This window comes from Gopherus flavomarginatus, chromosome 7 (genome assembly GCF_025201925.1).
Source record: "Gopherus flavomarginatus isolate rGopFla2 chromosome 7, rGopFla2.mat.asm, whole genome shotgun sequence".
NCBI lineage: Eukaryota > Metazoa > Chordata > Testudines > Testudinidae > Gopherus > Gopherus flavomarginatus.
In genome coordinates this window covers 112577345-113078880 of record NC_066623.1, presented here as the reverse complement: position 1 = coordinate 113078880, position 501536 = coordinate 112577345, and the positions used below count along the sequence as shown (strand labels likewise).

The 501536-nt window shown below is 42.4% G+C and overlaps 6 protein-coding genes and 3 long non-coding RNA genes across 18 annotated transcripts; 5 read left to right on the top strand and 4 right to left on the bottom strand.

The window, feature by feature from the left end:
- Window positions 1–7745: 7745 nt before the first annotated feature.
- On the bottom strand, window positions 7746–32398 carry GPBP1L1 (GC-rich promoter binding protein 1 like 1). Of its 4 annotated transcripts, XM_050961174.1 has the most exons (12): window positions 32097–32398; window positions 31299–31457; window positions 30415–30529; window positions 29178–29307; window positions 28532–28815; window positions 26361–26433; window positions 24798–24991; window positions 17892–18032; window positions 12293–12451; window positions 9886–10010; window positions 8905–9007; window positions 7746–8667 (listed from the first exon to the last, which is right to left on the bottom strand). In XM_050961174.1, the coding sequence occupies exons 3-12, from the start codon at window positions 30472–30474 to the stop codon at window positions 8521–8523; spliced, it is 1416 nt and encodes a 471-aa protein (XP_050817131.1). In that variant the 5' UTR covers window positions 30475–30529; window positions 31299–31457; window positions 32097–32398; the 3' UTR covers window positions 7746–8520. The 4 variants fall into 4 exon arrangements, with proteins under 4 accessions (XP_050817131.1, XP_050817129.1, XP_050817132.1 ...); XM_050961172.1 differs by lacking the exon at window positions 31299–31457 and having other exon boundaries at window positions 31486–32398; XM_050961175.1 differs by lacking the exon at window positions 31299–31457 and having other exon boundaries at window positions 17925–18032; window positions 31486–32398.
- Window positions 32399–55518: 23120 nt separating this feature from the next.
- Window positions 55519–58276, top strand: TMEM69 (transmembrane protein 69). Its single transcript, XM_050961848.1, has 2 exons — window positions 55519–55618; window positions 57094–58276. Exons 1-2 carry the CDS (start codon window positions 55574–55576, stop codon window positions 57817–57819), a joined length of 771 nt encoding a protein of 256 aa, XP_050817805.1. The 5' UTR covers window positions 55519–55573; the 3' UTR covers window positions 57820–58276.
- A 3455-nt stretch (window positions 58277–61731) lies between these two features.
- Window positions 61732–80006, bottom strand: IPP (intracisternal A particle-promoted polypeptide). 2 transcript variants are annotated; one of them, XR_007775417.1, is made up of 10 exons: window positions 79913–80006; window positions 78925–79268; window positions 77219–77650; window positions 75361–75516; window positions 73689–73856; window positions 69493–69630; window positions 68481–68603; window positions 65143–65363; window positions 63618–63990; window positions 61732–63109 (listed from the first exon to the last, which is right to left on the bottom strand). XR_007775417.1 is itself a non-coding variant. In XM_050961842.1 (9 exons), exons 2-9 carry the CDS (start codon window positions 79214–79216, stop codon window positions 63766–63768), a joined length of 1755 nt encoding a protein of 584 aa, XP_050817799.1. In that variant the 5' UTR covers window positions 79217–79268; window positions 79913–80006; the 3' UTR covers window positions 61732–63765. The 2 variants fall into 2 exon arrangements, 1 of the variants encoding a protein (XP_050817799.1); XM_050961842.1 differs by having other exon boundaries at window positions 61732–63990.
- An 11329-nt stretch (window positions 80007–91335) lies between these two features.
- On the bottom strand, window positions 91336–116209 carry LOC127055166 (riboflavin-binding protein-like). Its single transcript, XM_050961849.1, has 6 exons — window positions 116050–116209; window positions 115103–115202; window positions 113747–113875; window positions 105643–105754; window positions 92648–92880; window positions 91336–91903 (listed from the first exon to the last, which is right to left on the bottom strand). Exons 1-6 carry the CDS (start codon window positions 116195–116197, stop codon window positions 91885–91887), a joined length of 741 nt encoding a protein of 246 aa, XP_050817806.1. The 5' UTR covers window positions 116198–116209; the 3' UTR covers window positions 91336–91884.
- On the top strand, window positions 105946–113748 carry LOC127055173 (uncharacterized). The gene is made up of 3 exons (XR_007775422.1): window positions 105946–106075; window positions 111365–111774; window positions 112965–113748. It is a non-coding gene; the product is annotated as an uncharacterized LOC127055173 (long non-coding RNA).
- Window positions 116210–139681: 23472 nt separating the features above from the next.
- Window positions 139682–499644, top strand: MAST2 (microtubule associated serine/threonine kinase 2). Of its 6 annotated transcripts, XM_050961825.1 has the most exons (31): window positions 139682–140097; window positions 168794–168941; window positions 200292–200434; window positions 317030–317061; window positions 330397–330603; window positions 402214–402305; window positions 411856–411931; window positions 419778–419798; window positions 422516–422594; window positions 429683–429837; window positions 442177–442252; window positions 443089–443298; window positions 456078–456179; window positions 461063–461195; window positions 464509–464570; window positions 466977–467062; window positions 470160–470368; window positions 472384–472522; window positions 473862–473994; window positions 475007–475172; window positions 476446–476547; window positions 478458–478580; window positions 479743–479852; window positions 481753–481904; window positions 482980–483290; window positions 486735–486950; window positions 489111–489337; window positions 490864–490986; window positions 492173–492309; window positions 492523–492710; window positions 493355–499644. In XM_050961825.1, the coding sequence occupies exons 1-31, from the start codon at window positions 139927–139929 to the stop codon at window positions 495433–495435; spliced, it is 6210 nt and encodes a 2069-aa protein (XP_050817782.1). In that variant the 5' UTR covers window positions 139682–139926; the 3' UTR covers window positions 495436–499644. The 6 variants fall into 6 exon arrangements, with proteins under 6 accessions (XP_050817782.1, XP_050817783.1, XP_050817784.1 ...); XM_050961826.1 differs by lacking the exon at window positions 419778–419798; XM_050961827.1 differs by lacking the exon at window positions 330397–330603 and having other exon boundaries at window positions 139683–140097.
- On the top strand, window positions 153181–157675 carry LOC127055175 (uncharacterized). Its single transcript, XR_007775424.1, has 2 exons — window positions 153181–153240; window positions 156586–157675. It is a non-coding gene; the product is annotated as an uncharacterized LOC127055175 (long non-coding RNA).
- On the bottom strand, window positions 281515–283599 carry LOC127055167 (uncharacterized). The gene is made up of 2 exons (XM_050961850.1): window positions 282985–283599; window positions 281515–282120 (listed from the first exon to the last, which is right to left on the bottom strand). Exons 1-2 carry the CDS (start codon window positions 283175–283177, stop codon window positions 281591–281593), a joined length of 723 nt encoding a protein of 240 aa, XP_050817807.1. The 5' UTR covers window positions 283178–283599; the 3' UTR covers window positions 281515–281590.
- Window positions 499645–499819: 175 nt separating the features above from the next.
- LOC127055174 (uncharacterized) lies at window positions 499820–500960 on the top strand. Its single transcript, XR_007775423.1, has 2 exons — window positions 499820–499934; window positions 500319–500960. It is a non-coding gene; the product is annotated as an uncharacterized LOC127055174 (long non-coding RNA).
- Window positions 500961–501536: the final 576 nt, after the last annotated feature.

Here is a 501536-nt window from a genome sequence, read left to right as displayed (position 1 = left end):
CTGCCTGAGACAGGAGTGCACCAGGCTGGAAAGAGAGTCCCTAAGGAGACAGACACACACCAGGACAAAACAGAAATAACATTACTATGGACACTCCCTGCTTTGCGGGTCGCGGAGAGACCAAGCTTCCTTCTTCCCAGTTAGAGGCTGCAGCCATGTCCTTGCCCGGGATGCTCCAGCAACTGGACCAAATGAACTTTTGTAGGGCTTCAGGTTTCCTAGATGTCTAATGAACCTGCTCTCCTGCTGCCCCATTCCCTGAGGGTGGGGGAGGAATGGGATGACTACCCCCAACCCCTTATTTTTTGGTCCTGCCTGCATCAGGCTGGGAGTGAGGAGGCCAGCCCATTCTTGCCCTGGCATGGGGGCACAGCTGCCTGTCAATGCCATCTACCAAGCCTCCAAGTTATTCATAGAATATCAGGGCTGGAAGGGACCTCAGGAGGTATCTAGTCCAACCCCTTGCTCAAAGCAGGACCAATCCCCAAATCACCCCCTCAAGGACTGAACTCACAACTCTGCATTTAGCAGGCCAACGCTCAAACCCAAGTTCAGGGGCAGAGAATCATCGCGCCACATGGTTCCACTGCGATTGCGATTCAAGGACTGACCTGTTCTGCAGCCGAGTTGGTTTTAATGGTCCCATGTGGGAACTGCTGAGCTCTGGCTTCAGGGCTGAGAGCTGCAGTTGCTAGACTGGTAACCGAGGGTGGTGCCAGCCCAGGTGTGTGAAGGGGGAAGGGACAGGAGCTGAGAAGCCAGGTCTGTTAGCAACGGGAGGATTACCATGGCTGTGGCCTGTTTGTTTGGCCAGGCGGCCATTGGTAACAGGGTCACTGGCAGAGCAAGAGGTTCCTAGCACTGAAGGGAGATGAGCTGGTTCGACAGTCAGAGCAACACCGGAGAGAGGGATAGGAACACATGGAGCAACAAGCCCCACTAAAATATCTTTTAAGGACTCTTTATGGGGGAAATTGCCATCCAAGGGACTCTCCCTTAAAGAGCTGACAGCCTGGCACGAGCCGGGGTGCGAGGATGATGTCCACTGCTTTCCAGACACCCTGAAATGAGAAAAACGTCTCTGCTCATTGTGTAGAAGGGCTGCCCAGCCAGGTGCACAGACAGCGCAGCCTTTGGGGATCCCAAAACAAAAGTACAGAAGTTTAATAAAACCTTTGCTGAGCCTAAGGGGCCACCTTAGGAGGCACATGAGGACACAGTGCGGTTCCTCTGAATGCAAGCAGCTCACGAAGGTGAGTGATCCGGCCGTGCCATTTTCTGCCAAGGCCTGGATGTAACCGAACCAGATTCCCGAGAAGAGGACACCACACCCCCACTGAAACAAGCATCACAGGAATATTTTTGCAGAGCACCCATTGCTGGAACGGTTCCAAACAACACATTCTGTTACGCCCAGGCCACCTTGCTGCCTCCAGTGCAGTCCATATTGAATTTCCCATTACTTAGTGCAACTTTGCAAAAATGGTCATGAAAATTTACCAGCCCTCATGTTTTTAGTGATGAAAACTTTGTACTTACCCATCCACACAAATGACCTGCCCTTGCTCAGGAGGAGAACAACATTTTGTAAAGCTGGCGTAGTGCAAAAGATGCATCTGGAACAAAATCCCTCACTATCCATGTCTCATTTCTTCAGACCTCAGCTTCAAGTCCTGCATCACAAATGGCATTGGATGTGATTAGTATCTAGTGAGAAGTGCTGTTCTCCAGCAGTCAGACGTCTAGACTTTGTGTAAAGGAGAGGGAGTGCAGTAACCATCTCTGAACCATGGCACTTGCTGATATACCGAGTTAGTGGGGAGATGTGATGAGTGGGAGAGGATAGGCTTCCCTTCCTTGTTTTAATGGGTATAGACTCGATCATTAGACATTTATAAATGATGCAACCGAGACACCTCTTTATCCCATCAGGCCTTTAACCTCCGCTGTAGCCCTGAGGCTGTTGGTTCTGCGTACTTCATTAGGGGAACTAAGAAGCAATTTTTATTTAGAAGTTCCCAATGCCTTCATGTGGGTAGCTGCTGGCCCCTTGTTCTGCAGTTGCCTACAGCAATGCACAAACACACACTGAACTGGTTTTCAAAGCAAAGGAGGAAAAATAGGACGATTAACTCAGTTAAAGGGTCACTTCAGCAGTTGACCTCCAGGGAGATAGAAGTACAGTGAAGAACATACAGTAACAAAAAAATTATCTGCTGGCAATGAGAAATCACCAAGGTAAAACCTTCTTCATGTAGCTGACATGGCCTCAGATTCCTTTACATGTTGGTGAACGTATGAGAGTTCAACAGGAATCCAACCCTCCCTTTACAAATCCCCTCAATGTCTCTGGCAGGCTGAGCTCCCCTGTAGATGTCCAATGTCATTCTTCATTGCCCTCTGCTAGATTTAACAGCTCTTTGCAAAAGTTTGAGGGTCTGAAGATGACACTCTAAACACGGGAAAGCCTGCAAGAGCCTGGCCCTGCTGTCCCCCTTCTGTCCCCCTAGAAGTTAAAATTACAGCTATTCATAACAAAATCCAGTCACTGCCCTGCAATGCCTCAGCTACTCTTTAGCAGGCTACAGAAGTCTGTATAACTGAAATCAGTACCAAGAGCTCTACAGAACTGTGAGCCTTTGACTCAGCTAATCAGTAGAAGGGGGCTTGTTGAGCCTGACAAACTACCATTTAGGGTCAACTCACTCATCCCTCCGGAATGCTCAGTGCAACCCATCTTACTTACTTCAGACTAAGTTCTAAGGAGATACCATCTTTAGGTTTTGTGTATGGCACACAAACAGCCCAAATCTTTCCTTGGAACAACACAGTAATTCATCTAAGAAGCCAGTGCCACTGTTGAGAAACCCAACATCCTCTTCCAGTGGCTGGAATTCTTACTACACTGCTATCCTTGTACCCTGTTGTATTCTGTACCTATCTCTGGCTAATGGGTTCCTGATCAGCCTAGAGCAGGGGACAGTAACCTTTCAGAAGTGCTGTGCCAAGTCTTCATTTATTCATTTAAGGTTTCAAGTGCCACTAATACATATTAATGTTTTTAGAAGGTCTCTTTCTATAAGTCTATAATATATAACTAAACTATTGTTGTATGTAAAGTAAATAAGGTTTTAAAAATATTTAAGAAACTTCATTTAAAATTAAATTAAAATGCAGAACCCTCGGACCGGTGGCCAGGACCTGGGCAGTGTGAGTGCCACTAAAAATCAGCTCGTGGGCTGCCTTTGGCATAGTGGAAAGAGCTGTTTGCCATAGGTTGCCTACCTCTGGTCTAGAGTCTGCACTCTGGCTGCTGGGAATCATGGCAAAGCAGCTTTTCCCACTGAAGTCCCGCCCACCCTTCAAGAGCCTCATAGTTACTAGGGTTGGGATGTCTGTTACTCTACTTACCCAGCTATTTTCTGGGTTCACCTTGCCTCTGATCCTCTACAGCTGCTAGAGGCTCCCCCATAAGCAATTGCAATATTTTTCCTTAATGGCCCAGCAATAGTGGAAATTATTCTGGGTGTCAGAGGAACAGCTGTTGAGAGTAGGTGAAATTTAAGTCAGTAAAAACAGAAGGAAAGCTATTCCTTGCTGTACCTTCTTTCCCTTTCCTCAAAGCGTAGCTGCCTAAGGCCTTGTCTACATGCCGAAATTGCACCAGCTTAACTTAAATAAGATTTTAAACAGGTTTAGTTAAATCATAGAAAAGAGAAGGTTACTCACCTTGTGCAGAGATGGTTGTCCCTCTGGGTGCTCCACTTCAGGTGTCTTGGTGCCCTGCGCTTCTAGTCAGAGACTTGTGGTACCAATGCCCCGGTTGGCCTTGCACACGCAGCCAACCATTACCCAGTTCTTTCTCTACTCCAGAGGATTGAGCAGAAACTCCGAACTAGAGGGGAGGAGAGTGGGTAATGGAGCACCCACAGGGACATCCATCTCCAAGAACCTGTTATTGCACAAGGTGAATAACTTCTTCTTCAAGGAGTGTCCCTGTGGGTGCTCCACTTCAGGTGACTGAAGAGCAGTGCTCCTCGGTGGAAAGGAAGGGCTTCGGAGTTAATGTATGTATGGTGGAGAGCACCGATAGTCCAGAGTGAGCGTCTGCAGCTGACTGCTGCTCCAGGGCATAATGTTTGTTGAAAGTATGGGGCGATGCCCATGTAGTTTCTTTACAAATCTCATTGATGGGTACATGTTTGAGAAAGGCTATGGATGCGGACATAGCTCTAGTGGAGTGTGCGCAAATCCAGAAGGAGTTTGCAGATTGTAATTTTGGTAACGTAATAGGATACAATTAGATATCCATTTAGAAAGTCTCTGTTTGGAAATGGTTTGGCCTCTTGATCGTTCTGTTGTGAATACAAATAGCCTGGATGATTTTCTCAGCGTTTTTGTTCTCTCTATATAGAATGCTAGCGATCTATGTACATCTAGCATATGAAAGGACACCTTCCTGTTGTCGGCATGCGGCTTGGGAAAGATTACAGGTAAGTAAATGGGTTCGTTGAGATGGAAGAGGGAGGTGACCTTGGGTATGAATTTAGGGTGTGGGTGTAGGATGATTTTGTCCTTGAGGAATGTGGTATAAGGTGGGTGCGCCATTGGGGCATCCAACTCTCCCACCCTTCCTGCTGATATGATAGCTACTAGAAAGGCAACCTTCATGGACTAAGCAAATTGCTAGTGGTTCAAAGCATTAGAGCACGGAGAATGAGGTTGAGGTCCCACATAGGGGTCGGGTTCCTTAATGTGGGATAAGTGTTCTCTATACACTTGAGAAAGTGCTTAGTCAGTGGACAGGTGAAAACATTGAGTCTGTCCACCTTGTTGTGAAAGGTAGTGACGGCTGATAAGTGCACTCTGTGTGAGCTAGTCAAGAGGCCTGATTTTTTAGTGTCAATATGTAATCAAGGATAGTGGGTAATGGGGCCGATTGTGGAATGATCTGCTTGTCTCTGCACCAGACAAAGAATCTATTCCACTTGTGTGCATATGTTTTTAATGTGGAGAGATGTCGGCTGTTAAGTACAATGCCTTGGACCTCCTTGGAAAAGCATGTTTTGAGTTCTGTCATCCCTGGATTAGCCAGGCCTGGAGACCAAAGTGTTGGAATGTTGGGGTGACGGAGGAGACCTGTATCCTGGGTCAGTAGGTGAGGCAGGAGGGCAAGGGTTTGTGATCTGACACATGTAGGACACGACTCAATGGGGAGATCGGGGGGGGGGAAGGTGTACAGGAGCAGGGCCTCCCATTTGATGAGGAATGTGTCTCTGAGAGAGTTTTGTCCCAGTCCTGCTCAGGAGCAGTATTCTGGGCATTTGACATTGTGGGTAGTGGCAGAAAGGTCTATTGACGGGAATCCCCGTTGTTGGAATATAGTTGCAGAATTTGTGGGTTTAGTTCCCACTCGTACGTCTGTGAGAAGTTCCTGCTGTGGTTGTCTGCTGTGGCATTCTGGTTTCCAGGTAGGTAGGATGCCATGATGTGTATGTTGTTGGAGATGCACCACTGCAAAAGGTGAACTGCTTCTATCCAGAGCAGTTAAGATCATGCCCCTCCTTGGTGATTTAGATAGGGGTCGCCAAATTGTCCGTGACAATCTGGACAACGTTGTTGCAGATCAGGGGGAGAAAGTGATGGCAGGTGTTTTGAACTGCTCGGAGCTCCACTAGATTTATGCGGAGATTTGACTCCTCTAGGGACCATCAGCCCTGGTGTGTCCCCCCCATCCTACCAAAGAGGCGCCTGTGGTGATAGCGACTAATGGGGTTTCCTGTTGGAAGGGAACGCCTAAGCAGACATTTTTTTTGTCCACCATGTGAGCGAGTCTTTCACTCTGCTGGGCACTGTAAGCCATCTGTTGATCTAGTATCTGAGGAACGTATACAGTGCGTAGCCAGGTTTGTAGACATCTCATAAGCAGCCTGGCATGTTTCACAACAAATGTGTCTGAGAAATTGTAGGCATCTTCTGGCAGATGTTTGTGGGCTGTCTTACTCTTATTGTCTTACTTGTCAACTGTCTGAAAGGGGCCATCTTGATTATCACTACAGAAGTTTTTTTTCCTCCTGCTAATTGCTCATCTTAATTAATTAGCCTCTTCGAGTTGATATGGCTACCTCCACTTTTTCATGTTCTGTATGTGTATATATATCTCCTTACTCTATGTTCCATTCTATGCATCTGAAGCAGGCTGTAGCCCACAAAAGCTTATGCTCAAATAAATTTGTTAGTCTCTAAGGTGCCACAAGTACTCCTGTTCTTAATAAAAATAATATGGAGATATACCTATCTCATAGAACTGGAAGGGACCCTAAAAGGTCATTGAGTCCAGCCCCCTGCCTTCACTAGCAGGACCAAGTACTGATTTTGCCTCAGATCCCTAGGTCCCTTCAAGGATTGAACTCACAATCCTGGGTTTAGCAGGCCAATGCTCAAACCACTGAGCTATCCCTCCCCCAGGATTAGGTTTGTTAAGGCAAGAAACGGTCATTGGGGTAGCCTTGCTGATGCTGAGACACAGTCGAGGTGTGCCCTTATGAAGTCTAGTTGTGGGGTTTGGGTCAGGGTGGATCTCTGTAGGTTGGTTTGTAACCCTAGGTGTGTAAATAGGGTTAAGTGGTGTGAGGAGCGTGGACTGCCTTGTCTTATGTTGGTGCTTTTAGCAGGCAGTCGTCTGGATACGGGAATGTGGTCACACCCTACCTGTGAAGATGTGCTACTGTAACAGCCAGTACTTTGAAAAATACTTAGAGCCATGGCAAGGCTGAAGGGAAGTACCTTGTCTTGGTAGTGTAGGTTGCCCAGAGCGAATCGTAGGAATCTCCTGTGTGCGGGGTGGATAGTGACTTGAAAGTAAGTATCCTGCAGGTCAAAGGCCGGGAGCCAGTCTCCTTTCTCCAATGCCAAAATTATGGTTGCTAGGGTTACCATCTTGAAGCGCTGTGTTCTCACAAACTTGTTCAGTTTGCACAAGTCCAGAATGGGCCTCCATCCACCCCTTTTCTTCGGACTGAGGAAGTAATTTGAGTAAAACCCCCAACCCCTGTGCTGAACTGGTACTGGTTTCACAGCACCTAATTGCAGGAGATGGTGTATTTCCTGTTGTAACAGGTATTCGTGAGATGGGTCCCTGAAGTGGGATGGGGAAGGGGGCGGGGGGTACGTGGAATGGAAAGAAAGGGAATGGAACAGCCCTTCTGTATAATTTCCAGAACCCACTTGTCTGAGGTGATGGTTCTCCAGACTGGGTAAAAGAGTGTAAAGCAGGTCCCAAATGGGCTGGAAATGAGAGGTGACTGGAATTGGAGAATGTGGGGCTCTCGTGTCCTTGACCAACACTCAAAATGTTTGCCTAGAAATGGATGGCTCAGATGTAGACAACTGCTCCAGCGCCTGACGGCATCTCGTCTGGCGCTGCTTGCGGCATTGGTCATGTCGTTGAGGCTGGGTGTACGGGGGAGGGCAGAATCGTTTGTTGTAGAATCTGCCATTTCTTTTTGTTTGCAGGAATATAGATTCCAAGTGTCTTTAGTGTCACACAGGAGTCCTTCAGGGTGTGTAAGATGTCTGTGCTGCCTGCAAACGATTTTTGCCCCTCAAAACTTAAGTCCCTTACTGTCGCCTGAACAAAGTGGGAGGGGCGGAGAACAAAGTGTTTATTCCCTGGTGCTATTAAAACTCCATAGTTCCATATTAATTTGAGGAAAGATTTCCTTCCATAAGAAAGACAACTAGAATTGGCAAACTGATGCAAAATATTTATTCCAAGTTAGTTATTTTTTGATGCAGTAGTTTTTTTCCCCCCTCATACAGACTCAATGTGATAGTCACTTTTTTAAATCTGTAAATAATGTTATCAAAATAATCTTAATCTTTGAAATCTCACAAAAAATTTATATTTTACAATTCACCCTGAATATCAAGGCTGCAAGAAGAAGAACACAAACAATTCCTATGTCCAAATATTTTACAGCTGTACCCACAAAAGAAAACCACAAACGCCTGGTTAAGTGATGAAGCTCCCCGAGCCGCAAAAAAAAAATTAAAAAAAATTCATGTTATTAGCATTAATTTAACACAATTAGAACTTCAATAGCCATTTTGTCATTGACAATGATTGTTTTAGCACATTGTTACCGCGCAACATTATGTAATGCAGGCGGCATTATTACAAGCTTGTCGTTGCAAAGATCAGTCAGTCACCTGTATCCTGCTTACAAGACTGAACTTGTGCATTGCCTGATGAGGGATTCTCATCACAAATTTGCTAGCTGCACAAACTTCTATTAAGCAGAAGGGCAAAACCAAAAGAAAAAGCTAAACAAGCCAATTTCTCTCTTCTTTGGGATACAATTATTTCCCTTGTGCATGAAGTATTCAACAACAAAAGAAAAACTGAACAGACTGGAGACAGAATAAACTCTGTTTAGTTTATACAACCCCAAACATGTTGAACTATGAACTGAGTTTATTGGGTTGGTTTTATTTGTTTTAAATGTTTTGTGCCCACTTTCAGGCATCGTCATCTGACGTTTCGCTGCTACTAGTTTCTGTGTCTGAGTCCTCCAACTCTGTCTTAAAAGTGCTTCTCCAGTGGGAGAACAGGCTGGAGCTACGGCCCTGAAGATATCCATTCTTCCCAAATCCATTTCTTCTTAGCTACAAGAAAGAAACAAATAGATAAAAAATTGTGAAGAGTAAGGGTCAGTGACAATATACATGTTTGTCGGTATATATATTTTTCTAGTGGGGACAATATGTTTGTAAACTTTCCCCACTAGACAATCACTTTAAATCAGGACAATTTAGTTCTTTGTAATTCCGAATAACAGTCTAAGATGTGTGTGAAATAGGTGAGGAAGAACAACCATCATCATGGCAAGAGCTGTAATATACCTGCTCTGATTTAAGTTGGAACTCTTTGAGCTCATCCTCAGTGAGGGGAAGGTAGTTCTCATCGTTTTCAGGATACTCCTGCCATCCCATTGCTTTCAGTAACCTGATTCACGAGAAAAGGGGCGAGGGGTTAAAAAGAATCAAAAAGGCAAATGGAAAAGTCAAATTTAACCAGGTGCATGATAAAGTGGAAGATTTTCCTACTGAACTGCTACGATCCCTCCAGGAAGGGTTTTCTAGTTTTAGAAAAGACCATATCAATAATAATATAAGAATACTTTGCATTTAGATTGATAAGGAAGGTAAGAAAGAAGGCTAGTGATTAACCCAGGGGCACAGAGAAAGTATGCATGGCAGCTGAGAAAACACTAGAACTCAGGATTTCCTTATTCCTAGTGCCCTGATTAAACAGCTATATCACATGCCTCTTGCTCACACAACCAGAATGCATATTTATATATGCATGCAAGTATCTTCTTCCCACTTCTCATAGTTTTCTAGGATTTGGGGCAATTTCTTATCAAATTAGCATACTGACAAAGCACAGAAGCATTCCAAGAAGAGCTGGGAGGAGAGATGTGGTGATATGTCATCAACTCTGCACTCCCACACTTGGAAATCCCTTTTGCAGATCAAGCAGAACAGCACTTGAGATTCTGCCTAGCCACCTGCTGTGGGAAACAGCTAAGCCAGGCAGCACTAAATGACTTATGGATGCAAAGCTAGACGAGTGCTAGAAGGTTAATCACAGAACCTGTGTGACATCTTGGCCCCATTGAGTTCAACGAGGCCAGAATTTCACCCCAGTATTTTACTTTCTGCCAGCCCCAGTGCCGTAAGAAAGCCACACCCTGGAGCTCAGAATATGCAAGAGTATTGTTTTCTGGAGAAGAGAATCTTCTAAGCACCTGCCTTTTCCCCTCACAATGTGACAAAATGATTTGAGACACATCTTCAGCCCCTGTTCTGCTGTCGGCTCACCTGTGTTCTGCTTCCAGTGAATGAGACAGGTTCTCCCCCTCCTCCATCAAAGGGAGAGAAAGGCCATTCTGATGGCAATTCTCGTCCCAGTTTTCCTTTGGTTCTGGTGTGCTGCTGCCCTCCATCTAAACGAAAAAGGTAAGTCAAATCACACAATTGAGAGACTGATCCTTCATACATACAGCACAGTTCAAGTCTTGAAGCTAGCGTTCTTGAGTGGATGACTCCAGAGAGAATAAAACCCTTTGCCTTAAGTCAGTGCTTCAGAGCATGAGTTGGTAATAACAGAAAGCAGTTGCCATCAGACATTGGTGAAGTGAGAGGTGCAAAGTGAGTTTGGTGGGCTGCAGCTTAATTTTTAAGGGACAAACGTCCACACCACATTACCACCATTATGGATTCAGAGATGCCAAAGACTATATGAGCCATGGAGACTGCACTCTGACCTTTAGAGGTGTCCATCATTAGGACAAAAAGTGGTAGAGTGAGGCACCATCCTACGGGTTGTGCAGAGCGTGTTCAATTTGCCATGTCTGTCACACCTGCACTTTCACCAGGGCCAAATTCATTTACACTACTCTGGGTCCGGTGTAATTCTCTCAATGTACAGTTTGTTGAACAGAAAGTAAACGGAAGCTGCAGTCTTTAAGCTATGCTACCAGAACTAAGCTACACAAATGGAGATGTCAGTCCTGCAAGGATATTTAAAGAGTATCATTCCTTCCATTCTTGAGAAAGCCCTCTTAGAATCCTGCCAATTCTTACCAAACGTTGCCCTTTTCCCTTTGCCATATATTTTAATTTTCCTCCTGCGTTTCTTTAGGTCACTGTTCTTCATTGCAAGGCCCGCGAGCCAGTGGTGGCTCCCATCGACCTAAGTGGGGCTCCCTAAGTTCCCTCTAAGCTGTGTGGCCATGCAGCAGCCTATAAATAGCCAGGCAGCAGGGACCTGGAGAGGAGAGAGGTAGGGGGAGCAAGCTGGGGCTTGCAGGGCTGCCGTGGGCCTCTCCCCTTCCCCCAGAGCTCTGTGCTACCTGCCGGCAGAAGGGAAGAGAGGGTCCTCCTCCAGAGCACAACGCTGCCTGCAGGCAGGGGAGAAAGAGGGCCCATTTCCCCGAGCTGCCTGTCGGCGGGAGGGACAAAGGACCCTTTCCCCTAGAGCTCTGTGCTGCCTGCTGGCAGGGAGAGAGACTTCCACGGAGCTATCTGCTGCCAGTCCTCTGGCCCCAGCCCTGGGCAGCCTGCCTGCACCCCAAACTCCTCATCCCCAGCCCCACCCCAAAGCCTGCACCCCAACCCTCTGCCCCAGCCCTGAGCCCTCTCCCAAAACCCCAAACCCCTCATCCCCAGCTCCACCCTAGAGCCCTCACCCAAGCCAGAGGGATGAAAAGAAAACAAAGGAATAAACTGACCAACGAACATTTGGACTGCCTTATTAGGATTGCAATGACAGATTACAAGTACTGCATGAACAAAGTCAAGGAGGAACAGGCACACTTTCGCTCATCCAGTTTTTAAAATAAGTTTTGCATTATCCTGCTCTTTAAAAGTTTATTTACATATATGAAATTAAAAAGGCACCTATTTTCTTGGTTATTTTATAAAAGGAGTATTGTTTTATTGTACAAGTTGCCTTCGTTTTAGCTGCACGAGTGGCTCTGTAACACTACATCATTAAGAAGTAGTAAGCATTGTGTTAATTTAGTAGTCGATGTGGCTCTCACATTGAAATTTTTTTTTCAAAGTGGTCTCCACTTCAAAAATAGTGAAGAGCACTGCTTTAGGTTACGGCTTTTCTTTGTTTCCCATCCTGTATCGATATGGCAGCACAGATACGGGAACAAGTGCTCGTTAATTAACAGCTACAGATGATCTAGCAGAGGCAACATGAGAGTTGAGAATGTTTGTGTTTAGGATCTACAACAATAGTTATTTCTCTAACCCCGTTCTGGAGAGAAGTTTTCCTAGGGAAAAACGTCAAGACATTTTAAAACAGATAAAAAATAAGAGGGCATTTTAAAACAGATAGTTGGCAGGAATGTACTCTGGCACAAAACAGCAGCCTAGAATGGAAGCCATTTGCAATTCTCTCTCTCGTGGATACTGCTCAGGAAGCAGGATTTAAGCTACTACTGACAGTTAGGAATCTCTTTAGTTCCAGTACCAGAAGCCTACACTCCTCTATCCAGAGAAGGATAAGTTCTCCTCCCTATGTATGTGTCTAGTTGGCAGCCATGCTATCGCTGTGTAAATATGAAGCCACTATATATATATTTTTTCTCTCTCTCTCTCACACACACACACACACACACACACACACACACACACACACACAGAGTCTATTTGAAGTCCCTTAAAATACACAATTCCCAGGATCCCAGGAGAGAAAAGTGGGCAGTCCTCTTACATCCTCCAGCTTGTCACATTCTCTGTTCTCTGTGACCTCTCCATTCCTGTCATCTTTCAATGCCTTCAGGAATTCACTTTTCTTATCGGCGGTGCGACGCATCAGTTTGGTCAGACGTGAAGAACTGATCTCAATGGGAGGGGTGGTGCTGGAAGGACTCTGAAGAATTAAGGTGGAACACATTAGAGAACTTAAATACCAATTGAAGAAAAGCTGGGTCTTAGCCCTGATCAGGATTTGTGTCCAAATCTTTTAGCACTTATCTCCTGAGCTGACTGGCAATTTCCAGATTTCTCCCAAAGAACTTGGCTGCACTGTTCCAAATCCACTCCCTTCCTCCTCACCAACCTGGAACGAATGTCTCCAACCAAATCTTACTTTCTGCTGCTGCAACTGTTTCTTCATCTCTAATTCAGGCAGTCATGAATTTAACATGCTTGTTCTGCTCCTCACATAATATGCTTCCTCGTAACGTGAACTGCCTCACAGGCTCCCTGTCCAGTTAATTTCACCTCTGCGCTTGGAATGATCCAGGAATATACTGCTGATTCCTGCCTATTAGCAAAATCATTCCCTCAACTCCTGTTCTCCATACCAAATAAAAGGTCTATCCAATTAAATTAAACAAAACTGATCTTTTTTTACGGAGGTCTTCAGTAGTATTTATGATGTGGTGGTATCCAGTAATATGGCAGCTAGATTTCAATGTAGTTAACCTGTTTCATTTTTATAGATGGGATTTACAATAAAAATGAATTGGGATTCTAGCCTCCTGACTTCCCCTCTGCCCTGAAGATTTGTCTGTTGTATTCATGTCTGGTGGTCCATGCAGAAGACAGGAATCCTATTCTCATTAGTCTTGACTCTCCACTGAAAGGAGAGGTCACACACCACATCAGAATCTCATATACAAAACAATCCATTTCCTTCACATAAATTGTGAAAGGAGGGAAAGAGAAATCAAAGTGTGTAAGAGAACAGAACAGGTGCATATTTAAATAGTTCCTCATTGCAGGAGTTGGAAGAGCCTCGCAGCACCATTTTAGAGGTTTTTCTTGGAGCTGAAGTGTTGCCTACACACGCAATCCTTAGGACGCCAAAGAAAACTACTCTGCAAAATATGCTTATAGTACAGCATACAATCCCTCTGAGTAGAAAAAAGGCAAAGAAAAGGGATCTAAAATATTCAGCTGCTTGGATTCCTTATTCCTAAGTTACATGTAATGCTAAGATGAAATGAACTTCTCCTGCAGAAGTGTATACTATAAACACTGGCATCAGACGGTAACATTCGCCAGGCAGTTATTCCAGACATCGCCAAGTACAGCGCAGAGGAGCAGACAGTTGATTGTGAAACTTCCACATGCAATCTGAGTGACTGTCAGGATAAAATGAAACCCAGAGTAGTACTAAATTCTCAGTGTGGTCATTAGTTTGACTGTACAAGTAACAGACTTAAGTCTGACATTTCTAGTAGACTGGAATACCCATTTAACGTGACAGCCAATAGAACACTCAAGCGCCATGCCAGAACAGCCCTTTTCAAAGACACCTATACAGAAATGCCAACATACCAAGAGCTATTTTTACAAATTTTAAGGGATGAGAAAAGCAGCTATAACAAGTGATAAATATCTCAAATTCTCCACCTTAACTTTGACTACACAAAGCTTTCAACAGATTTACAATAAAAAACAAAATAAGGGCATATTGCTTATTGATTTATTTATTTCACAATCATCCTTCCCACAGTGCCTCATCTAAGTCAGAAAGGAAAGACAGGTGTTTGGGTCCCAGGACCTAATACCTGGAGGTATCTGAACCCAGAGATCTCATATGAGAGAGTTAGGCCTGATATGCTGAAGAAATGAGTTTTAACAATGACGACAAGTTCATTTTCAGTACCTTGCCTATAAGATTGTAGAATATTCTCTAGGGGAAAACAGTGGAAGAGCCATCCCTTAGGCTTTTAAAAGCAGACTGCACAAAGCACTAAAAGTGCACTTATAGAGCAGAATCTTACCCTAATCCTCAGGGAGATCTAGGAAGATTCTATGGTAATGTCAGTGTTGTACTTTTACAGAGCTTCTCATTTTCAGAACATTTCACAAATATTAACTGATCACTCTTCAACACCTCTGTAAGGTAGTTATTATTGCCACTATACAGACAGAGAAAGAGGCAGAGATTAAATTACTTTTCCCAGGTCAGTGGCAGAGGTGAGATTAAAATTCATGGGTCCCAGTCCTGTGTTTAGGCTAAGATTGTCAAACAATTTTTTAAAAATCATGTGAAATAAAAAAAGTCTAGGCATTACAGCTGCAAATGCTCAGTTGTAGCTTGGACAAACTTAAATCATTTCCAGTTTAACTGGATATAGCTACTGATGTTATGGGAACACAGGATGCAGTGACTTTCTATTAATATACTAACCACTCAGACAAGGCTGGTGGAAGTTCGACGAAGAGTTCAACTTTCATAGCTTCAGGTATTACTGGTCTCTGTAAAAAGACTGAATTACAGGATCTCTCTCCTGAGTGTCAGATTAATACCCTACAAACCTACATCCTTGCTGGCCAGAGACTGACAGCAAGAGCTACCTAGGACAACAAATTACAGAGGCTATATTCAGTACTTACTGTACTGGATAACAAGTGCATTTAACTTTGTTTTGGTATTACTTACCTGAAGGTGGAAGCTTATCTGAATTATGTATTTATGTTCCAGTAGTACCTAACGTGTGCTAGGTGTTGTACAGACATAAGGGAAAACAAAGTCCCTGCCCCCAATGGGCTTACAATCTAAAACAACAAAGGTAGGGTGAGGGGAAAAGAATACAATATAAAAGCAAAGTTGTCAAGGAGATGACTGGCAATTTTCTTATTTCCATGGAGCTTTTTTATTACATAAAAACCAGAACTACTCATCTATATACCCATTATTAGTGGGCTATTTCCTCATTTGGAAACCTCAGTTCTGTGTTTTGCACAGAACTGTCTCTCGTGATCAAAAGAATATCCCAGTATCTTACATTCAAAGTGTAGGGCATGGATAGTCGACAGGCAGACCACAGGTTAAATCTGGACCGCCAGATACTTTTGAACGTACTGCTAAATCTTTTTATTTACTTATTGTTATTGTGGTGTGAAAAATGTTTCTCTGAAGTTTGGACCTTGACCAAGATATTTGGACATTGACCAAGAAATAACTGACTACCCCGGTGTAGGGGTTCAAAAATAGTGAAAGTTCAGAATGAGTAAAAATCTACACAACTTTAAGATCCACAAAGATGACAAAACCTTCCCAGGAATACTTCTGATCTCAAAACAAAAAAAGGTTAAGAGAGAGCAGCCTCACACGAGAGAGAGATTCTCAGTTTTGTAATAGCAACATTTCTGCCGAATATGCAAGGGGGCATTCACCTCTAGCTGAGTAAATAGATCACCATTGTTTATTAAAATTAAAGAACAGTGTCAAGATACGACTTGTTTAACTTCTTCCACCATTCCAGATTATTTAAACTGAAAATTTAAAGATATAGAAAATTATGGCCAAGCAGTGACTAGAAATTATGGGTGTGTCAATTACTGGTACCCAATTGACTCCTTAAAGAGAGCAGATTTTCAGAGGATGGGAATGTGGTACTGTAAAGATCAGATTCCTTTCAGGTATCAAGCAGAGTACCCAAAAACGGAGGCACTCGATCACTGGTCATTTCTTAAAATCTTGTCTAACTTTTCCATGATTTATATTGTTTACCCTTTGGTACTTTACTTAGTTTGGATACAAACAGACCACTTTTAATTTTCTCGTTTTTATACACTAACACAGGGGTCGGCAAACTCTGGCACACGGCTTGCCAGGGCAAGCAGCCTGGTGAGCCAGGCCAGTTTGTTTACCTGCCGCGTCCACAGGTTTGGCCGATCGTGGCTTCCACCGGCCACAATTCGCCGCTCCAGGCCAAAGGGGGCCACGGAAAGGGCGGACAGCACATCCCTCGGCCCGTGCCACTTCCCGCAGAGGTTGCCGACCACTGCACTAACCACAAAGCCATAGTGTTTTTACTTCCCAACAGTGCAGGGGAAGTTTTAATGTAAAATTGTTTAAAATTCATGGAAATGCTTCACCATTAGGGTCTGTTCGCTATTGTTTGCCCAAACCCAGCACTTTGGATGTAAACTATTTGGAAAGCGAGACCCTTTTAGAGCCATATCACCTACACAAGTAAAGGGCAGAAGAGGCGACCATGAATAGACTGCTGAAATGCTAGTAAATTTTAAGTCCAAAGACTTTTCCAGACACTTAATTTATAAATTAAGACAACCTTGCAGATGAATACTGGAGTACATCCTCCACCATCAACACTGACAAACACCAATAGCTGAAGAGGAACAGTACACACATCTGTACATACCAAACCTTTTGAACTGTTCCCAAAGCTCACTACATGCATTGCTAGGAAAGAGCTGTGAGCTGGAAGAGCAAGAACACAAGACAACCTAGCACCCTATTTTAAAGAGTGGAATGGAATTCAGGTCTTGTATGGTGTAAATTCTGGTGCGCACTAGCATGCCATGCACTAACGGGCCTGTGTAGACCCTGCTAGCACTGAATCATAGAACTGGAAGGGACCTCAAGAGATCTTCTAGTCCAGTCCCCTGCACTCAAGGGAGGACTATGTATTATGTAGATTGTAGACCGTCCCTGTCAGGTGATTGTCTAACCTGTTCTTAAAAACCTTCAATGATATTGCTCTAAGAGTTCCCTAGTGTGTGTTAATACAGTCCCCCATTTTAAACTTTTGAAACATACTCATGTGGGGAATTTTTAGTGTGCACCAGCAGGGTCCACATGATTTAGTTAGTGTGTGACACTAACACACATTAGAATTTACACACACACACACACACCATGTGTACTAAGCGCGGCAGCGCTTTAACGTGGCTGTGTAGTTGTGGCACCAGCACTGTAAAACTCTCTTCCGCGCTGTAAAAACCCCACCTCCATGAGGGGAGTAGCACCAGCGCTGGGAGTGTGGCTCCCAGTACTGGTGCACTGTCTACACTGCCACTTGACTGCGCTGAAACTTGCAGCACTCAAGAGGATGTTTTTTTCACACGGCTGCGCAAGAAAGTTGCAGCGCTGTCAAGTGGCAGAGTAGACAAGGCCTGAGGTGTTGTGTAGAGAAGTCCTCAGCGTTAACTTTCAATTCATAGCTCTCACATAGCAGGGCTGGTGCCTGCACTCTGGTAATGCAGCTGATGGTTTGGACATTGTTCTGGGCATGTCCAGTTAGTTCCCATGGTGCTCTTAAAATGTCAAAGCAATCATACCTTGTATGAGGGTGATGAAATTACAGCAGACCTAGTCAAAAACTGCTGGCAGCACGCTTTACATCAAGACAGACAGACTTCCAAGAGCATTCCCATTAATGTACAAGGGAACTTAGCTCAACATGCAGAGACCATACAAGTGATTGAGTACTCTTCAAGTGTTCAGAGCTGTATCATACGAACAGAAGAGCTCTCATGGTACTTAATTATAGAAAGCAACATTAGTTGGAAAAGGTCCAAATTTTATCCCCAACCCAACCCCTTACCTCTTTGGGAGAGGTGAGAACTGAGCCACTCGCCAGTACCGCTGGTTTGGTTACAGACACCGGACTGGTAAAGGCAGAGTCACGGCTGGAGGAAAGCGAGCCTGGTTTATGTTCACTTCTGTTAGCTTTCCATGGACTTGGCTATATTGAAGAGAACACAATACACTAGACAGTAATGGTACGGCACAAGAATGGGTTGCTTGCAAGTGGTAAAAAAAATCAAAGCAACATCAAATTGACTTAATAAGGTGTCTGATTAATTGAATAAATTATCTTCTCCTGCTCCAAAAATGGTCTCAAATCCCCCTCTCATCTTAATCCTGAGAATCCCCCATTCCTGCCCTGCTTAATCACCCCACCCACATAAACACCCTCTAACTGCTTCACAGCTCGCTCTCTTCTAGTAAAGGATTGGTTGGGACTATTATGAACAATTAAATGCTCCATCACTAGATGGAGGAGTCACCATTGAGAGATCCAATGTATCACACAACTGCTTCCAGCACAGGGAGAGAGAGATCATAATAAAATGCAAATTTCTTACACATTGCTAAGTACCACCACCAAGTATCTTGCATCACTCAACAGGAGCTTCCTCTGGCCAAGGGAAGAAGCTTTAAGGCATGAATGCAAGACAGGAATTCCCCACGTTGCAAGGAAGATACTCCTAATCCCTATGGAAGGGTAAAGGAACAAAATTTGATTGTACCCTGTTGTTTAACACCACACAGACCTAAACGGATTTACTAAAAATCCAGACAAGAAGCCCCAAAACTTACTGAGTGAGAAGCCAGGTTACTGCAGTACAGAAGCACATAAACCAGCCCATTTTCCAAGGCAATCCACATGTAACTACTCAGAGTAGGGCAACTTCACCCAACTAGTATCCACTATCAGGATATATATGCATCTTATTTGGTGGCCAAGCAATAATTGCAGTTGCAGAAAGCTGTTTCATGATAAATGTCTTCTGCTTGGAAAAGTATTATCTTGGCCCTCTCAGCCACCAAGGACAAACTGTGCAACAACGATACCAAAATGAGAGATATGGCACGAAGCAGCACAGGAACAAGACACTGAGGAATATTTTAAGATTTACAGCTTCATTTAACTATTCTGAATTTCTGATATCAATGCTCATCCAAGATGTATCTGGGATTTAAGTTAAATGAGTCTAAAATGGATAATGTACTTTGCAGAAAAGGACAGCAGAGGCCACTGTTTCTCCATATTTCCTCATTTGTTTCCTTGGTGTATTTTTTTCCTCTCTTATATTTTGCTGACTCCACACCCTTGCTCCCCCCACTGGTAAAAACCGAATCCCTCTCCCCATTCCCTAATCAGAAGGGACACGATGCTGGAGGTGGACAACCATCCATTTGCCACTCAAAGCTGAGGAGAGAGAAGCCTGGGCTGGCACACTGATGCCCGCAGCCCTACTACACCTCTGACTTTTACAATGTCCAGCTAGGTTAGCAGCCACACAAAGAAGGGCAGGAAAGATTTTCAGGGAGCCACCAATAGCTTTATTTGCTATGCAGCAGTATGCTTGCAGTGAGTAAGGGGAAGTCGCATCAACCTGGGGTCCTGCACCTTCCCTCTCCCACATCGATCACATCCTTTGGCTTCGGCTCCCCCTCTCATTGACTAGTCTGATGCCTCTCCCACAGGTTAGAAAACTGATTTAGATTGTAAACTTCCTGGGGTAGAGCTTGTGCCTTCATTTCTGTCTAACTAGAGCATACTTCTTGCACTATCATATTTAATTTACAGTAATCTCTTAAATAGGAACCTCTGAAAATGGCAGTCACATCAAAATGTCAATTTTTGCTCAAGAACCTGAAGGCACAATTCTCCAGTTAGTATTGACTATGAGAAATTTCTGTATGGAAGACCATAAGCAGATTCAAAGTATATAGAACACTCATTCCCCACTTCAAAAAAACCCCAACACTGTGAAAAAGGTGGAAATCCATTTCAACAGCTTATATTTCAAATCAAGTTCTTCTCGAACTCCCAAAAGCCAAATGTAAATTGCCACAGGACCCCACTGGTGAGGCACAACACTAAACCTGGGGGGGTGGGTGTTAGATTGTCAGCTGCTGGGGACAGGGATCATACTTGTATTTTATGTTTGTACAGCACCTAGCACAGCGAAAAGAAATAGTCGTAGACCAAGACCCAGGCACTACAATAATACAAATACTTGGAATGCTCACAATGACACTGAAGCCCATTGGTACCAATAGGTTCATTGTTCTTTACAAGCAACTACTGTCAGACCTGAAACTCACCATATCTAATATACCACTTCCACAGTATTTATTAATGAACGGTAGCATGTGAGGTCTGTACTAAAAGCTCTTAATTTATCAATACTCACTGCAAGATGTGTACACAGTTAATATTTAAGGAGTAACCTAACTATATTGAAAACTATGCCTTATGGTCCCATAGTAAAAGTTTGTCACCAGGGAATCGTGTTTTGGTGATGGCCCATTCAAGCAGAAGTTGTCCTCACCCCTCCCTGGTCAGCTGGTGATGTAATGCAAGGTTCCATTGTCTATCTTTGTCCATCCCAGAACAGTTGGAAAACTATCAAAGCCAACTGCAAACAATCAAAACCACTTGGAGGTAAAAGAACAGAGAGACAGGGGATCACCGGACTGTGAATAAAGACAAAAGACAGATTCAGTATATCAAAGGGTGGAGAAAGACATACTGAATCCATTCACTGAGAAGACATCTTGTTGAGCCTGGGGGTGTTCAGGGAAAGGTTGGATTCTGGTTCCTGGGAAGCCAGTCAGCTCTGCAACAGACTGAATGATGTGGGGGAAACTGACTTTGTTAGCTAGGAAAGGTAACTATTAAGCGTAGGCCCTAGTTTGCATTTTATGATTTTGTTCTGTATTGTAACCATTTGTTTCCATTGCACACTTTTTTCTAGTGGAATTTATACGCTCTCATACTAAACCAAAAGAAGGTTTATGTAAGTGTTCAGTTCTGTGTGTTATACAGGAGCTGCGATTTAAGATAAAGCAGGTAAACTGGGCTACACTGTTCCTTTGGGAGCAGAGAATCCGGGATTTCCATGAGTAGCCAACGTCGGGGGCAGGATATCACAGAAGAACATTTCAAGGGGACTGGAGTTCACATTTTGTTAACCTGCAAGTCAAAGACGGAGCTACCCTACCTCAGAGAGTGCTTGAGTGGCTGACAGGCCAGCAGTGTTAGAGAACTGACACTCAGCTACCAGAGGCGAGACTCCCTCTCACTGGAGGCAGGAAGTAACAAGGTGACACTCAATCCTGGATACCCTGAACACTCATCTTTGCACCATTCTGCACAGACTATTATGGCTGTCCCCTGCTGAGACATGATGCTCAGAGGCTGCTTATGATTATTCATATGGCTTCCACCAAGAATAAACTCCTTTCAGTGCCGCTGAGGATGTTTTAAACATCAGTTAGCACTGCTATAGCATTTTTCATCCCGTTGTGCCAGTGGTAGCTTTTCTAGTCATACAGAGCCTTATGGATATAACCCATCCACCCACATTGCTGCACCTTTGAAAAAAGAGTTACTGAACAGGACAGTAACCATTGTTCCTTGAGATGTGTTGCACACGTTCACGCCATTCTTGGTGTCAGTGTGCCCTGCATACAGCCGTCAGAAACATTTCCCCTCAGCAGGACCCATGGGGTAGCTCAAGCTCCCATTGCTGCCCTGTACCACTGTGTGCAGGTATAAAGGGCAGAGCCATCCCCAGGGCCCCTCAGTTTCTTCTTGCAGGAACTCCAGTGCAGAGGGGCAGAAGAGGGTGGATTATGGAATGGACGTGTACAACAGGCTACTAACTGTTTTCTTCTTTGAGTGACTCAAGCCATAAGAACAGGAATTGGGATAGGAGTCTATTTCAACAAAGCCTGAAGAACAACTCGTCCAACTCTAGTATTGTCTCTGGAGTCTTAAGCCATAGCATAGCGGGAGGCAAACGTGTGGACAGAGGACCTGGCTGCCACTCTTCTAGTGTCTGCAATTGGAACTTGTGACAGAAAGGCTGCTGAGGCCAACTGCAACCGCCTTGAATGAGCTGAGACTCTGTCAAGTCATAACACATGCGTATACAGGATGCGACCCAGGAAGAAATTCTCTGGGTGGAGACTGAATGGCTTCTTACTCTGTCTGCCATTGCTACGAACAGACAGGAGGATTTACAGAAGAGCCTGGTTCTGTCTAGGTAAATTGCTAAGGCTCTCCTGAAGTCTAAGTATGTAGCTTTGGGTAAAATATGGTCAAATTGTCTGACTGATATGAAAGAAGAAACCACCTTTGAGACAAACTTTGGATGAGGATGCAGGTGAACTTTGTCCTTACAAAAGATCTTGTATGCATGTCCCAAAATTAATGCCTGTAGCTCCCCTACTGTTCTGGGAGAGGTAATGGTCACTAAAAATGACACCTTCATTGATAGATGCAGCAGAGAGGAGATAGCCAGTGGCTCAAATGGGGAACACATAAGTCTTTACAATACTAAGGCTTGGTCTACACTAGGGACCTAGATGCATTACCATCATAGAAAGAACAAATGATTTCTAAACTAGTTGACATGCATCTGAGGAAGTGGGTATTCACCCACAAAAGCTCATGCTCCAATATGTCTGTTAGTCTATAAGGTGCCACAGGATTCTTTACTGCTTTTACAGATCTAGACTAACACAGCTACCCCTCTGATACTAAACTGGTTAAGTAACTTTACAGATATGCTTCTGCTTCCTCTCACTACTACAGGAATAAGGCAAGGGGTACACTACTAGCCAATTAACCCATATCTTTGGCCACAGAAGTCAATTTAGGGCACAAAAATCACCCACATTGACATGCCTACTGCAATTTTAAGAAGATCTAGGATTCATCGAATGAAAACGAAAACTGGGATGTCAAAATCAGCATTTTGATAAGTAGGTTTAGTTGTTCAGTTTACGTAACAGAATCACACTGCTGCTTTACATCAGCCAAACCAATTGCTTAATTTCCCCAAGTGCTCTTCTAAAATTCCATCAATCAAGGGTATAATACAAACTAGTTTATGAACCTATTAGGCCATATCACATCCGCATTACAGCACTAACAAACCCCACAAAGGTTGGGATTTTCATGTGCCTAAGCTTCTCTAGGTATTCAAACCCACTGAAATTCCATGGGATTTGGACACATCACTCCATTAGGCCCCTTTGAAAATCTAAGCATAAAATACCATTTTCTAGGCACAATGAAAACAAGCTCAGCACCTGGATAAACATGCGGTCAGCAAACTTGATTAAACTACGCTATAGTCTCTCAGAGAAAGACCCATCACTTCGGACATTTAGAACTAGGCAAAACAAATGCACTGGTGACTATACTGTAGGGAACAACCACATTCTGGAAGGGGGAACTAGATAATCGATTAGCTTTTCATCTTCAATATTTATGATTCCATGCAATAATGCACTACTGCAGGATGCAGTCATAATATTTACATGCACTTAGTCAGTGTTTTCCATACCAGAATTCAATTTCATGATTTACAAATCTTAGGAGTAAATTTTTATAGCACCATGACTTGCAAACCCCACAATATATCGTTTGCATACAGTGCTAGCAGTTATACGTTTCTGCATTAAATAAACGATCACTGTGCAACAAACAAGTAGCAACACAATCAAGTTGTTACAAAGGCTCTGAAGTAGAAGGCTGAATAACTAAAAGCTGTTCAATACACCAAGTCATTCCTAGCTACAGGAAAGACACTTGACCATATCCCTAAGTCACTCAAGCTGTAAAACTGAAAAAGTAGCAACAGGAAGCTCTCTGGACACCAGAAACGTGTACCTTGTTTGAATTGTCATGGGTGGTTCCACATCTGGGCTGACTGCCTAATAATTTCTGATTTTACAGGTAAGGAATTCTTTACAAATGGAATTTTATAAATAGTTGCGATTCTTACAAAGCCCACCTGTCAGGCCAGCTCTGGGATGCTACCCCAAAACAAGCCATAAGACCAAAATTTTATTTAGAATTGAAAAGTGATAGTCATTCTAATCACGTAGGCTCTCTGCTGTCTGTGGGAGAGGAGGAACCAGCTGAATTTTAAAGAGGACCTAGAAAGGCAAGAGTTGTGTTTATGCCTTCTGCTCCTTTACAAATCTCTGAAAGGGGTTTTTAAGGAGAGTTTTCTTTTGATTATATTTTGTGAAGTTTAAAAAAAAAATCTGCTCTTCTCCTGTATCACCGGCAGTCTTCTTGGAAGATACACAGCTAGAGTGGAACTTCCCAAACAGGACCGATCATCTTTTAAAGATCTCTTCTTCAGAGTGTTTATCAAGCATTCTAATTAATGAGGCGTTACCAGCCCAAAAAATAAGCAAAACAAAACTAAGAATTATGAATAAAAATCATTTCCATGATTAGGTTTCACTTCTCTGATACTACTTGGAATGTCATAATCCTACAAGTTCCCCAAGTATCTTTTATACCAGGCTTCAGGAAAAACAGAGTTAGATAAGAGCTGAATCCAATATAAAAAAATCAAGTAGAAACTGAAAACTCGAATAACGCTTTAACCTTTTTGTATGTAACAAAGAAGCTAAAGTGCAAAACCCTATATTTCTTTTGTAGGTTACCTTTAAGGATCAACTACTATGCTGAAGGATCATGTTAAAACATGACCTAATCTGGTCTTTGAAGACTGGTCCAAACCGTATTTTAACCATGTTAATGAATCATATTACAACTTTGTACAGATTTACAACATTGTCATATGAACAACTCAATCACTCTACTCTGTTACTAGCACTTTTTCCTATATGAGGGAGAGAATGCCCCTTCAATACAGTTTAGTAACTCCACTGGAAGCCCTTGTACCTTAGCTGGAGGAGCTGCTGGTTTAGGAACCAGATTTTTGTAGACACTTGGGACAATTGTGGTGGTCTTGTTGCCGTTTGCAAGGTGAGGGACTGGTGATGTAAATGCAGCTGAGAAGGCGGCAGCAGGATCCTCTTTTGAAACCTTTTTGATGACCAGCATCTTGGTAGGTTGCTTGGCACTAGGGGGGTTTTCTACAAAAACAGAGGGGAACAAGGCTTCAAAAAATAATTAGAATCTCAGTAATTCCACAAAACTTGACTCTACCTCAGCTCCAATTCTACCTCTTAAGAGTCTAAGATGCTGAGAGAGTCTCATGCTGCTGCTAACAGCTTCTGAATTCAAGTGAAGAGGATATCAGACAAAGATGGTAAAGTCCAATATTTTGTAGGCTCCTCTTGATTTTGAAAAAAACTGCCTAGGACGACAGACATCAGCCTGAGATTTTAACAGCCTCTCAGACTTTGCTGAAAGAAGGAATCAGAATGGGTAAGCATATTTAAGTTCTGAATAACTACTGAGTAATTTTAGGTTAATTCACTAACAAAAATATTTAGTGAAACTCATGCTTTAAGTTTCAGTGTTTTGCAACCTGCAACCATTAACATCACATTCTGGTGGAGCAAACAGAAGCTCTCAGTACGCTTTCTTGAAAACTATAACGTAAACCACTAAGTGTTTAAACAGTATTTTACTGCTGCTAATCTTGTATTATGTTTGGGTGGACCAGTTAAGATCTGAACCAAATACTCAAGAGATTAAAATTAGATCTAGTACAACAGACAGGTGAATGTTTTTAGGATACAGCTAATAAATAACTGGTTTACGATTCTATCCTACCCCCAATTAAACTCTCTAGTTAGAGTTACGGGTTCCAACTAGTGATTAAAGAAACATTTTCAGGCACTGATAAGAGGCACTCCATTTGCATCAGCCTAGCTTTTTCAATGGAGAGAACAAAAATGTCATGTATAATATCCAGGAATTTAGAATTACTTTCTTTTTAATTAATTTGAAAAAAGAAACCAAACCACAAGAACACAGCCGTGTATATTAGTACAGTATTGCTGCATATCCACTACAAATATCACCTCTGTAACACTTATGATCACGGAGCTGTGCTCCCGTAGTCCTCTCAACCCTATTCTGCACTTCTGATTCTGCATTTAGCAATGCAGGGCCAAGTATTTTCATGATCATTTCATTCCAACACTCCACACCCACAAGTTTAGAGAAGCTGTGATCTTCCCATGGAATGAGCAATTATTATAGATGAGTGACATTCCTGTACTTAGTGTGTGCCATTAGCAGGAAATGGAAGAGAAGATTCTCATAAACAGCAGCAAGGGCAGCTCTAAGTATCAGAAAGCAGATTGAGGAGAGAGATAAACAAGAAAGGAACGAAGGGAGAGAAAGAAAGAAAGGTAGCTGCCTACTTCAGTTTAATCTTCCTTTAAGATCTTCCCCTATGTGAAAAACTAGGGTTTCAACATATTGTTCAATTCTTCTGCTTTACAAGTGGTCATCTGTTTTCTGTACAGTGATGTAAGCTTCTCTACGTACCCCACACTCCAGAAGGTGTCCCTAAAGGTTTGCTCTGGTTATTCTGTTTTCCAGCTTCTGGATTCAAAGATGGCTGTAAAAACATAATCCAGTTGGACACATTAGAAGATTGCACATACCATTATTTATCAGAAGTAGTATCACCATAGTACCTAGGAGCATAGTCATGGACCAGGACCCTTTTGTACGAAGAGCTGTGCAAACAGAACGAAAAGACAGTCCCTGGCCCAAAGAGCTTTACTTTCCTTCCCCTTCAGATTGTGTTGGGACTAGAGCAAGCAAAGACAGAACTCCTATTTAAAGAGTTTCTAATGTATAATTAAGAAAGTGAGAGGCTCTATAATTTGATATTAATCAGTAGCTCAAGGCACCATGTGATATCCAAGACCCAATTCCTCATAACTGTACTAACTTTCCTAGATTTTGTATTTGATAGTTAGGCATTAACAGTTTTACCAATATTATACGGACACCAGATGCAGATAATCTCTGTGATGAAGATGAATTTATATATTTACAGGCATAAAATCTAAAAGCTCAGCTTAATTTATATTAAAATAAATTCAAGGAGTAGAAATTTTAGGCTGTTATTTCATCTGAAAGATGCAGCCTTTGTAATTCTACCTTTGACTGACGGTCAAATCCTAAATATTACAATAGTTGAGAAATTGTGAGTTGGGGAGGAAAGGAGGTAAAAACCAGGTATGATGATGTCGATAAGACACCAATTGTCCATTCACCTATCCCTCCCTCCCTTCCCTTCTTTTCACAACTGGAAATTCAAAATCACATCACCTCCCCCGTCTTTTTGATAGTTTCTTTATGTGTTGGCTACTATGGCAACTACAGCACAATCCTCTAGTTGTGAACTTCTGGAAAAACAAGCAGTACAGGTTTAAAAGCCGGAAGAAATTACCATCCCATCTTAATATGAGTACTACCTCACACCCCAAATATTATCCAAATATTTTTCATCTCTTATCGATCAGTTTTAATGCTTCACTTTACCAGGTCTTGTCAGTTTAACAGTAGGAAGCTGTGAGAGGCTGGCTGCCAAGAAGGCTAACAGGATTTTGGGCTGTGTAAGTAGGGGTATTGCCAGCAGATCAAGGGACATGATCGTTCCCCTCCATTCAACATTGGTGAGGTCTCATCTGGAGTACTGTGTCCAGTTCTGGGCCCCACACTACGAGGAGGATGTGGAAAAATTGGAAAGAGGCCAGCAGAGGGAAACAAAAATAATTAGGGGGCTGGAACACATGACTTATGAAGAGAGGCTGAGGGAACTGGGATTGTTTAGTCTGCAGAAGAGAAGAATGAGGGGGGGATTTGATAGCTGCTTTCAACCACCTGAAAGAGGGTTCCAAAAAGGATGGATCTAGACTGTTCTCAGTGGTGGTAGATGACAGAACAGGGAGTAATGGTCTCAAGTTGCAGTGGGGGAGGTTTAGGTTGGATATTATGAAAAACTTTCACTAGGAGGGTGGTGTAGCACTGGAATGGATTACCTAGGGAGGTGTTGGAATCTCCTTCCTCAGAGGTTTTTAAGGTCAGGCTTGACAAAGCCCTGGCTGGGATGATTTAGTTGGGAATTGGTCCTGCTTTGAGCAGGTGGTTGGACTAGATGACCTCCTGAGGTCCCTTCCAACCCTGATAGTCTATGATATGCACAACGCACACAGGAGTGCCCCAAAATTGGTCTTTATGGTTCAAGTCTTTCAAAAGAAACCTTGCCCCTTTTGCCAAATACACATACTTACAAGTACTATATTCTCAGTCAAGATATGAACATACTTCTGTGTGATAAGTAGTTCAAATTGGTTTTTCCACTGTTCTTTTCAGAGAGAGTGTCACCAGCTGAATTGGGTTTGGCTGATTGAACAAACTTATGCCTCACAACACTGATATAGCAGATTTAAAATAACTGGGCAAAATGTAATGACATCTCCTCCAAAAAACAACTCAATATATATGAGGGCCTCAGGAATATGGGAAAAGTTGACATTCTACAAGCATCGCTTGCAGGACCATTCCATTAAAACTGGAGCAATCCCCGAAAGTATGGAGTAGAATGCAACTCTAGATCCTTTCCACCAACCAATGCTAATATAAAGAAACCTAGAAAGCCATTTCTCATAGCTGGCTCCAGCAGTGAGAAACCACACACTTACAAAGTCGTCTTCCTCAAACTGCAGCTTCTCTTTTTCTTCTCTCTTCTCTTCTCTGGCCTCAACAGGCAACTTTTCTTGAAAGGCAGAGTTCTTCCGAGAGTGAAAGTTGCCATTCCAGTGGCGATGGACTCCAGTTCCTCCACCGCTACGCTGGTTCATACCATCATGGCCCCTTGAGGGACCATGCCAGCCAGGCTGACTGCCAGAAAGCCCAACATGAGCTCCTTTAGAAACACCGGAATCTACAGAATCATGGCGGAGCAGGGAGGGCTGATGCCAGCAGTCTAAACAATAGGAGGTAAGTATGTAAATAAAATAAAAGTCAATACAGCAAGAACAAATCAGGAATGACTCGATATTTCTGGCGTGGGTCAATGCACTCTAACTATTAGGCTAACCTTGCCTTAGTTCATAGAGGTTGACATTTTTTACTCACGCAGGCAGACAAAATGCAGAAGAATTTGAAAGCCACGTATAACTTCCCCAGAAACCCTCAGGAACACGGAGAGATGGCACATCAGGGAGGAGTGTTAGGATAAGTGGCTTTGTGTGTTATAGGGAATGTGGTTTTGCAAAGTTACTTTATATTCTGCATAGATCTGCATTCAGTATTTGGATATAGAGGGAGTTCTCATCCTCTACTCACCTCCCGTAGTTCTGAGCGAGCCGTTATTGAAAAATCCATCAGAAGAGTTATGTCGCCTACGGCTCACACCAAAGCGGCCCTCACCCCGTGAAAGATGCTCTCCATGTTTCTCAAAGGTGGCTGCAGGGGACTACAGAAACAAATTAAGTGACTTAGGCCCCCAAAGGGCCTGCTTGACAAACAATGCTATTCTGATGGCTTGTATGAAAATAAAAAGACATTCTCTGCATTAGCTTTCAGTAACTACAGCAACAGGCTGGCTGTGTGTTGCTTAGCTGACAAATATGGAAATATTTAAGTGAACACAAAAACAGCACACGTGACTTCACGTATAACCCTACAAAGAATCAAAAGGATGCTTATACATCAGCTTTACTAGCAGAGCCTTTGAAGTCACACGCAACACCTTGAAGAGTTTAAGCAATCTTACCAATTATTTTACAGTTACCTTTCCTATTTGGAAAAGATTCTAGGGTGATATCAAGGTTTTGCACATTTCAAAATTATTTTTCGTCTCATCTGGTTTAATCATGAAGCTGAAAGCAGTTTCCTTACCAAACTGTTTTCCCTCCATTAATCTGATTTGCTATTACAAGGTGCTCTGGACTACCAGTGCCATGCATAAGCAACACAAGTGTCTGCCTGAGATCCCACATAGACTTTACCCCTTTGAGTCAGCCAGATCTACCCCTCAGATCCTGTTGTCAGAGGGTGAGAAATCACAACCCAATACCCCCAATTTGGGGATTTCATATACAAGCAACTCTAAATGGGAACTAGAAAATTCTGAGATGGGAACCAATGGCTTGTTATTGGTGCATTGCTCAGAAGTGTAACATTAGTTTGAAAAGAAAAAGAATTATGCTGAATTTGTACATAAATATGAAGAGGCAGGTAGGCCAATTTTCAGTGCTACCAACTTTGGTAGTATCTCTTCAAATAATGCCCCATTATGAGATCTCAATGCAGACTGAAGTTAACATGATTTATTTACTTCCATGTTTGTGCACACAAAGGAAAACAACCTGTCTCTCTGGAACAGCAGTGGTTAATTTGCAAAGAAAAAAAATCAGAGGAAGAGTTTTTGACCATCTTAAAAAGCTTCATACAAGTATTCAAGAACACAAACAACATTCCAAACCAGGCTGCAGGCATTCAAGTTGGACAAAATCCAGGGCCAAAACTTGCTTTAGCCATCAAAAGGCTTCTGGTTGGGTAATCTGAATGCAAGAGTTACCTTGGCTGACTGTGGCGTTGAGAAGCTAAGCCAGGCAGGAACAAAGTCATGCTGCGCCATTTAGGTCCAGTGTCTCCCTTCAATAAAGTGAGGCATCAAACCTCATGGCCAGGATCTACAAGTGGAAAAAAAGAACAACAACATCTCCAGTCTGTCAGCCCTTGCTGTGGAATAATTGCACTGTAACATTTAGACCTTCTCTAGTGAACAGGGGGAAAAAATTCACAATCTTTTGCTGGGCTTAAATACAATTCTTGCTAGAAAGCTGCCAACATGGTCTCCCTGGCCAGAATAGATAAGGCCTGTACAAGCCCCAAATACTTCCTGTTTACAACGTCAACTTTAGCAATATATCTATGAAATTCATGATGGGATTGGTCTGGGGGTAGAAAGAAGACAGAGCAAACATGCAGTGCATAAAGATATGTGAAACACTCAAATTTACAGGTTTCCTCTTGCAAACGCTCATTGCCTTGCCGTATGGTCCTGTGTGCACTGTATGTTTTTCTTCAGGAAGTGGGAGGGTAAATATTGTAAAGATGTAAAGTTGCTAACAAGGGCACCAACTGAGTGAGATAAGAGTTCAAATTAGTCTTGTAGGGTAAGTCTAATCTAACTACCCCTCAATCTTAAAACAGTCTTAAGGCCTCAAAATTCTATGCACAGTCCATAACTGTAGTAGCTGACGTGCTGAATTCCTGGCAGTGAATGGAAAGCGAGAGGGACAAAGGTAGGACACAAGTTGGTGAGAAGGGACACTGGAGTATCTGTAACTGCACTTTCATAAGCTTTATGACAGACACTAGTAGCAATATGAAGGTGAGGAATTCAAGTTTGTGAACCACGAAAGTTAACTTTCCAACAATGTGTGATATGACTCCCACCTTCAACTACCCTAGGAGTTATCATCCAACAGCTCATTCAGAATTAGTAGATTACATGGAGTATTGCATTTTGTGAGGAGTCCTTTTGGTTCCCTCCCTTTTCTCCTTATTTTCACCCTTTCATGGTGTTGTGCATAAGCCGAGATTTTGTATGCATATCTAGAAAAAAAGATATGTGATCAACTACCAGAGTTTGGCCTCTGCAGTTCAATTCTCTTCTTGACTTCTGTGCTGCACTCTGACCTTCAGGGTCCTTCCTTCTCCAGGATGCAGTTTTGTCAGGTTTGAGGCAACAGTGCCTCACAAAGCAGAGCACGAGAAGCTGCACTTCGTGCTGACTGCACCCTTCACCCCCTCAGCTGCTCATCTTAATTTCTCTCTGCACTCACACTACAAAAAAAAACCTAAAAAGGTAATTTACATTTAAAAAAGCTACAACCACGTTCACCTCATTAAATTTCCTCTTGCTGTGGTGCTATGGAACTCAGATTTTACATTACAAAAGTGATTGTTGGGTCTGCATGACAACATTCAGAGCAACACCATGGTTAACAATGAACAGATACACCCAAATCTGCAGGATTATTCATTGTCTGTAGCACATCAGTTTCAAAGCCCAGATGGAGGGGTGAGGGGCGGGTTAAATTATATAAAAATGCTTCTCCCAAAATCTGATATTAAATGAGAGACATCTGCCTAAGCATATGCTCTTAAAATATAAACTTCAGTTTCATCACATGTATAGTTGCTAAAAAATCCTCAATGCTAATGTTCTTAAAAACGAACGTCTTGATATACTTTTCACTTCATGTAACTTAAGTTCCCCTCCAAGAACTAAATGCTACTTGACGTGAAGCTGAATCGCAGCCACAACTGCTTCTGTGTCTTTGCTGGTCACCATTTATGTGCTGAACAAGTGAAACTGAAAAGAGCCAAGTCCAAAAATACTCTCTTCTCTTTAAACTTCTTCTAGACTGGGTGCTGCTTTTGAAAGGAGACAAATTATTCAACAAGGGTTTCTTGTTTTACTGAAGAGTTCACTTCTGAGTTACGGTCCTCCTCTTCCATCAAAAAATGGTGGAATACAGGAACTGTAATCACTACAAAGGAAAAATGAACATTCATCAGTAGAAGTAACAGAAATGTGCAATAACGTGTGTCCAAGCAGAACACCACAAGGCAGAAGTGCAGCAAATTGATTTATTGCAAGTGCTTACAAAAATAAAAAAAGTGGCCACCGGGTTTGCAATTTCTTGTCCAATTACAGAAAATCAGACATTTTTGCTATGTCTAAGATTTCCACCTAGTCACCCCATAACATTTATATGTAACAGAGTTCCTCAGCTCTAAGCTAGACATCTTCCTCACCCACCAGATCCCCAGCAACCAGCAGTACTGCCCAACTCTCTGAGCCATACTTGTGGCTATGAACGGGACACAACTACAGAGGCTGGGATCCCAAGTAACTGGTTCTAGAGCAGCATAAAACACAAAAATAATTCTTACGCTACACATTTGAGATACACTCAAATATTGACTCTCCCTCCATCTACCAATACTGTGGCAGGGGCAGAAAGGGTAATCACTCCACATGCCTCCTCCCCCTTGATGCCCTCAAGATACTTCTCAACTGGTCAGGTCCAGACAGAAGGGTTTTTGTTCCTCTTTGTTCCCTGGCAGCAGAGCCAGGCAGACAGGGAGAAATCCCTTAACAGAAGATGAGACCTATTAAACAAATAATCCCTTTTCATCATCAAGTTCAAGCTTTCTATCTGTGTACCTTAAACCCTTCCAACTCTGTCCCCTCCCTACTGACGCACCCATATCAAGCCATCCCTTCAGCAATTTTTAAGGTCAGGCTTGACAAAGCCCTGCCTGGGATGATTTAGTTGGGAATTGGTCCTGCTCTGAGCAGGGGGTTGGACTAGATGACCTCCTGAGGTCCCTTCCAACCTTGATATTTTATGATTCAATTCCAACCTTGAACATCTATTTGTCCATTTAGCCCACAAATACAGCCGTGCTTTCTTCCGTGCTGACCTTCATACACAGAATGCCCTTCCTAAATTATTCTGTAATACCACCACCTTCTCCCCTTCAAATCCCTCTTCAAGACTTGATAGTATATGAGACCTACAAGAAATCAGCCAACTGCTGACTAGGCTGCAGGACAGTTAAAGAGTTATAGGATATCATTTATTTAGAGACTGATCAAAACCAAGAATTCAGAACCACCTAGCAGTGTAACAATTAACTTATGTGACTACATGACCTCGCCATTACCCTGGTCTTTCCTTCTGCTTGCTTGTTTCAACCCATCTGGAAGCAAGCAAGTATAAGCTCTTTGTGGTAGGGACATGTCCTTCTATTTGTTTATATGGAACCTAGCACAAGAAGGCCCTGATCCTGACTAGAACCTTTGGGTTCCACAGCAATATACATAATATCCACCTCTCCTTGCTTGGGATTCCCAAGAGAATAAAAAGATGAGACAATAAAAGAAAATTTCAATCCACAAATTCAAAATAAGCCATACATATGATCAGTTAGACCAGGGGTTGGCAACCTTTCAAAAGTGGTGTGCCGAGTCTTCATTTATTCACTCTAATTTAAGGTTTTGTGTGCCAGTAATACATTTTAACGTTTATAGAAGGGCTCTTTCTATAAGTCTATAATATGTAACTAAACTATCGTTGTATGTAAAGTAAATAAGGTTTTTTAAATGTTTAAGAAGCTTCATTTAAAATTAAATTAAAATAAAGATCTCCCGGACCGGTGGCCAGGACCCGGACAGTGTGAGTGCCACTGAAAATCAGCTCGCGTACTGCCTTTGGCACATGTGCCATAGGTTACCTACCCCTGAGTTAGACTAACAGGCCAGCTGGCAGGATAACGGGGTAAAATCATCCCAAATGCTAAAAAGAACAGTAGCTATCTGTTACTAGGAACCCCAGGGTCATTAGGACAGTATCAGTTAGGGATTAATCTCATGCTCAAACCTCTGGAGCCATAGCAACAAAAAATAAAAATCTCACAGAAGCTCCTCAAGGCATCAATCTAGATGAAATCAGCAACAGGATGGATGCATTCATAAAACAGAAGCAGCAGTGATGATGACCTAATGGGAGCTTCCTAAACACCCTGCCTAGATGATAAACAGTAAAGTCACCCCAAAACAGAAACAAAAATATTGATGTACCAATAATTGTTGCTTATTATGAAGTGTAGCTTTACCAATCCTTCTGCCCATACACATACACAAAATGAAGGTAAAGTATCAACTGCTTCAGAAAGAACAATTTTTATCCCCACTCTTCTGCACTCAGCACTGGAACCAAGCTCACATAGCAGTGACCTGCTGAGACTGCTAAGTCTCTACCCACCTCCCTGAAGTAGTAATGTGAGGTAAATGGGAGGAAAAGTGACAGAAGTTCTATGAAACTCAGATGTGTTTCAACGCCATTCATTACTTTATTCTGAAAAGCAGAGTTATTACGAGGGTGAACTGTGTAGGAATCATTTCACCTATTGACTGAAACAAGTACACCTATACCCCGATATAACGCAACCCCATATAACACGAATTTGGATATAATACAATAAAGCAGGCTCTCGGGGGGCGGGGCTGCACACTCCAGCAGATCAAAGCAAGTTCGATATAACACGGTAAGATTTTTTGGCTCCCGAGGACAGCGTTTTATCGGGGTCGAGGGGTATTAATAGATAGGGTAACACTTTCTAATGAGCTTTGATAATAAAATCACCCTGAATTGGAAAGGAAGTGGGGGGAAAAAAAACATACAAACCCATCCTCTGTATCTCAGTAAATTTATGCTGTCCATTTATTTACAATGGGGAGCTCCGAGACAGGGATCTTGCCTGGCTATGTGCCTCAAAAGCCACCAAAGCATACTGGTTCATGTTTCACAATAAGGCTTTAAGTTCTTTTTCAGGAGAAAAGCAAGACAGAAGAAATTAAACAGGACCCTGCTGCTTCTGCCACTAATGCAAGTCACTGAGCCTTAAAAAAAAACAAACACATCCTAGACATGTTTAGCAAACAGAGGGGATGCTGCAGCTGCAAAGTTCCATATGTCCACTGTAGAAAAGTTCTTGTAGAAGTTTCACAACCTGCTGACTTGCCACCATCCAAGGCACCTATGATTAGGACAGTTGAGCATGCACTAAAGAACGAGCAATGGCTAACATGCATCTAGAGACAATACCATCTCTGAATTATCGCAGATTATAAAGCATACCACTCATTTTAGATGCACATCAAAGCCTTATAAATCTGGTTTTATTTCACATTTATTAGCTTAAATTATGGACTCTAGTAATACTGAATCAGAAAACTAAGGCTACAGAAAGCTTTACACGTATTAATGAAATGACCTTCACATCATGTCAATCATCCTGCACAGTATTTTGATGTTGCTGTATCCTCTATTTTGAATCTATGTCAGTTTTTAAAGGGCCCTGTCTCAAAATTGAAACTTGAGGGTTTAAGGACTATGCACAGGAGTTAAATCTCCCTCTGAAGTGTCTCATGGCTTAATTATGTGCTACAAAAGAAAAAGATGAGTGCCAAATTACATTTACCCACCTCATCAAGAAAATTAATACCAATAAAGTACAGGGAATCTCACTTTCTGAAAGGACAGAAAGACCAGATGAGGGAGCAGGAGTAATTTAAGGATTTATTTACATTACAAAGCCAAAGTCTTCATTTAATATCCAGAGTTAAGATTCCTAAATGGCAATGTACATACCCATCACATTTACAAAACCCAAGCAAATCAATAATTTGAGATATTAAATCTTGCCTTGTCTAGATAAAACACATTCTATCAACTCCAAATATAACTATTTACTAAAACAACCTATCTCTGAGCCAAAATAGCTATTCTTTCATCAGTAACCTCAAAATGCAAGTCCCTTTTGACAAATTATATAGGTTCATGACACATTCAGATGCACATTAACTGTCATTTATATGTTCACAAGTCAGTCAACATACATAATTTTACATTAACTAATCTCTTGTTGAGCTACATACACAACTAATCTCCACAAATTTTTTACACATATGGCCAAAAAAATATGTTAGCTGACATTTCCCCATCACACAAAAACTCATGTCAGATTTAAGGTTATGCTGAAATTACCTGTGCATTTCTTTATTCTTGAATAATATGCTTATTAAGTGAGCAGCTTTGGATATAGGATGTCCTTAACCATGGGAGAGGTATGTCACTTAATTTGACAAGCCAAATGAGGTTGGTGTGTGTGTGTGTTTGTTATAATTGCGCAGTTATTAATTTTTACAAATTTATTTTTTCTTGTGTGGGTAAATTTAAAATAGAAGCAACAAGTTACCAGGTTTTTTAATTAATAAGAGTGGTTACCAAGGTAAGGAAACATTCCTATTCCTAGTTAAGATACAAAGTGTGTCCCTCCAAATAAATTACATCTCCCATGAACACATTGTGCTTTCACAGTTCCCATATTTAGGGTCCTTACTGTACTAAGGTCAAATATAGCAACACTATTGTTTTACTCCTTTCAAAAATGGAGATGAATGGAAATGAAAACGATCAGTTTGCAATCATTTCTTCTCTCTCTGTTGGGATACATAATCACAGCCTAATATCTCTATACACAAACATTGAGTGGGACTAGACGAACTTCAGGATTACAAGCATTAAATTAAAATAAAAAGAATCCTTGATTTTTCTCAAGGAGACATGATAGGAAAAGCAAACATCCCTAACCAAGACCTAATCTTTCAAAGTTTCCTGACAGATAAGTTTGACAATGAACCAAAATTGAAACTGTTCAGTGACCTGTTTTCTCTCTGCTCTTGTCATTATCAAGTCTCTTTACAGTTGCTTTTTAGAAGTAGGCTCTGATTTTAAATCCCTGATCATATCTCATTTATTGAGGAAAACTGTTTACATTACCCAAAGCATAGTTAAATCAGAAGGCTCTGCCTCCCATTTGTCATTGAAGAAACACTTTAACTACATTTCAGGTCAAGCTGTAAATTTAAATTTTTCGAAGTCTGTGGTATGGTAACAGAATCAGATCTTTGAGGCAGAGACTATTTGTTATGCTAAGAGATACTGGAGACTGCATTGCGCACAAAGCTCAGACTGAATGAGAGTGCATTCTTCAATTAACGTATCAGTCAGGACAAGCCCCCTCACCAGAGACAAAAAGGGCTGCAAGCCTGCCCAGAGTGGGTGGAGTGGTTTTGCTGAGTAGTTTTTTGCAAGGGCAAATGTTAAGGAAGGCAGAACACAAGAATGAGAACCAAGCAGCAGTCTGTGAGCATAGCGTCTGACCACGTGGTGTTGACTAAAAGGCTTGGGGTTGTAAAATAAGACATTCTAATTTTTTGTTTCGTTTCCAAGACTGAATCAAAGGTACCAGATCCATCTTCAATTTCTCCTCCTAACTGCAACAAATTACAAGACCCAGAATTTTTGACTAGCGGCTTGGGTCAAAAAGGGCAACAATATCTTCATACGTATTTGCACAAAAAACGGGCCCCCAATTTAAGTATTACTGTAATATAAATATTGTTTCTTACCTTCCTTCATTTCATTTCTTGCTATTCCAATTAGCTCATAGTTCTGAGTAATTACCCACATATCCCTACAATTTCTGCTACTCCAATACTTTAATCTGTTTATTCAGAGCAGATATACCCTCCTTGCATAAGAGCCTAATCACCAAGGATCCTGGATTTTCACTGAGCAAAACTATATGCAGAAATAAAGGTGAGTTCCAAGAGGGAAAAATTCACCACACAGTTACAATTGTTAATTTAATAAAGTAGCAGGTTTGTAAAAACTATATTTGAGAAATATACCTAAGTCCAACAGTGTCGGATAGCTAGTCACTCATGCTACCTCAATATTGATGAGCCAAGGGAAACTGTTATAAATATGAGTGAACAGTGTAACACTATTGCAAAAAAAGTAAATATCATTCTGCAATGTATTAGTCAGAGCATTTAACCCTAGGGGAATTCTGCACCGTTGCGCATGTGCAGAATTAATGTCCTGTGCAGATTTCTTTGCCTCCCTGCAGAAAAGTGACTGACAGGAAAGAAAAGGGAAGCCGTAAAAGTGGTCATGCAACCCTGCCCAGCCATGTGGGTATGTCATTTCTGGTGCCCAGAGCAGCCAGCAGAGAGGTAAGTCACTGCATGGGGACGGGTGAGGTGAGGGAGAGTCAGTGCCGGGTCAGACCCCTCCCCACTGTTTGCCCAACATCAGTGCATCCAGACTTCCACATACCCAGCCCCCAGCCCCTGGGCTGGCAGTTGGGAGGAGTGTACTTCCCCTACCCAGAGCAGCTGGGCCAGGTCAGACCCAGCCCTAGAAACCTCCCTGAGCTCTGCACTCCCCTCCCTCGCCCCACTTCCTGCCCCAATCACTCCTCAGCCATGAGGGGGTGGGTCACTGTATTCCCTCATCTGCCCTCCCCATACCTAGACCCCTCCTGCCGAGTCCCACCTTCCCTGCATCCAAACCAGAACCCCATCCCCATGCATCCAGATCCACCCCGCTGAGCCATGCTCCCCTGCATCCAGACCACTCCCCACTGAGCCACCCACACTCGAATCCTCAACCTGACAAGTCCCACTTACTATGCCTCTGGACCACCCACTTTGCCCCACCCAGCTGCATCCAGACCCCCAGCAAACCCTATTCTGCCAGCATCTGAATCACATTCCCCTGCACGGAGACTGCTCCCCCCCATAGAGCCACAACCACCTTCACCTGGACCCCCCTGCAGAGTCCCATTTCCCCTGCACCTGTAACACCCCCACTGAGCCACCCATACCCAGACTGACCCACATAGAACCCCCCACACCTGGCTTCCCCCACACTAAGCCCCTCTACACTTGGATCCTGCTGGGCCTGCCTGACCACACCTGGGAGACCACCCTGCAGTCCCTCCGGACACAAACTTGGCAGTGAGGCTGCACCCAACCCTGACAGCACAAGGGCCGGGCCTGTCCCAGAGGTCAGTGTCCGGGAGTGGAGGACTGCAGGGTGATTTCTCATCTCTGTGCAACCAGTCACCTATGCTCCCCACTCCCATGCTAGAGCCTCCACATTTATTTAACGAAAAAAATTGCAGAATTTTAAAATATTGTGTGCAGAATATTTAAAATTTGGCACAGAATTCCCTCAGAAGTAAGTGTTGCAAACAAGACAAGAAGTAATTCTTCTACTTTACAGCACGCTGATTAGGCCTCAACTGGAGTATTGCATCCAGTTCCGCAAGCCAAATTTCAGGAAAGATGGGGACAAATAGGAGAAAGTTCAGAGAAGAGCAACAAAAGCGATTAAAGAGCTAGAAAATATGACCTATGAGAGAAGTCCGAAAAAACTAGAGTGCAGGGGGCTGGACTAGATCACCTCTCACAGTCCCTTCCAGTCCTATGAGTCTAACTTGAACTGGACAGACCAGATTTTTATTAGTAAATGTTGATTTCACCGAACATACAAGAGCCAACTAAAAGATTTCAATAATAACTGAAGTTTACAGATAGGCAAAGAAAGATGCTGCTTGAGAAATTTAAAGCAGGTGGGCTCACACTGGCACCGCCCCCTCGCTGTCAGTCAGGCCTGGGCTCACAGCTGGGGCCCCTGCTCTGACAGCCTGAGCTGTCAGCCAGGTGCTGTTGGAGAGGTTTTCTTCCCAACCAGAAGGACTAGAAACTTAACTTGTATTTTTAATGAAATCTTCAATTCTTCAGAAATTGATTAGGTCTTTAGAGAACTTACAGTTAGAGCCCCATGTTTTTTTGGGAATGCAAAACAAAGTACAAAAATTAAAATGAAATAAAATGAAAAAATCACCTTTCCTCCCCAGCAGTGGTTCTGGTTGCAGGCAGCTAGGCCAAATTTGAGAGAGAGGTCCTACAACCTGGCACACAGGGTTGCAGTGCTCCTCAGGTTTGGTCTGGCTGCCTTTCCATCATGATGAAAATGATGGAATTTATTGAAAAACTGACCCCTTCCTCTTGTCCCAGTTTCAGACAGCTTTATGCTCTCACCTGCACAGTCACTGAATAATAAGTACAACAGAAGGATGTATGTTTCATGAAGCACCCAAGCCTTTGTGTCATGAGAGAAGTATAACCTTGTACTTGTGATCTCCTCTAATGTAAATCATCCTCTGAGCACTGGGATCAATGTAACTAGGTTCTCCAAGCATAAATCATTTTGGTTTCAATTCAAACGTTCACTCTTCAATGTAGTTTGAAGCCTTCTGAATAAGTCTGCATAATACAGCATCATGGATAATACTGCTTACTTCATTACAAGCAGTAACTAAGTTTTAGCACTGATAAATCCACTCCCTGGGCAAGACTAATACTTTCTGGGGGCTAAGAAAGTTTAATTCTTCCTTCTGAAAGATGAACTGTCCCTGTTTTTAATCTGAAACATCTGTAAAGGCATCTGGGTTGGGTGGACAAAAGTCTTCTCTTCAAATCTTCAAGGTGTCTCATTGACATTTATCACCTTGTATGTTACTGTTGCTACTGGAACTAATTTCTTTATTAGTGAACTGATTGTAAATATTCCACATTAAAAATTCCTGGGAAACTGGATGCATACATTTTTCTTTAAAATTCATGTAGCTTTTTAAAGTCTTACCCTGTTGAAAAAAGTGCAGTAGAGAGGAAGGGAAAATTGATTACTACCTTCGCTTGGTTGAGACAGTTTTACTGGCTTACATTTTAAAGACTTTTTACAATCAAAGTGGTAATTAAAAAAGAGGCAGAATTTGTTAAGTGAAGCCAAACTACTTTGGAATCCGATTTTCTAAACAAACCTATGATTCGCTCTTGTTCTTACTATTAAAAGCACTCTCTTTTTGGGAAGCTTTAATTGTGTATTTCAATGATACAGTCTCCATCTTACAAACACACATCAGTTGCCAATGCAGTTATGCCACAAAAAGGGTGGCATTTCACTAGGTTCTAGTTCCACCAAGCATGTTCCAAAATTACTTTTCAACCCCTTAAACCTTTTCTATATTTTCCCAACCCCAAATCCTGCAGAGCACATGCCGCTTATTAACAGCCACGTCCAGGCAAATATCAGACTTCAGCCATTTTGGCAGCAAACAAACCCTTTTAGGCGTCAACTGAGTATAAATTGATGCAGTGTTGACTTTCTGAGTCCACTGACTGCCTGAATTATTAGATATGTGAAGCACGACCTTCTCCCATTCATCTTAGTGAAATATAAGCCACATCTACACTACAGACTTCTGCCAACATAGCTATGCTGGTCAGGGTTGTGAAATGGTACGATCCCTGACTGAAAAAGTGTGTCTGAAGATGTCTGTAGCATACAGGCTGTTATACCATCAAACCTGTACTTTTTCCTAGTATAGTTCATCTTGCTTGGGAGAGGTGGTGTGTGTGGAATACTTGACACCGGTTACAAGCACAGCTTTGTCAATATAAGCTGCATCCATACTGGTATTCAGATACTGGTAGAGTGCTTCTAGCATAGATATGACCCTAATAAAGGCAATTTAATTATCAACATTAAATATTTCACCACTGATTTTAACAGAAATATTCAGTATGTTTTTTCCACAATCTCAAAACTGTCTCCCATAGCCCCCCCAGGTCCCAAAGACCCAGATAACCTGTTAACATATTTGCCAAGATCTCCATCTTACCCACCCTTCCAACGCAACTACTTCTACCTCCAATATCTTGCACACGTGAACTGTAAAATTAATTTCAGAGTGGTAGCTGTGTTAGTCTGTAACAGCAAAAAGAACAGGAGTACTTGTGGCACCTGAGAGACTAACAAAGGTATTTGGGCATAAGCCTTCGTGGGCTAAAACCCACTTCAGGGGACTCGCTGCAGTACCTGTGTTAACAATACAAAGTGAGTTTTGATTCAAAGTGTGAAGGCTGAGGTTAAGGTCTTAATCATTACACAACCATTAATACCGCTAGTAACGTTTCTGTCTCCATATTAACCCAACCCTTTTAAGTTTACACATCCAGCTAATGTGTAATGCCCTAGTCTGGGTTGTAAACTGAAAGCCCAATAACAGAAAACCCAAACAGTTTGATTTATTTAAGTTACAAAACATTAGAAAATGATTGTGTCAATTTTTGTACTGAAAACACTTAACTCTAAAGACTTCAGACAATTTTATTTTATTTTTTTATTTTTTTGAGAATGTGGGTGGCTCACAAGACCAGTAATGAGGCAGGGACCTTTTCACATTTACTGTCACCAGTTCAAATCCAGCCCTAATGACCACATTTTTTTTGACGCTCTGTGAAACAAGTTGCCTTCTCAATCCAGCTTACAGTGGAAAGGTCATCACATCACAAGAGCGCCTTAACTAGTTCCACTTTTGGCAGTCGAAGAAAGATTAGAGTGCCTGGGCCACAGAATTCCCAGCTGAATTTCCCTCTTCCTTCAAAGATGGCCTCCACAGAACACTGTTAAGGCACACTGGTGGAGTACTACAGGAGAAATATGTACTGTTACTTCATATACACCATATCTGTTGTGTGGATAAAGGACTCTGATGTCATGAACAATGAATTCACTATAAAGAATTTAAGTAAAGATAATCTATAAAGTTACACAAACTGACAATGCGACTATCAAGTGTCTATTAACAGAATGGAATTTAGCCTATAGCGATGCTCTGCCATGGAGACTAAAGTCTTCTGGAAAAGAGGCAAGTTTAGTCTCCATGCTACACTCAAACCTTCACTTCTCTGCTAAGACTGCTAACAAGGAGGGTAATTAGTGCCAGTGATCATGGTGTTTGTGCAACATTAACAATTTTCCATAAAAAACTGGACTGAAATAAACAACACACAATCCACCAGACACTACACAGCCATCATCTCTTATAACATGGATTAAACTATTTTAAAAAAGCCTTAATACTTAAAAATATTCGAAGTGCCATTCTATTTTGAAGAGTGACTAAAAATAGCATTGCAGGGTTCCATGATGACCTCCATATGAAATGTACTTACTTCACAACAAGACATTTCCTTTTATGATTGCTATACTTGAAAGATTTCAATTTGAGTTCGCATTTTCATGCATCATCACAGTAATGTTTTGCCAGGACAAATGTTTTCAGCTGGGTTGCAAAAGTGTATACAGATTTCATAGAATCATAAAACCATAGGGAAAGAAGGGACCGCAAGGGTCATCTAATCTTACCCCTTTCCAAGGTGCAGGACCTGTTGAGTCTAAACCATCCAAGACAGATGGCTATCCAGCCTCCTTTTAAAAACCTTCAGTGAAGGCACTTCCACGACCTCTCTAGGCAGTCTGTTCTATTGTCCCACTGTTCTTACAGTTTGAAAGTTTTCTTCTTAGATTTAATTTAAATCCGTTATGCTGTAGTTTGAACCCACTGCCTCTTGTCCTGCCCTCTGTGGCAAGAGAACAATTTTTCTTCATATTTTATAGCAGCCTTCCAAGTATTTGAAGATCGCTATCATGCCCCCCTTTAATCTCTTTTCCAAACCTAATATACACAGTTTCTTCAGCCTTTGCTTATATGGCTTGCAATCCCATCCCTTTGACCATCTTTGTCATTCACCTCTGAATCCTTTCCAGTTTCTCTACTTCTCTTCTACACATTGGTGACCAAAATTGGACATAGTACTCCAGATAAGGCCTAACAAGCACTGAAGAGAGTGGTACTATTGCCCGTTGTCACTTGCAATTTTAGGTTGCATTAACAGAGGCATAGCATGCATTTGCTTTTTTTGCAGCACCATCACAGTTGACTTGTGCTGAGGTTGTGACCCACCACAACTTCCAGATCCTTCTCAGCAGTGCTGCTGCCAAGCCAGTTACCCCCGTTCTGTATTTACGCATTTGCTTTTTCTTCCCTAAGTGGAGTACCTTACATTTGTCTTTACTAAATTTTATTTTATCTATAGCCGAGTTCTCCAATTTATCGAGATCACTTTGAATTTTAGCTCTATTCTCCAAAGTATTTGCAACCCCCCAGCTTTGTCTCATCTGCAAATTTGACCAGTATGCTCTCTATTCCTACACCAAGGTCATTAAAAAAATATTGAGCACCAGCAGACTCAGAACATATCCCTGTGGAACCCCACTCAAAACCTTTTTCTAATCTTACATCATTCCAAATAATGGTTACTCATTATTTGCTGCTGTTTAACCAATTATGTATCCACTTAATGGCAGTTCCGCCAAACATGCATTTCTTCAGCTTACTTATGAGAATGTTATATGCGACTGTGTCAAAAGGACTGCTAAAGTCCAGGTATATTAGGTCCACTGCATTCCTCTTATCCACCAAGCCAGTTATCTTGTCAAAGGAGGACATCAAGCTGATTTGGCATAATTTGTTCTCAGTAAATCCATGTTGGCTGCTAGTGATTAAGCATTCATGCTCCAGGTATTCACAAATTGAATGTTTTATACACTGTTCTAGTACAGTGGTTCCCAAACTTTTTCCATCACTTGTGCAGGAAAAGCCCCGGCAGGCCAGGCCGGTCTGTTTACCTGCCGTGTCTGCAGGTTCGGTTGATTGCAGCTCCCGCTGGCAGCAGTTCGCTGCTCCAGGCCGATGGGAGCTGCTGGAAGCAGAGGCCAGTAAGTCCCTCAGCCCACGCCGCTTCAAGGAGCTCCCATTGGCATGGAGCAGCGAACCACAGTCAATGGAAGCCGCGATTGGCCAAACCTGCAGACACAGCAGGTAAACAAACCAGCCCAGCCCGCCAGGGGCTTTCCCTGCACAAGCCGCGGAACAAGTTTGGGAACCACTGTTCTAGTAGCTTCCCAGTATCAAGGTCAGGCTGACTGATATATAGTTCCCCAGCTTCTCCTTTTTAAAGATTGGTTCTACTTTCTGCAGTCTTCCAGGACCTGTCCTGTCATCCATGAGTCTGAAATCATCATCAGTGGCTCTGAGATTTCTTCAGCTAATTGCTTCAGCACCGTCACGTGAATATCATCAGGCCCCACTGACTTGAATTTATTCAAATAAGTCAGAAGATCTCTGATGTGTTCTTTATTAATCCTGATCTGCATCTCGTCCCCTTTATTGTCTGTGGTAACTTCACTCGTTGTCTGGTCACGTGTTATTTAACGTGAAAAGACTAAAGCAAAGTAAGCACTGGGCAGCTCTGCCTTCCTATAATTTTCCATTACCAGTTTACCTACTCCACTGATCAGCAGGCCTGTATCATCCCTGATTTTTCTTTTTTGTCAGAGATATTTGTAGAACCCCTTGTTGTCTCTAACATTTTTTGCCAGATGCAACTCATTCTTCACCTCAGCTTTCCTGATTTCATCCCTACATGTATGACACTATTCCCATGTATATTTCCTTGGTGACATGTCCCTCCTTCCATTTCCTGTAGGTATCCCTTTTGGCTTTTAGATAGATAAAAATCTCCTTGTGCAGGAACATGGGCCTCCTGTGGCTCTCATCTTTCCTTTCTTCTGCATAGGAATAGCTTGATGTTGAACATCTAATATATATCTTTTAGGAACTGCTAGCACCCTTTGATTCCTTTTTTTCCTAACTGGAGTTTCCATGGGACTTTGCCTACTATTTCTCTGAGTTGGTTTTAATCTGCCTTTCTAAAATCCAGTGTCCCTGTTTTGCTGTTCTTGTCTCCTCCTTTTCTTAGGATCTTGAATTCTATCAGATCATGATCACTTCCTCCTAAGTTCCTGACCATCTTCCTCATGTTCATATTTATCCCTGTTTGTCTATTTTGGATCTGGTGTTGACCATCTCCTTGTTATTTCCACAACTTTCTAAAACAAAAAGTTCTCTCTCTCTACACATGCTAGGAAAGTGCAGGACACATTATGTTTTGCTGTAACAGTCTTCCAAAAGATATCAGGGAAGTTAAAATCCCCTTATTAATAATAGCTCATGTTAGAGATTTAATTTATGAACAGCTTGGTTGATCACAAGGAGGAATAGACTCCAGCTCAACCTCTTATCTGTATTTTCTTTGCAGCCAACCTTTTTCAGTTATTGAATAAAGTCTATTCAGTAGGTTTTTTTTAAAAACACTTTTCAGACCAAAAAAAAAACCTCACACACATTTAATTCCTCCTCATCAAGAATGAATACCACATGTATTCATAAGAATGTTTCCCCTCCTCTATTAGGCACTGCTAAAGGACTTGAGATACATCCAGTGTATTTAGCAAAGTAATGGGTTCAACCTGGAATCCAATCTATCTTCAGGCAAAAAGTTTGCTACCAGTATTTTCCAGTCTCAACAAGAGAATAAGACTATGTAAGGTACTTACCTCCTTGCCATACCCACTCAAAAGTTTACCACCGAAACACACCTCTCCCTTTCATGCTGCTCTCTACCAATCAATCTTAGCCACATACAAGTTTGTAACCTGTGTTTTTATATAAAGTAATATAACCATAAACTTAACCCCAGTTTTGTATATATTACAGGCCTTACTATGAAAGACATGACTAGTACAACCAGTAGAGTAGCTATTGAGGCAACATGTAGGCATTTTGAGCGGAAACAAGCCAAAACTTATGAAACTTTAATTAGCTTGTTTGTAGTTGTCTGTATTTTAAACCACATGAAACACAGTCCAGGCCAAAACAATAACTTTTAGTTTCAGTTTAAATTAGCTCAATTGTCTAGCCACATCTTCAATCCACCTTCCCTGATGAGCTACTGCTGCCAGTATTGCTTCTGTATTTGCAAAAACAACCTTGTTTCCCAACGTTGAACTCTACCATAAACCTTTTCAGTAGATTCTGTTTCTTACAAGAGCACAGGACAGCGGATGCAGATGTCCTGGAAAGATCTGTACACTGGCACTGCTCACAAGGCCTGTGGTATTGTGCCACAAAGACCATAATGTAAAACTGCCAGTACTACTTGCCTTTTTTCCCCACAGCTTTACCATATGACTAGACCTCACAAACCAACTATCAGAATACCAGACACACGTCTATTAAATAAAGCAGTATGTCCAACAATTTAAAGGTGGTGACACCCAAGAGCCAGAAAATTCAATATGTTTAAGCTTTCGTCAATTTGAAGGGTTTTTTTTTCAAATTAACTATAGAAATAAATTTCTGTTGAAAAGCAGTAAACCAGCTATTTAAAAAAAGCATTAATCGTGTAACAAATACAACTAGTTGGGAAGCATTATTCACAGATATTAAAAAGCCCAATGAAAAAGTAGCTACCCACCTACTTGTTTTGGGGGTTTCACCCTCTAAAATACCTCAACACAATAAGTTTTGAAGCTGCTTGTGGAAAAACTCTTCCAACAATTCTAGTTTGCAAAGCCTCCAAAATAAATGCCTTGTACCGCCAAAAGTAATACTAAAAAGTTCTCTGTTCAGTCCCAGAGGAAGATGCATAAAGTTCCCTAAAGATCTAAAACAATTATTATTCCATGTTACTTAACAGTTTGATGGATTTTATGTTTTAAATTCAAGATACTTTTCAAAAACATGTAACCTTTATTTGTACTTGAAAGAGACAGAAAATGCAACATTTTAAAAACCACATATCTCCATAGTTTAACATGCAGCACCACAAAACTATGTTTGAGTTTAAATGCATTGTTTTAATAATCAGCCATCATTGATGTTCTTATATTTAAGTAGTATTGTGTCAGACAGACTACAAGATGCTCAACATAAAGACCAAGTTTTCTATTATATTCTCTAAAAAAATTAGTATTGTCAATCTTCAGTAAATAATAATTGTTTAAGAAATTAACTTACTTGGAAAAAATACCTACATCTCAACTGAACTATACAGCTCCAATAGCTCGAGTCACATACAATTCACTATAAAAAAGTGTGTCTGTGTGCACACACACAATTCTTGTCCAAGGTTTATTCCTTATAAGAAAGGAAAACCACTACTGTGATACCATTTGCAATTGTTATACCATCAAAAGATCCCAAAGAAGCCTGTGAGGAACAGTAGAGTTGACTGCATACCACAGTTGAAGAGGTTTGATGTGAAAGCTCTTTTAAAATAGGCCATTCTCAAGTAATTAAATTACTAACAGGAGTCACCAGATTTATTATTTTACCCACACACACAAAAATCACAAGACTTAAATTCTCCAAACTCCTTTATACTCTCACATTGGAATTATCTTGCCTTAAAAAAAACCTCAACTTTATACAAACACCTATAGCCCATTCATAACCTCTTGCATTCATTTTTCAGACAGCTCCATATTTACTCAAAAACATTATTTATAAAACACTTAATTTAAACCTCTTAGGCCTCATCTAAGATAGGTAACTGAACTGTTACTAAAAATGGCTTTCAGCATCAGTCTTCCTGAACCAGTATTAAACTGCTGAAGCGCTACCAGAGGTAGAACAAAATCATTTTGATACCATTTCAGGAAATAAGATTTATATTTGTCCAGAATGGTGTTTAAAATTTTTTAATACTGTTTTGGAACTTTTGCTAATGACTATTCTCTGCAATAGTTCCCTTTCCTAGCACTAACTGGAATTCTGAAGCACAAAAACATTTATATTTATAAAACAAAGTTGACCTTATACTGGAATTACCCTCTTAAATATAAGTCCTTTTCACAACTGGAACTGGGAAGATTGTTACTTTCATTTTGCTTCATTATAGGTCAGTTCCACTACATATCGCATTTGTATTGCTCCTTGTTTATCACTAAAGACATCTGTATGAAAGCATGATTTATTTTCTAAAATCCATTTGTTCCCATTATATATTTTGCATCTGAAGTCCTGACATAGCATAAATGGCATAACCATGGTGGAAACACTTATCAAACATGCTTAGGACTACAAAGCAGGGCAGACACTAAAAGGTTAGGTCCTGTTTTCCAACAAGTAACAGTAGTAATAAACCATTAACTGTTTCTTAGAAGATTTTTCAAAGCTCTCACTGCAGCACCAGCTACTGTTTTCACTACCGGCAATTTTGGGGGCAGGGAGAGGGAGAAGAGATGTTCCTCTGAAGCTAGGGCTGTTTCTTCATCTTACATTACTCTGGGTAGAATTACTGCACTATACCTGTTCCTCTTTTGGCTCAGGCCCTGGGATTTTGGAATACCAGGTCCCCTGGCCAGAGCAGTATAGAGAACTTTACTGGAATGCGAACCTTATTCACTCAAGAGATAACATTTTCTCTCTCTCTCAACACATGAACAACACACAATACCTATCTTCATAGTCAACTAGCATTTTTAGGAGCATGTGAAACTCTAACACAGCTCATCTCATCTCAAATATTTTTTGCATTGTTTCCCCACATCTTTTTGCTCTCACTCCCAACTTCACTAGTCTTTAGAACACAATGTTGCTGGCATAATTTTGTTAACGGCAACTTTACTGGGTAGAGGGACCTACACTGCCATGTTCATATGAAAAGGAGCTTGAAGAAATTGACAATTTATTTCAGACTATCAGTATTTGATAATTAGAACGTGCCTACACACAAACTTGCACTGAGGTGACTAATGGTCATTTAAAAACAGATCTAGACTGATGCAAGTGCTTGTATGGACAGTCTTCAACCAGTTTAAAAACTGCTTATATCAACTTAGTTTGAGTAATTTCCTTTCAGATTTAAGCTAAATATAAGCCATTTTTAAAACTGATTTAAGAACGTCCATTCAGAGGCTTGCCCAAATTTAAACTTGTTTAAAAAACTTTTAATTAAACTAATGCAAGGCTTTATGGTAACAACCTTTCAACACAAGGTATTTTTCAATCCCTGCTGTGAAAGGCATTAATAGTCTATTCTTCCTAGTGCCTTTATCCCACAAGAACACAGTCACCTAAAATTCATACTGAAAATTACACATTTTCTACAATATTTAGAAGAAAATGACTAACCAAAGGCAACTGAAGTTGCTATCTTGTAGATGCAGGAAAAACATTGATCTATTTTCAATCCATACACTGCTTTGCTTTAAATAAATAAATATAATTAAAAACACTATTATTAATTGCAATACAGATAGCTCAGTGGTTTGAGTATTAGCCTTCAAAACCCAGGGCTGTGAGTTCAATCCTTAAGGGGGCCATTTACAGATCTGGGGCAAAAATCTGTCTGGGGATTGGTCCTGCTTTGAGCAGGGCATTGGACTAGATCAGTGGAGCTCAAACTGTTTTATTTATTTTATTGGCAACCCCTTTCACATCACAAGCCTCTAAGTGCAACCCCCCCCTTATAAATTATAACACTTTAAAATATATTTAACACCATTATAAATGCTGGAGGCAAGGAGGGTTTGGGGTGGAGGTTGACAGCTTGCAACCCCACATGTAATGACCTCAAGACCCCCTGAGGGGTCTCGACCCCCTAGTTTGAGAACCCCTGGACTAGATGACCTCCTGAGGTCTCTTCCAACCCTGATATTCTATGAAAACCCCTGTAGTACCTTTAGGAATTGCTATGCAAACTAATTTCCTGTCAGTACAGTAGTTTGCAAAACAAAGCAAAGCATATGTAACATCAGTACTAGAATACTACTTTCCTTCTTCAAAAGCCACAGAAGCATGACAAAAAAAAATCCTAGAAAAACAGCAGAAACAACTGGAAAGCATCAAAAATTATAAATCAAAAATTCAGTTCACCTGGATTATTAGCAAACAAGTTTCATTTTTTAACCCAGAATTTTTTTAAAAAGTGACCTCTCTCCGCATCACTAATTTTAGAACCAGTTTTACTTCTAACCAGTTGAAACTTAGTATTCTCTAATGCAGAGCAACCAAAATGCTGCAACTTTGCTGATTATAAAGATAACTTTTACTGCAATTATATCTCATTTTGAGTCTGTCTCGCATCCGAGCCTCAGGTGTCTGAGCTCTGAGAACTGGGTATGTGCACCAATAATCAGTGTTTCTCACTGAAGTTGATTAATGTAATAAACATCAAAACACCACTTTTAAACTGGAAATTCTAATGGCAAAACGGTTTCACTGTTTTCATTAGCCTTGATACTTCCCTTCTAGACTTAAATTTTTATTCACATTGCAACCATCCACGGAATGTTCAAAAAGCCACTGGCCTATTCATGACAAGGATAATGTTTGAAACAATATTAATTTCAGCTGGCTTCAAATAGCACCAAGGGATCCCAGAGTACCTGATGGTGAGAGAAACAGGAAAAGCAAACTTTGCCTGCAGAATATAAACCATCAAGTCCAGGAGGCTGGAGGAAACTTTCAAGGTAAACAAAAACTTTGCTGGGAGTTACCGCATATCTGCTTTTATCAAACAAGGAGGCCCCTACAGATATTTTGCACTCCGGCAAGTGAGAGCAGCTTGTTACACTATGATTAGCCTTCCCCCTGCCTGATCAGTCATTTTTTCAAGAATCTATAAGACAGCCTGCTTGTCCCAGATCAGCCCCTCTGCAAACGCTCACACTTAAATGTTTTGGGATCAAATGAAAGAGAAAATAGCGTCAAACTACTCATTGTCCAGCACCCCTCCCCCACCCTCCTTTCCAGGGCATCCCCACAGCCCCCACAATTCCTACCTCCCCCAGGACAGAGACCCCATTCCTGCCCCTACCATCCCCCAGCCAAGAGCCTGCCCTGCAATACTGCCCCTCTCCCCCGAACCCCCACCTCCCTGGCTGCGCCTTCAGCCTTTCTAAAACCCAGGTCCCCCCCGTACAGCCCTCTGCCCCCCCCACTCTGAGCCCGAGCCCTGCCCCCCCGCCCCCCCGCCCTGCTCCCCCGAGCCCTGCCCCCCGCCCGGCCTGCTCCCCCGAGCCCTGCCCCCCGCCCGCCCTGCTCCCCCGAGCCCTGCCCCCCCCGGCCTGCTCCCCCGTACAGCCCTCTGCCCCCCCCCACTCTGAGCCCGAGCCCTGCCCCCCTCCCGGCCTGCTCCCCCGAGCCCTGCCCCCCCCCCGGCCTGCTCCCCCGAGTCCTGCCCCCCTCGCCTACTGCCCCGAGCCCTGCCCCCCCCCGGCCTGCTCCCCTGAGCCCTGCCCCCCCCGGCCTGCTCCCCCGTACGGCCCCGAGCCCCGCCCCCTCACACCGCGTCCCAGTACGACCCCCAGCCCTGCGCTCGCACCCCCCCGTGACCCCGAGCCCCGGCGCCCCACGGCGCTGAGGCAGCAAGGCCCCGAGCCCGCAGCACAGGCCGGGCTCGGTGGGAGCCTCCCGGGACCGGCCCAGCTCACAGGCCCGGCGGCTCCGGGTGCGGTGCCGGGGCTGGCTGCTCCCCGCAGCCCCGAGGGAGAGGCCCGTCCCCCGCGGGGCCCCGCACTCACCGGCCAGGCCCCCTCGCTGCCTCCCGCGGCCCCACAACCATAACAAAGCTCTGCCCAAAATGGCGGCCCGGCCGGGGGGCGGGGCGGGCGCGTGGGGACACACCCACCTGGCGCGCTCTGGCCGCGCGCCGCTCCCGGCCCGGCGCGGGGGCTCCCAGCGGGATGCTCCGTGGGCGCCACGGCGCGTGCTCGACGGACGGACGCGCGCGCTCGCTCGCGCGAATACGGCTCTCTCCAGTGTCTACCTCGGCCCCTCCGTGCGCGCGCCCGCCCGCGCTGCCTCGACACCTCCCCGCCCCCCCCCACCTTCTCCAGGCGGCGCGCGCTCCCGCTCCGTTTGTGTCTCTCATAGGGGGTGGTCGGATTGCTCCCCCCGCGAGACTCCAAGTTCCAGGATGCACTGCGCCACCTGCCTCACCCTTTGTGAGGGGGCCACCATCGTAGTGCATGCTGGGATTTGTAGTCCCTTCTCTGCTGCGGCCGCCTCCTTCCCTTTAAAGTGAAAGCCTCAACCTCTCTGGAAGGAAGCAAATACGGTAATCCTAGAAAGCAAGCATGTGCCCCTCCCCTCCGCCACAGCAGCGAGGACATTCAGACAGTGACAGAGCAGACAGGCAGGCGAAGGCTTTGTGTATAAATCAATCCTTCCTTCCTGTTCAACGGATATTTCCTCAATGAGCTAGGGAGTCAGCAGAACTATAACATGCAGCAGAAATAACTGGGGGAAGGCACAGCAATGGCTTTACATTCAGCAAGAGAAGCTTCACAGTCAACCCAGCAGCAGAGAAATTATGCCCCAGAGAGACTTCCAGTTGCAGGGCAAGAAGGAGGATTCCTCAGCTGCTGGAATAATGCTTAGTGCTATTTATGTCTAACATGTTCTGCAAACCTTAGCTAATCTTCACAGAAACCACTGGAAAGCGATCAGGCCCAGCAAGCAATAGACATTCAGCATAACTGTTGCAGAAAAAGATACAGAAAAGTGACCTCACAATTGGTGGTGGCTCCCACTGCCAGCCCTGAAGGAGGCATAAATACAAGACACACAAATACATTAACTTGAAGAAGAACTTGGCGTGGCTGGAAAGCTTGTCTCTCTCACCAACAGCAGTTGGTCCAATAAAAGATACCACCTCACCCACTTTATCTTTCAGATAAGTTAACTAGTTAGTTAATGTCTGGGTAGCACTTTGAACATGAAAAGCATGTGTGCTAATTGTTACTGTAGCTACACTGCAAAGCTGGTGCTTGAGAACTGTGCATTCTGATTACTCAGAACTGCTTGCAGTTTTAATTTAAATAAATGAGACTAGAGAACTTGGGTGTTAGCTTGGGCAGCACCCTCCAAGGGAATCCAGACTGATCTTGCACCCATGCAAGTGATTTATCCAGTCCCTTGATTATTATTGGGGGGGGGGGGGGGCTGATTCATGCTTTTTGACTGTACTGATGGCCTGCATGCACTCATATACTATCAGGGCTGGAAGGGAGCTCAGGAAGCCATTTAGTCCAACCCCCTACTCAAAGCTGGACCAAGCCCCAGATCCCTAAAGAGCCCCCTCAAGGATTGAGCTCACAAGCCTGGGTTTAGCAGGTCAATGGCCAAACCACTGACCTAACCCTCCTCATCAATAGAAATACTTACATTACCTAAGTAATGGCCAGCACAACCGTCAGGACTCGCCTTTTCCATCAGTGACATACACTGTTGTACTTTTTTTTAATGTAAATTCTCCTCCCTTTAGAATTGATGCCTTTTAACCCTGTCAGTCCCACCCTCATCACTGTTGACAGACTCGGGGCAAGGGGAGAGAACTAAAGAGACAAACCCTCCATGGGCAGCTGGTCTCGCTGTTCCGCAGCCAGAGCGGAACTAGAGCGGGTAGCGCATGTTCTGGGCCGGGGCTTTACAGCCGGCGCACAGCGGAAGCCCTACGCTTTCCGCCGGATGCTGCGTCCCTCCCCATCCGCTGCACGGGAAGGCGCCTCGTGCCCCCCTCGGGAGGTGAGTGGGCCCGGAGAGGGCCGCGGGCGGGGGTGCGCTGCTGCGGGGCTCCCCGAGGGGAAGGAGCCTCTGCAGCAGGGTTGATTTCCTGGAGCTCTCTGCGGGGGTGTTTGCACAGCGGCTGGGGCAAGGAAACTGATCCAGACCATCAGGATCTGTTATTGTTAATTACAATAGAGCAGGGGGCTCCCGGGGGTCAGTTCCCACCTCTGCCACAGGCTTTCTCTGGGCAAATGGCTTAGTCTCTTCCACAGTTCCGCATGATACTTACTCCCTGTGGCTGTGCTGGCTAGTTAGATTGTAAACCCTTCGTTTTACAACGCGGGCCCCTTGGTTGAGGCTTCTAGAGGCTTTTAATACAGTGGACCCACTTAAAATTATTTGTTATCACAGTAATCTTCTCTAGGTTCTTTTTTAAAAAAGGAACAGTGGTAATATTACCTAGAAACTGCCAACCTTTAGAGGAATTTTTTGGTAGGATTAGTGGTTTCAGTTTGGGGCTGGGAGACAGAATTCTATTCAAGCTCTATCATCAACCAGCTCAGTGATTTGAGAAACCATTTATACTTTGTCAGTTTCCCCATCTGTAAAATGGAGCTATTTACCTACTTCAGGGACACCTTGAGATATAATTAGGCCCTGATTTGGCACTAAAATGCATTACAAGTTAATGACTTCAGTTTGTAAAGTGACTTGAAAACAAAATGTCCTGTAAAAGTTCAATATAATTAATTGGCTATAGATATGTTATTAGCTGTACAGTGACAAAACCAAAGATGCATAGTCCTGATTTGCTTCTTCTTATAAAACAAAATGGTCAATAGGGAAAACAGATTGTAGTAACTTATACTGACACATGCTCTAAACTTGGATATTCTACCTAGTATAGACTGTCACTAAGTTGATTCTCCTAACGTTTTTTTCATCCTTTAGGGCCTTCTGCTAAGGCAAACATGTTTCACCTTGTACAGGGATGTTGTTCCCACATACCTTTAAAAGTAAGTTTCTAATGTGTTATCTAATTTATCCTGAAATAGCTTTCAAAACAAAACCAAACAGGAGGCAAAGCATCTTGGGTATAAAATGCAGTTGGCCCATAGTTTACAACAGACTGAGGTTTAATTTTATATTTATTCTTTTCCAAAGGAACTTTTCTAATGTTTAAAAAGTACAGAATTGTAAATCATTTTTTCCCTGATTCTTGCCGGTCATCGTTGAACGGCAGCTCAGCCACATGGCTTTATCACAGGCTTACTGATATATTTTGTCACTAGTATTTGATAACTGTTAAAATTAAAGAGCCAAGTCCTCCCTTCAGTTGTGTCTCTGTAACCATACTGAAATCAGTGGGGTTTAATGGGTGTGCCTATGGACAGAACTTAAGTGTACAGTCTGCATCATATATGCACCACAAAATTCCTCTTCACTGAAACAGTTATATCATGGTGATGATAGTCTCCACACTCTCAGGTCACAATCTGCAAAGTATTTTTTAGAAGGTGTGTAGCTGCTCCCTTTTGATTTGAATATAAAGAAGTCAGAAAGGCATTGTGCTTTTTCCTCAGCAACTTCAGGGAATGTCAATTTTTGCAAGAGGGCCTCAGGGCAATAACAGGGCTGTTTATTGTGAGCTCTAACACCTTAATTGTTAAGGTGAAGGTGCTTAATTCTTAACACAGACTTTCTTTATCCAAAATCTTAGTCAATTAAACTTAATCAGGTGTTTCAAAACAAGTTTTTAAAGTGATGACTAATCCTTTTCCCTTTCACTTACTCTCTTGTGTTGGCTCTAATGATATCATTGCACTAGTTCCCTACTCATCATAGAAACTTCTGCTCTAAGATGTGCTTTAATTTCTAGTGTGAAAACACAAGCAAGGAAGTAGCTGGAGGAAACCTTTCAGGTTGTCTTTATTCACCCTAAAGCAGCAAAAAGAACACAAGCACAGATAATCTCTTTACAGGTCATGACCATGTCAGACATGGGAGGAAGGCAGCTATTTCTGTAACCTCTGTGTAATGTTTGTTACTTTTTGTATTAGAAAGTAGTGAAAAAGCCAACTTCTCATAAAAGCAGCAGTGCCCTTTAAGTCAGGGGTTCCTCAAACTGGGAGTTGGGACCCCTCAGGGGGTCATGAGGTTATGTGGGGAGGGGGCTGTCATAAGCTGTCAGCTTCCATCCCGAACCCCACTTTGCCTCCAGCATTTATAATGGTGTTAAATATATAAAAAAGTGTGTTTAATTTATAAGGGGGGTCGCACTCAGAGGCTTGCTGTGTGAAAGGGGTCACCAGTACAAAAGTTGGAGAATCACTGCTTTAAGTGAAGGTGGGGGGGAAATCTTTATGAACCTATGAACATACTAGACAGTAGATTTCCACAGATGGGCTTAGTTTTATATAGGGTATAACTAATCATCTCTCCAGGCTAAGAAGAGCTTGTCAGATGCTCTTAATAGGTTTTGTAATTGCAGCTCCAGAAGTTGACCCTTCACAGACTACTACAGTATGGAAAGAATAAGACCACTTGTCCTTCTCCTCTCAGTCTCCCTCTGCAAAGAGTTCTTTCCCATCCGTCGAGACCTCAGCTCCTCAGCCAGGCCTCAGCCTGTGTAACTAAGGCCCAGGGATTCCATTGCTCCCTTCGCTGCTTGAAGAAAAAGAAACCAAAAGATCCTGAACCCCAACTGGGACTTCTGCGCCATGATATGAGGTCACTCAAGGACTCACCAAAGCCTGCCTTTTACCTGGGCCTTGCAGGGTTGATTCCATTTGTTTCAGTGCCACTGATTATGGCTGTCCAACAGACCTACTACCCCGAGTTGGCATTTGCTCAAATGACATATGGGGCGACTGTAGTCTCTTTTCTAGGAGGAGTCAGGTGGGGATTTGCTCTCCCAGAAAATAGCCCAGCCACTCCTGATTGGATTAACTTAGGGAACAGTATAGTTCTCCCTTTATTGGCCTGGTTTGCCATACTTTTTAAAGAGGACCTCACTCAAGCTGCAGTCATGGTGATAATTGGCTTCGGGGTAGCATTGCATTATGACCTTGCTCTTCTTCCTACTTATCCCAGCTGGTTTAAAGCCCTAAGGGTATTACTAACAGTGGTGGCAGTATTTTCATTGGTAGCCACCTTGGGACTTATGGATGTTTATCCAGAAAAGCAGCTAAGTAACAGTGCAAGTAAAAGTAAATGAAAGTGAAACATAAACCACCAACGATTTTTTTTTCCCTGTCAAACCACTGCAGAGTTTTGTATGAAGTTCTAATAGGAGTAGAATAAACTGCTTGGCTTCTCCATGCTTCCAGGACTACATCCATGAGTGGAATCAGAAAACAGCAGCTTGCAAGATGCTTACTGTGGGAGTAACCATTTTCCAAGCAAGTTAAGCAGAGAGGATTTATATATACACATTATTCACTCTCTCTAAATTGTTTTCAAGGCAGGTATGCATCTTCCCTTATTTGTACAGCAAGAGCTCAGTCCTAACTGAGATCTTTGGGTACTACTGTAATATACATTTAAATGTTTGGGGATAGATTGAACTCATGTATTATGAGGAATAATCATTAAAACAAGGATGGGTCAAGAGGCTTAATTATAAGGTGTGTCAAGTTCTGCAATGAAAGGAATAAAGTTGTAGTTTTTATAAACATTAGAAGCCTTTTGGTTGTAAACCATAGGATGAAAACACTTCCTGTTCCCACTGAAAATGGAACAATGCCTGCACTATACTTAAGTTTGTAGATAATTGGAAGATTCATGATGTGCGAGGTTGTTATATGTACAGCTGCTTTTTTTTGTTTGTAAATACTACACATACACCCCTAGGACAAGATTCTTCCTTGACCCAAATTCTAGTGACAAGAAAATATACACTAAACATGGTAAATGATTTAGGAGTTGGTCACCAAACACCACATATAGGTAAGTTTGGTTTGTCATGTCAAGCTTGAGATTAGTGTTTATCTAAAGAGTGTCTGAGATGCTAAGAGCACCCCAAGTCCAAATGGCACACTGTCATGATATTTATGCAAAAGATGGCATGTAATATCTTTGAAAAACTAATAACGCATTGATCATTAATATTTGTGCATGATATATGTATGGTCAACCCCCAGAGAACTTTACAGCTATTTCTAGAATGTCACTAAAATGTGTTTAAACGAGGCATGGCAGGGCAGCTGATAAACAAGTTTTCTCCAGCCAAAGGAAACAGGCCAATGCCTTAAACCAGTGCAGGAGTGGCCAACGTAAGTGAGCTATTCATTTGTACTGGAGGTTGCAGGAAGAGATCACTGGCATTATAAAAATCATCTGCAAGGGAGAAGACAGCATAGTGTCCACAGCCTGCAAGGAAAACTTTATAGGGGGAGGAGTTTCAGCAGAATATAGTTCAGAGGTTTACTGGACTATAAAGAGAGGGAGAGTGAACCCCTAAGTTATCCTTCACCCAAGGAAACAAAGGAACATGAGCATAACCATGAGTAAAAAATAAGGACTTCAGTTAGGATAAATCATGTCACTCTTCCATTAGCTGTAAGGGTGCAGCAGAACATCATGAACTACTACTAGCCACTGGCAATAGGTGTGATATTATGGGGGTTCACCCAGACCAGTAAGGGGTTCTGTCAGCCCCTTCCCTGTAACTCTGGGCTGTGCAGCTTTGGGTCAGAGGTGAACATCAACACAAAGCCCTCACCCTGCCCTAGAATATCAGGGGTGGAAGGGACCTCAGGTCGTCATCTAGTCCAACCCCCTGCTCAAAGCAGGACCAATCCCCAGACAGATTTTTGCCCCATATCCATAGGTAGCCCCCTCAAGGATTGAACTCACAACCTGGGTTTAGCAGGCCAATGCTCAAACCACTGAGCTCTCTCTCCCTCCTATCTTGCAGGGTAACACTAACAGCTCCTCCTGTTCTGAGTCTTCCCAGAAACGCCTCCCCTGCAGCAGCCAGTCCCGCTCACTTAACACGTTAAGTTCACTGCCTCCAAAGAGACAGAGCACACACAAGCCTGTTAGTTTTGCTGCAGACTTCAGTTCAATACACAGCACAGATGGTTTTTCAATAAAACAAAAGTTAATTAACAAAACACAGATTTAAGAAAGAATAGATGAGAGAGATGGTTACAAGTAAAAAACAACATTTTCAAGTGGCTGAAACTGAGTTTCAACAAGTTACGCTTTAAGATTTCTCACTTATAGTCAGTTCCAGCTACTCTGTTTTCAGGCCCAGAGGATCCCCTTTTCATGCACTCAAAAGAGCACAGCTCCCCCTCTGTGATGGATTCCAAAATGGCTTTCTGCTTTGGCTTATATTTCCCAAAATCTATTGTCTCTGTTTCAAGAGCCAAGAAGGCTTCCTGAGTGTGGTAGGCTCCATCCCTTCTTGTGATCATTAAGTGGTCTTCTCCCATGCTCATTTAGGTTGATGGCTTTGTTTACATAGATGCAGATGTACTTTTCTTTGTCCTTTCAGGTATTACCTGGCTTAATTTAATTGGAGACAGGAAAACAGGTGAAACAACATTCCTTTGTCTAGAATAGACTGGGCTTGTGCACTGCTTGCAAAACACTGTTTAAGAATATATTTCCAGCCCACATCTCTGATTCTTCAGACACCACCCCCACGTACATCACGCACTAGTATTAATGACTGGTGTGGTACTGGTTTACATATACCACCTTACATAACACCTTTTAGATACAGATGATGATGACAACAGTGTGTAGGGGCAATGTGTGTCATGCTTGATGTGAGTTAGGGAAGGGCGTGCCTTGTGCCAGCTGGCATTGCACCCTGGTTCACGGTAGGCAACCAAAGCAGTTTTTTTTGCACAGAAATCTAGTCGTAGTTCCCTAGTAGGGACTGAGCAACTACACACTGGATGGGTTAAGTCTGTTTTTTGTTGGCCACTCAGTACATTTGTAAACTGTAGACCCTTCACAAAGGGGCTGAGTATTATAGTGCAAGCTTCTCCACAGTAATCTTTTCATGCCCCTCCTTCCTGCTATAGCCAATGAAGGAGGAAAATTTTAAGTGTGTGATGGCTGTGTAATATAAACTTAATGGACTTTTGGTTGTGGCCTAAGTCAATGTTCCATCAGCAGAAATCCAACTAGCAGTAGGTATAAATGCTTGAAAGTGAAAAGTCTGCAGTAAATCGATATTTAAAAGTAAGCTGCAAAGGTTTTACCAACTCTTAGAGCCCAGTGAAGGGAGTTTAGGGATGATGTTCACATGTATAATGCAGTAGGATTGCATTTAAACAGAATTACCTCCCTACAACCTCCAACTGTAGCCACCAGTTTCCTTGTTCCTTCAGAAAAGGAATGAGCCGTATCTACTACAAAGATGAAAGAAAGAGAAAAGGATGGCTTCTCTTTCTATAAGATTTGTGAGCCATTTACACTACCAGAAAAATGACAACCTGCAAAGTCTGTATATCTTAAAGAATGCAGCCATCTCCCCGTATATAGCACTAATTAGTGTAACACTTGCTACATCCCTTAACGGCTAGGATTTTCAGAGGAGGTTTTGTTAAATGTTTGCACTGTTAACAGCAGACCCTGGAAATAGTGGTATGTTGTTTGGATGTAGAGGAATTAAAATTGAATTTTTAAAGAAAAGCGAAGTTCACTGTTTCACTCCCTCTTATTCAACATGGCTGTTTGATAAACAAGAGATCCATGGCAGCACACTCTGGTATGGGGCCAGTTGTAGAAGCCGTCCCACCTCTCCTGGGTAAGACTAGCTATGTAGTGGCAGCAGCAGACTGCAAACCCACAAGCATCAGCCAGCATATGAAAGTCACGAGCAGTGGTCAAAGGGACTAATCCATGGTACAACACAAATGCCTCCCTGACTCCAGAGTTAGGGAGATAAGGAGCTGGTGGAAGAGACCATAATAAAGTAAACCTGCGGGACCCAACTGAAATCTTATAGTATCCAAATGTAGGAAGCATGGGAATCTTCAGATGCTTGATTGTAAAACATCTCCCTCCTCAGCTCTTTTCAAGCAGGAGACAGCATGCAGGACAGGTTAGGGATCCAATTACCCCTCGTTTCCCAAAGATCCTTTAAATCAAAGGAGCTCACCAGTAGTAAGGAAATAATAAATATTTTATTTCAGAAGCACATTTCTTTGTAGCTTAAAAACAACCTGTCAGTGTTTACCTGGTTTAAAGCAGTTTTTCTCAATGTTTGTCAGAAGTTAAACACACAGTTTCAACAAGAAAATCAAACTCATTTTTGTTACAGTTAACAGCAATGCTACTCACCATCATTACTAAAAAAAGCACTCGGTGTAAAAACTACACAGTTCCATCATTACTTAGGTACACACTCATGACCTGAAGCTAGTCCTGAGAAGTATACAGCAATTTAAAAGCAAACTCACCTGGTTCAAACTAAAAGGTATGACAAATAGGGGCTAGCTTCACAACCATTAGAAGTCCTTCCTGAAGCAAAAGCATATAAGAGTTTAATTAAAGGATCAGAGAAGCCAGCACTCTCTTACATAGCAAATGTCAGTAGCTGCAGTTAACATTTGTCCTTGAATATGTAAATTATCAGTTTTCAGAGCAGCTACTACAAGAACTGGAAGCTTTCCCCCCAGACAACTTCATACTGGGCAGGTAACATCCTTGATCTGGAAAGCGGGTGCCCCTCTGTCTACACAATGAAGGCTTCCATTGCATTACACTTCCCATGCTGGTTTGAGTTCCAGAAGATGTCTGATTGTGCTGTGTTGGACAGCCTCATCTGTGCCTCGTATCTGAGTTCCAGGTGACATTCAATCCCAGCCAAGACTATGCAGTAATATGGTGCAAACAGAAGCTTCAAGTACCAGGTGTGTTTTTTGTTTAAAACAGAAATATTAAAAAAAATCTGGAAATGGTGTTACGATAGCTAAAAAAAAATAAATATTTTTCCCAATAAGCGCTCTCACGCTAAATATAGGACCTTTAAGACAATGGCAAAATGAATAAACAGTAGCATCACTTTGAAACAGAACACAGCCAATTTCTGTCTACTTCAACCTGGAAAAGGCAGGGTGCAAGCCAGAGGTGTCCTCTTTAGAAGTGGAAAAGAACAGCAGCATCTTGGAGAAGGGTGTTCTATCCCACTACCTGACAGCCCCCGTAGGTGTATACACGTGCACAGTGTAATCCCTTCCAGTGAAGGCAGAAGGAAGAGTGGACATTATAATGAGAGGTGATGACATTCCCAACTGAAAAGCTCAGTAAAGATCCTATGACCAGCACACAGGTCAACTATTTATGAGTCACTGGTGTCACTTCTTGGAAAAGTAGGGAAGGGAAAGTCCCCCCTTGGGTGGACAGGAGCACCTGCCACCCACAGGTAAACAGGATACCAGTATTATAATAGCATGAACCACAATTACGTTGAGCTTTACAGGAAGAGAAGCAGTGGATTAAGACTGTCAGCCACTTATCACCAAATCCTTTATCCAGAAAACCTACTGGGGGACAAAGGACAATTCACCTCCAGTTAATTTCTAGGGTGCTTATCCCGAAGCTAATGAAAACCTCAAGCGAGAGGAGGCTGCAGCTGGAACTATAGATCTTTTTTTAAACCAGCCTCACCTGGCACATTCTCTGCCAGCAAAAGACAACTCCTAATGCTAAGGAAACAGCCAAGCTGCTCTTTACTTCAGATAAACCCTAGCTTCGTAAAGGAATCACCTTCTAGGTTTTTAAGTCCAGCTAATGATACTAACTTTGTTCCATCATGGGAACAGAGAGGAGTTTCAAGTCATCCCAGCACACAGGAAGGTCATCTCTCAGATGAGGTCCAATTTTCCAAATAGTCTCCAGTTGTTTCACATTCAATTAATTTAATCTAGTCACGAAAAGCATTTCTGCTCTCAATAGATGGTATTTCATGAAACAGACTTTGGACTGGCCAGTTGTCATTTTAGGGGCAAATTAATTCCCTTTTGCTCAGAAAAAGCCCTACAAACCTACCTGAGATCTGCTCCTCTACCAACTCCACACAAAGCCACATAGTGGAAGAGGATCCTGGCCAAAGAAGCACGAAACCTCTTTGTCTGTAGAAAGCCAGACGCTCATCCTTCCCCCTGCTAGTCTTCCTCAAGTTCTTAGAAGATCTATTTCATAACACAGCCACACCTCCTTCACAGCGGCTGGTGATCATGTTTGCTATTTCAGTCCATGTGTCCAAATGAGGGTTATAAACTTCAACAGAGTCCGAGGTCACTGGGGCAGCGAAATCGTGACTAGAAGCTCGGCCTCCCGAGGCATAAAGAAGTCCGTTCACAGCCACAACACACACCCCAGCTCTGGGTACCTTCATCGGTGCAACCTCAACCCATTTCTCCTAATGAGGAGAGACATTTTTATTTATTTTTACAGAAATACATACACATTTTTTTTTAAACAATCATCAATAGCTTTGTTATAATTAAGTCCCTTAGGCATAAATACCCCTCCCCCACCACTTCCCAAAAGTATAACTAAGTTTACTGAAATTTCTAAAGTCCCCAAATGACCAGTTTAGTTACTTTAAGCGGATTCAAACATGCTAACAACATTACTGTACATGTATGTGGTACCTTCCACCCTGAAAGATCCCAACGCACTTTGCAAAGATGGGCTTGATCCTGCAAACCCTTATCTATTCTCATAAGCAATCCCATTGATGTAGGGTTTTGTGAGAACAGGCCATCTATGTACACCCCTGGGGTAGAGCACAGCAGCTGTTTAGCATTGCACAGGAACAGCACACAATAATTTGAAACAAGAAGTGAAGAAAACTACATCCCCATTGAAAATTAAAGGGACTGTAGAGGCAAAATGTAAAAACTACCAGGACTGTCAACACTACTCTTATGAAAAGTGCCACCGGAATCTACGGAACCACAGTAGCCAGAACTTAAGTCAGAACCTTCAGACAACACCGTGATTTCTAACACTATTTTGGGATACTTGTTTGGTATTGATTTGGAGGGAAAAGCAATAACAGCAGCACTTCAGAGCTGGTTTTATGGTAAATTCCATTGTATCTAATAAACCTGTCTAGTATCCAGAGTAATATATTGAATAACTTATAGCAGAACTACTCTCCCACATTCCCCAGGGTGTTTAGTAGCTACAATCCTTCTGTTTATTGTGTGTTGGTTAGCTTCCAATTACCCAGAAGAACACACACACGTTTTTCAATCACTACATGATTAAGATTAGATAGATAGATTTGAAAGATCAGCAAGTATACAGACACCACCTTGAAGGCCCCTGAAATGTAGTTTCCAGATTACTGACTGGGAACAAATAAAGATTTTAAAACAAGCTCCATTTCCTATCTCATCAACTCGAGTTATGTTCTCACCAGGTACATAATGGCCAAGGTAACAACACAATCTACCACTATGAAGAGTAAAACAATTATCGGGGAATAGGCAGCATATTAGCATCTTTATACATCCTAATAAATAAAGCTGTAGTCTGCAAGGTTCCCAGGCACTCTACTGACCTCTTCGAAGGAATATCTCTCTACAGTAGGAAGTGCATCTTGTGTCTCATTCCATCCTCCAACAGAATAGATGCAATCATTAAGGGCAGCTACGCCAAGGTATGCCCTTCGGGTGCCCATTGGAGGAAGCGTAGACCAGCGTTTGGATATTGGATCATAGACTTCAACAGAACGTAGCTCTATTCCTTCATTGCTGATGCCCCCGACAATGTAAATTAAACCTGGAGAGAGACAGGGCTTTTCCTATTAAATCTATGCTTAGGCAGAACAAGCATCGCAGAAAATAAGTTTAATTGTATATCACACAATACTAATTTGATCCTTTCATTAAAATAACTCAAGAATGGAAACCACCATTTTCTATTGGCCCAGAAACAACATATACAAACCACACAGGAGGTATGTTTACACTGCAACAAATAAAGACAAAACACCACGGCAGTGAGTCAGAGCCCAGATCAACTGCTACAGGGTTACAAATAGCAGTGTAGACATTTAGACTTGGGTTGGAGCCCAGGCTCCGAGACCCGCCTTCTTCTCCAGGTTTCAGAGCCCGGACTCCAGCCTGAGCCCAAACACTACACTGCTGTAAACCCCAAACTGCAAGCCTGAGGCAGTTAATCTAGGCTCTGAGACTCGCTGCAGTGGTTTGCTGGTTTTTTTTTTTTGCAGGGTAGATGAACATAGGTGGAGGTGGTGGGGGGAGGGAGCCAAGGCAGAGTGTTCCCCCCCCACAAACTGCAAGCTTCAGGGGCAGGCAGACTGAGGGTACGTCCACACTACAGCTTAAAATCGATATTAGTAAAATCGATTTTATAAAACAGGTTTTATAAAATCGATTTTACGCGTCCACACTAGGGCACATTACTTCGGTGGTGTGCGTCCATGGTCCCAGGGTACCATCGATTTCCGGAGCGGTGCACTCTGGGTAGCTCAGTAAAAGAATGGGACCAATAACTTCGATTTCCGTCCACACTAACCCTAAATCGATTTAGTAATATCGATTTTAGGGTTACTCCTTTCGTTTAGCTGGAGTACAGAAATCGATTTTAAGACCCCTTAAAATTGATTTTAAGTGCCTTGTAGTGTGGACGGTTACAGTGTTAAATCAATTTAACGCTGTTTAAATCGATTTAACGCTGTAGTGTGGACCTGTGGTGAGTGTGCAATGCAATGGAATTCTGCAGAGGAGACAGAAGAGTGCTGCTCCCAGTTTGCGCCCCTGAGGCAGGGAGTCAGAATTCTGTTCATAAAGAGTGATTAGCAGGTGATTAAGAAAGGGCTGTTAGAATGTTTCTTAAAGTTAAATGATCTGTTCCAAGCTTGGTGAACTACAAAAAGTAAGTAGCCTAAATGATAGAAAGTAATTGTTGATTTTTCTACAATTGTTTCAATTGTTGTATTCAAGAGGTAGTAACAAAGTTATTATCCTCCTTTGAGAAAATAGCTGATTTTTTAGAGGAAGGAAATGCAGCAGATCTAATCTACCGGGATGTCAATAAGGCATTTGATACAGCTCCACACAAGAAATTATTAATTAAATTGGAGAAGATGGGCATTAATATGAGAACTGAAAGGTGGATAATGAACTGGTTAGAGGGAAGACGACAGGTTGTACTGAAAGGTGAACTCTCAGGGTAGAGGGAGGTTACTAGTGGAATTCCTCAGGGATCAGTCTTGGGACCAACCTTATTTAAACATTTTTATTACTGACTGTAGCACAAGAAGTGGGAGTGTGCTAATAAAATCTGCAGATGACACAAAGTTGTGAGGTTTTGCCAATACCAAGGAGGACCGGAATACCATACAAGAAGATCTGGATAACCTTGTAAACTGGAATAACAGAAATGGGATGATATTTAATAGTGCAAGGTCATGCATTTAGGGATTAACAACAAGAATTTTTGCTATAAGCTGGGGACTTATCAACTGGAAGTGACAGTGGAGGAGAAAGAGCTGGTGGTATGGTTGATTACAGGGTGACTATGAGCCATCAATGTGATGTGGCTGTGAAAAGGCTAATGCGGTCCTGGGGTGCATCTGGCAAGGTATTTCCAGTAGAGACAAGGCTATGTTAGTACCATTATACAGGGCACTGGTGAGACCTCACCTGGAAAACTGTGTGCAATTCTGGTCTCTCATGTTTAAGAAAGATGATTTCAAACTGGAACAGGTGCAGAGAAGGGCTACTAGGATGATCCGAGGAAAGGAAAACCTATCTTATGAGAAGAGACTCAAAGAACGTGGCTTGTTCAGACTAACCAATAGAAGGCTGAGGGGAGATATGATTACTCTGTATTAATACATCAAAGGGATAAATACCAGAGAGGGAGAGGAGTTATTTAAGTTAAGCATCAATGTGGACCCCAGAACTAATACATAAAAACTGGCCGTCAATAAGTTTAGCCTTGAAATTAGACTAAGGTTTTCTAACCATCAGAGGAGTGAAGTTCTTGAGCAGCCTCCCCAGGGAACTAGTGGGGGAAAAAACCTAACTGGCTTCAAGACTGAGCTTGATAAGTGCATGGAGGAGACAGTATGACAATGGTGGTTGGCCCATTGGTGACTGCCTGTTGCTAAAATCCCCAATGGCTGGAGACGGGACACTAGATTGGGGGGCTCTGAGTTATAGTCCTTCAGCCTGAGTCAGCTGAGATGAGCCAGCCACATATGTTTTATTGCACTGTAGATACACCCTAAGTTAGCCAAAGAAGGGCAGGTGACCACCTGGGAGGCCTGAGTGCAAATATTTATTAAGAACATTCATACAAGATACATCTCTGGAGCTCTGTCTTTTGAGATGGTCAATACTGGCTGGACTTCATGTTCACAACCACAGGAAAACTATTTTCAAGGGTTAATTAATAGGACAGGGAAGAATTTTCTAAGCTGGTTTATTAAATCTTGGATTTATATTGTTGTTAGATGAGTGGAGACCTTTAGGTTCAAGTTCCACAGAAATAAAACCATGTATCAGAAAAGGGGGAAATGGCCGAAAGGCGGAGAACCACTGTTACACTCACAGAGCTGAAAGCAGGATAACTCAGTGGTTTGAGCATTGGCCTGCTAAACCGAGGGATGTGAGTTCAATCCTTGAGGGGGCCATTAAGGGATTTGGGGATTTGTCCTGCTTTGAGCAGGGGGTTGGACTAGATGATCTCCTGAGGTCCCTTCCAACCCTAAAAATCTATGATTCTAAGTTTTACCAAGTTGCAAGGCAGACACAGATAGGGATCCCTGATTGAAATATAAAGCTTCAAATTCCTTATATGATACAACTACTCTCTAAACTATTGGTTATTATTCATGTGGGAAAGCCATAACCAAAAACCACTCACCTTGCATTTCACAACACCCAAAATAGTAGCGGGGCACAACCATACTGCCCACTACCTCCCAGCTATTTAATTCAGGGTCAAATCTTTCAATTGTGTTGCCGATTTCTGCTCCAACCCAGCCTCCTGCAAAAAGGAAACATGCAGGTAAAGTTTGATGACACAGAACTACAGGTCTTTTCCAAAGATAATTATGGAAGGAAATACCTTAGTATGATTCAACAAAAGCACGTGTAGAATACAGAAAACAATTATAAGGCTAGCAAGTCTTATGTTTCAGGGCAGGAGATCATCACCTAGGGAAAACAATTTCCTCCATGTTATTAGTACTGGATAACTATGGGCACTATAGCATATATAAAACATCTGGAATTGGCTACTTTTGGAGACAGGATACTGGACTAGATAAGATATTTGGCTGTTTTGTTCCAGCAACTAAAATGTTCCCATAACTTTCACTCCAAATCTCTTACTCTCCCAGTGGTATACAGTACTAGCATATCAGATTTTTTTACACTTCAGCATTTGGTTTTAAAAAGCTTTCGAACACCTAATCTGTGAAGCAGTATTTAGAAGACAGTGATATTTGTTCGACAAGTCACTTAACCTCTCTTGGTTCTCCCATCCATCCATCACAGAGGGCTGTGAGGGTTAACGTCCGATAAAGTACAGATTCTCAGATAAAGGTACTACAGAAGTAGAAAGTCTGAGGGGGTGCTGTGAAATGCTTTTTTTTTTTTTTTTTTAAATAATCAGACTAACTTGCATACATAATACCCAGACCAAAATATGTTGAGTCATACTGAAAATACCCGTTATTCCATTGGTTGGCTAAGAGGCTTCACTTGGAAATGATGGTACCTCCCCTACGTGCACTCATAAAAACACCCATCAGCTGCAAGTGACAAGTAACTGCTTATTTTCAACTCTCAGTATTATAGGATTTTAATGTTAATATTTAAAACCCCAAACTGATCTGATCTAATGCTTTACCAAAAAGGAACTGTATAGTTACCCAAAGCATAGATAGCACCATAACATGCACACACTCCAAGTCCACACCGAGGATGGTTCATGGAGGCCACAGTTGTCCACTGCTTAATAATAGGATCGTAGCATTCAGTACAGTCAAAGATCATTGAATCCTTTTCTCCTTGGTACAAAAAAGGCAGAAACAAATAGATGAGTTAGGTTGAGAACTGCTCTTCCTTCTATTTACCACTGTGTGCTGCATATGCAGCTCTCTGTGTGTTATGTGGGCGGCATCCACACAATATCTGTGCTACCTATGCGGCCCTGAGGATGTCATATGGGCCACAGCTGTATGCTGATTGGACCACAAGCAGCTCGCAGGTTGAGAACTAGTGTGTTAGAATATTCTGCAATTCAGATATACAAGCACCGTCCAGCCTCTGCCACGGGATCAGCCCCTCGCTTCCAATATCTGAATTGAGGCCATTGCTCTCATATTGCCAAAGTGCAAAAGAAACAAAAGCCTCGTCTACACTAGAAAACTGAATTAGCGCTGAAAATGGTTTTCAGAAATTGTTCCCCAAAACAGTTGTGAGTCAAACACTGCAGCATTGTGCTTCTGCATGAAATATTTCACTTTACAGTGCTATTACTAACCTAGGTAGGAAAATACAGGGGTTTTTTAAGACTATAGCATTTAACCTTGTAGCAAAACGAAACAAAAGATATACTATATGTACACACTACTTTCATTTTAGACAGACGGAGCTAACCTTCCCATATCCTGGACACCATCAGTTGAGAAAAGGAAAGCTCTGTTAGTAAAGGAGTTTATACTATAACGAGGTGTAATTTAAGCTGACAATTTTACTAAATGTGCCACTTGGTCCCAAGGAAATCCACTAACTGGTTAAAACACAGGAAACAAATGGTAGGAATAAATGGTCGATTTTCCCACTGGAGAGAGGTAAATAGCAGGGTCCCCCAAGGATCACTGCTGGGATCAATGCTGTGCAACATATTCATAAATGATCTGGAAAAGGAGGTGAACAGTGAGGCAGCAAAATTTGCAAAATTACTGAAGATAGTGAAGTCCAAAACAAACCGCAAAGAGTTACAAAGGGATCTTGCTAAATTGGGTAACTGGGTAACAAAATGGCAGATGAAATTCAGTGTTGACCAATGCAAAGTAATGCACCTTGGAAAACATAATCCCAGCTGTACATGTAAAATGATGGAGTCTAAATTAGCTGTTACCACTCAAGAAAAAGATCTTGGAGAGTTCCCTGAAAAACATCTGCTCCATGTGAAGCAGTAGTCAAAAAAGTTGACTGAATGTCACGCCTATTAGGAAAGGGATAGATAATAAAGTAGAGAATATCATAAAGCCACTATGTAAATCCATGGTACACCTACTCCTTGAATATTGAAATTGGAAACGTACAGAGAAGGGGAACAAACACAATTAGGAGTATGGAAAATCTTCCACACGAGGAGAGATTAAGAAGACTGGGACTGTTCATCTTAGAAAAGAGACGACTAAGGGGGGATACGATTGAGGTCTATAAAATCATGACTGGTGTGGAGAATGTGAAGTGTTATTTACTCCTTCACATAACACAAGAACCAGGGGTCACCCAATGAAATTCATAGGCAGCAAGTTTAAAACAAACAAAGGAAATACTTCTTCACAAAACAAACAGTCAACCTGTGGATCTCATTGCCAGGGGATGTTGTGAAGGCCAAAAAGTATAACAGGGTTCAAAAAAGAATTGGATACGTTCAAGGAGGATAGATCCATCAGTAGTTATTAGCCAAGATGGTCAAGGACACAACCCCATCCTCTAGGTGTTCCTAAACCTCCAACTGCCAGAAGGTTGGAGTGGACAACAGGGGATGGATCACTTGAAATTGCCCTGCTCTGTTCATTCTCTCTGAGGCATCTGGCACTGGCCCCTATCAGAGACAGGATACTGGGCTAGCTGGACCATTGGTCTGACCCAGCAGTATGGCCATTTTTATGATCTAGTGCCACCTTTTGGAAGAATGGAAAATACATCAAAACTGCTAAGGACCCTCTTATACTATTAATTTGGAGCACCAACAATAACATCCATACACAGAATAGTAACTTAGTCCCAAAGAGCACAAATACACACTTAAAAGACAAAATCACTTCTGACCTTGGTCTGCAGGAGATATTTTTCCAGTTAGTACACAAGTTAATGCACATTTCACTCATGTATTCTTGACTATGCCACAGTTTAACCTATTTGTCAGAATATGAGACTTTTCCTATATCAGTGTTGCCTTAACACTGATAGTATGGTAACAACAAAAATCCTACACTTCCCCATTCAGAAGTAAAGTAAAGTAAAAATCTGACATATGTTTAAGGAAGTACCATCACAATGTACGATGCTCCTGAAACATATTCAACGCATTCAGCAAACAAGTCACAATAATAGAGGCCACTAACTCTAATGAAAGGCAAGCTTTCAGTACATTTCTACTTGTTCTTTTAAGAAAAAAAGAAAATGAGACCGATTAAAGTGTAGATCCATTATGTAATAGAGAAGGCGAGCTAATAATGGATGACATAAAGAAGGATGAAGTGTTTAATGCCTAGCGTGCTTCAGTCTTCACTGAAAAGCTTAATGATGACAAGATACTCAGCAGAATTAGCAATAATGGGGATAGAATGCAAGCCAAAGTAGGAAAAGACCAGGTTAAATAATATTTACCTAAGTTAGTTGTATTCAAGTTGACAGGGCCTGATGAAATTCATCCTAGGGTATTTAAGGAACTAGCTGAAGCAATCAAGGAACCATTAGCAATTATCTCTGAGAACTCATGGATGACGGGTGACAGGTGAGGCCTTAGAGGACAGGAGAAGGGGAAACAGGGCACCTCTCTTTAAAATGGGGAACAAAGAGGACCTGGGGAATTACAGACCAGGCAGCCTAACTTCAATACCTGGAAAAATACTGGAACAAATTATTAAACAATCAGTTTGTAAGCACGTGGGGGATAATAGGGTTATAAGTAGTAGCCAGCATGGATTTGCCAAGAACAAATTATGCCAAACAAATCGAATTTCCTTCTTTAACAGGTTTACTGGCCTGGTGGATAGAAGGGAAGCAGTAGACATGATATTTCTTGATTCAAGAAAGGCTTTTGACATAGCCTCCCATGACACTCTCATAAACAAACTAGGGAAATGAGGTTTAGATGAAAACTATTATAAGGTAGGTGCACAACTGGTTGAAAGACCGTACTCAAAGGGTAGTTATCAATAGTTCGCTGTCTAACTGGCAGGACGTATCTAGTGGGGTCCCATAGGGTCAGTACAGGGTCCAGCAATATTTTCATTAATGACATGGATAACGGAGTGGAAAGGACCCTTGCAAAATTCATGGATGACATCCAAGCTGGGAGAGGCTGCAAGCCCTAGGGAGTACAGGATTAGAATTCAAAACAGCTTTGACGTATTAGAGAATTGGTCTCAGTTTACAAGATGAAATTCAATAAAAACTAGGGCCAAGTACTACCCTTCAGAAAGGAAAAATCAAGTGCACAATTACAATATAGGGAACAAGTGGCTAGCTGGTAGTACTGCTGAAAAGCATCGGGGGCGGTGGGGGGGCTATACTGAACCACAACTTCAACATGAGTCAAGGTGGTGCAGATGCAAAAATGGCTAACATTATTCTGGGGTATTTTAGCAGCAATGTCACCTGTAAGAGAGAGAGGTAATTATCCCTCTCTACTCAGCACTAATAAGGCCTCAGCTGAAGTACTATGTCAAATTGTGGGTACCACACTTTAGGAAAGAAGTTGATAAAGTGGAGAGAGTCTACAGGAGAATGAAAAAAATAATAATAAAAGCTTTAGAAAACCCCAATCTATGAAGATTTAAAAAATGGGTATATTTGATCCTGAGAAAAGAAAACTGAGGGGTGACCTGTCAAATACGTTAAGGGCTCATATAAAGATAGGGATCAATTTTTCTCCATGTCCACGGAAGGTAGGACAAGAGGTAATGGGCTTAATCAGCAGCAAGAGAGATTTAGGTTAGCCATTAGGAAAAATTTTCAACTATACATTCTGGAACAGGCATCCCAGGAAGGTTGTGAATCCCTATCACTAGAGGTTTTTAAGAGCAGGTTGAATAAACATATCAGGAATTGTCTAGGTATACTAGGTTACCCAAAGTAACACATTCCTTTCATCCTTCACCTCCAATAGCATAAACCATTCCTCCCACCACTGCCACTCCCAGCCCGCTGCGAGCCTGGTGAAGTGAAGACACAGTGGTCCAGTAGTGACTGAAGGTGTCAAAACGCTCCACACAACTGAGGGCTCTGCTGTCACTCCAGCGTCCCCCCTGCAGTCGAGTATATCCTCCTAGGCAACAGATAGAAAGTACATGCGTAAGTTAGCAGCTCTCCCTCTTCAAGGTCTTAGCCAACTCTAACGCAGTGGTACAAGTGTTACAAAAAGCCAAAACAATAGCAAAAGATATTCGAAAGAGTGACTAACATCCTACTTCAGCGTAGTCATGCCTATGCTAATACTCATCAAATCAGACTGCTTCCTTCAGCAGGGAACTTCAGAAACTATTCCAGCAGAGAAATCAATATTGTTTTTAGTGTTTGAAAAATCACTGGGGGCACAGTGTGGTCTAGTGCAGAGAGCATTGGACTGGGACTCAGGAGACCTGGGATCTACTCTCAGCCTGCTGACGTGACCTTGGGCAAGTCACTTCCCCTCCCTGTGCCTCTGTTTCCCCATCTGTAAAACTGGAAGATGATGCTGACCTCCTCTGTAAAGCGCTTTGAGATCAATTGATAATCTTATCAATTTGGGGATTCTGAATGTTTGCTAGAACAGCTGGATACAAACACCTTCCAGGAGTATTAGATGCTGAAGCACCTTACTATGCATCAATGGAATTTTTCTCTTAGATTTACTAAGTATCTGATGAAGGAAGGAGGATGATTTTGTGGTTAAGGCATAATACTGGGATAGCACTCAGACTTAGGAGGAGATAAGGTTTTTATTCTAGGCTCTGCCACAGATTGTTTGCGACACCTTGGGCAATTCAATTAATCTCATAATCTCAGGATAAATTCTCATCCGAAAAATTAAGATGATAGTACCAACTTCAAAGGGCCACTGGGAAGCTTAATTCAATATATGTCTGCAATGCACTGTGAGATGCCTGAATGAAAGGTGCTAGAGAAGAGAAAAGTAATGTTATCTGACCTAAGACCTTAATCTCATGACAGTTTTGCAATTCTTAATACACCAACTCATGGAATGGTCACCTCCATTATTAGCAATAAGTGCTTCTGCACAAACTTCTTTTCAGAGGGTAAACATATCAAATGAACAGTGGAACTAAAAAATTTGAGTATAACCCCAAATGCAAGAGGTATGAGTATTCTTTGATTATACCCATCATTCATAAAAGACCCATAATTTACAAAGATCACCAAACTGGCACAAAAATGATTATAAAGGGAAAAAGGGGGAAGAAACATAACACCCTTAGAAGAATACAAACAGAGTGCATGTTTTGTACATATGTTCCATTTGTGAACAGTACACATAACAGGCTGCATTACTGCTCTGCACCTGAGGCAAGTGATTCCTGAAAGACTACTCCAGACTGTGATACTGCATTCAGGAAAGATGAAATATGAACGTATTTGTATTTTGTAATGCGCTCCAGTTATTTACGAATAAACACATTATTCACAATTGTAGTCCAGCAACAAAGTCACTGTATTAGATATACAGCACTATTTTGGCAGCTACCTTTTGACAAAGAATTTAAAAGGTTTTAATGTAATATGAAATATCAAGTCACTGTTTTTGAAAAAGGTTAAAGCAACCAGATTCTAACCTACTGCATAAAGATACTTCCTGGCTTTCCTCCTGGGACGAGCCTTAGATGTTTGCAGAAAATTGCTGACTTTGTTCTCTTTGGGAGATTTACAGATTTCACAATATTCTTTCAACAGGGTTTGCAGAGCCACCCGAAGGCTGAAATCTGAAACTCCTTGGAAAAGAAAAATTAGAGAGAGACATGAAAGAAAAAGTCACAATGACAACTATAAACATCAGTAATTGACCAACCCCAAGGAGAAAATATATAACTATCATCATCACCATCACCACCTCCTCCTCCTCTCTGCTTCTCATATGACAAACCAAGACAGATTTCGAAAATTCTGGTCCAAAAGTTTCACAAAGGCTTAGTTTTAAAATCAAAATGTGAGTATATATTAAATACTCCTGGGGGCATTTTGCACCAAAAAATTAAAAATCGTGTGCATGATTTTAAAATTCTGCACGTTATTTGTCAAAATAACACTACATAACCAAACCAGTTTCAATTATTTTGGTAATCTATTTCAAAATATTGTCAGCAAGTATATCTGCAACAATACAGACACACAAAATTTCCCCCAGGAGTAGATAGTTAAAGAAACACCTATGACAACGCAGTTCCTCTTTCTCCATCCCCTTTCCCCGCCCACCCAGAGCCCAGCTGTGGGCATGCCCCCAGACCAGATACCCACACCCCCTGCACATACACTCCAGAGCCCAGCCTTGTGGCCGCCCCCCCTTGCCCAAATACCCGACCCTTCCCCACCAGAGCCCAGGGACCCAGAGGAAGAAACAGCCTGAGACTCTTTTCCAGGATTACACAGTTTCCTGTGTGCTGCCCTCTCCTTCCTTCAGGGCATGCTGGGAACTGCAGCTGCCAGGAATCCTCTAGCTCAGTGGCTCCCAAACTGGGGTTTGCGGAAATATTACACAGCGGAGACCCCAGGCAGCACAGGGCCAGCAGCCCAGAGCCCCTGGACTTCCAAGAGCTAAGCAGATCAAAACAAGCATAACTATCACACTGAAGAGATTTAAACTTCAAGACTCCTTATAAGAAATGGAAAGGAAGATGGATTTTTTGCTGTTTTTATAATTAAATAGGCAGTTAGTATTGTTTTTTAAATTATTATGAAGAACAAGTTTAAGCTTTGTTGTAATGTGTGTTTGCCTGGACTGCTCAAGACCTGAATGCTTCTGTAAGAGGAACTCTTCGAGTTGGCTTCTTAAATACCTTCATGATGTTTCCCATTTGATACTCCTTGATGAAACATAGGAGCCTAGTCTTCTACCAGGCTTATTCAAAGTGATACAAGCTACGAAAGTGAGATCTTGGAAGAGCATTGCCATTTTCATAATATAATAAAAATACTGTAATGATAAATAATAAGTGTGTAATAAGCTTGTCATAAAAAAATTAAATTTCCAAGATCACAGCTTTTATAATTTATACTCAGGTAAAGGAGAAAATCCCTGGAAATAGTCATTTTTAGGAGAGGTTCACAAGAGTTGACATTTTAGTGAAAGGGGTTCACAGGCTGTTACAAAGTTTGGGAACCACTGCTCTAGCTCCCTCCCCCTCCCCCCAGCAGTGTTTTCTATGTACTAGCTGGGCTCTGCTGGGTCCAGTGGCCCCTAACTGTGGCTAGCAGCACAGCAGCCAATTTACATGGGGGAAAGGAAATTCTGCATGCACATTAATTTCTGCAAAATTCTGCATTGCACAGTGGCACAGAATTGCCCCAGGAATAATTTTTTAGTATAATAGTCAGTTGTTACATTTTTAAACTGGAAAAAATAAAACCCAGTGATCCTTTACGAAAGACAAATACTCCATCCAAACAAACATCTTCATTTCTCTTTCTCTCTGTTACCTTCTATGTATTTTAAGAGTCTCTGGGATGGTAACAGAGGGAATCGAACTGGATCCAGCACTTCCACCACATGTTTCTTTCTTTTTCCCAGATCCTTCAAAATCCACTGCATTGCAGCTGTGAAAACTTGGTACTCATCCTCTATAGTAAGCTCCTCACTTCGCAAGATCTTAATAAGCTGCTCCTTTGTTAGTGCCAGAAACTCCTCGCCACTCTGAACTTCCAGAAAGTGAGCATGGATGTAATTCTCTGTGAACTCCTGTAGGTCATGGCAGGCAATTTGCTCAGAGAACTGGAAGAGTCCAATGCAATTCAAGGGGTCGATCTGTCCCTTCAGAAATTCACAGCAAAGATCCACAACTTCAGTCAGCTGGAGCATGTCTGCTGCTACTATCAGCTCCTGAACATTACTCTCACCAACATTCACTACTCCTGTGTGCAGAGGACAACGTGACAAACAGGACACATTTCAGATGTTATAATAGCCTAAACAATGGTAAGCCTTAGTCTTTTCCATTTGAATTGGACATTTTGAACTAAACATTCATTTGCCTTGCAAAATTACTGTCAGCTCAGTAATGTAGTAAGATGTCTACAAGTATCTGAAAAGGAATTTATCTGGAAGTCGCATACTTACATTAAATTTGGTAAATACAAATATGCGGGATAACCCAGAATGCTTGTGAATCACAGACAGAGTCTTGTTGATTTTCTGCTGGATGGTTATTCCAGTGACTCATCAACTGAAGACCACAGCATAATTAAATACTATGACCTACTTATGCTATGTTTAGAGATGCATATAAAATTTCTTTATCAGCAAAACACACAAAATAGTCCCTTCTTGCCCCCTTTCTTTTAGGCCGGGATCCTACAAAGGCTCTGCTTTAACTAGATTTCAATAGGAAAATACATGTGCTTAAAGTTAAGAAATACTAGGAGGGAGGAAGGATTAGGAAAATTCTTACTTAGGTTATTGCTATGTAAAACTTGTCTACATGAGTGACTTGAGGATTCTAGATTTTTCTTTTTAAAGTTAGATAGGGAGAGAGAGATATTGCAGCTACCACTGAATGTCACTCAACCTAGCCCTCATGGTTATCCGATTATTTGAAGACATCAAAGCCAAGGCAGAAAAAGGATGGTGGCCTTACAGATCAGTTCAGGAAGGTGGTTCCAACTCTAAGGAGTCTTATGGAAGAAAAAGTGTAAAGTTGTGGGAGAAACAGCCAAACTGACAGTCAAGGCCAGCATCACTGGTGGAAAGGGCCAGCATGATAATGAATAGCAGTCAACTACATGCATAGTGATACATACCTGCACATGTATATAGTATGTGCATGTTTATATGTATTCAAACACTTAGAGACAACTCACTTTTGTAGTAAGTACAACACACAGTACTGAATTTCTCCTCACTGTACAGAAGAGCAGAATCTTAGAATGTAGAGATAGAGAAGACCTTTTAGATCCTCTAGTTCCTCTCCATGCCAGTACAGGACTGATTCCTATTGTACTTTTACAAATGTTTAGTCCAGCCTAGTTTTAAATGTGCTAAGGAATGGTACTTTCAACACTGTACTGTAAGCTGCACAGGTCAGCAGCCTCATTAAGGATCTGAGCCAGTCAATAATTGTCATAGTACAAGGTGATCTATAAAAAGTGAACATTCCACTTTTCATTCAGAATAGCAAACGTAAATATACCTGTGTAAATAAAATCCAGGAGCATCTGAAAGATGCCAGCCTCTACTCCTAGGATCCGTACTACATCCTTTGAAGATTCTTTCATCCCTCCCGTGAACAGAGCAGCAAAGTAAGGGCTGCTTGCAGCCAAGACCAGGCGATGGACCTTAAATCCTTCTTCACCAACCTGGAGCTGCACATCACAGAAATTATGTGCACCTCTCATTTTGTTCATCTGGGCAAGGATGAGATGAGCATGTTTGTCTGAGGAGAAAGGGCTGCTGCTGACCCTGGGACAAGCCGCACAAGCCATGATGATCAGAGAGAAGACCAAAGGCTGCTGTCCATTGTCAGTCTCCAAGGGCCTAGGAAAGAGAATTAATAACTTGGGCAGGTTCATCTAGTGGAATCAACACTCCCCATTGTTAGAGTAAGGGTTTTTTGATGAATTAAGGGAACTTGAAGAATGCAGCAGCCAGAAAGAACATGCTTAGCATGGAGCACACAAAACTTTGCCCAACAGAGGGTCACAGGGGCTGCAGGGCAGGGAGGCTGGGTGACGGGGAGCAGCGCAGGGACTGGGGTCTGGACGGGGGGGGGGCAGTGCAGAGGCGGGGAGTCTGGGGGCAGCAGCGCAGGGATTGGTCTGGGGGGGAAGCGTAAGGGTTGGGGGACCTGGGGGCGGCAGGGGTCAGGGCAAGGGATGGAGGCAGTGCAGGGGTGGGGGGCCTGGGGGCAGCAGCACAGGCGTTGGAGGTCTGGGGGGCACGGCTGGGGGCGGTTTGGTGGCACGGGGGGGCAGCGCAGCGGGAGGTTTGGTGGCACCAGGGGGGCGGTGCAGGGACTGGGGGCGGTTTGGTGGCACCGGGGGGGCAGGACAGGGGCTGGGGGCGGTTTAGTCGCACCGGGGGGGCAGCGCTGGGGCTGGGGGCGGTTTGGTGGCACCGGGGGGGGCAGCGCTGAGGTCCGGGGGGCGCTAGGCCGGGAGGAGCCGCCGATCCCCCCTCACCTTCCTCCCACTCAGCGGAGCCACAGGACGGCGCCTTCCGGCCTCCCAGCAGCCTCTGCGCGCCGCCCAGCGCGGGGCGGGAACCCCGGACGAGGCGCAATGATCACGTGAGCGGAGGAGGTGGCTCAGCCGCTTGGGTAGAAGCGCGCATGCGCAAACCTGCTGAGAGTTGGTGAGGCGCAGGCGCGCTTCTTGCCGTTAGCGGTGGGACGTTCTCCTCTGCCCAGCCGCGCCGTTCGCTGCTACTGAGCATGCTCAGTAACTCCCGCTGAAGCCGCTGCCCGCCCTTCGGGGTGCAATGGGCCCCTGAGGCGGGAGGGAGGGGCCGAGGGTAACCCGGGGACGGGGGGGTGAGTTAGAACCGGGTTGCAGCGCAGGGGGGACAGTTCCCCTTTGACCGCCCCCCCGCAGCACATCAACCCCCCTGCGCCCCGCCACTGCACGGTGTCCCCCTCTAACTCCCAGCCTGGCATCCCCCACGGAGCCCCTCCCCCCCGAGCCTCGCCCTGCAACATGGCTCCGCCCACTGAGCACCCACGCCACGCCCACAGCACAGGGCCCCCTGGCACTGTCGTGGGGCCAGCACTGACTAGGGCGGGAAGAGTGACCCCAATGAACCCTCTATCCTGCTGCCCGTAGTACAGCGCCCCCTGTGCTGCACTGGGGCCAGCGCTGCCTGCAAGGGGAGAGTGCCTCCCCTTCCCCATCAAGCTCTTACGTGCTGCTCCGTGCAGCCCAGCGCCCCTTGGTTCCATATTGGGGCCTGGAGGCCAGCACTGATTCCCAAGGGAAAGCATCCCCTGCTGACTCCCATGTACACCCAGAAGCTGCTCCCTGCAGAACAACACGCCCTAGCACCACCCTGGCTGCAAGTGCCCCTCTTGCGCTTTCCCCTTGACAGACACACAGTGCCCCCACACCCACACAATGCTGGAAGGAGATCTGGGTTCTGTCCTGATTCCCAGGGCAGGAGCGCCACTGATAGTAATCTCATCGGAGCAAGTATAAATCCGTGGGAAAAAAGAACATTCCCACCTCACTTTGTTTACTGTGAGACTTGCAAATAACAACCCACATACAGTAACAGCAAACATTTCCCCACACATGGTCATCGCAATGATTTTTTTAATTAAAATGTTGCCCCTTTAAAATTACCCTGAAAATTAATCTGAACCTCACATTGTGTATTATTTTTCCTCCTTTCCCTTTCATTTAATTCAGATTTCATTCCTGACAGGGCTCAAAATATTCTCAGATTTAGATTTGTGGATATATATCAAAAAAAAATCATTGGAAGGAAGTTAAGTCTGTTCAGATATCAATAGGAGAATATAGTTTCTGCTAGTAAATGCATGCGTATAAATGCATGTGCACACAGCTATAAATCAATATACATTTTAAGCTACGGTGATGATAATCCTTTGAGATTTATTAGCTCTGTCATAGTATAATTCCCAAATCTGGACCTTACCGTCCAAAATATGGGTACTAGCATGAATTCCCCTAAACTTAATTACCAGCTTAGATCTGATAGGCTGCCACCAATCAGGATTCTGAGTACCTGATAAACTCTGGTCCCCCCAAACCTTCCCTGGGGACCCCAAGAGAACCCAAATTCCTTGAGTCTCACAACCACGGGGAATGAACCATTTCCCTTCCCCCTCTTTACCTCCTCCCAGATCTTTCCCGCCCTGGGTACACTAGGAGATCACCCTGATTCAATTCCTTGAATCACCCCTTCCCCCTCCCTTCTTCCCCAGAGAGAGATGCAGAGATAAACGCAGAGAGCAGGTTTTTCTTCCCTCCTCCCTTTCCTTTCTCCCACCAATTCCCTGGTGAGGGCAGACTCCCTTCCCTGGAGTCTTACAAAAGATAACCAAAAAAAATCAATTAGATTCTAAAAAAAAAAAAAGAGGAAAACTTTAATAAAAGAAAAAAAACATAAAAATTGTCTCTGTAATCAAGATGGTAAATATACAGGGTTTTTATAGCTTATAGACAATAGAAAGAAGCTTTCTCCAGCAGAAACACAATTTAAGCTACTTCCAGCAAGTACACATCTGCAAATAAGAAAAACAAGTCAAAAGACTATAACCGCCTTTTTTACTTACTAACTATTCTGAATAGATAAGACTGTAGCAGGGAGATTGGCAGAAACCTGGTTGCACCTCTAGTCCTGTCCAGGACCCAGAGAGAACAACCCACAAACCCAAAACCCACAAACAAAGGCTTCCCTCCACCCAGATTTGAAAGTATCTTGTTTCCTGATTGGTCCTCTGGTCAGGTGTTTGTGTCCCTGTTTGTTAACCCTTTACAGGTAAAAGAGACATTAACTCTTAACTATCTGTTTATGACAAGCTCACTGATGCTTTGACATTTATTAATCAGAAGTAGGATGGATTAGTCAGTCTGATGTCAGCTATTAGATACTTGACCTGGGCTGGGGTTTTCACACCATAGCGCCAAATTTAAAGCTCCTGGATAGGGTTGCTGAGGCTACTGATTTTGCCACAAGAAGTTTGTCATCTTGGCAGTAACGTGACAGAACGCTTGTGCCTCCAGAGGAGGGCACTGCATCCACATGCTACATCTTTACAATGAGATGGAGAGCTCTACAACATGCAGCCCGTCATCTCAGATCTTCCTATGTGGCTTCTAAAACAAGCAGCACAATTACAAGAATGGGCCTGAAATCACATTTTGCTTGTTAACTATGAAATTTGATTTTGTTTGGAGGAGGAGGTCTTCCTGCCTTCTGATCAACCAAACACCAGGTGTTACAAGTTACAGCACTAAAGGAATAAAAAGCTGCCCATGTTTTATTTCCTTTAGTAAGTTTATAAAGTAACATTTCCCTGATTAACCAGCTGAGTGCTAATTAACATACAGGCGAGCAACATAAAAGGCACCTTGTGGTGCGGCACGGCTGCGGTTTGTTCCTCAGCGAGGTTGTGGGGTATCCCACCGCCTCGCTACCAATAGTCTCCTGCCCAGTCCTTAGCTGGGGCGGAACAACCGACGTTGAGTCCAAACACTCAGGCCCTCGGGCAAGGCCGAGCAGCAATAGTCGTACAGGGCAACAAACACTGAGTCTGTATGCTCAAGCCCTCAGGCAGGGCTAAGCAGCAATAGTAGGTTTGGGCCTCCTCAGGCCAGGGAAAAGGGGGAGTCTGCCACCCTCGGAAGGGTGGCAGGGGGGACACAGGCCCTCCCACTCCACTGCGTCCCAGCCCGGGGCCCTAGCAGCGTCAGACTCTCGCTGCTGTCAGTGGGGATCCTGGCCGCGTCAGTGGGGATCCTGGCCGCAACACACTGACATTGGTTCTGGCAGTGCTGCAGCCAGACTGGGGTCGGCTGCCCCCAGGCTATTTCCACACTCTCCCTCGTTGGGTACCTGAGTCGTCGTAGTGTCACCAGCGGTCTCAATCACCATCGGCTCCTCGGGGTAGCGGGCGAGCGGCAGGCTCGGCTCCTCGGGGTAGCGGGCGAGCGGCAGGCTCGGCTCCTCGGGGTAGCGGGCGAACGGCAGGCTCGGCTCCTCCTCGGGGTAGCGGGCGAGCGGCAGGCTCGGCTCCTCCTCGGGGTAGCGGGCGAGCGGCAGGCTCGGCTCCTCGGGGTAGCGGGCGAGCGGCAGGCTCAGCTCCTTGGGGTAGCGGGCGAGCGGCAGGCTCGGCTCCTCCTCGGGGTAGCGGGCGAGCGGCAGGCTCGGCTCCTCCTCGGGGTAGCGGGCGAGCGGCAGGCTCGGCTCCTCCTCGGGGTAGCGGGCGAGCGGCAGGCTCGGCTCCTCCTCGGGGTAGCGGGCGAGCGGCAGGCTCAGCTCCTCGGGGTAGCGGGCGAGCGGCAGGCTCGGCTCCTCCTCGGGGTAGCGGGCGAGCGGCAGGCTCGGCTCCTCCTCGGGGTAGCGGGCGAGCGGCAGGCTCGGCTCCTCCTCGGGGTAGCGGGCGAGTGGCAGGCTCGGCTCCTCGGGGTAGCGGGCGAGCGGCAGGCTCGGCTCCTCGGGGTAGCGGGCGAGCGGCAGGCTCGGCTCCTCGGGGTAGCGGGCGAGCGGCAGGCTCGGCTCCTCCTCGGGGTAGCGGGCGAGTGGCAGGCTCGGCTCCTCGGGGTAGCGGGCGAGTGGCAGGCTCGGCTCCTCGGGGTAGCGGGCGAGCGGCAGGCTCGGCTCCTCCTCGGGGTAGCAGGCGAGTGGCAGGCTCGGCTCCTCGGGGTAGCGGGCGAGCGGCAGGCTCGGCTCCTCCTCGGGGTAGCGGGCGAGCGGCAGGCTCGGCTCCTCCTCGGGGTAACGAGCTCGGGGTAGACTCGGCCAGGCCTCCCCGGGGTAGTGAGTGAGGGGCAGGCTTGGGTGGCCTGGTGCGACGTCAGGCCGACTGCGACCTTCTGCTGTCTCCCCAGCAGGAGCTCGGTCGCAGATGTCCAGCCTCTCTGGCGGCTGGGCCTCCACGGAGCTCCGCCGGTGAGCCTTTATACTTCCGGGTCTGCACCGTGAACTCTGAGGGGCGGGCGCAGGACCCAGTGGCTCCGCCCTCGCTGGTGCTAGGGGAGGTTTGTCCCTCAGCGAGGCTGTGGGGTATCCCACTGCCTCGCTACACACCTCCATTATTTATTATTATTATTATCATTAATAATAATAATTTGTATTATCATAGCACCCAGGAGCCCCAGTCATGTATCAAGACACTATTGTGCTAGGTGCTTTGCAAAAACAGAATTAGAAGATAGTCTCTGCCCCGAGATCTGACAATCCAGCGCTGCTCCATGTACCAGGCTGCCTATGCCCCCACTGAAGTGCTGCTCTCCTCCTGCCAGTAGCACTCCAATAATGGAGTAAAATTTGTCACACACGTTATATATTTTTCTCTCTCAATAGACTTGTACGTCAGTGTCAAAGCTGTAAGAAGCTTTCCATTTACCTTTCATTTACTCTAGTAGTAACCCATAAACTCCTATGTCTGGCCATACCTTCCTTCCTGCTTTAAGGCCTCCCTTCAGAGCCTTTTCAATTGCCTACTAAGTTTGCTACTGAAACACTCCTTTCCCCTGCCCTCAAACCCTGCAGGGAGTGATCTTGTGGCCTCCTCAGTATGATGTTTTTAAACAATGCAACAATTTTGAATAAATACTGCCCCTTTTTGTTTCAGTAATTGTATTTATCACATGTGACAGGAAATTCTTCAGCAAACTACAGTACATTAATTATAGTATATAAAGGTAGATATATTTTATAATCGTTAGAAGACAAATATTTACTTGGAAAAAACATCTTTGTTTGTGTACCCAGCATGCAGACTCCTTCAGTCAGCCACCGCAGTGCTACACCTGGTCGGGGGGGACAGCTTGCTGAAAAAAACGCTTCCATTGCTCTGCCTCAGTGGCACTTGTCATCCACTACATTTGCCTTCTGAGTCAACGCTGAACCAGCACCTCAGATGCTTAGGGGCAATGTGGTGCAGGAGGTGCAATCTTTCAGAAGAGACATACAGTAGAGGCCTTGACTATTTGTTGTTATTACAAATCACGTGGCCCTTTCTGTGAGAGGAGGCGCGTTCGTCATATGGCTAAATTCCAGTACAGGTGAGTACATTCTGCCAACCCAAGTTTCCCTTGCAGTTTCAAATTGATATGATACTCTTCACTTCCTGTGCTAAACTGTAGTGCAGGGTTGCACTTTCTTTCATATAGTCTTGCACTACTAAAACAGCTGTTACGTTCCACTCCAGAAGAGACTGCCTTTCAGTGATGCAGGAAGCGGTTCCTCTGCATCCCTACCTGAATAGGTGATAAATTAACAATTTAAAGCACTTGAGTCCTTCAGATGAAAGGTGCTAGAGAAGAACACAGGATTTTTATGACTAGAAATACCCTGTTGCTCTAGTGCACTGGTTCACTGCTCTTTTGCATCCATTTCCAAAATGCCGCCTTTCTGTTAAGGCTGTAAGGAAGTCTCTTCTCCTTATATATACCTCCATGTCCCATTCAAATCAGATGTTGTTACGTGTCCAGGGCTGTCATACAATTCAAACAGCTGGGCAGTCACATGCTTTGCATCATGGGAAAGTTGTGCCCATAATCAGGGCCGGCTCCAGACACCAGCATTCCAATCTGCAAGGGGCGGCAGTTCCTGTTGTTTTGCCCTCAAGCAGCACGCCGAATTTCTGCCGCGGGCGGCGGGGGCAGTCCGTGTGCCCTCAGGGCGGCAGGAGCGTTTATGCAGTGGCAGCAATTTGGTGGCAGCTTCTATTTTTAGCTGTCCGCGGCGGCTTCAGCTAAACATAGAAGCTGCCGCCGAATTGCCGCCACTGCAGAAACGCACCTGCCACCCTAAGGGCACACGGACTGCCCCCGCCGCCCATGGCGGCAATTCGGTGCACTGCTTGGAGCGGTGAAAACTGTAGAGCCGGCTCTGCCCATAATATTCTCTGTTTTGCTGTGAGGCTGCAGCTCCTCAAAAGGACAGGACAAAAGGGACAATAACTTCAGAAGAAGCAATAAATACACTGTGGTTCTGCACAGTACTCATGCTTATAGAGAGCAGAACAGATGCCTCAGTCATTGTGCATAGTACAAAGGTAACAGCTCTTGATTTCGGAAGCACTGAAGAATATTTCAGGACTGTGTGGGCTGGTCTACACTACGGGGGAAAATCGATCTTAGATACGCAACTTCAGCTACGTGAATAATGTAGCTGAAGTCGAAGTATCTAAAATCGAATTACTCACCATCCTCACTGTGCGGGATCGATGTCAGCAGCTCCCCCTGTCGATTCCGCAACTCCGTTCGGGTTGGTGGAGTTCTGGAATCGATATAAGCGCGTTCAGGGATCGATATATCACATCTAGATGAGACGCGATATATCGATCCCCGAGCAATTGATTGCTACCCGCCGATAAGACTGGTAGTGAAGATGTACCCTGTGTAGCAAAATTCATTCTAGTTCAGTGCTGAGACTCCCAGCCATACCAGAGCAAGACATGATTTTTGCAGGAGAGAAAATAACCAAAAAGTAAAAGCTCCTTCAGTCCAAAGTAGACACAAACATTTAAAAGGTTCTGTAGTTTGATCCATTCAATACAGGGTCAGATTCTGATCTCACTTGTACAAAGGGAAATCTGGTACACAGGTATAACTGAGGTCAGAATAAGGGCCAAAATGTTTGGCCACTGATACCCTTTGATTAGAAGATTCTTGTGTTTAAGCCATGGGCCTGGATTAAATCCAACCAGGCAACTTGTTTTAAAGTAAATACCCTGTATGCTGTTTGCTGGATACTAGCACAATATTGTTTTCATTTTTCTCATTTCTCCATTGGGAATAATCATCTTGTTGAGAACAGTGATCTAACGAGAGACTTAACTTGAGAGTCAGAACAATGAATTCATTGCAGCTGTGTGAGAGGCGTACCAAGACAGAATCCTCAGAGGGTTTAATGCATTTCAGAGTCAAAAGGCAGAAGGGGAGGTGATATTGGGACACAGTTAAGAGTCAGAGATTAACACAGACTGGAACAGGAAAGCGGAGCTCTTGCTCATGGCACTAGCCATAGAGAAAAGGGAGCACTGCTTAACTGAACTATGGGGCAGAGATAGAGATCCCATTGGCTGTTGACTGTGTTCTTCATTATTTTAACACCTGGTAGGCAGGGGCCTCATTTCAGAAGAATTCTCTGTGTGTGTGGCACAGAGTCCCCTGGACAAAGGGTTTCCCTGTTTACCAACAATTCTCAACTAAGACCTGACAAACTCACTACATCAAATACATTCATACAGGATAGTTATCCATAAAGAATAATATGAAAGGTATCTATAGAAAGCTCATAACTTGTCAAGACTTCTAATCATTGTGAGGTGTGTGAACGGATAATATTTAGGGAATAATGTATACTGAAAGTTTGCTGTATGGACTAGGAGTAGAAATTGGTCTCCAGGAGGTAATGTGTCTAGATGGTCACCCACTCAAGCCAGGAGCTGTCACCCCTCCCTAGTCTGCTGCAGAGGTAATGCAAAGCTCCATTGTCTACCCTTGCCCACAGTCAATGGAAAACTGTCCGAGACAATCAAAACCACTTGAAGGTAGAAAAGAAACTGCAACAAGGCAAGAGTTCACCCCTCTGCCCCTGAATAGAAACAAAGGGCTATTTTCAGTATAATAGAGCATAGAGCAAGGCAGTCTGGATCCATTCACTGAGGCAAACCCTGGCAGAGGCGGGTGCTTTCATGAATGCTTGGATCCTGATTATTGAGAAACCAGCCAGCTTTACAACAATTGTGGAAAAGTTTATTAGATTGGCAAGGTGACAACTGATAAATGTAGAGTCAGATTCACGTTTTATGATTTTGTTTTGTAGTGCAATCACTTGTTTTCACCACTCTTGCTTGATTCTGGTCAAACCTTTATTCTTTCTTAAATAAAAACTTCTTCTGTTTTGTTATAAGTGCTCAAAAGCTCTGGGTGATTTACAGGAGCAGTGGCTTAAGATAAAACTGGTAAACCGGGGTACAGTGCTCTGTTGGTGGCAGAGGATCTGGAATTCTTGTGAGCAGCCAGTGCAAGGGGTTAGATATCACTGGGGAACAATTCAAAAGGATTTGAGGATTGGGGTGCACCTACTGTTAACCTGCAAGGCAAAGGAAGGGCTAGCATAAGCCCAGAGGGCTTATGTAGGGTTGGCAGTATCAGGGAGCTGACACCCAATTACCACAGGAGAGACTCCCTCCCACTGGAGGCAGAGGCTAACAACATGACTCAACATCATGGGTATCCCAAGGGGGGCAAAGTTGTGTCAGTACATAGAATATTCCCTGTTCCAAACACCATCATGAATGGGAAGAATTAGGCAATTATTTCTAATGACTATGTCCAAAGTCTGGGGAGGCAAACTGAGATCGTGGGGAGCAACTGTTCCCCTTGACCAAAAACAAATGACACCTTGTCTGGTAGGAATGTATTTCTGCAACTTTTACCTGGAGATGGCAGAGGGACAATCTGGTGCCTGAGTTTATGGGTCTGCTTCTCACCCTCTGCCCATATTTATTTAACATAGATGATCGGTTTCATTCTGAAAACAGCATACACCATTTGCTTTGCTTATAAACTTTGAGATAGCAGCAAAGAGTCCTGTGGCACCTTATAGACTAACAGATGTATTGGAGCATGAGCTTTCCTGTGAATACCCACTTCGTCAGATGCATGAGATGAAACTTTGAGATGTCACACTAAATTAACTCTCTAATTAATGTGATATTATCTAAACTGAAAGTCTTCTTCTGCCAACAGGAAAATTACTTCTGCTAGAGGGCAGCCACCTGTGAATTTAAATCCTGGCTTGGTAGGGTTGGACTGGGCTTCAAAATACATTCCAAATCCTCATGCTTTTTGGACTCTTTATTTTAACCACATTTTCTAAAAATCACTGTTGTCCCTGACAAGGGAGTAGGGCAAAGATGCAACAGGCATCTGAACCATTTAGCTAAGGTGACAATTTTATTGTGGAATGCAAACACACATACACACACCCATTGTGCAAAGATTTTGTGTGTATATGTGGAGAGGAAACATGAATCATAGCTCAGCTGGGGGATGGAAGAAGTAGAAGAAGAGTCAAGGAGATCAAATCTTTCTATTTCATTTATTCCATAGTATTTAGTAGTATGCCATGGTTGTGCACCTTCAATGCACAGTTTGTACATTTGTTTCACTGAGGAGAGAATCAACAATAGGATTGTGTGCCACACATGATTAGATAGAGTGAAAACATGCCTGATATCCACTACATGCCAGAAGGCCACCTGTACAGAAACGTAATTTCCAAAAGTAGTGCCTTCAGCATGGGGTACCTGTGGAAATGGTATTGAAATACAGTGTGGGATATGTCATGACCTCCATGAGGAAGCAGTAGTACTACGTTTCCAGGATAGTGGGCAGACCTGGGAATATTTCCTGCAATAGCCAGGACATCTGGGGTTCTGCTTATATCGGCGCTTTTAAAGAGACAGCTTCATATTGACTGAAACTTGGAAAACATTAATTTTTCAGCTAAAAGGAATAGAGATGATTGATAATTTTTTCTGTTTCCTTATTAAGTTTGTAGAAGATCCGCTCCTTCATCACTAGTTTGCTTTGCTTCCTGCTAGCCACTGTCATATCATCACAAACCCATATATAAGACTTCACAGTCTGAGATATGATTGTGATGCAATAACATTTATATAGGAACTTTCATCCTAGGATCACAAAGCACCTTTCAAGCACTAGCTAATTCTCAGGTAGGAATGAGGGACCAGAATTGGTACTTTTGGGTTCTTGTCCTAGCGGTCTACTGTCTCTGTGTGACCTCAGGCAAGTCACTTAACCTCCGATTGCCTCAGGGCATTCTGAGAATTAATTAATGTTTGCAAAGTGCTATGAGCACCACAGATAAATAGTGCAAGAGAAGGTCAAATGACTATAATTATTAATCTCTATTAACATAATTATTAAAAAAGGGAAAGTAGATAGCAACCAATATGAATTAGAATTGATGAAGTGTAAAAAAAGACAAGGGAAGCTAAAGACAACAGGAAAGAATCCATGGCTGGCAAGGCTAAAGTTAATAAGAAGGAATTTCTTAAGTATATTGGGAACAAAAGAAATCCTAGCAATTGTATAGACTCATGGGTCCTGCACTCGCAGTATCCAAGCTCTAGGGATAAGTGCCGTGTCATTGAAAGGCCCCACGGAAGTAGTGTTTTAAGGAGGGATGTGAATGAAGGTGGCAGATGAGCATCTGCGAAGAGGAAGACTGTTCTGGGACTAAGGGACAAGGCAGGAGAAGGCATGAAGCTGAGGATGGCAGAAGGGTTTATTTGTAATGGTTGTGAGGGGGAACTTGCCTTTGCTCTGGCCATAGCAGTGGAGGGGAATGAAGAGAAAAGGAGAGCAGAGATGTAGTCCGGGGAGGAGTGCTGCTGAAGCTTGCATTTAATGCAGAAGGTGAAGGAAGCTAGTGGGGTGGGGGTGGAGATATAGATATGATTACAGCGATGGAGGAGAGAGAGGACATGTTTGCTGGGCATTTGGAACTGAGGCAAGATAAGCAGGGAGACCAGAGAGCCATGTTCGCTGGGGCTCAGGTGGATATGTTCAAGGCTTGGATAAGTGCTTCAGCAGTGGGGAAGAGCATGGGATGGCAGACTGTCGCAATCTCATGAAGGAATGTTTGGCAAGAGGTAGCTGCCGTCCAAATTCTTTCCCTCGCTACCGAAACAGATGCTGACAAGGTGATTTGGGCCAAAATGCAGACTTTGTAAAAATGGCTTCAAAATAATCTAATGCTGGTAGGAATGATTTCATCATTAAAGAAACAATCAAGGTGATAGGAAGCAGAAAGTGTCCCTGATCGGTCTAGCTGTGCGACACCCAGAAAGTAAACAAACAGCCGGAGGATAAGCATGTTGGATTTTAAAAATGCTTCATTTTATTGCTAATATGAGCCATGATATTTTAAAAGCTATGGCCTAGATCTTCACCTAGTGTAAATCAGCATACCTCTGATTTACACCAGCCAAGAATCTGGCCTGTTGAAACCAAATCCTTCTTTGAATTACACTGGTGACATCACTGTGATATAGGGTGACCAGATGTCCCAATTTTATAGGGACAGTCCTGATTTTTGGGTCTTTTTCTTATATAGGCTCCTATTGCCCCCCACCTCCATCCCGATTTTTCACACTTGCTGTCTGGTCACCGTACTGTGATAGGTGACTTAGAAAAACAGACAGATCCATGGCACTTTACGAGCATCAAAGAGATTGCACAACTGTAACCAAGGGCAGAATTTGATCCACTATTATCAGGATAACGTCCCCTTACAATTAGTACAGATTTTGGTTTAACTTTGGCAATAGTACTGGCGGTGGAGAATGGAAACAGAACATTCTCTGTGACATCCTGAGGCATCAGTCTGGGGATCTTCAGGGAGAATTAGAACCAGGTCCCTTCTGTCACAGAATTTCAAACACCCTGTGGGGATTAATAAAGCTCAAGTTCATACTTTACATTCACACTGCAGGATTCTTGTATAATGACATTGTTTAAAGTAAAAACTCACTAATATTGACCATGTTTTGTTACATGTAAAATCATCCCTATATTCAGTTTAGTACAGTATAGGTTAGTATCCCCTATGGACTAATGCGGATGTCTGTATATAGTAAGCTATCATTTTGCACCTACACCTTGATGAGGAATTACATTTTCATTTATCAGTAGCCAGCCCCCTTGGCCTCCCCGTGAATGTAATACTCCAGCTCAGTCCAGGCAATGTTCAGCATGAGTTTGTAATCTCAGAGCTGCATCTCCATATTAAAGATTTGAGTGGCTGCAATCATCTCCATTTATACATATTAAAAACATGATTTACCAGAGGTCCTGAGTCCTCACAACTCTATTGAAATCAATGGGAACTACAGGTGCTCAGCACCTCTGAAAAAAACATCAAGCCCTAAAAATAGTCATTAGGCTTTGGGCCATTTCATTTCAAGTTGCAAGTGTCGTCCTCAATTGGACATGTCAGTGCTAATCTGCCTAGCAGTTTTGTGATATAGAAAAATTAGATAAGGTATAACATGAGCAATTACCACTGATTTAATTTCTTGTGATGTAATCTTTGTGATCTCCCAAACTTAAACTGGTAGGGCAGCCTGACATTACCCCACTGATCCCCTTCTACTCCCCCAAGCCTTAGAACTACCCTCCAGCACTCACTCTATTTCCACCATTTCCTCTTCCGTTAGGAGCTCAGTCTTTCGCAGTTTACGTCTGCAGGCACGTTCCTCGCTGCTACTGATGCTGGAACTCTCCTCCGAGCTTTCAGAAGTTAAATACTTGATCGCCACTGCATCCTTCTCATTCATTTGCAAGCAGAGACAGGAGGATTCGCTCACCTTAAACGAGTTCCCCCACATGCTTTGGCACATGTCAGTCCCATTTGCATACACCTAGATGTCAAACAAAACAGATGAAATAAAAATAACCACCTCACTCATCAAAAACATTTGGACCTGATTTGCCTTTGCCCTTGGTCATTTCTACCAATGTAAAGAGGATCTAAAATATTGCCAAATCAGCCTGATAGTGTGTGAGAAGCACTTGGCATAGCTGCGAACCACTCTGCAAGGTGCAGGGCAAAGAAGAATATAGCTCCTTGTTTTCTAAGTTGTTTTCACATGCTGGGTGCCATAGATGAAAGCCAGTTTATGTAGGGGCGGGGGGGGGAGTAACATGCCAGGACATTCAGACATGTATTTGTTTTAGTGACCTTTGTATCAGACAGAGTTCTGGACGCTGAAATCATAGATTACTCCATGGAACGGTGCAGTCTAACAGATTCGTGGCTATCTAGAATTTCACTGCTGTCAGTATACGTACATCATGGCCATTCAGGACTTCACACAGAGAGAGTACAGGTGGAACTCAGAACAGCCACACCCTGCTTGTAGGGACCCCAAGGGAAGGCAGAAAGCCACAACATCACCTGCCCTCCCTCAAAGTGAGGTCCCCCCCCAGTGCAAGGGGACATGTCCAGCTCAGGGAAATTACAGGCCTCTGTACCAGTTTAAAATGAATCTGTCCTATATCTTGTTTTGTACCAAAATCTTTTCTGGAAGCACTACCTACAGTGACCTTCATGACCACACTGCAAATAAACCTCTTTGCTGTTTTGTTTATGTCACGGTAACCTGCTGCCCTCCTGGCCTGGACTCAAATAAACATTCATATCTTGTTGGCTGGAGAAGCTAAGAACAGGTAGCCTTTAGGTCAGCAGTGTTGGCAGGTCACATACTTCAGCAAAGCCATGAATAGGTCATTAATGTTATCTTTGTTTGCACTTTGTCCTCCCCATATTTGCTGCTGATTTGTAATATCTTCTGTTTAAATTATTGCAAAAGAGACTTAGATACCCTGCAAAATAAAGCTGATAAAGTACTTGGCATATGCGTGACGGCAAATGAAGCAAGCCTGGGAATGTAAAGCAGGAAGTATTGTTTAGTGATTGAAGGACTACTGAGGTCTATTTCTGACTTTGTCACTGGCTCACTCTGCAACCTTGGTCTAGTCACTTAACTTGTCTCTGCATTCCTTTGTTAGTGGGGAATGAGTACAATACGTACCCCAACAGGGGTATTGTCAGACTAACTCAGGCCTTGGCTACACTGCCGCTTTACAGCGCTGCAACTTTCTTGCTCAGGGGTGTGAAAAAAACACCCCCCTGAGCGCTGCAAGATACGGCGCTATAAAGCCTCAGTGTAAACAGTGCCCCAGCACTGGAAGCGCGGTTCCCAGTGCTGCAAGCTAATCCCCACGGGGAGGTGGAGTACGTGCAGCGCTGGGAGAGCTCTCTCCCAGCGCTGGCGCCACGACCACACTCGCACGTCAAAGCGCTCCCACGGCAGCGCTTTGAAGTTTGGAGTGCAGCCAAGCCCTCAGTGCTTGTAAAGCACTTTGAGATCCCTGCTGGACATTACTATAAATATTCAAAGTATTGTATGGTCTCTTGTTCTCATTGTTATGCAGACACCATCCCCTACATACTGTTATTGCTAATCGAAGTTAAAAGTGTGCAGTGAGGGTAGAAGAGCCCTTGGCCATAAGCATCAGTTCCTATAAATGTGCTGAGTTTCCAGTAGTGTTGCAAGTTCTGTCACCCATGTGTGTCCATATAATAAAGAGAGTCTCTTCCCAGATGATTCACTCTGTGCAAGTCACTCATTCCTCTGTGGCTCAGGGATCATTGGATGAAAGGTGCTATAACTGCAAAGTATTAATGATTGTTATTTTTAGGCTAGATCCTCAGGCCCAGTTCTGTGGGAACAGGCGTGGGGACATCATGTCTGTGAGTTCCACCCTCCCTCCATTTCCCAGAGTGGTCTCTTCTTTTCCTGAAGAAGCTGTCTCTTTCTTTGCTCGGGGGAGGAGGGAGATCTTGTGATATGCAGGAGGTCACACTAGATCAGTTCATAATGGCCTCTTTCGACCTTACAATTTATTATCTGTGAATAACATGGAGTTCATTCCAAATAGCCATCAAAATCTCTGTACTGTAACATAGCTTTTAAAGCTACAACTGAATGGCAGGGAGCTAGGGTGACCAGGACACTGGGGTAGAGGGGAGTGGAGTCCGCTGGCGGAACCAAAAAAAAAGAAAAAAAAAAGCCAAGTGCTGCCGGCGGAGCAAACACCTAAATATCAGAATGGTCTTGATTTTATCGGGACATCTGGTCACCCTACAGGGAGCTGGCTTCATCTAAGGGCTGGTCTACACTACGAGGGAAAATCGATCTCAGATACGCAACTTCAGCTACGTGAATAACGTAGCTGAAGTCGAAGTATCTAAGATCGAATTACTCACCGTCCTCACTGCGCGGGATTGATGTCTGCGGCTCCCCCTGTCTATTCCACAACTCTGTTCGGGCTGGTGGAGTTCCGGAATCGATATAAGCGCGTTCGGGGATCGATATATCGTGTCTAGATGAGATGCGATATATTGATCCCCGAGCAATTGATTGCTACCCGCCGGTACGGCGGGTAGTGAAGACATAGCCTAAGCTGCAATTGCTGGAGGTGCTATGCCTGTGGAGCACAAAGGCAGGCAGCATGCCACTAACTTTCACCTCTTTTTTGAACATGTGCTCTCTCTAGTGCAGGTCTGAGACTGCCAGTCTGTGGCCTAGATCCCTTATTGCTCTCTGTGCACTAAGTGGGCAAGGGGATCTGCATCCTTTTTTCCCCTGCACACTCAGAACAGGAAAAATCTAGCCCTCTGGCTGCACCTTCTCTATTTCTGTCCCTTTCACTGGCTTATGGCTTATTTCTTCAGGTCCTGGCTATTTCCTTGCATCCTGCTGGTCAATTCAGGAGCCAGTAAAATCTGTAAATATGCCTTCCTTATTCCCTGGTGTAAGGGACATTTCTAGATTGAGCCCTCCAAATCACTCACTCATACTTGCTAGATCAATCGTATGCAATTCACTTTATTCTGATCTTGCTGCTATGGCTACAGGGTAGTCAAAACACTGCAGTGCATAAGCACTGTCCAGAATCGACAAAGCATAGCAGCCCTCACACTGGTGCAGAGGCTTTTCATGTCTCCATGCCTCGGGCTATATTCTACCTGTGGGCTTTGCTCTAAGTTCTTTCTGGTGAGTGCTTTGCATGCAGAACAAAGATACAGTGTGGCTCATAAATTTTAAGATAGCATGTGTAAAACTGGCTAGGATCCATTGTACATTTTTGATATGCAGCATTAGTTCCAAATACTCCTTCCAGCCATTCACATGTCAAATGCATGGCTGTTGATTGCTTCACCATATGGGTTCAAGGCAGTTGAAGAAATAAAGCATCTGTCTGCAATGCACTGACATTCGAGAACTCTCTGTGCCTTTTGCATATCAGCAACTTCCCTTCCAGAAGCTCACTCCAAAGGCAAGCAAAGTCTGACTTTTTCAGCATTTCATTTTAACCCTGAAAGCATGTTTTTTTTTAATAGTTTGGACAGTGCTTTGAGGTGTTTTGGCTATTGCCATGTAAACAGGCAGAATACTATTAATTTGAATAACATACCGCAGGGGTTCTCAAACTTCATTGCATCACGACCCCCTTCTGACAACAAAAATTATTACAGGACCCCAGGAGGGGGGACCGAAGCCTGAGCCCGCCCAAGCCCCACCACCCTGGGGGAGGAGTGGGGGGAAAAGCCAAAGCCCCACTGCCCTAGCCCGAGTCATTGATACCTGTAAAAAACAGGAGTAAAACATAACGATCGTGATTGGGCAGCATTATACACCCCTTTTCTACAATTGTTGATGATCACAGAAAGTCAAGGCCATGAATAATCAGACCCATGTACTTTGGCGCTGAATGTATTTTTTATACGACGTACATTTCCTCTCATCAGCTCCTCTCACGTGTATATTGTTTGTACAACACAAATATCTAACTGAAAGATTTGAAGATACGATTTGTTTTGTTCTATAACCAAAAGCCTCTATATCCATTATCATACATGTTTCTTGCCATTTAACTAAAATTGCAATAAAGAACAATTGATCCTAAAAACCATTAACACACACAAGCTCTCTCACCAACAGAAGTTGGTCCAATAAAAGATATTACCTCACCCACCTTGTCTCAATAATATTTTTGTAGCTTTTAGTGTCAAATGAAATGATTATTGCCATGGAAATGAATGTGGAGTAGCAGAGAGCTTGCTTTGGAGAAACCTCTTCTATACTCCCTTTCTAATCATCATGAGCAGTATTTGGTGATAACTCTGGCCAGCAAGGGGCGTGGCTATGTTGGTGTCACTAAGCATAACCCTACGTAACTCAGGAGGGTGGAAGGCCACAAGAGTATGGAGCCTTCCTGGTTTTAGGCCTCAGCAGACAAGAGTCCCTCCATGTTTGAACTTTAATTGACCTAAAAGGCCAGGTGTAACAGCCGTTATCAGTTGCAACAGTTCTAACTGGTCTAAAGCAGAAATAATGAGGCCTGTGCACCTTTAGCAGAAGGACAAGATAACTTGCAGAAGGAAAACTTACTAACGAGCTGCCGCGGCCAAGATTACTTAATGCACCTGCGCTTACGTAATTGCTACAGGGGGAGGAAGGAGGAGGAGGGAGGGGAAACGGGGGATTGCTAGTCAGTGAGAAAAGTTCTCATGGATATAAAGGAACAGACTGCTTGTTTTAGGTGTGCTTGATCTGAGTCAATCTCCCTGCACCGCTTTGAGATCTCAAATAAACTTGGTTTGCTTCTCCACCCTGGTGTGTTTATTGGCGCGGCACACCAGGCGACGGACCCCCCCGCTGTTGCTTGGCCTCAGGCAGTTATCTGCCGGCAACAGTTCTTGGCGCCCAATGTGGGGCATTGAGGCTAAAATTAGCCTTGCCTGGATCCCTTCTGGTGGTCGACGGATTGCGGCGACGACCGACGCCCAGCGCGCACCGGTGACTTCACCGGGGGCCTCGGCGGAGACGCAGTTCGACTGACCCCAGAGGGCACAACGGTGCAACGCGCTCGAGTAGTGGAGAAGCAGTTGAGGGCGACGGTGAGGAACCGGTCCCTTGGATAAGGTAGGAACAGTCCAGTGGTCTGGATTTTTGCCTGTTATGACCTGGGGATGCCCAGTGTCACCCTAGGATATGGGGCAGGGACAGAGTACAGGCAGGGCACGGTGTACACCCTTAGAATGCATTCTAGCGAATTGGGAAGTGCTTGGATCAGATCCACTAACTAAAAGCAAACTAAAAAGTTCTGTATAGTAGACTGGCCTCAATATCAACTAGAGGACCAGAAAGGTGGCCACCGGAAGGATCACTTAATTATAACACGATCCTCCAATTACTCCTGTTTTGTCAGTAAATGGGTAGCTTCTGAAGCTGTTTGTATGGAGAGCTCTTGTAAAAATACCCCACTGTAGCTCCAGTTCTTCCCTCTGTCTGGCAGAGTGCAGGGATCCAAAAGCAGGTTAGGGATAGTGCAGGGAAAAAGGAGGGACCTGTTTAGAAAGGGGAGACCCCATGTCCTAGTGCACTCTCTCCCTGTTGTAGCTAAAAAGCAAGATCAAATGCAGAATGGTACTGGGGGCCAGTGTGAATGACTGTTACTGGAAGACGCCCAGAGTACCCTGTGAAGCAAAAGCTCGTGACCAGGACTACTCTAACGCAAGCCCGGTAACTAGTGGATCTTTAGGAGGTCCAACCCATGGTGGGCTGACTTGGCCTGGCATCGTCCGGTGAGGAAGCTGCCTGGGTCTAGGAGTGTGTGTACCCATCTTCCCTTCCCCTTTCCTTTCTGTGTGGGCTACTGACAGTCTGATCATCTCACTGGATGCAATCAGAGTAAGCGGCGCCGTCTCCCAGAGACTAGCCGACGCTCTTTGCTGAAGGGAGGTGTAGGAGGGTCGTGGCCATCCTCGTTAGCCTCTCCTGTGTGAGTACCCTGTAGGGAAAAATCCTTAGTTTATGAGCCGCTAGCGCGGACAGGGCACCCTCCGTGTGTGTGTAAGTGGAAAATGGGTGGGGGACAGTCTAAACATTCCATCTCACCCCCTAAGGGTACCCCAGCATATTACATGTACGTACATTATAGTTCAACAACCTGCAGGTATTTAGAGAATTGGAATATTTACACCGTGAAAATCCATCTAAATAATGCCCACTAGAAGGTACTTCAATCTAGATAAGATCATACATCTAAGAGGAGCGTTTAATCACCAAAAAGCCCTGACACAGGGTGAGCAAATTTGTCTATTGAGGAAAGGAACGGAAGGAACGGGTTAATTTAAAAATCATCTTGGCCCAGGGATGGAAGGGGGGGATTGCTCTGCGTTCAGGGTCAGGAATCGGCGCGGACTGTGCTTGGTGCAGGGAGGGGCTGCTTTCGGCCCCAGCTGGCTGTGAAGGAAAAAATATAGACAGAGGCGAAGCAAAGGAAATACAAGTTACAGAATTGAGAATACATTTGCAAAGCTTAACTGTCCAGTAAGATCCAACAGTGTGCCTTTGTGACCCCGGAGCCGGTGTGGCTTGGTGACACTGAAGAAGCCGCAGGCAGCTGACCTGGACTGGAATCTCTGAAAGAGATGCTGCAGAAGATTCCAGGGTGCAAGAGAACAGCCCTCCAAAGAGCAGAAGCATGTTAGAAATTCTGGACAAGCTGTATACAGGATAATCTCCAGTTCACCTCTCCCCCCTTCTCTGAACATTATACACAGAAGTGGCCAGTCTGGACGTACGTGTGTGGGTATGAAAGGGGCTTGGGGCATTAATGTTTTCCTGAGTGATGAGGGAGCGTTCCCAACACTCTCCGTTGTTGTTTTATTATTTTATTAATGGAGCTTTAAAATACAGTTATATGGTGTGTTTTCTTTATCTTCCCCCAACGATCCTGTAGTGTCAGCCTGATCACCTGACACGAGGGATAGATTGGTAACAGAAATTTGTCACAGTTTGGTGAGCAATTAAGAAGGGGGGAGCCCTGCAGAATTTACACCATCTATTTGTTTTACCCTTGTTATTTTGTGTTTGCTTTGCTTGGTACTGTTAGTGTTATATGTTGAGAACTGCATGAGTAAAAGTGAGTCCTAATAGGATAAGAAAACGCTATCTGGTTCTGGTTCTGTTCTGTTTAACCGGTTACTGTTGTTTTTCTGCTCTGTTCATTTGGGCGTTAGGAGTGTGGGCAGAACTGAACCTCTTGTTCGTAATTCCTCGGAGTGGAAGCCATGTGTGCAAGAAAGTTCTGAGGTTGAATTGAGATCCTTCTGTCCCGTCCCCTGTAGCGGTCAGTGTATAGAAGTGGGAAAGTCTGGCTTAGACTGTAATTCCCTCTGCTCTCTGTGTAATTCTCTTTTCTGTTTAAGTGTCAAACAGATGAATGAGTCTCTGGGTAAACCCTCTAAGAATAGTCCTTTAAATTATATGTTAAGTAAATGGCCTTTGCCCAATGGGCCATGTGTTTTTGTCCAGGTGGCAAGCCTCATGAAGGAGGACTCGGGTAGTCTTGTGAGTAAGAATGTTTAAGGGAAGAGACCAGGAGGGGTGAGGGCTAGATGAGAAGCCCACCCTCCTAGCTAAACTGGTAGTGGAACAAGTTGGTGCCCATGGAAGGGACGGTTCAGCAAGAAAAGCAGGATCGGGCCCAGGCGGGCAGGCAACAGACAGAGAGATTGGAAAACAGGTTGGAAAACTTTAAGGGTGTAGTGGAAGGAAGGAGTCAGTAAGTGTAAGCATGGAGATTTCAAATACCCAGGACTTACTTGGAATGGTGATTTAAGTTGATAAAAGTGGCTGTTGGGAGACAAGCAAGTGATTTAAGGGAGAGTGAGAAGTTAACTCTGTAGTTGCTGAACGAAACAGCAGTTGAACTTTGTAAAAATGCTAAAGAAAAAACAGTTTTTGGTGTCTGTGAAATGTTTGTAAATAAATTCAGGAAAAGAAGTTATTGGATTGCAATCATTTGGTTTGGCTATGAACAATTTAGTTGAATTAGCTGAAGAATGTATACAGTGTTATGTAATTGAAAACCTGGGCTGCCTATGAAACAAATACAAGAAACTATGGGGTAATTTCTCTGTTTTGCCTGAAGCCAACAAGAGTATTTGTATATTTCAAGCGATGATTGTCTGCCCAGAAGGGGTGGGTAGACCTCTCTTTTTTTGTCTTTCAGATAATCAGAGAAAACTGATGCCAGCTGAACAGCATTCAACGTACCATGCATTTACTGGCACAATAGGAATCATGTTTTGTGTTCTATGTTCTGTCCTGTGGTGTTTGTCTTGTGGCCGGAATTTTTGTGTTTAATATTTTTATAAAATAGTCTAGTTTAAAATCAAACAAAAAGATTAAATTAAAATGCAGATATTTGTTTTGTTCAACTTGGAATACAAAGTGTTTGGATAAATCAGGAGAATGTAATATACTAAAGTCTAATGCATTTCCTTAAGTAAAGAAAAGAAATTTCATTGGCCAAACTGTTAATTGCAAAAATTGTTGTTAAAATTTGCATACCAACAGTCTTTGAAAGCAAAGACATGAAAAGTTAACCCACTCCCCATATTGTACATGGGATCTTTTTGGCTACCTCAGATTTCTAGCCAGAGGGCTGGGGATGGTGAAAGGCTATTGGACTAGAGGTTGTATTGAGTGAACTCCTCAAAGTGGGTGTGCTTGTCCTGGCTTGTTGCTCCAAAGCTCTGTAATAAGGTTATTTTAGCAAAAGGGTGTGTGTGGCATATATTAAATAATAAGACTAATGTACTGTATAATGACAATGTTTATGTCTTCATTGTTGGGAAGAAGGTGTATAAGTAAAAAGTGGAAGTTTCCTTTGCAGGTTAAAAGAAGCCAAGAAGGGAAGAAGGACAAAGAACAGAATGAATTAACTGAAAAAAAATAAAATAAAATAGCAAGCTCAGGCTATAGATAAGATACTGACTCCATTCAAGAACACTGCTCACAGTTAAGACTTGGCTAACAACCAGGAAAAGGAGGGCTTGAATTTGCCCACGCAGCTATGAGATTTGCAAAACATTGCCAGGCACTAATGAAATGTGTTAAGTTTCTTTTCTCACAGGTAAAGAAGCGCTACCCAAAGACCCTAGCAGCCCTACCACTCTTTGGAACCAGGAGACGGGATTGATGTAAAGGTCCACCGACGAAAGTCTGCTCTGGCTCCACCCTGGAAAGGCCCTTAAGTCCCGGTGACTACCACCGTCGCTGTAAAATGTCAAAGACTGACTGCATGGACCCAAGATTCTCACTGCAAAAAGACCCCTCCACATCGGGAGAATTCTCCTACTGATGATTAGCCTATTTCACCTTCTAGCTCCACTGTGCCTTCTGGACAGTAGGGAAAAAGTACAAGGATGCTGCACCACGACTGTTTTGGGAAAGAAGAAGGAACACTCGCTCCACTGAAATTGCCAAAGTCCAGGAATTCCTGACTAGAAAGAACATTAAGAACTGACCCTGGTGAAGAAACAAAGAATTATACACTGGTGGGAGGACATTTGTGGGACCCATGTTTGGGAATGTGGTATTAATTGGATTTTGGGGTTTATTCTACAGGCTGCGCCCTGTGTCCTGGAGAGTGACTAATAATGTAACCCCCCTCCTATGCTATTAATGTCGATGCCTTTTGAAAGTACCTGAGAATAGTTAAATAACAGGTGTATTATAGTACTACACCAAGGAAAGATGGTATTGAATATCACTGAGGCTGGGAAGGCATTGCAGTGGGATCTAGTATGTTTAGGAATTCGGGATTTCCTGAATTACCAGATGATGGCCATTTGAAGTGATCTTGAGTACCAGACTTGGCCCACTGCCCTTACAGACGCATCAGAAATACCATCTGATCTGTGATCATGGAGACATACTTGGACACTTCCTGGGTGGAAGTGTGGCTTCCCAGGGCAGGATGTGCGCCCTTATAGGGGATGAATGCTGTACTTATGTCCCAGAAGACGCACAGGATATTAAAAAGTACATCCTGTCAGCCAAACAGGCTTTTAAACAGTGGAAGGCCCAGGAAAGGAAACCCACTATTTCTGATTCCCTCTGGGGCTGGTTACTTAACCTGGGAAAAATAGGGGAAGGCATTGTTCACCTCCTGCTCACTGGTGTGGTGTTGTGTATTGTTACTCTTCTCTTGCTTGCTTGCTGTAAAGCACTTCAGCTCCCTAGAGCTAAATCACATGTTATCCTTTAAATGTGAGAACACTCAGCCAAAAGTTTGTTGAGTATTCTCAAAGGAGGGAGTTGTTGGTGTCACTAAGCATAACCCTACGTAACTCAGGAGGGTGGAAGGCCACAAGAGTATGGAGCCTTCCTGGTTTTAGGCCTCAGCAGACAAGAGTCCCTCCATGTTTGAACTTTAATTGACCTAAAAGGCCAGGTGTAACAGCCGTTATCAGTTGCAACAGTTCTAACTGGTCTAAAGCAGAAATAATGAGGCCTGTGCACCTTTAGCAGAAGGACAAGATAACTTGCAGAAGGAAAACTTACTAACGAGCTGCCGCGGCCAAGATTACTTAATGCACCTGCGCTTACGTAATTGCTACAGGGGGAGGAAGGAGGAGGAGGGAGGGGAAACGGGGGATTGCTAGTCAGTGAGAAAAGTTCTCATGGATATAAAGGAACAGACTGCTTGTTTTAGGTGTGCTTGATCTGAGTCAATCTCCCTGCACCGCTTTGAGATCTCAAATAAACTTGGTTTGCTTCTCCACCCTGGTGTGTTTATTGGCGCGGCACACCAGGCGACGGACCCCCCCGCTGTTGCTTGGCCTCAGGCAGTTATCTGCCGGCAACAGCTATGTGTTTAGCTTAAGAACTGCAGTGTCTGGTTCCAATTGATAAGACTTCTGGATTTGCTGCCTGGTCTTTCCCGGCTGATGGATATATTTTCTTTAAAAATAACTACCAGTGAATTTAGGGATGGTGAAAGATGAGAGAAGGTTTCAGCCTATCTCTAGAACAGGCACAAAATGAGCAGAGACCAGCTTTAGCTATCGGAAGGATGCTCAGAGCCAATTTTCTGAGGTGCTATTTTCCGTCTTTGCTTCAAGCAGAGCTGTGTGGATCCTCAGCACTTCTGAAAGTCAAGGCCTTAGTCTCCACAGTCCATTCATTTACAGTCTTTTCTGCAGAGTCTGTCACTTGTGGTGGGTTTTGTAATGCAGACACCAATCCCACATCATCTCCTCTCACAGAGGCCATTACATGGCCTACAGGTGGCAACTGCAGTCATTCGCAACCATCCCGTTCCACCTTCAAGCTAGTGACTTGGAGGTGAACAGCTTTGCAAATGTAGTACTGGTCTTCACCAATGAATTTTCAACTCAGTCCCCATCCTTTGTCATGAGGGAACTGTGCTGTGTGAGCAATTCTCACAGGCTCATTTAAACTAAATCTTTATTAATATTCAAAACCCAGTTACTGTATTACAGTCCCACACTACACAATTTTCACCTGATCCACAGGCCACTGAAGTATGTGGAAAGACCCCCATTTACTTCAATTAACTTTGGATCAGGCCCCAGACAATTTTTTTCCCTAGGATTCCTCAGTGTCCTCATTTGAGCCTTCATTTTATACTCTTGCTCAGCAGCTCAGATTTTTATTAGAAGGACTGGGTGAGCTCTTATAAAGTCTGTCAGTGCTTATGTTTAACCAGCAGGGGTCTGAGGAGGATATAGGAAGAGTCTAAGGATTTCCACATCGATTTGGAGGACAAACTCTTAATAATATATGGAGATATACCTGTCTCATAGAGCTGGAAGGGATCTTGAAAGGTCATTGAGTCCAGCCCAGTCCCCTGCCTTCACCAGCAGGACCAAATACTGATTTTGCCCTAGATCCCTAAGTAGCCCACTCAAAGATTGAACTCCTAACCCTGGGTTTAGGAGGCTAATGCTCAAACCACTGAGCTATCCCTCCTCTAAGGGCAAAACAGGCATGAGTGCAAAAGTACAAACAGGATAAAGATGCATCAACTCTAAAGGGCAAATATTTAAAAAAATGTGATTTAAGAGCTTACATCTCATTTTCAAAAGAGACATAAGCACCTAGGAGCTCTCATGGAAAGTCCATAGGACGTAGGCTCTTAATTCACACAGACATTTCTAAAATTTTTATCCACCATCTCCTTTTGTTTTAGTCTCAATATTTCTCTACATTTCAGTATTTAGACCAGTGGTTCTCAGTTAGGGGTTCATGTATGCTCTACAGTGAAATATATGTACAATATTTATATTCCCATTGATTTCTTTTATAATTATATGGTAAAAATGAGAAAGCAAGCATAGCGTGCTAGAACACTTTTGTATTTTTTATGTCTGAGTTTGTAAGCAAGTAGTTTTTAGGAGAGGTGAAACTTGGGGCTACACAAGATAAATCAGACTCCTGAAAGGGGTACAGTAGTTTGGAAAGGTTGAGAGCCACTGATCTAGACAATACAATGGTTAAAATATCAGTGGCCCCTGAACCTTGTCTACTCCTTGCAATCCTGCTTCACCCAAGGTGAGAAATTAAATAAGAAAAAATCTGGTATAGACAAAACCTGGAATTGTAGAAGTCCAAAGAATTTACCTGTTGAATTTTTTTCCCCAAAGACTTTTTTGATGAGTTAACCCCTCAGGAAGTAGCACTCACTGTCTTTTAATTCTTTAGTCCTGTAATTGATCCGGTGTGCTTTCTTACCTTATCGTAGGGGATGCATTCATTTTGACAGTGGTTCTCTCCATTTTCATCCCACTCCCAATCTGTCATCCAGTTGCGGACGCAAGTGAAGTCATTTTTACATGCTTCATACCTGCATGGAGTTAGTGGGGAACAGAAAGTAAAATTATTTACTTCCTTGTTCTTCAGAGATGTCACTGGATTACACTGATGTCATACAAAGAAGGGTGCATGGGTTCTGCTAATACTCTGTGCTTACATAGCACTTTTCCTCCAGTGATCTCAAAAACATGAACATATTATCTCCTTTTTACTGTAGGGAAACTGAGGCAAACTCCATCAGTGATCCATGGGCTTTCTGCTCTCTTATACCCAGGATCTACAAGGAGCCAAAATTGGACAGTAGCAGCCATGTGGGGCAGGCACCTCAAGAACAGACCATCCTCAGAGAGAAGTGAGGAATTTTTATATTTACAAAAGGAAAGAAGCTAATGCCAGTTTGAAGGGTGCTGTAAACAGTCTGTAAAGCCTCTGAGTGCCAGCTGCTGGGACTGGACAACGGGGATGGATCACTCCATAACTGTTCTGTTCATTCCCTCTGAAACCTCTGGCACCGGCCACTGTCAGAAGACAGGATACTGGTGGACCACTGATCTGACCCAATGTGCCTGTTCTTATGTTCTAAAGAAAGGAGGAAAGCAATCAATTAACGAGAAATTAAATAAGATCATATAAAAATAGTCCAAGAGCCCAGGTTCACTATTTCTAGGGGTTGAAGCTAGGAGCAGAAGAGAGGAACGTTAAAGGAGCCCAGAGGACTATGGTTTGATAAGATCTGTTTTAAATGACAGTTAAATAAAAAAGCAAGTGAATTATTTGTAATCATCAAGTACTGTAAACTGTTAGCCTATATAAGGAAAAAGTAACTTATTACTGTTACCCTCATGCTTCCTCCCTCTCCTATTGTTTGTTATATTCACGTATTGGGCCTTATCTTCCCTAAAGCCCAGATTTTGGAAACACTTACACACCAGCATACCGCTGTGTGTCTGAGGCCTGGTCTATACTACAGAGTTATGTCGACGTAAGGCAGCTTATGTTGACGTAACTCTGTAAGTGTCTACACTAAAGTGTAGCTCCCACTGATGTAACTCCTCCACTATACAAACTTAATAACTCCACCTCTGCGAGCGGCATAGCACTTAGGTTGATGTAGTTAGGTCAATGCAGTGTCCGTGTAGATACTGTGTTGCTTACAGTGACTATTGCTGCCTTTCAGAAGCCATTCCACAATGACAGTTAAACCGGAGCAAGTGCTCCTGGTGAGGACACGCACCACCAACACAAGGAGCGTGGTGTGGACATGCAAAAGCGATTTACTTAGTGTGGTGGCTATACATTGTCGTAACTTAGATCAACTTAATTTGTAGTGTAGACTTGCCCTGAGTAGTTTCAAAGATTTCAGTGGAATTACTCATCTGAGTAACCCCAAGAGTTCCAAAATCATGAGCCAGGACCAGAAAAATCAAGATTGGCTTAAAATCATGCACATTTTTAAAAATAAGACATTTGGTGGGTGTTTTCAATTTGCTTTCTATTTTTGAATATTCAGGGGACACTCAGGTCCCTTTTTCAAGGTTTTCTCTGCAACCATGAAGGCTAGAAACTTTTAATTAAAGCTGAGAATCTCACATATTCACATGACTCCAGAAGCTGGGGCAGGACTCAAAATCAAATTGCAAAACTTGTCACTATTGTACACACAAAGTTAAGCCCTAGTTTGTAAGCTCTTTAGGGCAAGGACTATCGCTACTAATGGATTTGTACAGCACCTCACATAGGGTGACCAGATGTCCCAATAAAATCGGGACCGTCCCGATATTTAGGTGTATGTCCTGCATCCCAACCGATGCAATTTGTCCCAATAGTTCGCTCAGCCGGCAGCACTCGGCTTTTTTTTTTTTTCCCTCCGCCAGTGGACACCCTTCCCCCATGTGTCCCGATATTTTCTCCCTCCTATCTGATCACCTTAACCTCACACAATGGGGCCACAATCCTTACTAGGATTTTAGGTGCTGGTGTATTATAAATGATAAGAACAACAATGCATTCACATCCAAATTCAGCCCCTAGTCTTTGAAAACTTAGGAGTGAACAAAGCTATTTTAAACTTGTTTTCTATACAATGTGTGCAACAAGCTGAAAATACTTTTGTCTCACATTTTCACATTCAGTCAGTTTTCAACAGCCAAGCTTTACGATGCAGTAATCACTTGGTAGTGCTGGAGTGGACTTTTGATACCAGGAATGCAGCTCAGTAGTGATACAATGACACGTTAAATTTTAAATTGTACGAGTTCAACTTTTCAAGGATAGCCTTTGGCGAACTCTGAGCAGAACAATCTAGGAAGTGTGTTGTCCAAAGTCCTATGTTGCTTTGTTGATCACAAGTCTCTCTCCATTTCGAAACAGGACTCAAATCCGTTTCCATCACACACCCTTGTGGGGGTAACAGCAAGAACAGATGGAGAACAAACGAGATCTGAACTGAGCAACAACTGGGTGGGAGAATGGAATAGTCCCAAGCCTGCCCACATGTGAATCTGCTGTTGGACTATGGGGTTCTGTTGGCAGTGCAGGTCATAGACTGGCCAATTCTTATGATCCAGCCTTAATATGCCACTGACAGGCAGGCTTGGCCAGTACTAATGTGCTGCTGTGTCTGGTGCTGGTATAGCTCTCAACATCAGGGCTTCAGCAATTATGCTCCAATTTAGCACATGCTTAACTTTAAGCATGTGCTTAAATCCCTCCCTCTTCAGCAAAGCAGTTATAAACACGTGCTTAGGAGTATTGCTGAATAGGGGGCTTAATGCTGTCCCACGGGAACCTGAATTAATCACTATTTGTATTTATCATCTATATTAATAATGAGCAGAGTCCTCCGGTCAAGATCAGCGCCCCATTGTGCTGAGTGCAATACATACATATAAGAAGAGACAGTCCCTGTTTTTCATAGGCTTTTTTTTTTAAGTCTCAAAGGGGAGCCAATTATGGGGAGCAAAATTATGCAAGGTCCTGACATCTGAAGGGATTCATGCTGTCCAGAAACCCACGCATGGCTCCTTAAGGCATGAAAAAAGGCTTGTGAAAAGCACAAAGGCAAACTTGAAAGCCCCTCACACCAGCCAGCAGGCACCCTAAGGCTGTGGCTACACTGTAGCTTAAGTCGAGGTCAGTTATGTTGCTCACGGGTGTGAATTAGCCACTCCCCCTGAGCAACATAATTTGTGCTGACTTAAGCGTGGTGTGGGAGAGCTTCCCCTGCCGACAGAGTGACCGCCGCTCATGGGGGCTGGAGCAGTGAAGCCGATGGAAGAGCTCTCTCCCATCAGCTTAGAGCGACTACGTTAGAGAGCTTATGGCGGGACACTTGCACTGCTGTAAATTCTCTAATGTAGCCATAGCCTAAGACTGATCTGCTTTTCGCAGGGCACGTTACTTCACTGCTAGGTATTTTTATTTTGGAGCTAATTCTTATTTGAAAGTTCAAGATTTTTCAGAATTCATGCTTCCCCTTCTGACGGGCAGGGACCTGTTTGACAGATGGATCAGAAAGAAAGCTGCCCACAGGGCTCTGCACAGTTCATAGGGATTTTCAAAGAGAACAGTTTTAATGCTGATGAGAGCAGGAAATCCTAAAACAATAGGAAGAAAGGGGAAGGCCCCACGCTAGTCAGATGAATTTATTTTAAATGAAATCACGGCTCTTTCAGAATCTTGCGCACATTTCTGGCCACAAAGACTACAGTATGCAGCAGGCACATTCCCAGCCCATGGAGAAAGTAGGTCACTTCCCCAGGAGTGCTGCAGCATACTAAAAGGACTCCTACAAGTACAATGTGGAAAATCTTGGAAATGCTACTTTGGAATGTCAAGGGGAGCGGGAATTTTGTTCAAAATACCTTTTTAGTCTCTGGCCTTGGGTGGGACGAGAGAATGGGAATGACACTGAAAGATGTCAGACACACCCCCATGCATATAATATATTGGGTCATTTGTATATTTGTGTCCTATGCCAGGTGTATATGATACCAAGTGGAGTACCAGATGAGTGGGATGCATAAGAAATGGGATGGGAAGTAATACTGCAGATAGATAAGTACTTCTTATTTGTTTACAGCAGAACTCACTACCTTCTTGGTGCTTTTCAGACATTCAAGAAGGGACAGACCTTGTCCCAAGGAGCATAAACTCCCCAACCAAAATGGACTTTTCTTCAAGGTCACAAAACATGATTTACCAGCTGGTTCTCTTTATATTCAGCTAAACCACATGAGGAAAACTGGAGTGCTTTGTAACTACTAAGGCTGCTTTCCACCACCCTGGCAGTGGAAAAGGGCCCTTAAAATGGGCATAAATTACATGGGCTATGCGTATTTTCCTCCACCATTATGCTGTTCTTTAATTTTACATAACAGATATACAAAAAGTCATTATCTGATTGATGCGGATTGTACAAGGTTTATTCTAGCTTTCAGTGGCACCTCATAGTGCCTGTTGTGGGCCTGCTTCAAAGTCCACTGATATCCAACAGAAAGACTCCAAGACCATCAAGGGTATGGTGCCTAACTCCTATTGATTTTAAGGAAAGTTAGGTGCCTACATATCTTTGAGGAGGATTTCTCAAACAGGGAAAGCCTGTTCCCTACACAGGCATATGCAGGGACAGCCCCTGGCAGGCCAGGCTGGTGTTTACCTGTCCCGTCCTCAGGTCTGGCAGATCGCGGCTCCCACTGGCTGCGGATCGCTGCTCCGGGCCAATGGGAGCTGCTGGAAGCGGCACGGGCTGAGGAACTTACTGGCCAGTGGGAGCCACAATCGGCCAGACTTGCGGATGGGGAAGGTAAAGGCACCGGTCCGGCCCGCCAGGGGCTTTCCCTACACAAGCAGCGACCCCTGTTTGAGAAACCCTTTGAGAATCTGGGCCCAACTGACTACAATGAGCTTTGGATCAGGCCTTGAAACAACAGATGAGATTGCAGAACAGAGTGGAAGTCGTCTCCTCACTTATTGGTCTGATCACTTCCCTCTGAATTCTTTCCATAGTCCTCCCATCCATGACTGCATCAGATTTAAGTTTCTTGCCAGCACCTTCAAAATGCTATATAACTCTGCCCGTCCCTTCGACTGTCCATGTTTCATGTCACTCCCTTGCCCCCTTTGCTCCACCAACGATGCTGTCCTCAGTTGCTCATTTATCAGCTTTTCACATAACACCCCTCCTGGCCCTTGTCCATGCTGCTTCTTATGCATTTTGAAGTTGTCACCTTCCAGAGTTCATCCATGAGACCCTTATCTCTCCATATTTAAGTTCCTCTTGAAGCCCTACTTTTGCCATGCTGCCTATTGTGAATCATGGTGACATGTACATAGAGTAAAAATTAGAGAAGAAAGTGATATGTTGTTTCCCATTCCCCCAACCCCTGTCTATGTATCTGTCTGTTTATCCTTGGGGCAGGGATTGTTTTTTCTTATCTGTCTGGAAAGATCCAAGCATATACTAGCACCACCATAAATAAGAAGACAGCTATTCCTATACAAATACTGTATATAAGAGATGGGCCCAACCTGGAATCTATTATCCAAACACCTTCAAATTTCAGTGGTGGTGGTCTTGGATTTGAATCCACAGAGCTGAGCTTATCCAGTCAAGTTAAAGGTCTTGGTCTCTATCTCCCAGGCACTCAAAACTCTGGGCCCAGCATATCTAAAAGACCGCTGAAAGCTCCAGGATTAAAACCACGGTCAACGATTCTGCTCTTCCAGCAAAATGGAATTTTCTACAACAGGAGTGGAACACACGAGCTTTATCCTTCTTCGACCTGCCTTCTCTAGCTTTAACACAGAGCAGAGTGGACAGATTTAAAAAAAAAAAAACAACCCACCTCACCCAGTGCACTCAATGCCCCACTAACAACTACGTGGATGAAACAAAACAATCACTACGCTCTCAAAGGAACTCCCACAGAAAAACAATAAAAGACAAAAACACCCTGTCACCCACGGGTGAACAGGTTTCACAAAGTGATCACTCTGAACCTGACTTATCAGACCTCATCCTCAAAGGAAACCTGCACACACCATCAAAAGGTGAGCCTGGGAATTTAAGTTCTTAACTTTTCCAGATACTGAAAATCAGGGGTGGCCAATCTGGGGCTCCAGAACCACCTGCGGCTCTTCAGAAGTTAATATACGGTTCCTTGTACAGGCACCAACTCCAGGGCTGGAGCTACAGGCGCCAACTTTCCAATGTGCCAGGGGTGCTCACTGCTCAACAGCTCTGCCCCAGGTCCTGACCCCACTTCACCCCTTCCCCCAAGGCTCTTGCTCCTTCCCCCGACCGAGCCTGCCCTGCCCTCGCTCCTCCCCCTTCCCTCCCAGACACTCCTGCACACTGTGAAACAGCTGATTGTGGCAGGAGGCACGGGCAGGCACTGATCAGTGGGTGCCGGCGGGTAGGGGGCACTGAGGGCGGTAGGGGGGAGCTGCTGGGGGGCTGCTGACATATTACGGTGGCTCTTTGGCAATGTACATTGGTAAGTTTTGGCTCTCTCTCAGGCTCAGGTTGGCCACCCCTGCTATGAATCATGGACTGAATAGAGATCAGGGCGCTGGAACAGTTTTTACAGTGGGGGTGCTGACAGCCGTTGAACCAAGCTGTAAACCCTGCATATAAAGGAAACCACTTCAAGCCAGAGGGTGCGGCAGCCCATCATCACCTCTAGTTCCAGCACCTATGATAGAGATACTGGATTTATGGCTTATTACAACAATTGGTAACCTACTAAAACCCATCCCCAGCTTCCCCCCCCCTTTTCCCCTATGACTGGACACGTATTTAAGGGGCACTTCACCTTGAATGCTCTCTTGAAATGTATTAAGTACTTAGGCTAAATAATCTGTTCCATCTTGTATTTATCTGTGATACTCTGAGTACATTTCCCAGACTTGAGGGGCTCTGTGTAAGCTGGAAAGTTTGTCTCTTTCACGAACAAAAATTGGTCCAATAAAAGATTCTCTCATCAATTTGAATGGAAGACAGGTGTCTAAATCTTCTAGACTGCTCTGAACATCTCAACCATTATTTGTACTACAGTCACATCATTATCCCAGTAAAGCCAAAATTCTCTAGTTACCATGCACAAGCCTAAAAGTAATAGAGAAAATAGATCAAATGCATTTTTCCAGCTTCTATATGTGCTCTAACATAGCTTTGCTAAATACCAAGGTTTCATGATTTAAGATCTAAATTTTACATCTCTCTTTATACCTATACATAGATGCTGGGTCTGGATCACTGGAAAATCAGAATTCTCACTTCTCCAGTGGGATACAAGAAGTCTAGACCTGATGATTGCAAGATATTGGGCTGAAAACTATCCCACCACATGCCTTGCATCTCAAAAAGTAATTTTCACTGCCTGCTTTTATCTGAGTTGTATTTGGGGGAAGAAAAAATTAACTATTTTTGGGTTAGATCATTATCATTTTTATTAAATGATGGCTGTTTGAAAACTGCTCTGAAATATGGAGTATTAGATATAGTTTCAGCAGAGATGGATTAGTAGACAAAGCAGGTGAGAGGCAAAAGGTTAAAAATAAATTAAATGTATTACATAAATGAATGTATGTTAGTTTATCCCATGATTCCACAGCGTACTTAAGAGATACAGAAATAAAGGAATTGTATCTATATCATGGGCACATATTTAGATAATATATGTGATTATGCTGCTCACATAATTTGTATTTCCAAAACCATTATAAACCGTTATACAAACTAACTTTATACTAGACTTGGAGATGTCACTGAGTACTGCCCGTGCCAGCTATGTTATTATTTACAGAGTAATAAATTCAAAGGGGAAAAATTAGAGGTGTAGGAGAAAAAAAGAGAAGTTGAACAAAAGAAGGGAGATAAATGATGCAGAGTTCTATCAAATTTTGTTGCCACTTGTTTGGGAGGGTCATTACTTGCACATTTGTGGCTACCCCTTACACGAGTAATGCAGGTATCTCAAATACAACTAAAAATATGAGCAGTGTAAAGTGTTAAACCTACCAGTCATCACAGAAGTTTTGGCACAAAGGAACAAACTCAATACCAGCAGTGTAGTTGGGATTGATCCATTGAGCAGCATGCGGGGAACACTGGTAAAAGCATTCAATTTTCTTCATGTAATCCTCACAGCTACAGTGAGTGAGAAAAACAACAATTAAGTCTGCTTCTCAGCATCCAAGATTATAGTCCACACTTTCCAACAGGTTTCAACAGGACTCATCACTATAGATTAGATGGAGCAGTTTAAATCCAGCCTCTCGTTTGATTTGTATGTAGATTCTAAACTCGTTTCTTTGATGTTGGGTGCAGCTTCTGCCTGTGTAATTACTGGAACTGGACAAATCATGCAAAAAAGTTCATAACTATTCACTCATTTTTAAATGAATTCATTCATCATATTTGGGCTTCTTGTGTATTTGCTTTATATAAACATCTGAGCCACTGAGTTTTTGCGGGCACAAAATGGTCAATTTCAAGACAATAATAAAATGTAGCATCAAACCACAGCAGAAAGCTTTGTTTCTGTGTTATATTCTCATGATTTCACCAGTATTCAGATTTTCTCTAGTCCAGCTAAAGTTACTGAAAAACCACAGATTGTAGTTGTTCTCCTGGGAGTGGCAGGAGATAGCTATTACTTTTGCAAATATGTTTGTGCTTAATTGTTTTGCACTTTCATTCTTTTATTTGTGTAGCCTGACATATTTTATAACTCTAAAAATCAAGCAACGAACTATAAGACTCAGTTAGGAAAACATTTTGCATGGTTACAAGGCTCACGAGACTACAAATTTTTTTCTCATTATTTGCAAGTTTCCTTTCTGGCTTTCCTTTTACATTTTGTTTTTTAAGACAATCTAATTTATCTGTTTTTTTTAAACAAGGGACAAGGCCCTGTTGATACTGTACAAATCATGGGCTAGATTCAATGGCACGCTCCAGCTGCTTTGCACTGCTACAGCAGTACAAAGCAGGCATGATTGTAAATGTGGCTTAACCAGCCAGTTAAACCAGGTTTGTTACTGGTTTATATTGCCAGTGATTGCACACCAGAGAGAACATTTTTTAAAAGAGCAGGTCTTAAGAGCTGTCACTCCCCTTCATGAAATGGCAGAAGCCACTCTGCCTGAATAAAGTGTGAGTAAGACTCCATGGATTTTTGGGTGAGGAGAGAAGGAGCAAAGAGGAACTGGGCAGATGAGGGACCAAGATGGGGGCAGCCACTTTAGGAAACATCTCCAGAAAAACCTATTGAGTTTCCATCATAAATTCCAGGAGGAGTTAATGTTGGCAGTTTCAGCTATTGTGGAATAGTCCTATTCAACCAGGACATAGACAATATCAAAGATGACTTACGATTTACTGAGATTCCCACATCTGTTCCAGGAGCTGTTGCCTACTTGAATTACTGGTGAATGAGCCAACTGCTCTGTGAAGTTTGCATAGCAACAGGAAGCTGTTGGAAATAGAGACTACAGTGAGGGTTTACTTTAACACTCAAAATTTGGAAAACTCAAAATTTAGAATTAATTTTTTTGGCACATAATCCAAAATGGTAACAGCTGGGAGGGAAGCTTTACAAAAGGAAGACTTTCTATGATTTGTAAGTGAATGATCTTGGAAATGACAACGTGACCGCTGATTAAGTGGGACTGAACTGGCATCAATATTGTTTTGCAAGAATGTATTCAGTCAGTGCCAAGAAGCGAAGTGGTGTTTAACCAGCTGTCATATGCTGGAGGAGTGAAATTTCTGAACTCCAGCCTTTTAATACTGATGTTACCAAATAAAGAAGAAAAAAAGATGACATGCAGTGAATATTGGTTTTATTCTTATATTTATATCCAGTACAGCATGTTAATTTTCAGTGTTTTCATACTTTTTAATCAGGTCAGAAAGTTAATTAGGACAATAATTTGTGCACTGATACATCACAATCAAGACAATTATGCTGTATTTTAAATATTCTCATAATTAATCGTATCAGGCCCAAATTATCTCTAGTGTAAGCTTAAGTAAATAGAGTACAACAAGATGAAATCTGTGTCAGACATTTTTGAAGTTCAGTTACTGAAGCCAATAATTTTGAAACCGGTCTCAAGGAGAGCATTATCTAGCTCTGCATTCGGCACTGGATGTAGTAAGGAAAAAGCCAATAAAAGTTGCTTTTCAAACAAAACTCTTATTGTAAATATTGCACAGTCTTAAAGTAATTAAAAGTGTGGTAGGGACTGTTAGTCGATACAAAGGTCAACTTTTAAACTATTCTGAAAATTCTCTGTCAAAGGTTAAACAGCTCTTACATTCAGAGTACAGCGTGCATTCATGCATGTCAAGCTCAGGGCTTGGTCTATGTTTGTGAGTCCTCCCCTCCAGACATCTATCCCTTTTGCAGTTAGATGTTGCCAGGATAGCAAAAAATAGGACTACAGCAAACGTGAACATCTTCATTCTGCACTTGGCCTGTACGGAAAGAAGACATTTCAGCGAGGTCCTTTACCTCTGAGAAAAGTTTGGTATGAAATTTCAGCTCTATTATAAACACTAATAGGAAGACGTGTTTAGAAAAGGAGAAAAATTAAAGAAAGTGCTAAGCAGAGATGAACAGACAAGTATTTATACTTGTATTTGTCCCCTTTCTCTTTCACAATATCTTAATATTATTAACAGCCAAGATTTTTAAGCCAAGAGGGACAAATGACTGAGATCAAGAACCTCAGGCACTAAAACTTAACACAGCTTGAGATTCATGGGAACATACACATTGTCATATTATATCAGGCTAGAGGTCTATCTGGTCCAGTAGCCTGTTTGGGACAGTGGCTGGCACTAGCTGCTTCAGAGGACAGTGGAATAATAATAATACCTATTTCTTATACAGCACTTTTCATTGATAGATCTCAAAGTACTTTATCCTCACAGATAGAGAAGTGTTACTATCCCCGCTTTACAGATGGGGAACTGCGGCACAGAGGCAAAGTGACTTACCCAAGGTCTACCATCTCTATACAGTCATTATTTTGTATACCTCTATCTTGTCCCCACTCATTTATCTCCTCATAAATTAAATAGTCCTAATCTTTCCCATCTCTTTTCATATGGAAGTTTTTCCAGACCTCTCTAATCATTCTTGCTGCTTATTTCTAACCCCTTGATTTTTCTGCTACATCCTTTTTGAGATGCAGTGGCTATAACTGAAAGCCATATTTCAGGAAAGGTTAGACTATTGACTTATATAATGGAATTATAATATTTGCCATATTGTTTTCCATTCCTTATGCATCCTAACATTTTTGTTTGCTTTTCTAACCTCTGGTGCACATTAAACATCCTTGAGCTAGCCACAGTAATGACTGGGGATAACATTTTCAAAAGCACCTCAGTGACTGAGGACCCTCATTCCCTAAGTCATTTTTTAAAGTGGGACTTAGCTCCTAAGTCACTCTGGCTTTCTTAAAATTTTGCTCCAGGTCTTTTTTCCTGATTTTTTTTTCAGTTAATTTATAACTTTGTAAAGTGTACCAATTAGGCAAAAATATTATTGCGATAACTTAGATACAAGCAATAGGTTAAAAAATAAAAATAAATCATGGATAGCAAAGTTAGTTCTAAACAGTTAATTTAAAAAACACAATAAATGATTTCAGTTCTCCTATAAATACACTGGTGTAAATTTACCGTGGTGTAACTCCAGTGACCTCACTGGCTTTACAGCATGGATGAATTTGTTCCATAAGTCCCAGGTTTCTGCTGCATCCTGCAGAAAATTGTGCTTTACAAACAGTTACAGGTGAACTCATTCTAATGAATTTTAAGACAATGGGCCAGATCTTCAGCTGGTGTAAACTGATGTTGCCTTCTTGAATTCAGTGGGGCTCTGCTGATTTACAAAAGCTGAGGATCTTTCTGCATCTTCTACAGATGATGAATCCAAAAATAAAAGATAAAAATAACTCTGAGACCAACATTTCCCCAAAATACAGATTGCAAAAGTATGTTAGTGAACTATTTATGTAAATCTAAATCACATAAACCACATCATAATTATTTGTGCCTATTATGAAAAATAACCTGCAATCCTGAGGGAAAACTCCCCATGAACTTTATTGGAGAGTTTTGCCTGAGTAAGGACTGCTGGATCAGTCCCTATATTACCTTTCAGTATAAAGAAAACAAAATACTACAGGAAAAGAAAGCTGTCTCTGCAATTCGAGTGTTTTCTCACCTCCTCTGCTGTCACTCTGTTACCTCTTCCCCAAACTGGAAAACAGTAAGTAGTGTTGCACGCTCTCTTCTCTCTATATATCATCTAGTATCAGTGCCCTAGAGTTTGTTTGCCTCAGGAGAGTTCCTTGACTCTTTGGAAAGCTAACAGGTTTATCTCAGGAATACACACAATCAGTACACAAACTGACTGCACATAATGCTCATATATTGCTTGCAGGTCACTAATGGTGAACAAGAAAATAGACAAGGTTTTTAAAAAAGAAGCAAAAAAACCCCAAACAAAAAGCAACACTCCCTCCCACCAAAATTCACCAAGAGTTCTAGAAGGGGTAGAAACCTTTCCTGCCTGATCATATAAACCAATCTTTAACTAATGGGGGTTTGGAAGAAATATCCTCTTTGAGCAGGTTATTCCCTATCTACCTACCACAGGATTTCTTGCACCTTCCTTTGAAGCATCTGATACTAGCCATTGTTAGAGACAGGATAATGAGCTGCATGGATCACCGGTTTGATATAATATGGCAATTCCTATGTTTTTATTTATTAATTATTATGATTATCTGTATTGCAGTGGATCAGGACCCCACTGTATTATATCCATAAAACAACCACTGTCCTGCTTTTAATGAGCATTCTGCAGAAAGTAGTTATGATAAGCTTAACTTTAACTATGCATAGGAACATTTTCAAGCAGATGCTTAGTAGCATGCTAGAGTCCTGTATCACCATATGGGATGTCAAAGGAGACACACAAGGTATGTGTAGCTGCCCCATGTGTGTATTTTGGGTTGCAGATGTTGCAGCAGCAATCATCAGCACAGAAGGGGTTAGGAAACTTTCAGCTAAATTCAGACACTATGTAACAGGCTGGCTTTGGTAGTATTTTAAATCCACTTTGTACTCATTTTGCATGGATGTAAATGACTACACAAGGTGCAAGGCAGTTGAGAGTAGAGACTGATTTAATTTGTGGATTAATCAATTTCAAGGCAGAAGGGATCATTAGATCATCAAGCCTGATCTCATGTATAATACAGGGCTACAGGATTTCACCCAGTTACCTCTTAATTGAGCCCAATAATTTAGCTATGTCTACACTAGCACTTTTATCGGTAAAACTTTTGCCGGTCAGGAGTGTGAAAAAACCACCCCTCACCGACAAAAGTTTACTGACAAAAGGGCCGGTGTGGACAGTGCTATGTTGGCGGGAGATGCTCTCCTACCAACATAGCTACTGCTGCTCAGTGGGTGGTTTAATTTTGCTGATGGGAGAACACTCTCCTGTTGGCATACAGTGGCTACACAGGAAATCTTACACGGCGCAGCTGCAGTGGTACAGCAGTGCTGCTGTAAGCAGGGGGGGCTCCAGACACCAGCGCAGCAAGCACGTGCCCGAGGTGGCAAGCCACAGGGGGCGGCGTGCCAGTCACCACGAGGGCGGCAGTCAGGCAGACTTCTGTGGCATGCCTGCGGGAGGTCCGCTGGTCCCGCGACTTCAGCAGCAATTCGGCAGCGGGTACAAACGCCGGAGACGCGGGACCAGCAGATCACCCACAGAAACGCTGCCGAAACTGTGTGGGGCAGCAAAAAACATAAAGCCGCCCCTGGCTGAAAAGTGTGTAGTGTAGACGTAGCCTTCGGGTTTGGTTAAAGCAGATCTTCCAGAAAAACTTCTAATCTTTATCTGAAGACATCAAAAGATGAAGAATTACCACTTTCCTGGTAGTTTGTTCTAGGATGACCAGATGTCCTGATTTTATAGGGATAGTCCTGATATTTGGGGCTTTGTCTTCTATAGGCACCTATCGCCCCCCCACCCGCTGTCCTGATTTTTCAGACTTGCTGTCTGGTCACCCTAGTTTGTTCCAACTGTTAATTATTTTCACTGTTAAAATGTTGTGCCTTATTTTCAGTCTGAATTTGTCCGGCTTTAATTTCTGGCCGTAGTTTTTTGTGTATGCCTTTCTCTGCTAGACTGAAGACCTCTTTAGGACCTGATATTTTTCTCCCTGTAGATACTTATACACTGTATTCAAGTTATCTCAGTCTTCTTTTTGATAAACTAAATAGAGATTAGCTCTTTAAATTTCTCACTGTAAGGCATTTATTGCAGCCCTCAGATAACTTTTGTGGCTCTGTACGAAACGCTTTCCAATGTTTTCAACATCCTCTTTGAAATGTGGACAGCAGAACTGTACATTGTATTCCAGGATCACTCTCACTAATGCTGTGCACAGAGGTAAAGTCACTTCCCTACTTTGACTGTTTATATAAGGATTGTGTTAGCCCTTTTTGCCACAGTACCACAGAATCAAGGTCACTGCTTTCCAGGATACAATCCCCCATTCTGTTGGTGTGGCCTGGCCCATTTCATTTTATCCGCTTAGGTGCAACTAATTTCATTTTATCAACTTCATGCACTAATTTTTTTTAATAAATGAAAAAATAGTTACAGTTTATGAACAGTAGCTACTAGTTAGAACTATCACATTAAAAATAGAAAGTGATCAGTCTACATTATAAAACAACCACTTACACATTTTCACATAAAATAAATCCATTTTGGAGTTGCATTCAAAATAGCATTTAAGCATTTATTTACTCCTACGACATAAATTGGCAAACTGATATGAACTAAATAGAAAGAAAATAATTGTTGCTGGCTTGATACTTTATACTGTATATCAAGCTTCAGTGTATTGCAGTTTTTTTACAGCTGAGTTTAAAAGCTCTGAAAATAAAGGCTCTTAATGGAAATACTAATGGACTTTTATCTACAGCAGGCCTGCACAACATATGGCCCACGGGCCGCATGCCATCCGCGGAGCCTCACTGTGAGGCGGGCGGGAGGATTCTAAATCCCCCGCACACGGCGCTCTGCGGGCAGCCCAGAGCCCTTTGAATCCCGGCCACGGCAGGGAATCAAAGAGCTCTGGGCTGCCTGCAGCCGCGGGGAGCCCAGACCCCTTTAAATCCCAGCCGCGGCCGGGAGTCAGAGGGCTCTGCGCTGCCCGCAGTGGAGGGGAGCCCGGAGCCCTTTAAATCCCAGCCGCGGCCAGGAGTGAAAGGGCTCTGGGCTGCCCACAGAGATTCCCAGCCGCAGCTGGGATTTAAAGGGCTCAGGGCTCCCTGCGGCTGCGGGCAGCCCAAAGCTCTTTCAATCCCGGCCCGCAGCCGCTGAATGCCCCCTCCACGGACCCCTGCCCCAACTGCCCCCCAGGACTCCCACCCCCTATCTAAATGCCGCTGTTCCTTGTCCCCCGATTGCCCCCTCCTGAGACCCCTGCCCCTAACTGCCCCTTGGGACCCCACCCCCTACCTGTCCCCTGATAAACCCCTGGTACTTCCATGCCTATTCAACTGCTGCCTGTCCCCTGACTGCCCCCCTGAACTTCCGCCCCATCCAATGTCCCCTGCTCCATGTCCCTTGACTGCCCCCTGGAACTCCCTACCCCTTCTCCAACCCCCAGCCCCCTTACCGTGCCACTCAGACCAGTGTGTCTGACTCCATGCAACTCCAGACACGTTGCTGCCATGCTCCACCGCGGAGCCCACAGCCCCCACCCCAGCACCTGCCTTCCAGATTTGAACACCTCAAAATTCAGGAGTTCTCAAGCTCAGTTCGGGAAGCTGTTACTTTATGTCTCCCAAATCAAATATATTGATCCACTGTAACTTGCTGTAGAAAAAGTAGCATAAAATTGAGCAAGAAATGCTTATTAGGACTGGAATTGCTATTTTCAACAGCCATTGCCTTTTTGTTTGTTTAAAAGGAACACAATGATATTACATTGGCAAATTCCCATAGAAAGAAAGAGTGGAACAAAAGAATAATAAAGGCACCTCAACTTTTCCTCATTTATGGAGGACAGTCTTATAATATGCATCCAGATATCCTCCAATCACGCAAGCTGAAAATTATTCCACTTTACTGCAGCTCTGTAACCATATGGGAACCAATCTTGTCTGTGTTTTGTGCACATCCAAAATTCCTGCTGAATGACCCGCCCTGGGAGCGTTACCAGTGACCCAGGGCTGGGGCAGCAGGAGGTGTGGGGGGGCACTGGTGGGGGGGAGCCCAGGGCTGGGGCAGCTGCGGGGTGGAGGAGGGCACTGGTGGGGAGGAAAAAGGGAAGCCCAGCGCTGGGGTGGCAGGGGGTGTGGGTCGGCAGGGGGAGAGCCCAGGACTGGGGCAGCAGGAGGGTACAGGGGAGAGCCCAGGGCTGGGACGGGGGGCAGCCAAATTTTTTTTTGCTTGGGGCAGCAAAAAACCTAGAGCCAGCTCTGCTGGGTTCCTCCAGCCGCTGGAGCCCCTGGCCATTTAATTTGACCCTGAGGGCTCCCAGCCATCTCTTCAGCTCGGAGCCCCCGTTGATTTAAAATCAAGTATCACCTCCCCACCCCCAACCTTCCTTTTTGGCCCACAGCTGTTTTGGTGGGGCGGAGCTGGGGAAGGAGAGTTTGTTTTCGCAGGGCTGGGCGGCCCTGGGGCGGGGTGTTTCTGCAGGGCTGGGAGGATTGGGTCCTCAGCTGTTTTCTTTGGAGCAATGTGGCCCTCACCGCTTTACGAATTGTGCAGGCCTGATCTACAGCACCGTTGAGCATGCCAATCAGTAATATTGGTTGAAAATAAGAATACTTCACACTTCTCTAGCACCACCTATTTTAGGATCTCAAGGCACTTTACAAGATGTCATTAATTAAACCTAATAACACCTTTCTGAGGTGAGTAAGTACTATTATCAGCATTTTATACACAGGAAAACTGAGGCCCAGCCCAGAGGATTAAACTCAGCTCTTGTGTCAGTGGGCAAAATTCCACAGATGCATCTCCAATGCATTCAGTTTACTCCATGGCTGAAATTGCCCAAGAAAGAAAAATAGACTTGCCTAAAGATGCATATCAAGTCCAGGACAGTCACTGGAACAGAACCTCTGACCTGTAAACCACTGCTTTCAATTTGAGACAGCGGCTTTAAGCTGTTCTGCTGTTTGCTCTGGCCTCTACACCTGCCTAGTATATATATATGTATGAAATTCTGCACCTCGTGGGAACACCCTCCACCCCCATGTTCATCCTTATAATAATATATTATAAAGTTTGTCATGTTGGGTGTCTTTGGAAGACTCAGGATGCACTGAGCATTGTTGTCATAGTGATGTTATAGTAATGTTATAGGTTATAATTTCATGTATATAGTTATGAGACTGAAAATGTGTCCTCATGGCTTAAAACAAGCCCAGGCAAAAACTCCCCAAGAGCAGAGGGGCAGTTCACACCTCATCAGGGCATGTATGGGACAAACCCATCCCAGCCTCATAGGAACAAAGGACACTGGCTTAGGCAACAACAAAGGATCTGTTGGACTCTCAAGTGAGTCACCTCCTTTTGGTCAGTTTGGGACTGCAATGAGGTAATGCTCACCTGACTCTGAAGTGGGAGGGGGGCAAAGCCAAGAGGGAAGAAAGAACACGATAAAAGGGAGAGACGTTGCCATGGTCTTTCTCTCTCTTCCACCTCCATCTGCAGACACCACCACCAAGTGACTGAAGCGCTGATCAAAGGGGAGAACCTGGCTGAAAGGCAAACAGACAGCCTGTGGCGAGAAGCATCTAAGTTTGTAAAGGCACTGAAAGGGTTAAGATCAGCTTAGAATGCGTTTTGCTTTTATTTCATTTGACCAAATCAGACTTGTTATGCTTTGACTTATAGTCACTTAAAATCTATCTTTATAGTTAATAAATCCGTTTGTTTATTCTCCCTGAAGCAGTGCATTTGGTTTGAAGCACGTCAGAGACTCCCCTGGGGATAACAAGCCTGGTACATATCAATTTCTTTCTTAAATTGACAAACTCATATAAGCTTGCAAGTCCAGCGGGCATAACTGGACACTGCAAGACGGAGGTTCCTAGGGTTGTGTCTGGGACCGGAGATATTGGCTGGTGTCATGCACAATCCAAGCAGTTTACATGCCAGAGGCTGTGCGTGAACAGCCCAGGAGTGGGGGTTATCACAGCAGGGCAGGGAAACGCTGGCTCCCAGAGTCAAGGATTGGCGTGACCTAGCAGATCACCAGTACACATAACACCAGGGGAACATCTCACCTGCCAATGACCGGGGTCTGTCAGCATTACACACTAGTGTGTCATGCACTAACTGGCCTGTGTAGACCATGCTGGTGCACCCTAGAAATTTCTTAGTGTATGTTAATATAATCCCAGTTCAAACAATATGACATTAACACACACTAGAGAACTTTTAGTGCGTGCCAGCAGGGTCCACAGAGACCAACTGATGCATGCTATTGTGCAGTAAAAATTACTCCACTCTGGTGTGGTGTAGACAAGCCCTTTGAGGTATATGTACATCAAAAGGTTTCTTGAAACTTCTGTTACAGAATTGGCATGCAAACTATACTAATATATAGAAAACTGGGATATTTTTCAGACTTTGAAGGGGATCCAGAAGGGAGCTGTCACAGTTCCCGAGTTACTGGACCTCTGATCCCTCCTCTAGGGTATTCAAGTTAAGGCCCACCTTTCCCTGGGCCGGAAACCAGCTATTTGCTCCCTCCAGACTGGGAAGTTAAGCTGCAGACTCCACTAGATCACTTCAGCAAGTCTGACTTCACTTCAGCACCTGCAGTTCCGTTCTCTCAGATGCAATGAAAGTGTTATTCAGTGACCAACCTGCTGTCATAAAGCAACATACTATTTATTCAGAACACAATGTTCAGAGAAAACATATTCAAAATAATAAATAGTGTATATGTATGTTCACCCATCTTCCAAGTGGAGATCCTGGCAGATCTAAAGTACTTCAGGTGTTTTCACAGGGCCTGTCTCTGGCCACATTCTCATGCTTGTCCACTCTTGAACGGAGTGTGAATGACCCTCTCCTCAGGTCAGGGCTCACATTTTAAACAGTTTCAAGTCCTCTGTCTGCCCAACACCTTTGAACCAGGTCAAATCAGTCTGTCTGCTATTCCCTAGGGGTGAAAATATAAAGGACTTGTTACCTACATGGTTTCAGTATTGGGAATTTGCATTCATTACTCCCTACTGACTTTAGTTCCTGCAGAAAACATCCTTTATCTTATCAGTTCATCCAGGCATACAACTTCTGGCCAGCCCATAAAGATACATATAATGTTTATCAAGTTGATAAAATAGCCTTTGGATATTCTATGTTCCATAGTATCACTTCTATCACAGGAACGGTTGCCTGGGGATTTGGCAGGGTTTCCAGCAGCAAAGAGGAAGGACAGGGAAGTCTGTTTGACACCTCGCACACTTTACTGTGTTGATTGAGGTCGAGAATGGCATATAGAAGTTCACAAGAGGGACCAGGCTCAGGCCCTTTTGTGCCAGGCACCGTACGGCCAAGTCAGGTCTAACGGAGTCGAGAAACAAACCCTTTATATATATATATATATATATATATATATATATTAACTGCTCTCATTTTTCTCTTTTTGATACTCTGTAGCGTTCCATGAGCTGTTTGGTTGATAACAAGACTGTAAACCTATGTATTACACAAACTGTGCTCTCTCCCACTCACCCTTACTTTTAACCCGTTATATAATCACCCACTAATAACTAGTACTTTCCTATTAAGTATTTAAATGATATACACCAGTGCAAACCTTTTATGTTGATGAATTGCACCAGAGCCAAGTGAAGCATCTAACATCAGCACAAATTTCCTTAATACGTATACGGGGCCACAAAGCTAATAATGGAAATCTCCATCTTATGAGTGGACTTTATTTTACAGAAGAACATAGGAATTGCCAAACTGGATCAGGCTAGTGGTCCATCTAGATTACTATCTCGTCCCTGAGAGTGGTCGATATTAGTTGCTTCAGAGGAAGATATAGAACATTTTGTAAGGGACACTTATGGAATAATTTGTGGGCAGGAGAAATTTCTTCCTAATCCCCATCAGTTCATGACTAGTTTATGCCTTGAAACATGAAGACTTATATCCTTTCCTAAAACAAGCAACCCTCCCCCCGTTACTTAATGTAACTGTGAATGTTCTAATTTCCCATATGGATTTCAAACTCTTTAAAAAAAATTACTATTCTTCTTACAATGCATACACCATTTTCTAACCCGTTTAAAATAACAGACTCTATACCTTAGCCACTCATAACTGATACTGTTCAGATGCATCCTGGCATCCTTTGACTGAATCTTGAAGAGTACTGCCACAGAGGCCAGACTGCCTGGTTGGCCAAGACGCATTGTGGTAGCACAGGGTCTGTAGTTTCTTGTCCCCTTAGTGGGTCTTGTATATAGGACAATCTGCCCCAAAATAATTGCACCGTCTTCCATCAGAGATGATGGCATGATGCCAGCCATCAATGTTTAGTATTCCAATGTCAAGACCAAAACTTCTATGTGAATATTATTGGAACTGGGCCACTTATAGAAAGAACAAGATGGCTTAGCATACATAAAACTAGAGCCATTTCATCCAGCTCAAAGTAACAATCTTGAGAATGAAGATCATGTACATAGTATGAATAGAATGTTAAATGACAAGCCTCAGCAATATATTTGTTTGGTAACAGCAGCTTCTGCTCTGGAATCAGTGAGCCAACTGATCAGCTGGCTAATTTTTGTTTTAGTTATTGCTTTAAATCTGGTATTAATGGTAAAGTTAAAGGATCAGTGAAAATACTTGATTTTGTCCTCAGACTTTGCACAAGTTTAGCATCATTCTAGCATATACTATTTAGTTTTAATTATTCTTTTCTGTTTTAATAATGAGGTTTATGAATCTAATGGTTTCTCCATGCTGAATATTTCCATTCCAGATCCAGTCATTTGTACCATAGCAATGTCCAAGAGTCATAAAAATGCTCAGGATTGATGTGGGTCCTTTCCATGCCATCTGAGTCAGCTTGAATGGAGAAGAGAATATATATTTATTAATTCTTCCCTATTTTTTTTTGGTATTATGGAGTATACCAGGAGAAATTTGGTTAAGTACTGCAAACCTGGGTGTCACACAAACTGTGTATTTACCCACCCACACTTATTTTTAACCTGTTATACAACTGCCCACTTATAACCAGTACTCTCCTATTAGATATGTAAGACAATGTGACTCATTGTACAGTATTTGAAGACATAAAATACTTCTAAGCATTATTATTCATTATTATTCATAATTTGTATTATTTTATGTGAGCTAGGGGAATCAGATCTTAACAAATTGTTCATTACCTGGTCTTGAGTAAGTCGTCCCATCTTTCTTTATAGGTGGTAAATAAATTATAAAAGTCTTCCTAAGGACTGTTGTCAGTGTGTTTCCAAGGCAGACAGAAATATTCAACAGCCAGAAGCCTTCATAAACATTGTGTCTTCCTTTTCTCCTCCAGTCAAGTATTCTTTGTTGGCACATTAAAAGGACAGGTGTGATCAGGTATAAGGAATCACATTGAATCAAGAGGAGATTTTTTCAGAAGAGGTGGCAATTAAAAGTGTCCGACAGGCTGCTTTGTGTGACAAAGTTCCTCAGCTACTTTGGTGAGTCCTGCGCTTATTGGCAGATTTGCTCACCTCAGTGATCTTCCCCACAGTCTGGGTCAACTCCTCCTGTGTCTGATCAGGAGTTGGGAGGTGTCATAAACAGATAGTTAAGGGTTAATAGAACAGGAGTACTTTCAAATTCTGAGGGAGGGAAGTCTTTGTGTGTGCTGTTAGATTTTGGTTGTTGTTCTCTCTGGGTTGTGAGAGTGACCAGACGTGCAACCAGGTTTCTCTCCAATCTCTCTGATACAGGCTCTTATGTGCTCAGAATAGTGAGTACTAGGTAGAATAGGCGAGTTAGGCTTATGTTTGTTTTCTTTATTTGCAAATGTGTATTTGGCTGGAAGGAGTTCAAATTTGTATTTTGCTGAAAGGATTTTAATTTGTACTTGTATACTTAGGCTGGGAGCATATTCCCAGTGTCTATAGCTGAAAGATCCTGTAACATATTCCATCTTAAATTTACAAAGATAATTTTTACTGTTTTTTCTTTCTTTAATTAAAAGCTTTTCTTGTTTAAGAACCTGATTTTTTTTTTTATTCTGATGTGAGATCCCAGGGGACGGGGTCTGGATTCACCAGGGAACTGGTGGGGAGAAAGGAGGGAAGGGGGAGAGAAAGGTTAATTTTCTCTCTGTGTTAGGATTACTTTCTCTCTCAGGGTGAGTCTGGGAGGGGGAGAGAGAAGGAGGGGGGAAGGTGAATTTTCCTCTCTGTTTTTAGATTCAAGGAGTTTGAATCACAGTGATCTTCCAGGGTAACCCAGAGAGGGGAAGCCTGGGAGAGGCAACGGTGAAGAAAAGGGTTTACTTTCCTTGTGTTAAGATCCAGAGGGACTGGGCCTTGAGGGTCCCCAGGCAAGGTTTTGGGGGGACCAGAGTGTACCAGGCACTGGAATTCCTGGTTGGTGGCAGCGCTACAAGTACTAAGCTGGTAATTGAGCTTAGAGGAATTCATGCTGGTACCCCATCTTTTGGACACTCAGGTTCAGAGTGGGGAATTATACCATGACAGGAGGTTTGGGGGAACCTGGGCCCGCCCTCTACTCCAGGTTCTAGCCCAGGGCCCTGTGGATTGCAGCTGTCTATATTGCCTCCTGTAACAGCTGCAGGACAGCTACAACTCCCTGGGCTACTTCCCCATGGCCTCCTCCAACCACCTTCTTTATCCTCACCACAGGACCTTCCTTCTGGTGTCTGGTAACGCTTGTACTCCTTAGTCCTCCAGCAGCACAGCCTCTCACTCTCAGTTCCTTGTGCCTCTTGCTCCCAGCTCCTCTCACACACACTTCCTCTTCTCTGACTCCCCACCTGACTGGAGTGAGCTCCTTTTTAAACTCAGGTGCCCTGATTAGCCTGCCTTGATTGGTTGCAGGTGATCTAATCAGCCTGTCTGCCTTAATTGGTTCTAGCAGGTTCCTGATTACCCTAGTGCAGCCCCTGCTCTGGTCACTCAGGGAACAGAAACCTGCTTCTTCAGTGGCCAGTAGATCTCCCTTCTATTCCTCTGCCGTAGAGGGGAGAAGGGAGAGGGCTGCTGCTGCTGTTCCTGCTGAGCACTGGGCTCTCACTGCTGCTGCTCTTCCTGCTGCTCCCTTGGCTGGGCCAGACACCACCACTTCCATCCCCGCCTCCCCCCTTCTCTGCTACCCTCTAGTTGGCTGGCTGCTGATCCCCTCACCCCCGCCCCTCAATTGCTGCTGTTACTCCACCTGCAGCCCTGGGGGGGAGGAGAAGGCTGCTGAAGGGTTGTTTTCCAGAGAAGGAGGGGAGTGAGGGACCCCAGGTCTTGTTGCTGAGGACACCACCATCTGAGCGGGGTCCCTCCTGCCTGGACACCGGACCACCACCACCTGCAGCTGCTGGGACTACTGTGGATGTTGCTGGGGAGCTGTTGGAGCTCGGAGGAGAAGGAGGAGGAGAAGAGGACCACCCGCTGCTGGAAGACCACGTGAGGACCACTGTGGAGGGGGCTTTACTGGACTGTGCTCTTGTGGTGGGGGTTTGGACTGTGTCTGTTGGGACACCAGAGGTGTGGCGTGGAGCCTGCCCCCGGTCCATCCGTGTCCCCCTTCGCCCCCACCACCACTGTTGCCCCCTCCACCACCGCTGCTGGCTGCTTTCCTTCTACTTTGACCTCCTGCCTTTGGGACTGAGCTGCTCGCCTGGCTCACCACGGCCACTTCCACCATTTGAGCCTGCAGCAACAGCAGCCAAGCATTGACTTTTTTGCATAAGTGCCCGTGGGCGCACCCCCCTCTGCCCCCTGGGCTGACCCCCTTTCCTATGCCATATTTGTCTGCCCCACCTGTTTCCTTCTGCAGCCCTCATTGTCCTGCCCCAGCCCTGCAGCTAGCCCCGTGGTTCCTCCACCCTGTTCCCAGCTCGCCCTTTCCTGCCCCCCTGTGATCCCTCAGCCCTGATTGGTCCCTCCCCTCGTGCGCCCACATCCCCTCCCATGCGCTTGTGCCCTTCCCCCATTTGAGTTTGCCCTTGTTCACTGCAGCCCCTTATGCCGTTATCCCCCCGATCCCCTAGTGCAGCTAGAGGAGCCGGACTTCCCCTCTGAGTCGGTGACCTGACACCCTCCAGCCCCTAAGTCCTTAGTTGCTCCCCTCACCCCTTTAGCCTTCCCTTTCTGGCGCCCTCCTCCCCTGCCTGCAGCCTAGCGGGGAGGGGTGGTCACCTCCTCTCCTTCTCCTCCCCTGGCTGTTTGTCCCCCTCCCCACTCTCGTTATGGCGGGGGACGCGGTGAGGGAGACCCCTCGCGATGTTCCCACTGCCCCTCCTCCACCTGCCCCCGTGTCCATTTCCCAAGCCTCTACCTCGACCGCCACTGCCGATCCACCTACCACCGTTCCTGCTGGGGCACCGGCGGCGGCGAGTACTAGGGATACCTCTGCTGCTGCCACGTCTCTCGCCTCTTCTGATTCGGGGGGAGCCCCCCCAGCCGGTGGAAAGGTCGGAGTAGGAAGAAGGGTAAGGGCCCCGCTAAAAAGGCCAGGCCCTCCATGGCGGAGACTGCCCCCGCTGCCGCAGCCCCGCTACCAGCTGCGGCATCCCTCCCCGCTGCTCCCTCCACCAGCTCTGCAGATGTCCCTCCCCCGGCCCCTGAGGCGTACGCCCAGGTGTCGGCGGCCCCCCCGCCTGCTGCTGCTCCTCTGACCGCCGCTTCCGCTACCATCTACAGCGGCCGGGGCCCCTTTCCCACTTTGACCAGGAAGCATGGCATCCGTTGCCTCCTGGTGCCCGCCTCACCTCACATGGAGACCTATGTGCGGGTGTTGGCGAGGGTGGTGGGCCCACGGCCATCGTGGTGGCCTCCAAAATGTACGTGAGGTTAGTCTTCTTCCTGGCATCGGAGGCCGCCGCCCAGGAGGTGGTAGAGATGGGCCTGGCGGTGGGGGGCGTGTATGTCCCCCTGGAGCCGTTGGAAGACCTGGGGGTCCTCTGGATCCTGACCTCCGTCCCTCCCTTCCTGCTCAATGCTGCTCTGCTGCCCGCCCTTTCTGCCCTGGGACGCCCCATCTCCGTCATCAGCCCTCTCCCCTTGCGCTGCAAGGACCCCGCCCTCCGTCATGTTCTCCCATTCCGCCGGCAAGTGCAGCTTCAACTGCCACCGGCGGCGCGTGGCGGAGAGGCGCTCAAGGGGTCCTTTCTGGTCCTCTACCAGGGAGCCCACTAGCGGGTGCATTATTCGACAGGGAGGCCCAGTGCTACCTCTGCCGGACGATGGGACATGTCCGGAGGGACTGCCCCTTGGCCCGGCACGGAGAAGCGTCCGGGACCCCCGAGCCCTGGCAAGGCACCGGCCCTGTCACTGCCGATACCCCTGGCTGCCCGGCACCCGAAGCTGCCCCTCCTCCTTCTTGGTCCACCACTGAGGAGGAGGGTGCGGCGGAGATACCACCAGGCGTGAGAGAGGGCTCGCCCCAGGGGGAATCCTCCCTCATTCCTGCTACCGCACCGTTGCTTCCGAGTCCCTGAGCCATCGCCCTTGCCCCCCGACCCGACCCCTGTTAGCCAGCCCCCAGATGATGCCATGGAGGGCTGGTCCTTAGTGCAGGGGAAGCGGGGCAAGCGGAAGGCTAGGGCCCCATTACATCCTTTAGATTCGGAAGAGCAGGAAGGGGGGCACCGATGACGAGCTTTCTGCCTTGCCCCCTGATGACTCCCGTTCTGTGGTGCCGGCTGGGGACACCGTTGCAGCACCGGAAGGTGACACCGCCCCTCCTCCAGGGTCCCTTTCCGTGGAAGCCCCCAAGGGAGCCTCTCTCACCCCTTCCCATCCGAAGCCCCTGCGAGCACCGAGGTGGGCGTCTCCTCGGGTGCTGGCGGGGAGGGCCCTGGGGCGGTTGACGGTGGGTGATCTCCCTTCCATCTATGAGGAGATCGAGGCCCTGGTTCTGACCCCGGTCACGCAGGGGGAGGACGACCCTGGCAGGCCTCGATCTGGGCGACCTCACCCCGGTCCCTTTGTCCCCATGGTCCCTTCCCCTAACTGCTGCTTCTGCGCCCGCCTCTGAGGGTCCCCTGGAATCTTCCATCAGCCCGGCTGCAGGTGGCACCCTGCTGACAGCCGCTGAGCCCATTGAGGCGACGACCGGTGCCCTGCTGCCGGGATCTGGTTCCCAGGGTGTGTCCCTCTTGGGTTTGGAGCACCCAACCTCCTTCCCAGGCAGGGACCCCGTTGATGACCATCCATTTCCTGACGCCGAGGCTACCGCCCAAACCATAGTGGCTGAGCCCGGCATCATTGGGTGTCTCCTTCCCACTCCCCAGATCTCTGAGCCTAACCAGGAGGGGCCACCTTCCAGTGGCCCGACTATTGAGACTCAGGATCCTACTTCTGGCCCTCTCCCCGGTTCCCTTCCTGATCCCTGCCCTACTCCTGTCCCCTACCCTATTCCTCATGTCAGCCCTATCCTTGTCCCTTCCACCTCCCGTGTTGCCAGTGCCGCCCCTGGGGATACTCCCCAGGGAGCGGTTTTAGTTTTTCCCCGTCCCGACCCATTGGGGGCTGCTGTTTTCCTTACGCCGCCCCCTGCTGAACCGGGGAGTGGGGCAGGTTGCATGGCATCAGCCCATCGGACGCCACGTCGAGGGTCTGCTCCCTGCCTGCCCGCCTCGGTGGGCCACGGGGCTGTGACAGGGGCCTCACTGGGGGACAGTCATAGATCAGTGACCCCGCCTCCCCATGCGCTGAAGGAGGAGCTGCGGGAGTTCCTTGAGGACATCCGTGGCTCCCGTAACAAAGTCCAGCTTGCGCTCCGGCAGTGGGGGGATTTCCATCAGGTCCTCTGGGCCGCAAGGGCCCTCATGGGGGAGGGTAAGAGGAACGGGAAGCAGGCTGCCGCGGCCTACCAGTGGGTCCGCCTCTTCTGCGACTCTTTACTCATCTACGGTGTAGGTCACGGATTGCTGCGCGGCCTGATGGAGGCCGTGGGCGTGTCTGCCAGCGAGGATCCACCCCAGCCCTCCTCATGGCACCAATCATCTTTGCCACATTAAACACCCGGGGCTGTAGGATGGGTCTCCGCAGGAGCCAGGTGCTCTCCTTCCTTCGGGAGGGGGCGTACTCTGTGGTTTTCTTGCAGGAGACCCATACGGATCTGGCCGCTGAAGCTAGCTGGCGGCTGGAGTGGGGGGATGGGGTCTACTTTAGCCACCTCTCAGTCCACACGGCTGGAGTGGCAACCCTGTTCTCCCCCGACCTACGGCCCAAGGTGCTGGGGATCACTGAGGCTGTGCTGGGTCGCCTGCTGCACCTCCAGGTCCGTATGGAGGGGCTTGTGGTTAATCTTGTCAACGTTTACACCCCGACATTGGGCCTGGAAAGGCTGCGTTTTTATCAGCAGGCATCCATCTTCCTCGGCTCCCTGGATCCTCGTGAGTGCCTGGTCCTGGGTAGGGGCTTTAACACCACCCTTGAGGAACGAGACCACTCAGGGACCGAGCAGTGCCCAGCTGCCGTGGACGTCCTCCGGGAGATCATTGATTGCCACTCCCTGGTGGACGTCTGGCGCGACCACCACCCAGACGACGTCTCAACGTTCACCTTCGTCCGAATGGAGGCCCATCAGTCGCGCTACTCCCAGCAGGACCGCATTTACCTGTCGCGTTTCCACCTTTCATGGGCCCACTCCTCCAGCGCTCGGCCAGCCGCCTTTTCAGATCACCACCTTGCCACCGTGACGGCCTCTCTCTGTGAGGAGAGGCTGGGGCCGGCCTATTGGCACTTTAATAATAGTTTGCTGGAGGATGCGGGCTTCGTGGCGTCCTTCCGGGAGTTCTGGCTGGCCTGGCGAGGGCAGAGGCGTGCCTTTTCCTCGGCACGGCGGTGGTGGAATCTGGGGAAGGTGTGCGCCCGGCTCTTCTGCTGTGACTACACTCGGGGTGCCAGCCGACAGAGGGATGCGGCGATAGGGCAGTTGGAGCGGGAGGTCTTGGAGCTGGAGAGGCGTCTGGCCATCAACCCCGCGGATCCATCCCTCTGCGGAGCGTGCCGGGAGAAGCGGAAGGCGCTCCGGGCCCTCGAAGACCATCGGGCCCGGGGTGCTTTTGTTCGATCCCGCATCCACCTCCTTCGGGAGATGGATCGCGGCTCCCGCTTCTTCTACGCCCTAGAGAAAAGGAAGGGGGCCAAGAAGCACGTCACCTGCCTCCTGGCGGAGGACGGCACCCCCCTCACGGATCCGGCGGAGATGTGCCAGAGGGCCAGGGCCTTCTACGCCACTCTTTTCTCCCCGGATCCGACCGATCCTAACGCTTGCAGAGTGCTCTGGGACGGGCTCCCGACGGTCAGCACGGGCGACCGGGACCGGCTAGAGCTGCCTCTCACTCTGGCCGAGTTCTCGGAGGCCCTCTGTCACATGCCCACCAATAAATCTCCGGGCTTGGACGGGCTGACCGTGGAGTTCTACCACGTGTTCTGGGACGTCCTCGGCCCAGACCTGGTCACTGTCTGGGCTGAGGCTTTGCATAGCGGGGTCCTCCCTCTCTCGTGCAGGCGAGCCGTGCTGGCCTTATTGCCGAAGAGGGGGGACCTCCGCGACTTACGGAATTGGCGTCCCGTCTCGCTCCTCAGCACGGACTACAAAATTGTTGCGAAGGCCATCTCGATGCGGCTAGGGTCCGTGCTGGCGGACGTGGTCCATCCAGACCAGACCTACACCGTCCCAGGCCGCACCATCTTTGATAACTTGTATCTGGTCCGGGACCTTCTGGAATTGGGGTGTAGGGATGGTCTGTCGTTCGCCCTCCTGTCCCTGGATCAGGAGAAGGCGTTCGACCGGATGGATCACGGGTATCTCCTGGGCACTCTGCGAGTGTTCGGCTTCGGACCCCTGTTTGTGGGTTTTCTGCATGTGCTGTACGCTTCTGCGGAGTGTCTGGTCAGGCTCAACTGGACCCTGACTGAGCCGGTCAGCTTCGGGCGGGGAGTGCGGCAGGGGTGCCCCCTCTCGGGCCAGCTGTACGCTCTGGCGATCGAGCCCTTCCTCTGTCTCCTCCGCAAGAGGTTGACGGGGTTGGTGCTTCAGGAGCTGGGGCTGCGGCTGGTCCTGTCGGCATACGCTGACGATGTGCTCCTCGTGGTCCAGGACCCGGGCGACTTGGCGCGGGTGGAGGCTTGCCAGGCTGTGTACTCGGCGGCCTCCTCCGCCCGGGTCAACTGGGTCAAGAGCTCTGGCCTGGTGGTCGGGGACGGGTGGCAGGCGAGCTCCCTCCCACCTGCGCTTCAGGCCATCCGGTGGAGCGCGGGTCCGCTGCTCTATCTCGGCGTTTACCTTTCTGCAACACATCCATCTCCACCGGAGTACTGGCACGGTTTAGAGGACAGGGTGACGGAGCAGCTCTGGAAATGGATGAGACTACTCTGGTGCCTCTCCCTTTGAGGGAGGGCGCTGGTGCTCACTCAACTGGTCCTGTCCATGCTCTGGTACCGGCTCAACACCCTCGTCCCGGTCCTGGGTTTCCTGGCCAACTTCCGGACGACGATTCTGGAGTTCGTTTGGCCAGGGAGGCACTGGGTCTCTGCAGGGGTCCTCCAGCTGCCCCTGGAGGAGGGAGGACAGGGCCTGAAATGCCTACACACTCAGGTCCATGTCTTCCGCCTCCAGGCCCTGCAGAGACTCCTGTATGGTGCAGGTAGTCCGGTGTGGAGTGTATTGGCACATGCCTTCCTCCGCTGCTTCCGAGGGCTCCGATACGACCAGCAGCTCTTTTACCTCCATCTGAGAGGTCTTCTGCGAGACCTCTCCAAGCTGCTGATCTTCTACCAAGACCTCCTCCGGACCTGGAAGCTCTTTTCAACGATCAGGTCCATGGTGGCCACTGTGGGGGCCGATCTCCTCGCGGAGCCCCTGCTACACAATCCCTAGCTTCGTGTGCAGGTGGCAGAGTACCTTGCAGTGCACCAGAGGCTGGTCTTGGTGGGAGTCACCAGGGTCGGAGACCTCCTGGACTACGTACTGGGAGACTGGCTGGATCCCCTGACGCTCGCTCAGCGAATGGGGCTCTCCAGACCTCGTGCTCCCCCGTGCGTACTTCAGGAGGTGAGGGCTGCTTTACTGCCTGCTGCTTGAACTTACCTCGACCAGGTCCTGCGAGAGGGCACGCCCTGCCCACCCTCCACCCCAGGCCCCATGGACATTTTCATCAGGCCCCTGCCCCGTGGACCCAATTGGCACCCTCACTCTTTCACTTTGAGCCGGCTGCACGATCTGCAGCCAGTTCTGTTCCAGGCCGCACCAGAGAAAAACCTGTACACGCTCGTGCTCCACACTCTCCACTACCTCACCCTCGCATCCCGCCCTGATACCAAATGGTGGGACCTCCTGCCACCTCTCAAGGGTGAGAGGCCCCGGTGGGCCAGCTTCTACTTTGCCCTGGTCCCGAGGCCTGCCGGGGATGTCAGTTGGCGGCTCCTTCATGGGGCCATGAGCACGGGTGTGTACTTGGCACGGTTTACCCGTCCCCAACACCTGCCCTTTTTGTGGCATGAAAGAGACCCTGGCACACATTTATTTAGAGTGCGCCAGATTGCAGCACCTGTTCCCGCTCCTCTCGAACCTTTTATTGCATTTTTGGTTGCACTTTTCCCCTCACCTGTTTATCTACGCACTCCCCATCTGTGGGCCCACAAAGACACGGGATCTCCTTGTCGACCTCCTCTTGGCCCTGGCCAAACTAGCCATCTACAAAACCAGGGAGAGGAGGTTGGCTGACGGGATTTCCTGCAACTGTGGGGCCTATTTCTGCTCCTCCGTCCGTTCACGCATCCGGGCAGAGTTCCTCTGGGCGGCGTCCACTGGCTCCCTTGACGCTTTCGAGGAGCAGTGGGCGTTGTCTGGGGTTCTCTGCTCGGTGTCCCCATCAGATTCCCTTCGTTTAGCCCTATGACCTCACTCCCGATCCTGTTTTTTCATTAGTTCTCCCCCGTACTTATTTGGGGTCACGGACCTGTGGATTCTCCCTTTAGGCTGGGGGGAGGTTCTTTAGAAGTAGGCGGGCTTCGCCCACCCACCTCCTGGATACCAAGAGGACCAAACTCCTGTACCCCACTGGTTTGGGTCTGTCACATTCGCTAAACTCCTAACTGACTGGCACCTATGCTCTAGGGCAGGGGTGGCCAATCTGAGCCTGAGAAGAAGCCAGAATTTACCAATGTACATTGCCAAAGAGCCACACTAGTACATCAGCAGCCCCCCATCAGCTCCCTGCCCCCTGGTCCCAGTGCCTCCCACCCACCAGCAGCCCGGCCGATCAGCGTTTCCCTGCACCTCCCAATGAGCTGTTTTGTGGTGTGCAGGAGACTCTAGGGGAAAGGGGGAGGAGTGAGGGCACGGCAGGCTAAGAGGAGAGTACGGGAAGGGGTGGAGTAGGGGCCAGGCCTGTGGCAGAGCCAGGGATTGAGCAGTGAGCACCCCCTGCCACATTGGAAAGTTGGCACCTGTAGCTGCAGCCCTGGAGTCGGTGCCTATACAAGGAGCTGCATGTTAACTTCTGAAGAGCCGCAGGTGGCTCTGGAGCCATAGGTTAGCCACCCCTACTCTAGGGCAAGGATCCAACTGCTTTATGAACAGGCATCATGCCATCCTAATAGACTAATATTAACACAGGCAACCCAAGACTACAGGAATGTGCTTCATTTATGGTTGCTGAGGACAAGATTCCCAGATGGAAATTTCTAAAACGACTGTCTTATCTTAATCCTATACAATTATGATTAAAAGGGATTGCTGTCACTAATCCATCATTAAAATGGAATAACTTTCAACAAGAATTTAAACATTCTCAAGAATAATTTAAAAAAGCTCCCACTCATTTACATCAATAAATCATTACAACATTTATTCTGCTGCTGTTTCTATTAAAAAAAAAAAAGAGAATTTATAACATCTATGTCTCCAGGCCAAATACATACAAACATTTTCAGCAGGGCAAAGCGGAAGAAAGGACTATTTTTCACAGCAATGGAATGCATCCTGATTTGCCTGTGGCACTACAGAAAATAGACTGACTTTGAAGGCTGCTTTTTCTGCATATCACTCCAGAAACAGGCATATTATAGCCTCAAAATTCAGTTAATATTTAAAGGCAAAAGTGTTTACAAGCTTATATGGCTATGACTAGCTCCAATGAGACAGGAGATGAAGAGTTAAGGATATATGGTCTGGTTATGTCTTGAGAATGAATCAGTACAGTTCATTTTTTCCAGTAGAGAGATGGTGAACTCCATTTTCATTTGTTTCCTGTTCGTGTCTTTCTGTAAGGAAACACTGGGCCATAAAATGTGGTTGGACAACTGTTGCTTGTCTCTGTTTTTTTGAAAATTCCTGATCTGCATCCTCTTACAAAGTACGGTACTTGGAGTTGTCTACAGATGAATGGGATCCTAACATCTACCAATACATGTAATGGACTAGGTATAATAGAACAAAATTGCTCCTGTTGTTTTATTATTCTGTTATTGTTTGGCAGGGGTTAAAAAAAAGGTGCTACTTTTCCAAATTCCACCCACACAGTAAACTATGTCCATACAAATTACCAAAATAAGAGATTACTCATAGTAGATTGTATAGATGTTCAAAATATATGATTATGTGTCTGCTCCACTGGGCTCCTTGATCTTGGCTTCCCTTCAGTGGTATTTGAATATGCCCAGGGGCTATGCTGGACTCCTGGGGCTTGGTTTCCCCTCAGTCAGACTGCGTCCTATTAGGCTCCTTGAGTGTGGCTCCTTCTTGAGATTTTAAAAGGTGGTGATATCTCTAGGATGACCAGATGTCCTGATTTTATAGGGACAGTCTCAATTTTTGGGTCTTTTTCTTATACAGAAGCCTCTTACCCCCCACCCCCATCCCGATTTTTCACAGTTGCTGTCTGGTCACCCTAGGTATCTCCCAAATGCCCAGCTACTGATGGTGTTACAAGACTACACTCACAGTGGATGGTACAGCTCTTACGAGCTCCTCTTCTTTGTTATATCCTTTCCTGAGTAATGAAATAGCTAACAATATCGATACTTAAATTTATCATCACTGGGCACGTGAGTTAAGGTGAATGAGGCAGTTCAGATCTCTCAGACCCATTGTTCTAGACTCTGGAATATGCTGCTACTTTGGGTACACTTTATGCATGTTTCTGAAGTTTCCCTTGCTCTGACAACAGCTAGAGACCAACGCTTTTCTGTAAGGAAAGCTCAGATTCTGTTGTAGAAGACAGGTGCTTGGGAGAGTTGCCCATGTGCCTTGCTGTCGAATGCTGGTCCGACACTGGCCGTGCTGACTGGCATGGTACCCCCCCCCCATTCAGTTGTTCTTCCATGACCTGGGCAATTAGCCTTAGGCACACGGTAGCCAGCTGATGGCATGGCTGGGCTGGCTCCTGGCCCGGCTGCCCTTAGCCTATGCCCTGCCCTGCCAGGACTGGGGTCGGGGCTCGCGGGGGGTGCTGCTGGCGACACTGAGGGTGGAGGCTACTGCCCCCCTCCCTTCACTGTGCGCGGTCCCACCCTGGCTTGCGCCCCTCCCGGTCTGTCCCGCCCTCGCGCTGCGCCTCGCGGGCGGGGCTCCTCCCCCTCGCTTGTCGCCGTGTCGCGCGCCCTCGCCACCGCCCCCTTCTCGCCCGCCTCGCGCCCTGGCTCTCCCTCCCGCCGGGCGCTACCGGCCTCTCGCGAGAGCAGGGGGAGGGGGCGGTGCCGCTGCAGCAGCCGCTTGGCGCCGCGCTCGTTCGGCGCCGCGGCCGCCCTGACAGGAGGGAGAGGCAGCGGCCGGGCTGGTCCCTCCGCTCCCTGCCGACGCGGCGAGGCCGGCTCGGCTCGTCCCTCCGCGACTCACCCCGGCCATGGCCGGCCGCGCGCCGCGGGGGCCCCCGTTCCGCCGCCGCTGAGGAGCCGCCGCCATGAAGAAGGGCCGCTCCCGGGGGGAGAAAGCGGGGCCCCCGCCGCCCCCCAGGAGGGAGCCCGGCCGGGCGGCCGCCGCCGAGAGGAGAGCGGCCCCCGCGGGGGGCGGCGGGAGGGAGCCGCAGGGCGCCGGGGCCCCGGGCGCCGCCTGCAGGGAGGCGAAAGAGAAGGTAAAGGGGGCACCGCGCCGGATCCCCTGGGCGGGCGGGCGGGCGGGGGTCGCGTTGCGGGGCAGCGGGCAGGTGTGAGTGGGCCGCATCGTGTGTGCGGGGCGGGGGGCCCGTGGCAGAGGGAAGGGGCAGGTGAGGCGGGGGCTATGGGTCTGTCATGGGGTGAAGGGAGCAGGCGGCGTGGGGGCGCGCCCGGGGTGCTGCCTCGCGTGGCTGGCTGGGTGCATCGTGGGGCAGACGGGACAGGATGCCGAGGGAGGGGATTGCGGGTAGGTAGACGGTGTGAGGCAAGCGTCACAGCTGTGTGGCGGAGGCTCCTCGGGGAAGGGGCGTGATGTGGTGCCAGTCAGATATGGGGTGTGCATTTGGGTGAAGAGAGGGAAGCTGGAATGGGACCTTCTGGGATATAGAGTACATTGCAGGTGGCAACTGGGGCTGGCATGGCTCTGATGGAGTTTGGTGGATGAGTCTGGGAGGTGGAGGTGGGTGTCATGGTCACGGGCTAGAAGCTGGTTTTAGGGGGCACATGATGCAGTATTATGGGCATAGCAGCATTTGTTGAAAATGCACGCCTGTGTGCGTATTCACAGTAAATTCATTCTGACAGGAAGAATAGTTTAAGGAACAAGGGAAGATAGAAAATATATCAGATAAACTAGTGAATCAAAAATTGAGTCATGGTCTGCAGTGCTTTGAATGTGTAAAGTGCCAAGTAAATGCAGAGTATTATTATGGCTCTTTCACTCGAAGCCCACATTGTACACGGTATGGGTGAAGGAATAAAAAAAGCAGAATTATTATTATTTATTTTAATCTAGTTTTGTGTAACATGCTGACTACTAGTATTAATATAGTTATAAGCTCTCCTTATTGAAGGATCCTGCCCTAGATTAATATTAATTAAAGTGTCTATGGTATGTCTGTAGAACTGGTTTCCATTGTCTTGGTTCTTTGTAAAAGTGATTTCTATTGTGCCCAGAAAATTAACCCTCTGTATTATAGTTATCTAAAGTTTGTAAAATTGTTTAAAAATTTGAAAACTCAGGACATGTCAGCATTTCAGCTTTTCAAACCTAGCTTGTTTTTTTCTTCCCTTAAATGTAACTTTTTTTCTAATTAAAAATAAAATGACAAGTTAGACATTTTGAGACTGCTATAATTACAAGGGCAGGAAGACCATGAGGTCCTGAAAGCTTCAGTTTAGACATATCGTTAAACACCAATTTAACAAATAACTATTTATTTTGGTTTTCTCTCCCCATTTCTCCCAGAACATGGCAGATGAGATTTAGCATGTTGGAAAGACTGGTGAACCTTTCTAGTGATATTGATTTATTTGTAGAGTAGCAAAAGGTACAGTAAGTATGCAGAGTGCTGTGGTGCGGTAATGCATCATTTTGCTTGGCCATTTTGAGAGTCCATATTAAAAATAGATCTCTCTGGGTTCTGTTTTGTGTAAGCTAAGCAAATCCTATGTCTAGATTTTCTTTGGAGGTGACCTTGTTTCTTGTGAATAGATTGTAGGCATTCTAAATGATTAAATAACAACTGTGTCTGATGAGAGAAGACAAGTTAATGTCTATACAATACTTGGAACATGAGTACTAATATAGCATTAGGTATTGAGAATCATCTACTTGGTACTTTTTGCAGATATTTACTTTCTATATCTTTGCAACTAGTATTCAGAGTAATTTCACCAATATAGGTTGTAAAAATCTATCTGCTGTAGGCCTTTGACTTTACTTTTTGCATGTATCACTGCTTGTCATTTTAAGATTGTTTTGATGTGTTGAAACTGAGAAGAGGTTTTTTATTTTTGTGAAATGAGATATTGGAAATAACTTACTAATTTAATGTCTATCATTTTTGTTTTGAAATATAATGTGTGAAACTCTATTTAAGCTGCTTTATAGAACATAAGCTTAGTTAGTTGTTCAACTGTTATAGCAGGGGAGGGCAAACTATGGCCTGCGGGCTGGATCCGGCCCATCAGGTCTTTCAGTCCAGCCTGCAGGATTGTCAGCCCCGTGGTGCAGCAGGGCTTCCTGCCTACCCTGGCCCCATGCCGTTCCTGGAAGCGGCTAGGATCACGTCCCTGCAGCCCCTGGTGGAGGTAGGGGGGAAGAGGGCTCCGTGCGCTGCCCTTGCCTGCAGGCACTGTCCCACACATTGGCTAGGAATGGAGAACCGCAGCCAATGGGAATTCTGGGGCTGGTACCCACAGGTGAGGGCAGGGCGTGGAGGAGCCACCTTCCCCACCCTCAGGAGCCACTGCTGGACATGCTGGCCACTTCCAGGAGCGACGTGGGGCCAGGGCAGGCAGGGAGTCTGCCTCAGTCCCTTTGCATGCCGCTGCCACCCTGGAGCCACTTGAGGTAAGCTGTGCTGGGCCAGAGCCCACCCCCCAATCCCCTGCCTTTAGCCCCCTGCCGCACCCCTCCTGCACCTCAACCCCCTGTCCTGAACCCCCTCTTGCACTCTGCACCCCCTCTTGCACCCCAACCCCCTGTCCTGAGCCCCCTTCTGCACTCCCCACTCCCTCCCACAGTCCGCACTCCCTCGTGCAACTCCAACCCCCACCTCAGGCCTACATTGATGGCCCTGCATACAATTTCCCCAGCCAGATGTGGTCCTCAGGCCCAAAAGTTTGCCTACCCCAGTGTTAGTCTAATGGAGGACTTACATTTTGGTAGAGTGATATGAAACAAGAGTGGAGGACTAATCTGTAAGCTCCACGGGTATACGGATGAGAATCTCAGAGCCTATTGACCTGCTGGGAAGACGGAATTTTCTGGAATTCTTATTACTATGCTGCCCCTGAACTCTACTCGGGGGTGGGGGTGGGGGTATTTGTGTTGGCTTTTGGCCAGAGGATGCCTAATAAAATTTAAGTTTGCCTTTGCCTGCCCTTGCTGATGCTAATTGCTTTCCAAAGTAGTAAGAGTAACCTCCATACTTTAGTCAATTTCAGAGTTTGGCATATTACAGGAAAACTAACCAGATTCTTGTTAATTTTACTCTGCTGCTGCTTGGAAGAGTTAGCTCTAGTGTAGCTCCTATCTGTGAACTTAGAAAGATAGAACTGCATTGCTTTACATTTGGTTCTTTAGGTTATCTTTGCAATGATAACGAATGGAAACCTTTTAATTAAATGTTAAGTTCTTCATAAGATTGATGGTGCAGGTCTTATCACTCACTGTTAACAAGTAGGTGAATGGATTTTTTGAAGTCCATGTTAATGAATGGACATGGAATGGTGCTGAAAGGTCACTGTTAATGCCACCCTTGGTGGCTGGGCGCTATGTGTGGTTGCTAGTTTGAGTGTAGAAGAGTGGGAAGTTGTAATACTGGCAAGAACTGCCATGTATATTTGTTAAAATGATTTGGAATCAGTTGTGCACTAGCTAACCCATGTAACCCTGTGATCTTATTATTGTTACCCTTGTGCTTTCTTTTCTTCTATCTTATGTTATTTGTAATGTCTCGTCTTAAATTAGATTGTAATATGTTTAGGGCAAAGAATGTTGCTTTATGTATTTGTGGAGCATGTGGCACAGTGGAACCCCAATTCCGATTTTAGGCCTTGGGGCACTCCTGTAACAAGGATAATAGATAGACCTCTTTCATGAGCCTGTAGGATCTTACCTCTGGGGTGTGGGAAATGCACATGAACGTGCATGTCATTTTAAGCTTGCAGGGCTCAAACATGTGTTTCTAAGTAGAAAAAGGGTTATTTTGGTGAAACTTTTTAAGATAAATCAATTTTCTACTCTGTCTATGGCACACTGACAAAGCAGCATAAGGAAGATGTTTATGTACTTGATTACTTGTTTAAAAAAGAATCTTACATGTAGACCTTCTGACTTTGTAATTCTGAGTTTTTGAAGAATTAATATTCAAGTACAAATGTTTTTACAGCTGAAATTTTAAAACTACATTCTACAACGTAGTAGATGTTCTTTAAGGAAGGTCAAATTTTGGTTCCAATTTTCTTGAGATTTTGCCCTTAACAAACATATTTAATCATGTCAGACTGCTGTTTGGAAAAATTAGAATATATCAGAATGGAGTCAAGTCATTAGGGCCCCATCCTTGCAATCTAGTTCTTGTGGATGGACTTTTGCACCTTTTTGGAATGTCAGAGTTTAGTTGGACTGTGCAGGTGGCAAGTTCCATCCACTTGGATCTGATTGCAGACCAGGGCCTAGAAGCAAAATAGGGACCCTTTTAAAACCTGTCTTCTCAATTTCCCATTAAAATAGTGATGTGTAAAGCAGTATTTGCAATGGCAAGATGTTAATTATGTCTGTGTTCTTGATATTATGCAAAACAGGAAAATGTCCCTACCCCTTGAAGTTAGTCTGTTAGGGCTGGTCTACACTACGGGGGAAAAATCGATCTTAGATACGCAACGTCAACTACGTGAATAACGTAGCTGAAGTCGAAGCATCTAAGATCGAATTACTCACCGTCCTCACGGCGCGGGATTGATGTCCGTGGCTCCCACTATCGATTCCGCAACTCCGTTCAGGTTGGTGGAGTTACGGAATCGATATAAGCGCGTTTGGGGATCGATATATTGCGTCTAGATGAGACACAATATATCGATCCCCGAGCAATCCATTGCTACCCGCCGATATGGCGGGTAGCGAAGACGTACCCCTAGATACAAATAATGGATTTCAAATACAGTTAGGTATTAAATGCAAGAAAAGTGTGCTAAAAGAACATTAAGGTTACAAAGTCAAGCACACAAAAATTAGGGAATGCCAGAATTAAGGTTGCCTGTGCCTTCTTTACATAGGAGAGGCTCTCTCCCTACTGTCAGTTCAGGTTCCTGGACCAGGACTTGACAAAGCCTGCAGCAGCCCCGAACTGCTATTACAGGGAAAGTCCTAGAGCATGCTCAGTGTGGATGAAATCTGTGGGAAATGTAGCTACTAAGAAATTGCTAGTATGCAAAAAGCATGTGCAAACTGCAACTTTTAGAAGGTTTGTAATTTGGCCAAATTTTGGCAGTTTTTCATGGAGAAGATAAGACTCATCCCTGATGCAAAGGCCGTCTTCATGCCAAACTTTAAGTTCTTGCTGCTCCAAAGCATGTGGAAGTGAGCTGCTCAAAGAAAAGGTTGCCAGAATTTTTTATATTAAGCAGAATGATGTATTTATCCCTTGCCTCATTCTTGGAAACACCAAACTGTTTTGTCAGTTTAAGATTGACACCCAGCATGGAAAATTTCAACCCACATGGTTAAAGATTGGCAATGCATAAGACTGTGTTTTCAGTTGCTTATAAATAGGAAATGTCAGGCAATCATAATAGCCAGCACTAGCAGCCCCACCTATAATATGAATTCTGTCTTCCATCATGAGTTTTCAGCGTGTTTTACAGCAGTGCTTCTCAAACTATCTGATGTGGCGTACCGGCAATTTTTTCCCCCCAATGTGCCAGGGACCAGTACCATATTTGCCAAAGACCAGTACCATATTTGCCAGGGACTGGTATCATGTTTGTGCCATATTATTGTTTTCACATAGGCACGTAGCACATCAGACCAGAAAAACTAACATTCTTCACTGTATTAATTGGAATGGGAGTGTGGTGTACATGCGGAGATGTTCCCATTTAAATACATTGAAGACTGACTGAAAGGCTGTGCGTCTGTGTGGATAATATAAAATGACTATTATTCGTTTACGATCCAAGGAAATATTATTTGGACATTCGTAGTAGTAATGATTTATATCAGAAACAATATAATGAATAAAATAAAAGAAAAGTTGGCAGACATTTTTTATTTTGTTTATTTTGTAAACAAATACAATATTACAATACAAATAAAAAACGAAAAAATCAAACCAGCAGAGCCTCCTAACAAAGATATTATTAAAAAAATTAACACAATAAGAGATATGTTAAAACCTTAACCTTTACTGATGTGAAAGGTGAGCCTGCTTTTTCTTTGTCAGCTTATCTAGTTGTGGTTTGAGGACAGTGCCACACACAATGGAGAATGACTATCCATACTATTCCTATACTTTTGTCTTAATGACCCTCATGGTTGAGAAGCCAGTCTTGGAGGTATGTTGAAGGAAATGGGAGAAGAGTTTTCAGAGCATTTTCAGTAAGCTCAGGATATTCTGCTTTCACTTATATCCAAAAGAAGTTAAGTGATATTGTAGTTTTGAAACTCATCTTCAGTCTTCCGTCAGCGGGCAGCTCCAACAATTTATCCTCCATAGTGACAGTTAAGTCATCTTTCAGTGGACTAAACAGATTTCGGATCCATCCAGTCTCTTTTTGTGGATCTGCTTGTGCTGGAAAGTAAAACTCAAAACATTCTGCCACATTTGTCAAGTGTTCTGTGAAGATGTTTCGTAGAGATGTAACATCAAGGTCTTTGCCTGCATCGGCGATGATTGTCACTAAGTTGTGAAACATGTCATAACAATCTCTTGACACTCGATTCATCCATGTTTTTAGCTTTCGTTTCTGTCCGTTGATCTTGTCTGCAATTGTAAGACATGAAGCCATCCTTCCCTGCATGGAGGTGTTGAGATCGTTAAAGATGGCAAAGATATCTGTCATATAAGCCAGCTTGGCTATCCAATCCACATCTCGGAACAATTGTGACCAATTTTGGTTTTTGTCCTGAAGAAACTCGGCAAGCTCGTTTCGGACCTCGAATACTCCTGACAGGACTTTTCCCCTCGATAACCAACAACGTACATCGGCATGCAATAGGAGCTGTTTATGATCAGCTCCCATATCATCACATAATGCAGCGAATAGTCTCGAATTTAAAGCATTTGCCTTTATATGGTTCACAATTTTTACAACCTCGCTGAGCACACTGTTTAGTTCTGTTGACATTTTTTTTTGTTGCGTGACTTTCCCGGTGAAAGAAGCAGTGCATCGACTTGCATTTGGGTGAGAGCGCCTTAATCTGGGTAACCACTCCAGAATGCCATCCTGTCATTGCGGCGGCACCATCAGAACATACACCTACACGAAACTTGAAATCAAACCCACATGTGTTAATGATGTAGTTGCTTACAGTCTTGAACACTTCAGAACTAGTTGCTTTTGTTGGTAGTGAAGCAGAAAACAAAAACTCATCCTTCAAATCACCCTCATGTTCAAAGCACACATACACCATCAGTATTGCCATATTAGCAACGTCCGTACTTTCATCAAGCTGTGAAGAAAAGTACTTTGCCAATTTAATCTGTCCTATGAGCTGATCTTCCATATCGTGAGCCAGATTGTGAATTTGCCGAGCTATAGTGTCATTTGAAAGTTGCACCTGAGCCACTTTCTTTGCCGCCAGCTCGCCCAGCATTTCCATGCAGACGTCTTTAATACAGCCGATCACTAGTGTCTCACCGATTGTGTATGGCTTTTTAGCTTTAGCAATGCAAAGCGCTACTTTATAAGAAGCTTGCAAAGCAGAAGTATTTGTGTGACACTTCAAGATCTGTTTTTGACAGCCTTTTAAATCAACATGCTTTCTTTTGAAGAACTCTTTTGGCTTTGAACTGATTTCATTATGTTTTGTATTTAAATGCCTCTTACACTTTGACGGCTTCATTGCGTCATTAGCCAACACATCGCCACAAATAACACACTGCGGTTTTGGCACTCCACCATTATTCGTGGCTACACAATCGAACTGATTGTATGAGGAGTTATATTTCCGAGTAAAGCTAGTACGAATTCTTTTTGTTGATTCTGAATTCCTTGCATGTTCAGCAACCGGATGGCTCTGCTTGATAAATACGTTGATTAGGCCTTTCTTCGCCATCTGTAAATTAGGTATAAAAATAATTACTATAAATTCCTTTACCCTCGTATATACTTAATTTATGATATTAGGATAAAAGCCAAATAAATGCAGTGGGAATGCTTTTATTGAGAAATATGTGCGGGAGAACATTGATTAACAGGGTAAGTAATGTTAGGATAAGAAGATACTATAAATTTTAAAATTAAATTGCAAACAGGATAATAATTGGAAAGTTAAGATGGTTTGAACATATGGAAAGAATGAATAATGAACGTCAAAAATAAGATTTACCTGTCTGAAAGATATGAAGTGAGAAAGCGAGGAATTTCAAGAACTTCTTGGCAGAAACACATAGGCTTGATTCTAGAAGAGGGGAAGGCTATAAATAAGGACAATGAGAGCGTGTATGAAATGATACATGGATATGGAGGAAGCACATGGGATCTTTTCTGGGGGAACGAACACACACACGCTCTCTCTCTCTCTCCCTCTCTCCTGCCTCTGCCGGTTGATGTTTATAGTTACCAATCTGTTGTAGCTTGAGTCAATCTAATGCTCAGTTAGATGGAGCATGAGTGAGGAGCTGGGCTCTTGTTGGTCGCGATTTGATGCTCCGAGGCTTTGCAGAACAGAACCCAGAGTTCCATAGCAAAACACCCCAGCTTTATAGTTGTAAATTCCCATTTGAGTCCATGCATTTTGCAATGTCATCCTGTAATCATAAGTCCTTAAGTGGTGTTAATCTTGGGGTTTTCTGCTGTTATCGTTTGATGGTTATTGTTGGGCTTCCCATCGTTATCTCCTATTTGTTGTCTCGCGTTCGGGGGCGCCTGCCTGTCCTCTGAGGTCATCAATGCTGCTAACATGTTTATCATCTGATACAATGGATGTTTTCTTATTGTCTCCTGGTCTTTCCAAGTCTCTCACTTTTTCTTGACCATCTGGACGTTTGTGATGGCTTTCACACCTTATCTTTTCCTGATGCGTTCATTCCTCATTCACACAAACAGTCTCTCACAGAAACCTTCAAACATATACAGACAGCAGTATTTTATATTCAGCAGAATACATTATAAGATTTAAAAGCAGCAAAGAATCCTGTGGCACCTTATAGACTAACAGACGTTTTGGAGCATGAGCTTTCGTGGGTGAATACCCACTTCCTCAGATGCATCTGAGGAAGTGGATATTCACCCACGAAAGCTCATGCTCCAAAACGTCTGTTAGTCTATAAGGTGCCACAGGATTCTTTGCTGCTTTTACAGATCCAGACTAACACGGCTACCCTCTGATACTATTATAAGATTTAGCAAGGCTCGATTTACAACTAAAACAATTCACATTAGCTCTTCAGATCCTCAATATTTCTCTAATCTATTTATCATGGACACAATACAAAATTCTGTCTCTTACTAACTAAACTTTATAACAAGTCCTAATTGTAATGCATATTGGAAACAGAATCCCAGTCTCAGACGGTCATTCCTTTCTTTTATGTGGCTGGCAGAATGAAATCAAAGTTTATATCAATTCTTATAGTACAATTATAAAATCCTACTCCTACAAGGACTTTCTATTTGGGTATAGGTGTGTGGCGCTCAATTGTCTCTATCTACTTTGTAAGGGATATGGTGGGATCAGATAGAAACTAATTATTAAAATTTATATTATTATTAGTACTTACATTCTCAGATCAGTGGGTTCGGACAGTGTCTCAAATGACAAACGCACAGAGATCCGTATGAGGTTCTCTATTGAACTTCTCGATGGTAACTGCTGGTGGGGCGGGGTCTTTATATGCGAAGGAGTGGGGTAAGCGCTCACTCGCATGTCTCATGCAAACCATGCTGTAGCGCTATGGCATAATTATCAATATTATAATACGTGCTTCTGAAAACAGTATTATTTAATATTGTCAACTTTTATCGACTGATAATTATTCTTGGTGGAATTACAGTGTGATTTTAAAATTATACTATTTCTCTCTCTCTTTCCTGGAAACTCGTCGCGGACCAGCAGCCAATGGCTCGTGGACCGGCACCAGTCCATGGACCACCACTTTGAATAGCACTGTTTTACAGGATAAATGTCTAGAGGGAGCTCTCTGAAGACTCAGAGGGCAGTTTGGTGACCACCTCCTAAATCAATGGGAATTAAGTGCCAAACTGCCCTTTGTGCCTTTGAAAATCTCCCGCATAAACGTACTAAGTCTCTGAAAATCGCTATGATGTATTCTAAGTGCGGTAAATTTTATTTCTATTATATAGATAGAGAAGTTGACTTATGCCACGTCCACCCTGCAAACTTTGATTGATGCATGTTATGTCAGCATACACCCACTGATACTTGTATATTGCTTGGGTGCATGCGTTCTTTACTGATTACATTGGAGTTGCACGTACTCACTAGCAATGCTTGTGTTGATGCAAAGTGTTGTGGTGTCTCAGTGTGCCACACACCACCATCTGGTGCATTACCTTTTGGGGAATTTTCACAATGTGTTGTGGGGTAGAAAAGAATAGCACAGGGATCTCTGGAAGCATGCAACTTTCCCCATTCGATAATGCCATCCATATCCCATAATTTTCCTGCCTTTTTAAAAATTCCGCAAGCCCAAGTTGCACTTTTCAATGTCTGCCATTTCTGACAGATGTGTCAAGCCACAACTCAGTGCTGTTCTCACGGATGGAGCAAATACAGGACACATGATTCTCATGTATTTGCAGACCTGCAGGAAGTAGTGCAACAGTGGGGGACATGACTGTTTGTTTTTCAAGGACAGTTTGGTGAGGGAACAGTGAAAAATAATTCAAGGTTGTTGGTGGCTATCATGGAGCAGCTGAGGGTGGTAGGACTCAGGCCTGGTCTACTCTACGCATTTAAACTGATTTTTAGCAGCGTTAAATCGATTTAAAGCTGTACCCGTCCACACAACGAGGCCCTTTATATCGATATAAAGGGCTCTTTAAATCGGTTTCTGTACTCCTCCTCAACGAGAGGAGTAGCGCTAAAATCGGTATTACCATATCGGATTAGGGTTAGTGTGGCCGCAAATCGACAGTATTGGCCTCTGGGCGGTATCCCACAGTGCGCCACTGTGACCGCTCTGGACAGCAATCTGAACTCAAATGCAATGGCCAGGTAGACAGGAAAAGCCCTGTGAACTTTTGAATTTCATTTCCTGTTTGTCCAGCTTGGAGCTCTGATCAGCATGAGTGGTGATGCAGTCCCAAATCCAAAAAGAGCTCTAGCATGGACTGTATGGGAGATACTGGATCTGATCACTATATGGGGAGACAAATCTGTTCTATCAGAGCTCCGTTATAGAAGACGAAATGCCAAAGCATTTGAAAAAAATCTCCAGGCTATGATGCAGAGTCCACAGCACAGTGCTGCGTGACATGCATAACGGAAAGCCAAAGAATCAAATGGATGCTTGTGGAGGGAGGGAGGGGGTGCCGAGGAATCCAGCTATCCCAGAGTCCCTGCAGACTCCGAAAATCATTTGCATTCTTGGCTGAGCTCCCAATGCCTGTAGGGTAAAACACATTGTCCGGGGTGGTTCAGGGTCTGTCTCGTCAATTTACCACCCATCCCCCTCCGTGATAGAAAAGGGGGAAAAATCATTTCTTGACGGTTTTATATGCCACCCTATGTATACTGCATGCTGCTGGTAGACACGGTGCTGCAGCAGTAAACAGTAGCATCCTCTCTCCTCCCCTCCCTGGTGGCAGACGGTACAGTGCAGTAGGACTGATAGCCGTCCTGGTCATGAGCCCGTGAGTGCTCCTGGCTGCCCTCAGGTGAGGCCGGCCGGGGGCGCCTGGGTGAAAATAGGAATGATTCCCGGTCATTCCCAGTAGATGGTACAGAATGGCTGGTAACCGTCCTCATCATAGCAACTGGGGGCTGAGCTCCATCAGCCCCCTCCCTTTCATGTGTAAAGAAAAGATTCTGTACTGCCTGGACTATCATAGCAGCGGGATGCTTGGCTCCTCTCCCTCACACCATTTAATGTCCTGTCTGGACTATCATAGCAGCTGGAGGCTGCCTCCCCCCCATTTTATCTCAGTAACAAGTCAGTGTTTCTTATTCCTGCATTCTTTATTACTTCATCACACAAATGTGGGGGACACTGCCACGGTGGCCCAGGAAGGTTTGGGGAGGAGGGAAGCAATGGGTGGGGTTGTTGCAGGAACACCCCCTAGAATGGCATGCAGCTCATCATTTCTGCGGGATCTGACGCGGAGCGGCTGTGCTCTCTAGTTCTCTGATATACTGGTTCTCTAGTACACATGCCTCATATTCTAGGCAGGACTGACTCTATTTTTAGATACCATAAAGAAGGGATTGACTCGGGGAGTCATTCCCATTTTTGTCTTTGCGCCCCCGGCCGACTTCAGCCAGGGGCACCCATGACAGCAGCAGACGGTACAGAACGACAGATAATGGTCATCTCATTGCCAATTTACAGTGGCGCAGCAGATGGTACAGAACGACTGATAACCATCTCTGCTGTCATGCAAAGGCAAATGAATGCTATTGTGTAGCACTGCAGTACCGCCTCTGTCAGCGGCATCCAGTACACATACGATGACAGTAAAAAAAACCTGAACGGGCTCCATGGTTGCTGTGCTATGGCGTCTGCCAGGGCAATCCAGGGAAAAAGGGCACAAAATGATTGTCTGCCGTTGCTTTCCCGGAGGAAGGAATGACTGATGACACTTACCCAGAACCACCCGCGACAATGATTTTTGCCCTATCAGGCACTGAGATCTCAACCCAGAATTCCAAGGGGTGGGGGAGACTGCGGGAACTATGGGATAGCTACGGAATAGCTACCCACAGTGCAACGCTCCAGAAATCGACGCTAGCCTCGGACCATGGACGCACACCACTGAATTAATGTGCTTGGTGTGGCCGCGTGCACTCAACTTTATACAATCTGTTTTACAAAACCGGTTTATGTAAAATCGGAATAATCCCGTAGTGTAGACGTACCCTCAGTTTCTTGGCCAGAGAAATGAGCACGGATTGGTGCGATTGCGTCAAAATCAGGGTGGATTTGGTTTAAAACACTAGTCAGGAAGGCTCGATTTAATCATGGATTTCTACATAAAAGTGCTTTCTTGGTGGTGGTGGTTGTTCTTCACAACTCAGAGATAGATGTAGGTTTTGTTTTTGAAGGTACACACTATACATTTTTAAAGTGATTTTCTTTTGAAAACTTTTCAGATGAGTTTTACAGCTATATCAGAAAATGAATTGATGGATTGGTTATTTCATTTACCAAAGGTAATTGAAGCAGATATTTATGAAGTCATTGGGAGGTGAACTACCTCCAATTCAACAGGTCAGTCACTAAGGGTATGTCTAGGCTACCCACCGGATCGGTGGGTAGTGATTGCTCTATCGGGGATCGATGTATTGTGTCTTGTCTAGGACGAGGAGGGTTGGTTCATGTCTGCTGATTTTGAGCATCCAGATACCAGGGCTATAAGAAGAACTCAGCGGGAGCTATATGGCTACTGGAGGCTTTGAAAGATGATTTTAATAGTGAGCCACAGTAATATGTGTAGCTGTAGTGTGTGCTGCCTGGCATTGTGTATGTGGTTTTTTTCAATTTTGCATCCCGATATGAATCTTGTAACAAGTGCCGTATATGTAGTCATATAACATTGCAAATGCATCTATTGCTATTACATGTGAATGATGTCAGCCCCAGCCAGCAGATGTTGTGAACTAATAATATGACTTAAGTTTCCATAAATGGGCTTTTATTCCAAAACAATGCAAACAGACATATTTATAACTGAACGAAACCTTATAAATACAGGAAAAATAATCATAAACACACACTGACCTGTGAGAGACATGACTGGTGTATGTGCGGCTATGACTGCCTGTACTTTCCCATGGGGTAGAATGGTAGGGGAAGTGTAGCATCCTTGGACGCCATGTGTGTTCGTGTTCTAGAATGCAGTTCCTATGGGCTGTAGAGGGGGAGGCAAGCATGGGTCTGTTGAGTCTGAAGGTCAGCAAACGTCTCCAGCCTGTCTGTCTGCCTCTTGAGAAGTGCTAGCATCTTCTGCTGCCTGTCTCTCTCCTTTTGCTTTGCTTTGCTGCTCTCTGTTCATTCTGTCTGCCACAGTGATTCCCCAAGTCCTGTGCTTGATATCTGAAGCATCAGAGGCTTGCAGGATCTCTTGGAACATGTCATCCCAGGTCCTCTTCCTTCTCCTCCTTATCTGTCTGAACCTCTCGATTGGTGTGGATGGAGAGACCCTCAAGGCCACATTTCCAGCTACAAAAGATACAGTGCACAGAGGTACTATTGTGAGCGTATTCACAAGATAAATGGAAACTTGATATACTGAACTCACACCCCCTGATCCACACATGTTACAAACATTACATTCTCACTTCTTGGGATTCATCGAGCATGGCAGCAGTCCCAGCCATGGTGAATATCCCCCAGGGGACGGGGGTGAGTTGGGATAATAAGGGGGTAGCATATGTGGATAGGGCAATTGAACTGAATACTGGCATCGTTTTCCACAGGCGGTGGTGATTTTAGCTGATATCTCACTCTTGAGGGTAATGGAGGCTGAAAAGGAACAGCTCCTACACATGTCCAGCTGCAGGCTGAGTCCGCATGCTACTAGCCTGTGTGCTGCAATGGTGCTTGCTGAAGTAATTGCGGAATAGCATGTGAAGGTCTCTTACCACAGTGGAAGAAATAAGACAGCCCTCCTCAGAAACCTTCAGCAGAGGATTGCGGACTATCGCCAGGAAAGAGGAAGAGGAAAGTTTCCTCAAGATCGCTATGGAGGGTTCATGGGACATCTCTGTACACACAAACTGTTCCCCTAAGCCTAAGTGTACTAGGGACTGAGAAGCAGATAGCAACTCTACCTCTATTTGTTATTTCACTACTACTTCTCGCATCATTAAAAAAGTAAATGAACAGATTTGTCCCTGCAATATCAAAGCAAACTGCATACTTACTGGAGGTTCCTTCCCTGGCATCATGCTCTCCCGTGCTGGAATGTAGGGTCTGGCTCGACTGCTCTAGAGTAAGAATAACAATTCCTGGCTCATTGCACCGCTGGATCCCCTGGTCGCCTGTCCCCCATAGTTGTCATCCTCCTCTTTCTTATCCAATACCACCTCCTCACTGTTCACTCTGGGGGCCTGTGACTCTGAGTCCTCCAAAGTATCCATGGAGCTCTTGGGGGTAGTGGTGGGATCTCTGCCGAGGATGGCATGCAGTTCTTTGTAAAAGCGGCATGTCTGCGGCTCCGCACTAGAGCAACTTGTACACCTGCTGCTGCTCCTTGGCTTTCACGTGGCACTGTTGCGGGTCCCTCTTGTAGCCCTTCTCCCCCATGCTCCGAGCAATCTGCTCATAGATATTGATGTTTCTACAGTTGGATTGGCGCTGTGCCTGCACAACCTCTTCTCTCCATAGACCCAGGAGATCCATCACCTCCTGTGTAATCCAGGCAGAAGTGCATCTGCAGCCTGTAGTCAGCATGGTCATCTGGGCAGTTGCTAGGTGTGCTCTCCATGCCGAGCAAACAGGAAATGGAACTTCAAAAATTTGTGGGGATTTGCAGAGGGAGGCGTGTATACAACACTGTATCTGGCTGCCAGGCAGCAGAGTTCAAAATGGTGACCACCATGGTCAGATAGGGCATTGTGGGACACGACCTGGAGGCCATTAAAGTCGACATTAGTAACGCAATGTCTACACTGACGCTGCATTGACCTAAGTGCTATGCCTCTCACAGAGGTGGAGTTATGTTGGTGTAGTGGGCGATTTAAATCGGCGGGAGCAACATTTTAGTGTAGACACTTAGAGTTAGGTTGACATAAGTTGCCTTATGTTGACATAACTTTGTAGTGTAGACCAGGTGTCAGAGAATTCTCTAGTCTTTAATTAAACTCAGGAAGACTTCATAAGTGTGGTTTTAAAATTCTTGCCATGTATTGACAGTCTTGTCTGGCTTGGGAGGGAAGTGTGTGGTTTCCAGATGACTTAGTGTAGATAAAAACTTGCTGTCAAATAATTGGAATTCTGTGTTGGAAAGTGCATGCTCTTTTCCTGCTGAAAAAGAGGAATCTTCTTACTCACTTCCACCAAACCAGATAAAAGTGAATTCTGTTCTCTTTCCATCAGGTTGATAAACAAATCACAGTCTAGATCTTTTCAGGCCACCTTTTTCCTAAAAGTTTTCATCCTAACAATGTTCCCATGTTCTTCTCTGTCTATTTGATTGGTAAGAGCATATTTGAACTGTCCACTATTCCTTTTGTCCAATGCCTAGCACTATGGACCGAAAGACTACTGTGTATGCTCAACCTGTGGAGCTTTCTTTGGCTACTTTACTGTCAACCCTAACTGAGCTAAGATTAATTTAGCCACTGTTTCTAGTACCAATATGTGCTTGACTACAATTTAGTATTGTTAAATTGGATACACACAGTGTTATGATTTTACAGTCCATCCTGCACAGAGCAATCTTAGTTTATAAAATTAAATTGAATTTTATTTTATAAAATTAATTAGTATATATCCTAATGGTCTGCTGCCCGTGAATCAGTTATTGAAAGTCAAGATGAAAAACCTTACTAGCACATCTGCTTCCCTCACACCTAAATTTGGTTCATCAATCACCTTTTTCTTTTTTTGTAGGCAGCATCATTTGAGGCAAGCATTGGAACAGCAGCTGGGCATGGATTTCTCTCCTCTTGCCCCTTTAGTCTTGGACATATTTTTATGGACTAAATTCCAAAATGGACCAGCAGAAATTGTTTTGAGACAATACCACAATGCTCCAAACTTAACAATACTTAGGAAGTTTCTTTGAGAAACTCAGTTTTTAAAGAAGATTGAACTCTGCATCACTCCTAAGTTATTATTTTATTCAAACCAAATATAGCTACAAATTTCTATGCATTGTATTGTCCACCTGCCTCAGATCTATAACTCTCTAGGTTATTTTGGACTGAGATTTAAATCTCGGCTCAGTCAGGACATGGTGTTCCAACTTTCAGTTGTTGGAACATGACCCTGGGTTTGCTCTTTAGAATGTCTACTTGATGTATAATTAAATATGGAAACGCTTATAGCTCTTGTAGTTCGGTATGTAATTATTGTTTGCCTATGTAAATTGGATTACTTAAATTGTCATTGGTTGTTTTATACTTCAGTTAAGAGGAGTATGTAAGGACGTTTATATTATAAAAGAAATTGCATTACCCGTGATACTCTTACGTGGCTTGATTCGATTTAGGCATTAGAATTTATATTGGTGTAAATTAAGACTTGCATGTTACTCTGTCTTACTCATCCTTGTCGAATGTAATAGGGGAATTTACTGTTTGTAACTTGAACAAAAATACTTTACAAATTAAAAATACTGTTGCTATTTTAAATGTTTATCAACTCATTTTAAATACATAAAACATTTTAAAAAGCATTACATTTTAGTAAACCTACTATATAGAAGATACAATATTAATCTCTTCACTTCTCATATGAAATTATATAATTTCCTTTCACCTCTATGTAAACTATCAAGTTTTTTTTTAAAATAGCAGTGTTCTTTTATGATCTGTTTTCTGTGCTTGCCTAACCCGTTAGTGATGCCACATTCTTGTCTTTGTTATAGCATAACCGTCATGGAAGGTATTTTGATGTAATGAACATCTAAGTTATGGGCATCGCTGAATGAATCTGGCAAGATGAGAAGGCTGGTTTAAAAATAAATTTGTAAAAGGAAGTTTTAGCTTTTGCACATTGTCTTACTTGTTGCAGTGTATTTATACAAAAATGAATGTGCTTGGTGTTTTGGATGGTTGTGTTTTACTAAGTCTAAATACACAGATCTTGAAAATCTGCAGCAACTGGAGAGCAAGTATAAAAAGTATATGGCAGATAAATGCTGATTTGATAATATGTATGATCATAAATGTAACTGCTTACAACTTTGCCCAGCAAATGACATCAGGGTCCACCACATACATGGCACATCTGTGATGTGGTTTTTAGTGGACGTTCAAAGAAAATATTTTTGCAGAGGGCTTGCTTTGCAAGATTTATATAAATGGCTTCCAGTAAAGGGGTTTTGTATAATGTATCTTTTAAACTTTTCATATTTTTAGCAGACAGGGTAATATATAAAATGGAAGACTGCATAACTGCCGTTTGTATTTTTAACTGGTCAAGAATGAATGTTCCAGCCATCTCAAACCGGATTTAACACCTACTTAGAATATTAATGAAGTGAAGGAATGAGGGTTATAGGGTAGAAGCGGGGGAGGGGAAGAGTGTATGCAAAGAAAAAATTAATTACGTCAATGGTTTGGTGGTGTTGATTCAATCTAATTTCTTCTTATTGAGCCTTGTTTTTTCACACCATCAGTAAGCAGTTAATGGATTTTGAGTTTTAAAATATATAAAGGGTTTAATATAATAGCTATCTCCCACAGTTTTCGCTCAAAGTATGTATATGATTTTGGCTTGAGAAGAGGGTCTGTGATTGGAAGATTAAATTTGTACTTTTCATATATAAGATTCTTCTGCTCTTAGCTCTCTGGGATACTTTTCTCCTGGTTCCTAGCACTTAGACACAAGTAGTGTAGAAACATGTCTTTTCCCCCTTTGATTAAGAGATATTGGGACTGATAGTTAGCTGGTATAAATCTGCATGGCTCCATTGGATTTATCATGATTTATGGCAGCCGAGCTTCTGATCCATATATTTAAACATTTTTTTAAAAAGCTCATTTCCAGTTCTGTGGATGGTGGTCCCATTAGGGATGAAATCACTGTTTTGAGTTGTAATCTGTTTCTCTTCAACTTGATGCGCTTCTTAAAGAGCGTAGTAGTCTGTTGAACAGAAGAAGTTTGGATACTTTATGCATGTTTAGCAGACACTTCAGCATATTCCCATAATCCTACAGAACACCAGACTGTAAAAGAAGCAGAAGTTGATCCCTTGGATGTTCTTGACACCCATTTCCTCTGTTTCCCAATGTGTGCTCTGTACTGGACTGACTTCTCCAAAGTCTGTGGTTGGCTGATGGGATCTATTTAAAATGACTTGAGTATTTTTTGCTTCACTGCACAGAGGTATTTCCTCTGCCCCTCCCATTATTTTGAGAGACTATAGTAGATCTTTCCATCCTCTGTATATAGATAACACATCCCATCCCAATCTGGGGCAAATTAAGCTTTCTGGCTGTCTTGTATTTGATTCCTCTTATTACAGAATTCTAAATTAAAATTTTGCTATACCAGCTTTGATTAATTGAAGAACTTTAGATTCCTAATATCACTTTTGTGATTTTTTTGAATGACAGCTGAACAAAATTACTTAGTCTTCTGAAAGATTGTTCTATTGTTTACAGATCAACCCTGTCTCTCATAGGAGTTTGACTGACACAGTGTGTACATAGATCTCAGTGATATTTTAAATTGGGTAGAATGCAGGTTAGTATTGTAAAAGTTAATAGCACATTGTCCCTGAATGTTGCATTATGAGATTTTTATAATCATATACTCAAATTCTTGATTGAAATAAGCACAGAGAAATCTAGTTTTTTTTTAAAATGTCTGCAAATCTACCATGCATGAATAGGGGTCTTTTTCTATAAAATCTTTCAATAGCTGCATAATCTGTAGAGCAAGTTTCAGTGCTTATGCATTAATGAAAAGTACTCCTGAAAAATGTTCTGAACCTGTCTTGGTAAACCCATAATAGGGAACAATCTAGATTTCCGTGTTGGGATGGGAAACCCAATTTTCCAAACAGTGGGCTTATTATGCAAGATCTAAAAAGGCTAAATATGTAGTCACGAGGAGAATTTAAGTTATAAATGAATTAAGAACAAATTGTATACATATCACACACACCTATTTGGTAAAAATGTCTCTTAGACTCCCTATTGGTTATGGATGGCCCTTAGTTGGATTTTTTTTTATTTAAATGTTATCAGATGCAATATTTCTCCTTGCCAGAACACCTACAAGATCTCTATCAAGCATTCTTACAACTACAGTACCCACCTGCAGAAATGAAGAAACAGATTGACAGAGCCAGAAAAGTACCCAGAAGTCACGTACTACAGGACAGGCCCAACAAAGAAAGTAACAGAATGCCACTAGCCGTCACCTTCAGCCCCCAACTAAAACCTCTCCAGCGCATCATCAAGGATCTACAACCTATCCTGAAGGACGATCCGTCACTCTCACAGATCTTGGGAGACAGGCCAGTCCTTGCTTACAGACAGCCCCCCAGCCTGAAGCAAATGCTCACCAGCAGCCACACACCACACAACAAAAGCACTAACCCAGGAACCTGTCCTTGCAACAAAGCCCGTTGCCAACTCTGCCCACATATCTATTAAGGGGACACCATCATAGGACCTAATTACATCAGCCACACTATCAGAGACTCGTTCACCTGCACATCTACCAATGTGGTATATGCTATCATGTGCTAGCAATGCCCCTCTGCCATGTAATTGGCCAAACTGGACAGTCTCTATGTAAAAGAATAAATGGACACACATCAAATGTCAAGAATATAACATTCAAAAACCAGTTGGAGAACACTTCATTCTCCCTGGTCACTCAATTACAGACCTGAAAGTCGCAATATTACAACAAAAAAAACTTCAAAAACAGACTCCAACGAGCGACTGCTGAATTGGAATTAATTTGCAAACTGGACACCATTAAATTAGGCTTGAATAAAGACTGGGAGTGGATGGGTCATTACGCAAATGAAAACTCTTTCCCCATGTTTGTTTCCCCCCCCCCACGTTCCTTATACCACCTTGTCAATTGTTGGAAGTGGGTCATCTTGATTATCACTACAAAAGGTTTTTTTTCTCCTACTGATAATAGCTCACCTTAACTGATCACTCTAGTTATAGTGTGTATGGTAACACGCATTTTTCCATGTTCTCTGTGAATGTATATATATCTTCCTACTGTATTTTCCACTGCATGCATGCAGTGAAGTGGGTTTTAGCCCATGAAATCTTATGCTCAAATAAATTTGCTAGTCTCTAAGGTGCCACAAGTACTCCTTGTTCTTTTTGCTGATACAAATTAACACGGGCTACCACTCTGAAACCTATATATTTATAGTTCTCTTACTTAAGACAGTTCTCTTTTGCCTCATCTTTAATTTTTATCATTAATGCCTAATCATTAATTTTGCCTCATCTCTACAGTTTCCAGATATCTTCTTCGTTTTTCCACTCCATGTGGATGTATCCTTGTGTTTCTGCAGTTCTGGGGGAATATATGCAGGATGATAGGGTATATAATGTTACTGGAATTGTTTCTGGGTATTCACATCGGCAAAAAAAGTCCAAATCTATTAAAAAAAAATTATTCATGCTAGTCTTATTTAAAGAATTTCAAACTACTGGATTACTGACAACATTACTAAAATGCAACCCTGGCTTTATCTTATTACAGTGCCGCCTCCCCAAACCTCAAAAATCTGTGAAGCAGTTTACTTCAAGAGAAGATTACTTGACAAGAATTTATTTAAAGGCAAAATGATACCTATGTGGCCCTTTTTTGCAGAAAAATAGGCTATTTTCGCTTGTATGGTCTTCTATATACTTTCCTGATCCAGAATGAGAAATATAGTAAATGTATTTATTGTGCATTTGTCAGCGATGTAAATTAAATAACCAGATAACTCACTATTTAGGTCAGTGGTACTCAGATGACGAAGTGGGTGTTCACCCACGAAAGATTATGCTCCAATGCTTCTGTTAGTCTATAAGGTGCCACAGGACTCTTTATCGCTTTTTACAGATCCAGACTAACAGATCTCTGGTTCAGGAGCCAAATTAGCAATCAATATTACTCGAGCCACAATAGTGTGAATTCATTGTTTCATTTACTATAGTACTATATATTCATATTTAAATATGGGCAGGGCCGGCTCCAGCCATTTCACCACCCGAAGCACAGCGGCACGCTGCGGTGGGCACTCTGCCACTCGCCAGTCCCGCGGCTTCGGTGGACCTCCCGCAGGCATCCCTGCGGAGGGTCCGCTGGTCCCACAGCTCCGGTGGACAGGCTTGCCTGCGGGAGGTCCACTGGAGCCGGCCCTGAATATGGGAAAGTGTGTGTGTGTGTGTTTGTGTGTATATGTATGTACACGGTGTATATAATATATATACACACCGTAATTATTCTCATAGCAAAATGACTGAACAAGTATTATTATTTTATCAACTACAATTGGTTAATAACCTAATAAACACAGCCTGATTGGTTAATAACTTAAATTGGTTAATAATTAATCACAGTGTTTTTAATATCATGTGCTGCAAAGAGCCGCAGGAGACGCATTAAAAAGCCATTTGCGGCTCATGAGCCTCAGTCTGAGTATCACTGGTTCTAGATAAAGGGTAGGTATTTTGTGTGACTATATTAAGTAGAAGTTCATAGTGTGAAAATGTTGATATAGATAACTTTACAGCTCCCAAGTAGCAGGAAAATGACTGTGCGTATTTTAGGAAGTGAGTTCACAGTACTAGCAGAGGAAGTGGTGAGAGAGGGAGAAGAGGGTAAAGCGGATGTAAGTATGAAAACTTACTTTAAGAAAATTTTGAAGAATCTGGTTTCTGTAAATTCCATAGTCTTGCATCTGCTTAGACAAATTTGTAGGGTTTTACAGTAGACTTACTAAACTATACACCTCATGGACTCCTGCTACTTTTCATCGGTGATTTAATATCAAGGATTGCAGTGAAATTTCATGTGAATAAAACCTTATTACACCTCTACCTCGATATAACACAACCCGATATATAACACAAATTCGGATATAACGCGGTAAAGCAGTGCTCCGGGGGGATGGGGCTGTGCACTCCAGTCGATCAAAGCAAGTTTGATATAACACAGTTTCACCTATAATGCAGTAAGAATTTTTTGGCTCCTGAGGACAGCGTTATATCGAGGTAGAGGTGTGTTTTAAAAGTATACTTATAGTGTATGATGCAATATTAGCTTAAATAATAGAACTTCATTTCTTAAATGAACAAAACACATGTATGCAGTGGCGATGTAGCCGTGTTGGTCACAGGATATTAGAGACACAATGTGGGTGAGGTAATAACTTTCATTGGACCAACTTCTGTTGGTGAGAGACAAGCTTTCGAACTACAGAGCTCTTTTGGTCTGGGAAAGATACTGTCACTGTCACAGCTAAATACAAGATTGAACAGAAATTTTAGCATAAGTAGTCAGCACATACTCTAAGGAACCATTCAAGGTGAAGAGGCTCCTTAACACCCTTGTGGTCATAGGACAAAAGGGAGGTTAGTGGGTTACAGATTGTTGTAATGAGCCTTAAGTCCAGTGTCTTTATTTGACCATGATATTTAGTGTCTAGCAAAGTTATGAATTTAAGCTCCCAGGCTCATCTTCTGAAAGCGTTGTGCAGGTTTCCTTTGAGGATGAGGACTGATAGGTCAGATATAGAGTAATGGCTATGTGAAGTGTTCACCCACAGGTGATGTGGTTTTTGTATTTTGTCATTTTCCTGTGTGAATTAATTTGAGAGGATACTGATTGTTTGGCTTCACCCACATAGTTGTTGGGGCATGTAGTTCTCTAAAACATATATAATTTATTAACCTTGCTTTTTGGTGTTTTGCTCATTTGCTGATTTGAAAAATTTGGGTAACTCAGAATGGGTTTCCTACATGTAAATATTATCATGGTTCTAAGTTGCATTAGGGTCCAAGTCTGAAAGGTGGTGTGTGCTCTCTTGGAAGGACCTGGGTTCCTTAAACTCCTACTGGTTTTAATAGAAATTCAAGGAACCGAACCCCTCATAGAGAGCTGTCTCTGAAAGTAACTTTTCATAAAATCTATGCTCTGAAAGTAACTTTTAGATGACCATTGACTTTAACTTTTGCCTAAAACTTCCTGATTGGTTCAAAAACTTGTTTGATTTAGAGCCTAATGCTTTCTGATATTTTCTAAACCAAACTTGGTTTTTAATGTGTGGTATGTTTAGAAATATTTATTTAATTTACGTTCCTATTATGCTAGTAATTATCTAAACCATATATAAAAGGTGTACCAGAAATACTCTTTTCTCGCTGAGACTATACATTTACTCTACCTCACTAAGTAAAACCTTCATGATGTTTACCCACTTTTTTTTTATACAAAATATATATAGAAAACATTTTGATTACATAACTGTTGTGAGGACAGTAAGCATGCACTGAGTTTTATAAACGGATTCAGTCTATACTACAAGAATTTAAGAGATCCCATGAAATTTTTTATAAGAGCAGGTATCTGCACTGGCGGCCTTGGCCAAATTTCCCCCGTTCTACTATGGTGCAGTGTGTGCTGTACATACATTAGTTCGTTGCTCCACTACATATCGGAGGTGTCTGCATATTTGGTGATGTATGGTTATATAGTAGTTGTAAAAACACTTGGTGTTCTTTGGGTTGTAAGATGCTGAATAAAATGCAAACTCTGATTCTTTACAGATCTAAAGCAGTTTTATATGTAGTAGTGAATATATTGCAATTATATTAGCTGCTGTTTTGCTTCCGCCTGCCTCAAACCTGATTGAATGTTTGCTATATGCTGTGAAGTGCGCGCGCGCGTGTGTGTGTGAGAGAGATAAGTATACCTCTATTATTTGTTTGTATATGGTAATATCCAAGATATTCAAGAAGAGATGATCGCTGTACTGAGATGCTTACTGGGTAAGGATCTTGTTTTCCATGTGGAATTAGTATGGCAGTAACCTGTGAATAGTGTGTGAATAATTTTATTTCCCATAGGGTGTTTGTTGTAATATCTAGTTTAAATTATCTCTTGGCATGTTACCTCTAAACAGAATGGATGGAATAAATATTAACTTAGTTAGATAGAAGTAAGAAAAGTCTGAGATCCTGCACTTGAAGAAAATGGATTGCATGGAAATGTCCACTTGATCCTAAGTTTTATTAATTTTTTCTCTCCTCCCCATATAAGGAGAGTTCCAGAAGAAGATGAGAAACTTACTGAGAGTCCTTGCCCATAAGCTTTGGGAGATATTTTCTTTCAGACCTGGTATTATTTTTTGTGGGTTTATGGTAATATACAAGAACCTCTGACAGGACTGGGGTTTTATTGTGCTAGGCTCTGTACAAATGTGTACAATGCTGTGGATGTCTTGACAATTCAAGGCAATTTGGTCATAGTTGAAATAGCAAGAACAGGCAAGGCTAAGCCCCACTTGTGCTCTGTAATAGCCAATATGGATTTGTCAAGAACAGTTCATGCCAAACGAACCTAATTTCCTTTCTTTGACAGGGTTACTGATATAGTGGATGGGGGGAAGCAGTAGATGTGATCTCTTGAGAGTCCAGAGGGGAGGAGCAAAAATAGTAAAAGGTTTAGAAAACCTGACCTATGAGGAAAGGTTAAAAAAAGTGGGTATGTGTAGTCTTGAGAAGAAGCGAGGTTTGGAATAGGTGCATAGCCCAGCAAATGAAAATCTCCGTGGTCTATATGCCGGGATCACAAAACACAATTGCATATTTGATGAGCAGAATTTTCCATTAGACCATGAGTGAGAGCTGACCAGTATAGTTTTTTGAGAGATCTGCCTTATCTGGATCTTTCTCAGGTGCCACACCCACCAACTAATAATGCCTCTGTCTTCTCATGGAGTTGGAGGGAGGAACACTGTTGTGACTCCTTGGGAGATGCCCTTCTTGCCCTCTTGCCGTCAGGGTCTCTTTGTATGCCTTTCCTTCAAATCCACGGATCCGCAAAACCCTGCCAAAACTGAACCAAGAGAAAGCAGTGATAATGTTTCATAGTCCTGGCATGGTTGAGACAGATGTGGTCTAATGACTGACTTCTGCCCAAGGAGTCTGACTCTATAACCCATCCTAGTGTATCATCCTGGCACCTCAAGGCCTGACTCCTTGTTGAGTCTCGGACCTTGAGCAGGAATGTTCTCCTGAAGTCCAGTGGGTTCTGTGAAATAGCAGGAAACCTACTACATGAAGGACTTGCAAAAGTGCTATGCTTTCAGATCTGGCACACCTAGAGTGACCAGATAGCAAGGGTGAAAAATCGGGACGGGGTGGGGAGTAATAGGCACTTATATAAGACAAAGCCGCAAATATCGGGACTGTCCCTATAAAATCGGGTCATCTGGTCACCCTAGGTGCACCTAGTGCTCCATATTGACTACTGATTCTCCCCTGGTGTCTATCTTCAGTTACCTGCTAAACCTGAAATTGCTGGGACTGTCCCTGAGCTCTGTCATGGTTCACTTAGCTGCCATCACCCCATTCCATTTGCCAAGTGAAGGTTTCTTGGTCTTCATGTGTCCTATGACAGCAAGATTCCTTAAGGACCTCCACTGTGAGACCCTACCTTACCTGGGACCTCAATTTAGTGCTTAAGGCATAAAGAGGACCTCTCTTTGAGCCCATGGCACTACTCCATTTGTCCATCAAGACTTTATTCTTTGGCCAGAAGGGGAGGGGAACTAGAAGCCCTCATGGCTGATTGGCTGTGACATTACCCCGAGTACAGTTTGGACTGATGAACAGCTGTGTCCCCTTAATTCTCCAACCTGGGGTGCCTTTTACATTGCTTCATTTCCTCTCTCTCAGCCTCCAGCATGTAAGTTACTCCTATTTATATTGTATGAGTGCTATAGCCAGCTACCCTTGAATTACACTGCAGAGCAACACCAGGAAATGACAAGTCCCAGACTTTCCCCCAGAAATGTAAGTCTTGTACTGCCCGGCTCTCCCCTGGACAATACATGCTCAAATAAAGTCTGTCATTTTATTAGTAGAAAATATGCACAAATCCAAACACTTCAGGCCAAACGCACTGATTTAGATAATACAATAAAACAAGTTTATTAAGTACAAAAGAGATTTTAAGTGACTACAAGTAATGAGGCATAAAAGTAATAATTGGTTAAAAGAAAATAAAAGTAAAATACAACTAATGCCTAATTTAATAAGCTAAATGAATTCAAAGCAAATGTCTCTTTCATCGTGTTACAGCAATCTTATTGTCTGAATTCTTTTCAGTCAGGATCTCTTCCTCAGTCCAGAGCTGTTGTCTTTGTTCTTCAAGTGTTGTCAATGCCCTCAATAGAGAGAAAAGGAGCAATCATTTGGGGCATCTCCTTTCTCCTCTTATAGTTCTTCCTCTTCTTTGAGAATCATCTCCAGCTGAGGTTCAGAGACAGAGGGTCTGTGTGGATGGGAACCCCCAGCTGTTTTTGTCAAGACGTAGATTTTCACCCACATTCTCTTCTCTGCCAAAGAACGGCCGCTTAGCCAAGTGATGGTCTGTTTCAGTGTTCTTCGTTGCAAGGCTCGTGGGGCAGTGGTAGATCCCATCAATCCTAAGTGCAGCTTGCCAAGTTCCCTCTAAGCTCTTCCGTGCAGCAGGCTATAAATAGCCGCACAGCAGCTCTAAAGGGCCACGCAGCAGGGACTTGTAGAGGAGAGAGGTAGGGGGGTGGGTGGGAACTGGGGAGGGGAGCAAGTTGGGACTTGCAGGGCTGCTGTGGGCCTCTCTCCCAGCCCCGGAGCTCCTGTACCACCTGCCAGCAGGGAGGTGAGAGGGCCCCTTCTCCTGGAGCTCCCTTCTCCTGGCAGCGGGGAGAGAGTCCTCTTCCCCCCAGAGCTCCAGTGCCACCTGCTGTCATCCAGAGAGGAGACCAATCTCCATACAGTGTATGGTGAAGCCTGGCTTTTTATCTTCACCAAACTAAGCCCTTCAGGGTTTTCCCCAGTCTTTTTCTTTCCTGAGGGGGTCACTTAGTCTTCTCTCAGAGACTAAGTGGGTGTTGGGGGGCGCATTTTGTCGTGGAACAAGTCCTTTGGGCTGCACCTCCCTCCTAGAGTCATTGCTCACTCCACGAAGGCTCATTCTACTTCCAGTGCTCTCCCTAGGAAGGTACCCATCAAGGACATTTGCAGGCAGTCACCTGCTCCTTCATTCACATGTTTTCACAGCATTATGCCTTACTCCATTCCTCCAGGATGGATGCAGCCTTTAGTGAAGCTGTTCTTCACTTTGTACTGGGTACACCTCCTCAGCATCCTGCTCAACATTAAGGCACTACTTGGGAATCTCCTCATGTGGAGCACCCATGGGAACAATAACTCAGGGAAGGAGAGGTTACTTACTTTGTACAAACCGGAGTTCTTTAAGATGTTTTGTCCAGTGAGTGCTCCACTACCTGCCTTCCTTTCCCCTCTGCTTTGAAGTTTTTAACCAGAGTCGGTGGTGGTTAAGGAACTGGCGTGGCACAGGTCTGCTCCTCCCTGTATGCTCTTGTACCAGAGCACGAGGACATGTATGGTGCAGGCATGGAGCCGCAGGCACTACTAGCAGAAAAGTCTGTGATTGAGAGCGTGCAGGTATGTGCACATTCTCATGTGGAGCACCAATAAGGACAAAACATCTCAGAATTCCAGTTACTGTGTAAGGTAAGTAACCGCTCCTTCTCCTTCTCCATCTCCACTGACAAAATAAATCTGCTTAATTGGCAGCAAGGGAGATTTAAATTAGATATTAGGAAAAGCTTCCTAACTAAAAGAATAGATAAATATTGGAATAGGTTACTGAGAGAGATCGTGTAATCCCCATCATTGGAGGTTTTTCAGAACATCTTAGACAACACTTGTCAGGGGTGGTCCTAGGTATACTTGGTCTTGTCTCAGTTGTGGGGGATGGATAGACGATCACTTCCATCCCTAAATTTCTATGATTAGTTTCTAGGCAAATTATCTGTTTTCTGAAACCTGTTTAGTTGATTCTTACAGAGTTTTGTTTGTGGTGTTTTTTTTTTTCCCCTAAGGATGTGGTAACAGAATCCACTCCAGTACGGTGCAGAAAGCTCAGTAACCCTGATATCTTTTCATCTACTGGGAAAACTAAACTCCATCGTCAGCTAAGTCAAGATGACTGCAAACTGCGTAGAGGTAGCCTGGCCAGCTCTCTGTCAGGTAAGCTGCTTTAAACACTACTCCTCTGATGATTGATCAACTACCAAATGCACGGTATTTTGTAAGAGTACGAAAACTGTCATAGGGTTGTTCAACATATCCTTTCTTCCAATGAAATCAAGGAACCATTAAGTGTTGACATTCTGCTTGCTGCTGTGCAAAGCACAAATGAGGATACACTCCATGCTCAAAGAGTTAAAAAAAAAAAAAAAACTAAAACAAATAAAATGGTTCATTTTGTATCAGTGAGACACATGACTCTCTTAAAATGTAAAATTATGTTCTCTTGTTTCGAGAGGAAAATCATTTAATGCATAAGAATATGATCGTTCCAAATGCTAGGAATGACATGGAAGAAGATTCAGAGTGGAAGGAAGATATAAAAGGAACTATTAGGAGGGAGTCTAGGATGAAGTGAGGAGGAGGAAAAGAGCAGAGATATCATGAATGATAAGAACCCCTTACTAGATGCCCAAAAAGCTACATTCCCACAGTTGAGAAAGAAGGTTGTACTGGTTAAAAACCTGAGCTGGTTTAGAATGGAAGTGAAGGCAGCTATAAAAAAACTAAAAAAAAAAACCAAACAAAAAAAAAAAAGGAAGAATGATGAAGGTGATAGTCATGAATACAAATCAGAAGTTAGGAATTGTAGCAAATTGATAAGGGAAACCAAGGGGAACGCAGAGAAATCTGTAGCCTGCGAACATAAGGACAATAAGAAGGAGCTTTTAAAATATATTGGGAACAAAAGAATCCTGACAATGGTGTCGGTTTATTACAATATGACAATGGTAGTATTATCAATAATAATGCAGAAAAAGTAGAAGTATTCATTAAGGAAATCTGTGCTGTCTTTGGGGGAAAAAACAGATAATATAGTCTTATCCTGTGGTGATAACATTCCTTCGATTCCACTAGTTTCGCTGGAGGATATTAAAACAACAGTTAGACATTTTTAAATTAGCAAGTGCGGATAACTTATATCCAAGATTTGTAAAACAGCGTAGCTGAGATGATGACCACTGATTCTGATTTTTGAAACCTTTCAGTAATGATTTCTTACACATTTTCACAGCTATAAGTTTTCACTATTTTCTGGGTATTACAAGTTTGAACTGTCTTTTATATCTGAATTAAATTGTAAGATTTTCAAGGAAGATCTTATAAATATATGTATAGCTCTCAGCGTGTTTTCTGAGATCAGTAAGATGGATTTACAGAAAAAATTCATGTGAATGGTTTAACTGTAGTAAAAGAAGATGATTTTTGTATCAAATGTTTAGCTAATCCGGTTCTTTTTACTGGCAAGGTTTTTAGAGTATTTTTTACATCCTTACAGTTGTGTTCTTTGGTGTACTGTAGAAATTATTTCCTTAAAAAAACACTGTTACCACCTTCTTTAATAGTTTGTATGTATACATTTTGTATATATATTTTTTCCTTTTGGCAGAAGTTATTTTTCTTAAGAGCTGAAATTTTACTTTTCGCTTATTCCCTTTAATCTATCATCAGTTAATGTAGTTTACTTTCTGCTGTAGACAGAGAAGGCGGATGATCCAGTGACTGGAGTGGTAACTTGGAACTTGGGAGACCTGGATTCAATTCCCTGGTCTGCCACAGGGTGCCTGGGCAAATTACCTAGTCCTTATGTCTCTGTTTCCATGTGTAATATGGGGATAATTCTTTCTCCTCCTCCTCCTCACTGGGGAAAGATGAATACATTAAAGATTCTGAGATGTTTAGATACTATGGTTGTAGGGTCATAAGTGCCTAAGATGAACAGGATCACAAGAACACACTTTTGATTTGAGTTGGCTATACATAAGTCACTGTCAGGTGTTGACTGTTTTTTAATAATAGCAATAGCAAGGGAGTATGTATTTTGACCAAAAAAACCCACCCCAAAAACCAGCACCCCACCCCAACAGTGCCATAGCAAGAAATTTGGAGGCTACCCGCGAGAGAACCTAGTGGGGCCCCTTTCCATTAATAATATTCCATGACCAATTTAATCGAAGTATGCAAATAATGACATATAGAAATCCACAACTAGTAGTCGGCTGAGACTACCTTTGAAGCTAAACAAATAATAATAAAAAAAAAAGGCTGTTGCATTTTATTTTTGTCAATGGATAACTACAGAAAAAATGTGTGTGTTTTTCTTACCTTGTTTATGCTGAGTAATGGAGTGCTGTTTTGTTGAATTCTTCTGTTATGTGCTTGAAATCCAGTGTCTTGCAAATGTCACTTTGTATGGACAATGTAGTCAGCCCTACTAAACGTTCTTGAGATATGGTAGACTTCAAGTAAGTTTTTATTGACTTAAGTTTTAAGAAACGTCTTTCTGCCCGTGCCACAGAGATTGGAGCTGTGAGAAACACCTGCAGAGCAATACACATGTTTGGGTACAGTGTGGACAAACTGCTTCTGGAAATGAATTGAAGTGTGTCAAGTGCATCAGTAAAACACCAGAAAGACACTAGAGTTATGTACCAGCTCATACCTGTCTATATTCACAGTGCAGCCATCAGAACTTGTCAGAGTTGATTCCAAGTTACTGTGCAATTTTTCTAAGGTGCTTGATGGAAAAAATTTGGTATGTTTCTCATATTACACAGAAATCCATACACGTTCATGTGTTCTCACAAAAATTAAAAACGTCCCAGATTCGTGAGAGCAGCGCTTATAGCAATATTGAAGAAGTCAAATTTAAATCTCTCTTCTGCATTGCCAGTGACTTGCTCCTCTGCTTTGTAGCTTTGCAATTTATTACTGCGGACTCATGTTTCAGCTAGTTCTGCTGACATTGACATTTTTTCTGCTATCTGTTTAGCAATTAACACCTCTTCATGATAATTCTGTGTTGGTCTGAGTAACTTGAATTGATTTGCTGACTTCATCAAGACCAAGCATTGAGCTTTATTTTTGCAATTTTAATTTTAAGCAGTAAGCTTTTACAAGCCACAAGTGAGACTGAACAGAAATGAGGAGAGTTCATCTGCCAGTGATCTGACTTTTGCATATATAACCCTTTATCTTTAGACATTTCTTTCAAATTCAGTAGTATTGTTTGTGCACACTGTGTCTGAAACTGCAGAACTTTGATATTTCCATTTTTGCTCTCTGCCAGGAACAAAAAATGCCTTTTTGTTCTTTTGAATTAAATGAACTTGCACATCTTGATGCTGTCCGCTCATGTTAACTCAGTATCGTATCCCTGTCCCTTGCAGTTATCCAATGTCAGACCATGTCTGGATAACTCTTAAAGTATCTCATCTGATAGAGCCTTTTTGGTAGTTTCCTCTACATTCAGAAATAGGAATTGCTCTTCAATCTTGACTTCTGTCTCTTGGCCCACGTCCAGACTAACCCGCTGTATTGGCGGGTTAAAATCGATTGCTCGGGGATCGATATATCGCGTCTAGTCTGGACGCGATGTATCAATCCCCGAGCGCGCTTACATCGATTCTGGAACTCCATCAACCCGAACGGAGTTCCGGAATCGACACGGAGAGCCGCGGATATCGATCCCGCGCCGTCTGGACGGGTGAGTAACTCGATCTTAGAAATTCGACTTCAGCTACGTTATTCACGTAGCTAAAGTTGCGTATCTAAGATTGATTTTCCTCCCCTAGTCTGGACGTGGCCTATGATATTAACATACCTCAAAATGACAGACGTTTGTTCCTCGTGACTGATAGCAGATGTGCAATACAAAATAATGGAGTAAATCTTTATTTTGTTTTGTTGCTAATTGTACCTGTTACCTTTTTGTGATAACTTCAAAATGATACTTTGTATTTCAGAGCATATGTATTGGTGTCTTTCTTCTTTAGTAAAGAAACATCTTGTGTTCCTTAATCACAGGCTCAAATTTAGCCATTAATTGGATTTGGCCTAAAAAGTTTCTATTTCCACTCTCATCAAGTTTTTCCACGGATCCACAAAATGCTAGGTTCTGTTAAGTGAAGAACAATGGCCACAATTCTTTTAAATACACCTTGCAAGTATTGTCTCTTAGTTTTGAGCAATGATTCTGAAGTCTGGTCAATTGCAGATTCAATTTTCAGTCATGGTTCCAATTCTCTCCACTTAACTTTGTATCCGATTAAACATGATTTTTCTCATGAGTTTTGAGAGTTTTGTGGTTATGTTGCCATTCCTGAAAACCACCATCAATGAGAGACTATGCTGACCACCACCAAATAATTAGCAACAAAAACAGAACATTGCATCCTCTTTACTGGAAAATATGAGCCAGTGTCATTGTACATTTTTCAATTTTCTTACATAATTTTCTTCTGTAAACCTGCTTCCATTGTGACTTGGAAAACTTTTACCTTTAACTTGCAGCGGTCCATGTTTCAGTATGGTTATTCTTGTTTTGTCATGGATGAATTTGGGCCCAGTTGAAGGATCACTGACATTAACAGGAGATATTGAAATTAGTGGAATGTCTTCTGAATTGTAACTACTCTCTTCCACGTGTTGAGATATAGCAGATATGATCAGACAATGTTTCTTGCTGCTTATTATTGTCATGCCCCTCTGAGTCATTTCCCCCCACCCCGATTGGTTTCCTGGACCATTTCTACATTAGAAGAGGTGCTAGGAGTCAAAAACCTCTCAAGTGTACCATTGTCTCTTAATCTGATCCTGTTTCTCTTTTTTCCTTCCTTTTTTTTTCCCACAACTGATATAAAATTTTAAAAACCTTCTGGCATCTTATGGAACGGGACCTGGCTGTGCAAACGTTTAGACCTAGAGGACAAAAATGGGAATGAAGTGATGCATAGAGGGGCACATCCAGCCCTCTCATCTATCCCCCTCCTGGTCTCACACTCTCTTGTTTACTCTCTCATCATAAGACAGTAACAGGAGGACATTGAACTAAATTGAAAGGAAATACAGATATTGAGTTAAAAGGGAACTTTTTAGGCTCACCTCTGAGGCGAGGTCTGTGAGGCCCTCACCCTCTAAGAACATAACATAAGAAGATAAGAATGGCCGTACTGGGTCAGACCAAAGGTCCATCTAGACCAGTATCTGTCTACCGACAGTGGCCAATGCCAGGTGCCCCAGAGGGAGTGAAGCTAACAGGCAATGATCAAGTGATCTCTCTTCTGCCATCCATCTCCATCCTCTGATGAACATAGGCTAGGGACACCATTCTTTACCCTTCCTGGCTAATAGCCATTTATGGACTTAGCCACCATGAATTTATCCAGTTCCCTTTTAAACATTGTTATAGTCCCAGCCTTCACAACCTCCTCAGGTAAGGAGTTCCACAAGTTGACTGTGCGCTGTGTGAAGAAGAACTTCCTTTTATTTGTTTTAAACCTGCTACCTATTAATTTCATTTGGTGACCCCTAGTTCTTGTATAATGGGAATAAGTAAATAACTTTTCCTTATCCACTTTCTCCACATCACTCATGATTTTATATACCTCTATCATATCCCCCCTTAGTCTCCTCTTTTCCAAGCTGAAGAGTCCTAGCCTCTTTAATCTTTCCTCATATGGGACCCTCTCCAAACCCCTATTCATTTTAGTTGCCCTTTTCTGAACCTTTTCTAGTGCTCGAATATCTTTTCTGAGGTGAGGAGACCACATCTGTACACAGTATTTGAGATGTGGGCGTACTATGGATTTATATAAGGGCAATAATATATTCTCAGTCTTATTCTCTATCCCCTTTTTAATGATTCCTTACATCTCGTTTGCTTTTTTGACCGCCCTCTGCGCACTGCGTGGACATCTTCAGAGAACTATCCACGATGACGCCAAGATCTTTTTCCTGACTCGTTGTAGCTAAATTAGACCCCATCATATTGTATGTATAGTTGGGGTTATTTTTTCCAATGTGCATTACTTTACATTTATCCACGTTAAATTTAATTTGCCATTTTGTTGCCCAGTCACTTAGTTTTGTGAGATCTTTTTGAAGTTCTTCACAGTCTGCTTTGGTCTTAACTATCTTGAGTAGTTTTAGTATCATCTGCAAACTTTGCCACCTCACTGTTTACCCCTTTCTCCAGATCATTTATGAATAAATTGAATAGAATTGGTCCTAGGACTGACCCTTGGGGAACACCACTAGTTACCCCTCTCCATTCTGAGAATTTACCATTAATTCCTACCCTATGTTCCCTGTCTTTTAACCAGTTCTCAATCCATGAAAGGACCTTCCCTTTTATCCCATGACAGCTTAATTTACGTAAGAGCCTTTGGTGAGGGACCTTGTCAAAGGCTTTCTGGAAATCTAAGTACACTATGTCCACTGGATCCCCCTTGTCCACATGTTTGTTGACCCCTTCAAAGAACTCTAATAGATTAGTAAGACATGATTTCCCTTTACAGAAACCATGTTGACTATTGCTCAACAGTTTGTTTTTCTATGTGTCTGACAATTTTATTCTTAACTATTGTTTCGACTAATTTGCCCGGTACCAATGTTAGACTTACCGGTCTGTAATTGCTGGGGTCACCTCTAGAGCCCTTTTTAAATATTGACGTTACATTAGCTAACTTCCAGTCATTGGGTACTGAAGCCGATTTAAAGGACAAGTTACAAGCCTTAGTTAATAGTTCCGCAACTTCACATTTGAGTTCTTTCAGAACTCTTGGGTGAATGCCATCTGGTCCTGGTGACTTGTTAATGTTGAGTTTATCAATTAATTCCAAAACCTCCTCTAGTGGCACTTCAATCTGTGACAATTCCTCAAATTTGTCAGTTACAAAAGCTGGCTCAGGTTTGGCAATCTCCCTAACATCCTCAGCCGTGAAGACTGAAGCAAAGAATCCATTTAGTTTCTCCGCAATGACTTTATCCTCTTTAAGCGCTCCTTTTGTATCTCGATCGTCAAGGGGCCCCACTGGTTCTTTAGCAGGCTTCCTGCTTCTGATGTACTTAAAAAACATTTTGTTATTACCTTTGGAGTTTTTGGCTAGCCGTTCTTCAAACTCCTCTTGGCTTTTCTTATTACACTCTTGCACTTAAGCTGGCAGTGTGTGTGCTCCTTTCTATTTGCCTCACTAGGATTTGACTTCCACTTTTTAAAGGAAGTCTTTTTCTCTCTCACTGCTTCTTTTACATGGTTGTTAAGCCACGGTGGCTCTTTTTCAGTTCTTTTACTATGTTTCTTAATTTGGGGTATACATTGAAGTTGAGCCTCTATTATGGTGTCTTTAAAAAGGGCCCATGCAACTTGCAGGGATTTCACTTTAGTCACTGTACCTTTTAACTTTTGTTTAACTAACCTCCTCATTTTTGTATAGTTCCCTCTTTTGAAATTAAATGCCACAGTGTTGGGCTGTTGAGGTATTCTTTCCCCCACAGGGATGTTGAATGCTATTGTATTATGGTCACTATTTCCAAGGGGTCCTGCTATAGTTACCTCTTGGACCAGCTCCTGCGCTCCACTCAGGATTAAATCTAGAGTTGCCTCTCCCCTTGTGGGTTCCCGTACCAGCTGCTCCATGAAGCAGTCATTTAAAGTATCGAGAAATTTTATCTCTGCATTTCGTCCTGAAGTGAAATGTTCCCAGTCAATATGGGGATAATTGAAATCCCCCACTATTATTGGGTTCTTAATTTTGATAGTGTCTCTAATTTCCCTGAGCATTTCATCATCACTATTACTGTCCTGGTCAGGTGGTCGATAATAGATCCCTAATGTTATATTTTTATTAGAGCATGAAATTTCTATCCATAGCGATTCTATGGAACATGTGGATTTGCTTAAGACTTTTACTTCATTTGAATCTACATTGTCTTTCACATATAGTGCACTCCTCCCCCTGCACGACCTGTTCTATCCTTCTGATATATTTTGTACCCCGGAATGATTGTGTCCCATTGATTGCTCTCAGTCCACCAGGTTTCTGTGATGCCTATTATATCAATATTCTCCTTTATCACAAGGCACTTTAGTTCACCCATCTTATTATTTAGACTTCTAGCATTTGTGTACAAGCACTTTAAAAACTTGTTCCTGTTTATTTGTCTGCCCTTTTCTGATGTGCCAGATTCTTTATGTGACTGTTTATCATCTGATCTGGCCCTTACAGTATCCCCTTCCATCCTCTGTTCCTGACTATAACCTGGAGATTCCCTATCATCAGATTCTCCCCTAAGAGAAGTCTGTGTCCGATACACATGCTCCTCTGCAGCAGTCGGCTTTCCCCCATCTCCTAGTTTAAAAACTGCTCTACAACCTTTTTAATGTTTAGTGCCAGCAGTCTGGTTCCGCTTTGGTTTAGGTGGAGCCCATCTCTCCTGTATAGGCTCCCCCCATCCCAAAAGTTTCCCCAGTTCCTAATGAACGTAAACCCCTGCTCTCTACACCATCGTCTCATCTATGCATTGAGACTCTGAAGCTCTCTGATCTAGTGATCTGGACTGGGGTTCAGAGTACTGCAATCCATCCCATAAATAAAAATCCTTACTGAGTTTCAGTCTTTGTAATCACAGAGCATTCTTGTGCACTGCGCACTTAATGTTAAACAGCAGCACAACATGTAACAAGTATCTGCAATTGTAAAACAGAAATGCAAAAGTTCACCTCAAGCAGGGAAAATAGTATCTCCTAAGAAACAGAGTTAGGGGGCTTTGGGTTTTCCCAACCAATCATGGCTAGGGAATGTACTGTGTCTGTAGGAACTGTGCGTGTCTAAGGAGTTCAACCATGCTGTATCCTCCTACTCTGTTTACTTTGCATCTGCAGTAGCACTGTGATTATGGAAAGGGACATATAAATGCCAAGTATTCCATAATTGCACTACATTTAGTCTGCCCTGCATCAACTGAAATAGCCTAGAAGCTACAGACTGGCTCTTAGGCCCCCTTTGGATCTGAGGCCATCTGCTGCCACAGGTTTCATAGGTTTCAGAGTGGTAGCCGTGTTAGTTTGTATCAGCAAAAAGAACGAGGAGTCCTTGTGGCACCTTAGAGACTAACAAATTTGTTTGGGCATAAGCTTTCGTGGGCTAAAACTGCTCTACAACCTTCATCGGATGCATGCAGTGGAAAATACAGTAGGAAGATATATATACACAGAGAATATGAAAAAATGGGTGTTGCCATACCAACTCTAATGAGACTAATCAGTAAAGGTGACAAAACCCCAAACTCCAAATCTGTATTCAAGAACAGATGTCCTGAAGCCTCTAATCAATTGATGGAAGTAGAAAATTCGAGTCTAAACTGTAAGAGGTGGTGCTGGTGACTTAGTCTCTTCCCTTTGAGTTGGTACTGAAACCATGTTCAAACCTAGTATTTGAGGGGCACTGAGCTGCTAGAGGTGCAGCCTTATGTGGACATTCAGAGCCTAGGTACTGACCAGGTGTTGATGTGAAAGTAGAGTTGTTAGTTTGTCCTGTCCAAATTCCAGCTTGGGTAATTACATTCTGCTTAACAAAATTCCTGCTTGGAGCTGGGTGAAAAATTTTCATCGGAATGATTTTCTGATAAAACATGTCCTTTTCGTAAAATGGGAATTTTCCATGGTGAAAATTTAGTTTTGCACAAAAAGTTTGTTTTTCCATTGTGAAAATTGAAATGACAGCTGCCCTCCAGGAAGGCTTTGTCAGCTGCACCTTTTACCAGTAAAATTGACAAAAGTTTTCGTGGAGAGCTGTGTCTGCATTGCAGTGTAAGCCCAGGGTCAGATTCAGGCTTGAGCCCAAATTGCCCTTCCGTCTACACACAAATATTTTGGTTTCAGGCTTGGACCTAGAGTCCTAGGGTACATCTACACTACCCGCCGGATTGGCAGGTAGCATTTGATCTATCGGGGATCGATTTATCCTGTGTAGATGTGATAAATCGATCCCTCATTGCTCTGCTGTCGACTGCTGAACTCCCGCTCGGTGAGAGGTGGAAGCAAAGTCGATGGGGGAGTGGCGGCCGTCAATCCCGTGCTGTGAGGACGCAAAGTAAGTGATTCTAAGTTGATCTAAGATACATCGACTTCAGCTACACTATTCTCGTAGCTGAAGTTGCGTACCTTAGATTGATTCCCCCCCCCAGTGTAGACGAGGCCCTAGGATCCTGTGGGGGTGGAGAGTTCAAGCCTGAGCCAAGCTGGGACTCAGGGTTCAGTCCCTATTGCTTTTCAATGTAGCTGCAGTTCCACTTGACCTGGGTCCTGGAAGTTCACCAAAGGTATCCCACAATCCCATGGGCCAACTTCCTTTGTCCTCTTTATCCCAAGAATATCCAAATGACTCAAGTGGAAATGAAAGCCACTCCCCTTGGTCATACAGCAGCCGCTCAGTGAGTCACTGTTAACTCTTCTTTTGTCTTCTGACCACTGAGCTGCAAACACATCATCAGAGAGCCATCTGTGTTGCAGTACTGACCAGCCAGAAAAAGCTTTTTGCAAAGTGTGCTGCATCATGGTCATGGGAGCACAGCCAGATTTTGGTGAGTCTCTGGTGTGAGGTCAGCAAAACTGTGGACTTCAGTAGGATTACCAGAAATACAATGCATATCAGCAAACAGTGAAGAAGCTGGAAGCTTTGCAAATTTATTGCACTGGTGACCTGTCCAGGGAGCGAATTAAGCTACTCCAGTAAGTACCAAAGGACCAAGGACCAGAACTGCACCTTGTGCAACTCACCAACACCATGCCTGTTTTATGAGGAGTTTGGCCAGTTGCTGAGCACTGCACCCAGGATCAAACCACCTGTGGAGCGTGATGACCTGTTCAGTCAGGGTGGTGCCCTGAGGAATCCAGCATGCGGACTTATGGAAGCCTGCAGCAGGTGCCAAGTGAGTACCGTGAAGTCACTCTTGCTGAAACCAGCCCCACAGCAGGCTTTGGAATAGAATCAGCAGCAAATTCTGTTGGATGCACCCGAGGAACATCCTGCTCCTGAGTCTACAGCAGACATCGAGGGGCTGGAAGCTGCCTCTGAGCCCAGTAAGTGTCTAGCTTCATGTTAATGGAATAATGGGAGGAATTTCCATTCTATGAACAAATGCAAAATTTATGAGAGCCCCTGCCCAACAGCATGTATCCGCTATTGCCAGATTGTATCCCCGTGACGTGGTGTCCATCCTCCCCTTCCTCCCCACCACATGGAGTTGAAAATGGTGACTGGGAAATGCCAACAGTGAAGTACACCTTTAAAGAGTATTTTTACTGGAAAGAGTATTTTTGTGTTTTTGCTAGATTAATTCCTGTTTCTTAAAGATACAGCAATGTAGTATTTTTAAGTTGGCTGCTCTGTAATTCCCATTTCCAAATCTAGTCCATTTCAGTTAGCGGCAGGCCATGCAGCCTGTAAGATAGGGCATAAAATAATTTGTCCCAAGTACGAGTGGGATTCGAATTTTTGTCCAGAAATGTGCTAGGGGGCCGGGAGGAGGAAGGCTGTGGAGTTTGGTGTATTTGCATGCAACCGTAACAGGATAAGCCATGTGGAAGTTAACACAGCAATCCTGTTGATTCCCTTATAAATTCTGATCCAATCCTGCGTGCTGATAGCTGCAGACTTTTCCTGGAGCAAGACCTGCAGATGGGTGGTCATGTTGCGAGGCAGGGCATATTTTTCAGGGCCACCTCAGTAGCGGACCAGCCCCTCCACTCATATAGATATGCTGTTTAGTCACTGTACGTTTGAATACTTGGGCTGCATGCACTGCAGGTTTTCCACCAGTAGCTTGGGATAACATCTCCCTTAGCTAATAACACCACAAGAACAGTTATGTCCTCCGAAATGATAAAGAACTGAAATAATAGAGAGAGCTTCTGTAGCAAGGTCCTCTCTGACTGCCTCCTCCCCAGCCCAAATAGTTGTTCAATTTTTGTAAAATAAAAATAGCTTACAATTTTTAACTTGCCATTGTTTTTGCACTACTTTAACTGCGATTAACCAGGCTTTGTCCAGGGAGCTTTCATTGACTGAAGCATCTCTTTGACAATATATTAAAGTTCATTTGTGAAATGTAACACTTTAGGTCCTTGAAATTCCACAAGAAATAATTTTGTGCTCCTGCACAGAACTGTGAGAGACAGTAGCACTTTGTGTCTTGTCCTGTTGTAGGTTCTTCGACCTCTACTGGCTGTTGTATCTCCACAGCTCTACTTTAGTGCAGTATGAGGCTGACCCAGCATACCTTCATGGACTGTTCCAATAAAAAGTATTTCTATGATGAACTTACGGTTGAAGTTCTGGAGAGGGCAAACAAGGAGGTCTAGTACCAGAAACAAAGGGATTTAGGACTAGAGAAAAGTCATGCGAGAGGCAGGAGGAAGGGCTGAGGCTCACCTTACAGCTTGAGAACAGGTTTTCAGTGTGAGAGCAGGCGCTTGCTGTACAGTTCCTGGAACAGGAATAGTAGCTAAGGGAAAAGGATAAAACTCAGAAGAGAGAACTGTTTGTGCAGCTCATCTCCATCATAGCTGCAAGGGTATGGCTCCTGCTGCCTCTCCCCTACCACAGGCTTATTCCCCTGAGATGTACTCTCAGGCAAGAAACAGCTTGGAAGACTTCATGACTGGGTGGTCCATGGAATTGGGCCCCCTGAGCAGCTGGGCATGGCAGTTAAACCTTATGTAGCCCTCTGTCTTGATACCCTCTCTTCTGGATACCTCTGACTCCCTCCCCGAGCGCCAAGTGTGTGGAATGTGGGGAAAGAGGGGAAAGGAAAACAGGGGACCTGGGGACTTGCAGCAGTAGGGGGTTTCTGTCATGTTTGCACTTTTTTTTGCACTTTTTGTTTGTTTTTGGAAATGTTCTTTTCTAACTGGTGTTGGGCTGTGGTAGTGGCAGATGGCCGGCTTGGCAATAGGTGACTGTTGTGTTGATTTAACACATTTACAGATAAAGCTTTTTATGTTATCAAGAAAGTTTTTATTGCTATCATTGCAAATCTCATCATACAATCAGTATTTGAAATAGTAAAGCTAAACCCATGATCAGGAACAATTAGGAAGCAAACACTATTCTTCTATACAGTTAGGCCTGGTCTACACTTGTCTGTTATTTCGGAATTGGAAAAAAAAAAGAAAAAGATTCTGTCCACACAACCAAATTGGTTTTTGATTTAAAGGGCTCTTTAATTAAATTTCTGTACTCCGCCTCAGCAAGTGGAGTAGCGCTTAAATCGAGATCGCAGTACCGGGTTAAAGGTACTGTCTACGCAATTTGACGTTATTGGCCTCCAGGAGCTATCCCAGAATTCTCTCTTGTGACCACTCTGGACAACACTGTCAACTCCGATGCACTAGCCAGTTGGGCAGGAAAAGCCCCGGGAACCTTTGAATTTCATTTCCTGTTTGGTCACCGTCAGCACAGTCCACTATCAGAGGCGACCATGCAAAGCCCACCATCATAGGAGATCACGCAGTCCCGGATTTGCAGACGAGCTCCAGCATGGTCCGAATGGGACGTACTGGATCTGATCGCATGCTGGGGAGACGAGTCTGTTATGGCAGAACTATGTTCCAGTAAAAGGAATGCAAATATGTATGCTAAAGGCTCCAGGACCATGACAGAAAGAGTCTACTCCAGGGACACAGAGCAGTGTCGTACAAAAATCAATTTGCTCAGGCAAGCATACCAAAAAGCCAGGGAGGCGAATGGGCGCTCTGGGTCACAACCCCATACATTCCGCTTTTACCGTGAGCTGCATGCAGTTATGGGGGGTGACACTACCACTACTCCACCACTGTCTGTGGATACCTGCAAGGGGAGAGTTGCATGGAGCGAGGAGGAAGAGTCATTGGAGGACGAGGAGGAGGACAGTGCAGAGGTGGCAAGTGGGGAAAACTGTTTTTCCCCAAGCCAGGAACTATTCTTAACGCTGGAGCCAATAGCCTCCCCTCATTCCCAATGCGGGCTCCCGGACCATGACCCTGGAGAGGCTACTTCTGGTGAGTGAGAGCCTGATCAGAGCACGCGGTGCGGGGGGAACCCAGCTGTGCTGGGCTGTTTGCGTTTAGTTTAAAGGGCTCATCTCTGCTCAAACCTCATCAGTGCCACGCAGTCGGTGCCGGGGTGTGGGTGTTGTGTGAAGCGATCATCCCATAGAGCCCGCAGACCCTCCTTTTATATGGCAAACTCACCAGGCATTGCTTGCTGTGGGAAAGGGAGCCCAGCAGTTTGAAAGCATTGAAATGAATGTAGAAGAAGCAGAATCTGGCGTGCCCCTAGGCTGCCTGCAAGCTGAATTCTGTTGCCCGGCTGTGTGTGATGGCTTACTCACACCAAAGTGTCCCCTTTGTTCTCTGAAATGTATCTTTTAAAATACCGACCTCCCTTTTTCTCCTCTTGCAGGTGCAACTGTTAAAACGTGGCCCTTATCTACTCCGTCCCAGAGGCTGGTCCAGATTAGAAGGCAAAAAAACGAACTCCGGATGACATGTTTGCCGAGCTCATGCAGTCCTCCCACACTGATAGGGCCCAGCTGAATGCGTGGAGGCAAACAACTGCGGAGTCCCATAAAGCATTACAGAAGCATGAAGAGAGGAGGGATGCACATGATGAGAGCAGGCAGAACACTATGGTCAAGCTCATGGGGGAGCAAACTGACCGGCTCTGCTGTATGGTGGATCTAATGCGGGAAAGGCAGCAAGACCACAGACTGCCTCTGAAGCCCCTGTATAATAGCCCTTCTTCCTCCCCAAGTTCCATAGCTTTCTCACCCAGATGCCTAAGAACATGAGGGGGGAGGCTACGGGGACCCACACACTCAACCCCCGAGGATCGCCCAAGCAGCAGAAAGCTGGCATATGCAAACTTTTGATTTGGTTTCTGGCCTTGTCCTTCCCTTCTCCTCCACCCCCCTAACCCAATAACCTCCCCTCCCCGGGTCTATCTTCTGATTTCTCTCAATGTGTTGTGAAACAAATAATAAAGAACAGTTTTTAAACAATTTTGACTTTTATTTCTTTTCATGTATCTAGGAGGCGGGTAACTCTAAGAGAAACAAACACAACTGTCACACCATACCCTGGCCAGTCATGAAACTGGCTTTCAAAGCCTTCTCTGATGTGCAGTGTGCCCTGCTGAGCTCTTCTAATTGCCCTGTTGTCTGGCTGTGTGAAACTGGCTGCCAGGCGAGTTGCCTCAACCTCCCACCCTGCCATAAACCTCTCCCCCTTACTCACAGATATTGTGGAGCACACAACAAGCAGCAATTACAATTGGAATATTGGTTGTGCTGAGATCTAACAGAGTCAGTAAACTTTCAAACGTCCAAAAGCACATTTTACCACCATTCTGCACTTGCTCAGCCTATAGTTAAACTGCTCCTTACTACTGTCCAGGGTGCCTGTGTACAGCTTCATGAGCTATGGCATTAAGGGGTAGGCTGGGTCCCCGAGGATAACTATAGGCATTTCAACATCCCCAACAGTAATTTTCTAGTCTGGGAAGTAAGTCGCTTCCTGCAGGTATTCAAACAGACCAAAGTTCCTGAAGATGCGAGCGTCATGCACCTTTCCTGGCCATTCCACGTTGATGTCGGTGAAACTTAGCTTGTGATCCACCAGTGCTTGCAGCACCATGGAAAAGTACCTCTTGCGAGTATGCACTGGCTGCCCCGGTATGCTGGGGCGAAGATAGGGATATGCGTTCCGTCTGTCACCCCACTGCAGCTAGGGAACCGTAGCGCATTAAAGGCATTCACAGTGGTCTGCACATTTCCCAAAGTCACTACCTTTGATAGCAGCTGGTCAATGATTGCATTGGCTACTTGCAGCACAGCAGCCCCAACATAGATTTGCCCACTCCAAACTGATTCCTGACTGACCGGTAGCTGTCAGGCGTTGCAGACTTCCACAGTGCTATGGCCACTTGCTTCTCTACGGTGAGGGCTGCTCTCATGTTGGTGTCTTTGCGCTTCAGGGCAGGGGATAGCAAGTCACAGAGTTCCATGAAAGTGGCCCTACACATACAAAAGTTTCACAGCCACTGGGAATCATCCCAGACCTGCAACACTATTCGGTCTTACCAGTCTGTGCTTGTTTCCCGGGCCCAGAATCGGCGTTTCATGGCATGAACCTGGCCCAACACCACCATGATCTCCCAATCGCCCCATGCCGTGCTTCTAGGAACCGTCTGTGTCCATGTCCTCATCAATATAGTAATTGCACTGTCGTTGCTTCCTCGCCCGGTTTTGCAGGTACTGGCCATACTGCTGGATAATTTGCGAGGTATTTACAATGGTCAAAATGGCAGCGGAGATCTGAGCGGGCTCCAGGACTGCCGCACTATGGCGCCTACATGGGTAATCCTAGAAAAAGGGCGCGAAATGTGGGAGGCCTGTTTGGTTGAAGATGGCTGATAAAAGGTGGTAAATGGTTGTCTTCTGTAGCTTTCACTGAGTCGAGAAGCTCGCTAGAACTGCAAGAGCAGGAGAGCAGAGTTTGTGGTGGAAGCTGTGCTACTTGGTTCACGATAGCTGAAAAAAGTCGGGAAATGGTTAGACAAAAGAGTAGATAGAAAGATCAGAGGACGTGTGAGGTGGATTCATAGTACCAGGAGACAAACGGTGCACCGTCTGCTGGCAGTATGGTGTCTGCCGTAGCTTTCACAGAGGTGTGGGATAGCTTCCCACAGTGCTTCTCTCTGACATTTGATGCCAGTCTTGGTACTGTGGACGCACTCTGCCAAATTCATGTGCTTTAGTGGGGGGACACAACACCGAATGTATAAAATCACTTCCGAAAATTCAAGTAGAATAAGTTCAAATTAATTTTGTACTGTAGACGTACCCTTAGGTACAGCAATCCACACTTTAATCACTTTCTTATATGGATCCATACTGTAAATCACCCTTGCCCTCCCATTTCATAGGGTGTTATGTTATTCCTAACTACGTTGCATGACAGTTGAGCCCCCACCTCTTCCCCAGCACCCTTCCCAAATTAATTAGTGCATCTCCCCACTCCACGCCAAGCACATTGATAGAAGTACTATTTTCTCTCTTCCACTGGGCCATACAGGTCTATAATATGAGAACACAAAGCTCCTGACTTCTGTTGCCCAGCTGCAGCCGGCTCCAGCTGTGGTCGTTAGACTCAGTCAGGAAGTGCATTGATTCAGTGCCCTCTCACTGTCATAGGCCCATTCAGAGGGAAATGGCTCACCTCTGGCTTCACAAGGATTGTGAAGAGCACAGCAAGCCACAGTAATGCAGACAGCGTTGATGACATTGGCATTCAAACGTTGTCTGTAGCCATAGCCTGTGGGATATCAATCTGCCCAAAGCACATTCAACAACCATTCTACACCTGCTCAGTGTAATTAAACCATCTTTTGCCAGGGCCTCTAAAATCAGGGTATGGTTTCATAAGCCAAGGTGAAAGGGATATGCAGGGTTCCCCAGAATAATGGTGGGGACTGTCATTTGGTGGGAATAGTGTCCCAGCCTGCCCATGAATGTAGATTCCTGATAGGCGAAAAGCCCTGTCATCATGAACTTTCCCAATGCAGCCCATGTTGACCTTAATAAATTGGCCTCTACTCCAGGAGGGCCTGCATAATTATGGAGTAGTACCCTTTGCAGTTTATGTACTTGTGCTCCTTGAGGAGGGAAACAATGGGCATGTGACAATGATCAATGGCCCCAGCGCAGTTTGGAAACCCTCTTGTCTCAAAGCCAGCAGTTACCTCTGGAATATCTTTTATACCTGCCACCTTGGGGTAAACAAAATGTCTGATTGCCTCAGAAACCTCTGCCACTGCTTTACTTGCAGTCAACTTTTCAGCACCAAACTGGCAACAGACCTGTAGCAGTCTGGGGTAGTGGCTTCCAGATGGCTATAATAACCTGCGTCTGGACCAGCAAGGGTACCCTCATGCGTGTCTTTATGCTGCAGGGTTGGGGCAAGGTGCTCACAAAGTTCCAAAACTGTAACTTTCTTCATGTGAAAGTTTTGGACCCTTGCTGGCCATCCTAGGTCTGCAAGATGATGTGATCCACCACTCTGTGCTTGTGGCCCTGCTCTAGAAGTGCTGGCCTACATACAGGGGCATCAGCAGCTATTCCAAGTGTAATGAACAACATCAGCCAGCGTGAGCCTGGTATGCTAGGATACTCTTTCTCCTCTGCCAGCTCCTGCTCCATCTGAAGCTCTGTCAGGACCCTTTGGTGTCTCAGAAAATGCCATCAAAATGTCTGCCAGCATCTTACAGAGGGTCTGCCTGTCTCCTGACATGGGTGAAAGCGCGTATGAGAACTTTTGAAGAGGGATCTCCTGCATGTTGCTTGGCAGGCTGTTCAGACTTCCTATAATGTACAGGGTGGGTAGTACAGTACCAAAGTCAGAGGGCTAGAGCCAAGATTTTTTTCAGGGGGGCACTAGAGAGATTGGGATATGGTTGGTTTTGTCAGGTTTGCTTGCTGCAGGGTGGATGCCAGAGCCCCAGGTTCGAGCCTGGGTTAGAAAATTCTTCACATAGGGTTAAGAATCTGTGAGGACCCTCAAACCTTGGGTTCTCCAACATGGGTCAGCTGACTTGAGTTCTCCTAACCTTAGGCTTACATTGCAGTGTAAACACAGTCAACTTCCACCACAGCTCTGGGAGGCAGAGAGCTCAGGTGCACAGCTTCCCTTCCTCTGGATTAGTTATGGGAGAGAGGCATAGAGGTGGGAAGATGAGCACCCAGACTCTCTGACTCCCAAGGCTTTTGGGGTGAAGCAGAGGTGGAGTACCCTAGATTTGTGCCTCTCCAACAGAGGGTATGGAAGGCTCTTGCCAATGTCACTTTGTCCCTGCAGATTGATAAAAGCTTTCTAGAAGGGCTGACAAGACTGACTCCTTGGTTCCCAGTCTCCCCTCTCCCCAAGCTCTGGGAGCCACAGAGGCAGAGACCCCGTGTGTTCAGCCTTCTAGCCTCTCCCCCAGTTTTGGGGTGGAGAGGCTGAGTCCTCCATCCTTCTGCCTCTCTGGCTTCCAGAGCTTGGGAAGAAGTGAAGATGCTAAGAGCCCAGGCTCTGTGTCCTCCTTAGCTGGACTGAAAGGTTCTTGTCAATTTCAGTTGTGAAACTGATGAGCTTTCCAGTAGTGCAGCTGAGAAGCAGAAAAATTGGTTTTGGTTCTCCTGAAGTGGAATTTTTCTTGAAATCCCTTGTTTCTGAAAATTTTTTTGCATTTTTGTCCTGGTTTTGGTCAAAGATTTTTTCAAAAAGTTGAATTTTTTTTGAAGAAAGGGGTTTTCATTTTTTGGCTAACTCTATTCTCTTTGCAATTCTATTTGGATACAGTACAGTAACTCCTCACTTAGTCATCTCGGTTAACGTTGTTTCGTTGTTACTTTGCTGATCGATTAGGGAACACACTCGTTTAAAGTTGTGCAATGCTCCCTTCTGTCGTTTGGCAGCTGCCTGCTTTGTCCACAGCTTGCAGGAACAGCATCCCGTTGCAGCTAGCTGGTGGGGGCTTGTAACCAGGATGGATCGGCAGCCCCCCCATCAGCTCCCCGCTCCCCTATGTTCCCTGTGCTGCAGCAGCCCAGAATTCTATCAACTGCCCGCAGTTCAGTTGTCCCTCTCCCCACTGCCATGTGCTGCTCCTGCCCTCTGCCTTGGAGCTGCTCCCAGAGACTCTTGCTTGCTGTGCGGGGGGGTGGGGGTGGGAGGGGAGCTAATGTCAGGGTGCCCCCTCCCCCTGCTCCTGCACCCCGCTTACCCCTTCTCCATATAGAGCAGGGAGGAGACACGGATGGAGAGAGACAGAGAGAGGTTGGGGCAGCAGCTGCTGTCTCAACGTCCTGATCCACTTAAAAGACAATGCACTTAAGGGTGGGTCAGCTTACTTAAAGGGGCAGTGTGCATCTCTCTCTCTCTCTCCCCCCCCCACAGTGTATGTCTGTCTGTCTGTCTGCTATGCCTCTTCCCTCTCTCATGTTCATGCTGCCTTGTGTGAGATGCTACATTAACAACAATGTGTTAACCCTTCAGGGCTCAGCTGAGTTCTAGCTCATCATTTAGCAGCAAGGCATTCCTGGGAAATATCCCTCCCTCTTCCACCCTCTAACTTCACCACCTCAACCAAGCTTCACAATCATCATTGCTGTATACAGTATTAAATTGTTTGTTTAAAACATACACTGTGTGTATATCTATGTAATATATAGTTTTTTGTCTGGTGAAAAAAAATTTCTCTGGAACCTAACCTCCACATTTACATTAATTCTTATGAGGAAATTGGATTTGCTTAACATCGTTTTTCTTAAAGTCACATTTTTCAGGAACATAATGACAACGTTAAGCAAGGAGTTACTGTATTCATATATTTCCGATCCTAAATTGATTAGTGTACTCTTCAATCTGCTGTTGCATTTCAGTTATTTTTGGTGTCTGTTGTAATTTGCATCATCAACAGAAAGTATATAGCTACTTTAGGACTTATTTGCTATTTAAATGGAAGACATGATGATCACTTGGAGAGGTTGAGTTGGGGGGAAAAAAGATGCCTGTAGGACTTATCCAAGCTCCATCCACAAAATAGCTCTGCCCATCTGAGTTTCCAAAATGAGATGCTGCTCATGGTCCATGGAATAGATGTTCAAAATATGATTAGGCATGCTCATTAGGCTCCTTCAGCTCGGTTTCCCCATTGGACTGTTTGGGATTGGCTCCCCTTTGGTAGGGCACTGTTGCCCTGCTTGGGCTCTCGTAGGCTCTTTGGACTTGGCTCCTTTGTTATTGGGGGCGGGGTGGGGAATTGGTGGCACCTCTCAGATATGCCCAAATAAATCTGTTAGTCTTTAAGGTGCCACCATACTCCTTGTTGTTTTTGTGGATACAGACTAACACGGCTACCCGTTTGATACTTGACACATTACTGCAGTATCTGTGCACCTCTAATCCTTTTAATTTAGCTATCTCACAACACCCCTGAGAGATGGGGAAGAACCGTTGCCCCCATTTTACAGATGGGGAACTGAGGCACAGAGAGGCTAGGTGACTTATCTAAACAGTGTGCACTGATTTAAATCAGCAATTTTAATCATGAGTTAAATCAGCAAGCAGGAAATCTTGATTTTTGCCTTTGAACTTTTCCGTTATATTCCTAAAGAAAGATTCATTCTTATTGGTTGGTAACCATTTAAAGTATATTGACTTGCAACTAAATATTAGCGTTTACATTAAATTTATTGCCTCTTTTTGCTAACCAGAAGCATACACTCTATTTATACACATTTATTAAATCAGTTATGTAGTTTAATTTACATTTATTCAGCTTCTTAATTTTTACATTTTTATCGTGCTAGAAAATGGTTAATGATGGATTTTTTTATTTAATAGATTTATTTTTAACTTGATTTGTGCCAAGCTCTATTTGGATGGAAATTTAAATTCAATTAAAAATGCACACAAACCTTTTTATTTTTTTACTAAATAAAACTACCTTAAATGCGCTGGAAACAAGAAAAAACATTTACCAAAAATATTTTGCATTGAAAACTAACTGATTTGTTAAACTAAGTATTATCTGTAATTAGTGGATTGAACTGATTGTTTCTGGTTGCCATATCCTTCTAGAGTTTAGAACTAATATATCTCATCCTCTCCTGTCTTGTTTTCTTCTTCCAATCTATAAACAAACACTAGTTTTCCTGCTTTTTCAGTTCCCAATTTGTTTCTTAACTTTGAATTAATTAGTTGAAGAAAATATTCTCTGCATCTGCAGAAGAGGCTACTGCTATCAAAAGCTGGTTTAGCACTTCAGCAAACTTTGGTTCCTGATGATTAGCCCAATGATTTCTACCACTTGAACAGTTTGATATTTTTTAAAATTTGGCAGTAAACTTGCACTGCTTGAATATTATTTTTATATTTATTTTTCAATGATTGTAAAGTTTGTGTCTTATAGATTGTCAACTTTAAAACCATTTAATTTGAAATTTTTTTTAAAATAATAGATCTATCCTGTGCCCAAGGTCACACAAGAAATCTGTGGCAAAATGGGGATTTGAACGTAGGTCTCCAAATCTTTGCTTTTGTTGTCCGCTATTTATGTAATGTAGTAAAACTACAGGCTCTTCCTCATTTTTAACTGTAAATAAGAGTATGGTAGATGTTTGAGAATTTGCTCATTGCAGTTTTGGGATTCTTGGAATATGACTAACAGGGACATTGCACTCCAACTGTCTAAGCCAAAAAAGGGAAAGCAATCAAATATGGATGGAACAAAGTTCTGAAAGATAAATTCTGCCTAAGTGGGTATTAACCCACAAAAGCTCATGCTCCACTACGTCTGTTAGTCTACAAGGTGCCACAGGACTCTTACTTTTTATAGCTTAATTAATTAATGCTATTCCATATATCAGAAATATGACTGGTTTAAAGGCAAGACTTATGTATCATTGTTACTTAATTTCTAAGGAATGTAGTCTTAGATAACGTACATATCTTTTTGTAAATGTATGTATCAGACAGTAGTAGCAGAACGTAAGTAGAAATTTTGGGGATATAATTCAGTCTTCTGAACAATAGTGTGACTAATTAGATATAAATAGTAAACTTGACTCAAGAATGTATCTGTCTTGAGGTGTCTACTGTACAGGATTTAAATTTATCCAACACCCACTAGGTCAAAGACTAAGCCATTTAGACTAAGTGAAAGAGAACTGAACTTATGATGCGTTCAAAGACCCACCCTTTGCAATACAAAGGAGTAAAGAAGTTGCGTTGTCTGTTGTGTATTGTATTTAATTGTAGTATTATCAATCATTTTCCTGTTAAATAAACTTAAACTTCAGACACCTCTTTTGCTTTTGTTACACTACTTTTCCTTAGTGGGTGGGTGGGTGGGGAATCTATCCTGACCTAAAACTCCATCTGTGAGATTTCATACAGATCATCTGCAGTTTGGCTACGTAGTGTGGGAAAGTCAAAATCAAATGCATATAGTCAAGCTTATAAAAGGTTTTTCTCAGTCTCAGTTATAGAATAGACTGGTGTGTTCTCATAACGATTAATCAAATACAGAGTTGTGAAAGCTAGAGTGTACTTTAGTCTCGATAGTGTAGAATTTGGGTGGCTGAGAGTTTCCCTGTTGAGGACCTAGTATGGAATGTAGTGAAACTATGGAAGATACCTCTCAAGATCCAGCAGGTACAAAGGAATGGGGGAGAGGTACAGGATTTGTGGATGGCCGCTTGGCCCAACCTGTAAGAAAATCAAACTTGCCAACGAAGAGTTCTCTAGCCATCCAAGGAAAACACATGATCCTTGTTGGGGATTCAGTGCTCAGAAAAATCGAAAAAATATTCTGCAGGGGACAAGTGGGCAACAGGACAGTATAGTGCCTTCCTGGAGCCAAGACACAAGACTCTAAGATTGGATAGGCTTAGGAAACCTGCAGGCAAGGATCCCCATTGGTGATGGTTCATATTAGCACTAATGAGATATACGTCACAAGATATCTTGCAGATAGCAGATGATTTCAGGGAACTTTGACATTCTTCTTTAGCACTCTTCTCTGAGGTGCTTTCTGTCACAAAGGAAGACAGAAGGCAGAAAATTCTGAAAGTGAATTACTGGCTAGGTGAGTGGTGCAGGGTGGAGGATTTTGGTTTTGTGGAACATTAGTCCACCTTCTCTGGGGGAGTTTGAATGGCCTCTGCCTCGGCAGAAGAGGGACCAATCTCCTCAGAGACAGGCTGGCTTAGCGTAGTCAGGAGGGGTTAAACTACTAGCAAAAGGGAAGGTAAAAAGAGGGAAGATATGAGCACTCAGCACAAAACTGAGAGGCTGAGAACAAAATTAATCAAGGAACCAAAGGATGTGAAGAGAAGCAATTTTTAAATTGCCTATACAGCAGTGCTAGGAGCATGGGTAACAAACAAGAGAAATTGGAATTGCTCCTTTATGAGCATATATTTTATCTAGTTAGTATTACAGAAACATGGAGGGATGATTCACATGACTGGAATGTTAAAACTAATGCTTATAACCTATTTTGGAAGAATTGAGTGGGCAAAAGGGGAGGGCATGTGGTGTTTCTGAGTCACTGGTAACTTGGAAGAAAATGATCTTGAATGCTTATGAATCAGTGTTCTATCCGATAAAGGACAAGATAGAGTACCAGCTGGTGTCTGCTATAGACCACCAAATCACACTAGGGAACAGGATTACTGCCTCCTTACTCACCTATTTAATGTGTAGTGTGACAAAGTTCCTCCTTTACCTTGGTGGTTCCTGTGCTTACTGACGGATTTGCTCACCTCAATGATCTTCCCCTCTGGTGGAACGCACGGTCTGGGTCAACTCCTCCTGTGTTTGATCAGGAGTTGCAAGGTTTGGGGGGAACCCGGGCCCACCCTCTACTCCGGATTCCATTCCAGGGCCCTGTGGATTGCAGCTGTCTGTATTGCCTCCTGTAACAGCTGCATGACAGCTACAACTCCCTGGGCTACTTCCCCATGGCCTCCTCCAAACACCTTTATCCTCACCACAGGACCTTCCTCCTGGTGTCTGATAATGCTTGATTGTCTGATAATTCCTCAGTTCTCCAGTAGCACACCCTCTGATCTTAGCTCCTTGCGCCTCTTGCTCCCAGCTCCTCACACGCACTTCCTCTCCTCTGGCTCCTCCCCGCCTGACTGGAGTGAGCTCCTTTTTAAACCCAAGTGCCCTGATTAGCCTGCCTTGATTAGCTGCAGGTGTTCTAATCAATGTAGCTGTTTCCACTGCCTTCTAGAAAAATCTTAATTGGCCCCAGGTGCCTTGATTAACCTGGAGCAATTGCCATTTGGTTACCATGGTACTAGGGATTTGTTTAGCCTGGGGTTAACATACCTGTTCCTCAGTACTTTACTGTAGCCATCTGGCCTTGCCCCATCACAGTAGGGAAAAAAAAATCCTGTGTGATCATGGGGGATTTCAGTTTGAGTGACCTGCTGGAGGTCTCATGTTGCAGAATTTCTAAACATCATAGATGACCTCAAAAAGTGCTGCAGCCAACAGAATGTAATTCTATATTAGAAGTTGTTCTAACACATAAAGAGGAACTGATCACAGAATTAAAAAATGGTAGCCTGGGTAGAGGTGATCATGACCAGTCACATCTATAATATGCAAATAGTATAAAGTCCAGACCATTACCATATTCACTTGGTACTTTAAGGCCAAATTCAGGAAGTTGAAAACAATTATGAGCCAAATCATCTGAGAGGAAGAATTTAATCAGAAAAATGTGCATGATAATTGGGAATCATTTAAGACCACCTTCCTAGATGCCCAAAAAGCCACAAGCCAACAATCAAGGAAGGAGGCTGTACTAGTTAAAAAACCAGCCAAGTTTGGAAGAGAAGGGAAGGCTGCTGTGAAAATAGACATTTATATATAACAAATGGAAGAAAGGGGTACTTGATATTAATGAATATAAATCAGAAGTTAGGAATTATAGAAAATTGATAAAGGAAGCCAAGGGACACAAGGAGAAACTTATGACCAGAAAAGTTTAGAACAATAAGGAATTTAAATATATTAGGAACAAAAAGTTCTTCTTTGAGGAGTGCTTCACTTTAGGTGTCTTGGCACCCTGCGCTTCTGGTCAGAAACTTGTGGTAGCAATGCCCTGGTTAGCCGTGCACACATGGCAGCTGTCTCACGCTGCTTCGAGCAGTTACCTCATGTGTGCAGCCAACTGTAGCAATTTCCTACTATACTGCCTCTGGTTTCAGTCAGAATGAGAGCAGTGCCCTTCACAGCTCTTGTATTCCTCTAATCTGTGCCCCTTTCTCAGTTATTTCCCTCGTTGTTGATTTCTCCTTTCATTTTTGTTCTGTTTACGATTAAAAAAATTTTTTTCCCTCCCTGCCTCAGGTGGGTAGTCACGGAAGAGGCATTAGACCGGGACTATTCCCATTCTTTATTCAGCTTAGCCTCTCAAATATGCCTGGTTCTCCAAGTTTCAAGTGCTGTCTAACGTGCAGACTTTCAGTACCGGTGACAGATGGCCACCACGCAGTGTGTCCTGTCCATTGCCTGGGGGAGACACATTACCCAAAAGTGTCCCCACTGTAAGAAACTCACAGGGAGGACAAGGAAGGCTAAGGCCCTCCAACTAAAACTTTTAATGATGGAGAGACCCCTCTGATCCTGAGTCTGACACCTCCTTGCCAGTCCTCACCTGCAGCTGCCTCAGATATGGGGTCCTCGTCAAACATGGCTGCTAAGAACCCTGGTCCTAAAAAAGACCCCAAAAAGCGGTCTGAGTCTTCGCCACACTGTGATTCGCTTCCTAAAAAGCAACCTCTGACCATAAAAACTGCCCTGGTACTGGCGGCACCAAGAGCGCTAGACCGCAAGGCACCAGTACCGTCCAGTACCAGGACGTCCGAAGACGTGAAAGACCTGGTGTGGTCTCACTCTCATAGCAGCAAAACTAAGCCTCCTAGCTTGGCACTGAGGGAACCTAAGAAACCTCAGGCACAGAGCAGCGCTATGGTGCCACCTGCTGCACCAATACAATATGGCAAGTCTGCGGCACCGACTGTGCTCCTTCTGGTTACAGCCTGAGCTTGCCTGTGCTGCTGGTACCGCAACAATTTTTCAGCCAGGTGGACCTCCTCATTACTTCCACCCTGGGAACTCCACTTTTTGGCACCGACAGTACCCAAGCCAAGTCAGGGCCAAGCTTTATCACGATACCCACTGGCTTGGCCCCTCCTCTTTCCAGTGATGAAGAGGAGGAAGTGGAGACAGGGATGGGCACTCCTCACCACTCCTCTCCCCAGCCTGGACCCTCACAGCCACAGGGCGCAGTTTGGTAACCCCCACAATGGGTGCCCTCTTCCATGGCCCTCCCACTGTGGTGTGCATACTGGGACCCCTGGGCATTATAAAGAGCCCAGAACGTCCAGTCCTCCAATCCACCCAGGTCCAGGGCACAGCGATTGTCTCCGCTATCTGCTCCAGCTTCCTCAGAACTGTTGGAGAAGGAAGCAGAAGAATCTGTGGAGAGACCAGAGCGTGACACCCTCCCACCTACCTACATCTTGCTTTCGCCTCCGGACGAAATAATAATGCCGCTTCCCACACAGAGGGAGTTGATTTCAAATCTTTCCAGGATTTATTTAAAAGAGTAGCTGATTCATTAGACATCTCAGGCTATGCTACAAGAGACTCAACATAAGCTGACAGATATATTGCAAGCTTCTCCATCAGCCAAGATAGCAATACCCATTAATGCTGCCACCTTCTTGTAAGAGATCTGACGAGGTACTATGTGCTGGCTAAAGGAGCCGAGTTTTTATTTACCCCTCCTACCCCAAACTCATTGGTGGTAGAGGCAGTTAATCAAAGGGGGAAAGCAACATCAGACCAAAACCACCCTCTATGATAAAGGCTGGAAAAGCCTAGACCTCTTCGGCAGAAAAGCCTATTCATTGGTGACCCTTCAGTTTCGCATAGCAAACTATTCTATGTTACTGGCCAAGTACACACACGCTTTTTTTCTCAGATGTCCTCTTTTATTGAGCACATCCCAGCTGACAAAAAAGAACACTATAAGGCTGATAGCTGAAGGTTTCCTCATCGCCAGAATGGCCCTGCAGGCTTATCTGGATTCTGCTGACACAGAGGCCCACTCCATCGCCCTGTCCATTATCATGCAAGGGCTTCATGGCTCCATCTCTCCGGCTTCCCCAGGGAAGTTCAGGCAACTGTAGCGGACTTACCTTTTGAGGGGCAAAAATTGTTTGCAGAGAGCACAGACATCTCCTTACACACCCTGAAGGACTCCTGTGTGACACTAAAGACACTTGAAATCTATATTCCTGTGAACAAAAAGAAACGGCAGTTTCTGTAACCAACGATTCCACTGTGCCCCATACACCCAGCCTCAACGACATTATGACCAACGCAGGAACAGTCATCTGTGTCTCAGCCACCCACTTCTAGGCAAATGTTTTGAAGTGTTGATAGAGGACACAAGAACCCCACATTCTCCAATTCTGGAATCACCTCTAATTTCCAGCCCATTTGGGGCCCGCCTTACACCCTTTTACCAAGTATGGAGAACCATCACTTCAGACAAGTGGGTTCTGGAAATTATACAACATACACATCATGGCATCCTACCTACCTGGAAGCCAGAATGCCACAGCAGATGACCACAGCAGGAACTTCTCACGGATACATGAGTGGGAACTGGACCAAGGAATTCTGCAAACTATATTCCAACAATGGTGATTCCCCTCAATAGACCTTGTAGCCATGACCCACAATGCCAAACGCCTTCAAAGTTGCTTCTGAGCAGGACTGGGACACAACTCTCTGGGAGAGGCCTTCCTTATGAAATGAGAGGCCATGCTCCTGTACGCCTTCCTTCCAATCCCCCTGTTGAGCCGTGTCCTATACAAGATCAGACAAGACGATGACTCTGGGATTTTTGATTGCACCAGCATGGCCCAGACAGACATGGTTCCCAAAACTGGACCAGATGGCTATCAGATCACCACGAACCCAGGATGCCTCCTTAACCCCAACATTTCAACTCTTCGTCTCAAGGCCTGTTTAATCTATGGCTGGCAGAACTCAAAACATGCTGTTCTAAGGAAGTTCAAGACATTCTACTAAACAGTGGATGTCTGTCCACACACAAAACATATGCACACAAACATAAAAGATTCTTTATCTGCTGCCGAGACAAGCAGATCATTCCACAATCGGCCCTGTTACCTACTATCCTTGATTACATATTGACGCTAAAAAAAATCTGGCTTCTCGACTAGATCACTGAGTGCATTTATCAGACATCACCACTTTTCACAACAAGATGGACGGACTCATTGTTTTCATCCATCCACTGACTAAACGCTTTCTGAAGGGTATAGAGAACACTTATCCAGCATTAAGGGACCTGACCCCTATGTGGGACCTCAACCTTGTTGTCTGTGCCCTAATGGGCAAACCCTTTGAATCGCTAGCAACCTACTTGTTCCTACACTTATCCAAGAAGGTCATCTTTTTAGTAGCTATCATATCATCGCACGGGGTGGGAGAGTTGGGTTCCCCAATGGCACACCCACCTTATACCACATTTCTCAAGGACGAAGTCATCCTATGCCCATACCCTAAATTCATATCCAAGGTCGCCGCCTCCTTCCATCTCAACGAACCCATTTACTTACCTGTATTCTTTCCCAAGCCGCCCGCCAATAACAGAGAGGTGTCCCTTCATATGCTATATGTCCACAGAGCACTGGCATTCTATACAGAGAGAACAAAAATGTTCAGAAAACTGTCTAGGCTATTCGTAACCACAACAGAGGTCAAACCATTTCCAAACAGAGATTTTCTAAATGAATCTCTAATTGTATCCTATTACGTTACCAAAATTACAGTCTGCAAGCTCCTTCTGGACTTTGCACACACTCCACTAGAGCTATGTCCGCATCCATAGCCTTTCTCAAACATGTATCCATCAATGAGATTTGTAAAGCAACTACATGGGCATCGCCCCATACTTTCACCAAACATTATGCCCTGGAACAGCAGTCAGCTGCAGATGCTCACTCTGGACTATCGGTGCTCTCCACCATACATACATTAACTCCGAAGCCCTTCCTTTCCACCGAGGAGCACTGCTCTTCAGTCACCTGAAGTGGAGCACCCACAGGGACACTCCTTGAAGAAAAGAAGAAAAGGTTACTCACCTTCTGCAGTAACTGAGGTTCTTGGACATGGATGTCCCTGTGGGTGCACCATTACCCACCCTCCTCCCCTCTACTTTGGAGTTTCAGCTCGATCCTCTGGGGAAAAACGGAACTGGGTAATGGTTGGCTGCACGCGCGAGGTAACTGCTTGGAGTGGCGCAGGATTGCTGCTGCGCGTGTGCAGCCAACTGGGGCACTGCTATCATAAGTCTCCAACTAGAAGTGCAGGGTGTGAATACCCTAAAGTGGAGCACTCACAAGGACAACCATCTTGAAGAACCTCAGTTACTGCACAAGGTGAGTAACCATCTGAATTTTGACAATAGTATTGGTTCATTACTGGATGGAAATGGTAGAATTAAAATAAATAATGCACAAAAGTCACAAGTGTTCAATAAAGATTTCTGCTGTCTTTGTGGGAAAAAGCAGATGATGCAGTCTCATCATATGGTGGTAAGAACATATTTCCATTCCACTAGTATCTCTCAAATGTGTTAAACAGGAACTATTAAAGTTAGACATTTGAAAATCAGCAAATCCAGATAACTTGCATTCAGGAGTGTTAAAAGAGTTGACTGAGACACTTGCTGGATCACTAATGTTGATTTTCAGTATGTCTTGGAACACGGGGGAAGTTCCAGAAGACAGGACGAAAGCTAACGCTGTGCCAGCTTTTGAAAAGGGTGAACAGGATGACCTGAGTAGTTATAGGTCTTGTCAGCCTGACATTGATCCTGGCAAGATAATGGAGTACCTGAATTGGGACTAAATTAATAAAAATTTAAAGGAGGGTGATTAAGGAAAATCAACACATGCTTATGGGAAATAGATCCTGTCAAGCTAACTTGATATATTTTTTGATGAGGTTACAAGTTTGGTTGATATAAGTAATAGTATTGAAGTAATATACTTAGAGTTCTGTAAGGCATTTGACTTGGTTCCTCATGACATTTTGATTAAAAAAGTAGAACAATATAAAATTAACATGGCACACATTAAATGCATTAAAAATTGGCTAACCAATAGGTCTCAAAATGTAACTCTAAACGCAAAATCATCACTGAGCGGGTGTTACTGGTGGGATCCCAGAAGGATTCTTTCTTGGCTCTGTGCTATTTAACATTTTTATCAATGACCTGGAAGAAAACATAAAATCATCACTAATAAATTTGCAGATGACACAGCAATTGGGAGAATAGTAAATAGTGAAGAAGACCGGTCATTGATTCAGAGCAATCTGGATCACTTGGTAAAGTAGGCACAGGTAAACAATGTGTGTTTTAATATGGCCTAATATAAATGGGTACATCTAGGAATGAAAGATGTAGGCAATAGTCATGGAATGGAGGAGACTGACTCTGAAAAAGATGTTGGGGTTGTGGTGGCTAATCAGCTGAATATAAGCTCTGTGTGATGCTGTGACCAAAAAAACTGATCTGATCCTGGGATTCACAAGCAAGGGAATCTTGAATAGGAATATAGATGCTTTTACCTTTGTTTTTGGCATTGGTGGAACGCTGCTGGAATACTGTAGCCAGATCTGATGTCGATAATTCAAGAAGAAAGTTGATAAATTGGAGAGGGTTCATAGGAGAGCCACGGGAATGATTATGGATTAGAAAACCATTGCCTATACCCTGCATTTGATTAAGCATTGTATTATGTAACCTATAATTCTTTAAAGTGGTAAAAAGTTAAGATCATATTTTGTTTTTAAAGGAAAGCAACTGCTTCCCTTATCCAGCAGTGTGCACAGTGGAGTGGGACCATCAGCATGGCAGCCAGCTGGAGAAACCTCAAACCTGGTCCGCATGAGAAACCAGTCCCTGGGACAGTCTGCTCCTTCTCTTACTGCTGGTTTGGTGAGTCTAATAATATTTTCTGTTTTCTGTTTTCCAAATAAAACTACCTAGTGAAAAGTTATTTGATCCTTTTCTTCAATAACTTTTCTATTAGGCTAACTCAACCATTTGTCATGAGTAGAGCTGCCTGGAAAATGCAATTTTTCTTTGGAAAATGGAATTTTTAGCTTGCCTTGGGCAGCTGTCTCCTGGGAATGCCCTGTTTCCCAGACAGCCAGCTCCCTAGGGGATTGGGCAGCATGGGGTGACAGCTGCTCAGGGATCTGAGGCAGCCTGGGCTGGCAGGAAACCATGTAAGCAGGCTGGCTAGGCATCTTTCCTGGCTGCTTGCCTTGTTTCCATCAAAAATTTCAACAGAATTGACGTGTTCCCATGGAATGTTTCGATTCCATTGAATCTACATTTTCCTGCTGAAAAGTCTATCAGAAATTTTTTGACCAGCTCTAGTCATGATTGCTTTTGATACAACTCTTTCTGAAATGGAGACCTTTAGCTCTTGATGTTCCTTCCTTCTTAAGTACTGTAATTGACAAAGCACCTGGAAAAAAGTCCAAAGCACAAGACTGGGGAAGAGAAGATGGAAATCTAAGGATTATTTTCATTTAGTGATACATATTAAATAGCTATCCTGTACTTTGGAACACACAGATTGGTAGGCTTTATTCCCATTTCTGGAGAGTGTTTACATGGATAATGTGTGTTTATTTAGGTCATACAAGATACATTTTGGTGTCACAATCTCTTTGTTTTTACAGGTTGTTATATAACTTGGTGTAATACGTATATTGGGATTGGTTTAATAAAAAGACATTAAAAAGGGTAAAATGATGTATCCTTTGTATAATTTAGATTGCAGGTCCTCTGGGATAGTGGCTATGGATTCACATAATGCAGCACCTAGCACACCATAGCTGCTGAGTGATCTGTGACAGCCTGACAATATCCTGTAATACCCTCAATAAACCTTATGGGATTCAGATAAAATGTACTGAGTTAGTTAAACCTTATTGAAATAAGTTTAACACCTTTGGCGTACATTATATTAAAAACGCAGTTGTGTGTGCGTTTGTGTTTATTGTGGATTTTTATGTGCCTTCTCTAATTGGGGGAGGGGGATGGGCGATGCTAATAAGCTTCCTTCATTATCAGCTTTTGAAGCCACTCCCCTGGGGAGCTATGTATATACTAGTTCACACTAGATTCTCCAGAGACTAACAGACAAACTTTTGGATGGAAAGCCTGAGTTTAAGCTGGCTCAGTGTCTGCTCTTCTTCCTGATCTAGACAACAGGCAGGATTCCTGATTCACAGAGGGCCTCAGTCCTTAGGACAGTGTTGGAAGGACTGAGCCTGCCAGAATATATTCTAGGGTGATGTCTGATAAGCTTGTTAGCATGCGTGTAGGTTCCATTTATTGTTTTTAATTTTTTTTCTCTGTAATGAGTTTTACATTAAGAATAAAATAGACTTGCATAGGAAGTGCTGCATGGTAACCATTGACAATCACTCTGTCGTCAGTCTCTGAAGAGAAGCGAGCAAGTCAGTTTAGGCAGACTGTGTTTGCTGGAAAATACAAATGAAGAAAGGGAACTGTACAGCCTGGGAATACCCGGGTCAACATGAGGAGAGATGCGGGTCTCCACCCAGAAAGGCAGTGGCTGGGGAGCTGGAAGCCAAGAGTAGGTGGGTGCCCTTGCTGATCCACTGAGGAGAAATGCAGGTGTGGTTGCCTTGAATTGTCACAAAAGCCAAATCTTAAATTGAGTTAAAGGATTCAGCATGAATGTATAACTTGTCAGCTCTGGCAATGGTCAAGTTTTGGAAATTCGGACATAAGTTAGTATCTTATAATTTTGTTTTGGAAATAACAGATGTCTGGCATCAAATGGACCGTTCAAAATGAAATTTAAATCTTTAAAGAACAAAAATCTATACATTTGCGTTATTGGCAATTTTGGTTTTAAAATGAAGTGTTTGCACATCATACACAGTTTTAATCTGTCGATGTACATTAGTCATGTCAATGGACTGACTTTTTTTGTGATTTGGCTTAATTGTACTGTGTCTTTGTTTGGTGGCTGTCTGCAGGCCTGGTTCTACCTGTTTTCGTTAGGTACGTAATCTTTTCAGGGGTTTGTAACTTGACTGTAACAAAACAAAGACAAAATGTTCTGACTTGTATCTTGGCACCCAATTGCTTATTTCAGGAGGATTTAAAAAGTATATTAAATATTTTAAAATAAAGGTTGACCTTTCTCTAGAACAAGACAAATATGTTTCAGATTAGTGTTATATCATGCGCTAATGAAATTGGCCAATTTTATAAATAAATAAAATACCGTGAGGTACTTAGTTTGGACTGCTGCGTTGTTAGTGTTTTAATGATAAACTGTTGAGTTAGTGGATGTAACTTTTATATAATTTGATTGATTCCAGACATGCTAACTCATAACCTCTTCCTACTACACAGTGACATGATAAATTTGTACTTTTTGGCTTTATTGGTGCTTTCTGTAGTACTTATTGAAAGATTAAAAAAGCAGATTGGTTACCAAGGGCTCTTCTAAACGTGTGGCTCACAAAAATTTTAGTGCTGCGGGCCCTTTAGAGAGATTTTAAAACTCGTTGGCTTATCACAACCAAATACCATTTTTTTGGCACACTGAGGACTCTAAATTCAGGAGTTCAGGATGCTAGCTTCAAGAGGGACACTAGAGTTTGGATGGTTATGTGACTTTATTCAACTGCATACGGTTTGTTTAACTGTGTAAACAGATCATCCAGATTTTTAGAACTATAATCTTAAAAAAGGGATTTTTTTGGTGTTTGGACATAGCTAAGATTTTAGTGGGAGGAATAGTCCTGTTTCGAACTGCATTGTTGCACAATGTTTTGTTGAGACTCTGACAATGCCAGACATAGGGGCATTTTCCAAGTTGAAACCATTTCCGTGTTTAGTTTTCACAGAATTTATTGTTGAAAACCCAGACTCAGAGAGATAATGAAGTGAATGGAAGCAACACTTTCACAGCTTCATCACCTGAATTCTTCGTTGTCTCCTTTAAGAGAAATCCAGAATTCCTGGTTTGTTAAATTTGAGAACTTTGGGCTTTGTTTTGTGATCACTAAACAGTTCTAAGAGATGTTCTTGAGGTGAGATAGATGAGGCTGGAATGGAGTCAGCTGTTACTGAGAATGGCTTTTGAAACCAGTCAGTATCTGGAGATTTGTATTGAACTTCAGAAAAATAATAATGAAATGGGGAGTACAATCCAGACAAATGAGTTAATATTTGGTCTTTAACTTGTTTTATCAACTGGTCCTGGACATTTTCTTCAAGATTATCAGTGCCTTGGCAGATGATATTTGATATAGGACTGGTTTTCAGTGCCATGGCTGCTTATTCCCCATCATAATTCTACCCGTCTATTGCTGGTGGAAGTAGAAGGATTTCACCAGTGTAGTGCACTTGTTTACATTTTGCAATTCACATGGCCAGAACATAACATGCTTCTAAAGCTTTTTGAGGAACAGTTGCTTCTTTAGACATAACTTTTGTTTGGCTGCTTCAGTTCTTGTTTCTGGGCTCTGATCTACGAATTCTAGGTGTTTGGTTTCTAAAGGTAGTAGTTTCCCTGGCCTGATACTTTAATTTACTAACATTTGAAAACAAATGACACATTGTGGCTATGGACTTTGTACAGTAATATCAAGACCTGAAAAATCCAAACATTAGCTGGTGGTGTCATATTGTCAACTTTTCTGTTTAACATTATTAAAATCCTTTTTGTCTTCAGCTGAGGTTAGATACATATAAGTTTAGCAGTTGGAAAAAATTGTTCCATTATAAACAAGATGCACACCTCTCTCCCTCAGCACCCTTCCCCTGTCTTCTGCTGTTTGTGCTGCTGCTTCTAGTGCTAGAAGCCTCTTTGCTCTCTGCTCCAGCAGAGGATTTTAGCTGAGAGACTTTCTGCTGAAGGCTACCCGCATAAGATGCAGACCCGTAGATAAGATGCATTTTATTTTTAAAGTCTACTTTAATAGTCTTTTAATTAGGAAACTCCCCTGCCCCTTCCTCCCTTCCCCCCCAAACAATTGTTATTGTTAAAGGCATGTTTTGTTAAAGGCATGTGGATTAATTTTTTTCTGAAAAGTTTGTGGCTCCCCTATGAACCCTTTGTGATTCCCCAAGGAAGCCGTGGTTCACAGTTTGGGAAGCACTGTTCTACAGTAAACTTTTTGACTTAAAAGAATGGAGTTCAGCTGTAACGCTGAAATTTTAATACTTGCCTCAATGTGTGCTGTAGTGCTCAGGCACATATACATATGATCACACTCTATTTTCATTGCTCTATAATAACTTACATTGGGGTTAATTAAGAATAGAGATTCAAATGTAAAGCCATGACTCTGAATTTCGTTGCTTTTGTTGGTTTAAATCAGAACTTTTAAAACTATTTTAACAGTTGTTAGTATTCAATTTTATACTGAGTTGGGTTCCAAAACAATGACTAATAGCTTATGGCAAGATGAACTCCTAATTAAAAATAATGAATTCTGGGACTTTGGAACTACTTAGATGTTTGGAGCTGTTTTAGTATGCTTGTGGTATTGGAAGATGTTTTACAAATTACAACAGGAAAAGGCTCCTTGCCAGGAGCATTAATCACTTTGGAAAAATTGCTCTGAAAAGAGAGAGAGATATTAATATTGACATTATACTACTCTATTTATCTGTTGATTCTCAGAGTCTGAACTTTTGTAGTGGTATGTGTGCCATTTCAGAATGTTCATTATATGTTTCCATAAAATAGATGGAACAGGAAGAGAAAATGGCAATCTAGTGCCAAAAAGGTGGAATATTGAAAACAGTCATCTTTACTGGATGCACTTGAGTGGCTTGTTTCTGCTCCCACTCATTTGACAATCTGGACTTGGTTTTCCTCTGGTGTTTGAATTTGCTAGGTGGAATGGCCTGTCATGAGCCTCCAAAAGTGTTTTTAATTTTATTTCCCCCCCTCCCTTTCTAGCTGCACTACTTCTACAGGCTGGCTCTTGTGCTTCAGTTGCTATCTCTTAGATTTTGAACACATTCATGAAGTAAGTTGATAAAGTAACAATAACAAACCTGCAGAGACTGGAGTGCAGGTTTTTAAACAAATAAGACTGACAACTAAAGTTACTTATGAATATTAGCTCATAAACATCTAAGAGTGTTCTAGATTGTCAGAAACCCAATTTACAGATGGTGAAAATGTTTCTGCATTTACATATGTGGCAATCTGGATCCATGGGCTTCAAGTAGTAGAGCACATTGGATCCTTGACTCTGGGAGGAATAAGTCTTCTGTGCATCTGAAGAAGTGGGCTGTAGCTCACGAAAGCTCATGCAGTCTCTAAGGTGCCACAAGTACTCCTGTTCTTTCTGTACAGACTGACAGTGCTCAGTACTCTCCTCTAGAGGGAGACCAGCATCGGCAGATGCCAATCAAGCCTATTGGGCGTTTTAAATGTATGTAAAGACTTTCAGGTGGTGACCTCACTCCATTCTTCTGCTGAATCCCTTTAACTCTTCTAGTCATAAAGCAGTTATGGCTCTACTAGAGTGACCATGAGTCCTGCAGGTGGGGAACACCCGGAAGCTTTTTACAGTATTTGCAGACATTAGAGGACTTTACCACCTAGCTGTTATAGTTATGGAAAACTTGACCTTTTTGACATGGTTTCTGATCATAAGTCTGAGGGAGTCTGGGTGAGTTTTATGTACAACTTGCAGGTTCTAAGTTAGCAGTATGAGTTCAGGTAAAGGACTTGGGCATTATTGTGGACAACTCAGTGGAGACCTGTGTTCAATATGCTGTCAAAACAAGCAAACAATAAGTAAGTATGTTTAAGGAATGGGTTGGAGAATAATACATAAAATATTATAATGTTATTATGTAAATCAGTGGTTTGTTTTCAAATGATATTGCAGAATTAATCTGGATTGGCTAGTGTGGATGTTAGGGGATGGAAAAATTCTCATTGAGAGTGTGAAAAAATTGAAATGGTTTACTTTATGAAAGAGTCCAGTAGAGGGGACATGATCACAATATACGAAATGAATGGTCTAGAGAAGATAGATCATGAGCTTGTCTTCTGGCTCGAAACACAAGAACCAAGGGAAAATTCTTTCAAACAATGGGTTATCAGACAGTGGAATTCATTAACACAGGATGTTGGTTAGACTATAAACTTGACAAAATTCATGGATGTTAAAGTAAATAACAAGACTATTCAGAATCATAGCTTATTATTAAAAAAAAAAAGGGCTTTGAACTAATTTTTAAACTGTTAGAGCAGGGGTGGCCAACCTGAGCCTGAGAAGGAGCCAGAATTTACCAGTGTACATTGCCAAAGAGCCACAGTAATACGTCAGGAGCCCCCCTTCAGCTCCCCCACGCCGCTCCCTGTGCCTCTCACCCACCAGTAGTTGTGCCGATCAGCCCTCCCCCTTCCTCCCTGCACCTCCCAATCAGCTATTTTGTGGCATGGAGGAGTCTCTGGGAAGGAGAGGAGAGGAGCAAGAGCATGGGAGGCCCAGGAAGGGAAGGGAGTGGAGTGGGGGCAGGGCCTGTGACAGAGGCAGGGGTTGAGCAATGAGCACCCCCTGGCACATTGGAAAGTTGGCATCTGTATCTCCAGCCCTGGAGTTGGTGCCTGTACAAGGAGCCGCATATTAACTTCTGAAGAGCCGCAGGTGGCTCCGGAGCCACAGGTTGACCACCCCTGTGTTAGAGGTTAGAATGCGATCTTCATGGGGCAGATGACCCTATTTCAGGGTTTTTTCCATGTTCTTTTGAAGTATTTGGCCACTGTCAGAGACAAAGTTCTGCAATACCTGGACTACCATTATAGTGCCAAATGTGAGAAGAACAGATGTTTTAGGATTCATATAGAACCCCTCAAGCACTGTTTGCCCCTCCTCATGGAAAAGAAATATCTGACAGTAAATGTTGCATCTTGGGTAAAATGCAGTTTCCCGGAAGGACTGAGAGTACTTTCTACCCTCTCAGGGTATCAGATACTAAGATGGTCCCAGAATAAAAGCAATAGATGATCCCATCTTCTGGGTCAGCAAAAGGACAATGATCTGAGGAGGAGAAATTACTTTGAAGGGGCCTGTCAGTAGAAAGATAGTGGCTTCTGTGAAGAAACTTTGAATCCTTGGTTTTTTTCCTACTCTGCCTGCCTGATATAAAACGTATACAGCAGACTGAAAGTTGTAGATGACTGCAAAACTTTAGCAGATCCATGGAGGCCAATGATCATAGAATCATAGGACTGGAAGGGACCTCCAGAGGTCATCTAGTCCAGTCCCCTGGACTCATGGCAGGACTAAGTATTATCGACCCTGACAGGTGTTTGTCTTACCTGATCTTAAAAATCCTCAATGATGGAGATTCCACAACCTCCCTAGGCAAATTATTCCAGTGCTTAACCACCCTGACAGTTAGGCAGTTTTTCTTAATGTCCAAACTTAAACCTCTCTTGCTGCAATTTAGCTCATTGCTTCTTGTCCTGTCCTCAGAGGTTAAGAACAATTTTTCCTCCCTCCTCCTTGTAACAACTTTTTATGTACTTGCAAACTGTTATGTCCCATCTCAGTCTTCTCTTTTCCAGACTAACAAAACCAATTTTTTTCAATCTTCCCTCATACTTACCTTTAATCATTTTTGTTGCTCTTCTCTGGCATTTCTCCAGTTTGTCCACATCTTTCCTAAAATGTGGCCCCCAGAACTGAACACAATACTCCAGTTGAGGCCTAATCAGCGCAGAGTAGAGCGGAAGAATTACTTCTCATGTCTTGCTTACAACACTCCTGCTAATACACCCCAGAATGATGTTTGCTTTTTTTGCAACAGTGTTATCTCATATTTAGCTTGTGGTCCACTATGAGTCTCGGATCCTTTTCTGCAGTACTCCTTCCAACCAAGCTGTGCTTCCAACCAAGCTTCCTTTTCTGGGCTAAGCACTTTTGTTCGTATGCAGTGCCACATACCACATTATTTGGATAATATCCAGAGTCATGGTCTTGACTGCAATAGCTAAAAGATCTTTGTGACTGAAACAATATACTGTACGTTGGATTAATTCTCCAAGGCCAGAGTAAAAACTCTTCCTTTTAGAAGCAGTCTGCTCTTTGGAGAAGTTAGAAATGATCCAGTAATCTGTATCCACTTCTTAGAACTATGGTCTACCCTATGATAGGCCTATGAGTTGGAGCTCTAGTTTGTATTTTAAAAGGAACAACATATTCAGTATCTTGAGTTTATTTGCCTTGGAAAAAGTGTGAGGCAGTTCACTTTCATTCCCAAAGACCTGACTTCAAGCTCCTTTCAAGTTTTGAGCAGTCAGCTAGAAAGTGCAAGGGCCCAGATGCAAAGCCCCCACAGCAGGGGAAACTGAGAGACTCCTTACATGCTTGACTCCAGACAATATTGGACCAATGGGTCCAAGACACAAATGTATCCCAATAAAATTCCCCAATCATGAATATGTATAGTTGCCCAAAGCTCTGCGGATGGGATAGTGGGGGGATGGTTGGAGTGGTGGGCTCAGTGGAATTTGAGGTTGGGGCTGCTGGAAGTCTGACGACATCCGTAGTGAGGCAGAATTACGGTTGTAGTTTATTCGCTCTGATGTACAGTCATGTGATGTGCATTTTTGGTGGAGAAGAGGGTATGTATGATTGGTTTTCTTAAGTTTCCATTTTGTTGCTTTTTAGGTTTTGTTTTATGTATGTCATGTATAGCCCAACCTTAACTTATGGGGGCGGGATAGCTCAGTGGTTTGAGCATTGGCCTGCTAAACCCAGGGTTTTGAGTTCAGTCCTTGAGGGGGCCATTTAGGGATGTGGGGCACACACAAAAAAACCCAACTTGGTCCTGCTAGTGAAGGCAGGGGACTGGACTTGATGACCTTTCAAGGTCCCTTCCAGTTCTATGAGATAGGTATATCTCCATATATTATTTTTTTTAACTGACACACAACACTTTTTTTTTGTGTATTAATATTGATAAGTACTCAAAATCATATACAAAAATGGTGTTTGAGAGTATTATTAGCTCTGCTCTCTGACAGCAGGAGCAGAACTCTTATTTATTACAGAATGGTCTATTTCAGAATTATATTAATTCCTTGCTACTGAATAAATATGTGTGGTATATGTCTGTGAAAACCTCAGTAATTCAGGGTTGCTTTCAATGTTTCCTCTAATTTTTTCCATCCATGTGCGGAATGAATTTTGTTACATGCAGCACCAATATTGAGGTAATATGCAGATATGCGTCATCACTTCTGTACTTTTACAGCAGCCCTTATTCCACCAAGAGCACACAGCATCTTACTGCTAGTAGCTAGCTGAGTCTTTAGGAAAGGTCTGTCTTAAGGTGACGTCTGCAGTACCTATCAGTACATGCTTCGCAAACTATACATTTAAATGCACCACTGAAATGCAGCCACCTCTGGGGAGGAAAGTCAGCAGCCAGCTAGGCCAACACCACAGATAGCACCGTGCAGCAGTTTGAAAAGAGAAGAGGAATTTTGGACAGGAAGAATCTTTTTCTCTTACGCAAAATGCTGGAGATATTTAATGTTCAGACAGGGCTTCATCTGTAAAGGTCTTATCTGAATGTAAAATATAATACCGCAATATTAGAAATCAAAATGAATGTTTCTTTTTAAATTAGGACAGTAAGGCTCAAAATAATAATAATAAAAAAAACAAAACCAAAATTCCCCTTACTACCATCCTCTTGTATTAACAATACAAAGCACTTTAAAAGTCCTATAGACTATTCAACCTTCATGTTTATATTTTTACACTGTATCAGCTTGGACAATTAAAGTAGCACAGTAAAGTTCACCTTCAGATTCTCATGCACAGATAAAATATTCCAGTTTCTTAGTTATTACAGTGAAACACACATAGCTCTGTAAATTTACACGACACTTTACAAACACATGGGCTGAGGCAAACTTTCACTTCACATGAAGTTCTCCCACTTCTTTCCTTGAGGCCACTCATATGAGTAACAGCTAAGGGAGTAATATTTTGTAGGATCAGGCCCCTAGATAAACCATGTGGTCCTCCCGCCACAGAAAACTTTGCAAACATTGCTAGGGGTGGTTTAAATCCACAACAGGGAATTGTTGTAATTGAAAATCAGACAAAAACAGTCACAAAAACATTTCCACTAGTCCTAGTTTTGGTAATTTCCTTTTAAAACACAAATCTAAAAGCCAACAATATTTAGTGCTTTTCCTTTGTAATTCTTAGTGTTTTACAGGGGAAGGTCAATATCATTATTCCCATCTCAAAAATGGGGAAACTGAGGCACCGTGTGGGGTGAGGGACTTTCCAAGGCTATGCAGAAACTCAATGGCAGAGCTGGGGAAAGACCCGAAGTCTCTTGGGGAGAGGCGTCTTTCCTGTCTCCTCCACAGCCCTGCAGGCCCCAAGCTCCTCCAAACCCCCATCACTGCCCCTCACCTTGCCCCACTGCCCCCCCACACAGTACACATTCTCCATGCTCACCTGTGTGTGGACATGTGCGGCTGGTGCACAGCTCTTGATGACTTCCTGTGCAGCCCGCAAGCACACACCTGAGAGGGAACGAACACAGGTTGCTTTTACGTTAAATCCAGGGTGACCAGATGTCCTGATTTTATATCGACAGTCCCAATTTTTGGGGCCTTTGTATTATATAGGTGCCTATTACCCCCCAACCCCTGTCCCAATTTTTCACACTTGCTGTCTGGTCACCCTAGTGAAATCTAAACCAGCAGTTTCATAGCTTATCCATATTTCTCTGCAACTACTTGAGTCTTTGCAGTAATGCCATCTGCTGGTGGAGACTTGTCAATTTAAAAAACCCTCAAGTCTCTAATTTCAAGTTATGGCAAATTTTGCTGCAAACAGTGTTCAAAGTCCCTGGAGAAAGTTAATATGAGATTGTATAGCACATGAGTGTTTTAGTGTTAAGATCATACCATACTGGAGCCATTTAGTGGTGACCTAGCTTTGCTTTGGAAGCCATTGTGCGGAGGAACTAATTTTTTTAAAATTGCATTATAGCTTGCAATATTTTACTGTCTCTTGCTGTTCTTGTCTTAAACTCAGCAATTAGGATGGTAGAAAACATTTATGAAAACAATTTTTTTCTGTTTGATCGCTTTTCTCTTAACATGAGAAAAAGGATATGGTGCCATCTAGTGTTTTTATGGAAGTAGAACAGTCTTTAGTATTTTGCGTAAATCCTAGGAGACCTTAAGACCTATTGTTGCTGATATACTAGGTATTTTTTACTACAGAAGGAGGAATTTGTATTTGGTGAGTGTACGCTTCATTTGCATTCATAAGTGGGGCATACAGCCGTTCAATAGAAATTTGCTTAGCTATGATAAATAGGTAACCTTATTTTAAACTTGTTCATATTTGAGATGGTAAGACACTGGTTATCAGAATGTTATGGAAGACATCAACTAAGTTAGTTTAATGAAGGACATTTTCAATGTAATCGATATCTGAAGTCGATCGTTATCATCCTTTAGGTAACAGAGTTTCGAATCGCTGAGACTGATTGTAGAGGTTGAACTAGGTAGTTTTATATAGTGTTAGGAAGCAATATGATAGCACAACAGTTAGGCTTGTATGAATGAATATGAATTATTTTTGTGTAAAGTTATGGAAGTTGCACCCTGAAATAATCAGATGAGAAAAAGATGGAGGTATTTGAGAAGGGAATTGGGTGGATTTGGATAGGGTTACATAAATAACAGTCTCAGTTCTCAAATGCAGCCTCAGTTCATACACACTTATGATTAGTTTTAATAGAAGTGTTAATTCATTTCTTGTAAGCTTCACAGCAGGAGTAAATGTCTGAGAGATTTGGATGAAGTATTGGCAAATGAATTTTGGGAAAGCATTCTAAGCATAAGAGATGGACGGCGTGGAAGAAGGCACAGAGTTGTTCGTCTGAGGAGGGGAAGAAGGAGCCCCTTAGCAGAGGATGTGGGGAGAACAGGTCAAACATGCAGATGGGATTGAGTGATAGAAGGCATTGAAATCAGGGACAGAAGTTTGAATTTAATATGCAAACCATGGAGAATCAGGGAAGGGCTTCAAGCATGGGGTGGATTATGCTATCATAAGATATTGCAGATAACTTCAAATTAATATATTAAAGTATCTTAAGCAGAACATAGGGCTATATTTTAACACCTGCAGAGATTTACCTTATGCTGCCAAGGCCCTAATACATCTCTGGAAGAAGTTTTGCTATATATCAAGAACAATCCTATTATTATACAGAGTAGTATCTGTGGAAAACTGGTTATCTTAATTTTTTTTTTTAAGTTAAGGATTGCTCTGTAGACCTTTTTCTTTTTTTTTGGTAGGAATGCATTTAAATTAACATGTTTAAAAGGATAATTCTGTACATAGCTATTTGTGTGATGATAATTGCAAGGAACATAAATATGGACCATGGCAGAGTATATCCAGTGTGTGGCAGTAGTGGATAGATTATTTTTCGGTTTTAACTAGCAAATGGCATTGAAAATAAATTACTTACATTTATCTATATCTATCTGTCTATAAAAAGTAATTATGTGGTAGTTATTTAACATTCAGATCTGGTACAAAATTATATTCTGTTTTGATACATGTAATTTGAACAGAGCTCTTACCAGCATCTTGCCTTGCTCTGGAAATGCTAAAATCTTTTTAAAGTTAATTCCCATTTCTTAGTATTGATCTCTTAGCCAAAAGAAAACTCAAGTACTCTTCTATGCATCCCAAAGATTGCCATCTTAGGTTTAGGAGGGAAAATGTAAATTATTGGAACTTGCCTAGACTGTCAGTTTGAATGATTGCAGCTCTTGTTATCCTCAGAAGCTCTGTTGTTTTGTGTCTAAAAGCTTGTTGAATCGATTTTGGCACACAGGCTCTGTTATCTTTCTGACAGTAGCACTATTATAGCTGTAGAGAGAGAAACTGCTGTAGTGTGTATGGCAAATTAGCTTTTTAAAGGTTTTTTTCCTTTTAGCTTAAAGTAGTGTATGAGTAATTATTCAGACTTTGTGGAGAATGTGACATCACTGGAGCAGTTGCTGTGTTCTTACAGTGAAGTTGCAACAGGGGTTCTATGGGCTTCCTTGATCCTATTGTGTTTTTTAATACCTTACTTATCTTGGTGCTCTTTCACTCATTCTTCTGTACAAGGTTGACAAGTATTGTCAAAACCTGGCATTCTTGTTGTGGTCATCAGATAATTCATAAATATTTAGGTAGAGAGGGAGGCTATATAATGTTAGGTTCACCTCTTCTCACTCTTTTACTTTTTGGCATGGCAGTCTCTGTTTCTGGTATTTACTATTACTCTTTCTGAGGAGATGTCACCAGGGCCTGATGAAATGCATCCTAGGCCTGGTCTACACTGGGGGGGAATCGATCTAAGTTACGCAACTTGAAGTCGACTTACTTAAATTGACTTACTGTGGTGTCTTCACTGGGGTGAGTTGACTGCTGTCGCTCTCCCGTTGTCTCTACCAGTGCCTCTTGCGGCAGTGGAGTACAGGAGTCAATGGGAGAGTGCTCGGGGATCGATTGATCACGTCTAGACTAGATGCAATAAATCGATCAGACTTCTGACAGCTTTGGATTGTTGTTTGAAGCTATTAAAGCTGAGAGTTCTGTGCTGCTCCTCCTCCTAAAAGCACAACACAGATCCTCACCCCTAGTGTTCTGCTCTAATTCTAATTGCCATGAAATTGGTGACAGGAAAAAAATAGTTTAAAGATTAAAAGAACCCCAAAACCTATTTTCTAAAGTCTTGTGGAAGGAATAAGCATAGTCTCGTAATTAAATCATTGCAACAATTAGCTTGAGTGAGTACCCGAGTTACAGCACTCAGCTAACCTAGCTTTACTGAAAGGAACCACACTTCCAAGCAACACTAGAGTTAATGATTTGTTTAGTAGCACAGAGTGGTTGGATGAGCTGCTGATAAATTGTTGTGAAGCTGTTGTGTCCCTGCTGCATCATTGGCTTGAGCCTCGGTAACACTCAAGCTTCATACCCTTCATGTGCGTGCAGCCTCCCTCCCCCACCAGCTAACTAGTTTGAGTTTAAAGAACCACTTAACTTCAACTAGAGATTTTTGTGTGTGGGTAGGAGTTGTTATAACTACATTGGTCTTCACTGTAGAGGATGTGAGAGAGATCCCCATACCCGAGCCATTCTTTTTAGGTGACAAATCTGAGGAACTGTCCCAGATTGAGGTGTTAGTGGAGGTGGTTTTAGAACAAATTAATAATTTAAACAGTAATAAGTCACCAGGACCAGATAGTGTTCACCCAGGAGTTCTGAAGGAACTGAAATATGAAATTGCAGAACTACTAACTGTGATATGTACCCTGTTGCTTAAATCAGCCTCCATACCAGATGACTGGAGGATAGCTAATGTAACATCAATTTTAAAAAAAGGCTCCAGAGGCGATCCTGGCAATTACAGGCCAGTAAGCCTAACTTAAACCAGTTTGCCTGGTATTGAACTGTAGTAAAGAATCAGAGGGGTTGCCGTGTTAGTCTGGATCTGTAAAAGCAGCAAAGAATCCTGTGGCACCTTATAGACTAACAGACGTTTTGGAGCATGAGCTTTCGTGGGTGAATACCCACTTCTTCAGATGCATGTCATGACATGCATCTGAAGAAGTGGGTATTCACCCACGAAAGCTCATGCTCCAAAACGTCTGTTAGTCTATAAGGTGCCACAGGATTCTTTGCTGCTTTTGTAGTAAAGAAGAGAATTATCAGACACATAGGTGAACATGATGTGATGAGGAAGAGTCAACATGACTTTGAGGCATGATTTCCCTTTATAAATCTACTAGAATTCTTTGAGGGTGTTGTTAAACATGTGGACAAGGTTGATCCATTGGAAATAGTGTACGTGGACTTTCAGAAAGCCTGTGACAAGGTCTCTCACTAAAGGCTCTTAGGGAAACTAAGCTGTCATGGGGTATGAGGGAAAGTCCTCTTATAGATCAGTAACTGGTTAAAAGAAGGGGAACAACGGGGATGTCCAGACTACCCGCCGGATCGGTGGGTAGCGATCGATCTATCAGGGATCAATATATTGCATCTCGTCTAGACGCAATATATCGATACCCGAATGCGCTCCCATCGACTCCGGAACTCCACCAAGGCGAGCGGCGGTAGTGGAGTCAATGAGGGAGCTGTGGCTGTTGATCCCGCGCCGTGAGGATGGGAGGTAAGTTGAAATAAGATATGTCGACTTCAGCTACGCTATTCCCGTAGCTGAAGTTGCGTATCTTACATCACACCCCCCCCCTCCCCATCCCCTCCCGTGTAGACCAGGCCAAAGAGTAGTAATAAATGGTCAGTTTTCACAACGGAGAGAGGTAAATAGCAGGGTCCCTCAAGGATCTGTACTGGGACTTGTGCTGTTCAACATAATCCCCCCCCTTTTCCAGATAATTTATGAACAGTGAGGTGGCAACGTTTGCAGATGATACAAAATTACTCAAGATAATTAAATCTGAAACTGATGGCAGAGAATTACAAAGGTATCTCACTAAATAATCCAAACTATACATACTGTATATACCTTTCCATTCCTGAGTGTCCCCAAATCTGTGTACACCGAATTTCTACCTACCAGACGCTCAAACCTTTCTGTTCTTGTTTGTCACCCCTGAAGGCATTGAAACCAACCTTTCAGACACCACGTGGCTTTTGCTTGTCCACTCCACACGATTTGCAGCCTAGACAGCTGGTTGGTGTAAAAATAAATAAAGTTTATTTACTAGGAAAACCACAGATTCAAAGACAAAATAGTAACGGGAAGCAAACACAGACAGGTTACACAGAAAATAAACATAAAGATGTAACCTCGGGCTTTACACTTTCAAATTTGATAAAAATCCCTTTTCTGTTACAAGTTACCTATTGCCTTTTAACTGTTTTCCAGTGTACCCCCTAACTAAAGAGGGGATCCAACCTTTCACAGACAGTTTCCCACCTAAGTGCTGTCCTTCAGTTGCTGGATGCTCTTCAATTCAAACCCTTTCCATTTTTAAGGGTTTGCAGTTCTTTTTTACCAGTCACTAGATATTCAAAGTGGGGAAAACTCTCTCCTTTGGGTTTTCTTTGCAGTTTAAAGTTTTCAGTTTTTCACCATTAACTTCTATAGCCCCTCATTTGTCTTTTCCTGGGTGATAGAATGCTAAGTGCTTGGAGCTAGTCTTCTCTGGTTGGGAAGGCAGCTCTGCCCCACTTTGAGGTGGAGCTGAATGTTGGAGCACAGTTTGTTCTATACATATGGGCTGTTAAGCAATTAAAAAATTAATCGAGATTAATTGTGTGAATAAAAAAATTAATCGTGCATTTAACTGTGCTGTTAAACAATAATAGAACACCATTTATAAATATTTTTGAATGTTTTCCAAATTTTCAAATATATTGATTTGTATTACAACACAGAATACAAAGTGTACAGTCTCACTTTATAATTTTTATTATAAATATTTGCACATAAAATATTATTTTCAGTTCACTTAATACAAGTACTGTAGTGCAATCTCTGTATCATGAAAGCTGAACTTATAAATATGGAGTTATGTACAAAAAAAACTGCATTCAAAAATGAAACAATGTAAAACTGTAGCGCATACAAGTCCACTCAGTCCTTCTTCTTGCTCAGCCAATCTCTCAGACAAACAAATTTGGTTACATTTGCAGGAGATAATGCTGCCCGCTTCTTGTTCACAATGTCACCTGAAAGTGAGAACAGATGTTCGCATGGCACTGTTGTAGCCAGTCTTGCAAGATATTTATGTGCCAGATGCGCTGAAGATTCATATGTCTATTCATGCTTCAACTACCATTCCAGAGGACATGCATCCATGCTGATGATGGGTTCTGCTTGATAATAATTCAAAGCAGTGCAGACCAATGCACGTTCACTTTCATCATCTGAGTCATATGCCACCAGCAGAAGGTCGATTTTCTGTTTTGGTGGTTTGGGTTCTGTAGTTTCCACATCGTAGTGTTGCTCTTTTCAGATTTCTGAAAGCATGCTCCACACCTCGTTCCTCAGATTTTGGAAGACACTTCAGATTCTTAAATCTTGGGTCGAGTGCTGTAGCTATCTTTAGAAGTGTCACATTAATACCTTCTTTGCATTTTGTCAAAACTGTAGTGAAAGTTTTCTTAAAACTAACATGCTTGCTCATCATCTGAGACTGCTATAACATGAAATATATGGCAGAATGTGGGTAAAACACACGGTGGAAAACATACAGTTCTCCCCCTAAGGAGTTCAGTCACAAATTTAATTAACACATTTTTTTTAATGAGTGTCATCAGCATGGAAGCATGTCTTCTGAAATATTGGCCAAAGCATGAAGCAGCATATGAATGTTTAGCATATCTGGCATGAAAATACCTTGCAGTGCTGGCTACAAAAGTGCCATGCAAATGTCTGTTCTCATTTTCAGATGACCTTGTAAATAAGAAGTGGGCAGCATTATGTCCTGTAAACGTAAACAAACTTATTTCTCTTCGTGATTGGCTGCACAAGGAGGAGGACTGAGTGGACTTACAGGCTCTGAAGATTTGCATTGTTTTTGTTTGAGTGCAGTTATGTAACAAAAACAAATCTACATTTGTAAGATGCGCTTTCACAATAAAGAGATTGCACTGCGGGTACTTGTATGAGGTTGTCACGGGGTGACTCGCTACACTGGTGCCTCTTGCTGAGTGTTTTGGGAAGTAGCTCAGCCCCAGTGGGTGTGTGCTTGGGTGGTGGTGGCTCTCTCGTGCTTGCCTCCACCTGCAGACTCGTTACAGCTCCTTCCTGTCGGCGTCTGCTTTGTGGCATAGCCTTCCAGCTGTGTCACCATCCAGTTTCTCCCCCTTCAGGGGGGTCTCCTCAAACAATAATCTGTCACTCCTTGCAGCGCCTTGGCAGTCCACAGCAGGGCTGCTCCTTCAGTAGCTAGTGGGATGGGAGGGAGCGGGTGGAAGTCTTCCTACTACTCTGGGCCCCGGCCCAGGGACCCTGCAAACAGCAGCTTCCTGCTGCTGCTCACTGTCTCTATTCCCTGGACCACTTCCCCGCAGCCTCAGTTCTTTCTGCTCCTGCCTCTGGCTCCAGCTTCTTTGTCCCTTTGAGCCTGTAAGTCCTGGCAGCCTGCCAGGATCCCTCCAGGCAGGGCCGGCTCTGCCTTTTTTGCCGCCCCAAGCGAAAAAACAAGCAAACTTGTGAGGCGGCTGGAGCGGTGAAGCAAAAAAAACAAAACAAAACAATAAACCTGCGGGGTGGCTGGAGCCAGGGTGCAAACTTTCGGCTAGCGGGACTCCCTGTGCTGCAGACGTGCCTCAGGCAGTGGAGTACATGTCTCCCTAGGCTGTTTTTAACCCTCTCAGGGCCAATTTGAAAATGTAGAAAAATATCCAAAATATTTAATACATTTCAATTGGTATTGTATTGTTTAACAATGCGATTAAAACTGTGATTGATCACAATTTTTTAGAATTAATTGCGAGTTAACTGCGATTAATTGACAGCCTAATACACACACACGCACATTAATAACCAGTCTGTATTCATATCTCATGGTGATCTTCAATTTCAAAACATCATTACAAGCTTGCATAAAAGATCTTACTTGACATATTTTTATGATAACATTGTATACTATCAGTTGATTCAACTGCTTGTGCTGTGAGGTTCAACCACCCCGTTCTCCTCCTGGGATATTTGGACTCTGGTTGTCACAGTTGATAATCCATCTCTCTCAGAGGTAATCGCTAGGTTAATGGGAGAATTTTTAGTCTTAAGAGTAAATGGTTAAATATTTTTATTAAAAAAAAAACAAAAACTCCCTAAGAATCTTTCTGTCACTCTAGTGCCTACTGTAGGGGATAGGTCCACTTAACTATGTCACACAGGCATTACATTTTTTACAGCCCTGTGCAATGTAGCAAGGTTGATCTAATTTTTAGGTGTAGTCCAGGCCTTAATTTCAGCACCTGCAGTTTTGCCCTTTGGGAGCTGTTACCTCTGGTGTACACAGAGTGACTATACAACCTTTTAAAAAACATGGTTTTTTTTTAATTGATAACAGTAGGAAAACCTCATAGTGTCAGAGAACAAGGGTTTACAAACAATAAAAATATGTACATACAGGCCTATCTACTTAAAGCTTACCTTCCCCATGACATTAGCCAGGTATGCCCAATTTCTGCACAACCTGTCTACGTAGTGGCCTATGCTCCATGAACAGCTACAGACAACGGACTCCTGTGTCTATATATGAGTGATTTTTTTTAAACTATTCAGTGTCTCTTTGATCTTAAGCTCCTAGGCCTGGCAAAATAAATATTCTAAACTTTACTGGAACCAAAACAGTGAGGCTCTCTCCAATTAATATTCTTTTAATGCTCCTGAAGTGCTTTATTCAGAGGTGTCTCTCAGTGTTTTGTTTTCTGCTTGTTTTTCCTAACAGTTCCTTTTGGCTCAACTCCATATAGTTCGACAGAAAACATCTCTTACAATAATTGGACTTATATATATATCGTACACAGCATTCATTAATTAATTCAGAGCAGCCCTGTATCTTCACAGCTAGATTCCAATGTTGCCCATGCAGCCTTAATTCTGCCCCCTAGTGCATTCATCCTATGCACTGAATGAAGCAGAGATCCTGTGGAGAAAACTAGTATGTGATCTTATAATTAATAACTGTATTATCATGGATATGTCCAATGCGGCAGAATTAAGTCTGTATTGGCAAGTGTAAATCTGATATTGCTGTTTGCAGCCAAAATAATTTTATTTTTATATAGCATTATACACATTTCCTAACTTTTTTTTTTAAAGAGAAAAGTAAGAACAAAATTCTATTATGTGAAACTGTAACACCCAGGCTTGCATTACCTTTAGCACTGCAGGACAGACTTCTATAATTTGAGCTACAGGATGAATTACATTATCTGGCAGCAGGAGCAGGGTGTTATTCCAGATGGGGAGGATGGGCAGCCATTGGTGCCATGTGCTGGGTGTGGGGAGGTTTCGAGGAGTTCAGCCTGGCTTTTTCTTCTCCTTTTCTCTGGGAGTTGAGCGGCTCCCACTATGTGAGATGGGCTATTGGAGTCATGTGCTGGTTCTGGCTGAGCTGTCTTCCCTTTTCCCCTCACTGCTACAACAACTCTGGCAGCTCCTTGGTGTTCCCAGTTCAGCTTCTGTTGCTGCTGTTCAGCAGCATGGGCCTTGTTCTTTGTAGGGTTCGTGTTAAGTTGTTGTTTTGGCATACTGCTACAATTTTTCTGAGGAATGCTAGCAGTGGAAGGAAAAAGGTGATTTTATAACTTGGTCAAACCTGAATGGAATTTTATGGGACAAGCCTGTGATGTGTGTCTAGCCGCAGAGCTTTGTTATGCTGAATTTCAATTGGCTGCTGAAACAGTGGAGATGTTAGAACTTCTCAAAAGAGGTCTCAAGAATAGTTTAGAATGGAAAATGCTAGGCAACCTAAAAATAGGTATTGCTCTTCAAGTAGTACTGGAGTCTTAAGAGTAAGTGTTGAAAAATTTATATTCAACAACAACAAAGAACTAAAAGCCCAAGACTTTACTTGGAGAATTTAGTATTAATGCGACCTATGAGTTTTCATCAGCTTCACTTTAAAAAATACTGTGTATCCAAAAACTTCTCGCAGAATCATTAAAAATAAATTGGAAAACATTTCACAGGAATTTTTTGAGGAAAAAAAAGTCACTGGCTTTGTCCAGTGCTACTCATTGACAAAGAATCACTTTATGTGGGTAATAAGGCATCTGAAAGAGACCAGTTTGCAACTTGTATTGCTTAGGATTTTTGGAAGCAATTTTGTGAAAGTGAAGCATTCATTACATAATTAAACAGCCCTAGATATTTTTCCTCTTTTGAAATTGTGACCATGCCTTGTGTGGGTCAAAGCTGAGTGCGCCCAATTCAGGACATACTGATGATAAAAACAGGACAAACACACCCCAAACTGATGGTTATTCTAACATTGGAGTTCAACAAGCCAGTAACAAAAGTGAATTGTATGATCACGCTGGTTAACAAGAAGCTAAAACACAGTCCCTTTAGGTATGCCAACCCCATCACCACCCAGACATCTGGTCTTTACGATAAGAGGTTACTGAAAACCAGAGTAATCATACATAAGGTTCTTCTAATTCCAAATCCACTCCCCAAGTCAATATATATACTTTAGATCTTACCAAATACCATACTTGTAGTCAATCTTTTAGTAACTAAACACTAAAGATTTATTAATAAAAAGAAAAGAGTTGTTAAATGGTTAAAGGAATCATATACTTTACAATTTATTTCAGAGTCTATAGATGAGGTTCACGGTGATAGTAAGGGTATGGCTACATTTGCAGCCGTACAGCGCTGCCGTGGGAGTGCTCCCGCGGCAGCGCTTTGAAGTGTGAGTGTCGTCGCGGCGCCAGCGCTGGGAGAGAGCTCTCCCAGCACTGCAGGTACTCCACCTCCCTGTGGAGATTAACTTACAGCGCTGGAAGCCGGGCTCCCAGCGCTGGGGCAGTGTTTACACTGGCACTTTACAGCGCTGTAACTTACTGCGCTCAGGGGGGTGTTTTTTCACACCCCTGAGCAAGAAAGTTGCAGCGCCGTAAAGTACCAGTGTAGCCAAGGCCTAAATCTGATAGTTTGTAGTAAGTCTCTTTGGTTCACCCATTAGATTAGAGGTCATCAGTCCTTTGTTCAAAGCTCTCCCTTGTTAGAAATCATATCCAGAGATATGGAGCAGGAATGAAAATAAAGTGATGTCAATCTTCTTGTATACTTTCAACCCAAGTGCATGGAAAGTTACTGGCAAAAGATGGAGCCTTAGATCACATGTCCTTACATGCCTTGCTGAATCATGGAGCAGCCGTTGCTTCAGTGCTCTCTGACACAACACCAGGAGCGGCTCACTGGGTGAGCTGATTGTCCTTAATGTGTCATCAAGCAGGCTGGCTAGTCTTGCTGCAAATCTGTCTTGGGGTGTGTAACTAGTTATCTTCATTTTTGTACAGCGTCACAGGAATTATTATTTTAACTTATTTTTCTGCTTTGCTGTTTACCTTTGAGGGGATATTGTTAAAATTGGTTGGCATAGCAATTGACCTAGCTTGATATTATCCCATTTTAAAGTTTTCACCTGGAGGGACTTCATTATTATTTATTTATTATTTATTTGTTTAAAAATGAGCAGTTCTTGGAGCAGTGCTATTGGGGGAGAAGTCTTGTCTAGCCTTTTTGGAGGGTTTGAGTCTGTTGAGTGTGAACTACTTTATACAAGTTAATTAAAAGTTAAAATGAGGGCTGTTGATTAATTGTAGTTAACTCACGTGATTAACTCAAAATTAATTGTGATTAAAAAAATTAATTAGGATTAATTGTAGTTTTAATTGCACCGTTAAACAGAATACCGTTGAAATTTATGAAATATTTTGGATGTTTTTCTACATTTTCATATGTATTCTATTCTGTGTTATAACTGAAATCAGTGTGTATTATTTTTATTACAAATATTTGGACTGTAAAAATGATAAAGAAAATAAATAGTATTTTTCAATTCACCTAATAGAAGTACTATAGTACAATCGCTTTGTGAAAGTGCAACTTACAAATGTAGAATTTTTTTTTTTGTTGCACTCAGAAACAAAACAGTGTAAAACTTTAGAGCTTACAAGTCCACTCAGTCCTACTTCTTAGCAACTGGCTGAACAAGACAAACAGGTTTGTTTACATTTGCAGGAGATAATGCTGCCCTCTTCTTATTTACACTGTCACCAGAAAGTGAGAACAGGTATTTGCATGGCACTTTTATAGCCGACATTGCAAAGTATTTATGTGCCAGATATGCTAAACGTTCGTAAGTCCCTTCCATGCTTCAGCTAACATTCCAGAGGACATGCTTCCATCTGATGATGCTTGTTAAAAAAAATAATGCGTTAAATTAAATTTGTAACTGAACTCTTGGGATGAGACTTGTATGTCTTCTGTTCTGTTTTACCCGCATTCTGTCATATATTTCATGTTATACTAGTCACGGATGAGGAGCACATGTTGTTCATTTTAAGAACACTTTCACAGCAGATTTGACAAAATGCAAAGAAGGCACTAACGTGAGATTTCTAAAGATAGCTACAGCACTTAACCCAGTGTTTAAGAATGTGAAGTGCCTTCCAAAATCTGAGAGGAATGAGGTGTGGAACGTGCTTTCAGAATCTCAGAAGATTAGGGTTGGAAGAGACCTCAGGAGATAATCTAGTCCAACCCCCTGCTCAAAGCAGGACCAACCCCAACTAAATCATCCCAGCCAGGACTTTGTCCAGCCGAGCCTTAAAAACCTCTAAGGATGGCTATTCCACCACCTCCCTAGGTAACCCATTCCAGTGCTTCACCACTCCCCTAGTGAGATACTTTTTCCTAATATCCAACCTAGACCTCCGCTACTGCAACTTAAGACCACTGCTTCTTGTTCTATCATCTGCCACCACTGACAACAGCTGAGCTCCATCCTCTTTGGAACCCCCCTTCAGGTAGCTAAAGGCTGCTATCAAATCCCCCCTCACTCTTTTCTCTTTTGTAGACTAAATAATAGAATAATAGAATCACAGAATATCAGGAGGTCATCTAATCCAACCCCCTGCTCAAAGCAGGACTAGTCCCCAACTAACTCATCCCAGTCAGGGCTTTGTCAAGCCTGACCTTAATAAGCCCAGTTCCCTCAGCCTCTCCTCATAAGTCATGTGCCGCAGTCCCCTAATAATTTTTGTTGCCCTCAGCTGGACTATCTCCAGTTTGTCCACATCCTTTCTGTAGTGTGGAGCCCAAAACTGGATGCAGTACTCCAGATAGAGCCTCACTAGTGCTGAATAGAGGGGAATAATCACTTTCCTCAGTCTGCTGGAAATGCTCCTACTAATGCAGCACAATATGCTATTAGCCTTCTTGGTAAAAAGGGCACACTGTTGACTCATATCCAGCTTCTCGTCCACTGTAATCCCCAGGTCCTTTTCTGCATAACTGTTGCTTGGTCAGCCTGTAGCAGTGCAAAAGAGCAATGCTGTGATGCAGAAACTACAGAACCCAAACCACCAAAACAGAAAATCAACCCTCTGCTGGTGGCATCTGACTCAGATAATGAAAATGAATATGCATCAGTCATTATTACTTCGGATTGTTATGGAGCAGAACCTTCATCAGCATGGACGCATGTCTCCTGGTATTGGGGTGAAGCATGAAGGGACATATGAATCTTTAACGCATCTGGCACGTAAATATCTTGCAACACTGGCTACAACGGTGCCAGAAGAACTTTCAGGTGACATTGTGAACAAGAAGTTGACAGTATTATCTCCTGGAAATGTAACCAAACTTGTTTGTCTGAGCGATTGGCTGAACAACAAGTGAGACTGAATCGACTTGTAGACGCTAACATTTTAAATTTTTTATTTTTTAATGCAGGTTTTTTTTGTACATAATTCTGCATTTGTAAGTTCAACTTTCATGATAGAGATTGCACTACAGTACTTGTATTAGGTGAATTGAAAAATACTGTTTCTATTGTGTTTTTTTTTACAGTGCAAATACTTGTAATCAAAAATAAAGTGAGCACTGTATGCTTTGTATTCTGTGTTGAAAGTGAAATCAATATATTTGAAAACATAGAAAACATCCAAAAGCATTTAAATAAATGGTATTCTATTATTGTTTAACAGTGCGATTAATCACGATGAATTTTTTTAATTGCTTGACAGCCCTAATTCATATATGATCTGGAAAAAGGGGTAAATAGTGGGGTGGCAAAGTTTGCAGATGCAAAATTACTCAACATAGTTAAGTACAAAGAAGACTTCTAAGAGTTAAAAAGAGATTTCACAAAAGGGTGTGACTGATTAACAAAATGGCAGATGAAATTCAGTGCTGATAAATGCAAAGTACTGTTATACACATTGGGAAAACGTAATCCGAACTGCATACAAAGTGATGGGGTCTAAATTAGCTGTTACCACTTAGGAGAGAGATCTTGGAGTCACTATCGATAGTTCTCTGAAAATATCCGCTCAATGTACAGTGGCAGTCAAAAAACTAACAGAATGTTAGGAACTGTTAGGAAAAGGATAGATAAGACAGAAAATAACATAATGCTGCTGTTACCAATCCATGGTACATCCACACATTGAATCCTGCATGCAGTTCTGGTCACTCCATCTCAAAAAAAGATATATTAGAATTGGAAAAGGTGCAGAGAAGGGCAACAAAATGATTAAGGGTATGGAACAGTTTCCATATGAGGAAAGGCTTAAAAGATGGGAACTTTTAAGCTTGCAAAAGAGATGATTAAGAGGGGGGTATGATAAAGGTCTATAAAATCATGGATGGTGTGGAAAAAGTTACACCTTCACATGACACAGGAACTAGAGTTCACCCAATTAAATTACTAGGCAGCAGGTTTAAAACAAACTAAAGACAGTACTTCTTCACACAATACACAGTCAATCTGTGGAACTTGTTGCCAGGGGATGTTGTGAAGGTCAAACGTCTAATTGGGTTCAAAAAAAGAATTAGATTAAGTTCCTGGAGGATAGGCCCATCAGTGTCTACTAGCCAGTATGGTCAGGGATGCAACCCCATGTTCTGGGTGTCCTTAGCCCTGACTGCCAGAAACTCGGAGTGGATGAGTGGAGATGAATCACTCAATAAATGCCTTGTTCTGTTAATTCCTTCTGAAGTAGCTGCCCTTGGTCACTGTCAGAAGACAGGACACTGGGTTAGATAGATCATCGGTCTGACCCAGTATAGCCGTTCTTATGTTCTTGGTATATTGACAGTATACACATGTATCAATGGGATTTTTAGGTTATTGACAAAGGACAAACATTTATGAACATAATATAGGATTTGATTTCTCTCAGAAGTTGTCAGATCCGTTATAAGGGATAGTAAAATGTAATTAACCTTCTGAAGTAAGCTTTAAAATATTATTGAGGCTGATAAATTAAATGAGCTGTTGAGAACTTAATGAGAGGTTTTAATTTTATACCTTAAATGACACCCTATTAAAACCCTCTGCATTTTGTATTGTGATGGGATCCACTGAGATTTAGTCTTTCAAAATGACCTCATGATTCGGGAATGTCCTTAATATATTTGGTGTATATGAAGGTGTGGTCTAGGTTAATGGCAGCCTTTGTTTTTCAAAGTGCTTGAAGCAACAAAGGTTTAATTGAAGATATAATATTGAGGCCTCATTATTTTAACATGATCACATGATTTAGTGAATGTTGTGTTACTTTCCATGATAAACTCCAGTTTCACAGCTTATAATGTAGTCATAAAACAAGCTTTTGGGTGAAACTTGGAATTTAAACACTCTGCCTGGGAGTAACTTAGTTTAAATCAGTTTAGGACATTTTTTGCATGGTTTTCAGTGCCCTAAAGCTAGCAAAAATTATGACCAAATGAGTTTGCCATTACATGGCTTTGTTGCCTCTGGTCATTTCTGCACAACAGAATAAAATACCAAAGATTTTTTTTTTAAATAGTGACTGCACATGTATAAAATTTGCTATAACCAAGCATTCTATTTCCTCAATTCCTCCCCCAGTTTTTAATTTGAAGTTGAATATAACCTCACTGATTCTCACAACTTAAATTTCTTACCAATGTAAGTCTCTTCCCTTCTCGGTAAATATTTCAAAGTAGGGTGTTGTATGAGGTCTCCTGTTGGTAAGACTCTGTTTTTATACACAGTTTGTGTCATAGTATATTGTGAAGTACTATGAATTAAGTGCGTTTTGTGATGCAGTAGCCTTATTTTGTTTGCTGTCTAGCTTGATAATTTGCAACAGGCCTCAGTGGTTACTGTGAATTAATATAATTTAAAAATAATCAAAATTTCCCCCTGCTTTTGGTGTAAGCCAGGAAACCAGCTTTGTTGCTTTGTACCTCCTTGAAATCTTGAGAGAAACCCTTTCCTCTGCAGCCCAAAGGGAAAAAACCCATCATTTTTGGGAGTAGTTTGCATAAAAGTAGCACAGTGTTTCCATCTTTTAGGATAAACCTTCACAACAGAGCTGTTTTGGGTGGAATTCCATAGTAGCTGAGAAATGTATATTTTTAAAAAAATGGAATCCCTTCAAGATGGGATTTATATTGGAAATAGACTAGTAGTAATGCTGCCAAACAATATGCTGTTTTGTAAAGCTTGCAGGGTTGAAAAGTACAAGCAGCAAAATATTATCCAATCATCTTACAGGGACAACATCAAAATGTAGGTAATTAATATATGATGGTGGATATTAAATTAAAGATGCATCTAAAATGTGTGAAATTGTGAACTCATTTTTCAAAAGTAGTTTTTAGCAGACACAAAGTAGCAGGCAGTCTCTGTCCTGAAGAGTTTATAACCTCAAAAGACTAGACAGACACAGAATAATGTGATGGTGGCAAATGTCATGTTAGTTCCAAAACTGTGGGTTTCTTTTTGGATGAGTTTAATTAGGAGGGGACAAGCTAAATGGAATGAAAAGGGAAGGGAGAGGAGATGGAAGGGAAGTGAGGGGGACAGGGCAAAGCCAAAGAGAATGAGAGGGACAGATTGGAAGTGATGTTGAGGTGAAGAGTCTGTGAGGGAAGGAGAGGATTGGAACAAACAATCAATGAGCACAGGCCAGAGAAAGTCCAGTTACAACTGAAGAAAGTTCTGAGTCGCCAAAGGTCCCTGATTTGGTTGCTTTTACAGCTGCTCCGACTGGTTGGCGTCTCAGGCTGGTTCTTCTCTGTGGTTTTTCCACAAGGCTGCAGGCCGTGGATGGATGGAGGTAAAGCACCACCTGAGCCCGGTGCCTCCACCCTGTGCGTGAAGTTTCCTCTGTGCTGTTTTAGCCCTCCAGAGGGAGTTGCTGGGGGAAGAGGGGTGGCTGTAGCTGAGTGCTATTTTTCCACCCCACCCTCCTCAGTGCAGCAGTCCCTGCATTGGCTGCTTCACAGCTGTCCCTCGGGCTGGAGTCTCTGGCTCCTTCTTCCATGCAGTTTTCCCCCAAGCCACGTGGAGAGGGAGGGGAGGTACCATCTGAGTCCCAGTGCTTCCACAGTTGGGGTGGGGAAGGTCTCCCCTGCTCACTTTTGGGTCTGGGGAGGCTGCTGGGAAAAGGGACGGTCTTGGCTGGATCCTATTTTACCTTCACCCCTCCCACACTGGGAGCCTTTTGTAAAGGAATGGAACAAATATTAGAAGAAAATGACTAAACAGTGAGAGGAAAACAGAAATATGAACAATAGAGTTACATGGGTTTATAAAGAACAAATTTTGCCAGGCAGATTTGATAGCTTTTTTTTGATTGAATGTCAAAGTGTGTGTATGAAGAAAATACATTCTATGCAGTGTGTCTGAATTTTAGTAAACAGCTTGAGAATATCCCAGAAAATCTTACACTCCTAAGATATAAACACTGCTGGGGACTGAAGCTTGTTTGATGTGCCTCAGCTCCTCAATACATTTGGAGGAGAGAGGATGCTCGTGATTTTAAGTCTAGTACTGGAGAATTTTTCAAACTAAATAATAGCTGGTTTGGAATTCTTAGAGTAGAATCCACCATTTAGTTACTAAGATACGTTAATTTTATGAATTAACCACCATGTCAGTGTCCCTTTAGCTAAAGCAATTTGTTTGCCATGATTAGAACATGTGGAATTTGAAATTGCAGCTGGCTGAAGTTACTATACAAATATTAAGCTATTAATTATTCCGTAACTTTTTTCTGTAACATTTTTTGTCTAAGCAAAAGTAGTGCTATACATATGTTCTTGATCCTACAAATCCTTGAAACCAGTGGGATTACTCAAATCAGGGTTGCAGGATTGAGTTAAGATTCCTGGGTTACGTTCCTGAGTCTGCTGCTAGTTTGCTGTATGGTTGGGGAAATCATTTAGAGTCCCTTTGCTCTAGTTCACTCATCAGTTTATAAAAAAGAAAATAAATATTTTTTTTTATTGCAGAGGCGTGTTGTGGGGCATAAATCAGATCTAAAAAATGCCATGCTATCTAAGTGGTTCATTACTAGTGTTAAATTAATATTATGTCTCAAAGAAATGTTTTATCAGAGAATAATGGGCTGCAAAATATCAGAGAAATTTTGGCAAAAGAATAAATTAAATTGGCCAGCTATCATAATATAAATAAATAAAAGAGAGAGAGCATTTATGGTGTGTCAAATCCTTGCAGATAGGAGTTTATTTCTATAACCAAATTAAGTGCAAAAGCACAATATGGAAATAATTTAAATAAAGATTGCCAAACTAGCAAATACAGAAACAAAAGCATAACAAATATCTATTTAAAAGACATTAATATTTCTAAACAAAAAAACTGACCAGTATCCGCTGTGATCCTGTCTAGAAAATCTGACTTTTGTGAATGAATGAATGTATTTGATAGCTGGTTCATTCTCCACTCAAAATAAAAAAGAAAAACATAAAAAGACTTTCTGTCCAACTAACAGATTCATTTGAAACATAGCAAGAAAATGAATGTTACTGGTTGAAAAATAATTTCATAAAACTAGATAAAGTAGTAGAAAGAAACTAAGAGCTTTCTTATGGCTGGTATTAATCCCTGTAAATTTCAGGTAATCTCTGGAAGCAGCAGAACTGATGGAGCTGCTTTGACTTCACTCCAAGAAAGCACTCTAATAAATTGAGTTTACTATTGCCTTCTTATTTTTGAATCCTAAAAATTATTAGGAAAATAGTTATATTAAATGAGATTTGAAAAATTAACAAAATTTCATTTAAATGAAAGATATTGAAAGCCCATGAGGCTACACTCATCAAGGTTATTGTCAGACAAAGTGGTGGCATCACCGTTCCCTGGTGATAGTTGAGCATAGATTTAAAATCCACGAACAAGGAAGGTGTATGGACAATAAACCAGTTCGGCAATGATGTAATGGGATGGGCTAGATCAGTGATATGCAACCTTTTTGGGCTCAGGACCCATTTGTAAACCTTGATAAGCTGTCATGACCCAGGCACCCCCTGAAATGTCCCCAGAACCAACCCCACTCCCGAAGGCTCTATCCAGGTAGTTAAGTGGCTTGGAACTAAGATTCCAGAAAGGGGGTGGGGGTCTGGAGGTGAAGTGGGGAGATCAGAGGACCTGGGCATATAGTGACAATGGATTTAGGAATTGTGGGGAAGGAATTGGGCTGTCAGAGATGTGTCAGGGTTTATAATGATCCTCTGATTTCACAAGAGACCATGGCACTATACGTTTTTGTTATTGGCTGTGTCTTAATCTCAAACTGATATTTAAAAAAAAAAAAGTTACAGTGGTAAGGAATAATTTTTTCTCATTAAGTATAATACAGCAGGCCATTAAACCAACTAGCGGTTTGATTTCCTTCCCATTGTTAATAAAGTTACCATCAAGCTTTGCTTACATCATTGCATGTTTCAGTTATTCTCAGAGTAGTTATTAGAGACTGTTCTTCAGTCACTAAATAATAGTTTACCTCCAGTCTTGCTTCTACTTGTGAAATCTGTCAGTGCTCTTGTGTTAGAAATTGCCATCAGTCTGTTGTAGTGGAGACAAATATAACAGCACCCTCAAGGCATAAGTATATAAATAATTTTTATTTTATAATTTCTACTGTATGGTTTGTCAACACATCAGTTATTTTACATGTTCAAAATCAGATGCAGTCAAAGAGGTAATTGAATGGCTGACTGATTTATATGTATTCTTTGCAAATTTATAATTCTTGTGATCAGATTTCATTGAATCAACAAAGAGGATTTTGCTGCCATAGTGATATGTGTAACTGATGTGTTAATTAAAAATAAAAGTTATTAAAAAAATCTTTATTAGATTAACATTTTGATCATTTTTAGTAGGTTGCATTTGCTGTTGACTTCAGGTCAAGGTGCAAAATAAACATATTTTTCTGTAGTATGATTGATTTGAGTGAGTCATTAATCGCTTTGCTTAATCCATTTTCTGCTGCATAATAATTGTCCTGGCCTTTTGTTACAAGTCCAGTAAAATGAGATTCTTTTATTTTGGTTGGAAAATTTGAATAGGTTCTGGTATCAACAAAATTGCATTAGGTGAAGTGAATATCACACTCGTTAACAACACGTGGGTTTTGCAGCACTTCTGCTCTAACCGTCAGAAATATTTGGTAATAAATAATGTGATGATAAAACAATTTTTTTTCCTGTTCTTGTTGGGAGAGGAAGTCTCTGCCCCCAAAATTGACCAAACTACAATCTCTTCATTCTGATTTGCTATTTCCTTGACCCTCCATTTTTTTCCTCTGCTTTCATAACTAAAAAAACTTAACTTTAAAGATTATTTTTAATTATAATATACCTTCTTCTGTATATTGCTGGCAATATTGTAATTTATCAAATAGTATTCCCAGTTCAGTATATATGACTGTTCTTTACACGATACTATATAATTTGCTTCACAACACCTGAGTGTGTGTGTGTACGTGTATATATTTTTTACTTCCAAATCATTTTTAAAATTTGGCAATATTTCACGAGTAAAAATTCTAGTTAATTATAATATTTTAAAGCAATGTTATATAATATATTAAATTTGAATATATAGATATTTTTTGTGGATGGTGGTGCCCCTTTTCGTTCAGCCTGGTGCTTCCCTATCATTGTGGTCCTCCATGCTGTTTAGCATCTTAGGCCATGTCTACATCTAAAATTTTGCAGCGCTGGTTGTTACAGCTGTATTAGTACAGCTGTATAGGGCCAGCGCTGCAGAGTGGCCACACTTACAGCAACCAGCGCTGCAAGTGGTGTTAGATGTGGCCACACTGCAGCGCTGTTGGGCGGCTTCAAGGGGTTTTGGGGAAGGCGAGAGCAAACCGGGGAAGGAGACCAGCTTCGCCGCGGTTTGCTCTCGCGTTCCGCGAACCACCCTGCAAACCGCAGGGAAGGAGACCTGCTTGCTCGGGGGTTCGGCGAACGCGAGAGCAAACCGGGGAAGGAGACCAGCTTCGCCGCGGTTTGCTCTCGCGTTCCCCGAACAAGCAGGTCTCCTTCCCTGCGGTTTGCAGGGTGGTTCGCGGAACGCGAGAGCAAACCGCGGCGAAGCTGGTCTCCTTTCCCGGTTTGCTCTCGCCTTCCCGGAACCACCCAGCAAACCTCAGGGAGGGAGACCTGCTTGCTCGGGGTTCGCGGAACGCGAGAGCAAACCGCGGCGAAGCTGGTCTCTTTCCCCGGTTTGCTCTCGCCTTCCCGGAACCACCCAGCAAACCTCAGGGAAGGAGACCTGCTTGCTCGGGGTTCGGGGAACGCGAGAGCAAGCCGGGGAAGGAGACCAGCTTGATTACCAGAGGCTTCCTCAGGTATGCTGGGATACCTGCTTATTCCACGGAGGTCAAGAAAAGCGCTGGTAAGTGACTATACTTGATTACCAGCGCTGGATCACCAGCGCTGGATCCTCTACACCCGAGACAAAACGGGAGTACGGCCAGCGCTGCAAACACGGAGTTGCAGCGCTGGTGGTGCCCTGCAGATGTGTACACCTCCTAAGTTGCAGCGCTGTAACTCCCTCACCAGCGCTGCAACTTTCTGATGTAGACAAGCCCTTATAGGGTGAAATAAGTGCCTGAAAGGCATTGTTTACTGATTGCAACCAATGTATCAGTAGCTTCCCAGAATCTCCTCGTCAGTGGCAGATACTAGTGTTTTTTATTCTGGATGGGCCCAGGTCATATTATCAGCTATGTGGGTCCTCAGTATTGTTGGTGGAGAATCAGTATTTGGAAAAATAGTGGAATGTTTACAGTATATTGCTGACTTGTACAGTACTAAGCTTCTGTATTGAATTCACCAGTGGATCTATAATTAACTCTGTTACTTAAGAGATTGTGCCAAAAAGTTGTAACACACATCAGCAAAAAGCTAGATATGGTACAGGTCTCTCTCATCTTACGCGGGGGTTCCATTCTGCGGTTAGCGCTTAAAGCGAAAACCGTGTATAGTCAAAATTACATTGAGTTCAATGGCGGTTGGAATCGCCCACACTACAGGTACAGTATTAAAATTGTTGTTTTTCTCTTTTTTTGTTTTTGCCGACCGCGTAAAGCTGAAATCGGGTGTTAAATGCACGTAAGATGCAACAGACCTGTATATAAAAGCCACCGTTCATTGTTTTATATTTAAATGTACCAGTGAATATTTGTTGAAGAATGAAGAGCCAGCAGTTTTTAATGAGCATTTTTTCCCAGGCTAAATACCAGTTATATATAATTACAGTTTGAATCAAGACAAGATGAATGGTAAAACACCTAGTTATAGAAGATGCTCTGATGATATGGCAATAGGTATGGTATAAGAATGTAGGTGGACAAGATATAATATAATAAGTATTCATAACAGCTTCAATATAATTTTTTTTTTGCCCAGTTCTTCTACCAAGTGGACTCATGTTTGAAACATTTCATGGTAGACTTTATTTTAATGGACATTCTTCTTAAAAGGTTTACTTATGTGATTAAATAAAATTCTACAAAATTAGTTACCATGGAGTGTATATGACATTAAATCATAGTCAGAGGTGCATAGCAGAATGATTAATTTTTATTTCTTAAGAGGGTGACAAGAAAAGTATGTCTTGTCATCTATCACTGCATCAACTGGATCATTATACGTAGAACTGTCAAACTGGGTTAGATTTAATGCTGCTTATCATAAAATCATAGGATTAGAAGGAACCACAAGGGTCATCTTGTCTAACCCCCTGCCAGTATGCAGGATTTTTTGCTTTGTTTAAATTAGACCTGTTTATTATCAAATATAAGGAAAATGTTCCTGATAGAGCAAGAAAAATCTTGGAAAAGTGAACTGTTACGAAGTCTTTAACTTAGAATAACAAAAAACAAATTTTTTTTTAAACTACCTTGTATTATACATTAAGTAATAACCTAATTCTAGACTGCTCTATCTCTACCTAATATTTAGGTAACAGATGAAACTACTCTTGATGTAATAATGCGTTACTTATATGAAATTATATTGAATAAGGAGATGTTAACCAAAGTAACTGAAATAATGACTAGATTGACCAGCTGTTTCAAAGTGAGTTTTTTACATCCTCATTTTAAAAGGCCCAGTTCTGCAAATTGCAGTGCATCCTAAATAGGGAAGTTCTTGTTATAGTGTCTTTTAGATCATAGCTCATCTCAACTGATTGGCCTCTTAAGGTTGGTATGGCTACTTCCACCTTTTCATGTTCTCTGTATGTATAAATATCTTTTTGCTGTATGTTCCAGTCTATGCATCCGATGAAGTGGGCTGTAGCCTACGAAAGTTTATGCTCAAATAAATGTTAGTCTCTAAGGTGCCACAAGTACTCCTGTGTTTTTTTTTGTCTTTTAGCAGTAGACTTTGGACTTTCCCTAGGCACGCTTAATCTCAGTCAAGGCTATCCTTCTAGTCTCAAAATATTAGGTCTGTTGACTATATCTTGGTAATCCCGACACAGCCTTTTAAACCACCTAAATCTTGCAGTAAGTGCTAAATTCTCTGTCCCAGCAGCTGTATTTATAACCATACTCATGAGGAGGGGGAGACCTGAACGCTATCTCTCCTATTATAAAACACATCTCTGAACCAGCTACTTGTTTGTCAGCAAAATGGAACTCTACAGCAGTGCAATCTGCATTCACTCTCCTGAAGACAGAAAACTACATTTCAGCAAGTTTCCTGGCATAAAGCACTCAAGATGATCAGTATTCGTGGGCTCACTTGCGTTGATTTTGCCATGGATTGTATAGACTGAAAAGAAAAATGTTACTGCTAGCAATCAGTTTACTCTGTTTTACACTACAGCCTTTAAAAGGTAAAAAAGGAAACTTGTGAAAGTCAGAAAATAATGAAGACAAGTATTTGAAATGAGAGAACAGGGTGTATCCATTGGGGGAACAAAGAAGTAAGAGTTGCATGCTTGGATCAGATAGAAATTATGGGAAAATAAGAAGTCAAACAAGATCTTTAAGGGATATACATTTCTGAAGGAACATCTCCCTCTTTGCATGTGAAAGAAGTTTTGTAGTCAGTTTTCTTTTGTTATTGACTTGTTCCCTAAATATATATATTTTAACCATCCAGAAAAGTAAATAATTGGTAATATAATTGCAAAATGATGTAAAATTGAAGCAATCAAGGCATCAGAAATTATACAGGTAAAGAAAGATCAAGATGTCTTAATCCTGATCAGACTAGGCAGACCTCTGTGCCATGTGCTCTGGAGAACTTGATTGAGTTCAGTGGGGTTCCGTATAGCAGCAGGGAGCTGCCCACGCAGACCTGATTGCATGATTGGGGCCTAATAATTTAACAACTTAAAATTCTTCTTGAATGAAAGGCTATATGAATTATTTTAAAATTAGCAATTAAAACTATTTTTCTTCACAGAGCATGTACTCTAACACTTCCCTCAATCAACTGATTGTGGTTGTGAGCATTAATATGTTTGCTCAGAAATGACTCTTCATACGTACTGTTAAGTTAAAAGTTGAAATTAGGCTTCTGTAATGGGGGGTAGTAGTGTGTGACTGGTAAAAGTTGTTCGTTGTGCTAATAAATTCATAATTTGTGTTAATAACTCAGGGATATTAAGACTGGAACTAAAATATAATTTTTAAGATGTTAAAGATTTTTATATTGTAAATTTTTGTCACTTTGGTTTTTATCAGAAGTCTGCAATGTTTTGAATATTTTGGCATACATTGTTTGATTAGACAGAGTGTATTAAATGGACCTGATCCTAAGAAGTTGCAGATCTTTCTTGACACTAATACCTTTTTCAGTGGAATAAAATCATAGATTCATACAGAAGGGACCAGGAGATCATCTACTCTGACCTCTTGTATATCACAGAATATGAAATTTCACATAGTTACTCCAGCATTGAGCCAAGTGACTTGTGTATTGATAAATCATTGCTTCCAGAAATTCATCCAGTCTTGATTTGAGGACCTGGAGAGATGGAGATTCTACCACTTCCCATTGGGAGCTTGTTTCAGTTGTTAAGTCCCTAACTGTTAGAAATTAGGCACATAATGTTAATATGAATTTGTCTGGTTTCAGCTTCTAGTCACTGGTTCTTGTTCTGCCTTTCTCAGCTGGATTAAAGAGCCCTTTAGTACCTGGTATTTTCTCCTTGTGAGGGGTCTTGCACACTATAATCAAGTTAGGTATGTCAGTAATGTGTAAAAACAGTAACAGTGTAACCAGTTAAAATTCATCAGTTACACAGTTAAACGTTTACCCCAGGAACCAAGGGTACAGGGGCTGCTGCAGCACCCCCACATTTTAGGTGGGGCTTTGGTGCCACCACTATGCCTGGGCATCCCCACTGCTGCGGTAGTATGAGAATGTGCACTTGGGGCTTTGCTGCTGCCCGGCATCCCGGGTGTGGGGCTGGCTTCCCGGAGGGATCCCAGGTGTGAGGCCAGCAGCCGGGACAGACTCTGGTGCGCCAGGATGGTGGGCGGCAGCAGAGGCACGGCATGGGGCGGCAGCAGAGCTCCAGTCACGACAGCAGGAGAGCCCTAAACGCAGTGCTGGCAGCCTGGAGGGACCCTGGGCAAGTGGGACATCAGCTGAGACCCTGGGTGCAGGACGGCAGCCGGGACTCTGGGTGGAGTTTAACTGTTAACATAAACCGATAAGCATCAAGCTTATCGGTTAACCGGTTAAACTCTTATGTCAGTGGTGAAGAGAGGATAGGAAAACAGAGGGAGTTTGCCGGGGGGTTCGCTTGGGAGGATTTTTTGTGTGTGCCTTTCAGGCTTCTGTGAGCAGTAAATAGAACATCTTTAGAGGCTCTTAGAAGGAAGACATGGATAGTGAGAGATCAGCTGTTGTGACCTGCACAGGATGTGCAATGTTTGTCTTTCTCCCAGAGGATAGAAGCGACTTCGTCTGTACGAAGTTCAAGCTGGTCTCCATATTGGAAGAAAAGGTTAAAGGATTAGAGACCCAAGTATCAACTCTGTGTTGCATCAGAGAAAATGAAGACTTTCTGGATAGAAGTCAGCATTTGGTACTGCAGGCACAGCATGCAGAAGAATCCGAGAGGGCAGTGCAGAACGGGGAAGAAAATTGACAGCATGTGACCTCTAGAAGAAGAAAGAGGAGAACCCATGTATCCCCAATGCAGATGGAGGTAAGAAACCATTTTCAGGCTCTCTGCACAGGTACTAAGGTGGAGAATGGTTTTAAAGAGTCATCTGAGGGAAGGGATCAGAAGGAGACCCCATCAACTGGAAGGCATGGAATACATTGCCCTAGGGGTGGGGGTTCCGCGACCACCACTCCCAAGAGGAGGAAACAGGTGGTGGTGGTCGGGGACTCCCTCCTAAGGGGGACAGAGCCATCCATCAGTCATCCAGACCGGGAAACTCAATAATTGTGCTGCATGCCTGGAGCTAGAGTTCAGGATGTGAATGAATGTCTGCTGAGACTGGTGAAGCCCTCAGACCGCTACCCCTTCCTACCATACCATGTGGGCACCAATGATACTGCCAAAAATAACCTTGAGTGGGTCACTGCAGACTATGTGGATCTGGGAAGAACAGTTTTGTCTCTATCTGGTAAAGGGCCTACATAATTGCTGAAATTTCTTAGTTCTGGGCTTAAATCTTTGTATGCTGAAATCACTATTTTTTCATTCAGTGACATTTTGGTGAGTATATATTTTGTTTGTGATCACTGTTATTTTATAGGTACTGAAAATGTCTGAAACCCTTCGCTTTTGCCTCTTTTAAAAAATGTAGAACAGGGGTAGGCAACCTATGGCATGCGTGCCGATTTTCAGTGGCACTCACACTGCCTGGGTCCTGGCCACGGGTCCGAGGGGCTCTGCATTTTAATTTAATTTTAAATGAAGCTTCTTAAACATTTTAAAAACCTTATTTACTTTACCTACAACAGTAGTTTAGGTATATATTATAGACTTATAGAAAGAGACCTTCTAAAAACGTTAATATGTATTGCTGGCACACGAAACCTTAAGAATAAATGAAGACTCGGCACACCACTTCTGAAAGATTGCCGACCCCTGATGTAGAAACTAGTGACCTAATTTTGGAAAGAAGAATAAAACTAACTTTCTGGAATGTTTACCATAACACTACCATTGTGTCAGTTCTCATTGCTTAGCGTTTAGTGAAGATGGAATATTCCTGCTACAGCAAACTGAAGTTCTATCCTCTGCATGTGGATAAGCAATGGAGTTAGCCTTCCTATTTCCGTCTAGCTAAACTTCTGAAGTTGCTTGATTTCTGTTTTGCAATATACTGTGACTGTGCCAAACTTGAGGGTAACTGCTGAGTAGAACATTGAGATTACATCCACACACTGGCACTTCGGGGGTGATTTTAAAAGTACTGTACTGTAATTGGAATTTAATTACTATAAATTGGAAACTTTAGAAAGACAAAATGTTTAAAAAGTACCCCGAACCCCAAGCATTTCACTTCACTTTTCTCTGGAATATTTTGGATGTGCATATTAAGGCAGAGGCAACCTGTACTTGTAGTATCATCTGCAGTTTTTTGCTTTGCTTTTCAGTGAAAAAGACATTAAAAAAATTAGTATTCTGCAAACTGAAAAAGAGACTATTATCTAATTGGCTTTTGGTTAGGAGGATCCTGATTTCTAGGTCAATGTAAAACAAATGAGCATTTAAATTGAAGAGGAGCAGCTGTTCCACAACCCCCTTTCACAGTGCCTGGTTTTGTTAAGGATAATTATATCTAATTTAAAATTATGATAGCTTTGAGTATTGAGCTTTGCCTTGTTACATTCACCAGCTTGCTCTCCTTCATCAAGAAGACAGAACAGTCTTGTCATGGTGGCAGAAATATCCATCTAGACTTTTGGTTTGATTTTTTCCAGACCTTTTGAATCCTAAAAATAAATTTAGTTTTAGAAAAGACACTTTCAATGCAGACCTTTTTTATTTACTTGTGACCGTCTTTCTACTTGGTCTTAATTTTCCAAATCCCAAAACACACCCAGTTTACTAGGCTGAAGAACTACTAGAAGTAGATATGTTAAAAAATATTATGAGAGCAGCATTTTTGTTGATATTTTTAGTTTGAAAATAGAAACCTCAGCACTTAACAGTGGAAAATTCAAGAAACTCCTTATCAGCCCCATGGAAAGAAACATATGCTAAAGATGTCCTGTGAATTGCACATTGTTTGTTTCAATTAACACATTGATATTCTCTGCCAGTTTTTGAGACAAAAGCCCAGGTGACAGTTCAGATGATGCCTGAAAATTATATTTTAATTTGGCTTTTAAAATAGGCTTACATTTTTTATAAAATTTTAAAAAGGATTTGGGTCTGCAGAAACTCAGTGTTAGATTAGTAATTCACACCAGTGCCTGAACATTTAAACAGAATTTATATTTTATTTACATTTTGCTGACAGGAAACATACCTCTCATACCTTTTATAAAACTTTGATTGCCAGAGATATTAAAATTGTGGTGTTTTTGCATAAGACTATATACATCAAGTAGTAATAGTTTTTATAACCTGTTAGTAGCAGAAAGATGCTGTAGGAACAAATCCATAAGCATGGTTAAGAATAGAATAAATACAGCCTTCAGTGAAATAATGTAAAATACAATTATATAAATATTTGAATAGCATGTTTACATGTGAAATTCAATGCCTATGTGTGTTTTTTGGCTGCTGCTATGCCATGATATCTGTGGATGTCCCTTTTAAAAAGATGAATGTTTCATCTGATTTTTTTTTCTTGAGGTGTTCTTTACTTTGAGAGCTAAATTCAAATTCCATCTTTGTTTTTTCAGACAAATGTTGTTTGCTTTTTGAAAAAAGTTTTTCTTTTACATTTCTATTTATTTCACAGTTTATGCAATGTTTTTAATGTTGCTGACTTTTGAATGTATCAATGCAATGTAAGAGAGCCTAAAACTTTTGTTGACTCCACTGCAAGGTGGTTTCAGTGCTTGTAGAAGAGGAATTCTAGTATTAGTTAAGTTAAGGCAAAATTCTGACCTTATGAGTGTCGTATACACTCTGGGAGAATGGAACATCGGCAGCTGAGTTGGAGATCAGACAGGGTAGATGGGGTCACAGTGTTGCTGTCCCAAAAAGGAACAGTGTTTGCTCCCCTATTAGCATCTGTTGCCTTAATCCCCTTATGACATGGAAAGTATGTAAACATAGGGTCAGAATATAAAGATAGTCATATCTACAATGAGTGAGTCAATAGTAGTCATATCTATATCATTTGTATATAACAATAATGTAACAGAACCATCAAGAAAGTATGTCTTGACTGAGTCAAGTGATGCTATGGATGTATCAACTCTTGTCCTTCTATGTCCTGTCATCTTTTTACTGTTTGTCATATCTTAAAGTGTAGATTGTAAATTTGAGTTAGGGACTGTCTTGCTAAATCTTTTTTGTGAAGCACCTAGCACATTTATGGTACTATAAAACCATACAAAATGATATATGCTAAATTATTTCCTGACAGGATATTCTAAAACTGCTACAAGGAATATAGCAAGTTTTTGAATGAGTATTTTTGAGAAGAAAGGTTAACAGAAACGTCTGCAAAATGAGGGAGCTTAATACAGATCATATGGGCAGGGACACTGAAAACATGAACCTAGGATCTGTAAATAGTATGTCTACCTAAAAAATATTTTCTGGTCCTGGATAGTTTTTAAATTGCAGACTTACAACAAAATATTTAATAGCTGAATATTGCTATCAGTGCACTATAAAGCCCTGAAATATATTAACTTATTCCTGCCTTTGTAAAGTAAAAAGGCAAATCAATCTGGTGTAATGCAGAACCATTAAGAATAAACATTTCTATTTAAAAGTGACACCTGTTAGCAAACAAGTCCAACTTATTTTTGAGAGAACCAAATAGCTAGGAGAACTGAATATAAAAAATGTGTTCTGAAATCAGCTGCTGCCTCTTTCGTATGGTGAGAGAGGTGACTAGCAATGTTCAAATAATCAAGTTCAATTAGTGAGCCAGTGGGTAGCTTCAAGAGTGTCTTGATGTAAGTCTGATATGCCACCAGCAAATGATTGAAGCGGACACTGTTTTACAGTAAGAACATAACATAAGAACATAAAAATGGCTGTACTGGGTCAGACCAAAGGTCCATCTAGCCCAATATCTTGTCTTATCGACTGTGGCCAATGCCAGGTGCCCCAGAGGGAGTGAACCTAACAGGTAATGATCATGTGATTTCTCTCCTGCCATCCATCTCCACCTTCTGACAAACAATGGCTAGGGACACCATTCCTTACCCATCCTGGCTAATAGCCATTAACAGGCTTAACCTCCATGAATTTATCCAGTTCTCTTTTAAACGCTGTTATAGTCCTAGCCTTCACAACCTCCTCAGGCAAGGAGTTCCACAAGTTGACCATGCACTGTGTGAAGAAGAACTTACTTTTATTTGTTTTTAACCTGCTGCCCATTAATTTCATTTGGTGGCCCCTAGTTCTTGTATTCTTGGAACAAGTAAATAACTTTTCCTTATTTACTTTCTCCACATCACTCATGATTTTATATATCTCTATCATATCCCCCCTTAGTCTCCTCCTCTTTTCCGAGCTGAAAAGTCCTAGCCTCTTTAATCTCTCCTCACATGGGACCCGTTCCAATCTCCTAATCATTTTAGCTGCCCTTCTCTGAACCTTTTGTAATGCCAGTACACCTGTACCCCGATATAACGCTGTCCTCGGGAGCCAAAAAATCTTACCGCACTATAGGTGAAACCACATTCTATAGAACTTGCTTTGATCCGCTGGAGCGTGCAGCCCCGCCCCCCTGGAGCTCTGCTTTACTGCATTATATCTGAATTCGTGTTCTATCGGATCATGTTATATCGGTGTAGAGGTCTATCTTTTTTGAGATGGGGGTTCCTGGCCAATGGGACCTGCAGGGGCCACACTTTGAACGGGGGCAGAGTGCGGAGCCCCCTGGCTGCCCCTATGCATAGGAGCTGGAGGCGGGACATGCCGCTGCTTCCAGGAGCCCTGCAGAGTGGGGCAAATGCCCGACCCTGCTCCCTGGCTGGAGCTCGAGGGCCGGATGCAGCCCTTGGGCCGTAGTTTGCCCACCCCTGAACTAATCCTATGATTATTCAGTACTCTTCCAGACAAGGGAGTTTAGACAAGTTACATGTTGCTAATAGTACCTGGAGTTTGACAAATTGATGTTCGGTAGCCTTCTGATGACATTCTTTGTGTTGGTCAATAATACATAACAGAAGCATCCAGTGAAAGTTGCTGTCTTCTTCCCTTGAAACCATCGAAATACACAGGATGGAAAGAATAGAATTCTCTTCCAGAACCAGTGTAGAAACTGCCTCCTAAGGAACTTTCCCAAATGTCACTGAGTATTCTTGTGTAAGGACAACAGAGAAGGAAATTGAGAGTGGTGTGTGTGTGTGATTTCTGTATAAAGATTTCTGCATAAATCAGTGAGAAGAGTATACAGTGCACAGCAGAGTGACATGGAATGTGAGGCCCTGCTGTTTTCAGGAACTTTTCAAAAGTCGTGTCTGTTTTTGTTGGATGGGTGTTAGAAAGATTGGACAGGAAGAGGCTGCAGTAATCAGAATGGGAGAGGAGGACCTGCATCAGAGTTTGGTTGTCTGGGCAGGAAGGAAAGGAGTGATTTTAGAAGTATTCAGAGGTGGGAAGATTTGGACACTACCTGGGTGTGCTGGGCAAGGGGGAAAAAGAGGAGTCAAAGATTACCTCTGGTATGCAGGTCTAAGTGATGGGGAGGATGTGGTAGCGGTATCAACTGTGACAGTGAATGGGATAGTGGGTGAGGGTTTGGGGAATTCATTTATGGCTATGTTAAACTTAAGTGGACTTCATGGCACCCAGGAGGATGTGTCGGAGAGAGGCTGAGATGCAGGATTGGATGGAGGGAGGCGGATTGGTGGATCTGAAAGTCATTGGTGTAAAGATGATGGTTAAAGTCAAGTGAGGTAAGTGAATACACAGACTGTAACGGGAGAAGAGAAGTGGGCCATCAACAGAACTATGAGATCCCCCGTGGGAGAGCAGAGAGAGAACCACTCAAAGACACCTGGAAAGAGCCGTTAGAGAGAGGAGAGGACGAGGCTTGAAAGGCAAGGGAGGACAGGCTTTCAAGAAGTGCACGATCAAATGCCAAAAGCAGTAAAGAGGTAAAGGAGTCTGAGGCTGGGTTTCAAGCAGGAGAGTGTGCTTAGTCACAGACAGCAAGAGTGGCTTTTTGAAGATGGAGATCAGGGCATGCTTTTATTTTGAGGGGACCTGGTTAGAAGAAAATGAAAGGTTCAGGTGCAGGTATGAGAGTGGGGTCAGAGGGGTCAGTGTTTGAGATTAGGTTGAAGGTGTAAGTAAAAGGGTCAGTGGTGGAGAGAAGATGAAAGAATTATTGGTGTTGGAAGGGGAGGAGGATGTAAGAGTGGAGTGCGTTTCTAAGATCTTATTGATCTTACTGATTCCCTCCCCGCCCACCGGTCTTAGAAATAGGAAGGGGGAGGATTTTAGGAAAGGGGGGGAAAAGATAGCAAATATAAGCATCTTGGATTGAGAATGTTTGGAGTGAATGAGGCAGGAGGAATACTGCTGTCTAGCAAGGAATATGGCAGAACTGAAAAAGGAGAGAACAAAATTATAGTGAAGGAAGCTGATGTGATCACAACTTTATTCAGAGGCATTCAGTGGCACTGGAGCAGGAATGGAAGAATTACAGGTTTGGGATGGGTTGGAGAGGGATGAATTTACATAGAGAGGGGCTAGGTCAGAAGCTTATTTTCTGTTCTGCATACGCAGTTTCTTTGCTCGCCTGTACAGTTTGACATACAAGTTCCATCTATATTTTGTGGTTTTTGTGGAACTAGGTGCAGTGGCCAATCTAAATAGCTTCCTGGACTATTCAGATGTATTCACAATGTCCTTGTTGTGGAATTCCTAAAACTAAAGGCTTTGCTTTGTGTTTACCGTATACTATAGAGAGTGAAGCCCTTTCACTAGGGAAACAATAAACAGATTGATATTTGGATCTTAAATTTTGTTTGTGTTGCTGTTCTGTTTATATAACTTCACAACTGAGGTTTAAATGCCTCTGAAACATGATGGCTATAGTCTAATTAGAAGAACAGAATTCTAATTTTAGGGATACCATCTGAACATTTACCGGGTGGGAAATGTTTTTCACAATGTTAAATTTGAAACATATGGGGAAATAATTTGTTAAAATTGTCATCTTTGAGCTGATTAGAGGATTTTTATTTGAAAAGTGAGCTGGTATTTGGAAGACAGCATCAGAGATGAAACTAGTTTCTATTCTGTTTTAATGCTGGTTTAACATCAGAAGAGGAATGTTTACATAGTGAAGTTCAACATCTTATGTAAATATTAAACTTTAATTGAAGATTCTTTTCTGAAGATGTTCGCTTTCTTCAGGGCTTTGAGCCATGGAACTTGTTTCTGACTGGAAGTTTGTCTCTTTTGACTATATCTTGTATGGTGCAGCAATACAAAAACGGTTGGTCTTTAAATGAATGAACTCTTCTCTCTGCCCCCTTCCCCAACCCCCAATTTACATTTCTATGGAAGATTAGTGTGTGTATCTGCTTTGAAAGTGGATTGGGGGTGAGAAACTTGCTCAGAACTAACAAGTAACAGAAAATTAATTGTGAAAGCTTGGTTATTGTAGGTTGGCTTTGAAGATTTTTTTTTTAACAAATGTTTTCTTTGGGTCACAGGAAAATAATGCAATCTCTGAAGTTTGATTTTATGGTCTGGAGTGCCGTTGCTACCATGGTTCATTGTTAATGTACTGCTGCACCCTGGGATCTGGTTTCTCAGGCTGAAGCTCTGTAAATAGGGGAGGCAGGAAATCCAGAAGAGATTCAGACAGGCTGTCAGGCAAGTTTCCATAGGTTTACTGCCAAGCTCTTTTTTTTTTTTTTTTTTTTTTTTTTTTTTTAAGCAAAGCAAGTTATTTCACCCCCCTTGTTTTGATGTCCTGTCAGATGTACAAATTTACTTCAGAAGGGCACAGGTTTCAATTTCCAGCAAAGTATACACTAATAAAGTAAAATAAAAAACAATAAAAAAGTGTAGCTGGAAAGTGAAAGTGAAATGAACAAAGTTTTAAGCTCCCGTTGTTCTTACATAACCACCATCGAAGATTTAGTGACAAGGTGCTTCTGAAAATAAGATCAGTGGTAATCATGTCACCTGGATTGTTAGCTGCTAGGCTCTCTGAAAAGGAAATGTTTGCTAACAGCTGTAACATTTAAATAAAAGTTGATATACAATATATTTTAGGATTATGACACCCTAACATGTTATACTCCTTTCAGTTTTAAGTTATTAAAAGAAAATACTATTTGAAGACCTTGCAAATTATAATTTTGAATTGCAGAACACAACATTATTTAAGTTAGGAAACAGTTGTTTTCTAAGTTCTTTGCTAATATTGGCATACAGTAGAAAGCCCTTCATGGCTATGTGAAATGAGTTGGTGGTCTTAGCTTAATGGACAGGTGTTCACGTAATAAAAAACACCACAATGAACACGACTACAACTACATAAAACCTTTTTTAAATCTAGTTCTGCAGCTGAGCCAAAACTTGTATAGGCTCTGGATATTAAATGAGCATGTGGACCCCAGAGACACATCCCACTATAACAAATTGAGGCTGTTGTATTTGTGCAGTTCCTACTACAATGGGGTCCCAATCCTGCTAAGGGACTTTTGATGCTACCAGAATATAAAATACTAAATGATGATGATGATTGGTGTGAAGTGGCCCAAGATTGCTTCTACCCAAGCTTAAATAGTGAACTTAAGTCTACGGAGCTGTGAATTTAACAGTGTAGACAACCACTAAATTAACTTTAAAAAGGCTGTATAGAATGAGCAGATCTATGAGCTGTGAGATAATATCAAATGCTGTATTAGGCTGTAAAGTTCTTACTTTTATGCAGTGTATTTGGCTTTGTTCTAGAAGGCGGTAATACAGATCACATTGTATGGAGGGGTCCTGTGACAGACTCAGGGGTTCCTATTAAATAACTAGATTCATTTGTTCTTCTTTTTCATAAACATTTTAGTTCTTAACTAAACAGCGAAATGAAAAATTAAACTTTTCCTGTAATGTTAGGAGCTTGATTTCTGAAATATATACACAGGTCTGGTACAATTTCAAGGATCTTCATTGTGTCAGCACACTGTGTAGCATATAGGAGGTAAGTTCATCTAAAAAATTTGAGTCTTGGGCCCTCCTATCAATATCTTTCAATTCTGTGTATATTTTCTAACAAAATCATGTCACTTCCTCTCAATCAGTGAATAGGATGTTTTCTCTGGTGAATGTGGGGTCCTAAGGCATCAGTTTCTGCAGGAATATTTTTTGTTGAAAAATCTGTTTGCCAGGATTGCATAGCCTGCAAAGATATGTTCCAAATGTGAAGACTCTAGACAGACTACTCTAGTGCCTCTTCCTGTGCTCATGGCTTTCCCAAGAGTGAAATTGGCAAGGCTGGTTTCACTTGCTGCTCTTCAGAACCCTACAGCCAGCAGAGTAACTGTAAGATATGTATTACTCTACTACTGTTTTTTTGGAGAATACTACAAGCAGCAGCAACAGCAGTAGAGGCAGGCATCAAATCTATTCACTGGGGAGGAGGAATTAAAAATAGAGGCTGGCAGGGGAGTTAGAATAGTGGACAGAGTTTGGCAGCAGGTTGTGGGGGCAGGGACAGTAGCTGGGACTATACCCTTGGCAGAAGGTCCTATTGCGAGAGTCAGGGATCTGGTTTGGGTAAAGAGAAAATTCCTCTGTGTCAACAGGCAGAGGATAGAGTGGAGATTCAGATGTATTAGTCAATAGCTGATCTGAAAGAGAGAGGCCCTGAGCAGGAACTTGAGGCAACATCACACTTCCTCTTCTAAACGTGCTGGCATAGAGTGATCTGGGTAATATGTTGTGCTCCCTTGGCTTCACTGATTGATTGGAGTTCCACCTTTTATTTGTCACATTGACCTCTGGCTAGCAGGGTTAGTCCTGCTGGCAAGCGAGTGTTTGGTAAAATTCAAAGTTAAATTGCTTTGTTGCAATTTAATTATGGATTTCAGGTTTCTGTTAATTTAAAAAAATCTAGTGTATCTGTGCCTGTGTTGCTTCTTTTACTCTTCTTCCCTCCTTTTTCTTGTTACATTCCACTTTTTTAGTTCTGTTTTTACAATGTATCTCTTCCTCCATTTTTACATTGTGCCCTCTTCCTTCTTTCATTCATTCTCTCCTTCCTTCTTTCATGCCTCAGCAATTTTTCTCCTGTCTTTTCCTTCCCCAATCTCATTCCTCTCCTTACTCTCCAAATCCATTCTCCTTTCTGATAATTCAGATTATGCTCCTCATACAGTCTTAGGCAACAGTGACATGACCTTTGGTTCTCTATATTGTGTAAGGAATAGGTGAACCCAGCATGTCATTCTGATTAAAAAAATAGCACTATACAATACCAGTAAAGAACATGCTAAATCAGGGGTCCCCAACGTGGTGCCCGCGGGCGCATCTTAATGCGCCCGCGTCCTGGCTCCGGGAGAGCACCCGCCGAAATGCTGCTGCGGCATTTTGGCGGGGACGCCTCTCGATGACGACGCTTGTCGCCGACAAGTGATGGCATCGAGAGGCATCGCTCCCGAATTTTGGCAGCAACGCTTCTTGATGATGCTGCTTGCCGTTGACAAGCAACGTCATCGAGAGGCGTCGCTCCCGAATTTTGGCGGGGATGCCTCTCGATGACGTCGCTTGTCGATGGCAAGTGATGTTATCGAGAGGTGTCGCCGCTGAAATTTGGCGGCATTTCGGCGGGTGTTCCACCGCCGCAGTGGTCCTTCGGCTGGCGCCTGCCAGCCAAGAGGGTTGGGGACTACTGTTCTAAATAGTATAAGAATTGGCTAACTGACACATCTTAAAAAGTAGTTGTCAATGGGGAATCACCCAAATGTGAGTGATTCTAGTTGGGGTTCTGTAGGAATCAGTAGTAGGTCTGACATTATTCAACATTTTTGTCAGTGATCTGGAAGTAAATATGAAATCACTGCTGATAAAATTTCTGTATGACACACAGATTGGGTGAGGAAGACGGTAATCCTACAGAGCAATTTGGATTGCTTGGTAAGCTGGGCTAGCTGAACAAAATACTGTACATTTTAATAGAGTTAAATGCAAGGTTGTTTATCTAGGAACAAGGAATGCAGGCAATACCTACAGAATGAGGGGGACTGTATTCTGGAAAGCAATGATTGTAAAGGATTTTGGTATCATAGTGGACGAGCAACTCCGTGTGAGCTCTCAGTGTGGTGCTGAGGCAAAAAGAGCTTATGCAACCCTTGGATCTACAAATAGGGGAGTAGTGATTAGGAGAGACAAGGTGACTTTACCTCTGCATGTATCCAGCATTGATGAGAGTGATACTAGAATGGTGCATATAGCTCTAGTGTCCATGGTTTAAAATGCATGTTGAAAAATTGAACATGGTGCAGAAAAGACCCAAAAAAATGATTCAAGAACTGGAGAAAATAACTTACAATGAGAGGTTTAAGGAGCTCAGTCTGTTTTGTTTGTCAAAAAGATCAGAGGTAACTTGATTAGTGTATAAGTATCTTCATGGTAAAACATACTGGGTACTAAAGGGCTCTCTATTTGAGGAAACCATATGACTGGAAACTGAAGCCGGATACATTCAATTAAGAATTATGCACAATTTTTTAAATAGTGGGGTGTGGTGAATGTGGGAGACATCTACATTATTTTTGGTGAATATTATGTGTGCCTGTCTGACTACAGCCAGTTCCATTAGAAGAGGCTATTAAGAAGAGCAAGTAAGAAATGAAACAATGGCCTGAGATAAGACACCTCTGGGTAAATAACTTCAAGAGATTTAAGAGAACAGTTTCTGGGACATTACTTGGGAAAAGGTGTCTTCCAGGTTCAGCACAAGTTATGTAGTTGGTATGGCAAGCCTGAGGGCCAGAGATCAAAAGGAGACTTAACTGTTAAACTCTCCCTCTCTCTACTGCGGGATGATGGTTCAGTCTGTCAGAAGGCAGATGGACAGATACAGACCCTGCATGTTGGCTTTGGGGCAGCTACACTTGCCCAAGCTTTGAGGCAATGATGAGCTTTAGGTCAGTCCTAGGCATGGTGGCCTCTTGTTGTTTTAATTGTTTTTTCTGATTGCTATGTACCTTTGGATGAAGAAACATTTCATTTGTTTGAAAGAAGCTCTTTTGAGTCATTGCAATCAGCCACTAGTCAGGCTCCCAGAGGGGAGTTTTTTGGAGTTGCCAAGTACAATTGGCCCTGTTGGGTTAACACTGTTGCAAGATGGGGACTGTAACCCAGGGATCCAGTCTGAGTTTGGTGGTGTTCCACTCTTAAAAGGAATGAGCGAAGTGATGCCAGTTGCCTGAACGGTGCTCTCAAGAGGGACTGCAAAAGTGTCTAAGGTGCATTTTGTCTTGTAATCGTACCCAATGGTGATTAACTGTTGGAACAAATTACTAAGCAAAGTGGGTGTATTCTCTGTTTCTGGATGTCTTCATATCAAGGCTGGTTATCTTTCTGGAAGATTTGCTTTAGCCAAATACTAGTTACTGGGCTCAATACAGAAGTCAGTGGGTGAAATTTAAGGGATTGTGATGTACAAAAAGTCAGACTAGACGATTTAATGGTCTCTTCTGGTCTTAAGATCTACTAACATATAAACTTTACCGGCAATTTTTTTTTCTTTCAAATAATTGAAAAAGATACAGAAGAGTGTTGGGCCTTGACACTATCTCTGCCTTTTCCCTTCTAAAGAGGCACACAAAGTAGATGCAGTTGTGGGGGCCTATTTCACATGGAGTGTCTCATGCTTGGAGTGTAAGCTCTTCTGACCAGGAACCATCTTTATGTTATGTGTTAGTACACCACCTAACAGAATAGGATTTTGTTCCTTGACTGTGACCCCAAGGTACTACTATGATACCAATAATCATAGAAAGCCAGTGGTTACATTTATTGACTTCCTAGTCATACTGAGCTCCAGCTGTGCAGGGGTGAGCCTTAAGCACCCCAGTCCGAGAACCCCTTCAGTAAGTGAATGAATTGGCTGTGCAAATGCATTTCTGTTGTAATTCATTTCAGTTGAGGTTTTTAAGGTGATCACTTCAATTGAAATTGGTTATGCTGACAAGACACCCAGAGTTGAAAATACTAGCTTATTAAACTTACTAACTCCCTTCTCCTCACTCGTAGGTGTTTTCTGTTTCCCTATAAGAGCGCCATTGATCGTACTAAGCTAGACACTAATACTTAAAATAGCAAAAACAGCAATAGAAATCCCACGCTATGAACTTGCTTTGTACATTTAATGTTCTATATCTTTTGCATAAGGCGTGAATCCTTTGTCCCTCTAGGATCCCACCCCCCACTTCTCAATGGAAAGACACCAGGTTAAGGATGGATTCCAGTTCAGGTGACATGATCATGTCAGTGTAAGACTTCGGCCTTGTCTACACTACAAAGTTGCAGCGCTGGTGAGGGGGTTACAGCGCTGCAACTTAGGATGTGTACACACCTGCAGGGCATTACCAGCACTGCAACTCCCTGTTTGCAGCGCTGGCCGTACACCCGGTCGTGCCTCGGGTGTAGAGGATCCAGCGCTGGATCACCAGCGCTGGTCATCAGGTGTAGACACTCACCAGCGTTTTTGTTGACCTCCGTGGAATAAGCAGGTATCCCAGCATACCTGAGGAAGCCTCTCTGGTAATCAAGCAAACTCCACTGCCCTCCAAGCAGGTCTCCTTCCCCGCGGTGTGCTCTGGCGTTCCCCGACCCCCCTTCCAAGCAGGTATCCTTCCCCGCGGTGTGCTCTGGCGTTCCCCGACCCCCCCTCCAAGCAGGTATCCAGCCCCGCGGTGTGCTCTGGCGTTCCCCGACCCCCCCTCCGAGCAGGTCTCCTTCCCCGCGGTGTGCTCTGGCGTTCCCTGACCCCCGCTCCAATCAGGTCTCCTTCCCCGCGGTGTGCTCTGGCGTTCCCCGACCCCCCCTCCAAGCAGGTATCCAGCCCCGCGGTGTGCAACAGCGCTGCAGCGTGGCCACATCTAACATCACTTGCAGCGCTGATTGCTGTAAGTGTGGCCACTCTGCAGCGCTGGCCCTATACAGCTGTACTAATACAGCTGTAACAACCAGCGCTGCAAAATTGTAGATGTAGACATACCCTTCATTACCCACTTGCCAGCGCACAAGTATACAGGAAGACTTACAAGTAAAACAGAACCATCTACAGTCAATTGTCCTGGTTAATGGGAGCCATTAAGATTCCAAACCACCATTAATGGCCCACGCTTTGCATAATTACAGTAGACCCTCAGAGTTATATTTCATATTTCTAATTTCTGATACGAGAGTGATACATTTATACAGATAGGATGATCACACTCAGTAGAGTATAAGCTTTGTAATGATACCTTACAAAAGACCTTTTGCATGAAGCATAGTTTAGTTACATTATGTTCACACTCATCAGCATGCTTTCATAAAATCGTATAAAGTGCAACGTCACACCCTTAGAATTAGAAAGTTTTCCTAATATCTAACCTATATCTCCCTTGCTGCTATTTAAGCCCATTACTACTTGTCCTGTGCTCAGTGGATAAGGAGGAAAGTTTGTCACTTGCCTTTTTGTAACAGCCTTTCACATACTTGAAGATTGTTATCGTGTCTTCAGTCTTCTCTTTTCCAGACTAAACAAACCCAATCTTTCTTCGTAGGTCACGTGTTCTAGACCATTGTTAATTTTTATTGCTGCCTTCTGGACTTTCTCTAATTTGTCCACAGCTTTCCTGAAGTGCGTTGCCCAAATGAGGCTGCTTTAGTGCTGAGTAAAGTGGAAGAATTACTTCTCATATTTCACTGACAACACTCCAGCTAATGAAGATGGGGACTGCAGGTAGACCGAGCTATTAGTGAAGGCTAAGAGGAGGGAACAGCATTTTATTCCAGGCTTGGGGAGACCTGGTCTGCATTGAAAAATAAGACTGACCTAGGCCAGCTATATTGCTCAGGGCTGTGGACAAAAATTTCATGTGCTGAGCATTATAGTTAGGTCAAACTAACTCCTGGTGTAGATAAAGCTAGATCGATGGAAGAATTCTTCCATCGATCTAGCTATTGCTTGTCCCAGAGGTGGGTTAATTACATTAACAGAAAGGGAGTGTTGCAGCATTGTAGTTGTGCAGCTGTAGAGTAGATATAGCCTAAGGCAGAGGTTCTCACACTGTGGTCAGTGGACCAGCAGTGGTCTGCGAGCTTCATTCAGTGGTCTGCACATAGTTTCCTCTAAGGTGTCTGACTGGGCGGTCGCACACAAGAGAATGAAGGGCCACCCACGTAATTAGTGGAGCCGCACAGGCGTGGCTTCACTAATTAGGTGACTGGCCCTTGAGAAACCGCACTTGTAAAGTGAGATGGTGGCCCTGGGGGGAATAGGAGGTAGGGGGATGGGATAGGGAAGTGAGAAGAGGGAGTGAGGGGAATTTGGACATGCAGGGCTGCGACAACCGGAGTAAGAGGCAACTTTCCCCAGCTCCAGGGCTGTGGCTGCTGGGGAGAGACACTCCCTCACTTCTTCTCAGCCATAGCTTGGGGACTGCCGTGGCACAGGAGAGAGGGAGAGAACCTCCTCCTTCCCAGCCTTAGCTTGTCGGGGGAGAGAGGGCACATCCATTGCATTAGAAAGGTAAGAACTGATAGTAAATATGAGTTGTGTTCTTTTATTTGTAGAACAAAAAAAGTGAATTGTCTTTTTAATATAGCGTTTTTATCCAAAGCACTTTACAGTAGTTAGCTAATGGTACAAACAACATTTGGAAAGATCATTAAGTGGTCCACCGAGACCACCAGCAATTTTCAAGTGGTCTGCGGGAAAAAAAAAGTTTGAGAACCACTGGTCTAAGGTAATAAATTAGAAGAATTAAAAACCTTAATTTTAAGTTATGAATGTAAGTAATTCAGGAAAAAACTTCATAGAATCAATGGCCAATTTTCAACATAGCAAAAGGTCAGCAGTGAAGTGTCCCCAAGATTCTTTGCTAGGACAGGTCATGTTTCAGTGTTATAGGCATGTTTGGTGGTATCACCTTTTATTAAAGTTGCCCAACACATCCTATAATAAGACCCTGTTTTCAGTTGCTTATAACTTTGTCAAACTTTAACCATTTGGGATATTTCCATACCAGATGTCTGTCACAGTCTGAATAATTTTGCAAAATTTCAACCAACTCGGTCAGCCATTTCTGAGAATGAGGTTAGTGAGTAATATGTTAATTTACCCATGTGGTGGTCTTTATTTTTTTTTTTTTAAATCTGCCAGTCTTTTCTTTGAGACACTTTAGCATGCACTTACTTTGGAGCAGGGAGTTGCTTCTTGGCATGCAAAAGAACTCTGTGTCAGGGATGTGCCTTTTGCCATTCCAGTGAAAATCTGCTTAAATTTGGTCAAGACTTTGAAAAATCGCAGTTTGTACATGCTCAGTGGAGACTTGTTCTGGAGCTTTGTAACTAAATTCCCTGACATTTCTATCCATACAGGGCATTTTCCAACCCAGGACTGAGCTGGGTTTTCCATGCAATTGCAGTTTTGTGCTGCTGCAGGTGCAGCTGGGGCTGTTCTCTCTAAACATACTCTCCTCCAGAACCTAGAATGGCACCTGTGATTCCTGACTCATAGCACTTCTTTGTTGTCAGCAAATATTTGTCAAACCCACTGGCAAAGTGTGTGTGTCATTCCTATCTAGTGCTGGCCAACATAGAGGATGACAACCTGTTTCTGCTATCAGAAACTCTGTTAGTTTAAGTGGCTATGGCTATAGCTTAAGTGGATCTGTTGTAGATCTAACTATTCCAATCCTACTGTTTAACCAGGTTGGCATCAATATCATAGAATCGTAGTACTGGAAGGGATCTCGAGAGGTCATCTAGTTCAGTCTCCTGCACTCAAGGCAGGACTAAGTATTATCTAGACCATCCCTGACAGGTGTTTGTCCAACGTGCTCTTAAAAATCACCAATGATGGAGATTCCACAATCTCCCTGGGCAATTTATTCCAGTGCTTAACCATCCTGACAGTTAGGAAGTTTTTCCTAATGTTCAACCTTAACCACCCTTTCTACAATTTAAGCCCATTGCTTCTTGTCCTATCCTCAGAGGTTAATGAGAACAATTTTTCTAGCTCCTCCTTGTAACATCCTTTTATATACTTGAAACTGTTATCACGTCCTCTCTGTCTTCTATTCTCCAGACTAAACAAAGCCAGTTTTTTCTATCTTCCTTCAGAGGTCATGTTTTCTAGACTTTCAGTCATTTTTGTCACTCTTCTTTGGACTTTTCCCAGTTTGTCCACATCTGTCCTAAAATGTGGCACCCAGAACTGGACACAATACTCTAGCTAAGCCCTTATCAGTGCAGAGTAGAGTGGAAAAATTACCTCTTATGTCTTGCTTACAACACTCCTGAATTGATATTTGCTTTTTTTTTTATTTTTATTTTTTTGTGCAAGTGTGTTACATGGTTGATTCATAGTACTCTTTCCTGGGCAGTCATTTCCCATTTAGTAGGTGTGCAACTGATTGCTCCTTCCTGAGTGGAGTACTTTGCATTTGCTCATGTTGAATTTCATCCTATTTACTTCAGACCATTTCTCCGGGAAGGGTTTTCCAACCAGTTATGCACCCACCTTATAGTAGCTCCATCTAGGTTGTATTTTCCTAGTTTGTTTATGAGAAGGTCATGCGAGAGAGTATCAAAAGCCTTACTAAAATCAAGATGTACCACATATACCGCTTCCCCCCCATCCACAAGGGTTGTTATCCTGTCAAAGAAAGTCATTAGTTTGGTTTGACATGGTTTGTTCTTGAGAGATCCATGCTGACTGCTACTTGTCACTTTATTATTTTCTGGGTATTTGCAAACTGATGGCTTAATTATTTTCTCGGTTATCTTTCTGGGTACTGAAGTTAAGCTGACTCATCTGTAATTCCCTGGGTTGTCCTTATTTCCCTTTTTATAGATTGACACTATATTTGTGCTTTTCCAGTCCTCTGGAATCTCTCCTGTCTTCCATGACTCTTCAAAGATAATTACTAATGACTCAGATATCTCTTTGGTCAGCTCCTTGAGTATTCTAGGATGTATTTAATCAGACCCTGATGACTTGAAGACATCTAACTTGTACAAGAAATTTTTAAGTTCTTTCCGTGTTTTAGCCTCTGATCCTACCTGATTTTCACTGGCATTTCGTGTATTAGACATCCAATCGCTACTAACCTTTGTGGGGAAAACTGAAACCAAAAAGTCATTTAGCACTTCTACCATTTCCACATTTTCTGTTATTGTTTTTCCCCTGCTCATTGAATAATGGGTCTAACCTGTCCTAGGTATTCCTCTTGCTTCTAATGTATTTGTAGAATGTTTTCTTGTTACCTTTTATGTGTCTAGCTATTTAATGCTGTTTTGTGACTTGGCCTTTCTAATTGTCCCCCTACATATTTGTGTTATTTGTTTATATTCATCCGTTGTAATTTGACTCCTATTTCCATCTCTACCTCTGTCCAGATATATACATTTTTAATATAGAAGGCAACACCTCCTGCCTTTTCCCCCTGCCTGTCCATCCTGAGCAAGCTGTACCCTTCTATACCAATATTCCAGTTATGTGTATTATCCCACCAGGTCTCTGTGATGCCAACTATGTCATAGATGTGTTTATTTACTAGCATTTTGAGTTCTTCCTGCTTTTTCTCCATACTACTTGCATTAGTATACAGACTTCTAAGATTCTGAACATAAGAACATTACATAAGAACAGACATACAGGGTCAGACCAAAGGTCCATCTAACCGAGTATCCTGTCTTCTGACACTGGCCCAATGCCAGGTGCTTCAGGGGGAATGGACAGAACAGATAATCTTTTTCCTTGAGTGGTAACAGCTAATTTAGACCCCACTATTTTATATTTATAGTTGGGATTATGTTTTCCAATGTGCATTACTTTGCATTTATCAACATTAAATTTCATCTGCCATTTTGTTGCCCAGTCACCCAGTTTGTGAGATCCCTTGTAATTCTTCACAGTCAGCTTGAGACCTAACTACCTTGAGTAGTTCAGTATCATCTGCAAATTTTGCCACCTCACTGTTTACCCCTTTTTCCAGGTAATTATAAATATGTTGAATAGTACTTGTCCCAGGGCAGACCCCTCGGGGACACCACTGTTTACCTCTCTCCATTCTGAAAACTGACCATTTATTCCTACCTTTTGTTTCCTATCTTTTAAGCAGTTACTGGTCCATGAGAGGACCTTCCCTCTTATTCCGTTGCTGCTTACTTTAGAGTTCTTTGAAGGGGTGAACAAACATGTGGACAAAGGGGATCCAGTGGACATAGTGTACTTAGATTTCCAGAAAGTCTTTGTCAAGGTCCCACATCAAAGGGTCTTACGTAAATTAAGTTGTCATTGGATAATAGGGAAGGACCTTTGATGGATTGAGAACTGATTAAAAGACAGGGAACAAAGGGTAGGAATAAATGGTAAATTCTCAGAATGGAGAGGGGTAATAAGTGATGTCCCCCAAGGGTCAGTCCTAGGACCAGTCCTATTCAACTTATTCATAAGTCATCTGGAGAAAGGGGTAAAAAGTGAGGTGGCAAAGTTTGCAGATGATACTAAACTACTCAAGATAGCTAAGACCAAAGCAGACTGTGAAGAACTTCAAAAAGATCTCATAAAACTAAGTGATTGGGCAACAAAATGGCAAATTAAATTTAATGTGAATAAAAGTAAAGTACTGCACATTGGAAAAAATAACCTCAACTATACATACAATATGATGAGGGCTAATTTAGCTACAGCGAATCAGGAAAAAGATCTTGGAATCATCATGGATAGTTCTCTGAAGACAATCACGCAGTGTGCAGTGGCTGTCAAAAAAGCAAACAGGATGTTAGGAATCATTAAAAAGGGGATAGAAAATAAGATAGAGAGTATCTTATTGCCCTTGTATAAATCCATGGTATGCCCACATCTTGAATACTGCATACAGATGTGGTCTCCTCATCTCAAAAAAGATATACTGGCATTAAAAAAAAGTTCAGAGAAGAGCAACTAAAATGATTAGAGGTTTGGAGAGGATCCCATATGAGGAGAGATTATAGAGGCTAGGACTTTTCAGTTTGGAAAAGAGGAGATTAAGGGGGGATATGATAGAGGTATATAAAATCATGAGTGATGTAGAGAAAGTAAATAAGGAAAAGTTATTTACTTGTTCCAAGAATACAAGAACTAGGGGCCACCAAATGAAATTAACGGGCAGCAGGTTTAAAACAAATAAAAGGAAGTTATTCTTTACACAGCGGACAGTCAACTTGTGGAACTCCTTGCCTGTGAAGGCTAGGACTATAACAGCGTTTAAAAGAGAACTGGATAAATTCATGGAGGTTAAGTCTGTTAATGGCTATTAGCCAGGATGGGTAAGGAATGGTGTCCCTAGCCATTGTTTGTCAGAAGGTGGAGATGTATGGCAGGAGAGAGATCACTTGACCATTGCCTGTTAGGTTCACTCCCTCTGGGACACTTGGCACTGGCCACTGTCGGTAGACAGGATATTGGGCTAGATGGATCTTTGGTCTGACCCAGTACGGACATTCTTATGTTCTTCTTGTGTACTTTGCTTAAGAGCCTTTTGTGAAGGACCTTGTCAAAGACTTTCTGAAAATCTAAGTACACTATATCCACTGGATCCTCCTTGTCTACATGCTTGTTGATCCCCTCAAAGAATTCTAGTAGATTAGTGAGACATGATTTCCTTTTACAGAAAAGATGTTGGTTCTCCCCCAACAAATCATGTTCTTCTGTGTGTCTGATAATTCTGTTCTTTACTATAGTTTCAATTAGTTTGTTCGGTACTGAAGTCAGACTTACTGGCCTGTAATTGCAGGATCACCCCTGGAACCCTTCTAAGAAATTGATATCACATTAGTTATCCTCCAGTCATCTAGTACAGAAACTGATTTAAATGATAGGTTGCATACCACAGTTTGTAGTTCTGCAGTTTCACATTTGAGTTCCTTCAGAACTCTTGGGTAAATACTATTTGGTCCTGGTGACTTATTACTGTTTAGTTTATCAGTTTGTTCCAAATCCTCCTCAAGTGACACCTCATCTGCGACAGTTCCTCAGATTTTTCACCTAGAAAGAATGGCTTAATTTTGGGAATCTCCTTCACATCCTCAGCCATGAAGAACAATGCAAAGAATTAATTTAGGTTCTCTGCAATGGCCTTCTCGTTCTTGAGTGCTCCTTTAGTATCTCGATCATCCAGTGTCCCGAGTGGTTGTTTAGCAGGCTTCCTGCTTCTGTTGTACTTTAATAGAAAAAAAACCAGTAAAATAAAAAAATTTCATCTTTGACTAGCTGTTCTTCAGATTCTTTTTTTGGCCTTCTGAATTATATTTTTATACTTCATTTGCCAGAATTTATGCTCCTTTCTATTTTCCTCACTAGGATTTAATTTCCACTTTTTAAAGGATACCATTTTGCCTCTCAGTGCTTCTTTTACTTTGTTGTTTAGCCAAAGTGGCACATTTTTGGTTCTCATGTTTTTTAATTTGGAGTATACTTTTAAGTTGAGTCTTTATTATGGTGTCTTTAAAAAGTTTCCATGCAGCTTGCACTAATTTCAGTTTTGGCACTGTAACCAGAGGTGAAAGTAAGCCAGTCTGGTCTGGTGTACCGGCAAGAGCCGGTATGCTGTGCTGGACCGGACCGGCTTCTCTGGTGGTGATTTAAAGGGCCCAGAGCTCCCCGCAGTGGCAGGAGCACCAGCCCCTTTAATTCACCTCCGGAACCCTGGTGTTGCTATCCCAGCCCTAGTCTGAGCTCTGCTGCCCTGGGATAGCGGCAGCAGGGCTCCCACAGTGATTTAAAGGGCCCGGAGCTCCATGGCGGCCAGAGCCCCTGGCCCTTTAATTCACCGCTGAGCCCTGGGGCTCCCAGCTGCAGAGGCTCTGCAGCGGGGAGCTCTGGGTTGATTTAAAGGTCCCGGGGCTCCCAGCCACAGCTGGAGCCCCAGGGCCTTTAAATCTTGAAAGGCTCTGCCTCTTACTTTTGAGGCCAAGCCTCTTCTGGTTGAGGCCCCGCCCTACTCAGGGCTCCGGTGTACCGGTAAGTCCTTTAAGTTACTTTCACCTCTGACTGTACCTTTTAATTTCTGTTTAACTAACTTTCCTTATTTTTGTGTAGGTTCCCTTCTGAAATTAAATGCTACCGTGGTGGGCTGCTGTAGTGTTTTCCCCACCATAGGGATGTTAAATTTAATTATATTATGGTCACTATTACCAAATGGTTCAGCTATATTCACCTCTGGGACCAAATCCTGTGCTCCACTGAGGATTAAATAAAGAATTGCGTCTCCTCTTGTGGGTTCCAGGCCTAGCTGCTCCAAGAAGCCATCATGTGAGATGTCAAGAAACTTTATCTCTGCATCGTGTCCTGAGGTGCAGGACCGGTGCTAGTGTTTTTAGCACCCTAGGCGCACGGCCATTTCGCTGCCCCACGCGCTGGTCCCGCGGTTCCAGTGGACCTGCCTCAGGCATTCCTGCGGAGGGTCCGCTGGTCCGCGGCTCCGGTGGAGCTGCTGCAGGTATGCCTGCGGGAGGTCCACCGGAGCCGTGGGAACAGTGGACCGTCTGCAGGAATGCCTGCGGGAGGTCCACCGGAGCCGTGGGAACAGTGGACCGTCTGCAGGAATGCCTGCGGGAGGTCCACCGGAGCCGTGGGAACAGTGGACCGTCTGCAGGAATGCCTGCAGCAGGTCCACTGGAGCCGTGGGACCAGGGGACCCTCTGCAGGCACGCCTGCGGCAGGTCCACCGGAGCTGCTTGCTTTCCCCCCCCCTGGCAAAATGCCGCCCCCCAGTAATCCTGGCACCCTAGGCGATTGCCTAGGCCGCCTAAACGGAAGCGCCGGCTCTGCTGAGGTGCCATGTACCTAGTCAATATGGGGATAGTTGAAATCTCCCCCCAAGTTTCTGTGACGCCTATTATCAATATCCTCATTTAATACAAAGCACTCTAATTCACCCATCTTATTATTTAAACTTCTAGTATTTTGATATAAGCACTTAAAAACATTGTCACGTTTTAGTTGTCTGCCATTATGTGATGTAGTTGAATGGGATTCTTTTTCATTTGACTTTTTCTCATCAGATCCTACCTGTATTTTATCTTTCATGCTTTTCCTCCTCTCCTTACAAGTACATATACAGAATCTCCATTAATAGATGATTCCCTAAGGCAAGTCTCTAATCGAACTATGTGCTCCTCCGCACCTGTAGGCTTTCCCACCGCCCCTGCTTTAAAAACTACTCTGTGACCTTTTTAATTTAAAGTGCCAGCAATCTGGTTCCATTCTGACTTTGGTGGAGCTCATCCTTCCTGTATAGGCTCCCCCTTTCCCAAAAGGTTCCCCAGTCCCTAATAAATCTAAACCCCTCCTCCCTACACTATCGTCTCATCTACGCATTGTGACCCTTCAGTTCTGCCTAAATGGCCGTGCTCATAGAACTAGAAGCACTTCAGAGAATTCTACCACAGATTTCATTTCCTCCCTAAGTTCTCCCTTGTGTCTCACTTATCCCTGCTATAACTGTGTGACGGTGCACTCTATATGATTTTATGAAAATATGCTAATATAACTGGAATGTGCTTCATGCAAAATGTCTTTTGTAAGGTATCATTAGAAAGCTTGTACTCTACTGACTGTGATCTTCCTATTTGTATAAATGTATCACTCTTGTATCTGAAACTAGAAATATGAAATATAACTCTGAGGGCCTATTGTAATTATGCTAAGTGTGGGCCATTAATGGTGGTTTGGAATCTTGATGACTCCCATTAACCAGGACAATCGACTGCAAATGACTTTGTTTACCTGTAAGTCTTCCTGTATAGGTGTATGCTGGCAAGTAGGTAATGAGGTCTTACAGTGACATGTGATCACGTCACCTGAACTGGAATCCATCTTTAACCTGTTGCTTTTCCATTGAGAAGTGGAGGGTGGAAACCAGAGGGACAAAGGATTCCCGCCTTATGCAAAAGATCTGTAACTGTCTGGAACAGAGAAAAGGGAGGGCCATCATGAGAAATCCCCTAGCTACCTCCTGAGCTGGAACATGGGCTGTACCAGAAAAAAAGGATTGTGCCCAGACTAGAAAGGCATCCAGTCTGTGGAAAAAAAACTTATTAAAACATTTTTCAGGGTGAAATTTTATCTGTACTCAATTGTATTACTGTTACACTTAAATTTGTGTGTTATTTTATTTTGCTTGGTAATTCACTTTGTTCTGTCTGTTACTACTTGAAACCACTTAAATCCTAGTTTCTGTATTTAATAAAATCAGTTTTTACTGTATGTATTAATACTTGGGGCCGGGGGGGAACAGCTGTGCATATCTCTCTATCAGTGTTTTAGAGGGCAAACAATTTGAGTTTACCTTGTATAAGCTTTATACAAGGTAAAATGAATTTATTTGGGTTTTAGACTCCATTGGGAGTTGGGCATCTGAGTGTTAAAGACAAAAACACTCCTGTAAGCTGCTTTCAGTTAAAACTGCAGCTGTGGGGCAAGTAATTCAGACCCTGGGTCTGTGTTGGAATAGTCGGTCGTGTCTGGCTCAGCAAGACAGGGTGCTGGGGTCCCGAGCTGGCAGGGAAAGCAGGGGCAGAAGTAGTCTTGGCACATCACTTGGCAGTTCCCAAGGGAGTTTTTGTGATCTAACCCGTCACAAACGGCTCATGCTTGCCCCAGATTCCAACCTTTCTCCCAGGTCTCCATGTTTTTGACTTACCTTTGGGCTTTTATCACCTGCCCCGTCGAACCGAGTTTAAAGCCCTCTTCGCTAGGTTAGCCAATCTGTATCCAAATACGCTCTTCCCTTTCTTCGATCAGTGGACCCTATCTGTGCTTTGAATCCTTCTTCCTGGAACAACATTCTATGGTCAAGAAAGCCGAAGCACTCCTGGCGACGACATTCTCACAGCCAGGCATCTCCAGGATGCATCTGTCTCTGCCTGGGTCCCTTCCCTTGACCGGAAAGATTGAAGAACGCCATCTGCACCCCCAACTCCTTCACCCTTACTCCCAGGGCCCTGGAGTCACTTCTCATCTGCTCAGGGTCTCATCTGGCCCTCTGACTACTACCCATACTAATCACCCACGTGGGCACTAATGATACTACAAGTTATGACCCTGAGCAGATCAGAAGTGCCCACATGGATGAGTAGTATGGGGTAGTAGTCAGGGGACCGGATGATCGTCTCCCTCCGTAATGTCTTGGATACGGGCCCCTGGCAGGCAGCATACCTCCTGGGATGCCATGTCAGGCCAACAGATGGGTACTTCCATTCCCCTCAGAAGAGAGTCACCAACCATTACTATCTGACGTTTCCGGGATACAGGTTGTCATAAACAGATAGCTAAGGGTTAATGTCTCTTTCACCTATAAAGGGTTAACAAACAGTGACCTGCAAACACCTGACCAGAGGACCAATCAGGAGACAAGATACTTTCAAATCTCGTGGAGGGAAGCCTTTGTTTGTGGGTTTTGGGTTTGGCTTTGTTCTCTCTGGGTCCTGGATGGGGCTAGAGGTGCAACCAGGTTTCTGCCAATCTCCCTGCTACAGTCTCTTATCTATTCAGAATTGTAAGAAAGAAAAGGCGGTCATAGTCTTTTAATTTGTTTTTTTTTTTCATTTGCATAGGTGTACTTGCTGGAAGTAGCTTAAATTGTGTTTCTGCTGGAGAAAGTTTCTTCTATTGTTTATAAGTTGAAAGACCCTGTAACTGTTTACCATCTAAAGTGCAGAGATAAACCTTTTACTTTTTTTTTCTTTCTTTTTTTATTAAAAGTTTTGCTTTTAAGACCTGTCTGATTTTTTTCTCCTAGTTAAGGCTCGAAGGACTTGAGTCTGTGTACTCACCAGGGAATTGGTGGGAGAAAGGAAAGGGAGGAGGGAAGAAAAGCCTGGTCTCGGCTTTTATCTGTGTATCTCTCTCCGGGGAAGAAGGGAGCGGGGAGTGGTGATTCAAGGATTTGAATTACGGTGATCTCCTAGGGTACCCAGGGCGGGAAAAATCTGGGAGGAGGTAAAGAGGGGGAAGGGAATGGTTTATTTCCCTTTGTTGTGAGACTCAAGGAATCTAGGTCTTGGAGGTCCCCAGGGAAGGGTTTGGGAACACCAGAGTCTATCAGGCTCTCTACCTAAGTCCTGATTGGTGGCAGCCTATCAGATCTAAGCTGGTAATTAAGCTTAGGGAAATTCATGCTAGTACCCATATTTTGGACGCTAAGGTCCAGATTTGGGAATTATACTAGGACACAGGTGCAGGTGGAGGAGACAGGAGCTATGTTGGCACTGGTGATTCAGCCTTTTGTAACCATAGTGATTATATTACAACTGCCTCTTACAAACTCTCCTTCAAACACCCCTATTTGTGGTCCTCTTGGTCGCTTAGCATGTAGTTTTTAAGGCCTTCTCTGCTAAGTAAGCTCTACCCTCTGGTTAATCACACAGGGAGAGGATGATCACAAGGCTGGCTGAGGCTGATCAAAGGTGATCAAGGATGATCCAGGAAACAAAGTCTCAAAACAGTCCCCAAACGCACAATCCCAACTACCCTGTAACTTTAAATAACCAGAAAGAGAGAGAAAAACACAAACAGCCTCACTCACGCCAAGATTAGTACTCGCACCGTGTTCATTTAGCGGGGGTGCTCCATCTCCCCCTCTCAAACTCTCCATGATGTGACTTGATGGAGTTTGTAGATTTTTTTAGTTTGCTTTTTTAAAAACCTAGGAAATTTCTCTCCCCTTTGTCTCCCTCAATAAAAAGAACATTATTAAAGTTGCAGAGTCAAACACTTAAGTTAGGAAGGCAGTTGAAAGATACCTTGGAGATTTGGATTCAATCTCTGCCTCTGCCATAACATGTTTATATGATGCTAGGGAAATCACAGGTAACTTTAATGCTGGCATTTAACAACTTTTGAGTGCTTGACTTTGCAGCCTTAATAAAGTTATTTTAACACATTTTTTGTATGTAATATTAATGATTTGGAAATTTTGAAGATGGCTTACTTAGTTTAGTCAAGAAGAGATAAGTCTGAGGAACTGCAGGAGAGACCGAACAAATCTAGGTGAATGGGCAGCACAGTGGCAGCCAAAGTTCACCATTGACAAGTGTTATGCAGTGCCTATTAGAAGAAATAATTTGAAGTAAGGCTATGTCTACACTATGAGCTAGGGGTGTGATTCCCTTACTAGTGTGTACATACTTGTGGTAGCTCAATAAGAGCTAGTGCAAGTATAAATAGTAGTATAGCTATGCTGATGCAGCACGGCTGAGTTGTGCCAAGTACGTACCCAGTGTTTTCAGGCAGGTTTGTACTTGGCATGGCTCAGCTGTACCTCTGCTTCTGCTACTTGTGCTGCTGTGGTGACACTGCTATTTATATTCTTTCCAGCTCAAAGAGAGCTTAGCGCAAGTATGTGTACATGAACAGGGTGTCATACCCGACCTCGCATTGTAGACATAGCCTAATACATGTTGCAGAGTTCTCAATTAACTGTCTAGTCTTGATAAAGTTCTGGGTATTAGTGTGCATAGCTCAGTGAAAACCTCTGTTAAGTGTTTGGTGAAAGTCAACAACATATATTAGGATGAATAAAGAATGATACAAAGTGATGTTGCAAGAATTAGAATGCTACTACACAAATCAGTGGTCTGATCTTATCCAGAATACTGTGTTCAATTTTGGCCACCCAGTCTCATTAAAGTTGCATCAGAAAGATCATGTCTGGACATGATCAGTGAAACCTATTAGAGGCAGGGAAATTCTTCAATATGAAGATAGATTGAAAATATTGGACCTGTTTAAGTTTTTGAGAGGAGGCAAATAAATGGAGTCATGATATAGAAGTATGCAAACATGAACAAGATGAAGGAGGTAAATCAGACACTCCTATTTACCTTTGTCATAATGCAAGAACCAGGGGACAGTTAATGAAATTGAAAATGAACACATGCAAAACTGATTACTTTTTTTTCACAACACATAATTGAGTCGTAGAACTTGTTGCTACAGAACATCACTGAGGTCGAAATGGTACTAGCGTTCAAAAAGGATTAGATGTTTATATAGTTCATGAGAACATCCATAGTTAGATTAGGTACTATCCAAATAAAAACAAAATGCAGTTGTAAACTGTTGTGCTCAGAGGCATAAATTAACCACCAACTGACTAGATTAGAAAGAAACTTCTCATACAGACAATATATTGCATAACTGTCCATATGAGGTTTCTTGTTCCTTTCCACAAAGTATTGGTTGTTATCAGACAGGATAGTGGACTAGCTTGACCCACTGGTCTGATCTAGTGTGTCTGTTCCTGACATTTGGAATAAACTATAGATAGATAATTTTAAAGTTCTCAGGAAATATTACAATATTTTAAGATAATGAGATTCTGTTTTTCAGTAGAAATTGAATTTGCTTGACACTAATTTTTTAATAGGTGAGGCCACAAAGGTTTTGAAATATTTTCCAATAAACTTTTGTCTGTTGAGGAACGCAGCAAGTGCATTTTGTCGTATCTGAAATCCATCATAAATAAGTGTTATCACATGTAGAATTTAGGATGAAACATATAACTTTTATTTTAACTCTAGGGCTCTATCTGTGTTTGTATTTAACTGTTACTTCTAGTGTCTACTCAATTTAAAATTGAGAAATCTCCCTATCCTTTTCTGTACTTCAACATTATTCATGTATATTTGAAGAATAGGATACTGTTCCTTTAAAATCAGATAGCCGAGTTGTTTTTACTAGTGCACTGCTTTTACATTGTACAGTATACTCTATGCAAATAAGCTGCCTGCTCAGCCTGTGTGTGGTTCGTTGCCCTGTCGGGTAGCTCACAAAGACTCTGCAGACCTAATTCAAAATTCAGTTGTTTAAAACGGCAGATGGAAGGAGATGTTGGCGAGTTGAGGGTTTATTAGCTCCTCACAATAAAAGACTACACTGTCTGCAAAGGATCAGAAGAACCCTGGTGAATGAAACTGAGTTGTATCTGCTCTCAGTTCACTTTCCAATTATGTGGTTGGCCCATGCAGCTCAGTCACTTAGCATGAAGATTGGCTAACGATTTCCATGTAAATATCCATTCTTTTAAGCACCATCAACCTGGGTGCTTTTATTGAGACCTTTTGGGGTTGCAGCTGTCATAACTGTGGGAACAGGAGCTTTTCATCTAGCTGTGAGAGGCAGTTTACAGTCACTATTGCTGCACTTGCACACTTTAGGAGGTGTAGCAATGTGATTAAAAGCTGAACACACACACAGCTTTTTATGAAATCTGAAATTTTCTTTTAAATAACTAGTGGAATCCTTCAGAGGGTGAAGTTGCTGGTTTTTGTTTGCAATATTTATATTAGAAAGTTATAACTAGGTTCTTCACTGTGCTTTGATCAGGATGCAGAATCTATTGTCTTCATCCCCTGCTGAAAATTCATGGGCTGTTTTTAATTGCTTCTATCTAATATTTTCTATCTATTTAGTTAGTTAATTTTTTTTAAAGGCAAACATATAGGACAAGGGTTCTTTAAGAGGTTAATTAATTTTGATATATTCAACCCAGTATCTTTTAGATTTTGCCTTTTTATTGAAGTGGTGTTTACAGTAAGCAAGCTTATTTTCACTGTTTATTCTTGAATACACTCTAAACGCCTTTAAAAATGTGATTTTAATATTGCACATGGAAGGATGGAAGCATTTTTGGTTTTGCTGATTGTATATTCTTGTAAGTGACTGTTTGTGGAAAAAAGAAAGTACAAAACAGGCTGAAAAAGCCTCAGTTGAACTGTGCCTTCTTTCTAACCTGCCACTTATAATGGATGACGAAAAGGGAGGGGCTTCTTATGACAGCTCTGTCAATGATGAATAGATGAATGAATGAATTTTTACATATTCAGAACTCACAACACGTGTTCCAGACCCTTCAGTGCATAAAAGAGTAGTGAGATCTCAGCACTGAACTAAGACACTAAAGAAAGAAAGCATCGTGCCTGCCGCATTTGAGAAGAGACCAGCATACTTCATAGATAGCAGAAACAAAAGAATGTACTACAGTGTCTGAAGAATCTGACATTTGCTTTGTCTGTCCAATAGAATAAAGGAATTTTGCGTGTTTGGCAAAATAAATTCCCTAGTCTTTATTGTCAATTTGTGAAGAATAGTGAATTTTAGTGAAGTAGGGCAGTGTGTTTTTGAAAAGGAAATGTGACCTGGATTTTGTGAGCTTATTATAAACGCTAAACGAAGTCAAGCTGTTGTAGTTTACTGAGCCTTTTTAACAGATCAAGTAAATTGAAGTTGAGCCAAGACCTGGGGGGAAAAATCTGAATTAATTTATTTTTGGGCATTTTTTTAGGACGTGGGTTATTACTTATTTTTACCTGTACACAAATGTGTGTGGCAAAAACACATTCAAACTTGAAACGGATTGTTCTAATCTTTGCAGCTTTTTAAATGTGATTTGACAGTGCCAGAAAGGAGGCAGACAAGTATGAACAACTGATCAGAGACACTGGCTACATTTCTTCATGACAGAGGCAAATTAAAGACCATGACTTATTTTTAGAGATTGGGAGAAAAATATTGAAAATAATGAGCTTCTTTGCCAGTTTGTGACAGAGTATCACTAGCCAGAAGCAAGTGAGAGTCAGAAGTAATTTGTAGCTCTGGAAATTGCTGAGTTCAAAATATGGATGATTCAAGTATTCTGCGAAGGAGGGGGTTACAGGTAAGTAACATAAATCTCATTAATTTTCTCTTGCTGTGGGGAGCAGTTCTCTATGAAAATGACAACAATTGAGTGAAACAGTTCCATCTCTTTGAGTGGAAATATAAAATTGAAGCTAGAATTACAACAGTTTTCATCAGTTGAGTACACTGATTACAAATGGGACTTGGTGATAGCATAGGATTTCTAGTTTATATTAATGATAGTATTTAAATAAAAGCAATTAGTTTTATTAATACCTTTGATTGAAATTTGTTTTGCATGGAACAAAAGCCAGTGTCTCAATTATTTATTTTGAAATGTACACTGGCAGATATTAGTAAATATTTGTAAAAGCTGTAATATGACTTTTCTTGGCTTGCTTTAAATCAGTCATTTCAGTTTTCTCTTAGAGATTAAAATTAGAATTTTAATGTGATTTTTTAAAAAAGGTGTGCTTATTTATTACTTTAAATGTTGAATAATCTACTTGCAGAGAACAAATCTACAGTGTAAATTTGTGTTTTGGGGGAAAGATTAGAGTAGTGATGGCTGTGATACTTTCAATCACTGCCATTTGCACATTATCAGAGGGGTAGCCGTGTTAGTCTGGATCTGTAAAAGCAGCAAAGAATCCTGTGGCACCTTATAGACTAACAGACGTTTTGGAGCATGAGCTTTCCTGGGTGAATACCCACTTCATCAGATGGATCTGCACATTAGTGAGTGATCCTGTTTTTTCTACCTAACATTGTTAAATATGTAAGTGCAACATATTTCATAGCCTGATCAAGTATAATTTAGAGAAACTTCTACAGCATTACAGCAGACACTATAATGTAGTTTAGTACATTTGTCCATGTTAATAAAGGATGGAGGCAGAACTCGTTCTCACAAACTAAACTAATTGGAAATCACTGAGCCCCAGGCATGTTGTGTAATGTGGATGTAAAAGGGCTTCTTTTCTGCCTGTATGTTATCCTCCTTTTTTTTTTGTATTGCAATTCTTAGAAATGTTACACTGTGATACACCTTTTGAGTTAGGAACAAATATTTATTTAGGGAAGCTATTGTTGGTGACTGTTGTTAAACAAAATAGAGGGCAAATAGTGGGTGTAACTTTTTAGCTGTATAGTAAATTATTTTAAATAACAAAGTTTACATATATAGATGTCTAGCTATCTCAGTGACTTTGTTTTAAATAAATCAATGTATTTTTATTACATTAGTCATCTCTCACTGCGTGTTGTCTTTTTAGTAAATGTATGTTTTATTTTCTTTGTTTGCCAACATGTTCCAAGATTTCTAAAATTCTTGGCTGGTTTGAGATGAAGTATTCTAGTTCTAATATGGGGGATTATTTGAAATTACTGTATTGGTTTGTATATGCCTCCTCCAAATGATGATGTATTTCATTTATGGCAAACCATAGTTTAACAAAATATAACCCTAAGATTAAGAGAGCTTGGTTTATAATACATTTGTAACTCATTTTCATTAACTTAAAATCAGTTGAAACCTGGTAGTCAACAAGAATGCATGTGAACTTGCAGTTGCAAACCTGTTCCTGACAGCAAATTCATCAACAATATGTGATTCTTGTATTCTGATTTAGAGCTTTCTCAAACCAGTTATTTTCTGTTACATTCTAGTGACTTGGCCTATGTCTGTTGAGTTTCTTTTAAAAGGCTGCTCAGAATAACAGATCATGTTTTTTTTTCCTTTAGTTGGTATTGTACTATTATTTTAACATATCTGAGAATACTATATCAGTAAATATCTTTTACACACAAAGTATTGAGGAATAGAAACACTTTTCTCTTTGCTTTTGTAAAATTATTATTTTATTCTTAAATATTCTGTATTCTGTGTTGTCCTATAAATTCAACAGAAATAACTCTTACATCATGAAAATATTTGTCCAAACTCAAATGAGTCGGCTAATTATAATAAGGAGAACTATTAAATTGGTAAGGGTTTGACTCAGAAACATCAATTTTAGAGCTGGTCTGCAATGGAAATATGAAAATTGAGCTGAGGAAAAAGATATCTGCTAAATACTTCGACTAACCAGGTTAAGAGACGTTCAGCAAATTAATACATAGGTCTATGGTAACTTTAAAAAATTCTTTATAGATCCTGGCAAGTTTGTTAGCAGGATTTGTGTTCAGTATCAATGCCTCAGAATTCATCAGACAGTGTTTAGCGTATCGTGTGACTTCACTTTCCATTTATAAATTAAATTTTTTATTTTCCATTTGTAATTTTTAAAATTTACTACATCAAATAATAAAGATACTTTAGAAAATGGTATCCTATTTTACAGGTTCTCTCATCCCTATCTTATAAGATCAGATCCCTTATGGATCAACTCAGAATGCCTGTGGAATTATTCAGTATCTGTAGACTGTCCCTGAATGATGCACTTTGGGATGTCAGCAATGAACCTGGAATTGACCTGTAGACCTTACACGACCTGTAAAGAATTTACATACATGCACACACAGAGTCTGTGTTAAATATCAACCACAGCCTGTGTTTTCTAGCCACTCAGTATGTAATTCTGGGCTTGGTTCTGTTCTTTGATTTCTTTTGCAGGTCTCCATTAAGGCTCACATTTCATTGTTAGCTTACCCTATTCTGTCTACTATTGGTATATTGCAGCATGTATGATATTTACCATTGTCCATGAAAAGTCCTGTAATACTTAGGAGCAGTATGGTTAGTATTTTTTGGTTTTGTTCCAGGAGGTGATACATTCAAGTTGTAGAGAAGGAATTAGGCTGTATACCAACTTTTGGCACTGCAATATAATATTAGAGGACTATTTTTTGTTTAATGGTAACATACTTTGGATGAAACATTAAATCAAGATCACACCCTAATAATGAGTTACCTAGGAAGCTTGTGGAATCTGTGTCAGTAGACATTTTAAAGAACAGGTTAGACAAACATCTGTCAGGGGTGGTCTAGGTTTACTTAATCATGCCTCTGTATATGTGTGTGTCAGGGGCATGGGACTAGAAGAACTCTTGGCCTTATGCTAACTAGAACTCTTGGCCAAAACTCTTCTTTTTGGCCCTATGTCTGTATGAGAATCTAACATGTATTGAAAGAGGCAAGAAGCTGACATCCTCTTGGAGTCACTGAAACTTCTGGAGTTAGCAATGTTTCAAAAGATGTTTTTCTTTTTTCTGGTTGCCTATGTTTGAAATGTAAGAGTGAGTTTAGTGTCTCCTCAAAGTCGAGGGAGATGAGCAATGTTACAGATGTCTAATAGAAATGTGTTTAAACTAAATAAGTTAGTGTGCACTGAAACTGTACCAGTAACTATGAAGATGGGACAAAATATCCTCTTAGTAATAGAGAGAATCATATCAGTAAGTGATTTAATTTTTTATTCTTAGCGCTGATTAAGACAAAAACAGCAAACCAACAGCTTGCAACTATAGTAGCTTCACAAAGAGGCTTCTCAACAAACAATGAGTACTAATTCAAAGATCTCATAAGAGGTGGCTAAAAAATACACTTCCCAGTTAATGCAAATTAACTCCCCTCTTCCCCCCACCATAACCTAATTCTTTTAAAGTTATTTTAGAGGACTTCAATGAGGCAAAGTGTCCTCAGCTTCAAACAAGATTGACCTGTGAAGAGGAAAGAAAAAAAAAAAACAAAAAAGGGAAAGAAGTATCATCTTTTAAAAACAAAGAGCAAAAGACTGCAGCTGGGCAGTTTAAGAGAGGATATTCTTTTTCACTGGGAGCCCCATGGTGCCACAGTTGTGTACCAAAGCTGGGCTAGGGGTAATGGAGAGACCCCGGAGTCTGACTGGAGGGAAGCTATGAGTGAGTATTGTTTCCCTGGTATCACTTATAATATGGGGGCATTTTTGCAATTTTATCAAATATGTACTTTTTCAGGCGTGTGCCTGGGATTTACCATATACATATGTGGGTCTTGTATTTACATGTTCGTATTTGTGGTATTTAAAAATATTTTAAATGGATTATTGCCTCAAGAAACTAAAGCAGATATATATTCAGAAGCAATTTAATGTAGCATCTTTTCCCCACGTTGGAGTGTGTTGTTTTATTATAGAGAGAAATATATTTAAAAACATGTAAAAAGTGACTATTTTGATTATAATTTCTGTTTTGACAATTCTCAGCAAAAAATAAAATGCTGCTGCCTGGTGATAGAACTGCTGAGCTCACAAATTTAAATCAGTAACCTCAAATTTACTCATAACAGTAATAAGTTGATAATGTTAGATTAGTCTTGATGAAAGCAAATTTCTTTACTAATTCAGACTTGATCTGTGTGGTTTTATGAAAATATCTGTAATATAAAAAAACACTATCAGATTGTATAATAGAAGGTGGAAGGACAAATAGGTGAAGGTCTTGTCATAAACAGATAGCTAAGGGTTAATGTTCTTTTACCTGTAAAGGGGTAACAACAGTAACCTGAAACACCTGACCAGAGGACCAATCAGGAAACAAGACTTTTTCAAATCTGGGTGGACGGAAGTTTTGGGTGTGAGTTCTTTGTCTTGGGTCTGACCCTCTCGGCTCTGAGAGTGATTTTTCTATCTCCTGGCTTTCTAATCTTCTGTTTCCAAGTTGTAAGTACAAGGATAGTAAGACAATAGGTTTATCTTGTTTTCTTTTGTATTTACATGTGTGTAGTTGCTGGAATGTTTTAAATTGTATTCTTTTTGGATAAGGCTGTTTATTCATTTTTCTTTTAAGCAATTGACCCTGTATATTGTCAACTTGATACAGAGCCTATTTTTAATGCCTTTCTTTCTTTCTTTTTATATAAAGCTTTCTTTTTAAGACCTGTTGGAGTTTTTCTTTAGTGGGGACTCCAGGGAATTGAGTCTGCAGCTCACCAGGGAATTGGTGGGAGGAAGAAGTCAAGGGGAAAATCTCTTTGTGTTAGATTTACTAAGCCTGACTTTGCATACTCTCTGGGTGAGGGGGAGAGATTAGATCTCTCGGTACTTGTGTTTCCAGGACTGGAAGCAGGGAAACTCCTAGGGTCGTCCAGGGAGGGGAGCCTGGGAGGAAGTAACAAGGAAACAAGGGGAGAGGGTTATTTCCCTTTGTTGTAAGACTCAAGGCATCTGAGTCTTTGGGTCCCCCAGGGAAGGTTTTGGGGAGACCACAGTGAGCTAAGCACTGTATAATTCCTAGCTGGTGGCAGCCGTACCAGGTCCAAGCTGGTAACTAAGCTTGGAGGTTTTCATGCTAACCCCCATATTTTGGACGCTAAGGTCCAGATCTGGGAAGAAATGTTATGACAGGTCTGTCTTGTGAACTTCAATCATTTATGCTTCTTGCCATACTGATGTATGTGCTGATTAGTTTTCAGGCTGAGATTATTGGCTCATAAGAATATTATTTGAACAGTGGTCACAAGCTTTAACATTTGGCTTATTCATTTTTATCTTGCTCCACTAACCTATTCAGCTCACAGTAGGCACACCTGGTCTTTTGTCTCGATGGCATTTTGTGGTGTTTAACTATACACTTGACTTCCACCACCCAGTTGATTTTTAAATTCCAGTACAGTTTCTCTGCCCTGTCTACTGCAGTGAAAGTGCTCTTACCCAAGTTTCTGAATTTTTCCCAGCTACCCCACCCTCATGTTTTTTAATTTCTTGGCTACTTTTGACATTTTGATCATAATCTCCTTCTAGAAATCTTGTCCTAACTTGATTTTCATGAGACTTGGCTTCTAGTTATTCATACCTCTCCGGTTGATTGATCATTCATGCATCTTGTTCAGTGGATTGTTCTTCTTTCTTCTGTTTTTGGTGGAGTTCCCACAGAGCTTAGTCCTTGACTGGCTCCTCTTGTCTGTCTACAATCTATCTCTAGATTATCTGCTCCATTCACGATAGCTTTTGACATCTTGCTGATGACTCAGAAATTTACCCCTCTCCTTCTGTATCTCATTCTCTTTGGCATCTCCTCTAGCCACAGAGTTGAACTTAACATGGGGCAAATTGAATTCTTTGTTTTCCCTCCCTCTCCCTCCCTTCTGTCACCATCGACAGCACTATCCTCAAGCCTGTAACCTGCATTGGCCCGCTTCTTAGTCTCATATCCAAATCTTGCAGTTTTTTCCTCCGTATCATATTGCTCCCACCTTCTTCATTCTGTTAACTGTGCCAGGCTCCACCACCAGTTTGTCCAGATCCCTGAGTATCTTCACACTTTCTTCCATGCTGCTTCCTATGCATAGAACCTTGAAATAGTTCTTGAATCCACTACCTTGTCCTTCTCCTCAAGACACACTTCTGCTCTGCTGTGATGTCTAAAGTAAATTGCCAGTGATAGTGGCAGGGCGGGTGGCCTGTAGGAATTGATATTTATTTACAATAAAATGTGTTTTAATGCAAAACCTGTTAATTTTGCACATGGCTGGTCCCTGTAAGAAGATGTTCCTGTTTTAACCTTCATATTGTTGCCTTCTGCTATTCCATCTATTTATTTGTTGCATCCACTTGATGTATCTTGTGTTACATAGTAAACTGTTAAGGGCAGAGACAGACTTTTACAATGTGTTTGTATAGTACTGTTAACAACAAGGCCCCAATCCTGAGTGGGGCCTCTAGATTGTACTATAATTCAAATAAATAATTATAGAAGAGTAGGGGTAGGCAACCTATGGCACATGTGCCGAAGGCGGCACGCAAGCTCATTTTCAGTGGCACTCACACTGCCCGGAGCCTGGCCACCGGTCTGGGGAACTCTGCATTTTAATTTAATTTTAAAGGAAGCTTCTTAAACATTTTAAAAACCTTATTTACTTTACATACAACAATAATTTAGTTATATATTATAGACTTACAGAAAGAGACCTTCTAAAAATGTTAAAATGTATTACTGGCACGCAAAACCTTAAATTAGAGTGAATAAATGAAGACTCGGCACACCACTTCTGAAAGGTTGCCTACCCCTGTAGTAGATAATTTTAAAAATATTGGCATATATACACATAAACTGTCTGAAGTTGCGGTGTAATTAAGTTAGCAAGAGACTAAGACGATGCTGAAAAGGAATGATCAAATGCAGAAGGAAAGTCACACAGTATGCCCAACCTCAGAAAATCAGGTCTAATCAGTCAGGGAGTATCAAGCGAAGTTCCCCAGGGGTCAGTCCTGGGGCCGGTTTCATTAATGATCTGGATGATGGGATGGATTTCACCCTCAGCAAGTTCGCGGATGACACTAAACTGACAGGAGAGGTAGATACGCTGGAGGGTAGGGACAGGGTCCAGAGTGACCTACCATTTACAGTTATTTAACAGGAGGAATTTCACATTACAACAGACTTAGAAAAAATATATATTTAAAAAAGAAATTTGTCTGGCCAGTACTGTTATGTTTTATTTTTTTATTATTTAAGACATTTGTTTTAACAAGCCTTACTTATTTAATATCACCCTCAAGAGTACCAGGAGCTAAACAGAAACCACAAGACCAGTTCCCTGCTGAAACAACACTATTCTTACTGATATAGAGATGTATTGAGAACATAACATGGTAGAAGGTGACACTGCTGGTGTGGAAGGACGATAGTGCTGTTATTTCATTAGGCATACATATGGTTTTTGTTCAGATACTGGTACACTTATGGGTGATGTAAATAAGTTTTGTTAAAACACAAATATCTTGTCTGATTATTTGCTACAGGTGTGCTTAAACCAGTGACTTCAATTTTCCAACAAAAACCTTGTGCCGAGCCAGATATTTGACCTAAATGCTTTTCAACACCTGTGTGAAGAGATAAAATGCAAGTGACCAATTCTGTTACTTGGGGAAGAAATTTTATCATATTAGCAACTCTACATTAAATAGTAGAGGTTATTTTAAATATGTGCATCTTTATGTAAAAAAGTAGAAGCTGGTAAAAGGGGTATTTTTTGATAAATATAGTGTTTTCTGTCTTTTCTCCTACATCTGAGTAGTTAGTGTCTGCCAGCATGATTGGCTTATTTGTTGCCAGAAGGACATAATTAACAGTCTTAGATGCGCTCAGCAATCTCTTGGATTGCTATGTAGGCAGAATGCCTTTCATTCTCCCTCTTAGCCATACAGGATGCATCACTTCTATTCATGTCACCTCAGATCTACTTGCTCAGTTCCAAAAATCCCAAGTCTACAACAGAAGCCATTTCTCACACCTAACAACATAATGTGCTGCCACCATGCTGCAAGGATAGTTTTTTAATTTGCTTACCTTTAATGGTGTTCACTACATAAGCAATCCCACTTGCCACTTTAATGAGAGAAAAATGTCCTGCAGTGAGGTGCATATATTTTACTTAGTAAAACTGATGCCTAGAGGTTGAAATTGGTTAATAATCTTCAGTTCTCTTATGTCTGCTGATTATACTAGAGGTACTGAAGAGACAACCATATTAAAAGATAGCTGAAAGGTAGTGTTTGTTTTAGTAGGTAATTAATTAAAACATGACAAGTGAAAAATTACCAGTATTGACCTGAAGCAGATATTGGCCACGCATTTTATGCTTTAGATGATACTTAAGCTGCAGAGATGCATATATTTATCTTAAACTCTGACTGCTATCCAGTTAAATAGCAAAAAATATAATGCAAGTCACAGTATTTTTTGTATCATGATATATAAAGGAACCTTTTAAATGTCAGAAGTAAATTGGTATGTCAATTTGTAAACATGCAAAAGTATTTTCTTCCCATTTTTGATTCATTTTTAATTACTTTAAGAAGAGATGATTTTATACAAAAGATAAATACTGTTGAGGCTTTTGGAAGTTGGTGAGGTTTTGGAATTACAGAAATGAAACAAGTTTGTTAGATTTTTTTTAAGGTTGATAGTTCTAGAATTTTTAGGAGATTATGACTTTATAGTATGTATTATTATGGAAGCTGGCATGTGTCTGAAAAATCAGAGGACAGCTACGTAGAAGTTTGAAATGGTGTATTGCTCTGTACTTGTCCGAAGTTTATCATGCTGGAACAACTCGTCTTGCTTCGTCGAGGCATTTTTCAGGTTAGTTTATTAGTTTTAGTTTTAGTAGTAGTGTAAATAGTATTAGTGTAGATAGTTAGACTCCCTCGTTTAGCATAGAGGGACTCCCTTCGCCCCTTGGGCTGGTTGTGTCCTGGGCTTCAAACCCTGTGCCTCCTGCAGGAAGCCCGTGCAGGTGAGCTACCCACACTCCAGTTGTCTGATATGTCTGGGAGAGGCTTATGTATGAGAGCATTGTTAAATCGGAGCCAAGCAAGTTGGATTCAGCACTGAGCACCTCAGCACTGATGCAAAGCGCCCCTCCGTTGTCATGTGTTTCTTGGCACAGTTCTCAGTCTCTGGTGCTGAGAAAGAAACATAAGAAGGAATGGTCCGAGAGGGGACATTCCCCAGTACTGAGAAAGGACACATAAAGGGAGTACAGCGGCATGCAACCTGCATCGGGTCACTCCTCCACCTCTGGTACCTTAGTGGTACCGTCACTTCTGCCTGCTCACATGTGCCATTGAGACTGGTGTGAGACCACCCGCCAACGCCAGGGAGTCATCATGGCACCGGCAGGATCATGGTGCCTTCCACCTCGAGGCCTTTGCAGCAGTTAGGAACCTACTGTCACTTCCAGTACTGCCAGCCCTGATGGGACAACCTTTGTCTCCAATGAGTGTGATGAGCTGAAGGAAGCATGGGGCTCTGAGCTCTTATCCAGCACCAGGGACCTTGGTACCAACCAGAGGCAAACCACCCCTCCTATCATCAGCGAGGTCTTCCCCAATCAGCACTGTTCCCTGGACCCTTGACATTGACTGGCCAAAGCAGTACTGCTCCCCCATAGTCACCTCAGGAGGACTCTTTTTTAGAGTTGGAGGTCAAGCCCTGAGCCCAGCCAAAGAGCCACTGCTGCTACCCATCCTACATCGCACCAGATTCCAGTGTGAGTCCACTCACTGACACCTAGCCTGGAGGACAGTGGCTTATGCAGGTCTCAGTGGCTGTTCCAGAATCCATGGGGCTTTCCCTGGTACTGGGACCACGATCCAATTGTTTCTGCTTGCTGGTGTCCAAGAGGAGGGCACTTCCACCACACCATTTGGCACCCAAACTGGACTCTGGCACCAAGCATGGTAGCGACACGCAAGATTTGAGGCCTGGGGGACATAATCGAGGCTGAATAAGTGGAGGAAGCCCCCCAACCAGTTCTGGTCTCTTCATCCTCCTCCCCGGATGAGTGACTCGGTGCCACAAGCTGACTTTAGAGCCCATAAATAGCTTCTAAAAATGGTGGCTGCTAACCTGGGGCTGGAGGTGGAAGTACTCAAGGAGTCAGCTAATAGCCTCATTGACATTTTGGCCACATCAACCCCATTCAAGATTGCCCTATCTTTTAAGAAGGCTGTTATGGGGCCGGTCAGGTCCCTATGGTAGTCTCCATTTTTTCTCCCTCCCACTTCAAAGAGAGCAGAGAAGAAATACTAAGTGCCAGCCAAGGGGTAGAAATACTTGTATTCTCGCCCTTCTCCCAGGTCCCTTTAGTCACAGCAGCCAATAAGAGGGACAGGCAAGGTCAAGCAGGCACTACCCCAAGCAGAAGGACTTAAAGAAGCTAGATCTGTGTGGCAGAAAAATGTATTCACTGTATGGGTTACAGTTTCATATTTCCAACCAACAAGCCCTGCTTGGGTGGTCTGAGTACAATATGTGGGACTCTGTGGGCAAGCTGAAGGACTTACTGCCTCAGGACTCCAGACAAGAGTTTTCCGCCCTGTTAGAGGAGGGGAACACTATAGCCAGAGCCTCACTCCAAGTGGCCCTGGATGTAGCCAGTGCAGCAACCAGAACGATGGATTCCACAGTGGTCATGAGGCAATCCTTGGGACTATCACCGGAGGTCCAACAGTCGATCCAGCACCTTCCATCTGAAGGTAGCTCCCTTTTCTCAGAGCAAACGGACACAAAGCTCCATGATCTGAAGGACTCCAGGGCCACCCTCAGATCCCTGGGGCATCTACTGCCCGGCTCCTCTCAGGAAACATATTTCAGGCCCCAGCAACCAGCCTGTTTCTCGGCTCCTGTTCAAGAAAAGGAGCAGGGGTTACAAGCATAGGCAACTTCCCCCATCCACCTCAACCTCACTGCCAGGGTCACACAGATACTCAGGAGGCCTGAAACAGAACTTCTGAAGGTGTTCTTGAACATGCTATATCAGTTCCTGCATGGGATCCTGCCCCCCCTTTTGTTTTTGGACTGAGGCCATGGCTACACTTACAGTTCTGCAGCGCTGGGTGTTCCAGCTGTGTTCGTACAGCTGTGTAGGGCCAGCGCTGCAGTGTGGCCACCCTGACAGCTACCAGCGCTGCAGTGTGGCCACATTTGTAGCACTTGCAGCGTTGTTGGGAGTGGTGCATTGTGGGCAGCTATCCCACAGAGCACCTCGTCCCATTTTGGCACTGTGGCTTGTGGGAAGGGGAAGGAAGTGTGCGGGTCTTTCCGCTTCCTGTTCCAACGCCCCGTGGTGCTTTGCTACACATTCCGAGCAGTTTGGCTGCATTGTGAGTCTGCAGCGCGATTTCTGAGATTTCTGTTACAAATGGAGCCTGAGCTGCTGAGGACCTTGCTGATGAATGTTGCCAGCACATCACGCATGGCAGTGGAGCTATTCCTTCAGCTGCAAAGTGACAGTGAGGAGTCAGACGATGATACTGAAACTCCTGATGCTCAAGACACTCAATTGCTTGTGGCAGTAACAGATGTGCTCAGCACCGTGGAACGGCGCCTTTGGGCTCGGGAAACCAGCACTCAGTGGTGGGATCACATCGTCCTGCAATCCTGGGATGACGAGCAGTGGCTGCAGAACTTTCGGATGAGAAAAGCCACTTTCATGGGACTGTGTGCTGAGCTCGCCCCTACCCTGCGGTGCAGGGACACGAGATTGAGAGCTGCCCTGCCAGAGGAGAAGTGGGTGGCTATTGCAATCTGAAGCTGGCAACTCCAGACAGCTACCGATCGGACGCGAACCAGTTTGGAGTGGGAAAGTCTACCGTTGGAATGGTGCTGATGCAAGTTTGCACAGCCATTAATCGCACCCTGCTAAGAAGAACTGTGACTCTGGGGAACGTGCAGGACATTGTGGATGGCTTTGCACAAATGGGGTTCCCTAACTGTGGAGGGGCAATAGATGGGACGCATATTCCTATTCTGTCACCACCCCACCTGGCATCAGAGTACGTTAATCGCAAGGGGTATTTCTCCGTGGTTCTGCAAGCGCTTGTGGATCACCGTGGGCGTTTCACTGACATTTACTCAGGATGGCCTGGAAAGGTGCACGATGCACACATCTTTTGGAACAGTGCCCTGTTCAGGAGGCTGAGGGCTGGAACTTTTTTCCCAGACCGCAAGGTCACAGTAGGGGACGTCGAAATGCCCACTGTGATCCTTGGAGACCCCGCTTACCCCTTAATGCCATGGCTCATGAAACCGTATACAGGGAAGCTTGACAGGAGCAAGGACTGGTTCAACTACAGGCTGAGCCGGTGCAGAATGACTGTGGAGTGTGCTTTTGGCCGTTTGAAAGCCCGCTGGAGGTATCTTTATGGGAAGCTAGATTTGGGGGAAAGCAGCATCTCCGCTGTTATATCCACGTGCTGTACCCTCCATAATATTTGTGAAGGGAAGGGTGAAAGATTCAGTGAGGAATGGACCTCCAAGGTTCGACGCCTAGAGGCTGAATTTGCACAGCCAGAGAGCAGGGCTGCTAGAGAGGCCCAGGAAAGGGCTTCAAGGATTAGGGATGCCTTAAGGGAGCAATTTGATGCTGAGAGCCAACAGTAATGTTTGGTGCCTTTGCTGTGCTTTGTTCTATCTTGGGGTACAATATTTACCACTTTCTGCAATAATAAAAAGTATTATAAAAGCCATAAAATCCTTTATTCAAAGTACAATACATAAAAGGCCAGGGGGGTTAGGGTGGTGGACTGTACATTCAGAGGTTTGAATATGTCCTGTTTGGATTGCTGTTCAATGCCTGCTGCACTTCAGGATTACTATGCTGCAGAGTAATGGGGGTGGAGTGCACAGGGTAAGGATTGTAGTTATCAGGGCTGGTAGGTGATCGTACAGGTGTTGGGGGCAGCTGGAGGTAATAAGAAACTGGCTGCTGGAGAAAGGTGTTTTGTGCAAATACTGGGGAACAAGAAAGAGAGCTTTGGGAGGGCTGTGGGTTACCACGGTACAGATCTGCCTGCATGGCTACGAGAGACTTGAAAGAGTCAGTTTGGTGAGCCAGGAGGCTTATCATGTGCTTTGAGGTTTTTTTGGTAGCCAATTCCTTTCTCCTGCTTTGTGTTTGCCTCCACTCATACATTTTCTCTCTCCATTCCTGCGTCTTCCTACTTTCTCTGTTGTAGTGATTCATAACTGCTTTGATCAATTCTTCTTTTGATTTTCGCGGATTTTTTCTCAAGTTCTGCAACCGACGTGAGGCCGGTGATCCGGCTGCATTAGTCAAGGTCACTAAAAAATACATAGATAGAAACATGTAATACACAGAGGCTACATTGTTTATTATCACACAGTGAAGGAGTTTGTAGACTTTTTGTAGCATCATTCCCACATACCTAACATAACACAGAGAGGCCAGGGAAGCGAAGGCATGGCGAGCAATGGGGTGAGTGTTTCTGCCCTGACTTCACCTGGGAGGGGGAACTGACTGATGGCTCACTGGGGTTTATCTGCACTGGGTAGAGGAGGTAGCTGGTGGCCTGCACAGGGAACAGTAGGGAACATGAAGCTGGCGAGTTGCTGGCGGGGGGGGGGGGGGGAGGGGCGGTCTGCGGAACTGCCGGGCTGCTGGGGGGCGGGGGGGCGGGGCGAAACGCACAGCGGTGCTGGCGACCTGCTGGAAGGGAGGTGGGGAGACTGGAATGCACCGCGGTACTGGCGACCTGCTGGAAGGGGGATGGGGGGACCGCGAACCTGGCGCCCTGCACTGAAGTATCCCTAAATTCTCAACAGGGTTTCCTACTGTCAGATATATCACTGCTGCGTGTTACCTGGGAAGAGAGGGAGGGTCTTCTGCAGCAATGTGGATTCCGCCCTGGCCCCTATGCAGCTTGCCTGTGTGCAGCCATGGTCCCCCCACCCCTCGCTGCACAGTGGATCGGACAAGTTAGCCTGACCGGGACAAGGACCATGGTGGCTCTCCCTATAAACTTGCGAAAGCACATTGCCCACGCTCTGGCTGCAACTTTTCAAGAGATTACTGAGGCCGATTACAGAGACGTGATAGAGCAAATCAATGGGCTATTCCATGTTTAGGCATGCATGCAGGCAGCCATAACCCCAACCCTCCTCTCTCAAAACATAAAATCTGCTTACCCCGAGCATGCTCCTCTGCTTCTTCTTCACCAGCAACTTCCCGCTGCTGCGACTGGCTAGCCTCCTCCTGGCTTGAGAAGAACTCCTGGCTGCATGCCTCCTGGGACTCTGGGGTGTTTCCCTCCACCCCAGTAGCCTGACTCTCGGCTTCCTCTACACCCTCCCCCACTTCTCCCTGCTCTGAACTCTCCATCGTGCTCCTAGGATTGGCAGTGGGGTCACACCCAAGTATGGCATCCAGCTCCTTGTAAAAACGGCAGGTTGTGGGGGCAGCTCCTAAGCGGCGATTTCCCTCACGGGCTTTGCAGTAAGCACTGCGCAGCTCCTTAATTTTTACCCTGCACTGCAACGCGTCCCGTTCATGGCCCCTTATCAGCAAGGACTGTGATATCTGCCCATAGGTATCATAATTTCTCCGGCTGGAGCGCAGCTGTGCTTGCACAGCTTCCTCACCTCAAACACTGATGAGGTCCTGCAGCTCGGAACTGTTCCATGCTGGGGCTCGTCTGGGGCGTGGAGGCATGGTCGCTGATTGATTGATTGATTGCACTCCACACCTGGCTGAGCAAACAGGAAGGGGATTTTTAAAATTCCCGGGGCATTTAAAGGTGGGGTCAGCTGAGCCCGGGGCAGTGGAGTGTGCAGGATTACCAGAGAGGCTTAAAAGGTATGCTAGGATACCTCCTTATACCCCGGAGGTCAATAAAAGCGCTGGTGGGGTCCACACTTGCTGACCAGCGCTGGAATCGCTACACCCGAGGCTCGACCGGGTGTACAGCCAGCACTGCAACCAGGGAGTTGCAGCACTGGCCGTGCTTTGCAAGTGTGGCCACATCCTAAGTTGCAGCGTTGTAACCCCCTCACCAGCGCTGCAACTCTCTAGTGTAGCCATGGCCTGACTCTCCTGCTTCAGCCCGGCGTGGCCCCATATCACCTCAGACTGCTGGGTGCTGTGGATGGTGGCAGAAGGTTACACCCTTACATTTTCTTCCAACTCTCCCTTCCGCCTCCCATTCCTGTCCCTCTTCAGGGACCCTTCCCACAAGCAACTTCTAGCTCAAGAGGTACAAGCCCTCCTGCAGGAGGGGCTATGAAGGAGGTGCCTCAGAACTTAGGAGGGAAGGGGTTTTACTCCTGATATTTCCTAATCCCGAAGGCCAAAGGAGGTCTTTGACCCATCCTGGACCTGCGTCATCTCAACAGTTATCTCAAGAAACCGAGGTTCAGTATGGTGTCCTGGGCCTCCATCATTCCCTCTCTGGATCCAAGGAACTGGTTCACTGCCCTCAACTTGAAAGATGCATATTTCCATCTTCCAAAGCCACAGAAGGTTCCTCAGGTTAATCATAAACCAGACATAAGAACGTAAGAATGGCCATATTGGGTCAGACCAATGGTCCATCTAGTCCACTGTCCTGTCTTAAGACAGTGGCCAATGCCAGGTGCTTCAGAGGGAATGAACAGAACAGGTAACCATCAAGTGATCCATCGCCTATTCCCAGCTTCTGGCAAACAGAGTCTAGGGACACTTCGGAGCATGGTTTTGCATCCCTGCCCATCCTGGCTAATAGACGTTGATGGACCTATCCTCCATGAACTTATCGGGTTCTTCTTTTAATTCTGTTATAGTCTTGGCCTTTATAATATCCTCTGGCAAATAGGTTTTTTTTACAGTGCAAATACTTGTAATAAAAAAAATATAAAGTGAACACTGTACACTTTGTATTCTGTGTTGTAATTGAAATCAATATATGTGAAAATGTGTAAAGCATCCAAAATATTTAAATAAATAGTATTCTATTGTTGAATAGTGTGATTAATCATGTGATTAATTGTGATTTTTTTAAAATTGCTTGATAGCCCTAATTTTAACCTCATATAACTGAGATTAGAAAGAGGGAAAAACTTCTTGTTTTTAAATTGCCATTTCTCACCTGTATAGACTAATGAATGAATCCTCCCTAACTGTGGACAGAAAATTAAATGATCTTCAGTTGACATTGCATGTGTGGATGGCTGTTCAGTCCGTGAATGATAGCCTATCTGCTTTAATTGTCTCATAAAGGGGAAATAGCAGTCTGCAGGCTCTGATGTGGCCATACCTGTAATTACTGTAAACTTTTAAAAATTAAAGTAGGACAAGTGAAACTCAAACCCGTGATCCATTCCTAGCCTGTAGCTGTGTACAACCAGCTGTGTGCCCCCCGCCCCACAATGTTTCTAGCATTCCATGTTCCATCTATGTGCTTTTGCCACAGTGGCTTGCTTTAAGTGTGGTGGACTCTGTACCTGATAGAATATTCTGATTAGAACACTGCTTTCTTTTCCTAATTTCAGTAAGTACTGATCATGGGAACACTTCTTGGTCAACTGGAGAAATGTGTGCTGAGCAGAAGAGACATGAGGATGTGGGAGCTGCTTGGATACCTGTTGGGAGGGGAGAGAATCCTCTGAGAATTTTCCTTCCACAAGAGTGGATACTTCCTCCTTTCACCCAAGAGGTGTTGAGGGTAATTGTTGCTAGATTAAAAATCCAATTACTACTCTAAATGGGAAGAAAACACTGCCAAAATACACACATGCATCCGACGAAGTGGGTATTCACCCACGAAAGCTCATGCTTCAATACGTCTGTTAGTCTATAAGGTGCCACAGGACTCTTGGCTGCTTTTACAAATCCAGACTAACACGGCTACTTCTCTGATATTTTTATCCTTCTTGTGGCTTCCCAGAAAATTAGAGGCCAAAAGCAAAGGGATGAATGGAAGAGAAAAGAAAGGAACTGGCAAAGCTAGAGAGAGAAACATTTTACAATAAACAAATTAAAAAAAATTCTAGAACGAGGGTAGGCGGGTGGTTTAAATTAAGCAGAGATTGATGTGTAAAATGCAGATGTTCTGTACAATCGTTGCCAGTGATTTTTTCCTCTTCTGCCTCTATTCTCTGCTTTTCAGTTTGATTCCTGTTTCCACTTCCCTTTCTTTTTCCCCAGTGGTGAATGAGATTAAGCGCCACATTCTGTGCCTGTCACACATTTTGGCAAGGTTTGCTTTAAAACCTAGTGGACCAAATTCATCACTGGTGTAGTTCCACTGAACTCTGGTGTTTATCAGAACATATTTATTTATAAAGAATAGTCCCTAAATCTTGGCAGATTGAGATGGGTAAATATTAAAGGAACACTTAATTTCTTTTGCCAGCAGTGTGATACCACTTCACTTTGTGCTGGTAACTATCCAGTTGTAAATTTTAATAAATTGACAATGCTTAGCTGCTATTTTTCTTCCAAAGTGGCTAACATTAAAGCTTGTCCCTTGGGGATATTAGAATAGTGTATAGTTTCAGAAAGCAATGTTGTGCTTGATTAAGTTTAGACAGATGACGGAGTGATGTAATAAAATCACTTTTGTTAAGGTGTGATATAACATGGAATGTAACATAGTACTGGTGGAACTGATAAAAATGAAATGTTAAAGGAAAACCATGCCTTACATATAGCTTTCAGAAGCAGATACAATAGGTGTAAATTAGTTGTATAGTGCTGAAACCAAATATTGATTTATCATGAATCTTGAGAAATATGTCTTGCATCTTTTAACTTGAACACTGCAGTTGTATTGTTTGCCTGTATTTCAAGAATTGCAGCAGCCTTGATTAAACAAGTTAGATAAAAATGATCCTGTAAGAGAATTGTTTCCTCCTGAAAGAGGTGTTGGGGGTAATTGTTGCCAGATTAAAAATCCAATTACTACTCTAAATGGGAAGGAAACACTGCCAAAATACAATTCTTGGGCCATTTTTGGGAACCATCTGTGGTCAGACAGAACTAGTAGCTTTATGGCAATTGACACATCATGCAAATGAAACTTGATTGAGATGAGACTACCTTTGTTATTAGTCTTTAATTTTTTAATCTATTTAACTCAAATACTTAGTGGGAAGCTTTTTGTTGAAGAATTAGTGCTACCAGTTCCTAAATTAAGTCCTCAAGAAAGTGTCTAGTTCTTATCTTTGAGTCTTCCAAGAAAGTCTCTCAATCTCTACAAAAAACGATAGAGGAAGCAAGCTGCCCCCTGCTGTTTAAAAAACAAAAGTAAGTTTCATGCCACTTTATACAGCATAAACACGAAAAAGGATGCAAACTAACTTTTTCCCTTGCTGGTCATTAGAGGCAAAAAAAGCAGTTAGGTCCCACCTAACTCTATGTGAAAGCTACAAAGAGAATAAACAATTTTAGCAACACCGACAGTTTGCCTCTTTGTTAGAATGTTGTCCAGTGGAATATTTTCAAGAGTGTTATTTATGTTGTGATAGTATCCAGAGGCCCGATCAGGTGCAAGGCCATGTTATACTAGGTGCTGTCTAAAGTATCTCCGCAACTCCTTCATTGGATAGGAACCCTTCTTCTTGGTGCTTACTCTTTGCAGAGCTGGGAGGCTCTCTGTGTCCCTCAATCTCTCTGCTGCTTTTGATTCTTAGGATAAAGTTCAGCCTTTAAAAGAGGAAAGAACAGTACAATTCTCTCACTCTCTATCAAATACTGACTGAGAGTTAATTATTTTTAAACAGTATCAAAGGGGTAGCCATGTTAGTCTGGATCTGTAAAAGCAGCAAGGAGTCCTGTGGCACCTTATAGAGTAACAGACGTTTTGAAGCATGAGCTTTCGTGGGTGAATACCCACTTCGTCGAATGCATGTAATGGAAATTTCCAGGGGCAGGTATATATATGCAAGCAAGAAGCAGGCTAGAGATAACGAGGTTAGTTTAATCAGGGAGGATGAGGCCCTCTTCTGGCAGCTGAGGTGTGAAAACCAAGGGAGGAGAAACTGGTTTTGTAATTGGCAAGCCATTCACTGTCTTTGTTTAATCCTGAGCTGATGGTGTCAAATTTGCAGATGAACTGAAGCTCAGCAGTTTCTCTTTGAAGTCTGGTCCTGAAGTTTTTTTGCTGCAGGATGGCCACCTTAAGGTCTGCTATAATGTGGCCAGGGAGGTTGAAGTGTTCTCCTACAGGTTTTTGTGTATTTCCATTCCTAATATCTGATTTGTGTCCATTTATCCTTTTCCGTAGAGACTGTCCAGTTTGGCCAATGTACATAGCAGAGGGGCATTGCTGGCATATGATGGCGTATATTACATTGGTGGACTTGCAGGTGAATGAACCGGTGATGGTGTGGCTGTTCTGGTTAGGTCCTGTGATGGTGTCGTTGGTGTAGATGTGTGGGCAGAATTGGCATCGAGGTTTGTTGCATGGATTGGTTCCTGAGTTAGAGTTGCTATGGTGCAGTGTGCAATTACTGGTGGGAATATGCTTCAGGTTGGCAGGTTGCCTGTGGGAGAGGACTGGCCTGCCACCCAAGGCCTGTGAAGGTGTGGGATCATTGTCCAGGATGGGTTGTAGATCCCTGATGATGCGTTGGAGAGGATTTAGCTGGGGACTATATGTGATGGCCAGTGGAGTCCTGTTGGTTTCTTTCTTGGGTTTGTCTTGCAGTAGGAGGCTTCTGGGTACGCGTCTGGCTCTGTTGATCTGTTTCCTTATTTCCTCTTGCGGGTATTGTAGTTTTGAGAATGCTTGGTGGAGATTTTGTAGGTTTGGACCAGACTTCAAAGAGAAACTGCTCAGCTTCAGTTCATCTGCAAATTTGACACCATCAGCTCAGGATTAAACAAAGACTGTGAATGGCTTGCCAACTACAAAACCAGTTTCTCTTCCCTTGGTTTTCACACCTCAGCTGCTAGAAGAGGGCCTCATCCTCTCTGACTGAACTAACCTCATTATCTCTATCCTGCTTCTTGCTTGCATATGTACACCTGCCCCTGGAAATTTCCACTACATGCATCCGATGAAGTGGGTATTCACCCACGAAAGCTCATGTTCCAAAACGTCTGTTACTCTATAAGGTGCCACAGGACTCTTTTTGCTACTTTTAAACAAAATACTTTGGAAGAGGTGAATAAGACTCATCCTACTCCTAGCTACAGTTCTTGTTGTCTCTGTTCACTCTCTCTGTCTTTTAACTTTTCAGCCAGGCATAACTGGATTTTATTTGGACAAGACATCCATTCTATTGGCCAATCTGGATTAAAAATGTACCAGCAAAATGCATGTTGTCTCCTTCTGATGTTGTATTTTTCCTTCTCTTCATCTTTTGTTCAGTATCGTATATTAATATACATTTGCATAGTACTAAACACACTTCATGCTGCACAGCCGCCCGTTAAGCATAAAGTAAAATGATAAAAATAAATTATAAAAATAAGCATAATAATAAAAGCTTAACTGTATTTTAAAACTACTCAAAGAGTGTGCTGTCTACTGTGTCTGGGGTAAAGTGTTCCAGCCAGGAAGAAAACACGCAAAGGCTTGTTCTTGGAAAATGCAAACAAAAAGGACAAAGGAAGTTTAAAGAATGTAAAGTACGGCTGAGTGTATAAGCTGGAGCTTAACATACAGATAATTCTAAGAGGATATTGTTTTTTAAAGTTTAAGATTTAAAATCAGATTCTCAACTTCAGAGGAAACCTAATTAATTGCTAAGTAGTGAAGTAACGTGAAACTAGCATGAATGCTAAAAGCTCAAACAAGCAGAGTAGTTAAACATAATCTCTACATTTAGTAAAGAACCAGAAGACTAATCTGAAAAACATTATTACATTACACTGAAAGATGTAGAAAGGCATTTTAGCTCTAGTAGCAGAAACAGTTTTAATGTATTTTAAATAAATAAATAAAAGCAGCCTGATTTCATATGATTTATAAAGAGTGGAGTATAAACCAAACTAGAATAAGACTCCGAGTTTGCCTGTGACAGCCATTGGCTTAATGCAGGAAGTGTTTATTTCAAGAGAACAAAATATTGGCTCAAGTGTCTTTACATAGGAACCTAGTGAATGAGGCTTCAGCATTGTAACCTATGTATCATAGCGCCCGCCCCACAAGCATCTAATTCTCAGCATTAGCCAGATGACATGAGAGATTTTCTCAGAATGACTGAAAAATGATTGAAGATCCGTAAAAATTGATCCTGAAATCCATTTGCCTTTATGTAGATACAAGAAAAACCTTCAAGATTCAAGAATTTGTCAAACATTAAAGGACTTGCTTTAGAAATGTGCTCATTAGTACTTTCTAATTGTCATAAAACAGAGGATAATCTTTTTAAGATGTGGTGGGATTTTATTTCCCATATCAAAATCCATTCTATTTATATTGATTACAATAAAGCAGCCTTTTGTGCTGTCTTATTTAACTAGACATTTTCAAATCTTATAAATCACCTATTGGAAGTGCTGGATTCAAATGTGTATTGAGAGAAGAAGGCTTATAATAAAGCTGGTTGCTTTAATCACATGGAGATATTTGTCTGTTAAGTGTTTTTGGAGACAAATCTCATTTTACTGCTCTAATATGTTTGAAGCACAAATTAATCTTACAGTTAGATTAGCATTACTGGGATGTGATAATGGATTCAGTACAGATCCTTTTTGCTCCTCTCTTTCATCCATATTTTTTTCTGCTAGAGTGGTAATTGCTTTGGAATGGAAGTCTTCAAACAATATTTCAGTCAATAAATGGTTTGTCAGCTCCTGGGATATGTTATCTATGTAGAAACTCTCCAACATTAAAAAGTATCCTTGTGCTGTTTATATTGAGATGTAACAACTCTTTTTTTAATGGTTTAAATGATATTAGAGTCCAGTTTATCATTTGTAACTGAATTAATAGCTACATGAGTAATAACATGAAGTTCAGTCCATCAAAGTTTTAAATAAAAATTAGTTATCAAGCAAACAAGAGCAGTTAAAATAATTAATAGCCATAATATTGCAGCAATTGACTGTAAATTGAGAAGATAGAATACAGTTAAAGAGTTAATAAATTATATCAAAGAATTTGAGAATGAAGGTCTGGCATTTTAGATCCAGGCAAGGGCCAATTATATGCCTAACCCTCAAAACCACTGCTAGATAGCACATCTGGCCAAAATAGAATGATCGCAGGCACATGGGACAACCAAATAGATAACTTTTAATAATCCTTAAAATGCATACTAGGAAACCAAAACAAAACCAGAAGCCATCTTTCAAAGTCAGACAAATTCACCAGAGGACTCTGCTGATAGCTCATCAACTTCAGAAACAAGGAGAAAATGCAGGAAAATTAGCTAAATAGTAAGACACTTTAAGGTGGGCCATATATTAGATAAAACGTATCTAAAAACGTAACAAATAGGCTAAAACCTCCAACCCAAAACATGATTTCAGAGAACAAGAAAAAGAATAACCACAATTTGTTAGGGCAACACTTGTAGCATAGTCCTCATGAAACAACCAAGTCATGGTCAAAGGAAAGAAATCAAAGGCTATATAGACAACAAGTTAATGAATAAACAAAAATGTGAAAAGATAGATTTAAGTGTGACAAAGAGAAAGGTGTAGCACTAGTTTCATTGGTGGGGAAAACTGACAACCAGTTCTTTCTAATTGTACAGGTGATTGATTTCATTTGTGTGGGGTTACACGTTGACACACAAGAAGTAATAGCAAGAATCAAGAAACTAATACCAAAAGAATGGCCAAATATCTGTTGTTTTGTAGAATTTAAACTTTTCATCTCTCATACTTTCCTGAATTCAACAGACTCTTAAATGAGAAAATGGGCTTTTGATCCAGACAGCAAAATAAAGGAGATAGATGCAATAGTGACCACGAGAACAAACTAATAATATTAATGGACTATCTGAACACAATGCCACCTCAGAATGAAAAGCTGCATACTCAGTTAGGAAGGCAGTTCAGGGAAGATCTAATGGCGATCTGCCACTCCATTAAAAAATTGAAGGAGAAAAGCTCTCACTTTCCCTTTCATAACAATAATATCAACAAATGTAATGTTTCCAGAGTCCAGATCCAAATACTTGTAATGTCAAGATCAATAACCAAGTCTAAATTAAACTAAAATATTTCATTGATTAACTCAAGCTTGCCAGTTTCTTTAATGATAAAAGTTCGTTGCTTGTAGATCCAGAGTCTTGAAATAATCACTGTTGAATGCCTTAATGGTTCCTGAGGCAAGTGACCCAGGAACGATCCCGCACATTCTGTCCCAGGTTAAGAGCCTTTGGATTCTTAGCAGGTATGTCTCTCATACTGGTAAACCTCCAAATCTATAATATTAATTTTAGCAATGCAACTTTACAACTTCAGGTACGGCCTTCTTGTATCAGTAAATAAGGCAGCATTGATGATTCAGTTCCCTGCATTCTGACCAATGCTTTTATGGTTTAGCAATATCCTGTACTGGTGCAGCAGCCTCTGGCTTTTACATGCTGAAAACTGTGGGCTCACAATCCCAGGCCTCCACAAGCTAAAACTGTACCACAGCCAGTATGTTAATGAGATGCTCAACAAAAGAGGACTGATTGAAAGGCTGAAAATGTTACTTGAGACTGAAGAGGGCTCACTGAAGATGAACCACAGAACAATGCCCCTAAAAACCAGGGCAATGGTGACCGCAGAACCTGATACATGAGTAAGTCAAAGATGACAGAAGAAAAGAATCTCTCCTCCCCAGAGAACCAAACTAAACATGAAACAAAACGCAAAGAGGTAAATACAGAGAAACACACACACATAGCAGTAGCCATCTTGCCACTATGAAATTCTCATCATTGAGCTGATTAGGAGGATTCTTTTCAATCCAAGCTCTCACAGCCTGCCTGCTATTTATACTGTGTGTTATCTTTGAGTGCTTCTATAAATTGTCTATCCAGAAAAACGTACAGTGGAAACCTGTTATCTTGAAGTTCCTTTTTTCAGAGAATAACTTCTAAGGGGAGAGTCACTGCAGCTAATATTGCAATATGGGTTGTGCAATGCATTGAAACAATTCAGAGCTTTTCATTATGCTTTATTATGAAGTTTCCTTAGGTCCAAATTCAATAGTATAATTCAGTTCCATTATATATATTTACCCATATATGCATATATCTACAACACACACTGTGTATATTATCTAAAGTGCTGTTGGCCATTGGGAAGCACTTTTTCTAGTTCAGTCTATTATTACCTGTAACATTATATAGAATTTTAATAACATAACTTTAAAATAGTTTTGTCAAATTATATTTAAGCATATTTACTCTAATTGCTGATTTTTTTTGAAGAATTGCTCTTAACTATGCATATTATTGCTTACATGTGATTGTCTTTGTTAGGTAAAGGCATTTGAGAGGTGAAGAGAAGGAGGGGAATATAGACTATAATGCACATTAGACCTGATTTCAAGCCAGTTGAAGTTAGTAAACAGGCTCATTGACTGGGGTGGACTTTGGATCATACCTGTTATGTTTTACACCGGTGGTCTTCAACTGGTGACCTTCAATGCTCCAGATTGTGGACACTGGGGGTGCATGTTAAAAAATTAATGTGCATTTCATCAAAACTGAAAATATGTTCCCCAAGCTGTACTGAGCGGCTCTTAAGCAGAGGGGTTTGCATCAGCCTAGGAGAAGCTCTGATGTTTTCTGGGAACTCTCTGAGCAACTGCTGTCCCTTCCTTAATGTGGCCACTAAACATGTCCTCCACTGCCTGCTTATTACATCAGATGAAGGAGAAGAGTTCTGGCTGCTCCATTGCCTGTTATACCTGTCTTACCATGAGAGTCCCAAAGACAGCAGAAAAGCATCTCAGTTGACTGTGGGTATGGCTACACTTGCAGCTGTACAGCGCTAGGAGTTAGAGCTATCTTCGTACAGCTGTGTAGGGAAAGCGCTGCAGTGTGGCCACACTGACAGCTACCAGCGCTGCAGTGTGGCCACATTTGCAGCATTTGCAGCCCTGTTGGGAGTGGTGCATTATGGGCAGCTATCCCACAGAGCACCTTGTCCCATTTTGGCGCCGTGGGTTGTGGGAAGGGGACGGAAGGGTGCAGGTCATTCCGCTTCCTGTCGCAATGCCCTGTGGTGCATCGCTTCACATCCCAGCAGTCAGTGTTTTTCCGTCCACGTTTGGCGCTGTTGTGACTCTCCCAACGGTTCCTGCGCAGTGTGATTTCTGTGGGAAATAGAGCCCGAGCTGCTGAGAACTTTGCTGATGAGTCTCACCAGCACATCACGTTTGGCAGTTGAGCTATTCCTTCAGCTGCAAAGTGTCAGTGAGGAGTCCGACGATGATATCGAGTCGCCTGATGCGTATTATGCTAAATTGCTTGTGGCATTCATGGAAATGCTCAGCACCGTGGAACGCCGCTTTTGGGCTCGGGAAACAAGCACTGAGTGGTGGGATCACATCGTCATGGAAGTCTGGGATGACAAGCAGTGGCTGCAGAACTTTCGGATGAGAAAAGCCACTTTCATGGGACTGTGTGCTGAGCTTGCCCCCACCCTGCTGTGCAAGGACATGAGATTGAGAGCTGCCCTGCCAGTGGAGAAGTGGGTGGCTATTGCAATCTGGAAGCTGGCAACTCCAGACAGCTACCAATCGGATGCGAACCAGTTTGGAGTGGGAAGGTCGACCGTTGGAATCGTGTTGATGCAAGTTTTCAGGGCCATTAATCACATCCTGCTAAGAAGAACCATGACTCTGGGGAACGTGCAGGACATTGTGGATGGCTTTGCACAAATGGGTTTCCCTCACTGTGAAGGGGCGATAGATGGGACACATATTCCTATTCTGGCACCACCCCACCTATCATCCAAGTACATTAATCGGAAGGGGTATTTCTCTATGGTTCTCCAGGCGCTTGTGGATCACCGTGGGGGTTACATTGACATTAACACAGGCTGGCCTGGAAAGGTGCATGATGAACGCATCTTTCGGAACAGTGGCCTGTTCACGAAGATGCAGGCCGGGACTTTTTTCCCAGACTGGAAGATCACAGTAGGGGACGTCGAAATGCCCATTGTGATCCTTGGAGACCCTGCTTACCCGTTAATGGCTTGGCTCATGAAACCGTATACAGGGAAGCTTGACAGGAGCAAGGACCGGTTCAACTACAGGCTGAGCCGGTGCCGAATGACTGTGGAGTGTGATTTTGGCCGTTTAAAAGGTCAGTGGTGATCTCTGTATGGGAAGCTAGACTTGGGGGAAAGCAGCATCCCTGCGGTTGTATCCGCGTGCTGTACCCTCCATAATATTTGTGAAGGGAAGGGTGAAACGTTCAGTCAGGAATGGACCTCTGAGGTTCAACGCCTGGAGGCTGAATTTGCACAGCCAGAGAGCAGGGCTACTAGAGAGGCCCAGCACAGGGCTACAAGGATTAGGGATGCCTTGATGGAGGAATTTGAGGCTGAAAACCAACAGTAATGTTTGGTGCCTTGCATGGGAGTGAAGTGCAGTGGTTACAATGTTAGTAGGAATCTGTTTTTCCTAAAATGATTTGCAGTGCCTGTTTCTTTCCTGGGCTACTATATCTTTCACTTTCTGCAATAATAAAGACTGTTTTCAAAGCCAAGAATTCATTTATTGAAAAGAAAATAACTTTCTTGACAGACACAACATTTTGGGAACCTAAAAGGGCAGGGGGGTGGGGTGGTGAACTGTAGAGTCACAGGTTTGAATATGTCCTGTGTGGAGTGCTGTGCAATGACTGCTGCACTTCAGGATGAAAATACTGCATGGTGATGGGGGTTGAGTGCAGAGGGTAAGGGTTGTAGTTCTCAGGGCTGGTGGGTGAACATACAGGTGTTGGGGACAGCTGGTGGTGGTCAGAACCTGGATGCTGGGGAAGGGGGTTTGGAGCTGACATTGGGGCACAAGGGAAAGAGCTTTGGGATGGGTGGGGGCCGGCACGGTAGTGCTCTGCCTGCATGGCTACGAGTGACTGGATAGAGTCTGCTTGGCGCACCAGGATGCTTATCAGCTGCTTTGTGCTTTTCTTCTTAGCCTCTGCATTTTTCTGGCGGATCCTGCTTTCCCTTTCCCTCCAGTCCTGCAGTTTTTTCCTCCAGTCCTGCAGTTTTTTCCTCTCTCTGGCAGAGTGATCCATTACTGCTTTCAGCATGTCTTCTTTGCTTTCTTGCGGCTTCTTCCTGAGGTTTTGTAGCCTCTGAGCAGTCGATGATACAGGCAGTCGAGTAGTCAAGGACACTTCAAAAGGCAAAAATGGCAACAGTTAACAGAGGCAGCATTGTTTATAATCTCACCCAGACAGTTATTCCCACACAGTGAAGGAGTTTACAGTCTTCACTTTAGCATACTTTTCCCATACCAAAGAGAGAGTGCACATAACCCACAGGAGCCACGAAATGGTGAGTAAGGGGGACTGATTGCTTCAGGGATGTGCAGGGGTTTCTGGGCATTGGGGAAAGCAAACTGCTGCAGGGCGCATCTACACTGAACAGTCTCCCAACATTTTCCACAGGAGTTATCCTGGAAGATATCTTGCTGCTGCCGGTCACCTGGGAAGAGCGGGAGGGTCTTCTACAGCAATGCGGATTCCGCCCTGGCCCCTTTGCAGCTTGCCTGTGTGCAGCCATGGTCCCCCCACCCCTCACGGCACAGTGGTGCGGACGTGTTAGCCTGACTGGGACAAGGACCACAGTGGCTCTCCCTATAAACTTGCACAAGCGCATTGCCCACGCTCTGGCTGAAACTTTTGAAGAGATTACCGAGGCTGATTACCGCGACGTGATAGACCACATCAATGGGCTATTCCATATCTAGGCATGCATGCATGCAGCCCTAACCCCCCTCCTCTCCCGAAACATTTCCATCCTGAAAATAAAAGCTGCTTACCGGTAATCCGCTCCTCTGCTTGTCCTTCACCAAGTACCGGCTGCTGCGACTGGCTACCTTCCTCCTGGCTTGAGAAGAGCTCCTGGCTTCATGCCTCCTGGGACTCCGGGGTATCTCCCGCCCCATACCCTCAGTCTCGGTTTCCTCCTCCCACTTCCCTTCCTCCTCCTCCTCCTCCTCTCCCTCCCCCCCCCGCTCTGAAGTGTCCATCGTGGTCTTTGGATTGGCAGTGAGGTCACCCCCAGTATTGCGTCCAGCTCCTTGTAAAAACGGCAGGTCGTGGGGGCAGCGCCGGAGCGGCGGTTTCCCTCGCGGGCTTTACAATGGGCACTCCACAGCTCCTTCACTTTAACCCTGCATTGCACTGCGTCCCGGTCATGGCCCCTTTCCAGCATGGCCCTTGATATCTGCCCATAGATATCGTAATTCCTACGGCTGGAGCGCAGCTGGGTCTGCACAGCTTCCTCTCCCCAAACACTGATGAGGTCCAGCAACTCGCCATTGCTCCATGCTGGGGCTTGTTTGGCGCGTGGAGGCATGATCACCTGGAAAGATTCACTGATTGCACTCCACACCTGGCTGAACAAACAGGAAGGGGATTTTTAAAATTCTCGGGTCATGTAAAGGGCGGGTCACCTGAGGCCAGGGCAGTAGAGTGCGAACTGATTAGCAGAGTGGCTGAACAGGCATTCTGGGATACCTCCGAATACCTCTGGAGGCCAATTACAGCGCTTTTGGTGGCCACGCTGATGGAGCAGCGCTGCATCACCAGCGCTGCAATCGTTATACCCCAGGCAGAGCAGGAGTACAGCCAGCGCTGCAGCCAGGGAGATGCAGTGCTGTATGTGCCTTGCAAGTGTGGACGGTGAGTAAGTTGCAGCGCTGTAAACCCACCACCAGCGCTGCAACTCTCCAGTGTAGCCAAGCCCTGTGCTTAGGCCTTATCCTAGCATGGTTCCCATCTTTTGCACAGCCACCAGACCGTTTGAAGAAGAAAAGAAGTAGGGAGGAGTTGAGAACTCACAACCAGGTAGTGATCACTGAGTCATTTCATCCTAGCTTGACCTTAAGCCAAAGGGTATGGCTACACTTACAGTTGTACAGCGCTGGGAGTTACAGCTGTCTTCGTACAGCTGTGTAGGGAAAGCGCTGCAGTGTGGCCACACTGACAGCTACCAGCGCTGCAGTGCGGCCACATTTGCAGCATTTGCAGCTCTGTTGGGAGTGGTGCATTGTGGGCAGCTATCCCAGCATTCAAGTGGCTGCAATGTGCTTTTCAAAACAGGGGGGTGGGGTGGAGTGTGACAGGGAGCGTGGGGGAGACAGAGAGAGTGGATTTTTGGAGCTGACACTGTTCTCAGCTCCCTGCCCTGCAAGTTCTAAGGACTGGAAGATACACAGCACCTACCTTCAATCATTTTAAAAGTTTTGACCCCCTTCCCCCACCCCTCTCTTATTCACTAAATGCAAATTATGCACTCCTAAATAGCCTTCAGACCACATAAGCAGCTGCTCAACACGGACTTCCCTCTCTCCTCAAGCAAACAGCTGTGAACATTCCAAAGCAATTCCCCTGCCGCCGCTCGTCGCTCGCTGGAGCAAAGAGCAGCTGTGTTTGTTTTTTAGATAAGTAGCTCCGAGGAGCTCGGGAGCTCGGAGTTCAGCCATTCTTCTGGTTTGTTGTGGACAGGAATTCTGGGATACCTCCTAATACCCTGGAGGCCAATAACAGCGCTTTTGGTGGCCACACTTGACGCGCAGCGCTGCATCACCAGCGCTGCAATCGTTACGCCCCAAGCAGACCAGGTGTACAGCCAGCGCTGCAGCCAGGGAGTTGCAGCGCTGGATGTGCCTTGCAGGTGTGGACAGTTACTAAGTTGCAGCGTTGTAAACCCACCACCAGCGCTGCAACTCTCCAGTGTAGCCAAGCCCAAAGTCTTCATTGAGCTGTTCACAATGTTGCCCAGGTCTCTTTCCCGATTTGATAGTTTAGACCCCTGTAAGGCATATGCCTAGTTTTATTTTTTCCCTCCAGTGTGCATTACTTTGCATTTATCAACAGTGAGCTTTGCCATCATGTTGTCCATTCACTTTGCTGATTAGGTCCCTCACATTCTTTTCTGACCTTTACTAACCTAAATAACTTTGTCAAATTTTGTTACCTTACTCTTAATCTCCATTTCCAAAAAAATAATAAACATATTAAATAACATGGGATGTATGGAACCTTGGAGCCTCTCCCCCAGGTAACCTTTTGCCATGATGAAAATTGGCCATTTATTCCTACTCTTACATGTTTAGTCTTTTAACCCTTATTTTTTTGTTCTGAGCATATTGTGTCTCACACCTAATGCAATTTTCTCTACAAATGTATGGAAAAGAGATATTAATGGATAATATTTTAGCTTTTTTAAACAGTCATTTTCAAAGAAATAATGGTAAGTTTTTCAATCCATCTTCATTGGTGTGGATCATCTCTCCAATCCTGCACAACTGCTGCTATTCTCTAGTTGCCCAAAGATAATAAGGTTGGATCTGTTATGGCAGTGCCTATGTCCAACACTTCATGCAGACTTGAAACCCTGTGAGAAGTTTAGAAGATGAAATCCAAGGCCCAGCTGGAAGGATGGAGGGCTGAACAGTCAATTCTTCTTTATTGAACAATAAAACCAAAAAATATTCCTCTTCTGAAAATAATTATTTTTGTTTAATCTTGTTTTTATTGTTGTTGCATGCTGAGGCAAAGCTGCAGGGGCCATTATTCTTTGACCCATTTACTATATTAGTTACAGCTTTTAATTAGTAAATAGATTTTGTAATCCTGTTCCTCAGTATTTTTGTCTTTCTGTTGTAATATAATATTTTGCCTTTCTGTGGTGCAAAATTAGAAATCTCAGAGCCCTTGACAGTATGAAGATAAGTAACCCCCCCCACTGCTGCAAAGTATATAAAATGATCATCCACTACTAAAATGTAACAACAACTGGGATGAAATGCAGTAGCTAGGATGGAAAGTGAAGAATACCAAATGCTATTTTAACTTTTAACTTTTTAGAGATGCGGGATGTAATTTCCCAGATTGGAATTTGGCCAAGACATCAGTATGAACACCCTGACTTATTATACGAACTTTAGTGACCACAAGTCTTCAGAACTGTGGCATGGTTTCTTTTCTGAAAGACAGAAATTCCAGCAGCTTGGTTACTAGCTAACACCATGGCAAGGCACTGACTCATCTATGCCACTGTAGCGCTGTAGTGTAGATGCTTTCTACAGCAACAAAAGAGGTTTTCCATCACTGCAGGAACTCTGCCTCCCTGAGCAATGGTTGGTAGGGCGACGGAAGCATTCTTTCATCGATCTAGCTGTCTACACTGGGGTTAAGTCAGCCTAGCTACAGTGCTAAGTGCCCCGAGTGCGCTGTAGCTATGTCAACCTTACTTTTTAAGTGTAGATGAAGCCTCAGTAATGAGGAAGGAGGGCTGTTTATTGAACAACCACCATCTCGTCCTGCACACCTAGGTGTTCCTTAGAGATTGCCCAATCATGAACAAACTCAGTTCACACTTTGTTTACCTCAAAAGTTCTCGTTAGAATGCAAGTCTGTTAGCTGTGTGTAGGACTATAGGTTGAGATTTTCAAATCAACACAAGGGAATTTAAGCAGACATCTTCCATTGAAATGTATCAAAACGATGTGGCTAAGTCCCCTGCATTGTTTTGAAAATCTTGGCTTCAGTGTTTGATGAAACAACTTATTCACAGTGCTGTAACATATTTGCGGTCTTTCACAATTTGAACAGCCATTGGAATACAATTTAAATATACTAAAATTCAGATACCGTATCTGTTCTATTATTATTGCTGAAAATAGGATTTGATCTCTTTTAATAGTTGTGTTATTAGTAATTCTCTTTTTTTAAGTAAAGTTCTGCATTCCATTCTGTCTTCTAGAACAATCACATTTAATTCCTTGTGCAGCAAATACAGCTGTGTTTATTACTCACTGAGGTGAAATGACATTTGCTTTTGTGTTTAATTGTAATTTATTGGGAGAAATTAATCTGAAGAGATCATTTATTATTCACCTACTTGGAAATAAGATCAGTAATGTGTTTTTTTTCTTATTTTATTTTCTGTAGCGAAAGCATTGTAGGTTAGCCTTTCTTTGTACATAAAGCATATTCCCTTCTTCTGAAGTTGTGTGAACACATTTCAGCTGGAGCTAGAACTTCTTGCCCTGTGAAGAGATGATACATTTTCAGTTGTGTACAGAGTTTTAACTAAATATCTCCTATAAGCCAATGGATGTCATGAGACTAAAAACCTGCTCTCTTCTTTGAAACTATATTTTTCTCTTATTTTCTCATGAAATCTTTGATAATAGCTCTGTGTCACGGGAATCCTGTTTTTATTTTTTAATGTCAGCATGAAATTTAACAAAAAGATGAGTAAATGCTTCTTTAGAAAGAATATTTGATAGATTGGAGACAATTTTATAGTTTAATTCATTAGGAGGAGCTGCAACTTCTTACTGTTTAGAAGATAATGCTTAGAGAATCAGTAATAGGGAAAAACTCGACCGGTATAAATGAGTTTTGTTTGTATCTTCAGTTTCTTCTAATATTTAATATTTAAGTAATCTTTGCTTATTAAGGTCTAAAATGTCATCTACCGGGTATAAATCTGGAATAACCCTACAGACCTCAGTAGAATTAGTCTGGATTTGCATCTTTGTTATTGAGATCAGAATATGGCTTATTGCGTATAATTTCTGTGTTGGCCACTGCAAAATATTAACCAGCGTTCCATTTCAGGATAATTATTTGGCAGTAGAAGGTTTGTGGAAGATTTAAAAAACCAAACACTTCTAAATCTGTTGGGTGACAAAAACAGATTACATCTCTTTTTTGCACTTTCCTTTTATGCAAATCAAAGCTAATACAAATGTTTGTTATAACTAAGATTGTAATTATTTGTATGGGTGTAGGAGAATTAAAGAACTACAAATCAAAACCTTTTTTCCACAAGGAATGAAAGATTTTATCCTGGGTCATTTGAGTCTAATAATTCTCTTCTTACTGGTTCAGACTGGTAAAACAGACCTGCTCTTATGAGAGATCTGAGAGTAGTGCAGCTGACAGCTGCATCTTGTGGTAGCTCTGCTTGGATAAAAACAGAAGGATCTAAATATGGATTAAGGATTTAACAATGTGTGTGAAGTGCTTATACACAGTAACATAAGAGGTGTGGTTGATGGCGAAGACAGCACACACATTTTAGTTTGTGCAAGATAGTGTATACTCTGATAAAAGAACCGAGTGCGATAATAAAGGTAATGCTTGGATGATCTCTGCAGGTTATTTAGGAAAATGTGTTTGATTTCCATCATGAGCTGTGTATTGAACTTGTTGCTTTTTAAATATTTTGTATAATTATGATTAGGCCAAATGAAAACATCAATACATAACATTGGGGGGATATTTCTTATTTTATTTTATTTTTTTTTAAAGAATATCGTTGGTAGGACTTGTGGAAGTGAGTGGTTCTAACACCTATGATACATGTGCTACTGTTACAAAATAGGCCACCGTAAGCCCCAGTGGTAATATTCCCAATTTAATGTGTAAAAAAATATATTTCAAGATTGTAACTGCCAATCTTAGATATAACACCACAAGAGATAGAAAGTGTATTGGTGAGGTAGGGGAATGAAGCGGGTTACAACAATAACAAACCTATTGTACATACACGTTTTATTTCCTTTCTTTCCTTCGAGTTGTGCCTCTAGCTTTTAGATATTGTTGTGTTTTTAATAAATTTTTTAAATGTAACATATTAACTCTGAGGAATAATTGTCCTGAACTTGCACTGAAATGTTGCTGCTAATCTGGTTTATAGTAGGCATTGTTTTCTGTCAGTAAATGTAACTTTTTATAGGGTATGTGTGGAAGATGCAAAGGAGCTTTGTAGGCTAAGATTATGGTGTTTGTGTTACTTCTACAGTGTATGAAAGACACTGTACAAATGAAAGGCCTAATTCTGTGAGGTGCTGGCTGCCCTTAACTCCCATTGATGTCAGGAGCTCAGTGCCTTAACATTTGGGCCTTAACCTTGTATTACAATGAAGAATAAGTGTGAGCAATGAAATGTCTTACATTAATTACTGATGTGATAGATTAACTTCAGCAAGAGGCTCTCCTCAATTCCCTTCAGGAATAAGAGACTGCTCCATGTGGTCTCTGACCCACGTAACATATCCAGTCAGTATTTCAGTGGAGCCCATATTTACCTCCTGAACTGAGTTCTTCCTGTCAGGCTCAGCTCTTAGCTTCAAAATAGCATCTTTTCCTAAACCTAGAGGATGAGGGGGAAAGTGACCTGTTTGTGGAGGAAAGACAGTGGAATTTGACTCCGCCTTTAGAATGGACATAGGTCTGGTTTCTCTGGAAAGATTCTATGGCTGATGAAGTCAATGGTTGCCCTTTTGCTGAAATGAAGTACTGTAAGGGAAAGAAGACTGAAGATTTGAGAATTTTCTTTAATTTTGTGTTTAAAATGTTTTCAAGATAGTCAGTCTCTCTCTCTCTCTCTCTTTCTCTAGTGTAATTAAGCACAACAGATACAGGTCCTAGACAGAGCACAGCCCTGTAATAGAATCAGCTGATTAGATCAGTTCACTGTAAAACATACTAATCACTCCTAGCTGAAAGTCATTAACTGCAGCCTGCAGTTTCTCAGATCTGTGTATTTTGGAAATATCTGTACTCCACCAGAATTTGATTGGGGAATGATTTTATAGAACTCTGAAACAGATTTCTTGGCATCAAATATGTAAGTCTGAAATAGCCAACAGTATTAAATAGGATTGTTCAGAATCTGCAATTCCCTCCCAGAACAAATCTATAAAAATATTGAGGTACGTGACATTCTTTTTTAATTTGAGAAACCGTAGAGGTCCAAAAACCTAAATTCAGTGTACATCCCAAAAGACACAACCTGTAGATCCAAGTGTGCCTTTCAGCTGCATGTTTAAAAACCTGACAGGGTTCAAGGTCAATCAATGGCTATCATCCTCAGCTTAGTCGGCTTTTATTTTGAATGAATACTAAAGCAATAAGTGCTGCTTTCCCAGGATAAATTCTGCCTCTTATAAGCCTGAAGATTTTGCTACACACACCAATGTAAACCTTTCACCACACTCAGTTTGATCTGTAAATTAATCCTACAAGTTTGACCTAGCACATCTATGCAGTTTGACATTTTGTATTTCACCTTCAGAGTCTAGTCCATGTGTGAAAATGACAAGGTGTTTTATTCCCTTAAGATTAAACTCATCCAAGCCTTTTCATTTTAACACCAGGATATGGTTCATGGGCTATGATCATTTTCCAGCCTCAGCAACATTTCGATAATTATGGAGAACTTTTAAGTATCTAAATTGCCAAAGAAGATTTTTTTTAGTTCAGTAAAAAACCATTCAGTGGATGAGTTTGTATGTTTGTGCTGGTCATGGGAGAGTATGTCACAATCCAATGTAATATTTTTGTTAGTTTAAGAGCATTTAGTGTTTTGCAAAACTAACTAAATGAGAATTTCATTGCACTGCAAATAAACTTCTGACATCTAATAGTTTAAATGCTTTTGGAACTATCTTAATTCTTAAGTGTATGATACGTGTGCAGTTAAAAATTGTAACTTATAGGAAGTGTTTAATTTTTCCAAATACGGGTATTTTTCTCTTGCGATATACACAATCCAAAAATGTAAAATGTTTGTAGATCTTCTCTTTTGCTGGTAATATTGAATAAGGATGAAGCAGTTGGGATTTTTCTCTCAATTTTGATATTCCTGAGAAGCATTCATAATTTAGTTTGACTACAGTTTGGACTTTTATAAGCACACAGAATAGTGACGCTTCTATTTTAACACAGACAATAGGAAGAAGGAGGAAACATACCAGTGGCTGTCTGCAAATATAGGTACAAGTAAAGATACAAATAATATTTCTCCTTTCGTCTGTTTTAAGTTTCTGTGTGGTGCCCATTTCTCAAAATTATAGTGAACACTGTTCCCCTTCCTGAAGCAGAGGCCAGGCTTTGTTTATTTTACTTTCTTTTCTTGGTTTAGCAAAGTAGGAAGAGTAGGCTGGAGTAGCTTTAAGATAGCCCGTATACTGAGTGAATGAACAAAGAATACATTTACTGTCCTGTAAATTATGTCCATACAGAAGAGATGTAATTAACCATTGAGCTTAATGGATGCCTTGTGAGGTTACAGAAGCTATTATTCATAAACTAGATGAAGACAAGGGAGCTTTATATGGTTAGAAAGCCTTTTAGGACCAATTACTAGATATCATTTAGAATTGATTACTTATGTTTTCAATTTCTGAAAGTATTTTCTCCATGATCCATGGGGAATGGATTTACTGCTGCTGTCATGGAGGAGGAAGACTGTCTCCCTAGCTGAAGGTTTTGGAGGGTCTTTAGAATTTTCCTTCTCTTGGATCCTCTCCCATAAGTTTTACCATTAGGCAGTATGATCTGACCCATGGAAAATGAGGTAGTAAAGTTGCCATTGTTCTATTACTAATGCTATTCAGCCTACAATGAAGATTGCAGGAGTTTGAGTGATCTTAGATTATGAATGATTCTTTGTCTTTGGCTGTTTAAAATAGTATAGGAATGTACATTTTTTGAAAATGAAGTTCTATTGCTGCTATAAGAGCACTTACCTTTACATTGTCAATGCAAGAGTTGTATGCAGTATGCATATGGTACTTTACAAGAAAAAAATGAATTTAGTTACTTTGCTCTCCTACCTCTTCTCAAGCTCCTTTCATTGACACTGGTCCTGGTCCAAGTGACAAATGAATCTGATAAGATAAATAGAATCATTTTGACTGCTAATGATATCTGATCATTCCATTCTCTCTGTACAGACGTTGCCGATTCTTTGGCTCCGGTACAATGCTAGAGGTGCTATTACAGCTCACATGTTTCAGCACGATGTTCCTTTGTAATCAGAGATTTTGTATATTTTATGTATAGTAACGCACAGAATGAAAATGAACTCCTGAGTAGATCTATCATCTATTTTTCACCCATAAAGTACCTGTGGTTTTTAAAAATTTTTTGTTTAGAGTAACTCTAAAAGGCACCCAAACTCACAAAAAAAAATGTTTGGGGTCACTGTTTAGCCTAATATAAGGGTTCAAATGTGGTAAACATTTTTAGTCTTGTAGCCTATAGTTTGGGTGTCAACTCTTTGTTGTTATGGCATTAGAAGCAAGGAAATTACTAACTGTTTAGGGAGTGGGGGTGAGAAGTTGTATGTTTAATATGAAAGGCAAATGGTTTAATAACAGATTAATGTTACTACCAGTATTTGCTTATTTGTAATGGTCTTGGCATTTTTAGGGGCTGTCACAATTTCCTTTTTTTGCATGCCCAGTCTTGAAGGAAAGAACTTTCTGTGCAAGTTAAGGCAGAGAATAATTTCAGAAACAGTTTTTAACTATGGCATTACAGCAGCACTGCACTAACGTCTGTGGAGACACTTTCCTTCTGTATCCCTTGTTCGGTACTTATAACTTTCCTGATATTTCCTTTTGGCCAGAATCTTTCTCAAGCTGGTAAAATCTGCTAAACTGGTGAAAGAAACTTCTTAATTTGCTCACTGTCATTTTTTTTTGAGTTGGCCAGAACTGAACACGTTATTCAAAGTACGGAAGTATCAACAATGTGTATAATGTCAATGTATAACCAGTGTTAACTAGCAACCATGAAATAATACATAAGACCTAATGCTGCATACTTTACTCCTGTGAGTACTCTCCTTTATTTCCGAGGACTAATTGTATGAGGACAGCGAGCAAGGTTTGGTACACATTAATGCACACTCAACAAATACTCAGATTTGAATGTTTCTGATATCTGACTGTGACCCTGACTTTATATGCAGAGTTATTCTGTATCCCATTTTTTACACTGTCTGTCTGTCTCTAGCATACGGTAGCAGCTTTATTTCAGCAGACAGAATCTGATATGATTCCTTTAAGTCATTGTTATTGGATCTTTGTGGATTGACTGACATATATCTGGACTTTAGTAAGGCCTTTGACACAGTCCCATATGACATTCTCATATGCAAATTAAGGAAATATGGTCTAGATGAAATTACTATCAGGTGGGTGCATAACTAGATGAAAATCTACTCTCAAAGAGTAGTTATCAATATTTCGCTGTCAGACTGGACGAACATACCAAGTGGGGTCCCGCAGGAGTCTGTCCTGGGTCCAGTAGTCTTCAGTATTTTCATTAATGAATTGGATGATTGAGTGAAGTATGTGATTATGAAATCTGCAGATGGCACCATCCTGGGAGGGGCTGCAAACACTATGGCAGACAGGATTAGAATGATTTTGATAAATTGGAGAATCGCTCTAAAATCAATAAGATGACATTCAATAAAGACAAGTGCAAAGTACTATACTTAAGTAGAAAAAATAAAATGCAAAACACAAATGGTGGAATAACTGGTAAGTAGCAGTACTGCAGATAATGATCTAGGGGGTTATGGTGCATCATACATTGAATATGATGCAACAGTGTAATGCCATTGTGGAAAAGCCTGATGTCATTGTGGGGTGTATTAGCAAGAATGTCATAAGTTAGACGCAGGCGACCAGTTTTGGGCATCATGCTGTAAGGAAGTTGTGGACAAATTGAAGAGAATCCAGAGGAGAGCGAAAAGGGTGGTGGAGGGAAGGGGAAGAAAGAAAAGAAAAAAGAGATTCAGAAAACCTAACCTATTAGTAGGACCCTACCAAATTCACTGTCCATTTTGATCAATTTCACGGCCATAGGATTTTAAATTCATAAATTTCATTATTTCAGCTCTCTAAATCTGAAAAGTCACGGTGTTGTAATTGTAGGGGTCCTGACCCAAAAAGGAGTTGCGGGGGGGGGGAGCAGTCACAAGGTTATTGTGTGTGTGTTGGGGGATTGCGGTACTGCTACCCTTACTTCTGCACTGCTGCTGGCTGGCGGCAGCACTGCCATCAGAGCTTGGCTGCTGGCCAGGAGCCCAACTCTGAAGGCAGAGCCACTGCCAGCACCGGCGCAGAAGGGAAGGATGGCATGGTATGGTATTACTACCCTTACTTCTGCGCTGCTGCTGGTGGGGCGCTACCTTCAGAGCTGGGCGCCAGCCAACAGCTGCCGCTCTCCAGCCACCCAGTTCTGAAGGCATGGCAGAAGTAAGGTGGCAATACTGTAACTCCCTTAAAATAACCTTGTGACCCCCCTGCAACTGCCTTTTGGGTCAGGACCCCCAATTTGAGAAATACTGGGCTCACCAATGAAATCTGTATAATATAGGGTAAAAGCACACAAAAGACCAAATTTCACAGGGCAATACTAGATTTCACAATCCATGATGCGTTTTTCATGACCCTGAATTTGATAGGTCCCCACCGATGAGGAAAAGTTGAAAGAATGGGCATGTTTAATTTAGAGAACAGATGGCTGAGGGAGTACATGATGATAGTCTTCAAATATATAAAAGGTTGTTACAAGAAGGACTGTGATCAATTGTTCTTCTTGGCCATCAGTGGTAGGACAAGTTGTAATTAGCTGAGTTTGACGCAAAGGAGATTTATATTGGATATTGGGAAAAACTTTTTAACTATAAGGGTAATTAAGCAATGGAACGGGTTATCTAGGGCGCTGTGAAATCCTCATTGTTGGGTGTTTTTAAGAACCGGTTAGACAAACATCTGACCCCAGATGTTTTGCTATACTTATTCCTATGAGGTCCCTTCCAGTCCTACATTTCTATGATTCTATAAAGTGTGTCTAGAGCCAATCCTACATCACTTTTTTCTGTTCTTTTGCCTCTGCCCAATGTTACTCCTAAACATGTGTGTTCCATTACATACACTGATTTCTTGAGAGAGTTTCTCTCTTCAAATAAAATCTGTTGCATAAAGAAGCTTGGCAGGCATGGCGTATGTGTGTCAGACGTGGCAGTGCTAGTACTCAACGTATAGGTCTAAATTTTGTTCGGCAGTCTTCCTAATCAAATCTGCCTGTTTTTCTGACATGCCATCGTCATATTGTGTGGGTAGATGTAGGGCATTACTGAAATGCATTGCAGCAAAATTTCCTTAGCCTTTCATTCAGCATGCCACTCAAGTTGATGCCATTTCTCTTTAATATCACCCTGCTGAATCTTTAAAGACCTCAGTAAACTAATTTACTAAAGAGAAATGGCACAGTCAAGTTACTGTACCTGCGATTTTTAACTTTGGCAGGGAGTCCAGAGAGGAGGTTAATTCATTTTGAAAAGCCAACCATTGTGTAATATTATCAGCTAAAAGGTTTTTGAGATCAACTATTTAACTACTGCTTTTATTATGAAAAGAAGTAACCTGCTTCTTTACTGGTAATGTAGGACTATACTGAGTCTTTGCTCTTAATCCCAAGAGGAAGAGCCCTGAGAAGAAATTGTGACTCTGAGAATCTCAGTTCCTTCCCTGTCCCTTCCTTGCCCCAATGAGGAAGTAATCTGTTCTGATAAAGGTGAGGGGGGTGAGAAAAGATCAACTTTGTTGGCTGACTCAGTGAAGGAGTGAGGCAAGGCTCTTCCCGCTTGCTTGGGAATTTGCAGAGCATGCTGCCCTTGCTCTCATTCCCGCATCCAAGCCATGATGTGGGGAGGTTTGACAGGAAATTCCTTTATACATTCTGAGATGTACTCTTGAACCATTGGCAGTTAGGTAACTAGGAAGACTAGGTGTCCGGTTTTCGACCCGACCACCCAGTTGAAAAGGGACCCCATCGGCTCCGGTCAGCACTACTCTGCCCCCCGGAAGTGGCCAGCAGATCTGTCTCGTAGGTGGGGAGGGGGGCCACTGGGCTAACTCCTCAGACAGAGACCAACACCTACAAAATCTCCACCAAGCATTCTCAAAACTACAATACCCGCACGAGGAAATAAGGAAACGATCAACAGAGCCAGACGTGTACCCAGAAGCCTCCTACTGCAAGACAAACCCAAGAAAGAAACCAACAGGACTCCACTGGCCATCACATACAGTCCCCAGCTAAAACCTCTCCAACGCATCATCAGGGATCTACAACCCATCCTGGACAATGATCCCACAGCTTCACAGGCCTTGGGTGGCAGGCCAGTCCTCGCCCACAGGCAACCTGCCAACCTGAAACATATTCTCACCAGTAACTGCACACCGCACCATAGGAACTCTAGCTCAGGAACCAATCCATGCAGCAAACCTTGATGCCAGCTCTGCCCACATATCTACACCAGTGACACCATCACAGGACCTAACCAGAACAGCCACACCATCACCGGTTCATTCACCTGCACGTCCACCAATGTAATATACGCCATCATATGCCAGCAATGCCCCTCTGCTATGTACATCGGCCAAACTGGACAGTCGCTACGGAAAAGGATAAACGGACACAAATCAGATATTAGGAATGGCAATATACAAAAACCTGTAGGAGAACACTTCAGCCTCCCTGGCCACACTATAGCAGACCTTAAGGTGGCCATCCTGCAGCAAAAAAACCTCAGGACCAGACTTCAAAGAGAAACTGCTGAGCTTCAGTTCATCTGCAAATTTGACACCATCAGCTCAGGATTAAACAAAGACTGTGAATGGCTTGCCAATTACAAAACCAGTTTCTCCTCCCTTGGTTTTCACACCTCAACTGCTAGAACAGGGCCTCATCCTCCCTGATTGAACTACCTCATTATCTCTAGCTTGCCTGCATATATGTACCTACCCCTGGAAATTTCCACTACATGCATCTGACGAAGTGGGTATTCACCCGCGAAAGCTCATGCTCCAAAACGTCTGTTAGTCTATAAGGTGCCACAGGATTCTTTGCGGTAATTCAACATGTGGCTAACAACAGAAGTGTGAGAGAGAACACACTGCCAGGTCTGAGATCCCCATGATAATTTTAATTATATGTTAACGTTATTGCAGGCAAAACACCTCTGAAGTGTGTGGATTAAGGGTATTCTCAATATTGCTGATTTTAGGTATTGGAAAGTGTTAAGGTAGCAATTTTCTTTAAAGCATTTTTATATTTAATCAGGTGATATAACAATATAATCCTTAATTATTTAGTTTTATAATAAAATAGTTATTTATGGAAATTAACATCTACAGTGTATACCACAAATTAAGCCAGCGTTTCATTTTATAGATATGTTGTTGTCAAAATGGTCACATTGTTAATATTGATGTTTAATCTCTCTGCAGTGCAGTTTGGCAACCAAATTCAAATATTTTATATTTTGGAGAGAAGGAAATTGAAAGATACTGTTTTTAATATCCATTTATATACATTCCTGTAGTAAATAATAGATTTTCTTGACAGATACTTGTAGGGAAAGAAAAACTTAGTTTTTTTAAAACCATGAAAAATTCCTTCCTTTTTCAGTCTGATGGATGGATTATAGTTGATGTCCTTGCATGGGCAGGTTATATTTTCCATCAGAACTGGAAATTCTAATCCTCATTATCATTTCTATAATGCAAGTGGTTTATGTGTAAAAACAGATTTAATTAATCCCCTGCTGGTTGATAGTGCACCCTAACACAAATATTTACAGTCAGCAGAGGACAATTTTAAAATATGAGTGCATGGTGTCAGGTCAGTGAGTGTCAGTTGATCTTACAACATATCTGAAATATTATTCTTAATTTACTAAGCAAAATGTGTGTTCCCTTCTAGCTATGGAAATACTTTGATATCATCTTGTTTAGTGGCTCAGCTGGGATGGTGATAAGCTTACCAAGTAAGAGTTCCAAGGTCAAAGGCAATCTCAGGCCATAACTACACTTACTGGTGATTGACAGCAGCGGTCAGTTTAGCAGGTCCAGTGAAGACCCCCTAAATTGACCAAGAGTGCTCTCCGGTCGACTCCGGTACTCCACTGGTATGAGAGGAGTAAGGTAAGTCAACTGGAGAGCATCTCCCGTCGATGCAGCGCAGAGTAGACACTGCAGTAAGTCGACCTAAGCTGTGTTGACACCAACTATGTTGTTCACGTAGCTGGAGTAGCGTAACTTAGGTCGACTTACCCCGGTAGTGTAGAAAAGGCCTCAGGAACCCTGGTGCCTGTGCTGGCAGAAACTGGGAACATCCAGGTGGTGGTGATTTTCAGTTAATTTGAAAGGGCCAAAGTATGGTGCATTCAGAGCACATTTTAGCATCCTGCTTTGCCTGTGGGTATATGCCATATGTGCAGCTACACATTCAAGGACGAACTGCAATATTGAGAGAAAGCGGTGATGAAATATCTCTCCATGGTGCTTTTATCAAGAGTGATTAAAGGAAGACAGTGTCACGTATCACCTACTCCTAACATGACTAAAACGCTGCAGTCGTCTTCTGTGATTATGAAGTTAAAAAATTAGTATTGCTAAACAGTCCCTAAGTTAATTTTATTACTTTTCAGTAAAACAGATAATTAATTTAATGGCCTTTTCCTCTGTATGTAAAGATACAGCCTGTGAATCACATTTTTGAGAACATAAGTTAATTGAAAGGGATGATTCCAGCATGGTTCTGTTCTCAGTAATTCAATTTTCCGAGGCAACATGTTGAATAAAAGCTCGGTTGTCAGTCATGTTATTCGACTTCATCAGGACTTGACTTTATCCTTTATGCTATTTGTTGATGGGTTTCATCTGTGGAAAAAAGTTTGAGAACTAAAACTAGACAATTGACAGTCTTTCATTTTTGTAAGAGGATACTGAAAATAAACATGCATTTAGAGGATTATGTTACCGACACTGAGAGCAGGTGGCACAGAGCTGGTCTGAGGTAATCAGGATAATATATCTATGTATTGACAGTTAAAGTGCTCAAAGAGACAGATACTTCAGATTGTGCATGGAATCTGCTATTCTTTGATATTTCATTTGAAATTGGGGTTAGGTCTTATATGGAAGAAACCATTTTACATAATTAGCACAGTTACTCAGAGGATTTATTGAGTTGTGGAACAATGAAAGAATTACTAAAGTGAAAGCTAAATACCAGGTCAGATTTGGTGGTCATAGCATGACAGCGTTATATTAATCATCTTGCCATTTGCAATATGAACTCTGTTTCAAGAATGCATAAATATGTATTGCCAAGTTCTCTCTGTGTGATGTTTGGCAGGATTAGCATGGTAAAGTAATTCTAGTCACCAACACTTCCTTCATAATTAACAGACTGAAACTTGCTTCCCTTAGCTGGGCTACAAAAACTGATATCCAAGCTCTGAGCCCAATTTATGGGAAATAAGTAACTACAGATCTCCATGAAGTATTGTCAGGTTCTACTGTTTTGTCTGTACTTGAAATGTCAGTTGAATGCCATGTGCTTTAACTGATTGATTGAAATGCACCTTAAGTCCACATATAAGTACTTTGTGTGATTGAAGTTACCCTGATAACTTGTAGGTGTAAAGATGCAATCAGCTGAGTGCCAGTATGGACGTTCCAGTTTCCTCAACCAATGAAAGCTCCTTGGTTCACCAACTACTACCTCACTCCTTTTGCACCTTCTTATTCCCTGCTCTGCCCCTTTGTGCAGTGCCCCCACGATGCCCCCCTGAAATGTCTGCACTTCTGCTCCTGAAATGCAAGTCTCAGATGGCTGTCCTGCTGTGGATCAGCAGCTGAGACTTGAGTTTCTGCCCCCCACACTATTCCCCTCTGCACCACCTATGTTCCCCACATATGCTGTTCTCTTCTCCAGTAATCCTTCCTCCCTATGTCCCTGGTTCTGGCTTTATAATTCTGCAGACAGTGGATTGCTGTTGGTGCACTGGTTGAAGCTGCAGCAGGAAGAGCAGAGCTGGCGGTGCTGCTGCTCACAGTTGTTGAGCTTTCAGCTCCACTCCCCTTGCTTTGGCCCTTCCGTGCCATTAGCCCCTTTAAAACCTGTTGGGGAGTGGGAAGTGGCAAGGCTGCACAGCTACCAGGTCTGCTGTTCCTGATTCAGTCAGTTAAGTGGGGGAGCAATGGTTGGGGGGTCAGGGGACATGGCTGGGGAAGGAGAATACTATTGAGTGGGTACAAAAGATTGTAGTTTCAGGTGGATTGCAGTCTGAGGGTCTGCAAAGTAGGAATGAAGGGACATTTCAGGAGGGTAATATGAGATGGGACATAGTGGAACAATGGATATAAAAACTGATTGCTGTACCAGTGATTACTCGCCCTATTGTAGTCAAGGCCTTAGAGGTGCTGAATTTCAAAAACTGTATTGTATTTTGATGCTATAATTGCAGTATATTCATTTAGGTGCAATCACAGAATGAATGTGAATACTATAGGGATAGGCTGTAAGTCAGTCCTGGCATATTTAATTGAGTTCCATTGAGAGATCATATGTTTTTCTAAAATAAAATGTGTTAATTTCAAAATTCAGACAGTGGATTATGTATTAAGAAAAATGTTTTCATGGATAATGAAAAGTTAACTCTCATAGGTACAAATGAGAATACAAACAAACGTAACCCTTTAAACACAGGTGTCAACTTCCTCAGTTTTCAGGGGATGCACGACCCCTGCTCTGCCCCAGGCTCCACCCCCACTCCATCCCTTCCTCAACCCCCACACCCTGCTCTGTGCATGGCCCTGCCCCCACTCCACCCCTCCCATAAGCCTCCACACCTGCCCCGACTCCACCCCTCACCCACCTCTTCTTGCGTTCGGTCCTCTCTCTCCCCCCAGCCCCTCCTGCCCACTGCCGAACAGCTGGTCAGCAGTGGGCAGGAGGCTCTGGGAGAGAGGGGGATGAGCTGATCAGTGGGGCTGCTGGTGGGCAGGAGGCACTGTGGGGGCGAAGGGGGAGGCACACCCACAATTTTTTTTGGAGCACCCACAGAGTTGGCCTATGCCTTTAAACATAAATGACTTTGAGGCGCCTTGCCCCTTAGAGCTAATATTACAAACGTAAGACTGTGTGCCGTACAGGACAGGAGGCAGTGTTGTCAGCTCTCATTCTTGTGCCGTGAGTCTCATATTTCAGGTTTTTCTTAAAGCCCCAGCTTCTTGTGTCATACTAGAGTACAGACATCTGTTTTATTTACACCCCCCCCCCCACAACATATCTCAAGTCTTTATGGTTATATAGAAAAAACCTTGCAGACCCTAAAGGCACAAAACCAAGAAGGCAAATAGGACCCAAATTTTGTTTTAAAAAAAAAAATCTCATTTTAAGTGAATGTCATGAATTTTTGGGTCTGATTCATGATTTATGAATGCTTAAGATCGGCAGTATTGGGAAGTGAACTTGTGTGCAAATAGAACAAGTTACTGCATCCTTACAGTGTGCAGTTCCACTGGATGAAAACTCTTTTAAAATAAAATGTACCATATGTGTTTCACTTAGATATTGCAATTAAAGTTGAAATCCATTTTCATAAAGACCCCCTTTATTCCATTATTTACATGGTGCATATGCTTATAAAGTATTAAAAGACAATGGCCAAAAAGCTTTGTGTCATATGTAAAACTCTCAGGTCAAGGTTCTTCTCTTTTAAAAGAGTAAGAAAGAAGGAAATCCCTTTAGAATGCAATATATTTGATCAGTTAGGTGGTAGTGATTGATTGCTTTATATACTTAAAATGTTTTGATTAGCTTTTGACAGTTTGTATGGTGACAGGTATGTATTTCACGATGCAATAAAGTTCTCAGGCTTGTGATGATTGGTACCTGATTACTCAGTACAATTAGAGCTGTGGAACTGTGCAAGTGGCCGTGAAATTCCAAGGTGTAGAGTCAGTGGGAAATCATGCTTGATTTATTTTGATTAAATGATTAGAGTCAAACTACTAGCTAGAAACTTCTCAGTGACCTCAAAAATGTTGACTAATATGCAATTTATTATTTTTAAAAATGCAACTATATGTAATATAAAGTAGCATTTCAATCATTTAAACCCAAAATTTAGCCCTTAACTAAAAAAAATCTTGTGAATGTGTTTTCATAGGTTTTTAAAAAATTTTTTTATATAAACCTTCCCCATAATGAGGAAACAAAGCACAACTGTTTGCTAGTATATGAAAATCAGAAAATAAAACTGACCATTCTAATTAAACTGTCCATACTGAGTGCAAAACAGATTAAGTAGCTGAGAAACAAAATAAGCAGATGGGAGGAGTGACAGCTAACATTTGAGCACAAATCTAAGATTCTAAATCCCATTTACCTGCATTGCTACTTCTGGGCCTCAGTAGCATTGCAAAGAGACAATATGCTGGCTCTAGCTGTAATAATTATAAATGGTAAAAAGTAAATTAAAGGTTTATGTTCAGGTCAGTTTGAATAAAGTACATTTGATCTTATTAATAACACCATTAAATTTTAATTTTTAAAAATGTGATATTTATCTTCACATTGTCCTACTAAAAACGCAGAGTAGTAGAACTATTAAAAAAATAAAAACTTCCCTATAAATACACATGTGGCTGTTTAACTTTTACTGTTTGACTTGTTTCTTCTGTTCTTGTGTGCCTTGTTGAAGATGGACTCTGAGTAGGGTGATGATACCATCTAGCGGTGACATAGTAAAAATGCAGCAGTGTAAAATGTTTTCAAAAAGAGAGAGAAATGTGCTTACCTGAGATGGAAGTTCAAAAAATATTTCTCTATTTCAATGTCTTTTAATCTTTGCAGTTAATAGTGAAATGTGCTGATTCTAAGTGCAAGGTGCATTTCCTTGACTTTCTCTTCTGAAACATATAGCAGTATGTGTATATTAAAAAAAAAAATCCAAGAGAAAACACTCCACTGCACACACTTAGCCCCTCGGGAGACGTTAACATCTGTCATGTGTTTGTTCTCTTATCATGTTACATGATGCACTATGGGAAGGCACTCAGATATTAGAGTGATGAACTGTGTAGGACAGAATAGAATTTATTGCAAAGATGGTTAGTACGTTTATATACAATTGTACGCTTCTAATTTGGGACTATAAATACCATAATTGTGCAGACAAAGCAAGTACTTGTGTGCGTACCTGGCCAGTTGAATGCTCAGTTGACTATAAACAGGTGCAAATACCATATTATGCATACAATGATAATATATGTGGTAACAAATTAGGAGTGCTGGCATCTTTTGAACATATCTTTGAAAATCTGTCCCTTAATATTTTATTTGTAAAGTAATATTACTAGATTAGATAAACAGGAAGTTAATTTAAGATCTTTCTTTATTAATTTTCTAATTTTTTTGTTTGTATTTTTTCCAGAAGGAACTCAGTCTCCCTAGAAGAGGAAGCTTGTAAGTATAATTACTTTTCATCCATTGCTGCCATAAGTACTCCTGGGAGCATTCTGTGGAAAAAAATTTAAAATTCTATGCAAAAAAAAAATTCTGCACACAATATTTTAAAATTCTGCAAATTTTATTTGTCAAATAAATGTGGAGGCTCCAGCATGGCATTGGGGGGCACAGAGGTGGGATATCACTGTGCAGCTTTCCCTTCCTTCCCCTCCCCGACACAGACTCCGAGATGAGGCTGCACTCAACCCTGACAGAGTGCAAGGATGGGGCTTGCCCCAGAAACAGCCCAGGGCCCTGCCCCTCTGTGCTAGGTGCACCAGGTAGGCTCAGCAACACAAGATCCAAGTGTGAAGGGGCTTAGTGTTAGGGGATCCATGTGTGATTTGAGAGGGTTCTGTGTGGGGCAATCTGGGTGTCGGCTGCTCAGTGGGGGATCTGGATGCTGAGGGGATCTGGGTGTACAGGGGCTTGTTTGGGGGTTCTGGGTGCACTGGTAATGGGACTCTGCAGGGGGGTCCAGGTAAAGGTGGTTGGGGCTCAGCGGGGTGTGTGTCTGGGTGTGGCGGGGAATAGAGCTCAGCAGGGGGGTCTGGGTGTGGGAGTTTGGTGGAGGGGCCCAGATGCCAGTGGAGTGCAGCTCAGTGGCATGGGGATCCAGGTGCAACTGGTTGGGGCTTGGTGGGCTGGGGATCTGAGTGCCAGAGGCTCATCGGGGTGGTCCAGGTGCAGGGGGCGTGGAGCATATTGGGAGGCTCTGAGTGCGGAGGGGGTGAGTATGAGGTTGTCTGGATGCACGGGGTTTGGGTGGATGGGGGAACAGCTTCCTGTACATGGATCCTTACCCCCTCAGCTGAGGTGTGATGGGTGCAGGAAGAAGGAGGTGAGAGAGTTTGCAGAGCTTCCTGCAGCCGGGAGAGAAATCTGTGTGTGGGTCTGACCCTGCCCCGGACGCTGTGCAGTGGAAGAAGTAGTCCTGTCCTCTGCAGCCCAGCCTGGACTAGCAGCTGAGCCCAGCAGAGGGTAGGAGCCATCACCCTGGTCTTCCTCAGTTCTGCCTGCTGCCTCACAGTGATTACCTCTCTCCCGGCTGCCCTGGGCACCTGAAACATGCTGCTGGGGAGGGTCACATGACCACAATTGTGGCTTCCGTTTGCTTCCACATCAGAAAGTCATTTTTCTGCGAGGAAGCAAAGAAATCTGTGGGGGACATAAATTCTGCACATGTGCAGTGGCACAGAATTCCCCTAGGAGTACATAAGGCTTATTCAACAAAAATACGTGCATATTCTCACCTATTGAATCCACGCAGAGCTATCAGAGACAGATTTTCTTTTTTCATTAACATTTTTCATGTGCTTTTAAAGTGTTTTTGAAAGGTGCCATGTTGGCCACGTTGGAGTCTGTTCATCTCTTTAAGAGGTGGAGGACAGCCAGTGGTAGTCCAAGCCCACTCAATTGCTTAGTCAGTATGGCTCAACCCTGACGTGAAGGAAATTTGCAGGAGTGAGCGGGGAGTTCAGCATTCATGGGGCAGACAGTGCTTGCCTTTCTTGTTGAGACTGCCAACAGTGGTCCCCGTTGCTTTCAATCCCAACCTTTGTACTCTGGATAAAGTGTCCAGCGGGGCTTGTACTGAGATTTAATAAACTAATTCCACACAAGTCACTGATGGGAGCAACATTTGGTCACTGCTGTGTGTACAATGTAGATGTGAAAAATCTAGCTTCTCATTACCAATCCCTGCAGGTTTTTGTTGTTGTGAAATCAAGACTATAGAAGTATTGTCACAAAACATAAAATAGCAAACTGGAAAAAGCAGCTTTCTTAAAACAAGCCAGTTATTCATTTTAACATCTCTTGTTAGGTTTGCAGAGTTTTAGGAGACTGTGTTTTAGTGATAATCTCTGAGAGAATTTAACTTTTGCTAGGCTTAGTTTTCTGTGGTCTGGTATGTGGTAGAATAAAACTGCATAGTGGCTGGATTATATAAAGAACAAGCGAGCTTGCCAGTTAAACCTACAATAAGCTTAAAGTCGTAGCCTTCTAACTAATAACCATGCCCTAAAGTTTGCGTATCACAGAAGCAAAGTCAATTCCTTAGGTTACCTTTTATAAGCTGTCTTAGATTTCAGGTTTTGGTAATGAATGAGTTTTAATTTTTATTCTTTAAAATCTCTCCTTTGTATAAGGAGCAATGTTTGAAAAGTGCTGTGTGGTGCCCATGATTCACCGCTGAACAATATGACTGGGTCAAAAGGCTTTTTTTTTTTAATGACGCGTGAATGAACCTTTTCGTTGAAGTCATATGATGGTGTTAAACTCAGTTATTTATAACAAAACAGAACACAGAAATCATACATTAATTATCTGTCAGTATACATTTTAGGCCAGCTTAGCTAGATTTGTATTAGGTTTTAGGAACACCGTTGTTTATATGATTTGGGAACAATCAAGACAGTGATCGAATAAGAGCACTTGGACAAGTATTTGGAGACAATCGAGTTAAACCTTTACCTTAAGGTAACAATTGATCTGGAGTTGAGGATGCCAAAGTTTTTCCTGTTTCTTGGTCAAGTATGGAGATGGGTACAATATAAAACTATTATAAGTATTAACAGGAGAAACATATGGTACTGTGGTCAGGTCTTTAGGCACTGACAGTTTATGATAGTTTATTTAGTAACTATGGATATTGCTGAATTGTCTGTAAAGTATTTTGCTCCAGTTACTTCAAACCTTTCTTTTTGATTACCTCTGTGAAGAGAACTTCAGTAGCCTCTGTCTCTAGAAGGCAAAACTATAAACTGCAAAGGACGAGAATAACAGCTACTGATGTGATTTCAATATTTAGCGGAACAGAGATTTTGAAAGTGTTCAATATGCTTTAAAGATGCTCTGACTAAATTATTACTGTGTTTCCTGGAACTATAGGAAGTGCAGTCAGTCAGACCTAGTTGTTTTGAGTTGGTTTACGTTTGTTTAATTTAATAAGTTAGTACTATGATGTGATTTTCATTTATTTCTGATTGATACCCAAATGCCCTTATCAAGAAATTAGAATTGTATGGCTCAATGGAAAGAGCCTTGTGGATCTGTAGATCTCAGAAAACTATTTCTGTTTATCTCAGAGTTGTTGATACCATAGTATCAGAGTGCTCCCCATATAAATAAAATCTGCATAGCAAGATCTATGGAGTCTACTGTTTGTTCTCCCATCCCTGATTTAAAGAGTCTCTGCTCAGAAAATCATTTTTAAAAAAAAATTATGATTCCTGTAATGGTGAAAATGGTATGTCAAAGAAGAAAGTCTTGGGCAAAGTGTTGTTGAATATAAAATCGTTATGCGTAAGAATGAAATGGATGAATTTGGTGATGTATTTGGGATGCATATCTGAGGGTTGTCCATTGTCTTGTAAATATTTGAGGCAAGTAGCTGTGCCATCATTGTGAGGGATGTTGGTGTATCAGGAAGTGACGTCCATGGCAGCAAAGATGATATTCTGAGGGAAGTTGTTAATGTTGCAGAGTTTATGGAAGAAGTTGGTTGTGTCGTGGAGGAAGCTGGCCCTTTGTATGTTGAGTGGTTTAAGGATGGGTTCTGAGTCCTGATATTTCTTCAGAATGAGTGCCATAACCAGAAGTGATGGGTCTCCCTCGGTTCCCTTGTTTGTGTATTTGGGAAGCACGTAGAAGGTGGGTTCATGGGGGATGAGTTAACAGAGTTTCTCTTGGAGTTTTTTTGAGAAGCATTTGATGATATCCTTAAATTGCTAGGTAAACTGTGGTGAATTGGAGGATTAGAAGGAAGTGCAAGGGTCATCTAGTTTAACCTCCTGCCAAGGTGCAGGATTTTTTGTGTGTAACCCTTCCAAGGCAGATGGCTATCAAGTCTCATTTTGAAACCTCCAGTGAAGGAGTTTTCCTGACTTTCCAAGCAAGTTTGTTCCATTTTCCTACTGTTCTTACAGTTAAGAAGTTTTCCCTGACATTTATTGTACCCATTGCCTTTTGTCCTGCTCTCTGTGGCAAGACAAAACAGTTTTTCCTCATCTTTTTAATGGAAGTCTTAGAAGTATTTGAAGACCACCATCATGTTCTCTGCCCTCCCACGCTCCCGCAATCTCCCTCTTTTCCAAAGTAAAGATACTCAGTTCCTTCAGCCTTTGCGCCTCTGGCTTACATTCCATCTCTTTGATCATCTTTGTCACTCACTCTGAATCCTTTCCAGTTTCTCTACATCCTGTCTGTATAGTTAGAGCCCTAATAAATGTATGACCATGAAAAACGCGTCACGGACTGTGAAATCTGGTCTCCCACTGTGAAATCTGATCTTTCGCGTGCTTTTACCCTAGACTATTCAGATTTCAAGGGGGAGATCAGTGTTTCTCAAATTAGGGGTCCTGACCCAAAAGGGAGTTGCGGGGGTGTGTGTGTCACAAGTCTATTTTAGAGGGGTCACAGTATTGACACCCTTACTTCTGCACTGATTTCAGAGCTGGGCTGCCAGAGAGTGGCGGCTGTTGGCCAGGTGCCCAGCTCTTCAGGCAGTGCCCCGCCAGCAGCAGCACAGAAGTAAGAGTGGCGATACCATCCCTTGCCACCCTTACTTCTGCACTGCTGCTGCGCTGCTGCTGATGGCGGCTCTGCCTTTAGAGCTGGGCTCCCAGCCAGCAGCCACCACTCTTTAGCTGCCCAGCTCTGAAGGCAGCGCTGCTGGCAGCAGCAGCAGCACAGAAGTAAGAACTGTAACCCCCCCCCACATAACCTTGCGACCCCACCCAAACTCCTTTTTGGATCAGGACCCCTACAATTACAGCACCATGACATTTTGGATTTAAATAGCTAAAATCATGAAATTTATGATTTTTAAAATCTTATGAATACGAAATTGACCAAAATGGACTGTGAATTTGGTAGGGCCCTATATATAGCAATGACCAAAATTGGACACAGTACTCCAGTTCAGGCCTAACCAGCACTAAGCAGAGTGGTACTATCACCTCCCATAACTTGCATGCTATGCCTCTGTTAATGCAACCCAAAACTGCTTCTTTAAAATTGCATGTTTTCAAATCCCTCCCCAAACAACTCCAAGAGAAATTCTACAAACTCATCTCAAACTTGAAGAAGAGCTCTGCATAAGCTTGAAAGCTTGTCTCTCTCATCAGAAAGCGGTTCAATAAAAGATACTACCTCACCCATCTTGTCTCAGAAAAATGATAAAAGACAAAAACACCATATCATCAGTAGGTGAACACTTTTCACAAAGCAGTTACTCCATATATGATCTCTGTCTTCATCTTCAAAGGAAACTCACACAATATCTTCAAAAGACAAGCTTGGAGCTTAAATTTGTAGCTTTGTTAGACATTGTTAAATCCTCAATTTTTAAAGTCACTGGATTTATGGCTTATTACAACAATCAGTAATTCACTAACTTCCCTTTTTTGTCTTAAGACTGCAGACATGTTAACTGGCTACTTCATCTTGAATCGTCTCTTACAATATGGGTTAACAAGTTATGCTAAACCATCTGTTCCACTTCGTATTTGGTTGTGTGACACTCAGCGGGCATGTCTATGCGTCCAGCACTGCAGCAATGCGATGCAGCTGCAGCATGCAGTGCACCACTGCAGCATGTCTGGTGAAGATGCTCTCTGCTGACAGGAGAGAGCTCTCCCATTGGCATAATAAAACCACCCTTGTAAGCGGCAGAAGCTACGTCGATGGGAGAAGTTCACCCACTGACATAGTGCTGTCCACACCAGTGCTTGTGTCTGTGTAACTTATGTCGGTTGGAAGGGTGGTGGGGTTATTCAACCCCCTGAGCAACATAAGTTCTGCAACATAAACTGTAGTTTTGACATAGGCCGAGTACCTTTTCCAGATCTGGAGAGGAGCTCTGGGTAAACTCGAAAGCATATCTTCTTCCCAATAAAAGACATTATTTCACCCATCTTGTCTGTCTTAGGTGGTGCACATCAGTTACAGAAGTTGCCATCCTTTCTCTTGAAAGAGGATTAACTTTTATTTATGATACATTTATGTATGTACTGTAGATAAATTAGAAAGATTCTTAGCTGTTTTAGTGGTCAAAGACACCTTTTTTTATGTAGTTATTTTTGCCTTACCCAAACTTTTATTTGAGTTTTTAATAAATGCATTGTGCAGCATGATGTTATTTGACAAAAGCAAATGTGTAACCCACATACACACAGTGTGGTTGGTTCTCTGTCCCCCTCTAATGGGTAGTCACTGTATGGACATGTATGAAGCTGCTAAATTCTTTGCGATAACGAACCTTGGTGGTGGTTCTATCTCTGTTGCCACTGACGCGTCCAGGGGTGTTGAATTAAATAAGTGATAGTAATTGTTAGTAAATTTGCTCCCAAATCTCCTCTCAATGGAATTACGCAGAAATAAATTGCTTCCAGAGAATGTGCTAAACCCAAGCTTAAAATTGTACCTGTTTCTGCTGCTAACTTTTCTAAATCATCATGCTTAATACTGAGGACACAAAAGTTATAGATGGAGAAAACAAGGAAAATATTTTGACTTGCTGGACTGAAGAGAATGAAAGCAAGCATGGGAAGAGTATTTGCACATTTATGCAAGTCTTTGTACAAAGATCTTAATTTCTGTACTAATAATTTGGATATCATATGGGTGGGAAAACAAAATCTCTTGGTCAATATATTAGGTGAAGATTAAACCTAACACGGTTGTGGTTATAAGCAATTATGGGGAGCCTTGCTAATGTTATCACTCTTATTAATTTTGTACAAATATAGTGCCAAAGCTGAGTGGGGGCAAATATTCCCTAATATTGCAAATATCCAAAGTGCAAATAGATAAGGTAAGACATCACGATTGCTCAAAATAGAAGAGTCTTGTATCTTAGTGGGCAGGCTGTGCACTGCTGTACAGAAGTCCTTGGTTTGAATTCTGGTCTGTCTCTTTCCCTTTTCATGCTCAGAGGGCACAGAAGTTATGGAGACAGTACAGTTATCCCTGGAAAAAAAATGCATTATATCACTCAGCTTCAGTGTGTCTTGGCAGCAAGGCAGTTCTATGGTGAGTCGTGCAGTTTTCCCTGACTCAGGAGAAAGGCAGCCATGACAGTACAATGCTGCAAGTGTGGGGAATGTAAAATGAAGAAAATGGGTAAAAAACGTCCCATGGTGCTCTGAGAAGGAAGGGGGGAGTGGCATTCTATTCCCATCCTGTACTATTTTGTATCTGGAAATAAAGAATAATAATGCCTTTTCAGTTTGTGGTATTTTTTTTAATAAATGGGTGAGAGAGACTTTACATTTTAACTATACTCCTCCCTTCAACTCAGAAGAGAAACACTCAGGAGCAGTAGATTAAAAATAACCTAGTGCTCTTAAATTGATATGAGGTGCTGAGTCAGGAGCTGGAATGTGTGGCGTTGCGCCTACTGAGGCTCCATAGCAACATTGCCAGTAGTATGTGGGGCTTGCTGAAATTATTTGAAGTACAGTTTGTAAAGGGGAAATTGGTGCATGGGAAGGATTTTAGGATTGATCTGTGTGTTTGAGGAGGTTCTTAGCAATATTTTAAAAATGGGGAAAATGTTGTATCCATTTTTTTAATTAAAATTTGCCACTATTTAATCTACCTAATTTTCATACTAGGACCATCGTAAAATTATTATTATATAGTATACATGTAAAGATCTCTCCTTCACTCTCCACCAGAGAACTGGGATTCTGGTTTGTTTGGGGTTTTTTGTTTGTTTGTTTGTCTTTTTTTTGCTATTGGTGGTGCTAATTATGTGAAAGTGGCTGGGTTTTTCATTTTGCTCTGATGGTGCTGAGGTTTGTGATAGTCCTGACATCTTCCAGATTTGAGGACCAGTAGTCAAGAATACGCCATCTCCTGGGTGTATAGGTCTAATGTTTTAGGTTGACAGTTGCATTATTCCTGTGGAACAAAGCTGTCAGCGGAGGTCGTGGTCCTCTAGCGAGAGGCATTTGTCTGGTAACTTGGATCGCTTCTGCGGAAGGCTTTAAAGATGAAGATCATAACCTTGAATTTGACCTGCTATCCAATGAAGAACCATAAATGGTGGGTTTTATAAATATTTGAAAATATTAAATACTTCTTTAAAAAATAGACCACAATCTCTTAGACACAGTGTTTTAATTAAAATCTGGACAAGATGTTCATGTGGAGTGTTAGTTTGGAAAGCTCACTTTCTGCAGATAATGGATTTCAGGAAAGAGGGACAGTAGTTTGTGACAGCCATGCAAACAGCATGAGTTTGATTTGAGCTAATGATAGACATTACCGTTCGAAAACTAAAATGCAAGACTCAGAGATTTAAGGGGTGCAAGGGAACCTCTTGAGTCCTACAAAAGATTATTATAGTGTAGCCTTCTGTTTTTCTAGTGTCCTCAATATCCTTTGACAGTTTGTTCTATTGCCAATTTGTCTTTGTAGTTTTGAAGTTCATAAAGAAGGAAAGAAGAAATAGCTAAGCTAGAACATAACCTCATTATGTATTTGTTCCTGATAACTTGTGCGGTAAAATTCATAGTTTAACAAATTAATACATTATGAATGTTTTAAGATGGAAGTTCTGTAGATTCTTACACGGTTTGATTTCCAAAATTGGGATAGTTAGCATGTTTCCTCCCCGGTAAAGAACAGCTGTTCTTTGCACTGCTCATGACTTTCCTAGGGGCTCTGGGTGGGAGCAATGACTGTATTCCTATCACAGGATGAATTTTCAAGCTGGTATGTGAGATTTCTGCCAGAGTTTTTTCTTGTATGCCATCTCTCTCTCTAGTTCTGCATTTTCCTTGTGATTCACTAAGAGTGAACGTGTCACTGCTGTCTGAAGCCTAGAAAAAGTTTGCCACTGATTTGCTGTGCTCTAAGTGTGAGTGATGTCAGTAGTACATTGCTGTCTGTATGACAGATCAGATTGTTTAGTTTGTATCTTTGGCTTCTCAGTACTATTGCTGCATACTGTTGGTCTTCATTTCCTGTTTATGGATGCTAGAAATAGACTTGTGGAAGACTTCTTCAAAAATAATTAGATTTTGACACGAGCTGGCTGATTAATCTGGACTGTTACTGAATTCATAAAGTCTGTGGTGACACTGGGGATATTTGAAGAGCTCTGTATTACATTGATTGTTCTGTACTCTGCACTGGAGTGATAACAGCGGGTTCTCCTTTCTGGCTTTAAACCGCTTATTCTGAGAAGAGACAGTGTATCAGAAAGTACAATGATGAAACGGAGGCAACAGAGACTTGGAGCCCCATCTCTGCGGATCCAGTAAGGACTGTTGTGGAAAAAAAAATGACAATTTAACAGTGCATATGAAAACTATCAGGAAAAATACCCAGAATTTTTCATGGCCAACAAATGTCATCTTAATTTAACTTAGAAGAAGATTAATTATTGAAGGAGCATTTTAGCAGTGTCAAACTTTTCGTTAGGCTGTACATAGGAAATATTATTTTCCAAAACTCTGCAGTGAATGCTGTATTAGAAGGAAAAGTGTTGCCAGATAAATGCAAGCTTTTATAGTTTTAAAAATAATTGTTTAAATGGGCACCTAATATATGTTTAGTATTGTACATGGCATTAACTGCTATGGTAAAACTGAACACTCTTCATACTCTGTGCTTTTTTGCATTTTTTTTAAACGGTTATTTAAACAGATTAAAAGGGAAATAAACTTTAATCTATCAGAATAAGAGCAGTGAGAAAGCTCAAAGCAGCTGAAGCCCTCTTTCCTTTTAAAATAATACATTCCAAATATTTAGGTGAGATGAGAATGTTTTTGCTGCATTACCTGAAATTTTCATCTTAATATACAACTCTAGGCATTTTAAGTATACCAATTTATGGAACATATTTTATTTTGATACTTACCTCCTTTGTAAAGCACTTTGAAATCTTCTGATGAGAAGCACAATGTAAGAGCAAGTCATTATTAGTGATATTTTGATCTTAAAAATGAAAGAAATTGTATATAAAGAGTATGGATATAAGCATGGAGGCTAAGTGAAACTGTGTTATGTAGTCCATGATGAAGGAAGAGGAGAAGAAGAGGAAGGCTTAACCTTTCTGTCAGTAGATTGTAAGCCCCATCAGTTGTTTTAAGTACAGATTGCTAGTGGGGATTTCCAGAAACTAAGGGTTGCTTACTGATCAGATGCATTTGGTTTCATTAGGTAATTTTAAAGCAGGGAACATTAGCAGCTCTGGATAATTTCAGTACTTTCACATGCAGCATTTGGGCCCAAAACAACAGTTACCAAAGTCCATCCCAAATTTTCATACTACTGTATTTATTAATGTTTTGAACAGGACAGATGGAGCTCTTTTTATTATTTATTTATTTATTTTTACCAAAAGCAAAGTAGGTGAATATCTATGCCCAGTTAATACAACATATGTTATTTATTATTTGTATAATAATACCACCTAGAAGTCCTAGCCAGGACCCCATTGTTCAAGGCTCTGTACAAACAGAACAAAGACACAGTCCCTGCCCCAAAGAATTTACAATCTTGTACAGTCTTACCATCTGGTATAGTACATATCACTCCTGTCTACAGCACAATTCTTCTTGTGTGTCCCAAACAAAAATCATTATTAATTGAGCCTTCATTGTACATGAAAGGATTAAATTTTGGGGATTGGGTACAAAATTTTTAATTTTGTGATATGTAAAGTCTTGATTGAGGATCATAGTTTTAATATAAGGGTGGCTTTTATGGTTTATATTTAATGATTTAAAATTTGTCTTTTAATGCTGGTATAACAGCCCATCATCTTTGGGTTGGTGGGAAAAAATATTATACTACCTAACTTGTAACTTCAAACAAAGTTGATTTATTTGTTGGTCATGATAAAAATCCTATCCAAATTAGTTTTCAAGAAACTTAAGTGGTCAAAACAACAGTTCTGGGTAGTAATGTGTAGCTGCTAAGGTAAATTGGATACTGAGTTATGTAAACAGGCCTAGCAGACCTGTGGTGTTGGTAGCAAATGCAATATCTTTCTTCAAAGAATATTTTTTTGGAATACTTTGTGAAGGGTCCCGCCAGGCAGCCAGCATTTGGACTAGACTTTGGTTAGTTTTGTCACACTAAGGAGTGCAGCATTGGACCTTAAAATATGTTCAGCTGTTTGGAGTGTAGTAACTCATGTTGCTGTAATTATGATACTCACTTATGTAAATATACACAGATTATTTTCCTCCAGCATGCTTAAAATCTGGGGTAAAAAAGACCTTCATATCATATTAGAAATTAATACATTTACATTATTTTAATAGCCCAGGCATTTTTTTCTTTATCATAGAATCATAGATTAGGGTTGGAAGGGACCTCAGGAGGTCATCTAGTCCAACCCACTGCTCAAAGCAGGACCAATCCCCAACTAAATCATTCCAGCCAGGGCTTTGTCAAGGCTGGCTGTAAAAACCTCTAAGGATGGAGGTTCCACCACCTCCCTAGATAAAAACAATGAGGAGTCTGGTGGCACCTTAAAGACTAACAGATTTATTTCGGCTTAAGCTTTCGTGGGTTAAAAAGCCATGTGGCGTCTCCCCAAATAAATCCGTTAGTCTTTAAGGTGCCACTGGACTCCTCGTTGTTTTTGTGGATACAGACTAACACGGCTACCCCTCTGATACTTGGCTCCCTAGGTAACCAATTCCAGTGCTTCACCACCCACCTAGTGAAATAGTTTTTCCTAATATCCAACCTAGACCTTCCCCACTGCAACTTGAGACCGTTACTCCTTGTTCTGTCATCTGCCACCACTGAGAGCAGCCTAGTTCCATCCTCTTTGGAACTCCCGTTCTGGTAGAATCATAGATTAGGATTGGAAGGGACCTCAGAAGGGTCATCTAGTCCAACCCCCTGCTCAAAGCAGGACCAATCTCCAGACAGATTTTTACCCCAGTTCCCTAAATGGATTGAACTCATAACCCTGGGTTTAGCAGGCCAATGCTCAAACTACTGAGCTATCCCTCCCCCCTGCTATCAAATTGGCCCCTCACTCTTTTCTTCTACAGACTAAATAAGCCCAGTTCCCTAAGTCTCTCCTTGTAAGTCATATGTAGTAGCCCCCTAATAATTTTTGTTACCCTCCGTTGCACTCTCTCCAGTTTGTTCACATCCTTTCTGTAGTGGGGGGCCGTTGATCACTACCTGTTGAGCCCGATGATCTAGCCAGCATTCTATCCACGTTATAGTCCATTCATCTAACCCATACTTTAGCAAAATGAGCACACAGTTGGGGGTCTTCTCAATTCTAATCCTGGTTCTGCAGTTGATCTGCTGTGATTGGTCACATAACTTCTCTGTGCCTCAATTTTCCCAAACAAGCAATTTAATACTATACTCAGCAATGATATTTGTGAACCTCTTCCCTTCTCCCCTCCAGCCCCCTGAATGATGGCAGAGTTCAGTACCGGCTGACAGTGAAAAATTAACATGTGCTCTGCATCCACCGGCAGTGAAGCTCCCCCCGCCTCGTCACCTCTCTTCCAGAAAGTCTTAAGTGGTGGGGGAAGCTCTGGAAGGAAGGGGAAGGAGTCGGAGAAAAGGAAGTTTTGCAATGCTCCCTTGTAAAGTTGCTGCTCTTCCAGAGAATCCTACAAGCAGTGGACAGAGCAGGCAGCCAAACGATGTTATAAGGGAGCATTGCATAACTTTAAACGAGCCTGTTCCTTAATGGAGCAGGGACATAACATCGAAATGTTAAGTGGGAGGATGTTAAGTGAGGTGTTACCGTATTTCTTACACACCTATGTATGAGAAACAAGGTAGATGAGGTAATATCTTTTACTGGACCAACTTCTGTTGGTGAGAGATACAAACTTTTGAGACACACAGAACTCTTCTTCAGGTCTGGGAAAGGTACTTCCAGTGTAACAGCAAAATGCAAGGTGGAAAAGGTTGTTTAGCATGAGTTGGTCCAATAAAAGATAATACCTCCCACACCGTGTCTCTCTAATATCAAGGGACTGACACAGCTACAACTATTCTGCATATAATCTTAGGTTTGGCATGGAAGATTTGCTCAGTTCAGGATCAAATAACTCCACAGTGGAAAAATTCCGTTGAGTTAGGGTTGCACTGGCTACAGTAACATTTTGGTTATTTCATCATAACAATTGAACAAGTTCAGGTGTTGATTAAAAGGTTGACTTTTGACCACTTAGTTTATTAAATGACTTTAATAGAAAAACTTTTAAATATTTTTTATTGTTTTAAAAATAAAAGCAATAACATATGACATTGACACTGATTGTTTCTACTGTGGTACCTTGTCAGAATCTCCTCTCCTTTGTACTCCCACTGCCGAGGAAGTGATGTTCATCAGCACATGTTCTCCCCTACATCTGCTCCAGGTCTACAACACCTTAAAATCCCATTAAGTGCGGATTGTGCTCTCGCTACTTCTCCTTTAGTCTTTTACCTGAACCCACAACCCCAGAGCAACCCTGCTAGTCCCTGCTACAGCAATCCGCTACAATGGAGGTAAGGAAAAATACAAAGTAGGAACAGTTAACAATTTGATTTCAGTGTAACAACTTATAAACATCTTATTAGTTAATAATTCAAGAGAATATCATCGAAAAAAGATAAACAGACTTTGTGTTTATATTTAATTGTATGGTGTTGAGGTCTGTTTTGCATGTTTGTCCAAACTGTTAGTTCACCTACAGCTAAAGGTCTAGAATAAGGAAAAAAGCAATATACATACATACATTGGCGTACATGCATACATATTAACTAGCATACTACATGAGTTTAGAAATTAACTCTTCATTGTTATTGCCGATAATGTTTTTCAGTTCCTTAAACCTTGTTGTGCTATTGCAGAACAAATGGTGCATACGAATTCTCTTAGTAGTTCTTTGAGTTATCATCCCATGTGTGTTCCACTCGAGATGTGCATGTGCTCCATGCTCCTGAGACGGGAAGATTTTTGCTAGCAGTGTCTGTGGTTCATACTTCTGCCCTTCTCCTCGTGCTTCAAACCTATAAGTGGCAGCATGGGCTGACTGCCTCTCTAGTTTCTTTCTACTGCCCATGGTCTGAGAGAGATGCTCTTCAGTGTCTGCAGTGTTAGCTAGCATTCTTCTTCAAAACTTTGTCGTTAGTTTTAAATAATTTAAAAAACCTGTTTGTAGATAGTTTAGTAGTCCTGAGGACCTGGGTGTCCCGTCCTCTCCTCTGCCCCCATATCCCTGTGAGGTGCCTAATATGCCCAGGATCCTGAGATTCAAAGACTGTGTGGCCTGCCCCTGGGCTTTTCCAGTCAGGGATGACCACGACACATGCCTCCATTGCCTTGCGGATGCTCATATCCCTTCTAAATGAAGCATCAAGCCCATGAGCACAGGCTTAAAAGATTCCTGATGGACTGTGCTTTAAGGCCCCAGTTCAGTCCCAGCCGATCAGACCTCCTGTACATCAGACAGAGGCAATGTGAAGCACCCATCCAAGGACAGTGATCTCCAGCTTTGGGGGGAATCGCAGGAAGCAAGATGGTTCTTCCAAACAAAGGCATGAGGAGGGTAAGAGCAATCATTCTCACAAGAAACATGAGATATCTCCCTCCAAGTCATCACGCAAAAAGAGGACCTGCTCTGTGATGCTGTCTAAGTCCAGTAAAACTTTGCACCCTACCACCGGAGTGTCAGGAGCTCACAAGGAGTACAGTTCTGGTTTCTTGACACTCAAAGGCAAGAATGCCCTGAAACCAGCCCTACCTGAAGGAGTAGACCGAAGATTGGCACCAGTGAGAAAAGAAGGCAGCGTATGCCTCCTACATCATCAGTACCATGAAATAAGAAAGGATTGTTGATACTTAAGACTAGGGCAAAACCACTGGTGCCAATAAGGGAATGAAGCCTGGTCTGCTGTCTTGTTTCGAGGGCTAGATACACTGCCCCAGAGGACACTGCTATCTACATGGATCCAGAGTTGCCAATACTGTTGGACCAGGTACTAGCCAGTGATGTCCTCACACCATCAGTTCATCACTCTCCAGTACCATTGACCAGCTGAGGCATAATAAGATCTCCAGTACCAACAGCACTATGCATCAGCAGAGAAGGCTTCTTCTCCAGTGTCAGTCGAAGAGCTTTACCATACCATCAAGATGAGTTCAGCCCTGACAGAGGGTCCAAGATTTCATGAACACCTTTGCTCTGGCACAGGAGGGACTGTACACAGCTTGGGACCAATGGTACCCCCTTCCATGGGGTCTGCCCCATTTCTCCTATGATTCCTCACATTGGCCTTACTGGGAGGTTCCTGGGATACATATATGTGACATCCTGAATCTGTAAGGTCATACCGGGAGTCAAGACAAGCTTCCCCACACAGGGAAGAACATCAAACCCTCAGGAATTATCTGAGGAAGACGAGCAACCTGACAGACTAGGCAGGACTATTCACCTGGGCAAGGTTATTATTATCGCTCACAAATGGGATGGTTGCACCGGCTTCACTGTCACCACCCAACAACTACAGGCAGTGCCAGCACTTCCAGAGGAGGATTGCAGACATTCTCCAAATTCCCCTGGAGAAAGTACAGGACACCCCTTATAAACTACTAGACATTCTCCAGATTGCTGATTCCAGTAAGATGGCACTGCCCCTTCATGAGGCTATCTTAGAACTGGCCAAGATGGGCTGACAAACTCCAGCCACTTGTTCTCCCACTCCAAAGAGAACATAGAGGGAAAGCTTTGTGCCATCTAGGAAAGCAGAATACTTATTTTCATACCCTGATTTGAATTCTCAAGTGATGCAAATTGCCACCCAAAAGAGCAAGCAAAACTACTTCAGATTTACATCCTCTGATGAGGTCAAATGTTTAAGCCTCTTCAGAAGAAAGAACTTCACTTTGATGAGCTAAGAGTTCCACATAGCAAACTGCCAAGCTTTACTGTCAAAGTATGATTTTTATTAATTATTATAAGTTCTCGGAATTCACCAACAAACTCCATGAAGAAGATAGACTTTAATTCCAAGCAGTTATCAATGAAGGCAAATTGCTGGCTAGATTGGCCATCCAGGCCTCAATGGATGCAGCAGATACAGCCTCCTGCTTGATTGAAATGTCCATAGTAAAAGACAGGTTTCGTGCCTCCAATACTCCAGATTTCCCAGAAAAGACCAACTCACTGTGGAGGATCTGCCTTTTGAGGGAAATAACACATATTCAATGAGGACAAAAATCAGTCATTACAGTCCCTCAAATACTCAAGAGCATCCCTTCACTTGCTGAGTGGCTATACCCCAGCACCATGGAAGAAATATCCCAAGACTCAGCCCTACATACAACAACCAGAGCTTTAACCATTCTACCATCAGAGTGCTTATGAACCACCTCTGAAATGCCAGAGAATGCAGCATAGTAAGCATAATGTCGTGCCTTCATTCTGCTTCCAGTCCTAGCTACCCACCAAAAAATCCTTTTGACAGGACTTTTGAGAGCTGCAAAGCAATCCCCCTTCTACATTTATCTTGTCCAGACTCCTGCACCCCATTTGGTGGCCACTTGTTCCATGCTTGGCACCTCAAAACATCAGATAGATGGGTTCTGGAAATTATCATCACTGGTTATACCCTTTCCCATCTGTCTTCAAGAATGCTTCTCATGAGAGGTTCTTCAGTCAAGAAGTAGACTACCTACTCCATCTGGGAGCCATAGAACTGGTACTAGCTCAGCATGGGGAAAAAATATTGTATTCAGAATATTTCCTCATTTCCCAAGAAGAAAGGCAGCTGGAAGCCCGCGCTAGATCTCAGATGGCTGAATGCTTTTATTTGCTGCCTGAGATTCAGAATGATCACCCTGGCGCCTCTAATCCTCTCACAGAACAAGGGCGACTGGTTCACAGTTCTTGATTTAAAGGATGCTTATTTTCCCATAGGTATCCGCCCTGCACACAGAAGATTCTTGCGATTCATTCACCATGGGCCTAGAACATTAACAGTACAGAGTGCTCCCCCTTTTCCTTTCAGCAGCACCAACGGTATTCACCAAGGTGCTATCAACAGTGGCAGTCCACTGCTGTTCTCAGGGCTTGTCAGCGTTCTGCTGCCTCTACAGCTGTTTGCTCCCGGGGAAGTCATATCAAGAGGCTTGAGTGACAACCTTGCTCTCTGTCCTGCAGTGTTTAGGGCTCCAAGTAAACTTTAAAAAGTCCATTTTAGTTCTCACAGTTGGCCTACTGTGTTGGCCTCACAGTGGGCCTACTGTGCATAAGGATGGAGACATTGGCACAACCCAGTTGTTGGTCAGCTTCTAGTTTCTGGGGAAGTTAGTCATTGGAGAGAATGATACATGGCATTCATTTTGGTAATACACAGAATATAATGAAAGGCATGTTTGAAGGCAACCAATGAAATGGTGATAAAGCTTAAATGTTGTTTTTCATCGTGTTTCAGTTTTAAAAAAATATACAGTACTACAGGGCAAATACTGGGTAACATTCAAATATAATAAGTGTAGTTTCATGCTGTTAAACACCAGAGATAGACTGGTAGACTACATTAGAATAGTGTTAAATTTAATTGAAAAATTTTTTTTGGCATGGGGGCTAATGGTATTTAAAAACAAATCCAATCATAAGACATTTTTGCAAGATACAGTGCTTTTTCCTGTCAGTCAAAAATATTCAAGGGTCTCCGCCATTAGACATAAATGGGTCAGTGAATAATTTTCACGATAGTAATAGTCCCTGTAAATGTCTGTGTTGAGTTCTATTTCAGCTTTACCCGGGGCTATTCATGACTATAATACTGTTCACATATGCAGACCTTCTGGCCATCTGCTCCCTGGATACCAAACAGATGATGATTCAGGGATGTGTGGTTGCATTATAAAAGCTCAGCTCTATAATAACTTTTTATTTGTTGTTCTTTGTAAGTTTTTGCTTTCACCTGTGCAGCTCTTGATCCTGTTTTAGCCTGTCCTCCTTTGTTGTAGTTTTGTTTACTTGGTTACCATGCTGGCTATGGGTATTCTCACTGCTGAGTTAGAGCAAAGGTTCATTCTGTAAGCTATTTACTGTCACTGATCTAGTCAGTTTAAAGCACACAGGTCGGTCAGATTGCAGTGAGTTCCCCTAGCTGTGTAGGTGGGATTAGGACTTACATTTTCCTGTAACTAAAACAGTGTACATTTTAATGTTAGAAGTTTATCACATTTGACCATCGGTAATTCATTTTCCCCTTTTTCTTTCAACTGTTTCATGATGCTTTTAGTCTTTCTGCTTGAACAGATGAGCGGCTATTGTACAGCTGATGTCAGTGCTAGGGATGGAGGCTGTTGGCTTCAGAGAGAGGAAATCTAATTAGGAATAGAAATATTGTATACCTCAGGTTTAACAGAAAATAAAGGTGAGCTTCTTTATGATCACTAAAAGGGGCTCTGAGGTGGCACACTGAGAGACACTGACAATAGATAAATTAGGTAAGTATTATAGATGTTCTGTATGTGATTTGGGACCATTTTTAGATGCAAGATTATCAACAGGAAGAGATAAAATGGTCTCAAAAACACTACATGGACATGTTGAGTATATTTTTGTTGTTTGGGTTTGGCAAATGCTTCTCTAGATGTGAGGCAACTCAGATTACCAGATGCCACTTGGCCATATTTCACAAGTGTACCTTAGCATGAGTTGGCCACTCATTATAAAGCCAAATTTATCCTTCTGCCCGAGAACCTGGTTTTATTGCACTACTTGACATTAAATTGTTTTAAAGATGTTATGCGTTAAATTGTCATCAGATGAGATGAATCTTGAGATTATAAAAAAATCATAAAAAAACCAACCCTCATGTTATTTGTAATTATTCTTGCAGCAGGACACATTTGGGCTTAGCCAGTTTTACATAGGTATTCCTGTGATAAAAGCAGATAGGAGAGTTAGGTTTTTCAGTTTAGGCCTCGCTCAGTGTGGGGCTATAGTTCCAAAAGTGGGTAAGATTAGATGTTAGTGGGCATGAGATAGGCTTTAATTAATCCTTCCTTGCAAGTTGAAGGGGAGGAGTGAATGAGTGGCAGCAATATCAGACAGAATGTCGCAATGGGTGTTTTTCCCACCCTGCTATCTATGATTTTACGAAATAGTATGCGCTTATAATTCTGTCTTCTACAATTTGTTGTTGTAAGAATGTGTCTCTCCCTCTTCTCCCCTCTCCACCCCAGTATTCTAGCTTTTAAAAATATTTAGGGATAATATCTTTATTAATGTTATGTAGTTTTGCAAAATAGCCACGGACATTTATTAGTGTAGGCATAAAATCTACTCATCAACCTTAATATGATGATGATCAAATACTTTTACTTTCTTATTTAAATAAAACAATATGAAAGCGACTTCAAATTCAAATTTGCCTCAGGTGGCCAGAAACTATGTGTCAAAACCTGAACAAAATAAAACTGAAACTTTACAAGGCTGGTCTTGCTTTTAAAGGTTGTTATATATAGTGTAGGTAATAGATTTTATTTTAACATATTTATATGGATACAGACTTTCTGAAAAAGCATGCATTTAATCACAATAAAAGGGTAGAAAGTGGGAGTGTGTGTTTTCTAAAATCTTTATTGAACTGTGGATAGGTTACTTTAAAAAAATCCAACCTTTCATATAAATGGATGCTATCAGAGCTGAGAGACCTAAATTTAGACCTGTCACCTCTGTGTGTGTGTGTGTGTGTGTGTGTGTGTGTGTAAGTGCACATTGAGCTATCCCCTCCTCTCAGCAGGTCTATTCTGTTCCTGTGAGCAAGGGTATTGAAAAGAACAAATATCCTGCTCTGCAAACAGTACAGGCTGAAATTCACTTCATCCTCATGAAGCTTGACAAATTGGGCATTCTGAAAGGTGGGAAATTGGGGAAGGATAAATCTTACTCCATTCTGGGGCCATGGTGCGAGTCTGCAGCTTCTCCATGTCACTTGTACAGTGTGTTGGGGCTCCTGGTTCTGGTGGCTCCAGCACATGCCCAGTACAAAAGCCTCTTTCATCACATGCTGGATGTGTGGAAGAGCCCCCATTCACCCCAAATTCAGCTCTGCTGCCTATGGTCCCCTGTGTGGTCTTAGAGGTATTCAGGGCTTTGTATTGGGTGCCTGAACCAGAGCAAATTTCATGCTACAGTGAATAGGATTCAAAACTTAGTTTATAAAGGCCATGTCTAGTCTAGGAAAATGAGTAGTATTTATAAAAGCATTAGCAAACACATTTTAATTAACACAACTTTAATTAGCCCTAGTGGGTACCCTGGGGTTGACCACAAACAGTTAACATATTTTAAAACATGACTTGCCGTGTCTACACTGGATGCAAAATCTTGTTTACAATCATGTTAGTTAAAACCTGTTAATTAGTATGCTCACAAAAACTACTATTTTGCAAGGCTAGATATGGGCTTGAAACGGAATGGAGGGGGTTTTGCGGAGATATGCACATGTACAATCCCAAAGAACCTCGGCTCCCTGCTCGGGATGAAGTCCTAGGTTTGGGGAATAAATTGACTTCACAAGATCACAGCAGCGCTTGAATATGGGGGAATTAGATATTTTATATTTATTTTAAATGTTGGGTTTGTTAACCTTGAGGGAATGTCCTTTAAGATTTACTTTTAAATATTTCAAGGTATATTAAGAAACAGAAATAGTATAATAATTTTAACAGTATGTTATCTCTCACTGCTTAAATTCCCTCTGAGTGTAAAGTTACTTGAGATAGCATTTGAGAGTTTATTTTAGTTACTATTTCCTATTTGACAGCTGTCAGGGGATTAATGAATAGCTCTATAACATTTGGAAATTGTTTTGTCTGTCGCAGCAGATGGTACCTTCCAGTTTGAGTTCTTGCTGCACGTCAGATTGTTTCCTTAAAATGTGCTGAATAATTGTTTTGTTTTCACAGGTGTCTTAATGGTATTTTCACAAATATAGATTGACCAATCCAGGCATACTGTGTCATAGGGCAGCTGTAGTCTCTGAATGTACTACATGAGTACTATGAAACTTTTGGATTTTGAGTAGATATTATTTTGGTGATTTTTATTTTAATATGAACATTTGCTTTACATTATAAATTCTTACATAAATTTCACTTTGGAGAATTAGAGTTCCTATTTTGTTAATTTTTTTCTTTAGACTGATATTCTTGAGATTTTTCTTTGTTCTTTTACTGTTACCAGTTGCCATAGTTGAGAATAGTTCCTCCCTGCCAGCCAATGAATGGCACAATGAAACTTTTAGTTAATGTTCCCTGTACATGAGAAGTTTGTTGGCTCAAAAATCTTCTACTGTGTCTGGCTCCAGCTGATGGAAGATGACCAGTTCCTTTGCAAGTTGGTAGGGATAGAAGAACCTGCAGTCTTGGAATCTTTGGAGCACTCTCCTCTGAGCAGCTTTGGACAAGTTCACTTATAGTACAGGCAGCCCCAGTGCCCCACTCCCAGATAAAACATGCTGCAAAGGACTCTACCAGATGGCTAAGAAACCTGAGGTATTTTCCAATGGCATGAGATGTCTAAAGTGCAGGGACCTGCATAGCCCAATATACCAGGATATTTCTTCCTAAACTGAATAGAGGATTTTTGTGTAGAAGTAGTGTTCTGTGCTGGGGAATGCTGAATTGTGGCCTTCCCCACACCAAGAAAGACATCACTCTTCCTTACTGTTTGACAGCAGATGTTTCTGTTATACCCAGGCTCTCTAAGACAACCAGACAGCACAGAGGACTGCTTGGGGCGTTCTGGTATAGTAGTGATACAGGCACAACTTCTCCAACTCTCCTCTTGCAGCAGGCCCCATGACGCAGCATGTGGCCACTCCAAAGAAATATGACCACACCACCCTTTCCCTCTTTCTTTCCATTCCTTTTTTTCATGCCACCTCTTTTCCCTCCCCAGGAGGTGGGAGGCCCTGGGTGGGATGTCAGGTCCTGCCCTGGGACATGGGAGGCCAAGGAGGATGGGGTTGCAGAGCAAGTGGTCTGCACTCACCATGCAGTGGTGGCTCTTGTCCCACAGTACTGGCCTGGTTCCCTACTCCAGCCTGTTGGGTCTCGATTCAGTGTGCAGATGGGCCACTCCCCTGCAATACCCTGCACTCTTCCTGGCCCCGGCGCCACCAGATTGCCTGCCTTGAGCTAGGCTCGATACAGAAGTAATGGATAAACTGAAAAATCACAGTGTCTATGACATTTTTACTACTGTGACAAACCTATAGCCTACTTATAGTCCTCTTACCTAGTTTACACTACACAGTAAATACAAATTATTATTATAAGTCTAGAAAATATTTGGAACCATCATGATCTCTGCCATTTTTAAACAGCTTGCTTCACTTTCATGTTCCTTCCTTTCCTCCTACCTCTTGCCTAATTTTAGGTAAAGTCTTTAGGGCAGGGACTTGTTGATTTAGATGTCTGAAAAGGACCTAGCACACATTGATTCTATAACAATAATGTGGGGTTCCCGCTTCTAATTTCTCGTGCCCCATGTCTTCTAAATATAGATGTTTATTTGCTTAAATACCCTACTCTAAAGATATACCTACCTAAATAACAGATTTGTGCCTTGTAAAGAATCTGCTGCAAATGCAAAAGTGCCACCACATATTTCACGATCATTTGTTCCTGTGTGTGGTTTGTTGTTTCCTACTGCAATGCAGGGGCATCCTTAGTTCATTTCCTGTGTGGGAGCTTTTTTGATTTGGCTCCCATTCATATATTATTGTAACTTATTTCACTAATGTGATGTGATTTTTTTAAAAAATATGGTAAATATAAATTAATAAAGAATAAGTAAGGAAGCCAAAGTGTAACTGCAAGGGAGTGTTTAAAAAAAGAAGAGGAGGGAGACATTAAATCAGTTTTTCTTTCTTACTGCAGCTTATGTATCTACTAGTCCACTCCACTTCTTTTTAAAAGTGAGAAGATTTCAAGGCTATTAAACACCCAATTTTCACACTGACTCGACAAAAATATTTAGCACAGGTGTTTCTGTAAGTCCTGGATATCCAAACTTTGCTCCGCTGAGGGCTTCCTTGCAACTTAACAAAAGTGTAACAGATACAACTAATTTACGTAAAATGGAGCTGATTATAGCTTCCCACCTCTTTGATACAAAGGTGCAGCCCATGGAGACACGTCCCAGCATGCAATACTGCTGCTTGATCTGAGGAGCCACAGCTAAGATCAAGATAGAGCATGACGCTGGATCCTGTCATCTCTGCAAGCTGCGTCTCTGTATTAAAAATGAGGACAGCTACAGATTGCGTTATAGAAGTCCACAGTCCACTTTTTGCCATTGTCAGTGCTGATCTACATTTTGAAAAGTAACAGGATTTAATGAGCTTCAAATTCACATTTCCAATAAATTAAAAAAAAATATCTTGGGGATGCCGTGTGGCCCAGGAGCTCCAGCTAAAGATTTGTGCTGTCTGTGTTTGTCTTTGTGTGTTAGAATCATAGACTATCAGGGTTGGAAGGGACCTAAGGAGGTCATCTAGTCCAACCCCCTGCTCAAAGCAGGACCAACACCAACTAAATCATCCCAGCCAGGGCTTTGTCAAGCCAAGGCCTTAAAAACCTCTAAGGATGGAGATTACACCACCTCCCTAGGTAACCATTCCAGTGCTTAACCACCCTCCTAGTGAAATAGTGTTTCCTAATATCCAACCTAAATCTCCCGCACTGCAATTTGAGACCATTGCTCCTTGTTCTGTCATCTGCCACCACTGAGAACAGCCGAGCTCCATCCTCTTTGGAACCCCCTTTCAGGTAGTTGAAAGCAGCTATCAAATCCCCCATCACTCTTCTCTTCTGCAGACTAAACAAGCCCAGTTCCCTCAGCTTCTCCTTGTAAGTCATGTGCCCCAGCCCCCTAATCATTTTCGTTGCCCTCCGCTGGACTGTCTCCAATTTGTCCACATCCTTTCTTTAGGAGGGGGCCCAAAACTGGACGCAGTACTCCAGATGTGGCCTCACCAGTGCCGAATAGAGGGAAATAATCACTTTCCTCAATCTGCTGGTGTCAAGGTTCCTCCCCCACTCTGAACTTTAGGGTACAGATGTGGGGACCTGCACGGACACTTGTAAGCTTAATTACTAGCTTAGATCTGGTAACACTGCCACCATCCAGAAATTTCAGTGTCTGGAACACTTCCTGTCCCCCCAAAACCTTCCCCTCCCTGGGCAGCCTTGAGAGGCTTTTTCACCAAGTTCCTGGTGAACACCGATCCAACCCCTTGGATCTTAACACAAGGAGAATTTAACCATCCCCCCTCCTTTCCCTCACCAATTCCTGGTGAGTCCAGATCCAGTCCCCTTGGATCTTAAGGAAAAATCAATCAGGTTCTTAAAAAGAGAGCTTTTAATTAAAGAAAGAAAGATAAAATCATCTCTGTAAAATTAGGATAGAAAATACTTTACAGGGTAATCAGATTCATATAGCCCAGAGGAACCCCCTCTAGCCTTAGGTTCAAAGTTACAGCAAACAGAGGTAAAATCCTCTCAGCAAAAAGGAACATTTACAAGTTGAGAAAACAAAAATAAGACTAACACGCCTTGCCTGGCTGTTACTTACAAGTTTGAAACATGAGAGACTGATTCAGAAAGATTTGGAGAGCCTGGATTGACGTCTGGTCCCTCTTAGTCCCAAGAGCGAACAACAACCAAAAACAAAGAGCACAAACAAAAGACTTCCCTCCACCAAGATTTGAAAGTATCTTGTCCACCCATTGGTCCTCTGGGCAGGTGTTAGCTAGGTTTACTGAGCTGGTAAAAGAGATGTTAACTCTTTACAGGTAAAAGAGATGTTAACCCTTAACTATCTGTTTATGACAGCTAGCAATGCTCCTATTAATGCAATGTTCTTAGCTTCTGTATTATATACATTCAAAAAGTATATGTAAAAAAGTAACTAATGCTTTATCAACTGCCCACAGGTATACACAGGATGATCAGCTGAAAATGTTGTTGATTAATCTATGTAAAGCTTGAATTTTGCCAGGTAAAGGCAGAAGCTGAAGTTATTTGTTCAAGAAAAATAGACAAGACTAAACTTTCAGATTTTGATAAGCAAAATAACTGTAATATGTTAAATCTACCAGTTTTGATTTGGAAAAATTATAGGATTTAGGGGATGAGCATTCATGTCAGTGAGTGTAAATTTTCTCTCTTTTTTTAATATATAATACCTGAGATCCTTTGGAACTCTTTGGTCAGTTAGTTTATAGATTAGCTGTAATGAGATGATAGTAATACTATGTAGTTAATAATATTATCTGATGAAGTGGGCTATAGCCCACGAAAGCTTTTGCTCAAATAAATTTGTTAGTCACTAAGGTGCCAATAGTACTCCTGTTCTGTTTTTGGATACAGACTGACACGGCTGCTACTCTGAAAACTATGTAGTATGAGACTCACTTGGCAATCCTTGGATGAAAGGTAGTATGTAAGTGAGAAGTATTATTTAATTATTTTATATTAGGTGATCTGTTGCCACTTGTACATTTTCTCTTCTTCTAGCCACAGTTCCATCTATATAGGGTGGCTCTTTGACTTATTCTTCTCCATTCTAGTCTGTCTTGAAGCAGTTCTGTGAAAACTTCACAGCTAATCAAATCCATTTGTATGACACCCATGTATGTAATTTTTGGGTTTTCCGTCCTTTCTCTCGCCTTTCACTTCTAAGTTTAACACCCTGTTTCCTATTTATTCTTCCCATCTTCTTTTCAGATGCCCAGACCATCTAAGCCTGGCTTCCCTCAGGATATCTGTAATCGGTACCACCTTCACGCTTCCGCTAATTTGTTTGTTCTGAACATGGTCCATTCTTGTGACTCCAAGCATCCATCCTAATGTTTTTATTTCCACTGTGTACAAGATATACTCCTGTCTCTTCCTTGGTGCCCAGTATCCAGTATCATACAAAAGTGTAGGCCCAATTACTGTCTTGTAAATCTTGCATTTCAATTTGATAGGCATTCTCCTATCACAGATCTCTTCACTCACTCCTCTCCATTTAATCCATGCCTTTCCTGTTCTGCTTATAAATTCACAATTGTTCTGTGCTACAGAACCTAGGTACTTGAACTTCTGTACCTTTTGGTCATGGCTGACTTTGCAGACTTAGTCTCATTGTCTTCCTGCAAGGTATCATTGAATCTATAGGCCATTTATACTGTTTTATTTCTGGTAATTTTCATACAATTTTTTTCAAATATGCACCGCCATCGCTAAATCTTCTTCCACTTCCTCTTTGCTTTCTCCCACGAGCACTACATCATCCTCAAATTACATGCACTGGAGTGCCAGTCTTCGGATGTTTTTTGTAAGTACATGGAGTGCCAACCTGAACAAAAAGGGGCTAAGTGCCAAGCCTTGAAGTAATGCAGTTCTTACTAGAAACTGTTCAGTTTCTCCACATGGCCATCTAACTGTGGTAACTTTTGTGGTACCACTTGTACATTCTATATTACTGCTGATACTACTTAGTTCAGACTTTGTCACCTTCTAATTGCATTAAGGGACATTATGATGAGATTTATTTTGTAGTTGATGATTATTTTTAGAGTGTTCCTTGATTTATTTTCAGAAACTGACACATCAAAAGTGTGGTAAACTTTATAATGCAACAATAATTTTGTATCCACATCTGTTATTTTTGCCACTTTCTGTCTCATGAAAGCTACCCCTAATTTCAAGAAGTGGTGGTCGTGTTCATGGGTGATGGGTTGTTGTTTTTTTTTTGTATTTTTTATGTGTGTCAGTCATGATTTTGGTTCTACTATTACAAACCAAGCCAATTATTTTTGTGTTCTGGTTAGGTTAGTTATTTACTCCACAAATATTTTGAGTTGTGTCCACTGACTGCTGGATGGGATTTAGTTTTCCAGGCCCATTCTATATTTTAAATAAACTGTTTTTTAAATGAGAGGATTCAGGATGATTTCTTTGCGAGAATTTATCTTAAAATATGAAGGTTGTTGGTATATTCTGGACTTCTAGGAAATATATCCACGTGTATTGTGGGTGTTTGTGTATGCATGTGTGCACACGTGTGTATTGCGATTGCATCTACATAGATGGTCAAGTCAAGCATGTTAATCTAAAAGAGTGTATTAACCATGCAATAGCAGAGGGAACCAGGCAGCCCTTGCCGATGGATGCAACCTACAAGTATGGGCCTACATCTTCTAACTAGGTCACAGTGGTAGAGTGGGGAGTCTCGAAGACCCCACTGTTAGTCATTAGCAGCACATCTGATCACTCCGCATCTGAAATGATTGGGCTTTAGCCAAATCTGACATGGAAGATTCAAACCAGGGTGCTAGACTGATGGATCTGTCAGGAGATGGGCACCGGCTACGCATGAAGCTTGTTCTTGGTACCTAGTATGCCACTTGCAGGGGATTGTCCAGATGGGGCTTCTTGCTGTGAGACCGTGGATCAGTGGATTAAACACATCTTTAAACAGGGTAGATATGGCATGCCTTGCACCAAGGAGCAGATTCTGTATATGAACTTGTAACCCTATGTCAGGAAGAAAGATATTGGACAGGACCAGAACCCAGGCCCAGCTGCTTGATCTCATTAGTACCTGTTGTTATGTGCACGGTTTCATTCAGTTGAGTATCTACTATCCTTCATGTTGAGAACTGTGAATCAGAAATAGGGACCACACATCTCAAAGAACTCCAGTTATGGAAGGTAGGTAACCTTTCTTTTCTTAGTGTCTGCGCATTAGCGCCTTAGGTAGCACCAGCTGGTTTGCTGATCTCAGGTTGTTTCTTGTCTTTATTTTCAGTGAGGTCTTGGTAAGATGTTCTTGAAAATCAAGCTAGTGTCCAGTGTAACACCCAGATACACAGGATATGGGCTGTGATGAAGCCTGTGTTCATTCAGGAAGATGTTGATCTGTTTGTTGGCCTTAGTATTGTACAGATGGGTGCAGCTGGAAATTGTCTTTTTGGTACTAGGTTTAAGTTTCCATCTTTTGCAATAGTGGACCATCTCTTTCATATCAGCATTCAGGACTACTTGAGATGACTGAAATCCTTGTCCTGTAGTGCCAGACTGATGATGTCTGCATAGATAAAATGTCTGGCAGTGGTGCTGGGAAGGTCATATGTAAAGAGGTTGAAGAATATCTGTGCTAGAACTGAGCCCTGAGGTGCAGGACATATTTTTTGGACCTTCGGTGCTTTCCCAGACATTAAGATCCAGTGCTAAGTTATTGTTTTTCGCTATGAAGATCCATACTCGTTCCGAGAGGGAAAGTGTAAACAATGACTTTGTATTTTCTAGCAGAAAGGGGTCAAATGAGGACGTAAATTTATCTTTAAAAGGGATTTAATCCATTGTGCTATATTATACCAGAACTAGGATACACTCTCACAATGTGTCTTTGATTGCCTCTGATTTCTCACATTTGTTTGTGATCATGAGTTTTATATTGTAAAGCCTTTGGGGAAATAATTATGCCTATCTACTTTTCCAGATGTGCTAAGAATTTATACTTGGACACGTGCAATAAATCTAGTTGGTCTGTTGACTGTACTAACTCTGTCTTTGTTCCAAAAATAGTCCTCCCCATTTGGCCAGTGTCCTCTCACTCAGCCTTTTGTATCAGAAGAGTCTGGTAAACACACACTCTTCAGTATACGTGGCAAGTCAGATGACTTTGGTTATGTTTGTACAAGATGCAGGGTGGATTGATTTAAATCAAAGTAATTTAAATCACCAATTTTAATCGTGTTTTGCATTTGTACTTTTTAATTATTTTCTTAAAGAAATGTTGATTTTCATTGGTTTGTAACCATTATAACATGTTGATTTGAAACCAAGTTTTGCCTTTTTGCTAACCAGGAGGCTATACTGTGTATATACACTTTTATTTAAGCAATTGTATAGCTTAACATACATTTATTCCGATTCTTAATGTTTGTTTTTTTAAGATAGAATGGTGAATGATGCATTTCTTATTCACTAGATGATTAATTTTGCACTAGTGATTTGTGTCGAGCTGTGTTTAGATGGAAGCTGGAATTCAATTAAAAAAACACCCTTATTTATTCAACAAAGGGAGATTGGTAGTAGTTAGTGGATTGAATTGATTGTTTCTGGTTACCATATCCTTCAAGATTTTAGAACTAGTAAATCTCATCCTCTCTCACTTTGCTTTTATTCAGAAAGTGGATCAGGAAAACGAGCTTTTCCTGCTTTTTCAACTCCCAATAAGTTTCTTAACTTTGAAAAAAACTAGTAATTGAACTCAACTAGCTGAATAAACTGAAATGCAGAAAATATTCTGTCGCACTTGCAGAAGAGGCTGTTGCTGTCAACAGCTGGCTTAGCAGTGCAACAAATTCTGGTTCTAGGTCCTAGCCAGTGACTTCCTCTAGTTCAGTGATGTCCATGCAGTGTGCAGAGGCAGTCAAAAAAGCAAACAGGATGTTAGGAATCATTAAAAAGGGGATAGAGAATAAGACAGAGAATGTATTATTGCCCTTATATAAATCGATGGTATGCCCACATCTCGAATACTTCATACAGATGTGGCCACCTCATCTCAAAAAAGATATACTGGCACTGGAAAAGAACATAAGAAGATAAGAACGGCCTTACTGGGTCAGACCAAAGGTCCATCTAGCCCAGTATCTGTCTACCGACAGTGGCCAGTGCCAGGTGCCCCAGAGGGAGGGAACCTAACAGGCAATGATCAAGTGATCTCTCTCCTGCCATCCATCTCCGTCCTCTGACAAATAGAGTCTAGGGACACCATTCCTCACCCATCCTGGCTAATAGCCATTTATGGACTTAACCCACCATGAATTTATCCAGTTCTCTTTTAAACACTGTTATAGTCCTAGCCTTCACAACCTCCTCAGGTAAGAAGTTCCACAAGTTGACCGTACGCTGTGTGAAAAAGAACTTCCTTTTATTTGTTTTAAACCTGCTGCCTATTAATTTCATTTGATGACCCCTAGTTCTTGTATTATGGGAATAAGTAAATAACTTTTCCTTATCCACTTTCTCCACATCACTCATGATTTTATAGACCTCTATCATATCCCCCCTTAGTCTCCCCTTTTCCAAGCTGAAGAGGCCTAGCCTCTTTAATCTTTCCTCGTATGGGACCTCCTCCAAACCCCTAATCATTTTAGTTGCCCTTTTCTGAACCTTTTCTAGTGCCAGTATATCTTTTTTGAAGTGAGGAGACCACATCTGTACACAGTATTCGAGATGTGAGCGTACCATGGATTTATATAAGGGCAATAATATATTCTCAGTCTTATTCTCTATCCCCTTTTTAATGATTCCTAACATCCCGTTTGCTTTTTTGACCACCTCTGCATGCCTTCTGTGAGCCCTGGTCAGATTAATAGTCCAACGCTTTAGCTGGTCCCTATTTACTTACTCTCTCAGGACCTCGTTGTTCAGGCTGGTTAGCCTACACTGGCCGTTCGGGATTGTTGTGGGTGACCACAGTGTGGGGATTTGGCTTCCATTTGTCCTGTATTTTATTACATCTCTGGTGTCTGCCGCTGCGAGCTGGTACACAGTCACCAGATCGGATCAGAGCCCCACTGGACTTGTGATCGTAAGTCCTTTTCCTACTTTGGGTGGTGTTTTTAGTTGTACTGAGAGCAACTTTCCGGCTATCTTCAGCCTGTCATGGTGACCTTTGACCTAGTCATCATAATTGGTCACCTCATCCTTAGAAAACACTTCTTGATGCTTCTCTGGCAATGCCCTTATGTTAGCCACGTATGCAGGAATCAGCCCTTGGCGTGCTGCTTGAACTGGAATTGGCAGTCTCCCGTCACATCTTTCCTGAAGAAAGGTAACTTGTCCTCCCTTCTCTCTCGTCACCTGCAGTTCATTTTCTGGTACACAGCGGTGTTTGTCAAGGATCTTCCCTTTCCAAGGAGGAATAATGGTCTTCCATTTTCTGCCCACTTTAACATTTCCAATATCCCTTGTGGGGCCCAGGGAATGACTGCCTCTCCGCTCGAGCCAGTACTCTACTCAGCACAGCATTCTTCGTAGAGTGCTTGTGACAGTTCACCCTCCTGGTTCCTTCTCTTGGTAAGAGAAGCTATCCACAATGACTCCAAGATCTTTTTCCTGACTTCTTGTAGCTAAATTAGCCCCCATCATGTTGTATGTATAGTTGGGGTTATTTTGTCCAATGTGCATTACTTTACATTTATCCACATTAAATTTAATTTGCCATTTTGTTGCCCTATCACTTAGTTTTGTGAGATCTTTTTGAAGTTCTTCACAGTCTGCTTTGGTCTTAACTATCTTGAGCAGTTTAGTATCATCAGCAAACTTTGCCACCTCACTGTTTACCCCTTTCTCCAGATCATTTATGAATACATTGAATAGGACTGGTCTAAGGACTGACCATTGGGGAGCACTCTAGTTACCCCTTTCCATTCTGAGAATTTACCATTAATTCCTACCCTTTGTTCTCTGTCTTTTAACCAGTTCTCAGTCCATGAAAGGACCTTCCCTTTTATCCCATGACAGCTTAATTTACGTAAGAGCCTTTGATGAGGGACCTTGTCAAAGGCTTTCTGGAAATCTAAGTACACTATGTCCACTGGATCGCCCTTGTCCACATGTTTGTTGACCCGTTCAAAGAACTCTAATAGATTAGTAAGACATGATTTCCCTTTACAGAAACCATGTTGACTATTGCTCAACAGTTTGTTTTTCTATGTGTCTGACAATTTTATTCTTAACTATTGTTTCAAACTAAAGGTTTAGAGAAAGGCAACTAAAATGATTAGGGATTTGGAGAGGGTCCCATATGAGGAAAGATTAAAGAGGCTAGGACTTTTCAGCTTGGAAAAGAGGAGACTAAGGGGGGATATGATAGAGGTCTATAAAATCATGAGTGATGTGGAGAAAGTGGATAAGGAAAAGTTATTTACTTATTCCCATAATACAAGAACTAGGGGTCACCAAATGAAATTAATAGGCAGCAGGTTTAAAACAAATAAAAGGAAGTTCTTCACACAGCGCACAGTTAACTTGTGGAACTCCTTACCTGAGGAGGTTGTGAAGGCTGGGACTATAACAGCATTTGAAAGAGAACTGGATAAATTCGTGGAGGTTAAGTCCATAAATGGCTATTAGCCAGGATGGGTGAGGAATGGTGTCCCTAGACTCTATTTGTCAGAGGACGGAGATGGATGGCAGGAGAGAGATCACTTGATCATTGCCTGTTAGGTTCCCTCCCTCTGGGGCACCTGGCACTGGCCACTGTCGGTAGACAGATACTGGGCTAGATGGACCTTTGGTCTAACCCAGTACGGCCATTCTTGTGTTCTTATGTTGTTTGACTTTCTTTGGCAGCAAACGTGTACTACTTGAATATTTTTTTATTTAATTTAATTTTTTTTTAATTAGGGCTGTCAATTAATCACAGTTAACTCATATGACTAACTCAAAAATTAATCACACTTAAAAAAAAATTGATCACAGTTTTAATTGCATTGTTAAACAATAGAATACCTATTGAAATTTGTTAATTTTTTGATGTTTTTCTACATTTTCAAATATATTGGTTTCAATTATAACATAGAATACAAAGTGTTTAGTGCTCACTTGATTTTTTTATTACAAATATTCTCACTGTAAAAATGACAAAAAAAAAGAAATAGTATTTTTCAATTCACCTCATACATGTATTGTAGTGCAATTTCTTTATCATGAAAGTGCAACTTACAAATGTAGGTTTTTTTGTTACATAACTGCACTCCATAGCAAAACAATGTAAAACTTTAGAGCCTACAAGTTCACTCAATCCTATCCTAAGAGAAACATGTTTGTTTACATTTGCAAGAGGTAATGCTGCCGACTTCTTATTTACAATGTCAGCTGAAAGTAAGGACTTTCAGTGTGACAGATATGCTAAATATTCATATGCCTCTTCATGCTTTGACTACCATTCCAGAGGACATGCTTCCATCCTGATGATGCTTATTCAAAAAAAAAAAAAGTGTTAATTAAATTTGTGACTGAATTACTTGGGGGAGAATTGTATGTCTCCTGCTCCATAGTTTTACCTGCCTTTTGCCATATTTTTTGTGTTATGGTAGTCTCGGATATCGACTCAGCATATTGTTGTTTATTTTAAGAACACTTTCACTGCAGATTTGACAAAACACAAAGAAGATACCAATGTGAGATTTCTAAAGATAGCTACGGCACTCAACCCAAGGTTTAAGAATCTGAAGTGCCTTCCAAAATCTGAGAGGGACGAGGTGTGAGGTATGCTTTCAGAAATCTTAAAAGAGCAACACTCTGATGCAGAATCTACAGAACCTAAACCACCAAAAAAGAAAATAAACCTTCTGCTGGTGGCATCTAGCTCAGATGATGAAAATGTACATGCGTTGCTCTGCCCTGCTTTGGATCGTTATCAAGCAGACTCCGTCATCAGCATGGATGCATGTCCTCTGGAATGGTGGTTGAAGCATGAAGGGACATATGAATCTTTAGTGCAGGGGTGGCCAGCCTGGAGCCCCATGTGGTTCTTCAGAAGTTAATATGCAGCTCCTTGTATAGGCACCGACTCCAGGGCTTGAGCTACAGGCACCAACTTTCCAATGTGCCGGGGGTGCTCACTGCTCAACCCCTGGCTCTGCCGCAGGCCCTGCCCCGACTCCACCCCTTCCTTCCCCCTCCCCTGAGCTTGACGTGCCCGCCCTCCTCCCCCCTAGAGCCTCCTATATGCCTTGAAACAGCAGATCAGGAGGGAGGGGAAGGTGCTGATCATTGGGTCTGCTGGTGGATGGGAGGCACTGGGGGCTGGAACGGGGGAGCTGTTGGGGTGCTGCTGATGTGTTACTGTGGCACTTGGAAAATGTACATTGGTAAATTCTGGCTCCTTCTCAGACTCAGGTTGACCACCCCTGCTTTAGTACATTTGACACACAAATATTTTACAATGCTGACTACAACAATGCCTGTGTTTACTTTCAGGTGACATTGTGAACAAGAAGCGGGCAGCATTATTTCCTGCAAATGTAAAAAAAAAACACAACTTGTTTGAGCAATTGGCTGACCAAGAAGTAGGACTAAGTGGACTTGTAGGCCTTAAAGTTTTACATTGTTTTTTTTGTACATAATTCTACATTTGTAAATTACACCACAGTATTTGTATTAGGTGAATTGAAAAGTACTATTTCTTTTGGTGTTTTTTACAGTGCAAATACTTGTAATCAAAATAAAGTGAGCACTGTACACTTTGTATTCTGTGCTGTAGTTGAAATCAATATATTTGAAAATGTAGAAAACATCCAAAACATTTAAATAAATGGTATTCTGTTATTGTTTTAATAGCATGATTAATTGTGATTAATTTTTTTAATTGCACGATTAATCGCGATAGATTTTTTTAATTGCTTGAGAGCCCTAATTTTAATAGATTTATACTAAATTTAGGCTTTAGTATAGGTGGTTATAATTTCAAATTTAATTTTAAATAGGTTTATATTTAAAAAGAAAAATGTATTTAATGTAAATTTTAAAATCTGTTCTTTTTAACAAGTATTGTTTTTTTTCCCACCTTGGCTAGAGGTGAGGGAGTAATTTCCGGAGTTGAAGGGCCTTGACTGAGAATTCTCAGCCCCTGACCTTCAGAAAAACATAGCTAATGGCTGTGAGCTTGAGCATTCCTTAACCTGCTGTTAAGAAACAGAAAGAAGTGGCATCGAAGATATGTTGGATCCAAACCACAGAGGATTTAATAGATTAAAAACAAGAACTTGGGTTATACCTAGAAACAAATGGGAAGCTTTCAGAGTAGCAGCCGTGTTAGTCTGTATCCGCAAAAAGAAGAGGAGAACTTGTGGCACCTTAGAGAATATCCAATTTATTTGAGCATAAGCTTTCATGGGCTATAGTCCACTTCATTGGATGCATAGACTGGAACATACAGCAAGAAGATATTTATACATGCAGAGAACATGAAAAGGTGGAAGTAACCATACCAACAGTAAGAGGCCAATCAATTGAGATGAGCTATCATCATCAGGAGGAAAAAAAAAACCTTTGAAGTGATAATCGAGATGACCCATAGAAGGTGTGAGGATACTTAACATGGGGAAAATAGATTCAATTAGTGTAATGGCCCAACCATTCCCAGTCTCTGTTCAAACCTAAGTTAATTGTATCTAATTTGCATATTAATTTGAGATAAGCAGTCTCTCTTTGGAGTCTGTTTTTGAAGGGTTTTTGTTGTAAAATTGCCACCTTCAAGTCTGTCACTGAGTGGTTAGAGAGGTTGAAGTGTTCTCCCACTGGTTTTTGAATGTTACGGAACCTGGTGCTGATTTTCAAGTCAGGGCTGATATATTTTCTGTGAAATATGTCACTAAGCAAATGGGGAGCCCCATTCTGCACTTAATGATTTCCAAGATTTTCAGGCATTTCCTCAAGTATAGAATCTGTTGTTATAATCCCATCTTGACATGACACATATAGATAACTATTGCGATGTCTACATCAGAATAAAAATGGGTGCAACGTCCATTGTGAAGTGTAGAAGAAAAGAAAGCACTCTTGGTACCTGCGGCTCTCGTCGCTGGCCAGCTGCAGGGTCCTCCGGCCGCCCGCCAGGGCTGGGCAGCTGCCGGGTCTCCCGGCCGTCCACTGGGGCTGGGCAGCTGCAGGGTCTCTATCATAACCTAGTCCCAGATTTGGACCTTAGCGTCCAAAATATGGGGGTTAGCATGAAAACCTCGAAGGTTAGTTACCAGCTTGGACCTGGTAAAGCTGCCACCACCCAAAAAAATTAGAGTGTTTTGGGGCACTCTGGTCCCCCCACCTTCCCTGGGGACCCCAAGACCCAAATCCCTTGAGTCTCACAACAAAGGGAAATAAACCTTTTCCCTTCCCCCCTCCAGGTGTTCCTGGAGAGATGCACAGAAGCAAGCTTCGTGAATCTAAACAGAGGGATTCCACCCTCCCCGTTTCCAGCCTTGGAAAACAAAAGTACCAAGAGCTAATCTCTCTTCCCCCCTCACCCAGAGGGAATGCAAAGTCAGGCTAGTAAATCTAACACACACAGATTTCCCCCTGACTTCTTCCTCCCACCAATTCCCTGATGAGCACAGACTCAATTCCCTGGAGTTCCCCACTAAAGAAAAACTCCAACAGGTCTTAAAAATCTAGCTATAGTCACATATGGCTATTATGTACAAAGAAAGAAAAATACATAAAAATGGTCTCTCTGTATTAAGGTGACAAATACAGGGTCAATTGCTTAAAAGAAATATGAATAAACAGCCTTATTCAAAAGAATACAATTCAAAACACTCCAGCAACTATATCCATGTAAATACAAAAGAAAACAATAGAAACCTTACTGCCTTGCTATATTTGTACTTACAACTTGGAAATAGAAGATTAGAAAGCAGGAAACAGAAATCCTCTCATAGCCGAGAGAGAGTGAGACAGAAGACCAAGAACAAAGGACTCAGACACAAACTTCCCTCCACCCAGATTTGAAAAAGTCCTGTTTCCTGATTGGTCCTCTGGTCAGGTGTTTCAGATTACTTCTTTCCAGGTGAAAGAGACGTTAACCCTTAGCTATCTGTTTATGACAGTCTCCCAGCTGTAGCTGCAGGGAGTCCCTGCTGCCTGCCAGACCAGCTGGTGGGCAGCAGATACTGCAGCTGCTCAGCTGTGGTGGGTGTCAGGGACTCCTTGCAGTTGCTCAGCAGCAGCAGCTGGGAAACTGCAGCATCCGCCAGCCCCCTGCAGCAGGTGGTCAGCAGCAGGGCCTGCATGCTGTGCCTTAGCAGCCGTGGGGTCCCCCCAACAACGTGGGGGCGGAGAGCTGTGGGGGCAGGGCTGGCTTGGAGCTCCAGAGAAGAAAATATTATAGAGGTCTATGGAAGTCATGGATTCCGTGACCTCTGTGACATAATTGTAGCCTTAATAATATTTGCTTTGCCAAACCTGCTTCACAATGTTGTTGTGAGAATTAATTAGGTAATGTTTGCCAAGTGCTATATAAGTGTTAAATTTCATCTGAACAAACAAACAAACACCAAAGGCTGAGGATTTACCAGTCCTTTGGCCTGGTCCTCAGCTTAGTTCTATAGTAATTCCTTGTACAAGCAGCTGGGGCCCCTCTTCTGGACTAGTAGGTTGGGCTGGTGAGAAGGATCCTGAAGGTTCCCTTCTGTGTTTTTTTCCAAGTGAATTTGTTAAACATTCCCTCTCAAGTTGTTAAAACAGTGTGAAGTATAATAATAAATAACAAGAAGGGATCATAGTGATGCCAGGTGATTCTCTGGGCCCAGTTCATGTTTACTTTTCTCTAAATCATGATGATTGTAAACTGAGAGGAGATTGCATAAGAGGGGTAGCCGTGTTAGTCTGGATATGTAAAAAGCAACGGTGTGTCCTTTGGCTCCTTACAGACTAACAAATGTATTGGAGCATATGCTTTCGTGAGGAGATTGATGTTCTGGAGAACAGTATGTAAATCTAGCTATAGCCACATATGGCTTATATTTTCTAAAAGGGTATTCAGTGGCATCAAGAAAAACGTTTGAGTCTGGTATTTGAAGATTTTGGATAGGAATGAAATAATAGTAGGCATTCTGAGTTGACATGCAGTAGTCTATTTTTTAAGATATTTTACATTTGACACTTGTTGCATCATATATTTAGGTCAAGTTTGATTAAAAATGATAATTGGCATTTGAGTCACACTTACTTGAAAAGAACAGAGCTGGGAGAGGGTGCCACTTCAATTAAATCTTCCAAAGAGGAAAGCAGGACCTTTTTTTGGCACTGATTTTCAATCAGCAGTTTTGAGAATTTGAAATCATGGTAGACTTACACTATATTAAAGCTGTCAGATAATTTACCAGTATTCCTTGTGAAGAAGAGCATTCTGTCTTCTAGAATTTTAGTATACTAATAGAAAGATAACACCTTTGCAAGCAGAAATGCGATGCAGCAGTGTTTCCCACTATAGATTAAAAAATATTTGTAGAACTTTGGACACTTCTCTCTATTTTTTGGCAGTCACTTTGTGTTAGTACAGACTTTTGGTTCTCAGTGGTATTATAATATGTAAAATGTTAATCATAGTAACTATATGGTGGAGTTTCAGTTAATGGCTTTCACATCAGAGGGACAATATAAGATATCCACATGTGAAAACAGCTGGTGGTCTTGATACAGACACGTGGGGGAAGTTTATAGTGTCCCACTACACTATGCTCATTGTAGCCAATGCTGTCATTTCCTCTTTTTCATTGTCCTCTAAACTAATTCAGTTAAAAAGATGTTAGTTACACACATTAGAAGTGCATAGCTGGAATCTCATGATCGGAATTTCAGAAGTTCTGAGCACCTGCAGTTTTTGATTGATATTAGTGGGAATTGTGTCTTTGTCACTTCTGAGAAACAGGCCATCAATTTTTAGCTTAATATCAAACACCTGTAAATCTGATATGCCTTTGATAGCTTGCAGGAAATGAAATTTTGGTAAAAATTTGTGCTGTGTCTTAGTACTGGCCTGATTGGAGATGTGAAGAGTTGGAGTGAGCTCCACCAAAATGTGAAAAAAGAATGTGATAGTAAAATCCAGAGAAAATGAGCCTGACAGATTTATTAATTTCCAGGTTTTGTTTCAGTCTTTGTTTTGTCAGTATGCCTGTAGAGAAGGGATTGGCTGTTCTTGAATATGTGGAATGTGCTTAGCTTATTGTCAGATAATGCCTCACCTTGCCCAAAAACAAATCTTTTTTAAATTCCTCAATTTGTTTTTTTTACAGGCTCCACTTTTTGGGGGAGTAGGAGAAGATCTGATTCTTCCTCAATATTGAAAAACTAAATTAAATCCCTCTCATATTAATACTGTAATCTCACCCAGTTCATCTTGGTAATAAAAGACTTCGAGATGTTCATTTTCATAACATCATAAGAATAAGCTTTGTCAGCTTGTACAGAATGTTCTGAAAATGCATCAAAAAGATATTTATTACTATTACTCTGCTAGTGATATACAGTTGAGGTCTCTTGACATCGTTAGGCTAGATCTTAAAAATTCCAGTATAAATTATACATGTGTTCTTTTATTAAATGATATCTGCTGACAAATTATATTTGTGGAGCCATTTTCTTTGCTCAGCCACTATGGCATTTCTGTTTGGTCTTTATGATTCTCTTACTGCACTGTATAAATCAACAAGAAAAGGGTCTTTTTCTCTTAAGAATAAACTTTTTTTGAGATTCTTGTTAACATAGCCCTAAAACAGATTACTTTGATGGCTTCTGTAATCCTGCAGCTAATTTTATTTGCGTATAGAGAGAAAGCAAGTGGCTGAGTGTAGAAGGCTTTTCCATTTCATGATACTTGTGCAACAGCATCAAGGGAACTGTATTTTTAACTAGGAGCTTGTAAGGAATGGGCTTGAACTTGGTTTAATAGTTTGTAAAAATGAAACTAATTAACAAATGAGAAGATATACAATGCAATAACTGGATAAGGCTCTTAGGTTATTTTTCTATGGAAATGCATTTATATAGGAAATATAATGGATGATAATATGGTGGGTGGCTCAGTAGAAACAGCAGCTTTGCGAATCATAATTACATTACCTTTAATGTGCTGCATCCACGTAGAGAAAAATATTCTTTTGTGGGAAGAAGGGGAATGAACCTCTTGAAACTTCATGTAAACAGAGCACCATTTTGGTAATTCTAGTACAGTTCTTTGAAAGCCAAATAAATCATGAAGCCAATATCCATTTTCACTGACAAAGTCTGTAGACATGTTATGGCGCGGAGTCATAAAAGCTTTAATTATTAAACAAAAGTAACCTGCTTACTGGTTTCATATTGCTGGAGCAAAGTGGTCACAAATAATGGTCAGATTTTGCGTACACACACAGCACCTCCCTTCCCTCACTAAATACAATTGCCAGAGTAGTTTCCTTTCATTTCATCTGTTCATTTTTATTTTAACAAAACACGATGATAAAGTTGACCTGGCTGCCTTTTTCTAAATGTTCTGTGTCATGACCAAACCTTCTTTGCAGTGGTGCACAAGTTCCCAAGATGTGGATAGTAACTCTGTGGTAATATGTATCTTGTGAAATCACAGCAGTCATGGTAATTTAATTTTATGAATTGCAAAATAAAACTTCAATAATTTGTTACTGTGTAATTTAATGTGTGCCTCAGGCAATCTGAGTGTTCACACTATCCTTATCTTTTAAATGTCACGATGAAGTGACAGAACAATATATATACGTAGCAGGACGTAACTCCCAGAATATAATGATCTGAGATTTAGTTTTGAATGTCTAATGGTTATTGTTAAATGCAAGGCATGGTTTTGAAGTAAAATTGAGGTTCCATGTGTACACAATAGAAAATATTTTTTTCTGGTGGGCTCCTTCAAACAGTTTTGGTCTATTGTCGTAGTTAATGTAAATAATCAGACTCTCCAGGGGCTGTACTTCTCTTGTTCCCCGTTATAGTCCATTGGGTGGTATTATTAGACATGAAGACCAAAACCAAAGGATTTTAACCATTTAAGAAATACACAGTCTCCAAGAAATTCATTGCCTGGAGTGTTATTCATATGGGGAAATTAAGTCAGTTTTCAGTAGAAATAAAAATAAGAAACAGTTCCAAACATTTTTGTGCGTTATTGGTATGGATACATGACATAATCAAAAAATCTCCTTTTTTTCTTGTAACCTTTAATGCAGCATTGTTACCATGATGCTTAAATCATTAGGAAAGGATGGGTTCTTTATTACTAAGGTTGCAACTAGCTTCCTTTATAAAGCCATTCTTTATCACCTTAGACTTTGTAATATTATTTTGGTTTGAAAACTGCCGTACGTACTTTCTTATTCAGAACAAGAATGTTTCTGTAAAGTTTGAGGGAAATTGTTAAAATTATTTTTGAAATACAGTTCATTAAAATAATTACCCTCATGTGAAATTTTGACTTTTGGTTAATCTTTATATTCCTCTGGATCAAAGATGGATTGTTGCTACCACTTCAAGCTTTCCAAGGAGTTAAATCTCCTTTAAAGCTCAAGTTCTGTCTTTATTTGAAGAAAATAGTTTTAACCTAAGCAGAGTGACTGATGAGTTTTGTTATGACCAATTTGGGGCTCAGTCCTGGTCCCATGGGGAATACTAGAGGTGGTCGTTATAGAAAATCAGAGAGATTGATTTCAGTATGGGTTATTGACCCAATCATATTTTTATTGATTGTCAAAGAGAGTTTTTTGCCATTCACTTTGGCGTGATTAAGATCAGGCCCCGAATGTGAAATTCCCATCCAGATTCTGGTCCTTTGGTGCCCAGTAAAAGGTTTGCAACAGTACTGCGCGGCCTTAAAAGTGCCAGATCTGTCCAGGGAAGAATTCCCCCAGTGCAGGAACTAGGATTCCCTCACAAGCCCTAGCATTGTTTGCTTGGGAGTGGTGGGAGTAGGGGTGGAGCTACAGCATGCAGTGATTCAGAACAGACTAGAAAGATTGCTGTAATGGTGGTCCAAGTTAGACTGGGGCAGCTGCAGCTGCTGGAGCAATGCAGAGCAACTCAGGAATGCCCAAAGTGTAACTCTCTAGCTCTGCAAACTTTGTACTATTCCTCTTAGACCTTGTCTTTACTGCAGTAGCTTGAGTTTAGTATACTGTAGTTACCCCACTGACAGCAGTGAAATGAGTTGTACAGAGTGAGTGGGTTAGCAGCTGATGATTTGTGACGAGCTGCTGCAGCCCTATTGCATTATTAGTTTGAGCATCAGCAGCACTGGCTAAGCTGTATCATAAAACAACACTTAACTTGAGCTAGAGGCTTGTGTGTGGATGTTAACTGGAGCTAACAACGCAGTGAAGCCCACACATAATCTAACCCTTTATAATTTTATGAGCCTGCTGTCCTGTATTGTCTGGTTCTGTAGCTGACAAGTAGAGGGCTGTGGTGTTAGAGCTGTGGGATAAAGTTCTTAGTCCCAACTTTGCAGATATTTTCAGTTTCTGATGAAGACAGTAGCTGTTCCATAATTAAAATGATTTTAATCTCCATTTGTAATGCAGAAAAAAATTAAGGTTAAATGTGAGTTACAACTAAAGCATATTCTTAAACATTTGAATAATATATAGTTTACTTTAAAAAGATTTTTAAAAGTCACCATTTTACAAATTTAACAAGTGCCTAAGATTTCTTTGTGTTCCCTCCATCATCTCAATAAAAAAAATTGCATCACAATATTCAAACCGTAAGCAGATTTTATAGGCTACCCCAAGACAGGCTTACAATTTCTTTTATTCTGTTTAGTGCTCATGTACAGTATCATAATGGTATGTGTTTAAGAAAAGCTGATACCGTAGATTAGATTTTGATATTGACATGTGCAGCAGGAACTTTTCAAATGCAGTAATAGTAAATTGTTTAAGAGGTTCTGTTGTTGGACAAGTATACAATATTCACAACTGTTGAAGCTAATGTATTCTACAATGACCCCTCTTGTTGACACATAGTTTCAACAGAGAACGCAGATACTTTAGGGTTAGGTATTGCTGATATATATCTTCACTGATGGATTCTTCCGACAACACTCTGAAAGCTATTCAGTGAATAAGAATGGCCATACTGGGTCAGACCAATGGTCCACCTAGCTCAGTATCCTGTCTTCCAACAGTGTACGGCGCCAGATGTTTGAGGGAATGAACTGAACAGGACAATCGTCTAGTGATCCATCCCCTGTTGTTCAGTCCCAGCATCTGGCAGTTGGAGGCTTACAGAAACTCAGAATATGAGGTTGCGTTCCTGACGATCTTGGCTAATAGTCATTGATGGACCCATTCTCCATGAAATTATCTAATGCTTTTTTGAACTCACTTATAATTCTGGTCTTCACAACATCCCCTGACAATGAATTCCACAGGTTGCATGTACGTTATGTGAAGAAGTACTTCCTTATGTTTGTTTTAAATCTGTTCCTGTTGCTTGTGTTACGTGAAGGGGTAATTAACACTTCCTTATTCACTTTCTCCACACCATTTTATTAACCTCTATCCTATTCCCCCTTAACTGTCTCTTTTCCAAGTTGAACAGTCCCTGTCTTTTAAATCTCTCCACATACTGAAGCTGTTCCATACCCCTAATAATTTTTGTTGCCATTCTCTGTACCTTTTAAAATTCTAATATATCTTTTCTGATATGGGGTGACCAGAATTCCATGGAGTATTCCAGGTGTGGGCTCACTGTCGATTTATATGGTGTCATTATGAAATTTTCTGTCTTGCTTATCCCTTTCCTAATGGTTCCTGACTTTCTGTTAGCTATGGATATTAGTTTTACACCTTTGGTAGCTTAGCTTGCTAGCTATGGACACTCAAGGCATTGTTTTTGTTGTAGTGTATCAATACTGTTACCTTAAAAGAAAATAGATAATTATTGAGGTTATTGTTCATTGAGAAATATCAGTTAGTGTGCTAATCAGTTGACAGTAAACAAAAGATTTACATTTGCTCTTCCTTGAGAACAATGCTGTTAGTGTAAATTAATAGAAAAGGTATATAACATTATCAATTTTTGTAAAACTATTTATATACATGGACTGGTATTTGAAGTTGACAGGTATAACTCAATAACGTGATGCAGCTGTGCAAAAAGACTAATATGATTATGGGGTGTATTTACAGAAGTGTTGTATATAAGACATGGGAGGTAATTGTCCCAGTCTGCTTGGCACTGGTGAGCCCCTAGCTGGAATACTGTGCCCAGTTCTGGATGCCATACTTTAGGAGGGATGTAGACAAATTGGAGAGAGTCCAGAGGAGATAAATAAAAATGATCAAAGGGTTAGAAAATCTGACATGTGAGGAAAATTTAAAAAACTGACCATGTTTAGTCTTGAGAAAAGGTTAAAAGGGGACCTGATAAGTCTTTAGATATGTTAAGGGCTGTTAGAAAAAGGACTATAATCAGTTGTTCTCCATGCCACTGAAGTAGGACAAGAAGTCATCAAGGCTTAATCTGCAACAAGGGAGATTTAGAATAGATAGTAGGAAAAACTTTTTAAATATAAGGATAGTTAAGCTCTGGAGCAGGCTTCCACAAAAGGTTGTGAAAGCCCCATAATTGAAAGTTTTTAAAAACAGGTGGTACAAACACTCATCAGAGATGGTCTAGATTTATGTGGTCCTGCTGCAGTGTAGTGGGCTGGACTTGATGCCTTCTTAAGGTCCTTTGCATCTCTACATTTCTATGATTCTGAGATTTAGGCATGTGGATGATATTTGAAGTTGGTCAGTTTATGTTCTTAACAAGAATACTAGAATTAGAGTGTTCAAGAACACATATTCATACATGCATTGAGTAACATTTAGGTTATGTTCTAAATTCCCTTTGTGATAGCAAACTCAAGAGTTCTTTGAAGCTTATTTTGGTGATACAAAAGTGTAAAAGCCCTAAATTTGACTGCTGCAGCATGCAGAAATCCTAGAGTCCTTTTTGGAGCATTGGAGTCTGGATGTATATTGTATTTCTACTTAATCAGGCCGAATCATCACTGAATCATTTCTACTTTACAGGGATGGTGTCCCTAGCCTCTGTTTGCTAGAAGCTGAGAATGAGCAACAGGGGATGGATCACTTAATGATTACCTGTTCTGTTCATTCCCTCCGGGGCACCTGGCATTGGCCACTGTTAGAAGACAGGATACTGGGCTGGATGGACCTTTGGTCTGACCCAGGATGGTAGTTCTTATGTTCTTAAGATACTTGGCAAATATATACATTTTTAAAAAAATTAATGTTATTTTATGGAAAATATTGATAATGCAATTTTTCTGTATAATTGCATGCAAAGCAAAAGAGGGGTATATTGTTATGTTCTGGGATTTCCCCCCCCCCCCAGATACTTAAGTACCCTTCTTAAAGCATGTGGGGTGGATTAAAAGAATGGGAAATGCCAGCTGTTGTCATTTTTTTAATGAATGTGAAGTCAGTCAGAAATACCTGGAGTATATGAGACATCATTAGCTTCAAGATGTGATGACAAATATACAACAGAAACTCCTGAAATGAATACAAATCACATAGCAGAATTTACAGAAAATTACAGTATCAGGGTTTTTAACCCCTGGAAAATACAAAAACAAAATAAGAAGCTTATAGTGGTGTTTTGGGAGAAAATGAACTGGTGGCTGATTTGACAGAGTGGGCTAAGAAACCACTGAAGTGCTGTACACATGATTCATTGGCTAAATTTTGACTGTACAAAATTGTTAATCAAGCAATGTTAGGCACAAGGCAATATGATCCAGGAATTTTTATTTATTAATGACTTACTGGTATCATCAAAGAAAAAAATAAACATTTCTGCATAAAAACAAGAAATGAAATTAAACTACACGTTCTATTGCAACCAAATAAAAATTATGAACTGTGCTTTTTAAATTTGAACTTGATACGTTTATATTTTGCTGGTGCTTAAATCCACTTTTAATCTTCAAATTAAAGAAGGAAATATGTGATTTTTAAAAAAACAACCACCACCCTGTGCCTCATTTATGACTTTGAGATCAAAAACAGGTTAGGCAAGAAACTGCACTCTGTGCATAGACAGCTTAAACACACTTTATCTTGTTATTCAAGAACAAGAATACAGCCCCAATTATGGTTTTGCTTGCATTTCTTTGACTGTAATTGGATGAATATGAGGATCTCTGGGTACAAAGAATTGTTTTATGTATAAAGCAGACTCCAGATTTAAAGTGGTGTTTTATTAGGAAGGGAATAAACATCTCATTTTTTTACTGCCACCTTCAGTAAAGAGAGAGGCAGGCATGGATGGAATCAATAGAAAACAGAGTCACTGAAAGCAGCAGCAATACGCCTGCCTGCCTGTCTGTCTCACATTAATGGAACAGCTTGCAAGGTCTACAGGGAATTTGCATTGGCTCTGTCACTGGTATTTATTTGGTTTCTTATTTATTGCTAGTGGCTTGATAGTGCTGTATTTTCCCAGCAATGAAAGCTTTTAAAGATCATGTCTGACTCCTTCTGGACAGTGCTGTCCAATTTCTCTCTGCCTGCCACCAGCATGCTGAGACGATCCAAAAGGTAATTTGAGGATTTTGCAAGTAAACCTTACAATATTTTTCTGAGCTGTTTGATTAATATTGTTTTGGTTTTTTTAAGGATCACAGCTGATGTACCGGAAATATGTTTTGGTATGTAGGTTTTGTTAATGGGGTTTTGTAACAGCACACCCTGCAATGATGATTATATTGTATAGACCTACTGTTAATTATTTTATTGTGGAATGTTTTATTACAGATTTATTATTCCTTACTTTCTAATTAGATAGTGCATGACTGGGATGTGTACCTACAGAATATTGGGTTACTAGATGTAAGTATATAAATATAAGCTTCATCAGTATTCAGCTATTAGTACAATGTGGCAGTAATAGAAGCAGAGAAAGCCAGTGTTACAAATTATTTTGACTTTTAGTGCTTAGTTAACTTAAAGAGAAAAGTATAGGGGGAAGGATAGCTCAGTGGTTTGAGCATTGGCCTGCTAAAGCCAGGGTTGTAAGTTCAATCCTTGAAGGGGCCATTTAGGGATCTGGGGCAAAAATCAGTACTTGGTCCTGCTAGTGAAGGCAGGGGGCTGGACTCAATAACCTTTCAAAGTCTCTTCCAGTTCTATGAGATAGGTATATCTCCATATATATATTTTTAACCATGAACTTCAAGCTTCTATTAAAACCTGCAGTAGCATTTGTCATAGGAGAGACTTAAATTTGTTAGTTAGTAGACTCAATGTTTAACTCACATTTTTCTTTGGATTTGAAGTTAAGCCCATCTATGTGTGAGAACTGGTAGGGGGTGGCAGCCCTAATGCTAAACAGACAAACTGCAGAGCTTGTCTCAGTATTGGGAAGTAATATTTTTCTTATCAAAATGGTATTGCTTGTAACCTGTTCCACAGAGTAGAAACATAAATAGCTTCAAAAATTGTGTGGGAGAAAAGCAAGACTGAGTTCCAGTAGTAATTTCTCATGTTTTTATATATGTAATATATATATACACACATGCACTCTCACACACCGCTTCTTGGTATATTGCTAACCCTGACTGAACCAATATGTTAGGGTCTGAGTAGACCTTCCACAGTAGGTGTTGCATAGTTTTAACAGTGGATATGTCAGCAAAGTGCTTTGCCAAAGAAGTTCAAAACCTATGTAAAGAGCTCATTTATAAGCTTTGTCTTTGTTCTAAAGTGCGTTTCATGCAGAGAAGGACAAAGTACTAATACCACTTATTTTTGTATTGCTAAAAGTCAACTCTGTAAAGGCCTTCATCAGTTTGTGGCTGAAGAAGTGTCGTTTCTCATCCTAAACACATCTTTCTCTCTGTCTGATTGCCTCTCAGATGTAGAGCAGATCTATTGCCTGGAACAACATTTCATAGATACCTGTTGTCTTTTGTAGTTTAAATTTCAGCAAAATTATCTTACATGTTGACTTAATTATTAGAAATTTTGCCTCTGGCAAAACCAGATTCTTTATAGAAAATTTAATTCTGATATAATTTTTACAGATTAATATCACAAATGGATAAAAGTTGGAAACAATATTATTGTTTAAATTGTTTACTTACCTGCACTGTTTTCTGAACTTCTGTATTCTGAAGCTTGCTCAGTGTTTTAGAGAATCTCTCTCACACTTACTAGGATGTTACTGTTGTTTCTTTCCATTAGTGTTCAGTAAAAGCTCAAAATATATATGATTTACATTCAGAGAAATCATTTGCAATATATTTGCATGGAAAATATAAAGGGTAGTATTTGTTTTTTTCCCTGCGTTTAGTGTTTGTGACTGGGATCTCAGGGGAGCCATGCTGAGGTTAGTCAGTTAGGGCAAACTCCAAAGAATGGTGCAGATAATCCCCAAAGCTGGTGGATATTCTAATACTTAGATTTACTAAGCCAGTACAAAATAGCTTCTACAATACCTTCTTGGTTGCACAGATGCCAAAACACAGTTCCCTTATAGCAACCCAGCCTTGAGCTTCTACCTAGGCACCCATGTCAAATATGATGATTACTGAAAATCTTATTAATCATATAAGAGAGTTCTACCAATCCCAAAGAATTGGACACATTGCCTCCTAAGTTAATTAATATCTCAGATCTTACCCAAATACACACCTACAGCCAAATGTTATTAACTAGACTAAAATTTATTTAAAAAGAAAAGAGAGTGAGTATTGGTTAAAAGATCAGTATACATATAAACATGACTACAGTTCTGAGATCAGTTTCATAGTGTAGATGGTAAGCTTTGGAGTTGCAAAGAGTTCTTACAATTAATCCATAGATTAAATCCAGTGTTCATATCCAGGGTGATCCAGGTGAGACTGGAGATCTGAGTCTTATGACGTAAGTTTCCCCTGCATAAAGCATCAAGCAGATCTAAGATAAAAAGGGTCAGGACCCAAGGGTTTTTTACAGTTCCAGGCCTTCTCATGATGGTCTAGATAATACTTAGTCCTGCCCTGAGTGCAGGAGACTGGACTACAAGATGACCTCTCGAGGTCCCTTCCAATTCTATGATAGCTCAGAGTCCTTAGGAGAGCAATAGGCAATCTTCGAGACTTTGAAGCAGACCCATTTCCTAAGCATCACCAGTAATTAGCTACATGGATTAACATAAGGCAATTGCCTGTTTTCCATCATTCGCAAATGATTTGATATGCATTTCAAAGAGAGATCAGTATAGTGGTATCACTATATTTACAGTTTATTTAAATATTAAAATCTTCTTTTGATCTCTGAATTAATGGACTATAGCATGGAGAGAAACAATTTGATATTTTTAACCTCTAACAATATATTTGTGTAAAGACAAAAACATGAACTTTGTCCACCAGTATGTCCCTAAAGGTTGAATTTGGGTCATTTATCCTGCAGGATGTTTAACCTTTTCTGGCCATGCATCAGTGTTTCAAATTTTAAATTTAGTCTTAAAATCTGAAACAGTTTGATAGTTACTAATAAGTTTTCAAATGCAATATTTTCTCAGAAAATTTCAGTTCAAACAAAAATTTGTGATAGCAGATATTTATTAATATTTAAGTCCAAAAAGAGATTTATAGTGTATAAATGGATCTCTGTATCTATGGCACATATCTATGGAGACAGAGATGACTTTTTTAATTTAACTACATAATATTAATATTAGATTTTCCAAAATGAGCAACTGGCTGCTTCAGGCTTCATAGCATAGAGACAAGCTGCATCAAATCATGACTGTCTCCAGTCATCATTTAGTATCAAGTACTTCAGCAGGTGAGACAGATTTTGCTTGGAACATCACCTTTTGCCTTTCTGTTGGCATCTTGCCCAACTTTTAGAGTAATTTTTTATGGGAGGAGAAAGGGAAGTTTGAATTTGTGTTGTGTGGATTATAATACATCGGCTATTTCAAGTGATATAATTTTTGTATTGTGATTCTCACTAAGGCCTTGATCCTAAAAACACATAGATAATTTTACTCAGGTGAATATCCCCCAGTGGCTTCCATATATACATTTCATGTATAATTCATAGGGCTGCAGCTTTGTCACGATGTGGAAAAATTCATGGATACCATGTTTTGTCTGTTTGTCCGTGACTTCCTGCAGGAAGGTTCTAGGTAGGTCGTTGGCCTGAGATGGAGGGAGGCGGGTGCTGGAGATCAAGCCTGCCCCACGTTCACCCTGATGTAGGTCACTGAAATTTGGCCCAGCTGTCCTGTTCTCTCTCTCTCATGATGGAGGGGCAGCAGGGCCAAATATCAGCAGCGCTGCGACTCCATGTGCCAGATCCCAATGCCCAGAGTAGGCAACCAGGCCCTGCCCTGCAGGACACAGTAGCCAATGTTGCTTGTGATGACGATGAGTGCAGATGGGCTCACTCTTAACCCCTAGGCCTTACCCTGGTGGTACAGGTGTCCTACCTGTGCCCAGGATTATGTGGAGTGGGTTAGCTCTCAGTCCTCAGGCCCAAGCCCAGCCTTGTGGCACAGAAGCTGCACAGGACCAGGGTGAGTGCGAGATGAGCTTGGTCTCCAGCCAGCCCTCTCCTTCTGTGGCCCAGATTAGAGAAGGGATGCCAGGTTGGAGGATGCAGCTGCGAGTGGTTGGTGTCCCCTCATTTGTCAGAGATTTTTCATCAAAAATCGCAGAGTAGTCACTAAACTTGTGATTTTTACTAAATTTACCCAGACTGCTTTGTGCTTTTTTGATTAAACAGTGCCGTGATAAATCTGCAGGCCTAATGATACGTAAACACACAAACACAAAGACTTCAGTGGGATCTATTGTCATAATTAGGCCTGCCAATTTACTCTGATTGTGAGCTCAACTGTAAAACCTGTGAGGAGGTTTATTAAGTGTTACAGGAGCTTATAACAATAAATGTTGATGGGAAGAGGTGCCAAAGGGCAACAGAGACTGAATTAGTCCAAACAAAAATGCTTTCTGATATGATTCAAGGATTGTGTTAGGTCCATGCCTGGTAATTTGAAGAAGTATGGGAGTGGAAATTAATGTACCAAAATCGGTGTGTTGGAAATTAGAACTAAGTGATGAACCAAATAATGAGGGGATGGGGACATTTGAGGGGAAATGTGGATAGATGGAAGTGAGTGCAGCAGTTGCTGACAGAAAGGGGAAGGAGCTTCACTATCATGGCTGCCACCGCACCATCTCCTGGGATTCAGTGTGATGTCATTGTGCCTTGTTTGTCCTAACCCTCAGAGGTGTCCAGCAGTGAGGTTACAAGTCAGAGTCAACATCAGAGACAGAAGCTGCATTTTCTCCCTTTGCTGTTATTTACTCTCTCTTCTTGTGAGTGTCTTGTTTGGTCTTCTAGGAAATGAGGTCAGACTTTAACAACAACAGTAATAACAGGTCAGCTAACATTGTGCTTTTTCACCCAAAGGACAGTTATTACCATGTTTAATACCATCTAACAGACTGTTAGGGATTTTTTTCTTTCTAAAGACACTCTATAGCCAAGGGAAAAGGAACAAGAGATGTTGTTAAAATGAAAGTCTTACTTAATACTTTAAATTTCAAGTGCTTTTACTGTTTTTCATTCTTTTCTGTATCTTTAATAAAAGGCTACAAGGATTTTAATAGTGTGTTTGTCGTGGTACTAAGCAGACGGAAGTCTCTGTATACCAAACCCCAACTTTGTTTAAAGCTGTTTAATATTGGACAGTGACAGAATCGACTCTTTGGCCCATATAGTCCATCAAAATTAATGCAACAGGTTACTCCCATGAGTAAAGTTAAATGCCTACCTAAGGGTTTGCTAGATCAAGGCTTCAGTATTTAGCAGTTACTTGTGTGTGAGTGTTCTCAGAATCATGGCCTTTGTATCCTTTGAGAACACAGCTGCAGTTTTATTCTTTTAAAAAAATATAAAACTAACTTTGTTCCCCTTCCTAATGTCACATTTAGCACATTTTCTTCAAGAAAGTTGTTTCTTTTTCATTTCTAATAGCATTTCTGTATCATGAAGGAAGACCATATCAAAGGTCTGTCATATCAAACGTAGGCAAACATTAATAGAAGCTTGTCAGAAGTTTCTTCTAATTTTTCAGTGAATAAAAGAACACACTATAACATGCTGTGCAATTCTTTTAAGCTTACAACACCTTGTATGTTTTTAACTCTGTGCTTTTCCATCCTATAGTTCCCCTTGGTTTTCTGCCAAGCCTGACTTACTGTTGGTAATTAAGCTATCATCATATTGCAGACTCTTTTACTGTCATGTCTTCTGATATGTACCCAAAATGTTATTGAGGGCTTCCTTCCCATTCAGGCTTTCCTACCTTAGGAGGCAAATGCTCTGAAGAGCTACTCCCTTTCCTTGTCACATTATGTTTAGATGAACTCTCTTGTCCTGCTGGTACAATTCCTAGTACAGCTAATGATACCTTAAAAGCAAACCATCTGTTCGTTCAGTCATAGTAGCTGAATATTTTTTTCTTGAGCATATTCCCAAAGAGGTAGGGAATGTGAAGAACAAACTGTAAATGTATATATACTTGTCCCTTTGGAAAAGAAAATGATAAACATAAATCAGTTTCACCTGCGAAAGGCAGTATTATATAAGAGAGAATGTATATGTTTATACATGTAAATATGATTGAAAAGATTAAACATGAAATTATCAGAATTTCTTGGTTAAAAGGAAATTTGGGTCCTTATTCGGTAATCAATTGTACTGATAAATTACCCATTTAAAAATATTATGGGGAAGGTAAAGCAAATCACTTCTGACATATTTGAGTTTCATTACATTATAAAAGTTCTTTGATATCCAGGAGCATCTGGTTTGATTTATCCTTAATTCAGACTCAAAATTTGCTACATGTTTAATTTAAAATGTTTTTTTTTTAAATCAGTGCAAAAGGCTATGTAAACACATGTATTTTTATTTTTGAGTGATGTGTTTCAGGTTAGCTTAAGCCTGAATCTAATTGCATTTGAGCTTGTCTACACAAAAAAGTTGCACTGCTTTAATCTATGGTGTGAATTTAATCTGATTTAATTGAACTGATGCAAACCCTTCTGTGGACACTCGTAAAATAAAATAGCTGTGTTTTATTGACTTAAGGCTTGTCTACATTTGAGGCTACAGCTACTCTAGAAACTTCAAAGTGCTGCCTCGGCAGCGCTTTGAAGTGTGAGAGTGGTCACGCACGAGCGCTGGGAGAGAGCTCTAATACAACCCCCTAAATTGCTGCAGCACTTCAATGAAAGTACTCCATATATCAGTGGGAGGGATTCTCCTATTAGCATAGGTACGCCACGTCCCCAAGAGGTGGTAGCGCTGTCTGTGCTGGGGTTAGCATAGTTTAACTGCGTTGCTCAGAGGGTATGAATTTTTCACACCCCTGAGCAGCATAGTTATACCACCCTAATTTCCTACTGTAGACCAGGCCTTAGGCCTTGGCTTCACTGACGCTTTACAGCGCTGCAACTTTCTCGCTCAGGAGTGTGAAAAAAACACACCCCTGAGCGCAGCAAGTTACAGCGCTGTAAAGCACCAGTGTAAACAGTGCCCCAGCCCTGGAAGCCCGGCTCCCAGCACTGCAAGCTAATCCCCACGGGGAGGTGGAGTACCTGCAGTGCTGGGAGAGCTCTCTCCCAGCGCTGGCGCTGCGACCACACTCACAATTCAAAGCGCTGCCACGGGAGCGCTTTGAAATTTTGAGTGTAGCCAAGCCCTTAGAGAGAGAGTGGGTGAGGTACTATCTTTTATTGGACCAACTTCAGCTGGTGAGAGAGACAAGCATTCAATCTTATATAGAGTTCTTCAGGTCTGGGAAATGTACTCAGTGTCACAGCTAAACAATATGTAGTTAACACATCTCAAGGGACCATTCAAGGTGAAGTGGGCAGTTAACACCTCTCCAGTCATAGGGGAAAAGGAGGGAAGGGGCACAGCTTTGTGAGGTGTTAGGGTTATAGATTGGATTTATGGATTACTACAGCTATGTGTCTATTCAATTTGTGCTTTTTAGTGTCTAGCAAAATTATGAATTGATGCTCCCAGGCTCATCTTTTGAAGGTGTTTTGCAGGTTTCCTTTGAGGAGAACTGAGAGGTCAGATATGGATTGATTACTTTGTGAAGTGTGTTCTGTGCAAGTTCATTAACAGCGTCGTGATTGTCTCATTTTCACCCATATAATTGTTGGAGCAGTTAGTTCATTTGATGAGATATGCCACATGTTGTGATAGGCATGTGTAGGACCCATGGATCTTGAAAGGTGTGTTGTGGGGGGTGTTGATCCTCATAGCAGTGGAGATATATCTACAGATTTTGCATCTCTTGTTCTGGCAGGGTCTGGTGCTCCTTTGAGTTGGTGTGTCCTGGTCTGTGGGGAGCTTGCTTCTGATGATGAGCTTGAAGAGGTTGGAGGCTTGTTTGAGGGCCAGAAGGGGACATTCAGGAAAGATTTCTTCTATTGACTTAGTGTATGTTGATTGGGAACAGGTGTGTATGGAATGAAGAAAAACAGTTGTATGATACTAGGAGAGAACATGTGCTTTTGCTATTGCTTAAAAATGTGAGATTTAGAGCATGTACTTATGTTTTCATTATTATTTATTAAAGTCATAGCTGTGGTTGGTTTACAACACACATTTCCTTGTCCGAATGAGTAAAATATTGTACATCAATGTCTCCTCTGTGATGGAAAGGATAAAGAAGATCTCAAAGTGTGAAGTTTTTGGTAATATTCAGGTCTGTTCTTTAAGCCTATATAAAGTCTAATTTAGCACAGTGTTAAATGGCCTCAGTTTGGCACTTCTAAAGGGAGTGGGAATACAAGAATCAAATCTCAGTTTGACTTAGTTTGGGCAGTATTTCAGTTTTGCATCAGGACAAAAACACAAATAAGCGTTTGGGAGAAAAGTAAAATTCTGTCCGATCTACTAGAAGAGTCTTTGATTTGAAAATAAAAATTTGTTTTGTACTGTATGAAAAAGTATAACAGGCATTTCACTCACAACTGTTAGCAAATCTGTTCTTTTATGCAATTAAGAATGAGGTGAAAGGGATAATGGATGAGTTCCAGTGAGGCTTCAGTAGAATAATGCAAAAATTCAGTGAAAGAAATCAGGATGTTATGAATAAATGAAAGATTGTGGTAATCGGGACACACTTATCCAAGTTCTGCTGTAGTTTATCTCTGTGAATCCCCTCCTATGCTCCCGCCCCCCAAAGATGTGATAAGCAGTAGGCTAGGAAGAAGGTTTGTTCTCCTCTCATGCATTTGTGATTCTCATTTTTAATGGCAGCTGAGCACTTGCATTGACAAGTGACTGTACATTTTAGGGCAAAATGTGCTATATAAGGCATAGATTATTTAAGGAATTGGGAGAGACCACACATAATATGACTTCTTACATCATATATTATATATCTGTAGGTAGAGACATTTTTAATTTTCTGTTGTTAGTCAGTTACTGAACCTTTATGAGCACAACCGTTGCTTCAGGGAAGCAATACCTAACCTTTATAAGCAGTAAAAGAAAATTTTTCTGGTATTTTGGATTTACATGTACAGTGATTAGTTTTCAAAATATGTTCTTCCATTTCATAATCTACACTTATTACTTGTGCTGTTATTTGGAGCACTACATTCTATAAAGCAATAGCTATAGTTTCTTTAAACTAGATTCCCAGTTATGATGATAAATACTTCAGTAGTGAAAAGTCATATTGTTTTATATGGTTGTTCCAAACCTTCCCTTAATTTTCCTTTAAATTATTAAATCTTCAGAATTCAATAGCTTCATCCAGAGATGTAGAAACATGTTGTTCCTGTATTGGAATTTGCAATGTGTCTAATGGTATTCAAACCACACGTCTGATCCTCCCAACTGACTGCTAAAATGTGGGACACAGTAGGGAACTGTGTGTTTCACCTATTTTGCCCCGACAGTTTCCCCCACTGCCATTCTCACTGAATTCCTCTAGGTGCCTATATAGTTGTACCAACAACTAATTGCCCATTCTGTTTATTAAAAAAAAAAAAAAAAGTTGTGCCTTATTTCAAGTGTAAATTTGTCTAGCTTTAGATTCCAAACATTGCATCTAGTTATACGTCATTCTGCCAGATTAAAGAGCCATATAGTATGAGAAATCTCCTCCCTGTGTAGGTAGTCACAAACTGACCTCTTAAGCTTCTGTTGGATAAACTGAGAAGATAGAGGTTCTTAAATTTTACAGTAAGGCATTTTTCCACACCTCAAATCATTCTTTTCTGAATGCTTTCCAGTTTTTCAGCATACTTTTTGGAAAAGGACACCGAATTTCAGTCGTAGTCTCACTAATGCTGTATGAAGAGGTAGGTCTACCTCGCTACTGTTATGTGATATTCCTCAGTTTATGCATCCAAGGATTGTGTTCACCCTCTTGTTTACAGCATTGTAATGGGAGCTCATGTTCAGCTGATTATCTACTATTACCCCCAAGTTTTTTCCAGTATCACTAAATTTCAGGATACTCTCTCCTATTTTGTAAATATGGCCTACGTTCTTTGTAGTGATGTGATGGTTTTATATTTTCTTCCTGATTACTTAAAAAAAAATTGTATAGCATTGGGCCTGTGACACTCAAGTAGAAACAACCTATTCCTCATTTACAATTGATTTTTGAGATGTATCAGTTAACTAGTTTTTAATCCATTTAATATGGACTACACTGATTTTATATAGCACTAATTTTGTTATCAGAATTTCGTATGGGATTAAGTTGAATGCCATATAGAAATAGACATATCGTTATGGTGATCATACCTCCCGTTTTGGCTGGAACAGTCCCTTTTTTAAGCCCATCCTGGCTGTCCTGACTTTTTTGCAAAAGTGAGCATTTGTCCCATTTGCTGTTGCCAACTGATCAATTTGGCAAGAGCAAATGGGACAAATGCCAACTTGTATCAAAAAAGTGGGGTGTGGAGGACCACGTGGGGAGGAGGGGAGGACTGGCAATGCCAGCCCTGTGGGAGATGGGGGTGAGGCAGGGCTCAATCGAGCAGCAATGGGGAGTGCAGGGCTTGGATGAGCAGCTCGGGGTGTGTGTGGGGGGAGGGGGAGCTCCATGGGGTGGGGGTGGGGAAATGCACTCTGGCCAGCCCTGCGCAGTGTCCCATTTTCCCTTTGGGAAATATGGTCACCCTACATATCTTATATAAACACAATTGCCTTTAGCAACCAAATTTCTTATCTCATCAGAAAAATATATCAGATTTGTTTGACAAGACCTATTTTCCATAAAACAGGGTTGATTGGCATTAATTATGGCACCATTTTAAAATCTTTACTGATCACATTTCATATCAATCTTTCCATGATTTTGCCCAGGACCAATGTCAAGCTAACTGGCCTATAGTTATTTACACTTTTTAAATACTGACACAACATTTGCCTTTTTCTTGTACTGTCTTTGTACTGATTTTATACCTGCATCACTGCTGCTCTGAGAGCTTTCTGTGTAACAGTTACGCTGTTGTGTGTCAGCATTTGTGACTTTTCGAGCCATCTCCTATCTCATCATATTCATTTTCAGTCTGTTGTTCAACTAGTATTGATTTGGAAGTATCTTTAGTAGTCTTTCTGTTGCAGAGATATTGAGAAGGCCCCGAACAAATGTTGGACAATATGTACCCTCTCAGTCTCGGTTTTGGATTAAAATAGCACGCATGTCTCACCTTTGTCTTGATTTGGCAACAGGCAGTACTATTTCGCACATGGTAAATGGAGATAGGCAATGCTTGGACCACAGCCTGTTCTGAATCTAAAACAACTTATTCTTGAAATGAAGGTGGAAATGTTTACATTCTACTCACTGAGCCTCCCAGTTTCGCTGGGCTCAGTTATTTTCCTAGTGTGTCCATTAGAGAATTCTCCAACCCTGCTGCAGCATCCTTAAACATTACTTATATTTTGTATTGTAATCTAAGTAGTTTACTTTCATTTGCATATGTAGAATGTAATTAACACTGAATTATTTGCAATACTTTTGTGTGAACATTACAAAAATATCTCTTGTAATATTTGTATGACTGTAAAATGTCTTACTGTTTTCTTATGAGACCTTTCTCAGTGATGCTGTCTTTGGAAGCAAAATGTGCAGGTAAAGTGTTCATAGAATATCAGGATTGCAGGGGACCTCAGGAGGTCATCTAGTCCAACCCCCCTGCTCAAAGCAGGGCCAATTCCCAAATAAATCATCACAGCCAGGGCTTTGTCAAGCCTGACCTTAAAAACCTCTAAGGAAGGAGATTCCATCACCTCCCTAGGTAACCCATTCCAGTGCTTCACCACCCTCCTAGTGAAATAGTTTTTCCTAATATCCAACCTAAACCTCCCCCACTGCAACTTGAGACCATTACTCCTTGTTCGGTCATCTGCTACCACTGAGAACAGTCTAGATCCATCCTCTTTGGAACCTCCTTTCAGGTAGTTGAAAGCAGCTATCAAATCCCCCCTCACTCTTCTCTTCTGTAGACTAAACAATCCCAGTTCCCTCAGCCTCTCCTCATAAGTCATGTGCTCCAGCCCCCTAATCATTTTTGTTGCCCTCTGCTGGATTCTTTCCAATTTTCCACCTCCTTCTTGTAGTATGGGGCCCAAAACTGGGCACAGTACTCCAGATGAGGCCTCACCAATGTCGAATAGAGGAGAATGATCATCTCTTTTGATCTGCTGGCAACGCCCCTACTTATACAGCCCAAAATGCCGTTAGCCTTCTTGACCACAAGGGCCCACGGTCGACTCATATCCAGCTTCTCATCCACTGTAACTCCTAGGTCCTTTTCTGCAGAACTGCTATCTAGCCACTCGGTCCGTAGTCTGTAGCAGTGCATGGGATTCTTCCTTCCTAAGTGCAGGACTCTGTGTTCCTATGATAGTAATTATACTGAGGTTATACTGGTAACTAGAAGTCAGCAAATGGTAGCTATTTATAAAAATGAGAGCCATGTAGGATCAGAATACCATGTGCAATCTTACCTAACAGATTTTAAGTAAAAAAGTAAAATAAAATACCATTATAAATGTAAGTAAACTAAAAGGCTATGGTGCTGTCATTTCCAGGAACTGCTAAAATGTCTGTTATATATTGCTTAGAATTTGTGACTTGGTCAACTTCAATAAATCATTTGTGTTGAAGATGTACAAAATTAAAATGGGAGAAGTTGGAACCAGCTCAGGCTGCCTTTCTAAAAATTTAGGTCAGTTCAGTACTAGGCTGGAGGGGAAATGGGGAAGAGCAGAAGATTTAAAAAAAAAAAAAAGAAACAAGGGAATAAATGAGCTGCATATCTAGAAAGAGGAGAAATAAAGTATACTGACTGAAAGTAAGGCGTGATAACATATGGGAAAACTTGGAGGGAGGGAGAGTTGAGGAAAATAAAGCACAAAAGAGGATCATAGTACTACATGGGGAAAAGAATAAAAAAATTCACTTTAAGGGCAGGAGTACGTTGGGCAAAAATTGCTGGAGACAGTAAATACACCAACTGGTGCAGAGATGGGGGACGGGGAAGGAGAGACTATGCAATGGTGCCCCGGTTTGGGGTTTTGAGAATACGTTCAACTGTATCTTTGTATTTAGCTTCACTCTGAAATAAGCCCACAATGTCTGGGAGGCGCTTAACATGAAGAGTAGTGTGGAATGTTGACAGTAACAAAGGGAGTTTGGGTGGTGAAGTGGGCTGGATGTTGTGGGGATTAGTTGATTGTGACAGCACCATTGCTCCGGAAGAGGATTTTCGAGAGAGTGGTGGAGTTGTATATATTGAAGAACATATTTTTTAACAAGATGTGCACAAAACAACTCAGTAATCTTATTTGAGTAACCTGCATGCACCCATTCTCTAATTTCCCCATATGGCTGCCATTAGAATGTAAGCGCTTTGGGGCCTATGTCTGCACAGTGCTTAGCAGTGCTGGGGTGTTACTGTAATATAACAGGCTGTAAAGTGCTTTGGAATTCATTAAGTATGAAGTAAGATTAATTTTAAAAGTTAATTTCTGTTCTGACTTGTCCATTTGCAAACTGACGGTGGAGAAAAATGACACTAATCTGATAAATAACAGTAGCAGCAGAGATATGACCTCTGGTTACAACCATTTCCTCTGTTACATGTCCACCTCAGAGTCAAAATGAGGCTAATGAAGTTGTGTAGCATTGTGAATCTAGGTAGCATAGAAACCACAGTCATAATATAATTCCCAAGTCTGAACCTTAGCGTCCAAAATATGGGTACTAGCATGAATTCCCCTAAGCTTAATTACCAGCTTAGATCCTGTAGTGCTGCCACCAATCAGGACTTAGAGTAGAGCGCCTGATAGACTCTGGTCTCCCACAAAACTTTCCCTGGGGACCCCAAGACCCAAATTCCTTGAGTCTCACAACAAAGGGGAATAAACCATTTCCCTTCCCCCTCCTTTCCTCCTCCCAGCTCTTTCCCACTCTGGGTACACTAGGAGATCACCATGATTCAATTCCTTGAATCACCACACAGAGAGGAATGATGCCTTCCCCCAGAGGCAATCCAGACTCAAGCTCCGTGAATCTAAAACAAAGGGATTCCCTCTTCTCCCCTCCCTCCCTGTTAAGTACAGACTCAATTCCCTTGAGCCTCAACAAGGAGAAAAAATCAGACAGGTCTTAAAAGCAAAACTTTTAATAAAAAGAAAGAAAAAAGTAAAAGGTCTATCTCTGTAATTTAGATGGTAAAAAGTTACAGGGTCTGTCAGCTTATAGAAACTAGAAAGAAGCCTCCCCCCAGCAAATGCAATTTAAAATACTTCCAGCAAACTACACAATTGCAAATAAAGGAAAAGAAATAATAAGACTATACCGCCTTTCTACCTTTTTACTCACAAAATGGGATAGAAGATTAGAGAGCCTGTAGGTATGTATGGTCACTCTCAGAGCCCAGAGAGAACAAAACAAAACCCAAAAACACACACAAAGGCTTCCCTCCACCGAGATTTGAAAGTATCTTGTCTCCTGATTGGTCCTCTGGTCAGGTGTTGCAGGTCACTGTTTGTTAACCCTTTACAGGTGAAAGAGACATTAACCCTTAGCTATCTGTTTATGACAACCACATGACAGGAATTGAGGGGCTAGATCCTTTACTGCTGTTGGACTATGCGTTTGTGTTCAGAGAAGTTCTGAATCGAATAGGTATTTAGCCACACGAGAGAGTGTTTGTTCTAAACCTAGCTGGTATGTTTTATGCAGGAAAGATATTAAAATCATGTTCAAAATAATAAATGTCTAGCACTTATATTGTGCTTTTATCTTCTAGCAGTTGACAAGTTGATTTTTTTTATAATGTTCCTTCAACAGATGGAGAAATTGTTGCAAAGATCTTGTGACTTGTCCAAGGCTGCATATTACATCTCTTAAATTGTAAACTGTTTGGGGCAGGGGGCTGTTTTTTGGTTCTGTGTTCGTATAGAATCTAGCAAAATGGGCTTCTAAATGCTACTGCAATATTGATATCAATTAATATGTCAGAGCCAGAATTAGAAATAGAGTTCTTGGCTCCACATCACTAGAGTATTCAGCTCTCAACTATGATATCCACAATGGACTCTGATTACAGTCTAAGGCCTGGTCTACACTACGCGTTTAAACCAAATTTAGCAGCGTTAAACCGATTTAACTGTGCACCCGTCCACACAACAAGGCCCTTAATATCGATATAAAGGGCTCTTTAAACCGGTTTCTGTACTCCTCCCCGATGAGAGGAGTAGCACTGAAATCGGTATTGCCATGTCGGATTAGGGTTAGTGTGGCCGCAAATCGATGGTATTGGCCTCTGGGTGGTATCCCACAGTGCACCATTGTGACCGCTCTGGACAGCAATCTGAACTCGGATGCACTGGCCAGGTAGACAGGAAAAGCCCCGTGAACTTTTGAATTTCATTTCCTGTTTGGCCAGCGTGGAGAGCTCACCAGCACAGGTGACCACACAGAGCTCATCAGAACAGGTAACAATGCAATCTCCTGAGAATAGAAAAAGAGCTCCAGCATGGACCGCACGGGAGGTACTGGATCTGATCGCTGTATGGGGAGAGGATTGCACGCTAACAGAACTCCGTTCCAAAAAACAAAATGAAAAAACATTTGAAAAAATTTCCAAGGCCATGATGGTGAAAGGCCACACCAGGGACTCAGTGCAGTGCCGTATGAAAGCTAAGAAGCTCAGACAAGCCTACCAGAAAACCAAAGAAGCAAACAGAAGGTCCGGGGCAGGGCCGAAAACATGCCTCTTCTACGCTGAGCTGCATGCAATTGTAGTGGGGTCCGCCACCAGTTCCCCACCCCTGTCTGTGGATTCCAAGGTGGGGGTGGTAATCTCAGCTATGGCTGAGGATTCTGCGACGGGAAAGATGAGGAGGAGGACGAGCTTGCAGAGAGCACACAGCACTCCGGTCTCCCCAACAGCCAGGAGCTTTTTCTCACCCAGACGGAATTACCCTCCCAGCCCTCCCAAGCCACTAGCCCAAACAATGAAGCCATGGAAGCGACCTCTGGTGAGTGTACCTTTGTAAATATAAAACATGGTTTAAAAGCAAGCATTTTTTAATGATTAATTTGCCCTGAAAACTTAGGATGCATTTGCGGCTAGTACAGTTATTGGAAAAGTTTGTTAACATCTCTGGGGATGGAGCGGAAATCCTCCAGGGACATCTCCATGAAGCTCTCCTGGAGGTACTCCAAAAGCCTTTGCAGAAGGTTTCTGGGCAGGGCAGCCTTATGCCGTCCTCTATGGTAGGAAACTTGACCACGCCATGCATGTAGCAAGTAGTCTGGTATCATTGCATGACAAAACCTAGCTGCGTATGGTCCCGGTGATTGCTGGCATTCAAGCAACATCCATTCTTTATCTCACTGTGTTATCCTCAGGAGAGTGATATCGTTCATAATAACCTGGTTGAAATTCAGGAATTTAATTAAGGGGACAGAGATGGCCATTCCTACTGGCCTGTTTGCCTGTTGCTTAAAAGAAATCCTTCCTTGCAGGTAGCCAAGCAGGGGAAGGGTAGGGGAGGTAATGGCACTGAGCTTTTTCACGTTTGTCTAGCAAGGATCTTTCCTGCCACCAGCCATGTGGTGGGGGGGAAGAGGGGTATTTAGCAGGGATCTTTCGTGATACCAGCCACACGATGCGGGGAGGGGTAAAGCGATCATCCCAGAGAATTGGATGGGGGATGGTTTCTGCTGCTGCATGTTAACAGGAAAGAAGCAGCACTGAATGCGATTTGCTTGGTATTTGGGAAAGGAGGGCACTGTGTATATGAAGGCTACAGAAGCCGAAAGACAATGGCTTTCCATGGCCACATGCAAGCTGAATTCTGCTGCCCAGACCTGCATCTGTGAGATCTCTAACACCAGAGCCACAGGCACTCAATATTAAGATGCAAAATGCGACCTTGTAGTGAAATCACATTTGCTGTGTAAGGTGAATAGTGTTGTTCACCGTGAAAGAGTATAAGCACTGGTCTGTAAAATGTATCTTTTAAAATACTTCTCTCCCTTTTTTCCCTGCCTCATGCAGCTGCAAATTTTTTAAGCCTCCCTACTCCATCCCAAAGGCTATCTCAGATAAGGCAGCGGGAAAAAAAAGACGCAAGACGAAATGTTCTCGGAAATCATGGAAGTGACCCACAATGAAAGAGCTCATCTGAATGAGTGGAAGGACGTGGTATCAAATTGCAGGAAAGATGCCAGTGCACGTGAGGATAGGAGGGACCAACGTGAGGAGAGGAGGGACACTCGAGATGAGAGTTGGCGGCCGGAAGATCAGAGGTGTAGGCAGGAAGATCAGCGGTGGCGGGATGCAACACTGGGGCTGCTGCGTGATCAAACTGACATCCTGCGACATCTGGTGGAGCTTCAGGAACAGCAGCAGGGTTACAGAGTGCTGCTGCAGCCCCTGTGTAACCACTCTCACCATGTTCTTTATCTTCCTCACCCAGACATGTAAGAACGCGTGGGGGAAGGCTTCGTGCCCCCACCCACTCCACCCCCGTGGACAGCCCAACCAAAAGGCTGTCATTACTTTGAAATGTTTTTAATGGCCTTTTCCTTCCCTCCTGTCCTCCTCCCAAACCCCACCCGGGCTACCTTGTCAGTTCTCTCCCTCTTTTCATAAAGACTTAATAAAGAATACATGATTTTTAAATGAGAGTGACTTTTTATTTCCTTAAGCAAGCTGTAATTGAAGGGGGAGGGTAGGTTGCTTACAGGGAATGAGTCAATCAAGGGGGGGGGGGTTGATCAAGGGAAAACAAACACAGCAGTCACACCGTACCCTGGCCCGTGATGAAACTCGTTTTCAAAGCTTCTCTGATGCGCACCGCTTCCTGGTGTGCTCTTCTAATCGCCCTGGTGTCTGGCTGTGCGTAATCAGCGGCCAGGTGATTTGCCTCAGCTTCCTACCCCGTCATAAAGGTCTCCCCCTAACTCTCACAGAGATTGTGGAGCACACAGCAAGCAGCAATAACAATGGGGGCATTGGTTTGACTGAGGTCTGAGCGAGTCAGTAATGTGCACCAGCGCGCCTTTAAACGGCCAAATGCACATTCTACCACCATTCTGCACTTGCTCAGCCTGTAGTTGAACAGCTCCTGACTACTGTCCAGGCTGCCTGTGTATGGCTTCATGAGCTATGGCATCAAGGGGTAGGCTGGGTCCCCTAGGATAACTATAGGCATTTCAACATCCCCAATTGTTATTTTCTGGTCTGGGAAGTAATACCCTTGCTACAGTCGTTTAAACAGAGTAGTGTTCCTGAAGACACGAGCATCATGAACCCTTCCCGGCCATCCCACATTGATGTTGGTGAAACGTCCCTTGTGATCCACCAGTGCTTGCAGCACCATGGAAAAGTACCCCTTGTGGTTTACGTACTGGGTGCCCTGGTGCTCCGGTGCCAAGATAGGGATATGGGTTCCATCTGTCGCCCCACCACAGTTAGGGAATCCCATTGCAGCAAAGCCATCCACTATGACCTGCACATTTCTCAGAGTCACAACCTTTCGAAGCAGCAGCTTAATGATTGCTTTGGCTACTTGCATCACAGCAGCCCCCACAGTAGATTTTCCCACTCCAAATTGATTCCCGACTGACCAGTAGCTGTCTGGCGTTGCAAGCTTCCAGAGGGCTATTGCCTCTCACTTCTCAACTGTGAGGGCTGCTCTCATCTTGGTATTCTGGCATTTCAGGGCAGGAGAAAGCAAGTCACAAAGTTCCATGAAAGTGCCCTTATGCATGCGAAAGTTTTGCAGCCACTGGGAATCGTCCCACACCTGCAAAACTATGTGGTCCCACCAGTCTGTGCTTGTTTCCCAGGCCCAAAATCGACGTTCAGTGGCTAGAACCTGCCCCATTACCAGCAGGATCTCCAACGCACAGGGGCCCGCAGTTTGAGAGAATTCTGTGTCCATGTCCTCATCACTCTTGTCACTGCGCTGCCGTAGCCGCTGCCTCCTCGCCTGGCTTTGCAGGTCCTGGTTCAGCATAGACTGCACGAGAATGCGCCAGGTGTTTACAACGTCCACGATTGCAGTCTTGATCTGAGCAGGGTCCATGCGTCTGAACTGTTCACCCAGGGAAAAAGGTTCGAAACGGTTGTTTGCTGCTTTCACGGATGGAGGGGTGAAGCTATACCCAGAACCACCCGCAACAATGTTTTTTGCCCCATCAGGCACTGGCATCTCAACCCAGAATTCCAAGGGGCGAGGGAGACTGCGGGAACTATGGGATAGCTACCCACAGTGCAATGCTCCGGAAATCAACGCTAGCCTCAGTACATGGATGCACACCACCGAATTATTGCGCTTTGTGTGGCTGTGTGCACTTGACTTGATACAATCTGTTTTACCAAACCGGTTTATGTAAAATCGGAATAATCCTGTAGTTTAGACATACCCTAAACGAGACTTTCCTAACACGTCATTTGGTCTGGAGAAGTCTGGGATTTTCCTGCAACTTTCTTGCCTTTTTTCTAAATATCCGTCTCCTTTATCCGTTGCAATGAGTAGTGCCTTTGCTCACTCAGAAAGATGTTGACCATTTCACCAGATGGGGCAAAACCTGTTTGATGGTGCTGAAGAGAACAGACCCCAATAACTGGTATTGATGGGACACTCTGTAAGTGATTAACTCCAGCAGTCAGGATTCTGCGAAGTAAACCAGTAATGTTACTGACTGGGTAAAGTCGTTGCCTACCTGAGGACGAGGAATAATCGGCCTGCAATGTGCTGGGCATGTAGTTTTTTTAATTCATTTTGGCGGGGGCAGAGGGTTGTTTTTCATCACTAGTTGATGATTTGTTTCCAATAATTTGTTTTCTTGGAATAAATAATGTACTGGCCTTAATCTAATCCTGACAATATTTTAAATTCGGTCAGACATGATAGTGTTTATGAAGTGGAGAAGACATTTTCTCACGATTCTATTTTGTGATGGAAGTATTCAGGATCTTTGGCAAATCATCTCTTGTCAGCATTCATACACTCTGTGGAAGGGGCTTTGGTTGCAAATTGTAATGATAGCATGAATTTTAATTCAATGGCTTTCAGCAAAAAAGATACTAAATGCTTTTTCATTTGGTACATTATTCAAATACAAAATGTTTTTTTTATCACATTACTATAGGTTCTAGTTATTTAGCATATATAGCATAACGGTTGAAATGTTGCAAATGATTAAATAGTGTGTATCTGAACACCCTTCACATGAATGTTCTTGGTTGTTACTCCAGTATGCAACAATATTAAAATTCTCATATTCCCTAGAGAAACTGAAGCTCTATTAAACCAGCCTGATTCTGAGATTATTTCTGCAAAGCAAACATAAGACTTTGCATGTTTAATGATGCACTGTTAGAGTAAAAGTAGATTTAAAATACAAATATAAATTATTTTTATACTAAGACTTTTAAAACTGTGATTAGCTAATAAAGAGGTGGTTTATTGACATGTAAGATTAGTATGTCTGATTTTTAAGAAAATGTATTATTAAAATGAACTTTCCATTTTTTACATGATATGGCTTAGCGTGACTTCTGTATGAGCATATTTTGATAGGCGGAATACTTTTATATATTAATACAGTTTCATATCTGAAAAACTTACTATTTTAATATATAGCTTGTAAGATGTTCAGGATGCATCTGCATAGGGTGTTTAGAAAATGTTAATATAATTTTTTTCAACAATGCAAATTTATACTATGTAAGTGACATGGACAAAAATATTTCAAACATTTAAAACAATGTAAACTAACTGCAATTTTTTGAGACTGATTTTTTGACATCATATTTGGTGGCCTACAAACTTGAAAATATAATTAATCTTTTATGAGAACTGCTGAGAAGAGACGTACTTACACAGCTAATTCCTGTTTGTGAAGCATTCCAAATTTGGAAAATACAGGCGGGGAAAATGGAAAATAAAAACATCTAGGCCAACTTTTAGGGTTTGGCTTGTTAAACCACCTGTCTAAGAAATCCATGCATTATCTCATCTCAGTGTAATGCAATAATAAGATAGATGTAGACTGTGATGCCTATTCTCTGCGTGTTTGACAAGGGTAGTGTTTTGTATTTTTCTTCTTATATACTGCATAATGTGACTCTTCTAAAGATTATCAGTTTCTCTTCCACGAGTTTATTTGCTTCCTGAAATGAAAAACAGAAGATGGGGTTATTTTTTTTGGGGGGGGGAGAGGACGAGGGGGCATAGAGAATGTATGCAGAATGACAGAGGATAACAGGGGGTTTGATTTATATTGAGAATGGCTATCCTCTTCATTGTAATTCACTGTGACATTTGTTTCATTTGACTTGGCAGAGTTCTTCCTCTATTATTAATAATTCAAAAGGTCTAGACTGTACTGAGTGGATGGGGCAGGTGTGCAGCAGCTAGAAACATTGGACAAGTTCGACATTAATTAGCTAACCAATTTTAGCCTTTCCTTTCACAGTTCAGAGAAATCCCTTTCCTACTTGTGAGGTGATTCTGCATCTTGAACTTGATTTCTAAATAAGAAAATGAAAAGAGGTTATGTAAAAATCAAAACAGTATTTTAGATGAAAATTTGCTTTTAATTGAAAGAACCATGAGCATTCTCATAGAAAAAGGAACAAATATTCTAGGCATCTTAAAACTGTGTGCTTCATAACCTTTGCATTGTTAAGGACTTATTCTCTTCAGCTGGTATATTCATTAAAATGCTGAAACATGTGGAATGCTAATAGAAGTAAGTGTGAACTCCAAGAACATCTGGTCTTGTATTACTGTAACCTTTAAGCACAGAAATGTTCTCAGATCTTCGCTATTGTGTTTGTTGCCAACTGAATGTATAGCTTTTGTACTTAAGTGCAGTTATTGTTATTCTCACTGTTTCTCTTCCTTTGCCTCTTAACAAGAAGTTCTTCCTTTGTTCCCTCCCTCTAGCTGAGCACTAGTGCAAAAGTGCAGCCTCAAGTTGCATTACCTGACAACGATATCTTGTATTTCCAGTTATTGTCTGTCAGATGTGCAGCTGCTTTCACAGTCATATATAGAACTACCTTAATTTACAGTTAGACAGAAGGATGCACTATAGTGCACCTTATGTGATGCTTTCTTTTCTCTTGGGGAGTGTGGGGGAAAGGCTCCAGCCAATCTGGGAACTGGTTGCTTCTCCTCTGTTTAAATAGGCAGCTGTACCAATCAGCTGACAGAAGACTATAGTGCCACTCCCCGCAGGGCTGGTCTACGCTGGGGGAGGAGGGGGAAGGAGAATTGATTTAAGATACGCAACTTTGGCTACGCTGTTCGTGTAGCTGAAGTCGAAGTATCTTAGTTCGACTTACCTGGCTGTCCTCACAGCAGCGAGTCGACTGCCACGGCTCCCCCATCAATGCTGCTTACTCCTCCTGCCAAGGTGGAGTATGGGCGTTGATTCGTGGATTGATTTATCACGTCTAGATGAGAGGTGATAAATCGATCCTCAATAGATGGATTACTACCAGCCGATCTGGTGAGTAGTATAGACGTACCCAAAGGGACAGAATAGTACCCAGAAAATCCTCCCAGGCTGGTACCCTGGAGCACCAACTCCCCCTGCACCTTCCAATTCAAGGCATCCCATCAGATGGTTTCCCAAGCTGAGACTGAGGTCATCACAGTTCTTGATACTTCAGTTCCCCCTCCCTTTATGGCAAACTGGATGGTCTTAGCCAAGGATAGTTCCATGCTAGACCAACTCTGTGAAAAAATCCTTCATTCTATTAGAGGCTACTTGTTTTTCTTCTCAGGCTGTGGGGTTAGAAAATGACTTGGTCTTTAAAAAAAGAAATGGTATGACTTGCTACTTAGAGGGTTCAGTATTTACCTCAGTGCTTGTTAGTCTCCTTTGGATTCAAGATGTGTGCAACAACCTGGAAGCTGAGTGCCATAATTAAAAAAGAAGATAGAGCTCATTGTCTTTGGTGGGTCTCATATACACTGACTGGCAGAGACTTGATTAGGATACTGGCTCAAGTGACGATGGCAGACAACAATCTGACTCATCAGTTCCCTCAAGTGTCAGCTATCCTCAGGGTACGTCTACACTACGGGATTAGTCCGATTTTACATAAACTGGTTTTATAAAACAGATTGTATAAAGTCGAGTGCACGCGGCCACACTAAGCACATTAATTCGGCGGTGTGCATCCATGGTCCGAGGCTAGCGTCGATTTCCGGAGCGTTGCACTGTGGGTAGCTATTCCGTAGCTATCCCATAGTTCCCGCAGTCTCCCCCGCCCCTTAGAATTCTGGGTTGAGAGCCCAGTGGCTGATGGGGCAAAAATCACTGTTGCAGGTGGTTCTCAGTAAATGTCGTCACTCATTCCTGCCTTCAGGAAAGCAATGGCAGACAATCATTTTGCGCCCTTTTTCCCTGCATTGCCCTGGCAGACGCCATAGCACAGCAACCACGGAGCCCGTTCAGCTTTTTTCTTTTACAATCACCATATGTGTACTGGATGCCGCGGACAGAGGCGATACTCCAGCGCTGCACAGCAGCATTCATTTGCTTTTGCATGGTAGCAGAGACGATTATCAGTCATTCTGTACCATTTGCTGCCGGTGTAAATTGGCAATGAGATGATGGTTATCTGTCGTTCTGTACCGTCTGGTGCTATCATAGGTGCCCCTGGCTGAGGTTGGCCGGGGGCGCAAAGGCAAAAATGGGAATGACTCCCTGAGTCAATCCCTCCTTTATGGTTTCTAAAAATAGAGTCAGTCCTGCCTAGAATATGGGGCAAGTGTGCTAGAGAACCAGTGTATCAGAGAGCATAGCTGCTCTGTGCCAGATCCCGCAGAAAGGACGAGCTGCATGCCATTCATGGGGTGTGCCCCTGCAACAACCCCACCCGTTGCTTCCCTCCTCCCCCAACCTTCCTGGGCTACCATGGCTACAGTGTCCCCCCCCCATTTGTGTCATGAAGTTATAAAGAATGCAGGAATAAGAAACAGTGAGTTGTTAGTGAGATAAAATGAGGGGGAGGCAGCCTCCCGCCACTATGACAGTCCAGGCAGGACATTAAGCGGTGCGGGGGAGAGGAGCCCAGCATCCCACTGCTATGACAGTCCAGGCAGGACAGAATCTTTTCTTTACACATGAAAGGGAGGGGGCTGATGGAGCTCAGCCCTCAGTTGCTATGATGAGGACAGTTACCAGCCATTCTGTACCATCTACTGGGAATAACTGAGAATCATTCCTATTTTCACCCAGGCGCACCCGGCCAGCCTCACCTGAAGCCAGCCAGGAGCACTCACGGGTTGCTAACAAGGACGGCTACCAGTCCTACTGCACCGTCTGCCACCGGGCAGGGGAGAGGAGCGAATACTGCTCTTCACTGCTGCAGCATCGCGTCTACCAGCAGCATTCAGTAGACATAGGGTGACATTGAAAGAAGTCAAGAAATGATTTCTTTCCCTTTTCTTTCACATGGAGGGGGGAGGGAGTAAATTGTCGAGCTATTCCCTGAAACACGCCGGACAATGTGTTTGAACCTACAGGCATTGGGAGCTCAGCCAGGAATGGAAATACTTTTCAGAGACTGCTGTGGACTGTGGGATAGCTGGACTCCTCAGTACCCCCTCCCTCCCTCCCTCCTTGAGCATCCATTCGAGTCTCTGGCTTCCCGTTATGCTTGTCACGCACCACTGTGTAGCCTGTAGATTTTTTTTTCAAATGCTTTGGCATTTCATCTTCTGTAACGGAGCTTTGATAGAACAGATTTGTTTCCCCATGCAGCGATCAGATCCAGTATCTCCCGTATGGTCCATGCTGGAGCTCTTTTTGGATTTGGGACTGCATTGCCACCCGTGCTGATCAGAGCTCCACGCTGGGCAAACAGGAAATGAAAATCAAAATTTCGCGGGGCTCTTCCTGTTTACCTGGCCACTGCATCCGGGTTGAGATTGCTGTCCAGAGCGGTCACAGTGGTGTACTGTGGGATACCGCCCGGAGGCCAATACCGTCGATTTGCAGCTACACTAACCCTAATCCGATATGGTAATACCGATTTTAGCGCTACTCCTTTTGTCGGGGAGGAGTACAGAAACCGATTTAAAGAGCCCTTTATATCGATATAAAGGGCCTCGTAGTGTGGACGGGTATAGCGTTAAATCAGTTTAACACTGCTAAAATTGGTTTAAACCCGTAGTGTAGACCAAGCCTTAAGCTATTGGGAGTTAAGAGAAATCTTTCCCTGAGGGCAAGTTATCCCATAAATGCCTATGGCCAAATTTCTTCCTCAGAAGGAGTGGTTCTGGCCACTGTCAGAGACAGAATACTGGACAAGATCACTGACCCACCCAGTATGGCAGTTGCTAAGTTACTATCGATGGACACCTGATAAGGACATTAAATATTCAGATCAATTGGCTCAGCGGAGAACTAATGTATCAGGCAAATAGGCGCAATCCCAATGAGTTTGCCTAAGAATTTCTAGCTGCTAGATGATTCTAGAAATCGATCCAATCGCTAAGTGAACAAACCAGAAAGGTACCAAATTCCCAAGTAGTTTCAAGGAGCTGAGAGCTGTCACCACAGGGAACACGGGTAAAGACCCAGTCCTGCTCCTTCTAGGAAATCACCACTGGGAAGCGGGGTCTTCAGGTTGGAGTTGGGGTCAGAGTGGAAGATGGGGATAGAAATGAGGAGCAGAGGCTGGGCTAGGGGAGGCAGGAGTGGAGTGTGGGAACTACCAGGCGTTGAGTGGGTGCAGGGGCAAATGGCAGACAGGGATGTAAGAGGTAATAGTGGGTAGGGGAGGGGATGCAGCTGATCAAAATGAACTAACAAACTGTTCATGTGGACTCTGCTGCCACACTTTAACAGTTCTTTGCTTTGTTTTGATCTAGTCCTCTTTGGAACAGGACTAAATAAAAGCAAACTAACAAACTATTCATGTAGACCCTGCTGCTGCCCATTAACTGGTTGTTAGTTTGCTTTGTTCTAGTCCTGGTTCAGAGGACTAGATCAAAGCAAACTAATTACTGGTTAATGTGTGGCAGCAGGGTCCGTATAAATGGCAGAATTCACTGTTCTGTGACAGTGGTGACCTTTCACAGTGGAGTTGAAGTAAATGGCAAAATTAATGGATTCCATGACAGTGGTGACCACTGTGACAGAATCATAAAATCACCTAGATGACTTCAGGCTTGGGCCCTATAGTGCTAGGTGCTGTGTGAACACAAAATGCAAAGGTGGACCCTGCCCCAAAGAGTTAATCTAAGTAAAGACAAGAGTGAGCAGGTGGATATAGACAGATGGAGCACAAGGGAACACTGCAACAGTATTGGTCAGCATGATAGGCAGTGATCTCAGCGCATCAGCTTACTTGCCATTGTCAAGTGTTTTGTAGGCACTGTGGCAAAGTAGAGTTTTAAAGAGGACACTGAGGTTGTTTTGCGGTTGTTTTCAGAGAGCTCCTCCCACGTGTGAAAGAGCAGAATAGAAGAAAGCAAGTGGGCGATTGACTGAAAATGTTAAAAGTGAGCAGTGAAGGCTGGCATCATAGAAAGTGAAGACAAGTAGTTTGCATTTGATGCAATGGAGAAAGAGGAGCCAGAGGCTGGATGCAGAAGGAAAGGAGATGTGGTCAAGGCTATGAGCTAGGAAAATGATCTCTGCACTTAGCAGCAGTGTTTTGAATGGCTATAAAGAACAAGGTTGCATTTGCTAAGGCCAAAGAAGAGGATGTTGGAGTAGTTGAGATACAAGACGATGAAAGCCCGGATGAGAGTTTTAGCTGCGTGGCTGAGGAAGAAAGGCTGTATGTTAGAGATGTTATGCAGGAACAATCATCAAGATTTAGACATAGCCTGGATGAGAGTATCTAAAGAGAGGGTCAAGTCAAAGGTGGCACCTGGGTTCCAGACCTGAGTGATAGGGAGGATAGTGGTGTTTTCACAGTGATTGAGGGGCTTTCGGGGGGTGGAGATGAAAGCTCTGTTTCTGTTCAAATACAATGTCCTGCTCTGCTACAAGCTTCCTGTGTAACTGTGGGCAAGTCATTTTGGCACAGATTTGTGTAAGTGTTTAATCATTGCTCTGCTCAGCACGGCAAGGCCTTCCATGACTTAGGAGCCTGTCTCCACGTTAGGTCGAATTTATAATGTGCATGTCTACACTACTGAACCCTGTCCACCTACCTAAAGGGCTTGTGAAATTGATACCTGTGTTCCACCTCGGCAAGAGTAGCAGCACTAGGGTCTGCCTTCCCAAGTCGAATTAGGGGTAGTGCAGACACAATGCTGTGTAATTCGATGGGTTTGGCCTCAGGGAGGTGTCCCAGAGAGCTCCAATGTGACCACTCGGGACAGCACTTTCAGTTCCACTGCAGTTCAGCCAGGTACACAGGAAAAGCCCTGGGAACTTCTGAATTACATTTCCTGTTTGATCAGTGTGGACCACAGCTGACCATGCCTGCCCAGGGCCGCAAACATGCTCCAGTGTGAAGCATACAGGAGACACTGGATCTGATTGCTGTGCGGGGAGAAGAGTCTGTGCAGGCAGAGCTCTGAACCAGAAGAAGAAATGCTGACATCTGTGCCAAAATCACGCAGGGCGCGGGGGAAAAAGGCTACACGAGGCACACACAGCAGTGCCGTATGAAAATAAAGGAGCTCCGGCAAGTGTACCAGAAGACAAGGGAGGCGAACAGTCGCTCTGGTTCTGAGCCGCAGACATGCTTCTTCTGTGAGCAGCTGCATGCGATTCTATGCAGGGACCCAACCAGTACCCCAGCGCTCTCTGTGGATACCTCCCAGGGGCCCCAGGTGGCCACGGGCAACAATGAGGAGGACATTGTCGATGCGAAAGAGGAGGAGAAGGAGGAGAATGCACAGCTGGCAAGCTTAGGATCCATTCTTCCCAACAGCGAGGACGTTTTCCTAACTCTGGAGCCTGTCCCCTTCCAGGACCTATTGTTGTGGGACTGTGATGGTGGGGAAGGCACTTCTGGTGAGTGCACACTTATAATCACACTACAGAGGTTAAATGCAATTGTGGTTAATGTTTAATTTGAGGTGAACAATTGGGATACCGTGGCGCCAAGTCCAGCTTCGCAAAGGGTACTTCCCGGAGAAGCCTGTGCCAACGGTTTCCCCACCAAAAAATGTCCCTGGGTGTGCCCTGACATCTCCTACCCTTTCTTGTGTGCTTACCATGCCTGCTTGCAAACTGAAATCTGCTGCCCAGCACTCTGCCATGGGTTGTACCTTACTGGTAGGCACTTCTTTTAAAAGACAGTATGTGGCCTCATACTCACAGCAGTAAATATGCATACAATATGATGGGGGTTAATTTAGCTACAACGAGTCAGGAAAAAGATCTTGGCGTCATCGTGGATAGTTCTCTGAAGATGTCCATGCAGTGCGCAGAGGTGGTCAAAAAAGCAAACAGGATGTTAGGAATCATTAAAAAGGGGATAGAGAATAAGACTGAGAATATATTATTGCCCTTATATAAATCCATAGTACGCCAACATCTTGAATACTGTGTACAGATGTGGTCTTCTCACCTCAAAAAAGATATTCTAGCACTAGAAAAGGTTCAGAAAAGAGCAATTAAAATGATTAGGGGTTTGGAGAGGGTCCCATACGAGGAAAGATTAAAGAGGCTAGGCCTCTTCAGCTTGGAAAAGAGGAGACTAAGGGGGGATATGATAGAGGTCTATAAAATCATGAGTGATGTAGAGAAAGTGGATAAGGAAAAGTTATTTACTTATTCCCATAATACAAGAACTAGGGGTCACCAAATGAAATTAATAGGTAGCAGGTTTAAAACAAATAAAAGGAAGTTCTTCTTCACACAGCGCACAGTCAACTTGTGGAACTCCTTATCTGAGGAGGTTGTGAAGGCTAGGACTATAAAAGTGTTTAAAAGGGAATTGGATAAATTCCTGATGGCTAAGTCCATAAATGGCTATTAGCCAGGAAGAGTAAAGAATGGTGTCCCTGGCCTCTGTTCATCAGAGGATGGAGATGGATGGGAGGAGAGAGATCACTTCATCATTGCCTGTTAGGTTCACTCCCTCTGGGGCACCTGGTATTGGCCACTGTCGGTAGACAGATACTGGGCTAGATGGACCTTTGGTCTGACCCGGTACGGCCGTTCTTATGTTCTTATTCCCTGAAGTGTTTCATTCATTGCAAGAGTTAGCCTTGTGTTTTCAACAATGTATGTTTTTCCTTGAAGCTGCAACATTGTCTGTGGGTGCTTCCTCCACACCAGCGCAAAGGCTGTCCCAGATTAGAAGGTGAAAAAAGCGGACAAGGGAAGACGTTCTGTAATTTGATGCATTCCTCCAAGACTGACAGGGCCCAGCTGAATGTATGGAGGCTTACACTGTCAGAGAGAATGCGCACTGATAAAGAAGGCAGAAAAGCATGCAGGGATCAAGAGCGTAACGCGCAAGAGGAGATGTAGTGGCTTATGAGGGAGCAAAGAGACATGTCGAGGTGTCTGGCTGAGGTGCAGGAAAGGCAGCTAGACCTTAGAGTCCTGCTGCAACCAGTGATGAACCAGCTGCCCTCCTCACCAAGTTCCATATGCTCCTCTCCCAGACATCCTGGAATGTATGTGTTTTGGGGGGGGGGGACCCTTATCCCTTGAACTCAACTCCAGGGGATGGTTCATGGAGCAGAAGGCTCTCATTCCTATAATTGCTAGACAGTACAACTGTAGTAAGCTACATGTCCTTGCCCCTCCCCCACCATGTTATCAGACCCTTAGACCCGGGTTATCTTTGCTATTCATTGCCGGCTCTGTTCAGTGTTTGTTAGCATAATAAAAATGCATGAATTGAAGACAAGAGGCTCTTTATTCATGGTGCACGTTGTGGTTGGTGAGGGTTTGGTTTACAGGTCAGTACATGCAAAAAAGGGGGCAGCTTGGTAAGGAACAACACACACAACTGTCACATCTGTGTTGGATCATTTATGAAACTGGTTTTCAAAGCCTCTCAGAGACGCCTCAATCTGTTGTTCTTATTGCCCGGGTGTCTGGCTGCTCAAAAGAGGCTGCAAGGCATTCTGCCTCAACCCCCCACCCCGCCAGAAACTTTCCCCCTTTACTTTCACAGATATTGTGCAGCACACAGCAAGCAACAACAATGGGAATATTGCAATCGCTGAGGTCTAACCTAGTGAGTAAGCTGCGCCAGCGCCCCTTTAAACATTCAAAGGCACATTCTACCACCATTTTGCACTTGCTCAGCGTATGGTTGAGCTGCTCCTACTGCTGTCCAGGCTGCCTGTGTACGGCTTCATGAGCCACAGGAGCAAGGGGTAGTCTGGGTCTCCAAGGAAACTATTGGAATTTCAACATCACTAGTGTTAATTTTCCCATCTGGAAAGAGAGTTCCTCCTTGCAGCTTTCTGAAGAGACCAGAATTCCTAAAGATGTGCACGTCATGTACCTTTCCCGACCATCCCACATTGATGTCGGTGAAATGGCCCTTGTGATCCACCAGTGCTTGCAGCACTATTGAGAAGTACCACTTGCAGTTTACATTCTCTTTGGCAAGGTGGTCTGGTACCAAGATAGGGTTGTGTGTTCTGTCTATCGCCCCACTACTGTTAGGGAACCCCATCATGGCAAAGCCATCCACTATGTCCTGCACATTTCCCAGAGTCACGACCCTTCTTAGAAGAAGTGAATTGATTGCCCTGGCTACTTGGATCACAGCAGCCCCCATGGTGGATTTACCCACTCCAAACTGATTCCCGACTGACCGGTAGCAATCTGGCGTTGCAAACTTCCACAGGGCTATCGCCATTCACTTCTCAGCTGTCAGAGCAGGTCTCATTTTGGTATTTATGCACGTCAGGGCTGGGGAGAGCAATTTGCAATGTTCCATGAAAGTGGCCTTACGCATTCGAAAGTTATGCAGCCACTGCTCCTCATCCCATACTTGCATAACTATGTGGTCTCACCAGTCTGTGCTTTTTCTTGGGCCCAGAAGCGGCGTTCCACTGTGTCAACAAGCCTGGCTGCCACTGCCAGCGTATGCGAATTGCTCCGTTCCATGGCTTCCAGCAGGGCTATTTGCGAGGCATCACATTCTTCCACGTGGCAGCTCCTGGCTGGGCTCTGCAAATATCGCAGGAGGTTGTGCGAGGTGTTTGTGACACTCACAACAACAGTGTACAGCTGAGCAGAGTCCATGCTTGCCGTGCTATGCCATCTGCATGAGTAACCCAGGCTTAGGTGCGTAAATGATTGTCGTTGCTTTCAGGGACAGAGGGAGGAGACAATATGTACCCAAAACAACTCCCGAAAATGTTTTTGTCCCATCAGGCATTTGGAGCCTAACGCAGAATTCCAATCGGCAGCAGTAACTGTGGGATAGCTGCCCACAGTGCATGGCTCCGTGAGTCGATGCTAGCCATGACAGTGAGGATGTGCTTCGCCGATGGAATGTGCGTAGTGGGGACATGCAACATTGACTTTGTAAAATTGGAGAATAAATGTCAACTTAAATGTGACCTAATTTCGTAGTGTAGACATGCCCTCTGACTCCTAAGTTACCTATGTCTCGCATTATTGAGTGGAGCAGTGCCTAAATACCTTTACAAATCTGGGCTTTAGTTTCTCTTTGCCTCAATTCCACTCTGTGCAGTTGGGATAATAGTATTTCCCTAATTTACAGAGGTGCTGTTAGGATAAATATATTAAATATTGTGAGATGCTCAGGTATATGGTAATGGTAGCTATATAATTACCTAAGGGCACAGGTGGTGATTTTATTTTTGCTGGTGGGTGCTCCTCTCCCCTCTCTCCCTCTCCATGTTAGTGGTGGGCTGGGCCTCAGGAGGGAAGAGGCAGGGTGGGGCCTGAGGAAGAGGCTGAGGGGAGGCGTGGCCTCGGAGTGGAGCGCGGGTGGAGCAGAGGGTGGGACCATGGCCCAGGCGCTGGGACCAGCAAAAGATTAATCTGGCCCTATGGGTGCTGAGCACCCCCAATTTTTTTTTTTTTTTTTTTACAGTGTGTGCTTGAGCTGCAGCGCACCCACTGAGTCGGCATCTATGCCTAAGAGTACATCTACACTGCAAGAAAACAAAACAAAAACAAAAAAACCCACAGCAGCACGTCTCAGAGCCCTGGTCAACTGACTTGGGCAGCTCACGCTACAGGGCTAAAGATAGCAGTGTAGACATTCCTGCTGGAGCTGGAGACCAGGCTCTCAGACCCACCACCTGGCCAGGTTTCAGATCCTGGGCTGCTGCCCCAGGAGGAAAGTGTATACTGCTATGTTTAGCCCCATAGCACGAGCCAGGGGGTCACTGCTACCTGGATTCAGATTACTGAATGAGTTAGAAGTGGAAAGAAAGATTTCCCTTACAAATAAATAGGGTTTCTGCAATGAAGCATTTAGTACTCTGGAACCCTCCAAGGCCTTTATATGTTTATGCTCATGAATAACTAGTTGTCGCGCCTGTGACTTACAAACCAATTGCAATTTTATATAAATTTTTAAAACAAATGAAATTTTACAATCTTAGTCTAGTGAGAGACTTGCAGTGTTTATTTGGTTTACTTCTTTAGTAACCTGCAAGCAAGTTTCACTTATAAGAATTTGGTCGGTGTATGTTCCAGATAGATGCACACAAACACAAGTTTCTCTTTAATGGAGACAAGTGAATAGGCTGGACTGAATGAGTGTTTGCAAGTTAGAAGGTAGTTCTAGGAAGCCACAGCTACACAATGGGAAAGATGAATAAGACATATTCATTATATAAATGTGTGTGATATGATAGTGTGTAGCGTACCAAATCTACAGAATGAACAATAGCAATGTTTTTCAGTTGTTCTGGGGTGAACAACTCTTAAACTATTATTGAATGTGAAAATAATCACTTTGAGCCAGATGCTTACTTGTTCTTATCTATTTTGAAGAACTAATTATTCCTGTTGTCAGTTCTATCAAAGCTTACAAAATTGCTTCCATCTCTAAATTACTATAATTAAAGCTATAACTTCCATATCTAGTTAACGTTGCCATACAGCTGGTGCTTTCATTAACGTGCAGATTTCAGATTTGAATATTTTGCTCCATTGTGAACAAAAATTCTTAAATATTTGTTTTCATCTTCAAAATGTCTGTTTCTCATAAAAAGAACTTTTTGTGAAATATGTCAACAAAAGACAGTTAAAGATCTTGTCTGAAAGTTGCTTTTAAAGGCAGAGGAAAATCCAGTTAATAATTAACCTTGGTTTAATGCTGTTTATTGTTAGGGTTAGGCAAGACAAGTAATCAAAGATAATCTTCTGCAGCTGTATTAGTTCTAAAATATGGATTCCATTTAGTAGGCATGACTCTACTGTACATCAAATATTGAGCCAACTTGTTGGATTTCTGGAATGAAATCTGCTCCTAAAAGTGATAGAACCTGAACAGTGCAACAGTTTAGTCAAGCTTTTAAAAAAACTGGGTTGTTGTAAAGAAATCACTAGTTAGAACACAGACTTATCTTATAACCCTTAATTCTTCTATAAAAGAACTAAGGATTAAAATAGAAATATGCATGATTTTTTAACAATTTTACTGAAGTTAGAATTTATAACAAAGCCTATCCAAAGTTTCATATAGTTGGTGTAAACTTTTATCTACTATAGATACATTTTTTCTGTTCAGTCTTGCATTGGCAAGGAGATAGACTGGAATAACCTGGCAGTTTCTCTTTCATCTCTAATATCTGTGATTCTAAGGTACTATTTAACAACAATGAATACATTTATTTATTCTCTCATTGGCTTTTCTGTGGTACTCATTCCCATAGAGTAAACTCCTCACTGTCATTAAGAAATGTTCCTCACGGTACCCCTGTGAGCAAGAGAAGGAGCATGAGTGAATTTTGGTGTTAAAATTATTTGATGATTGATTTTATTGTAGATTTTATTGAAACTGAAATATTCATTGTTTTCATTCTCAGCCAGAAAGTGAATACAAAACTAGGTGTATTAGTTAGTCTTTTATAGAGGCTTAGAATAAAATGACTCAAGATTTGTTAGTATGTTACTAGTTCAAAACCACTAAGATTGCATATAGCAATCAGGTACTTTAACAAACGTTCTCATAAATTATCTTGGAAGAAGAGTGTCTAACTACAGAGCACATGTTGGAGAATCCAAAACTAGTGTCCAGTTACCCAGTCCAAGTCCAATGTCCTGTAGTGTTCAATTTCAAGAATGCACTTAGAGTATTTTTTAGCACATGTAACAAATGTTATTTTTACTGCAGGGAGAGCAGTTAACTCTAGAAATAATTTAAATGATATTTTCACGGTGTCAGTAAAGGTATTGTTAGAAATCTCTCAACATAAACAACTACCAGTTTATTGTGTCTGGTAAAAATAATTGGGATTTAAATTTTTTTTTCTAGATCCAGAATAATTTTTGGCAGTACATAGTTTTTGTCAAGAATACAGAGTGTGCAGTCCAAGTAGTGTGGTGTGCAAAGAGCCGATATAGTTGACAGCAGTAGTAGTCTGAATTTGACATGATTCCAAATATGTTTAGCATGTTAGTTATCTATTGCACAAATCTGTGGAAACAGAGAAATCTTATAGTAGTAAATTACATCTTGTTTAAATTAAAGCAAAACAGGGGTAAATTTTCAGCCATAAGGGGTATCTAGGTAACATCTGTTGTTATCAAAGTCCACATCTTGGGTTGAATTGTGAAAGCAGGACAGGGTGAGGTCAAAGGCAGGAGATAGTTTGGCTAGTCTTTTCATGAGTTTGATTAAAATAATTAAGTAAAAGTAATTATCGGCTTATAGACAATTATAAAACTCAGTGTATGTGAGCACTGGGTGAGAGTTTTCTTTTTTCCTTGTTAAAATACTAAGAGGCAAGTAGAACTAATCTGAGTGCTATAACCATCTGAGTGCTATAACCATCTGACTTCTAATTTTGTAAACTTTGTCCTTCCTTTTCCCTCCCATTTTTGTTGCTATCTTCTGTCATGCCATATCTTATGTTGTAAGCTCTTTTGGGCAGGGAAATGTCTAGCACAGTTTGGAGAGTTTATAAATAGTAAAGAGTTTAAGGCCAGAAGGGACCAATTAGATCATCTAGTCTGACCTCCTGTATATCACAGGCCCTTAAACTTCACAGTTACCTCTATACTGAACCCAATAACTTGTTTGATTAAAGCCTATTCTCTGGAAAGACGTCCAGTCTTGATTTGATGGCGTCCAGAGATGAAGCGTCCACCATGTCCCTTGGCACTTTTTCCCCAATGATTAATCACTCATTGTTCAAAATGTGGGACCAATTTGAATTTGTCTGGCTTCAGCTTCCAGCCATTGGTTCTTGTTATGCCTTTCCCTGCTAAAGAACCATTTTTTCGCCCTGTATTTTCTCCCAGGAAGGTACATAAACACTGTAATCAAGACGCCTCTCAAACTTACTTTTGATAAGCTAAACAGTTAGAGCTTTTGAAGTCAGTCCTTTCACTGTAAGGCATTTTCTCTAGCCCTCAAATAATTTTTGAGGCTTTTTTTCTGCATCCTCTCCAATTTTTCAACAACCCTCTTAAAATGTAGACACTAGAACTGTAGGCAGTATTCTACTATTGGTCTTATCAGTGCCATGTGTAGAGGTGAATCATCTCGCTACTCCTGTTCACTGCTTCCCTGCTCATATAACCAAGAGTTGCATTAACCCATTTTTGCCTCAGCATAGCCCTGGGAGCTCATGTTGAGTTGCTTGTCTGCTGTGACCCTTAAACTCTGTTCAGAGTCCTTGTGTTCCAGGACACAGTCCCTTGTTCTGTAGGTATAACCTTCATTCCTTGTTCCTAGATGTATAACCTTGCACTTGGGGCTGTGTTAAAACATGTTTTGTTTGATGGGCCCAGCTTCCTGAGTGATCCAGATCTCTCTTTGACTGCCTTTCCCTCCTCATTATTTACCACTTGCCAAAGATTTGCATCATCTCAAATTTTAGTTGTGATTTTATATTTAATTCCAGATCAGTGATGAAAATGTTGAATAGTGAAGGGCCTAGTATTGACCCGCCTAGAATCTGACTAGAAAGACCCCCATTTAACGTTTGCCTATTGAAAACTACTTAATTTTCATATACGGTACTTCATATTACAGTGCTTTGGTTGTGTTTACCGTGGCAAGGGTTTATTATATGAACAGTATAAATGGGATGCTTCTCTGGTATTCGTCTTTGAACTCAGGATTCTATTTTGTGTTCTGCAATAAGGGAACAGAGTAACTCAAGATGCACATTAAGAATCTATTTATAAACGATGAGATTTTAAGCTTCTCGGGCTCATGCTGTTAGATTTTGCATACTATATGCAAAGTAGCAATCAATTTTTGAATAGACTCTTGCTGAATAGTACTTAAATGTAAGTGAGGATTGTATTGAATCAGCTGTATAATTTTCACAGAAATTTTAAGTACACTAAAGAGCTAGAGTGGCAGCTAATGGTGCTTCAACTTTACTGTACTTTATTGGCAGTCCAGTTGTGATTTTTTTCTGTGTTTAGCATACTCTAATGTCTGTTTTGAACAACCACCAGAAAAGCTTACTATGTTCAAATAAAAATTAATAATCAGCTACACTAATGGTTCTGTGACTGTAAAATAATTTTCCATTAAATTGTGGTAATTGGGAGTTTGATAACTGCTGAAATGTAGTGTTAGACTAAAGGACCAATGAACATTTCAGTACCTAATATTTTGCAAACAGAGTTTGGAAACAATTATATCAATGAGAAGCTTTGTATCTCATCTTTTCAGTGGTATGCATTAACTGCTTATCTTGTTACAAGACACTATAAAATAATATCAATTTGATTACTGTTAATTTTTCTTTCCCACCATGTGTCATAGTATAATTCCCAAATCTGGACCTTAGCGTCCAAAATATGGGTACTAGCATGAATTCCCCTAAGCTTAATTACCAGCTTAGATCTGATAGGCTGCCACCAATCAGGATTCTGAGTACCTGATAAACTCTGGTCTCCCCAAACCTTCCCTGGGGACCCCAAGACCCAAATTCCTTGAGTCTCACAACAAGGGGAAATAAACCATTCCCTCCCCCCTCTTTACCTCCTCCCAGATCTTTCCTGCCCTGGGTACACTAGGAGATCACCGTGATTCAATTCCTTGAATCACCACATAGAGAGGAATGATACCTTCCCCCAGAGGCAATCCAGATTCAAGCTCCGTGAATCTAAAACAAAGGGATTCCACCCTTCCCCCCACCTCTTCTCCTTCCCTGTTAAGTACAGACTCAATTCCCTTGAGCCTCAACTAGGGGAAAAAAATCAGGCAGGTCTTAAAAGCAAAACTTTTAATAAAAAGAAAGAAAAAATAAAAAGGTCTAGCTCTGCAATTTAGATGGTAAAATATTACAGGGTTTTTCAGCTTATAGACAATAGAAAGAAAGCTTTCTCCAGCAGAATTACAATTTAAAGTACTTTCACCCAAATACACATTAAAACTCTACCAGCCAGATACACAGTTGCAAATACAGAAAAACAATTAAAAAGACTAAACTGTCTTTCTACTTTTGTACTTACAAAATTGGAACAGAAGATTAGAGAGCCTGTAGGTATGTGTGGTCACTCTCAGAGCCTAGAGAGAACAAAGCAAAACTCAAAAACTACAAACAAAGGCTTCCCTCCACCTAGATTTGAAAGTATCTTGTTTCCTGATTGGTCCTCTGGTCAGGTGTTTGGGTCCTTGTTTGTTAACCCTTTACAGGTAAAAGAGACGTTAACCCTTAACTATCTGTTTATGACACCATGCCACATAATTTCCAACATCATTTTAGTAAACTCTTATCTTGAGAGCCACCAGAGCACAGTAGAAATGCTTTATGATAACTGAAAGAAGCTTTGAATTCCTGTTGTCAAATTAATCTCTAGCAATTCATGAGATGCTACTGCTGAACTCATATCACAGTTTGAACAGGAACAAAAACAAAGATGGTAATTAGAATATGATTTTATAAACCGGAACTGCACAGCTTCTTTGGTCTAAAAACATTTCCCTGGTCTATTACAATTGCTTTTAGGACTAATTAAACTTTTCCAAGAACTAGACCTGGACCAGTGAGCAAAGGGAGAAAACACTGATCTCTGGAAACAGTCTAATTTTGAAACCTCTCAATAGCAAGTAAATAAATAAAGAAATAAAATGCACACAGGGTGCCAAATTCATTGGTGGAGTAATTCCATTGAAGTCAATGGAGTTGGACCTGTTCAGAGTTTGACCCTGAAACTTTGCTCAGTTCATGTTATTGTGGATGGGTATTGCAGCACCTGTAATGAAGACTCTTTGATTTGCAGGGTTTGTTTGGAACTCACCTTCGGATTTCCTTGCTTTGAAGGGTGAAATCCCACTTGCATCTTCATGTGCTCTTTGCAGTTTTGCTAACACTAAATTAATAAGAAAATAAACACATTGGTCAGTATTATATTCTCACGATATGACGAAATAGCAGTTGCAATAAATTTTAATATCTAACAATATAACATATAAAATAAATAATTTACAAATCGAAATGGAAGTACATACTGAAATGATGTAAATGTTTTACTGTTTGTGTTTTTGTGATATTAAGAATTGATAAAGCAGGAGAAGGGCATGTTTTTCAGAAAGGAGTGAGAAATTTTGTTGGTAAACTACATTCACTGATCCAAACAGCATGCAACACAGAATGCATTAATATCAGTTCTGCAGTGTATTATAAAATCCTGTTGTTGACCTAATAACTTTCAGCCCTGTGTACTTATTATTTATCTGCAGACCCAACTTCAGAATTAAGTACATGAGGAAATGTGAAGCCAGATGCTGATCCTAGTCAGCAATAGGATATCTTGCTGGTTCTTCCTAAAAATACTGTGGTCCTTTGTTTAAAATGGATCCTAATCATTATTTCATTTCATTTCAGTTGTCGGACGAGCAACAGGAAGAGCTTGATTGTAACATCCAGCACATCTCCAACACTCCCACGACCACACTCCCCACTCCATGGACATACAGGTAACCAGGGAACTGTTTTATACCTGGGAATCGTTAGTAAAATTATTTCATTGTTCATTACCATTGACCAAGTCCATTTATATTTATTATAAGGCAAATAAGCTATTCGGAACTGAATTCACTAAATTGTATGTGATTTGTTAATTCATTTTCTTAACTTCGCTGACAAAGGGGTATAGCATCTTTCACTTCTAACTAGATGTTTGTGCCTCACTCATCACCATGGTATCTGTGTCCTCCTCTGATGCTGTAAATGATTTAGCCATATTGAGTGGGTACTAATTTTTTTTAGATATAAACAAAATAACAAATAATTATTTTAATGAATAAAAGTTGATTTTATTCTGTGAAATGTAAAGAAGGCCTGGGCTCCCGTTCCCTTCATCCTGCCTTCTTCGTACATGGAATGACCTCTCATTCCAGGTGCTCCAGTCCTCCATCGTATTCTCCATCAAATCCCTCTGAAGAACTTACCCCTTAAACACTAGCCCGTATCACCCTAATCCGCTGTTCTCTCCAAAGAAATGTAAGACAACGAGGACTGCTAGCTAGCTGAATCTTCATTGTACGAGCAGCAACTTGGAATTTTGGGCTCTGTATAGGGTTATAAATCTGTCTGGCAGAGGATATCCAGGAAATGCCACGCAGTTAGACTATGGCTGTGTGGAGACTGTCAAAAAGCTAACTTTTTAAAGGTGGCCGCTGTTGCTGTTTAAACATGACCAAATTAAAAAAAGTGTTGCTAGTGAAATAATTTGAATAAAATGTAATGCTTGTTTGAACTTTCTTGTAATGTTCCCTCATAGTAACAATAGGAGATACTAGCTGCTACTGCTTGGCGTGCCAGAGATCACATTCCTTGAAGTAATAATGTTTCTTTGTGGTATAGATTTTAGAGTTTGTTTCCACTTCACTGTTGCCAAGCCCAAGGGAGATTTCTGGTTTGCTCTAAAACTTTTGGTAAAGTGTATTTCTTTTACTAACAGCATCTGTTTTCCTGGCCCTAGCTGTCTCATTTGTGTTTCTGGCAGTTACAGACTGCGACATCAGTATTGTTTTCGGTCTGTTATTTGTGGGTAGTTTTAATTACAGTTCTTATTGTAGCAATTGCAAGTTTTTTAATATTTCATAATGGGAGGGCAGAAGGGGAGTGAGGCTCTAGGTGCCCTGCCGTCTGTACTGAACATACCTTTACTGTGCATACCAGTCTTCCTTCCCACTGAAGAACTTTCTTGGTTGGCAGGTGAGCTTTCTCTTTGAATAATAGCAGGCCAGCCTTTGCAGCTGCTACAGAGCCCACATGCCTCCTTTTTGGTTCCTTCTGTGGAACTTTTCCAAGGACCTAGGAAACCCAAGAAAATAGCCCTCACCTTAGAATGGAGGAAAATATGAAGGCACCCTCCAAGTATTAGATATTCCCGATCAGACAGGTATCCAAGATGCTGCAATTCCAATCCCCAGCCACAGACAAAAGATGAAAAAGGATGTCCACTTTTCTGGAAAAAGTGACCCTGAGAGAGCCTTCTCAGTCTACTCTGAAGAGCTGGTTTGGACCCTGTCCTGGTGGGGAAACTCCAGAGTCTAAAATAACCTTGCCAAGAAGCATGAATAGACTTCAGTAACATTCCGCAAACAACATTCTTGGTCTCTGCTTCCTTACTATAATATTATGTTCTTCAAATGTTTGTCAACATGGATTTCCCTCTTGATGCATATGCGCTCATGTGTGTAAGATTGGATTCTTCTGAATAGCAGTGTTCGTGGGGGCCACACCTGTGTCCCAGCCACCCTCTTGCTTCCCATAGTTGAGGGCATAAGGGGTTGGATGGGTGCAACCCACATTCTCTTCTGCACAGTGGGGAGGGATAGCTCAGTGGTTTGAGCCATTGGCTTGCTAAACCCAGGGTTGTGAGTTCAATCCTTGAGGGGGCCGTTTAGGGGTCTGGAGCAAAAATCTGTCTGGGGATTGGTCCTGCTTTGAGCTGCTACAGAGCCCACATGCCTCCTTTTTGGTTTGAGCAGGGAGTTGGACTATATGACCTCCTGAGGTCCCTTCTGATGTTCTATGAGCTTCTATAGGTTCTTACATTGTGCTCATCGCTATAGTATTGGAACACCTTTCAGTAGTGCAATAGCACTATGGCTAACACCTTTACCACATTTCTATGAGAACATCTTTCCTGGTAGCCATCACATGAGCTAGAAGAATAAGGGAGATCTGGATCTTCAGGGTGGGCCCTCCATTAACAGTCTTTCGTAAGGATAGAGTCACTCTTAAACCCAAAGTTTCTGCCCAAGGTAGTCTCCAACTTATATCAATCAGTTAGTTCACCCCCGTTTTCTTCGTTATGCTGCATTTTGCCCCAGGTGAAATAACACTCTACATGTTGGATATCGGGAGAGCATTGTCCTTTTTATGTAGTTAGGACCAAGCCATTCAGGTAATGCCCAGACTCTGGTGTTTGAGGGTTGTTCGGGACAACCTGTCTTGTCCCAGAGGCTGTCCAGATGGGTCTCAGACTGTATTATAACTTGTTAAAACTGGGTTAAGAAAGATTCCCTCTGGACACATTAGGGCTCATTTCACTAGTATTCAAGCAACTTCTGCAACCAGTTTGGATAGCATCCCCATATCAGAGAGTTGTGGATCAGTAACATGGAGCTCAATGCACACATATACCACTCTTGATTCCCCAGTTCAAGGGTACAGATCAAATGTGAGTTTTGGTAAGGCAGTCCTGCACTCTTTTCAAGTAGGGCTTCCCTTGCCTATCTCCAGCTGAATGGGTGACTGCTTGTTAGTCACCAAGAGTGGAGTTGGTGAGGATGATTGCTCAAAGAAGAGAGAATGGTTACTTAACCTGCAGCAACCATGATTCTTCAAGATGTATTGTTTACACCAATTCTGTGTGACTCACCATACATCCTCTCTAGGCACAGCTCTTTCTTATGGGATTCTTACTGACAAAGGAACTGAGTGCAGATTGTGACTGCCTCACAGCACCTTTCACTCTCAGCTGCCAGAAGTTTAGAGGGTGGCTGGGGCACAGGCCTGGCCCCAGTGGATGCTGCCTTTGAAAATAATCCAATTTTATGCACATGAGATGCATGCACACCAAGAACTGAATCTGTGTGGACAGCACATCTTGAAGAACCACAGTTACTGTAAAATAAGTAACTAACTGTTCTTTTCATTATGTTCAGAGTTCCTTACGCTGGACATAATGAACTAACTACACTGTGACGTACAAAATTGAGGAAATGCTCAGGAGAAACTACAAATTGGTAGCAGCTCAGTTGGAAGTAGCCATCTGCTGCTCTGTTTCCAGGGCCTCTTATCTTGGATGACGGACATCCAGCTTAAAAAAAACCAAACAAACAAACCCTTCAGAGAGAGCCTAACCACTGCCCGTTGATTTTTGACAGAATTAGCACTATTATCTCAGGATTCCCTAAAAGCACAGTCATTGATGGACAGACTCTGTTGTGAATTATTTTAATGAAATTCTCCTGTAAAAAATTCAGGATCTTCATCTTGAATTTTAATAGAGCCCTAAAAATAGTCACCAAGGCATTTACTACTTGCTGCAGAATCTCAAAGAAAGCACCCTCAAATCCAACAGTTCTGGAAATGTCACAACTCAGAAACTTGCCACAGAGCAGTTCCACTTCCCTATGTACTCACTGTTTTTTGTATTACTCTCCATGCCCAGAATGTTTCTTCAAAAATAGTGGTGGTGATAGCAACAACTGTACAAAAGGAGTAGCTTAGAGAATATAGGATTTTTCACTGTTAAGAACCCTCCACCTGTCTAGGTATTTGTACAGTGCTTATTACTCTTAGTACTCATCTTCCTATGTTAGGATTTAACTGATTCCATTTTAGTTATGGAAGTGTTCAACTAAGAAGGTAAAAAAAGATGCCTCTGAAAATGTGAAATACATGTTTTTGTTTGGATTGATTGCTGTCTGACTGACAGAGGGCCCCAAACGCAGGTGTAGCTTGACGTCTATATTTGGTGTGTGTGTGGGGAGCAACTCCAGTCAGACCAATGGGGTCATGCGTGTGTGGGGGGGGAGGGGTATCAAATTCTGTTTTTGCCTGAAGTTTTCAGTTGGGGGTGGCAACCCTCCCCGGCCCCCTCCAAACTACACCCATGCCCAGACTATACAGTCCACATAAGTGTAGCCATATCACAGAAAACAGGAAGGATTTTTTTTGTGGGTGTGTGTGTACACGCAATAGAAAATGCTTCTTTTCTCTCTACCATCCCATTTCTCCCAACCCACTCCCAAAATGAAAAGTTGGTCTTCACTTTCTTGTCATTATGTCAAATTTCCCTACACTATGTTGTGCCAGAACCATGTGGCATACTGATGTCTAGAAACTAGAGTAACTGAACAGTGGTTTGTCATGGGTAATTACTTCAAGTAATCACTTCCGATGTGTTTCTATGTTGCATATCGTATTTAACCTATTAATTAAAAAGATACACTTTGTAACCTCGAAGACTGAATAGTCTGTAGAGAAAAGGAGAAATTACCGGATAATAGGAGTTCTCTAAAGGTAGAATACTTGAGTCACCTTTCTCCCCAAGAAAGTCATTTATCTGTAGACAAAGTCAGATTAATATTAGAGTTCTGTGTGTGTCATAAGTATTTCTCTTAAATATTCTAGGCAACTTGTGGAATGAAGAGGTCAGGCTGTCATGGTCGTTTGATTCATTTTATAACTGTACATGACAACCATGCCTGTGCACTTACACAGTTAAAAAAGCATATAGTGAATTTCAAAGCATTAAAAAGGACCATTCTCAAATGGCCTTCACTGCACTGAAAACAAACTCTTCCCTAATATCCACTCCATAATCTCACTTGCAAACTTTAAACACCAGGAGGCATACAAACAAGCTAGGAAGGGTTCTTAGAAGGATTCATTTTACTAAGTACCATTCACCACAAAATTAAATTCATCTCAACACCTATACCATAAGGTTCCTCTTGCTGGGATTTGCCAATGAGATCAGTGTGCATGGAACTGTATACAATCCATTCGGGAAGAGCTTTATTTTAACAGTCCTTGATGCTGGAAAATGCATTTCCTTACATATGAAACAGTATAAAGGGGGACCAGCTGAACAGAGTTTCCCCGTCACTTGAGGATGCAGCAGCAAGTTCCAGATGTTCCGAGAAGGGGGTTTCTGTGATCTTTTTTAAAAGGTAAAACAATGGAAAATGATGGATGCTGTGACTTCCCTGTGATCAGCTTCAGGCTCTGTTTTATTTACAAAGCAAGCAACCACTGAAAACTGTTCTAGGAACTTTCATTGGCTGTTCACCTGAGAGGTGTTCCATACAATACCATGTATTGTTGTAAGCCTGCTTGTCTACCCCTGTATGAGAGAGACAATCCTATGAATATTATTGCCAGAGAACTCCAACTGCAAATATTATTCTTACTATTAAACTGTATTTTGAGTAATTAACATACTGTTCCATTTAATCTTCTAGCTCTATGCCCTAGTTTGTTAAAGGTCAGATCTCTCTAATACAGAGAGTATTCCAATAATGTAGTACTTCAGAACATTAGCAGTGCCAATTGTGCATATTTTTGAAAATTCAAATTGGTAGAATGAGGATTCTATTTAAAACGTACTGTAAAACTTTGGAAGAGGAGTCATGACAAGAAACATAATAGTTCATTATTAACAAACATCGGAAAAATAAAATGCAGAAAATTGTGATAAGACCATATGAGTACAGATAATATAGCAGGACCTATTAGTACCATGTATAATCTCACCTTTGTAATATTCAACTTCCGTTTAAGATTTTAAGCAACAATATGATAGTTAAATTATAGTCATTTAGTCTATTCCAGGTATCTTCACAGTCCTGTTGCGCCTGCCCCCTTGAACTCCCACAGAAAGCAAAATCAAACTAAAAAACAAAACAGAGAATCTTTCTCCCCAAAAAATCAAAACAAATGCAAAACCTCCGGAATACATAACTTGAAGTGGACTATCTGCTTTGAAGATGAAACCTTCATTCTGGAGAAGTCTGTCACAGCTCCATAATTAAGACTGAATTGAAGTTTGCCCTTAAAGGAGGGATTCATTCTCTTGATTTATATGAAGAATAGAGCAGAGTATTATTCCCAAAAGTACAGCATTCAGTGAGGTTCCTGAACGCATTTTCTGAGAACTTACAAGTAAATGTGCTTATTAGTGATCCATTTAAAGTTAGTTAATATTTCCTTAAGAAATGTAGCACCCTGCATCAACTTTTTTTGAGTTCCAAATAATCTCAGCTCAAGCGTTGTCTATCTACATAAAAATTTGCAGACAGGTCAATCTCGAGTAGAACATATGCAGTGGGTAGTCTTTGAATACAAACTGTTAGGATCAATGATAATTTTTTCCATAGCTGAAAGTTTCTCCTTTAGCAGAAGCTCAAAAAGAATGTTCTCCTTCAGACAAATTAGTGAAGAATTGTTCTTTGTGAAAATAGTTACATTCTCATAGTCCCAATGGGATTCAGGCCACAGGCTGCACTCATTTAGTACAGCCTTTTTCAAAATGTCCTCTATTTCTCATTGTTCCCCAAAGGACCAAAGTCACAGGCTGTCTTTAGTAATGCCTCCTGCTGCTGTCTCCGTTCACCTGCTCCTCTCAGTGTCCCTCTCTGCGTCCTGACAGAGGAGGGAGTCGTCATCTTCCCTGAGGACAGCTTGATTTCACTCTCATTGGGAACAATGGGAGGCAATGTAAAAAATGCTTTTACCAAAAATTGCTTACTTAAATTTCTCTGGAAATGTAGTCATTCTATGTTTTGCATTTATGAGCTGACTTTGAAATGCTTTAATAATTTCTCCTTCCCCCAGGCAGTTAGAGCTCTACTTATCCAAGGCCTTATCCTGACATTCAGTTCACTTTCTTGAATACTGCATGCATCTTTTTTCCCATCAAAGGCTGGGATATTTATTCTAGTAACTTTCATTATGCTCATATTAAGTGCCTGACTACTGCACACTTCGCTTGGTGAGAGAAAACCCATATTAGTATTAGTATTATTCTGCTAATTCATTGTAGAGCTTACCAACTAAGCTAGTGTCATTTAACAAGGCATTTTAATACTAGTTGGCTGGCTTGGACTCACATTTATCTTTCCTCTCCTTAAATAATTTAATCACATGCAGTCAAATTATTTTTCAAACAGGACTATATTAATGTGAACTAGAACCTTTTAGTTCGCTCCTGTAACGCCCAGAGAGGAGAGTTTGCACTGGTATTCATATCCCATACTACGAACTGCAGGTCAGTGTAGACATAGTCCCAGTTGCCTAATAATAACACGTATCTGAATTGGAGGCTTATCCCATTTATCTTTAGCTTTAGCAATCTTGAGTATAAATAAAAACTTATAATCAAAATAATTTTGAGTAACTGAACTAATTGAGTAATGAGATTTTTTCAAATTTCAGTATTATCTATGTGGGTGTTTTAACACTTTTCAGTGTGCTCAGTCTGGTACAGAGATACTGTACTACTAATTCCTTGGTATAGTCGTTTTCAGATTTGTATGACACATTTCTATCCAGACTCTGGAATTTTAATTAGGTCCCATGTGAATGATTTCTAGTTCGAAAATGAAAAGCAATTAGTTCTTCTACTCTACTCAAATCTGGGTGAAGCTTTTGAGAAGCTTCAGGGAGAAGGAGAATTTCTACTTTCCTTTAAAAATTTCCCATCTGCTGTAACTGAAGAAATTTTAATAAGAGAAGCCCAAGTGTGTTGGTCTCACCCGGCAAAGATGATATAAACCTATTTATTCTGTGAGCAAAGGTATATTCTCCTGTTGCTCAAGGGTTAGAATTGCTACTATTGGACTGAGACTCCTCACTCTTAGTCTCAAGTGGTGCTTTTACAAAGAGTGACTACTGCTCATTAGATAAATCAACACACTGATACAAGAATGTTAATGATATAGGAATGAACCTTTACATGTCCTAGATATGTCAAGGGAAACGGAGTGTGGCTGAGTCATCCTTTCAGTTTAAAAATCCCAGAATGCCCTCATGGGGCCACAGACAGCCGCTGCTTCATTAAAGTTGCACCTGCCCTCCACAAACACGACATTCAACATGGAGGCTGAATGGCCTGAAAACCTCAGAGACTGCAGTCGTGCTGCATGCTGTCCATAACTCATGTATTTTGAGTCTTGTCCGCAAAGCAATAACAGCAATGGCCTGCCAAGCTGAGGAGCACGAATTCTGAGAAGGGTCTATGACTTCCACGTGGTTTAATAATAAGCTACACATCAAGTTTTCAGGCCAAATCTAAAATCAATTTCATGTCCTCTCTGAATTCTATTAAGCAATGTTCACAGAGATTGCTGTTCATACATTTTAAATCTTTACACTTTCTAATATTTCAGCTGATTTCCTAGATTTTTCAGCTTTCGTACACTCTTGGTCCACCTGTAGATAAGAATTCTCTATTAAACTAAAAGTTCTTGGCAACAAATCTTTTTCAGAGATCAAAGTCTCTTCAAAAAGTTAATTTTAATGGATGTGCATTAATTAAACCTAAAATTTAAAATAAAATTAGCATATGTCTCATATGAGTAAGACAAATGGACTATCCTCTAATAATCCAATGCCGGGTGCCCCAGAGGGAATGAACAGAAGAGGTCATCATCAAGTGAACCATCTCCTGTTGCCCATTCCCAGCTTCTGGCAAACAGAGTCTAGGGACACCATCCCTGCCCATCCTGGCTAATAGCCATTGATGGACCTATCCTCCATGATTTTATCTAGTTCTTTTGAAAGTTTGTTCTACAGTTTTTGTATAGCTATTTTGGTTAGATATGTTTTTTTTTTAACTTAAGTAGTTATGGAGCCCTAGCTAGGTGCTGTTTATTACTGTTTGTTACAGTTTATTACTGGCATAAAGGCACCGTAAGTTGATATAGCTTATTTCCCTTCCCATATAAGCACCTTTATACCAGAACAACTGTTCCACACTAGGGAGTTGTACCACTTTATTTAAACTGGTATATGCTTGATGTTGCTGGCATTGTAAGTTTCATTGTTTAGGTCAGCATCAATCCTGCTTTGCATCACCCTCAACCAAGACAAAGAAGGTTCATGTTCCTTGTTAATATAGGAGAACGGCTTGTAGAAGCACATATAAAGAGAAGAATCTTTGATATCCAGTATATCACCATGCCCATCAAAGTAGTACTCTCATTCCTTGGCTACTGTTGAAACCCAGCCACCATGCTTTGAGCATTGGCCTGCTAAACCCAGGGTTGTGAGTTCAATTCTTGAAGGGGCCATTTAGGGATTTGGGGATTGGTCCTGCTTTGAGCAGGGGGTTGGACTAGATGATCTCTTGAGGTTCCTTCCAACCCTAATAATCTATGATTCTATAGATGTTAATCAAAACTGTTCATGTAGCATGCCAACTCATTCATCAAATATTGTGAAAAGAAAGTTATTTGTTGTGAATGTAACACAAATGTAAATGTTTCCCACTTTCTCAAACAGGCAGCAGTCCTTTGGACAGTCCCAGGAATTTCTCTCCCAATGCACCTGCTCATTTTTCCTTTGTTCCTGCCCGTAGGTAAGTTAGCACATTTTGTTTCTTATGACTGGCATGTGAAAGCAACCTGAGTGTACTGCATATTTTCTACTTCGGAAAATAGTTTCCATTTAGAGGTTTTTAGGTTCTGTTTCATATTCAGATTAGACTGTGATTTTAGAGTCTAGAAATGTCTTCAGCATTCCTGTTTTCTGTCTACAGGTACTGATTGTCACTCCATTATTATTATTATTTATTGTTTTTTTGTTTAGATTACAGTTGCACATTTTGGTTGCTACTGCAAGGTGCTTTCCAAACATGGGAGATGATTCAGAGTCTCTGCATGAGGGACATGCAGTCTAAAAAAGCCAGAGACAGAAGGGTTGGAGAGCAAAGGATGGGATAAAACAAGGTGATAAGGGTGATGATAGACACATAGTTTATTAGTCACATTTCCATGGCACTCTTTCAGGTCCCGCTTCCTAATCAGTAGATGAAGTGTGTTTTAAGGGATCTTGAACATCTCCTTTTTAAAGAAACCTATTTGTTCGTGGAGCCAATCAAATTCTACATATTTGTTCATCAATTCTTGATCTCTTTGCTACCTATGACATTTGAATCTCTTTTTTTGATATAGTAATTTAGAATGAAATACTCAGAATTTACCAGATAGGTAAATGTCTGCACCATAAGACTGGTTGCAACCTGTCTTTTTCTCTGTCTGTTCCCAGTCTTTGATCATGACAGGGAAATAGCAGCCATTAGCAATATAGCTATAGAAAGGAGAAACAGTTAATAGGTTACATTTAGTATTAATTTAACTTTTGCCAAAGGAAAGCGTAGTGTTTCACTAGCATAATACAGAGGGATTGAAATGTGGAGCGGGCAGTTGCCTCGTTGACAAGTTTAGGAAGGGTGTTCCTATGTGGTTGATGGTGTGCGGAACCTCACATAACAGCTGCTAATCACATCATGTAACATACTTTTGGAAGGAGCTCAGATTCCATGGCGATGGGTGTAGTGTAAAAAAACAATAGAAGAGAAGGTGTGAAGACAATTGTGAATGAAACAGATAAATGGAGTATTGAATTTGGCATCCTTAGCAGAATGAAGGGCACAGGATGGGAGTGAGGGAGGCATAACACAAAGAGAAAGAAGTTGGATAAGTAGCAAGGAGCAGATAAATGTTGGGCCTTGAAATCAAGGATAAGACTGAACCTGGTGTGGTGTATGTGGGGGAGGGATTCTAAGGGGGTAGTAAGATCAGATTCATGTATGAGGAAGATGATCCTAGTGGCTGCATTTTGTTGGACTGAAATAAACCATCTGAGTGTTGGCCAGAGAAGCGGAAGTTGTGGTAATCAAGATGGGATATGATGAGGGCCTAAACAGGACTTTTAGCTTGATAGATAGATAGGAAGGTGAATCTTAGAAATGCTTTGGAGGAAGAAAGTGGCAGGATTTGGAAACAGTTGCGATATATGGGGCAGGGAGAGGGAGAAGTCAAAGAATGCCAATGGGCTATACTCCTGAGTGTCAGATAATTTGAGGAAAGCCTTTGCTAGTCAGTCACTTGAGTTGCTTCTCACCTCTGACACCTCTATATATTGCTGGCAGCAGACTTTATGCTGTTTATCGGGCATCACAAAAGGATGAGTTATTGTTAGTCACAAATGTCATGGTTTCATATTAATTATCTGGATCCGCACCTGTTATATAGGGGACGGGGAGAGGAGGAGACAGGCAGGAGGGAAGAGAGCAGGTTCAGTACAAACGGTTTAAATGCAGGTCAGATCCTGAGCAGGTGTAAATCAGTGTAGCTGCACTGAAGTCACTCGAATCATGCCAGTTGACAGCAGCATGGGATCAGGTTCCAGGACTGCACGAAGGAAAGCTTTCGATAAAACTGGAGGCATAACTTCCTGCAGTTGTTGGCTGTTACAACAATTTTAGCAATATTACTTTTAAAGCCCAGCCCTCTTCAAAACAGAAAGCAAACCTTGTAACAGTATAACCTCAGCGGAGCAGTGCATTGTTTTCATAGGTGGTGTTGTGATGACAGTGACAGGAAAACTTGAACCTGCCCCTAGCAAATACCATCAGTGATTTTGCAAGACATTTGCTGCAATGTCTGCCTTTCTGTCTGAGCATTTATTGTTCAAACAGTGACCTGGAAATCAAGAATTGTGCAACGATTAGTGCTACAAAGCTCTAAGGCCACAACCTGTATACTGTGCTCTTTTAGGCATAACACTGCTCGTTGTCTAGCTTTTGCATTTCATTCAGTATAGAGAATGGAACTAGCCTGGACAATTTCACATTCTGTCCCATGTCACAGTACAATGGTGGTGGTGTTATGTTGTTTATTACAGTAAGACCAAGAAAATCCAGCTGACATTGGGGCACAATTGGGTTAGGTGCTGTGCAGACCACATAGTTACAGTCTTTTTCCCCCCAAAGAGCTTACAGTCTAAATAAACAAATCAGAAAAAGGATTGGAAAGAAAACAAAGGCCCAGAGACATGAAGTGACTTGCACAAGGGAGGTCAGTTTCTGAGCCAGGAGTAGAACTGAGGTCTCTTGATTCTCTGTACACTAGACAGCAGTTCTAAGTAGATACACCCGACCTCAGAAAAAACGCAGAAATTGGGCTTGTTTTTGGATTAATTGGCTCATGAGTTGCTTGTTGGCTAGTTTTTGGCTTGTAGCTTGTTGCTTCTTTTTTTTAATCCTGGCAAGCAGAGGCAAGGGAGGGGAGAGAGTCAGGGGTGCACAGTGGGCCCACCACAGTCCCAGACTGTATGCCAGGAGGAATCTAGTCACATAGAGTGTTGGGGTTCTTAAGGATTGGCTTGTTCTGGCCTTGTTTTAAGATGAGATTAGTTTGATTTTTGGCTTATTGTGAAAGTCTGGGTGCTTATTTACTGCGTGAAAGTTGGCAACTGGTCTTCTAAGTTAGGGTTCCAAATGCAGGTGATGGTGGGTAATATTTAACTCCAATAACAGTGTTTTCATAGATTTTTTTTTAAATGGCTTTTACAGAAATATTTCTATTAATGTTTCATTTTGTAAAACTTTTTTTTTTTTTTTACAAAACTTATATGGGGGCATCAAGTGCCTGGCACCTTAGGTTTTTGCCTCAGGAGAAAGGTGCTGTGAAAAGAGTATAGAAATACAAGTGCTACCATGTGGGGATCAAATTCCATCCCAGAAAAGGAGGGGCTGGAAGCTGTGCAAAGAAAGCTCTTGAGAGCTGTAAGGAATGGGGGAGAAGAAGGGAAGTACGTCACCTTTCTAGTAAACTCTGCCAGACAGAAGTTGTGAGGGAGCCTGCTTCCACAGGTAGCTGCTTCAAGCATTCCTCTGGAGAGAGGATTACCATTACTTTTAGCTTTTAATGAAGGGAAGGGGAGGAAGAATGGGAGATTTGGGAGGCTCAGGGACCCCCTTTATCTATAGCTTTACTAAAACACATTTTAATTTGGTCTAAGTTGTGTGTTGATGCTCAGTTTAAAATGTAAAATAGTTTCAAATTGTTTTTATTTGAACAAGGAACAAAAAAAAGGAAGAGGAAAATGACATCAATATTTAAAGTAGCCAAGATACCAGTAGCACTAAATCCTTAAAGTCTGGGTTTAGTTGTCCTGGCAGGGCTGGTGCAGCTATATTTAGTGGATCGCTACACTGTGTTGCCAGGAGAATTTCTGTGCCTTAGGTCATTGGAAAGTACTATGCTTCCTTATCTTATCTGAGCAGAATTTTCCATCTCACAAATATTATGCCATCATTGTGTGGGCCCTAGAGATCATCCACTTCTGACTCCTTCCTCTCTCACAGGCCCTGCCATCAAATAGAAATGATTCTTCCTCTTTGAGAGCTTGCTCATGTCGAGTCCATTCTAGGTGTGTGCATGCCCGTGTGCGCAGACGTCGAAGATTTTTGCCTTAGCAGTGTCTGTAGGGTCAGCAGTGGCACCACACTGAGTGCCACATTTGTGTGTCAGTATATCAGGCGCCGCTGGCCCTACGCTCTCTCAGTTCCTTCTTACCGCCTGGGGTGGTTAGTCGGAGCACCTTTCCTTGCATAGCAAGAGCTCTTGGTTTTTCACTTTTACTGACTTTGAGACTTAGGGCCTTGTAAATAGTTTGTTTATAGTACTTAGTGTTAAGTAGTTAGAGTTTTAGTGGGGACTTCGCCTCAGACGGGGCATGCCCTGGTCTCCCAGGTTTAAGTCCTGCGTGGACTGCCTGTAAGTAACCCTCATAGCAGCTGCCTCAAGTGCTTGGGGGAATCACACGTGACAGATAAGTGCCATATTTGTAAAAACTTTCGGGCCCGTACACAGAAGGAGTGGGATATTTGTTTACGGGGTCTCCTCATGGAGTCCGCCCTTCGTCCGGCTTCCGTGCTGCCCCGCCAGGGCTCGCCGAGTACCTCAGCCTTGGTGCACAGTGTGCCCCTGGCAGTGGGCTCCACCAGGCACCATTCCTCATTGCCAGTGTCCAAAGAGATAGTGAGGAAGCACGGCTTTCCGGCACCAGTCAAGAATGGCCATGGGTCGTCGAGCAAGGGACTCACTTTGGGCTGCCTGGCCACTCCAGAGCCACGCGTTTGGGCCTCCCCGGTTGGGGCCCGTAGCCCCTTGAAAGGTCCATCGGCGACTTCCAGGAGCAGCATGGGACCTAAAGCCCTCACGGCACCAATGCCTTCACAAGCTGCCCCAGCACCAAGAGAGCAAAGGCCTCCGCCCGCACCACTGCCACAGCACATGCCGCAGGAAGCAGCAACGGCTCCCCAGAAGGCAAGCCAGCCCCTAAGACCACTTGGGGCAGTGGAGCACTGCCGATCCCCCGAGACAAAGCAATGCTCTCCACCTCCATGCTGCAGATCGCTGGAGTTGCAACAGAGATCTTCTGGGGCTCACCCTCGGTCACCAGCACTGCAATCACGATCCCCACCGTCTCAACGCAGATCGCCTAGAGGGAGCCGCCAGTCTCCGTACTACCGGTACCAATCATCTTCCCGCTGGTCATCTTCTCGGTGCAGGTCCTGGTCACCTAACCTGTGGGAGCACTCTCTGTCATGTCTCCTGTCCCCCCGGCACCGGTCCCCTCGCTCTGGGCACGAGTCATGGACAGCGACAGTTAGCAGACAGACTCGGGTGTTGATGGCCCCACTGTGGTCACTGGAAGGGGATTTGTGCAGCGCAGAAGGGCAGTTTAGCCCCTTGCCTAGACTCCACTGGCGCGAATGGGTAACCGAGGCCACGTCGACGTTGATGGTGCTGCCTTGGCAGTGACACGCAGTAGAGTACATGGGGGATGCTGGTCATGGCGATGTCCCCTCCATGCTGCTCATCAGCCGTCGCTTGGGAGCAACAGATGGCAGCAGCGACTGCACCAGGCTCAGTGTATGAGGCGGACTCGGAGGTCAAGGCAGAGAAGACTGCACCTTCCCCTAAGCCTCCCTCCCCCACGGGGGAAGATGCCCCTGGGCCTCCCTCAGCACTGCAGTCCTCATTTTCGTCCCCAGACAAGTTCGTTGTGGGACCCAGGTAGTCAGGGTGCCGGAGCACATCCTGTCATCCCTGTATTGGTGGTTGAACCCTGGATCGGTGTTGGAGGGAGTTCCCTTTGTGGCCTAGTCCTCGTTGCTGACTCTGGTCTCAGGTGCTTTGGACCTGAACTGGGAGAGCCCATCTGGGCAAGCTCAGCACTCAAGGCTGCTGGCCGCGGGGCGATCTGGCCCTTCATATCAATGTCAAGCTAAAAGCAGTTCGCCTGGCCTGCCAGGTTTTCTTGCCCCACTTGAAGAGCAAGCTGATGCAGGTCCTCATAGACAATACCGCCACGATGTATTACTTTAACAGGCAAGGCAGAGGCAGGACATCAGCCTTTGGGACTTCTGTATGCGGCATGTCATTCATCTGGTAGCTGTGCACCTGCCCGGGACCAGGAATGTGTTAGCAGATCACCTCAGAAGGACCTTTCTTGTCTTGCAGCAAGTGGTCGCTCCACCCGGAGAAGGTCAGTGTGATCTTCCAAAAGTGAGGAACTCCCCAGGTGGACCTCTTCACGTTCCAACAGAACTAGAAATGCCACATGTTCTGTTCACTCAAAGGGATGTGGGGAAGGGATAGCCCAGTGGTTTGAGCATTGGCCTGCTAAACCCAGGGTTGTGAGTTCAATCCTTGAGGGGGTCCTTTAGGGTCTGGGGCAAAAATCTCTCTGGGACTTGGTCCTGCTTTGAGCAGGTGGTTGGACTAGATGACCTCCTGAAGTCCCTTCCAGCCCTGATATTCTATGATTCTTTGATGGATAGGGGTCCCGTGTCAGATGCTTTCCTGTTCCTGTGGTCGGGGGCCCTGATGTATGCCTTCCGGCCAGTGCTGTTGATCCGCAGGGTCCTCATGAAGATAAAACAGGACAGAGTGAAGGTTATCCTGATACCTCCTGAGTGGCCTCAGCAGCACTGGTTTGGCACCCTGCTGGACGTTTTGGTAGCTGCCCAGCTGCAGCTATCTCTCTGGCCACACCTGCTGCACCCGAACTTGACAGCATGGCTGCTGAATGCAGAAGAGCGGGAATGCTCAGTCCGGGTTCAACCGGTCTTGTTGGGTAGGAGAAAGCCCTCCACCAGAGCAACTTACCTGGCCAAGTGGAAAAGGTTCACGTGCTGGGCTTCAGAATGACTTATCCTGGCTGAGCAGGCCTCGCTGAAGGTGATCCTGGATTATCTTCTGTACCTCAAGCTCGCGGGCTTGTCCCTGACATCAATCACGGCCTGAATCCACTACTGCTATGAGCTGGCAAAAGTGTCTCCACCAGCAGTAGTCATGGCGCACTCAACTAGAGTGCAAGCGTCATCAGCGGTCTTTCTGGCTCAGATGCTGATCCAAGAAATCTGTAGGGCTGCTACCTAGCCACCTGTTCCACACGTTTACATCTCATTATGCACTTACCCAGCAGACCTGGAACGATGCTGGTTTTGGCAGGGCAGTGCTGCACGCCGCAAGACAGTGAACTCCAAGCCCACCTCCATTGACACTGCTTGTGAGTCACCTAGAATGGAATCGACATGATCAAACACTTGAAGAAGAAAAAACGGTTACCTACCTTTCATAACTGTTGTTCTTCAAGATGTGCTGCTCCTGTCCATTACGTTACCTGCCCTCCTGCCCCTATGTCAGAGTTGCTGGCAAGAAGGAACTGAGAGGACCTAGGGCTGCCAGCGCCTGATATACTGACGCATGAGTGCAGCACTCAAGGGGGGCGCCGCTGCCAACCCTTCAGATACTGCTAAGGCAAAAATCTCCGATGACTGCACACGTGGGCACGCACATACCTAGAATGGAATGGACATATGCAGCACATCTCGAAGAACAACAGTTACTAAAAGGTAGGTAATCGGTTTTTGTGCCCATGTTCTTCCCTCTGCATTTGACCTATTCTCTTCAGAGATTATCCTTTTTGTGCAGTATTTATGACTCTTCTTCCCACAGTACGGAACTGTAACCAGTTGATCCTTCAGCATTATGGAAAATATTGCAGTTCTGGTTGAGAAAGCAACATGCTAGTTTTAAGGGCAATAGGTTCACCACTAAATCTTGTAGGGTGGCCCTCATTTTGAGTAGCGGTTAATCAAAAATCTGACAGTAGGCAGTTGACAAGCATTCAGTGAGTATTTTTCAAACCCACAGAGTCAGTATATTCAGAATTCTCCCAGGAAGAAGGACATATCCACTTCTGTCCATGCAATGTTGTGTGACATTCAGTAAAAGTGACTGTAATGATCAATAGTCAAATTTTGTTACTGGTTTTCAAAAAATCACATTCATGATTTTTATTTTTCCCTTCCTTATTATCACTGCACAATTTCTTCAATTCAGCCATGGACACAGAGCAGACAGGTAAAGGGTATATCAGATATATGTTGCTGCTGTGTGTATGTAATGCTTTTGCATGATTGTATTATGATATGTGACTAATGAGTATGTGTGCTGTAATAACCCCATTTAGGCATTCAGCATTTACACTTTGAGAATAAAAATTTTGAGTCTTTGTATAGCAATTTATAATTAACAGAGATCCCTCCAGGAAAAAATGCTTTGCTCACACAACACATTGTCATGGTGAAGTTGATCTAGTCTACATTGCGTGATGTTAACACAACTGCCACAAACACACTTGCTTTAAAATTACTTTTTAGTAGGTTATGTGTGGCCAAACTTGTTTGTTTTGTCAATGTTTCATTGTCCCAGCAGGGATAATTCCAAAATGAAATAAATGACCTAAAGTTTTCTTTTGTTCCCAGCATCCCTTCCTAAATTAGTACTGCATCACTTTTTATATCTTTTCCTCTTATTTTACACATAGACGTAATTTTGAAACATTTTGCTAATTGAGGAAGTAATTTTCTTAGAAAGTCTTGCTGTCTGTTTCTTGAATTTTTGAAACAGAAATTTTGCTAGTCGCATACTGATGCTCTTTTGTTGGCAAGATACACAGCTGGTCTTCATTACACTGATTGATTAACACACTTCTCAATGTTGCATCAGTTTTTGTGGAAATGTTACCAAGAACTGAGACTTGCCATCTTGGGATAGTTTAAGTGGAGCTAAGGGGAATGGGAGATAGTTTTTACATCTTTGCAGTCAAAATATGAAAATCTTTTGAAGAGGAAAATGGGCCTAATCTTCTATCATTTTGCATCTGTTCAATAATATCTGTGCTTTCTAAAATCTCTCATCTAATATGTCTTATGTGGCCCTCATTGCCATAGTGTTTGAGCCTCTCTCAATCTTTAATGGATTTTATCCCCTCAACACTCTTGTGAAATAAGAAAGCAGGATTGTCACCATTTTATATATGAAGGAATTGAGGCACATGGTAAGTTAGGTGACTTGCCTAATGTCACATGGAAAGTCTGTCTGAACCAGAAACTAAACACTGATCTCCTAAATCCCATCCAGTCACCAGTCTGCTACCTGATCATGTAGCCCAATAATTCACATTGTCTGTTTACACTTGCTTTTATGGAGGTAAGAAAGGAATTTTCTGTAGTATACAGGAGATTTTCAAGTTTTCAGGAATATAACAAGAAGTTTCTGCAATATGTGGGGAGGATTCTCTTGGTATCTTGCCAGAAACACCCTATGTCTAAATGGGGTTTTAACTAAGGCATGCATTAATAGGAATTGGTTATAAAGCATAAACTTTTATGATTTTGTGCATGAAGCATGAACCTTTTTTTTTTGTATTCTTTCAGAAATAAATATATTTATTCCCCTCTCTGGTGCTCAGATAGTTTTCTTACCACAAGGAGAGGAACATGTCAGTATAAGAAGGCTATGGTTCAGGAAAACATCCTTATTCAGGAAAAAACTAAAGCATGTGCTTAACTTCAAGTACATGCTTTAAGAACCTTCCTGAACCAGGGGGCCTATGTGGGTGGATAATAGAGAGATGGCATTCACTCCATAGCAAAGGTTAACTAAGTTTCCATTATAAATCCAAGTTTGGTCCTCCACTAATTAAAAAAAAAAAATCCTGTTATATACCCATGTACTGTCTATAAATTGCACCAAAAAAACAAGAGTCTTCTCTAAATTGTATTAAAAGCTCTTAATTGTTGAATTCACTCTCATCTTATGTGAACAGGTATTGATAATTTGCCTCTGTTTTGGGATAAATGATACTTGTACCGGAAATCTTAATACATGGTGGTAGTTCTATTGATGTGGAGTACAGGACAGGAGGGAAACCATTATCCTCCATCCCAGAGTGGATTGTGAATGGGATAGAATGCTTTGGGGTTTAACAGGAGACAGAGACACTTACTAGATTTAGCTAATGAATACAATTTTCTCTCTCCCTGAGGTTTTTTGGGGGAAATTGTTGTCTCTTTTAGAAGCAATTACATATTTCATGTTCTACAGGTTTGGTGTTAAAATTACGCCACCCTTTCTGCAGTATTTCTGGTATGCATCAGTGGGTTTTTTTGTTTGTCACATTTTTTTCTTTAGCAGCTGTGTGCACAACACTCTTTCCAATGGTGAGGAGACATTTCCATAGGTTACAAATACAAGAAAGCAAATTACTACTAATATTGTAAATAGTAGTGAGGAAAGTGATCTTTAGAGAATAAAAAGTTAGTGTTATGTTATATAATATAATATAATATAATATAATATAATATAATATAATATAATATAATATAATATAATATAATATAATATGCTATTCGGAGGGCAAAGGAGCTGCAGCAGCAGTGATCCCAAGGTGTTACCCTAAGGAATCAGCTGCTGTAACTGTCTCTTTTAATGAAATTTGGAAGTATAAAATAGATTTGTCGGATCCCAATAATGTCCACTTAAAAACAAAGGGTAAAACTTTCAAAAGTGCCTAAGTAATTTAGGGTCTTAGGTCCCATTGACATTCAATGAGATTTAAGCTCCTCACTCACATAGATGCATTTTGAAAATTTTACCCAAAGTGATTTCTAGGACCACTGGATTCTCTGGAAAATGCAATCAAAATGTAAGGTTGGCAATCTATTTTAGACCTTCCCCAAAACATTGTCCACATTGTATCTATTGAAAAAATTTCTCTTGCATCTTTTCCTCAGAACGGATGGGCGCCGCTGGTCCCTGGCCTCTCTTCCTTCATCTGGATATGGAACAAACACTCCCAGTTCAACAGTTTCAGTAAGTGGCAAAGACTTTTTCAGATAACTCTGTGTGTTTAAATACATTCTAACCCATCAACTTTTAAATCCTTGCTAGATGTTCAATATTTTTTCATTGTTTTGTCAGGCTTTTATTTAATATGCTATTTGCTTTAAAAATTATTTTAATTATCAGTTGTGCTGCTTTTTCTCCATTTCCCAGCTCTTCCCATCTACTCTTTGCCTTCAGTTTTCATGCCAGTCCCACTGTCACTTCTCCATTGCACAGCTTAGGGGAACATTGCATCAGTAGTGTTGGCACTTGGAGATGGAATGCTTAATCATTAGCAAGCTCTCAGCTACTTTTAAACTAGATGTGAAATTCTTGTCCACTTTTGAACTTGAGTCACCAGTGGATAGAAGAGCTCTCTACTGACATGCTGTCTGGGTGGAAAGGTGATAATATACACCTGTTATTCAACTTGATAATAGTTTGATTCTCTGAATGCAGCTGTACCTTCATTATATATTTTCCTTATACACGTGACTGAAAGAGTCTAGACTTTTACAATTTACCTAACTACAATATCACCAGAAGCCTAATGTGCCATTATCAGAAATTGAAAGAGATCTGTGCCCATTTTTCCTTAATGTCGCAGTCTGACATTTCACATTGTGAATCATACTCTTCATTGTGTATCAACAGTAAATTATATTTGAAATTACACAGAAAATTCAATTAAAAGAACGTTATTAATGTTGCAAAATCAAGCACTCAAAAGTTAGGAGATGCCAGAATAAAATTTGCCTGTGTAAACTTAATTTGTCCCTCTTATATGTATGCATTATGATAGTCTTTAATTACATGATCACGTTCTATTTTTTTCCATAGCACCTCTGCCCTATTCAGTGCAAAGGATGAACTGTGCTCATTTAATGAGCAGTTACTCAGTGTTTTGTTTTATCTTCATTAAGCAAAATGTGGCCTGAGGCCTTACTTACTGCTTACTATTCAAATCCTGCTCTGAAGACGGAATTGTTAATTTTCTCATGGGCTTTTCTATGGCACTCATCACAATAGTGTCTGAGTGCTTCACAAACATTAATTAATTAATTTTCACAACACTTCTGTGAGGCAAGAGGGTATTCTTATCTGCATTTTTCAGGTGGGGAACAGACACAGAGGGAGATTAAGGTAAAAAATGCCTACTAATCTTCACTAATCCCCTTCACATAACACAAGAACCTGGGTCATCCAATGAAGTTAATAGGCAGCAAGTTTCCAACAAACAAAAGGAAGTACTTCAACACATAACACACAGTTAACCTGTGGGACTTGTTGCCTTGGGATATTGTGAAGACCAGAAGTATAAATGGGTTCAAAAAAAATTAGATAAGTTCATGGAGGATAGGTCCCTCAGTGACTGTTAGCTAACATGGTCAGGCGCAACCCTGTGCACCAGGTAACCCTAAACCTCTAACTGCCAGAAACTGTGCTACAGGGGATGGATCACTTGAAATTGCCCTGTTCTCACTGAAGCATCTGTCACCGACCACTATCAGAATCAGGATGCTAGGCTCGATGGGCCATTGGTCTTACTCAGCATGGCTGCTGCTACGTTCTTCATTTTGGGAGCCCAATTTGAGATGAGTAGGACCTGATTTTTTCAGAGTGCTTAGCATTTTGTATGTTCAAAAACCAACTCCCACTGATGTTATTTGCAGCTGTGAATTTTTTGCACTTCTGCAAATCAGACTCCAGGGTCTCAAGTCAGGCACCCAGAAAATGAGGTACACGTAATTAGTGACCATCTGTGAAAAGTTTGATGTAAGCGACTTGCTGGCATCACACAGGAACTCTGTAGCAGAAAGAGACAGAATTCAGTTATCCAGTGCTGCATTTAACTGTTTTAACCACATACCATCCTTCCTCTTACTGTAATCCATCCCCCTCATTCACCTTCCAACTTCTGCAACAAATGAAGCAGGGGTCCTGCAGACAACAACCCCTTTTACTACATAACCTTGAGTCATCACCAGAGCAGGTCCATCCTGTGGACCAAATGAGACAGGGATCTTGTGGAAAGAGAACGTTCGATCATGTAATGAAAGACTGTATCATAATGCATATGCACAAGGTATAAATTAAGGTAACATTAGCACCTTGATTCTGGTATTTCCTTGCTCTGGAGGGCTTATCTTTGTAACCTTGATGATGATACTTTAACATCATTTTTTATGTGTAATTTCTGAAGTTTAAAAAAAAAAAGAAAACCAAAAAATCAAATTGTATGGCATGGTATCACGTTGTCACCCCATGGGTCATCAGGAGAGTTGGAAACTTCAGATCCACCACACTGATTTTCTGCTTGAGGTAAGGAAGTAACTGATCGCACTCGTAGGTTATCATCCTTTATGTGGACCATCATTAGAGGGGAGGATGAGACACAAGCTTTTCCAGTGAGTTTCACAAATATTTCATGACTGCAGAGCAGTGGTGAGGCTCAGGAATCTTGGGTTCCATTCCAGGCTCTGCCTCATCTCCTGCAACTTGTCCCTGTGCCATTCCCATTATCCTCACCTACCAAATCCCAGTCTCTCTTCCTTAGGCTTCTAATCCCAGTCCAAGTCTCTGCCTTTGGTCTCACTGTCTGCTATCCCAAGCACTCTGTCTCTTCCCTTCCCCATACCCAGTCCCAATCTCCTCACCTAGCCAATCCCAATTCCCCCATCCCACCCCAAGTCTTTGTCCCCGGCCTCCTTGACCATCCTGTCCCAGTTGTCCCCTCCTAACTCCTCATCCAATCCCTCTCTTCCCTCCTCCTCCATTGGTTTCCAGTCTCTCTCTCTGGGCCCTTCATCCAGCCTGTTTCCCTGCTCACACATCCCATCCCCAGTTCCTCCTCATAGTCTCCTCCTCTTGGATTCTCATTCCCAGTCTCCCACAATTCACACTCACAGTTTCTCCCTATCCCCCAACTCCAGTCCTAGTCTCACGAGATTCCTTTTCTCATTCTACTCCTTTCTCTCCCATGTTGTCTGGCTTTTCTCCCTTCTGCATTCAATCTGGCAGCTTCATTCTTCATGCTATCTGGGCAGCGGGGGCGGGACCTGGCTCTTTGCTCTTAGTTCCAGTACCCAACCCCATCCCAGCTTGGAGCAGCCATTATTAAGAAAATCTGGCTTTGGCCCTGTAACGCTGGGCTGGAGCATGTTCCGTCGTTCTGAGAAAATGGTGTGTACAGTATCCAGTCTCAGGTAGGAGTCGGGAAGGGAAGGAGCACAGTATGAAATGTGATTTTTCAAAGGTTTATAACTTGGCCAAATTTGAGGCAGATTTTCACAGGCCCAGCAGAAAGCACATGGCTGACGCAGAGACCACTCCCTGCCAAATGTCAAGTCCTTGTTCTGAAGCATGAGGGCACTAGAGCTGTTCAAAGGAAAGGCCTGAGGAATCTTTTAACATGGGCAAAAGCCTTGGAAGGGAGGTGGGCTTCAGAGCCTGAGCTCCAACCCAAACCGCAACCTGAAAGCACTGTCTACATAACTATGTTTGGAGCATTAGCATGAGCCCCACTGCTCCAAGTCAGTCAAGCAGGGCTGGGAAGCTCACTCCCACGGGCTGTGTAGACGCCTCCTAAGAGTTCAAGTGGCTTGAAAGGATACAGTGAGTTAGTGGCACAAGTGAGACTAGGATCTGAGAATATCGAGCTCCTGACTGGTGTGTCCGATCCGTTGTATTATATTGCCTCTTAAAACGAGGGAAACCCCTTCTGTCAGGCCTACCATTAGTGAGTGAAATACTGGAATGCCTGGAATCAATTAAGAGTCCCCATTCTGGTGGCCTGAATTGCTGTGTGTTATGCCCATTTCTCTAGTGAGAGCCATCCTGTGGTGGTCTTGGTCAATGGACAGCAACTCTGCCAGCTGAATCAACACTTAGACACTTAGCTATACTGAGCTTACTAAAAGTATCACTTTCTCTCGCTGTACATTTTTCAGCTTTTGTATTGCTGATGCCGCAAAGTCCATTTTTCAGCAAAATACCTGCTGCCTTTTAAAATTTCAGTTACTGTACGAAGACAGAACACTTCTCATCGTGCAAGCACTGAGAATGCTGTGCTTGACTGACATGGGTGCAAATTTTCTGATATGTGAACCTAGAGAAATTATTTGAACAGGCTAATATACAATTATTTCCTTGGATATCTAATTACCTATTTATTTACTAGGCTCAGAGTTAATTTAAAAGCTGCAGTAAGATTAGCTACAAGCTTTTGCTTGCAATAAGCTGGCTAATTCTCTGGCTGTAACTAAGATACCACAGGGATGTTTGCATTGCTCTACTGCTAATATCGAATTCTGTGACTTCATCAAAATCAATAATACAACTGTGTTTCGCATTACTCTAATGCTTTGTTAGTATATGGCTGTATTCCTTGAAGGCTTTTGAGAGCTAAAGAAGCCTTTGGCTAAAGAAAGCGCATCTCCTAATACTTGGTACTGGATCTCCTTAAATATTGTCTGGAGTTCCAGCGCTGTGTAGTCTGATATCTCTTGAAGAGACAAAGCGGAAGGAGGGTTTTGGTGAGACATCATGAGACAAAAATGTTTAAATTTTCTGTTTCTTGAGTGATTGTGTTGCTGGCAGGCATACATTTTCAGTGCTTGAAATGCCAATAACCATCATGTCTCTTTTCTGGGTGTATGGATTGTGATGCTATTATTTACTAAATCTGCAAAGAGTTTGACAGATATGTTAGCTCTTGTTATATGCTGACTCTATTTTAATTTCTTCTGGATCAAAGACATATGTAATATCAGAGCCACTTAGGAACTCTGATATTACTACACTTCTTAAGTTTACGTCTCTCTAAGCTTTCTGTCTTATGTGATAGCATATTATCTAGTCTATGGCACATACATCCCTTGGAAAGCATCACTGTTTTTCCATTCCTTTCTATCTCAAGATGCGCAGAAAACTTTCTCTCCTTGTGCTGCACACCTAAGGCAGTGCACATCAAGGTGATTCAAGTGAGCTTGAAGGCCAAATGTGTTCCACATACTTGTGTAATACAGGGGCAGATTCTTTGCTGCACTCAGCATATGCTGGGCATGACAGTGTTTGGAGTCCTAACAGACTCCCGGATTCTCACTCCTGACCCAAGCACAGATTAGACCAAACCTGGAGCTGCTCAAACTTTTGCCAGCTGGCTACGATCACCCTAGGGACTATGTGCTTGCTGGTGATTGCTGGAGCGCACCATGCTTCAGCTGCTCCCGTCCCCTCTCTGAAATGCTCCTTGCACCAATAGAAGGCATAGGAGGTAACACCACCTCTCTAGTCTCGCATGGGGCTTCCTCTGTACCTGGTGACTTACAAGTGGTTTCTGCTCTCTGTGCACCTCTTCAGGTGCAAAAGGGAGTGAATCAGGGCAGAGAATCTGCCCCATAGACCTTAGCTGCACTAATTTTTTATGTAAAGTTGTGGCCTGTCGCATATATGATTATAGGCCCCAGCATGCAATTCCCCACATTGATCTAGGTAGCCAGACTTGGATACCGCAAGGTCAGCCTCTGTATCAGAGGTAGGCAGCTGCAGCACAATTCTTGTTTTGTCCTCCAAGTTAGGTGCAGTTCTTAAGCTCCTGCTAAGTTTGGATGCATCTGGTCTAAACAATTTAAAAAACACCACCACCGTGGGCTAGCAGCATTGAAAGAGTGCAGCTTTCCCCCAGTGAATTTACACTAACCTGAGACATTATCATCAGCACTTGGCTTTAACTTCTAAGCCACAATAAGTAACTTTCTTTTCTAAAGCTCATCAATATCTTCAACAGCAAATAACTCTAGAAACTCTGTTTTTAATCTTTTCTGAAGATTCTAGCCAACCTTTAAGCAGCATCCATGTTTTTGCCAAAAGTGTATTCTAGTTAATTTCCCTTTAACTCTCACTGTTTCTGGATTCAGGAGTTAAAAGCGCTTACTCAGCACATCAATGCCTTACACCAGTGTACGCACATCATAAACACAGCAGATCATTTAAAACTGAATCAGCTGTTCACCACTTTGTAATGGCCAAACAAGGGAAACCCTGTACACAGGGCTGGCTCCAGGCCCCAGCGCGCCAAGCGTGTGCTTGGGGCGGCATGCCGCGGGGGGCACTCTGCCGGTTGCTGGGAGGGCGGCGGGCGGCTCCGGTGGACCTCCCACAGGCGTGCCTGCGGAGAGTCCGCTGGTCCCGCGGCTCCGGTGGAGCATCCACAGACATGCCTGCGGGAGCTCCTCCGGAGCTGCAGGACCAGCGAGCAGCAGAGCGCCTCCCGCGGCATACCGCCGTGCTTAGGGCGGCGAAATGGCTAGAGCTGGCCCTGCCTGTTCGTTACACATACCTGCAAAAGAGAGACAAGTGGGTGAGGTAATATCTATTACTGGACTAACTTCTGTCAGTGAGGCACAAAACAGAACTCTCGACAACAGAGGTTGGTCCAATAAAAGTTATTACCTCACCCACCTTGTGTCTCTAATATCCTGGGACCAACGTGGGTACAACAACACTACATACAACATGCCTGCAAAGTCAGCTGCCCTGATTTTATTACTGCCTGCTCAACGAGAAGCCACCTGATGGGTAAAACTAGGGAGAAATGAAATACAGAGCAATTACAATAACAAACATTAAAGAAAGTCAATTAACAGTGTTAATTTTCATGTACTACACACCTCCATAGCATTACTCCATGCTAGTGAAATTCTTGAGATGAGACAGCATGAAGTGAAGGGAAAGAAAAGTTGTTCAACATTCCAGGAACCTCTTTGTCCTTCCCAAAGCTGCTCCGTTCCATTTCTCCCCCTAAGAAGTTACCTTCAAAATCAGATTGAATAGTTTGAGGAGATGTGGGAATTTATAATCTCTTAGGCATCCTTAAAAGCTGTTGAGATCTAACAGCCTTAGAGTTATATATACCTTTATTGTTAAGCTAGCCTAGTCATGAAAATAGAAAGAGGTACTTGTTCTGGTGAACTACTTCTCTTTTCTGTTGGAGTATTTGGTGTTTGTCTCCATTCATGAGCTGTCCCCTTTGCATGCGTTTAGTGTATTTCTTTTCTATATTTTTCTGTACTCAGTCATCATGCTCATCCCAGGAGAAACTGCACCAGCTGCCCTTTCAGCCAACGGCAGATGAACTTCATTTCCTGACAAAGCATTTCAGCACTGAGAGCATCACTGACGAGGAAGGACGTCATTCTCCAGCCATGCGGCCACGATCTCGCAGTCTCAGGTGAGCTTTAAATTCTACTCCTTGAATCTGAGACATTGTTATGCATTGCCCTTCAGCTATGTGTTTCAGTTGTAAGGATAGTAATATGGAATTAGATTTTTCTGCTGATTTCATAGTTATTTTAACCAACACCACTTCAGCCGCACACTCTCAAGAGTGGATACAGTTATTTTCTTGAGATTTAACATTCAGGATTTAAAGTGGATAAATACTTTGTTTGTCCATTTGTACCATTATACTCTCAGATGATGATCTACAAGTGTCACAGATTCAATTTGCTAATTTCAGTACTACTTGTGTGAATTTTGTTGGCAAGTGTTTCTCCTGTTACTGAATTTTGCTCCCTTGATGGTAGGAAACTGTTGCATTGTTGGAAGAGGATGTCAGCACCAAATCTACTTGAATTGATGTGAAAACCGTTAGTGCTAGACATTAATAGACAAATTATTTCTCATTGGATTAAGAGAGATATTGAACATTGTTACTCCTAACCAGAAAACCAGTATATCTTGGTGTAAAGATGTGCTCTACTAGGGCCAAAGCTGCCTCTGTAGATTGTCGGAGACAGATTCCTATTGCAGAGATATGCAAATCAACAAGGTAGAATTCTGTCCATGTTTTTACTAAGCATTACTCTGGACTGGGCCTCATGCTGTGATGCTCAGTTTGATAATGCAGTCCTACAGTTCATTTTTGCTGATAAGGGCACAATTTTCTAATCTTCTATAAGTGAGACTGCACAGAGGCCATTGAAGAAGAATGAAAAGTTAGTTACTGGTAACTTATTCTTCAAAAGTTGCATCTGCATTCACGCTGCTCACCCACCTTCCCCTCTGCCTTAAGAGGTCTTTCTGTTTCAGGACTCTGCAGGCTAGAGAGAAGAAACTGAGGTGGTCGGGTGGATGCAGTCCCTTATGTAAATAGAGCTCATGAAATCATAGCATGAGAGTACTCCTGCACCCTGCAGCAGACATGGCTTTTTTTATGCAGTTCCATAGTTCGTTGCTAGACCCTGAAGTGTGACTGCACAGAGGTAACTCTCAAAGAACAACAGTTACCAATAAGTAACCCTTTGTTTTTCTTATTAATGCAATCTGATTATTGGAAGGGAACATAGAAATTGTCCACCAGACCAGACTAGTGGTTCACCTAGTGCAGTACTTGTCTCAAAATTCAGTCCTGCAGAATTCTGAGCTCACTAACCTAACCCAGAAAAGCACTTCAGCATACGCTCAATTTTAAGCATGTGAGTGGTCTCATTGACTTATCACTTTGTAGGATCAAGACTTCAGATAGTGACCAGTACCACAAGTTTCAGAAGAACGTACAAGAAACCCTACGGCCAACAGTATAGCCATCCTATAGGGAAAATTTCTTCTTATCCTCACTGTCACTAAGTAGTTGGCTTATGCCCTGAAGCATGAGGGCTTATATCTCTTATGAAAGTATAGTTTTATCATATTGAAAGTAACTTTGGAAGTGTTTAGAGAGAGAGAGAGAGAAAGAGGGCTAAACTTTTTTGAACCGTATTAAATTCTTGGTCTTGGTGATATTTCACAGCAGTAAGTTCCATAGGTTAATCATGCATTGTATTTGATAAAAAGGGAACATTTTAAAAAATGCCTTTCAATTTCACTGACCATACCTTGGCTCTCCTGTGATGAGAAAAGGTAAAATTGGGTGTTCCTATTTGCCTTCCATACCATTCATTATTTTACCTCTACCATGCCTTCTGTCTAAGCACAGCAATTTCAATCTTTCAATCTTTCTTTGCATGGAAAGCCTTCCCATGCTTTTAATCATTTCTGTTGCCTTTGTCTGAACAATTTCTCTTTCTGCTATATCCTTTCTGAGATAAGTTGACCAGAACTTCTCCAGAAGACAATATTCAATTGATTTATTGTATTTTTTCATCTTGTTCTTTATATATCCTAACATTTTGTTTCCTTTCTTGACTGGTGTGCTGAATATTGAGCAGAGATTTTCTTTGATCTGAGCACAAACCCCAAATCTTTGTCCTGAGTGGTTACAGTTAATTTAGTAGTTTTAGTTTCAGTAATTAAAATGATTCCCTCCAATGGACATTACCTTATATTTGTCAATATTTATCTGCCATCCTGCTGGCCATTCATCTTATTTATTTAGATCACGCTAAAGTTTTTCAGTCCTCTCCAGTCTCGACTAGCCTAAATAACTGTCTAATCTGTAAACGTTTCCACCTCACTATTGATTCCCGTTTCTAGATTAATTAATACATTAAGAATCGGTGATCCTAGGGCCACACCACTGTTAATGTTTTGCCATGTTGAAAATTGACCACTTATTCTTACTCTGCTTTCTGTCTAATCTAAGACTGTACTTTACCTCTCACCCCATGACTACTTAGTTTTCATAAGTCACTTGTGACTTTGTCAAGGGGTTTTTGAAAATTCAGATAAATTTTTGTTGACTTCTTCCCCTTTGTCCAATATTTTGTTAATATGCTCAAATTGTCTTAATATAGTTAAAAGGTCTGGTTTCAGTCCTAATGCAAATCTCTTGGAGAAAACGAATTAATTTTTGTTTCTTCAAATTTGTGTTAGAATCAGTTATTTTCTTTGCTAACAATCTTGACTTGTTAGAAGTAATATATTAAATCCTATTGCATGTTCATAAGAAACCAATAGCAGGGCAACAAAATGTTAGTCTGAATTGTGTTCCACAATCTGAAACCAGCTGCAAATAGTTTACATCCATGGACTAAAAATAATATGGGGCTTATGTAAAATAAATTCAATAAACATAAAAAAGTAACATGCCACATTTCATATAAATAATAATATGCTTATGGCAAACTCAGAAATGGGCTTGCAAAGCACTCTGCAAAAAACACTCTGCATACACAGATTCGAGCCAGCCTTCCTGTTTGTTCCGAGAACTTTGGCAGCAGAAGTATTTCTGTGAAATAGCTGTAATCTAGAAAAGCTGATTTTTATTCTAACTTGCACTGAGGCACTCCTGGTATACCACTTTGCCTCAGAATTTCCTTACTCAGTGGTACCACAGAAATTGTCTGTTCAAACTGGAACAGAATTTACCAGCTGTCTGATTATGATTATGCAGCAAGTGATCCTTAAATAAATATTCACGAGTAAGTCTCAAATTTCACATTTAATTTTCTGTACTTTTTTCCTTGCAATATACTCCCACATCCTCTAAAATGTTACCTGGTCGTGGTCTTAGCTTAGTATTCTGTCTTCTTTCTCTGCCCTACTTTTGTTTTTTGCAGTGTGTGTATTTGATCATCCACAACAAAGGCGCAGAAACAGAGAGATGTACAGTTAAATTTGAAATATAACATGGCTTCCAAAAGCTATACACAGTAGGTCTATGAAATGCTACTGTGTCTTCTAGGTACTTGTATCCAGTGTCTCTGTTGTCTCTCTTTAACACTGCACTACTTGCTTTCTGTGAGTTTGAACATACAAGTGTTATGTGAATTGTCTAGATAATGTTCTTTCGTATATCTTGTATGTTGGTAGAATTCACAATCTAGGGGACCGATCCTGATCCTATTGACATGTCATTTGGTTATTGACTTCACAGGGAACATGTTCGAGCCTCAAGGGTTTAATTTTATACACATACGTCTCTGTGGATTTATAACATTCTCTTTGTTGCTGTTAAAATTATTTTTAGTATCAGTGACAAAAGATTAAGGCATATGTTTTTAATTGTTTGCCAAGCAGACTAAGTTTAGAAAGGTGGTGTTATTCATACATCCTCATTAGATCCCCTCTTCCCCGAAAGGGGTGAGACAGAAAAGATCACAGGTTTGAGCTCCTCTGCATTTTTCTAATAAATGCACCTGTCAAATTGAGAGAAAAATTACATATTAGGAAATATTTCGCTTTCATTTAGTCCCTTCTGCACTCCAGTTTTCTAAGGCTTCATTTATTAATAGAAGAAGTGTCACTCCCTGGAGTAGCTGCATATTTGCTATTTTTCAATTTGTACAGATTCACGAATATGTATTTTGACAGGCAGAAATCCAGATACCTGTGTTGGCGAGATGTGCCACTTAAGGTTTGTTGGAATGTAATTTCACAAAGGGGGAAGTAAAACTGAGGTAGTTTTTCATTCTGCTAGTGAGCTTAAGGGGACAGATATTTTTCTCCTAATGTCTGCTCTGCTGAAATGGAAAACTCAGACAATAAACAAATCACCCCCCACTGACCCTCACAGAACACAGAGAAAAAAACCTCCTACCCTTCTATATTAAAATGTTATGCATGCACACAAAGTTTATCCCCACTCTGAAAGAAAATAATGCATTGCCTTGTGAAGCTTGACTTTCCAGTATTAAATGTGAAATTATATTATACAGTATATTTGACTAAAGCTTCTGCATCTCAAACAGATGCCGTGTCAATAGAAATATCAGAACTAACTTTATTCATGATATTAAAATTCCTTTACAATTCCCCCATGCTGAATTCAGTTATCTGAATGGTTCTGATTTTTCTTTTGGCTTGGTAATCTGTCTCCAAGGTGTTATAAAATAACCTGTTTTGTCTGCCTGATAGCCTTTGGTTAGTCAGTTATCTACATAATTACTTCTGTAGTTTCCCAGACTTAATCTCAACATAAAATGTTATAGTGCAATATATTACATCACAATCTTGCCATAGTGAATTAGGCATTTAATTTGACATGTTATATTGGGAGGATTTTGTTTTCAATGGTAATTTGGAAATTGATCGGACTTTATCACTGCTTTTTGTGTGCTCTGTCATTCTGGATAGTGAAAAGGCTATTCATCAGCAACTGGGTGGGAGGATGGGGGGAAGGGATGGAGGTGTGTGTGGCAGGGAAGCTACCAGTGCATAGGAACGTGAGAATTAAGAGGGGTTGAGGGGAGGAGCTTTCTTTTCTGGTAAAATAGAAAACTTTTGCAGAAGGGTTATAAATATACTGTTCCCAGGACAATGTTTTTGCCTTTAAATAGGTTTGCTACAGGATAGTATCTCTAATGCATACAGAGTTTCAGATATATTTGTTCCTTTCAGAGAGACATATTTCACCCATCATAAGAAACTTTTAAATTATCTGTTTGAGTTGGTTCAGGCCAGAAATAATTTATCTTTTAACATAGAGAATATATATTTAGCAAGATGTATACTCTTAAAATCATAAAAACAAATAACCATGTAATGTGTTATAATGGACATTACAGTTTATTTTGAAAATAAAAACAATGGAACCAGAAAAATGAAGCCATAGCATGCTGCAGGCAATCAGGTAACTACGTGTGTAATTACTTTGTATGTGCATTACTTCATTCAGCCTTTGGCTCCTCTTAACCATGGAATGAGTCATAGCATTACATACCAACATCAGATGTGATGAAATGAGATGCAACAAATCTTTTGAATGTAATCAAGCTGTAATACAGACTTAGCTTCTGTCAGGATTTAGTGTCTTGTTTTTCAGTGTCTTCAAGAAGCTAACTTGTGAAAGTGTATTGCATACATTGTGTAATATGTCTGCCATGTTGAAAGGGGACATTGTAAAGTGAAGAAAGACACTAGGAGCTATGACGTTATTCACACCAAATTATATATATATATTTGTTAACATCACTCCGTGGATAATAAAAATATATATATAATTTGATGTGAATAACGTCATAGCTCCTAGTGTCTTTCTTCACTTTACAATGTCCCCTTTCAACATGGCAGACTCTGGAGGGAACTGAGCTCTCCTCCTTCAGGGTCTCCGAATGTTGCTAAAGAGGGCTAAATGAAAATGTGCGGGAATGCGGGAAATATGGAGGACCACACTACTGGGAACAGTAAAACAGTTACAATTGGATTTGTAAGCCTATGCATCAGTTTTAAATGTCAGTATATTTGATGTTGTCTTTACTTTGAAAAGAATGTGAGTTCTTCTTCGAGTGCTTGCTCATATCCATTCCAGTTAGGTGTGCGCGTCTGCCGGAAACTTTTTACCCTAGCAACTCCAGTGGGCCGGCAGGTCGCCCCCTAGAGTGGCGCCACTATGGCACTAGATATATACCCCTGCCGGCCCACCCGCTCCTCAGTTCCTTCTTACCGCTGTGTCGGTTGCTGGAACTGTGGAGTGTGGTTCGCTGACCTCCACGTCCCTAGCTCTCCTCGTCGTTTAGCTTATAAAACCTTTTTTCTCAGATAGTTATAGTTACCTTTTCAGTATAGTTGTAGTTAGTTAAGTTTTTGTAAATAGTTATTGAACATTGCCTGTGGGTGGGCTGTTGCCCTCCCCAGCACCCAGCACCGGGCCCATGCCTGGCTCGCCGGGGTTTAAACAGTGCTCGACTTGCAAGAAGCCGATGCCTACAAGCGACCCCCACGACGCGTGCCTGAAGTGCCTGGGGGAATCGCACATTAGTGACAAGTGCCGCATTTGTAAGGCCTTTAAGCCGCGCACTAAAAAGGAAAGAGACCAACGTCTCCGCGCCCTTCTCATGGAAGCGGCTCTCTCTCCGGCACCGGCAGCGCAGTCCACCGCTTCGGCTCCGGCACCGGACCGCGCTGGCACCGACAAGACTCTCCGGCACTGACCATCTCCGGCACCGGGGACAGACCTACATCCCTTGACGTCTGTCTCCACACCCAGGCAGACCTGAGTGGACCGCCCGGCTCCTACCTTAGCTGTGGCACCGCCTGCAGGACTGTCGACTCCGGGCCCGGAGGGTCCGTCGAGTCCAGCTCCTCCTAGCTCCCCAATACGATCAGGGGTCGAGCTAAGGGTCCCGTCAACGCCGGAGACTTTCGCCTTGGCTCGGGACTTGATTGCTCTCACGGAGCCAACTCAACCACCCACGGGACGCATCGTATCCACGGGCAAGCCGATGCTTCGTCCGTCCTCTCCCGCGTTCCGACGCCGATCACCCCGATGGCGTGACCGCTCACGCTCGGGTCACCGCTCGGAGTCCCGGCGCCGATCGCCTAGACGGTGCCGGTCGTACTCGCGGCACTGATCACCATCTGGCCGGTCCCGATCGGCTTCATCACACCATCGGCACCGAGCCTCCAGGAGTCGTTCGCCTCGGCGTTTGGCACCGCGGTCGACCTCCCGGCACCTAACCGGTGGCAGGTCCCGCACCCGGTCGACCTCCCGGCACTGCGCTGGTAGTAGGTCCCGGTCTCCATTGCCGTCTCGGCACCGGGCCTCCAGAAGGTCGCGATCTCGCTCCAGACATCGACATCGCTCCCGCTCCAGGTCGAGATCTCGGCGCAGGTCATCACGCCGCTCTCGGTCCCGGTCCCGGTCCCGGTATGAGTCACGGCACCGACCCTCGGCACCGAGGGGAACATCAGTCGCAGCACCGGCGTCGCTGTACCATTCCAGCTCAGCGCCTCCCTGGCCTGCTACGGAGCCCTCAGTCTCCTCCCTCGATGATAGTGCCTATGATAAGACACTCGACAGGCACGAAAACCGCTTCCCGGAGCAAGATAGAGGACATCCACAGTGGGGATTCTGGACCCCGTGGGCATACGCCCAGACGCAAGGTCCTCATCACATCACCCCCCGTCCATTGGCGGAGCGTAGACCACTGGAGGCTATGGTGTCCAGGCCACCCCTCTCTCCGCAAACGGAGGACACTTCCCGGGACCCGGAGCTCCCTCAGGATACCGAGGTGCAGCCCCTTGTACAACCCCCCGTGGATACTCTTTTTCCCGGAATCTCCTCATCTTCATCCCCGGATGAGGCGGTGGCCGGTACCTCTTCCTCCAGCCCCCCGCCATTGGATTTAAGGGCACATCAGGATCTCCTCCGCCGAGTGGCTCAAAATCTAAACCTCCAGGCGGAGGAGGTAGAGGAAGTGGAGGACCCAGTGGTGAGCATCCTGGTAGCCGATGCGCCAACCAGGGTTGCCTTGCCCTTCATAAAGACCATACAAAATAATGCCAATACCATCTGGCAGTCACCGGCCTCCATTCCACCGACCTCTCGGGGGGTGGAGCGGAAATACATGGCCCCATCTAAAGGGTATGAATATTTGTACGTTCACCCGACTCCCTGCTCATTGGTGGTCCAGTCGGTGAATGACAGGGAGCGCCACGGACAGGAGGCCCCGGCGCCTAAGTCAAGGGAGGCCAGGCGCATGGACCTTTTGGGCCGCAAGGTCTATTCGGCAGGGGCTCTACAGCTCCGCGTATCCAACCAACAGGCTCTCCTCAGCCGCTACTCCTTTAACACCTGGGTAGCGACGGAGAAGTTTGCGGAGCTCTTGCCACAGGACGCACGCCAGGAGTTTTCCACCATCCTGGACGAGGGCAAGAATGTGGCGAGAACATCACTCCAGGCCTCCCTTGATGCCGCTGACTCGGCCGCGCGAACCCTGGCTTCCGGGCTCACCATGCGGCGCCTCTCGTGGCTGCAGGTCTCCGGCCTTCTGCCGGAACTCCAGCACACGATCCAGGACCTCCCCTTCGAAGGCCAGGGTCTGTTCTCCGACAAGACTGACCCTAGGCTGAAGGACTTAAAAGATAATAGAGTCATCATAAAGTCGCTCGGAATGCATACTCCGGCGACCCAACGCAGGTCCTTCAGACAACAAAACCAGCAGCAGCAGCGGCGTCCATACCCCCCGTTCCGCCCGAGACAGGACCCCTCGCGACGCCGGGGCAGGAACAACCGCCGCAGGCAGTCGGGAGGTCAGGCGGGACAAAGCCAGGGCCCCGCTAAGGCCCCCCCAGGGCCTAAGCCTTCATTTTGAAGGTGCGCCCGAGGGCGCAGTACCAGTCTCCCCTACGGATCCTTTCCCGCAGTTTTCCAACCGCCTTTCCTCGTTCCTCCCGGCGTGGTCCCAAATATCATCGGACCACTGGGTCTTACGCACGATACAGGACGGTTATCGCCTGCAGTTTTCCTCACCCCCACCCTCCCACCCTCCGTCCCCGTCCCCCTTCAGGGACCCCTCTCACGAGCAATTCCTCCGTCAGGAAGTGCACACGCTCCTGGCCAAAGGAGCCATAGAGGTGGTTCCAGAGAACGAGAAGGGCAAGGGGTTTTACTCCCGCTATTTCCTGATCCCCAAATCCAAGGGCGGTCTCAGGCCCATCCTCGACCTGCGGGAACTCGACAAGTACATCGTGAAGTTGAAGTTCCGCATGGTGTCCCTTGGAACTATCATCCCGTCCCTGGATCCCGGAGACTGGTACGCCGCCCTCGATATGCAGGATACCTATTTCCACATTGCTATCACCCCCCATCACAGGCATTTCCTCCGCTTTGTGGCCGACCGCCAGCACTATCAATTTGCGGTCCTCCCATTTGGCCTCTCTACGGCCCCACGAGTATTTACAAAATGTATGGCAGTAGTCGTCGCTCACCTCAGACGATGCCATATCCACGTCGTCCCCTACCTGGACGACTGGCTGATCAGGGGTACGTCGGAGCAACAGATCAGAGATCATGTCACCAGGATCAGCTCCCTTTTTGCTGCTTTGGGCCTCGTAATCAATGCCGACAAGTCCACTCTACTCCCCACGCAGCGGATAGAGTTTATCGGAGCTGTTCTAGACTCTACCCTCGCCAGGGCCTTGCTGCCCCTGCCCAGGTTCCGGTCATTGTCAGACATTATTCTCCGGTTGCGAGCGGCCCCGCTGACCTCAATCCGAACGTGTCTGGCCCTATTAGGCCACATGGCGGCCTGCACGTTTGTAACAGCGTACGCCCGTCTCCGCATGAGACCTCTTCAAACATGGCTGATTGCTCAGTATCGACCGACCAGACGGTCCTTGGATTCAGTCGTCACCGTCCCTCAGGCGGTGCTGGACTCTCTACACTGGTGGCTGGACCGATCCCTGGTGTGTGCGGGGCTTCCGTTCCATCCGCCCCAGCCTTCCGCATCCCTAACCACAGACGCTTCCGACCTGGGCTGGGGAGCTCACTGCGGCACTCAGAGGACTCAGGGCTTGTGGACCCCGCAAGAGATCAACCTCCACATCAACGTACGGGAGTTGAGGGCGGTCCGCCTTGCTTGTCAAGCATTTGTCCATCTCCTCCATGGTCGTTGTGTTGCGGTATTCACCGACAACACGACGACCATGTTCTACATCAACAAGCAGGGCGGCACCAGGTCCTCTCCCCTCTGTCTGGAGGCGATACGTCTCTGGGAGTTCTGCATAGCCCGTTCTATTCACCTGTCCGCCTCCTACCTTCCCGGAGTGCGGAATACCCTCGCGGATCGGCTGAGCAGATCCTTCCTCTCACACGAATGGTCCCTCCGTCCGGACGTCACCCTCTCACTCTTCCAGAGGTGGGGTCGTCCCCGAATAGACCTCTTCGCATCCCGGGTGAACAGGAAGTGTCGAACATTCTGCTCCTTCCAGGGTCGGGAGCCCGGGTCTCTCGCGGATGCATTCCTGATCCCTTGGACAACACACCTCCATTATGCTTTCCCGCCGATTCCCCTGATTCACAGAGTTCTAATCAAGGTGCGCAGGGACAAAGCCCAATTGATTCTAATAGCTCCGGCATGGGCCAGGCAGCACTGGTACCCCGTGTTGTTGGACCTCTTAGTAACCAACCCAGTTACCCTACCTCTTCATCGGGATCTCATCACGCAGGACCACGGCAGGCTCCGTCACCCGGACCTTCCGTCGCTCCACCTCACGGCGTGGCTCCTCCATGGTTGACTGACTCTGAGCTGCGGTGCTCCACCCCGGTCTGCGAGGTTCTCTTAGGCAGCAGAAAGCCTTCCACCAGAGCGACTTATACAGCCAAGTGGAAGCGCTTCTCCTGCTGGTGTGCAGAGAAAGCTCTTCATCCTATGGAGGTTCCCGTCACCACTCTTCTGGACTGCGTCTGGTCCCTTAAGGCCCAGGGGTTGTCATTGTCGTCCCTACGAGTTCACCTTGCTGCCATCTCCGCTTTTCATCCTGGCGTGGACGGCTGTTCTGTTTTCTCTCACCCCATGGTGGCGAGATTCCTGAAGGGGCTGGAGAGGCTCTATCCCCAAATTCGCCCTCCGGCCCCCTCATGGGACCTCAACCTGGTCCTGTCCCGGCTCATGATCCCTCCTTTCGAGCCATTAGCTACCTGCTCCCTGCTTTACCTCTCATGGAAAACCACCTTCCTTGTGGCCATTACCTCAGCTAGAAGGGTGTCAGAGCTGAGGGCCCTCACGGTGGACCCACCGTATACGGTCTTCCACAAGGATAAGGTACAGCTGAGGCCGCACCCTGCTTTCCTTCCTAAGGTGGTCTCAGCTTTCCTTGTCAACCAAGAGATTTTCCTCCCAGTTTTCTTCCGTAAGCCCCATTCGTCCCGCAGGGAGCAGCAGCTTCACTCGCTAGATGTCCGACGGGCGCTAGCCTTTTACATGGACAGGACAAAACCCTTCTGCAGGTCCCCTCAGTTATTCGTGGCAGTAGCGGACAGGGTCAAGGGGCTACCGATCTCCTCTCAGAGGTTATCGTCATGGGTGACGTCCTGCATCAGGACCTGCTACGACTTGGCCCAACTCCCGTCGGGCCGAGTGACTGCTCACTCTACCAGAGCACAGGCATCCTCGCTGGCCTTCCTCGCCCGAGTGCCCATTCAAGAAATCTGTAGGGCAGCGACCTGGTCATCCGTTCATACATTTGCTTCGCATTATGCCCTGGTCCAGCAGTCCAGAGATGATGCTGCTTTTGGATCTGCAATGCTCCAGGCCGCGACCTCTCACTCCGACCCCACCGCCTAGGTAAGGCTTGGGAATCACCTAACTGGAATGGATATGAGCAAGCACTCGAAGAAGAAAAGACGGTTACTCACCTTTGTAACTGTTGTTCTTCGAGATGTGTTGCTCATATCCATTCCACACCCGCCCTCTTTCCCCACTGTCGGAGTCGCCGGCAAGAAGGAACTGAGGAGCGGGCGGGCCGGCAGGGGTATATATCTAGTGCCATAGTGGCGCCACTCTAGGGGGCGACCTGCCGGCCCACTGGAGTTGCTAGGGTAAAAAGTTTCCGGCAGACGTGCACGCGCGGCGCGCACACCTAACTGGAATGGATATGAGCAACACATCTCGAAGAACAACAGTTACAAAGGTGAGTAACTGTCTTTTCTTAATTGATGTTAAAATTCTAGTGAAGACAAAGCAGTTTGTAGTTTTCGACCTGCTAACTCTTGTGAAAACTACAAATTGTCTTCTCTTTAGGTGGATTTAAACCTGAGTTAAGATCATTCCTTTTTTTCCATAAAGGAAGACAAGCCTATGATGGCCATATCTGATCTAAGCAGCACACTCACAATGGCTGTTTAGGGTTGTTTTTTTTACCGTCAATGTGAAAGTTATAAATTATGAATATATTTTTTTCCCTTCAGTCCTGGTCGTTCCCCGATTTCCTTTGATAGCGAAATAGTAATGATGAATCATGTGTACAAGGAAAGGTTTCCAAAGGTAAGGACCTATATTTTGAACAATTTATTCAGTGAAAGTATTAAACAACACCATTTAGAATTAATTCATAAGCACTTACTTGAGAGAGATCCAGTTGCTCACATATGGTTTCTAAGCAGCGTAGTTTGTTCAGAGTTTGCAGACATACTCGTCCTCTGTTTTTCACTTTAATCTCACAATTGAGAAAACAGAATTAATGTTTAGAGGACTGCTGATGGAAAACTTTAAAAAGCATCCTGGTGAGCAATTACTATTTATGTTTCATATTTCCTGAATTCCTCTTCCCTTTCCCTATTTATTTACAAGGAATATGCATGAAGATAGGAACTTTTTTGCTAAGTGCTCTTGCTCCCATTGCTTAATCCTGATCTGAAATAATCACCTTTGTTTTGTTACATCGCAGTTGATTATGGTCAATGTCCCTGAGCACTTTGCAGCAATCTTGACCTTAATTCTTCTTCAAGACCCTTGCATTCTGTGACACTCCTGTAATAAATTTAATATTGTGATTCCCATTCTGTGTGCACAGCACAGGGGGATACAGAATCAGAGTTGAGGTTTCTATGGACCCTTAACATTGAGTGTTTTGACTTTCAGAAACTTGGATTTTTTACTACAAGATTCTAATTGTGTTTAAGTTAATTTACATGTCATTACAACCAGAACTCTTGGTAGTATTTTTTTTTCTGTGAATTCTGATATCACTGAGCTTTCTTGAACAGTCATATATTTTGGCAATGAAAAAGTGTATCAGTTAGCATCCTATCTGTTCACATTTACATGTCAAGATAGCAAAGTTCAAGTAAGTTTGTCTTCTTTTTATTCTTTGCTTTTAGGCCACAGCGCAGATGGAGGAACGGCTGGCTGAGTTTATTGCTTCTAATGCTCCAGAGAACGTGCTGCAATTAGCAGATGGGGTCCTAAGCTTCATTTATCATCAGGTTATTGAGCTGTCCAGAGACTGCCTGGATAAATCACGTGAAGGACTTATTACTTCCCGGTACTTTTATGAGCTGCAGGAGAACTTAGAGAAACTCCTACAGGATGTAAGTCCACTCAGAAAATATATAATATGTTGCTCTGATTAAACCTTCAACAATAAATAAAACCTTGAGTTTAGGGAGAGCCAGTGGGTAGGACACCAGGTGGGGAGTTAGGAGACCAGTTTTAATATCCGAGTCTGCCACTGACGTACCAGGTATATTTGGGCAAATCACTTTACCCCTGTACTCCAATTTTACAAAAATCAAGAAATGTACATGAATGAATTGGTGGAGACTTCACCCTTCAGTGAAAATTGGGCTCAACCAGGTAAAAGAAATTGCTTTACTTTCATGTACTTTAAGAATTCGAATGACTTATTAATGAGGATAGTGCCTTGAAGGAATAAAAACGTCATAGTTTATTGTGTTACTATAAAAAAATTTTTTATAAAAGATTTTCAAAAGTTGAACTTTATTCATTTTGTTTTTAGTTCTGCATTGTATTTTGTAGCATTCAGAGTATTAACAAAAACACAGGAGGGCACAAACTTTAATACATGTTGATTACACTTCAGCTATTCAAACAAAACCACTGTTTCCTATAAAATAAAAGAAATATTTGATAAAAATGTCCCTAGAAGGTAATGTTTGTATGTCAGTTTAAATGTCTGCTTTACCTATATGTAAACTGGACTGGAATTCTGCTGATGAATTTTGATGGAGAGAATAAATTATAGGGATCAAAAGGATATGCCACAGCTGTCGTGTTAGGTTTGTCAATAGTGCTATTTGTTACCATAGTATAGGCTTTGGCTTGGGAAAAACTTTCTTACTTTTGCTTCTTGGTTAGGGAGCAGTTGAGCTGGAATATTATGGAGGTGATGATGCCTATAGCCTCTATATCTTGGAAGATCACAGGTATTGCCAAGTGATGTAAGAAGGGAGAGATGAGCTAAGTTAGTTGAAATAAAATTAGTTTATTCTCTGTGTTGGGTTTTGTATATGTTTTGTGGAGCTGCATAGATATTTCCCTGAGCAGTTTGCAGCTCCCATGGTGTGAATTCTGGCAATTTGTACACCGTTGCCATTCTTTCCAGGTAATGGCACTGTACATGAGAAAATGGTATGAAAATTAAAAAGCTGTGCAAAATACTAGGAAATCTTACTCATATTACCTAAAATCTTTAGCAATCTCCTTTTGAAGACAGAGCTCCTCTTGATATGTGCTGTAATTACTTGGGAGAGAAAACTCAAGTTTGTCTTCATAAAGATCTTCCATTCTAAAGAGGAGAATTCTTACAACACAAGAGTCTGAGGCCATGTCTACATCTAAAATTTTGCAGCGCTGGTTGTTACAGCTGTATTAGTACAGCTGTATAGGGCCAGCGCTGCAGAGTGGCCACACTTACAGCAACCAGCGCTGCAAGTGGTGTTAGATGTGGCCACACTGCAGCGCTGTTGGGCGGCTTCAAGGGAGGTTCGGGGAACGCGAGAGCAAACCGCGGCGAAGCTGGTCTCCTTTCCCGGTTTGCTCTCTCGTTCCCCGAACCCCCGAACAAGCAGGTCTCCTTCCCTGCGGTTTGCTGGGTGGTTCGGGGAACGCGAGAGCAAACCCGGGAAAGGAGACCAGCTTCGCCGCGGTTTTCTCTCGCGTTCCCCGAACAAGCAGGTCTCCTTCCCTGCGGTTTGCAGGGTGGTTCCGGGAAACGCGAGAGCAAACCGCGGCGAAGCTGGTCTCCTTTCCCGGTTTGCTCTCGCGTTCCCGGAACCACCCAGCAAACCTCAGGGAAGGAGACCTGCTTGCTCGGGGTTCGGGGAACGCGAGAGCAAACCGCGGCGAAGCTGGTCTCCTTTCCCGGTTTGCTCTCGCGTTCCCGGAACCACCCAGCAAACCTCAGGGAAGGAGACCTGCTTGCTCGGGGTTCGGGGAACGCGAGAGCAAACCGGGGAAGGAGACCAGCTTGATTACCAGAGGCTTCCTCAGGTACGCTGGGATACCTGCTTATTCCACGGAGGTCAAGAAAAGCGCTGGTAAGTGTCTATATTTGATTACCAGCGCTGGATCACCAGCGCTGGATCCTCTACACCCGAGACAAAACGGGAGTACGGCCAGCGCTGCAAACAGGGAGTTGCAGCGCTGGTGGTGCCCTGCAGATGTGTACACCTCCTAAGTTGCAGCGCTGTAACTCCCTCACCAGCGCTGCAACTTTCTGATGTAGACAAGCCCTAAGGGGATGCCTGGTGACGGTATCTGTGAGGTTTTTTAAAATGTCACTTATATATGTTAGAACTAACTACTATGAACATAACGTTTCAGTGGTACATTGATTTTTATACTGATCTTAAATATCCTGTTGTTTATCTTGTATTTTGCTTACACAGTTTAGTCTAACTCATACTTTTTTCAGTTCATGTTTCTTCTCTTAGGAGTATGAATTAATTACTAGGAAGTGCATTGTTGTCAAAGCCCTCAGAGATAACCTTGTGACATTTGCAAGTAACGACAGTTAACCTTTTTTTTTGTTGTTGAGGACTTAGCAGAGCGGAGGAGTGTTTTAATTATTTATTGGCAAGTGAATTTGTAGCATTCATGAAAGCGACAGTGAAGACTAGTTCATAAATGGTCTAGACAGTATTTGGTCCTGCCATGAGTGCAGGGGACTGGACTCGATGACCTCTCGAGGTCCCTTCCAGTCCTAGAGTCTATGAGTCTATGAAATACCATCCAGGAATGCCACTGCCAGTGAGTTCTCCTTCCTAGAGCTATGTGGCTGGATTGTCATGAAAAGGGTTTCCAGACACCATCTGAGATGCTTATGTGTTTGGAAGTTTAGTTCAGCACAAAAGTAGGATGTGTCTTTATGTTCCAGGGCAAGTATCACGAATTTCAATAGCAAACACAGGTTTCACCGCAATCACAGCTCATCTTGGTGTGGTATTGTTTGCACACTGTTGGCTCCATCACACGGAGCCCTGGATATGATCAGATGAGCCCACTTCCACATGAGCTCTCTAGCCCTTCGTGTGCATCTGAATGAGTCTAGAACTGGTGGACTTACAGAAACTTGTGTTGCTTTATCCCTGTGTCAGGCTGCCCCTCAGGCAGTGTCAGAATGACAAGACTGATAACCCACAGTGGAAATAACTGACCAGAGATTCCAGTCTGTAGGAATGGAGCGGTTGTATCTCACCAAAGAAGTTGTCCAGGAGTGATGGTCTTTAAAAGGAAATGTGAAAATTAGACTAGACTAGAAATGTGAGCAGCACAAGCTTCCAGTGCAAGCCAAGCAACACCTCAGTGTGGGTCTAGTTAGACAATGCAACCATGGCTCTTTAGAGAAACTGACCAGGAGGCACAAGAAGCAAAGATGTCACTGAAGAGTTGCACCTACTGATGACTTCTGTGGAAAAAAAAATTTGTCAACCACTCGCATAGCTCAGGACCTAAGCGATGAGACAGATGGGCTAACAGGCAACAGATATACACATGAAAATGGGAACTCAATTTCAGTTTCAGAAGCTATGTCTCTGGTAGGTAAATCCACAGCTGAGTTCAGACACGGCACTCAATAGAGCAGAACTTTATTATGCCAAGTGCAACAAAATTGATGAGGGGTATGGAATGGCTTCCGTATGAGGAGAGATTAATAAGAAGGACTTTTCAGCTTGGAAAAGAGACAGCTAAGGGGAGATATGATTGAGGTCTATAAAATCATGACTGGTGTAGAGAAAGTAGATAAGGAAGTGTTGCTTACTGCTTCTCATAACACAAGAACTAGAGGTCACCAAATGAAATTAATAGGCAGCAGGTTTAAAACAAATTAAAGGAAGTATTTCTTCATACAGCACACAGTCAACCTGTGAAACTCCTTGCCAGCGGATGTTGTGAAGGTCTAGCACCATAACAGGGTTCAAAAAAGAACTAGATAATTTCATGGAGGATGGGTCCATCAATGGTTATTAGCCAGGATGGGCAAGAATGGTGTCCCTAGCCTCTGTTTGCCGGAAGCTGGGAATGAGCAACTGGGGATGGATCACTTGATGATTACCTGTTCTCTTCATTTCCTCTGGGGCACCTGGAACTGGCCACTGTCAGAAGACAGGATACTGGGCTAGCAGGACCTTTGGTCTGACCCAGTAGGGCCATTCTTATGTTTATATATTTCCACACCTGTCCTGTTATAGGCAGAGTGTTCCAAAAGGTAGGTAAGATCCCAGGAGAAGCAAGCCTAAGGGGAGAAACAGTTAAAAGAGTTGGCTGTTTTTCAGAGAGAAATTATTAAGTACACAATAGCAAACTATCCCAATGAGTAGGAAAGATAGGAAGTATTGCAAAAGACCACTGTGGCTTAACCAAGAAATCTTCGGTGATCTGAAACTCAAAAAGAGTCCTACAAAAAGTGGAAACTAGGTCAAATTACCAAGGATGAATATAAACAAATAACACAAGTATGTAGGGACAAAATTAGAAAGGCCAAGGCACAAAAAGAAATTAAATAGCTGGAGACATAAAAGGTAACAAGAAAACCATTTACAAATACATTAGCAGCAAGAGGAAGACCAGGAACAGGTTAGGCGCATTATTCAGTGAGTGAGTGGGAGGGCAGGGGGAACAATAACAGAAAATGTGAAAATGGCAGAAGTGCTAAATGACTTTTTTGTTTCAGTTTTCACCAAAAAGATTAGTAGCGATTGGACATATAACATAGTGAATGCCAGTGAAAATGAGGTAGGATCAGAGGCTAAAATACGGAAAGAACAACTTAAAAATTACTTAGACAAGTTAGATGTCTTCAAGTCTGCTGATGAAATACTCAAGGAGCAGACTGAGGAGATATCTGAGCCATTGGCAATTATGTTTGAAAAGTCATGGAAGGCGGGAGAGGTTCCAGAGGACTGGAAAAGGGCAAATATAGTGCCACTCTATTAAAAGGGAAATAAGGACAACCCAGGGAATTACAGATGAGTCAGTGTAACTTCGGTACCTGGAAAGATAATGGAGCACATAATTAAGCAATCAATGTGCAGACACCTAGATTAGAGGATAGTGAGATAAGTAACAGTCAACAGGGATTTTTCAAGAACAAATCATGTCAAACCAACCTAATAGCTTTCTTTGACAGAGTAACAAGCCTTGTGGATGGGGGGAAGCGGTAGATGTGGTATATCTTAACTTTGGTAAGGCTTTTGATACTATCTCACATGATCGCCTCATAAGCTAAGGAAATACAGCCTAGATCAGTGGTTCTTAACATATTTATCATTATGGGCCTCATCCAGTGCTACTTGTATGGCCCTGAGGATGTCAGGTGGGCCACAGCTGTGTACTGATTGGTCCGCAAGCGGCCCATAGGCCACAGGTTGAGAACCACTGGCCTAGATGAAGCTACTATAAGGTGGATGCATAACTAGTTGGAAAATCATTCCCAGTGAGTAGTTATGAGTGGTTCACATTCAAGATGAAAGGGCATATTGAGTGGGAATCAGTTCTGGGTCCAGTTCTGTTCATCTTCATCAAGGGTTTAGATAATGATACAGAGAGTACACTTATAAAGTTTACAAATGATGCCAAGCAGGAAGGAGTTGCAAGTGCTGTGGAGGATAGGATTAAAATTCAAAATGATCTGGACAAACTGGAGAAACGGTGCAAAGTAAATAGGATGAAATTGAATAAGGACAAATGCAAAGTACTCCACAGATACACCTGTATATCAGTTGCACACATACAAAATGGGGAATGACTGCCTAGGAAGGAGTACTGTGGAAAGGGATCTGGGGATCATAGTGGACCACAAGCTAAATATGAGTCAACAGTAATACACTATTGCAAGAAAAGCAAACATAATTCTGGGATGTATAATGGGAGTTTTGTAAGCAAGACACAAGAAGTAATTCTTTCGGTCTACTCCACGCTGATTAGGCCTCAGTTGGAGTATTGTGTCCAGTTCTGGGTGCCACATTTCAGGAAAGATGTGGACAAATTGGAGAAAGTCCAGAAAAGAGCAACAAAAATGATTAAAGGTCTAGAAAGCATGACTTATGAGGGAAGATGAAAAAAATTGGTTTTGTTTAGTCTGGAGCAGAGAAGACTGAGAGGGGACATGATAACAGTTTTTAAGTACATAAAAGGTTCTTACAAGGAAGAGGGAGAAAAAAATTTACTTAACCTTTGAGGATAGGGCAAGAAGTAATGGACTTGAATTGCAGGAAGGGAGGTTTAGGCTGGACATTAGGAAAAACTTCTTAACTGTCAGAGTGGTTAAGCACTGGAATAAATTGCCTACGGCGGTTGTGGAATCTCCATCATCGGAGATTTTAAAGAGCAGGTTAGACAAACACCTGTCAGGGATGATTCAGAAAATACTTAGTTCTGCCATGAGTGCAAGGGACTGAACTAGATGACCTCTCAAGATCCGCTCCAGTCATACAATTCTGTGATTCTGTGATAGCCAGGTTCTCAAGGAATTGTATCATGATGACTGCAGAGTGGCTGAGGTTCTGTTGGTATCCCAGAGCTGGTGAACTTGTTAATGTATGCATTATTTCACTTCCCAGTAGCTGATTTCTGAATCAGGGACTGGTTATTCCTAAAGGTGCTGCTTCAGGTTTATGCTTTAGCTCTTGAAAGGGATAACCTCAAGAGAGAGGTCTTTGCAGACAAGTTGTCATAGCCAGGATGTATTCTTTCAAACAGTCAACCTCCATGAAGAAGTAGTACTACTACTGCCACTGCCACCACCTCCTCATCTTAATTTTATTGTAGTAGCACTAAGGGCTTGTCCACAGTACCGCACGGGGTCACTCTAAGATACGCAACTTCAACTATGTGACAAGCGTAGCTGAAGTCAGCATACTTGGATCTACTTACTGTGGTGTCTTCACTGTGGTAAGTTGACAGCTGGCGCTCTTCCGTTGACTCTGCTTGTGCTCCTTGTTCTGATGGAGTACCAGAGTCAATAGGCGAGAACTCAGCGGTTGATTTATCGCATCTATACTAGATGTGATAAATCGACCCCTGCTGGATTGATTGCTGCCCGCTGATCCGGCGGGTGGTGTGGACATCCACCTACGAGAGCCAATCGTAGACCAGGACCCTATGTGAGAGTATAGAAACCTTTGCTGTCTGATGTTTTAAACCAAATATCAATCCTACACTTTTCTTGGCAAGAGATACCCTGTCATACTCAAATGATGGACTGGACTTGGGAATTAATGCCATAACTTATCAACCCTTTGGCAATGGTAGTATTCTGCAGTGATAAAGGCAACGTGCCACTCAGAGTTCAGCGAGATATCGATAGATTTCACAAGGCAGTTCATAGAATCCAAGGCCAGACGGGACCACTGTGATCATATAACTCTGATCTCTCATATAACACAGGCCACGGACCTTCCCCAAAAAAATTCCTAGAGCAGATCTTTTAGAAAAACATCCAGTCTTGATTTTAAAATTGCTAGTTGATAATTGAAACCAAATATCAAATCTCTTGTACCTCTTGAGGGACTTAAACATGGTCTGGAATGCTCTCACTGGCCTAGTTTTTAAGCTGTTTAAAAGGATATCTCTTCATTGACTATCAAAGTACTATTTCTGGTGGCCTGCTGCTGTGCTTGGGATATCTGGAATGCAGAATAATCTCCCAAGGAAAGTGGTGAAGTTCCATCAGTTGGGTCTTTTAAGCCTAGACCTGACAAATACATTTGAAAATGTTCAGTGGAGAACAACCTAGCATTGTCAGGGAGAGGGATTGAATGATGTAATAGGTTCTTTCCAGCTCTGTCTTCTCTAATTGAATGAGACTATTTTTTATATTTAGATGGGTTTTTTGAATGGTGAATTTAAAAGCTCTTATGAAAACAAAACCCATCCTTTACTATAACATTTGAGAGGACATTCCTAGGGTTCCCTTCTAGCAACAGCACTGCGGAGAAAATGGAAGGCAGCCTAGCTCCTGCAGTCAGCTGGGCACGAGGGTCATGATCCAGCACTCCCCACCTGCCTAATTCTGAGGTAGTTGGGAAAAAAAAGAGTAGAAAGAAAGATCAGGACAAACTCTCTCCTCCCCCCAGCAAAAAACAAAAAAACCTCACCCTCCTCTTGGAGTGAGGGAGCAGACGCCCATGCCCCTGTCTCCACAAAGTGATTGATTGGCAGACAGAGATCATGTTTGAGGCAAGCACATATCCTTGCAATACCTCAGATTTCAAGGAGCAGCAGGGAGAACTATAATCGGCTTTGCTGTCTCTAGACACTGCCCACCTGGGCTTCGAATTCTTCCACAAACAGATTTTCTCCTCCCTAGTAGAGCAGCCCTTTGCTGTATTGTCAAAGTTTCGGGCTGAGTCTGACTTTTTCCTCTCCCCACCTTCAAGCTCACCCTGAGATCTGGGGTGGTCGACCCTGCCTTGGTAGAAGAGAGTGGCTGGTCAGACACATCTCCCATTTCTTCCCTTTATCCCATGAGTGATGCTTCCAAAAGAGCCTTCCCCTTTACCTCTCTCGCCAAGCACAAGGAGAGCTGACACTGAACTGTTACTGTGTAAGGTACGGCAATCATCTCCACGCTTCTACAGTAACTGACAGTCAGGAGCTGCCCTGCCTCCTCTCTGTTAGCTTCTTCCGCAGGGTCAGGGTGGGACGGGCGAGTCGATTCTTCTTGATTTTCTTAAATTAACTCTAACCCATCCGTTACCTAAGGGAGAAATGAGGACAAGAACAGGGAGAGATAAGGTTGGTTCCCTCGGTGCTAGCATAATAATAATAATAGTACTCCCTGGAGGTTGACTGTTTGCAAGAATGCATGCTGGTTCCGATGACTTGTCGCCAAGGACCTCTTTCTTGAGGTATCCCTTTCAAGAGCTAAGGCATAAACCAGAAGCAAGATGCTTCCTTTAGGAGGGAAAAGACTGAAAGGGAATAGTGGGAGAGGACAAGGAGGTTAGAGAGAAGCTGAGAGAACACCAGACATTTTTCTTTCCACCTTTCTTCCTCTTGCTTTACTCTCTCCTCTCATTCCTGTGTCTTCTCTTTTTCGTTGCTTTTTGAATGCGTATGAATCCCTTTTTTCCCTGCCTTTTCTTTTCCGTTCTCCCTTAGATGCCCTCCAGACTGTGAAGGGACACATTCAGGATATTTCAGATTAAATGCAAAGCCATGTCACTGTGATTTCTTTCAGAGACAAGAACTGAGCTACTAACGTGAGAATACGTCAAGACATCGGTTACTATGTTTAGACCGTGAGCTCTTGGGAGCAGGGTACTCACCTTTGGTTAGTTTTTTAAGATGCTCTGCACATTTATAGCACTATATACAAATAATAGATACAATGAGGGCTATTATAAATTGCACTCACTGCTGCAGTATGGAGCAGTCTATGCAATGTAGTCCATTGTTTATCTACAGTATTTGCATAAACTGTGGTAGCATCAGGGAACCAAATGTCTTTATCACAGAACAAGGAAATTAGTCTGCAGAAGGTCAGTGGATGGTATGTAGTTTAGCAAAATCTGTTCTTTTAAAGGAAGAATATTTTAAAGGATAAAGTACATTTAAAACAAAACCCTGGATAATCAGATTTTTTTTAAAGCCGGAATTTCAAGTCATAGGGAAAAGAAAATATTAAACTTTAATGAAAATGGTGCATATTAAGGATGGTTCAAATTGTACAAAAACTTCATCATAAAGCAAAGAAAAAGTACAATATAAAGAATCAAATATTCAGACATAGCTGACGTGGAAATAGCTATAGAAAACTTAGAGGCACTTACATACCAGATCTTGTTATAAAATACCAAAATGTTACCATGGCAAATAAGATTAATTCACTTGTATATAAGTATAAAATGTCATATTTTAGCCAAGAAGTATTTGGTTTATTAAATAATTGGATTTATCAGGTGGACTTCCTGAAGTAGGCATGAATTCAAAATAATTTTTTAGGCATAACTTTCATGAGAAGCTTAAAGTTTGAAGTCAGAATATTAGAAAATAAAGTAAAAGCCTTCTTATATGGATCCGTAGTATTGATTTCTTTATCTTTTACCTCATGAAACAAAGTAGAAACAGAGTTCAGAACAAAAGATTAGTCAGTTACTGCGCTGACGCAATGACTAACCAGGTAAAATGAGTTGAATTGGCAATATTGTATATTTACACAATTAGTCAGATTTTCTGATGGAAAGAAAGATGAGGGATATACAGATGTATCTGTAAATGAAACAAAGAAAAAGGGGCCTTATTACGGTTATATTATGCTGATTTTATGTTGCCCACTTGTAAATTGGAATTGCTTTCTTAATTAATGCATAAGTGAAATGTATTGGTTCTTGGCACTGCAGCTCTGCTGTTTTGGTTTGTATCAGTATATTAGCTCAATTACAGTGTTGTGACTTGCATATTCCAGTCATTGGTCCTGCTGAACCCCAGGGGAGGACGGTGATTTTAATTTCATGCCTCAGTGGCTACAGTTAGTGACGGATGGGTCTTTCAGAAAAGGGAATCGCTTTGTAAATTACCCATCTCTACCTCCTATACATGTGTCACTGGAAATAGCTTGGTGTGTACAGGAATGGCATCAGCCTCCACCCGTAACCCCTACGCTCCCCTCCCCTCAAGAAAAACAAAACAAAAACCCTGAAATGACACCAGCAACCTTCAGACAAGCATGTCGTCATTGAGAACTGCTAATTAGATGGCATGCATCATACCAAGGCGCATGGTAGAAGCAGGCAGTTGTTTGGTATATAAGCCTGTGATTTTGAGATACTATAACTGGGGCAGATTGTAAACAAGATATCTGTAGAGATGTCTGGACTATCCTGTGAGAGAAGGAAACAAGAAGAAGCAATTTTACTGAGGATCTTGGAACAACAGCACTGTGCAGAGATTATGGCTGAGTGGCTCTTACAAGTTGTGTTTGATTTTTGTAATCCTGTAGTTCTCAATTTTTTTTTAGCCTTTCTTAATCATTTGACAGACATGAGTTAGTGTTTCATTTTCAGAACAGAACACCTGATTGAATCAGTTATATTTTTAAGAATATTTTGTCTGTGTCCTCTCAGTGACTTAGAAAGGATGAAAACAATGCAGCTAGATTTATAATAATAAATTGCCTTTGACAATATAAATATCGATGCATAAGGATAAATCGGTTTTTCTACATGATTTACATTATCTGGATGTAAATTGACATTCCATTTGCATGGCTCTTGTATCAGAAATAATACACTGTGGTTAATGTTTTAGTTATTTAAATATAGATAACCTATGATGATCTATAAAAAAATTCTTTTGAATATGAAGACACTGAAATTTTATCCAAAATTCATGCTTTGTCTCGTTACTTTAACTGGGTGTTGTACTGTGGCGCACAGAGGAGAGAATACAAAGTGTCCCCAGTTAGATAATTGTCTGTTTGCTATTTAGTAATTAGCTTTGAAATACATTCTATTAAAAATCTGTCAAGTAGTTATGGGTTTCAAAATGTTATTCTCTGTGACTTTCATTTGTAATATACCCACAAAGCATCTCCTGTGTTCTCTTTGGTTGACGTATCAGTAGTTCTATAGATAAGTCCTTTTGTTCTAGATTAAAATTCTAACACTGTATTCTCACATAACCTGTTAAACAATAACCTATTCCAGATTAAGCAATATCTTATTTTCCAAAGGAAAAAGCTTTAGTAAGAAATTGTGAGAACATACCTTTTTAAAATTGTACTTTATGGTTTTTCAGTTCAGAATCCAGGCTTCCCTGTGCTTTTACCCTTCCTTAGTGGCTACCAACGCTGTCTGTTTTCTCAAACGTGTATGGATTTTTTATTTTTGTTTTAATGAGCACTATTAAATGAACCTCTGTTTCTTGCCACCTGAATCCTTGTTGATAAAATATCATGCCTGCAGGCAACTGAAAAGCTCGGAGGTAATGTGTGTCACCCAGCCAGTTCAGGACTCTGTTTCTGTGGCTGGGCTAAAGCAGAATGTATAGTCTACGAGATCTTAGTGGTAGTTTGTCAGTTTGTTTTAAATACCTTTGGAGAACTGGAGGCTGGCAGTCCCTTATCACCCTGCAGAGTGAAGTGTTATTTACATGTGCTTTGGATCTTGTGCTGTAGCCATTCTAGGACAGAGCAAGCAAGAAGGAAAATGGTCTTTTTGTACCTCTCAGAATCTGTCTTCATATTTTCTAGGCATTAGTTTAGTTGCTTTCTTTCTTATAAAAAGAAAAGGAAAACCTTGATGAAACTAAGCATTGAGTTTATAGTGGAATGGCAAAAACCTATTGTCCTAAAGGAGTAACATTTGTCAACAGCAAATGTATTTTCTATGTACTTTGTGTTCTCCTTCTGTGCACTGTACATCAGGTATTAACAATTTGATTGGCAGAATAAGAAGAATGAAATCGGGGAAAAAATACACGTTAAGATCTTCCATAATAAGTAGGAAATAAATGCAAAACTGTAGAAGTAAACTTTAAAACTTTACATTTAAATATACATCATTCTCTAGAATTCAGCACCCTGGAAAAGAAAACAGTTCCAGTGATAACATCTAATAGTTAGACTAGAAATCTTTGTTTAAATTAAAAAGCCACCATGGCTAAGGGAGATTTTCAGGTAACTCATAACTAAAAAGGCCTCTAGCATATTCATTGCTTGAAAAAGGGAATCAGTTATACGGGAAAAGCTGTATATGATTTGGCAACACAGGGTGAGCTTTGTTAATTGCTTAGCCTGACTCAGTCAAGCCTTCACTGCTGAATTATGGTTACAAAGCTGATTGCTCTAGATTAGTGTTTGATGATTCACTGTTTGAACAATAACGTGATGTTTTGCTCTCCGCAGGCCCACGAGCGATCGGAGAGCTCGGAGGTGGCTTTTGTTACCCAGCTTGTGAAAAAGCTGATGATCATCATTGCACGGCCGGCTCGACTGCTTGAGTGCCTGGTAAGCACAATCCTCAGAAGAAAATGTGTCTGCTTTGAAGTGCCTGGTTGGGTACACAAGACAGTAAGAAGAACCAATTCTTACAGGGAAAATAAGTTTTTGAAAAAATAGGTCCAAATCCAAAACAAGGACACACAGGGCCTCTCTGGAAGTGTGGAGCCCTTAAAGTGGGTATAAATTGCAAGAGCAGCTTAAAGGATCTAGCCTACTTAAAGGATCCTTCATGTAAATGAGAATTGGACTCTGAGGGTATGTCTACACAGCAAAGAAAAACCTGTGACTGGCCCCTGCCAGCTGACTCGGCCTCGGGCTGCAGGACAGTTTCATTGTTGTGTAGACTTCCAGGCTTGGGCTGGAGCCTGAACTGTGGGATCCTCTCCCCCGCACCCAGGGTCATAGAGCCCAGACCCAGAAGTGTACACAGCAATGAAACAGCCCTGTGACCCGAGTCAACTGGCACGCTGCGCTGGGTTTTTCTTTGCTATGTAGACATACTTTGATTTTTTTTTTAAATTGTCATTTTCTGACATGGAACTACATGTGTGCAGGTGGGAACAATCTAAAGGAGTCTGTGAGCAAGATTAAATTCTGTACAGAACAACCTGAATATATTGAAGAGCAAGTCATATATTTCTTTCTTAAACTACCCACTCAGAGTAGTAAGAGGACATAGTTTTATACTTAGTTCTGGACAGTAGGAACAAAGAATGCAGGTCATACCTGCAGAATGGGGACTCAGTGTCTTGAAAAGCAGTGACTCTGAAAAGGATTTCGGGATCATAGTGAGCAGACAGCTGAACATGAGCTGCCAGTGTAATATTGTGGGGAAAAGGGCTAATATGATCCATGGATGTACAAAAAGCCGAGTGGGGAGGTGATTTTATTTCTGTAGCTGACATTGAGTGAGATTGATATTGGAATACTATACTGTGTTCAAACATCAAACAAAGAGATGCCGAAAAATTGGAGGGAGTACAGACAAGAGCCACCAAAATGACTCGGGTTGACGAAAATGCCGTTCAATGACTGACTTAAGGAGCTCAATCTGTTCAGCGTATTAAAAAGATCAAGAGCTGGTTTTATTGTGGTATATGGATACCTCTGTGGAGAGAAAATACAAGGGATTTAAAGACTCTTTAATCTAGCAGAGAAATGGAGAATAAAAATCAGTGGAGTTGAAGCCAAAATATTCAAATGAGAAATAAAGCATATATACTTCACAGTGAGGATGATTAACAGTTGAAACAAACAACCTGAAGTGATGGATTGTCCATCTCAGTTCAAATCCAGACTTGGATGCCTGTCTGGAAGAGATGCTTTAGTGAGACATGTTATTGGGCTCAATACAGGGCTAGTCACTGGATGAAATTATCTGGCTCTGTATTTCACAGGAGGTTAGATAAGATGCTCTAACACAGGGGTGGCCAACCTGCGGCTCCGGAGCCACATGCGGCTCTTCAGAAGTTTATATGTGGCTCCTTGTATAGGCACCGACTCTAGGGCTGGAGCTACAGGTGCCAACTTTCCAATGTGCCAGGGGGTGCTCACTGCTCAGGCCCTGCCCCCTCCCCTGAGCCTGCTATGCCTTCACTCCTCACCCTCTGAATCTCCTACACACCACGAAATAGCTGATTGGGAGGAACAGGAAGGAAGGGGGAGGCGCTGATCGGCACAACTACTGGTGGGTGAGAGGCACGGGGAGCAGTGTGGGGGAGCTGAGGGGAGGCTGCTGATGTATTACTGTGGCTCTTTGGCAATGTACATTGGTAAATTCTCGCTCCTTCTCAGGCTCAGGTTGGCCACCCCTGCTCCAATGGGCCCTTCTGGCCTTGGAATCTATCGAGCTGAGTTAAGCTGCCTCTTTTTCAGACATTATTGCAGCTAGATAAATTTTGGTATGATTGTGCTTAGAGATAGGCAGTGGCAGGGCTCATGTAAGAAGCAAACTTTCAGCAGTTAATATGAGATTTGTACCAACAAGGAGTGAGTTTCAGCGTGTGAGCGGTTGGAAGACAAACTAGCTGTGTGAAGCTTTTCTCAAAAGGTGGACAGCTCAGTGCAACAAGCCTTTTTCTTGTGTTTTGTTTGTTTGTTTTTTGCAAGGAGGAAAATTGACAACAGAATATATGTTTGTATTTTAATCTAGCTGAGTTTACTTGAATAGTAAAATTGAGAGTATAAGGCAGTTATTTACAACATTGAGTCTTTCAACTGAGTGAATTTTCAAAGCAGTCGTGAAGATTTTGTCGTATTGAGTGATTGTCATTAATTTTAACAATTTACTTGAAAATCTTCCCCACAAGTTGAAATTGGGATTGAAAAAGCAAAACTAAACTGAAATAGATTGCTGTGACTCTCGTGGTGCTTACCTTGCTTAATACTGAAATTGATACGTGTCACTAGAATAGCACGTCACCTTAGAAGGGTAAGAGCATTTGCCAAAGTTTAATGCCATCTCTGTAGTGTGGTTTTCCTCTTGGAAGCACTTCCTAAATCATACGTGCCGTTAGCTGCAAATTAATGTATCAAGAGGTTCCTGTGCTAGCTGCCGCACCTGTCCTCCTGAGACAAGCGTGGGAGCAGGTGGAGGCAATAGCGCCTCTGAGATTTGAGTAATGAACTCCAAAGCTTGTAGTGACAGCCCTGGAAACAAAGTGGCAAGACTCCAAAGTATATAAATACTGTACAGTTCTCTATTTTAGTATTCTCTGTGTTTTTAAAGCACTCTGTCTACCTAACCATTTAAAAAAAGTTATTTATCTTATTCTACTGATCACAGTGCCATCAGTGCTAGTGTTCCATCTGATACTGTATATGGGAGCAAGAGTATCCTAATAGACGGCTTTCCATTGTAATAGTTTGGCTGTCAGTTTTCTCTTACACTTCAGAGCATGTGAATTCACCCATTTTTATAACTTAACCTTTAATTTTGCTGTGCTTTCATCAGACCAGATGTGCTGTTAAATGGTACAAAATGTACTAAAATTTTTTCATATGAAACAAATGTTATATCCAGCCACTCATATGACTCCTGCTTCTTCAATATAAAATGAAATGACTGAGCATGTAGGTCAGGTGAGGAAATTGGAGTAATGGGTGTAAAGGGTTTTAATTGTTTTCTACAGTTTTGGTAATTTAATGTTTAAGTCTTACCTACCAGACTGTAAAATGCATATAGTTTATTAAGGGCTGAGCATTTGGGCTTTGAAGGCGGCAATTTGGGCTCTCAGGGAAATACGTTAAGTAGACACTTCTTTCAAATGCGTGTTATTTACTAATGAGACTGTCTCTTGGGGAAAATGTGCAATTTAACAGTGGTTTTTGACAGTGGTATTATATTGCAGACTGGAACACTGCTGCAGAAGGCTATTCCATTCAGTTATGTAAAACTACATTTAGAGGATCTCTTAAAAGTATTTTCGACTAAAAAGATTAGTTCAGCTCTATTGATTCCACCTCTCTTCCCTGTTCCTTCTTCCATCCTTTCCTTGTCTGTTAACTTTAACTATTATCTATCCACTGGCTACTTTCTCTCTCCCAGCAAGTAGGTCAGTCTTATCTTGAAAAAAAAATCCTTCCCTACCTCCCACTCCACCTGCCCCCCAGCCTTTTCCTACTACTTGCCTGTGTCTGGGCCTCACAGTGCATAGACTTTGTCTCCACCAACTCTCCCTCTGATCTAGTTCCTGTCTGCTGCTCTTCCTAAGATCACTAATGACTTCTTCCTACCCAAGTCAGAGGCACTTCTCACCTCCTTCACTTGCTGCTGCCTTTGGCAATATTGCCTATTATTTGCTTAGTGCTGACTTTGAGCTCGTCACTGAATGGATTGTACAACAAAGAAGTGGTCTTTGCTCCAAGGTGCTAACAATTTTAAAAGCACCCTTTTCCTCCTCCACTTTCTCTCCTCTCTTGGTTTTTCTGATTGTATTTATTTTTGGGTTTTGGGATTTGTTTGATTTTTTGGGTCATCTCCTGTCTTGCTATCCATTTTTTCAGGTAAATTGTGCTGTTTGATGCCAATCACTGATCCACTGTACAAAACAGTTACTTGGTTCAAAATAATTTGGTAGTCTCTGCACAGGAGTCCAGCACTGCTAAGCAATGAGTTTTGCAGATCAGAGTTAAAGGCACTTTAGCAACACTTTCTTAGCTGAAGCATGTGCATCCTGTCTGACCTATCAAGTGGTCCTAGTCACCGCTGACAGGTTAATAGTTTAGAGCAGTTTGACAAACAGAAACGAAATCTTCTGTGATACTAAAATTCGTAACTGCATGCAACATGGTTTGAAGCAAGATTAGTGCCTTCGTAGAATGTTTTGTTCAGCTAATTAAGTTTGATGGGAGCTTGCTGTTGAGTTGCTTAATTCATCTTTCTACCACGCTGAGATGGCAGAAAACTTCATGTGGTTCCTCACCTCAAAACTTCTGTTTCTATAGTGTACATCATGGATTGTAACAACATAAGAACTTGGGGCAAGCTAAATATTTGAGGTATCATGACCTACTGCATAAATCCTCTACTGCCAACTTTTGTTTTATAAAATGTTTTCTTACCATCTCTGTTATCTCTGTTCATTGGCAAGGCCAGCTGATCTGAGGATATGGCCATCCGGCACAGTCTCTGAATACATCTAATGGTTTACATTTTTCTAGAGTAGGAGGCCGTGTTCATCATGTTGATATACTTGTGACTGAAGGTGTTTTGCAGCATCATTGGGCCTTGGAATCAGTTTTGGATATATTTGAGCAGGCTAGATGTTAAAGCTTAACAATAACCATGCCTTTCCCCTCCTTCTCTGTGGGCAATAAAACAACAGCAAATTCTCTTTTAATTTTGGAATCAAATCACTCAGATCTCTGGTCTTACTCTTTCACTTTAGGAGTTTGATCCCGAAGAGTTCTACCATCTGTTAGAAGCTGCCGAAGGTCATGCCAAGGAAGGGCAAGGAATTAAATGCGACATTCCTCGTTACATTATCAGCCAGCTGGGCCTTACCCGGGATCCCCTGGAGGGTGAGAACTTCTTACTTTGCATCCTTTGGGCTAAAAGCCTTTCCAAATATCAAATCTGGAAATATCACTGGTCGCTCTGTTAAATGAGAATTTTTTTCCCTTTAATTCACATGCCCCTTTTTTATCTCGTCTTCTATTGCTGTTCTCGAAATTTAAACTGTCCTTTCCCCTTCTAATTACCTGTTACTTTCTGTGTTACTTTTTAACCATTTATGCTCTGGTGTTTGACAGTGAAACTAGACTGCTCAGTTCTGTTTTTGTTTGTAATGTGCTGTTTATAGCAGGTCCACTTGATGATTCAAAGGCACTGCCAAATGCTCCGTTTTTGAGGTTTCCTGCACAATACAGGAATGTTTAAGATCAAAATTTTCATTGAAATTTCAAGAACAGTACTTTAAATTGAATTCTGATTAGGTTTTGTTAGCCTTTATTAAAAAAAAAAACCAAAAACTGAACCTGACTTTTGGATTGTACATTGACATTGTCCTTTGAATATTGTTATATTTTACTACTTCTCTGCCAGCTCAGACAATCTATTTGTTTTATTTTTACTGTTGCATTTGCTCAGAAAGTCTGCTTCTTTAGAATGTTTCCTGACGTTCTGCAATATTCTCCATGAGATTAGTGGGTGTGTGCAGTGAAAAGCCCTGTTACGAGTAAAACCCACTGGACATATAGCAGAATTCTCCTTTGCCACACTTAATGTTCTTTCCTGCTCCATGGAACAGTCATATTTCTGGATTAATTAATCTGTTCTAAGCACTCTGTGATGAAATCCCTGAGGTGTGGAGTAGCCATAAAAAGGCCCAATTTGCAGCACAACCAGCACAGTTCCATTACACAGAGGGACCTCATGAGGGCATTCCAAAGCCCCCCACCATGAATGCCGCAAAGCCATAGAGTCTGTGTGTAGGTGCAGGGGAGTAGCAGGGTCATTGTCTGAGTGGATCAGTTGGCCACAATCCCTGCATTTTGGATGGAGTATTGCAGGAGTCTGCAGATGCTGCTTCACTGAAGAGACTGTATTAACAGACACAGACTGACCAGTTTGGGAGTTGGAGAGGAGTCTATTATCCTAGCTTTTGTGTTGGTCCTGCGAGGAGCAAAGTTTGTTTACTCAAGCTTTGCATGAGGGGCCAGGACTATTATCATTTTTGTAGCGTTGACAATATGTTCTCTGCTATGCAAGGCAAAAAAGTACAGACAATTCCTGCCCAAGGAGCCTACAGTCTCCATGATAACCACAGGGGTGACAGGATGCAGTGGGAGAGACAGGAGAGAGAGGTTAGAGGCTGGGGAAGTTTGAGAGTGGGAAGGTGTTTTGTTCCCTTGTTGGGTAATTCAGAGCATTACAGACTGCAAAAGCGTTGCCATGTTGTATGAAGCATTTGTTAACCCTCCAATGAATAGTGTAGATATTCGGGGTTTTTTAATAGGTATACTTAGAATGAGTATTTGTTAAATGTGATGTCAGTGAGTTATTACCATAAATTCATATGACAGGTATAGTCTATACTTCTGAGAGTTCATCCTGATCAGTGGTAGTCAACTTATTTATCATTGTGGACCGCTTATGCAGCTCTCTGTTCTGTGGGCCACATCCACACAATCTATATACTATTTGTTTGACCCTGAAGATGTCACGTGGGTCGCAGCTGTGTGCCGATCGGGCCGCAGGCAGGCTGCAGTTGAGAACCATGGATCTAGATGCAGAAGTTTATACTTCTGGTCCCCAAAAGGCATTTAATCATTTACGTTTTTTTTTTGCTAACTTGAACCGTGTTTCAAAAAACCTGTTTTTGTAAAGGGAGATAATTTACAGTATATTTTACATATACAGACATTAAAAATATTGTATGTTATATTAACATTGGCAAATTTTTAAAAGATCTTGAAAATGTATTTGCTATCTCATTTGTCAAAGCTTGAGAGAGTTCGTCAAATTATAGTGCCTTTTTTGGGTTAAATGTCAAGGATCCTTACTAATTGAGGATTATCATTATATTAGGGTACAAATAAAATGATCCAGACATTCTGGGCATCCTGGCCTGCCATCTCTGTCCAGCACATGCTCTTAATCTATCCCCTTCCCCATTCCTTAGGGGTGATCTGAAAGAGGCTGAGCAGGTCTGGCAGCCCCTCTAGACCTCAGTGTTCTACATGGTAAAATTCATGATTTTTCTAATATGCTCCTGGGCACAGAGCCCCAGAAAATCTAATCTTTGAAATCAGCGAGTTATTGCACAATTAAATATTTCATCTCCGTGTTTTTTTAACATCGTTTAATCTCTTTTCTTTTGAGATATTTATTGGCACAAATTTTGCTTCCATGCTTGGCTTAGCAACAATAAAACCTGCCACAGAGACTGGAAGTTGCCACAGAATTTGGCAGCAATTGAACTTTGGTTTTCTTTTTCTTTTGTGGAAACAGTTTTACCTTGATTTCTGCAATATTTGTCAGAATTGCAGAGTGACAGGCTGGCAAGTAACACCAGATGAACAGCTTTTTAGGAAAATGTTCACCAGAGGTTACTGAATGCAATTTAATTAATTGTATCTGTTGAAATCTGATATAAAGTGACGTTTCCGTTGATCCCTGTCAGGGAGGGAAAGAACCTTTCATTTACTTATTTCCTATAAAAAATTGTGCAAAGGTGTCAAGGTGCCTCATGTTCTTTCTACAAAATGGAACTGTAGAAATGTCAGTTATTTTGTTATATCCATTTAGAGATTTCTTCTAGATACCAATACCCTTCTAGCCTGTTGTCTTTTGGATGTGGGATTGATCCTGTGAGGTGCTTCACAACTCCTGAAAGGAACTTAGCATCCTAAACTCCCACTAACTTCCCCATGGTTTGAGGGTACTTGGTACACTGCAGAATTGGGTCAACTAGAGACAAGAAAGTTTGTAGAAATCTAATTTCCATGCCCTAATGGGACGAGTATACCTGCACGCACATAAATGTGCGGATGCACACTGCTTACCCTTAACAAATTGCTGATTTTGCTGGAGAAATATTAATAGCATTACCTTAATATTTGCATTTATTCCTTATCCTTATGGTAGGGAATATGTAGAATGCTACAAAATACTGAGGTAAGGATAATTGGTTGTCTTTGTATGAGGCATTACCTAAAACAACTGGCAAGATTTTAAAGGTGACTATTGTGTAATAGTATAACATTTTTGCAGGAAAGGAAGAAATGTGCTTTTCTGACATCTAAAATACTTCCTAAAATACTGTTTCTTTGCAATATAGAAACAGATTATATATTGAGACCGGTATAAATAGTCGTTCTTTGTTGTTTGCAGAAATGGCCCAGCTGAATAGCTATGACAGTCCAGACACTCCAGAAACAGATGATTCAGTTGAGGTAAAGAAGCAATGTACTTGTGCTGTCTACCTATATGTTCCCTAGAAAGAAACAGTCTAATACAATGATAAAAGATTTGTTAGGAAAACAAGATTATAATACAATGTATATAACAACACACTGAATATTTTTAACAACATATATTTGGTAAATGATTTAAAAATACTTTAAAAAGCTAACTTGCATGCTTCTAGCAACTGGGACAGAGCTCTCTAAATACAGTAAAGAAGTATTTAAAGATAACTGGGCAACTGATAGAGGCAAACAAATGTGGACAGGAATTATCAAGGTGCTTGACAATGGGGTTTTTTTACAACCATTAATCAAAATAGGGCTAAGGAAAGAAATGTGTTGACGTAGGTAAAGAATTTTGGGGAATGAATTTAGGTTCCCAAGACAAGGATTTACTAATGATTTGTTGGGAAAATGTAGCCATTTATCTCTCCAGGCTTCTTAGATCTGTAGGTTTCTCTCTGATTGTGTAACAAAAATGCCAATATATTTAAAAAAATCTATTAGGGAAAGACCAGCTTTTTGGGCGGGGCGGGGAGGGAGCTCCAGGACTCCAAGAGATGCAAACTACATGTTGATGCGAGGTGGAATTTTCAAAAGTGCCTATGTGCTAGATTCTCCAAGGTACTTGGGCAGCTAAATCCACCATTTATGTGCCATTGACATCCTTAAAACCACTGTTCAGCTGCCACCTAGCCCTACAGGTGCCCAAGTCCTCAAGGTGCCTAAATTTCCACCAGTCGGCACATGCAAAGCCACCTAAGCATTGATGGTGCCTCCACAGCTAACGAACTACTCAGAGTCCTGGCTGAAGCCAAAGCCTCAGCAGTGCTGAAAGAAGATTCTCAAACTAGACTTGCCCCTACCTGTCTCACCAGCAGAACCTGATCCCATAGGCATTCTCAGAGTCTACCCAAGACATATACCTGTCACAAAACAATACAGGTCAGGAATTTGTGTATGTGTGAATACATGTCTCCTCGCCTAATGGTTAGGGCACTCTGGGAGATGTGGATTCTAATCCCTGGTCCAGAACAGGGACTTGAATCCAGGTCTCCTGTATCCTTAGTGAATGCCCTAACCACTGAGCTGTTGGGTATAATGACTTTGGGGTCTCTCTCTTGTGAAAGATCTGGGTTTCAGCTTCAAGAGTGCAGGCTACCAGAGCGGCTGACCTGGCTTAGGTGCTAACTCCAGTAAAGGGGTTCACAGCTGAAAATCCCGAGCAGAGGGAGGTGCCTCTCTGTGGCCCATCAGTTAGGCACCTTTCCTCTGTATTTCACTCCTGGCTAGCTTAGGCAGCTCCCCGCTCCACTAGCTGGCTTCTGAGGCAGGTAACTCTCCCCATGTTTTGAATGGGGAGCCTGGGTGCATAACTCAGGGCTGAGGATTGGATTCCGCTAGGTGGCAAGGCACCTCGGGGTTAAGCCTTGCAATACCTAAGTATTTTTGTAGATTTGGCCCTGAGTAATTTAGGAACATAAGTCCCACTGACTTCTAAATAATTTAGGAACTTTGAAAATCCCACTGCAGTCTACAGCATAAAGTAAATTATGCTTGTCTGTAGTATGACTGCATACAGTACAAAATGATCTGTGCTGGAAGTGCTCAATGAAAATGAGAGAATATAAACATGACTTGCCATTGCTGAGGAACTCAACATTTCTCAGCTAATATCCTGATTAGTATAAGAATAAAACTAGGAGGAAGGATGACCCTGGGACTCAGAAGATCTGGATTTTGTTCCCATTTCTGCCACAGACCTCCTGTGTAACTTTGAGCAAGTCACCTGATGTCTCTGCCTCAGTGTCTGTCAATTTTGAGCTCCTCAGGTGGAAGTAACTCAAAAAGCATAACATATATTGTTATTAGAAATAGTTCAGCTTCATCAATACTGTGGGTCCTGGCCGGCTATTGAGCATTATCAGAAAGTCAATGTGCAAAGGCTTCTCTGAGTTCCATAGTAGTTTAAAAAACAAATATCCTTCATTACACAACAGAAGGATATTAGAAGGCTACCAGAGAAGGGGAATGGATCTACAATCTTACAGAAATCAGAATGTAATGTATTTAATATGAAGAATTAAATAGAAGATTTCGGTATGATAGTGGTTTAAATGTGGCAGCCATTTCTAATAGCATGTCAAGGGAAAGGAGTAAATATAAAATATATCATGCCACCAAATATTTGAGACACATACATACAGATCTTCCAGTTACAAAACAAACATTCCAGGAAAATAGTTTTGTTTTTTTTTTCTGTAAATTCAGGACTAAAATTAAATGATTTTCATATTTTCTATGCAGCAGCTAATTTTTTGGAAGTACATTTTTTAAAAGTAGGCTAGTTTCTGGTGAATTACAGAGAAAAAAAAATCCCTTCTTGATTTTCAGAGTCGCGGGGCCCCTGTACAGTCAAAGAAAACTCCCTCTGAAGAGGACTTTGAGAACATTAAGCTAATCAGCAATGGGGCTTATGGGTAAGGTTTTCAGCTTGTGTCTAACATTTTGCTTTTCAAGAAGATGTTTCTGTCAAGCCACCTGATAAAGAATTAGGCCTTTCAGGCTATTATTCCTGATATGCCCATGCCAGCCGCTTGCTATATTACACTACAACTTTGACCTCAAGCCCTATTATGCTGTAACTTTTTCTGCTAAGTTCGCCTTCACGGCATGTGGATAAAATTAAACATACTCATATACGATAGGTTAATGTGACATTTGAGAGGTTATAATTGAGGTATGACGTGTTATCCAGGAAATTATCTTTATGAGGTATGGTGTCATGTAGTTTACGTTTTGTTTACCTTATTCTTTCCTGTAAGAAATACTATATAATAATAAAACGCATTTGTTTGTTAGCACCACATACCCAGACATAAGTTCAACACTTATTAAAACTAGACATTAAAGTGTAATTGCACTGTGAAATGTTGCTGTGTAAAAATTTCCTAATGTTTCATTGTATCTTAACAGATTTGCTCAGTTTACAAGTTAAAATTCCAACTGCCAGCTCCACCCAAAGAACCCATAGTTTAAAGTTTGAGATGACAAGTTTGGTTAATTAAGCTGATAGTGTTGATGTAATATACTTAGACTTCTGTAAGGCATTTGACTTAGTGCCACATGACACTCTGATTAAAAAACTAGACAGATATATTAAGGTAGTACACGTTAAATTGATTGAAAGCTGACTAACTGATAGGTCTCAAAATGTAATTGTAAAGGAGAAATCATCATCAAATGTGTGTTTCTAGAGGGATCCCACAGGAATAGGTCATTGGCCCTGCGCTATTTAAAATTTTTATTATTGACCCAGAAGAAGACATAAAATCATCACTGATAAAGTTTGCCAATCACACACAGACTGGGGGAGTGGTATGTAATGAGAGGACAGGTCACCGATAAAGTAAGCTGGATTTCTTGGTAAGCAGGGGGCAAGCAAACAATGTGTTTTAATATGTCCAAATGTAAATATGTACCTCTAGGAATAAAGAATGTAGGCCATACTTACAGGATGGGTGACTATCCTGGGAAGCGGTAACTCTGAAAAAGATTCGATGGTCATCGTGGATAATCAGCTGAATAGGAGCTCCCAGTATGACTCTGTTGCCATCCTTGGATAAATAAACAGGAGAATCTTGCGTAGGAGTAGAGGGGTTATTTTACTTCTGTATTTGGCAGTAGTGCGACCACTGCTGGAAAACTGGTTCCAGTTCTGGTGTCCACCATTCAAGAAGGATGTTGATAAATTTGAGAGGTTTAGAGAAGAGCCAGGAGAATGATCAAAGGACTAGAAAACATGCTTTATAGGAGCTCAATCTATTTAGCTTAACAAAGAGAAGGTTAAGAGGTTATTGATTAGTCCAAAAACCTACATGGAAACAAGTATTTAATAATAGACTCTTCAGTCTAGCAGACAAAGGTATAACACGATCCACTGGCTGGAAGTTTCAGGCTAGAAACAAGATGTAATTTGTCAAAGGTGTGAGTACTTAACCATTTGAACAATGGACCAAGAGTGTATGGATTCTCTATTATCGGCAATTTTTAAATTAAGATTGGATGTTTTTCTAAAAGATCTGCTTTAGGAATTATTGTGGGGAAGTTCTCTGGCCTGTGTTATAGAGGAGATCTCAGATGAGATGATCTTGGTCCCGTCTGGCCTTGGAATCTGTGAATCTCTGAAACGCCATTTGGGTTCTTTCTGGCTGTGGCATCATAACCAGTGATATTAAGCAGACCAAATTCTACCCTCAGGTATACCTGTGCTGCCCCATTGATTTCAGTGGGACTTAAGCACTGTGCTTAAAGTTAAGCATGTGCTGGAGCACTTTGTTGAATTAAATGAAAATGTAATAAAAACGTATTTTAGTCAGTAAAGGAAAAAGGGGAGAGCAGACTGGAGAGCCAGTTGGTTAGATAAGAAAGTTCCATTTTTACAGTCACTTTTCCATGTAGACCCATGTTTTCAAGTACATCCTTCTAAAGATATGTTTACACTGCAGTTAGACCCCTGTGGCTGGCCCATGCCAGCTAGCTCAGGCTAAAGGGCTGTTTAATTGCAGTGTAGATGTTTGGGCAGGAGCCTGGGCTCTTCAACCCTGCAAGGTAGAAGGGTCCCAGAACTTGGGCTGCAGCCTATGCTTGAACACCTACATTGCAATGAAACAGCCCCTACGCCCAAGCTGCATGAGCCCAAGTCAGCTGGCATGGGCCAGACGCAGGTGTCTGATTGTAGTGTAGACATACCCTAAAAGGCTAAAGGTGGTTTGCTCAAAGTCATATCCTTGCTATATGTACTACGTACTTTATCCAACCAATATGATACTATGTTAGATAGACTACAACAAGCCACTCCAGAGACAAGGGAGTAAGTATTGATTCAATAGAGCAAGCTAACTGAATGAAAACTTTATTTGCAAACTGTACTATGAATGTGCGGATAAAGATGTGCAGATGGTAGAAATGAAAAGGATATTTTATCACAGGAAATCTTGCAGCATTATGTTGTTACAGCTAATCAAACTCTTTAACCTGTAGAGCTTGGAAGGAAGTTGCACTGATCCCATTCATTTTAGGTCATTTTTCAGTTGACTGGTGATTGTAATAAATATTGAAATGATGAACAGTATGTTCCTCTACATATACGCAGGATTGTGTGCTACATTCTTCATTTATTGTCTGGACATTCAAAAATGCGACAAGAATGTGTGGTTTCTGGTGTAATCTCACAGGGCCCTAGTCTTATTTCTGACGAAGGAATTGCCATTTTAATTTTAGTATGCAAGAATCTCATAACGTTGCGAGAGCTTTCCTTGGTTAAGGCTAAGCTAGTCTCTCTACTGAGAATGTTACATATTTGGAGAAGCCTGTGAAGACCAGCCTTCCCCGTTTCTTACTCTGAGGAAAAGCATAGATTTCTTCTTCTGTAGCGACACTTGACATGACAGATGTTTTATGTAGTCATAGATAAACCTAGCAGGAGCCTATCAGTGTATGTGATGTAATGACCTGCAATCCATTGTTTCTGAAATGGTCCAAACTGAAGGTTGGAACCCTTTTGTTGTGTTCTAGGGCTGTGTATTTGGTGCGGCACAAGACTACCCGCCAGCGCTTTGCCATGAAGAAGATCAACAAACAGAACCTAATTTTGAGAAACCAGATCCAGCAGGCCTTTGTGGAGAGAGACATCCTGACCTTTGCTGAGAACCCCTTTGTAGTCAGTATGTTCTGCTCCTTCGAGACCAAACGCCACCTCTGCATGGTTATGGAGTATGTGGAAGGTATTTTTCTCAGGCTTGAAAAGTATCTGGTTATATTATTGATTGTTTATTGTTTGAAACATGTTAATTTTGCAGAGTGGTAGTAATTATTGTATATATAACACCTTTCATGCTGTATTATCGCCAAGTGCTTTACAGATTGAGGTTGTAGGGTCACCTTCCATTGCCCTCTAGAATCAAATGTTGCAGCCAAAATAGGCTTAGATCGTATTCTCTAGATGTCACCTTGGTAGACCTTTCACATATGGGTCTGCCCACGCCTACACAGAAGAGGATCTCAGCCACCTCCAGAACACAATTTGTTCCTGGATACTATGAAGGATGATCCATGGGTCTGAACTCCATATGGTGGGGAGGGAGTGGAGATTGACTGAACCACACTGCAGAGATGAGTCAGAAAAGTCAGTCCAGCCTGGAGCTGTAGTACCTTTCAGGGGAAAATGCCCACTCTGTGGGTACCAATGGAGCTGCAGCTAACAGCTTGGCTGCAGTGGAGCTGTGCCAACACAGAGCCATGTGCAGGGAAGCTGCTGGGGGGCTAGAGACAGTGTGAAGGTCTCTGTAGGGGAATGACGGCAGAGGCATCCTAACAGGGAGCTCTCCTGGGGGTTCTACTATTGGAGGGGATGATCTGGCCCGTGATTTGGTTAGTATTAAGGTTAGAAAGATCCAGAACAGAAATGTTAAGGTCTGGTCAAGCAGTGGAGCATTTGTACAATAACAGGAAGCTGATGAAGAACATCTATGGGAGGGATAGCTCAGTGGTTTGAGCATTGGCCTGCCAAAACCAGGGTTTTGAGTTCAAACCTTGAGGGGGCCATTTAGGGATCTCCGTCAAAATCAGAACTTGGTCCTGCTAGTGAAGGCAGGGGGCTGGATTTGATGACCTGTCAGGGTCCCTTCCAGTTCTGTGAGTTAGGTATATCTCCATATAACTGTTTAGTTCCTGTTTTCTTCCACTTAATTTATTTAATTTGAATATTAGTTGGATTTGTTTTATAGGTTTATCTTACTGTAAATAATATATTTTCATTGGTGCGTAGAACTAATTTCCCATGCCCGGCTTCGGTGTTTGGGCTAGCTGAATAACTTCAAGATGTGAATTATGGCTATTGTGTTTCTGACAAATGAGTGAAGCTGAAGCAGAATTTATTGATTGACATGTTGACAAATTTAAAGTAAATGCTTATTTGCAAATAGAGAGGAGGATCATGTTAAATCTGTGATGCAACATTCTTTAAACAGCAAAAAGGAAAGAAATAATATAGCCACAAAGGCTGGCTGAGTGTAAACTATACTTCCGTCCCAGATTCCTTTCCAACCTGGAAGATGAATTTATACAATCATTGAGCCAAATCCTACTTGCCTTTCTCAACAAATAGTTGTACTGAAGCCAGTTGGACTGCTCTCCTAGAAAGGCAAGAAGACTTTACCTGTGCTCCCTAAAGTGGAGAGAGCATTTCTCAGTAGTCTCAGCATCAAGGTTGACAAACCCACCTTAGTCCTCCTCCTTTCGAAAGCAGATACATTTAATTCTGTGGACTTTCCTCTCCTGTGGCATCTCAGATGAAGCCATAGAAATGCTGTTACTGTTCACTGTCCATAGACCTCAACGGCATCATACTGCTTTTTTTAAAGAGCTGGAGTTTGCCGAAATGTCATTGACAAAAGTGTCCCCTGTCCCATGCTGTTGTGCAGCTTGCTATGCTTGTCCAGCTGATTGCTGCCCTTCTGTACAGAAGAGCTACTTGTATGGTTTGTAACATGCGTTTAGATTCTGAAAGACATTACAGAAACTATAGAGATTTAAATTATAGAAAATAAAAAAGGCATTATGGAAATTAAAATTATTTTCTAAATTGTGTTCAGAATCCAGGACCAAGGGTAAGAACCTTTAATGTAGAGAGAATTTAAGGAGGTAGAAATTCTTCCGATCTAATGTTGTGGTGTTGCTGCTACTGTAGCTTAGTATTCATATGTCATTTCAATGTGCTATGTTTGTAATTTACTTCTAGGAGGAGATTGTGCCACACTCCTAAAGAATATTGGAGCCCTACCAGTTGATATGGCCAGGATGTATTTTGCAGAGACAGTGCTGGCACTGGAGTACCTACACAATTATGGCATTGTCCACCGTGACCTAAAACCTGACAAGTATGTTTTGAACCTTTCAGATTCAAATATGTAGTTGTAGATCTCCATGATAAATGTATAATTACTAACTAAAGCAGTGGATGTTATAGGCAAATAGCCAGTCTTGTCTCATTTATTTAGTCTTGAAAAGACTATGTTTATAATGTTGTTTTCTTGATAGGTTCAACTTCTTGTTTTCAGATCTCAATCTGTGCTAACATCATTAAAAAGTAATTCCTCCTGCCATGATGCACATTAATATGCATTCATAGATTCCAAGGCCAGAAGTGGTCATCTAGTCTGACCTCCTGTATAGCACAGGCCAAAGAACTCACCAAAAATAACTCCTAGAGCAGAGCTTTTAGAAAAAAACATCCAGTCTCGATTTTAAAATGATGAGTGATGGAGAATCCACCACTACCCATGGTAAATTGTTCCAATGATTAATTACTCTCACAGTTAAAAAATTACGCCTTATTTCCAGACTAAATTTTTCTAGCTTCAACTTCTCACCGTTGGATCATGTTATACCTTTCTCTGATAGACTGAAGAGCCCATTATTAAATATCTGTTCCCCATGTAGGTACTTATAGACTGTAATCAAGTCACCCCTTAACCTTCTCTTTGTGAAGATAAATAGCTTGAGCTCCTTGTGTTTTTCACTATAAGGCATGTTTTCTAATCTTTTAATCACTCTGGTGGCTCTTCTCTGAACCCTCTCCAATTTATCAACATCCTTCTTGAATTGTGGGCACCAGAACTGGACCCAGTGTTCCAGCAGTGGTGACTCCAGTGCCAAATACAGAAGGGAAGTAACTTCTCAACTCCTACTTGAGAATCCCGTTTATGCGTCCCAGGATCTCATTAGCCCTTTTGGCCCTGGCGTCACACTTGGGAGCTCATGTTTAGCTAATTATCCACTGCGACCCCCAATTCTTTTTTAGAGTCACTGCATCCCAGAACGTGTCCTCAGTTTAGCTCAATAATCCCTTGTATGTCCTAAGCTCTTCCTATGGTGTACTTAGCAGGTGCATTGCAAACAAACCAATGTCTCTGCCCTGATTCAGCAACAATCTCTCAAATCCTAACAGCAGGTACAAAAGTTGACAAAAACCCATCGTTTTAAGGATGTTGGATTGAAAGCCAGAACAGCATTTAATCTTAGGAGTCTTATTTGAGCAGTTAAGCATGGAAAGAATGACATCTTACAGTCTCATTCTATTCAAATGAGAGAGAGAAGTTAGATGAGGTAATATCTTTTATTGGACCCCCTTGTGTTGGTGGAAAGGAAAAGCTTTCTAGCTTTCCAAAACTATAGCAGTGAATACTGAATTAATTTCCTTTTTTTTTTTTTTTCCAGTCTTCTGATAACGTCCATGGGTCACATTAAACTAACAGATTTTGGACTCTCTAAAATTGGGCTGATGAGTCTCACAACTAATCTCTATGAGGGACACATTGAGAAAGATGCAAGAGAGTTCCTGGATAAGCAGGTAAGCTGAAAAATGTTTTTCTAAAAAATTACAGCTTTGGATCAGTGAATCTCCACAGCATTTTGCAGACTTTTCTTTTTCAGTGTATAGACCAGGGGTAGGCAACCTATGGCACGTGAGCCAAAGGCAGCAGGTGAGCTGATTTTCAGTGGCACTCACAGTGCCCGGGTCCTGGCCACCAGTCCGGGAGGCTCTGCATTTTAATTTAATTTTAAATGAAGCTTCTTAAACATTTTAAAAACCTTATTTACTTTATATACAACAATAGTTTAGTTATATATTATAGATTTATAGAAAGAGACCTTCTAAAAACATTAAGCTGTATTACTGGCACGTGAAACCTTGAATCAGAGTGAATAAATGAAGACTTGGCACACCATTTCCGAAAGGTTGCTGACCCCTGGTATAGACTGAGAGTGTTTAATGCTCTTTGCAATAAGAGAAGATTTTGTGACCTAAAATTGCAGACAGAGGTAACTTGATGATCACGGTTCAGATAGATACACCATTCCCCATGCAGTGGTGTAAGTGCTGAATGCAGTTAAACTGATGAAACTATAAACTTAAAACCTAAACCTGCAATTATCTCTGTGAAGGTGCGTGCTCCTTGATGTATGGGTTGGGGCCCTTTGTGACGGAATCAAAGGATTTGTAGAACTCCCTGACACTGTGGTGTGTGTTGAATGATGAAAAGCTGAGACTTGAATCACAGAGTTTACATATGATTCTGCACAAATAATGTTCTTTAGCAAAGTTCTTTTCTAAATTGCACCGAAGCCATGGGTGGAAAATTGGGCAATTCATACAAATGCTGAATGTTGTGATCTTTGACAGGTTATGCAAGTTTATCTAGTCTGACTGTCACTGACTGTGGAATATTTCCATGTGGCAAGGGATGTGTTGATCTCAAAAAATCAACTGAGACAGTGGAAAAAGAATTAGGTAGAAGGAAGCTGGCTTCCAAATATGGCAGCTTGTAAATTATGTTTCCTTTCTGTCTGTCCATCTTCAGGTATGTGGGACTCCAGAATACATTGCTCCGGAAGTGATCTTGCGACAGGGTTATGGAAAGCCTGTGGATTGGTGGGCCATGGGAGTTATCCTGTATGAGTTTTTAGTTGGCTCTGTCCCTTTCTTTGGTGACACACCAGAAGAACTGTTTGGACAAGTGATCAGTGGTATGTTTGTTTATCCTGTCTCCGGAGGGGTTACCTTTAGCAGTTCACTATGAGAGAGCATGAAAATATTGACATCGACTGTAATTTAGTGAAGAAAGACTACATAAGAAACAAAGTTAATTGTTCAGTATTAGAATTAGTTTCATACTTCCTTTTTGGTAAATCACTACAGTTGCTAAAAGCTCTTGACTTGCTTAACATGCACCAAATGTCATCTGTATATATCAGTGGCTCTCAAACTTTTCTTTACCGGTGAACCCTTTCACATAGGAAACCTCTGAGTGCAACCCACCTTTATAAATTAAAAACACTTTTTAATATATTTAACACCATTATAAATGCTGGAGGCAAAGCGGGGCTTGGGGTGGAGGTTGACAGCTCACGACTCCCCATGTAATAACCTCACGACCCCCTGAGGGGTCCCGACCCCCAGTTTGAGAACGCCTGGTATATATGTATGTAAACTCTGTCAATATGCATAGTGCAGGGAGAAATTCAGCTTATGAAAGAAATTAGTGTTGTGGGGAGTGGAAAGAGATGTGTTTGCATTTGAAAAAAACAAGCCGATTAGCAGGCCAAAGTTTATTTTGTTGTTGGTTATCCCATCTAGATAAAGGACAGGGCTCATTGATCCATTGCTATAGAAATGTAATAAAAATAACTTATAAAAGCAACAAAGTACATCAATAAACACTGTTGTATTAGATACCTTCATGCCTTGGGTAGTGAAAGTGTTTGTCCATTGGCCCATATCTCATGGCTAGAGCTGGGCAAATGCTGGAAAAAATTGATTGATTCTGTTTTTATTACTTGATTTGCTTGTGTTCACTTTCCATGAGTATTCAAGTGAAAAGGATTATTCTCAAATGTTCACCGAAACAGTGGATTTTAAGCAAATGTTTGTGGAAAGTGAGTTTCAGGATTTGCAAGAAGCAAGAGCTAAAATAAAATTGTTACTCAAAATGTGTAGGCATGAAATACAGCTGCACCATAGTAGTTCTTTATGTGTTGCCATAAAAGATTGTTATTTCATATGTATTAAGGTTCTTACAGTTTTGTTCCAACGATTACCGTTTGCGCTGACAGCAGCTATGGTTAATATTGAATTTTTATGCATTTTTGGAAAATGTCAGTGCTTGAATTATATGAAGTACTCATGCGGCTGAATGCAAACCCATTCAAATCATACTATGGTATAGCATACTACTTTCTATTGTATAAGACATTTGTGGATTTCATGACTTGCCTTTTTCAAATTGTTTTATCTCCTTAGATGAAATTGCCTGGCCAGAAGGGGATGAAGCATTACCACCAGATGCACAGGACCTCACATCTAAACTTCTCTGTCAAAACCCTCTAGAAAGACTGGGAACAGGTACAGGCGTATTCTTGTGAAAAGACTAACCAGAAGCAATAAAAGGGTACGTCTTCACTACCCGCCGTATCAGCGGGTAGCAATCGATTGCTCGGGGATCGATATATTGCGTCTCATCTAGACACGATATATCGATCCCCGAACGCGCTTATATTGATTCCGGAACTCCACCAACCCAAACGGAGTCGCGGAATCGACAGTGGGAGCCGCGGACATCGATCCCACGCCATGAGGACGGTGAGTAATTTGATCTTAGATACTTCGACTTCAGCTACGTTATTCACGTAGCTGAAGTTGCATATCTAAGATCGATTTTCCCCCATAATGTAGACCAACCCAAAGAAGCTACAGTGCCAGTGGAAGTTGCTACACTGTTGTGAAATGCTGGCTTTGTGCTGTGAAATAGTATGCATTGAGTTTAGTGATGGTCTGAACAGCTCTCTGTCCCTGTGGAGAGAGTGATCAGAATCAGAGTGAAATCTGCGCATGTCAGAAAAATGCCATTGTTTTGAGGGTTAAAGAAGAAAAGCTGTCTGCTCACCAATCTGACTGACTGTAAATATCACAGCATAACCTCACTAGACAGATATTTTGACTGCTCCAGTTTGGGCTTTGTCAGGGATTTGTGTCTCAATCGGAATATTGTTTAAACAGATTTTGCATGAAATTCTTTTTGACAAGGACAGTGACCCTCCATGTTGATGAGCACTTGTGAGCGTAACAAAATGACAACTTTTTTCTTTAGCGGTACACACTCTGCTGTGTAATCCCCTAAAATCCAAGAACCTGAAGTCTCCTGGGAAAAGTAAAGTGCTTAAGACTATATATAAGCAATGAGTGGTCAGATTCAAGCCTTTGCAATTTAGCACTTTCTCTTTTAAGATTTTAAGGAACCATTGATGCATGTAGCTAACTTCCACATGACAGTCCAGTTTCAACAGTTTCTGCCTGACCCTACAGCTTCATGGCACTGTTCTCTTTTTCACTAACTTTTTGTGTTTGGTTTGGTTTGGTTTCACATTTCATTTGAAATTAGTAACTCAATTTATATGTAGCCTTTAAAAATGCAAATAGAGAACAATTTTCAAGTGTACCCTTACTGGCTGGGCGGCTCAAGAATCAGTCATGTGAAGTGAAGCCTTTCATAAAGAAAGAGATCACCAGCTCAAATCCAGGCCCCACTAGTGGTGGCTGAAAGTCATCGCCACCTTAAGGGTGTTGTGTTGTGTTATATGTAAAATGCATTGGTCGGTTTATTCTGGTTGCTGGTGGACAGAGTCTGTTCCACTAAAACTGCCCTTGCTCTCAGCCAACAAACCTTATTTTTCTTCTCTCATACCAGGCCTTTTCTGTGGACAAATCTGATACCTTTTATGAGCAGTGATTTCATTTAAAATGTCCACACCCCAACAGGCAAATGATCCTTTCTTTTTTTTTCTTTCTGAGTGTTCAAACTCCAGAGTTTAACAACAAAGGTCATGATTCAAGAAGATATTTTTAAACATGTGCCTAATTTTAATACTTTTGAAGTCAATGGAACTACTCATATCTTTAAGTTCCTTGCTGAATCAAAGTCAAAAACTGTGCACATACACTTGGTGTGAACAAAATAGCATTTAACAGTTTTTAATTAAGAAGTTAATTTGTTCTCACTCTTGAGACTTACACTGCAGAATTATACTGGAGATGCTGCTTCCCAGCCAATGTATGCGTGTGTTGTGCTTACGTTAATGGGGGTAAATCATGCAGTTTTTATCTGTCAGCACAACACTGGCAAAGAACCCAAGTTTAGTTTCCTGTGATTCTCAGAAAATGTGTGTGTTAGATGAGTGTACTTTCATGTTTTCTCCTATGCCTTAAGCATTTTTTTAACACGTGAGAGCGATGTTAGAAAAATACCCTTCTTTCAGGTAGTGCCTTTGAGGTGAAACAGCACCGGTTCTTTAAAGATCTGGACTGGAATGGATTACTTCGACAGAAAGCAGAATTTATTCCACAGCTGGAATCTGAGGATGACACTAGCTATTTTGACAGTAAGGAAAAAGAGCTTCTGACTCAGCCTGAGTTTATATCATCTTTAACGTGGGCCATATTTCTTATATGTAGTTAATTGCTTAATGAAAATCATTATCACCAATTTAATAAAATACATTTGATTGATATTCTGTAAAAAGTACTATATTGAGTCCCAAGAGAGGAGTGAGTTTGGAACTGAATGAGAATTGCATGAAAATTATTCCATGCTTCGCTGGTATTGGTGGCCTAGTTATACCCCATTGTCGGCCACAGCATTATCAGAAGAGCCCTGGAAATTCTTTACTTCATTCATAGAGGTATTTAGCTGTGTATGATTTTTTTTGTTGTCCTCCCTTCTTTCTGTTCACATGAACATCCCTGTGCTGGGTAATGTTAAAATGATGGCTGTGATCAAGCACATCAGATGCGATGACTCTTCCAGTCCACGTGCATGTTTCCACCCTACAGTTTTGGGGTGATATTAGTTTTTAACTCGTATTTAACTCATACATTGAAATACTGTCGTTAAATAAAGCTTGGCTCCCTAGTGCAGTGGGGTGATCACGTTAGACCTCAAGCTCTAGTGCTTTGGTTCTGGGACAGAGACGGTGGGATACGATGCAGGGACACGGAGCTCAATCCTCATGGGTAGAAGTGCAATTTTCTAGCAGTCCCCAGTTGACAAGCTTTGCAGACAGCAACAAATGTCCAGGCATGCTTAGCTGGGTAGAGGGATACCATGGCATGAGTCCTCTGTTGGGGAGAATTCTGATGTCACAGAGGATCTTTATATGGACATCAGAAAACTGAGATAGCATTACTATCATAAGCACTAGTTTACTGAGGTTTATAACCCCTGAAAAGAAGCCCTTTCTGGCTGATGCAGTGCAGCAAACGTGGCTCAGTCTGTGCATGTTTAAAGGAATAGGAAGAGCAAAATGGTGTGTATATTTGAAGTCTATTTGCACATGTGCACAGTTTTACTGAAGATATTCTTCATGATCAAAAATACTCAAAGCTCTACGACAGGCAAGATTTGCAGCTAGACAAATAGGAATTGCTGTGTGCAGACTGATCCTGAGTATCAGTTTCTGTTTGACGTACTTTATAGAAAGTTTAAAGGGCATGAACTGTCTAGGTGCTGGTTAATTATACTGTAGTCTGTGTCCTTGTGCACAGCTCGTTCGGAACGGTACCAGCACCTAGATTCAGAAGAAGATGAAGACACAAATGATGATGATCATGTAGAAATTAGGCAGTTCTCATCTTGCTCACCACGGTTCAGTAAGGTAAGGGCATACTAGTTTGTTTAAAATCATAGTCTTATTTCGGTTTTTTTTGGTTAAAGTCATAAGTTGCCCTTCAAAAAAGCCAATGTTCAAATAATATGAAGGGACCGCATAGTCTTTAACACTCATTGAAGTTAAGCGTTTTAGACAGAAAGGACAGTGCACCATGGTTTGTGTCAGCTGTCTGTACTGCAGTAGTTTATCTTCAGTAATGGACTCTGTATGCATGGTAGTACTGCAGCGTTTATCCTAGGTTGTCCTGAAATAACAGGTGGGGTTCAAGAGGTCTCAAAATAGGTCTACTATTGATACTAAATAAAAACCCAAGTCCATTTTGTGACGGGCTCCACATGCGGTCCAAATGCTGTTCACCATGCATGTAAACAGACCTGAACTTGTTCTAAACACTAAGACATCTTCCTTCCTCGGTGGACCTGTTAGTGTTAATAAGAATTACATACAGTACCCCTGTATCATAGCATCATAAAAACATAGGGCTGGAAGAGACCACAGGAAGTTATCACATCCAGTGCCATGCACTGAGACAGGCCCAAGTAAAATTAGACCATCCTTGGCAGGTGTTCAACCTGTTCTTAAAAATCTCCGGTGATGGGGATTCCCTTGGAAGACTGTTGCAAAACTTAATTACCCTTGTAGTTAGAAGGTTTTTCTTAATAGCTAACCTAAATCTCCCTTGCTGCAGATAAAGCTCATTCCTTCTTGTCCAATCTTCAGTAGACGTGGAGAACACTTTATCGCTGTCCTCTTTATAACAGTGAAAGAGAGTATCTCACTGCCCTATTTGAAAGTACTTCGAGGGTTGTAATATCATCCAGTCTTCTCTGTGGACCTGGCTCCGGTATCACAATGGCTTTAACTAGCATTAACTTCAGCGGGATTGCTCCTGGTTTACACCACTATAAGTAAGACTGAAATTGGACCTGAGAATTAGGTTGGACCTTGAACAGGTTTTTACAAATCCATAAGTCTTGATTTCCTTTTCCACCTTATCCCCCTGTTATGAATAGCAATTAATCTGTTAGGCTGCAACTTCTGTTCGGTATTTTTGGCACAAAGAGAGAAAGTCCACTGCAATGTGTTTGTTTAGATTCAGAAAATGCTGCAACATCTGTAGAATGGGAAGAATAAAAAGCTCTTTATATTTTGAAAAGCTTGTCTGACAATTTAGCCAAATAAATTATTAATAGCTTTCTTGTTGATGTGCTGAATTTTTAATAACAGCATTTTTATTAATCTCATCATATGAAAATCAGGTCCACAATCAAATACAGTTTTAAAAGCTGTAAAAGGATTTTTGTTGTTGTTGTTTGGTTAATTGTTTAAAATATCACTGTACAGCAGAGGGAGGCATTGGTTGAGCTGTGAGCAGCACAGCAAATTTCTTAAAGAGGGCGAGACTCTTTTGTTTGAAAAGGTTTAGTGAACTTGAGGCAATATTGATAGAATCACAGTAATGAAATGAGGTCATCAGCAGGGTGCTAATGGCAGATTTGAGTTTGTGTGGTAAGATGTCAAGATCTAGATGTCTACCTTGAGCCTTCAGCACTTTGTGGAGCCCGTTGAAGCAACTTCTTTAAAATTTTAGTATAAAATGGCCTTTGTAGCATCACAATTGCATCTCTGAGTGCAGGTATTACAGCAGAAGGACATATCTGACAGTTCCAAATCTTGCCTCTTCCCTTCTCCCTGGTGTACATTGACTGAGCATGTCACATCTGTGTTGGGTCCTGCATTAGCTAATCAAAGAGCATTGCCAAGTTCAGGTTTTAAACCAGGCTTCCATTCCGGGAGCGAAATACCTTTCGATTAGATAAGGACTTGCAGGACTGTTTACTGCATGCTTCATACAGATGGTTCTTAAGTGCTTTGCTATATGCAGGTGTACAGCAGTATGGAACGTCTCTCCATCCATGAAGAGAGGAAAGCACCACCAACTAAGCGCAGTCTTAGTGAGGAAAAAGATGATCGGCTAGACAGCCTCGGTGGTCTGAAAAGTCGGGATCGCAGCTGGGTGATTGGCTCTCCTGAAATGTGAGTTTATTAGACTTGTACTTTTTATTTAATCACAAAGAAGGCTTTTTTCCCATCTACTTTGACATCAGAAACTCTTACAGCTGCAATTCAGTGTAAAATCTCTGTACTACTTAAAAGCATCTCATTAAGTTTTAACATTATGTAAGCTTACAGCGAAGATGTAAAATAAAGCGAAAGGTATTCTGCTGGTAAGCAAAGCTTCCTTCCTGAGAATGGAGTCTGAGATGGGCCTGAACAAAATTCCCAATCCAAACGTCTCAACCTCCAGGGGTTCAAAATCCAGTTCTCCCCACATTCTCTCCTGCCACAAATGAGAAAAATATTGGTCTTTCCACAGTTCTGAATACAAGAAATAATTGTGTCCTGTCATCTCTGTTGTTAGCAAAATGTCATAATACTCAGAAAATAGAAATCCCACACACCTCCCTTGTGCCCAGAAGGATTGAAATAATTGTCAGATTCAGCTTAATGGAGAAAATAACTAAACAAGTTACAGAATGGGGGATCCTCTGCTAAAACATGGTGTCATATGGATGCATTTAAGGTGGTTGTGATCTAGAGTGTCTTTCCTACATGACACCTGTACTGAAAACACTTGATAGATTACATGTGTAACTAATATAAACTGATCCTGCTCAGGCCTTTCTTGTGTAAAATGTTGTTATAAAAATAAGTCTAAAAAATTTAAAAGAGCAGGTAAAAGCATAAGATGATAGGTACAAGTATTTGCATTTCTTTGCCCTGTTACTGGTAATAATGATTGTTACAATAATTTGTGTCACCTTCATTGCATTGTATTTTGTTTGATTTTGTACTTATCTTAAAAAGTTAATAAGGGAAAACAATCCAGATCTGAATTTTGCAAATACCCATAACTTTTAATGGTCCAAACAACAACCCTAAACTAAGCCTCCTCTTCAGCCAAATTGGGAGGCTTGAACCTGGAATCATATTGCTTTGGCTTGAGCTTACTCGTTATTTCTGCGCTTTTATACCAATAACAACCACTTGCCTTTTGGCATTATGAATTATCACAGCCCAACCAGTGACCCGGTCATGCTTTTTCTCTCAGACTGCGAAAGCGCTTGTCCGTGTCTGAATCCTCACACACAGAGAGCGACTCCAGTCCGCCTCTTACTGTTCGACGGCGTTGTTCGGGGCTTCTCGACATGCCTCGGTTCGCCATCTCAGCAGAGGAGGAAGGACTTGCCCCCAAAAAGCAACAGTCAGATGGAACTTTACCATCTACAGTACAGTCGCGTGAGGGGCTCCCCCTGCCAATTCCAGAACAACCTGTGGAGCGAGAGCTGCATTTAGATGAGGACACTGGGCCAACAACACCCTCTTCAACCATCAGCAACATCAGCAGCTCAACCCTGACAGGTATGCATCTGGTGGGATGGGATCACTGCCATCAAGAAGTCCATTTTAGGGTGCAAATATTAGTTGCACTAAAATGTGGTTTTATGAGTAACATCTTTCGTTAGTGTTGCATGGTAAATAGTGCACTAATAAATTACTGCGGCTTTGTGTGTTTCTTTAAAGTAATTTTAAATCTCTTAAAACTTGTTTGCTTTACTTCAGTGTAGACCCTCTTCAAACTTGGCAAGGTTGCCCAACATTTGCAAGACCCTGTTTTCTGTTGCATATAACTTTACCAAATTTTAACTGTTTGAGCTGAAATTGCCCATGCCGGGTGTCTGCTTCAGTCTGAATTTTTAGGAGAATTTTAGCCAGAACAGTTCAGTTATTTCCAAGAATAAGGTTAGGGGAAAATTTAACAAGTTTTGCCCATGTTAAAAAAAAATCTGGTAACCTTTTATATGAAAAGCTGTAGTGCCTCCCTTCTTTTGGAGCAGGGACTTGACCTTTGACATTCCAATGAAACCCTGCCAAGTTGTAAGCCATTAAAAAAAATTGCAGTTTGCACATGCTAAATAGAGACTTCTTAGATTTTAACAGCTAAATTCTCAGAACAGTGCTGGCCAGCACTGTAACCGAAATTGCAGCTCTAGGCTGCTGCAGGCTGTGCCAGGTCCAGACCTCAGACTTGGGAGCAGAGAAACTCTCTCTCCTGTGCTTTCAGTGACCCCCCATGCTGGGCCCAAGCAGTATGGAGAAAGAGGCTGCCTGATTTAAATATGGGATAAGAGCAGCACCTGAGAGGGGAGTAGATTGAGAGAAGGACCTGGGGTGGTACAGAAAATTGGACCGGAGGATGATGAGAAAGAAGGACTGGGGTGAGGAATGGGACTGGCTGGGAAAGGAAGCTTGGACTGGGAGCTAGAGGAAGGGGGCTATGCCTGGCGAGGCAAGGAGACTGGGATGAGAATCCAGAGAGTGAAATGGAGGGGGCAGTAGAAGCCAGTAGGTGTGGGGGAGACTGAGATCAGATGAGGAGCCCGGGAGCAGGGCAGAGAATGGGACTGGCTGGGTTAGGAGGTTGAGACTGAGAATAAGTGGAGTAAGGGGAAGGAGATGATGGGAGAGGTAAGACAGATCGGACAAGGCGCCAGAGTGTGTGGGAGAGAACTGGGACTGGCTGGACAAGGAGTTGGGAAAAAAACAAGGAACAGCTGGTGGAGAGGGGTTTCAGATGGAGAGTAAAAAGGGGTGAGACTTGGGCAGGGCAAGGAGACTGTGACTGGGATGAGAAGCCTGAGAAGTGGAGACTGAGACTGGCCAGGGTGAGGAGAATGGGACTGGGACTGGGACAAGGAACCAGGGGAGGGGAAGAGACACAACTGGGACAGGGACTGGTTGACAGGAACAGGGCAGAATGAGTCAAACTCAGAGGAAATAGGCATAAGTATCTGTGCCCACTAGAGCACACTTCCTTCCAAGCCTGGAATGTAACCAAGAGTTCTCAGTCTCACCGTTCCTTTGAAATCCACAGGCAAAGTGTCCCATACCTCTCTAATGGTGATCCACATAGAGGATGACAACCTACTATTGCTATCGATTACTCCCTTAGCTCAAGTAACAGAGGTCTGTGCAGTGGATGTAAAGGTCCCAACCCTGCTGATGACCCTTGGGGACGTTAATATGATGTCACAAGATTGAGTTTGTTTTCTTAGCTTGCTTTATTAAAAAACTCGGAAATTACCTACCAAAAAACTGCTAAAAAAGCATTGTTAAAGTTACAAAGTCAAGCACTCAAAAGATAGTAAATGGGAGAATTAAAATTGCCTGTGCAACCTGAATTTGGCTCCCTTGTGCATTTGCATTATAACAGTCTTTAACCGTCATACAGTGCACAGGACAGATCTGCTGTGGGGATGAATCAGGGTTGTGTAGTGAAGGAGACTATTGTCTATAGACCCCTGCTTCATTTGTTTCAGAAGTTGGAAGGTGTGGACTGAATGAGGCAGGGAACTGCAGGAAGAGAAAAGACAGTATCATGACCACAGATGAATGCTTCCCTGGAGAACTGGATTTTATGCCTGCCTCCACCCCGGAGTTCCTATGAGATTCCGGTCCAGTTGCGTAAACCAAATGTTTCCCAGATAGTCACTTATTGTTCCTCCTTTTCTGGGTGCTGACTTGAGATCTAGGGTCTGATCTGCAGAAGTGCTGTGCTCACAGTTGCAGCTGGAGTCTGTGCTTTGAACATACGAAGTGCTATATAATGCTAAGTCCTCTGTAAAATTAGCCCATATGCACCTCAGTTTGGACAGTCATAATGAGTGGATACCTTTGACCTTAATCACTCTCTGCCTCAGATCCTCAGCTGTAGAGTGGGGATAATAACTCCCCGTGTTTCCCAGGAGTGGTTTGTGAAGCAGTCAGTTGTTATAGTGATGGGTACCACAGAGAAGCGCAGGAGGAAATTAATAATTCTGTCCTCAAAGAAGAGTTTGACCAGTGTGCAGTAGGACAGGCCTGGGACCATACACTGAACAAAGAAGATCAGATATTGAACACCTGCTCACTACGTGAGCACCATCCATTCTGTACACTGAATGATGCAGGGTCCTGTGGAAAAAATAGTATGTGACCATGTAACAAGACCAGTGGTTCTCAACCTGCAGCCCGGCCCACTCAGCACCCAGCTGCAGCCCATGTGACAGCCCCAGGGCCATACAGGTAGCATATATATTGCGTGGATCTGGCCCATATAACAGAGAAGCTGCATATGCGGCCCACAATGGTAAATAGGTTGAGAACTGCTGAATTGGGCTGTACCATCATGATGCATACACACAAGGGGGCTGAATTACTTAATTCTGGCATTTCCTAATATTTGAGTTCTTGACTTTGTAATGTTAATTAAATTCTTCTACTGTAATTTTTGTGCCTCACCCTCCCCCAAAGCATCTGCTTCCAGCCTGTGTCGGAAGGCAGGATGCTGTGCTGCATGGACCACCGGGTGTCTGACCCTGTATGGCCGTTCTTCTGTAAATAGCATAAAACCTAGTTCAATTGTTGCAGCCTTTAAGGTTGACAGTTCTTGCTGGTAATAAAAATAATGAGAGTACTTCCTCCAACCTCCCCTGGTTATTTGCCAAATAAACATTTCTATCTAAATGGCCTGCTACTTTAAAGCTCTGCTTTAGAGTTAGGCTTCATCTAATTTTATTACTGCAGCAACTTAGTTTCAGGAACTGGCTTTCCAACAAAAGAAAAACAGGTAATTCTCAGCATGCAGAAGAAAGCCAGTGATTATGAATTTCTATAAATAAGAACTCAAGCCCTGGGCTTGCTTCTGAGAAAAATTCACTGTTGGACTACATGTAAACATGACTTTGATTTCATATATTTTGCCTGCGGGGGAATATGCTGTTAGGAATTCCCTATGGTTCTAATCTACTTTAATTTAAACTGTAGCCGGGAGCACTACAGATTTCTCTGATCAGCGCATTCGTAGCAATAGCAATGAGGGACCAGATTTTACCACTCCAAAAGCCATCAGCGACTTGGCAGTACGGCGGGCACGGCACCGGTTGCTCTCTGGGGAATCGGGGGAGAAACGTACCTCGAGACCTGTCAACAAAGTGATTAAATCAGCATCAGCTACAGCCCTCTCCCTCCTGATTCCCTCAGGTAAGAAATAAGCCACATTTAGATATTGTAAAAATGTGAATGCCTTGAACAAAAGACCTGCAGACAGGACCTCTTTGTTTTTCTGCTCCTGCCAATAAAGATATTGTTCCTGAAGGAAGAGGAATTGGGAATCCTGCGTATTTGCCACTTACATGGAAAAGGAATATTATTTTGCTGAAGACGGAGATGTACTTGTGATCTTGTGTTTACAGAGACCATAAATGACAGCTGTGTCTCATTGTCTCGATAACAGCATCTTTTGTTTAAATTGGCTCCAAGAACTTTGGCTGGTCTCTAGACAAGGATGCAGCAAGAATATCTATTAAAATTACAGACAAAACAAGTTTAACCCTTTTGCTGCTACTTCTCTGCACCTGATATCCCTAACGTTTTGTGAAATCATACATATCTGGCGCATTCCAGGAATGTTTCCGGGAATGTTCAGATGAGAGGGTTAAATACATTTAAGTAAGTTAGTACCAAACGGTGTGTATATAGACAGGGGCGGCTCCAGGCCCCAGCACGCCAAGTGCTTGCTCGGGCGGCAAGCCGCGGGGGATGCTCTGCCAGCGCCGCGAGGGTGGCGGGCAGGCTGCCTTCGGCGACTTGCCTGCAGAGGGTCCGCTGGTTCCGCAGCTTTGGCGGACCTCCCGCAGGCAAGTCGCCGAAGGCAGCCCGCCTGCCATGCTTGGGGCAGCAAAATGCCTAGAGCCGCCCCTGTATATAGAGATATGGATGTAGCTTTATGATTTTTGCCACCAGATTGTGTCATTCATTAGGAGCCTCTGTCAAGCAGGGGTAGACAGGGCCATGGTTCAGCAGACTCTCTGGGAGGAATTCTTGCTTTGTGCCCACTACCTCCCACCTCCCCTTTGTAGAGCTCAAGGCCTTACTGAGAGTCCCAGGGACTTCCTTGTTCCTGCCTAGTAAGAGACCAGGAACGTCCCTGCAATTTGCAGCCCAGCCACCAGTGCCAGTGTGCCAGGCCAGCACAATATCCTGGTACAGCAGTGCCAGCAATAACATCTCTTGGAACTCGGGAGGCAGATAGAAGATTGCTGTTTGGCTTCATTGTGATGACTTGCATTTCATTTCCTGTCGTCTGAGGGCTGGTTGGTTTTCTAACTACCAGCTCCCTCGTGAAATTCTCTAAAATGCTTATTTAATTATCCAGCAGAGGCCCCGACAGAATTGTTCTAATCTGTCAGGTAAATACATAATAGATGGCTCAGCAGGTGTTTCTTAATGGTCACTTTGTGGCAGTTTTTCCTAGACGAATACAGAAGTTGTGTATTCAGTTCATATTTTTATATGTTTTGTAATGTAAATTATTTTATTAGCTTATTTAAGTTTGGTAAGACTATTTTAATACATGTGCGACTGCTAATAATATTAGTAACAACTGTAATAGTTTTTAGCCAATAGGCCAGTTGAATCACACCCATGTAAGAGGGGACCTGGGTTCTGCAGCTGCTCATCTGTAACATTATTTTTAAATCATTACAATGCTCCTGCATTGGCTGCCTACTACTTGTAAATATTTTGCCCCTTCTGAATTAAAAAGCCCACAGCTTCCTTGAGCCAGTTGTAATCCAACCTCATATCAAATTTCATTTTTAAAATCCAGGTTGGTTTTGAGTTACATTGGGCAGACAAGTGACCCGCACCGTGTTGACTATTTATTTGAACAGTATATTCTCTAATCTAGAAACTGTCGTCCCATATATATAAAAGCAGGTATCTATATAAAATATAGTAAAATAAATCTTTGGTGGACTGAAACTGTATACTCTAGGATTCTACCTGGAGCAAATATTTATGGTTGCTTAATGAGTCCCTGAAAATAGCTTTTCAAAATGGACACATTGGCCCAGCTGTAATTCTAGATGACAAACAACAATGCTGTACTAAGTACACAATAAGAAGCACTCACTTTTTTGGAAACAGCACTGATTTTGACCTTTCAGAGCACTTATTAATTAAAAAGACTGCAGGAAATGAACCGTGGTACATTTGATACTAAAGAAATTTTTAATGCTGCTTTCACTAGCTTTATAAAAACAAGGAAGATTTCATTTCCTATTAAAATTGTAACAAGAGTTATATTTCCCTTTGAAGATCAGGCTCTCTAATTTGCACTCCTTTGTATCATCACTGTAGATCACCACACTTGTTCCCCATTGGCTAGTCCAATGTCACCTCATTCTCTATCCTCCAACCCATCTTCAAGGGACTCCTCACCAAGCCGAGACTTTTCTCCTGCTATCACAAACCCCAAACCACCAATCATTATCCATCGGGCTGGAAAGAAATACGGCTTTACACTTCGTGCTATTCGAGTCTACATGGGGGATACTGACGTCTATGCTGTGCATCACATGGTCTGGGTAAGTCACTGGTTTTCTAATAAGAATGCTCTTAGGGGCCGCAAATTCTTTCTTTCAAGATTGCAGGTTTAACCTATACTCTGTCCTTTGCTGGTATGTATCCCCTCTCCTAATTCAGACCCAAAGGAGCCTTTTGACAGACAAAATCTTTAAAAACCTTAGGGGCTGTTTCAGCAGCAGTCCAACCCCGTCACAAAAATCACAACAGCTTTTCCCTTTTTCCACCACTGGTACCATAGGTCTGCCTCCTTTTACCAGAAGTGCATATGTTAAAGCATATGTCTTTGTGCAGCTCCTCTTGCTCTCCATTGGGGTTGTCACATGAGAGTCCGTTACAGCTAATTCATCCTGAGCTGTGTAAGCAGTGATAGTTTGCTTCAGGTCAACCCAGTCTGCTGGAATTTTCAAGACAGCCACTTGGAGTTGATTACATGCCTTAAACCATCAGTGCCTTTACATTGATTGTCCAGCGATTTGACATTCAGTTTAGCTGTGTATTATGCCAAGGGATCTTACTGTCTGTTTCTCCATATCTCTTCCTTCCGCTTACATGGTACACGATGTATGTGATCTTTCTTTGGCAATGTATTTGACTGTTATCCATAATCATTTTTCCCAAAATGGTGTATTTTATTTAAAATACACTCTTTTAGAGTTAGAAGAGAGGGTGGAAGGGAATGGTTTCTTAATATCCTTCTATATCAGTGTTTTGCAGACCTCATTAGGAGAGCCCGTCTTTGTATGTGGTGATCATTGTTTGATGCTGATCATTAAGTAGAAAAATGATCTAGAACTGGATTTTTCTCATAATGATAGTAGCTTCCTTTGGTCCTTTCTGCCTGCCTTGAAAAATTCTGTATGTATTAGCACTGTGGCTTGCAACCTCTTCAGTCCATTTCAAAGAGAAAGCTGCTGCAACAGGTTACACCTCACCTTAAGGTTGCAGGCGCCTATTTTAAGGTGGGGATGGCAGCATCACCAATGGGGGAAAAGCCCTATGGGACGATTTGGGTGTCACAGTTTAAAAAGTACTGTGCCAAATGATGGGAGGTGGGAAAAGAATTTGTGGTTGGAATCAGATACATGCTGTGTACAGTCTCAATGCCTGGAAATGAGTCTGACAGAAAGGATAATAAGGCTACGAGACTTTTAAGCCAGCTTCCAAGAGATGTGCTCCAGGACGTTTAATTCTGAAGCTCAGTGGACTTAATTATTTTTATATTTATATGGGTATCAAGAATATTCAGAGTGATCATTAATGATGACCAAAAATGTGCAAGGACACTTAACCTCATGGTTCAAGGCTTACGCCAGTTTCTAACTCTTATTGATCAGGATGAGACCTGTGAGGCGCAGATTATCCCACATCTACTATTGTGGGGTTCTTACGCCTTGCTATGAAGCATCTAGTATTGGTCACTGTTGGAGATAGGATTCTGGACTGGATGGACCTTGGGTCTGGTCCAGTCGCGCTATTCCTATGTTCCTGCGTATTTTCAAGTAAATAATTTCCCTGTCATTGCCAGCATGTGGAAGAAGGAGGTCCTGCTAGTGAAGCAGGTCTGCGGGAAGGTGATCTGATAACCCATGTCAATGGGGAGTCTGTCCATGGACTGGTGCATACTGAAGTAGTGGAACTGATCCTGAAGGTACGGCTGGAACATGCTTGTCTTACAGAATGTGGACAGTACATACCTAAAAACTGATTAGAAACCCATTTAGTATCTGATTGTCAGAGGATCATTTTAAATGTAAGTTAAATACCTGGCTCCTAACATTAGCCTTGCAAAAATCCTTTGCTTTAATCCCATTGCCAGGTAGAAATTATAAATCTCTCCCGAAGTCTCCAAAAGTGTCTTATTCCACTTTAAATTGACATTCCATTAATGTTTGTGGAAAGTAAGGGCCTATCAGGTATAGTTGGCACCAGAAGAGCTGCTCATTTGTTTGACTTTATGATGAATTTGGAAGCAGTAAACAGGTTAATATGGTGTAACTATAATAACGCCCCTGTATCATTTTAACAAACAAACACCCTCACATTTTCCCCATTAATTTTATTTTGCTTTAGGCTGCTAATGTTATTAGCCCTTAACACTGTTTTCTCAAGGATTATTGTCAGCAGTGTTTAAAAGAGGCTTTGTGATAGCTGGTACTTGAAAGTATTTAGCTAAATGACTTGTATGTTGATACCTCCTTGTGTGCTGACTACATTTATGGAAATAAATTCAACCCTTGAACAGTTCCAAAAGAGCAGCCTCTGATGGGTTTGCACACATGGAAGAAATGAGGTATTTTTCTTATGCGAGTTGAGGGGATCGGGCTAGGGCTTTTAGACACCATCAGCGTAGATTTGTGCTGATGAATGCCTGATGCATCTCAGTGTATCTGTTAGTGTGAAGAAAGGGTCAGACACATATGTAGGGAACAGGTTTGGGTGCCAAAGAATGCTGCTTTGTCTGAATTTCTAGAAGGAAGATGATTGTTGTTGTTCTCATTGGTGGTATGTGTTGGCACCATCACCATAATATCTTGGTGCCTTACAAGGCCTAAATTGAGGCATTTAGGATCTCAGTAAGTGAGGTCAAAGCCCGTGCACCTTCTACTCTGTGCAGCTGTACCAGTTAGCTAGGAAATCAAGATTTAATCTGTTGTGAAAGCCTGACTAAAGAGGTCCATCTTACCGCTCGAGATGAAGACTCAAAGAGGGAAAGGGGATTAGTCAAAGGAGTAAAACATGTCAGCCTGTGATAAATTAGCAATCCACTTGCTCAACACCTAGAACCGCCAAAAGCAATCTTATTCTATACGACTGCCATCTCTTGTATCCGACAGAGTGGAAATAAGGTATCTATCTCTACTTCCCCGTTTGAGAACACATCAATCAAAGTTGGGCCAGCTCGGAAGCCCAGCTACAAATCCAAGATGGCTCGAAGGAACAAGAAAAGCAAAACTAAAGATGGGCAGGAAAGGTGAGCTTGATTTTTTTTTTTTTTTAACTCTGAAAATTAAATGCTCCCAAGGTAGGCAGACCTTGTCAAAGCAACTTCCGTGTAACAAGTTTGTGTCAAAGGCACACATGGTTACTCACCTCACGCCCCTACACTGAGTGATGGAGATGTGCCTGTAAGTGTAAATAGATCTTTTGGTTTAACAGATGAGTAACTTTTAATTCGTCTTCCCAGTAAGAAGAAAAGTTCTTTGTTCAGGAAGATCACAAAGCAGGCATCATTGCTGCACACCAGCCGTAGTTTGTCTTCACTTAACCGCTCACTATCTTCTGGAGAAAGTGTTCCCGGTTCTCCAACCCACAACCTCTCCCCTCGGTCACCGACGCAGAGCTACAGATCTACTCCCGAGTCTGTACATTCAGGTAAAAGAACTGTTTAAAGGAGGGATTTTAATTTGTAAATGCCTCATTTTTAAAGGAAAATACAAAACAGACGCTAAACCAAATATTGAGTTTACATTTATTTGAACTTCAAAGCAGCAATTGCTGTGTATGTCTTATTGTGCTGTGGGTAGATCAAAGGTTAATCATGAAAAAGGTCAGTCTGTTCATTATGTACGTAGGTGGATCTTTTAGCAGTGCAAATGTGTGGTGTAAGTTATGATCTTTCCACAGTATTTTGCCTTTTTTTTTAAATGATACATAAGAGAAAAATAGTTGAACTGTGGAAAAATCATAGCTGATAATTTGGGCAGTAGACAGAGAATTTTAAGAAACTTGCATACTGACAATAACAATAAAATGCATAGTTTTATATACATATGGTTTAATATGGTAGTAACAGAATGTTTTCTCAGTGAGTTTCTGGGAAATACCCTGTAGTTTTTTCTGATACTGATTATGTGACGATCACATAGTAGCTCTGCTGGAAACAATGGTATGCCACCTTATAATACCTTGGGGTAATGTGACAGACAGCTCTTCTTACCATTGTACAAGCATAGCATGAGCGTTTTTGATTATAAAACACAGTTTAAAAAAAAATCCCTTTCTCTTTTTTCTTTAAGTTGGTGGAAATTCTTCCCAGAGCAGCTCTCCCAGTTCCAGTGTTCCCAACTCTCCAGCCAGCTCTGGACACATCCGACCCAGTTCTTTACATGGACTAGCCCCAAAGCTTCAACGGCAGTATAGATCTCCGAGGCGTAAATCTGCAGGAAACATCCCTCTCTCACCACTAGCTCACACTCCCTCACCAACCCCACAGTCCACATCACCACAGCGTTCACCTTCTCCTTTGCCAGGGCATTCAGTAGGCAGCTCCAGTATTATTCAGTCCTTTCCTGTAAAATTACATTCCTCTCCACCTCTGGTAAGACAGATTTCCAGACCCAAAAGCGCTGAGCCACCCAGGTCTCCTTTGCTGAAGAGAGTCCAGTCAGCTGAGAAACTGGCTGCCTCGCTGTCCTCTGAAAAGAAGCTGACTTCCTCTCGCAAACATAGCTTGGATATCTCCCACTCTGAATTTAAGAAGGAGATGCTACAAAGGGATCCCAGTCTCCAAAGTTTACAGGAATCTGTGAATGAAGCAACAGGAGGTAAAGTTGGGCTAGCAGAAAAAGGGACGCTGCAAAAGCCATCTTCCAGAAAGCTAGGTGCTATTCGACAAGACAGAGTAGAGAGGAGAGAGTCACTACAAAAGCAGGAGGCCATTAGGGAAGTAGATTCCTCTGAAGATGAAACAGATGATGGTTCAGAGGATAGTCAAGATGGGAGAAGATTGGAGAGGCAACCCTTCAGAGGAGAACAGGGATCCAACTCTTTTAATGATGATGATAGTAAGTTTTCTTCTAAACTGGAAAGCAAAGACAATCTGGAGGACGATGCTTTTCTAACCGATGATCCAAAAGGTGCAGCAGACTTGCAGAAGGTAACTAAGCAGCCACCTAAGGCTGTCTCAGAGGCACTGCGAATTAGCATATCCCAGTCAGAGTCAGAGATTCTCACCAGAACGTCTCCAGGAGTACCTGGCAAATATGAAAAGCCACTGCCAGGATCAGGAACAACAGCAGAAGAGCATAAATTGTTAGAAAGCAAACCCTTTGAGCACATTAGTCAAGAAGATGCCTCTTATGCGAGCATCAAATACACTGAGGGGAAAACTATGGATTGCATAGAAGATACAAAGTGCCCGCCTGTGGGATTCCTTCAGTTTGAGCGAAGCCACTCGTCAGGAGTGTCACATGGCAAAGGTGCACCAAAGGAGTCTTTGTTAACAGAAATCAGTCAAAAAAAGCAAGATACTAAACCTTCACTAGCACTTTCTTCTTGTTGCACAACGGGTATAAATTCTCCTCTATCAATAAGCCAAACGGACTGCAGAGAAACAGATCACAAACAAGAACTTCAGTCTACAGAACAAAGCAACAGATTTCAACATCTGGCAAATGTAAATGAAACATCTCCAAAAAGTCCTGCTGCTGAAAAACAGCAAAGCTCGTGCCATGCAGAGGGCTCTTCACAAGGCAAGAATCAATTAAATGCTAGGAAAATTAGCCCAAGTAATGCAACAGGTACTGCACCCTCAACTCCACATGTCTCAAGTTCCAGTGAAAAGACCCTTTCGGTGTCTCAGTTAGAAACTGTAGCTCAAAGTGTGTTGGGCCCAATGAAGCTTGACGGCTTGGGTACTAGAAAGCTGGAAACTGGTAAAGAGTCCCCGCAAATGGACCTGTCCTGTAAGAGAGATTCACAACAAATAAGGCAGGAAATGTTAAAGGTGGGATTAGAACAAGAAAGAGTGAAACCTCTTAGCACAGACAATCTTACTACAACCTGTGCACCCTACACAGAGTCAACAAGTCCAGCAAAGTCTGGGGAGCCAGCATGTTCTCTGACAGCAAAAAAAAAGCCAGATTTTTTCAGTTCTAAAGCACTTGAAGCCTTGGGGGATAACAGGAAAACTTCTCCATCAAAAGATCTTCCACATGCCCCTGGAAGACAGATTCTTAGGGCATCTCCTCTGCCAGATGGCAGTGTGAAGCTTTGTAAAGAGGAGACTCTGACGCAGGAAAAAAGCAAAGAGGCTGGAGGTCAATTAAAAATACAAGACTTTCCGTTGTCACATGATAATGTTGTGAAGAAAACATAGCAGAGTCCCTGGAATACGTGCACTCGAGTATTCTACCTTCAGAAATAGACTGCATGTTTGAATTTTGTAATATACACTAATACGAAATAGAACTGTGTACATCTATTTTTGGGAGAGTTGTTTTTTCATACTACTTTTTGCATTTTTTTTCCATCTTTCTATTTTTGTACATGGTGTGCTTGCCATTTGAGGTCTCTTTGGAACAGGGTATCTTTAAAGCAGAGCTATGAAATAGTTTGCTGACTTTTTTTTTCTTTATTTTGCCCTGAGTTTGGGGTGTGCTGTGCATTTTCCTCCAGTTTTGCATTTATTTCAGATCCCAAAGAATTTTCTGTGCAAAATAGGCAGCTGACATTAAAATCTTTCACTTTTTCAGCTTTCTCTTTCAAATTGCATTCATTGTTTCCCAAATTTTTAGATATTTACAAGCTAGTTTGCCCTACGGCAAGGAGAAAAAAATTACCTTGTTAATAGGTTATCCTGCAAATTCAAACCCTCTTCAGCGCAACCCAGATCCTTTTTTTCTCTGTCACTTTACATATCCTCCAGTCCCACACATATCTTAGAGTTCATTGCCTCTGTATTGTCAGTCTGGGATGCAGGGAACAGTCCTATATATTTTTTTAAACATTTTTTAAAAACCTGTTTCTCAAATGAAAGCTCAAAGAAGCAAGTCTGCAATCTGTAGCATGTTTTGCTGGGATGGTTTGTTTTTACTTTGTTTTACAGGACACAACGCACCTGTCTCTTCCATCTTTTAACATTTTAATTGAGTTTTCTCCCTCCCTTTGCTGCCTGCCTTTCTAGTCTGTCCTGATCCAGAACAAATAGTGACACCATATGGAGGGACATGGTTGTTTTTAAAATGATAATGCTGATAATTGTAGCACCCCAAGTAATGTTAACTTCATGACATATAGGTATTGGAGACCTCTCCCTCTTAGGATGGATCTAAGTAGTTCATCTAGGGGAGCATAAGTGTTCCTGCCAGTTCTGAAACAGAGCTTGAGAAACCCAGCAAGGGTTCTGAATTTGCCTTTCTTCTCAGAGAGTTCTATGAAGTGTTGTTACCTTTGACTCATTAAGTTATGTGGATGAGCTGCAAACAGACTTCAAAACAACACGTGGTATTTCAAGATTTTACCTTTGGTAGCTAAACCATGTCCACTGCTCAGTTCACCTGGTTCCATTAAGAATTATTGTTATCTCCTGGGTTCTAGCATTTCTTTGCTTTAAATATGACCAGTTCTGAATAACATTATTTTTGGGATGATTAGATCTGTAATAAAATGCTGACAAATATATAGTATAACATATCTCTGGCATTGTAAGCCATTTCCTTACTCTAGCCAATCAAAGCCTACGGTCAAAGAATGCTACTGTCATTCATCACAGAATGCTCTCGGCTTTCACTCCAACCTTCTCCGAGTATATCTGTGTGTGGGTAGCCTACAATAGCTGGCTACCCCGTACATTGATGTGCTTTGATAGAAACATTTCTGAATGGTGACTGCACTTGCAGCAGTACACCAGACAAAGAGTTGCATCTATTGGTCCAATTTCATTAGATTGCTTTTTTCCATTATGAAAACCTCTTGTGCACTTTGAATTTCTACTTATTTTCCCTGAATGTATCTTTTGTATAGGAATACAATTTTCCCATCTCTCTTGCAACCTGATTTAATTCATGATACACAAATCCCAAGAATCTCTGAATCCCTTGTCCTGCCTTTTTCTCTGTAACCGTTTGTTTCATTTTGTAACCGATTTTGGACCAACTTTTGTTTTGGGGTTCTTTTTTATATTCAAGTAACTGTTTATTCTGTATGTTTGTGTGTGTGTGTGTGTGTGCGTGCGCACGTTTACTGCAGGGCTGTTAAGAATGTACAGGCTGCTTAATGCACTAAGAGAAGCGTCAACACTCTCAAGCAATTCATAAATAGCTCCAGCAGTGACTGTGTTAAAGGCAGACGTACTATGTCTTTGATCCTTGCACTGGAATGCACGAGCTAGTCAAATGCACATGGGTTTGTCATTGTAAATCACGACCTTTGTACAACCCAAGCAGAGTCCTTCATTACCGACCTCTTGGCGCACTCTTTATTTCGATAAGCATGTCATCCTACGTTGATTTCAAGACAATCGTGAGTGCAGGTTTTGCTGCTGACAACTGATCTGACTGGTGGTCTTCCCAGTGGGTTGATCCATTAAGACGTTTTCAAGAAGAAAGGTCCAGTGGGTAGTACAGACTAAGATAAAATGTGCATAGTCAGAAACTAATCCACTAAGAAATGGCTGATAATTTTTGGCAAATCTATTAAATTTAATAATATATAAGATATGAACTTGTACCGTGGGGATAACCTTGTAATGGGAGTGCTATGTAATGTCTGGCTTGGGTATCAGAGTTATATACAAAGCACACCTGGATCTCATGGGAAGTAATTTATATTAAGATATAACCCAAATGGTCTTTGTATGAACATATAAAATAAGCAGTGACTCATCCCTCTCCCATGGCACTCATCAATTGGGTGGATGACAAATTGCCCATGAAAAATAACGCAGTATAATTTTGTGTGTGAATAAACAGCACTGTGTCTAAATAGTCTGTCAGTTCTAGTCTGCTAATAGTATTGTGACCTTTTGCTCAGATATGGAGGGGGTCAGAGCTACTTGTCTGGGAGGTTACCAGGGAAGCTCCCAGAAGGCATAGCACACTACAATGGTCTGGAGAGTACTAGTGCTTGAGCATCTTGCCTCTCCTGTCTTTGAAAATAAGACTTGTTACAGTGAATTTCAGTTTTATCGCTCCCTAAGTAATCACAGCTGAGCAGAGGAGGATTGTGAAGGAGCCTGACACATTTCAGCTTTTGCATGATGGCACCAAAGGAGTATTTGGCCAAAGAAAGGGTAAGATGCGTATTTAGCCACTCGATGTCTATATAGCAGATGCAAAACAATGGATTCAATTTTAAAAGTCCACCATTTGAAAGCCCAGGTAGACTGGTGTTACCAGAAAAAGGTCCATTACTGGTGCAGCCCCACAGTCCCTATCCCTTGTCAATTGGAATTTCCGTTGCCCAAGGTGCCAAGTATGCACAGTCCCCACTCTGTTAACTGATGTCACTCTGGCAGTTTTTAGCAAAGCTCTTGGGGAAAGCTGAGAGAAGATTTCCATGGAAAATGTGACGATGAACCAGATATGTGCCAAGATTTATCACTGGCTGAAAAACAAAATCATAACTTAAAGAAATAGTCTTCTGACTCCATCTTAGAGATGGGGGAAATGAGACATTGGAAATTAATATCTGTGGGGGGCGGGGTGTATGTTAGTATGGTTTTTCAGAGTGCAAGCTGAGTGTCATTATGGCTATACAGAAAGGGAGATAAAACGTGTGAGAGAGAGAGAGACAAACACACACACACACACACACACACACACACACACACACAAAACCATCTAAGCGCATTACTTTCCTGAGTTTTTTTCATTTTGTTTGTGGGTTTTGGTGCGAGTTGTTTTGTTTTTCTTTTAGTCATTTTGGTTTTGGAATTTACCATATATAATTTGTTCCCACCCTTGTCATGCTTTTTTATCTCTATACCCAGCCGATGCATTTCTGCAGAATGCTTCGTTTCAGTGTTATTTCCCCTCTTGCCTTCTAACTGTAGCATCTAAGAAAAATGAATATTTATTGTAAATATTAGACTGTAGCATTGTAATCACCACTCCTGGGATTGAATGCCAGAGGCTTTTAACATCTAGTATCCTAAAGAATGCTTGTTGGGGGATGGGCAAAAGGTGTGACCTGTGGTCTTGATATCCACACTGCATTAAGGTATGATTTAGATTTTTTTTCTTCCTGCACAGGGAGGATAAAGTCTTGTCTTTTCTCTGGTTTTCTCTTGCTGGGTGTGAAGGATAATGCTGTACTTCTAGTAGAAGATTTTGACAGACATGTGTGTTAATGTTGTGTTCAATTATCATATCCAGGCGGCTGTCAGTGCGGCTTTGAAGCTGGGCTCTGGTGTCAAGCTGTGTTACTCAGCACTTGGCTAGATAAGAGGAAGATGTGGAATTTAAGTGTTTTTAGAAACTTGAACAATTGCCACATAATAGCGGTGCAATAATTTTTATTCATGTTGTACCTGCATGTTGATGTTTAAATCCGCCTTCAAAATAAATTTTTTTTACATAAATACAAACTCTTGTTTTTCTTCATTTTTTGTCTCCTATTTTAAATCTTCTACAGAAGACATAGGCAGCATAGTGTAGAATCCCTTCCGCCTAGTCCTGTGAAATATATAGTATGTTAAGCTAATTGTCTTAGTTCTGATTAGCCCTGCTCTGCAAATGGCCATCATTCGGAAAAAGTGCTGCCAGCTCAAAAGTGTTTAGCCTCATTGTGTGCTTTGAGGCTCTTATACTCAACTGAATCCCCAGCCCCAAGCATAAGGAGATGGCTGCAAAGTAGCAGCAAGTTGGCGACATCAAGGTAAATCCAAAGCTCTCCGCAAGTTCTCTGATTTTTTTTTTCTACTTGGATCAGTTGGCTGCATAAGCCAAAAGTTTCCTCCTTTGCACAAAACTCACCTTCCCCCACTGAGATCCTTCGTTCTTGTCCTAAGTGACTGGTTAGTGTAGAATCCCTTGTGCGGGCGTGGACCATTCCCATCACTGGAGCTTATAAGGAGACACACAGGGAAGGATAAAACTCTTAGTTGAGCTACAATAGAAAGCAAAAAGCAACAAAACAAGAAAAGGGAGGGGGACGGTAATGTAACCCAGCATAATGTATTTTAACAAAAAGATAAAAATAAAATCTAGCTCCTTGCCATTATGAAATTATTTAACCATCCTTTTGTACTTTATACTTCAGAGTCCCTGTGGATAAAGTATCACCGTATGGCACTCTGCGGTGGCTGAATGTCAACGTAACTTAGGTTGACTTAATTTGGTAGAGTAAACTTGCCCTTAACTGAGGCCAGGATTTCATCTGACGTCTGCAGTGCTATTCCACATACCTAGTGTATGTCCTTATTGATGTACACACATGAAAAATGACACAACAGCTCACAGCAGCAAGGCAATTAGTGCATCAGTGGAGCTGGAAGAAGAAAAGGCATCAAGCAAAGCTTGTAATTTCTTCCATACTGTGGCAAACCATTAAAACCAACTTTCTGTAAAATACAATTGAACCACACTCTCCTTTATATTTTCTCTTGCATCACTGCTGCTTACCAACATATAGACTAGTCCTGTTCCGCCTAGTCCTGTGAAATATACAGTATGTTAAGCTAATTGTCTTAGATCTGATTAGCCCTGCTCTGCGAATGGCCATCATTCGGAAAAAGTGACCATTTGCCACCCCCAAAGCTTGATAGTGCAGCTTCCGTCTCTCCTATTAACTGCCATACACAAGGTGGGCTAGGTTCTCTTCAAATGCAAAATAAAGGCAAGTCAAAGGAAAAAACAAAAGCAGTGTGGCTATTTGCAGTGAAATAAATATTTTAGCAAAGGAGGCTCTGATGCCATTTTGTTGGATCTTTTTTTTTTTTTTTTTTAAGAGGGTGGAATTCTGCATTCTGTGCTCTCAGGTGTTCTCCAGAGGAGATATTCATGCAAGGAACTGGGCTGTCAGTGAGATGACTAGGTAGAATCATAGCTGCCTGCCATGCATGACACCTGCAAAATGCCATGCTCAGTGCATGTTTGGGGGCCAGATGGAATCATCCCACTGGTACAGCCGCTCCTGGGGCATGCAGGGCATGCCTGGCATACACAGACAGCATGTTGCTGCTCCATCGACGTGAAATCTACCCAGAGTGAAAACCTGCAACCACTCTTAATATAATCCGTTGTTCAAGCAGACAGGACTTACACTGGGACCGACTTGTTCTAAAGGTCAGGATGATGGGAGCTTGTAAGTTCTGCAAGCTAAATGGATCTTGATTCTCTTTGTTTCTTAAAGAAAATGTCAATGCCAAAAGGTACCTTGCATTAACATTAAGAATTTAACCTCAAACAAGCAAGAGTCAGAAAATTCTGAAAGCTAAAGTAGCTCTCAGGATGTTAACTCAGTTGCATTAGCTCAGTA

Coding starts and splice junctions, on each gene's coding strand:
- GPBP1L1 (XM_050961172.1), bottom strand. CDS start 30,474: ATGGCGCAGCATGACTTTGTTCCTGCCTGGCTTAGCTTCTCAACGCCA. Junction 24,992..26,360: donor GACACCTTCTGGAGTGTGGG/GTACGTAGAGAA, acceptor CTGTTTTTGTAG/AAAACCCCCCTAGTGCCAAG. Junction 8,668..8,904: donor TCCAACTTAAATCAGAGCAG/GTATATTACAGC, acceptor TCTTTCTTGTAG/CTAAGAAGAAATGGATTTGG.
- TMEM69 (XM_050961848.1), top strand. CDS start 55,574: ATGTTTCACCTTGTACAGGGATGTTGTTCCCACATACCTTTAAAA. Junction 55,619..57,093: donor GTTCCCACATACCTTTAAAA/GTAAGTTTCTAA, acceptor TTGTAATTGCAG/CTCCAGAAGTTGACCCTTCA.
- IPP (XM_050961842.1), bottom strand. CDS start 79,216: ATGGCTTGTGCGGCTTGTCCCAGGGTCAGCAGCAGCCCTTTCTCCTCA. Junction 77,651..78,924: donor CCTGGATTTTATTTACACAG/GTATATTTACGT, acceptor CTCTGCACACAG/GAGTAGTGAATGTTGGTGAG. Junction 63,991..65,142: donor AGAGATATTCCTTCGAAGAG/GTCAGTAGAGTG, acceptor TCTCCTCATTAG/GAGAAATGGGTTGAGGTTGC.
- LOC127055166 (XM_050961849.1), bottom strand. CDS start 116,197: ATGAAGATGTTCACGTTTGCTGTAGTCCTATTTTTTGCTATCCTGGCA. Junction 113,876..115,102: donor TGTGGGAATCTCAGTAAATC/GTAAGTCATCTT, acceptor CACTCACTGTAG/CTGTGAGGATTACATGAAGA. Junction 92,881..105,642: donor AATGCATCCCCTACGATAAG/GTAAGAAAGCAC, acceptor TTTGACATCTAG/GTGTATGCAAATGGGACTGA.
- MAST2 (XM_050961825.1), top strand. CDS start 139,927: ATGAAGAAGGGCCGCTCCCGGGGGGAGAAAGCGGGGCCCCCGCCGCCC. Junction 443,299..456,077: donor TAGAGAAACTCCTACAGGAT/GTAAGTCCACTC, acceptor TGCTCTCCGCAG/GCCCACGAGCGATCGGAGAG. Junction 489,338..490,863: donor CTGTGCATCACATGGTCTGG/GTAAGTCACTGG, acceptor TGTCATTGCCAG/CATGTGGAAGAAGGAGGTCC.
- LOC127055167 (XM_050961850.1), bottom strand. CDS start 283,177: ATGGAGAGTTCAGAGCAGGGAGAAGTGGGGGAGGGTGTAGAGGAAGCC. Junction 282,121..282,984: donor AGCAGAGGAGCATGCTCGGG/GTAAGCAGATTT, acceptor TGTATTTTTTAG/TGACCTTGACTAATGCAGCC.